Source organism: Manis pentadactyla, chromosome 3 (genome assembly GCF_030020395.1).
Source record: "Manis pentadactyla isolate mManPen7 chromosome 3, mManPen7.hap1, whole genome shotgun sequence".
In the NCBI taxonomy this organism is placed as follows: domain Eukaryota; kingdom Metazoa; phylum Chordata; class Mammalia; order Pholidota; family Manidae; genus Manis; species Manis pentadactyla.
Genome location: NC_080021.1, coordinates 93,870,283 through 94,387,434, shown reverse-complemented (window position 1 = coordinate 94,387,434; position 517,152 = coordinate 93,870,283). Strand labels below are relative to the sequence as shown.

Genomic DNA, 517,152 nt, shown 5'->3' with positions numbered 1-517,152 from the left:
CTTTTCCACAGCATGAGGGTCTGGTGCATTTGCAGGACAGCAGACGTAGCTGAAAACTCTGCACTGCCTTCACTCTCCGGTCCAGGCGGGCCCGCAGATGCTGCGTGCTCTCAGACCTACGAGGGCAGGCCGATGCCCGTGGGTAGTACACTTTTCCAAAACAAAGGACAACAACGTATACGCCGAGAGATACACAGTCCTGCACACCCTGGGAGCTGCTGGGAGGGCTCCCTGAAACCATGGAACCATGTCTGCCAAAGGGAAGAGCATGAAACAATCTTTCCACAAATGGGATTAGTTGTGTCATTCTTACAGGCCGGCCCTCCAGGGCTGCCCTTCCCGAGGACTTCCCCACAAGCTCCCAAGTTGGCGGTGACAAACAAGAGCAGCCCTGGCACCTCCTACCCAGCAGCGCTCATTCAAAGGATGTTTCCCATCCAGTGGCTCTGGGAGGTTCTGAAATCAGAGCACATGGGGGAAATGACATCCTGGCCTGGTAAAAGCCAGTACCTCGGGTCCCCGTGAGCCAGGCTGGGACGGCTCCACCTTTTGCTCACATGCTTCCCTCCCTGGAACTCTGTCCCTCTGTCTGCTGCCTCCCACTGCCTGGTGACCTCATGCTTCTCCTTCAGGACCGTGCGGGGCCCCACCTGTTGTAGGCAGCCTTCTCTGATCCCTGTACACCCATTGCTCCCACTTGGCCCCCTCACCCCACCAGGTGTCTGTTGCTGAACCCATGACACCGACCAGTTCCCAGCCTGAGTGTCACTATCTCTGCTGGTCTGTAAGCTTCTTGGTCTTCGTGTCCCAAGCACCTACCACTTTCATGACACAGAAAATGTGCTCAAATGTATTTGCTGAACAAACCAGACAGGCTAAACTATTTCAGTTCTGTGTTCTCAAGAGTTGATGGCACAGAGAACAGACTGATCAAAGACACACAGACTTTCAGACCAGCAAGGGCCCTATTGTCACCAGCTCTCCAGATGGCCTCCAGGGATCCTGAGAGCTCATGAATCCGCCACTCCCTCCCATAATGTAATCTTGGCTGGTCTCCATGACTGACAGAACGAGGTGGATGTGACAGGGTGTGATTTCCAAACTGCCTCTGCTTGCTCTGCCTCAGGTCACTCACCGTGGAGGAAGCCCGACACAGTGTTGTAAGGACCCCCAGGGTTGCCTGTGGAGGGGGGCCCAGGGTGAGCTGCTGGGCCCCTGCCTCAGCCAGCACCAGCTTGGCCACTGTGTGGGGGAGCCCTGGGGAGTGGCCCCTCCAGCGCAGGGTCAAGCCTTCAGAGGCCGCAGCCTCATGAAAGATCCTGAGCCAGAGACATTCGCTGCATCGCTCACAGAGAAATCGTGAGGTGGTGCATGTTTGTGACTGTTAAGCTACAGGGTTTTTATATCATTGGTTAGGCAACAAGCACTAACTAATAAAAGACCTGAGAGCTCGGCTGGGTTGAAGCTCTCGTGGGAGGACCCTTGAGGGAACCCAGACTCCAGGAGCTCCTCTGTGACCTTGCTTTTGGACCAAACCAGAGGAATGAATCAATTTCAGGAGGAGTAACCAAAGCTCATCTCCCAGGGCGCAGAGGAAGGAGCAGGTCTCACAGACAATGCCCAGGCGTGGCTCCAGTCTCTGTCCTGAGGCCCCCAGCCTACATCCCAGGGGACAAAGCGAACAAGCTGACTTTGGATGCCGTGGTCCTACTCAGGGTCTCTTGATTTTTTTTTTTTTTTTGGGTAGTTGACAACAGTATTGCATTACATTAGTTTCAGGTGTACAACACAGTGATTCAACATTTATATACATGATAATTCTAGGTGCCAGGTATCACCATACCAAGTTGTTACAATATCTTGACTATATTCCTTATGCTATACATTACATCCCGGTTACTTATTTATTTTACAATTGGAAGTGTGTTTAAATATATATATATATATTGTGAGGGCATCTCTCATATTTATTGATCAAATAGTTGTTAACCACAATAAATTTCTGTATAGGGGGCTCAATACTCAATGCACAATCATTAATCCACCCCAAGCCTAATTTTCGTCAGTCTCCAATCTTCTGAAGCATAACAAACAAGTTCTTACATGGAGAACAAATTCTTACATAGTGAATAAGTTACATGGTGAACAGTGCAAGGGCAGTCATCACAGAAGCTTTCGGTTTTGTTCATGCATTATGAACTATACACAGTCAGTTCAAATATGACTATTCATTTGATTTTTAAACTTGATTTATATGTGGATACCACATTTCTCTATTATTATTATTTTTAATAAAATGCTGAAGTGGTAGGTAGATACGAGATAAAGGTAGAAAACAGAGTTTAGTGTTGTAAGAGAGCAAATGTAGATGATCAGGTGTGTGCCTGTAGACTATGTGTTAATCAGGGTCTCTTGATTTTAAGCAGGGTAACTGACTTGTCCATGCCGTTCAGCTGGAGCGTGGCCCTGAGAACCGGGCAGGGACCCCGGCTGCAGCCTGGTCTGCTCGGGCTGCCGTGCCCCTCAGAGGCGAGAGAGCAGGCCATCTCATTTTCTCCTCCTCTGCTTTTTGCTTCCTCCCTTCCCCTGCCTCTGTCTCCCACACAGAATGTTCCTGATCATCTGAATCCTAGACACATACCAACAATTCATGCTTGGTAGGCACGTGAGCATGATGGTGGATAACAATGCCCAGTGCCCACCACCTGCACACAGTGTTCCTGCCACACATCATACCACCCTACACATCCAAGCCCTGTCACATACCCCATACATCGTACCACCCTACGCCCACCAAACAGCCGCACCCTGGGTCTTGGTAGGTGAAGGGCAGAGGCCTAAGCCCAAGCCAGAGGCCAACAGTGCCCTGTAGACTGTGGTGCAGGGCTGCCTCCCCCTGCTGCCTTCCTCCGCTGCTCTCAGGCCCCAGGTCACCAGTCTCCCCATGGGCTCCCTGAAGGGGCAGAAGAGCATCATCGTGGGCTGACCTGAGTCCCACCTGCTGCCGGCCTTGACTGGGCAGGCCCAGCCAAGTAACCACACCTGGGGAGACTGCCACACAGCTGGAGCCCCCAGTTCCACAGGGGATTCCCAAAGGTGACCTTCATCTGCCAGGTCATCCTCATCATCCGTAGTCAAGTCTGCACCCGGAAGGCCTCTGTAGTGAGCGGCTGCTGCTGCTTCATGCACATCAAGGAGGCGACAATCACCATGCATTCCTCCCCAGTTGTAATTCTATGCATGCCCCCAAATGCCTTATTGTTCCCATTTAGCTGCTTTATTTTCACAAGTATTTCCTGTTATTGTCTCATAAGAAAATGGCCAGAGAGCTATTTTCACTGACTTTCAGAGTAGAGATTGGAGTGATCTGACCTAAACTCAGAGGCTAAGTATTCTTGAAATTTACTTTGGGGAGTATGGTGGGCATGCAGCAGACATCTCAAAAGAGACTGACAGTGACCCTCAGCAGCTGAGCCTCCCCACCTCCCACAAGAATATGATGGGGACACATGTGCTGTACATGTCAAGATGCCACAAGTGGACATAGCAAATGGGGGCTTCAAATATTAGCCACCAGAACTCAGGATCCCGGATGTGCTGCTCAGAGTGACAGGCACAGGTCTGGCCTCTGCAGGGGCGCAGCTGCGGGACTGGCTTCCTGACGGTGTTGAACAGCTCTCCTGGGAAATGCCTGCGCAGCCAGCTCTTCCTGAACTCATTGTACAAATCCCAACTCGTGAAATAAACTCATGCAAATCAATGAACACTTCTCTCCTTCGACCTCTGCATGAGATTTTTTTGTTTTTAAGTTCTTAGATTTTTCATCCTTTCATGACGAAGCAGCACAATCACCACAGATAAAGTCACCACAGAATCTTTATGTCTCTGTTGCCTGTCTCCAGCTCTCTTTATGCCAGCGCCAGCACAGGCCTTGCATCCCCCGGCCCTTTCCTATAGTTTTGCCATTCCTGTCGCTGTTTCCTTAAGGCCTTTCCTCCTGGGACAGCCCAAGTCTCACAGGTCTGTATTAGGGTTCACTTTGTTTTGCATAATCCAAAGAATCGTAACTCACCCCAAAGCCAGCTGCCCCACCACCACCAGTGCAGACTCTGAATGCAGATAGAAAGCTGACATCCGGGGTGGGCCTGTGCGCTTTGGCTCGCTGTCCCCAAACATCCGTTTCAGGCGCTGTTGCCTTCCCAGGTTGAAGGACGTCCGTGACCATTGCTTCCTCTGAAGTAGCCACCTGATCATGAACTTCCCGGACCAGACAGTTACTGTGTCAATCATGGTGGCAGTGGGTCTTCAAGCAGGCAGGGAAGAGAAAAGGGGATTTTATTTTTAAAGTGCTAAAATGTTTGAAGCCCATTGAAATGGTGAGCTGAACAGAACTAAAGGAATTTACACAAGCTTAATTTAAGGAACATTACTCAGCAATTTAGCCAAAACTGTGAGAAAGTAAAAGCCATCGACCCCGCAGTATTTTTGTCAAGACTCACTTTCTAGGATGCTAACCACTGGAGGCCTCAGGCTGACACCCCCCCTCGCCCTCCTCCACATAAATCTCTCTGTCTTTAGAAATGCTAGTTCACACTACTAAGTACAAGGGATAGCTGACAGCCCCCTAACGGCCTGTCCTTCGTTCCCCTCAGAGCTCTCCCATTTCTCTGAGAAGACAGCTCCAGGTCCAGCCTGGTGGCATCAGCCTCACAGCCCTGGCAGCTCTGTCATCTTCCCCAGGTTTTACCTGGTGGTCTTGGGAAAATCCCTCTGAACCTCCACACTAGACTTCCATCTAGACTTCTATGGACACTAGAAGCTTCCAGAGGTGACAGCCTAAGCCCCTGACTTCAGGTCTACGCAGGTCTACCACATGGTCTGCCTGCTGTCCTCATGTCTTGATTTCAGTCTTAAATCCTTCCTGCAGTTACTGAACTGAACCTTCCTTCTCCATCCAACCTTTCTAGACCTGAAGGATGGTTAGCTCTCTCTGCTTCCCTTACTCGGGCCAAACTGTGCCAATTTCTCAGCAAGCACCTGCTCTGGGGTGGATGGAAATTGACAGGCCATGAGAGAAAAAGTGGCTCCTGGTGCTTTTCTTGATGAGCAAAAACAGAAGTTTTGAGGCCTCAAGGAATTTTGAAACCCTTTGGGGAAACCAATCTGAAGATTTGGCAGCTGTATCATAAAAGTTCCCTTTTGTGGCTGCAGCCAAATTTTGGCCACCAGCTTGAGTCCTGAGATCCCCCAGGCTTGCAAAAGGGACAGAAGGCACCTGGTGGTGTGGCCCTTCCCAGGAGCCAGCCCCTCAGCCTCAGGTCCTCCCTCTAGTCTGCAGGTGAAGTTCTCCTCCTGCATCCCTCACTGCCTCTGCTCTGTCTCCCAATCTGCAGACTGAAGCTCTCTCATGCCCATCCACATCACAGCCTCTCTCTAAGGACTCTGTCAAGCCCAACGCATCTGGGCCAGGGTCCCTTCCACAGCACAACAGCCTGTTAGTAACTGGGACCCCTCAGCCTCTCCATGACTCCAGCATTCTGAGCACTGAACATGTTTCATCATTTGAGATGGCAAGAGGCCAGCCATGTCCAATAGCAGGCAGCCCTGCAACAGTGACAAGAACAGGTGAGGGGAGCAGGCTTGGCTCAGCACAGGAAGTCTGGGAGTCAGAACAGTGGGGACTACCCAGTCCATCAGGGGAGCCAAGCCATTAGAAGCCCATACGTGGCCCTTTCCTAAACCTCTCCAGGTCTTTAACCATGCAGCCAGGTCAGAGAGTCACAGCATTAGAGCAAATGGTAGACACAGAAGGGAAAGTCATTGGCGAGATGGAAATCACATGCTAGTGCCCTGGGGTGAGGGCCATCTGCAGTGGAAAAGAGCAGCTAAGATTGTAAATAACTGCCAAAGAGCAAGAAGGAGCTTGCAGAACGAGGTGTTTGGTCCTTCCCAGGTTATAGCAAAGCCAGAGAGAAGTACAGGGAGGAGCAGGAGAGGTCATCGCTGGGCTGGGCAGCAGCCAAGAGATGAGAGAGGCCCTGTTCTCAGGTGCAAGGCTGAGAAAGGCCACCTCTGCAACCTCCACAGGGGCACCGAGCATAGACCCAGTGCACAAAGGGTAGGGTGGCCTCATGTCATGACCAAACTCAGAACTTGGACAACTTTGCAGAGGAAATGGGACAGGGTGACTTACCTAGACTCTTCCTAAAAATCTGTATCTTTTGAGACTCTGCTCTTCATGACTTTTGGGGAGGGGATGTGCACTGTGAAGGGATGCGCTCCAATCTGAAATCCTATAAGCTGGTGTCAGTGGCTGACATCTAAACCTTTGTCCTACGAGTTCTATGTAGGAAGTCTCCCTATTTCCACACCAAGAGGGAATGAACTTGTGATTGTTCATTTTATGCATCAACTTGGCTGTGAGAAGGGACACCCAGAAAAGCAGGTGAAGCATTACTTCTGGGTGTGTCTGTGAGGGTGTTTTCAGCAGACACAGCACTTGACCTGGCAGACAGAGGAGCTGATGTCTCTCCAAAGTGCGGTGGGCACCGTTCAGTCCATCCAACGTCCGGATGAACACAAGGGGAGGAAGGCCGATTCGCTGTCTGGTTGAGCTGACACGTCACCTTCCTCTGCCCTCTGATGTGACGCTCCTGGTTCCTGGGCCTTCATCCTCCCATCAATCTCCAGTTGTCAGGCCTTCACATTCAGACGGATTCCACGAGCCCTCCAGGGTCTCCAGACTGCAGAGGGGAGACTGTGGGGCCTCTCAGCCTCCATGATCACATGAGCTCACTCCTATCATTAATCTCCTCCTGTAGAGTTATATGCATCATATGTATCCTACTGGTTCTGTTGCTTTGGAGAACCCTAACTGCTGGGATTTGGGGATCCTGCCTGGACTGTGTCCAGGGTTCTCAGAAGCTGGGCCATAAAGAGGCACCACCTCCCTCCAGTCCCCATTGGTCTTCCCCTCCCTGTTGAGTCTGACATTGCACAATCCCTGGAACCCCGTTGTCACCGGAGAACCCACTCTAGGGGCAGAGGTAATTTCGCACGGGCGAGGGAGCCCAGCCAGTCTCCTGCATCTCGTACAGATCATGGGAGGGCATGTACTAGACCCACCATTCTCCGGGGGTCTAGATACCCCGTGTGCGACAGGTTACAATCTAGTGTGAATGTTGATGAGTTTTTATTATTTGTTCTGAAGAAGGAGACTAGGCCTTGTTCACAGGCGTTATATTATAAGATGCACCTTGATGAGAGAACTGTACAGAGAGAGAGATTTTGTCATTCACTGGGAGAGCATGTCTACTGTGTGCCAGGTCCATGCTGGAAAACTTCCTGCAGGAGGAGGCATTTGGTACAGGCCTGAAAACAGACCTTCAAAGGCCCATCAGACATAAACATAAATGAAGATTTAAAAGGTCCAAGGGCAGTTCAGAGATGAAAATGTATTATTTAGTATATGGCATTGAAACTTCTGTTTTGACCAGAAATAGAATAATTCATCTAAAATCATATGCTAATTAATGCCATGAAGGATTTGAGAGAAATTTTGCTTGAGTTCAGGTTAGTTTTGTTTTGTTTTCACCAAAGCTCTTTCTCCCCAACCAGTTCCAGAGGACTCACCAGTTCAGTTCTGCTCAGCAGAATGCTAGTTTTGTATGTGATTCATGTTTCAGAGACCAAGCACTTACCAAATACTTAAAACATACACAACATATGTGGTGCCTCCTGTCACCTGCAGGGCTGGTTTCAGGGGGAGGTTGCTGGGCCACGTTTACAGAGACAGAAAGTTGAATGGGGAGTTAGTTAGATGAATGGAAGGAATTTTAGTCTTGCAGGGTGAGAAGAGTTCTGAAGGTGGATGGTGGTGATGGTGGCCCAACACTGAATGTGTTTAATGCCACTTAAAAATGGCTAAAATGGTAAATTTCATTATATTTTTTTAGCACATGAAAAAAAAGTATTTATTGTTTGATTCCATTTATTTTACATAAATTTTCAGAAAATGCAAAAAGCTACCTTGACAGAAAGCAGAAAGCAGAGGGCAGGGGAGGAGGCAGGAGTGAGGATTACAAAGAGGTATTATCTTGATTATAATTTTAGGTGTGTAGCTGTATGTATCAAATTGTATACTTCAAATATGTGTGGTTTTTGTATGCCAATTAACCCCCCAATAAAACTCTAAACAAATCACCTCTGTTTGAAATTCCTGGCCAAGTCCTATTTTGTATTTGTTTTTGTTTTTGTTTCTTTTGGACTGGTCTCTGACTGTAATGTCCCTGGCCTCACCAGCTGGTAGGCTCAGATGAGGACACACTATTGGTAATAACTCACAATTCCTTGGATCTTGCTCCACCTGCTAATGTGGAATGTCAGTCCCACATGCACATGCACGCACACACACTCACACATCCATACTCACACACAAGCACATGCCCACTCTTACTCACACACTCACACACACACACAGTCTTACCCAGAGAGTTTTGGGAGTCCCCAGGACCTGGTTGGCAGGACTACCTTTGCACCAAAACCAGTGACTCCTGTCCTAGAGTCTCAGGAAGTCTTCCTTAAAACCTGCATCCTTTACTTGTCCTGATAGCTTGTCTTTCCATCTGGTTCTGACAGAGGCCAAGAGGCCAGACTGATTGGACAATCTCGGAGAGACACCAGATATCCTCCCTACTCCTGCCTATTCCTCTCCCCCGCTCAAGCCTCCAAAACTCAAATAGGCTCTGACATCCTGACCCACAGGTTCATCAGGTGTGCCCGGAGAAGTCTGAATTCCAGCAGGAAACTCAAGTGAGCTGGACTCCCAATCCATACACACGAGGATGACAGTGTTGGAACACCATTTGTTAGGGCCTCTGGATTCTAAGCTCTCATTTTATGAATATGCATCACCTAGGCAAGTGCAAACAGAAGGGAAGCCTGCAAACAGAAGGCTCCATAGCTGGTGTTATAGGGTGAAATGAAGAGGATTACATTGGCATAAAGCCAGAAATAAGGCATCAAACTGTGGCCTTTGCCCCTGCAGCCACCTCTGCTTGGCTTCATGAAAACAAAGTTACCAGATGCTAATCTGCTGGCTTCAAAGAAACTCCACTCAGGGTGGGGGCATGTGGGATCACCAGAAAGTCTCTTTCCCTAGGGCCACCATCACTGTTCTAGCTGTGGAGTTAGAGAAATGGAGAAGCGAGATAGTGACGTCTCCACTCAATGCCTCCACCTTCCCCTGCTTGCTGATGTATGGAGGAAGGGTGGGTGCTGATGCACAGTACCCCATCAAATTGAGACAACCAAGAACCTAGTGGCAACTGTGTACAGAAATGGAGATGTTAACTAGCTTGATTGTGGTGATCTCTTTCCAACATATATATGTATCAAAACATCAAATTGTACACCTTAAGTATATACAATTTTTCATGTCAGAGATATCTCACTAAAGTTGTTTAGAAAGAAAGAGCCTAGGGGACTCTGGCTGTCCTGAGAGCAGCAGGCAGGAATGCAAAGCCTACACCCCTGTAATAAGGAAAAGCAAGAAAGAGGCCCCAGCAGGTTCTCTGTGCTTCCCTCAAGGCAAATGTGGCCAGAAGGAGATCCAAATGTCCCCATGTGTCACCATGGGGAGCAGAGGTTAACTGAAGGCCTGGAGAGGCACACTTTCCAGAGAGTCATCGAGGGAGGAGCCTGGGTACCTGCTGCAGACCCAAAGGGTGTCGAGGCCAAGAACTTGAGTGGATCTCCTAGCTGGGAACTGAATGGTGCCCACAGCTCTGAAGGTCGCCACGTGCCCAGGCCTGGATCAGGAAACCCTTAGCACCTGAGAGATGGGGGTCAGAAATGGAGGAGAGACCTTCCCCCTCCAGTTTGGCCATTGCAACCACCACTATTCCCTCCCTCCAGGAAGGCCAGCTGCCAAGACTCGCCAGCAGTACCTGATGAAGAAGACAATGGAATCCTGAGGTAGACTTTTAAACTAAACTCTGACTGAATAAGTAACCTGAGAAATTACTGGAGATGGCAGAGGAAAAACATGGAGTATATAAGATTTGATTGAAGGTCCCTGGCAAATCAGAGATTTAGAATTCGAAATTGAATGTCACAACTCTAAAATGTTTCTGCCTCTAAGGGTAACTGCCTGCTCACTCGATCCGGAAGAATCAGATGGCATCTTTGCTCCCTGAAGTACACCTTAGGGATTCACAATCTTTTCCTTTCCTCTTCTTCAATAGTTCCCCTCCCTGAGATGCCTCAGTCATTTAAAACTGACAAGCCATTTGCTGAAGCTCAAAGTGACCCTATGAGACAATTATATTATAAAATAAATAAGCTGCAAGTATCATGGGTCACATTTTACCTCTAGTGGGTACAACTGTTGACAAATATTCAGTGCCCCACCATGCAGGAGAGTTCTACTAACCACCCTCTTAAACCCAGGCATGGCTGTTTGACTTGCTTTGGCCAATAACTGTGAGAAGAGTTGTGTGCCACCTCTGGGCTGAAGCTTTAAGAGACAGTACATGCATGTCCATAGCACGTTTCCAGACAGAACTTTCTCTGTCAGCCTGGACTGTATTACGAAAGTAACCTGGAGCAGCAGCTGAGCCATACTGCAACAAAATGTAGCTTGAATAAGAAATAAACCTGTGTTCTCACAAGCACTAAGATTTGGAGGCTGTTTGTCACTGAAGCTAACCTGCCTGATTCTGACTGAGACACTACTATTCAGGGATGTGCAGAAATTGTAGCCTCTGTATTGATCTGTAATGAATCAGGCCATCAGTACCTGAAATTATCTTTGTAGGAAGGTTCTTTACTACTTTCCTTTAGTAAATTTAGGTATATTCCAGTTATCTATTTCTTCTTGGGGTGAGTTTTGGTGCTTTCTGTCTTTCATTTAATGTATCCATTTCATCTATGTTACCAAATTATTGTTCATAATATTTCCAAATTATCCTTTTAAGGTCTATAGCATCTGTAGTGACATGTATTCTTTAATTCATATTATCTTTAATTTGTGTCTTTACTCACTTAATAAAATCAGTCTGGCTATAGGTTTGTCAAATGTGTTACTTCTTTCAAAACACTACCTATTAGTGTCCTTGGTTTTCTCTATTGATTTTCTGCTTCAATTTCAATGGCCTTCTAATTACTTTATTACTTCCTTCATTCTGATTATTTTTTGTTTTATTTGTTCTATTTTTTTTAGGTGAAAGTTGAGATCGTTGATTTGAGATCTCTTTAATATATGCATTCAATAAGATAAATTTCCCTTTAAGCTCTGCATTAGCTGCATCCCACAGATTTTGAAATGTTGCATTTTCATATCATTAAGATACAAATTTTTATCTCATCTTGTGATTTCTTATTTGACCCATGGATTATTCATAAATGTTTTGTCAAATTTCCAAATACTTGAGAATTTCCAGATATCTTTCTGTTGATGATTTCCATTTTAATTATGTTTTGGTCAGATAACATAGTTTGTATGGTATGAATCCTGTTACAATATACTCACCTTAAGTGTAATAATCTTTCAGTAGTAGATTCCTTTTTCCTTTCTTCCATTCTTTGAGCTATCATTGAAATATATTGTTTCTACATATGCTATAACTCCTGTAATACATTATTACTATTTTGCTTTAGAGAGTCAATTATCCTTTAAAGAAATTAAAAATAAGAAAACTATTTTTCATATTTGCCCACATTTTTTACCATTTCTAACATTTTTCATTTCTTTGTGTAGAACTAAATTTCTTTCTACTCTCATATACTCTCTGCCAAAAGAATTTAACATTTCTTGCAGTGCAGGTTTACAGGTGATATATTCTGGAGCATCTAATTGTGTGTGTTTTTTTAATCTTCATTATTCTTTAATTTGTGAGAGATATTTCCACTGAATATAGAATTTTAGGTTGACTTTTTTTCTTTCAGTATTTTAAAGAAGTCACTCCATTATCTTCTGGCTTGTACAACATTAGATGTGAAGTCGGCTGTATGTAATGTCTTCCTTACAGATTATTTCATTATTCTCTGGCTGTCTTCAAGATCACTGATCATTGACTCCAAGCAGTTTGACTATGATGTGCTAGCTGTGTTTTCATTTGTATTTATGATTCTTAGGTATTCTGACCTTCCTGGATCTGGAGCTTGTTGTTTTCATTAATTCCGAGAAGATCTCAGCTGTTATCTCTTCTGTATTCCTTCCTCTCTTATCTTTCTAGGACAGAATCACATGTGTGTTAGACTATTTCATATTATCCTGCAATTCTTGGATGCTGGGTTTTTTGTTTTTTGTTTGTTTTTGTTTTGTCCTTCCTTTTTACAATGGCGAAATGACAGTCTCTTCAACAGATGGTGCTGGCAAAACTGGACAGCTACAGGTAGGAGAATGAAACTGGACCATTGTCTAACCCCATATACAAAAGTAAACTCAAAATGGATCAAAGACCTGAATGTAAGTCATGACTTTTAGTCTGTACATGTCTTTGGGTTTGAGGTGAGTTTCTTGTAAGCAGCATATAGATGGGTCTTGCTTTTTTATCCATTCTATTACTCTGTGTCTTTTGATTGGTGCATTAAGTCCATTAACATTTAGGGTGACTATTGAAAGATATGTACTTACTGCCATTGCAGGCTTTAAATTCGTGGTTACCAAAGGTTCAAGGTTAGCCTCTTTAGTATCTTACTGCCTAACTTAGCTCACTTATTGAGCTGTTATATACACTGTCTGGAGATTCTTTTCTTCTCTCCCTTCTTATTCCTCCTCCTCCATTCTTCATATGTTGGGTGTTTTGTGCTGTGCTCCTTCTAGGAGTGCTCCCATCTAGAGCAGTCCCTGTAAGATGTCCTGTAGAGGTGGTTTGTGGGAAGCAAATTCCCTCAGCTTTTGTCTGTCTGGGAATTGCTTAATCCCACCATCATATTTAAATGATAGTCGTGCTGGATACAGTATCCTTGGTTCAAGGCCCTTCTGGTTCATTGCATTAAATATATCATGCCATTCTCTTCTGGCCTGTAGGGTTTCTGTTGAGAAGTCTGATGTTAGCCTGATGGGTTTTCCTTTATAGGTGACCTTTTTCTCTCTAGCTGCCTTTAAAACTCTTTCCTTGCCCTTGATCTTTGCCATTTTAATTATTATGTGTCTTGGTGTTGTCCTCCCTGGATACTTTCTGTTGCAGGTTCTGTGTATTTCCGTGATCTGTTCAATTATTTCCTCCCCCAGTTTGGGGAAGTTTTCAGCAATTATTTCTTCCAAGATACTTTCCATCCCTTTTCCTCTCTCTTCTTCTTCTGGTACCCCTATAATACCGATATTGTTCCTTTTGAATTGGTCACACAGTTCTCTTAATATTGTTTCATTCCTGTAGATCATTTTATCTCTCTCTCTGTCAGCTTCTATGCGTTCCTGTTCTCTGGTTTCAATTCCATCAATGGCCTCTTGCATCCTATCCATTCTGCTTATAAACCCTTCCAGAGTTTGTTTCATTTCTGTAATCTCCTTTCTGGCATCTGTGATCTCCCTCCGGACTTCATCCCATATCTCTTGCGTATTTCTCTGCATCTCTGTCAGCATGTTTATGATTTTTATTTTGAATTATTTGTCAGGAAGACTGGTTAGGTCTGTCTCCTTCTCTGGTGTTGTCTCTGTGATCTTTGTCTGCCTGTAGCTTTGCCTTTTCATGGTGATAGGAATAGTCTGCAGAACTGGGACGAGTGACGGCTGGAAGGACTTCCTTTCTTGTTGGTTTGTGGCCCTCCTCTCCTGGGAGAACAGCGGCCTCTAGTGGCTTGTGCTGCGCAGCTGTGCACAGACAGGGCTTCTGCTTCCTGCCCGGCTGCTATGGAGTTTATCTCCGCTGTTGCTGTGGGCGTGGCCTGGCTCCAGCTGCTACTCCAAAGTGATGGAGTTGTGTTGGAGGGGGAGCTGCCGGGAGACTATTTATCTCCGTAAGGGGCCTCCCTGCTCCCTGCAGCCCAGGAGATTAGGGTGCCCAGAGATCCCCAGATTCCCTACCTCTGGATTAAGTGCCCCGCCCTGCCCCTTTAAGACTTCCAAAAAGCACCCGCCAAAACAAAACGACCACAAAACAAAAAAAACCAATTTTTTATATTAAAAAAAATAATAATAAATTTTAAAAATGGCCACTCATTTGTCTTTATTCTCCTGCGCCAGCCTCAGGCATCTGCTCACCGGTCTTGCTGCCCTGTTTCCCTAGTATTGGGGTCCCTATCCCTTTAAGACTTCCAAAAAGCACTCGCCAAAACAAAACAGAAAAAAAAAAATAATGGCCGCTCGCTTTTCTTATTTCCTCCAGTGCCAGGCCTCTGGTACCCTCTCACTGTTCTTGCTGCCCTATTTCCCTAGTATCCAGGGCCCCGCGCACACACTGTGTCTGCGCTCTGGCCCGGATGGCTGGGGCTGGGTGTTCGGCAGTCCTGGGCTCCGTCTCCCTCCCGCTCTGCCTATTCTTCTCCCGCCGGGAGCTGGGGGGAGGGGCGCTCGGCTCCCGCTGGGCCAGAGCTTGTATCTTACCCCCTTCGTGAGTCGCTGGGTTCTCGCAGGTGTGGATGTGGTCTGGATGTTGTCCTGTGTCCTCTGGTCTTTATTCTAGGAAGAGTTGTCTTTGTTATATTTTCATAGATATATGTGGTTTTGGGAGGAGATTTCCGCTGCTCTACTCACGCTGCCATCTTGGCTCCTAATCAGATTGTTTTTTTTAAGTTGAGCAGTGAGAGGTTTATTTAAAGCAAAAATGTGCACACTCAGAGAGGGGAGTGTGGCTACCTCAGAGAAGAGGCATCCCTAAGGGTTTAGGGTCTGGAGTTTTATAGGCGGATGAAGATTTCCAAAGGGCTAGGGGTGTGGACTTGTTAAGTGGTCTCACAGCGTTCATCTTTGATGAGTCATTAAGTTTCTTTTCATATTAGTCCTTCAGGTAATTCTGCAAAATTAGCATAAGAAATTTACTGCTCATTCCTTCCCAGAATAGCAGCTTCCTGGTCTGGGGGCATATCAATTAAGACCACCTGCCCTGCCCCCAGGGTAGGCAGGTTATTGTTTCTTTGCTAGACAGTATGTTAAGAATCTTACTTCTTAACTTCGTAGATTTTTAAAAATGCAATTTTAGCTTTAGGTGGAATCTTCCTGTCTTTATTATTCTGTTTATAGCTGGGCCTTTTAGCAGGCAAATTTTTTGTTTTTGGTATCATTAATGTACAATTACATGAGGAACATTATGGTTACTTGACTCCCCCCATTATCAAGTCCCCACCACATACCCCATTACAGTCACTGTCCATCAGTGTAGTAAGATGCTATAGAGTCACTACTTGTCTTCTCTGTGTTGCACAGCCCTCCCCGTGTCCCCCACCCCCTACATTATGTCTGCTAATAGTAATGCTCCTTTTCCCTCCTTGTCCCTCCCTTCCCATACATCCTCCCCAGTCCCTTTCCCTTTGGTAACTGTTAGTCCATTCTTGGGTTCTGTGAGTCGGCTGCTGTTTTGTTCCTTCACTTTTTCTCTTTGTTCTTAGACTCCACAGATGAGTGAAATCATTTGATACTTTTCTTCTTCCACCTGGCTTATTTCACTGAGCATAATACCCTCTAGCTCCATCCATGTTGTTGCAAATGGTAAGATTTGTTTTCTTCTTATGGCTGAATAATATTCCATTGTGTATATGTACCACATCTTTATCCATTCATCTACTGATAGACACTTAGGTTGCTTCCATTTCTTGACTATTGTAGATAGTGCTGTGATAAACATAGGGGTGCATCTGTCTTTTTCAAACTGGGCTGCTGCTCTTAGGGTAAATTCCTAGGAGTGGAATTTCTGGGTCAAATAGTACTTCTATTTTGAGTTTTTTGAGGAACCTCCATACTGCTTTCCACAATGGTTGAACTAATTTACATTCCCACCAGCAGTGTAGAAGGGTTCCCCTTTCTCCACATCCTCACCAACATGTGTTGTTGTTTGTCTTTTGGATGTTGGCCATCCTCACTGGTGTGAAGTGATATCTCATTGTGGTTTTAATGTGCATTTCTCTGATAATTAGCTATGTGGAACATCTTTTCACATGCCTGTTGGCCATCTGAATTTCTTCTTTGGAGAAGTGTCTGTTCAGCTCCTCTGCCCATTTTTTAATTGATACTTGCTTTTTGTTTCTTGAGGTAGGTACATGAGCTCTTTATATATTTTGGATGTCAACCCCTTATCAGATCTGTCATTTATGAATATATTCTCCCATACTGTAGGATACCTTTTGTTCTACTGATGGTGTCCGTTGCTGTACAGAAACTTTTTAATTTCATATAGTCCCACTTGTTCATTTTTGCTTTTGTTTCCCTTGCCTGGGGAGATACGTTCATGAAGAAGTCACTCATGTTTATATTCAAGAGAGTTTTGCCTATGTTTTCTTCTAAGAGTTTTATGGTTTCATTACTTGCATTCAGGTCTTTGATCCATTTTGAGTTTTCTTTTGTGTATGGAGTTAGACAGTAATCCAGCTTCATTCTCTTACATGTAGCTCTCCAGTTTTGCACACAATACTATATTACTCAGCCATAAAAAAGAATGAAATGTTGCCATTTGTAGCAACATGGATGGACCTTGAGGGTTATTATGGTAAGTGAAACAACTCAGAAAGAGAAGGAGAAATATTGTATGATTTCACTTATATGTAGATTAAAAACAAAACAAATAAATAAACAAAACAGAAACAGACTTACAGATTCAGAGAACAGACTATTGGTTATAAGAGCGGAAGGGAGGGGTGGAGGAGGGTACACAAAACATGTAGAGATTTAGAGCTACAAACTTCTAGTTATAAAATAATTGAGTCACAGGGATGTAATGTACATCACAGGGAATGTTGTCAGTAATACTGTAGTAACTTTGTGAGGTGAAATGGTAATCAGACTTATCAGGGGGTCATTTCACAATGCATAAAAATATACAAACACTATTATGTATGCCTGAAACTAACAGGATACTGTATGTTAATTATGCTTCAATAAAAAAGATTAAAGGTAAAAATAAAGGTATACACTGAAGCATCCCCCTCATCCACCTCTGTGGGGAAGCATATTTATTGCTTTCTTGTGCTCTTTTCAGGAGTATTACTGAATGTGTGTGCAAATACAAGCAAATGTAAATGTATTCTCATGTTTATTTGTTTTGCTAACAATGTATCTTCCAGATCTTTGCACATTAGTACAAAGAGAGCTAATATTTTTTATAACTACATTGTATTCTCTTATATGCATATTACATAATATAGCTAATCAATTCCCTATTGGTGGACATTTGGGTTATTTCCAGTATTTGCAATTATTAAGATGCTTTTTAACACATTGCTTATGACATAACTGGAGAAATCACATGGGGAAAAAAGAGAGAGAAATGACTCCCTACAACTCTAAGCCACAGAAATAGTTCATAAATAGTTTATGTTTCAACTTAGAATCTGTAAATTCTTACATCTAAAAAAATTACAGTGTCTATAAAATATTACACCTTGTACATATTTTACTCTTAGCAAGTTAGGTCAAGGATCCTTTTGAAAAACCTAGTTATGGATGCTAGTTATGGATCCTTTCTGCAGAGAAGTACCCACACAAAAGCTTTTTGCAATGTTCCAAGAGGTCATGGCCACCCACTGGGATTGGTCACAAACCTAAGATTTTAAAATTCATGAACCAAACTCATCCCAGTAAATTAATATTTTTGATTTCTAGCATTGTGGAGGAACAGAAGCACTTTTAATAGTTGTGTGAGAAAAAGATTTAGTATATATTAGATATTGCAAAGCTTATAGATGGGCTTTGTTTGGCTGAATGGTGTTTTATTTTCTTCTAAAACAATTAGAATTATTTGTAAAGTGGGACATTTCATACAAGGACCTACATTTTCAAAATTTCTCCAAATTTTGAAAATCTAGAGGCAATGGGCACACACTGCTCTCTTCCTGTCTGCAAGCACTTTCAGCCCACTGCCTCCTGACTCATGCCCACTAGCCCTGTTGTCTGGCCCTTATAAGCGTTTGGGTCTAGGATTCCCAGATGAATCTTGGGTTTGTATTTTTAAAACCCTAAGATTTTGTCACTTGCTCCTTTGGTTTTATTCTGAGTTATTTAGGGATGAACCAAAGAACAAAGGAGAAAGCAAGGGATTCTTTTCAGCTTTTCATCTTCTTCCAAGGTCTCCTCCCAGGAGATGAGAAAAGGAAGGAGAGAAGGGTTCATGGCTAGAAGAGAAAGAGCAGACGATCTTTCGTGACGATGAAGGAAGTGTCCTGTGGGTGACAGGCCAAGTTGGGGCTCTAAGGTAGATGAGGGTCAGGAGGGGACACTAACGGTGTAGTCAGCAGTGAAAGTGAAGCTGCTTTATCCTGGGGCGGTTCGCTTTACAACTTTATCATCTCAGTCGGGGGCAGTCCTGTGCAGGACATGACAGCAAGAGCGGGAACACTGGTCCCAACTGTCGGGACATCCACCCAGGGTGGAGTTTCTATCTTCACCATCTGTTCATGGGCCTCCCCATCCATCTTCTTGGGGCTCTGGCATCCTGCCTTAACAGACGGTACTGGCTTTGCATTGTAGATAATATTTCTCTGAACACTTTCTCAATGCTTAACTTGTACTTACCATTTTTAGCTGACAACTTTCTCCACAACCCTCTTAGGTAGTATACAAAGAATGTATATAAATATACATACATTTATGTAATGTAAGTATGTATATATACACTTTAATATGCTATAATGTGTAGATATACACAGACATACATTTATTTATTTATTTCAGTGTGTCCTGGGGTTGTAATTTTTTTTAATGGCATTTTTTTACTATATGGGTCTGGATCAATATGGTTTGAAAGCCACCAGTGGAAACACGAGCCGAGCAGAAATTACAATACAGAGTGGTAAATATTATGCCCAGAGAGGGCATACCCCATGGGGAAAGGGGATAAGGATGTTTTCTGCAGGAGGAGATTCTTGAGCTGTATCTTAAAAGGTAGGCAAATTGGAGTCCATATGGAGTAAAATACTTCCAGCAAAGGAAGTAACAGAGGCTCTAAAGCCTTGTGACTAAAGGAACACGTATAGCAGCAGTAGATCTATCATATGAGTAGAGGAGGGGGCAGACCAGGGAGCTTCCCTCTTCAGCACACTGAGGAGTGTGGATCTGATGCTGAGTCAAGAGAGCCATGGAGGACAGGGAGGTGACATTTAATTTGCTTTGCTTGCTTGTTCATTTATCAGGTAGATGACTGGCAGCCTGCTAACTGGTCTCCTTGCTACCACCTGCCCCCACCCCCACCCCAGTCTACTCTCAACACAACAACCAGAGTGATCCTTTAAAAAAAAAAGTCCAGTTGTGTCCCTCCTCTTCTCAAAACACCACATTGGCTCCCCATTCACTCAGAGAAAAAGCCAAGGTCCTTACAATGGCTCTATGTAACCTTGTCCCCTTACCCCTCTGGCCTCACCTCCTAGGGCTCTCCCTGCTCACTGCACTCCAGCTAGTCTCTGTAAGTCACCAAGCACCCACCTGTACCTTAGGACCCCTGCACTGGCTGTCCACATCATCTGGGATGCTCTTAAATGTCCTTGGCTCCTTCACATTTTGACTCAGATGTCATCCTCTTGGGACATATTTAAAGTTGTACCTTCCCCATAAACCATTCCTAATCTCCCTTACCCTCTTCTACTTCAGAAAAAGCAAATCCATAGAGACATAAAGTAGACATTACCAGCGGCTGGGAGAGGGGAAATTGGGAGTGACTAACGTGTACTGGATTTCTTTTTGGGGTGATGGAAATATTCTGTAATAGGTAGTGGTTGGTTGCACAACACTGCAAATATACTAAAAACCACTGACTTATACACTATAAATGGTGAATTTCATTTTATACAAATTTTAAAATTTAAGATTCTAAAGCCAAAACAGAATCTATTAGTCTTGAGCCACCACTCTTCCCTTCTTAGTGGCCCATTCTGGCATTTTACCCCCAGATCGAAGGGTCCACTGCCTACCCCCCTCCAGAGGGCAGCCTATGGCTGAAGACACTGCTACCTGGTGTCTTTCCTGACCCCAAGGCCCTGTCACCAACTCCAGCTCTTCTCTGAGTGATGGCTGCTGACCAAGTTCTCCATCCCTGGATGCCTAGTCTGATTTGGAGCTCCCAAACCAACTCCTCCCTGAATCCCCCATGTAATGTGGACACTGTAACTCAGGGACCCAGCCATTCTGCAGCCAGGTCATTTCCCATCATTCTTAGAAGTAAACATACCATATTGCAATGGGTAGAAGTGTGCCACCCCAAAAAGATATGAAGTCCTAACTCCAGTATACCAGAATGTGACCTTATTGAAAATAGTCATTACAGAGGTCATCAAGTTAAAATGAAGTCTTTAGGATTAGGGTGGGTCATAATCCAATATGACTAGTTCCTTTATAAAAAGGAGAAATTTGGACACAGACACATACAGAGGGAAGGCGACATGCAGACAGCTTCCTAACTAGAGTGATGCATCTATGAACCTAGGAACACCAGGACTTGCTGGCACACACCATAAGCTAGAAGATGCCAGAAAGCATCTTCCCCTAGAGGTTTCAGAGAGAGCATGACCCTGCTGACATCTTGATCCCAACTCAGCCTACAGAACTGGTAGAGAATCAATTCCTGCTGTTTTAGGCTTCCTAGTCTCTGGTACTTTGTTACAGTGGCCCTAGGAAGTGGATGCATGGAATACAGGGTGACAGAAGACTTACCATTTGAAAAGGAAACCATCAGCACTACTCACAAAAAGGAACAAACTGCTGATACCTACAGCAGCTTGCCTGGATTGCACTGGGCTATAAAGGGGGGAAAGCCTGCAGTGTCTGGACAATGGTGGTCACAGATGTCTAGGTCTGCCAATGTGACCACACTGCACTGAACTCAGTACATACATGCAAACGAATGCATGAAGGACATTTGAATAAGGCCTGTGGTTACATCAGTGTCAATTTACTGGTTATGATATCTGTGCTATAGCTATTCAAGCTGTTACCATGGGGGGAACAGACTAGAAACCCTGAGATGTCACCTTTGCCTAATCTCACTCCTAGAATTGGGAATTTCTGCCTGTGCATCAGGAGCTTTCCTATAGCAGACCCTGTTCTCAACAACGTCAGTCAGGCCTGAGACCCACAGAAAGAAACAAGTGCAAGTGCAAAAGAAGAGGATGGTAGACTAGAAGCACTTCTTTAATGAAAGGAAGTAGGGAACAGATGAGTTAGTTGCCGCGGCCCTCAACCTTCTCCGTCCCACACCTCCTTCAAATATCTGAAATCTGGCTGGAGAAGAGAGAAGCAGCTGGAATAGGAGGGATGGCCCGGATTCAGAGCAGGTGGCCTGGGTGACGCTCCGGGGTGGGCTTGAGCGCCGCGCGCAGGTGACCCGAACGGCCGCACCGCGACGACACCTCCTAGGTCTGCCAACGTGACCACACTGCACTGAACTCAGTACATACATACAAACGAATGCATGAAGGACACCCACTGTCAGCGACACCTCCTCTGTCACCCTGCGCGGCGTAGGGCCGCTCGCCGCCAGCCCATCGTCCAGGTCTAGTGCGGGAATCTCGGGAAGCTGAAGTCGGAGCCGCAGGCTGAGACAAGCGAAGGGAGGTGACCGAGTGGATTAGTCAGGCGTGAACGTCCCCACCAGCCCTGTGTACCGAAAAGCGTCTGCTTCCCGGCGGCTCTGCTCACTCCCTCTGCGTGAGGACAAGGGAACGAATGGGGTTCTAGGGTCCTCAGGGGCAAGGAGACAAGGGAAGGAGCTGGAGGACCCCGGGCTTCCGCAGGGGACGGTCCACGTCCCCGCTCGGCACTCTCCGGGGACTGGTCGGCGACGGGGGCCACGAAGGCTGCCGGGGCTTTCTAGAGAGGGTGGGGATGCTGAGTCACTGATCTGTCACTGCTCCTCACCTCTCCCAGCCCTCCGGGGGCTAAAGCAAAAGCGAAAGCGAATGCGGCTCGTGGGGCGGCCAGTCCCGGGACCTGCGCTCGCCACCTCCCCCCGGGAGCGGATGACCGCGGGCCGGCGGGCGTCGGGGCCGGTGCGAGCTCGCAGGTGGAGGGCGGAGGCGCGGCCATGGCGGGGCAGCGGCTCGGGGGCTGCGCGGGGCGCGCCCTGCCCGCGCTGCTGTTACTGCTGCTCCGGCCGCCGGCGACGCCGGGTAGGGAGAGCGCGCCCCCCGCGGGCGACGGGAAGGACGCAGAGGGGCGGTGGGCGGTGGGCGGGCGCGCCGACGCACACGAAGGGACCGGGAGCTGCCGCCCGGGGCGCCCGCCCGGCGGGTGAAGGGTACGGGCGGCTAGGCGCGCATTCCGCCTTCCCAGCTGCCGAGACAGAGGGAAGAGGCCGGCTTTGCCGGGGCGGAGCGGGTGGGGGGTGGCCGACGCGGAACTTGACAGCCATTTCGAGAAGTGCGTGGACTCGGTATCCGAACCCGCGAGGAGAGCTGTGCGGACGCTGCCGGGCAGGCGTTCCCTGCAGCGTCCGAGGACAACCACCCCGCCTCTTCCCGTAGACGAAGCCAAGTAATTCGGACTGGTCAGCAGTGAAAGTGAAGGGGGCGGACGGGTAGGGACTGAGGCCCTGGGGAGATGACACATGTAGGCAGATTGCACACCTGGGGGACCTGGAAACGGTCCATTCTTATGCAGCAGGAAGATGTGAGAGGGCGCGAGGCGGCGGGGCAGCCTGGACACGCGAGCTCCTAGGCCACCAGCCACCGGGAGGAAATGATGGGGGCGGCGTGGTGTTTGCGATGGGACACAGGCCTCCTAGATGTACTCTCGGCGGGGAGAACGCAACGAGTGGCTGGTAGGCTTTCATCCCGGGAGCTAAGAGGAGAGAGAAGGGATAGACTGGTCTGGCTGTATCCTTCTTAATCTTCCTAGTGTCAGGGATCCCTGTGAGGGTCTGATGAAAGCTAGCAACCCTCTCCCCAGAAAAACGCACGAATGCACATACTTAGAAAACTTGCATATAATTTAGGAGTCAGCGACCCACTGAAGGCCATCCATGGACTCTCCGGGAGTTAGTACCCCCACGGTGTGTGCGTGCGCGGCGAGACTTCCAGTAGTTTACATCCATTTGGCTCAGTCCACCCAGTTCTTGATTGGAGCCATCCATCCACAGCTGCTGCTGGCTGGCTTGGTGTAGATACCATAGGTCTGGGGGATTTATGATGTTTCGTTTTCTTCAGTCCGTGTTTGGATATTTTCCCACCCTTGAGAGTCTGAGCTATGTTGGTGACCTGGTCAGTTCCCCTCAGCTGGCTCGGCAGTATCCCTCTCCACCCTGTAGGAGATGCCAGAGATAGCCAGCACCCTGGGGCAGCCCTGTTGCACAATGTGAAAGTGAAATGCGGCTTTAGTCAGAAGCCAGCACAGATGAATTGTCCTTCTGGAAATGCGGAGAACAATGCAGGCAAGGTCTCTAAAGCTCATCAACTACAGCATAGCTCTGACCCCACAAAGATATTGCTGCCATCCAGTAGCTCCTGATATTTCTTAGTGTTTTTCTTAAGCAGCTTTACTGAGGTTAAGTGACAGATAAAGTGCATATATTTAAATTGTGTGATTTGTTTAGAGGTCAATGTATACATTCTTGAAGCCATCACTATGATCAAGAAAGTAAACATAATCATCACTACCAAATTTTCCTCATGTCCTGCAAAATCCTTACCTCCTACCCAGCCCTGTCCCTCAATCTGCTTCCTGTCACTTGCTTTTGTTGCATTTTCTAAAATTTTATACAAATGGAATCATACAGTATGTAACCTTTGTTGTCTGGCTTCTTTCACTCATAGAAACTGTGCCAATTCTCTATTACCTTGTAACTTTTATCAGTAGCTCCCTCCTCATTATTGCTGAGTAGCATTCCATGGAATGGATATTGCACAGTTTGTTTATCCATTCACTTGTTAATGGAGTTTTGGGTTGTTTCTGGTTTTTGGCTATTACATATAAAGCTGTTACGAATATTCATATGTAGGTTTTTGTGTAGACATAGGCTTTCATTTCTCCTGGATAGAGAAAATGGGAGTGGAATGAATAGATCATATGACATGTGTGTTTAAGTTTTAAAGAAACTGCCAAACCATTTTTCAGAGTAATTGTACTATTTTACATTTCCAACAATAGCACGTGATAGTTCCAATCCCTCCACATCCTGTAAGCAGTTGGTGTGGTCAGTCTTTTTTTTTAACCTTTAAATTGTTTTCCCCGACCTTTACTGAGATATAACTGGCTTATAACATTGTGTAAGTTAAAGGTATACACTGTGATGATTTGATAAATGCACATATTGTGAAGTGATTAATACAATTAGGTTAACACACTCATCACCTCATGTAGTTAACAAATTTTTGTTGGTGGCTGGCTGGTCTTCTAAATTGTACCTATTCTAATAGTTGTGTAGTTTGTCTTTCACAGTTTTAATTGTATTTTCCTAATAACTAATGATGTTGAGCATCTTTTCATGAGCTTATTTGCCATCAGTATATCTTCTTTATGTATAAGAATATATCTTATATATCTTCTTTAGTACAGTGTCTGGTTAAGCCTTTTGCCCTTTTAAAAACTGAGTTGAAGTGTTATTGAGTTTTTTATATGTTCTGGATGCAAATTCTTTATCAGACATATAATTTGCAAGTATTTTCTCAGAGTCTGTGGCTTGTCTTTTCATTCTCTTAACAGTATCTAATGAAGAACAGAAAATTTTTATTTTGATAAAGTTCAACTTAATTTTTTTTATGCATTATGCTTTCAGTGTCATAGCTAAGAAATCTTTCATAGCTAGCTCAAAGTTACAAAGGTTTTCTTCTAGAAGTTTTATAGCTTAATGTTTTACATTTATGTCTGTGATTCATTTTGAGTTAATTTTGTGTATAATGTGAAGTATGGTTGGAAGGTTTTGTATTGGTTTGGTTTTGAGTTTTTATGGATATGGATATCCAATAGTTCCAGCACCATTTGTTGAAAAGGTTCTCTGTGCTGAATTGCTCTTACGTCTACTTTGAACATTAGCTGTCCATATATGTGTTAGTTGCTGGAGATAAAACATCAATACATGAAAGACAATTATATATCTACACATTAGAATGAGCAATTGGAAACTGAAATAAATAAAACAAACCAGTATAATTTGCAGTAGCACTGAAAAGTACGAACTACTTAGGGGTAACTCTGACAAAAGATGAGAAAGATATGACACTGAAAACCAGAAACCATTGCTGAGAGAAATTAAAGAAGACCTAAAAAATGGAGAGATATAACAAGTTTGTGGATTGGACAAATCAATACTGTTACTGTGTCATTCTTCCCAAATCAAAATTCTAGCAGGCTTTCTTACAGAAATTGGCAAACTGCCTCCAAAATTCACATGGAAATGCAAAAGACCTATCATGGGCAAAACAACTTTGAAAAAGAACTGAGTTGGAATAACAACACTTCTGATTTTGAGACTTATTATAAAGCTACAGTAATCAAGACAATGTGGTATTGGAGTAAAGAGCTTGGAAGAGAAGTGTATATAAATTATTAAATTTGCTAGTTGGTCATATGAATCTTGGTCAGGAAGTATACAGAGCAGTCCATTCTTTATCACTCTCTGAGTAAATAATACAATCTCAGATCTGTTCCTGCTAGGTTACAGTGCTAATAGACACAGCAGTTATCTGTTCTAATTCAAAAGGCTTGATTTTGGGGGAAAGTCCATCACCTTGGGCCAGTGGTAATTTACTTCTTAATAATCTTCACAACCTGAAAGGCTGCAGATGATTTGCCAAAAGAGCTGGAGAAGATGGTGATTTGCCTGAAAATGAATACCCTGCTCACCAGTTTGGGTTTGGTGGTACTGGGTATCAGTGCACATAGGGTGTCTTTAACTTAAGTGTCTTTAAATATGTTTTAAATAATTTTTCAGAATTCTGGGGTATTTTGTCCAAATGTTTTACTTTTTATTTCAAACCAACTTTACCTAGGTATCACTGCTTTGTACAGCTGATAGCAAAGAAGTGACAAAACCTTAAATGTACATATTATTGGATCTAAGGAAATCAACTTAGATGTTCAACAGTGAAGGACTGACTAGACAGAATGGAGTTGCTTAGAAATATGCAAAAGGCATTGTATGACTAAGTTTTTACTAGATCTAGAAGTAGTTGTCACAAAGTAGGGAGATTTATGGGTCATCTGTGTGTGTGGTAGTCTTTTCTTATTTTTCTATCATAATTTGAACTTACTTTGTAATGAGAAAAGTAAATTAGTAAACTACAAAAAAAACCATAAAAGATCTAGAATTTTGGAGTTTTTCTAATTCATTTTTAATTAGTTATAGCTGATCTTGTTTGGCAGATTTTCATTACTTTATGTATTTTTCAAACTGCTCAAAATAAATTTCTATACAGTCACTGCATATAAAATTTGTGCATAGTATACATGTATTTTATAATGCTTTACAATTTGTCTAAACAATTCCTTAATCCTAGAGCTGTGTGTAGGCTTCAGTTGCCTCCTGGGGTTTGGATATTTAGACTGTTTCAAAAGAGTTATGTTCTAAAAAGCAAGAGTAGGAATAATTAGATGAGAACTAGGTATATAGAGCAAGAAAGGCAAAAGGAAACACCTGAAAATCTAAAAAATGGCAGAAATATTTCTGGGGATGTTCTTTTTCAACCAGATCATGACTTCAACTCACTTGTTTTGGGCTAAATCACTTTTGCCAAATTGATGTCACCATAGAGTATGTAGCTAAATGAATAAGTGTATGAAATACCCTAGGATATACTCTTGGATTCATAAATGTTTACTCATTACATATTGATGTTACTTGAATATTTTCTACTTGGAAAGACTTGATTGTCTTTTGAACACTAGGGAGCCACTGAGGGCTTCTAGTGAGGAAGAGGGACATTATTAGAGCTGCATTGGTAGAAGGGTTACTCTTATAAAGAATGTGAAAATAAACTATAGTCAAAAGGATATGGAGGCAGGAAGCTAAGTTAGAGGCTTTTGTAATAGTTCCAGTAAGTAGTGATGCAATCCTGAACCAGAGCCATGTCAATGAGGGAGAGAGGAGGGAGCAGATTTCCTCTTGTGTCCTACAAATATCGAATGTTTTTCATTATTTCCCTTTGCTCTTCAGCCTATAGCCAGTCAACTCTAACAAGTCTTCAAAAATTATTTAGGACTTGAACTATGATGTATTTGCCTACTACACAAAAGGTGGGTTGGGAAGTTCAGTTAAGAGCCTGAGAGAAAAAGAACAGAACTGATGAATAAGGACAATGACCTGGGTACAGAGCATACGTACAAGTGAGTGTCAAAAGGAAGTATGTTGGCTTGGCTGCAGTTTAGCTAGAATAATAATGAAGAAAATGGACTATGTGTATACACAGTGCTTTACACTTTTGATATGCCAAGCATCGCAGTGACCTTCCTGAGGGAAGAAATCACATCTTACACATCTTTGTATCCTGTATACTGTAGGCATTTAAATTTAAATGGTAGAAAAAGAGAAAGAAAATATTGGAATTGATTCTGACTCTCCTTAGAGAATGGGAGGGGCATGTTAACCTGATAACTTCCCTACTCTGGATATGAGAGTAGACCAGGGCTATTTATTCATATTATACTGCATAAACCAACTTAATAAAGAAGTCTGATTCACAAGTTCTGGGAAGTAGAAAGAGGTGTAGAACACGCTATTTGATCATTAGGACTTGTTGTATATATTTTTTGGCTGCTTAAGAGTTTTGAAAATCCCTGAACCTTAAGCTTACTCCTATTTCCATTACTTCCTCCATTCCACTCTACATATTCATAAGCCACTAACTTCAGAAAATACCTATTTAATATCAGGCTTAGCATTGTGAGAATATAAAACAGCTGGGAAATGTGTTCACCACCTCCAAGGAACTCACAATACTGTAGTTGAGGTGGGATTTGCTTACATTGACTATCTAGGGAACAATGTTATGAGAGAACATACAGAGAAATTATAGCAAATATCAAAAGATGTGATTAATGTCCCTGAAAATGAAAGGTTATTGATGGTCAAATGTATTATCTCCAATGATCTTACGAGAACCCAGCTTTGTAGAGTAATTGGTGGTTCTGAGGCTGACTGGGTTGGCTGCATTGATATTGATTCCCTTGTGCATTCATATGTCAATTATATGTCAGTCATGCATTTATCTTTCTACGACTGTTCACAATGGAAAGATCATGACTTCCTTTTTCAGCACAATGACAGTAGATATTCTGAAAAACCCTCCTGCTATAAAATACCTAGAAATGATTAGTTCTAAAGAGAAAATATTTATTAAAATCCATAGCCAATAAACTATGTAATCAAGTGCTTATAACAAAAATAGTAACAGTGCATTGTGGTGTTTATAATATATGTAAGCAAAGTGTATAACAACAATAGAACAAAGGCTGGGAGGAGAAAGATGGTAGTATGTTTGTTAAGGTTCTCAGACTATGTATATGAAGTAGTATAATGTCACTTGAAGGTAAATTGATGAGGTAAAGCCATCTACTATAAACCATAAAGTAATCACTAGAATAATACAACGAAGAGTTATGGTTAATAAGCCAACAAAGGAGTTGAAATCATGAAGAACATCCAAATAATCTCCATAGAAAATCCTATGGAATCTACAAAATACTATTAAAATCAGTGAGTTTAGCAAGGTTGCAGAATATACAATTAATTTATAAATACCAATATATAAAATGCTAGCAGTAAACAATTAGAAATTGAAATAAAAATAATAATGCCAGGATTTATGAACAAATGGGGAATTCAGCTGAGAGGTAGAAACTATATGAAAGTGTCATATGGAAATGTTAGAAATAACATTTTTTTTCAAAAATAGCAATAGAGATGAAGAAAACCTTTGACAGGCTTCTCAGAACTCTTGATACAGCCAAGGAACGAATCAGTAAACTTGAAGATTGAGGTCAACACACTAAAAGAAACACAAGAGAGAAAGTGAGACCAAAAACAAAACAAAACCAAAAAATCGATGAACAGAGTATCTAAGAGCTGTGGAACAACAGTAAATGGTCTAACAGATGTGTAATCAGAAATCCAGAAAAAGTGTGACTGGAGAATAAATATTTGAAAAGATAACAGTTGAGAATCTCCCTAATTTGTAAAAGATATTAAATCACAGATCCAGGAGGGTCAGAAAGAACCAAGCAGGATAAGTACCCCCACCCCAGCCAATAAAAACCCCTCATGCCTAGGTACATCATATTCAAAATACTGCAAAGCCAGAAAAGAAAAAGCATGATAAAGAGAATAAAGCTACTTTACTCACAGAGGATCAAAGAACTACAGCAGACTTCTTATCAGAAACTATGCAAGCCATGAGAAAATGAAGCAACATCTTTAAGTGCTAAAATAAACCCAAAATACCTGTCAAGCCAGAATTCAAAACCAAGAAAAATATCTTTCAAAAATGAAAGCAAAATAAAGACTTTCTCTGGCAAACAAAAGGTGGGAGGACCCATCACCAGCAGAGCTGTGCTAAGTGAAACATTAAAGGAAGTTCTTCAGGCAAAAGGAATATAATCCTAAACAGAAACTTCAATCTACAAAAAGAAAAGTTCTGGAAATGGTTGACATGGAGGTAAATAAAAGATATTTGCTCTTTTAATTACTCTAGAAGATATTTCACTGGCAAAGCAAAATAGTAGCCAAGTATTACAGTTTTATAGAGGATATAAAAGTAAAATGATGGCAGGGAGAAATTGCAATATGTATTGGTCAGGTTGTTAACTCTCTGTGAGGTGCTACAATATTATTTGAAGGCAGCCTGTGGTAATAATGAAGATGTATATTGTAAACCTTAAGGAAACCACTAAATATAATTTAAACTGGTATAAGGCAATAGTGCATACAATGTGGAATAATTAATAATCCAAATGCAGGCAGAGAAGAGGGGAAATAAACAATGTTTTCACTGTTCAGATGGAACAAATAGAAAACTAACAAAATGGTACATTTTTAAATCCAGCCACAGCAGCATTTCATAATACATGTAAAATGTTGAATCACTGTTGTACACCTGCAACCAACATAATACTGTATATCACCTATATTTCAATTTAGTAAGTAAATATAGTCACATCAATCATAGTACAAGTGATTTAAACATACCAATTAAAATACAGAAATGGTTAGATTCTATAAGCTGACTGAAAAAAACTCATTTTGACTATAAAGGCAAAGATAGATTAAAAGTAAAAGGATGAAAAAAATATGCCATGCAAACAATAATCATTAGAAATCTGCAGTAGTGTATTAATAGCAGACAAAGTAGACATCAGAACAAGAATATTACCAGGGATAAAGAGGAATATTATATAATAATAAAGGGGTCAATTCACCAAGAAGACAAAGAAATCCTAATTGTATTTATGCATACACACTGGAGCTTCAAAACTCATTAAAGCAAAACCTGACAGAACTGAAAGAAGTAAAATATAAATCCATGATTATAGTTAGAGACTTTAACACAACTCAATAATCAATAGAACAAAAAAACATAAATACATAGATCAAAACTATAATCTGATTGACATTTACTGAAGATACCATTCCAACAACAGAATACACATTCTTTTCAAATGAACATGGAACATTCACCAAGAGAAACCATATTCTGGCCCATAAAGCAAACGTCAACAAATTTAAAAGCATTGAAATCACACAAAATATGTTCTGTAACCACCATGGAGTTAAATGAGAATGCATAAAGATATCTGGAAAATCCTCTGATACTTCAACAAACCCTACAAATAATCCACGGGTCAAGGAAGAAATGATAAAGGGAAACAGAGAATATTTTTAATTGAATGATAGTAAAAATACATTTAAATAAATTAAAATTTTATGTAAATCAGTTAAAAGAGAACTTAGAAAGAAATTTATCACATCAAGTGCCTATATTAGAAAAGTAGGTCTCAAATCACTGATCTCAGCTCCGACCTTAAGAAACTAGACAATAAAGAACAAAATAAAGCTAAAGTAAGTGGAAGGAACAAAATGATAAAGAGCAGAAATCAATGAAACTGAAAGCAGAAAAACAACAGAGAATATCAATTAAACTAAAGCTTATTATGATTTATCCTTAAACTGCACATAAACATTTTATATACATTTGTATGTGTGATTTTCACAGTAAAAAGCATTTTAATAATTTACAGAAGAGGAGAAGGGTGCTGACAAAGACACTATAAGAAAAACTACAGACCAATATCCATTAACATTGGTACAAAGATCCTTAACAAAATACTAGCAAACAATTCATATGAAAAAGATCATATACCATGACCATGTGGGAATTATTCCTGGAATATAAGGATGGTTTAACATGAAAACTGATCAACATAATACACCATAAAAAACCAAGGGATTAAAGGAAAGAAAAAAACACATGATCATCTCAACTGAAGTAGAAAAATCATTTGACATAATTCAACACTGAAAATACTAGGACTAGAAGGAAAAAATATACTCAAAATACTAGGACTAGAAGGAAACTACATCCACACAAAAAAAGCCATATATGAAAGCCCACAGTAAACATCAGACTCAGTGGTGAAATACTGAAAGCTTTTCCTCTAAGATCAGGAACAAGGCACAGATGCCTGCTTTAACCACTTCTGTTCAACAGCACTGGAAGTTCTGTTGAATACAACAATTGAAAGAGCAATTAGGCAAGGAAAAAAAAGAAAAAGGCATACAGATTGGAAAGGAAGAAGTAAAATGATCTATTTACAGATTATGTAATCTTAGATGTAGAAATCTCTGAAGATTCCACACAAAAAAAACTAAGAAAACTAAGTGAATTCAGCAAAGTAGCAGGATACAAAGTCAACACACAAAAATCAGTTGAATTTCTATACACTAACAATAAACAATCTGAAAAGGAAATTATAAAAAAAACCTCCATTTTCAGTAGCATCCAAAAAAATCAAATACTTAGGAATAAATTTAACTAAGGAGGTGAAAGACCTGTACAGTGAAAACTACAGAACATTGCTGAAAGAAATGAAAGAGAATAAAAATAAATGGAAACACATCTCATGTTCTTGAATTGGAAGACTTAAAACTATTAAAACATTGATACTACAGAGAACAACCTAGAGACTCAACATAATCCATATCAAAACCCCATTGATGGTTTTTGCAGAAACAGAAAAAACATCCTCAAAATCATATAGAATCTCAAGGGATTCGACTGGATTAAAGATGGTGGCGTGAGAGGTGAGAGACTTCCTCCTAATACCACATATGAAAATATAATTAATACAACTAATCCCAAAAGAACAACAGGAAAGAAGGCTGCACCAGACTGCATACACCTGGAGAAAAGAGCAGACCTCACCGAACAGGGTAACATACCAAAGCTGTGATGCAGCAGGACCCAAGCCCTTCCCCCACCCCAGCTCACTGGCGGGAGAAAGAGAAACAGAGCAGGGAGGGAGTGGGGACCTGGGACTGCTGAACACCTAGCCCTGGAGATCTGCTCTGGGAGCACAAACTACATTGCATGGTGCTCTGGTGATTAGTGGGGTTGGAAAGCTAAGACAGGCAGAATACCTGGAGAGACTGAGATTCCAGCTGCTTGTGGAAAACAGAAATTCATATCTGGCTGATCTGGGCAGGCAGTTGGAGAGACTTCCTAACAGCAAGAGGGCTGCTAAAGGGGCAAGGATTGCACAGAGCTAACTGCTGAGAAAGGACAGGTAGAAAAAATTGTCCAGGTGCACTCTTCCTAGCAGGTTGGGAACTTAAACAATCTTCAGGCGCTCCATCCCCCTGGCTAGCTATGCAGCTCCAAGGCCCCCCACCATGATACTCAGCCTGCTGTGTCTTCCTCCTGGCTAGCCTGCACCTGGCTTGCAAACCAAACGTCCCTGCCCTGGCATCAGGCTAGCCATAGGGAAGCCTCACCTACGGCAGCTACAAATACAAAGCATAGAGGCTTAAACCTATGTGTTTAGCCCACTGGTTCTGGCAGTGGAGACAGGCATAACAGCCAGAAAACAGGAAACAGCTTTTTCCTCACCCCACGCAGCAGCACCACACCTCTGCAACCACGGACATTGCTCCAAGGGCTGAGCATCTCCAGAGAGTACAGCTTATGGGCACTAGAGGGTGCCACATACAAATATGAAACGTCAAAGGAACCTGGTTCAAAGCAAAATCTCACCACCAGAAAAAGGACTGAGTGAGAAGAGCCTCAGTAAATTAAAAAAGATTGAAATTATACCAACCAGCTTCTCAGACCATAAGGGGATGAAACTATAAATAAATTACACAAAGAAAATGAAAAAGCCTACAAACACATGGAGGTCTAACAACATGCTCCTAAATAACCAAGGGATTAATGACCAAATAAAAACAGAGATAGAGCAATATATGGAGACAAATGAAAACGATAATTCAACACCACAAATATCTGTGGGATGCAGCAAAGGCCATGCTAAGAGGGAAGTATATTGCAATACAAGCCTACCTCAGGAAAGAACAATCCCATGTGAACAGCCTAAACTCAAATTAAAGAAACTAGAAAAAGAAGAACAAATGAGGCCCAAAGTCAGTAGAAGAAGGGACATAATAAAGATTGGAGCAGAAATAAATAAAATTGAGAAGAATAAAACAATAGAAAGAATCAATGAAAGCAGGAGCTGGTTCTTCGAGAAAATAAACAAAATAGATAAACCCCTAACCAGACTTATCAAGAAAACAGGAGAGTCTACACACATAAATAGAATCAGAAATGAGAGAGGAAGAATCACTATGGACACCACAGAAATACAATTATTAGAGAATACTATGAAAAATTATATGCTAACAAACTAGACAACCTAGAAGAAATGGACAACTTTCTAGAAAAATACAACCTTCCAAGGCTGACCCAGAAAAAAACAGAAAATCTGAACAGACCAATTATCAGCAACAAAATTGAAGTGGTAATCAAAAAACTACCTAAGAACAAAACCCCTGGACCAGATGGCTTCACCACTGAATTTTATCAAACATTTAGTGAAGACCTAATACCCATCCTTCTTAAAGTTTTCCAAAAAGTAGAAGAGGAAGGAATACTTCCAGACTCATTCTATAAGGCCAGCATCACTCTAATACCAAAACCAGGCAAAGACCCCACAATAAAAGAAAATTAGAGACCAATATCCCACATGAACAAGGATGGAAAAATAGTCAACAAAATATTAGCAAACCAAATTCAAAAATACATCAAAAAGATCATCCATCATGATCAAGTAGGATTTATTCCAGGGATGCAAGGATGGTACAATATTAGAAAATCCATCAACATCATCCACCACATCAACAAAAAGAAGGACAAAAACTACATGATCATCTCCATAGATGCCAAAAAAGCATTTGATAAAATTGAACATCCATTCATGATAAAAACTCTCAACAAAATAGGTATAGAGGGCAAGTACCTCAACATAATAAAGGCCATATATGATAAACACATAGCCAACATCGTACTTAATAGCGAGAAGTTGAAAGCCCTTCCTTTAAGATCAGGAACAAGACAAAAATGCCCACTCTCTCCACTTTTATCCAACATAATCCTGGAGGTCCTAGCCATGGCAATCAGACAACACAAAGAAATAAAAGGCATCCAGATTGGTAAAGAAAAAGTTAAACTGTCCCTGTTTGCAGATGACATGATATCATACATAAAAAAACCCTAAAGAATCCACTCCAAAACTACTAGATCTAATATCTGAATTCAGTAACATTGTAGGATACAAACTTAATACACAGAAATCTGTTGCACTACTATACACTAATGATGAACTAACAGAAAGAGAAATAAGGAAAACAATTACATTCACAATTGCATCAAAAAGAATAAAATACCTAGGAATAAATCTAACGAAGAAAGTGAAAGACCTATACTCTGAAAACTACAAGACACTCATGAGAGAAATTAAAGAAGATACCAATAAATGGAAACACATCCCGTGCTCATGGATAGGAAGAATTAATATTGTCAAAATGGCCATTCTGCCTAAAGCAATCTACAGATTCAGTGCAATCCCTATCAAAATACCAACAGCATTCTTCAATGAACTAGAGAAAATAATTCTAAAATTCATATAGAACCACAAAAGACCCCAAATAGCCAAACCAATCCGGAGAAGGAAGAATAAAGCTGGGGGAATTACATTTCCCGACTTCAACTTCTACTACGATGTTACGGTAATCAAGACAATTTGGTACTGGCACAAGAACAGACCCATAGACCAATGGAAGAGACAAGAGAGCCCTGATATAAACCCAAGTATATATGGTCAATTAATATATGATAAAGGAGCCATGGACATACAATGGGGAAATGACAGCCTCTTCAACAACTGGTGTTGGCAAAACTGGAGAGCTACATGCAAGATAATGAAACTGGATTATTGTCTACCCAATACACAAAAGTGAACTCAAAATGGATCAAAGACCTGAATGTAAGTCATGAAACCATAAAACTCTTAGAAGATAACATAGGCAAAAATCTCCTGAATATAAACATGAGCAACTTTTTTCTGAATGCTTCTCCTTGAGCAAGGGAAACAAAAGCAAAAATGAACACATGGGACTACATCAAATTTTAAAGCTTCTGTACAGCAAAGGACACCATCAACAGAACAAAAGCCATCCTATAGTATGGGAAAATATATTTGTAAATGACATATCCAACAAGAGATTAACATCCAAAATCTATAAAGAACTCACATGCCTCCACACCCAAAAAGCAAATAACCTGATTAAAAAATGAATGGAGTATCTGAACAGACACTTCTCCAAAGAAGAAATTTGGATCACCAACAGGCACATTAAAAGATGCTCCACATTGCTAATTATCAGGGAAATGCAAATAAAAACCACAATGAGATATCACCTCACACCAGTTAGGATGGCCAGTATCAAAAAGACTAAGATCAACAAATGCTGGCAAAGATGTGAAGAAAGGGGAACCCTCCTACACTGCTGGTGGGAATGTAAGCTAATTCAACCACTGTGGAAAGCAACATGGAGGTTCCTCAAAAAACTAAAAATAGAAATACCATTTGACCCAGGAATTCCACTTCTAGGAATCTACCCAAAGAATATAATTTCTCAGATTCAAAAAGACATATGCACCCCTATGCCTATTGCAGCACTATTTACAATAGCCAAGAAATGGAATCAACCTAAGTGTACATCAGTAGATTAATAGATAAAGAAGATGTGGTATGTATACACAATGGAATACTATTCAGCCATAAGAAACAAATTCTACAATTTGCAACAACATGGATGGAGCTGGAGGAAATTATGCTCAGTGAAATAAGCCAGGTGGAGAAAGACAAGTACCAAATGATTTTCCTCATTTGTGGAGTATAAGAACAAAGCAAAACTGAAGGAACAAAATAGCAACAGATTCACAGACTCCAAGAAGGGACTAGCAGTTACCAAAGGGGAGGGGTTGGGGATGGTGGGTGGGGAGGGAGGGAGAGGTAATTGAGGGGTATTATGATTGGCACACATAGTGTGGGGGGGATTAGGGGGAAGACAGTGTAGCACAGAGAAGGCAAATAGTGACTTTGTGGCATCTTACTACACTGATGGGCAATGACTGCAATGGGGCATGGGGGGGATACGATAACAGGGGAGAGTGTAGTAACCATATTTTTTTTCATGTGAAACCTCCATAAGAGTGTATAGCAATAATACCTTAATAAAAAAAATAAATTAAAAGAAAAAAAGAATCTCAAGGGACCCAAAATAGCCAAAATAATCTTGAAAAAGAAAAAAAAACTGGAGAATTCTCATCTCCTGATTTCAAAACTTACTACAAATCTACAGTAATCAAAACTGTGGAACTGACATAAATACTGGCATGTAAACCAATGGAATAGAATAGAGAACCCAGAAATAAACCATCCCATATGTGGCTGAATGATTTTTGACAAAGATGCAAAGACCATTCAATGGGGAAAGGATAGTCTTTTCAACAAATGGTGCTAGGAAAACTGGATATTCACATCAAAAGAATGAAGCTGGAACCTTATCTAACCCTATATATAAAAATTAACTCAAAATGGATCAAAGATCTAAACATAAGAGCTAAAAAATAAAACTCTTAGAAGAAAACAGAACAAAGGTTTCATGACTTGGATTGGCAATGATTTCTTGGATATGACATCAAAGGCAGAGGTATCAAAAGAAAGACAAATTAGACTTCATGAAAATTAAAACACTGTGTTCATCAAAAGACTCTCAAGAGAGTAAGAATTAGTCCAGAGAATGGGAGAACATACTTGCAAATCATGTATCTGATAAGGAATTAATATCTAGAATATATAAAGAACTCCTAAAAGTCAACACAATATCAAGCAACCGGATTCAAAAATGGACAAAGAACATGACTATATATTTGTCCTAAGAAGATATTAAAACGGCTAATAAGCACATGAAAAAAATTTAACATCACTAATCATTAGGGGAATGTAAATTAAAGCTTCAGTGAGATACACCTCATATCCATCAGGATGACTACTATCAAAAACAAAAACCAGAGGAAGTAGAGAATTGGAGTCCTTGTGCACTGTTGTTGGGAATGTAAAATGGTGCAGCCATTTTGAATGGAGTTCCTCAAAAAATTAACACAGAACTACCATATGATCTACCAATTTTTATTTTGGGTATATATCCAAAAGATCTCAAAGTAGGGTCTCAAAGAGATATTTGTACATCCATGTCCACAGCATCATTTTTCGCAATAGCTAAAATGTGTTAGCAATCCAAGTGTCCATCAACAGAGGAAAGATAATCACAATGTAGTGTATCCATACAGTGGGATATTATTCAGCATTAAAAAGGAAGGAGATTTTGCAGTATGCTATAATATGTATTATACTAAGGGCATCATGCTAAGTGCAATAAACTAATCACAAAAAGACAAGGTACCTTTGCAACCCCAAAGGAAAGGACTAGACTTGCGAGTAACTGTGTGTGTGGGATCTGAGGTGAGGTGGATATTCTCAGACTCTCTCCCTTAGGAGGTTTGAGGATGACCCACGGCAGGGGCCATCCATCCCAGAGGCTGCAAGCTCGACTCTGAGATCTCACAAGTTCCTCCAGGCCCAAGAAAACAACACTGTCAGCTTGGTATGAGGAAGGAAAGGGGTAGATATAGGAAAACCTAGTTAAATGCACTCCTAGCAATGAAACCCAATCTTTGTCTAGCCTTTCCCCCTGTGGACCTCATGTCTCTCATGTTCTCTGAAGTCACTGACCTGTGGCTGGATGGAGACTGTCCAGTCACCAATGATGTAATGTATTATTGAGAGGTCCAAAGGTCCAAGATCAATCCAGACTTCCTCAGAAGGAAGGAACATTTTATCTTAGAGCAGAGTCTGGCATTTTTATGGGACTCTCCACTCTGGTCTGTGTTCTTAGAGTTGAACTTTTTATGGTCATTCCTGCCCACTCCATCCGACCTCTCCGTCTCTAAGTACTTCCTCAGCTGTGTTAACATACAGCAAAGTACCACAGATACAGGTTTAAGATTTTGGTAGCTTGGAGCTAAACCCACGGTACTACCAAGCTAAACACACACACACATACATTGAGAGAAAGAGACAGAGAGGTGGCACATTAAATGAGACAGAAGTAGGGGGGCTAGATCCAATTTAAAAGTATTAGAATAGAAATTCAGAAGAGCACATTAGGAGGAACCTGTAAAAGAGACCCTTGACTGAGTCAGCACTGTGACCTGAGAAAAGTATGAATGCACAGAAATTACTAATAAATTAAAGAGGAATTTTTAAACGCATGTTAGAAAGTAACTTGCTATGATACCAAGAGACTCTCTGCACCTGGAAATGCAGTAAAGTATGGCGCCTGCCCCAGCAGCTTCACCTGAAACTTGTTAGAAACGCAGGCTCTCTGGCTCTGCCCCTGACCTGCAGACTCAGCAGCTCTGGGAGAAGGGCCCAGCCCTTTGGTGGTTCAGATGCACACCCCCAGCCGATGACCCGCGACACAGAGGGTCCACACTGAAGATGAAGGCAGTAAGAAGCAAAGCTGATGCTGTGGAGCCGGGGCCCCTAGGTGGCCGTGATGAACATGCACAGCACACCAAAGCTACCATCAAAACCAAATGTAGGAAGAAGGGACCCTGGAAATGGAAGAAGGAACTCTAAAACCTATGACTAGGGGACAACAAAAGAGAGAAAGTTGGCACTCCAAAACCACAATTAGGGAAATAAAGAAAATTTCCTGACCAACAGTAATCTTGGCCTGAGCTGGGTGGGGCCCTTCGCACCCCCTTCAGGAGGAATCCTCAAAGGGCCCCAAGTTCCACGTGTCAAGTGGTTTGTATGTGGTTTACTTAGCTTATGTTTTAAACATATTTATCTGATAGAACCTCAAAGGCACAGTGAAGCTGCAAGAACAGTACAAAGACCTGAAATACCATTTACCCAGATTCACCAACTGTTTATTTGCCCCATTTGGTTTATTATCACCCATTTATAAGCATTTATTAGACTTGCATTTTCTTCTAAAGCATTTGAAAGTAAGTTGGAGATACTATGTCTCTCCTAATGCCTAAGTATTTCACTATTTATTTGCTAAGAACACCTTCTCTTACATGCCTTCCTAAAAAATAACACTCACACAGAAGCATAAAACAATGATCAAAATCAGAAAATTTAACCTTGATGCAGTATTATCTAATACTCAGTACATATTCAAATTCTGTTATCTGTCCCACACATTCACATGTACAGATGTGCACACACATGCATGATGATTCTGTACTAATACCTCTAGCCCTGACTCTGAACACTGTAGGGTTCTCTAGTCATCTCCTCCCCCTTTCCAGAGTTGTAACTGCTTCCCCAACAGTGAGAAACCTTCACTGGGTTTCTCATTGATGATGACTGGTTCCTACAAATTATCACGAAGAAAAACGGCAATGACAGGGTCTTTAGACTTTGCCTTCAGATTTAATAGCAGATACGGGGCTTTGGATGAAAATCTATAGAACTATGAGCAAGCCCACTTTGCTTTTCCTTTTAAAACACTGGTTCTCAACTGTGTACATAGCACATTTCCTGTAGATCCTTTCCTCTTTGGTATGTATAATTCACTGTCACTCTCACTAAATATATTTGACAGAAAGGATGCCAAACTGGCTGGGGTACTGCCTGCTGTGAATCTAGGGTAAAGGGTGTAAGTCAAGCCACCACCAACAAACACTGCCTATTTATGGAAACCTGCAAGAACTTTGAGTTCTTATGCAAGTGATAAATGTAGGTACTTACATGCGCAATAACCTGTCCCACCCACATAGCAGTCAGCTCTGAAGGATGACCAATGAGTCACGTGGTTGCACTGATTCCCTTCTGCTATTGCAGTGACTCCTTATAACGCTTGCTGACATTTTGCCTTGCTTTTTTAAATACCCTCTAGTGATAGATCACAAATTTATTTCAAATTGGGCCACAAACACTAAAAGTTGAAAACTAGTGTTATAAATGGAAACTATTTCAAGACTTAGAAGATGTAGAGCCATTTGCTGACAAAAATCCCAAATCTGAAAAAAAAACCCCACAGAAACAGCAAACAGTGAAAGAGAGTAGTAGAGGGAAGATCAATAGATTAAGAACATCTTTTGGAATTAAAACTGAGCTTGAGGACTACCCAGCAAATAAAAATGTTTTGAAAGGGGTTCAGATAAAGTACAACCCAAAGAGCAGATGGGATGGAGAAGGAGGTGGATTTCTCTCTTCTGTTCACTTTGTCCGTAGCAATTAGCATGAAAGTAATTATTTTTTAAAAACTGCTAAATTAAATAACGATTATCTTATGATCACAGTGAAAAGGAAATGAAAATGTTCACATCCACTACAGATGCCACATAATTGAAAAGTGAACATTGAGACTACCAGCATAGAGTGACAGAGGACAAAAAAGGTGTATGTGACATTGTACAAAATCTAGTATTAGATGCCAATGGAATTTTAAGAGTTAGTGGTTGGATTAAGAACAAAATCAAATAATCTTTTTTTCTCTCTGTAGACTAGGAAGACCAAGGCAAAGCCTGGAGGAACTGCCCCTTAGGCTGTCACAGCTCAGGTGGGCTCATGTATGATGCAACAGAGCCTGAAGGGGGGACTTCCTGAAGCAGGAGGGGAGAGGCTAATGGATGACCCACCGGTGGCCTGGCCTGTCTGCAGGCTGCCAGGCACTTTCCAGTAGGTTGTTCTGACCACATTCTGAATTCAGAGATGGCTCCCTCCAATCCTGATCTCTAGAGAGGCCCACCTGGCCAGTGTATTGTGGCATTTGGGGTTTGGGTGGTGAGTAAGTGTTCTGGTGAACCTAACCCAGCAGCTGGGGAGTGTGGAAATCCAGGGACTGCTCTCTGGAGGAAAAGATGGGCAAGACCTGGGCAGGATCCAGCTCTCATCCAGAAAGCTAGGGTTTATAGGCAGAGGCAGGCCAACCCATAGGGAAGGAGACAAGAAGGAAGGAGAAAGCTGCCATTGGGGGTCCACGTCTAGTCAGAGCTGACCGAGATCTTGCTCAGCAAAAAGAAGTTTCAGACCACTGGAAAGCAGGCACAGATACTATTTGGGTAAATTAAACAAGATTAGCTTGTTTGAAGGAAAACAGAAGGAAATCAGCACCCCCAGAAGACCCAGGTAACTAAAGATCAAAGACATTTACCAGGTGGATGGAGATTCATTTTCCAGAATACAGAATCCTCACCACAATGTACAGAGCTATAGAAGATGCAGAAGATTCACATTTGCCAGAGTGTGTGCCTCTCCAGGCCTGGCGCCAAGTCTAATGTGGGTCATGACCAAGATCACCTCATCCATTTGAGAGTTAGGCCATTCTCAGTACTATTAGAAGGCTAAATCATTAGATATTCAGACTAGAACTACCTAATCCTGGCACATTGCTACACTCAGATAGAATGGATGACTTCACTAGGTGCTATGCTGACAGCATTTGACTGGTGATGGGGCTTCTCCTTCAGATCTACCGAACAGCTCTTTACAGAGAGGAGACACAGAAATGAGATGAATGTACGTGATCCAGCAAGCCCCATTATGTTGGTTTTAGCCAATAAGTTTCATACCAAAGAAAATCTAAATCTTGCTCAAATATTTCAACTAATTAGGAGGGGGGTAATTTTTAACACTGTACAGGTTAAAGAAAACTAATCATTCCAGCTCTGGCTCTTACCTTCTTTTGTTAACATTCTTTTGATAAGACACATCTTAGTTTTCACTCCACATGCACTTTTGTCCCATCCACAGTCTTCTGTGAGTGACATGTTGGTTGGCCCCCAAAAGGATGTCCAGAATCCTTCCAGATGGCCTTGCAAGCCTTCTTGACTTTGGTTTTACCCCAAGCTGAGACTTGCTCAGAGAAAGGCAAAAATTCCTAATTCTAAGATACCCAGCATTTCTCACATTCATTTAGTGGAAGAACTATTACTGTAAATGCACTGAACACCCACACTTGGCATGATTTATCTCTCTCTTGCCCTAGGCTCAACCCAGCTTTCTAAGTCCCTGCGATAGGTACTTTAAAATCTTTCACCCCCAATTTCTGTTATGAAGTATTCCATCTATTTAAAACAGTGTATAACAAACAAGAATACCCAATATTCTGCCAGTCCTCATCAGTGTGGCCTTTCATCTGTGGCCAGTGGTCACCCCACCTGGTCCTGGCTAATACCAGCACCAATTTTGATTGGTTAACATCTAAGAGGTACTGGCTGTTGAATATATTTTCACCCTAGCATATATGTATATGAAAAGGAATAATGAACACCCAGGTACATAGAGCTGATGAAACAGAGCATTCCAAAGTCTTTCAAAGCATATTTAACAGTAAAAATTTGTAACAGGTAAAATTTTGGCACCGCTAAACGTTTAGGGAGTTTGAAAAGAAATTTAAAAAAGAAAAGGAAAGAAAAATTCAGTGAGAAGTCTCTCCCATCATTTCTCTCAGCGGCCTCACCTACAGCATTAAGACTTTCTTGTATATCCTCTCAGCGACTTTATGTACAGACAAAAAATTGTGTATAGGCATTGTTTCTTCTTTCTTTCACCATAACACATAACACGCAGTGTTCTGTTCCTTTTCTTCCTAACCTAACAGTGTAACTTGGAGATCTTCCTACCTGGGTGAATAAGGAGGTTTCTTGAATAAGAAAAATAAAAAAGAATTAAGAGCTTTTATTGTCTGTTGAAAAGGGCTGGGTGGTACTTCTTCACTGAGCAGCTGTACTGTAATTTATTGAGTTTCCAGCTGGAAACATACAAGATAATTTACAGGTACTCACTACTGCGATCAGTTAACTTTGTACATCCTCACTTCATAAATACACCAGTATATCTGTCTCTAAGGTACATTCTTAGAAGGAAAATTGCTGGGTTAAAGGGTATGTGCATAAGGGTTGTAATGTTTCACAGGTATGCAGGTGTATCTGTAGGATAATTCCTAAAAGCAGAATTGTCCAGTGGAAAAGCATGTGTGTTTAGATTGCAAATATGCCCTCACTAGGGTCCGTATGAGCAATATGAAAGCAATTGCATATTAATCAACTTTGGACTCTTTTCCAGTTTGGACACTGAAAGTGCCATCCTATGTAGTTTATTTTACATTTCCTTCATTATGAATAAGGCTGAGTGTCTTTTTATATATTTGAAAGCCATTTGTATTTTCTTTCCTGTTAAATGCCTATTTATGTATTTTTCCTGATTTTCATGGGATTGGTGGTCTTTTTTATTGATTTTCAGGGGCACTTAGCATATGAGAGAAATTAGCCCTATGTGATAAGAGATGCAATTTTTTCCCCCATTTTGTTATTTACCTTTTGACTTACACTGGGTTTTGCCATGTGGAAATGTGTTTATTTTTATATGGGCTGTATTACCTTTGTCACCCTCAGTTACTGAGGACTGCATCAATTCTGAGCTGACTCACGGGCAACTGGTCTTAGTAACAAGGGAGATGGTTTGTATAAAGGCTGCATAAAGCAGGGGTTGCACACGTTTGCTGGAAAAGGGCCAATGCGTAAATAATTTAGACTCTGTGGGCCATCTGGTCTCTGTTGCCGCAACTCAACACTGCTGCTGTAGTGTGAAAGCAGCTATCAGCAGTGTGTAAATGAACCAAGTAAGGCTGTTTTCCAGTAAAACCTTAATGAAAGTAGATGGCAGGCTGGATTTGGCCCATGGGCTATAGCTTGCTGACCCCTGGCTCAGACACTATTAGGGGACCTTCCTATTCTGGTCTGTGATTCTGACTGCCACCATATTCAGGCTCTCCCACAGTCTACCCTCCATGGCAGAAAGATTACTTCATTTCTTTCAAATCCAAATCTCATCTGCTGGTGTCCCAGATGCTCAGCAGAGACTTATTCAGGTTTCCTGGCCTGGAACTAAAAAGTCAGTTCCCCAGGCAGCTGTAAGCAGCCCACAGACTTCTCTGCTTTACAGCTGACTCAGTAACCTTGGTGGCTGCCCATTGCCAGCACCTCAGCCAATGAACCACTCAGCACATACACACACTTAACTAATGGTGGGAGGGCAATACTTTCTCAACATGTCCTTGCAAGCTCCAGGGCAATGGAAAATGCAGCAGAGGAATTTCCCTTCCTGGGACTTTCCCTCTGATGCTGCCCACTCTCAGCTGCCTCTACTGCCCCAGGCAGGGCTCTGCCTCAGAAGCCAGTTCTTGCTCTTCTCTGCACACAAGAAAACCTCATAATGTACTAAATTATAGGAAAACGGGTATAAAAATCATACAGTTGTTTCAAGTGGCTGAAGAAAATCTTGCTTTTTAATTTTAGCTGTAACAGACTCTGGAATTGAACGGGACCTCATCTAGATCAAGAACACTGGTTTGGAGGAAAAGCAGGAGAGCAATATACTGGCTGGGTCCTCACCTTTTAAGAATTAAAGACCCTTTCTGCGTTTTTTTCATGGAGCCCCAACCTACAAAACTGGTGCCAAGGAGGACATTATTTTAACTATTATCAAGGCCTTATAAATAGATTCTTTCCTGGGATCCACAACATTAAGCACAAACCAATTTCATTCATTTTGCTTAGTGGAAAAAATAATTGATTTTTCTTTTTTGCTAGTTTTGTTGTTACATAATGTGGAAAAGAAGTCTGAAGTATTCCTGTGACTCATTAAAGTCAACTTGTCTTTAACATTTATGTTACATGCCTATATATATGCTTTTCCAAGGATGCAGACAGAGTTATCAAGAGGCAATAAACAATTAACAACAAAAAGTCATTGATAAATATGGCGTCCCTAAAATGGCCAATACACTTAGCAACTATTTGCAATACTAACTTGCAACACTTGTCATTTCGACAGAACAGAGTTAGAACCCCACTGCCAGGATTTTAGCTGAAGTTTTAGAGTCTGAGTCCAATTCCAGCTATCACAAAAGTAGAGCCATCTGGGCAATCCTCTGGCTTCTTCCAAAAAAAGTGAGATTAACCAGACAAGATGGTTACACATATAGAAATGAAATATATGGAACTCACTTAGGTAAGATCTGACTTAGCCTGTTGTTAAGGAAATTTTCACCTATCACTCCTTGAACAAGCATTTCTTGAGCACGTACTCTTGCCACATTTTGTACCGGCTTGGGAATATGGTGCTGGGCACACAGACCTGGCCCCTACCCCTATCGCTCATAGTGCAGATGGTGAGATGTACTGTCCTTCCATCCTGTCAGTATCTTAGATACAACCGTGAAAGTGCCCATGTGGGGAGAGAAATACACAACTATGGGACCTGCTGGCTGGAGGGTGAAGGCTTCCAGAGGAAGTGATGTTGTAGTAAGCTAGGAAGAAGGGCAGGTGATGGCCAGCCAAAGTGGGGCAGGGGGTAGGCATGGTGACTGGCATGGGTGTGGGGGCAAGCAAAGGCAAGCATGGCCAGCAGGAAGAGTATCTAGAGAGGCAGGCAGGGCCAGGTCTGGCCAAGTCTTGAAGACTTCTTATGGGCTTTTGTTTTTACTCTGAGAGCAGCAGGTAGCCAGGAAAGAGTGAAGTCATCAAAGGTGCATTTTTAAAGATGACTGTGGCTGTCTTGTGGTAATGGGCTAAAGGCTTGCAGGAAGACCAATTTGGAGGCTATTGCTGCTGTTCAGGCAAGAGAGCTCAGAGGCTTGGTCTAGGGGTGGGTATAGAATGGGCGGAGAGAGATGGATAGTTCTGCAAGATACTGATGTTTGAGACCAATGGGAAGTGTGGGGGAAGCAGATGACTCCCCAGGTTCCAGCTCTACTGAGGGTCAGAAGTTTTCTGGACAACAGGAACCATTACTGAACATTGTCCCTGTGCATGGCATCTGGGGTGTATCCTAACAGGTCCCTTAGAATAAGCCAGACCCTGGCTTTAGAGTTATTGACTATGACTCAAGCATTCCCTGGAGAGTGCTCCTGAAAAAGCTGAAACTTGTGCATCTCCCCCTTATCTGCACTTCTGCAGGCATCATGTGCCCTACTCCCACGTCTGTAGAACACGCAAACATCCGGATTAAGAGTTACAACCTGAGCTCCAGGGAGCGGTACATTTGTAACTCAGGTTTCAAGCGTAAAGCCGGGACGTCCAGCCTGATCGAGTGTGTGTTTAACGAGACCACGAACGTTGCCCACTGGACAATTCCCAATCTCAAGTGCATAAGTAAGTAGCCATCCTGCTCTGTCTCTCCAGCCCCTTTGCGAAGGCCATTCAGAGAGCAGAACTGCAGTGTGGGAAGCTGAATGGGCCCATCTTAGGGCCCAAGAGATTTGTGTTGAGGTCAGAGGCTAAATAAATCAGTGAGCCTCTAAACACCTTAGGGAGGTAGAAATACATGGGACTTGGGGGGTCACACAATTCTGGGTTCAATTGGCTTCACCACTTACCATCTGTGAGACCTTGAGCAGAGCCTTAACATTTTGAAACCCTAAATTCCTCATCTACGGAATGGACCTGATGTCAACACTGTGGTTTGTAAGAGGATTATGTGAACCCTGTTAGATATTAACAGTTACTGCCATGAATGCTTTAAGATTATGGTAGCAAGAATTTGGCTAGACGAGGGGATGTGCTCACAGCATGCTGCTTCCCAGAGTGCTTTCCTGATTTCTCCCTAGAAGACAGCCTGCAGGGAAATTGCTGTTCTTCTCCATCAGTTCCACCCAGAACAGGGAGACCCATGGAGCAGACATTCCGTTAGCTTGGTCACCCATGACTAATGTCCAGCCAGTGCCCCAGAGCAAGTGTGAGGGAAGGTTGCCAGAATCAAATTTTTGTTAACCACCCATAACTGGATAACCATGCGAAGTAGCCAATCTTGGAGTGAAGGCCAACAGTGTCCTTTTAAGCCCCTTACTTCAGAAAAATAAAGATTAATCCAAGGTCTTCCAAGAGAATTCTGATTTTAGAAACATTTCTTGCATATTTGGTGCATGTCCAACTGTAAACTAGATACTTTCTCACATAAATTTGTGAAAATTCTCAACTCCTCTCTGGGGGAAGTGGACAAAAGGGATTGTTCTACAGTAAACTCATTCTGCTGTAGGATTCCTTGAGGAACCAGACCTGCCCATTGAACATGTAGTGTTCAGATCACCGTGGGCCCCTTCTCTCTCCCTGTGGGACCGTCCACAGAGACAACACAGGCAGGGCAAGGAAGCCTTTTATTTGTTGCACAGGAATTGCTTGGCTGGTGAACAGGCCCCATGGCATCAGGCATCACTGAAGTGATGAGCAGGGTGAGAATGGGCATGACAATAACACTATGGCGACAACGCCGGCTCTGCCCAGTCCAGGGAACCATGGAACCCATGATTCAGGGGGCAAAAATAAGGGCTTTTTTTGGGGGGGGTTAGTAGAGAAAGTTCTGATTTCTTTGGGTGAATGAATCCTGGATGGAGAAGAGGTGTGGGTTCTGAACAGGGTAGTGGGGGGTGGGGAGAAGGGAAAGTACACCTTCATACTTTCAGAAGTGAAAGCCAGGAGGAATCTTTAGTTTGCATCTAGCCCAAAGGCTCCCCACCTTTTACCACTAACAACTCCCTTCCTCATTTTTCCCAACTTTTTGTGCTTGGAATGATTATTTCTCTGCCAAAAAAATCTGAATCTACTCATTGTTTATTTTCCCATGCAAAGCCAGCACTTTAAACTGAGCTGATATCATTGCTATCATTACAGCCAAAAACTAAAGACATTTGACACTTAACCTGTGCAGTATTTTTGAAAGGTCAAAAGTAGTTTGCAATCTGTTTGCATTTGCATGGAACAGCAGAGTGGGAAACACTGTTACGGATTTCTTGTGCTCCATGATCTATCCTAGGAAGTCAGATATGTCCACTTAAATTCAAACATTTACTCTTTATTTATATCCAGTTCTGAAGCCAGGTTCCACCCTCAGGATCATAAATGCCATGTGGTTATCCTCTCTCTAGGAGACCCCTCCCTGACTCACCAAAGGCCACCCTCCACGGTAGTGCCGGCAAGGGTGACCCCAGAGCCAGAGAGCCCCTCCCCTACTGGAAAAGGTAGGCATGTGGGAAACTCTGTGAGGGCTCCCATTCCTGCTAGTTCTCAGGGCCCCCCAAATTCCTCAGATTCATGGGCCACTGCTGGAGTGTTACTACAAACTTATATAACAATGCACTTTTTGTTGAAGAATAGCAATTTGTATTAGCTTAATTCTCTCTTTTAAATCAGAGTTGCTTGATATCCATGTTTCATTTGTGCATAATTAATAATGGTCCAAAATCCACACTTAAAATGCCAGATCAAATTTAGGTGTAGACACATTCTCCTCAAGAACTCTGGACGGTGCGAGGTCTTGCCTGCCTTCCATGTCAGCCACCTTGGTTTCACGGATGCCGGCAGAAAACATGACCCTCCTGGCTCAGAGACGAAAGATTGTCTTACATAGCACAGCAGGCAGCTGGGGCATTGGCATGTTGGCATCAAGTCCCTCATCCCCAGGTCCCACGGGTAGGCCTAAACAGGGGCCTGGACATATAGCAGACTGCACCATGGCACTCAAGTCTTTTGCAAGTGGCTGAATGTGTCTCTGCTCTTAGCTCCAGTGGGAGGCACTATCTCCATCTTCCAGGGCTGTGTACACATCCTTGAAGAGAAAGTCCTGAGAAAGGGCTGTCAATGCCTCTGCGGGCAAGACATGCAGAACTTCTCCCAACAATCCTAACCAATCACTGCAGGACAGAGGCACTGCACAAAGCTGCCAATGTTCTGTATTCTATTGAGTCTTCGGTAATCTTCTATCCCAATTTCCACAGCACTGTCCTGATGTTAAGAAAATTTGAAATCTAAGATGCTAAATACCTAGGGTCATGTGCCCTGTATCCTATCATACCCTTAGTTTACACTTAGCTCATGAATTTTTGTGGATTTTCCTGCCTCTCAAAAGACACGGTCTTCCTTGCAGGCCTGTTGCTGACTGCACTGCCCAGATCCTTCCGGGGAGTGCTGGTTCTTAACCTTGGGTGCACACTGAGATCATCTTGGAACGCTGCTTGGTGTGGGGAGCAGTCTGGGAATTAGGGCTCTAGGAGCTCCCTAGGTGACTCTTAGGTAGCTGAGGCTGAGAATCACTGCTGAAGGGAGGGTGGAGAGGCCAGAGAGAAGTTTCTCCCTGGTTTGTTGAGGAAGATGTTGAGGTGCTGGCTAGTTAAGTTTGGGGTAATTCCATAGCTCCTTTGATCTGAGTCACACCTCATTCACCAGTGGTTGAGATAATCAAATGGCCTCTCCTGGCCTTGCCTTCGTGTGCCACACACGTGGCCAGATGAAACTGTGCAGTCGAAGTCTCAGACGTGAGAGCATATCTCTGATGTGGGGTGAAGTGGCCATGGGCTCATGGATGCTCTATCTGCAGAGCACCTGGAGCTGGCAGCCTGGGAAGTATGAGGTTCGTGGGAGGTACTGACAAAGATTAGAGAGCACAGGGACTTCTCACAGCAACTGGCTGGAAGAGAGGGAAAGCAGCCCCAAACACAGTGGCCCGATCGCCGAAGCTGCTGGGAGCACAGCGCTGTTTTGCTTACCCCTTTGCTCCAGGGCAGCAGCTCCCAAGTACCCAAGTACTTTATCACAATGGGGACCTATTTTTCATGGAGAGAATAGTGAAGTTACGCCCCCACATCTTACAGTTTGAGGGCCATTTGCCAGTTAGAACAGGGACGATATTGACCTAAACACAGGCAGGCCACCCCTGCTGAGGCTAGGGCAAAACCAGGATACATTCCTCAAATATGTTCTCTAAAGTTCAGACATGCTGAATCTCAGGCTTCCCCCTATTTCAAAAGTTTTGTGCAAACATTTAAGAAATAAATTAAAATCCACACCCCAGATGTCTTTGGCAAATATAGTTCCACTTCTTTTTTTTGAGATGAGTCTTCACAGTGTCCTAAGTGCCTTCTCTAGTAAATAAGCCTGGATCTACTCAAATGTTTGGGGTCTTTAACTTATGTACACCATAATGACTAACTATAAATCCTCTAGTTTTTCCAAAAGTCCCATGGCCATTCCAGATGGATGAATAAATGTTGCCCACTGAAGGGATCTTCCCAAAGAACCATGGAGCAGTGTGATTTGGGGGGGCTCGCCTTGGGGAGGGCTCGCCCCAGCAGGGCTCACTAGAGCAGGGAGCCAGTCCATTCCCCTGGAGCTGAGCAAAGACATGATTCTAAACATTTATGTTCTCTATGTCTTGCACTTCCCTACAGAGCCTGATTTTACCTCCAAGTCAGACACCACAATGGCCACAAAGCCAACTATTGTACCAGGCTCCAGGCTGATGCCATCAAAACCTCCTTCTGCAGGAACCATGGAGGTAGTCAGTAATGAGCCCTCCCAAGTACCACCTCAGACAACAGCAAAGATCTTGGAACACACTCCCTCCACCTCGCAGGAGATGCCAGGTTAGCACTGGCTTTGCATACATTAGGGGAGGTCAGGTTAACACCAGCTTTGCATACTTTAGGGGAGGTCAGCTTCCACATGCTGTTTCTGAGATGTGGGTGGAGATCTCCAGCAAGGCAACTGCCTAGCATTATACCATCCAATCCAAAGGCAAGGCAACTCAGCCACCTTCTGCCTTCTGCTCTCTGCCACAGCCTCCTCGCTCTGTTTCTTATTTTCTGTGCTCTGCCTTGGCTCAGTCCAACTGGGAGAGAAAATCCCTCCTCCCAGATGTGACAAGGCTCACCACAGTAACCTGCATGGCAGAGGTTTTGCCATAAATCTGATTATCTGTCTCCTCCCAATATGGGAGGATGGAGGAAGCTTTCTGCAATCTAGAGAAGCTCTCGGTATTCTGCATCTTCTGTAAGGGCGTATCTGATTCTTAAGCATGGCCCAGCATTGAAATGAATTACCTGGTTCTTTGCTAAAGGGAGTTTGGTTTTGCCAGTGAATATCTCAAGGCTTTAACATGGGAGCCAAAATGCGCAGAATTTCTCCGCTCAATGAAAAACAGGTGCCTTTAGGACTACAGCAATAACTGAGCTGCAATCTCTTCTTGGCAGGTACATATGCATTCAATTCCAGAGCTGTGACTGGTAAGTACTTTTCTTTGTCCCAGTGGTGTTTATGCTAAGGGGACCCTCATAAGTCCCAGGATATGACACAGTTCTGACTTATGCCTGCTGTCCCAGCATGGTCATTAACAGTGACCCCTTTCAGTCTCAAAGTGTCTCCGTGTAGATAATGAGTTCATGACCACCCTACTTAGGGAATTCTAACATAACTATCTTAATATTGGTAGTTGCTCACTGTCAGGCTACTGATGGCAAAACCAGAGAGTTGATGCATCACAGAAAGGACCTCCTTGCCCAGCTCTTCAATTACTAGGCAGGGCTGGACTTTTGTCCAGGACTTACTACACCACAGTGAGTGCTATTAAATGACCACTGTCTTTAAAATGCTGCTGCTATGCCATGAGTTGCATCTGTGTTCCACAGGGTGTTAGCCCTGCACTGTTCACAGAGACTGCAGGGCTTCAACATTTTTGTTTAGGAAGTGTAATCCATCATTTAATTGTCTTAAATATCTATGGGCTCACTTGGCAGTTCTTTTAATCAATAACTTTATTCAATTAATCCAGTATCTGGTCTTATCCTTGACTAGGCTCTTCTTGAAGACTCCTGATTATCAAATGAAAGGCTCTAAAATATTACCTACAACAGTGTTTACACTGCCAGATCCATACTAGTACACTAGGAGTGAAGAGCTCATTTTTCAGACTGTATTACACCACTCTCTTTCATACTTGAAATAATTTGCTGCAGTCTATACTCAGCTTTTGACAGGAGCTGCCTCTGTATCTTATCATTCACCTATCCATTCAATATTAAGTGAGTCCTTACCGTGGGCCAGGTATGGTCCTAAGCTGTAATGGAATGCAGATTTCTCATTAAAAAGCAAATGGCATTTTAATTGTACTTCACCTTATGGAATGCTGAGGTTTTTATCCAATTAATTGATTGACTGAGTGCCTACTATAAACCTGAACCTTCCTGTGTGCTTAGAACAGTAAAAGAAAGAAACCAGTGCCCGGGAACAAAGAATTGATCGTTTTTAAATCTGCCTTCATCAGATGCAGGCACACAGCACTCTGGTCATGGCAACATTAGAAACACAAGGCCCTGGCTGGCCCAGCTTGCTGGTACTGCTGAGCAGGGGCATTCTCTGTATATTTATAGAAGACATCTCATCCATTGAATAGTGGTCTCAGCCACCTTCTCCGCCCTAGAACCCAACAGGCACTGTGGGTCAAGTAGAGGCGGGTGCTCCTGGCCTTCTGTGCAATGATCCACTTATTCTCCTCTCTGTCCTGGACTCCATTCTTCTCCTCTCTTCTCCTCTCCTCTCCTCTCCCCTCCCCTCTCATCTTCTATCTCACCAAATATCTTTCTCTTCCTTGTCCTCTAATCCATCCAGCCCCTAGGAAACAAAAAAGGGTGGGGGACTTGCAGGTGATAGCTCATCCATTGCTTTAACGAATGTGCTTTCAATTTCTTTTCTGCCTGGATATAACTGAGGGAGAGGCCAAGGGGCTGCACTGAAGTCACTGCATTCAAATTACTTTGCTGCATCACTGGCTTGGGGAGCCCTCTTCTCACTTGAGTTGGAGTCTGGGGTTTTTACTCTTCATTAAAAAGAAACATTAGGAAGAATTGTGAAAGTAGAACTATAGTTTACATCAACTTGCCTTTTCCCATAAATCTCCCCATGAAAGGAAAATCTATGCCAAGCTGATTAGTCAGTGTGAAGAAACAGTTTACCACAGGCTACAACATCTCCACTAAATACTTTTTAGTCATAGTGATGATTAATCTGAAGTCATAAAACTTAAAACATCTTTCACTCATCCCCAGGTTTTCTGTTACTTCTTTTGGAACTTTCCTATGCTTATTTTTATTTGCCAAGGTGCAGGTACTTAGTTTTGTTTTTATAACTTTATTGTTTCTTATTATAGTATCATTGATAAAATATCAGGAAAAAAGTTAAAAAGAGAGAAGATTAAAAAGATTATCTACAATCCCACCATTACTTAATACTTTGGTATTATTCTGAGACTTTTGTGTGCATATAGACATATACATGGCTGACTGGAGATTAGTTTTGGTTCTTTTTTTTTTTTTTTTAGTTTTGGTTCATTTTTATCTCAACCAGGTTTCTTCACTTAACATACTACAGACACCTTCCCATGTTAATAAATATAGATTCATTTCATTACTTTTAAAAGCTGAATAACATTTCATTGTATAGGTATACTATTTTATTTAATTAATTTTCTATTTATAAAAGATTAACATTAAAAATGTTTTTAAGGTTCAATACATTATATTGGTTTCAGGTGAACTTAAGTGATTTATCAATTAGATATATATTACCAAATGCTCCCCATAAATGTAGTTACCATCAGTCACCAAAGATATTACAGTATTATGAGCTATATTCCCTATGCTGAACTTCCATTCCTGTGACTAAATTATAATTTGAGGTTTGTAACTCTTCATTTCCTTTACCAATTTCATGAGTCCGCCCCTCCCATGGTAACTAATTGTCAGTTTTCTGCATTTGAGTCTACTTTTTTGTTCATTTAGTTTTTCACATTCTACATATAAGTGAAATCATATCGTATTTCATCTTTCTCTGACTTAGCATAATACTTTCTAGGTCCATCTATGTTGTCACAAATGGCAAGATGGTCTTTTTTATGGCTGAATAATATTCCATTGTGTATATGTACCACCTGTTCATCCATTCATTTATTGATGGACACTTTGGCTGCTTCCTTATCTTGGCTATTCTGAATAATGCAGCAATAAACATAAGGGTGCATATATCTTTTCAAGTTACCGATTTTGTCTTTTTTGGGGTAGATTCACAAAAGTGGAATTTCTGGGTCGTATGGTATTTCTATTTTTAGATTTTTAAGAAACCTCCATACTCCCATACTGGCTGTACCAATTTGCAATCCCACCAGCAGTGTACAAGGGTACTCTTTACTCCACATCCTCACCAACACTTGTCTTTTTGATACCAGCCATTCTTGACTGGTGTGAGGTGGTGACTGGTGATGTTAAGCATCTTTTAATATGCCTATTGGCCTTTTTTATGTCTTCTCTGGAAAAATGTCTATTCAGTTCCCCTACCTGTTTTTAATTGGATTATGTTTTTTTTTTTGGTGTTCAATTATATAAGTTCTTTATATGCTATGGATATCAACCCCTTATTGGATATATCATTTGCAAATATATTCTCCCATTCAGTAGGTTGCCTTTTTTTGTTTTATTGATGGCTTCCTTCACTACAGCTTTTTATTTTGATGTAGTGCCACTTGTTTATTTTTGCCTTTATTACTTTTTCCTGGGGAGACATACTCAGAAAAAACTTTCTAATGTTGATATTCAAGAGTTTATTGCCTGCGTTTTCTTTTAGTAGTTTTATGGCTTCATGTCTTATATTAAGTCTTTAATCCACTTGAATTTGTGTGACTAGTGAAAGCAATGATCCAGTTTCATTCTTTTGTAGGTAGCTGTCCAGTTTTCCCAACACCATTTATTGAAGAGACTATCTTTTCCCCACTGTAAATTCTTGCTTCCTTTGCCATATATTATTAATAGACCATTTAGGCATGGGTTTATTTGCTGGGCTATTCTGTTCCATTTTCCTATGAATCTGTTCTTGTGCCATTACCATACTGTTTTGATTACTGTAGCTTTGTAGCAGTTTAATATCAGGGAGAATGTTACCTCAAGCTTTGTTCTTTTTCTCAAGATCTCTTTGGTTATTTGGGGTCTTTTGTGGTTCCATACAAATTTTAGGATTATTTGCTCTAGTTCAGTAAAAAAATGCCATTGGTATTTTGATAGGGATTGCACTGAATCTGTAGATTGCTTTGGGAAGTAAAGCAATTTAAAAAATATTAATTCTTCCTATCCATTAGCATGGAATAGCTTTCCATTTATTTATGTTGTCTTCAGTTTCATCAGTTTTGGTTTTTAGTTTTCAGAGTACAAGTCTTTCACCTCCTTGGTTGAACTTACTCTTAGGCATTTTATTCTTTTTGATGCAATCATAAATGAGATTGCTTTCTTAATTTCTCTTTCTGCTAGTTCATATTTGTATACAGAAATGTAACTGATTCCTGTATGTTGTGTATCCTTCAATTTTACTGAGTTCACTTATTAATTCTAATAGTTTTTTGGTGGAATCTTCAGTCTTCTATATATAGTGTCATGTCATTGGCAAATAGTGAGAATTTTACTTCTTCATTACCAACTGGATACCTTTTATTTCTTTTTCTTGTCTGATTGCTGTAGCTCGGACTTCTAGAATTATGTTATGTTGAATAAAAATGGTAAGAGTAGGCATCTTTGTCTTGTTCCCAATATTAGAGGAAAAGCTTTGAGTATGATGTTAGCTGTGGGTTTACCATATACGGCCTTTATTATATTAAGATATGTGCCTTCTATACCCATTTTATTGTTTTTATCATGAATGGCTGTTGAATTTTTTCAAATGCTTTTTCAGCATCTATTGAGATGATATGGTTTTTATCCTTTTGTTAATGTGGTGTATCACACTGATCAATTTATGAATATAGAACCATCCTTGTATACTTGGGATAAATCCTCCTTGATCCTGGTGAATGATCTTTTTAGTTTTATTTTTGAATTCAGTTTGCTAGTAATTTTGTTGTGGAGTTTTACATCTATGTTCATCAGGGATATTGGTCTGTGATTTTTTTTTGTAGTGTCCTTGTCTAGGTGATGTTGGCCTCACAGAATGAACTTGGGTTTTAAATTATTTTAAATGATACTTCAATTAAAAACTACTGTACATATTTTCTCATTTCCTTAGAATAAATTCCTAGAGGTGGAATTAGAGTCAAAGAGTATGGTCTTCTCCAGAGCTTTTGTTATGTTACTCTAACACACTGCCCTTAAAAAACTGCACCACTTACACTCTTACACAGCAGAGAATCTGGGTGTTTCCCCATATCCTTATATTTAGCTATTTTTCAATAGAGCTGTATTTTAAAGGTCAAGCCATGGAAGACATGTACTGTTTGTATAGGTGCAGGTCTGGAAGGTTCAACAGTCTTGGAAACATTAGTGGCCCATGGTCCATAGTGAGACTACTGGCTCCCTAGATATTCAGGGCTGTCATCTTGCACAGGTGATTTTTGAAGGGAGATTTCACAATATTAAGATAAACTGGCCAAATCTTCTTGGATCCTATTATCAATGTAAGTGTTTTAAAACCTGTTGTGTTCACCCTGCTCTCAAGGCAAGCCCTCTTGCTTCCACATGAACGGCTTGTTCTACCTAACAAACCTCAAATTCTGTTGTGGCTGCTGGCCTTACACCCAGAAATCTACCCACCACTCCATGTTGTCCCTTTCAACTTGGTCAAAGCATGTGTTTTTCCTTTTCCTAAGCCATTACCTTATTTTCCTCTTATCTGTAACCCCTCTCTTTTAACATATCCTCTTCCTCCTTACCACTTTTCCTCTGCCATAATAAGTGCAAAACAAAAGTATGATGACAAGGAAATTGGAAGGAAAATGGCACACAGTGCCATTGTTTCTAAATCAGGATTCTGTGAAGTCTAAGAAAACGGAACATTGTGCCAAGGGACAACTGAGGACCCCTACCCTGTCTATTTCTTTGATTTTGGATTTAATGGCAGGAATTTCTTCTCCTCAAGTGCTACCCTCCTTGTCCTCATACCTCCACACCAGCTTCTGATCTCTGAGGCCTTACTTTCCCCTCTTAACTACTTCTGTTCCTGCCCCAACACTTGGGTCACTTTGATCAGGAAGGACGAGGATTAGGAGCAGGAGATGTGGGATAACATGAATGGGTATGTTTGAACTTCAGTGTTAGTGGAAAAGGAGTGCATTTTTGCCCAAATATAGAATAGACTTGTATTTCATGGACCTCAAGAAAAGTTCACAAGAGTAAGCAGGCTGGGAAGGCATTTGAATCTCTCTGTAGGAATCTAAGTTGTAAAGAATCTTCAGATTCTTAAAAAATGAATTGCTACCAGGACTTTTTGCATGTTACCAGCTTAGTTCTGTTCTTTTACAGTGGCAATCTCTATACCTACTGGTGTGCTTTGTGGAGTATGTGTTGCAATTCTTCTGGTATGTTACAAAAAATCAAGGTGAGTAACACAGGGAAATCACACTGGACAAGATTCTTGCCTCTTTCAGAGAAAGAGCTGCATCATAATGATTTTGGGCCTGTCCTCTCAAAGGAAGAATCCTTTTCTTGGCTAGAGAGGTAGGCTTTGACGCTTAGCCTTTCTATGTTGGCCACGAGGAAAGTTCAAGCTCACGGCCAATTTACAAAAATCCAATACGGAATAAAAAAATGTAACAATTAATCAATGTGTTGGATGTGTAGTTTTTATGCTATATTCATGAATATATTCTTCTTGAATGTACTCATTAAATATGGACATATCAATATGTTCATATTGGCCTTACTTTCACATTTCTAATAATTTAAATTCTATAGTTCGGCATTTATAAGATTGTTTCTGCCACTTGCTGAAATTTCGGTTTTTATTATTTTTCTAACCTTTAGGCATTTTTAAAACTCTTTGAGGCTTTAAACCTCAAATGGCATATGAACATTAATTTTGTACTTCTATTAATTAGTAGTAAGTATTTCAGCATTCCACATTGACATGGTTTTTCTGGATCCTTCCTAGCATTAAACAACGAGCAGATATATATTTGTTGAAACTATAGTTTTAGTTATTAGTCATAATCCTTTTCTAAATATTTATATCAGTATGTATATTGACATACTTGCCATGTATATCATATAAAGATTATACCACCCTTTGAGACTTATCTTTGACAAAATGAACATTCCATGATATGCTACTATAAAGGCAAAACGAAAGTAGAAGTTCATATAAATCTTCAAAACCTGCTAATACCTGCTCAACCAAAAAGAAATACCATAACCCTCATAGATATCTTAGAAATGAACAAAGGTTGGTATATTACTCAAAAACTTGTCAAAACAATCTGAAAAATGCTAAAATGTTGGCAAAATAAATGACTTTTAAAATAATTTTTGAAATATCATAACTAATTTCCACATAAAACATTGTATTTTAGAGTTACATTCTTAAGAGATAATGACTGACTACATTCATTGACTATGTTAAAGGAGAATATTACACAATATTTTAAAATAATACATTAAAAATATATTCTTAAAAAGAATTTGTAAATTTGGTATATATTGCCAATCAATATCCTAAGAGGAAAATATCAATATTTACTGACTGTATTAAGATTTACTCATAAACATACTTTTATGAAGAACTGGCAAACCTGGTAAGTGTGTCTACTTGGTCATTTGGTGAATTCATTCTTGCCATCAACCTGATCTTTTGCAAATGGGTTATTAGGTAGATTTGTCATTCATCAAATTGGCTCTGAGAAAACTATTTTCAGTAAATTGGTCTACAGTCCTGATTTATAGTTAAGCTCTCAGTCCAAGGAGGTCTAAGTGCTTTGTTTTTTACTGAATTATAATTAATATGCAATATCCTATTAGTTTCAGGTATAACCACGGTGACTTGCTATTTTTATAAATTATGAAATGTTCTGTAAGTCCAGTTACCATATGTCACCAAAATTATTACAATATTAATGATATATTCCCTATGCTGTACATTATACCCCCTTAACTTATTTTATAACTGGAAGTTTGTATAACTTTATCCCCTTCACCTATTCCCCCCACATCTGGTAACCAACACTTTACCTCCTACATCTATGAATCTGTTTCTGTTTTGCTTGTTTATTCTGTTTTTTAGATGCCACATATAAGTGCAATCATATGGTATTTGTCTTTGACTTATTTCACTTGGCATAATACCCGATGGGTCCATCCATGTTGTTGCAAATGGTAATTCATTCATTCTTTTTTATGGCTAGCGTTTCATTGTATGTATGTATGTATGTATGTATGTATATACCATATCTTCTTTATCCATTCATCCTTTGGAGGACACTTAGGTTGCTTCCACATCTTGGCTATTGTAAATAATACTGCAGTGAACATAGGGGTGCATGTATCTTTTCAAATTGGTGTTTGTTTTCTTTGGATTTAAAGTGGTTACTTTAAAATGTCCTGAAAAGTTGCCTAGCTTTAGGAGGTAGATTATATAATTCATGGAAGAAATTGCCGACTCAGATACTTAGGCTTAGAAATGAACAAAGAGAAAAAAAACGATGTTATTCAACAACAGGGAAACATGGAATTAAGACTGTCCTGCCTCCCTTACTCTTGGTTACGCAGGAACTGATTAATGTACTTTTTTGTTTATTTATTTAACTTACTAACTGCCAAGAACTGTTTTAAAAACTTTATAAGTATTATCATGTCTGTATGCACTCCTATGTTTATTGCTGCCCTATTTACAATAGACAAGATACGGAAGCAACCTAAGTATGCATCAATAGATGAATGGATAAAGAAAATGTAGTACATATACACAGTAGATTATTATTCAGCCATAAAAAGAAAAGAAATCCTACCATTTGTAACAACATGGATGGATCTAGAAGGTACTATGGTCAGTGAAATAAACCAGGTGGAGAAAGGTAAATACCAAAAGACTTCACTCATTTGTGGAATTTAAAAACAAAGCAAAATTGAAGGAACAAAATAGCAGTAGACTCACAGACACTAAGAAGGGACATTGGTTACCTAAGGGAAGGGGTTGGGGAGGTTGGGGGATGTGGAGGGAGAAAGGGATTAGGGGGTACTATAATTGGCAATCACAATATAGGTGGGTCACAGGGAAGGCAGTACAGTATGGAGAAGACAAGTAATGAATGACTCTATAGAATCTTACTATGCTGATAGACAGTGACTGCAATGGGTGAGGGTGAGGACTTGATAAAATGGGTGAATGTTGAAACCACAGTGTTGTTTATGTGAAACCATCATAAGATTGTATATAATAATACTTTAATAAAAAAAATATTATCATGTCTGGCTTTGCTGGGCTCCCAGTTACTCTTGTTCCCACTATCTGAACTACTGCTTTTTAGCAGAGGGTTGGCAAAGCAAGGGTAAGTTGCTCCAACAGTGCTGATAAATCTTTGGTGGATGGGGAGTTAAAATACCAACATAAGATTTAAATACTACCTGTGAGTGGAGGCAACCTACGTTTTTGCCATCTGAGTGTTCAATAGCAACTGTTCACTCAATTTGAAGACGACCCTCTCCTCTTTTTAAAACTTGTGAATTATTTGCCTTACAGGCAAACTTCCCAGATACCCAACACTGAAATGGAAGATATGCCAATGACTGGTGGAAACCATGGCAGGGAATAGGACATGGAAAACTACCCACACGACCTAGGAACCTCCAGGGGGAACCCGAGGCCAGTGAAGGCTGGAGCAAAAGCACCAACTCTACTCTAGCCAAAAAGGACCCAGAAAAGATTTCAGGTGCCAGGGAAAATCCTGCCAGGATGAGAAAACATGCTGGCCTCATTTCATTAACAGTGCCAGCCTCGTGCCTCCTGTATGAGCAGGTTCCCTGGCCTAGGGCTGTCTGCCCTGCCCTGCCTAGGCGTAGGGTTGAGCTCCTAAACTCCCAGCAATTGAGGCCTTCCCAGGAGATGGCGAAGAACTCAGATCTTCCTACCAGGACTTTCATTTCATGATGACATTCATTCAAAATAGCTTTTCGGCTTGACTCTCTCCTCTGTCCCTCATACAGACTTACAGTTTACAAAGAAAAGAAATATGCCTGAGGCTCTAAGAGAGTTCTGAGGCTACTCCTGCGCCTTGGGAGATGTCTACAAGGGTGACAACAGCATTTGGACTCCTAACAACTCTCTCCAGTTAGGGGCTCTGCATGCACTTAAAGGGAGCAAACAGATATTACATCCAATGGATTCTTTTGACATACAGATTCAGAAAGACGAAAGGTGAACTCAGTGACATTTTCTATATATTTGTATTTGTATATTTATGCTTTCTGGTCTATCATATCTATGTATTTTATATATATATATATATATGATTTGCATTTTGAAACTGGTGCCTTGTGTAAACAAAATAAAATGTCTATTTTCAGTACAAAAAATATATAAACTAAAACAATCACTGAAGAGAAATGTACCACAAAGAAAAAATGAGGAGAAAGAGCAGGAATGCAGAGTCCCAATGGTTGAGCTCAGCTTTTCTTTCTAAAAGGGAGCAATTAATCTTGACTAGAGCCGGATCAGATCATTTTTTGAGAATTTCTAACAGATTTCCATGTGTGAAACAGTAAGTGGCAGGTGATGGCCCAGGTGTGCCTGGTACACATGCTGCTTTTTCCCCAGATTGTTCTTCTCTTTCTGTCTTTGCTATTTGCAATATTTATTTATAAAATCATGGGCCTAATCCTAGACAGTAGGAGTAAGAAAACAGGGACCAGAAAAACAAGTGTAAGTGTCTTTCCATATTTGTAATTGCCCGATCCACTTCCTTCACTGAGGACCCTCCACTACTAGCTAGGACCGCCACGTCCCAGCCTCAGAATTTCAAGAATGTAGCTGAGAATCTTGAGTTGTTTATTTTCCCACAAGCCAGTGTCCCTTGAAGGCAGGACCAGCCTGATTCAAAGCACAGTATCCCCAGTACCTCATATTGCCTAGAATATATCAAGAATGCAACGTGTGACTATTTTCCCAGAATTTATAAATATACAATGGCACTATATTTTAAGGGCTTGTCTATAAATCCATCCATGCAACTTTTGTTTTTTTGGGCTATCTGGAACATAACACTGCCTCTTGTCCAGTTTTGAGGACCACCACTGTATCAGAGCATCTCATTACCACTAATGCGGACAGGCTGAGATCCCCTCTGCCTGCTCCCTCCAGGATTGGGCCCTGACCTGGGCCCATCAGATGCCCTGGCCGAGCTAGCACTCAGAAGCTGTTCAACATGGAGTGCTGGGCACACAGAACGTACAGGGTATTGCCCAGAAGCGTAGAAAGAGCTGCACTGCTGCCTGCTTCCTGGCTCTCCAGAGTGCTCGGGTGCCTCTCCACTTTCCAAACCCAATCCTTCAACTTCTGTGACTCTGTGAGCCCCCAACATTCTCCTAGTACACTCTCCTTTTTCCTTACAACAAATCCAGTTGACATTACTTGTCACTGCAAAGTTCCTAACGGACAGAATTTGGCTCTAGGGAGGGTACTGAAAATTATAAAAAAGGAAAATAAGGAATGTTTGTGACCAGCTACCTGACTTAGGGAAGAAAACAGTGAGAGCTCTACTAGCATTCTGAGATGGGACTCAAGCAGCCCACCTGGACTGGCATACCTACTGAAGGCCCAGCACCAGGGGACTGCATCTAGCCATCCTGAAATACTATGGGTACAGAAATGCAAGGTCAGCGATGGGTGGCTACTATTCACGGCACTGAGTAACTCAGAAAAGGGAATAACAAGCTCAAATCTTAAAGTCTCAATTCAAGCCACAGGTAGAACTTAGACACTTCTAGAACCATGCTGAATTCCATACCCTAAAGATGTTAGGCCAAACAGCTGGAAACCCAATCTAAGGGTCTGAGTCTCCAAACTGTTCAATGATATTAGTTGGACACACAGCCCCACCAGGTTTCTCAGCTGATGCAGAGCTCTGACTGGGTAAGATAAGGCCCCACTACTGGCATGAAGATACAGGGGAAAATGGGAAAATACGGAGGGCTCACAAGTACCCCAACTCTACCCCCCTTTGACCCTTCCTTGTCCTCAGAAGCAGTTCTCATTCTGACAGAGCTGCTCCTTGGTTGCTTCAAGGGAATGTCACTTCCTTGGCTGAGCAATCATCTTGCAAGAGGAAGTCTGTTCATAAGAGCCCCACTCCCTATTCCTGGTGTGCATAGGAAGAAAGCTTCACAAATTGATCTAGCCAGACCCTTAGGATCACACAGAGCAGCATATTCAACTAAAAGCACAGCTCTCACAGAGGCTGTCCCAGATGTGGCTCCATGATGCCTCTCTCAGCTCACTGCCCGCTGCCTCCCAGGAATGGTCCTGCTGTCTCCTCACATTCAGATGCCCTGCCTGTGGGTGACCCACTTGTCATTTGTCCACATCCTCTCTACAACCAGTCACCTTTTCAAGAGCCAGCTTCATTTTCATCTTCTCCAGAGAGCCTTAACTACTCCAATGCATATAATCCTCTGCCTTTGAGCTTCTGTCACATTTATTATGTGTCCAATAAATGTGGCATTTGCTTAATACTACCTTGTACAGTGGAGAGAGCATAGGACTTAGAAAACCTGAGCTCCAAGCTTTGTTTCTACCATTTGCTGGCCCTGTCACCTCAGAAGATTCACTTAAGCTCTGAGACTGACATTCCATCTGTAAAGTGGAGAAAACAACACATGTATTGTCTTCACAAAGTGAGGATTAAATGAGCTACTACAAAGGGCTTTGTCAACTTGCATGTCTGTCTGTCTGTCTGTCTGTCTCTCCCCACTAGGATGCTGAAATTGAAGACCAGGTAATTATCCTTCAGGTGCTTAAAGCGTGGTAAAAAAAAAACACCCACACACAAAAACAAAGCAAAGCAAAAGCCTCACACCACAAGTTAGTGGATATAAATGCCACACAACTTGTGAACATAGTAATGTTACAAAGTTCATGAAAGGAAGAAATCCCTATCAGGCCTGGATATCTGAGGAGTTTTTTGAAGAGTCTTGTGCTGAAGAATGGGTGTGATTTAAATAAACACAAACAGGTAGGGAAGGTTCTGAATAGGGGACATGATACATGCAAATGCTATAGGAAAGCAAGTTAAGAAAAGTTAAGAAAAAGTTAAGAAAAGAGCAAGGCAGCTGGGCTGACACACCAAGGTGATTTGTAGGGCTACCAAGGCAATAGTCAGATTGCTACTGTGTAACTCCTACAAGAGCTGGGGTTCCAGGAGGATTGCTCAGAACTACATGGAAACAAAAGAAGTCGTAGAGATAGGAAAGGTCTTGTGAGGCCTGAATACAATCAGCAGAACCCTAGGGTCTTCCCCACAAGTCCTGGGCTCTACCCAAGCAGCCCCCTGCTGGTAGATGTCATGACCATGAACTGAGATGATTATCTTTCAGGGCTGTTTCTTCACCTCTTGGCAGAGTCAAAAGCACTAATTACAGAACAATTGTGCAGTCCTCAAAATCCCCTTTGAGATAAATGTGACCCAGAGGGCACCTAGGCTGCCCTAACACCAAGGAGTCCAGAGCCACCTGGGCTGCCTGCGGCTGCTGGTGTCTTCAGCATGTTCCAAGAAGCCACTGAGGCTCCAGAAGCACCTTCAGAGTACCCAGGAGGAGAGCGACGAAGAATTCTAGTTGCCACCCTCAGTCCTATCTAATTACAGATCTTCTCTAATTGGAAGCCAAATCTGGTTTGAAGAACACCATGGCTAGGGAAAGCTAAAAGCCTTCTAAGCATTCTGTACTTAACAAATGCACGTTTGTTTTTAAGGCTTCTAGCTCCAATTGTTCACATGGTGGTAGTGGAAATACCATGGAATTGGGGATGGTACTTGAGTTGTAACCCAAGCTCTATTCTGTGAGCTCCTGAGCACAGCTCCATCATCTCCTTCTCCAGGCTTGCTGTGAGGACTAGAGGGAATAATGTACACAAAGTACTAAGTGTGTCTACCATGTAGGAGACACTGTATGCTCAAATCATTGACTAATGGGAGCTATTCAGACACTGGACGGTCAGGCACTGGGGGCTCTCCTTCTCGAAGGAGTCCCAACACCTTAGGTGTTTATTTCTTGCACAAGCCATGCCCATCAGAGGAAGCTGACCTCATCCCAGGCTCCAGGAAAGCCAGTCCAGATTCTCTGAGGCTGTCCTCCTTACTACTGATTAGGTCAGGAATGGGCAGGTGACCTGATTTTGACCCCTAGGCACTGAGATGTGAGTCAGCTGAGGAAGCTTCTGGGAAGGGTTTCCTTGCTCCTGAAACACCAGACAGGCTTTTTGTCCCTGACACTGCTGGATCTGGACACTGCCCCAAACTGTCATCTACAGCCTGTTGCAATGAAGTCAGCCTGGGGCAGAATGGACACTGAGGATGGCAGAGGCAAAAGATGGCTTCTTAACAAGTGTGCCTGCAGCCTGCCCACCTCTGCACTCCTAGGGGAAACTGGAACATTTCTTCAAGGCCCTTTAGAGTTTTGTTTTGGGTTTCTCATTGCCCAGTCCTGATATGGAACTTGGTGGCAGCAAGTGGGGATGTTGTAACAGACTCTAAAATGGCTGAGCACAGAGGAAGGATAGAAGTAGTCATGGTCCCACTACTTCAGGCTTGGAAGCCAGGGTCCCGTTATGCAGCTATGAAACAACTGATTAAAAATGTTACCTGTTTCTCCATGAGTCCAGATTAGGAAAACCAACTATTAGAAATGATTACTTAAAAAAAATCCAGAAACACTGAATTGGGTATTTTAAAAAAGGAAAACAAACCAACCCAGGATGTGATGGTGTCTGTGTGGACTACTTCTTGTGCCTTCAGTGGGGTCTTTAAAAAGTGAGCTTAGATGGAAGGCAGAGAAGAAAATACAGCTTTGCTAAGAGGTTTTTTCTGCCTGCAGTCCAAGTTGGTCTGACATTCTGACTGCAGTGAGAAACCCCCCAAGGGTTTTAAGCAGGAGAGTGACATGGCATTCTTCTTAGGCCTGCATGTCCTTCCACATGGAGAACAGAAGCAAAGCGCCAGAGGGAAAGGGCCGAGCAGCTGGAGGACGCTGCCACAGACCAGGAGAGATGAAAGAAAGCTGGCCAAAGAGGAGGAGCAAGGAAGTGGGTGGACTCCAGACAGCACAAAGGTGGGCTCAAGAGCCGTGTGTGACAATGTCATTTATTGACATGAGGAGGGTAAGGGGAGCAACGGTTGGGGGCAGAGGTAGGAACTCAGTAGCTGCATTTTGGAAATGCTCACTCTGAGACATCGCTAAGACAGCAAACAGAGCAAGCAAGTCAAGAAGCTAGAACCATTTAAATTCCAAGCTCCATCTATTCTACCTTTGTCCAAGTCACTTAGTCCAAACACATGAATTCACTGGTGGTAAGGAATGCAAGGACAGCAACACTGGGCTCTCTTAGAGACTCTATAAGTAAGCAGCCTGGCAAGGCAGTGGAATCCCTCCAAATGCTCTGAAAGCCCTAGCAGGCTACAGTGTTTTAGTAAAGGGAGTTCAGCAATGGGTACATGTGAGGTCTTACTCTGTCAGGGCAGCGTCTGGAAGAACCCTGGCCTGCCTCATTTGGGGCCAGCTTTCACAGTACCCATTCACTGGAAACACAGAGCAAGCTCGGTACACACTGCCTTCCTAAAAGCCTGGAGGTGCCAGCAGACTCTGCAGGATGGATGGCAAAGACTCAGCTTGGGGAAAGGCAGCATATCTATGTCACCAGTCCAAGTCCCCTCCCAATCCAGGGGGCAGGCCTGGAGGCAGCCCCACCAGCACCACTACAGGGACGCATCCTGGGGCTCAGGTGCCCCGGACAGGGCAGCTCCCACATGGGACGTTGTACTTCTGTGTATACCGTGTAGTAAACTGTGCTAAACTTAACCATTCGCCTCGTCAGCTCCCACACCAAGGCAGCTTCATGTCAGCCAAATGCATTGAAGTCATTTCCACTGGGTTGGCACTGCCCTGTGATCCTGTATTGCCAGCTACTCATCTCTCCTACATTTGTTCTAAACTTGCCATATTCTCTGGATGACCTTATTTGTGACGTCACTGAAAATACAGTAAGTTGAGTGAAAGCCGCCTCAACTTCCTCTTGTAGTCACATGTGCCTCTTTTCCTGTTTCCTTTCTCCACATCTTCCCCCACCCCCCACGAGCCAGCCACCCTTCACCTGTAGCCCCACCACTCAGCACCGCTGGTAGTGCCCACCAGCTCACACTTTTTGCAATTTAATAGTGAATTCCCCTCCCTGATGCCACATTTACAATCTTAGCTCTTCCCAGCCTCATTTCCTGCCACTCGTCTGTGTGGACTGTCCATTTCTTCCCTTCCCATCCACATTCTAAAGGTTTACCATGCAGGCACAGAGCTTAATTAAGTCCACAGTTATAGAAGGTGCCTTACCAAAAGAGTACCCCCCCTCCCCCTCCCCAAAGGAAATCATTTAATTATCTTTTAGGTTATTTGTTTTGGTGTCTATCTCTGTGTCTTTAAATAAGATCCTCTTGACCTCTACTTCCATTTTTCAGTTTCAGGCACTGTAACTGACTTCCTGCTGTAGAAGCTGTGGACTGAACAGCATCCTTCTCACTGCACGCCACATATTCCCCCACCTTCAATATGTGCTGTGTTAGTAAGACCAGGAAACACTACTATATACAGCTGAGCTAAATGATGGTGACTTCTCCCCTGAACAACCAGTTGCTTAATTATTATTAAAGAATTAACAACTTCCTTGCTTCCCCAACTCATTTGCTGAGTTTTCTATTTATTTATCACTAAGTCCAGCCTAAACATTCTACCCATTAGGTTAATATCCTACAGTTCAGGACACTTGGTATGTCCTCCTCTCCCTCCTGCATCAGATCCGTTTTCCAGCAAGAAGATAGTCATGTATGAGCCAGAAAGCAAGTGCTCACCAGACACCAGATCTACAGGCACCTTGATCACGGACTTCTAGCCTCCAGAGCTGTGAGGAGTCAATGTTTGCTGTTCATAGGAGCCCCAGCCTGTGGTGTTCTGGTAAAGCAGCAGGAGCTGGGACAACAGCCTTGTTCTCAGTATGGCCCCTGCCCTCAGCTGTGCACCATGGCCTGTTCCTCTAGTTCATCTCCAGAGATTAAACCTCTGGTCTTCTACTAGGACTGAAGATGAAAAGTTGCCCAGTTATGCAGAATAGGAAAAAGAAATCTGAGGATTTAACTGGCTTTTTAAAACAAACGTTGTCAATCCTCTGGGTTTTTTTTGCCCCACCTTTATAGCCTTGTTCCAGAGGAACCTAGTTACATCAATTCCCCCGACTTTTCAGAGTCCTTGGCCTTAGGAGTCAGTTTTCTCAGATGAGCTAAGTCAGTTACCACTCATTTATATGCTTTCCAACTCCCAAAATTTTGTGGCTGTCATCTCATTTTCTTCTGTGTACTCCACAGCCTCCTGCACAGTTCTGCTCACACTTTGCTAAGCATCCCAAACAGCATGTTGCAAAACAAACATCACTGCTTTTCTGTGCACACACTCCACTCTAGCCATGCACCTCTCCTATTTACCAAGCACCTCTACTCTCTCATTCCATTAGCAATTGCACTTTCAGCTAATGGCATGCTCTAATTTTTAAAATATCTACCTACCAGTATTTTAGGTTGTTCTAATATCTTATTTTTAAAAAAACCTAAAATCTGATATATGTCTTGAGAATAATTACATGGAAGGACAAAGTAAGGCATGGTCTTCAATACACTATGGTATTTAAACACTTACATTGCAAGAATACTTTCATGCTATTTCCAACTCCTTCTAAACAAATGGAATATGATAGAACAGTATAATTTTATATATGCATCAGAATCTCTACATACACGATAAAATCAAAGAATGTGGAGGCAAATCAGAATAAAAAACCTAGAGCTTGCTAACCACAGGATGAAGAGTCTTAATTCAAAAATATTTCCTCTAAGTTATCAAATAAGAGGAAATCAGAGATTAATGAACCAAAGAAAAGTATCAGATCTAATTTACAACTATTTTCCTTATTGTTTTCCCAATAATGACGTTAAAAAAAAAATCTTGCACAAAAATACATCCATAACTAAATGAAATCATGGAAGCCTCTAATTTTAAAGACCGTGCTTTTAAAAAGATCTAAAGATTTTCATTTTGATGTAGTATTTAGTTGAGGACTTTGAGAACTGCCTTATTATTCTCATCTAATCACTTACATTAAAGTGCAATGGATATTTAACACTCTTAAATTTTCTATTCTTACTATTTAAAACTTTTTTCTATTTTAAGCACACCAAATATATCATTTTATGGATTTAAAAAAAATCTCTTAACACTTACATAAATGAAATGCCATTATTGATTCCTAGATTCTGTTATTTTTCAAAATGATCACCAAAATGCTAGCAGTGACATTGCTGCTAGTGCCACAGCCACACACATCCTTTTTGCCCTTTATGGTGTTCCTTCCTCCTAGAATATTCTTTCATTAAGAACTCACTAACCAAAAAAAAAGAACTCACTAACCCCCTGCCCTATTATTAAGCACAGCTCCAGCATCACCCACTCTGGGCAGCCCAAGCCTCGACTCTGGTAGACGCCCCTCCTGACCCAAAGCACTAGTGCAGCCCTCTCCCCAAACACTTGCAGCTCAGACTTGCCGTCATACCCCCTGTGGTCATCTCCAGGTGTCACGGACCATGTCTGATTCTGTACTCCGTTAACACGGCACCTGCCACCCAACAGGAGCTCAATGAAGGTTCAGTGCATGAATGATTTCTCCAACGAGTTAGTTGCTTACTTTCTGGCTGCAAAACTAGCTTTCCAGAAAATGCGTTAATGGGCCCTTGCATGCCACCCTTCCCACAAATTCCTCTTTTGAAGGACAGTGAATACTGTGACCAATCCAAATTCAAATAATTTCCTTTCACTTGCTCTTTTATCCCAAGTTACCCATAAGCATTAAATAAGGCAGGCCAGGAATACTGGCCAAGTGGGTGAAACAGCCCTGTATTCCACCTGTCTTCAGGTCCAGTTCTTTGAACTGTCTTCTGTATGCGAACATGAACTTGGCATTTGCCCTCTCCAAGCACCCCTGGCCCAGTTCAACAGCACCCTTGCTTTACTCACCGGCCTGCACTCTAAGCTCCACTAGAGGCCTGTCGCAGCGAGGTTAGGGGGAGACTCCAACAACTGAAGCTATGAGGTCTGCTCTCGGATGCTGCACAGTGGTTCAGAGACTAGAGGTGGGGAGCTCTTTGGGCAATGCCGTGCCAACTCCCCCACCTGCCATCTGCTTCCCTGAAGTGCTGTATGGCAAAAATGTAAAAATACCAGATCCATGTACAGCTAAATTACGTTTTTCATTGGTTTCTATAAGAATAGCTTTATTACACGTCCTCCCAGCATCCCAGGCAGTGACCCAGGTACAAATGCCCCTCTCCCCACCCCCACAGTGGCTGGCCAACTCCACTGCTCTCTCAAGCATTTCTGACCTTCGGTTCTATCTGTGGGGTGACATGAAGGTCTAGCTCTTGTCACTTTGTATTGTCTTCTTATGTATTGGTTGCTTCCCTGTTTAAACTGTGAAGACCGTAATGAAAAAGGCACATGTCTTACACACATGTGATTCCCCACAGCACAGAAACTTTTTTTCATGTGTCACTTATCACCCTGGACATTAACAGAGACTCATGTACCATGTGAAGAGTGACAGAGGTGTTGAAGAGAATATGTGGAAAAAAGAGAAAGTTGGAGAAAGCTGAAGACAACAGGACTGAAGCCAGATGTCACACACTGGTATGCCAGTGCTACAATGCATTTAATTGAAACCTCGTAATAAAAGTTTAAATACATAAAATGCAACTTTTTTTTTTTATCAAAAGAATATCCCCACATCCCCAGCCTGATGCTTAAGGAGGAGGGGCAGGGGAAACTGGCTACCTACAGGGAATGGAGAAATGGCAGGTCCAACTCTTGTTGGCTTCGTCTTCCTCAAAAACTGCTCTGCTCTGTGAGTGAATTCAGAGTCTCAGGTGAGTGAGAACCCTATCCCACACTGGCTTTCTTCAAGTAACTGGAGTCCACACAAGGCATTCTGTACTGTGCAGAAAGCTCCTCCTGGCTTTCAGAAGACCAGGAAGAGCAGGGCTTCGTGCCTGGGCAGCACGATGTTCTCCACGGTGCGTTCCATGGAGTGTACCTGCTCAGGGGAGGCAGTCAAGAAGACCAAGGGCCCGATGCGCTGTTCTGCGCAGGAGTGGCAGAGGTAGCCACCCTTGTTTTCCTTCCTGTTGCTCTGCAGTGAGGGATAAGAGAAGGAGGTAAGGGGAGGACATCTAAGAATGAGGCTTTCCACCACCAAGAAGCATTGCGGTGCTGTAAGCGCCGTTGATGACTACACATTACAACTGACATTTTCAGAACTGTGTGAACCTCTGAGGTGAAACTTCCCACAGCACAATCACCTAGGCAGACTCAGCTGTACCAGATTCCCTCAGAACAGAAACCAGAATTGATTAAGGCAAGGATAAAAGGCCAAGAAAAATGTAAGCAGACCCTCCTGCTAACAGCTCTCCTCTGAGTGAACAGCCACAACCCAATCTCCCAGTCTGCACTGCACACCTGGACTCTTGACAGCAGTGTCCTTGGCCCAAGGGGCAAGCCATCATCTCCTGTGCCTTCCCAAGAAAAACCCACAAGAAAAGTAAGGACTACATATATTTCTCTTTATCCTCCACCCCTTAACTCATGTCAACACGTAGCTCACATGTAATACAATGCAAACAACTCAGCTGAACTCTACAGGGAGCCACATGGCCGCCCAGCCTACATACGTAAGTGATGGAGAGCTTCTTCATGGTGAGCACAGTGTCCACGGGGATGGCATTGCTGCACTGCCCCACACAGCAGCAGACCACTCCTGTCTTTAGAACATTACTCGTCAGCTCTGCTTGCAAGAAGTACTCCTGAGAAGAAAAGAGCAAGAAAGAGAGTGATGGCCGTGCCTCAGCTTTCTACTCAAGTCCTGACAGCTACACAGCTGGAAGCACCCTTGAGACGCAGCCTACAGATGAGGAAAAGCACCAACTACCCTGTCTACTTTGGCTCCTCTACCTTTTCCCTGCACATAAGGCTATCTCCAAGACAGGATACTTCAAGTAGTCAGGCTAGATTCTTGGGAAAAGGGCTGGTCTAGAATAAAAGATGTAATGGACAAACATGTAAATCTGTTAGCTATCATGGCATTTCTGAATTTTATCCTGTGCTGCCCTGCCCTAGAGTCATTATCTCTGCTTTTGCTTCACAGGCCAGGTATACTGGTACAGAGGGCCTTCAACAGACCTGCCAGTATCAGCCCAGCACGATGTCCCCCCTTCCTGAGCCTCTGGCTGTCCCAGTGCACAAACACCTAACCTCTTTGGGCCTCAGTTTCTTCCTCTAAGATGCAGATAACATGGTTCCTACTTCACTTGGATGTGGTTAGGAAGAAACACAACAGTACATGCTACATGCTCAGTGCCTGGCATACCGTGTGTGCCCAAATCACAGGGTAAGAACTTGCTGGATGGGAAGTGCCATAAGAACAGGGACCAACATCTGGGTCGGCCTCTGGAGGAGCTTAATGTTACTGCGTCAGACTGGCAGGACCATAAATGTTCCCTGACCAATATTTATGATTTCACATTTTCTGGATTACAGCAGACTACTTATCTATTTTTTGCAAAAATCAATACCCAATGTTTTGATTTATTTGGTTTTCTCTCTCAGATGATGTCTATCTGCTACAGAAGAAAACAGAAAAATATATAAACACTCATGTTCCCACCAATGAGTACTGACAGCAAGCTGTGGGAAATCCTTTCTAAAACAAAATGACAGATCTGGATGAAGGTCTGGTTGCCTGTCATCTCAATTCCCCTCACCAAACAACCAGTACCATGACTCTGGCATGCATCTTTTCCAATCCATCCTGAAATGGCTTTACATTTACATATAGGTCCACGAACATTAGGTATCACTGTACAGGTTTTTTTTTTTTACATAAATGTTATACTTTCAGTTTGCGTCACAAGCTCCATTAAGTGCTACTAAGATTCCCTCATATCACATTTTCACATTTTATTTAGCCATTACCACTGTGTCGATACTCAAGTTGTTTCCAAATCATTTCCCACAGTGCAGAAATGAATATCCTGGTACACATTTTCCCACTCACACATGCAAGAGTTCTCTAGGATTAGGGTTTTCAATATATTTTTACCATGATCCACACCAAGAAATCTACTCAGCATTACAATTCTATACACACGTATGCATACAAAAAAGACTGAACAGTTCCAGGAAACAGTTTAACCTCACATTCAGTGTACTCTGCCTCCTCCTTTAGATTCCTCTTCACCTTTTTAAAAACTTGCCATCAGTCACTAAATTAATTTCATAAATCATTAAGGAGCTGCAACCTCCATTTTAAAAAGCATTGCTTGAGGTCCAGGGATTAAAGATGATGGCATGAGAGGTGAGACAGAGACCTCCTACTAAAACCACATACAATATGAAAATATAATTAATACAACTAATGCTGAAAGAGCAAGAGGAAAGAAGGCTGCACCAGACTGAATACACCTGGAGAAAAGAGCAGACCTCATGGAACAGGGTAACATACCAAAGCTATGACCCGGTGGGACCCAAGCCCTTCCCCCACCCCAGCTCACCAGCAGGAGGCAGAGAAACTGAGTGGGGAGGGAGTGGAGGCCTGGGACTGCTGAACACCTACTCCTGGAGATCTTCTCTGGGAGCACAAACCCACATTGCATCATGCTCTGATGATTAGTGGGATTGGAAAGCTAAGACAGGTGGAATACCTGGAGAGATGGAGATTCCAGCTGCTTGTGGAAAACAGGCATTCATATCCAGCTGATCTGGGCAGGCAGTCAGAGAGACTTCCTAACAGCAAGAGGGCTACTAAAGGGGCAAGAATTACACAGAGCTTACAGCTAGGGAGAAAGGACAGGTAGAAAAAATTGTCCGGGTGCACTCTTCCTAGTAGGTTGGGAACTTAAACAATCTTCAGGCACTCCATCCCCCTGGCTAGCTACGCAGCTCCAAGGACCCCACCATGATACTCAGCCTGCTGTGTCTTCCTCCTGGCTAGCCTGCATCTGGTTCACAAACCGGCAGCCCCTGCCCTGGTATTAGCCAGCCAGAGGGAAGCCTCGCCTATGGCAGCTACAAACACAAAGCATAGAGGCTTACACCTGTGTGTTTGGCCCACTGGTTCTGGCAGTGGAGACAGGCATAACAGCCAGGAAACGGGAAACAGCTCTTTCCTCTCCGCACACACCAGCACCACTCCCCTGCGACCCTTGACATCGCTCCAGGGGCTGAGCAGGTCCAGCGAGTAGAACTTCTGGGCACTAGAGGGCGCCACATACAAATATGAAAAGTCAAAGGAACCTGGTTCAAAGCAAAATCTCAACACCAGAGAAAGGAACGAGTGAGACTGAATTAAAAAATCTTCCTGAAAGAGATTTCAAAATAAAACATAAACAAGCTTATGGAGGTACAGAAAAATATTCAAGATCTCAGGAACGAATTCAGGATGGAGATCCAATCATTGAAGAGCACAATAGAGGGTATTAAAAGCAGACTGGATATGGTGGAGGAGATGATAAATGAAATAGAAACTAGGAAAGAAGAATACAAAGAAGCTGTGGCACAGAGAGAAAAAAGGATCTCTAGGAATGAAAGACTACTGAGAGAACTGTGTGACCAATCCAAATGGAACAATATTCGCATTATAGGAGTACCAGAAGAAGAAGAGAGAGAAAAAGGGATAGAAAGTGACTCTGAGGAAGTAATTGCTGAAAACTTCCCCAGTCTGGGGAAAGAGATAGTCTCTCAGGCCACGGAGGTGCACAGATCTCCCAACACAAGGGACCCAAGGAGGACAATACCAAGACATATAAGATTAAAACGGCAAAGATCAACGATAAGGACAGACTATTAAAAGCAGCCAGACAGAGAAATAAGATCACATACAGAAGAAAATCCATCAGGCTATCATCAGACTTCTCAGCAGAAACTTTACAGGCCAGAAGGGAGTGGCATGGTACATTTAAGAAAATGAAGCAGAAGGGCCTCGAACCAAGAATATTTATCCGGCAAGATTATCCTTTAAATTTGAAGGAGGGATTAAACAATTTCCAGGTAAGCAAAAGCCGAGAGAATTTACCTCCCACAAACTATCTCTACAGTGAATTTTGGAGGGACTGCTATAGAATAGATGGAAGTGTTGCTAGAGTTAAATAGCTGTTACCAAAGGCAATAAAAAGGGATAGACAAAGAGTACAGAATATGATACCTAATATATAAAGGAGGAAGGAGGAAGAAAAGGAGGGAAAAAAAAAAAGAACCTTTAGATTGTGTTTGTTGTAATAGCATACTAGGTGAGTTAAGTTAGACTCTGAGACAGTAAGGAAGTTACCCTTAAACCTTTGGTAACCACAAATCTAAAACCTGCAATGGCAGTAAGTACATACCTATAAATAGTCACCCTAAATGCAAATGGTCTGAACGCATCAATCTAAAGACATAGAGTCACTGAATGGATAAAAAAACAAGACCCAACTATATGCTGCTTACAAGAGACTCACTTCAAACTCAAAGACATACACAGACTAAAAGTGAAGGGATGGAAAAAGATATTTCACTCAAGTAATAGGGAGAAAAAAGCAGGTGTTGCAGTACTTGTATCAGACAAAATAGACTTTAAAACAAAGAAACTCAGAAGAGACAAAGATGGACATTACATAATGATAAAGCAGTCAATCCAAGAAGAGGATGTAACCATTATAAACATCTATGCACCCAATACAGGAGCACCTACATATATGAAACAAATACTAATAGAATTAAAAGGGGAAATAGAATGCAATGCATTCATTCTAGTAGACTTCAACACTCCACACACTCCAAAGGACAGATCAACCAGACAGAAAATAAGTAAGGAGACAGAGGCACTGAACAACACATTAGAACAGATGGACCTAACAGAAATATACAGAACTCCCCAACCAAAAGCAGCAGGATACACATTCTTCTCAAATGCACATGGAACATTTACAAGAATAGATCATACACTAGGCCACAAAAAGAGCCTCAGTAAATTAAAAAAGACTGAAGTTGTACCAACCAGCTTCTCAGACCATAAGGGTATGAAACTAGAAATAAATTATGCAAAGAAAATGAAAAAGCCTAGAAACACATGGAGGCTTAAAAACATGCTCCTAAATAACCAATGGATCAATGACCAAACAAAAATAGAGATCAAGCAATATATGGAGACAAATGACAACAATAACTCAACAACGCAAAATATGTGGGATGCAGCGAAGACCATGCTAAGAGGAAAGTATATTGCAATACAGGCCTACCTCAGGAAAGAAGAACAATCCCATATGAGCAGTCTAAACTCACAATTAATGAAACTAGAAAAAAAAAGAACAAATGAGGCCCAAAGTCAGTAGAAGGAGGGACATAATAAAGTTTAGAGCAGAAACAAATGAAATCAAGAAGAATAAAACAATAGAAAGAATCAATGAAAGCAAGAGCTGGTTCATCGAGAAAATAAACAAAACAGATAAACCCCTAGCCAGACTTATCAAGAAAACAAGAGAGTCTACTCACATAAACAGAATCAGAAATCAGAAAGGAAAAACCACTAAGGACACCACAGATATACAAATAATTATTAGAGAATATTATGAAAATTTATATGCTAACAAACTGGATAACCTAGAAGAAATGGACAACTTTCTAGAAACTACAACCTTCCAAGGCTGACCCAGAAAGAAACAGAAAATCTGAACAGACCAATTACCTGCAATGAAATTGAACTGGTAATCAAAAGCCTATCTAAGAATAAAATCCTTGGTTCAGATCTCTTTACCGCTGAATTTTATCAAAAATTTAGTGAAGACATAATACCGATTCTCCTTAAAGTTTTCCAAAGAGTAGAAGAAGAGGGAATACTTCCAAACTCATTCTATGAGGCCAGCATCACTCTAATATCAAAACCAGGCAAAGACAACACAAAAAAAGAAAATTAGAGACCAATATCCCTCATGAACATAGATGCAAAAATACTCAACAAAATATTTACAAACTGAATTCAAAAATACATCAAAAAGATCATCCATCATGATCAAGTAGGATTTGTTCCAGGGATGCAAGGATGGTACATTTGAAAGTCCATCAACATCATCCACCACATCAACAAAAAGAAGGGCAAAAACCACATTATCATCTCCATAGATGCTGAAAAAGCATTTGACAAAATTCAACATCCATTCATGATAAAAACTCTCAACAAAATGGATATAGAGGGCAAGTACCTCAACATAATAAAGGCCATATATGACAAACCCACAGCCAACATTATACTTAACAGTGAGAAGCTGAAAGCTTTTCCTTTAAGATCAGGAACAAGACAAGGATGCTGACTCTTCCGACTTCCATTCAACATAGTACTGGAGGTCCTAGCCATGGCAATCAGACAGCACAAAGAAATAAAAGGCATCTAGATTGGCAAGGAAGAATTTAAACTGTTCCTGTTTGCAGATGACATGATATTGTACATAAAAAAACCCCAAAAGAATCCACTCCAAAACTACTAGATCTAATATCTGAATTCAGCAAAGTTGCAGGATACAAACCAAATAAGAAATCTGTGGCATTCCTATACATTAACAATGAACTAACAGAGAGAGAAATCAGGAAAACAATTCCATTCACAGTTGCATCAAAAAGAATAAAATACCTAGGAATAAACCTAACCAAGGAAGTGAAAGACCTATACTCCAAAAACTACAAGACACTCATGAGAGAAATTATAGAAGACACCAATAAATGGAAACACATCCCACGCTCATGAACAGGAAGAATTAATATTGTGAAAATGGCCATCCTGCCAAAGCAATCTACAGATTCAAAGCAAATCCTATCAAAATACCAACAGCATTCTTCAATGAACTAGAGAAAATCGTTGTAAAATTCATATGGAACCACAAAAGACCCTAAATAGCCAAAACATTCCTGAGAAGGAATAATAAAGCTGGGGGGATTATGCTCCCAAACTTCAAGCTCTACTACAAAGCCACAGTAATCAAGATAATTTGGTACTGGCACAAGAACAGACCCATAGACCAATGGAACAGACTAGACAGCCCTGATATAAACCCAACCATATATGGTCAATTAATATATGATAAAGGAGCCATGGACATACAATGGGGAAATGACAGCCTCTTCAACAGCTGGTGTTAGCAAAACTGGACAGCTACATGCAACAGAATGAAACTGGATTATTGTTTAACCCCATACACAAAAGTAAACTCGAAATGGATCAAAGACCTGAATGTAAGTCATGACACCATAAAACTTTTAGAAGACAACAAAGGCAAAAATCTCCTGAATATAAGCATGAGCAACTTCTTCCTAATCGCATCTCCTTGAGCAAGAGACACAAAAGCAAAAATGAACTCATGGGACTACATCAAACTAAAAAGTTTCTGTACGGCAAAGGATACCATCAACAGAACAAAAAGGCATCCTACAGTATGGGAGAATACATGTGTAAATGACATATCTGACAAGGGGTTAACATCCAAAATATATAAAGAACTCACACACCTCAACACCCAAAAAGCAAATAACCCGATTAACAAATGGGCAGAGGATATGAAGAGACAGTTCTCTAAAGAAGAAATTCAGATGGCCAACAGACACATGAAAAGATGCTCCACATCATCACTAATCATCAGGGAAATGCAAATTAAAACCACAATGAGGTATCACCTCACACCATTTAGGATGGCCAGCATCAAAAAGACTAAGAACAACAAATGCTGGCGAGAATGCAGAGAAAGGGGAACCCTCCTACACTGCTGGTGTGAACGTAAGCTAGTTCAACCATTGTTGAAAGCGGTATGGAGTTTCTTCAAAAAAATAAAAATAGAAATACCAATTGACCCGGGAATCCCACTCCTTGGAATTTACCCAAAGAATACAACTTCTCAGATTCAAAAAGACACATGCACCCTTATGTTTATCGCAGCACTTTTTACAGTAGCCAAGATAAGGAAGCAACCTAAGTGTCCATCAGTAGATGAATGGGTAAAGAAGAGGTGGTACATATACACAACGGAATACTATTCAGCCATAAGAAAGAAACAAATCCTACCATTTGCAACAACATGGATGGAGCTGGAGGCATTATGCTCAGTAAAATAAGTCAGGTGGAGAAAGACAAGTGCCAAATGATTTCCCTCATTTGTGGAGTATAAAAACGAAGCAAAACTGAAGAATGAAAATAGCAGCAGACTCAGAGACTCCAAGAAGGAACTAGTGGTTACCAAAAGGGAGGGTTGTGGGGGGGCCGGAGCAGAGGGAGGGAGAAGGGGATTGAGGGGTATTATGTTTAGTACACATGGTGTGGGGGATCATGGGGAAAACAGCGTAGTACAGAGAAGGCAAAAAAAAAAAAAAGTAGTAACTGTTACCTTAATTTCTGTTCCAGTTGCCAACAGAGTTAAAAAGACTAAAGAGCTTACACTCTAGCTTGTGAAAGGCAGAAAAAGACAGAAGAGGGTGGGGAGAGCCTGGTTTGCAGGTGTAAAGAGTAGCTGCTGACATTTCTGCATCTCAGCCAGTGACAAGAGGCCAGGTGCCTGAATATTTACTCTCCCCTGGCAAGGAGACTTCTTTTGGACAGGTCTACGGGGAACAGTTTAAAAGGGACTAGGCAGTGGGAGGGAGGGAGTGCAGATGCAGAATACATTCTTGCCATTGAGCACTAATCAAGCAGGGGAGAAATTAAGAAATTTGTGAACACAGTTGATTATTTTAAACAGAACTTTAAAACAGATTTAGGAATAACCCATGTTTTTGTTTCTTTGGTTGGAATGTTTCCTATAGGAACAACTGGTCTCTGTGCACTTGCAAAAAGAGAGGCCCTTACCCCCAAACCCAGAATCCTGAGCCAAATGTCTTATTCAAACCCAATAAAATCAGAATGTTGTTAAATTAAAATACGCTAGTTCTTCTTACCCCAGCCAAAGTCAAAATGTTCTCCAATGATTTGGTCATAATAAGACACTTCTTAGCACGAGTTACTGCAACATACAGTAAATTCCATTCATCCTCAGAAAACGACTCTGAAGAAAGTAAAGGGAAAACATCTATCAACTCAATTAAAAAGCCTCCTGACAGGAATCTATGTCCTCATCTAAATGCTTACTACCTCCACTCCCTCTCCCCTGGAAAAGAAACAATTCAACATTTACTGTGCATACAAAATTTTCCTACAAATACCAACTCCAAAAATAAAACCTAACAGACTAGCAGCACAAAATGCTGAATTTTAGTCTGTGCTACAGAGGTAAATCCTGGGAACATGATCACTGGTCATTCAACACCTGGGATGTACTCAGTACATACTTCATGTGTTCCCCCAGTTCTCCTCCTCTGGACAGCCCTGCCAGACTGATGCAGAAAGTGAGGCCTGCAGAGGTCAAGTCATAGAACAAACTGGCCACTGCCCGTCTAACCAAGGGCATAGCAGCTGAACCCAAGTCTCATCTGCAAAGCCCAGAGTCTGCCTTTTCCTGACACTCTCTCTTACTCAGTCCAACCCAGAAGTATCTTACGTTGTCACAGGTCCTTACCATCTACGTCAGGGCTTCCCCTCTCATTCACAACACCTGGTACAATGTCAAGAACCCAGCAACAAGCAGCTGGTCTGTGACTTCACTAAAAGCCATCAGACTGTGCACTTTAAATGGGTGGATTGTATGGAATATGAATTATGTCTCAGTAAGCTGCTATCCCCCTGCCCTCCAGAAACACTACACAGTAAGGACCAGCAGGGAGAAATTGTAGTTCTGTACACTTCTCTTCGCCAATACATAGCTGTTATGCTCCCTCTATGGGCACGTCCTTCCCCACTGCAACCCAATTTATGTTTGGTACCATGGCTATCTCTCTTTTTGTGAATATACTCATTAACAAGTATGAATTTTTAGTGTTTCTATTTTCAGTCCACCAGTGCATGCTATGCCTCAAATTTTGAACCCATGGTTAACAGACCTTTTATTTGTTTACAGGAAAACTTCAAATGGTTTCAGTCTAAGATTTAAAATCAAAATAACAGCACTGATGCTTAGAGTTTAGCAACTAGCCTTGAGTATAAATTCATACAAAAGCAGATAAATGATAGCGAGTGCTTATGAGTTCACCTTTTATGATTTTCTAGCCTCTTTACTAAGAAGAGAATTAGTTAAAGAAAAAAACACCTTGGTGACAAGAAAATTGCATGTTTTAAAGCTTTGAGAGGCTAGGCTACCCACTGTCTGAGGGTGAAAAACCCGAAGCTGGGGATCAGATACAGGCATAGGGTCACTAGAAACCTAACAGCCTGAGAGAGGACCCTGGGAGTTGAGTTTTTCTAAAGAACACAGGATAAGAATAAAAAATGTAGGACTAGGAGGTATTTTTTCTTTTAGAAAGCTTCTTCAAGAGGCCACACTATCCAACAAAAAGCAGGGCAGTCCAAAGGAAACACCCCCAGCCAATTCTTAAAGAAGACCCAACGCAACCCATCTCCTCACCCACTCTGAAGTGTGGCAGCTGTGCAAGGTTGTGCCTGGCACAAGGCACCTTCACAAAGTCATCCAAAACGTGCACAGTGTCAAACTCCAAGCCTTTGGCTTTGTGCACCGTGCCCAAAATGTACTCTGGAATAAAAACACAGCAGACAATTAGATTAGGCTTAACAGGGCAAGAAACGAGAGGAAAAAACAAGTGTACTCTTCCAACCATTCTCTCAAAACTCTAACTGGGCTTTCTTGCCTATATTTGCAGTTTTGCAGGAAAAGGGGGCGATGGGAAGCTAGTCAGGAAAAAAAGTGAAAGAGAGAGAAATGAATAGACAAAAGGAAAAGCAGAAAATGAGTTGTCGACAAGTTAGTACATCTCAGAATCACATTCCAGAGGTCATGGTGACTTGCCCTCTCCCTATATTTTACACACAAAGCCCCACGGCACACAAGGCAGAGTTGGGACTAAAAAGTTCCACTCTACTGGCTTGTCACCAGAACAGATACAGGACCCCTAGGGGGTCCCTCTCAAGGCAACATCAGGAACACACCAAAGCCACCCTTGCTCACACACGATGTTCACCCATCAAGAAGCATTCCAAGACCAACCATGCCTCCTCCTGGTGGGAAGTAAAGGCCTCTTTTCTTACCTGCAAAGTCCAAGTCTTCTATATGGCACCGTTCTATCCTTTCCACCAATTCTGGAATCCTGATGTTATACTTCTCAACAACTGCAATCTTTGCTTCTAGCTCCTTATCCTCGGCTGCAGTCACATACCTCTTGAAGCCACTGAAGCCTTCTTTGTGCACCCATCTTCGAATAAACTTGTCTTTAATAATGAGATTTTCTAAGGAGAACACATTTACAGGTGAACGTGACAGGCTACAATGACGCACAGTGGCAGCAGCTCCATATCCCTAACTAGCAGCATAACAAATGAATGGTCTTAAGGGTGGGAGATCAGGTTCTAGTCCCACTACATCACTAACCTGCTGTGTGTTCCTGGCTAAGTCAGTGAAATGACCTGTGCTTTGGCCTCTTTGTCTTCAAACTCCAAATTAAGAGCTCCACCCTCAAGACCCTTACCTGTTCACAGTGATCTGACACAGTTTAGTGTGGAAAAGGAAAGCACTATAGAAATGTGAGAACTGATCATCTGGGCCCATGCAGAAGACAGTTGTGTAAGGCTGCCTGAGCCAAGAGAGAGGTGGCGAGAGAAGACTGCCCAAAGGACCGACATCAGAGAGACTCCCGAGAGAAGGATCTAGAAAGAGCCCTCAGTACATCTGAAAACATGGGGCTCAGGCATCCCAGTCCTGATGGTAAAAGCACAACACCAGCCCTGCTTTCTCGGGAAGGAGCAAGAGCACATCGCAGACAAGCTGCCCTCTCCCACCCAGGAGTGCTTCTCCCTGGCCGCACCCAGCCAGGCGGTACTCACGTTTCCTCCGTTCTTCCTCTGGCTGAAGAAGGATCCAAATATCAATGATTCTGTCCAATCCAAACGATTTTATCCCCTGAAAAAGGTTTTTAGTGGGCTTTTTCTGTTTGTTTTTCATTTTGTTTTGTTACTGTTGTTGTTTTAACAAAACAAAATAAAACAAATGTAGAGATGGATTTCTTGGAAATGGATCTCAAACTGCACCCAAAGCTAAAGGCAGTAAGTGGAAACTTCACCAAACACAAAAACACTAGGCTACCATGCAGCCTGAACACTCAGAATTTTCAAATGCTAAGTTTTGACTGTCACCTCAAACTCTTCCTGTGTTTTCTGAAAGGCAAAAACTAGCTGCACACTGTTTTCTCACCAAAAAGGGCAATTTAAGTCATCTACCTTCCAGGAATATAAAATAGTAGCAACAAGGAATACAGTGCTACCTGAACATGAAGTGCAGAGTACGAATACTTAGCACTGCTGCTTTTGAGGAAAGAACTAGACAATGTCTGCAGGCCCAGATTACTGTATGTTTTAAGAGGCTGGCTCCTGGGGGGCCTACCACAGCACCGCGCAACTCCACCTAGAAGCACGTGCTGAGCACTGACCGGCAGCCCCAGCACAGAAGAAACACATGACAGAGGCTCCACACTCTAAGGATTTGTTGTCATACTGGGAAGTGACACTTGGAACAGGGACCAAACACTGCAGCTATAAATCAGATATGGCCAAGTGTGATGACACATGCCACAGGTGATGAGGGAATGTCAGAGAGGGTAAGAAACAACTTACTTCCTATCATGCCCAGAACAGATGACACTCCAAAAACACAATTTTCTTACAGTAACAAAAATGGCTAAATTATGCTATTCACTAGATGAAATATTGTAAAGTCATTAAAGCAACAACATGAAAGAAAACAGGCTCATGTGTTGAGTAAAAATTACCATACTTTTTCTGTACACTATAGCTGCAATCATAAAAATTAGCATCTGTAAGGACAAAGATATGAATAATCAGCAAAAATGAGAATTATTATATGAAATACTGAGATTAAGGGTGATTTTTTCCTTTTAATTTCTAAACTCTTAATAACTTGGTAATATGATCTTTATACAGAAAAAGGAGAATAGTCAAAACATCTTTGATTACAATTCAGTTGCTGTATTTACTGAGTGTCTAGACATAGTAGCCCTGGAAAATTTTCTTCATAAGTGACTGAGTGCCTCTCTTTAAGAAATATAACTTTGCTTCAAAGAGTTAAAAATGCCACACAGGTCACTTAATTCTCCTATCTTCCCAGTGAAACAGGTAAAGGAAAGACAAGATGGGAAGGACAGGGCGCACAGAAGTTTTAACTTGCTGTGAGCCACCCAACATTAGTGCCAGAACCCGAGCTAGAACCTAGGTATTCACATTAGGCACTGAGCCCACAAGCGCCTTCTGGCTGTGCTGACCTTACATTTGTTCTTACCCGAATGACCCCCACACACTGGGTCCTTCTGAATACCAGCAGTCTCACTGGGTGGGCAAAGGGGAGAAGGGTGCTTATTTTTTTTAAGAGTGGAAGAAAAGATCCTCAGTCCTTACTGAGTCATACTTTACAGGAATGTCTGGTGAGCATAATCCCAAGGGCCAAGGGTATAGCAGTTAGTCACAGCACAGATGGTGAAAACAGTCAAAAACCCAATGTTTGCTTGCATGATAATCCTAATTGAGCTGACTGTTTTTATCGGCTGTGTTTATCTGCAATGTTTCTGGGCATGAAGCAATCAACAGTAACTGACTCTTACCCCTATCAAATGTATCCTGGCAGGTATTTCTCCATCGGTCACCCGTACAGCCTCATCAAACACATTGGCATTGGTCCGGGACAACAGGGCCACCTGCCCCTTTGCATCACCTCGAATGCTACCTTTTGGAAGAGAACACAAACTGTATAGCAATTCCAAATAAAGAGAACAACTGAGTTCTTTAACAAATAAAAGAAGAGCAACTGAAAGTCTTACTCTGATGGTTTCCTCCAACCAAAGTCTTTTTCCTGACTCTCTTGCAGACATCCAAGATGGTAGCTCCCACATATGCTATCTCCACACCAAATCTAAAACTCTGTTGAAAAACAACAAAACAAAGAGAATTAACAACACCTCCCTGAGCTAGCTTAGCACATTTCTCACTTCTAAGTCCTGGCCTTGCCAAACCCAACCAAGTGTTCCTGACTCACCCCGGAAGGGTGTGGGGAGTTTCCCTGCTATAAGTTTACTTACACATATGGAGCTTGATGACCTGAGAGCTGCTGGCTTCATTTCTAAGTTCTCAGAATAGCACTCTCTATCTGAAGCCTCAGTTACCTATTTTTCTTTACATCCAGTCACCCATGCAAATCTTTGACAATTCTTCTACCATGTTTCCTATACTATTTCTCACCACAGCTAGCAGCTCAGCTCGGAACCCCAAACTTCATGCCTCAGCAGCCTGGTCTCCCTCCCTTCAGCCTCCTCCCACTACCAATGGAGTCCCTAAGCCTCTCCCGGATGACTCTTTCCCACCCTTTCATCAAGCCAAAGGAAGAACAAGTGAAGAAAAAGGTGATGTGTGCACCTTCAAGCCCCTCATGGCCCACACAGCTTGGCTTCCCTTTATTCTCCAAGGCCAAAGGCAAACTTTTACACAGATCTACCCTTCTTCCAACTCAAATCTAGCCAATAACTGTAAATGATACAAAGACTATGGAGGGCAGGGATGGTTTCTCCCCTTGCCTTTGAGATTCCCACAACTTTAACTTAAAACCACCGCCCTGCATACCCAGCCACAAGCTTAATTTTCTTCCCAAGCACTCCCCTTCCTCTCCCTGCCTTGGTGCGTGGCAAAACCACTGCCCACCCTTCAGAACACTGCCCAACACCCTACTTCCTAGACCACTGCAGCTGCAGAGGCACCATTCTTCCCCAAACTCACCGTTTTTATTGCCTTTTCCCACCCATTTACAACTTAAGGTAATGAAATATTATGTGCTGTTGAACATCAAGGATGCAGTCTAAGGAAAATGAAACTTTCAAGAAATAGTACTTTATTATTAGAGAATTATTCTGAGTGAGCCACAACACAAAATATAATTATTCATGAATCTGTGCTGATATAAATGATTAATGGAAGAGAAGATGCAAATTTCTTTGCAGAAGAATTCAAAATAATTTATGTAGATACTCCAATAGCCTTACGCAGATCCGTACCGAAATGGGGAGGAATGTTAAGTCTTTTTTGGCAGTCAAGGACACTATGAGTAGTCATGCATGGGGTTGGAGACATTAAGTTTTCCAAACTTTTTATTTCACTTGGAACTAAGAATTTTATCTCTGGCAACAAAACATTTGTCAGTTAGTCACAGTCCACTTGATTCATTCTTGACAAAATACCAAATACCCGAGTCCTAATAACCAGAGTTGACCTGCCAGTAAGGCTCACAACTGCAGCACAGGCATGCTCGTTGGACAACACACTCCGTGTGCATGAGTACTTTATTCCTACTTCCCATCTCACCACACAGAGTAGTGAAGAGATGCACTCAAGGGCCAGCATTTAAAAAAATGAACTGCTTTTGCTCTGTCAAGGACATCCTTAAATGAACTGTTTTTTCCTTCCTTAACTCTGGGCACATTGCAGTAGAGTACCAGGACCTGGTACTGTTTGGCGCTGATGCCTTCCTTCATGGGAAGGCACTAGCAGTTCTACCCACCACTGCTTTGCGTGATCATTACAAATGTCACCACAGTGAAAAGGAGAAGAACTATTAAATGAAAGCAGTTTTGACTCTCCTGAGAATCATGGAAGATTGTAGAAGTAAGGATTTGCAGCATACTGTGAGCCTCTACCAGGCCCACAGCCATCACTGGAAAGAGTGTGGGCTTACACACTTCTGGGAACTTGGGAGCACAGAGAGCACTTACCTGTGTGAGATAGAAGACGTGAGTGTGAGGGACTGTGAACAGGGCGTTGACCGCACCACGGAAGGTATAGATCTGTTGGTGTGGGTCCCCTACAAAGATTTTCCCACATGGCTGAGACAGAACTATATTCATGATAGCTGCAACCAATAAGAGGGAAAGTAAGAGACTGGAAGGAATGCCAACCCACAGAGCAAAAAGAAACCACACTTGAAGGCAGAAAAAGATGATAATGCTTTCATGAAACTCTCCAGGCATGCTGGACACCAAGAGTTGTCTCTCCCTGCAGGATAGGCCTGTTCAATCCAAAGGAGTGATTTTCTGAGGGTCACAGAAACAGTGTCTCAAACTAGGAATGCAGACTATTTTTAATCCTGGATAGATTAATGAGTATAAGAAACCACATGGGCAAATATAATATGAAGCAAATTGTCTTCTTTAACATTGTAACTTAAGGCCCAAAAATGACCTACAAAGTCATGCTATTTTCTGTTAGCCACTTGAAAAATATGCAACACAAATTGTTCACTCTGACCTGACTACCTTTTCCCACTCGGCATGAGTCTTGGTCCCCATTAAATGATGACCTAGGCTTAGTCAACATTTTAAGAACAACCTAAGCAAAACATTTACAGAAAAATTAATCTGCTGAGTCAGGGGAAAGGACAACTGTGGATATCCGAAGTCCAACAATAAAAGATTTCTGAACAACTGAATGTCACTTGCTTTTCTTCATGACAAAGAAGAATAACTAACTGATTTCACATGCATGCCCTCTTACATAACCATGATGCTGTTTCTATGTACTTGAGACTATAATGTCCTGAATAGTTTATCACCTGGAGTACAGTCCTGGGCCTCATCCACAAAGATGGCATCAAAGGAAGCAAGCAAAGGCTTGCTCAGTTGCCAGAGTTTCAAGTAGCCTAAAAGGAGGGCATAGCAAGAGTCAGAGCTCATAAGTAAAGCAGTCACACTGAACAGAGAGCAAGATCTGGGAACCTGCATACCATCATGAGTCATTTGGTAAGCCTCTTCTTTGCATTCCCCCAGCTTCCGCATGTTGTCCCAAAGTCTGCTTGCTTCAAGGACACCGTTCTAGAAGAGAAGTGAAGTTGTAATCCATAGTTTAAGACCCTGGAAAAGAGAGCACCCTGACATCATGCTTCCATCTCCACATAGAGAGGTCAGAGCAAAGGCACCAGCTCAGCCCAGTAAGTGGCAGCCACACCCTTCACCCCTCTGGCCTGTCAAGTACAGAGGTGAGTAAGATGGTGGGCCGTGCCAAGCCTAGTGACAGAACACTGCTCAGAGAGCACAACACCTGATGAACCAAAAAAAGCTGAATTATTCCTCTAGATTTACGACTGACAGTAATTCACAAAAAGAATGGCAAATGATTGAAGACTTATGAAAATTAGGAAAGCAATTTCTAATCTTCAGATTCTAGGTCCAGCAGACCCACAACAAGCTCTTAGAAACCTTGGGTAGATGCCGCCCCTGTTCAATGGGAGGAGCGGTGTGAGGGTGAGGTGAGAGGCCTGTGAGTGTCCCTCACAGAAAGCACTGGGCAATCACAGCCATGCAGTGGGCCTCTGGTCCCCCCAGCCCCGCCCAGCGACAGCCTGCCCACAGTGCTTTAGACACCAATGACAAACAGAATGTTGCACCACTGCTCTCCTTGCGTGTCCCAGACCCTCCTGCTGAAGACATCACATACTCACCAGTTTTTCACTCTGTTCAACCATGACTCGCTGTCCTTGGCTGTTCTTACACCAAATAGGCACATGATCAATAGTCAGCTCTTCATCAGCTGAGGCAAAGAAGTTCTCCAAAGTCTTACATACTAGCTTGGCCCTTATGAATCCGCCTTTCCCTTCAGCAAGGACAGCATTGACCATGAAGGGTGTTAACTTGAAGAGATTCAATTTCTTCTTTAACTGGTACCTGTAATGCACATTCCAAATGAGTAGTATTTGGCTTTACTGCCACGTGCTATTTAGTGTCTCCTCCTCTCCCAACTCCCTTCTCTCCAATGACACCACAGGTCATTCTACGTGTCACACATAGGTGAAGGAAAAACACCAGAGAGGTTGAGCAAGGTCCACGCATGATTTGAAATGGTTTCATTAGGCTTTCACGAATTCACATATAATAGCCCAGAAGCAGCAACCCAGGGCCAATACCACTATTCCAAGGTGTGGACCAGATTCCAAGTCACCCCCAAGAGGGGCACTCCAAGCCTTCATGTGCAAGGGAATGCTGGTTCAGAGGCCCCAGGAGACCCGGACCAAGAACACCTCAGCTCAGTCTTCTCCCCCACTTCTGAGGGAAGCCTATCTGAGTAGTGATACCCTGGACTTCAGACAAATCATTCTGACTTTCTGTGCCTCAATTCCAGAGAAATGAGAATGCCCTCTTCAGCAAGATACTGTTATTTGTAAACAATATATTTTTATTGGTGAAAAGCATGAATCGCTAAATATCTTTTTTATTTCCTGCCTCTAAATGAAGATGAAAACATTAAATGTTCTTAGTGTCATTGTGTGAGAGTTCATATGTGATCACAATGATCACAGCATGAAAACCAGTCATCAGATGGAACAATGATGGGGGCAATGCAATGCTCACTTCCGCCCGACGTGTCCATAGGCCATGGAATGAAAGGTTTTGCAGATGACATTGCTGGGGAAGACTAGCTCGGCCTGCTTGGCAATGCTCTTGTTGAAGGTCACATACAGAAACCTGCTCTGAGACCACTTCTCCGCATACTTGACCAGGGTAGAGGTCTTCCCGGTGCCTGGGGAAGCCAAGAGGAAAGGAGTGACCCTCTAACTGGGAAAAACTATTGCAAAGGATGCCATAATCAGGTCTTACCCATGTTTACTTACCTCACCTCTTACTTGAGTGATAAGTGTTTCAATACTGATAAAAATTACAAACAGTATAGTGAAAAGAGGAGCAGATTCTAAGCACATTTACCTGGGTGGGATCATGGCTCTAGGAGGGTCTATCCAAAGAGCAAAGGGTAAGCCACCTGATCTCACGAAACCTCAGTGTGCTCATCAGGTATGAGTGGGTGACACTGACCTTGTAGGGTCTGGCAGGATAATCACCATGTACTCAGTGGAGAAACTGGATGTGGCAGCCACTGCTGGCCTAGGCATTATTAATGCTTCGACAGCAATAGCAGGCAGATGAGAGTGAAGGACTCTCCTGACCCATTCTGAACTCTCCTGTCTGCCTAGCCTCTCCACCACTCATTCGACTATTCAGTTATTCACTTGTCATTCACACAGCAAGTTCTCACCAAGCACCTACTACATGTTCAGCTGTATGCTAAGCACTGGGAGTATATTCAAACACATAAAGCAAGGTTCTTATATTACAATCTAGTTGATAATACAATACAAATACAGTTGGAACAATAAAACAGAATCAAAGTATAATGATACACAGTAGGATAAAAAAGATGGATTTGGAAACAAAACTTTTCACCTTTAAAAGAAGAAAAACAGTACCGCTTTCCCTCCCTAACAGGGCTGCTCTGGAGATCAATGACATAGTGTGTAAGCATTTATAAAATATGGATGTTGGCTATTCTTACTATATAATCAGGTACCAGTTAATACATATCATTAGTTACAGGAAGAGTTTAGAGAACATACAGGACTCCAACAGCTAAAGAAGCCTCCATCAAGAAGAAACATCAATGATGGGAGTCAACACAGCACAGCAGGGAAAGTGAGAGGAGAACTGGGGAGAGAGAAGGGAGGGGAGGAAAAAGGCTCACTTTTGGAGAGACACCAGCCTTAAATTCTACCTCTACCACTTATTGCTTATGTTACCTGGGGCAAGTCATTATAATTTTCCTGAGCTTCAAATCTTTCTCTATAAAATAGAGATGACTAAGCCAAATGATTTCCCTCGTTTGTGGAGTATAACAATGAAGCAAAACTGAAGGAACAAAATAGCAGCAGACTCAGAGACTCCAAGAAGGAACTAGTAGTTACCAAAGGGGAGGGGTGTGGGAGGGCGGGTGGGGAGGGAGGGAGAAGGGGACTGAGGGGTATTATGTTTAGTACACATGGTGTGGGGGATCACGGGGAGAACAGTGTAGCACAAAGAAGGCAAATAGTGAATCTGTGGCATCTTACTACACTGAAGGACAGTGACTGCATTGGGGTCTGGGTGGTGACTTGATAATATGGGTAAACGTAGTAACCACATTGTTTTTTCATGTGAAACCTTCATAAGAGTGTATATCAATCATACCTTAATAAAAAATTTTTAAAAAAATAGAGATGACTAAGCAACCTTCCAGAATATAGTTAGGATTACCACAGTGCCAGGCACATAGCAGGCATTTAACAAACGGTGGTTGTTGCTTTTAGTAGGAAATGGAGACAGAAAAGAACTGCAAAGAGTGCAGGTAGAGAAAGCAGCATGAACAAAGGTTCAGACACAAAAACAACCATGTACCTTGAGACTCTCAGTACAACTAGCTGACTGAGGCAGGAGTGTAACAGACAATATAGTTAGGAATGTAGGGTAGAACCAAATGGCGAGAGAGCCTTCCAGATTTTACCCTACAGAAATCAGGGAGCTACTGAAACTCTGACCAGATGCTCTAACACTACCTGCCACCCCATAAGCAATCAGTGCCTAAGCATGTACAATGACACAGAACAGGCTGGCTCAGTCCCAGTGGTGTCCACCCCACAGACTTAATTCCCACAAACAACCTGTGTCACCAGGAACTCCGGTGTGGATGTCCCTTGACTGGTAAGAAAAAGCATTACCTGGCAGCTGCTTTTTAGATTATTTAATTTTAACAGTTCGGTAACAGATCAAGGTAAAGATACTCTGGCAGGTATGAGGATCGGGATTTGCTGGTAAGAGGCATGAACCTGACTTTCTATTTCAGGAATGGAAAGCTCCCTTACCTGCAAATGCCATAATTTTTACCACCTGGAGAGGTTCCATCTTATGGCTCAGAATCAGCTGCTGTTCATGTGTAAGTTGGATGCTTGTTTTCTTGCTATAATCATTAAAGAAGACAGATCAGTAAAACAGAAAAGAATTGAAAAGCCCAGGTAATGGACTGTCAAAACCAAACAGGCAAATTGGATGAACAATTTAACCACCACCAATAAAAGTACCTCCCATTAGGGTGAAAGAAGTGTCATAAAATTAGGTTATGTTGTTGGATGCATGTTTAGTAAGTTTGTTAAAAATTACTGAATTTTACAGTTAATGGGTATATTTTATATAATATAAATTATACCTCAATAAAGTTGTTAAAACAAAACAACCCTCATCCTTAAGTATGAGAAAGAGTCAAGAATGGCAAGCACACACACACACACACACACACACACACACACACACACACACACTCCCTCCCTCCCTCCCTCCCTCCCTCCCCTCTGAATACATACCCTGGCCAGACTGAAGGTTCCTCTCTAACTTCTGTGGCCTGAGTACAGGAATTCTCCTGAAGATACAGGCAATAGAAAATGTTGTAGTGAATCCTAATAGGGAAAAAGCAGATTTAGAGATTCTTCATATTAAGTTACAACTTGTATCTTATTTTTTCTCAGATGTATTCAGACTTCTTACTATTTCTAAAAAGAAAATACCTACCATCTTATTATGGGAGAAAAAAAAGAAAGAAAAGAATTTAAATATACCTAGAGCTGACCAAAGCCCTCTGAGAGCATAGCTCTGGGAAGACGCCTGGCTCCAGTGTGTAATGGCAAAAGGACGGAGACCAGGACATGCTCTTGGGGGAACAAGGCACCAACTGTGACCTTAAGAGACAATCACAAGACCAGTAAGAACCAGCTAAAAACAAATGTAAATTCTGCTCCTAGAGGTGAAATCATTATTCAACATCAAATTAATGTCATCTTATCTTTCTGAGCCTGTTTCCTGCTCTCTGCTTCCCATGAGGTGACAGTGGTTTAGAAGCATGAAGAACATTCTATCTTTTAAGGTTCCAAAGGTAAGGTGCTACACTGATAACAAGATATGATTACCAATGACTGAAAAACAAAATAACCGGCAAGTCACCAAGATGGAGCAAAAATGACACAGGGCACTCAACAGAGGCACTGGACATGGTCAAACACAGCCTGCTACCAGCCTGTGTTCCCACTGAACCCAAACTCCTTTCTCCATAACCAATTGACCACATTTTAGTGCACTGCTCCCCATCCCAAGTGAAAAGAGGTGATCTCCAAACATCAATCATTTTGGTGCAACAAATACCTTTAATAATACAACATTTCAGCCTCCGGCCATACTAAGATTATCTCCTAGGTAAAGCAGGAAGAAATACATAAACACAGCAAAACTCAACATATCATACCTTCCATTCTCATCTATGCCCATGTGAGCATGCAAATTATCCATAGGTTCATATTTGTCCTTAATGTTATTCATCATTTGTGTATTTGTCTTGTCCAAATTATGTTATAAAACTCCTTGCCCCGTGCCTCAATGCTCTGGAGTGCGATACATCGTCAACTACATTTAATGAGGTGAAACAACTCAGAAACTCAGCAAGTATGATGTTTTTGAAGAATGAATGTTCCATCCTTGAACCTCACCAAGGGTGATGGCCATAGCTCATCTGGTGCCATCAGCCATGTCTCTCCTTGGCTCACTAGTTCCAGAGAAAGAAGCCCTCTCCAGGCTTGTGCTCCCCATGATCCGCTGAACTGCCATGATGCTGCCTGTCACACAGAGACCAGGGCCTGCAGAGCTGCCCTCATACCCTGCATGTGATGACTTCCTCCTGTGGCCCACAACATCTTCCCTCAGCTGGTCTCTGTCCACCCCTCATAATCATATAGTGGTCCCTTACTTATTACATTCTGCCACCCTGGGCTTCTTCTGTTCCTTGTATAAATTCATTTCTGTCTTTGTGCCCTTAAATAACTTATTCCTTCCGCTAACATGCTCTCCCCTAAATCCTCAAATGGCTGGCTTCACATTCAGGTTTCAATGCAGACGTCACTTCCTCAGGGAAGCTTTTTTTCACCCAGTCTAGAGTTCCCACTCCCTCGCCCATCATCCTATTATTTTTCTTTGCTCACTAAAACGTTCTTGTTTCACATATTTACTTATACGGTGCCTGTCCCCCCTCACCAGAACACACAATACACAAGAGCAAGAAGAGGGCCCAACTTGCCCAGTGGCGGCCTGAATGCCTGGAGAACTATCTCATTCATGTACAGGTGCTAAAAAGCTTGCTGAGTGTGCATATTCCTCTCAAAACTGACCTCATAAGCAAAACCATTCAGGTTACTAAATTAGCAACCCATATGCTACTGACAGCCTTTCTCTCATTAAGATGATAAATGGCAATGACTTAAGCATAATTCTTAAACCCTATTCCAAAAAAGAGAAATGGAGGAACCAAATCCTAACATTTTCTTAGGAAAACACAGCCCAGTATGAATACAGGTTTCTTTCAGTGAGGAGACTTCACTTCGGGCTTCAATCCCCCCAAGTGGGAAGACTGCCTCCCCACACCTTCCAGTTGTTGGGGTAGATATCTGCAGAGCACTGTTACCTGCACCGCTACACTTCAACGTGCAAAGCCTCCACTTTACAGACAGAGCCTGGGGTGGAGCAGCACAAGGCTGCAGCTCGCCCAAGTTCCAGCTGGAAAGGAGCAGAGCTGGGACTTGCAGCAGGGGCAGGCCTTCCACTCTACTAGGCCATGGCTCCCCCGACAGCTTTACCGATTGCTGATGTTAATCCCTTTCTCCCTCATGGCGTAGAGCAGCACTGCGATGCAGTATAAGGTCTCAGTGATTTCCGGCATGGTCACGGTGGAACCAGGTCTCCTGAGGCAGAGGAGCAGCTGCTGGATGTCATTCACACTGCTGGACAGGAGGACAATGGCTGCTACCAAAGCCCACACGTTGACACCCTGCAGGGGGAGGTGAGCCAGGATAGAGGGGGAGAAGACCCCAAACACAATAAATGAACAGCATATCAGACAGCAAAGAGAGCCAAGTTTGGGGTTCGGATGCCACCTACAGTATTGGAATTCAGGACAAACTTCCCAAAGACATTTGGCAAGCAATGAGAACTTTCCCTTTTGCCCTGGATTCCTTTCTTCTCATCACCTTTGAATCTGAGTCCTCAGTTTCTTTAATTAAATAACATTTATGAAGTATCTAACAAGGACCTCACACAGAGGTAACACTCTCACCTCCCCACCCACCCTCCCCAGGTCAGTGTGAGCTCTCATACAGTATCCCAGTGTGATACTCTGGACTGAGTATCCATTGAGTCCAGACACTCAATGGAGTCAAAACAAGCTCACCAGTAAATACGTGCCTACTCGGGAGGCACAGAAGATGGGAGACACAAAAGAAAACAGCAGTCTTGAGGAGGACATTAAGATGTTAACTATTTATTTTATACTATTATTATTTAGTAATTATTAAATATTAAGCTAAATAAATTTAAAAAAAATTATAATGGACAGTATGCTCTACTTAGTATGTCTAAGAAAATGTTCACTAACACAGAAATAGTCAATAATGGACATTTATCTTTAACATTTTTAACTTTACAAGTCTCCCTGTTAAAAAATACATTCCAAGAAAGGAAGGGTCCATGTAGCTCTTGCTACAACCAGACTTGAAAGAAAGCTCACTTCACCACCATCAATGATCCACTTCACTCAAGTGAAAAAAAAGAGAAAAGCAGATGGCTGGATTCCCAACCCCTACCAGTTACAGAAAACAGGCTGATGAGGTTTCATGTAGCTTCCAAGACAGAATCTTGGAATCTCTGATGTAGAGGAGGAGCTGCAAGACTGAGTGAGGAAAATGAAGACTACTCCTAGGGTATCATTAACTCATTGTGTGTCTGTAGCAAGATTCTTAATTTCTTTGGCTCTTTCAAATAACCCAAGTTGTCAACAATGGAATGGGCTGCCTTATAAGAAAGCTTATTAATCAGAATGTTCAGAGGTTAGATGACCATCCTCTGTTGAGGACTCCTTCACAGAATATGAAATTACACAAATGAATTTTAAAATTCCTTCTAAATTTAAGAAGCTATAACAATCTGGCCTTTTATTTTTCTAATGGGGCCAATGCCAAGATTGAGGCTTCAGAGGAGCAATTAAAGGAACATTTTGAAAATAAATCTAAACCTTCAGACAAACTTATCACCAATGCACTTTTTTCCAATGAGAACGGTGCCGCTGACCCTCAGTAACTTCCACAGCCTCTTCACATACCGCAGCTGCAGCATAGAGGTCCGGGAGGTGCTGCCGTACACATGCTTCCGCCTCAGGAAGGAGGACATGATCCCTCAGACTCCACAGTGCCCTTCCAGGATCCACACTTGGGGAGCACTTAGTGGTGGCTGTGTAGCTGTAAGACAGTCACAGAGTCCATAAGGAAATCCTAAGTGGACTATATGGGAAGGGACTTGAGAACCTATCTCCCTCCCAGGAGGAAGACAACTCACCGGATGAGGTTCAGCACACACAAGTCTGACTCCTTTTCTATGCCGTAGTTCAGTAAGATGCCATCCACTTTGCTGACAGCTTGCTCTTCGTTCATCAGGTATCGATGATACAGCTTTTTCCAAGGAATGAACTATATAGTTAAAAAAATCCAAAATGACATGCAGGCAATGGCTATGACAGAACAGATTAGGCCACAAACACAGATAACCTTTTATCAACTGAAAAGCGAGTATAGATCACAATTCAAAATCTGGGCAAAGCGAGTAGCTATATTATCCAAATTTTGGCTGGAAACTAGAAGAACCAGGTCATGGTTTTGGTTCTAACATTAACTTGTTATAGAACCTGGGAAAAGCTAGTGCTTCAATTTCCCCATCTGAAATAGGGTCCTGTCCCTGTCAGGACATTAATGGCTCAGAGTTTCAGTGATGACTAAATTATACAGGAGCTGTAGCTGTACTAATAGCAGACAAAACAGATTTTACATAAAAAAGTACTGTAAGAAACAAAAAAGGAGCTTATATAATGATAAAAGAGTCAATTTGCCAAGAAGGTATAATTATATGCACCAAACATCAGACTCCTCAATCAAGGAAGCAAACATTGACAGAATTGAAGGGAGAAACAGATAGCAACGTAATAGTAATAGGACACTTCAATACTCTACTTTCAAGAATGGCAGAACCACCAGACAGAAGATCAATAAGGAAACAGAGAACTTGAACAATGCTGGACCAACCGGACCCAAGAGACACACAGTCATGTACAAAACACCCCACCCAACGACAGCAGAACACAATCTTCTTAAATGCACATGGATAGATTATATGCTAGGCCAGAAAAGAAGTCTTAACATATTTTAAGAGAATGAATTATAGAAAGTATATTTTTCAATCACCATGGAATGAAACAAGAAATGGGAAGCAGAAAGAAAACTGGAAAACCCACATTTATGTGGAAATTAAATAACACACAACTGATGGGCGAAAAAAGAAGTCATGAAGAAATCAGAAAATACCTGAGACAAGGGAAAACAAAACACAGCATACCAAAACTTACGGGATAACATGAGAGCAGTACTAGAAAGAAGTTTATAGCTGAAAGCACTTACATTAAAAAAGAAGAACGATGACAAATCAACAGCCTAACTTTACACCTAAAGGAACCAGAAAAAGAACAAAGTAAACCCAAAGCTAGCAGAAGGAAGGAAATAATAAAGACCAGAGATAAATAAAATAGAAAATAGAAAAATAGGAGGAAAAAAAAAATCACTGAAACTAAGAGTTGATTTTTTAAAAGATCAACAAAACTGACAATCCTCAGGTAGATAAAGAAAAGAGAATAGTCACATAATTACAATCAGAAATGAAGAGGGGACATTACAACTGTTGCCACAGAAATAACAAGGATTATAAGAGATGACTAAGGAACAACTCTGTACCAGCAAACTGGATAACCTAGAAGTGGATAAATCCCTAGAAACATAACACACCAAGAGTGAGTCATGAACAAACAGAAAGTCTGAGGAGACCAATAATGGATAAGGTAGCTGAGTCAATAATCAAAAACCTCCCAACAAAGAAAATTCCAGGACCAGATGGCTTTGCTAGAGAATTCTACCAAAAATTATAAAGAAGAATTAATATCAATCCTCCTCAAACTCTGTGTAAAAATTAAGAGGAGGGAGCACTTCCAAACTTATTCCATGAGGCCGGCATAACCTTAGATCAAAGCCAGAGAAAAGCATAGGAAGTGAAAAGAAAATGAGACCCATTATAGGTTTCTGAAAATAAATCATCATGTAACTTTTGGTGATGAAAAATAAGCATTATTCTAACACTTTAAGAGGTAAGTATAAGCTGGGATACCTTCCCAATAGTCTTCTCAAGCAGAATGGAGAATACCTTTGCTCATTCCCATCCATGACTACTGAGTTCACACACAAGAGACCTCAATTTAGTGGGCAGAAATGCTGTAACACATATAAAAGCAAAAAGACAATTCTCAGAAAGTAGGAGACAAAACTTCAAGCAAAGGATGGAGCAAGAGTGATGCGCTTAGAAGAAAAATGAACCAAGTCTCAATATGTCCATCTTGCACTCCATCCTGAAATTTTTAAGCTTCAACATATCTGAAGGGAGAGTCAATCTCTATTTCTCTGGTTTATCCCCAATGCCTAGTCTAAGAGATATATAAGCTAAGCAAAACCATCTCCCAGTCCTCAGGTTCACTGGAGAACCAGAACCTGTAAAGGGAAGAAACACAACCAAACAACAAAGGGCGGGGAGGGGCGGGGTGGGGCAGGCAGGGCACCAGAGCAGAGATAACTGACAGCAGCACTGAAAAGTCTTTTGAGAGTGGGCTCCCCTCTGTGTCAATCTCAAAAAGTACTCCAAGGTGATTCAGTGGGAATGGTCATTCATTAATTACCTACCACATGCAAAATATTGTGAAGTACAATGAAGAATACAAAAACAAACAGGGCAGCCAGCTTTCTATCATTGAGCCAAAAACTTTAAAGGAAGAAGGGCTCTCTAGCCCATGGCGCAGAATATGACAAGCTTGTAACAGGTAGAAACTGCTACAGCAGCACAGGAAGAGAAAGTGAGAGACTGCAGTGGAATGAAATGGGAAGGAGCAGCGTGAAGCCCTGCAGCAGAGGTAAGATGTGCACAAAGGCAGGAGAGCCCTTTCTGGGACGGTGGGGACTTGACCCGCAAACACAGGGTAAGGAGCAGGCCGTCTGTGGTTGGGCACAACAAACCATTTGCTATGTCAAGCAGAGAGCACTGACGCTGGAGTCACAGGGTAGCAAATATGGAAAGCCTCAAAGGCTTCCAGGGAAACTGTGTGCTCTTCTGGAGGCTAGGGGAAACTACTCTTTCTAAAGAAACACTAAAATCAGAGGTATGCATTAAGTGAATCTAATCTATGTATTTTTAGAGAAGACATCACAGGCCCACAAGTGTTTTACCTACCAGTGGGTCACTGATGATCTCCCTCCAGAGGTGGCACACCAAGCTCAGATTCCAGTAGAGATCCTCCACAGGAAGGAAAGCAAAGACGTGCCTCAGGACTTCACTAGGCAGGCTACAGATGTGGCTCTGGGGTTCTTGACAGGGTGAGGTCCCAAAAAGCCCATAGTAAGAGTCAGGAATGGGATCAGGACCAGTGTCCTCCACCTCTTGGCTGGAGTTTCCAGATCCTGCGGAGAGCTGTGACACACAGTCCTCTGCTTCGTGCCTAGCTTCCCTAGGCCTTATGCATGACAGGGACAATCGGTGCCGTGGGGTTTTCTTAGAAACCCCATCGCACTGACCAGTCCCTGAAGCTTGATTCCTCTCATCCTCAAAGGATCGAGACCGCTTCCTCACAGGCAGAGCAGAGCCTGACAAGCTCAGAGTTGCTTCTCCATCACTTTCCTGAGGCAGGGCACAATTGCTCTCTGCAACAAAGATCATTTCCCCCTCCGAGTCCTTAGAGCTGTCCTGGCCCACAGAATTGCTTTTGGCCATGTCATTGGTGCGCCACTCCTGGCCAGCTGGGAAGAATTCAGTGTTGTATCTTTGCCATCTTTGACCTGAAAGGAGAACCCAACAGAATGAACCAGAAATGAATAATGACTGCAGACTCACTGTTGACCCAAATGAAACAAACTAATTTTCAATTATGTATATTAATAGAGGAAAGAGAAAGGACATATTTATTGGTCAACTGATTATATAGTATAGCTTAACTGACTCTTCATAAGTCAGATTTAGAAAGAGACCAGCCTTTGGATGGTTTGAGGGCCACATATACTTTGTAATACAAACAAACAGACTACCTAAATGGACAGACACCCCCTTACAAAACTTCACCTCTCCAGGCTTGCTCTTAGAATAACAAATCTAAGTTCGCTTAAGTAGAAAGGAAAATTCTTTAGGTTACTGGGATTCCGTAAAACCCACATTTCTCCTTTGACAGAGTTAAAACCCTTTAAATTCATTATTTCCTCCTGTGAAGCTGACACCTTTATTTTATAATAAAAAAGGCAATTTTAATAAAATTATAATAAAATTAAATTAAAATTTAATAGAATTTAGTAAAATAAAAACATATTATTTTATAATAAGAGAGTCAGAATTCTCTTACTATTAGAGTGGTACCTAATCTAGTCTATACATTTACTCAAAAGGCATGTACTAAGCACCTGCTATTCTGAAAAAAACATAAAGTGAAACTTAGTATACACAGTCCCTGACCTCGCAGATTTTCAAGGCATTTATGAGTCCATATGGTGATTTTATACATCACCACAGTATCTTTAAACTCCCATTTATTGTAAAATGCCAATAAAGCATTTCAAGTTTGTCAATACACAAAAAAATACATAGCTCTTGAAAAGGCTGTAGCCAAAATTCTCACTTTGGAAAACAAGAGGTAAAACAAAACTAGGTTTAGCCTTTTACAGAATTTATAGAATTTAATAATTTTTTATTGTTAAGAAAAAGTTTATAACTTCTCCTGGGGCAGTTTGATAGAAATGTAGACTTCAGACATCAACAGGCCTGGGTTAAATCCTGCTATTTTCTATTTGTGGAACTCAACTGCACCAATTTTTATGGAGAGCCTACTACATGTCCAGTGCTAGCACTCCATGCTGGAACATACACATGCTGACCAAGTCTCTCTCATAAAGAGCTCCCAACCAGAAAAGATGACTTACAAACACAAAATAAAATACCAAACATCATAAAACCACTGAGCTCTGTAACATCTTTCTGTGTTGACAGATAGTAACTACACTAGTTGGGGAGGGCATTTAATAATGGGTATAGCTGTTGAATTTCTATGTTGTATACTTGAAACCAATATAATATTGCATGTCAACTATACTTAAATTTTTAAAAAATCTAAGTAAATAAATAAAAACTGTTGAGTTTAACACTGCCTCATAAATTGGATATGGTAGTTCCAAAAAGTGGTAAACACATATTGCAAAATTTAAAGACCACTAGATAATGTAATGTTTGAGTTGGATTCTGAAATAGCATATATTAACAGGAAAACTGGCAATCTGGAGTACACTGGCAGGCATTAACAAATGTGGGAATTGGGCTGGTCTGTAGGTGTGTATGAGAAAACCAACCTGCCACAGGTGTGGTCTGCATGTAAAGCAAACATGCATCAGATAATAACAGCTATCAGGTGACGGTGCGTCGGAGCTGGAGTCCATAATAGCGAAGGGAACATTTCACTGTGGGTTCTTCAGGGTGGCAGTGACATGACAGAAAACAGTATTCAAGAATACTCAAGAATATTGATGACATGTTTCAGTGGATTTGGAAGAAATAAAATCTGAAGGCAGGTAAAAGGTGGCTGCAGCAGCCCAGGTGTGAGGTGACAAAGGGCATAGTCTACCATGAAAGTGCTGGGTGAGGGGACACTCTGGGGAAAACTAGTGATACAGTGGACCTAGTGATGCACTGGGCATACAGGATGACTGGACAGTCAGGAAATCACACCAGCTCCAAACTGGACTACTGGTGACTTGGTGTGTGATTTCTGCCATGCCATGATCAGGCAAACTAATGGCATTCATGCAGCACATCTTACCAATCATTATGACAGGATGGAATTTTCATAGAGTACTGACAAATAATGAAAAACATGTCAAACTATTGGAACAGCACTACAAAATCACAGGAGCAATGTTTACAAATCCTGAGAGTCAGACAAAGTCTATAAATTCTACAGATGCTGAATGCAAGGTGCTTTGGAAGACATACCCCTAGTTCTGCTTTTTGTTCTGGGTCTAGGATAGAGACTGGAGTTCGGGTCTCTGTTGGTCCATCTTTGGCTGTAGGGCTGGATCACAGCCAAGTGACTCTGAGCCAAATGTTGGCAGTCAATGGCTGTAAGATGCTTCCGCTTAAACCGTCTCACTGTTTTGCACCAAAAGGTAGAAGAAATGGGACACTGGTTAGTTAGCATCAATTCCACAAACCAGCCAGAAAAGTATACTTTGTTTCAGGAATACAATGACTGTCAACTGTCCCAGCCAGCTCTTTCCCTCTTCCCTAAGTTCCTATCAACTTTTGTCACTTCATAGTATCTTAGCATTTCCTCCTTAGTAGTTAAGAATCCTAAGATCCTAAAATTATCTTTTTTTTTCTTTGACTTATTATACATTCTAGAAGCCCTGACTGTGAAATGCTAGATGAAGTGCTCATTCATAAGGAAGTTGCCAGGAGCCAAGATGGTGGCATGAGGAGAGCAGCAGAAATCTCCTCCCAAAAACATATATATTTTGGAAAATACAACAAATACAACTATCCCTAAAAGAGAGACCAGAAGACACAGCCAGACTGCATCTACACCTGTGAGAACCCAGCGCCTTGCGAAGGGAGTAAGATAGAAGCTGTGGCCCGACGGGACCCGAGCACCCCGCACCGCAGATCCCAGTGGGAGGAGAGGAGTCGGAGTGGGGAGGGAGAGGGAGCCCAGGACTGCTGAACACCCAGCCCTAGCCATCCGCACTGGAGCACAGATACACAGTGCGTGGGGGATGGAAACTAGGGAAATGGGACAGTAAGACCTGTGAGCGGGTACCCGCAGCCAGTAACATGAGGACAAAAAAAAGCGAGTGCCCTTTGAAAGTCTTAAAGGGACAGGGACCCAACAGGTGGACAGAGGTGTCCCGGCACAATCAGCTTAGCAGCTGGGAACCCGGGGAACTCCGGGCGCCCTAACTCCCTGGGCAGCAGAGGAGCTCCGAGGCCCCTCACGGTGATAACAATCTCCCGCCAGTTCCCCCTCCAGCACCACTCCACTATAGCAGTAAGGCCACGCCCACAGCAATCGTGCACACGGAGCTTCCTTCACAGCGGCAGGGCAAGAATCAGAGACCCAGTCTGTGAGCAGCTGCCCAGCAGAAACCACTAGAGGTCACCGCTCTCCCAGGAGAGGAAGAACATAAACTAGCAAGAAGGGACGCTCTCCCAGCTGACAGATGCCAACTACCCACGACTATCTCTATCGCCATGAAAAGGCAGAAGAATTTCATACAGACCAGATTAACCCAGAGAGTCTCCCCTGAAAAGGAATCTGGGGAGACAGACCTGACCAATCTTCCTGAAAAAGAATTTAAAAGTAAGGTCATAACCATGCTGATGGACTTGCAGAGAAATCTGCAAGAGCTAAGGAGGGAGAATACAGCAATAAAACAATCTCTGGAAGGATTTAAAAGCAGAATGGATGAGATACAAGAGGCCACTGATGGACTAGAAACCAGAGAACAGGAACACATAGAAGTTGACGCAGAGAGAGATGAAAGGATCTCCAGGATTGAAACAACATTAAGAGAACTGTGCGACCAATGCAAAAGGAGCAATATCCGCATTATAGGGATACCAGAAGAAGAGAGAGAAAAAGGGATAGAAAGTGTCTTTGAAGAAATAATTACTGAGAACTTCCCCAAACTGGGGTAGGAAATAGTCACTCAGACCACAGAAATACACAGAACCCACAACAGAAGGAACCCAAAGAGGACAACACCAAGACACATAATAATTAAAACGGCAAAGATTAAGGACAAGGACAGAATTTTAAAGGCAGCTAGAGAGAGGAAAAAGGTCACCTATATAGGAAAACCCATCAGGCTATCATCAGACTTCTTAACAGAAACCGTACAGGCCAGAAGAGAATGGCATAATATATTTAATGCAATGAAACAGAAGAGCCTTGAACCAAGAATACTATATCCAGCACGATTATCATTTAAATATGAAGGAGGGATTAAACAATTCCCAGATAAGCAAAAGTTGAAGGAATTTGCCTCCCACAAACCACCTCTACAGGGTATGTTAGAGGGACTGCACAAGATGGGAGGACCCCTAAGGCTAAATAGATGTCACCAGAGAAAATAAAATCACAGCAAAGAAAGCAGACCAACCAAACACTAACTAAAGGCAAAAAATAAAATCAACCACCCACAAAAGCAGTTAAAGGAAACACAAAAGAGCACAGAATAAAATAACCAACATATAAAGAACGGAGGAGGACGAATAAGAAGGGAGAGAAATAAAGAGTCACCAGACAGTGTTTATAACAGCTCAATAAGCGAGTTAAGTTAGACAGTAAGATACTAAAGAAGTTAACCTTGACCCTTTGGTAACCACAAATCTAAAGCCTGCAATGGCAGTAAGTACATATCTTTCAATAGCCACGCAAAATGTAAACGGACTGAATGCACCAATCAAAAGACACAGAGTAACAGAATGGATAAAAAAGCTTAAGATCCATCTATATGCCGCATACAGGAAACTCACCTCAAACCCAAAGACATGCACAGACTAAAAGTCAAGGGACGGAAAAAGATAATTTGTGTAAACAACAGGGAGAAAAAGGCAGGTGCTGCAGTACTAGTATCAGACAAAATAGACTTCAAAACAAAGAAAGTAACAAGAGATAAAGAAGGACATTACATAATGATAAAGGGCTCAGTCCAACAAGAGGATATAACCATTCTAAATATATATGCACCCAACACAGGAGCACCAGCATATGTGAAACAAATACTAACAAAACTAAAGGAGGAAATACAATGCAATGCATTCACTTTAGGAGACTTCAACACAACACTCACTCCAAAGGATAGATCCACCGGACAAAAAATAAGTAAGGACATGGAGGCACTGAACAACACACTAGAACAGATGGACCTGATAGACATCTACAGAACTCTAAACCCAAAAGCAGCAGGATACACATTCTTATCAAGTGCACATGGAGCATTCTCCAGAATAGACCACATCCTAGGCCACAGAAAGAGCCTCAGTAAATGCCAAAAGATTGAAATTCTACCAACCAACTTTTCAGACCACAAAGGTATAAAACTACAAATAAATTGTACAAAGAAAACAAAAAGGCTCACAAACACATGGAGGCTTAACAACATGCTCCTAAATAATCAATGGATCAACGAACAAATTAAAATAGAGATCAAGGAATATATGGAAACAAATGACAACAACACAAAGCCCCAACTTTGGTGGGATGCAGTGAAAGCAGTCTTAAGAGGAGAGTATATAGCAATCTAGGCATATTTAAAGAAGGAAGAACAATCCCAAATGAATAGTCTAATGTCACAATTATCAAAACTGTAAAAAGAAGAACAAATGAGGCCTAAAGTCAGCAGAAGGAGGGACATAATAAAGATCAGAGAAGAAATAAACAAAACTGAGAAGAATAAAACAATAGAAAAAAAATCAATGAAACCAAGAGCTGGTTCTTGTAAAATAAACAAAATAGATAAGCCTCTAGCCAATCTTATTAAGAGAAAAAGAGAATCAACACGCATCAACAGAATCAGAAATGAGAATGGAAAAATCATGACAGACTCCACAGAAATACAAAGAATTATTAAAGACTACGATGAAAACCTATATGCTAAGAAGCTGGAAAACCTAGAAGAAATGGACAACTTCCTAGAAAAATACAACCTTCCAAGACTGACCAAGGAAGAAACACAAAAGGTAAACAAACCAATTACGAGCAAAGATACTGAAGAGGTAATCAAAAAACTACCCAAGAAGAAAATCCCCGGGCCAGATGGATTTACCTCGGAATTTTATCAGACATACAGAGAAGACATAATACCCATTCTCCTTAAAGTTTTCCAAAAAATAGAAGAGGAGGGAATGCTCCCAAACTCATTCTATGAAGCCAACATCACCCTAATACCAAAACCAGGCAAAAACCCCACCAAAAAATAAAATTACAGACCAATATCCCTGATGAATGTAGATGCAAAAATACTCAATAAAATATTAGCAAACTGAATTCAAAAATATATCAAAAGGATCATACACCACGACCAAGTGGGATTCATCCCAGCGATGCAAGGATGGTACAACATTCAAAAATCCATCAACATCATCCACCACATAAACAAAAAGAAGGACAAAAACCACATGATCATCCCCATAGATGCTGAAAAAGCACTTGAAAAAATTCAACATCCATACATGATAAAAACTTTCAGCAAAATGGGTATAGAGGGCAAGTCCCTCAACATAATAAAGGCCATATATGATAAACCCACAGCCAACATCATACTGAACAGTGAGAGGCTGAAAGCTTTTCCTCTGAGATCAGGAACAAGACAGAGATGCCCACTCTCCCCACTGTTATTTAACATAGTACTGGAGGTCCTAGCCATGGCAATTAGACAAAACAAAGAAATATAAGGAATCCAGATTGGTAAAGAAGATTAAACTGTCTTTGAAGTTGGGGAGCGAGATATCCCCCACTTTCTTCTTCTTTCTCAGAATTGCTTTGGCTATTTGGGGTCTTTGTAAACCCCAAATATTTTCTTCTACATAGAAATTTTGTATTTTCTTCTACAAAAGAAGTTTAACCTTCTTTGTAAAGAAGGTTAAACTGTCACTATTTGCAGATGACATGACATTGTACATAAAAAACCCTAAAGACTCCACTACAAAACTACTAGAACTGATATCAGAATGCAGCAAAGTTGCAAGATACAAAATTAACACACAGAAATCTGTGAATTTCCTATACACTAACAATGAACTAATAGAGAAATCAGGTAAACAATTTCATTCACAATAGCATAAAAAAAAAATACCTAGGAATAAATCTAACCAAGGAAGTGAAAGACCTATACCCTGAAAACTATAACACACTCTTAAGAGAAATTAAAGAGGACACTAACAAATGGAAACTCATCCCATGCTCTTGGCTAGGAAGAATTAATATCGTCAAAATGGCCATCTTGCCCAAAGTAATATACAGATTTGATGCAATCCCTATCAAATTACCAACAACATTCTTCAACGAACTGGAACGAATAGTTCAAAAATTCATACGGAAACACCAAACACCCCAAATAGCCAAAGCAATCCTGAGAAAGAAGAAGAAAGTGGGGGGGATCTCGCTCCCCAACTTCAAGCTCTACTGCAAAGCCATACTAATCAAGACAATTTGGTACTGGCACAAGAACAGAGCCACGGACCAGTGGAACAGATTAGAGACTCCAAACATTAACCCAAACATATATGGTCAATTAATTTTCGATAAAGGAGCCATGGACATACAATGGGGAAATGACAGTCTCTTCAACAGACGGTGCTGGCAAAACTGGACAGCTACATGTAAGAGAATGAAACTGGATCACTGTCTAACATCATACACAAAAGTAAATTCGAAATGGATCAAAAACCTGAATGTAAGTCATGAAACCATAAAACTCTTAGGAAAAAACATAGGCAAAAATCTCTTGGACATAAACATGAGCGACTTCTTCATTAACATATCTCCCCGAGCAAGGAAAACAAAACCAAAAATGAACAAGTGGGACTACATCAAGCTGAAAAGCTTCTGTACAGCAAAGGACACCATCAATAGAACAAAAAGGTATCCTACAGTATGGGAGAATATACATAAATGACAGATCCAATAAAAGGGTTGACATCCAAAATATATAAAGAGCTCACACACCTCAACAAACAAAAAGCAAATAATCCAATTAAAAAAATGGGCAGAGGAGCTGAATAAACAGTTCTCCCAAGAAGAAATTAAGATGGCCAACAGACACATGAAAAGATGCTCCACATCACTAATCATCAGAGAAATGCAAATTAAAACTACAATGAGATATTACCTCACACCAGTTAGGATGGCCAACATCCAAAAGACAAACAACAACAAATGTTGGCGAGGTTGTGGAGAAAGGGGAACCTACACTGCTGGTGGGAATGTAAATTAGTTCAACCATTGTGGAAAGCAGTATGGAGGTTCCTCAAAATGCTCAAAATAGACACATCATTTGACCCAGTAATTCCACTTCTAGGTATTTACCCTAAGAATGCAGCAGCCCAGTTTGAAAAAGACAGATGCACACCTATTTTATCACAGCACTATTTACAATAGCCAACAAATGGAAGCAACCTAAGTGTCCATCAGTAGATAAATGGATAAAGAAGATGTGGTATATACGCACAATGGAATATTATTCAGCCATAAGAAGAAAACAAATCCTACCATTTGCAACAACATGGATGGAGCTAGAGAGTATTATGCTCAGTGAAATAAGCCAGGCCGAGAAAGACAAATACCAAATGATTTCACTCATCTGTGGAGTATAAGAACAAAGAAAAACTGAAGGAACAAAACAGCAGCAGAATCACAAAACCCAATAATGGACTAACAGTTACCAAAGGGAAAGGGACTGAGGAGGATAGGTGGAAAGGGAGGGAGAAGGGCGGGGAAAAAGAAAGGGGGCATTACGATTAGCATGTGTAATGTGGAGGCGGGTATGGGGAGGGCTGTGCAACACAGAGAAGACAAGTAGTGATTCTACAGCATCTTACTACGCTGATGGACAGTGACTCTAATGGGGTTTGTGGTGGAGACTTGGTGAATGGGGGAGCCTAGTAAACATAATGTTCTTCATGTAACTGTAGATTAATGATACAAAAAAATTAATAAATAACAAATACAATTTAATGGCTATAAAAAAAAAGGAAGTTGCCACTAATGAATAGATAGAAATGCAGCACCTTTTCCTTGACTTTAGCCAGGCCATTTATGTTCCCACCATAATTATAAATATTGAAGTTGGCTACAGATTTTCAAAAATAAATTAATTCATCATCCCTTTACACACAAACTTCTCCAAGTCTCAGAAGCAGAATGCAGGGACTAAAGAAATAGTCTTATGACTTCTCTGAGGGGACTGCCCCGTTTGCCTCTCTCAGCCCCACAGCAGCTCAGTATTGGGCACTGAGGAAGAAGGTGGGGGCAAGGCCACCAAGCAGGAGAGGATCAGATCTACTTCTCATGATCTGCAGAGGGGAAATTTCATATTCTCCTTTGGCAACACATTCTAGCAGTAATTGTACTTAGAATTGTCTCAAGAATATTGAAATATTTAGTTTTATATCATCCCTTTCCGTCAGGTTATTCTTTTATCATGTTTAACGAAGACTTTTCATGTTTCTGTGTTGTTATTGCATGCAAGATTGAGCTACCTCCTTATGGCATTACACAATTACACTACTGTAAAACAGGATGGTTATACTTAAACGAAAGGAGAGGACAAGACAGATACGATGGAGTTAAAGTTAGCCTTTACAGGAAATGGTCCAGAGAAAATAAAATCAGTTCCTGCTAGTACTATATTTTCCAGATCCTAAAAATACTCAAGTCAAGTATAGCATCAAATGCCAGAATCTCACCCCACATTTCATTTAAGGATGAAAGTGTCTAAACAAGGCACTGATGAGTAACTAGTAAGTCCCTATTTTTTATCATTAACTCCCCTCCACCCACAGCATCTTCAGAAATGATCCTTCCAAATTCCAGCTTATTCTTTCTAGATTTAGCAAAAGTAAAAAAAAAAGGAGGGGCGGAAGATAGCGGCGTGAGTAGAGCAGCGGAAATCTCCTCCCAAAACAACATATCTATGAAAATATAACAAAGACAACCCTTCCTAGAATAAAGACCAGAGGATACAGGACAATATCCCGACCACATCCACACCTGAGAGAACCCAGCGCCTCGCGAAGGGGGTAAGATACAAGCCCCGGCCCCGCGGGAGCCGAGCGCCCCTCCCCCCAGCTCCCGGCGGGAGAAGAGCAGGCAGAGCGGGAGGGAGAGGGAGCCCAGGACTGCCGAACACCCAGCCCCAGCCATCTGGGCCAGAGCGCAGGGCCCTCGATACTGGGAAAACAGGGCAGCAAGAACAGTGAGCAGGCACTGGAGGCTGGGCGACAGAGGACATAAGAAAAGCGCGCGACCATTTTTTTTTTTTTTTTGCTTTTTTGCTGCTTTGTTTTGGCGAGCGCTTTTTGGAAGTCTTAAAGGGACAGGGACCCCAATACTAGGGAAACAGGGCAGAAAGACCGGTGAGCAGAGGCCTGAGGCTGGCACCGGAGAATAAAGAAAAACGAACGACCACCTTTTTTTTTTAATTAAAAATTTTTTTTTTTTAATTAAAAAAATTTTTTTTCTTGTTTTTTTTTTTGGTCGTTGTTTTGTTTTGGCGGGTGCTTTTTGGAAGTCTTAAAGGGGCAGGGCGGGTCACTTAATCCAGAGGTAGGGAATCCGGGATCTCTGGGCACCCTAACCCCTGGGCTGCAGGGAGCAGGCAGGCCCCTTATGGAGATAAATAGCCTCCCAGCAGCTCCTGCTCCAACCCGACTCCACCATTTTGGAGTAGCTGCCCGAGCCAGGCCACGCCCACAGCAACAGCGGAGATTAACTCCATAGCAGCCGGGCAGGAAGCAGAAACCCTGTCTGCGCGCAGCTGTGCAGCACAAGCCACTAGAGGCCGCTGTTCTCCCAGGAGAGGAGGGCCACAAACCAACAAGAAAGGAAGTCCTTCCAGCCGTCACTCGTCCCAGTTCTGCAGACTATTCCTATCACCATGAAAAGGCAAAGCTACAGGCAGACAAAGATCACAGAGACAACACCAGAGAAGGAGACAGACCTAACCAGTCTTCCTGACAAAGAATTCAAAATAAGAATCATAAACATGCTGACAGAGATGCAGAGAAATACGCAAGAAAAATGGGATGAAGTCCGGAAAGAGATCACAGATGCCAGAAAGGAGATCGCAGAAATGAAACAAACTCTGGAAGGGTTTATAAGCAGAATGGATAGAATGCAAGAGGCCATTGATGGAATTGAAATCAGAGAACAGGAACGCATAGAAGCTGACATAGAGAGAGACAAAAGGATCTCCAGGAATGAAACAATATTAAGAGAACTGTGTGACCAATCTAAAAGGAACAATATCCGTATTATAGGGGTCCCCGAAGAAGAAGAGAGAGGAAAAGAGATGGAAAGTATCTTAGAAGAAATAATTGCTGAAAACTTCCCCACACTGGGGGAGGAAGTAATCAAACAGACCACGGAAATACACAGAACCCCCAACAGAAAGGATCCAAGAAGGGCAACACCAAGACACATAATAATTAAAATGGCAAAGATCAAGGACAAGGAAAGAGTGTTAAAGGCAGCTAGAGAGAAAAAGGTCACCTATAAAGGGAAACCCATCAGGCTAACGTCAGATTTCTCAACAGAAACCCTACAGGCCAGAAGAGAATGGCATGATATATTTAATACAATGAAACAGAAGGGCCTTGAACCAAGGATACTGTATCCAGCACGACTATCATTCAAATATGACGGTGGGATTAAACAATTCCCAGACAAACAAAAGCTGAGGGAATTTGCTTTCCACAAACCACCTCTACAGAACATCTTACATGGACTGCTCTAGATGGGAGCACTCCTAGAAGGAGCACAGCACAAAACACCCAACATATGAAGAATCGAGGAGGAGGAACAAGAAGGGAGAGAAGAAAAGAATCTCCAGACAGTGTATATAACAGCTCAATAAGCGAGCTAAGTTAGGCAGTAAGATACTAAAGAGGCTAACCTTGAACCTTTGGTAACCACGAATTTAAAGCCTGCAATGGCAATAAGTACATATCTTTCAATAGTCACCCTAAATGTTAATGGGTTGAATGCACCAATCAAAAGACACAGAGTAACAGAATGGATAAAAAAGCAAGACCCATCTATATGCTGCTTACAAGAAACTCACCTCAAACCCAAAGACATGTACAGACTAAAAGTTAAGGGATGGAAAAACATATTTCAAGCAAACAACAGTGAGAAGAAAGCAGGGGTTGCAGTACTAATATCAGACAAAATAGAGTTCAAAACAAAGAAAGTAACAAGAGATAAAGAAGGACACTACATAATGATAAATGGCTCAGTCAAACAAGAGGATATAACCATTCTAAATATATATGCACCCATCACAGGAGCACCAGCATATGTGAAACAAATACTAACAGAACTAAAGGGGGATATAGACTGCAATGCATTCATTCTAGGAGACTTCAACACACCACTCACCCCAAAGGATAGATCCACTGGGCAGAAAATAAGTAAGGACACGGAAGCACTGAACAACACAGTAGAGCAGATGGACCTAATAGACATCTATAGAACTCTACATCCAAAAGCAGCGGGATATACATTCTTCTCAAGTGCACATGGAACATTCTCCAGAATAGACCACATACTAGGCCACAAAAAGAGCCTCAGAAAATTCCAAAAGATTGAAATCCTACCAACCAACTTTTCAGACCACAAAGGCATAAAACTAGAAATAAACTGTACAAAGAAAGCAAAGAGGCTCACAAACACATGGAGGCTTAACAACACGCTCCTAAATAATCAATGGATCAATGACCAAATCAAAATGGAGATCCAGCAATATATGGAAACAAATGACAACAACAACACTAAGCCCCAACTTCTGTGGGACACAGCAAAAGCAGTCTTAAGAGGAAAGTATATAGCAATCCAAGCATATTTAAAAAAGGAAGAGCAATCCCAAATGAATGGTCTAATGTCACAATTATCGAAATTGGAAAAAGAAGAACAGATGAGGCCTAAGGTCAGCAGAAGGAGGGACATAATAAAGATCAGAGAAGAAATAAATAAAATTGAGAAGAATAAAACAATAGCAAAAATCAATGAAACCAAGAGCTGGTTCTTCGAGAAAATAAACAAAATAGATAAGCCTCTAGCCAGACTTATTAAGAAGAAAAGAGAGTCAACACAAATCAACAGTATCAGAAACGAGAAAGGAAAAATCACGACGGACCCCACGGAAATGCAAAGAATTATTGGAGAATACTATGAAAACCTATATGCTAACAAGCTGGGAAACCTAGGAGAAATGGACAACTTCCTAGAAAAATATAACCTTCCAAGATTGACCCAGGAAGAAACAGAAAATCTAAACAGACAAATTACCAGCAACGAAATTGAAGCGGTAATCAAAAAACTACCAAAGAACAAAACCCCCGGGCCAGATGGATTTACCTCGGAATTTTATCAGACATACAGGGAAGACATAATACCCATTCTCCTTAGAGTTTTCCAAAAAATAGAGGAGGAGGGGATACTCCCAAACTCATTCTATGAAGCTAACATCACCCTAATACCAAAACCAGGCAAAGACCCCACCAAAAAAGAAAACTACAGACCAATATCCCTGATGAACGTAGATGCAAAAATACTCAACAAAATATTAGCAAACCGAATTCAAAAATACATCAAAAGGATCATACACCATGACCAAGTGGGATTCATCCCAGGGATGCAAGGATGGTACAACATTCGAAAGTCCATCAACATCATCCACCACATCAACAAAAAGAAAGACAAAAACCACATGATCATCTCCATAGATGCTGAAAAAGCATTTGACAAAGTTCAACATCCATTCATGTTAAAAACTCTCAGCAAAATGGGAATAGAGGGCAAGTACCTCAACATAATAAAGGCCATCTATGATAAACCCACAGCCAACATTATATTGAACAGCGAGAAGCTGAAAGCATTTCCTCTGAGATCGGGAACTAGACAGGGATGCCCACTCTCTCCACTGTTATTTAACATAGTACTGGAGGTCCTAGCCACGGCGATCAGACAAAACAAAGAAATACAAGGAATCCAGATTGGTAAAGAAGAAGTTAAACTGTCACTATTTGCAGATGACATGATACTGTACATAAAAAACCCTAAAGACTCCACCCCAAAATTACTAGAACTGATATCGGAATACAGCAAAGTTGCAGGATACAAAATCAACACACAGAAATCTGTGGCTTTCCTGTATACTAACAATGAACCAACAGAAAGAGAAATCAGGAAAACAACTCCATTCACAATTGCATCAAAAAAAATAAAATACCTAGGAATAAACCTAACCAAAGAAGTGAAAGACTTATACTCTGAAAACTACAAGTCACTCTTAAGAGAAATTAAAGGGGACACTAACAGATGGAAACTCATCCCATGCTCGTGGCTAGGAAGAATTAATATTGTCAAAATGGCCATCCTGCCCAAAGCAATATACAGATTTGATGCAATCCCTATGAAACTACCAGCAACATTCTTCAATGAACTGGAACAAATAATTCAAAAATTCATATGGAAACACCAAAGACCCCGAATAGCCAAAGCAATCCTGAGAAAGAAGAATAAAGTAGGGGGGATCTCACTCCCCAACTTCAAGCTCTACTATAAAGCCATAGTAATCAAGACAATTTGGTACTGGCACAAGAGCAGAGCCACAGACCAATGGAACAGACTAGAGAATCCAGACATTAACCCAGACATATATGGTCAATTAATATTTGATAAAGGAGCCATGGACATACAATGGCGAAATGACAGTCTCTTCAACAGGTGGTGCTGGCAAAAGTGGACAGCTACATGTAGGAGAATGAAACTGGACCATTGTCTAACCCCATATACAAAAGTAAACTCAAAATGGATCAAAGACCTGAATGTAAGCCATGAAACCATTAAACTCTTGGAAGAAAACATAGGCAAAAACCTCTTAGACATAAACATGAGTGACCTCTTCTTGAACATATCTCCCCGGGCAAGGAAAACAACAGCAAAAATGAGTAATGGGACTATATTAAGCTGAAAAGCTTCTGTACAGCAAAAGACACCATCAATAGAACAAGAAGGATCCCTACAGTATGGGAGAATATATTTGAAAATGACACATCCGATAAAGGCTTGACGTCCAGAATATATAAGGAGCTCTCACGCCTCAAATAAAAAAAACAAATAACCCAATTAAAAAATGGGCAGAGGAACTGAACAGACAGTTCTCCAAAAAAGAAATACAGATGGCCAACAGACACATGAAAAGATGCTCCACATCGCTAATTATCAGAGAAATGCAAATTAAAACTACAATGAGATATCACCTCACACCAGTAAGGATGGCTGCCATCCAAAAGACAAACACCAACAAATGTTGGCGAGGCTGTGGAGAAAGGGGAACCCTCCTACACTGCTGGTGGGAATGTAAGTTAGTTCAACCATTGTGGAAAGCAGTATGGAGGTACATCAAAATGCTCAAAACAGACTTACCATTTGACCCAGGAATTCCACTCCTAGGAATTTACCCTAAGAACGCAGCAATCAAGTTTGAGAAAGACAGATGCACCCCTATGTTTATTGCAGCACTATTTACAATAGCCAAGAATTGGAAGCAACCTAAATGTCCATCAATAGATGAATGGATAAAGAAGATGTGGTACATATACACAATGGAATACTACTCAGCCATAAGAAAAGGGCAAATCCAATCATTTGCAGCAACATGGATGGAGCTGGAGGGTATTATGCTCAGTGAAACAAGCCAAGCAGAGAAAGAGAAATACCAAATGATTTCACTTATCTGTGGAATATAAGAACAAAGGAAAAACTGAAGGAACAAAACAGCAGCAGAATCACAGAACTCAAGAATGGACTAACAGGTACCAAAGGGAAAGGGACTGGGGAGGATGGGTGGGTAGGGAGGGATAAGGGGGGGAGAAGTAGGGGGGTATTAAGATTAACATGCATGGGGGGGTAGGAGAAAAGGGAGGGCTGTACAACACAGAGAAGGCAAGTAGTGACTCTACAACATTTTGCTATGCTGATGGACAGTGACTGTAAAGGGGTTTATAGGGGAGACCTGGTATAGGGGAGAGCCTAGTAAACATAATATTCGTCATGTAAGTGTAGATTAGTGATAGTAAAAAAAAAAAAAAAAAAAGGGCAGTTCCTGTGTGGTAACCTCCAACGAGTTCTACACAAGGGTATAAAGGGCATATAAAAGTGTAGGCAAAGGGTCTGTTTGTGTTTATACAGAGGATCAAAGCCTAATTGGGCTACCCCGAAAATGAACTAAGATACGATATGAAAAAGAACTTCCAACATCTGCACTCTCTGGAAGACTCATGCCAGAAGATGATCATCAAAAAACCCCAACAAAGATCCACGCACTGCTACAGCTGTAGATGCACTCATCCCACCAGTTCCTGGACTTGCCATGGGAATGAGGAAGGAGATATCTAAGCTGGCCTGTGCATACAGTAAAACAACAAAATTGGACTGGATCTATACTGTTGGAACTCAACCAAGAATTTGGAGAAGTGCAAATTGTAGCTCTCCAAAGTCTTACAACTACAAACTATTTACTGTTAAAAGAACATATGGCATGTGAACAGTCCCCAGGAATGGGTTGTTTTAATTTGTCTGATTTCTCTCAGACTGTTCAAGTTCAGTTGGACAATATCCACCATATCATAGATAAGTTTTCACAAATGCCTAAGGTGCCTAACTGGTTTTCTTGGTTTCACTGCAGATGGCTGGTAATTACAGATATGCTTTGGTTATGTAACTATACTCCTATTATGTTAATGTGTGTGTGCAATTTAAGTAGTAGCTTAAAACCTATACATGCTGAAGTTACTCTACAAGAAGATATATCAAAGAAATAATCAATCTTCCCATGTTTTCTTCCACCTGCTACTTCTATAGCTTTTCTTCTTCCTTCCTAATTACAACCCTTAAATAGAATTCGTGCCTCATATCGAATTTACCGAGTATCATAATTCTTCCAAGTGGTAAAGATACCTCAAGACAAATGCTGGGCATAGAAGCCACAGGGCATAAATATGCAAAGAAGTAAAAAGCTAACTTTTTCAAACAATAAGGCTTCTCTCTCACTTACCAACTTCACATTTCCCTGTATGGCCCCGGAAGATGACTGGTTAGCCAGAGACGGGTAAGATTCCTCAAGGGAGGAACAACCTAAGACAGGCACAGTCGCAGGGGGGCCATCAGGTGAGAAATTGGGGATCAACAGAGGTGAGGCTTAGAACCTCACCCCCCCGTTCTGAGAGAAATCTTCTGCATACGTGGATGTTTTATTGCCCTGGTCTAGCTTGGATTAACACATAGTCTACAGGCACACACCTGATCATCTACATGTGCTCTCTTACAACACTAAACTATGTTTTCTACCTTTATCTTGTATCTACCTACCACTTCAGCATTTTATTAAAAATAATAATAATAAAGAGAGAAATGTGGTATCCACATATAAATCAAGTATAAAAACCAAATGAGTATTCATATTTGAACTGACTGTTTATAGTTCATAATGCATGAGCAAAACCGAAAGTTTCTGTGATGACTGCCCTTGTACTGTTCACTATGTAACTTATTCATTATGTAAGAATTTGTTGTACATGTAAAAACTTGTTTGTTATGCCTCAGAAGATTGGAGACTGACAAAAATTAGGCTTGGGGTGGAATAATGATTGTGCATTGAGCATTGACTCCCCTATACAGAATTTTATTGTCGTTAACAACCATTTGATCAATAAATATGAGAGATGCCCTCACAAAAAAAAAATAAAATAAAAATAAAAATAAAAATAAAAATAAAAATAAAAAAAAGAAGGACAGACTTCCAATGGTAAAATAAATTAGTAACCAGGATGTAATGTATAGCATAAGGAATATAGTCAAGATATTGTAACAGCCTGGTAGGGTGATAGCTGGAACCTAGAATAATGTATATAAATGTTCTACCACTGTGTTGTACACTTGAAACTCATGTAATGTAATACTGTGTGTCAACTACCCTTCAATAAAAAATCATTATTTAAAAAAAAAAAAAACAAACAAAACTCTGTGGATGTTTTAAGACTTAAGAAAAATTATTTCTATACAAAAAAAATTGTTCTACAAGCTCCTCTGAAAGAATTCTAAGGACCTTCTAACTACCTAAATTCAGAGGTAAAATGCAGTGATGGAACTATTAGGCCACAGAGCAGTATTTACAGATGTGTTCAGTGGGAAGCAAGCAGTAAGTGTTGTGTGGTGAGGGAACAGTGAGGGGACAGCATGCCCTCCTCTGGCCATACACCAGCAGTAGACTCCAGATTACTTAGTTCTCTACGACTCGGGGTGTCATAATGACTACATGAGAAAATGCACCCAAAAATATCTGTTAAACTATAAAACCCTACAGAAATAAACCCATCTGCTTACTCTTGTTAACAAAGCTTAGCTATGACTAATTTGCACAAAACATTGAAATAACTCCCAAATTGTAAAGACGCCGCCTAATGACAAGACATGAAGTGTATCAGCAGTCCAATTAAAGCCAATTCTGTATTACCTGAAATACCTTTAAAAATATTAATTATGAAAATAGAATGAACAAAACAGCAATAGAATCACAAACACTGAGAAGTGACTAACGGTCACCATGAAGGAGGGGTTGATGTGGGTGGGTAGGCAGGGCAAGGGGGATCAAGGGGGACAAAAGTTCTCAATCATAATGTAAGTTGGTCACAGGGAAAGTAGTACAGCATGGAGAATACAGTCAGTGATTCTGTCACACCTTTCTATGTTGACAGATTGTAACTGCACTAGTGCAGGTGAGGATTTAATAATATAGGTAACCACTGAACTGCTGTATTGTACATCTGAAACCAGTATACGACTGTATAACAACACTACTTCAATAAAAAACTTTAAAAAACCCAACGTAAAAGAAAAAATTGCATATAAACAGAAATTATACCCTCCACTGTAATGCTGTCAATATATGTTTATACTTCTCTACACTAAAAACCAAAAGTCTTATTCACACTTAAGAGAAAAAAAAAATGAATGTGCACTTAGTTTGTCTATATTAAAATAATGAAAAATAAATTTTGTTTTCCTGTTATTGAAAAAAATAAGCGCAAAGTCTATTCCTTTTAAAAATAAGACACAAAACTTTACCTCTTCTGTTTAAAACTTTTCATATTACAAAGCCAAGCACCTAATTGCTATTTTGCCTAAATGGGAACCTCTGGTCAGGTTGGAAAAAGTGATAAAAGTAAGGCTACCAGGGGCCTTCCAGAATACTGACAAATTCTAGCCCCTAATTCTGGTGCTCCAGATACACTGGGTTCAACTACAGGAGCAGCTACAGAATTCCAATTAATAAACTGCTAACACTATAGAACCCAGATAGGTGCCTGATCCCTGCTTTTCTATGTAAATATTCCCAATTGCTTCAGAGCTGGAAAACACAATGTCTACAATTAGTACTGGATGCAGCTGAGAAAAGTCAGAGAATATATAATAGACAGAGAGTATCTTAAAGAAGGTGAAGGTCTACTGCAAAACTGGCCTGGAGAAGACAAGCTTTCATAGGTAAAATCACACAGAATAAGATTCAATAACAAACTGAACAAATTCATGTGATCAAGGCCCTTGATGTGAATGTAGACCCACTTACCTCACTGGTATAAGTCAGGTAATATAAGACTTCTGAAAGTCAGTAGAGACATATAACCAAGTAGAACACCGGGTCAATCAAGGGTTTAGATACACATCCAAATCTGTAATATGCCCCTAACTCCAGATTTTGGAATCAGTTAAGACAGAAGCTTACAGCAGATTTGTACAAAGGAAGTACTAATACATACATGAGGCACCTTGGTACCTCTCCTGTAAAAAGTACGTTAAGAATGACTTTATCCCAGCCTTACCCAAACAACATAACAATGTCATACTAAAAGCACAGAGGCAATGCTAATGACTGTCAACTAGGTAGTAATGTGTTAATCACATGTCTAACGGTCAAAGACAGTAAACATGCTCTCAAGTAGGTAAGAACTCTTTCATCTTTTTTCCAGGCTCTAGCCTCTGCACACAGCATGGTGCCAGACACACAGCATCTGCTCAACAGATACCGAAAGAGTGAAGGAGGATGAGCAGAGAGCAGGGAGGGCACAAGGAACCTAATCCCCAGATCACCAGGCATTTGCTGAATTACTTGCATGTAGAATTTCACAAGTGTAGATCATATCAGGAAAGCTCCCTAAAGGTACCACATCAGACAGGTGAGAGAACCTCAAAACATCCAAAATGAACTGTTCTGGAAAAGGAGGTAATGTTGGGTGAGGTAGACTTTTATTCATGTATTTATTTTGTAAAATACATCTGAATCTTTTTTATTTTTTTTATTTTTTGCTATCAATCTACAATTACATGAAGAACACTGTTTACTAGGCTCGCCCCCTCACCAAGTCCCCTACACACACCCCACTACAGTCACTGTCCATCAGCATAGCAAGATGCTATATAACCACCACCTGTCTTCTCTGTGTTGTACAGCCCTCCCCATACCCCCCAACACTATACATGCTAGTCATAACATCCCTTGTCTTTTTCCCTGCCCTTATCCCTCCCTTCCCACTCATCATCCCCAGTCCCTTTCCCATTGGTAACTGTTAGGCCATTCTTGGGTTCTGTGATACTGCTGCTGTTTTGTTCCTTCAGTTTTTCTTTGTTCTTATACTCCACAGATGAGTGAAATCATTTGGTACTTGTCTTTCTCTGCCTAGCTTATTTCACTGAGCAGAATACCCTCTAGCTCCATCCATGTTGTTGCAAATGGTAGGATTTGTATTCTTCTTATGGCTGAATAATATTCCATTGTGTATATGTACCACCTCTTCTTTATCCATTCATCTACTGATGGACACTTAGGTTGCTTCCATTTGTTGGCTATTGTAAATAGTGCTGTGATAAACATAGGGGTGCATCTGTCTTTTTCAAACTGGGCTGCTGCATTCTTAGGGTAATTTCCTAGAAGTGGAATTCCTGGGTCAAATGGTAAGTCTATTTTGAGCATTTTAAGGAACCTTCATACTGCTTTCCACAATGGATGAACAAATTTAAATTCCCACCAGCAGTGTAGGAGGGTTCCCCTTTCCCCACAACCTCGCCAACATTTGTTGTCAGTCTTTTTGTTGGTAGCCATCCCTACTGGTGTGAGGTGATACCTCATTGTAGTTTTAATTTGCATTTCTCTGATGACAAGTGATGTGGAGCATCTTTTCATGTGTCTGTTGGCCATCTGAATTTCTTCTTTAGAGAACTGTCTATTCAGCTCCTCTGCCCATTTTTTAATTGGATTATTTGCTTTTTGTTTGTTGAGGTGTGTGAGCTCTTTATATATTTTGGATGTCAACCCTTTATCGGATCTGTCATTTATGAATATATTCTCCCATACTGTAGGATACCTTTTTGTTCTATTGATGGTGTCCTTTGCTGTACAGAAGCTTTTCAGCTTAATATAGTCTCACTTGTTCATTTTTGCTTTTGTTTCCCTTGCCTGGGGAGGTATGTTCATGAAGAAGTCACTCATGTTTATGTCCAAGAGATTTTTGCCTATGTTTTTTTCTAAGAGTTTTATGGTTTCATGACTTATGTTCAAGTCTTTGATACATTTCAAATTTACTTTTGTGTATGGGGTTAGACAGTGATCCAGTTTCATTCTCCTACATGTAGCTGTCCAGTTTTGCCTGCACCATCTGTTGAAGAGACTGTCGTTTCCCCATTGTATGTCCACGGCTCCTTTATCGAAAATTAATTGACCATATATGTTTGGGTTAATGTTTGGAGTCTCTATTCTGTTCCATTGGTCTGTGGCTCTGTTCTTGTGCCAGTACCAAAATGTCTTGATTACTGTGGCTTTGTAGTAGAGCTTGAAGTTGGGGAGTGAGATCCCCCCGACTTTATTCTTCCTTCTCAGGATTACTTTAGCTATTTGGGGTGTTTGGTGTTTCCATATGAATTTTTAAACTATTTGTTCCAGTTCATTGAAGAATGCTGTTGGTAATTTGATAGAGATTGCATTGAATCTGTATATTGTTTTGGGCAGGATGGCCATTTTGACAATATTAATTCTTCCTAGCCAGGAGCATGGGATGAGTTTCCATTTGTTAGTGACCTCTTTAATTTCTCTTAAGAGTGTCTTACAGTTTTCAGGGTATAGGTCTTTCACTTCCTTGGTTAGGTTTATTCCTAAGTATTTTATCTTTTTGATGCTATTGTGAATGGAATTGTTTCCCTGATTTCTCTATTAGTTCATTGTTAGTGTATAGGAAAGCCACAGACTTCTGTGTGTTAATTTTGTATCCTGCAACTTTGCTGAATTCCGATATTAGTTCTAGTGGTTTTGGAGTGGAGTCTTTAGGGTTTTTTATGTACAATATCATGTTATCTGCAAATAGTGACAGTTTAACATCTTCTTTACCAATCTGGATTCCTTGTATTTCTTTGTTTTGTCTAATTGCTGTGGCGAGGACCTCCAGTACTATGTAGAATAACAGTGGGGAGAGTGGGCATCCCCGTCTTGCTCCCAATCTCAGAGGAAAAGCTTTCAGCTTCTTGCTGTTCAGTATGATGTTGGCTGTGGATCTATCATATATGGCCTTTATTATGTTGAGGGACTTGCCCTCTTATTGTGGTGAGTTTTTATCATGAATAGATGTTGAATTTTGTGAATTGTTTTTTCAGCGTCTATGGAGATGATATTGTGGTTTTGTACTTCTTTTTGTTGATGTGGTGGATGATGTTGATGGATTTTCGAATGTTGTACCATCCTTGCATCCCTGGGATGAATCCCACTTGGTCATGGTGTATGATCCTTTTGATGTATTTTTGAATTCAGTTTGCTAATATTTTGTTGAGTATTTTTGCAACTACATTCATCAGGGATATTGGTCTGTAGTTTTTATTTTTTGGTGGGGTCTTTGCCTGGTTTTGGTATTAGGGTGATGTTGGCATCATAGAATGAGTTTGGGAGTATTCCCTCCTCTTCTATTTTTTGGAAAACTTTAAGGAGAATGGGTATTATGTCTTCTCTGTATGTCCGGTAAAATTCCAAGGTAAATCCATCTGGGCCGGGGGTTTTGTTCTTTGGTAGTTTTTTGATTACTGGTTCAAATTTGTTGCTGGTAATTGGTCTGTTTAGATTTTCTGTTTCTTCCTGGGTCAGTCTTGGAAGGTTGTATTTTTCTAGGAAGTTGTCCATTTCTCCTAGGTTTTCCAGCCTGTTAGCATGTGGGTTTTCATAGTATTCGCTAATAATTCTTTGTATTTCTGTGGGGTCCGTCGTGATTTTTCCTTTCTTGTTTCTGATTCTATTGATGTGTGTTGATTCTTTTTTTCTCTTAATAAGTCTGGCTAGAGGCTTATCTATTTTGTTTATTTTATCGAAGAACCAGCTCTTGGTTTCATTGATTTTTTCTATTGTTTTCTTCTTCTCAATTTTATTTATTTCTTCTCTGATCTTTATTATTTCCCTCCTTCTGCTGACCTTAGGCCTCATTTGTTCTTCTTTTTACAATTTTGATAATTGTGACATTAGACTATTCATTTGGGATTGTTCTTCCTTCTTTAAATATGCCTGGATTGCTATATACTTTCCTCTTAAGACTGCTTTCGCTGCGTCTCACTGAAATTGGGGCTTTGTGTTGTTGTTGTCATTTATTTCCATATATTGCTGGATCTCCATTTTAATTTGTTCATTGATCCATTGATTATTTAGGAGCATGTTGTTAAGCCTCCATGTGTTTGTGAGCCTTTTTACTTTCTTTGTACAATTTATTTGTAGTTTTATACCTTTGTGGTCTGAAAAGTTGGTTGGTAGGATTTCAATCTTTTTGAATTTACTGAGGCTCTTTCTGTGGCCTAGGATGTGGTCTATTCTGGAGAATGTTCCATGTGCACTTGAGAAGAATGTGTATCCTGTTGCTTTTGGATGTAGAGTTCTATAGATGTCTATTAGGTCCATCTGTTCTAGTGTGTTGTTCAGTGCCTCTGTGTCCTTACTTGTTTTCTGTCTGGTGGATCTGTCCTTTGGGGTGAGTGTCATGTTGAAGTCTCCCAAAATGAATGCATTGCATTCTATTTCCTCCTTTAGTTCTGTTAGTATTTGTTTCACATATGTTGGTACTCCTGTATTGGGTACATACATATTTATAATGGTTATATCCTCTTGTTGGACTGAACCCTTTATCATTATGTAATGTCCTTCTTTATCTCTTGTTACTTTCTTTGTTTTGAAGTCTATTTTGTCTGATATTAGTACTGCAACACCTGCTTTTTTTCTCCCTGTTGTTTGCATGAAGTATCTTTTTCCATCCCTTGACTTTTAATCTGTGCATGTCTTTGGGTTCGAGGTGAGTCTCTTGCAAGCAGCATATAGATAGGTCTTGCTTTTTTATCCATTCTATTACTCTGTGTGTTTTGACTGGTGGATTCAGTCCATTGACATTTAGGGTGATTATTGAAAGATACGTACTTATTGCCATTGCAGGCTTTAAGTTTGTGGTTACCAAAGGTTTAAGGTTAGCTTCTTTACTATCTTACTGTCTAACTTAACTCGCTTATTGAGCTATTATAAACACTGTCTGATGATTCTTTATTTCTCTCCCTTCTTATTTCTCCTCCTCCATTCTTCATATGTTGGGTGTTTTGTTCTGTGCTCTTTTTAAGAGTGCTCCCTTCTAGAGCAGTCCCTCTTAGATACCCTGTAAAGGTGTTTTTTTGGGGGCAAATTCCCTCAACTTTTGCTTCTCTGGGAATTGTTTAATCCCTCCCTCCTTCATATTTAAATGATAATTGTGTTGGATACAGTATTCTTGATTCAAGGCCTTTCTGTTTCATTGCATTAAATATATCATGTCATTCTCTTCTGGCCTGTAAGGTTTCTGTTGAGAAGTCTGATGATAGCCTGATGGGTTTTCCTTTGTAGGTGACCTTTTTTTTCTCTCTGGCTGCCTTTAATACTCTGTCTTTGTCTTTGATCTTTGCCATTTTAATTATTATGTGTCTTGGTGTTGCCCTCCTTGGGTCCCTTGTCATGGGAGTTCTGTGTACCTCTGTGGTCTGAGAGGCCATTTCCTCCCCCAGTTTGGGGAAGTTTTCAGCAATTATTTCTTCAAAGGCACTTTCTACCCCTTTTTCTCTCTCTTCTTCTTCTGGTATTCCTATAATGCGAATATGATTACGTTCCGATTGGTCACACAGTTCTCTTAATATTCTTTAATTCCTGGAGATCCTTTTCTCTCTCTCTGCATCCACTTCTCTCCGTTCCTGTTCTCTGATTTCTAGTCCATTAATGGTCTCTTGCATCTCGTCCATTCTTCTTTGAAGTCCTTCCAGAGATTGTTTTATTTCTGCATTCTCCCTCCTTACTTCTTGCATATTTCTCTGCAAGTCTGTCAGCATGGTTATGACTTTTATTTTGAATTGTTTTTCAGGAAGATTGGTTAAATCTATCTCCCCAGATTCCTTCTCAGGGGAGGATATGGAGGATGTCTGGGTTAGTCTGGTCTGGATCAAATTTTTCTGCCTTTTCATGTTGATAGATGCAGTGGTGTGCTGTTGGCTCATCTGTCAACTAGGAGAATGAAGACCCTTTCCACTTGCTCCTGGCCTTTCTTTACTGGGACAACGGCAACCCCTAGCAGCTTGTGTTGGGCAGTTGCACATAGACTGGGTCTCTGTTTCTTGCCCGGCTGCTATGGAGGAAGCTCCCTTGCTATGAGCATGGCCAGCCTCAGGCTGCTACTCTGCTATAGCGGGGCCGTGCCGGAGGGGGAATGGGTGGGGGGCTGTTTATCACCGTGAGGGGTCTCAGAGCTGCTCTGCTGCCCAGGGGGTTAGGGCGCCCGGAGTTCCCTGGGATTCCAAGCTGCTGGGCTAAGTGTCCCGGGACGCTTCTGTCCAGCTGTGGGGTCCCTGTCCCTTTAAGACTTTCAAAATGCACTCGCTTTTCTTTGTCCCAGGGGCACTGGCTGCAGGCACCTGCTCACAGGTTTTACTGTCCCATTTTGCTAGTTTCCCTCACTCCTCACACTATGTGTCTGCGCTCTGGGTGCAGATGGCTAGGGCTGGCTATTTAGCAGTCCTGTGGTCCCTCTCCCTCCCTGTTCCAACTCCTCTCCTCCCACCGGGAGCTGGCGTGGAGCGCTTGGGTCCCACCAGGCTGGGGCTTCTATCTTACCCTCTTCATGTGTCGCTGGGTTCTCACGGGTGTGGATGTAGTCTGGCTGTTGTCCTTTATCTTCTGGTCTCTCTTTTAGGGATAGTTGTATTTGTTGCATTTTCTAAAATACGTATGTTTTTGGGAGGAGATTCCCATTGTCCTACTCACACCGCAATCTTGGCTCCGCCTCACATCTGAATCTTAAGTGCTTATTGAGAAGATTTAATGTTTGCAGAAATCTAACAAAGGCACAAGAGCAAAAGAGGGAGGTAATGGGAATGAGTGGAACAAAGTGATCTGCTTCCATAGTTCTGGTATATTCCAGCATATTCTGGCAAGAAGACATGCAGAAGGGCTCCTACCCTGAGCCATTTGGCTTCTGGTACTCATACAGCTGCCCAGTTTATACTGTCCACCTGGAATGGTGCCAACTGAGCCCTGATTGCTCTGGGAGGCAGAGCTCATGCTTTTACAGGATTTGTGTATTAAAAATTACTTTTCTGACTTCAGCTAGAGGTCAGAACCATTAGAATGTTCTCTCAGGTCTCTAAAAGACGAAGTCCTGTGATTCACTGAACTGGAAGCTGGGAGCCCTATGCCTATCTCTGCTGTTCATTTTACTAATAGGCTGTGTGCTATATTCAGATTTGAAGTGAAAAGACCTCCTCCACTGGGTATTTAGAGTATTCACTGTAAGTCAATTCCCTTATCATTAAAAATGGGGATTATAAAAACCTGCCACACAGAATTTACAGACTGGTAGAGGAGTTCAAATGAGACAATATAGATGGAAGTACTCTGTGACATCTGTGGTGAGACTGGCAAAACTTATCAGCTGAAATGTTAGAATTACATGTCAACCACATCATTCTGAGTATCTCCTAAAAGGTGAAATTTTATTTTAATTGTATTAATATTCTTGTGATATTATTTTTTTTAATACTGTAGTAAAATTCTAACCACCCTTGTTATTATTAATATGCTTTTAAACAGCAGTTCAAATACAACTTGTTCATAATAAAGATGATCAAATGCTCCCTCTTCCTTCTGAGTCACCCTCACAGTATTCTTGCCTTCTCTAAAACAGCAAGTGCACTTTGCATCTCTCTTATTAGATGGCACTTATTGTTAGAAGCTGCTCAGTGATTCTTTAAGCAGCAAAGTGAGAGAGTACTCCATGATGAGTGCACATAGTCAAAGGGAGGAAGAGAGATTAGGAACCTTCATGGGCTTTCCCAACTATATAAGGCCCCAGAGATGCTCCATGCAATCTCCTGCATACCAAGTGGGTACTGGTACCCCTCGAGGAGACTCTACCTCCAATGACCCATAGAAAAGTCACTTTCCTCACTTGTTAGGAAAAAAACAACTGAGAATCTATGAAAACCATTTTGCCAAACAGAATTCTGCCCATTCCCACATGTTTTTTTCTCTGATGGCTTTCTTAGAGCATGACATCTCTTTGATCCCCCATTCTGAGGTCCCCTTTCTAGAGCCCACGGCTCAGCAGACTACAGGCACCTCAGGTTCCCAGGCTTGACTGACTTCAAAGTGGTAACTACCTGGAGACTGGCCCTGTACCATCATCAAATCTCTTCATCTTAATGACGATCTGTCCCACCCAAGCTCCACTTCCAGGCCACCCCACTCCCACTGATGGAGATCAGCCTCTGATCAGTCTCCCCTAAACCACAGCTACTACTAAACTTCTACTGAACTACAGCCCCTAAAAAGCAGGGAACATGTTTTATTAGCTATTCCTCAGAGCACTCAGCACAATACTTTGCAAATTACAGACACTCAAATACTTGCTGAATGAGAAGTATAGGCTAAGATTCCTCAAATCTGTTTTATTCTGCCTGGCTTCATTTTTTACATTCATTGCAAAACATTTGAAAAAACAAGTCACAGAGTGAAAACAAGTGTGCCTTGTGCTTTGTGGCAAGACTGTTGCTTCTTTTCTTCCTCAGCACACAGCTAGTCTACTTTTCTTTGTCTTGCTTTAAGTTGGATGTCACCTTGACTGAGCTATAGCCAAAGGAAGGTAAATGAAAGGGATGTGTGCCTCTTCCAGGCCTGGCCAATAAAAACCTCCCATGCTTGTTCCTTTGGTCTCTGCTTCTCTTCCAGTTATCCAGTAAGCAGATTGACCACAGCATTCTTAGAAGATACAAGTTCAAAATGGAAGAGGCTCCAGCAGTCCAGGGCCTTGGATTACTGCTTCAAAGGGCACCATGCCTCCCCTACACTTACACAAATGCTCTAACCACCTGGAGCCACCTTGGATTGTTATGGGATTGAGAAATGAACTTTGGCTGTGAGGTCATGACATGTTAGGATCTCCTTGTTAATGCAGCCAACCCTACCCTAACCATTTCAGGATCATTTGAAATTGACACCAAATACTCTCCTTTTTTCCCTACTTCTATGACCTTTTTACCAAAAGGTCCTCTAAACCTTACACATTACAGACCTAAATGGACAATGTGAAGATAATAAGGGCCTACAATTCCTGGAAGGAAAGATTATTATTAAAGAACTGCCTTTAAAAAGAGTCAAGGTTAAGTCTCCAGTACAAGGTATCTGACTGCTTCCAAAACTGCTCATAACAAGAGCCACGGAAGGCAGCTCTGCTGACTAGGTAACTTACTGAGTCATCTGACATCATCTTGTTGGCTCCCTACAAGCCTCCCACTCTTCTCTAAGGGGCCCAGTGAAGAGCACAAGTGGGCGCTTTCCATCTTGTGTCTCCTATATAGACAGCAGAGAGGTGCTGCGATGTAGCCCATTATGACAAGGGCCCAGATGCTTCCCAGGACAAACTGAGGGCCCAGCTAAAACAGTTAACATGCCTTTCCCCAACTCCAGCACTGCTGAAAGCATTCATTCAAGCGGGGAAGCACTTTGCCGTAGTAAAACACCCTGTATGTCTCTGAGATACTTGTAGCTATGTATAACTTCATATTTAAATGTATCATACATAAATTATTATTATAGTGCATTTTATTATTATACTAATAACAATTGCTCATGTATGTGCTTATTAATAGTGTGTATTGACATATCTTCCAGCCCTGAACTGAAAGCTGATAGGAATGATCAGCCACAGAACTCACATGTATGGCTTCATAAAAAACTGTCCCTTATATGAACAAAGGCACACTGACAGTGCTTCTCTCAGAAGAAGTTTAGTTTTGAAACCCTACATGATCCTACAGCTCCTAGTACTTCCTAGTGTTTGAAAGGTCTTTCACATATTTTTCACCCTATCGTCACACAACCCTGTAACCGTGCTGTGATTGGACCAGGGCTCACAGAAGCCTGGCCTAAAGCCAAAGCACAGCCTGCAGGGGATGAATGAAACTCAGGTCTTCTGACCCCCCAACGCCACTGCTTTTTCTACTCTAACAGTCTCCCTTCCACAGTCACAAAAATTGAAAGCAGCTCCCAAAGCCTCAGGTTTTTTCATTGTGAAATGTCACAACCAAAGATTTAACAACAAACTAGTATTTGGAAAACATACTGTAAGGAAATTTCCACTAAACATTACAGACTTCAAATGGAAAAAAACATCAAAATATTTTTGTCTCTATGATCTCTACAAGACACAAATGCAGAAGGAAAACACTGCAGTGCCCGCCCCTTCAGGAGAACTTGCTCTGGGTGCAATGGCAAGTCGCTGCCACTGCCACATCCTGCTCCTCTGTAAACCCAAAGGGTCAAGGCCCAGAGGCTTTGTCTTTCTCAGAGCTTCTCGCATGGAGCCAGCATTCACTTTACAGCAAAGCACAGAGAGTGCTCTGCTCTGCGTGTTTCCCATAAGGAAAAGAGGATGGGCAAAAGAAAGGGAAAACAAGAAACTGATCAGTACCGACAGACTAGAATATGTTGTTTATATACTTGAAAGCCTTTTCTACTGTAAATTCATTCCACAACCACTTTTAAGTAACTACTATATCCCAGACACTGTGCTTATAATTGTAAATACAGGGAGCGCTTCCTCTCTTGAGCACCTTCCTCAGATGCTATTTTAGATACTGAGGACACAAAACAATTGATTTAGCCCGTCCATAAGGCAGCTACCAAACACAAATTGTGATACACACGGCAATGTAAGTGTATACAAATGTATGCGTATACAAATACATGGATGAAGTGGGGTGGCAATAAAGGAGAGTGAACAGTTATGAAATTGAAAAGGCTTTATGAGTTCAGCCTCAAAAGACGAGTGGGATTCAGTAAGGCAAAAGAAACCATCCATATATGCCAAAACACGGAGAAGTAGCACAGCAATGGTATACAGAAGTTGCTGGAGAAGGGATTTGGAAGCATAGGTTACAGGGGTTCTTAAATTCAATACTAAGGAATTTGGATTCCTTGGTGTAGGTGATTCAGGGAATCATCTAGCTTATAAACAGAGTTGATACATGATTGAATTCACACTTTAGTAGAACAGTTCCTCTGGAGGCTGGGTAGAGGATGAGTAGACATGTAGATTGTCAGGAAAACAAGGCAGAAAATCACTATCTGAGGCAAGAGTTGGTAAAGGACCAAGAGCAGCAGCAGCAAAAATAGGGAGAAGGGGAGTGAAGTCAACACATCTTTTTTTTGACAAGACTGGAAGATGAAAAACAGCAGTGTAACTGAGGTTTCTAGCTAGAACTTAACAGGTCATTAATCCTTGCTAAGGAGTAAAGGAGAAGTAGCATTTTTGTTTTAATCACTTTTTCTGAAAGGAGGGAGGATGTAAGTTTTGTTTTGAAGGTATCTGTGGAATGCCAGGTTAGGATGAACTCTGAACTATGAGACGGGTCCACAAAAGGCATGGGAGTGACAGTTCAAGACACAAGATTTGTGATGTTTTGGTGATAGATAATTTCTAGGAGTAGGTAGGTCCCTTTGCAGCCAGAAGGGCAAAAACAGGAGACAGAATCCAAATTCAGACTTCAAAGAAAACCAGCCTAGGAAGGATAGAGTGGTATGTTAAGCAGAAAGAAGATAGCAGCAACAAATCTGATATTAAACTTCTAAGTCCAATACCGAAAGTTTGGTGGTCACACACTCACAGATCACAAAACATGTCAAATGGTCATGACACTTGCTGAATGCTACAAAACCACAAAAGACAACCTAAGAGAAAGGAAAGAAGACAGCCAAGTAGGAAACCACAATGCCAATGGTGACTATCCACGAAATGAGACACTAAGTGGCAGACCACAAATTCCAAGAGCCTGCATAAAAGAAACCCGTAGCCCAACTGGGCATCAGCAAGGCTCAGGTGATTAACTACATCCATCAGCCTGCTGGAAAGATCTCTCCCCTCTACCCCAAGCTTCTGCTCCAAAGAATCACAGGGGACGTGGGCAGATTTACATACACTACCTTCTAGTGATCTGAAGGGAGATACAGACCAAATTAGTTCCTAAAAAATACAGGAAAGACAGGATTGTATCTGGGACAGCAGTTCAGTAACCAATTGTCTGGATTTAAAATATTCTGCCCTATTGTGCATCCATGTGTCCCCATTTTGTTTCTAAAAGCAGGGGAAATGAAGGCCTAAAACAAGGGAAGGTGGAGTCATTTGTATTAGGATTGCTGAGGGGGGAGGAAGGAGGTGGAGAATTAACAGCAAAAAGTGTGTCACTACCAGATGTCTCAACTCCTATTTGCAAGGACACCCAGAGCTGAGTAGAACAATGCTCAGAATGTTCTAAAACTTTATGTATTTCACAGCACTTTTATGCCTTCCTTTTTATGAAATGGCAAGATAAAATGGAGCATTAACTTTGGAAGCTTATGCTGGACCTCGTTCTGTCTCCCATGATCATCCCTATTACTCAGTGAAGTAACCAAATTCAATCTGCCCATTAGTAAAATGGTTTTCAGGAACCCATACCAGAGGTCTTTCTTCATTTTGTCTCCCTTAATTTCTGTGAGCAGACACTCACTCAGCGCTACAATCCTTCTTTCCAGAGGATACTGCTACCTATATTCCCGAGATACTATCACCAACTCTTTAGGCCTCAATTTCTCCACCTATAGCAGAGCCTTACAGGGTTGTTTGCAGATTAAACAATTAATATAAAGTGCTTTATAAACCATAGAGTGCAATACAAAATGTAAATGCATAATTGTTTCCAGGCACGGCAAATAGTAGTAACTCCCATTTTGTCTAAAGAAACCGAAAACAGCAAGAGGTTTAAATGACTAGTATACCTCATAAGATCGAGTAAAGAACTCAACACCCACTCTAATCTCTCCCAACACCCCACACAGCTTGCTCAACTCTCAACGTACCCTCCACACGGCAAGCTCAAGGCCTTCCCACACCACCTTATTTTTCTTAATATTCAGGTACGGAGGAGGGAGACTGTAAATGAAAAAGGACACAAGTAAATGACTCGCCCAAGGTCAGAACAAGAGCAGAAAAGGAAACGGCTGACTTGCCTGCAGCGGAGGCCACGTCCCCCGTGACTCCCTCCACTACCCCCGAGAAACGCCGAGCGCCCTTCCCGGGCAGTAGGACAAGGAGCCGGGCCCTCGGCCTCCTGCTGCACGCCCCGCCGCCCCTTGCAGATCATCCGCTGCCTGGGCCCCTGACCAGCCCCGCGCCCCCTAACCCATTCCCGCCCGGGGCCTGACCCCGCTCAGGACCCCCAGACATTACTTGTGCCTTAGGAAACCCCCACTTCCCAGCCCCTGCCCCTCCGCGGCCTCACGCACTGGAGCGTCCGGACGAGGTCTCCCGCGGCCGCCGCCGCCGCCGCCGCCGGGCCCGGGCCGCCCTGCCTCCCAGTCCGGGCGTCCCCAGGCAGCGCGAGCCCAGCAGGCCGCGGATTTCCTCCGCCAGCTCCGCCCCGCCGCTGCCAGGGAGGAGCCCGCCGCCGGGACTTGACGGACTACCCCCGTGACCAATAGAAACGCAAGCGTGGAGGAGGGCGAGCTGACGGACTATCCCAATGACCAATAGAAACGCAGCCCAGGAGGGGGCGCGGCTACCGCTAGCGGGCCCCGTCCCGCCCGTGCTTCCGGCAGGGCTGAGGAGGCGAGTGGAAACTTTCCCAGAGTTCCTCCGAGCTTCGGCCCGCGGCAGGGCTGGTAGAGCTGGGGCTGCGCCTGCCCGGAACGGGTGGAGGGGTGCGGCCCACGGGCAGAGTGGGGGACACTGAGCACGAGCGCGTGGGAGGCGCAGTCCGCGGACAGGGTGGGGGCTGCGCCGGACCGGAGCGCACTGGGGGCGGGCGCACCAGGCCAGGAGCTAGTAGGGGGCGCGGCCTGTAGGCGGGCGGAGCCCTGGCAGCGTCCGGGGACCTGCGGCGGCTCGGCCGGCTGGTGCAGCAGGGCCGGCTGTCCGCCCTGCAGGAGGAGCTGCGGCGGGCGGGCGGCCCGGGGCCCGCTGGGGACACGTTGTTGCACTGTGCTGCCCGCCATGGGCGCCGGGACGTCCTGGCCTACCTGGCCGAGTCCTGGGACTTGGACATCGAGGCCGCCGACCGGGATTACAAGCAGCCTCTACACGAGGCTGCCTCCGCGGGCCACCTGGACTGCGTGCGTTACCTGCTGGGCCGGGGAGCCGCGGTCGACTGCCTGAAGAAGGCCGACTGGTAGGTGGCAGAGGTCCGGGGACACACCCCCTTCCCCAGGTACTTGGGCCTCCTGGACACCGTAACTTCTCAACCTTTCCCCGTAGGGCAGGTGACCTGAACCGAGTAGTGTTCCTACTGTGGACTTCACTGTTTAAACCACTTCTTTTTATAAAGCATAGAACAGTATAAAATGAACGAACAGGGAGTTGTCTCTGCTAAGTACGGCATGACCCCAGGATGCTATGTTCTTCTGGGGACATCTAGCTAAATGATTACTTCACCAATGGCATTGTTTTAGGTTTACAGAAGGTTGCAGAAAATGTTCAGGCAAGTCCCATGCCCTTTTACAGCCTCCCCAAAGTTCACATATTACCCAGGACAGTACAGAAGTGAGAAACTGACTTTGCTACAATCACTATATTTAGATTTCACCAGTTACATATACACTTGAGTGTGTAGGGTGCTCTGTGATTTTATCACGTGTAGCCTTGCTTCCACAGTCAGAACACTTAACCTGTACATCCTGTAAACCAATTGTATTTTGTTAGATTGACAGCATTCGGTACCCACTATGTTGGCCTCCTTGGAGGTTACGAAGGTCTTAAGATTCATAACCATAATGAAGTTCCTGCCTGCAAGTGATTCATGATCTGATGTAAATGAGAAACATAGTAGACAGCCTTATAGTTAAATTAAGCATATCTTGCCCACTGGGATGGGGGAGTAAGTCTGGTTATGTTTTGAGAGATTAGCTAGGACTAGACACAAGACTGATTTTCTTGTGCTGGTAAATTGGTCTATAGACAGTTACAAGAAGCACATTACCTCATACAACCTTATTCTGTGGATAAGGACATGGAAGGTGTAGACACAGTGAGGCATTTTTGCCCATTACCACTTTTCTGGCTTTCTGAAATACATTTTTCCCTGCTTTAACAATCATTCTGCCTTGCTTGAGATTCATTTCCTCTGTGAAGCCCTTCTCGAAGATTCTATCCTTTAATCTGGATTTCTTCCTCTTAATTTCTCATTCACTATCATTACTACATTACCTCCACTCCCCACCCCCAAAAAAGTGTTGGTAATCAACTAACATCATAGCAATCTTAGGTGATTCTAGATGAGACCTTAGAGAGCATCCAGGTGAGCTCCTTCAATGTGCCAGATACCGGTTCCAAGCCTGGTGATGAGGTACATAAGACCCCCTGCTCTCCAGGAGCTGCATTTCCCTGGTCTTGCAGATGAGAAGTCAGGAGGGCATGGAAGTGAACTGGCTCATCCAAAATCATTCATGGAGGAGAAGAGGAAGGCCAGAGCCCTCTTCCTTGATATTAATATAATTCACTTTCCCATGATTGTGGATACAAGTCCGTTCAGATATTTACTGGAATCACACTGTTTCGTTTGCTTCACTGCTTATATGCTCCTTCTGGCAAGGCACTATGTCTTATAACTCCCTTTCAGCACCATTGAATTAATAAATGGTTCTGATTTAAGTGAATGGGATGAGGTAAGCAGAGTACCTCTGATGCAAATTCAGGACAAACTGTCTGTGGTTGTGAGGAGCTGTCCTAGTCCGTGCCACAGTAAACTAACTCAGAAGCAGCTTTGCCTCCTCCAGTAGGTATGCCTGTCTCACAATTACTTCCTCTGGGTTCTCATGGCAGGCAGAGAAGTTGCCAGTCAAAACTGTTTTCCTATTTCCCAGACCCCTGCATTCTCTAGGTTTTACATCTCTGCCAAGAATGTGCATTTTTCTGAAGACTTGGTCTTGAGCTTCTAATGTTCCAGTTGTCTTTGCATCTGACAGCTTGTCCTGATTGACTTTAGGACTCCTCTGATGATGGCATGCACTCGAAGGAATCTGGAGGTGATCCAAGACCTTGTGAAACACGGCGCCAATCCACTTCTGAAGAACAAAGACGGCTGGAACACTTTCCACATTGCCAGCCGAGAAGGTGACCCACTGATCCTCCAGTACTTGCTTACTGTTTGCCCAGTTGCCTGGAAAACAGAGAGCAAAATTGGGAGAACTCCTCTGCACACCGCAGGTATGGCTTGGAACTCTGCAGCGATGCAGGCTCAGACTTGCAGCCTGCTGCCGCGGGTGCTGCAGAACTCCATCTAGTGCAAGTCGCCCACAGGAGAATAGAGGCTTTGGGAGAATAGACGGCTTTGTTGTATTTTGATACCATTAGTTTCTAAAGTAAATATGACCTGGCACTTGACACACTCTTCTTTTGTGTACTAGTTCACTTTTCATATAGGTCTTTCTTATCCTCCCAGCTAATTAGATGGTAAGCTGGTTCTCTTTCTTACTGTTTAACCTTGGGCAAGGAACTTAAGTCTCTTGAGCAAGTTTCCGCACCAGCAGAATAAGGATGGTAATGCTCATGTTACAGAGTTCTTGTAGGGTTTAAGAGTATGATATATAAACCCCTTAGTGCAGAACTTAATCACAGTGAGCACTAAACTGACTGCTGCTGATTTCATGATCATCTTCACATTATTATTATTACTATTATTAAAGACAGGAGGAAAAGAGACAGTATTTCCTTATATACTCAGCAACACCTACCACAGTGCTATTCATTTGAATAAATATAGGTCCTTATAATGAAATACCTGGGCCTGATGTATTTGATTTATCTACTGGTACTGTCAAGTGTAAATTTGGGGTACAGTTTTCATCGTTTGTAATAATTATCCTTAGCTCTAAGTTATCTATTCATAGATTATTTCCAATTAGTAAAAGACAAAAGTGTTGTGGTGTCAGATGAAATGGATATTAAGGAGCTCAAGCGTCCACGTCAAGGAACTTGGAAAATAATCTAGCTTTCTAGGTAGTACATTGAATTAGAACACAGGGCTTTCAGTTTCTCTAAAAATCAATACCTGTGACATGATATAGTTTAGGAAATACACATACAGTTATTCTAGTGGGTAGAGACCAAGGAATCCTTTATAAAACTTTGTAAATGCATAGAAAAGCTTCTCTCTGCTCATGAATTGTTTAACTAGTTCCCCTGTTCTTCCAGAGAAATGGTCAGCACCTTGTTGTTCCCACCAAATAGTGGAGAACAAATAGTTAAAATCTTTATTATTGAGAATATTTTTAGTAGGGGACTTAAATTCCTGGTTATTTTTTCATGGATTACTATTAAGATATTTTACATTTTCTGGATAAAAACTGACTGGGCCTAGGAATTTGCAGCACAAAAGTAGGAGATAAGTTTAGAATTGAAAGTTTGCCATGAAAATGCTTATAAGACAAGTATTGGTTCTGTACCTATCAAATGAAAACATCATTCTTTACCACTTATCCAGTTAAATTTTTATTTTTCTAGGGTTATATGAATGTACCTAATTTAACTACTCCTTCCTGTAAGTCATAGCTGAAAGAATGGGGCAGAGAGAGGTGCCAGGAGGAAAGAAGTATTTGTACATGCATAAAAGCTCTGACTCTCAACTCTCTTCTCCCAGCAATGCATGGCTGCTTAGAGGCAGTAAAAGTGCTTCTTCAGAGGTAAGAACAAAACAGCAAGTTGAAGAAAATACTTGCTAAGTATGACAGAGTTAATGTTGATACTACATACTTAGACACATTGTTCAGGAAGAAACTAAGGTACCAAAAGAGACATGAACAAGGGACATAAGTAGATAATACAAAACTAGAATAGCTAACAAACATGAGAAAAAAATCCACATATCTGTTCATTTAACATATTCATCTATTCGTACAGTGCCTAATGTAAACTAAGCACTGTAACAGATGCAGGGGCTACAGGGGCTACAATAGAAACGAGACAACGTGGTTTCCCTCATGAAACTCAGACTGATGAAGAAGACAAGATACTGCACAAGTTGTGTGAGTCTGATGAGAGTGAGGAATTGCAGGATCCCAACAGGAGCGTGTGATAGGAAGACCCACCTTAGCTGGAGTAAGGGTCCCATCCCCAGCGGTAATTAAGCTATGACCTGAAGGAGGCCAAAAGTGGGAGACAGGGGGCGCTCCAGACAGAGGTGACCACCTGTGAGTGCTTAGAGCTTGGAAAAGGCGTCAGGCATCTACAAGACTAAAAAGTTGGGTGTGTACTGAAGTTAAGGAGTGACGGGCAGAATGGTGTAGGTGAGGCTGGAGAGAAAGGCCAGACCCAGACCAGGAGGGCCCCGGATCACATGAGCAGTTTAGATTTTATTCTAGACATAGAAGAGGCCAGTGCAGGGTCTTAAACAGAGTGGGAGGTAGGGGTAAGAAGTTTGCATTTTTCAAAGATACTCTTGTTGCAAAACAGTGGATTGGAGGGAAGCAGATGTGCTGTGAGAACAGTTGGGAGGCTGTTACTGTTAAATAGAGAAATCTTGGTAGCTGGACTGGGGAGCTGGCTAGGGATGAATAAAAAGATTTGGAGATATTAAGGTAAAACCGACAGATCTAGGTGAATAATTTAGTAAAGGGAATAAAGGAGAAGAAGAAGGTAAGGAAGACTTTCAGGTTTCTTGCTTAAGCTGGTGGTGATGCTGGTGTCATTTACTGAGATAGAGAACTTTAGAGGAGCAGTTTAGGGGAGAAGATGATAATTTCACTTTTGGACACATTGAGTTGTGTGTACCTGTGAGACATCCAAGCAAAGATGTCAAGTGGGTGGTTAGAAACAGACTGAAGCCCAAAAGACAAGTATGTGTATGGGCTGAGATACAAACATGGGCCTCATCATCATAGAAATCGTGATTGAATCCGTAAGCGTGGAAGAGATTACATGAGGAGACAATGCACAATGTGTAGTAAGATGAGAAAAGGGCTTACTGCAGTGCCCTGAAAGCATTGCTGTGTGTAGAGTTTGCCTACTGCCAATTGGAACATACTTGGTTGTCTGTAAACTTATACATGTACATTCACTCAACACACATTTTTCAAAGAACCTCCTCTATGTTAGGTGCTGGGTAGTAAGCAAAACAAACAGTCCTTTCCCTAACAGCCTATAGGCTAGAGTGGAAGCCAAGTATAGACAGTCACAGAAATATAAAATTGCAAATTGTAATAACAACACTACAGGGAAAATAACATGCTATGAGGGAGCAAAGGATATACTAGATGAGGGGAGAGAAGACAACAGATTGAAGGATGAGTTGGAGCCTGCCAAGTGAAGAATGGAGAAATAATGTTCCAAGCAGAGGGGATCAGCAAGCACAAAGGCAGCAAGAGCTGGACAACTGGAGGAGCAGGTGTTAGGACAGGTAGAAATATGAACGGGGAAGAAGGACCAAGTTGGTGGGACCAAGAAAAAGGTAGGACAATGAAGAATGTAGGAACAGAAGGAGGTAGGACCAGTAGGATCATGAAGGAACAGAAGCAGGTAGGCTAGGTAGACGGTAGGAAGGGAAGGAAAGACTGATAAGTGGTAGGACTGAGAAGAAGGTCCAACAGGACCATGAAGAAGAATCAAAGGAGGGAGGACAGATCAGAGGACACATAGGAACAGAAGAAGGTAGAACCATGAATGTAGAAATGGAAATCTGACTGAAAATAAATTAGGACTGAAGAAGACAGGAACGGAAGGAGGTAGTATGAGTAAAAGGTGGGACAGGTGGGGCCATGGAGAGAATAGGAAACAGAAGTAGGTAGGACCAGGAAAAGAGCAGGAATAGGAGGTAGAACAGGTAGTAAGTGGGACCGAGAAGAAGGTCAACAGATAGGGCCAGAAGGAAAAAGGGCATATGGGAGGTAGGACTGAGAAGGTAGGAACAGAGGTGATGTCCCTGCTGAGAAGAGAGGAACTGGGAAGAGGAACAGGTTAGGGCCAGGAAGGTAGAACAGGTAGAAAGGGGCTGGGAGGAAGGCAGGTTGTCTGTGAGTCTGATGAGAGTGAGGAATTGCAGGATCCCAACAGGAGCATGTGATAGGAAGACCCACCTTAGCTGGAGTAAGGGTCCCATCCCCGGCGGTAATTAAGCTATGACCTGAAGGAGGCCGAAAGTGGGAGGCAGGGGGCGCTCCAGACAGAGGTGACCACCTGTGCCTGCTTAGAGCTGGGAAAAGGCGTCAGGCATCTACAAGACTAAAAAGTTGGGTGTGTACTGAAGTTAAGGAGTGATGGGCAGAGTGGTGGAGGTGAGGCGTGTGGGTGAGAGGAACCTGGGGGAGTTAGTAGGTACCCTGTTATCCTGACCATTGGAGGTCATGAGGTTTTAGATTTTGTCCCTTGTGGTTGGGAAGTAGTTAAAGCTTTAAACAAGAGTGGCCATGCCCTGATTAAAACACTCTGGTAGCTGTGAGAATGGATTAGCAAGGCAGGAGCCAAGGTGCAAAAATCAGGAGGGTATTGCCTGTTGGCTTGAATTTAATGGGTGAATACAAGGCGGAAGAAGGATACAGTTGTTAAATATTTTGGATGTAGAATTGAGATTTGGGTAATACATTGGTTATGAGAGATAAGGGGTGATTTCAAGGCTTTGGGCATGGGATGCTGGGGAGATGACGGTCTGTAAAATGGGATGACAAAGGTTAGAGGAGGAGCAGTTTTGCTGTGGAAAATCAGTATACTCTTTAAGAGCTCAGCTCAGATATTGAGATGGGGATAGAGGAAGAGGGCTCCAGTTTTCCACAATCATTTGTAAGGCACATCATCTGCTGCAGGTGGTCAAGAGTCCATTGTCCATTGGGTTTGAAGCCGTGACCTTTTTCAGGTCTGTTCTTTTGGGTTTGCACTCTAGGTGTCAGTATGAACCAGACTGCAGAGACAAGTGTGGCTTCACACCCTTTATGGATGCAATCCAGTGTGGTCATGTTAACGTAGCCAGGCTGCTCCTCACGAAACATAAGGTATATAAGTGGCTTGGTTTTTATTCCTTTGGTTCTTACAAGTTTTAGATCAATAAGACAAAAAGGAGCATAGTTGTTCAGGTCATGGGTTCAAATTCTAGCTCTGCCACAGGTCCCCTGTGGGGCCCCTTGATCTCTTGAGGCATCAGTGTTCTTGTATGTGAAATGGGGACACATTATTTTCTTCAAAGGGTTAGTGTGTGAAGATTAAGTGGTATAATATATATAAAGCAATTAACAAAATAACTTCAGTAGCAGCTGTTTCATAGTAATAAAAACACAAACTCTCACCACTGAGTGAACTATGGGCGGTTTGATGTAAAGCATTGAATCTTAACCTTTTTTTGTTTTGTTTTTTTAGTTAGTGCTTTGAGAATCTGACAAAAGCTGTCTGTTATCTGCCCAGAAAAATGTATGCAGACAGCCAAATTCTGCCGAAACATCAGAAGGCCCATGGACCCAGATTCTCTGCTCCTCATTTTTGTTCCTCTTTCCACCTATTAGGCCTGTGTTTCCACTGAGGATTCCCTGGGGGCCCAGGCTATACACAGGGCAGCAATCACTGGGCAGAATGAAGCCATCCGATTCTTGGTTTCTGAACTTGGCATTGATGTAGATGTGAGAACAACATCAGCCCACCTCACAGCACTTCACTATGCAGCTAAGGTGTGTTTCTTTGCATAATTGTACTTTGCTTCCATAGGTTCGACTTGCATCATGGATGACTATTCTGTAGTCCTGTTTGTTTGGCTCCATCTGTGAAAGCAAGAACTTGCCCATGATATACTCCAGAGATGTTTGTGATTCTGAAGCCCTGTGGTCTTTTAAACAAAAACTCACCTTTATTTGTCTCTACGCAAAAACCTGAAAACCCTTCACTTCATATAATCCTGGGCTCTTTATGCTCCCTCCTGTTTTTTGTTTTCAGGAATAATGTTATTTGAAGCTATAAAACTCCATTGTATGAAGTCCTAGCTCTCTCTCTCTGTACTGGATTTCTAAAACTAAGATTTCTTTTACTGCAGAAAAAGAATTGCATTTACTGGGCTCCCCAGTGTATAAAATATTTAAGACACGCAAAAAGCTTTCACTAGAAAGCTGCATACACCCTTTTGTTTTAAATGGTGGGTGTCTGTTGCAAATTATCTTTACATTATTGGCTACCTGCCTTATTTTTCTTGCAACAGGAGTACATTTTTTTCTGGTGAGCTACACTCTCCTGCCTGCATTCTCCCTTGAGAAAGTGGACAGATGAGGTATTTTGTCTGTGGCCATAGGGGAAAAAAAAAGAAAGACTGACCCTGCAACCTTGATTTTAGTCCCACCACCTACTGACAGACTAACTGGCTAGACAAAAAGTGTGTAAATTGCTTTATAAGTAACAGAGCTAGGTGTGATGAAAATCCTATCCAGGCATAGTTACAGTCTTTTCTAGCTTATCTCTATCCTAAAGATTTTGGCAAAGAGTATGTTGCTTTGGAGATTATAGAATTGTGTGTTGTACATAAATCACAAGGTGTATGTTCCTTACACTAAAATAAGTCCACCTGTGTTAGTTGATAACTTGCCCTGTAAAGTTAATTTTCTATATTCCAATAACTAACATCACCAAAATCTTTACCTAATGATTTCTACTGAAATTTAAGAGTGAGTCTTCTTTAGATGTGAAAATTCAGTTTTAGCAGTTGAGTATTTTAGAAAAATTCTTTAATGTGCACTAGAGTTTGTGTTTAAAGGCTTATTTTTGTCCTTGTCACAATGATAACAAGTATATTTCAACGTTCAGGAAGGACATGTAAGCACAATTCAGATGCTCTTGTCCTTGGGCGCTGACATCAACTCCAAAGATGAAAGAAACCGATCAGGTATGGCTTTGTTTTCCATATGCCTTGGAAATTATTAGTAAATGGAATGTAAACAAGACATGGACTTTTATGTTAAGGACATTGGTTTTAATATTATTCTTCTAATAACCCAGCAAGTTTCATGTAAAATAACATCTCTTCCATTGCAAAACTGTGGAGCTGTTGCCGTTGCTATGGCAGCAATGATGACCACTGCCTGTTACTGCCGCTCTTCTTGGGGCTTTCATTATTTTAAGCCACAACTAACATGACATAAAAATACTTGAACAACTTAATCCACGATGATGCCCACTGTTCAAGTATTATTAGAGTCTTCATAGATGGTCTTTCTTTGGAATGTATTTAAAACCTAATTTTTTAAATTTAGAGCTTAGAAAGATGTTTCCAGAGCTAATTTTTTAGACTTGGACTTTAGAATAAACCCGCCCATTAACATCCTATGTACCTATAACCAGCTTGCAAGGATTTAGTTGGATCATCATGACATGCCAAAGCTTCAGAGTAGCAGCTCACTCTCAGGCAGCAGAAAACAGCCACTTGTGCAGAGACCTGAGACTTTGTCCTGAAGACGGAAGCAGAACCAGAATCCTAGGGCTCACAGCACACCAGAAGCCTTCAGTGCTAAGTTTCAACCAGAACAGGAAGATTTGTCAGCAGTTTTTCTTTTTGTCATATTGTTGTTACTCATGATGATATTTTTATTTACAGAGAGAATTCACAAAACTGAAAATGTATTCTGTACCGTTTAGTCTCCTATTTCTTACTAATTTGCTTTGTTGCTTTAGACAAGTCTCTTAAATTCTCCCCTGTTGGTTTTGTTTTTTTTTTTAACCATTTCCAGGCAATCAGGTTAGTGGGAAAAATGTTTTGGTCCAGTATACATAGTCATAGGAATGAATTATGGAGATATGAAATCTGGATAGTTGATGAAGTGTTATTAGGAGCAATCTGCTCAGTATTGCACTAGGGTCATGCACTGAACTCCTGTGATTTGTTTCTGCTCAGCCTTGCACCTGGCTTGTGCGGGTCAGCACACAGCTTGTGTCAAGTTCCTTCTGCAGTCTGGGCTCAAGGACTCCCCAGATGTGACGGGCACCCTGGCTCAGCAGCTCACACAGAGCACAGACATCCTTCAGTGCTTCACCCACAGCATGATGGTGTGAGCATGTTTCTAAAGACAACGCTGAGATGCATGGAGTTCACATTCTGCTGCTGAGTTCTGATAGCTTCAGTGCAACCGGTGGACAGTGTTCTGTCCCTGCCCTTCCCACGCCAGTCAAGAATTCCCCAATGATGAGTGGCCAGCTTCCTAGCTGTGTGACTGGCACATTCTCAGACCTGGACCACAATTGGGATCTTTCCGTAATCTTGGTTTAACTTTTTCTACCGTTTCAGTAAATTAGATGATATTTATGAAGTCAGTGTCTGGAATCCTTAAAGAAGCACGTGATTTGCCTGAATGTGGTACTGTATACATGCTTAACTATATTTGAAATACTTTATGATACCATATGGTAAGGCAATGGCAGTAACACTAAAAAGATAAGAAATTGCTATTAACCTGAGCCCTAAAACATAATTGGCCTGTTTGCTTTCTTCATTCATGGGCTTTTTCTCAGCCATTACAGTGGTTGAACTTTTGGTTTTGTAGCCAGGAAGGGAATGCTGATAATCTGTTTATATAGACATTTATAAGGAATTAGTGAAAACGTTTCTATATTCTAAGCACTCCTAACTAAGCTATAATGTTTTGATCTTGAGATTTTTATTTATATTCACAAATTCTATCTTGGCTCTTTTTAGGTAATGAAGATACCTAAAAAATGCATCTAAGATATTTTCCAGATGTTTCTGTTACCTCATTGAAGAATAGGACTTGTTCTTAAAACCTACAGGTCCCATTTTTTGCCCCATACCTCCTGAAACTCGTGATTGTTAGGAATGAACACTTGATGTTGTAACTTTAAAACAGATTGAAGATAGGATGAGTCCTCGGGCATATGGATTCTTATCCCCTCTCCCCTTTTTCTTTTTATCATTTTTCTCTGAAATGCAAAGAACAGTTATTAGCCCAAGTTGATCTGTTAAAAAAGAGTATGCATCAGTCACAAGCAAGATTATCTCTTGTTCAGTGTAAACCACGGGAATTTAGGACACACCTACCTTGTTTTCAGCATCATGTCAGGCTGGGTACATAGCAAGAATTTCCAGTTCCTCTTCATTATTCCCAGATGGTGCTGGCTGACTGCTGTTCCTAACAACCAAAAACATGTTCTGGTAGAAACAGCTTGATTATGTCATCCCGTCTTACATCTAAGTCACACAGTGTCTACATCTACACTGATTTGATTTCCTGATGCCTTTGTGTCACTGCTTCTGGACTTGGTGCCTGCAGGCTGGGGAGATCAGTCCAGGGCCAGCCTCTGTTTCCCTGAAACATGTGTGATGCATCTTTTGGTTTGTGGTGACTGCATGTGAGATCTCTTCACATCTGTAGATCTGCCTTACAAACCAGCAAAGGTTGGTATGAGGTCACTCTTTTGTTCCCGGCAGGTGCTTGGTTTGACATGTCCTTGTAACAGGCCGTGGCTGCCAAGGCTGCTCAAAGGTCAGAGAAAGCAGGGGTAACCACAGTGAAGTTAATGGTGGCAGAGATGGCAGTGATAACCTGCTGGCCATCTGTTACTGTGATGACAGTGGGTTATGAATGACAATAACAGAATGATAATAATTAGCATTAATTGCCTTATTTCCTATTTAGGTACTTTCCTCACTTCCTCTGGGTCTTACACTTATAAGTCACCTTCTTGATGAGGCCCTCCCAGGTCCCTGGATCTAAAACTTCATTCTCTCTATCCACATTTTAGATCTTTTTCCTGGGCTTATTTTTTCTCCTGAGCATTTACCAGTGTCAGATATAGTCTACATTTTGAGTAGCTTATTTTGTTACTGTCTGTCTCCCCCACTAGAATCTGTGCTCCTTGGACAGGGGTTTTGTCTTTCTTGTTTACTCTTAGCTGCAGGGCCAGAACAGTGCCTGGCACATAGTAAGGTTTAGTTATTACGTGGTCGCTGAGTGAGCAATAGTGTTTCTTGAGTACTTCCTTATCCCAGATACTGAGCTGAGTGCCTTCCCCTGATAGTCTCATTCCATCCCTCGGCCATGCACCATGCAGCCCTCCTAATTAATCCATTCAAGCATTCTTCTCACCCAGGCTTCTTTAGGGAAGAGTCTTTTCGGCTCCCTGGACTCACTGCTCAGCCCACTGTTGCTCTGCAAACTTGTCTCAGGTCACCAGTGACCTCCTAGTTGTGCAAGCAAGCACTGCATTTTACCCTTGGGCCATTGGCCCTTGTTGATGAATTGGATGTGGGATGTGGGAGGCATAGAAAGTCCAGTCTGGGCCTCAGTCAACAGAGGGACGGGATTGCCACCTGTGGAGTTAAGAAGGTGCGGGTGGGGGCAGCAGGCTGAGAGGAGGATCGGGGTCGGGTGTGGATGTCTGTGGGTGCAAATCGCCCATTAGACATGTGAGTGGCAGTCCAATGGGCAGTTGGAAAGAGTGGAATTGAGGTGCCAGGTCGGTGGGAGTCTGCACTCCTGACAAACCCCCGGGATGTGGATGTGGATGTGGATGTGGACGTGGATGTGAAGGCTGCCTGTCTGTGGAGTCAGCATTTTGGGAGTCCTGGGAATGGGGAGTGCACAGAAATGCTAGGCCACATGGGAGATTAACTGAGGTTGGTTGTCCTGCATTTACAGCCCAGATCAGCTGCTCAGGTCAGGTACAAAGTAGGTGCAAAGTCGGATTTCATCAAAATGGGGGTGAAATTCCATGTAAGAACTTGTTTGTTATGCTTCAGAAGATTGGAGACTGTTGAGAATTAGGCTTGGGGTTGATTAATGATTGTGCATTGAGTCCTCTATACAGAATTTTATTGTTGTTAACAACCATTTGATCAATAAATATGAGAGATGCCCTCTCAAAAAAAAAAAATGGGGGTGAAATTATATCAGGTAAGTGGAGCAAAGGATGATTGTGCACAGCATGTTGTACATGGTATGTGCCCCAGACCTATGTTATTACCTAGCACCAGCCTGCCCTCAGGAGCCCACCTCCCAGCTCTGCAGCCCAGTGGGTCTGGCTTTCTGACCTTGGGCTCTCTCCTTAGCATCTGCAAGCTTTCGTTTCCTCTTCTGTAAAACGAGGCGGTAACAACCTCTATTCCTCAAAGGTGTTGGGAACCTTATCCAAGACTGCATCTAAAGCATCTTACCACTGTAATGGGGTATGTGGTGGGGACTTGATGATGGGGGAGTCTAGTAACTGTAATGTTGCTCATGTAGTTGTAGATTAATGATACCAAAATTTAAAAAAAATACAGCATGCTCAGTTCTGATAAATAACCAATGCTTTTTAGTATAAGTATGTCCTAAATATTTTATGGGCCATATTTATATGAAAAATTATCATTTTTCTGAAATTCAAATTAAAAAAAAAAAAGACTGCATCTAAACCATTTCTCACTAGCTGGCACAAAGTAACAAGAAATGCTGGTACCCCTGGGAGGCAGAGGAATTACCAGCATTGAACCCAGATGAACCCTTGGCGTAAACTGTCCGCATAGGCCCACAGCCATCACACCTCTTTCAGATTCACCAGGAGAGTTCATTCCTCTTCCTGTTTTCTGCTTTGCTGTCTAGCAGTCTGCATGCGGTGTGCCCATGTGAGAGCCACCCATCTGCTGTCAGGTGTGCTGAGCTGTGGCCCTAGAGTGCACCTTGCTCATTGCCTAAACCCCAGCACTCTGCCCAGTGCCTGGCCCCGCCGTACCTGCAAAGGGTTGTTTGTGGATTGAAATAAGCTTACACAGCATGTAACAGTTGTGCATCTTATTTGACATTAAATGAGATTTTATTATAAGAATAATAATCCTCATGGTAAAAAAAAAAACAGTTTGAACAGGGTAAATAAAAATCCTCTTCTCAGCCTCTTCCTCCACTCAAATCTGAGTGGTTTAGGGAGTTTTCCAACCAGGAGACAAAGGGAGATAGGTAGATCTCCCTTCTGATTCCATATAGGAATGATGGATAATAGCTGGGCTCGCTGGTGTATCTGTGGTCAGCTGGTGGCCTGCTCAAGCTGGCAAATATAGGATGGAGTTGGCTGTGCTAAGCATGGTCTCTTCATCCATCAGGCCAAGCCAGGTTTATATTCATAACAGTAGCAGACATCTGAGAGAGGAAGGAAAAAGACCCAGGGCGCTTCTCCTCTCTGCTGTTTGTGCAGATACTCCCACCCCATTAGCCAAAGCAAGTCATAGGCCAAGCAGCCCATCAGTGTCAGGGAGCACCCCCAGTGCCTGGACACAGAGGGCCATTGACGGGACCATTCATGATGTAAGTCTCTTGCCTTTTGTCCGTTGTTTGGTTTGTCTTGATATGTAAGAATCCTTTTTATATTGAGTTAGCTGTACACAAAATTCAGATAGGAATGATAACATTTTTAGTATGCATTTATAAGTGGAAAACTACAGCATTGCAGAAATAATCTCCTATATCTTTTTTTTTTTACTTATTTTAAATTTTATATTGGTATCACTAATCTACAATTACATGAAGAACATTATGTTTACTAGGCTCCCCCCACCAAGTCCCCCCCATATACCCCTTCATAGTCACTGTCCATCAGCACAGTAAGATGCTATAAAATCACTACTTGTCTTCTCTGTGTTGCACAGCCCTCCCTGTGCCCCCCACACACTATACAGGCTAATCATAATGCCCTCTTTCTTTTTCCCCACCCTTGTCCCTCCCTTCCCACCCATCCTCCCCAGTCCCTTTCCCTTTGGTAACTATTAGTCCATTCTTGGGTTCTGTGATTCTGCTGCTGTTTTGTTCCTTCAGTTTTCCTTTGTTCTTATACTCCACAGATGAGTGAAATCATTTGGTACTTGTCTTTCTCTGCCTGGCTTATTTCACTGAGCAGAATACCCTCTAGCTCCATCCATGTTGTTGCAAATGGTAGAATCTGTTTTTTTCTTATGGCTGAGTAATATTCCATTGTGTATATGTACCACATCTTCTTTATCCATTCATCTACTGATGGACATTTAGGTTGCTTCCATATCTTGGCTACTGTAAATAGTGCAGCGATAAACATAGGGGTGCATCTGTCTTTTTCAAACTAGAGTGCTACATTCTTAGGGTAAATTCCTAGAAGTGGAATTCCTGGGTCAAATGGTATTTCTATTTTGAGCATTTTGAGGAACCTCCATACTACTTTGCACAATGGTTGAACTAATTTACATTCCCACGAGCAGTGTAGGAGGGTTCCCCTTTCTCCACAACCTCACCAACATTTGTTGTTGTTTATCTTTTCGATGATGGCGATCCTTACTGGTGTGAGGCGATATCTCATTGTGGTTTTAATTTGCATTTCTCTGATGACAAGTGATGTGGAGCATCTTTCATGTGTCTGTTGGCCATCTGAATTTCTTCTTTAGAGAACTGTGTATTCAGCTCCTCTGCCCATTTTTTAATTGGATTATTTGCTTTTTGTTTGTTGAGGTGTGTGAGCTCTTTATGTATTTTGGATGTCAACCCTTTATCGGATCTGTCATTTATGAATATATTCTCCCATACTATAGGATACCTTTTTGTTCTATTGATGGTGTCTTTTGGTGTAAAGAAGCTTTTCAGTTTGATATAATCCCACTTGTTCATTTTTGCTTTTGTTTCCCTTGCCCGGGGAGATATGTTCATGAAGAAGTCACTCATGTTTATATCCATGAGATTTTTGCCTATGTTTTTTCCTAAGAGTTTTATGGTTTCATGACTTACATTCAGGTCTTTGATCCATTTCGAATTTACTTTCGTGTATGGGGTTAGACAGTGCTCCAGTTTCATTCTCTTACATGTACCTGTCCAGTTTTGCCAGCACCATCTGTTGAAGAGACTGTCATTTCCCCATTGTATGTCCATGGCTCCTTTATCGTATATTAGTTGGCCGTATATGTTTGGGTTAATGTTTGGAGTCTCTATTCTGTTCCACTGGTCTGTGGATCTGTCCTTGTGCCAGTACCAAACTGTCTTGATTATTGTGTCTTTGTAGTAGAGCTTGAAGTTGGGGAGTAAGATCCCCCTCACTTTATTCTTCCTTCTCAGGATTGCTTTGGCTATTCGGGGTCTTTGGCAGTTCCATGTGAATTTTTAAACTATTTGTTCCAGTTCGTTGAAGAATGCTGTTGGTAATTTGATAGGGATTGCATCAAATCTGTATATTGCTTTGGGCAGGATGGCCATTCTGATGATATTAATTCTTCCTAGCCAGGAGCATGGGATGAGTTTCCATTTGTTAGTGTCCTCTTTAATTTCTCTTAAGAGTATCTTATAGTTTTCACGGTATAGGACTTTCACTTCCTTGGTTAGGTTTATTCCTAGGTATTTTATTCTTTTTGATGCTATTGTGAATGGAATTGTTTTCCTGATTTCTCTTTCTATTAGTTCATTGTTAGTGTATAGGAAAGCCACAGATTTCTGTGTGTTAATTTTGTATCCTGTAACTTTGCTGAATTACGATATTAGTTCTACTAGTTTTGGAGTGGAGTCTTTAGGGTTTTTTATGTACAATATCATGTCATCTGCAAATAGTAGCAGTTTGACTTCTTCTTTACCAATCTGGATTCCTTGTATTTCTTTGTTTTGTCTACTTGCCATGGCTAGGACCTCCAGTACTATGTTGAGTAACAGTAGGGAGAGTGGGCATCCCTGTCTTGTTCCTGATCTCAGAGGAAAAGCTTTCAGCCTCTCGCTGTTCAGTATGATGTTAGCTGTGGGTTAATTATATATGGCCTTTATTATGTTGAGGTACTTGCCCTCTAGGCCCATTTTGTTGGGAGTTTTTATCATGAATGGATGTTAAATTTTGTCGAATGCTTTTTCAGCATCTATGGAGATGGTCATGTGGTTTTTGTCCTTTTTGTTTATGTGGTGGATAATGTTGATGGATTTTTGAATGTTGTGCCATCCTTACATCCCTGGGATGAATCCCACTTGGTGATGGTGTATGATCCTCTTGATGTATTTTTGAATTCGGTTTGCTAATATTTTGTTGAGTATTTTTGCGTCCATGTTCATCAGGGATATTGGTCTGTAGTTTTCTGTTTTGGTGGGGTCTTTGCCTGGTTTTGGTATTAGGGTGATGTTGGCTTCATAGAATGAGTTTGGGAGTATTTCCTCGTCTTCTATTTTTTGGAAAACTTTAAGGAGAATGGGTGTTATATCTTTTCTGTATGTCTGATAAAATTCCGAGGTAAATCCATCTGGCCCAGGGGTTTTGTTCTTGGGTAGTGTTTTGAGTACCACTTCAATTTCGTTGCTGGTAATTGGTCTATTTAAATTTTCTGTTTCTTTCTGGGTCAGTCTTGGAAGGTTGTATTTTTCTAGGAAGTTGTCCATTTCTTCTAGGTTTTCCAGCTTGTTAGCATATAGGTTTTCATAGTATTCTCTAATAATTCTTTGTATTTCTGTGGGGTCCATTGTGATTTTTCCTTTCTTGTTTCTGATTCTGTTGATGTGTGTTGACTCTCTTTTTCTCTTAATAAGTCTGGCTAGAGGCTTATCTATTTTGTTTATTTTATCGAAGAACCAGCTCTTGGTTTCATTGATTTTTTTTCTATTGTTTTATTCTTCTCAATTTTATTTGTTTCTTCTCTGATCTTTATTATGTCCCTCCATCTGCTGACCTTAGGCCTCATTTGTTCTTCTTTTACCAATTTTGATAATTGTGACATTAGACTATTCATTTGGGATTGTTCTTCCTTCTTTAAATATGCCTGGATTGCTATATACATTCCTCTTAAGACTGTTTTTACTGCATCCCACAGAAGTTGGGACTTGGTGTTGTTGTTGTCATTTGTTTCCATATATTGCTGGATCTCCATTTTAATTTGGTCATTGATCCATTGATTATTTAGGAGCATGTTGTTAAGCCTCCATGTGTTTGTGAGCCTTTTTGTTTTCTTTGTACAATTTATTTCTAGTTTTATACCTTTGTAGTCTGAAAAGTTGCTTGGTAGGATTTCAATCTTTTTGGAATTTACTGAGGATCTTTTTGTGACCTAGGATGTGGTCTATTATGGAGAATGTTCCATGTGCTCTTGAGAAGAATGTATATCCTATTGCTTTTGGATGTAGAGTTCTATAGATATCTATTAGGTCCATCTGTTCTAGTGTGTTGTTCAGTGCCTCTGTGTCCTTATTTATTTTCTGTCTGGTGGATCTGTCCTTTGGAGTGAGCAGTGTGTTAAAGTCTCCCAAAATGAATGCATTGCATTCTATTTCCTCCTTTAATTCTGTTAGTATTTGTTTCACCTATATTGGTACTCCTGTATTGGGTGCATATATGTTTATAATGGTTATATCCTCTTGTTGGACTGAGCCCTTTATCATTATGTAGTGTCCTTCTTTATCTCTTGTTACTTTCTTTGCTTTGAAGTCTATTTTGTCTGATACTAGTATTGCAACACGTGTTTTTTTCTGTCTGTTGTTTGCATGAAATATCTTTTTCCATCCCTTGACTTTTAATCTGTGCATGTCTTTGGGTTTGAGGTGAGTCTCTTGTAAGCAGCATATAGATGGGTCTTACTTTTTTATCCATTCTATTACTCTGTGTGTTTTGATTGGTGCATTCAGTCCATTTACATTTAGGGTGATTATTGAAAGATATGTACTTATTGCCATTGCAGGCTTTAAGTTTGTGGTTACCAAAGGTTCAAGGTTAGCTTCTTTACTACCTTACTGTCTAACTTAACTCGCTTATTGAGCTATTATAAACACAGTCTGATGATTATTTCTCTCCCTTCTTATTCCTCCTCCTCCATTCTTGATACGTTGGGTGTTTTGTTTGGTGCTCATTTTAGGAGTGCTCCCATCTAGAGCAATCCCTCTAAGATACCCTGTAGAGGTGGTTTGTGGGAGGCAAATTCCCTCAACTTTTGCTTGTCTGGGAATTGTTTAATCCCTCCTTCATATTTAAATTATAGTCATGCTGGATACGGTATCCTTAGTTCAAGGCCCTTCTGTTTCATTGCATTAAATATATCATGCCATTCTCTTCTGGCCTGTAAGGTTTCTGTTGAGAAGTCTGATGATAGCCTGATGGGTTTTCCTTTGTACGTGACCTTTTTTCTTTCTCTGGCTGCCTTTGAAATTCTGTCCTTGTCCTTGAACTTTGCCATTTTAATTATTATGTGTCCTGGTGTTGTCCTCTTTGGGTCCCTTCTGTTGAGGGTTCTGTGTATTTCTGTAGTCTGAGCGACTGTTTCCTCCCCCAGTTTGGGGAAGTTCTCAGCAATTATTTCTTCAAAGACACTTTCTATCCCTTTTTCTCTCTCTTCTTCTTCTGGTACCCCTATAATGCGGATATTGTTCCTTTTGGATTGGTCACACAGTTCTCTTAATATTGTTTTATTCCTGGAGATCCTTTTATCTCTCTCTGCATCAGCTTCTATGCGTTCCTGTTCTCTGGTTTCTATTCCATTAATGGCCTCTTGCATCTTATCCATGCTGCTTATAAATGCTTCCAGAGATTGTTTCACTTCTGTAATCTCCCTCCGGATGTCATCCCTTAGCTCTTGTATATTTCTCTGCAGCTCTGTCAGCATGTTTATGATTTTTATTTTGAATTCTTTTTCAGGAAGACTGGTTAGGTCTATCTCCTCGGGTTGTGATTTTGGTCTGTATCAAATTTTTCTGCCTTTTCATGGCGATACAGATAGTTTGCGGAGCTGGCACAAGTGATGGTTGGGTGAACGTCCCTTCTTGTTGGTTTGTGGCCCTCCTCTCCTGGGAGAACAGCGACCTCTAGCGGCTTGTGCTGGGCAGCTGCATGCAGAAGGGGCTTCTCATTCTTGCCCGGCTGCTATGGAGTTTATCTCCATGGTTGCTGTGGGCGTGGCCTGCCTCAGGCTGCTGCTTCGATATGGTGGAGCTGCATCAGAGGGGAAACGGCCGGGAGGCTGTTTATCTCCGTGAGGGGCCTCCGAGCTACCCTGCTGCCCAGGGAGTTAGAGTGCCCAGAGTTTCCCCGGATTTCCAGCTGCTGGGCTAAGTGTCCTGGGATGCTTCCATCCAGCTGTGGGGTCCCTGCCCCTTTAAGACTTTCAAAAAGCACTTGCTTTTCTTTGTCCCATGGGCGCTGGCTGCGGGGACCCGCTCACAGGTCTTACTGTCCTGTTCCCCTAGTTTCCAGCACCCCACGCATTGTGTGTCTGTGCTCTGTTGCAGATGGCTAGGGCTGGGTGTTTAGCAGTCCTGGGCTCCCTCTCCCTCCCTGCTCCACCTCCTCTCCTCCCACCGGGAGCTGGGGTGAGGGGCGCTTGGGTCCCGCCGGGTCACGGCTTGTATCTTACCCCCTTCACGAGGCGCTGAGTTCTGGCAGGTGTGGATGTGGTCTGGCTGTTGTCCTGTGTGTTCTGGTCTCTTTTAGGAAGAGTTGTATTTGTTGTATTTTCGAAAATATATGTGGTTTTGGGAGGAAATTTCCGCTGTTCTACTCATACCGCCATTTTGGCTCCCACTTCTATATCCTTTTTTTAAAACCCCTTTTGAACAGATATAGACATAAACAGAAGCTAAATAATTAAAATGCCTGTTGCAGGAACACAGCTCAGGTGTGGAAGGGCAATTCTGTTTAGATTACAATCTCTGCTGACTTTCAGACAACTCTCAGAGGTCTGAAGCTTTCATCTGTGCAGCCTACAGCATGCATGGGCTTTATTTTTACCCAGTTTTGCTGAAAATCCACAGCCAACCAGGATTCCGGTGAACATAAAAGTCTGACGAACAAAATGCCATTGTGAACTATCCTGCCTCTGGATGTATAGTTTTGGGTCTCACAGCCATCCGTGTCTTCCAGCTTGTACAGGCTTAGCTAAGTCAATGTTACAATTTAACACCAGACTGAAACAAAAATCGCTCAGTAAAAGGTCCTCAAGTAAAGAAAAACATTCCAGAAGCAAAGAAAAGTGAGTCATCTGGAGTGTTAGTGTGGATAACATTTTCTCAGACCCCCCCCACATCCCTGAGCTTGCACACACTCACTGTGGTTCCTCTTCAGAGCCTCCACGGCACTCTGTTTGCACCTCTTCTAGCCTACATTAGTTAGGATATAAATTCTCCAAACTAAGCTAAGACCCAAAATAACAGTGGCATAGCACAAGTTTATTTCTCTTTCATGTAAGAGCCTGGGCAGAACCAACCAAGTGTGAGTTAGGTCAGGTGGGGACATGCAGACCCAGTGTCAGTGATCAGGTGACTTCTGATGGTTGTCACCCTTAACCTGTGGTCCTCTTCTGTGAGGTCCAAGCCAGCTCAGCAGCCTTTGCGGGGAAGGTCACACCCTTTTTTAAAGAAGGCATATGTGTCATTTCCATTCCTGTCCCATGGGCCATGGCTTAGCCACATGATGGCTAGAAGAGAATTGAAGTTGGGGGCAGTTAGTACCTGCTACACACCCTCAGCTCTCAGCACTTTGTAATAGTCCTTCACATAACTAGAGATTGTTTGGAATGTCTGTCTTCCCAACAAAACTGTAAAATCCACAAGATCAGTGTCCATGTCTGTTGAGTGCTTGGTGCATTATGGGCCCTCTGTAAACATTTGTTGGCTGAATGAATGGTATAGGCAAATGTAGATCCATCTCTACTCCCAAGAATCTAAGTTGGAAAGAGCAAGACTAGTTACAAAACTACATGACAGGCCCAGTGTGATAAGGACCACACAAGAGCTACAGAGAAAGATGGAGGCAGTTGCTTCCTGGAAGCTACATTTGAGCTAAGACTTGAAGGATGGAATTGATGTTGGTTTGTGGGGATGGTGGGAAAGAGCTTTCTGAGCAAAGGATGTGACAGATTGGGGCTGCCAGAGAAGATGCAGTTGAGGTTGTTGTGTATCTGCAATTCAGATTTAACTTGGGCATATTTTCATTTGCTGGGTCTGGCAACCCTAAGTGAGGTGCTAACTCGTGTAGCAACTTTGCCTCCTTTTTTAAAGGGCAAAAGAGGTTTTCCCTTTAATTTGTCTTATTGAACTTGATTTGTTAGCTAAAGAAAAGAAATGAAGTTAACTGAATTTGAACCTAACAACTCAATCATTGCTGAAATAATCAACCTCGCAATCTTAGGAGCTTAACAGAATAAGGCTATATTTCTCATTTATGAAATATCTGACATGAATGTTTTTGATGGTGACTCTTGTGGGTGGTTTCCCACTAAGTAGTGATGCCATGACCTAGAGTTTGTTTCTCATCCCACAAACAGGGAAAGGACAGCATGATAAGTCATGTGGTTCTTCTGTGAGCAGATTTGTAGATGGTCCATGTTGACCCTGGCTGCATTCCAGCCCAAAACCAGACACGTAGCTCTGCCCAGACACAAGGAGGGCCAGGAAATGTCCTCTTGCTGTGTCCCCAGAGCCCATTGCCATCCAGTTCCGAGCACGGAAGCAGAATGAAGGAAAGCACCTCAGGCTTTGGCACCAAAGAACTGTGTCAAATCGCAGTCCTGCATAACACTGTTCATGATACTGGACTGAGTCACTCACTTGGCTTGTTTGCAGAAAGGCCCAATACCTGCCTCACAGTACTGCTGTCAGGGTGATGCCTGGCACACAGAAGGCTCTGGATGAAGTTGGTTGTAGAGTATTACTATTTTGTTAGTAACCTGTCATTAAAAGTATCTTCAGAGCTTGCTGAGGTGTTGGTTTTCCCAGTAGCAAAATAGAACAGTACTTTCAGAACTTTTCATACCTTAGATTTTTAAATCCAAGAAACCACCCAGTCCAGTTGAGGCTCAGCCACACTTAATAACTTAGCTGAGCTCACAGAGCCAAGTGTCTCAAATACAGCCAGGCCCCTGTCCTCTTGGAAACTGGATGTGACACTGGCCGAACATACACCCTGTGCCCGGACATTTCCCTGTGAAAGGGTCAGGCTGCATTTGCTACTTCTTTCAAACAGTTGGGAGATTTTATTTCTGTTGGAAATTCTCTTTGAGAATTGTGTTGGGGCTGGCATTTCAGATGCCACTCCAGCTTCCTGAAAGTAACCCAGTGAGAGGAGACCTGAGAAGGTTCTGGCCTTTTCTCACGCTTCCACACCACACGGGACTGCTCAGCGGGGCTAGATTTCCTCTCCTTGGGGCTTATGTTTCCCAGTGCACACAGCACCCTTGTGGTACTAACTAGACACTGGGCTGTTGAGATGCCAGTCGGGACTGAAAGTGGGTTGCTATTGACAACAGACAAACGTCTCGACCACCTTTTCCTGCTTTGCTTCTTGGCTTTCAGCCTGGTTTTGTTTTGTCACCTCAGAGGAGCTTACTCAGGAGGCTGCACTGCTAGGGACCCCAGCACAGAGCCACCATGTCCCTGAGTCTCTGTGGGAGGCATCTACATTGCTTGAGCTAATTTAGCTTTACCATATTTTTCCAGGTGACAAGGAAGGGTGGGGTCCAGGAGAGAAAAGCAACTGAGTGTGACATGAATTTCTCAGACCTCCCTTCTCTTATACATATTGCAACAGCAATGCCTAGTTTACTGCGGTGGTCTTGCCTACGCCAGTGTCTGAAAACGGGACAGGGGCTGAAGTAAAAATCTCTCCCATATCTTAGGGATAAACAATTATTTCTCCTTTGCTCTTCTCCAGAGATAGGTGGTGTGCTTCACAGGCAAATAATGTCCTTCTGAATGATTAATCCACAAAACATCTTGAACAAGTTACAAGTCATTTTCAGCAAGTGACATAGTACTGTTTTCTAGTCTAGATATTTCCATAGAGCAAATTACAATACAGAGCATCCCCCTAGCAGATTGGCAAGTAACATGTTCAAGGCTACTTTATAAGTGAAATACCTAGTTCTCTAGGAAGGCTCAAAAAAATACCCTTGACAAAAATAAGAGGTGGTTTATGATTTAGAGTGTGCACTTAGAGAAAATATTTGAAAGGGTGTTCCCTGGGGAAAAATAATCATTGCATAATGTTTGTTTGGTCTCCGGAGGTGAGAAGTAGGTGCCCTGAAGTAAGTGGTGCCCTTCGGGTTGGCTGACCAACAAGATGAGACAGGGCCCTTAGGGGACATGGAGCCACTCCCAGGCCTACGTTTGAGGAACTCTGAAGATAACCATAGACTCACAGTTGACTATTTTTTTTGTTTCAAACATGAATTTCCCACATAACTTGATAAAGGCCAGCAACTAAATCCAATCCTTTTGTTTTAGCCCTTCTCTAGTTGATAAGCATTCTTCCAAAGACAGCTAGACAATACACATAACTTTCCTCTCAAGCAAACAAGAGGAAAGATGGGAGACAGAATGTAGGTTAATGGAGGGATATCATTAGTTATGCAGATGAAAATAGTCGGGGTGATTTCCCATTTTCACTGAGGGAGGAGAAACTGTTTGATAGAATGGCTGCTCTTTCCATCATGAGAGCTAGGTAACTTTTCAAAAGATAAATATAGTGCTGGTTTGGAACTGGGTCTGTGTAAACCTCAACTTGAACACGAGTTTCAAGAACTGTTTTTTTTAAATGAAATTGAAAAAAAAATAACCCAGCAGAACAGGTAGTTTACATTATTTTGTTGTTGCAATCACAAAGCTAATACATGATCAAGTAAGTACAGGAAAACAAAAAGGAAAAAAATCCTAAAAATAGACTTGAAGTGTTTATTAAAATAGAAATATATACATGTAAAAATGCAAACAGTATAGAAATATGAACAGAAAGTATAAGCTCTATAGTGCCCTCTTCCCACAAACAACCAGAGTTAATGGCTTAGTGGACAGTTTTCCAGATTTTTCTCCATGTGTACACAAATACATGATGCCACAAATATGACTGTATTTTAATATTTTCTTTTGAGAATTAATTTTCTTTTCTCATAACTGCATCTTGGGCATCCATCCATGCCTGGATTTCATAGCATGCTTTGTGCTTTTTTTTTAAATTGCTACCTAGGGTGCCTTTGAGTAGGCATAAATGAAGGTGAATATTTTAACCCAGATTTTATTTAACAACATTATAACCCTACCAAAAGGCAATTTTAGGGGATTCAATTCAATCATACTCAATACACAGATACACTGTGTTTTTCCTGTTTTCTTCCTGCCTTTGACTTCTGCACACACATTTCCATCAGTCATTCGTTTAACCAAGAGCTCCTCACTGAATCCCTGCTGCCAAGGGCGAGGGCTTGCCAGGTCTGAGAAAACAGGCATGGCTGATTTGGGGAGGGAATGACAGAAAGCAAAAGTGTCCTGGCAAAATGTCATTTCTAAGCCTCTCCAGTTGCTTTGTAATTTAAAGCTAAATAGAACTATTTGCACAAACTATCTTCAAAAAAATCAAAAGACTCTCTTTTTTGTCAGATGCTTTTCTCAAGGGCTGTTTCCTTTCCCCTCCCCTGGGTTTGATTTGGTGTGTGTTGGTTTGTGATCATGCTTAACTAGCTGGCAATTTGACTGCTGTTCTTTCAGTTCTTTTGGGGCCAGGCAGGAAGCAGATTGTTTTTTCCTGCAGGTCCTCAGGGCCACTGTTGCCCTATGAGATGCATCAAGTGCAGTTTATATGAATATAGAGGAATTGTGGGGACACAGTGCCTTCTGGAAGCTTTAAAAAAGCAGTTTGTGTATGATTCTCATGCCAGATGATTTACCCACTTGAAGTGCACACCTCAATGGTTTTCAGTGTATTGACAGGGTTGTGCAGCTGTCACCACAGTCAGTTTTAGAACATCTTCATGGCTCAGAGGAAACCCTGTGCCTCTGAGCAATCACACCCCTCCTCCCCACCCCACAGCCAGCTCCTCTGGGTCTGCCTGTTCTGGACATTTCATGTGAATCCTGTAACATGGGTTCTTCTGTGACTGGCTGCTTTCATTTGGCATGTTTTCAAGGTTCATCACATTGTAGCACGTATCAGAATGTCATTCCTTTTCATGGCCAAATGATATTCCATTGTTTGGATAGATGACTGTTTATCCATTCCTCAGTTGATGGACAGCTGGGTTGTTTCTACTTTTAGGCTGTTGTGATTAATGCTGTTACAAACATTCTTTTACAAGTGTTTGTATGGACACATGTTTTCATTTCTCTTGGATATATACTAGGAGTGGAATTGCTAGGTCATATGGCAACTCTGTGAATAGTAATCCAGTATGTAAATTGAATCACTGGAGGAGCTGGCCTACTGCTCCATTTTACATTCCCACCACCAGTGTGTGAGGACAATCTCTCCCCATCCTCACCAACACTTGTTACTGTCTATTGCAGTTGCAGCCATGCTGGTGGGTATGAAGTGGTGTCTCATGACTTGGCTTTGCATGTTCATGATGACTAATGACATTGAGCATCTTTTCATGTACTGGTTGGCCATGTGTACCTCTTGCTTGGGGAAATGTCAATCCAAGTCCTTGGTGCATTCTTATTGGCTCTTTTTTATATTGTATTGTAAACCTGGAAACTTTTATTTCTTCCTTCCTTTCTATTCTTTTTTTTCCCACTGGACAAGATGATTACTCAAATACATTCCCTGAGCTCAAGATGTCAGGGTCTGGTGGAGGATATGACACAGAAGGGGCGGCAGCTCATGTTGGGAGTGCAGGTCTGGGGACTTCACAGGAGACACAGCCTTTGAAGTGAGTCGGAAAGAGTAGTCTGCCTGCCTGTGGCCTTCCTGCTCTTGCTTGGTTCTCCAGGGAAGGAAGGGTCCAAATGTCAGTTCAAGGAGTAAATGCCATGATTGCTCTATTAACTAAAGCTATTGAATAGAAGCTTCCAGTAAATGGAGACTAGGCAGTCACATGTGGCAGTTTGGGGGTTATAGAAAGACGCACCCCCCCCAAAAATATATATATATATATATATATGCAAATACCTCCTGTCTCTCTGCTAATAAACCGCGGCTACCACAAAAATCTCTTACTCTGTCAAGACATTATGCCACTTCGGAGGATCATTTCTTCAGTAACTAACTGGTTTATTAGAAGGTGTCAGCTTATTGAACATTGAATTTAGAGTTTGAACCTATCCCACCACTAACCAACTATCAACCCTGGCCAAATCCCAATCTCTCTGAGTCTGTTTCCTTATCTGTACAAAGAAACAGATAATCCCCACTTAATGTGGTAATTACAAGGATTAAATGAGCCAGCATTCAGTACATACCCCCAAGTGCATGGCCAAAATAGGAATTCAAAATAATAGCTTGAATTTGTGTAAGAAGACCCTGAAAGAATAGAACAATGGGACACAAAATGGGTGGGATGGCATTAGGGAAGAAAAGCCAGGAGTGGTGCGGTGTTCGTGAAAGGGAATGTCTGGACAGGGCCTCAAACCAAGGACATGCCTGAAATGAGGGGCTCTGAGGACCTGGCTGCGTTGGCTCCGCCACGCGTCCTGCCAGGCCACTGGGGCAGAGTGAACTTCCGAGTGGCCTTGGCACTGACCTGGTGGCTGCACATGCCATTGGGTCAGGGTTGAGACACTTGTCAGTCGTTGGGGATTTGCAAGAAAGCTTGGGACGAGGTCTGCAGTCCTGGACATTGGTGAGCCTAAACATGGGGCCCAGAATGACCAGGGGCCCCTGGCCTCCCATTTCCCCGCCTGTGGCATGTGACCTAAACCCAAGTGGACACTTGCCCATGACTCCTCTGCACACGAGTTGCTCTGTGAAAGGGAAAGAAAGCTTTCTGCCTTGCATGGCCTGCAGCTCACCCCCAAAGAAAAATATGTTTCCTAACTGCCTCATCCACACAACCATGGCAGCTCTGTTCCTGCCTGGTCAACTCGGTGCTGTAGGGCCACGCTGACCAGGCAGGAACAGGAGGTCCTTTGATAATGCCCTTTGTCCCTTCCTCTAAGTCAGACACAAACACACTGAGAATGGCTCTAAGAACACAGCCCAGACTCCAGGTCTGATCAGGACACAAAGACAGCCCCCGCCACCCACTGCCCGCCATTAGAAGCACAGGCCTCCTGGTAAGCAGACAGAACTTTGGGTCCCTGCAAACAGCTGCACCATCCTCTTCACTCAGGAAACCTGGTGTGGAGAACCAGAGCAAAGACTCCACTGTGCCCTAGTCACCCCTCACCTGGCCTGCCCTTTCATTTGCCTTGGGTAGAACCACCTCAGGGCCTTTTGTTTTCTTTTAGGTAAAATTCACATCCCATAGAATTCACCACTTTAAAGTGAACAACAATTTAGCACATTTGCAACATTGTGCAACCACCACCTCCATGCAGTTCCAAAGTGTGGCCTTCATCCCAGAATAAAGCCCACTAAGCAGTCCTTCTCCCAGCCTTTGGCAGCAACCACTCTGTATTCTCTTTGGGTTTATCTGGTCTGCACATTTCACATAAATGGAATCACACACTATATAACACTTTTATGTATGACTTCTTCCACTCAGCATAGTTTCAGAACATTTATCAGTATTTCATTCCTTTTTGTGGCTGAATATGTAACTGTATGGCTAGACCCGTGTGTTTTATTATCCTTTCATCCATTGATGGGCATTTGGGTTGTTTCCCTTTTGACTGTTGTGAATAATGCTGCTATCAACATAGGTGTGCAAACATCTGAGTCCCTGCTTGCAACTTCATGGGGTGTATACACAGGAGTGGAATTGCTGGGTCATAGGGTAATTCTTTTAACTTTTGAGGAACTGCCAAGCCATTTCCTACAGTGGCTGCACCATTTTACATTCCTATCAACAGTGCACAGGGTTTCTGAATTCTCCACATCCTGACACTTTTGCTGCTTTGTTTTGTTTGTTAATATAACAGCCATCCTAATGGGCGCAAACTGGCATCTCACGGTTTTGATTTCCTTTCCCTCTTGACAAGTGGTGAGGAGCACCTGTCTGTGTGCTTGTTGGCCATCTGCGTGTCTTCTTTGGTACTTGGACTGAACTACAACACCAGTTTTCCTGTTTCTGCAGTCACTCTGTGGGGATCTGTTAACTCACCAGGGGTTTTGCTCACCCCAGTGCCAAAAGATATCCTCCAGGTTCAGAGTAGAAGTATCCCAGGACGTGGACTTGATGGGCATGCCTTCATTCAGCACTGAAGATTAGCTTCTTGGTCAAACAGCTTTATTTGCATACTGGGACTTATGCATCTGTGGGAAGTACCAGAACCTTTGCCTCCCTCCCCATGACTCATGAAACTAACATTGACTGACTCTGTGTCTTAGCCTGGTTGGCAGAAGAGAAATCATGTGATGTAGACTCAGCGTCTTCAGGTCAATGTGTCTTCAATATTAGAAGACTTACATTGCAGATTTGACCCTTAAAAATCTATTATTATGTATTTTTATTAAGTTTTGATTTAAAGGTAACACAGTTTTAAAAAAATAATCAGTATAAAAAAAGTGTACAGTGGACAGTAGCACATGTATCTTCTACTTCAGACCTCGTCCCCACCATTACCAGTTTCCTGTGTGTTCTTCTAGAACTATTCCATGCATAAATTCTGGTTATGAAAATGGCAGACCACTTTTAACATTATTCTGCACCTTTTCTTCACTTAATGTATTTTACACATTGTTTCATTTCTGCACATATTTATCTACCTCATTCTTTTTAATAGTTGCATAGCCTTCTGTGGTTCAGTCACATAATTTTTTTTTAAGGTATAGTGTAGGTTCATTAAACTTCATCAAGATAGAAGGCGGACAGCAGTTTGAAGACCTAGTGTGCACACCCAAATAAAATAGCAACCTGCATCTTTTTTGCAAAGCACTGCCTTTATGACAAGGGATTTTCCCCAAAAAAGCATTCAGTAGGTTGAATGATGTCCCCCCAAATCCCTTGTCCTAACGCCTGGAACCTGTGAATGTGACCTGAATTGACGGGTCTTTGCAGTTACAATTAAGTGAAGGATCTGGAGATGAGATCATTTTGGATTTAGGGTAGGCCCTAATTCCAGTGACTGGTGTCATAGAATTGAGACTAATTGAGACTCGACAGACAAGACCATGTGAACCATGGAGACTGGTGTGACACAACCCCAGGCCAAGGAACGCTGGAGCCACCAGAGCTGGAAGGGGCAGGAAGAAGCCCTGTGTGGGTGAGCAAGAGCCAGTGGTTCTCCACAGCAGCCTTATGAGGAAACGAACCAAACAAAATAGATAATAAGCTCACCTGTGTGAAAACAGCTGCAGTGTGGGTCTGTAGATTGATACAGCTGGCCTCCATACACTGTTTGGGAGTCAGCACAAACTCCCACCAGGCCCTGCTTGGAGTTAGTTTTCATTTCCACAGAAGAGGAAAGGTCCAGTTTCCAGGTGTGCACCCAAGTGGCCAGGTAGACCCTGGGGCCACAGAAACCACAGGAGCCAGTGAGGTCGTTCCACACCCTCTGGCCTCTAGGTTTCAGCCAGGCCAGTCACCCCTCCCCTGCCTCCTCATCTTTAGGAAAATACTCTCCCTGCATCTCTTTTATCACCTGCCAAGTACCATCTGGATCCCCCTTCTATTTTTAAAGTGAAAATGCTGTTTCATTTTCTTAAAGTGAGATTCTATCCCAGAGATTTTTTTTTTTCGATTTTTTTTTAGCAGCCTTTATTTTTTTTTTAGCTGCTTCAGGTTCATAGCAAAAGTGAGCAAAAGGCATAGAGATTTCCATATGCCCCCTGGATCCCCCACTATCAGCATCCCACACCAGAGTGGCATTTGTTTGTGTGCAGTGTTTTCTCTCTGTACCTGGCATGCCAGAACCAGGGCTTTTCTGACTCAACCCTGTCCACAGTCAGGCAAGGAGGAGGAAGGGGCAGCAGCTGGAGGGCGCCCAGAAACCCACTGCTCCTGTCCGCACTGCCAGCCAGTTCTGCCTGCACCCTGCATCCCAGCCTGGTCCTCAGAGCACCTGTTTCCCCAACACCTGGTCTTTTGAGGGGTCTTCTAGCTTGAGTAAGTTTGCTACTTAATGCTGTACCTCTGTGCAGGCCCTGACATTTGGGCTTTCCCCGGTCTGTTAGGTCAGTTAGATTTGACCATCTGTTTTTATCTTTCAAGGCTGGCCTTTTCTGTTCTCTGAACTCATGGGCTTATACCCTTTGTATTCCATTAACACCATTTTAGTAGACTTTGGGGAGGGACTAAGGGAGAGGCAGGTGCTCAGTCTGAACAATGTGATGTCAAGACCCATCTTTTATTATTATTTTCCCACCCACTCTCTAATGAATGCTGTTACAGTTCAGCTTACACTGGGGTGTTTAAACATAAGTATATTTTGAACAAGGTGTAATAAATATAGATGCATGCCTTGTAAGACTTTACAATGGTATGTGTTAGAAATCTCATTTTCTTGTCTCACTGTTTTCAGCTTCCTCCACTTTGCTTCTTTGTAGTTTAATCCTTTGGATAGCTGCACCAAGGTTATCTCCAAATATGCCACCATATGTTAAACTTTGATGAACATTTTAGCACTTCTTTGGATAAGCCAGAAACTTTCTTTTTTATGTGTACCCAGGAATAGAGAGCTGGGACACAGGATTTGCTCATGTTAAATTTTTAAACTACTACCAGTTTTCTCTCCAAGGTGACTATGGCAATAAAAGATTCTTAGAGCTCTTAACATCTTTGGTGTGACTCTCCCAAAGGAGGATACAGTAGGCAGCATTTTTATACAACTATGGAACTCTTCCTTTGAAAAGCATCTGAACCTTCAGTGTGTCATGGAATATGCTGGCAGATACTGACCGGGGGTATGCAGGACTGGAATGGCAGCATGCTGTCATGGGAGAGGGGGGGATTAGTAGCTGTAAACCTAGCTTCTTTTTAACTTAACACAATCACTCTACATAACCTTTACTGCCATCTGACCCAATAATTATTTTTCTATTATCCAAGAAAAGACAAGATGTTATTCCTAATACTTCGTTATTTATTTTTGATAGGAGTCAAGGCTAATCTTGGAATTATTCTCCAGGGTGTGGGCAACTGAGATTTAGCGGTTATTCCTGCAAAACATGGACTTCTATTCACAAACAGCTGATAATACCAAAACTGATACTCAGAATTATTTTCCAGGGTGTGGGCAACTGAAATTTAGTGACTATTCCTGCAAAACATGGACTTCTATTCACAAACTGCTGATAATACCAAAACTGATACTCAGTTCTGACAGGCAGATAACCTCACAGTATTATAAAGAAGAATTGATTTATGAACTTAAAAATTAAAAAGTCATTAGATATCTAAGGCAAATGGCTTTGAAAGCAGAAAAAAGTTTAATCCAAAATCAGAGTATATCATTGTAACTATTAAACCAACCTAGAATTAAAACATGACCCTGTATAGACAAGACCTAGTATTTAGCTCACTAAGGCCTAGCCCAGTGCCTGGCACAGAGGAGACACAACAAATAATTGTTGAAGAAATAAATGAAATAAAGTCAGAAATTCTTATTTCAAAACAATTATAGTAGAAGATTTTGGGTTAAAAACATAAAGGTATATAAACATCATAAATTTATCTCTGGGAAAATTTTCCTGTAAACTACCTCCTAGTTCATAGAGTCAGGCTAGAACACCTCAGTTCTAGGTGAAGGGAATGTAATGACCACCTCCTAAAATATCTGTGCATCCCTCTTTTCTGGGAACAGGCCACCACCACCACAGATGTGGACTCCTGGCAGCCGTATTTCTACTGTGTAACCCTATGGCCTATCTGTGGTTAATTGGATCAAGTTGGACATGGAGCTTAAGCTGAATCAACAGATTCTTTCTCTGAAATTTAATACTGAATTATGAAAATATAGTCCAATGATTCTCACCCGAGATGATTTTTGTCCCCTGGGGACACTGGCAATGTCTGGAGATGTTTTGATTGTCACACTGGGGTAGGGGAAGGTTGTTATTGGCATCTAGTGGGCAGAGGAATGCTCTGAAAAGATAAAAAGGTGAATTTAGTAGGAATTCTCCTACTAAACAGTGCACAGGACAGCCCCAACAAAGGAATTATCTGGCCTCAGCGGCAGTGCAAAGCTGAGAAACCCTGCCCTAGTGTGAGCACCTGAGCAGACATCATGTAACAGACATCATGTAGCCAGGGCTGCCAGCCATCAGCTACCCTGCACATCTGGGGGAAGCAGAAACAATCAGCCTGTAGAGACAGAAAATAATGAAGAAGTCATACAGAGAGGAGTGAGCTTAGAGATGGTTTTCCAGTTCCTAATTCCAGCTCCTTCTGGAGACCTAAATACATCTTTGCCCCTTTATACTCCTAATAAATTCTGCCTTTATGTCTGAGATTGCCTGACCTTATTTGTTACTTGAAACTTAAGTAGCTTAAATTAAGAAAGAAACATTCAAGTGAATGATTTTTAAGTGACCTAAAAATGTCAAGCCTTGTGCAGCTTAGAGTCTTCCAGGATGGAACAAACAAATAATCATTTTAATTGATTATCATTACTTTTCTTTAACAGCCATGCTATTTTCTCATAACTTCCCTAGAGCTAGGTGCTAGAGTGAGCTGAAGCTTTTTGAAAGGCAAAAGGATTTGGAACATGCCTGCACTGGGCTTTCGAGTCTTTTGGGGATCTGAACACCTGGCTCACCTGCTCTGCCACTACACCTGAGCCCCACCCTTTTCCCCTCTTGCTCCAGCCTAGAGTTTCAGGCAATTCCTAACCTTTGGGTAATCTTTTCTTCCCCTTCAACCCTTTCAAGTTTTGAAACCAGTTCCCTACATCATATTGCCTGTTAAAAATACTGAAAGTGGTTTTTATTTTTCTGGCTGGATGCCAACTAATACAACAATGAGTCAGAAACTATGGGGAGGGGTGCAGAAGGTTGTGCTGAGAGGTTTGGTTGACTAAATAATTGAGGACCAGATTATTCAGGCTCATGTTAGGAAGTGACCAGATGTTTGGACTTTACCATAAGAGCAGTGGAGACCTATGAAAGGTTTTAAAGACATGGTCAACTTGGCCACTTGATTTTTAGGAAGATCACATGACCTAATACAGAGAACAGGTTTGAGATGCCTAAACTGAAGGCCAGGTGTCCAATTAGGAAGCTTTGGCAGTTATCTAGGAGAGAGGTTGGTGGTGGTCTATTCTAGGGTACTGTCACTGAGGTTGAAGACAAGGGATTGGACGGATTTTTATGAGGTGGAATGGCCAGAACGTAATGGTGTATTGTGCAGATTAAAGATGGCTACAAATTAACTGATACTCTTTACATTGGTAGGTGGGTTCTGTAGCTCCTCCACTTGAATTTGGGTGTGCTCTGTAATAATGGTTTTTAGAAATAGAATATGGCAGAAGGGACACTGTGCCAGTTACTGGGCCTAGGCCTTAAGAGATTAGCAGCTTCTGGTTCTCATTTCTTGGAACTTGTACTCTTGGAACACAACTACCATACTTTGTAAAGTACAAGACATATGGAGGGGCTAATGCATGCAGTTGCTCTTGGACAGCATTACCTGCCCGTCATGTGAGTGTGCTGCCATCTTGGATGTCCATTCAGGTGAGGCTTCATCTGGCCCCAGCCTAGCAACTGACCACAGCTGCATCACAGACCCACACAGTTCTTCCAAGACCCATTCAATTCACAGAACCAAAGAAATAGTAACATGTTGTTTTAAGCCAGTGGGGTTTTTTTTAAGGCACTAAGTTGTGGGGAGGTTTTTTATACAACAAAAGAAAAGATGAATATGGCCATCCTGCCCAAGCAAACTACAGATTCAATGCAATCCCTACCAAAATACCAATGGCATTTTTCAGTGAACTAGAGCAAATCCTAAAATTTATATGTAACCATAAAAGACCCCAAGTAGGCAAAGCAGTCTTGAGAAAGAAGAGCAAAGCTGGAGGTATCACACTTCTGGATTTCAAGCTATAGTATAAAGGAATAGTGATTAAAACAATATGGTATTAGCATAAGAACAGACCCATAGATCAATGGAACAAAATAGAGAGCCCTGAAATAAACCCATGCATATATGATCAATTAATATCTGACAAAGGAACCATGAATACACAATGGATGAAAGACAGTCTTTTCAATAAATGATGTTGGGAAAACTGGACAGCCACATGTAAAAATAAAAGTAGACCACTAATACCATACACAAAAGTAAACTCTAAATGGATTAAAGACCTAAATGTAAGAAACGAAATCATAAAACTCTTAGAATAAAACATAGGTAAGGATCTCATGAACATGAGGATGAGAAATTTTTTTCTGGATTCATCTTCCCAGGCAACAGAAACAAAAGCAAAAATAAAGCAGGACTACGTCCAACTAAAAAGCTTCTGCACAGCAAAGGAAATCCCCAACAAAACAAAAAGGCAACCTACTGAATGAGAGAATGTATTTGCATATGATATATCCAATATGAGGCTAATATCCAAAATATATAAACTCATACAACTGAACCCCCTCCAAAAAAATCCAATTAAAATATGGGAAGAGGACCTGAATAGACATTTTTCCATAGAAGACATACACAAGGCCCACAGGCATATGAAACGATGCTCCATGTTACTAATCATCAGGGAAATGCAAATAAAAACCACAATGATACCACCTCACACCAGTCAGAATGGCAAGTATTGAAAAGACAAGAAATAAGTGTTGACAAGGATGTGATAAAACGGGAACCCTTCTACACTATTGGTGGGAATCTGAACTGGTCCAGCCACTGTGGAAAGCAATATGGAGGGCCCCTCAAATAATTGAAAATAAAAATACCATGTGACCCAGCAATTCTACTTCTGAGAATTTACCTGAAAACAAAATCACTGATTCAAAGGTATACACATTCCTATGTTCACTGCAGCATTATTTATAATAGCAAAGATATGGAAGCAACCCAGATGCCCATCAATAGATGAATGGATAAAAAAAGAGGTGGTACATATATAAATGGGATATTACTCAGCCCTAAAAAAAGAAGGAAATCTTGCTTTTTGCAACAGTATGGATGGACCTGGGGGTATCATGCTAAGTGAAATGTGTCAGGCAGAGAAAGACAAATACCATATGATTCATTTATATGTGGAATTTAAAAAATAAAACAGAAAAGAAATAGACTCACAGACACAGAGAAGAGACTGGAGGTTCCCATGGGGGAGGGGAGTGGGAGGATGGGTGCAATAGGTGAAGGGGATAAAGAGGTATAAACTGAAAATTATAAAATAAGTTAGTCCTAGAAATGAAAGTACAACATAGAGATTATAACCAGTAATAGTGTAATATCTTGGTATGGTAATGGGATAACTACAGTTATCATGGCAAGCATCTACTAATGTGTATAATTTTTGAGTCACTATATTGTACATCTGAAACGAATATAATATTGTGTATAAACTTTATTCCAAAAAAAAACCAGGAATATATGTGGATGGGGAGAAAGTAGTCAGATTCAAGGATGATATCCAGGATTCTGGTGTGGGTCCAAGGTGGAGTCATTCCTTGCTGAGATGGAATTTGGGAGCAGATGAATAGTTTGTGAGGGTGTGGATGTGGGTGTAGGTAAATTAATCTGTCACAAACTAGGAAATCTTTGTTTTTGGAACTTCATTACATTTTTCTCTAGATATCCTATTAGGTTGTATCTTCAGCATTAGCTATCCAGATTTTAAACAGATTTATAGTGTATAGTTTCTTATCTGTAAGACCCTCTAACATACTAATTTTAGTATCTTCTGCTATAAGCAAAACTGTGCTTCTCAAAAGTATCAGGAAGAAGTGGCAGCTATTTTATCACATTTAATCCTTGTTGATATAGCAACCAACTTCCAGGTCTCTTTCAGCCACCAGATATTTACTTACATCTGCCAGGGGCTGAGCATTGTTATGGGTGTTAGGGCCATAACTGCTCCAGATGGGTATTATCCATGCCCTCCTGGAGTTTACATTCTGATTGGCAGGCAGACAAAAACAAGTAAAGAACAGTTAACAATTTGATGGAAAGCAATGAAAGAAGCAGGGTGGGGAACCTACTTTAGATAAGGTAGTCAGGGAAGATTTTTAAGCTGAAATTTAAGGAAGTGGCAAGAACTGGCTGTGAGAAGAGGTAGCAGGAGGGGGAAGTGAGGGTTAGTAGCTGTGGGCCCCACAAAAGCCCTGGGAGGTTAAAAGCTCGACCAGCTTCTAGGAACTGAAAGGCCAGTGTGTGTGGAGTGCAGTGAGCAGAAGTATAGCAAGGTAAAGCTGGAGAGTAACAAAGAGGCTAGATCAAACAGTACCTTTTAGGCCACATAAAGGGATTTGCACTTGATTCTAAATGCAAAAGAGGCAAGAGCAAGAACATGATCTGATTCACATTTTAAGATAATGGTCATAACAGACAGGAGGGGGAAATGCTGAGAAACTGTTGCAGTGGTTCAGTACAGAGAAAGATGGCCTGGGCTAAGGTTCACTATGATTTTCTTTTCCTGGGACTCAGTTTCTTCTTCTGTAAGGTGCAGGTGGAGGCTTGGTAGAAACAGATCAGCAGTTATTCCCAAGTCCCTAAGTGTAAACAGTGCTCCCACCAGACTCTTGCTTTGTATAAGGATTTGAAATATTTTCAAGTTTTATGGTGTTTTCCACTCTTCTCCACCCACCATCTACTTCCTCCAAACCTAAGGTTTTACTCTCTCAGGAACTGCCATCTGTGGCCTTAGATGCACTGAATCAATTAGTGGTTTTACCATAAATGGTATTTGTTGTCTACCAATTGCCTTGGCAACTGGAATAGGTGTGGTGGCAGAGTCAGTAGCAGGCACAGAATTTTGGATGGACTCAATATGTTGGAATGGTCCAGTGGATTTTGTTTTATCCTTCTGCAGGGCTTTAGGACTTGTACCACTAGCAAAACTAAACTTCAGTGTAAGTTCAGGTATATGATGCTTTCAAGTTTCTCAATAACTCAATCTGAATATTGATAATATTCTTCACTTAAAATAGTAATATAATTCAGCTGATATGCTTAAAAACTTCAACATTCAGAGGCTGATGGCAAAAAAGGACTCTGTCATTATTGCTGTTTTTAAAAAATTGGGTTAATATTTCATGTCAGTTCAAAAATATAGGTAAAATCATTACAACAATAGCCCGAGAGAGATCCCTTCCTTTGGTCATGTGAGAACACACGTGAAAAGACAGCACCGACCAGGAAGCTGGCTCTCATCAAACACATCTTGATCAACAAACCTACACAATAGTGAGAAATTTGTTGTTTATAGGCGTATATGTGGTAACTCCTGATTACTTGGAGAGCAACAGCAGGGCCTTCTTAAGACATCATCTGCTTAGCTGATAGAAAAGTCAGTTACACCCACTGTTATATAATCAGTAGTCTAGTAAACTGTGCGTTGATTTTTGTCTACTCCCCAAAATTCACTTGGTCACTAACGTATTCAAATCCAATTAAGGTTGTATGTAAATTTAAATTGCTTTCTTCCCTCTCCCACCAAAAAAGGTCCATTGTCCACTGGGGTGAAGGAACATTGCTATATTCTTTCCTGCATCTGATTTAAATGAAGGAAGATCTGTCTACCAAGATTCGCTATGAACTTTATCCAGTCACATTTGTGAGTAAATCTTGAAGGAGATACCTACTCTGTTGCTTGCTTAGTATGCAGACCTATCAAGGGCTGCAAAATTGTCAACCGTTGCAGGAAAGTCGTTTATCTAGAAAGCCTCTATAGGGTCTACTCTCTGGTTGAAGACACAAGCCTCCGCCTGCAACCTCTCTCCTTATCCAAAGCTGGAGATTCCAATCAGAATCCTGAGAAAAGGCGTGTGTGGGGGTAGGGATGGAGGAGATGGAAGGCAAACGGGATCTTGGTTCTTCTATTACGCTTATAGCGCAGTCCACTACTACCTTACAGCTGGTTTAAATTACGTAGCTCTCGGTAGGGGCTGGCCGGCTTCTAAATAAAATCTGGCATTCTCTTTCATTTATGCTAAAGATTACCTTTTAAAAAGAGAGTTTTCTTCTAGATTGCCTAAGACGGAACATGGAGCAACCCAAGAATAAAACGTGGTTTCTCAACTCCTTAAAATACACTGAATCTTTTTTCATTCGGTAAAGGGCGGCAGGATAGAAAGATAAAAAATTTGCAAATGAAAGACGAGGCCACGCTTTGCGAGCGGACTGGGACTGAGGCTTGCGGGCTGCACCACGAAACACCCGGGTTGGCGGGTCGCCGCGCCCGACCCGACCCACGTGGCCGCCGCACGCTCAAAAGTCCAAGGGCGGCCGCAGGTCTCGTGACCCCGGGCGTGCCTCGGCTCCCGAACGGCGGCGCGAGCAGCGCACTAGACCGGCACCAACTGGATGGCCGCTCTGCGGGCTCCCAGCTCCTTGGGGGTCTCGCTACCAGGTAATCCCCAACCACGGTGGCAGAGGGTAGGGCGGGGAGAAGGAACCCTCTCGGAGGGCAATTCGTCCTATCCTCGCGAGAGGTGGGAAAGGAAGTAGGCTGGGGCGCGACGGGGATGCAGCCAATGAGAGGGCGGGAAGAGCGTGATCGCTGTCTCTCCGAGCGCCTCTTCTAGGCCCCGCCCCGGCTGCGGAGTCCTGTGGCTGCCCGCCTCTCCCTCCGCTCCCCGCCCTGCTTTTCCCTTCCTGTCTGAGGTTGCGGACCTTTCTTTCTCCGGCTCCGTGTCCGTTTCCTGGCTTCCCTCTCCTCAGCAGCGAGACCGGCCTGAGCGCTCCCCTGCCTTCTCAGGGTGGCTGTACAAACTCTGCCTCTAGAATCTCTGCCTCTCTCCTTTCGCTGGGCTTCGGTCCGCGCCCGGCCCCACCATGAATGAGGAGTACGACGTGATCGTCCTGGGCACCGGCCTGACGGTGAGCTGGGGGCGGCCTGGCGCAGGGGCGGCGGGAGGGCTGGGCACGGGGGTGGCTTGGAAAGGGTAGGCCAGGTCGCGGAGAGAAGGCTGGGGTCGTGGTAGGCCTGGGAGCAGGGGCGACGGGGCGGAGGGAAGGCCGGGACGCAAGACGGTGGGGAGGAGCGGAGGAGCCGGGGTGGTGGGAGGCCCAGGCAAAGAGGCGGAGCGGAAGCCCGCCCGCCGCCGCTGCCCGTCCAATGCCTGTCCACCCCTCAGGGCCTAGCCCTGCCCGAACCCGCGCCTGCCCCTCGGAGGGTCTCCCTGCGCACACAGCCTCCGTCATCTGGAGGGTAAGAAGGGAGTTGGGCCGGCAGCGTTCTGAGGCATGCAGGCCCAGGGGCTTGTCTCTAACCGGGAAGGAAAGACCTGGCTACGCCAGTTCCGGTCAACTAGGGGACTACATGAATGGTGACTACAAAATCAAAGTATGGGGAAATTAAGAGTTTAGCTCTGCTGCAGAAAAGGCCGGATTTGGTGTATTGATGCCTCCCCACCTCCTCTGTGGGTTGATGTCCTCTCCCATTTGGAAACGGAAAGGCACCAGGCAGTGTGGGGGCAGGTGGAAACCGCACGAGGTAGCGTTTCCTACTGTCTCCAGCTACAACTAGTCAGTCTTTGGCTGCCAGAGCTAAGCAAGAGGTTTTGTGACAAGCCTTTGATTAATCACCGATTTGTAATTGCTAGAATTGAGTTACATTTTTGGAGAAAATTAGTTTTTTTAATACCCTCCCCTACTTCATATGAGAAGCATGCATTTTTCTTAATCACCCTCCCATCCCAGTTACCAAGCATCTGTAGAATTGGAAATGAATTCTCTCAGAACTTGACTATTGAATGCTTTCTCACTTGACCTTTGCCATCTTTTTCCTGTTCTTTGGTCTGGTGTCCTTTGTTCTGGATGCTTTACCCTGAGAAATGGTTTGCTAGAGGCCAAGTTTACTACTGTACCCTCTTCAGGGAATTAGAAGGTAAATCAATGAAGCATAAAGAATACAATCGTGATCTGAATACAAGGTTTCTGATACCATGGTAAATCTTTTCCTGGGTATCTGCTTAGAGACCTTTAGATAATATTCTGCAAATAACGCAGGTAGGTGTCTTGTACTTTTCTTTGTGCTTTTTAAAGAAAATAGACTTCATCTTGCAAAATACTGCATTTGAAGAGGGCCATTTTCATTATCAATTTCTTTTTTAATTTGAAATTCTTTGTGCTAGTTGGTCTTAGTAAGATGAACACTCATGTAAATCTTGTGTATCCTATGTAGTCCGTTCTCTTTGTTGTAATGCATTGGAATCTCTTAGTCTCAAATTGATCTTTTTTTCAGGTAATAACCCCGGAATAACTATTTCAGATTTCTCTAGACAAGAGGAAATCTTTGAACTTTCATTGGGCTAATTTTTTAGTCCTTTATGAACTGGGATGGCACTTCTCTGGCCTCTCACTTTTCTGTTTATAATGATTTATGGTGATTCTTGGAGAATACTTATTTCTGAATGCCTCATTATGTTTGGCCAGTTCAGAAATAGACGTGAGACTGGCTAGGGGATAGTATGGAATAGATGAGATTACTTACCCAGAAAGCTTCCTTAGTGATTTTGAATGTGAGGGATTTAGTTGAATTTTTTTTTTGGTACTGAGTTGGAGCGTTGTTGGATGCTTAAATGAGTAGGCCTACCCACTGTGGGGCTTTTTTATTTTTATAGTGCCAATTGGGATTCCAAGCTGAGTTCCATAGTTTGTGGGTAGATTTTGCCCATTTTAGTGGGCTCTGTTTTAAGAGCAGGTTCCATTGGTTTTCTATGGTTAGTGCTGGTCTTTCAAATTTGCTTTTGATTAGGTCATTTGGACAGGGACAAATGAGTGCAAATCCATCATGCAGGTTTCTACAAGCCTAGTTCAGAAGCATCACTTTGTATCAAAGACAGCACAGTCTTGTGTAACAACCAGGTTAAGATAATGCACTTAAATTTTCATTTGGATTGTAATCTTTTTGATGAGTGGTAGATGCATACTTAACTAGAAGTCAACCAGCTTCTGTTGTTTTTCATCTGTGGTAACTTTAATCTTTATCAGCCTTCCTGGATTGTTTTGTGAGATGGTCTTTGAGAATTATATCAATTCAGATCAATTACATTATTACTGTCATTGACAAGGAGTAGTGGTGGGATGATTCTGATAATGATAAATCTTGTATCCTCGTTTTAAGTTTGACAGCTCAAAGTTAAGTGAAGGGACCACTGAAGTTAAAAGCCTTCAAATTAGAATTAACTTTTCATATTTGAAGTGAACGTACCATTTAATTTTATTTTTGGCTTATAAATGTTTAGTGCCTAGGTTTAAGAACCTGAAAACAGGCATACACTATCAGTTATGGGTACATCAGTTACTACATTATGCCGGGATGCCTGTGTGTCAGTTGCTTTCAGTTTGCAGAAAGCATAAGAAATGTGTTGGAGTTTCTCTGTGTTGCCTCTGTTTTCCTTATTTTGTATTAATTATGTCTAAAGGTCATGTTAATCCACAAGTATTGATAGTAACTTTAATAAAGAAGGCATAAGACATTTTGGGATAACAAGCAAAATTTTCGTTCTCTGTCTAGGAGAAATGGAATATTCTGTATAATTGAATATTCTAAGGAACTGAGGGTTATCCTTTAAAGAACCACAGTTTGGTTTCAAATGTTATCACCACTTCAACAATTGAAGGAACATAATTCACTTGATAACTAAGATTTTATATCATGAGGACTAGTTAATGCTATAACGTAAAGAAGCCATTGGGACACCTGGTAAACCAACCCCTCCTTAGTAAATAGTCTCAGACTTGGACAGTTCCTTGTTCCCTCATGCTCACTTTGCTTTTAGGCTGGAGACTTCTACTTTCTTTGATTTCAGCAGAAGTGGATAGCCTCTGACCACCTAACGTGCTACTTCACATTGACTCTTAGACTTGGCAGTAAATTTGGGAATCTTCTTAGAAATGTGTATGTAATGAGGGTAATGAGCACCACATCTAATTGTGCTTCCCAGAAGTTTTGTTTTTTTTCTGTCCTTCATGGTAATTCTGGTGAGGAGTTATGAATAGAAACGTACGTTTTGGAGATGGAACCAGATTGTTCTCAACATTGTATTTTTAAAAGTTTTGACATCTCAGATATACTTTTCCTCATTTTTCCTTACTAAAAATTTTGTGATTTCAAAGAGGAGTTTCTATAACATTTAAAATACTTAAATTATCTCATAGATTTTACCCCTTCAAAATCCTTACCATTCTGTTAGATTTCTGTAGACAGAGGATTTTCTAACCACTGCAGGTGTGATCATAGGGCTGATATGTACAAATGTCTTACTTTTGGAAGATGTACACGTATCTTGAAGGCAGTCTGCATTTTAAGTCAGCCGTAAGTCTACTGGCCTGTTGGAAATTATATAAGATATATTTTAGCATGTAGAGGTAATGAGACATTTGGTTTGAAAGACCACTAGGTAAATGTTTTGGCTCACATACCGGATAAATCTGCAGTCCTCTTATCTCCCCTCTCATAGTACCTGATTAAAGACTCTTCGTGGAGTAATGGCTTACCCAATTCAGTTATTTAAATTACTCTTTGACTCTTGTGATTAGTTACAGGCAATAAAAAGGTAAAAACACACCTGTCTATAAATAAGTAGCTGCTTCTCTTGTAGAGGGGTAACTACAATAAGACTTAATATGAGGTAGTACCAAGGGCCATAAGAAAGATACACGTGGGAATTCAGACAGGGATCAGGAAAATCTTCACAAAGAGGAAGGTATGTAAACTGGCTTTTAAGAATACTGGTAATCTTTGAGCATGAGTTATTTTCTAGGCAAAGAGAACAGTGTAAATCAGTATTAAGAGGAGGATGTGTATAAAGAATAGGAAGTTTATTTTACCTGAAACGGAAGATTTGAGAAGGTTTAATGGGAAATAGAGTTGGAGAAAAGACCTAACTTCAAGAAAGTTGACTTCCTCAGCTAAGAAATGTGAAGTTTATATTCTAGGGGATGGGAAGAGAATTTTGAGCAGGAAAGATAAAAATAGAGACAAATGTCAAGAAAAGTTTTCTTTGATAGCTTTTAATGAGATTCATTAGTCAGAGACATTTGAAGAAGCACTTGCTATGCTGAAAACTAACAATCATTTTTATTATGTTAATTACTGTAAGACAGACTATTGAGATGAACTGATTTAAAGTTTTTCTAGTTACTATATTTTTCTCGTATTTCTAGGTAAGTGCCTTTCAAAAGGCACATTTCTTTAGTTATTAGTTACCTTGTTTTCTTACATTTTTATATGCATTTACTTATTTCCCACCCTCACAACAGAACTTTAAGTTGCAGTAGGATTTAGAGTCTTAATGGGTGTTTAGTTTGGGTCATTGGAAGATACATGAGAATATCAATGTGCTCTGTCTCTATTCTCTTACAAGCCTAAGTTGCTTTCTAAGTAGGAGGAGGTGGGCATTAACTTTTCCAGGACACCAGGATACTATTTAGTATGACAGGCCTTACAAACACCATTTATGTTCATCACAATTCATATATAGGGACGGCATGCAGGCTGCATAAGAGGTACCATGCCTAATGTGTTAGGTGCTGTCTAGAGAAGTTATTGTTTGATTATTGCAGTGTTATGTGTAGGGTACCTGAGGAACTTAAGTGTCACTGATTTGGCCCTTCCCTGTTCCCACACCCACATATCTGCACATACTAGAACAACTTTGCTGCAGCTGAACTATAAACAGTTTTACCTGTTTATCTCTTTGTGTAGGAGAGCATGAAATGCCAGATGGGTGACAGATACGACTATCACAAAGAGTCTGGATTCTGAGTATGGTTTTATTTAGTTGTTTTAGATGTCAGTTTGTTTATTCTTATCTTGCTCAGGTCATTTGTGAGTGAGTTCGAAGTTAAATCTAGGGTACTGTCATCTGTTAGACTTGAAACTAATAAGCTGGTTAGTATTCAATCATAAAACTTTCCTGGTAACAGTTACAAGTATTTTTGACATACATGATGGCTGGACCAGGTTTTCTAGTGCAAAGGAAGGAATCATTTAAAGTATTTTCTCTGACTTTAATGTACTTCGCTTGTCATTTCATATCCACCAGATAGGTAGTATTAATAGATTTTAATTTTGAGTTGTTAATTTTGGAAGCTACCAAGATTTTAGGATCATTAGTATATACCCTATGCCCAGATATGAATGATAAATTTTATCAGTGAATTAATGACTTCATCCCATATTTTAAAGCAAAATTTAACATTTCTGCTGCTCTGTATTTATCCTTTTGACTATGTAAAAGCAATCTTTTATAGATGGGTTTAGAAAAGTCAGTGGACCTGCAGGTTTAGCTTTTGTATATTTGCTCCAAGTTGTACCTTTTAAAGATAGTTGGTATCAACTCTTTGGATTCTGCTGAATCTTTAAATTACTGAGCCCTTTAGTTTAGGCTTCAGTGCTGTAGACCCACAGTCCAGTGAGTGGGTTGTGCTGTTATATATAGAAGCTGTACAACACTTGCAGGTGCTTGCTGTGGTTTTGCTTCCAGAAGTTGAATCCTGAAGTCTCTTTTACCAGCTGGAAATGTGACTATTAAGTCTTCCTCTATTTGAGATGGTAAATGTTACTCTACTTTCAGATAATATGTTGAACTATATGTGTTAGTGCCTTTGTTTTTGTTTTTTTTGAGTAAGTGAATAGCTTTGCTAATACGATTTTTGTAGCTGTAAAATACCTTCAGTTTTGTTTATGCAAGACATTGTTTACAAAGTGAAAAGACAAGCCAGCGAATGGAAGATGTTTGGAATACATGAAACCTGTAGAGGATGTCTAAAATCCAGAATATATAAAGAACTCTTATATGACTGTAAGAAAAAAACCCCAGAAAGCCCATTTTAAAAATGATCAAATAGTCTGAATAGGCACTTACTAAAGAAGATAACGTAATTATCAGTAAACTAAAAAGAGTGCTCAATCCATTAGTCATCAGAAATGCAGATTAAACCACATCCTAAGTAGAATGGCTAAAATTAAAAGAACCCAAGTGCTGTGCAAATTCGTGAAACAACAGGAACTTCCACACACTGCTGTTTGGCAGTATCTGCTGAAGGTGAACATGCTTTACTCTCTTTGATATACATCCAGCAAATGCACACATAAAAGATGTGTTGAGACTGTTCATAGAGAATTATTTGTAATGATCAAAACTGGAAACTCTCCATCTGTATAGAATGGATAATACACTGTGGTATATCTGTGTTGTATATTCATGTAATAGAATCCTCTGCAGCTTTGTTTCACAAAGTGTGCTTCATGGATCAACTGCTTCTGCAACACCTGAGAACTTACTAGAAATGCAGAAGATTAGGCCTCACCCCACATAACACTGCATCAAAACCTACATTTTATCATGATCCCCAGCTGAGTCTTAGGTTTAATAAAGTTTGACCAGCATTACTTTAATAGTGGTGCTTGAAATTGGTGCTGGACCAGCAGCTGTAGCATCACCTGCAAATTCTCAGGCCCCACCCCAGACCTGCAGATTCAGAAGCTCAGGTTGTGGCTCAGCCATCTGTGTCAAGCCTTCCAGGTAGTGTGGAGCAAGCTGAAGTTTGAGAATCTGCTTAGCGTGTATATTTCTAACAAGTTCATAGGTGACACCAAGTCCAGTAGCACCCTTTGAGATGCACTGCTTGCCAGGGGTAAGCAAACCTTCTGTAAAGGTTCAGATTTTAAATATTTTAGGTTATGCAGGCCATATGGTACTTGTCACAACTAGAGTTGTGCTATGGTACAGTGAAACAGCTATAGATACTATGTAATTGAGCCAGCATGGGTGTTTACCAGTAAAACTTTATTTACAAAAATGGCCTGCTGGCTGGATTTAGCTTTTATTCTTTGGTGACCCCTGCTGAACAGCAATGAAAGTAAGTAAATTTCTACACACAACATGTGGATGAATCTTGTAAACTTAAGGTTGAATAAAAGGTATATACAAATATTATATATTGCGTGATTCATTATTCAGGTTTCAAAGCCTTGGTATAATGATTTTGAGAGAGTATGTGTCCTGTTTACATCCATGCTTCATTTACCTTTTTCCCAAGAGTGGTTATAATTCTCCATTGATTGTCAATTTATTAGTGGTTGTTTTGGATGCTTCCTTTTGGGTTCTAGCTTGCAAACTCTAGTCTCAGGATCTGTTCACACTCTTAAAAGTTAAGTACCTCTAAGAGCATTTGTTTATAAGGGTTATATTAATATTTATCATAGCAGAAATCAACACAGAAATTTAAAATAATTTAACGATGATAAACCCATTACGTATTAACATGAATGACAATTTAATGAAGTACAACTATATTTTCTAAAACAAAAATTTTGTGATAAAAGTATTGTTTTATATTTTTTCCACATTGCTTTAATGTCTGACTTAAAAGATAGCTGGATTCTCATACCTGCTTGGGTGTTCAGTCTTTTGTGATACATTGCCTTAGCTGAAGTACATGAAGAAAATCAAGCCTCAGATGTGTACTTGGAAAGGGGAGGAGTATTTTAATCTTAACATTGTCTTTCAGGTTGTTGTGGGTATTCTTTGTACACCAAAACACAAGTGGCTTATTAAAAAAAATGTTAATTGCAATGTGAAACCTGAAACCACACCACCGAACATTTCATATTTTGTTACATTTTGTTTGATATTTTGTTACATTTTGTTACAATGTATAAGCATCTAGCTTATACTTTGACTTCCTCTTTTATCCCCTTGCATGATTTTGTAACATCATTCTTTGTTCATAATACTGGTTTACTGAGTAATACAGAATTTCCGAGTTGTTGACCCGTTTCATTACGTAATATCAAAAATTCACATTTATTAATATCACTGATACTGTCTGAAAAGTCCTTTAAGTATTCAGCATCTGACGTATTAATGGTGGTAGATGGAAGATTCCGCAAATTAAAACTTTAATTCAGAATTTTGACTTTTGTTTTTTGGCAACAAGTACTGAGTTATTTTACTTGATGACCAGTTTTGAGAAAATGTCTGCCAGACACCTAAGTCTGAGTAATTGTAGTTGCTGGTCACTTGTTTTTTGAAATAAAAATAGCAATCCATAGGAGAAGTAGCTAGTTTAGCACACAAACCAGTTGCACAAAAGATTTTTCTTGAGCCAGAATTGCCTTATGTGTACTTCCCATTTTGCCACACAGAATATTAAAAATACAGGTGTTCAGAAATGTGTGTATGTTTAACAGAGGTAATTTCTTACGCTTCATCAAGGACATTCTTAAGTGACACTGACCTGTCTTTTTAAACTGTGTGTGCCTGGTGGTGGAGAATAGTTTAGAACCCCTGCCGTAATTCGGTTTATCCATCCACTGTTGGTGTAGCATCATCAATGCTAATGTCAACACAGTGAAATTAGTGAAGGATATCTTAGTGTTATCATGAAAATAGTTTTAACTTTGGGACCTATGGGGGTTCACAGATCATACCTTGAACCCTGGTTGCTTTAGGGCTTTAACCTTAAATTGCATCACATATGGCATACGTGTGTTAATTACTAAAAGAGTGTGTAATGGCAATCTTTTTTTAAAAAGCATCTGTTTAAAACATGTATAAGACTTTCCCTCTTCTGAAGAGCTTCCACTTTTCTCTATAGGAATGTATCCTGTCAGGTATAATGTCAGTGAACGGAAAGAAAGTTCTTCACATGGATAGAAACCCATATTATGGAGGAGAGAGTGCATCTATAACACCTCTGGAAGATGTAAGTAGCAAAATCAATTAATGTGCCTTTAATATGTATAGTCTTGTACTTGTAAATCTCAACTTTACTCCATAAATACGGGTTTAATTTTGTTTTACTAGATGGATCATTTGTAGCATCATGATTTTTTAGGAGTCCTAGGGTGGAGCTTATAGAGATTTAACTGACCTTTGTTGCCCTCTGGAGCAATTAGTTATCCATTATCTCTTAGAGTTAAGAGTATAGACTTCTCATGAAGACTACTGTATACCAGGCCCAATGCCAGTGCTTTCTACTTGGTTTTAAAAATCTATTCTCCTTGTCAGTCCGAGCTATGTTTTTACCCCCATTTCTCAGATGACAAAATAGTATCTGGGGGTTAAAATCACAGATGGCTTGTGAGCCTTGGTTACATGCCTCCAAAGCCTTTTGCTGTACTGTCATGCTTCCAACTCCTTTAAATAGGCACATGAAGTATTTCCAAAGGGTGTTCTACTAAATACATACTTCTTCCTCTGTGTAAGGTTTATTTAACATCCACATGAATGCATATGAGCTGTGCTGTTTTATAGAAGTAGATAGGTACCGTATAGGTAACATCAATTACTTTAAATAACTTTGATAAAATTTAATATTTACATCAGAAAGTATTTTTCTACATTTAGGCATACAGAAGAGTTGGAAAAATATCAGTGAATCCAAAAACCTTTCATCGGGATTCAACAGCTAACATTTTGCTGTATTTACTTCATATCTTGTCTTTTTTGTTAGTGGTTTTGAACCATTGAAATAGACACCAATACTTGACCTAAATATTTCAGCATTCATCTGCTAAGAATAATGTTTTCCTACATAATCACAATATCATTCCATTTAAGAAAATTAACAATGTCCAGACCATATTCAGATTTCCCAGGGACTGCAAGAATGTTTTGTATATGCTATGTTGTAGTGTTTTGGTTTTTTTTAAACCAATTTAAACGTTGCCTTTGGTGTTGTTTGTCTTTCTTCTAGTAATCTATAAAAGTCTCCCCACTTATTTTCCTTTTGTAAAGTTCAGGCTAGTTTATAAGAAAGTATTGTTTGTGTTTTCATATTGCATCCTATCAGGAGGCACTTAATGTCTGGTTGCCCCCACTATTCATGACGCTAAGCTTGGCCCTGGTTAGGGTGATGACCACCAGATTTCTTCATTGTAAATAATCTGTGAAGTGATGCTTTGGCATCATTCCATCTGCACCTAGTACAAATTATTAGCTAATCTTCAATTAGATGAACAAGTGGTCTTTTCTGTGCATGTGTGAATATACTCCAGGACTTGGATAATTTTATTGAGTAGATATATACCAAGCTTATTCTGGTCCACCTTATCTATAGAGTTCATGAGTTTAAATGAATATTCTCAAATTTTAAACTGCAGGCTGCTGTTTAGATAGAGCTCCTACTCAACTTATATGAATTATAAACCAACTGGATCTAATTTCAATTGACTTTTTTGATTTAAAGAATCCAAAACTTAGTTTTGACTTCTTACATAACTATGGAAGCAAAATTAAGCTTTTTGTTAGCTTGTTATTCAGGAGAGGAGTTTAAATTATTTCTATAAATAAAAAGGGATGTATCTGCAGTTATGTGCCACTGACAACAGACTGTTCTGTTTTCTTGCTTATCTACTAGTAAAAAACAAATACCACCTCTACGGTGTTTATGTTAGCATTCATTAGTTTAGTAAAATATTTACATATGTATTCAGACTTTGTTTAAAGTTTTACATGACTGAAAATGAAATCCCCTTCTCATACTTCACCTTGTGTAATGGTATTACTACATCAAAACCACTTCATCACAAAATAGTTGAATAGCATAATGAAAATTAAATTTTGTTACATTATGGAAATTTTTGTTTTGGTTTTAGTTATACAAAAGATTTAAAATACCAGGAGCACCACCAGCATCAATGGGGAGAGGACGAGACTGGAATGTTGACTTAATTCCCAAGTTCCTCATGGCTAATGGTAAAGAATTCTAACTTAAATTTATGACAGTGCATTGCATCTGATTTAAAAGTAGAAACTAACTCCACAGAGAGAATTATTCTGGGTATGTGGAAATGGATTTTGTTGAACGGTAACAGTATGGCAACTGATATGGTCCATTAGAGGTTTCTAGAATCACTAACTTATGAATGGAAGAAAGGAGGGGTTGACTTAGTAATTGGTTCTTGGGAAACAAAATTATGATGTGACACAAAATATCAACATTGTCATAATTTTTAACAGACTTTTCTCCTGATGCTTTGGTGACAGTCTAGCAGGGCCTTTGGGAACATTGTTCTTCCAGTTGGTAGGCTTTTAGAATTATTTTTTCATATTAATTTCTCATTTTTAATTAGAGGAGCTAAGTTCTTAAAAGTTTTTGTGATACTAGTACTTTTTTCTGAGATAAATTTTTTTCTTGAAAAGCTAAATTGTTGGTAAAAGCATATTTATGTCTTATGAATTAAAGTATGAGCCACACACAGACACACCCATTTTTACCTTTATGTTCTATAGTTTTAATGGAAAGGTTTCATTTGAATTTTCTCTGAAATTTAAAGTTAACTGAATTATTTTGAGGTAGATTGTAAATTCAGTGTTTTTTATTATATAAGTAATAAGGTTATTTTATTAAAATTGGAAAACACAGATAAGCAGAAAGGAAATAAAACTTATATAACCAGAATCTTACCACCTAGAATTATGTACTGTGAATCAGTATACTGTGAAAAAGTGTGTGTGAGTGTGTGAGAAACCTCATTGTATACTTCTAGATGTATATTATGGTAAAGACTATGGTTGTTGAAGGTATTCCTTTATGCTGCCAAATTTGACTTTCCCCAGTAGACTGAGAGATTGTCCCTTTCCCAATACCTTTCTAGGGCTGGGTAGTACTCATTTAGTTTTGTCATTTTTAAAGAATAACTAGTAGAAGGTGAAATGATTTCTAGGTGTTTATTACCTTTCATATTCTTCAGTGAATTGGCCAGCCTTGTGCTTTGCACATTTTTCTACTGAGGTTTTTGTGTGTTTCCTTATTAATGTGAAAGAGTATTTTACAGAGGCTGTTAAATACCCTTTTAAAATACGGTAAAAACATTTTTTCCAGTTTGTGATTAGCTTTATATATACCTTGTTACCTTTTATTTTTCTGTACAAAAAGCATTTAATTTTCATGTAGTTGTGGAAAAAAGTTTATCTTTCTTCAATTGTTTTTAATTTGGAAGAGTATGCATAAAATTTTTCTTCCTCAAGTTTCTAAAAATACTAATACTTGCTTTGAATGGTTTTATAGTTTAATTTTTTTCACTGTATAAATACCCATTTTACCATATAAATAAAATTTATCTATTTTATCGTCCTATTGTTTCAGAAGTAGAGATTGAAATTTCTTTCAAAATGACTAATTCATTGTCCCTTAATACCATTTATCTTTCCACTTATACATAAGTCTCTCGTTTTCTACTGATTTGTGGGCTAAATAATATAACTCTACTTTAACTTATGGCTGCATGAAGCTCTCATTACTTTATTTCTGTTCTCAAAAATAAATCTTTATTTTGACTGTCAAGTGTTTTTTATTTCAAATGAGCTTTAAAATAATTTTGATTTCTCAAAGAAATTTGCTATTTTTATAAAATAAGTTTGCTCTCTTATGCCAAAATTTCTTTGGTTAATAGGCAAGTAATATTTTTAATTGTACACCTTGCTTTTTCTTCTTTATATCAATTCATTTTAATTACTATAAATTGACTTAGAAACTGAAAAGCACAAATACCTGAAAGATTTTGCCTTATAAGTTGCCTCTCTCTTTAGACCATAATACGAACTTTAAAGAAACCCAGAGCTATTTGCAATCATACTGTAATTCTAAACTTCATACCTCTAATAATTATTGTATAGCTTTTATAAAAGCAAGTTGGTAAAGTTAATAAACTTCAAGTTATAACATCTAAAAAATATATGCTTCTAAATATGCAATAAGTATGCATTCTTACTGTTTTGTTTAAAATATAGCTTTGGAGATATTAGGATAATGTTAAGGAAAAAATTTGGAAGCCACAAAAGGAAATGTGCTTTTATTTTAGCAAGTTTTTGAAGTTAGTAAGATTTAAGTTATAGTTTACACTGTGGGACTCTTACAGGTCAGCTGGTTAAGATGTTGCTTTATACAGAGGTCACTCGCTATATGGATTTCAAAGTGACTGAAGGGAGCTTTGTCTATAAGGGAGGAAAAATCTACAAGGTTCCTTCCACTGAAGCAGAAGCCCTGGCATCTAGTAAGTGATTTAATTTTATTTTCTCAGGATATGAAGATATTATAATGGAAAAGAATCTTAGAGATAACATTTAATGTCCCTTATGCTAACTGTTCATCCACTCATCCAGTCAGCAAATGCTTACTGAATGTCTGTTATGTGCCACATACTGTTCTGGGCAGTTGAGAGTACATCAGTGAAGGGAATGTTAAAAAATCCCTAACCTTTTGAAGCTGAGAAGAGTTTAAGTGACCATCTATTGTGCGGCTAACATGTTGCTTGTGGACTTGAGCCTGTCTAGGTCTAGTAGTGCTCTTATAATAATTCTTCTTAAGAGGTATTCAATGCCTTTATGAGGTAGGGTTTCCATTTAAAGATGAGGGAACTCAGGCCTGAAATGACATAGGTGATGCGTGGCAGGACTGGAATTGAACCCATGGCAGTATTGCTACAGAGCCTGTGTGCTTAATCACTGTGCTAAGCTGACCTCCCATCTCTTGTACTGTGCTGTCCAGCCTGCCAAGAAAGCAGAGAACTCCATAATGGTAAAACTCATCTTCTAACTGGTGCTATGGCCATTCTTGGAAATCTCCATTTTTAGGAATGATTTTATTCTTTGCCCAAAATTATCTGCTCTCCTGGCCTACCCACAGACTCCTCATTACCATTTCCTATTCTTGTCTCTGTCTTAAATGGCAAACCCCCTAGAAAAGGCCTTCCTTCCTTCCTTGCAGGTGTTTTAGTTGTGCAGAGCGGTTTGAGGAAGGGTAAACTTGTATAACTAAAGGGCAGATGACTTTGACTAGTATGTGTCCCAGAAGTTCAGAGGAGGGAAAGGTTTGCATTGGGGAGAAGTGCTGGTAAATTATCCAGGAATTACTTTGGTGTAAGTGTGGAAAAGTTCTTTCACCTGAAAACCCAATTTTAATTATTTGGCAGTTTCTCTTGTTCCATTTATTTACAACCAGGGGAGAAAATATTGGGCATAAAATGTTGAAAGACACTCTAGTCAGAAACTAAAAACTACCCCTGAGATTTGTGGTTAGGCCGGGAGTGAGACAATTGGGAAGGGAGGGAATGGCCCCAGTTAGTGAGGGGAGTTAATGGTATGACCATGGGCTGGAATTATTTTAAGTGTCAGTGTCAGTCTTACCCAAATAAAATAGTTTTTCATAGAAATCAGAGTTCAAGAGTTTGAATATAATTCTTTTAAACAAAGTTTGTGTTTTTCTATTTTAAATCTTTATTGTCTCTGAGCTCTTATTCTATAGCTTTAGCTACTTACTTCATTCAAAAAGAACTGAAGGACTTAAACTTTGGGCAGTTTTATCTTTCCCTTTTTTGATACCATTTTTTTTCCAAATATGTAAAATTTATAAGACTTGAAAGTCAGAATCATATCAAAAGATATATTTAGAGTCTAATTCTCATTTCTTCCACTACATTCTCTCCACCTTGGCAGGTAATTATTATTATTTTTTGTTTATCCTTCTTATGTTTCTTTCTGCGAAATCAACAAGTATATTACTGTATATATACATTTAAGGTTAGGCTTATTGAAGTATAATTTACAGACAGTAGAATTTACATGTTTTAGTATACAGTTTTATGAATGTTCACCGAATCACTACCTTATCATATAGTGGTATTACATTAATGAATAGGTTTTGAAGTCAGAATGGCAGGCAGGAAAATTCTAGGCAGAATAAAGGAATAGGCCGAGAAAAGGTATAGATGTGGGGAAGCTGAAAAGAAAGATGAGTAAGAAAAATTATTTAAGTTGAATAGCGAATAGCTAACATTTTTTGAACATTATGTATAGGTACATACATACTAAGTATTTCATGTGAATATCTAGCCTTATTTTATATAGTTTATGACATATACACACATACATGTATGGGAAAGCTGAGGTCTGTAGGTGTGAAAGAGAAGCCCAGAGTAGCGTAGTATAGCTCATGACTGGTAGAACTGGTTTAAAGCGAGATTTGTCTGACTTTGGTTCCCCGTGCTTGAACCACTGTATCATGTAGTATAAATTTAGCTTTTTAGATATTTAAATAACTATCACATCCACTCTAATTCTTTTTTTCTTCATGTTAAACGTTGCTAGTTCCTGTCCTCATATAGTAGGCCACTATTGGCCACTTCTCTTTGGAAAGGCTCTGATTTGCCAAGGTGTTCTAGATATAAAAATATGGCAGCCAGACCAGATAAAATGCTCCAGATTCGTCTGCTTTCTCAGTGTCAGTGGGGCTGTTACTTTTCTAGGGCAGTATATTTCTGCTAATGTAGCCTAAGTTTACATTGGCTTTTTTAGGAGCTGGATACACTGTTGGCTCTAGCGGTAGTTTATGATGGCAACTAAAACCTCAAGGTTCCAAAAAATATTTGTTGATTGGTCAGACATTATTATTATTATTATTATTATTATTATTTTTTGGTTAGGCATTATTTTAATCATATCAGTGAGAAATAATTTGATCTCCAGAGTAATATTGAACATAGATACTATGTTGACAAATGTTTTAAGTTTCATGAATAGCTTTGAAATGTGCCTAGCAAAATCTTCTGTCTTCATTGGAATCTTCACCTTGTTTTCACCCTACTGCTGTGAGGGATCCATTTGACATCAGCAAATCACCTCTGGTATCACTAAGCTAAGTGAACCTCTGGGCTTGTGTTCTGAGGTCAGATGTGTCTGCTGCAGCTTCAGCTACTAATCTGAAGGGAGGCCACTTAGGTCCACCATTAAAATTCTTTGTTGTGCATCATATCTTAGCAATAGTCTTGTGACACAATTTCACTCTAATTTTTAAAAAAATGCTATGGTCAGATCTCATACCTGTTGGCTGATTGGAAAGGTTTTACATATTCTCTCAGTGAAACTGCTCTGGATTTTGTAGCCTTTTCTGTTTTGTTAAGTCTTGACCTAAGTGTATTTCTTTGTAAATAAACCTCAGTGTGCAGTTGAATGAAGTACATTATTCCTTTCTACACTAGGAGTGAGAAGGGAGTAATTGCAAAAAGACTCTTTAAATCCTTTATCATGTATTTGAACATTTTTCTTCATATATTGTAAACCCAGTATATGAATAAGCTGGCTTTTATATTTGCTCCCATTAGATGTTGATTGCATGTATTGAATGTTTATGGAGCACTTACTTTGTGTCAGTTTCCCTCTAGGTTTGGGGTTAGGGAAGGTTCAACAGAATGAAAAAGTAAACAAATGCTTTCCCATGTTGAGCTGACAGTAATGGAAGACAGACTATAAATAAATAAGGGAAAGCATAATCAACATCTTTTCCATGAAATGACAGAGTGAATCTTAGAAAGAAGAGCTTTCAGAATTTTAAGCAGTTGACTGAGAGTAGATCAGAGTTGTCAAAAGAACAGTCGGATACCTTCTTGAATAGTTTTTCAAAGTAATTTTACCTTGTACCTAATAAAGGATTTAACTGAGCATATTACATTTAATTAAGTACTGGTTATAATTACTTGTAACTGTGTTGTAAAATTGAAGACTTAATAACTGATCTGTTTGTAATTATGTCACTTTATTTTAAAAAATATAAACTGTTGAGAAAGTAGAAGCCGTGTTGTCTAAACTCCCATATCTTAAGTTGCACATTGCAACACAAGAGGCTCAGGCCCTAACATGGCACATTTGAACTTACCTCTCACATTTTCTTTTCCACAGTGTCCTGTTGTATTTACTTTTTGAAAAATTATTTTTTTAGGCTTAATGGGGCTTTTTGAAAAACGTCGCTTCAGAAAATTCCTAGTATATGTTGCCAATTTTGATGAAAAAGATGGTAGAACATTTGAAGGCATTGATCCTCAGAAGACCACGATGCGAGAGGTGTACAAGAAGTTTGACTTGGGACAGGATGTCATAGATTTTACTGGGCATGCCCTGGCACTTTACAGAACTGATGAGTGAGTTTTTTGGTTTTTATATTTTTCTTGGAACTCTTGCTGCACTTCCCATATCCTAAAGTGTAGATTCTAACAAAAGTATATAAGCACGTTTTTCTACAGAAGAGGTTCTAGTTGCAGGTTAGGGTTAGAACCTCTCAAGTAAAATACAAAGGTAGTGAACTGAAGTTACTTCGGAAAAAGTTTAAATTGAACACAAGAGTGAAAAGTAAAGCCCTTTTCTATTATTTCCTTTTTTCCAGCTATTTAGATCAGTCATGTTGTGAAACCATTAATAGGATTAAACTTTACAGTGAGTCTTTGGCAAGATACGGCAAAAGCCCATACCTTTATCCACTCTATGGCCTTGGAGAACTGCCACAAGGATTTGCAAGGTAATAGCTCGTACTTAACCTGTTTGCTAAAACTCCACTACTCCCAAACCTCCTTCTTCAACAGAAGTATGTAAGTATGGTTGTGAGTACTGAGACATGATAGAGCTTTATTTTGCTTTTTATTTTTATTGAAATTTATATGAAATGAAACCACAGGTCTCCAGTAGAATAAAATTGAGTCTGATAAAACATACAGACCTATGTAACCAGTACTAGTCAAACATAGAACATTTTCCCTCAGTCTGGAAAGTTTCATCATAGCTCCTCATAAATCACCATCCCCCACATTGTAGGGACTACATTTGTGATTTTGGTCACGTGATTAATTTTGCCTGTTTTTGAAGTTATGTAGAGGGAATAATATAATATGTACTGAGTAATACAATGTGTACTCATCTGTGTCTGGCTTTTGCTTAACAATACTTCTGAGATTCATCCATGTTTATGGTATCCATGTGCTGGTAGTTTGTTTTTCAAATGTTGAATAATAATACTCTGTTGTATGAATTATGTGAATATACCACATTCTCCTTTTGATGAACATCTGGGTTCCTCTGAGCTTGGGGACTTTGGTGTAAAAGTCTGTATGGACATAGTTTTTGTTTCTCTTGGGTAAATATCCAGGAGTAGAATTGTTGGCTGATAATGGGAATTATATGAAGTGTATCTTATTCAGAAGAAACTGCCAGCCTTCCAGAGTGGTTATACCATTTTACATAACACTCAGCGCTGTATGAGAGTTTTAAGTTGCTCCACATCCTTGCAAACATTTTGTGTTGTCTTTTTAATTTTAACCAAAGAAGTTGGTGTGAAGTGCCATCTCACTGGTTTTAATGTGCATTTCCTGAGGACTAATGTTGCTTATCTTTTTGTGAGCTTTGTATAATTTTGTGTTATGGTTGCTCAGTTGCTCATGTCCTGCACATTTTTAAATTTTTTTTGGTATCATTAATCTACAATGGTATCATTAATCTACAATTACATGAGTGACATTATGGTTACTAGACTCCCCACAACATCAAGTCCCCACCATATACCCCATTACAGTCACTGTCCATCGGCATAGTAAGATGCTGTAGAATCACTACTTGTCTTTGTGTTGTATAACCCTCCCCGTGTCCCCCACCCCCTACATTATGTCTGCTAATGGTAATGACCCTTTTCCCCCCTTGTCCCTCCCTTCCCACACATCCTCCCTAGTACCTATCCCTTTAGTAACTGTTAGTCCATTCTTGGGTTCTGTGATTCTGCTGCTGTTTTGTTCCTTCAGTTTTTTTCTTTGTTCTTAGACTCCACAGATGAGTGGAACCATTTGATACTTATCTTTTTCCGCCTGGCTTATTTCACTGAGCATAATAGCCTCTAGCTCCATTCATGTTGCAAATGGTAGGATTTGTTTTCTTCTTATGGCTGAATAATATTCCATTGTGTATATGTACCACATCTTCTTTATCCATTCATCTACTGATGGACACTTAGGTTGCTTCCCTATCTTGGCTATTGTAAATACTGCTGCGATAAACATAGGGGTGCATCTGTCTTTTTCAAACTGGGCTGCTGCATTCTTAGGGTAAATTCCTAGGAGTGGAATTCCTGGGTCAAATGGTATTTCTATTTTAGCTTTTTGAGGAACCTCCATACTGCTTTCCACAATGGACCTATATCCTTTCATTTATTTTACCAGTTTTATAGGCTTAGACTGTGCAGTCATATCATCTTACAACTCTTGAGTTTAGCCTCTCTGCCTTTATTTATGCCTAGGACTTCCAGAAGAATGAGTACAAGTGGTGAGAATGGACATCCTTGCTTTGTTCCCAGTATTAAGAGGAATGTTTTCAACATTTCATTATTAAATATGTTTCTGTAGGTTTTATTTTAGATGGTTTTGTCAGATTAAATTCCATTTCATAGCTTGATGAGTTTTTATTATGAATGGGTATTGACATTGAGTTAATAAAAAGTTAATGATAGAAATTTTCTTCTTTGGTCTGTTACTGTGATGAATTACACAGGTTGATTTTTTGTTTCATAAACTAACCTTGCATTCCTAATGTAAACATCACTTACTCAAGATATATTTTCTTTTTCTTTTTATGTTTCATTTGTGTGTGTGTGTTTGTGTATACACACATATGAATTAGAAACAAGACTGTTCAATTGTACCAGTTCTATTTCAGTTGTTTTTCAAGGAATTTCACCATTCCAAATAAGTTCTTGAATTTTTTGATAAAAAACTGTCCATAATATTCCTTTACTCTTTTGAGGTGTATAGGGTCTGTAGTGAAGTTCCCGTCTTCATTCTTATAAATTCTCTTTCCTTCATATGTTTTAATTTCACATCATCTCTCTTTTCTTGGATAAAATCCTATCAAAGGACCAGATTTTTAGCTTTACTACTTCTGTAGTTTTTTTTCTGTTTTATTGATTTCTCTTCTTAATTTCTTCCTTCTACTTGGTTTTTCTTTTAGCTTTTTAAGGTTGAAACAGGCAACTAATTTTGCACTTTTCTTTTCTAACACTAGGGTTTAAAGAATAAAAAATTTCCCTCTAAGTAAGCACCATCCAAATACCATACCCTGTCTTTACTGTTTTTTTTTTTCCTTTGATTCTTGGGTTATTTGAAAATACAAGTGACCCTTGAACAGTGAGGGAGTTAGGGGTGTCAATACCACATGCAGGAAAAATCTGCATTGTAACTTTGGATTATGATTACCCAAAAACTAAACTACTAAGCCTACTGTTGACCAAATACCATAGCAATAACATGAACAGTTGTTTAACACAGTTTGCATGTTATATGTACTGCAGTCTGTATTCTTACCATAAACTAAGCTAAAGACAATGTTTTTTCAAATTGTTGCAAATCTCCGAAAACATTTTTCCAGTGTATTTATTCCTAAGCATTTGGAGATCTTCCTACATATACTATTGTTACTGATATCTAATTTAATTACATTCTGGCTGGAGAACAAATTTGTAAAATGTCAATCTCTGAAATTAATAAATTTGTTAAGGAATAATTTATAGCCAAATATATGATTTATGGCCAAACGTCCCAAGTCAGTGAATATGCCCTTGAAAAGAATGTGTATTCTGCATTTGTTGTGTGCAGTGTTCTATAAAGGTAGCTGATAAGAGTCATTTATATATGTATTCTTACTGATTCTGTTTCTGGTTCTATCACTGAGAGAGGGTCTTCTTACCAAGATGGTAGATTTATCTGTTTCTCACTTTAGTTCTGTCAGTTTGTACTTCCTTTTTTTTTATTAAGGTATTATTGATACACTCTTATGAAGGTTTCACATGAAAAAACAATGTGGTTACTACATTCACCCATGTTATTGTGACCCCGCATACCCCACTGCAGTCACTGCCCAACAGTACACTAAGATGCCAGAGAGTCACTATTTGCCTTGTCTGCTACACCGTCTTCCCCATGATCCCCCACACACCATGTGCGCCAATCATAATACCCCTCAATCCCCTTCTCCCTCCCTCCCCTCCCTCTCCCCCTTGGCAACCACTAGTCCCTTCTTGGAGTCTGTGAGTCTGTTGCTATTTTGTTTCTTCAGTTTTGCTTTGTTGTTATACTCCACAAATGAGGGAAATCATTTGGTACTTTTCTTTCTCCACCTGGCTTAATTCACTGAGCATAATATCCTCCAGCTCCATCCATATTGTTGCAAATGGAAGGATTTATGTCTTTATTATGGCTGGGTAGTATTCCATTGTGTATATGTACCACATCTTCTCTATCCATTCATCTACTGATGGACACTTAGGTTGCTTCCATATCTTGGCTACTGTAAATAGTGCTACAATAAAGATTGGGGTGCATATGTCTCTCTGAATCTGAGAACTTGTATTTTTTGGGTAAATTCCTAGGAGTGGAATTTCTGGGTCAAATGGTATTTCTATTTTGAGTTTTTTGAGGAAACTCAATATTGTTTTCCACAATGGTTGAACTAATTTACAGTCCCACCAGCAGTGTAGGAGGGTTCCGCTTTCTCCACATCCTTGTCAACATTTGTTGTTGTTTGTCTTTTGGATGGTGGTGATCCTAACTGGTGTGAGGTGATATCTCATTGTGGTTTTAATTTGCATTTCTCTGATGATTAGCGATGTGGAGCACCTTTTCATGTGTCTGTTGGCCATCTGAATTTCTTCTTTGGAGAACTGTCTTTGTGTATGTGAATTCTTTATATATTTTGGATGTTAACCCCTTGTTGGATATGCCATTCACAAATATATTCTCCCATACTGTAGGATGCCTTTTGTTCTGTTGATGGTGTCCTCTGCTGTACAGAAACTTTTTATTAAGGTATCATTGATATACACTCTTATGAAGCTTTCACATGAAAAAAACAATGTGGTTACTACATTTACCCATATTATCAAATCCCTTCCCAAACCCCAATGCAGTCATTGTCTATCAGTGTAGGGTATAGAAGCTTTTTTTTTTATGTTTCAATTTTTTAAAATTAATTAATTAATTTTGTTGTCATTAATCTACAATTACATGAAGAATATTATGTTTACTAGGGTCCCCCCTTCACCAAATCCCCCCACAGACCCCATTACAGTACTGTTCAATCAGCGTAGTAAGATACTGTAGAATCACTACTTGTCTTCTCTGTGTTGCACAGCCCTCCCCATGCCCCCCCCCACATTATACATGGTAATCATAATGTCCCCTTTCTTTTTCCCCACCCTTATCCCTTCCTTCCCTCCCTTTCTCCCCAGTCCCTTTCCCTTTGGTAACTGTTAGTCCATACTTAGGTTCTATGATTCTGCTGCTGTTTTGTTCCTTCAGTCTTTTTTTGTTCCTATAGTCTTTGGGTTTGAGGTGAGTCTCTTGTAAGCAGCATAGGGATGGGTCTTGCTTTTTTATCCATTCTATTATTCTGTGTCTTTTGATTGGTGCATTCAGTCCATTTACATTTAGGGTGATTATTGAAAGATATGTACTTATTGCCATTGCAGGCTTTAGATTCGTGGTTGCCAAAGGCTCAATGTTAGCTTCTTTAGTATCTTAATGTCGAACTTAACTCACTTATTGAGCTATTTTAAACACTGTCTGGTCATTCTTTATTTTTCTCCCTTCTTATTCCTCCTCCTCCGTTCTTTACATGTTGGTTGTTTTATTCTGTGCTCTTTTGTGCTTCCTTTAACTGCTTTTGTGGGTAGTTGATTTTATTTTTTGCCTTTAGTTAGTATTTGGTTGGTCTGCTTTCTTTGCTGTGATTTTATTTTCTCTGGTGACATCTATTTAGTCTTAGGAGTGCTCCCATCAAGAGTAGTCCCTCTAAAATACCCTGTAGAGGTTGTTTGTGGGAGGCAAATTCCCTCAACTTTTGCTTGTCTGGGAATTGCTTAATCCCTCCTTCATACTTAAATGATAGTTGTGCTGGATACAGTATTCTTGGTTCCAGGCTCTTCTCTTTCATTGCATTAAATATATCATGCCATTCTCTTCTGGCCTGTAAGGTTTCTGTTGAGAAGTCTGATGATAGCCTGATGGGTTTTCCTTTGTAGGTGACCTTTTTCCTCTGTCTAGCTGCCTTTAACACTCTGTCCTTGTCCTTGATCTTTGCCATTTTAATTATTATGTATCTTGGTGTTGTCCTCCTTGGGTCCTTTCTGTTGGGAGTTCTGTACACTTCCATGGTCTGATCGATTATTTCCTCCCCCAGTTTGGGGAAGTTTTCAGCAATTATTTCTTCAAATACTCTTTCTATTCCTTTTTCTCTCTCTTCTTCTTCTGATACCCCTATAATGCGGATATTGTTCCTTTTGGATTGGTCACACAGTTCTCTTAATCTGGTTTCATTCCTGGAGATCCTTTTATCTCTCTCTGTCAGCTTCTCTGTGTTCCTGTTCTCTGGTTTCTATTCCATCAGTGGCCTCTTGCATCTTATCCATTGTGCTTATAAATGCTTCCAGAGATTGTTTCACTTCTGTAATCTCCCTCTGGACTTCATCCCTTAGCTCTTGCATATTTCTCTGCAGGTCCATCAGCATGGTTATGAACTTTATTTTTAATAGTTTTTCAGGAAGACTGGCTAGGTCTATCTCCTTCTCAGGGTTTGCCTCTGTGATCTTGGTCTGTATCAATTTCTTTTGCCTTTTCATGGTGATAGATATATTTGTGGGGAGCTGGCACGTATGTTGGGTAAGAGAAAGTCCCTTCTTGCCAGCTTGTGGCCCCCTCCTCTCCTGGGAGAACAGCGGCCTCTAGCGGCTTGTGCTGGGCAGCTGCGTGCATATGGGGCTTCTGATCTTGCCCGGCTGCTATGGAGTTTAGCGCTGCAGTTGCTGTGGGCGTGGCCTGACTCAGGCTGCTGCTCCAATATGGCGGAGCCGCGTCAGAGGGGGGACAGGCGGGTTTTTTATCACGGTGTGAGGTCTGTGAGCTGTGCTGCGGGGGTTCGGGCGCCCAGAGTTTCCCAGGGATTCGCAGCTGCTGGGCTAAGTGTCCCAGGGCACTTCTGTCCAGCTGTGGGGTCCCTGTCCCTTTAAGACTTTCAAAAAGCACTCGCTTTTCTTTCTCCCAGGTACGCCTTCTGTGGGGACCCGCTCACAGGTCTTACTGTCCTGTTTCCCTAGTTTCCAGCACTCCACGCACGCACGCACTGTGTAACTGCGCTCTGATGTGGATGGCTAGGGCTGGGTGATTAGCAGTCCTGGGCTCCCTCTCCCTCCCCGCTCCAACTCCTTTCCTCCCTCCGGGAGCTGGGGTGAGCGGCGCTCAGGTCCCGCCGGGCCACGGCTTGTATCTTACCCCCTTCGTGAGGCACTGGGTTCTCGTGGGTGTGGATGTAGTCTGGCTGTTGTCCTTTGTCTTCTGGTCTCTCTTTTAGGATTAGTTGTATTTGTTGTATTTTCAAAAATATGTATGGTTTTGGGAGGAGATTTCCGCTGCTCTACTCACGCCACCATCTTGGTTCTCTCCCCCAGAAGCTTTTAAGGTTGATGTAGTCCCATGTGTTCATTTCTGCTTTTGTTTCCCTTGCTCGAAGAGATGCATTCAGGAAGAAGTTGCTCTTGTTTATATTCAGGAGATTTTTGCCTATGTTTTTTTCTAAGAGTTTTATGGTTTCATGACTTACATTCAGGTCTTTGATCCATTTTGAATCTGCTTTTGTGTATGGGGTAAGACAATAACCCAGTTTCATTCTCTTGCATGTAACTGTCCAGTTTTGCCAACATCAGCTGTTGAAGAGGCTGTCATTTGCCCACTGTATGTTCATGGCTCCTTTATCGTATATTAATTGACCATATATGCTTGGGTTTATATCTGGGCTCTCTAGTCTGTTCCATCTTTACTATGTACCTCCTTCTACTCACTTTGGGCCTTATTTGTTCTTCTTTTTCTAGATTCATTAATTGTGAATTTATACTGTTCATATGGGGTTGGTCTTCTTTCCTGAGGCAGGCCTGTATTGCAATATACTTCCCTCTTAGCATGGCCTTCGCTGTGTCCCACAGATTTTGTGGTGTTGAATTATTGTTGTCATTTGTCTCCATATATCGCTTTATCTCTGTTTTTATTTGGTCATTGATCCATTGGTTATTTAGGAGCATGTTGTGAAGCCTCCATGTGTTTGTGGGCTTTTTAGTTTTCTTTGCATAATTTATTTCTCGTTTCATACCTTTGTAGTCTGAGAAGCTGTTTGGTACAATTTCAGTCTTTTTGAATTTACTGAGGCTCTTTGTGGCCTAATATATGATCTGTTCTTGAAAATGTTCCATGTGCACTTGAGAAGAATGTGTATCCTGCTGCTTTTGGGTGGAGAATTCTGTATATTTCTGTTAGGTCTATCTGTTCTAGTGTGATGTTCAATGCCTCTGTCTCCTTAGTTATTTTCTGTCTTGTTGATCTGTCCTTTGGAGTGAGTGGAGTGTTGGGAGTCTTCTAGAGTGAATTCATTGCATTCTATCTCCCCTTTTATTCTGTTAGTATTTGTTTCACATATGTAGATGCTCTTGTGTTGGTCACATAGATGTTTATAATGGTTATATCCTCTTGTTGGACTGACCCCTTTATCATTATGTAATGTCCTTCTTTGTCTCTTGTGCTTTGTTTTGAAGTCTATTTTGTCTGATACAAGTACTGCAACACCTGCTTTTTTCTCCCTATTAGTTCCATGAAATATCTTTTTCCATCCCTTCACTTTTAGTCTGTGTGTATGTCTTTGGGTTTCAAGTATGTCTCTTGTAGGCAGCATATAGTTGGGTCTTGTTTTTTTAATCCATTCAGTATCTATGTCTTGATTGGTGCATTCAGACCATTGACATTTAGGGTGATTATTGATAGGTATGTACTTACTGCCATTGCAGGCTTTAGATTTGTGGTTACCAAAAGTTCAAGGGTAACTTCCTTACTATCTAAGAGTCTAACTTAACTCACCTAGTATGCTATTACAAACACAATCTAAAGATTCTTTTTTTTTTTCCCTCCTTTTCTTCCTCCTCTATCCTTTATATATTAGGTATCATATTCTGTACTTTTTGTCTATCCCTTTTTATTACCTCTGGTGACAGTTATTTAAACTTAGGAACACTTCCACCTATAGCAGTCCCTCCAAATACACTGTAGAGATGGCTTGTGGGATCAAAATTCTCTCAGCTTTTGCTTATCTGGAAATTGTTTAATCCCTCCTTCAAATTTGTTTTTTTTTATTAATCTATAATTACATGAAGAACATTATGTTTACTAGGCTACCCCTTCACCAAGACCCCCCACAAACCCCATTACAGTCACTGTCCAGCAGTGTAAGATGCTGTAGAATCACTACTTAATCTTCTCTGTGTTGTACAGCCCTCCCCATGCCCGCCCCTGACATTATACATGCTAATCATAAGGCTTCTTTCCTTTTTCCCCGCCCTTATCCCTCCCTTCCCACCCATCCTCCCCAGTCCCTTTCCCTTAGGTAACTGTGGGTTCTGTGATTCTGCTGCTGTTTTGTTCCCTCACTTTTCCTTTGTTCTTCTACTCCACAGATGAGTGAAATCATTTGATACTTGTCTTTCTCCGCCTGGCTTATTTCACAGAGCATAATACCCTCTAGCTCCATCCATGTTGTTGCAAATGGTATGATTTGTTTTCTTCTTATGGCTGAATAATATTCCATTGTGTATATGTACCACATCTTCTTTATCCATTCTTCTACTGATGGACACTTAGGTTGCTTCCATTCCTTTGCTATTGTAAATAGTGCTGCGATAAACATAGGGGTGCATATGTCTTTTTCAAACTGGGCTGCTGCATTCTTAGGGTAAATACCTAGAAGTGGAATTCCTGGGTCAAATGATGTGTCTATTTTGAGCATTTTGAGGAACCTCCATACTGCTTTCCACAATGGTTGAACTAATTTACATTCCCACCAGCAGTGTAGGTTCCCCTTTCTCCACAACCTCGCCAACATTTGTTGTTTGTCTTTTGGATGGTGGCGATCCTTACAGGTGTGAGGTGATATCTCATTGTGGTTTTAATTCGCATTTCTCTGGTGACTAACGATGTGGAGCATCTTTTCATGTGTCTGTTGGCCATCTGAATTTCTTCTTTAGAGAACTGTCTATTCAGCTCCTCTGCCTATTTTTTAATTGGATTATTTGCCTTTTTTTTGTTGAGGTGCATGAGCTCTTTATGTATTTTGGATGTCAACCCTTTATTGGATCTGTCATTTATGAATATATTCTCCCATACTGTATGGTACCTTTTTGTTCTATTGATGGTGTTCCTTTGCTGTACAGAAGCTTTTCAGCTTGATATAGTCCCACTTGTTCATTTTTGCTTTTGTTTCCCTTGCCCGGGGAGATATGTTCATGAAGAAGTCACTCATGTTTATGTCCAGGAGATTTTTGCATATGTTTTTTTCTAAGAGTTTTATGGTTTCATGACTTACATTCAGGTCTTTGATCCATTTCGAATTTACTTTTGTGTATGGGGTTACACAGTGATCCAGTTTCATTCTATTACATGTAGCTGTCCAGTTTTGCCAGCACCATCTGTTGAAGAGACTATCATTTCCCCATTGTATGTCCATGGCTCCTGTATCGTACATTAATTGACCATATATGTTTGGGTTAATGTTTGGAGTCTCTATTCTGTTACACTGGTCTGTGGCTCTGTTCTTGTGCCAGTACCAAATTGTCTTGATTAGTATGGCTTTGCAGTAGAGCTTGAAGTTGGGGAGCGAGATCCCCCCCACTTTCTTCTTCTTTCTCAGGATTGCTTTGGCTATTCGGGGTCTTTGGTGTTTCCATATGAATTTTTGAACTATTTGTTCCAGTTCGTTGAAGAATGCTGTTGTACCTCAACATAATAAAGGCCATATATGACAAAGCACAGCCAATATCATACTGAAGAGCGAGAAGCTGAAAGCTTTTCCTCTGAGATAGGGTACAAGACTAGGATGCCCACTCTCCCCACTGTTATTCAACATAGTACTGGAAGTCCTAGCCACGGCAATTAGACAAAACAACGAAATACAAGGATCCAGATTGGTAAAGAAGTTAAACTGTCACTATTTGCAGATGACATGATATTGTACAAAATAAACCCTAAAGACTCCACTCCAAAACCACTAGAATTAAATATCGGAATTCAGCAAAGTTGCAGGATACAAAATTAACACACAGAAATATGTGGCTTTCCTATACACTAACAATTAACTAATAGAAAGAGAAATCAGGAAAACAATTCCATTCACAATAGCATCAAAAAGAATAAAATACCTAGGAATAAATGTAACCAAGGAAGTGAAAGTCCTATACCTGAAAACTATAAGACACTCTTAAGAGAAATTAAAGAGGACACTAAGAAATGGGAACTCATCCCATGCTCTTGGCTAGGAAGAATTAATATCATCAAAATGGCCATCCTGCCCAAAGCAACATACAGATTTGATGCATCCCTATAAAATTACATCCTTCAAATTTAAATGATAATCTTGTTGGATAAATTATTCTTGGTTTGTGGCCCTTCTGCTTTGTTGCATTAAATATATCATGCCACTCCCTTCTGGCCTGTAAGGTTTCTGCTGAGAAGTCTGATGATAGCCTGATGGGTTTTCCTTTGTATGTGATCTTATTTCTCTCTCTGGCTGGTTTTAACAGTCTGTCCTTATCCTTGATCTTTTTCATTTTAATTATTATATGTCTTGGTGTTATCTTCCTTGGGTCCCATGTGTTGGGAGGTCTCTCCACCTCAATAGCCTGAGAGACTATCTCCTTCCCCAGATTGTGGATGTTTTCAGGAATTACTTCTTCAAAGATACTTTCTATCTCTTTTTCTCTCTTCTTCTTCTTCTGGTACCCCTGTAATACAAATATTGTTCCGTTTGGATTGTTCACACAGTTCTCTTAGTATTCTTCCATTCCTAGACATCCTTTTTTCTTTCTGTACTTCAGCTTCCTTATATTTTTCTCCTCTAATTCCTATTTTATTTATTTTCTCCTCCACCTTATCTAATCTGCTTTTAATACCCTCCCTTGTGTTCTTTAACAATTGGATCTCTATCCTAAATTCATTCCTGAGATCTTGAATATTTTTCTGTACCTCCAGGAGCATGTTTATGATTTTTTTTTTGAAGTCTATTTCAGGAAGATTTATTAATTCAGTTTCACTCTATAATCTTTTTCTGTTGTTGAGATTTTGCTTTGAACCAGGTTCCTTTGACGTTTCATATTTGTATGTGGCGCCCTCTAGTGCCCAGAAGCTCTTCTCTCTGGAGCTGCTCAGTCATTGGAGAGATGTCAGGGGTCACAGGTGGTGCTGGTGCCTGCATGGAGGAAGGAGCTGTTTCCTGCTTCCCAGCTGCTATGCCTGTCTCCACTGTCAGAAATCAGTGTGCCAAACACACAGGTGTAAGCCTCTGTGCTTTGTGTTTGTCGCTGCTGTAGGCGGGGCTTCCCTGTGGCTGGCCTAACATGAGGGCAGGGTTTGCCAGTTTGCAAGGTAGTTGTTGAGTCGCCGGGAGGAAGGCGCAATAGAATGCCTATCACTGGGGGGGGGCCTTTAAGCTGCATAGCCAGCCACGGGGAAGGAGCGCCTCACGATGGTGAAACTTCCCAACCTGTTGGGCAGAGTGCACCTGGACAATTTTGTCTACCTGTCTTTTTCTCCTGATCAGTAAGCTCTGTGCAATCCTTGCCCCTTTAGCAGCCCTCTCGCTTTTATGAAGTCTCTCAGACTGTCCACCCAGATCAGCCAGGTATGAATCCATTTTCCACAAGCAGTTGGAATCTCAGTCTCTCCAGGTATTCTGCCTGTCTTAGCTTTCCAACACCAGTAATCACCAGAGCACCATGCAATGTAGTTTAATGCTTCCAGAGCAGATGTCCAGGGCTATGTGTTCAGCAGTCCCAAATCTCCATTCACTCCTGGCTCTGTTTCTCTTTTTTCCTGCTGGTGAGCTGGGATGGGGGAAAGGCTTGGGTCCTGCTGGGTCACAGCTTTGGTACGTTACCCTGTTCCGTGGGTTCTCTGTCTTCTCCAGGTTTATGCAATCTGGCACAGTCTTCTTTCCTGTTGTTCTTTCAGGATTAGTTATATTAATTATATTTTTGTATTACATATGGTTTTAGGAGGAGGTCACTGTCTCTCCTCTCATGCCATCTTTAATCTTGTAAGAATCCAGTTTGTACTTCTTTCATTGAAAGTTTTTTACTAGGTGATACTCATTTCTGATTATGTCACCATGTTTTCTTAGTCTAATATCAAATATAATCTTACCAACTTGCTTTGTGTTCTTATCTCTTTTTCCATTCTTTTATTTTCAAACTGTCTTTGTATGTAAAGGAAGTCTCTTGTAACAAAACAGCATTTAGCTGATTATTGCTTTTTTGAAATCCAGATGCTATAACCTTGGCTTTTAATGGGATTATTTAGTCCATTTACAGTTACTATAATTATTGATATGGTTGGAATTAGGTGTGTTGTTTCCTTTTACTTCTTCTGTTTTCCCACCCTTCTTTCCTCTTCATGGATTAATCAAGTGTTTTCCCATATTCCATCTTTATTCCTCTAGTGATTTCTTAGTACATGGTTTAGATTTGTAGTGCTCACTCTGTAGGTTATAGTGTACATCCCTTAACACAGTTTGAGTTAATACTGTAGTACTTTACAGAAAACATAACTCTGCGGTAATTAACTTGCATTTACCACTCTCCTTTGTGCTGTTTACATCTGCATACTTGATTAGTCACATAACACAGAATTGTAATTTCTGTGCTGAACAGTATAAATGAGTGAAAAGGACAAAAAGTAACCATTTTCACTCTTTTTTACTTTTGTTGCTCTTTATTCTTTATTGTAAATCCTTTTTCCATCTGGTGTTATTTCTCTTCACCTTTTCTTTTGCATTGTATAGCTACAGATCTGCTGATGAAGTCTCTCAGCTTTTGTTTATTTGGAGATGTTAATGTCACCCTCATTTTTGAAGGACTTTTGTTGGCTTTATGTTTTTTCATTTAGCATCTACAGACTTCCTTCTGTGGTCTTTGTTTCTAGTGAGAAGTTAACTGTCTCTGTAATTCATAGCTGCTTCTGTGCATGTAAGTTTTTTTCCTCTAGCTGCTTTTGAGATTTTTGGCTGCTCACAAGGATTAGCATACATATGGGTATGCGTGGGATTACTGAACTCGTTGGATGTGTGCATTAATTTTTTAAATTGGGAACTTTGGTCATTATCATCTTTAGATATTCTGACCCATTTTCTCTGCTTTACCCCGGGACTTCCATGACTTGTAGTCCTGCTTGCTGTTGCTCCATTGGTCACTGAGGCTTTGTTCATATACTTTCTCTCCATGCTTCCTATTGGGTAATGTTCATTTGACTTCAAGTTGTGGACTTTTCTTTCAATCCCAAAAGGCTGTTTATCCCATAAAGTGAGTTTTATTTTTTAGTACTGTACTTCCTAGATCTACAATTTCAATTTTTTAAAAAAATACTCATTTTGACTCTCAACCTTTGAACAAGGATGTATGTGCTTGAAGATGTTTACAATAGTTGCCTCTAAGCCGTGCATATTTTTTTCTGGTATCATTGATACACACGCTTATGAAGGTTTCACATGTAAAACATTGTAGTACTACATTCACCCATATTATCTAGTCCCCCTATACACCATTGCAGTCACTGTCATCAGTGTAGTGAGATGCCAGGGTCACTACTTGTCTTCTCTGTGTTAGACTGTCTTCCCCATTACCTGCCTGCCCCCACACCATGTGTACATAGTACCCCTCAATCCCCCTCTCCCTCCCTCCTCCCCACCCCTCCCTTTTGGTAACCACTAGTCCCTTCTTGGAGCCTGGAGTCTGCTGATGTTTTGTTCCTTCAGTTTTGCTTCAGTTTTGTTCCTTCAATTTTACTCCACAAATGAGGAAAATCATTTGGTACTTGTCTTTCTCTGCCTGGCTTATTTCACTGAGCATAATACCCTCTAGCTCCATCCATGTTGTTGCAAATGGTAGGATTTGTTTTCTTCTCATAAGCTCTGCATATTCTAATGGTCAGTAATTTGGGTGTCTGTGTTGGTTGCATTTACTCTACTTGGACCACATTTTCTTGTTTCTTCAGGTGTCTAGTCATTTCTGGAGGCTTGATTTTACATTTTAAGGGGTCTTTTGTCTCTGGCTGATACAAGGTGGGATCTTCCTGGGGTTTCTGTGGATAGCTCAAGGTGTGTACCAAGTTCCTCTAATATGGCAGTTTGACACTTCAAACTTGTTTTTATCATCCACAGCTGTATCTCTGCTCAGTTCTGTGCCATCCAGATACTGTTTTTTGCTCGATTCCTTGGGGTATCCTTTGTGTATGAGCACTTCTGGAGTTAAGGATTCAGAGAGATTTTATAGATTTGGTGCTGCCCCTTTTATGTGATTTTCCCCCACCATTTTCATCTCCTTTGAGCCCCAAATTCTGTCCTAGAGCACCTTACATCATACTGCAGGTCTTCTTGTGTAGGTATAGCTGCTCATGTTACAAGACCAGGGAGGTCATTCCATCTGGAAAGCACCATGCAAACCACATAAAGAACTCCTCCTCTTGCTTCAAGTCTCTTCTACACTTTCTGCCTGATTTTATCATACTCTAGTGCCTCCTGTAGTTTTTTTGGTTGTTTTTCAGAGTTCTCTGTATATGCAGGGGGATTAGACCAATATAAGCTGTCTCCCCACTTCCCCCACCCCAACTGGTTATAGATCATCGCTTTTTTTGGACTTGGTAGTCAGAACTGAACATGTCATGGTTTTGACTGTTTTATAAGTGATGCTTTAATGATTTTTAAACTAATGCCTTCTAGGAGGAAATTGAGCAAATATATATTAAACGCTAAGAAAGGAGACTTTAGCAGGTGAAACAACTCTTAAATTCCTGTAATTAATTTTTTCTTAGGCTAAGTGCTATTTATGGAGGTACCTACATGCTCAATAAACCAATTGAAGAAATCATTATGGAAAATGGAAAAGTGATTGGTGTGAAATCTGAAGGAGAGGTAAGTAGCTTTTACAATTTAAAAAATGCTGTGCTCTTGTGAAGAAAATTTCCTTATATGTACTTAAATTTGGTATGGACATCAGTGCTAGATTTCAGATTATATGTCCTTTCTTTATGGCAAATTGGTATTCGTAATGAATAAGGACTAGTTAAATAGATGCTGTACTTTATTTAAAAACAACAGTTATAGTGCTTTCTATTGTGTCATTTCTTAAGATTAAAATAAACATTATGGATGAGCTCTGAATGGTAATGGTAAACATTTTATATCGTGTGGGCTGGTGCCTGTCTTCTAAATTTTTACTTAAATTTAGCTTTATTTATACCACTTTCAATTTATTGGTTGAAATTGGATTTGGAGAGTACTGACCTGTTTTTTTGTTTTGGTAGAGTTTTGTGCAGTATTTCTCAAATTCTAATTGAATATAAATTATTGTTTTTGAAGTGCATGTTCTGATTCAGTAGGTCTAAGGAGGTGAGTCTGCATTTTCTTACAAGCTCTCAGGTGATGCTGTTGGTTTGTAAACCAGATCATTCATAATTTATGAAATACCAAGTCTTACAAATAGAATTGCTTTAAAAAAAAAAAAAACCTCAGAAAGTAAGTTTAAAAATCTTGTATTCCATAGGTAAAGACCATATAATCTGCTCTCAGTCATTCGCCATCTGAACTTTTATTATTGTTGTAGATCTTTTGTAATTACCTTGTGCTTTCAGCATAACAGATGTTTAGGAAATAGGGATGAATGTTCTAACCTGATAAATGTCCTAGTTCATTTTTCTTTGCTTCACACAGCTGCTTCAGTTTGAAGGCTTTGCTATAAAGAGGAAGACGACTATAGTTTTTCTTGCAATTAAAGTTTTGCTTAGCATATTAAGATGACACTGACTTTGGTCTGTTTGTAATTAGTACTGTCACAGCACATTTGGTTTTTACCAGGGTCATTCATGCATGATAGCCTTGAAAGATACTATATTTCATTTAATTCTCTTTGAGGTTGGGTACTTCTGTGCATTGTGTAGCCTACCATTTGAACACGACTTAGAATCAGGGGTCTGTTTCTGGAGAATTCTAGGGATTATTGGCAGAGTTAGTTTTAAATTATGTCATGGATACTGTATAACAAAGTCATTAAATATTTTGTGCAGATTGCTCGTTGTAAGCAGCTCATCTGTGATCCCAGCTATGTAAAAGATCGGGTAGCAAAAGTGGGCCAGGTGATCAGGGTCATCTGCATCCTCAGCCACCCTATCAAAAACACCAATGATGCCAACTCCTGCCAGATCATTATTCCACAGAACCAAGTCAATCGCAAGTCAGGTGAGTTATGAAGATCAGATGTTTGTAGAATTTTATTAGACATATCTGTCTTGTTTCATCCCGTGTTCCTCATGTATCTGCTGTTACACTGAAGTAACTAGTTTACATAAGGGAAACAGTGTGATGGGTCCCTTTTAGCTCATCAACATCCTGAATCATCATTGCATTGAAATAGACAAATTAGCCCCCAGAGCCTTTCCTAGGACTTACCTGTTACTTTGGACTGTCATTTCCTCACTTAGAATAGCACCAGAAGACTGGACCAGATAGATAGCTGTCCTGGTGTCTCCTGGCAGTTCAGCATTGTGTGCCTCAAAGAAGTTTGTGCTGTTGGTTGACTTCTGTTTTTGACCTGATGACAGTGCTGCTTATATGCCATTTTTTTGTTAACTTAAGATTTAGCAGTGTGCTAAAAAACAATTTCCATCTCTCTGAGTTAAGATCAGGACCTAGTACTATTTAATTCATAATCTGTTTGCTTTTATCAGTTTCCATCCACTAGCTTTTCCCATCTTCCTTTCAGTTAGAAGCCCTTTTATTTATCGAAAATTCAACTTAAAAGGGGTGCTGAGAGCTGTCTATACAGTTGACCATTGATCAACATGGTTTGAACTTTCTGGACCCACTCAAATGCAGATTTTTTCAATAAATATATTGGGAAATATTTTGGAGATAAGAATTTTAATTGTTACTGTTTATTGTAAGAATATAGTACATAACACATATACAAAATATGCGTTACTTGCTTACTGTTGGCCAGAAGCCCTTATTGATAACATGGACTGTTAGTTAAGTTTTGGGTGAGTCAGGAGTTACATGTGGATTTTTGACTGCTTGGTGGGGGGTCAACACCCCTCACCTCCATGTTGTTCAAGGGTCAGCTGTTATTTTTTTCCCATAAAAGAAACCAAAATCACAGGATATTATTACTAGAACAAAGGGACTTACACTAAAGTAATCTTTCAAGGGTTCCCAAGCAGATCCCTGGGTCTGTGAAAGCTCAGAGAGGAAGAAGAACCCAGAGCAGTTGGTATCAGGTGTGTTAGGGTTCCAGTTAGCTGTGACAGGGGTGGGAAGAGAAATTTCATTTCCAAGTCCAGCAGTTCAGTGCCACATAAATCCCTAATCTCCTTGGCTTAAAGTTCCTATAAGAATTTGCACATATTATATATGACCCTGTTTGCCTCTATTTATAATTTATAATGCATAGAAAATATTGTCTGTTCCATGTAATTTTAATTCATGCCTCACTAATATATGGGTGAAAGCAGTATGTACACATGCTCGTGGTTTGCAACCCTTGGCAATGAGATGGCATGACTTTTTTCCAGATATCTATGTCTGCATGATTTCCTCTGCACACAACGTGGCAGCACAAGGGAAGTACATTGCCATAGTTAGTACTACTGTGGAGACCAAGGAACCCGAGAAAGAAATCAGACCAGCTTTGGAACTCTTGGAACCAGTTGAACAGAAGTAAGTGATGTGTTCATTTCTATCAGCTGAAGTCAGAGATTGATTTTGGCTCCATGGTGGAGTGAACTCTGTAAGATGAGTGAAAGCAGCCGTTGGCTGCTTGCTGTGTGGGTATCATCTTGACCAGTCTTATTACCTTTTGGGTTTTGGATTTCAGGCAAAGCCGTAATGGATGTGGGGTCAGCTCACCTCCTGACTTAATTCTTTTTTCGTTCCAGATTTGTTAGCATCAGTGACCTCCTTGTACCAAAAGATTTGGGAACAGAAAGCCAGGTGAGTGTGGTGATCTGAAAAGGGTGTTAGCAGGCTTTGTCAGGAGATATTCCTACAGTCTCAAGTGTTTGTAATTTTTATTTCCAGATCTTTATTTCTCGCACATATGATGCCACAACTCACTTTGAGACAACCTGTGATGACATTAAGGACATCTATAAGAGGATGACAGGATCAGAGTTTGACTTTGAGGAAATGAAGCGCAAGAAAAATGACATCTATGGGGAAGACTAACAACAGTACATGTTACCTAATTAGGACAAACTTAAGATTTGGCAAATAATGCGTATTGTATTGAAATCAATATTGTAAGGCCTGCTTTTGTAATCAAAACAGATTGCAGAGCACTGTACCAGTAAATACTCCTCCCCTTTCTAATATCATGTATTAACTTGTTTTCATGGAGTGGCTATTCAGAATTGGCAAGTTACCACATTCTATTCAATTTAACCAATACTGGCTTTTTTTTTTCTAGTGAAGGATCAGTTTTAAAAAAATGTGATGTTGATGCAGAGAACTTGATACAGTATTTGTATCTCGTAGCCTTGCAATTATGTGCTTCTGCTCAAGAGCTGGATCAGTACAGTTTGAGTGCCATCTGTCCTCTTGACTTACAAGATTTGAAAAGTCAAATAAAATATTCCATAATTTGGGACAGCATCTCTAAGTTTTCCCTATACCTCAATATTTTGCATCAAGTATTATGACAGTGCCCCTGTAGCATAGCCACACATTTGGTTTATATGGGCCTAAAATTCTAACTCAGCTCCAGATTTTGAGTCATTTTGGAGGAAGCATGTGTGCCGTGTTTCAACCTAATAAACTGATGAGAACAAAGGGGAAAAAGAAACCAATCATAAAGCAGGTAAATGTAGAAGCTTTTTTGTATCCCAGGTGTGGCTTCTTTGGTGGACCAAGCTGCAATGCAGTATTGATTTGACAGCGCCTTCCCTTCAGTGATGTCTGTCTCAAAATGGCTCCAATGATTTCTGTACTGCACAATAAAGCTGAACTCTGGAAACCAGTTCCCTCTTGGTTGGTTTATTGTGTCCTGGCGTATATGAGGTTGAAAGTGGTGTGCTGGTGAGACACAGTTGCACGTCCTTCAGTAGAGCTAAGATAGAGCTATTGGAGCTGGTGTGCTCAGCCATTGACAGTATGGGGAAAGTCCAAGCTGAGGGATGGAAACAGTCTGTCACCTGGCTTCACGGTGAGTAGCCCCCAAACTGTATTCTTGGAGCAGTGTAATGAGACTCTTGGTTGGCCCAGTGGTTTAGAGCAAGTGTTTTTCCCATGTGAGTTAACGCCTCTGGTACTTGTGCTTATAGCAGCAGTTGTTCGGTGGATTCGTCATTCAGCTCATTCTTCATTGTGGGACGCTGTCTTGCACACTGTGACATTTAGTAGTGTCTCTGGCCTCTAGCCACTAGATACCAATAGCACTTTCCTAGCTGATAACCAAGAACGTCCCCAGACATTCTCACACATCTCCTGGGGCACAAAATTACCACAGTTGAGAACAACTGCTGTATCTACATGCCCTTATGTGAATCCCCAGCAAGCCTTTCCCTCCCTGTGAGACTTCAAATTTTGAACTACTACTACTACTAACCCAGCTTGTACCTTTGCCAGCATTGAGTCCAAATAAAACAGGAAAAGGACATTTTCATATGCATTTTCATTCAGTCTATTTGTTGAACAACTAATACTTACAGGTCTGGCCAGTGGGGTAGGAAGGTGACAACAGCACAGTCTCTCTAGCAGCAGGACCCTTGCCCCATGGCTTGGTGAAGTAGTAAAACAGTCACAGAAAAGGGATGGTTTCATGGGGGTTGGACAGCTTTTCAGCAAGGGATGATGAGGTACAACCGAAGGACAAGCACCAGCCAGAGAGCAGGTAGTAGGCACTCAGTAAAGGTTTCCACATCCTTAGTAGCTTCAAAGTAATTTAGTGCACCACATACAGTTAAGAGTTCTCATTAGCTCTTAACCCTGGGGTTTAAATTACTAAGACTGTTAGTCCTCCTCCTGATAAAGTAACAGTGAAATTGGCACTTCTGAAAGAAGTTTCTGTACAGGTCTAACATAGCTCTCTGCAGCTTGCTTGCAGCTTGTTAAAACATTCCCTACAATCCCCATTCTTGCTACAAAGTGCAGAAGCAGTCACATGATTTTTTAGTCATCTTTATTTAAAAAATGAAACAAACCAGTTATAAAAACTTGTTTCAAATAGATCGTAAGTATCTTAATGGTTTTTTGCTTGGCCTTGAGTTTTAAAGATTACTGTAGGGATTATTTCTTCCACAGAAGGTTGATTTTGTAGTGCACTATTACAAAAACTGAGTATGTAAAAATGAGTTTATAAATTTGTACTATTTAGGAGAAAATGTTTAATTTTATGTAGTGTAAGATTATAGCTTTCACAAGGATGGTAAACCTTTAAAAACATGTATTACGTTTGCAAAAACAAAGCTATTGGTTAAAGCTCCTTAGTTAATAGCCATGAAAGCATTCTTTCTAAAACGGAAATAATTTAAAACCATATTTAATGCTGCAGCCCAAAGCCTATAGGGGCAACTGCGGTGCCTAAGTGCCGTCAGATGTTTTCTAGCAAAGTGAAAAACACATAAGGAAAGCTTCCCCCAAGCTATAGAATATTTATGTATCTGAAGGTGATATTGTCTTTTGTCCTGGCAATCAAGATGCCCTACAAGTGAAAATGCCTATCATTAAGATAAAATGATAAAGTAGATTATTTCATCAGTGATACTTTAGGAATTCCCATTTATGCCAAACCAACAGCAAACCCACCCCTATACATACATTTTAAATATACAGCACATGTAACTTTCCAAACTAGTTTCCTCAGACACAGATGTCAGTTACCTGCCGTCAATTACAGTTCACATGGGAGAGGTACAGAAAGTTCTTACCAGTAGCTACTCCTAAACGGAGCTGCTACTTTTTGTATATTTTCAATAAAGTTATTTACATCTGTAATAAGGATGCCACTATTTTCAAAGACTTCTCTGGAGACAGTAGGCTTTTCTGTAAAAAGAAAAAATATCCCTTTTTTGGTGAGTAATTCACTAATGGGCATTTACTGAAGTAGCAGAACTACTTTCACTAAAGAAAAAAAAGACTTGTGGAACTCCCTAATATGTGTGGAGGCAGAAAAGAAATGGAGTCTGGTTACAGGAAGAAAAGAGTTTGGGCAGCCTTTGTGGCACTGGCAGTGGGGAGGGAGGCTTGCGGCACTGCTAAATGACAGCTGTGGTTGCTCTCTGCACTACCAAGATTCACAGAAACCACCGAGTAAGTACTTGCTAGAGATGATTCAATGATGGAAAAAACTTTGGAGGAATATTAACTAGACAAAACCCCAAGTACCCATACCCCAACCTATGTCTGTGAAAACTCACCAAGCTAAATGTTATTCCTCGTTGCCCCTGGAGGTACATGTACATACCTCTGAGACTATGCAATGACCCCTCTGGGAAGTCATTGTACAGATGCCCAATCTGGGCGAGGCCTGAGTGCTGGCAGTCAGCAGACCCAAGGCTGTGTGAGCTTACCTGTCAGGAAGACGGCAAACCTGGCGTGGATGTGCTGGACTTGCAGGGTGAGCAGACATTTCAAATGTTCTGCTTTTGTTGATGATCGAGAGTCACACTGGTGATAATGAAGCAATTCAATGATGTTTGCACTCTGATAGGATTTCAATATTAAGTTCTTTTTATGTGCAATTGGATCCACTCTGGGAAGTACACAGAAATGTTAACCAAATTTAATTTCCAGTAGTTTTATTTGCAGAGTTTTCTGTGCCTTATACCCCTCTGACATCCTCAGTGTAACCTTAAGTTAAAACAATCAAGACACCTGAGATCCTTGTTCCCTCCTTTGTTCTTTTTCACAGCACACCTGGCTTCCTAGACGTCCCTGTCGAGTCCTTCAAAACATTACAACTTAAAATCTTTAAAAAAAAAAACAGGCTTATAAAAGAAAGGGCCTCCTCCCAAGCAAGAGAGACACTTGCCCATTCATGCAGTGGTGCCTGATAAGCCTGTGGTGAAGTCCCAGTGGCCTCTGACTGCATCCTGTGTAACAGCAGCACCTGTGATGCTTTCTGGTCAGATAATCACCAACGTCATTAGACTTTCTCACCTCTCTTAAAATCCTGTTACTACCTATCGTTATTATTAATGTCTCCACCTCTGCTCTTGACTCCATCTCTCCTATCTTCTCACCTCAAATCCTCAGCCCTGCTTGCTGCGGGAAACCAAATTTCCACAGCTCTAGTAACAAGCACTGTTAGCATGGTAAGGATGAATTCCCTTCTGGCTTTATCTCTGGTCTGTATAAATTTGTATGGCTCACATGATATTGCAAATAGTTTTATGATACCAACCTTTACATGTATTCCTTACTTCTGTGAACAGAAACATTTTATATTCTTTTACTTACTGTATGAACTGGTATAGCATTATTTGCATAATTTAAGAAAATCACACATCTATGTAATCTATATGTCTGTTTCTTGTATTTGCCTAGAGATGGATTTGAGGCTGGTTTTGTAGTTAGTGATAACCACCCATGGCTATAACATCTTTGGAGAAATACTGGTTTTTAAAAGCCAGGGTTTTGGTTTTAGTTTTGGATAAATGGCCCCCAAGGTCAAAGGATATGTTTTCCAATGAGCTCTTACTCTGCCTGCTGTATTTCCTTCTGTAATTATCTAATTAGTTAAATCTTGCCTCCCTGGGAACTCCTGGGCATGGCCTCTCTGCCTGCCTGCCTGCCCTTGCCTCTCTCTTCTGCCAGCTCCTTCCTCCTGTTAGCTCCTCTCCTAACCTCTGTTCTTAGCTACCTTTCAACACTTCCTGCGCTGCCCCAGAGTCAGCTGTCTTCTTGCCCTGGTATGTTTTCCTTGAAAGCAGTAGGTGAAACCAAATAACTAATTTGAAAGGAGTATATGCTGGGGTGAAGCCTGGGTCAGGTGTGTCATCTTCTGTGCTTCAACTCCCATAGCAGTACAGTAGGTTTGTTTTGACTCTACCTCTGTGTGAAGTCAGAACAAGATGCTCAATGTAAAACACCTACCAGTGCCTGACACCATCATTTAGCAAGTGGCTGGCAATCTCCGAGCTCCAAGGCCCTGTGTCCACTCTGCCTTTCCCAGCCTCACCAGAACCTGGGGACACATCTTTGATGCAGAAAAGCCACCCACAGGTCTCTTCAGCCAAGGAATCAATCAGTAAATATTTTTCCTTTAAAAATCCCAGGTGTACATTTAAGGAGGTTTGCCTACATAGGGTCTATTGTTTAAGGGCAAAATCAAGGGTACATTCTGGTCTAAATTTTCCATCCTTACAACTGTGGCAACTTAATATATGAATAAATATCCAAAAACTTTTGTTAACATGACAAACTCAAAGTTCCACTTATTTTTTATTACAGTTCCTGGTAGTACAGCCAGACCTTTAACTATATGGTATTTTAGTACTCCTATGTCTTCTGTTAGTCTAGAAAGTGCTACTCAAAATCAGTGCCTCAAACTCTTGATTATGAGCTCCCATCACTGAAAGCTCTGCTACAAAAACAACCGAAACCATAGTCACCAGACCCATATACTGTGATTGGCATCTAGCCTATCCTTACCTTAGGGCAGCTCTTTCGGTAACCATTTCCACATGATTTACCCTGAAATGGTTACCCAATTTCCTCGCCTATAAAAGGGGAAGAACCCCCACACAGAGAGGCCTCACCTTTCAGAAAGGTCTTTCTTACCTTACATCTTCTTTGAGCTTTTTATTTTCCCTATAGTGAAGCAACCACTTCCATCTTCCATTCCCATTTAATCTCTCCAGGATTTTGACAATTTCCTTCAGTTGAACTACAGAATAGAGTAAGTTTGACAAGAGAAGATGTATTTCAGGGTTTTTGGCTTGTCCAAAGCCCAGTAATTATGACTTGTGGAAATAACATCCCATGTCTGAATGTATACCATCATTGCCACATAGAGCTGGGCAGGATCCCACACTGCCTTTCAAAGACACAGCAGCCTAGAGCCCCTTAACTGAGTCCTCCTTCCTAATCTGTGGGAGAGAGCAGCTGTGTGGAGATGTGAGGCAGTGCAGTTACTAGCCATTAAAGCTCTGAAGGTATATATACATCATGTGGATGGAACACAATTGAACACAGCTGCAATAGAGAAGATACAGGTTCAGGTTTTAACTACTCAATCTACTGATATATGCAAAATTCATGCTTGTTAAAGTATATCCTTCCAACACAGAAGCAGCATCCACAGTCAGTTCTAATGTGCTATCAGAGGTAGGGCAGGATTTGTTGGTCCATAACGATGTCTGCCCTCTGCTTTAACATTCTTCGTCAGTTCAGTGTTGAGAGAAGTATGTATGATTGCCGAAGTAGATAATTGTGACTTTTAGTAGCTTTTTGTAGATTTCCATATCAGCAAGATGACGGATGGTAGTGACAAATGGAGGAGAGAGGGCTGATTATAAACAAAACATACACCAAGTGGTTGACTTAAGTTGTGTCCACTTGTAAAAACAAAACTCCAACAAATTTCTATGAACAGGAATTGAGCTGCACTACTGAAAAGAAGGAACTTAGAAGCAGATTTGGTGGTGAGGATGACCAGTTGAAAGTTTAGGGGCATGCACACTTTTGAAATAAGAATTATATAAAATTATATGAAAAGTGTTTAGCATAACATGGCAAAAACGAAGCCCTTGATTTTGAGTTGATAATTTTTGATGAAATAATATTTGGGTCACTGGGTGAGGAAACTGATTTGACTAGATCCCAAAGAAACAAGAAAGGAAAATGAGAGACTAACCTAATGTTAAAGTCTCCAGTATCTTGTCGTCTGATACCATGAAGCCTCCTGTCTGAAACAGCTCTTGGTAAGTGCAATCAAGAACATCTTCAGGGCTGTCTACTCCAGCAAAGATGACACTGGGGAAATGCTTCAGCTTCAACAAAGAAGGAATCTGTTAAACATAAGGGGATCCCCCAGTGAAGATCAGTTCATTGGGTCACTTTTGTCATTTTCATCAAGATTTCAAGATCCAGGAACAGCTGAAAATACCTTTAACATTGATGACTGGCAGTTCTGCTACACCTAAGGAATATTAACTCAGGTCATCAGCAATGCTACAAGCTCATTAAAATTAATTATAAGTGGTGCCTACAACTCTAATGGTTGCAATAGTGAGGGAAAAGCATACCTGAGATTGGGGACCTGTAAGGTAATAAGGCAGGTGGTGAGCTGACACCACCACTCCGTCTCCACCTTCATGTGCCAACACTGGGGGGTTCAGTCACCACCACCTGACAGGACTACCCAGTCCTCACCCAGAGGATCTTCTTAGGACAAGCAATTACTTTTGCTTAAATATTGTAACAACAAAAAAGACAAGTTCCTTGCAAAGCAAGATTTTTTTATTGTCAGACATCAAGATAATGTGACATCAAGATGACGGGTGGTAGTGACAAATGGAGGAGAGAGGGCTGATTATAAACAAAAAATACACCAAGTGGTTGACTTATATTTGAGTCCACTTGTAAAAACAACAAAACTCCAACAAATTTGGTTTGTATCTCAGATGAGAAAATTTACCAATGTCTCCTCTTGTAGTTCTCCTTAGTTATTACTATAAAAACAACTATCTGAAACACAGTTTGTCATATAAACACCTTGGTAATATTACAATATCCTAAAGTACATCATCTCAACCCTGTTATCTTACCACTTAGACTCAATGGTAATGTTTAACGTCTTCCTAAATAAAAAGGCAGTGATGAGTCTCATAATTATAGAATAACAAAATGCCTGAAATACATTCCTTTGTTGCAAAGTTATTTCCAAACCTACTTGATGCAAATGTGATGATATATCTTCATTTCTGATGATGACGATTAGTGTCTCATTCTTTCTGTGGAAAGCTTGACAGAAATGCTGAGGTTCAATTTCTGCATGGCCGCTTTTCCTCAAAATACTCTGAAATTTACAAATAGCCACTAAGAATGGATACTTGCACAGAACTACTTTTATAGTTTACATCAAAAAACACATCCTATTATTAAATTATACCCCTAACAAGGCCATATAAATGGCAGTTTGTCTTACTATTGAATGAGATTTTGCATAAAAAACAAATGGCTCCTGGGTATCATTAACAACTGGGTTGGACTTAGAAGTTTATTAAAAGGCAGAGCATTTAAAGTAAGTCTTTTCTGTCCATAAAGTATCAAAGGCTGATTCTTCTTAATCAGAGGCTGATACACATGTGTCTCACCCTTTTCAAGGGAATTACCTCGGGAATGCAGGTATTTACTCTAAAAATGCCATGTCCAGTCAAATGTTTCTAGAACTTTAGAAAATAATACCTATTATACCTATGTATTACTTTGAGAATCATTAACAGGAATGATTTTGTAGAAAGGCAACAGTCCCTTGGGTCTAGGTATTTGAATACAATGGGAGATAGGTTAAGATGTAGTTTAACATGGAACAGTTCTGTAATATGCCTGATTGGGGGGAAAGTTAAGTGTAATTTAGGAAAATTCCTTCCCCTTGTCCTACTCTGATTTTGAGGCTGTTTCTAAAGAATTCAGGAAGTTTACATTGCACGCCTTGATGTTCCTAGTTATACCACAGTCTCTCTGTCTGACCATCCCTTGTCACTTCCTTTATAAGAAAATTGTTAAATTTTTGGTCAGTCTCCCTTGGACCTCAAAACAATTCAAATTTTGACTACTTTAATTCATTACTCAAAATGTATTACAATATAATTTCAAAAATTCCTACACAGATTTCTTTAACAAAGAGTCCACAAAATATCTAAATATGAATCTGCAGCCCTCACTTATGTTAGTAGTAAACTGTATGAATGAATAAATTTTCTGACAAGTTCAACATTTTCATCAAGCCCTGTGGCGTTCGGGCTGTTTTGCCAAGCACTCTGAAGGGCTTCTCCATCTTACACATAAATGGAGCCTGCTGTCCCATCACTAGTGAATGCCGCAGGAAGCTCTGGAACAGAAGAGGAACCCAGATGACTTTTCGAGTGAGCTTTTACAAACATTTTGCTTGCTCTGATAGTACTTTATTCTCAAGTTTATTTTATAATGAGTCTATCTACTATCTCACTTGAAGTTACTTCTGCACAGTTTATTTTCTGTTGTAAATGGTGGCCAACTGATAAAATATGAAACAAACCTTCATTACTGAAACAAGCGCCTGATACCCTAGAAGAGCTCAGAGGTAAACTTATCACCCCACTGTCTCCTATGTGACCTGTGCTCTGAAAAGGGTCTGAGAACTGAGATACTACGTTGCTTTTGAGAAGGAGGCAACAAAAGGAAATCAGGTATTTTGCTCCCTGTAGCAAAATAGACATGGCCAGGATGTAAACTAAAGTCACTCCCTGACTTACTAATTCTCCAAACAAAATTAACTTTAATTCAAGCTTAAAAAAAAAAATTGCAGGTTAGTTTTGGAGGAAAAGACTGAAGGCCGTTTAATGCTCTCCCATCCAACAACACAGCTTACAGAGAGGGCATGGAAACTGGAACAAAGACAAGTGGGGCTGGGGGTTGGGGAGACAAATCTGGCAACCATTTTGGAAGAACCGTGGAGAACCAAAAGGATCCTTGACAGGAAAAATAATCAGCTACACAAAAGATAAGATTGCTTAAGTTTGGAAAACTTTAAAATCATTTTTAAAAGATATAAAATAGGAGCCCTCAGCCATCATGGACAGACTTGTTTCTTGACAGTAAATGCTGTGCCCCAGGCACACTGCCCTGCTGGGAAACCTCCGCAGACCCCTTCTGCTTCACCCGCAGCGCTGAGCTCCTGTCATGGCAGACTCGCAGCCAGCAGGACGGCGTCTGAGCAGTGTCCTGTAGGCTTCCCCAACTGAATTGCCTGCAAGCCAGCCTCCCGGCGGACCGGCATTCCGCAGAGCCTAGTGCTCCTTGAGGTGCTCACAGCAGAGGCACAGGCATCTTCCGCAGCCTTTGGGGAGTTATGGACATGTCAGTGACAGGCACTCTGGCCCTAACACTGGCCTTATGCAAGCATCAACTACGTGTGTGGAGAGCAGCCAGGTGACTCAAGAGCAAAGGCTTCTCAGGTAGCTGTCCACACCTCATGTATGAGATTGGTGTCACTTCATCAAAGAAAAGGTTCTTGGCCTCCCTTGAGGCCATTTGGCCTATTGCCCTCGAACCAGTGTGGAAGCCCTGCACAATGAAACTAACCACAGCGTGAATCTCACATTTATTTGTGTACTTCTTTATCAATGTTTTTCCTGTCCCATTAGAATGCAAGGACCAGATCATAAAGGCAACATTTCCGCTCACCTGCGCATACTGGGGATGGAAAACAGGTACCAAAAAGAAGAGGAGGAAGAGGGCAGGTGTTGTGGGAGGGCTTCCCTCCCCTGTGAGAGAACGGGGCTGTGGGCTGCACCTGGAGTGGGGTTACACATGGGATGGGGGAGCAAGCCAAGCAGCGGGCACATTAGGGGTCATGGTAGCCACTTTCTGACTGCTGGAGAAGGCAAAGTAGGCTATGGCCTGATGGAGATGGGCTGGATTGGGGATGTGTGCACCTGCTTGTTTTTTAAACATAAACACAGATACATATGCATGTGTACACACATACAAACATTTCCCGGCTCTGCTTGCTGGGAGGACCTAAACCAGTGATAGCCAGTGGCATTGAGTTCACCCACTGCCCAGATCTCTATTTCAAGTGCTAGTCTTCTCTGAAAGGATCACGGCTCCTCAGCGAAACACTGCCTTTAAGGCTGGGGCCAGGAGTGAGATGTACCTGTGGTACTGTGCTGCGCCACAGAGGAAGGAGGCAGCCAAAGAACTCTGGGGACTCGCGGAAAGGACACAGAGCCAGCCGAAAGGAGTACCCCCTGGCTGGGTCTGGTACAATCTGAGCATTAAAATAGTGAAGGACCAGGTGGTAACTGAGTAAAATAATACGGACCACGGGTTGTCACTGATATAAGTAAGTAAATGGGAGGGAAGGGAAAGCTCTACCCTACAGCAGAAAGCCAGCTAATAAAATGCACAAGGAATGATGGAATTAGAATGTCACCTTTTGGCAACCATCACTGTCATAACTGACTCAGGCAAAAACAACCAATGGATGTTAAATCTGGTGGGTGAAAGTCTGATGAGGAACAGTATATTCACATGTCCTGTTGTACCTTCTTCCCACTTGGGGGTAACTAAACATGCTTACTAATTAACTTTACATTGGAGGAACTTGGCAGAAACAATCTTAACCAAGTGAAAAAGGCTAATAATACACCAGGAATGGGACAAATCAACATCGTGTGCCTCCCAACAGAATGCACCGAGCGAGAACATTCTATCTGGGTATTCTCACCTAAAATGCAGAAATCCCAAGGAAGTCACAGATGAACACAAACTGAAGGAAATCGTATCAAATAATTAGCTTACAGTCTTCAAAACTGGCAAGGTCACATGATAAGAAATGACAGAAGAACCATCCCAAACGCATGGGAACTGAGAGACAATGGAAAGGACAAGCCAGGAGAATATGTGAAGCGCAGAAAGATGGTGGTGCCTGGGGCCTGATGAGCACCCTGCCTTCGTGCTCAGTCCTGGCTTCAGGAAAGCTAGCTCACAAGGCTGTGGCCATACAGAAGTGCCCCTTCCCTCAGGTAACACACACATCACCACCTTGGCACAGTAGCCGCAGTCTCATAGCCTGAACGTGATACGTTGTAAGGGGTGGTAGGATGCCATGAATACCACCATTTTCAAATGGCTCAGGAAAGTGAACAGTGGGGGTATATGGGCAAAGGGTGCCATTTCTGCAGCCTTTACATAAACCTGAAATTCTATCTTAAAAGTGGGAAAAGAGAGAGAGAATGTTGTCTTTTCCCAAAACAGAGGATAAAATAAGGAAGCTAACGAAGAAATGAAGACAGATTCTGGCTCCCACCAAACTAGAATTTTACCATGGTTAAATCATTTATATATAAACACTGTGTTCTCACCAGAACATCATCTTTCCTAATATTCAAATTAAAAAGTACATCCCAAACCAAAAGAGGCCCCTCTCAACTGTCCATACTAATGGGGGAACACAGGTAATAACTTTTTAAAAATCTGAATTTTACCTTTGGAAGGCTTTGTTCACATTTGAGTAAGAGTACATTGGTAACTTTATGAAAATTAATCACCATACTAACTCTGGAACATCATACACATCTTCAGATATAGTACAAATATAGCATAATATTGTGTATGCAGATAAAGACAGCTGTGAAATTTAAATGCCACTTCGTATCATGATTCTTTCTGAGGCCAAAAATGCCACAGTTATTATTTCTAAAGTAGACTAAAATTAGATGGCAATCAAAAGAATATGAAGTATAAGAAAATACGGCACTTTACCTTTGTTCTTATAAAGAATGACTTGTCTTCTGTCTCCACGAGGTAGAACAGGAAAGTCCGTTTACAAGCCTCTCTGACCACACTCTTCAGCTTGGCATGCAGACTGGTGCACAAGTCTGTAATCATGTCTTCATAGGAGGCTGGCCTTCTTGGCAAGGATGAACACATCTCTTGAGGCGTGGCTTCTCCAGAAGCCACACTGGACTCTCTATCTTGGAAAATGACTTGGCTGTGATTCATTACCACCTTATTAAGTTCAGCATATTCGCTGAGAATAAGTGAAATATCGCTCTGGGATTCTTTCAAAGGGCTGTTGTATTTCAGCTTGTTGAGATGTAATGGAACAGCCTGATTTCTTTCAGAATTTGAAAGATGCTGTGTACTGTGATCACACCTCTCTTTCCAAAAGGAAGGACTGTCTAAATTGCTGGATGTGAGGTCTCTCATGTGCTGACCCTGCCGTCCAGCATCTGAGTGTGTGACTGTTACTATAAGGGGGCTCCAGCTCCGGGATGCAGGATGTAGAACAGGGGTCTCAGGTGGTTTTGTTAAAGGAAAAGCTCCAGCAGTGATCTGGAGGGGCGACTCTTCCGGAAAGACGTTACTGGAAAAGTCAGAATGCTGAGAATCTCCACTCTTCACCATTTGTTTTAGTTTATGTGCAAAACGCAGATATTCCAGATCTAAAGTACTCTGGGTGAGGTTATCTGCCACCTGACAAGTATTTGTCCAGAAGCTGAGCAAGTCACACTTCGCAGTGAAACTGGAGTGCCTTCTCGAGCTGTGCAATGTTCTCGTGGTATCTTTGAACTCTTTAGTTACGGTGAAGTTAGCGTAAGTCCTGGGGATGCCATGGAGATCTCGGATTTGTATGTAACATGGCACACATTTATCTTCTTTCTTTAATCCAATTGACTGGTTTCTGGCAGGAATGCTTGTCTCTAACCCTGGAACTTGATTTGAGCAGCCCCAATCCTTGTTATCACTAGTGGTTAGGCTTGGGAAAGAGTCATAAACATCTTCTGAAGCATCTTCTTTTTTCTTGGTGTGAATACATCGCGAAGTGCAGGGGTCATCCTCATCCACTTTGGGATTTCTGCAGTCACTGCAAGGGTCTTTATCAGAGTCTCCAGAAAGTGGTTCATTATGAATGTCAGGATTCACACTGACATCCATGTCTCCACTCAGGACTTCTGAGTCCTCCTTGGTCCTGAGACGCTCACCAGTGCTTTTATTTTCTATCTGCTCTTTAGAAATTCCATAAACAAGAGGGGAATGAGGTTGGGGAACAAAAGGAGCAAGAGGCTCCATACTGGTATTGTCACTGGTGACTGCTGTATGTCGATAAGAATCAGCAGCTACACACATGGGAAAAAGCCCACCATTGAACAGATTTATTGTGCCACATGGTGACAGATCCTGCAGCACTGTTTCTTGTTCCCCTTTTGGAGATGCAGTGTTTGACTGAGAGCCAGCACCTCCCAGATCTCCGTGTTTTTCATGTAACTCAGCTTTAGTTTCACTGTTCTTAAGCAAACTGGTCACTCTGCCTACTGGTATTTCCTGTGTTTGGAACCCTAGCTCTATGTTCATGGGTCTTGTAAAATGGGCTAATGGAGTGCTACCTGAGGACCAATCAAGTCTGGGGGTCTCTGAACACAAGTGTGCCTGTAGAACATCTGCTCCATCAACAGAGTCAAAGCTCAAGGACTGAGCTTGCGTGTAACCGCCTTCATTTGTTTTCAAATCACTGCAAAGGAGGCTTTTCTTAATACTTTTAGGGCTAGTCTCCTGTTCGAAGGACACATTCTCTATACCACCTGGGACAGTTGTGGAACTAAATGTGTCAGCCAAAGACTTATTTTCAATAATCTTTCTAGGACTCAATGGAGGCTCACTGGTCTCCAAGACAAGATGATTTAAGTCCAAATTTCTGTTTTCTACACTGACTGTCTGCAGTGGATTTCCTGATGTTACCCATTTCTCTAGAGAAGGCCTGAACTCATGTGTGGAATTGGCTGCCAAGGCAGGCTGGTCTAACTCTCTATCACAGTATGGAGCCTTGTCTGAGGGGAAGAAGCCCTCATCACACTCACAGGGGATAATGGCCTCAGTTACCTTACTAGGAAGGGTTGAGCATCTATCTTCCCTTCCATGATGATTCAGTATGAGAGGCATTTCAGCACAAAGTTGCATTTGCTGAATCCAAGGTAAGTGACCTTCGCCCCCTGGGTGGGGAGGACCCACAAAAGAATTATTTTCTTCTGTTATGGCCAAATCTCTTGCCTCTATCTGGGAGAATTTGTCCCAATTCTCACACTGTGTATCAGGAAGTTTTAAGCTACATGGAGACACAGCCTGAGATGGTACTTGGGGTACTTCAACTGGTACCTGGGGGTTAGGACTAGAAGCTGGTGACACTTCTTCAATTAAGGAGCCAAAGGGAAAATGTGAGGTAACATTTACTTCCTCTGCAATCTGAAGGGCACAACAAGTGTCTTTAGAAAGTACTAGAGTAACAGTTTGTAAGTTACCACTTTTTCTCTCATTTTCTACTGCTTTCTCTGACACTGTAGGATGCACTGATGTATAACTAGTGGAATTCCCTTCTCTGTTTGCTCTTAAAGTCACCTCTTCTGACTCAATTATTTCTTCAGTCATTTCCTGAAGTTCTAAGTTTGATAGTGGGGCCTCCTGATGTTGCTCTATTTCACCTGCTGGCATTTCTTCTCTGGGACTTGTCGGTGGTGATATTGTGAGAGTTAGATTGATGTCCGAATCTTCCTCTGATAGCTCTAAGCTGACCTCCTCTCTGTTCAGAGACAAGCTGGTTTGTTTGCTAAATGAACTGCATGATTCAAAATTCCTCTTTTCACTGCTGAGGCCAACTTCATCCTTGAGTTCTGAAGCACCATGGGGTGTAGCACTTAATGGAGGAATGCGAGTAAGTGCGTAGTTTTTTTCCAAGGACGCAGAGGCTGATGAGCCTACCTCTTCGATTGGTGATGGCTCTGTAACCTCTTCTGGAGATACGCTGAAGAGACTCTGAGTCTGAAGGGAAAATTCCTGAGAAAGTTTCACTTCTTCTCGGGGTGATGAATAATTAGAACTTTTGCCTAATGACAGTGCCTCAGTCACCACTGAATTACCAGACGACGATGATGAGCCTGGATCAGGAGTCTCCTTCTGTAAGGAACACAGCTCCTCAGCAGGGGCCACTCTGCTCACTGAGGAGGAACAAAGGCACTTAGGGTCTTTCTGTCCTGACATTGCTACAGACGGCATGTCCCTAAGGGTCTGTGCCTTTTCAAAAATGGATCCAGGATGTCGAAGACTCATGGAAGGGGCTACTTGCTTCATCAACTCTATATTAAAGGTGGCAGGTTCACTGGCTCTATTTACACGTTCTGTCGGTATTGGGACATAGGTATTTTTTTCAAAAGTCAGGGTAACTGGTTCCAGATTAATCATTACATACCCTGTATCATCCTTTCCTTCTAGGGAAGGCTGGGACTCTGTGTTTATGGGGCTGCTATGCTGGATTAGGCCTTGTGAAGCACCTGGTTTTGTTTGCATTGTTGCTTGGAAAACACCAACTTTGCTTTCAAGGGTGCTGTACACAGACTTCTGACAAATCGCTGGCTGATTGCTGATCCCATCATGACTCTTGGTGAATGTGACTTGTGGGACACCATCATTGTAAGAAGTCACTCTTGTGCTATCAAGTGGCTCTAAGGCTGTATCTTCACCAGGAAGAGATGGTTCATTAGTTTGGGTACTTCCAATATCAGAAGGCACAAGGCTCAGAGTCTCCAGTTTATCTGATGATTCTTGTTTGGCTTTCCCCCCAATTACCTAAAATAATGAATGTAGAAAAAAAAAAATCAAGAGTCATGTAAACTAACATTCACATATGTGAAGAACAGTTGTAGCCAAGGGTTGATTTTAGTTTGTTCTTTTGAATCTTCTAATCTATAAGAATATCACAGGGTGGAGATCAAGCAGATGCTTTTGGATAGGCTAAGAATACCTCCCTAAATAATCTGTTTTCTTTAAATATACACATGATGAAAGCTCCAAAACTAAGCTTTTTTTTTTTAAATGGACCTTTGGGAAGAAAAGTGGCTAGACCACTTACAATTTAAAGACTTGAAAAAGGAGCCTGTTTGCTAAACAACAGTGCTTAATTCAGAAATGCTACACTGGAGGAAAAGTACTCATTTTTTACTGTTTTTAGTAAGATTAAAAGATGATTTTAAAAGCAAAGAGTAACTTATTTTAAACACGAGCTTTCATTTAGACAGTAAACATACTGTCATCTAGAACTTTCCCATGAGGAAATAGTAAATTAATCACTATTTCTTGTACTCAGAAGATACAGATAAGCAGTTTCCCAAAGTGTCAATATCCACTCTGGTAAATAAAGGTTCCTCCCCGCTTAGCTATCTTCTTTGCTTATAAGTAGAGATAATCACTTTCTCTCATTATAATGCCTCCTATTCAACAGGGCAATAGAAACATAGTGCAGTGCAGTCTTCATTAGAAACTAAACCTGAGGGGCTGATTTAACCAGTAACAGAAAGGATTCAGTTTCAACGTTAACAAAACCACTCCTGACAATTTTGATAACCTCATAAACAGGATTTTGTTTTTTTAAAGGCTGTGGCATGGTGTCGTCCAGAGCATGGTGAAACGGACTGATCATACAACTAACCACACATCTGTAAGTTCTGGTTGGTTATTATGGTTAGTTATCATGCCATGTTTTGGGGCAATCATATTGGAAGTTAGGACCTGTTTTTCAAATCTCATTAAAATATTTCTGTCTTAACCAAAGAAACACACCAACCCAAGTAACTGTCAGGGTAGAACTGAGACTCAGAGTTTTAAGAGGATATGACTGGCCAGACATAAAGCATAGCAAAGTCTTGATGGTAAGAGTCTTTGTGAAAACGTTCCTGTCACTCTCCTTACCACACTGTGGCTCCAATGTTTGGTCACAGTACTAAATCTCACCATGCTTGTGGTCTTTGGGAAATACAAATTGTGATCACATTGGTATGTTTATATTGATATGTTTTCGTATAGGTGAAGTGAAATGTTTCTAAAATAAAGTCTGATCATTTAAAAGAATTGCTTAAGTAAACATACAACTAAAGCAACCTGCCTTTGGTTTCTAGTGCCTATCATATGGCATTCTCTTCATCTCTGAGTCTGCCCCTGGGAGGCAGGGGGTGGCACATGTGTGTGCTCACCTTCGAAGTGTAGGCACAATATCCAAGACAACAGAAAGGTCTTTGTAAGTCTATGCTAAAATATCATTAGGGAGCATGGACTTTAATATTCTAATTTCTACTTCTTTTTTTTTAACTTTATTTTTTATTTTTTTTATTTTGATTTCATTAATGTACAATTACTAGAACAACATTATGGTTACTAGACTCCCCCTATTATCAAGTCCCCCTCACATACCCCATTACAGTCACCGTCCATCAGCGTAGTAAGATGCTATAGAATCATTACTTGTCTTCTCTGTGTTATACTGTGTTCCCTGTGCCCTCCCCCCGACATTATGTGTGCTAATTGTAATGCCCCTTTTAACCCCTTATCCCTCCCTTCCCACCCATCCTCCCCAGCCCCTTGCCCTTTGGTAACTGTTAGTCCATTCTTGGGTTCTGTGAGTCTACTGCTGTTTTGTTCCTTACTTTCTACTTCTTAATACTCAATTTCACATTTGCAAAAACTATTTCTGAAATTAGACTTGTTGATAGTTAATTATATATTACCACAAAAAAATATAAGAAACTAGTATACATATAGATAGTAACTGAAGTCTGCCTAACTACTAAATATTTTCTTATTTTGAGGCAGTGATTCTTACCTAGGTTTTATGTAGCTTTTTAAAAATCAGAAGAAATTTATGAACCACATCCTCAGAAAAAAACCACACATATGTATAAATAAACACTTACATGTGCATATACATACAGACACAGGATTTGATTCTAGATTTGAATCTTAGCTAGATAAGCTGACTGACTACACAACCTCAGGCAATTTTCACGCTTCTCTGTGCTGCAGTCACTTGTCTAGGAGATGGGCAAGAATGGCCCTTGCCTCCTCGAGTTGTGGGAACTAATGGAGCTGAGGTAAACGGAGGGTTCCAGTCACCCTCAGCTTGCAGCACTCTATTGTTTGCTTCTGGAGGGGGTCACAGACCCTCCCCAACCACCGGGGCTCACCCAGACCTGCCAAACCCCATGTAACCCCAGGTAAAGACACACTGTTTATTCAACATTAGAACAGGCACTGTAGATGTCCAAACCCGTGCAAAATTATCCTGGAACAAAGCTAGGCCAAATGCTTAACAAGGTGGCTCTTCTGTCAATTCATGTACTTAGAATTTTGATACAACTTTTTTACTTGCTCCAGCTAAAATCTGATTATCTGGCCTGGCTGAACATAAGCTGAGAACAATGGAAAGGAGCAAAGCATATTTGCCATATTTACAAATATTTAACTACAGATCTATAAGAGACCTGGCATTTTATTTACTGTTCCAGTATGTTTTCAAAAATAATTTTAACATATTCAATTTTAAGATTTATCAAAGATTTCTAATATTTATTATTACCACAGTTGATTCTTAAAAACTACTCTAGGTAAGACATAACAAGTATTATTCACTTCTTTTAAAAGATAAGAAAATAAGCTCAGAGGAAACAAATAACTTGTCCCAAATTATACACTGAGTAACACTATGGTCGGCTCTCAGATTGCCTGTCCCCCACAATATTTTTCTACTTCTGCTTCTTCGATCAGGATGAAAGACAAGCTCCACCTGCAGACAATCCAGAGCAACACTTAAGGAAATTAAGTTTTTAGCATTATAATCCTTTACATTACTAGGGAATCCACTTTCCTAAAAGAAACCAATGCCTTGTTTTGAATGTGATTTTTATACACAAAAATCAAATGAAAATTTCTTCACAAATAACATCAGCATTTATAGTATTCAGATTTACTTACCTCGTTACTACAGGAATTGATGAAATTCTGGCTTTCCGGGGTATCTGAGTGACCCTCTCCTGCAAAACCTTCTTTCAGCTCATTGTGCACCCACAGTTCCAAGCCTCTTGCAGGTGGTGGTTTAATGAAAGGAAGCAAGGAGTGCGTGTCAGGGAAGGACACTTCGGCAGTGTGACCTCTGGGAGTCTCGTCAGTCTCCAACAGTGGGTTACACCTCTCTGCACAGGGGGGCTCCTCCAACTCACTGACTTCCAAAGAATCTAATGTGCTATTTATAGACACAAACTTCGTGGGGCTGCTGTGCTCCACCACTTTTCTAGATGACTGTATGAGTTTGCTCTGACTGCTGTAAAACAGAGCCATCCACATATGAAGTATGAGCTTCACTTCTTCTACGTTATCAGGTAAATCAGTGTTCCAGGGCCTGTGGTTTTAAAGAGAGAACATACAATGATCACTGACAATGATTGGTTAGTCAAGTATCTTAAGCCAAGTCCCTTTTTTGTTAACCTTGATTTTAAATGTGTTTTTATTTTAAAAATAATACAACTATGCAACAATAAAGTAAAAAGAAGTTGACTTAACAGTTATAATAAATCAAATCCACCCATTTTTCAGAGACAGAAAAGAGCACTGAGAATAGGAGTTTTGACTCCTTTTTCATCACAGGACTTGTAAGTGGTAGAACTGTGACTGGTACACAGGCCTCCTGACTCCTAGCCTAGGACCTTCTTTGATTTCATGCAGACTCTCTCTGGACACCGTATTTCTATTAGGGGAATGACGGTTCCAAAGCTACTCAAACCCTCCTCTCCCCTTGCTTTTGCTAAATCTGGCCAACTTATTTCTTTTCTATTTTTGTGTCTCTCTCCAGAGCCTTGGGAAAGTCTGAAGATTAAAATATCTTTGTGGGCAATTCAGCAGAACTACACTGTTTTCAGATTACAGTTCTGGAAAACCTCCTGAACTGTAAGGAGAGATACAAAACATTTCTGGCCATCTGCAGGCAAAGGACAGCAGAGAGCTGGAGGGGATAAGTCAGAAGGGCTCAGAGACAGGCTGCAGTTACAGAGGACTTAGGCTAGAGAAGTGATGGGAACATAAGGGAATAATGCTCTGAGGAGCGGGAGCTCCTAACTGGAGCAAACAAAGGTGTCTAATACAATTTAGTCACTCATGAAACAGACCACTAACAAGTAGATGAATGCCGTTTCATAAAGCTAATGCTTCCTGCTAACAGTAATAGTTACCATTTATTAGTCTGTTCCAGTCACTAAGCAAAATCCTAATGTACATAACCACCTCATGATGTAGCTATTACTAAGCCCCTACTTAAAAGTTTTTTCCACAGGCTATCACCCTGTCTGGGAATTTGTCAGAGATGTAGATACTCAGACCCATCCTGATAGACTGAGTCAGAATCTGCAAGGCAGAGAGTGAGTGGTGCACACAGTAAAGATTGAGAAGCACTGTCCCAAAGCACAGGGACGTCTAGGTCACAGAAACTACTGTGGGAAGGCCTTGATTAAAAACCCAGGTTAGTCCACACTCCAAAGCCCATGATCTGAGCTGTTCTGCTCTTACTGACTTGACCCCTCCCTTGACGAAGATTTATGGAACAGCCTGTCAAGACAGCTCACTCACTGCAACATGACTGAGTTAACAAACTACAACTAATTTTTAAAACGTTTCTTCTGGAATTCAGTCTTTAAAGCATTATTTCTGCATCTTACTATTTTAGATTGAGTGCTCACTTAAATATTACAATTCAAAGATTGCCAAGGTTTACAAAGGAGCATCTTAAAATGGAAAGGCACTCACAAGGCTGAACTTACCTTGCTAAAGTTCTCCATGCAGTCACAGTCAATGGCTGACGGTAAATCAAACCACTTGATATTAATACAAGTTACTGGACTTACACCCGCTTTCTGCTTCTCCAAAGCTCAGCACAAGTAACCCCCAACACAACATTTACTCAACACGGTTATATCCACTTGCACCACTATTTAATGCATGTAATGCTCTGACTACACCCCGGTGCACTATTTAATGCATGTAATGCTCTACCACCTCACCTGCACCACTGTCCACCCACGTGACACTCTGACTGCCGCCTCATCCACATCACCACTCACCCACGTGACGCTGACTACAGTCTTACCTGCACTACCACCCACCCACATGATGCTCTGACCACCACCTTACCCGCACCACCACTTACCCATGTAATGCTCTGACCACTGCCTTCTCCAGTGGGTTGTTGGTATACTTGCTGTCTAAACTGAATACATATTCTGCTTCACATGTGAAAGTGACCCTAAAGGAGCCATCACAGCTGAACACAGTATGAGAGCAGTAAAAATCTCTCGGGCTGGAGGACAGCAATCTGCTCTTGCGCTGGAGTAATGGGTCCTCGGAAAGCTTTTGCAGAGGGGAGGTGTTCTGCTGGTGCCGAAAGGGCATTACTTTTCCCACTGGGGTTCCTGCTTCGGGGCCTTTTGTGCCATTCTTAGCAAAGGCAGGGCCTGCTACTCTCTGCTGTAGATGCTTCTTTGAATGCTTTGCAAGGAGTAGGGCATAGGAATGTTCCACAGCAACAAAAGAGCTCTGGCTTGCGTCAGGCCTTTTCAATGTTTCCTCAGGAAGAGCCAAGTGGGTGCCAACAGGGGCCTGAGTGCTAGGAATCAAGCTCCCTTCTTCCTGGTCGACAGTGGAGTCCAACGGTGGATTACTTTTATCAGCAGAGAGCTTAGGTAACGGCCCATCTTTTTGACTTTTGGCTCCTCTGTGATATTCGTGGTCAGATGTACCATGCGAAGAATGTTCTTCAGAAGGCAAAACCTCACTTGGGGGCAGTCCAGAGGGGCAGGGAAGCTTTCTGGGCTCAGATGATGGTGTGGGGGAGGCAGAAGCACTCAATGCTAGATCAGCTAACATATTCAGGGCCTGGGAGTCACAGCTGGCAAGGGAGTTTTTAGGTGGATCTCCGTGAGCCACTGTGATGCTTTCTGGCTGAGCTGTATTTATGCTAATAGCATCTTCTTGACCATCTGATGAAATTTCTGACTGAAGCTGTGAAGCAGTTTCTCCTTTGGCTTCAGTGTAAAAGAAAAAGACATATAACATTTGATTTCCATAGAATTAATTCTCTGCCATATCATATGGCTTAGTGAAAATCAATGGTTAAGTCAATGTATTCAAGAAAAACCCCTTGATATACTGCATAGATTGTATATTAAAATTTTACTATCAGACTGAGGTTTCTTTCAACTTCCAGATCTATTTATATTGTATTCACCAGAGGAATAATTCTTAAGGAATGTGCAACTAACTCAAAAAGAAATCACCTTTCAAAAATACAAGTACTAAACTACATACAAGGCATACGGCTCAGCTAAATATACAGAGGAAGACAAAACAAAACCAGAGTCCTGCCCTCAGAGAGCTTAGCATTAGTGGGAATTTAAGAAGTTCTAAGTTTGAAGTGTACATTATAGTATATTAATGTAGGTTCTTAAAAATTTCCCTTACCAAATGATTAGATAACTCACCTAAGTTCAAAATAGATGATTTTAACCATATTGATGTTTAATTATATGTGATATGAGTAAAAAAATTATAAAAGTCCTTAAAAGTATTCACAATCACATTAATTTCATCACCTTGTTAAACTTCAATTTCTGTACTGAAAACATTATCTTGGTATCCTATCCATAAAATAGCAGATCTCCCTATCTACTGATAATTCTCTGTTCTGCAGATAATCAAACTGACCCATATGCCTTTTATCAGGAAACTGACATTCTGAAATGGCTTACTTGGATTCTCAGGACCTTAATTCAGCCTTCTTTAACTGAAGTTACCCTGAAGGACAAATTTTACAACAGTAAGCAACAATTTCCTATAGTGGGCGGATATTCAGAAAAGCCAACTGCACTCTTTGTAATAGCAGGAGGCCTGAAAGTAATTACTAACCTGCATGAAAGCCAAAGACTACCACATTTAAAGAGAAAAAGAAAACTCTGGCCTACAAGGTCATCAAATAGAATAAGAAGGGTGTGTGTGAATGGTGGGAGGATAAAATTTATCAACCACTGTCCAGTCTTGATTAAAATAACAAAACCTAAGGAGCCAAGTAGAAGAAACTGACCAAAAGCAGAGAATCGTTGCATTAGCTCCATGGGTGTATTGGAAACATGAAACTCATTTTATGATCTGATGTGTTTACTGACATTATTTTCACTCTATCTTCATTAATATTATGGCTCTTAAACAGAACATCACTTTTGAGTAAGGTCCAATATAAAGAATCCTCTATTGAAGTCAAGAAAAATAGTTGAGTTTAATTAAGAATGTACAGTCTCAAGCCCATCATTTAATGACTGTTATAAGCCCTCTGTCTAAAAAGCACAGTATCGATAATCTAGCATTTTTTAAGTACAGATAAGACAACACCAAGTGAAGTATATATGAAAAAAAGAGTTCAGTACATAAAAGCCACATTAAGAACTTTCAGAAGGATAGAAAATCATTTATTTCAGTAACAAAATGACCAAACCTTTGTTTCTTTAACTCTGATATCTCAAGTACAGAAAATGAAACAGATTATGTCGTTGATTAATGAAAGAAAAATTAAGAGATTATTTAAAAGGTGCTAATCTCAAAATTGTATGTGGCTGCACAATATATACAGACATTTGCAGTACAAATCAGCCAATTTCTGAATAAACATTTTGAAAACTTTTCATTTTCTGGGATCACTTTTCTGCCAATACCTACCTCATACCTCCTCCCATTAATCAGTCTCTAAATATCTGCACGCCAATTCAGTACAAAGAATTCAGATGACACAGCAAAAATGCAAAGCATTATATGTTTATCTATGCTCATTCATGTTTACAGACTCATTGAAAGACAGGACCAAGACACAAATGATTGTATGAATTTAATTCCATAATGTCCTCAAACACACACAAAAATAAAACTGACATCAGTGAAGGTGAGAGCATCAGGAAATGCCTCCATGTGGAGGCAGGACTTAACTGAGCTGACTTGAGGGAGGAGGTTAGTGCCCCAGAGTAAAACAGGTGTGATGAATGAGGGGAGGGTGCAGGACAGGAGACAGAGGGAGGGAAGTTTGGACACGTGGGCAACAACCACATCATGAACCACCTTGAGAGAAAGCAGAAGAGCCTGCATTTGGCATGGATGCCAAATGTGCAACAGTATCCATTTTAGGGTGACATAATACACTTTAAAAAAATCTTGTCATAAGAAAATATTAGAGAAACTTCAAAAAAAAAGCTCATCCATAGCAACATCACCTCAACAATAGTTTCTTTCCCTGAATTTCCACTAAAAATTAGATTTTTTTCATAGCCCAGGGAGAAACAGAATCCAAGAGACAAAATTGATAGAAATATAAAGGTATGAGACCATGAAGTCTTTGTTAAAACAAATGAAAAAAACAACACACGTATAACACAATAGTACTCAACACCGAAAAGAAAGTAAACTTTACAGACTGCAGACTGCAACAGCTGCTGTCGTCACAGGAGGGAGGTGTAAGTAAGGAGGGACTGGACCTAGAAGAGCTGGAGGTGAAGCCCATGGTGGCGAAAGAACTTTCAAGAGAGTATGTCTAGTAATTGGAAATACAAGAACTAGAGCAGTTAGTTGTTTGTTCGGATAACTAAAGTTAATTGCTCACTTAAGTAAAATTAGAAAAGTAAAACTGTTTCTAAAATTAATTTAATGCCTTTTAAAATAAAATGCAGGATTCTGGATTACTGACCACTTTGGACAATCTCTTTACAGTTCCCTTTGGACAAATAAACCTATAACCTTCTACTTTTTATTACTGTTTATGGTCCACAAAAATACTGTCAGGTAATAATATCTGGTTGTGCACTCAGTCACAAAAAAAAAAAGGCCATTTATACCCTAACTCTTATAGACAGTTCAGGTTCAGGCCTTATGCAAACTAGAAAGTAGGGTCTATTTTATGAAGGCATGAATCTTTGCACTTTTTAAATTTATGTGCAATAGGAAAACAAGTTTCTTAGTCTTGTTAGTATCTTAATTAAAGAATATAGCAAGATATGTTGCTAGATTTCAACTGCTCTTATCCTATTACAATACACTATCTTGTGATCCCAATTAGTCTGTATCATGGTGTTGAAATTTACAGGAAGAGTATTTCTTACCAGGTTGTGGCTGCTTTCTGATTCTGGGATTCTGATTGCCTTTTACTACATTTACCCTCTGTGTTTGTGGAGATTTCTTCACAGGTGGTTTAGCCCTTGGAACAGTTTTGATGGGAGATTTCTCTTGTCTCTTTGCCATTTTAGCACTCGTTGCCACTGGAACATCTTTAGAAATAGGAGCTTCTTGGTTTTTCCTATCCAATTTGGTTGTCTGTACAAACTGTGCAGTCAGCACTTCAGCACCTTATGTAAAAAAGACACCGTTTTTAAGGGGTAGGGGGCTTGAATACTGATCAGCACAGCTCTTCCTTTTATTTCTTTTGTTTTCTGGGGGGTAACTTTAGTAATGGGGAATAAAATATAAAATGTTGGGTATTTCATTAAGATTGTTTTAACAAAGCAGGAGTTAAAAGTTCTCACATAAATATAAAAACATTAACTTATTAAGTGGCAGGTGAAGAAGAAAATTATCATTAGCTTTTATAAAACAAGGCATGACTTAATTTTTCAAAAATCTGCATAATCCTTCCGGACTGAAATGGCAGGTAGGACTGAATATGCTATTTCACAGCACTGGGAGATGGGTGATTCAATTCATGACAGAGCAACACAGCTTCGAAAGCATGTGATGCTCAGAATGACAATCACAGGACAGAAAAGAGGTTGTATAGTCATAGTCATGTTACTACTCCTAAATACTGAAGACCACCTGAGAAATCACCTTCTAAGAGAAGACAGAGGAAGGTACACTGAAGAAAGTCTTCAACTAATTTAATTTCTACAAATCTATTATAAGTGCCCATATCTCTTACAAAATGCTCAGCTTTGCTTCTCACATGGAAGGAAGGAAACAGCTAAGGGTGGAGGCACATGAGGAGAAGACAGTTGACTACCTGTTCGTACAACCCAATAGAAAGTGTTTCAGTTCTAAGAAAATGATCAGAGTTTAAAGAAATGTTAATAAATGTTCCTGTTGAAAACTCTTCCCCCATTGACGTCCGTATTTTCAGTTTTTCCCAACAAAAAATTACCCCTAAAGATATCATATAAAACAATCACACACATGAGTATTGGCAAATATTTTAAGCTACATTAAAAAGAAAACACTGTTTCTAATTGAGCATGAGAAACAAGACACTATACAGTTTTAAGAAATTGTGGTGACTTATCGAAAGGTAGAAAAGAGGTCAATTGCATTTCATCCTTTTGTGGGTTAAGAGAAAGGAGTGGGTTTTTAAAATAAAAAGCTTTTAGAATCTCTTAATGTACATTTCCCTGGGTCAATTACTGGAATAAAGCAGCATTTTGTTTAAGAATATGACTTCGCATTCCATCCCAGTCACATTTTCTAAAGTTTCTAGCATAAAGAAAGGCTAAATACAAATAAAACAGGAAAAGAATTAAGACTAAATCAACAGAAGTGAGAAAATGAGATGCCCAATACCTAGGGGAAGTTCCTAACATCTGCACAGGCACAGGAAGGGAAGACCGCTCCCACCCAAGTTCCTGGGAAAAAAAACAGGAACATGAAACAAGCAGATCCCACAAGGTTCTTCTGTGTGTCACTCAGTGCCATGTTCCTTGAGCTGCATGTAATAATGCACTGGTGGACTGCAAAATATAGTTAACAGACTGTAACCAGAATTCCTTCTTTTTTTTTTTTTAAGCTTTTATTTAGAGATAAAGTGCGAGAATAGACATCCTGGCTAATGCCAGGAGGGGACAAGAGAGCCCCCAGAATTCTTTCTTAAATGAAACAGAATATAATAGAAAATATCAGATTGTATTGCACATTTAGGATAAATGTTCTTTTAAATTTTTGTTTCAGTCATGTATGATTTTCTATGTACTATTACTACAACATAAGCTTTTTTTTTAAACAGTGGATGAGGTAAAAAAAAATTTGAGAAACTGACAAGATCTATGTTGAATTACACATAATTTATTTAATATTTTGAAGTATACTGGTTCATACAGAGAAGAGCAGAAATTCAGTATGGCTGGCCTGAAATATTTGCCCTGCTTAACACCACACTCCCAAATGCGTAAACAAATGCCATTTCTCAACTATATTACACTGGAAATAAATATTTGTTAAACCAAAGGATAAAACCTTCATTATCTGGAATCCAAGTGATCTGTACATCCCTAATGTCTCTTCTTGAGGCATCAAAAATTTCCAAATTAAAATGACAGGGTGGAAGATTAAAGATGGCGGCGTGAGAGGTGAGACAGAGGCTTCCTCCCAAAACCACATGTACTATATTATATGAAAATACAATTAATACAACTAATCCTGAAAGAGCAACAGGAAAGAAGACTGCATACACCTGGAAAAGAGAACAGACCTCACGAAGCAGGGTAATGTGCCAAAGCCGTGATCTGGCAGGAACTGAGCACTTCTTCCCCCACCCCAGCTCACCAGCGGGAGGAAGAGAAACAGAGTGGGGAGGGAGTGGAGGCCTCAGACTGCTGAAAACCCAGCCCTGGAGATCTGCGCTGGGAGCACAAACCTACATTACATGGTGCTCTGGAGATTAGTGGGGTTGGAAAGCCATGATGGGCAGAATACTGGAGAGACTGAGATTCCAGCTGCTGGTGGAAAACAGGGATCTACATCTGGCTGCTCTGGGACAAAAGAAAGGTGGGCAGTCCAAGAGACTTCCTAACAGCAAGAGGACTGCTAAAAGGGCAAGAACTGCAGGGAGCCTACTATTCAGGAGAAAGGAAAAGTAGACAAAATTGTCTGGGCACACTCTGCCCAGCAGGTTGGGAACTTTCACGAGCTTCAGGCACTCCATCCCTCTGGCTGGCTACACAGCTCCAAGGCACCCCACTGTGACACGCAGCCTGCTGCATCTTCCTCCCGGCCAGCCCACACGGACTTGCAAACCAGCAGCCCTGCCCTGGCATCAGACCAGCCAGAGGGAAGCCCTGCCTATGGCAGCTACAAATGCAAAGCACAGAGGCTTACACCTGTGTACTCGGCCCACTGTTTCTGGCAGTGGAGGCAGGCACAGGAGCCAGGAAACAGGAACAGTTCTTTCATCCCCCCAGGCACCACACCACTCCCCCATGACCCCCAACATCACTCCAGGGGCTGAGCAGCTCCAGAGTAGAGCTTCTGGGCACTAGAGGGCGCCACATACAAAAATGAAATGTCAAAGGAACCTGGTTCAAAACCAAAATCCCACAAACACCAGAAAAAGGATCAAGTGAAACTGAACTCATCAATATTCCTGAAAGAGATTTCAAAATAAAAACCATAAACACGCTCATGGAGGTACAGAAAAATATTCAAGAAATCAGGGAAGAATTCTGGACAGAGATCCAATCATTACAGAATGCACTATCAGAAATGAAACATACAATGGAGGGATTTAAAAACAGACTAGATATAGTGGAGGAGATGGTAAATGGAATAGAAATTAGAGAAGAGGAATATAAAGAAAGAAGCTGAGGCGCAGAGAGAAAAAAGGATCTATAGGAATGAAAGAATATTGAGAGAACTGTGACCAATACAAACGGAACAATATTCGAAGTGTAAGAGTACCAGAAGAAGACAGAGAAAAAGGGATAGAAAGTGACTTTGAGGAGGTTAAGTGCTGAAAACTCCCTCAATCTGTGGATGAAGATAGTCTCTCAGGCCACAGAGGTGCACAGATCTCCCAACACAAGGGACCCAAGGAAGACAACACCAAAACATATAATAATTAAAAAGACAAAGATCAAGGATAAAGACGGACTATTAAAAGCAGCCAGAGAGAGAAAAGACCACATACAAAGGAAAAACCATCAGGCTATCAGACTTCTCAACAGAAACCTTATAGGCCAGAAGGGAGTGGCATGACATATTTAATGCAATGAAGCAGAAGGGCCTTAAACCAAGAATACTCTATCTGGAAAGATTATCATTTAAATCTGAAGGAGGGATAAAACAATTCCCAGAAAAACAAAAGCTGAGAGAACTTACCTCCCACAAACTGTTTCTAAAGTGTATTTTGTTGGGACTGCTACAGATGGAAGTGTTCCTAAGGCTAAATAGCTGTCACCAGATGACATAAAACCACAGTAAAGAAAGTAGAACAATTAATAACTATGCAAATGCAAAATTCAATCAATTACCCCCAAAGTCAGTGAAGAGAGAGACAAAGAGTACAGAATATGATATCTAATATATAAATAATGGAGGAGGAAGAAAAAGAAAAAAACAGAAACAAAAACCTTTAGATTGTATTTGTAATAGCATGCTGAGTTAAATTAGACTGTTAGATAGTAAGTAACATACCCTTGAAACTTTGGTAACCACGAATCCAAAGCCTGCAATGGCAATAAGTACATGCCTATTGATAATCACCCTAAATGTAAATGGTCTGAATACACCAATCAAAAGACACAGAGTCACTGAATGGATAAAAAAACAAGACCCATCTATATGCTGCCTACAAGAGACTCACTTCAAATCCAAAGACATACACAGAATAAAAGTGAAGGTATGGAAAAAGATATTTCATATAACTAATAGGGAGAAAAAAGCAGGTGTTGTAGTACTTGTATCAGACAAAATAGACTTCAAAACAAAGATAGTTACAAGAGACAAAGAAGGAGATTACAAATGATAAAGGGGTTAGTCCAACAAGAGGATATAATAACCATTATAAATATCTATGCCCCCAACACAGGAGCACCTACATATGTGAAACAAATACTAACAGAATTAAAGGGGGAAATAGAATGCAATGTACTTATTTTAGGATACTTCAACATACCACTCACCTCAAAGACAGATCAACCAGACAGAAAATTACTAAGGAGACAGAGACACTGAACCACACATTAGAACAGATGGACCTAACAGATATCTACAGAACACTCCAGCCAAAAGTATCAGGTTACAAATTTTTCTCAAATGCACATAGAACATTTTCAAGAACAGATCATATACTAGGCCACAAAAAGAGCCTCAGTAAATTCAAAAGGGTTGAAATTGTACCAACCACCTTCTCAGACCACAAGGGTATGAAACTAGAAATAAATAACTCAAAGAAAACGAAATAGTCCACAAACACATGGAGGCTTAACAACAAGCTCCTAAATAACCAATGGATCAGTGACCAAATAAAAACAGAGATCAAACAATATATGGAGACAAATAACAACAATAATTCAACGCCAGAAAATCTGTGGGATGCAGCAAAGGCCATGCTAAAAGGAAAGTATATTACAAAACAGGCCTACCTCAGGAAAGAAGAACAATCCCATGTGAACAGTCTAAACACAAATTAACAAAACTAGAAAAAGAAGAACAAAAGAGGCCCAAAGTCAGTAGAAGGAGGGACATAATAAAGATCAGAGCATAAATAAATAAAATCGAGAAGAATAAAACAATAAAGAATCAATGAAAGTAAGAGATAGTTCTTCAAGAAAATAAACAAAACAGATAAACCTCTAGCCAGACTTATCAAAAAAAGGGGAGAGCCTACACACACAAACAGAATCAGAAATGAGAATGGAAAAATCACTACGGACACCACAGAAATATAAACAATTATTAGAGAATACTATGAAAAGTCACATGATAAATTGGATAACGTAGAAGAAATGGACAACTTTCTAGAAAAATACAACCTTCTAAGGCTGACCTAGGAAGAAACAGAAACCTGAACAGACCAATTACCAGCAACAAAACTGAATTGGTAATCAAAAAACTACATAAGAACAAAATACCGGAACCAGAAGACTTCACCGCTGAATTTTATCAAACACTTAGTAAAGAGCTAATACCCATCCTCCTTATAGTTTTCCAAAAAGTAGAAGAAGAGGGATTGCTTACAAACTCATTCTATAAGGCCAGCATTACTCTAATACCAAAACCAGGCAAAGACACCACAAAAAAAGAAATTTACACGCCAATATCCCTCATAAACATAGATGCAAAAACAGTGAACAAAATATTAGCAAATTGAATGCAAAAATACATCAAGAAGATCATCCATCATGACCACATAGGATTTATTCCAGGGATGCATGCAAGGATGGTACAATATTCAAAAATCCATCAACATTATTCACCACATCAACAAAAAGGAGGACAAAAACCACACAATCATCTCCATAGATGCCAAAAAAGCATTCAACAAAATTGAACATCCATTCATGATAAAAATTTCAACAAAATGGGTATAGAGGGCAAGTACCCCAACATAATAAAGGCCATATATAACAAACCCACAGCCAACATCACACTTAACAGTCAGAAGCTGAAAGCTTTTACTTTAAGATCGGGAACAAGACAAGGATGCCCACTCTCCCTACTTTTATTCAACATAGTTCTGGAGGTCCTAGCCATGGCAATCAGACAACACAAATAAATAAAAGGCACCCAGATTGGTGAAGAAGACATTAAACTGTCACTGTTTGCAGATGACATGATATTGTACATAAAAAACCCTAAAGAATCCACTCCAAAACTACTAAATCTAATATCTGAATTCAGAAAAGTTGCAGGACACAAAATTAATACACAGAAATCTGTTGCATTCTTATACACTAACGATGAACTAGCAGAAAATCAGGAAAAGAATTCCATTCACAATTGCATCAAAAAGAATAAAATACCTAGGAATAAACCTAACCAAGGAGGTGAAAGAGCTATACCCTGAAAATTACAAGACACTCATTAGCAAAATTAAAGATGATACAAATAAATGGAAATACATCCTGTGCTTATGGATAGGAAGAATTAATATTGTCAAAATGGCCATCCTGCCTAAAACCATCTACAGGTTCAATGCAATTACTATCAAAATACCAACAGCATTCTTCAACTAGAGAAAATTGTTCTATAATTCATATGGAACCACAAAAGACCCTGAAGAGCCAAAGGAATCCTGAGAAGGAAGAATAAAGCAGGGAGGATTATGCTCTCTGACGTCAAGCTCTACAACAAAGCCACAGTAATCAAGACAATTTGGTACTGGCACAAGAGCAGACCCAAAGACCAATGGAATAGACTAGAGAGCCCAGATATAAACCCAAGCATATATGGTCAATTAATATATGATAAATATATGATAAAGGAGCCATGGATATACAATGGGGAAATTACAGCCTCTTCAATGGACACCTACATGCAAGAGAAGGAAACTGGATTATTGTTTAACCCCATACACAAAAGTAAACTCAAAATGGATCAAAGACTTGAATGTAAGTCATGAAATCATAAAACTCTTAGAAGAAAACATAAGCATCAATTTCTTGAATATAAACATGAGAAACTTTTTTCTGAACGCATCTCCTTGGGCAAGGGAAACAAAATCAGTAATGAACAAATGGGACTACATCATGCTAAATAGCTTCTGTACAGCAAAGGACACCATCAGCAGAACAAAAAGGCATCCTACAGTATGGGAGAATATATTTGTAAATGACATTTCCGCAAGGGGTTAACATCCAAAATATATAAAGAACTCACCTCAACATCCAAAAAGCAAATAACCCTATTAAAAAATGGACAGAGAATATGAACAGACACTTCTCCAAAGAAGAAATTCAGATGGCCAAACAGGCACATGAAAAGATGCTCTACATCGTTAATCATCAGAGAAATGAAAATTAAAACCACGAGATACCACCTCAGACCAGTTAGGATGGCCAGCATGGAAAAGACTAAGAACAGCAGTTGCTGGTAAGGATGTGGAGAAAGGATAACCCTCCTACACTGCTGGTGGGAATGTAAACTATTTTTAACCACTGTGGAAAGCAATATGGAGGTTCCTCAAGAAACTAAAAATAGAAATACCATTTGACCCAGGAATTCCACTGCTAGGAATTTACACAAAGAATACAAGTTCTCAGATTCAAAGAGACATATGCACCCCTATGTTTATTGCAGCACTATTTACAATAACCAAGAAATGGAAGCAACCTAAGTGTCCATCAGTAGATAAAGATGTGGTACATATACACATGGAACACTATTCAGCCATAAGAAAGAAATCCAACCATTTCCAACAACATGGATGGAGCTCGAGGGTATTATGCTTAGTGAAATAATTTAGGCAGAGAAAGACAAATACCAAATGATTTCCCTCATTTGTGGAGTATAACAACGAAGTAAAACTGAAGGAACAAAACAGCAGTAGACTCATAAACTCTAAGAAGGAACTAGTGGTTACCAAAGGGAAGGGGTGGTGGAGGGCGGGTGGGGGAGGGGGTTTGAGGGGGATTTTGATTAGTACACATGGTGTGGGGGGATCATGGAGAAGACAGTGTAGCACAGAGAATACAAGCAGTGATTCTGTGGCATCCTCCTACACTGAAGGACACTGACTGCAATGGGATATGGGAGGGGACTCGATAATATGGATGGATGTAGTAGCCACATTGTTTTTCATGTGAAACCTTCATAATAGTGTATATCAAGAATACCTTACTAAAAAAAAAATTGTAAAAAAGACAGGGTCAGAAACCTTTTTCTGTAAAGGGACAGTCAGGACATATTTTCAGTTTTGAAGGCCATATGGTCTCAGTCACGGCAGTTCACCTCTGCCAGCATACTGTTAAGTAGCAAGGGACAGCAGCAGGTGACAGGTCTGTGGGGCCCTTTTAGCCACTCTTTGCTGACCCCTTCTCTAAGAGGTCATACATGAGGTAGTTCCCTACCTTTAAACAAAATGTACTACACAGAATCTGAGAGGACTGTAAGCCAAAATCATGTTGTTTGTTGGGCTGTATTCACTGACATTTATTTGATTATACACTCAATGGCTCTAGACTCTGAGTCTCACTCACTTTTTAGGGAGCAACAATGCCACTGTGGAACTATTTCCACATACATGTCTTCAGGCTACTAGACACCTGTTTCAATAGTAGCTCTGTGGTCAGATTCATGTGGCTATTTTTTAGACTGAGACATACAGAGGATTGGAAATTATCTCCCCTGCTGTAGTTTTGGAGGTTGCAGGCATTCTTCCCCTTTTCATGCATGTTCGGGGTATCAGTTACCACTTTTTACTGTTAATGGTAAGCCTGATTTTAGAAGACCCTCTTCTTCCACTCTTAATTTGTCTGCAGATAGCTTGGAAACTGGATAACCAAATTTTTTAAATGATGCGTAAATAACTGAGTGACAGTTTTAGCAGTTTTACAAGAGAAATATAAGGTTTTGGTGTGTGGCTTCTTTTTGAGATATCTCACAGGTTTTCCTATTTCTTGATTTTTAGCTGTTATCTAGATCAGCGCTTCAAAAAATTTAAACATACAGAGAAATCACCTGGAGGGGAATGTTGGCATACCTAAGGAATTTCTGATACGGCCAAGCTGTTCAGTCCACTATGATCAGACGGCAACAGCATTAGAAAACAACAGTTTTTGCTAACTGCTCATTTACTAATCTACATAAATTGCGCTTACCTCTTTTTCTTTTCTGAGGAAAGTGTCCTTTGACTAATCTGAGAGTGGCTGGGGAGTCCACACGCTTGCTTGCTCCAGCAGGGCTCTTGGGGAAGGAGCGGCACAAGTTCACCCTTTTGCTCTGCACCATGGGTAGCATGCTTGCCTTTCTCTTAGGCTGAACCCTCAGATTTGAGGCAGGACTTACTTGGACCACTGTTCCCTGCCTTGCTTTCAACAATCTTCCAGAATTCTTTTCTCTTTTAGTTTCTTTTCTTACTTCTGCCTCCGAGTCAAGAAATTCAGAATCAGGAGTCATAACTAAAGAGAATTCAGCATCACAAATTCCATCTGAAATACAAGGAGACTGAGGACACTCTGCCAATAAATCTAACGCAGTTGATACTTCCAAAATGTACCCACTAGGATCTGAAAAATAAGATTTCAACTGAGTTAAAGCATGTAAGGGGCACTTTTCAGCTGGAGAAGCCAAGTCAAAACCACTGGACAGTTGGCCAATGGAAGCAGTCTCTTTTAGTCCATCCTGAGAATCAGCAGTCAATGAAGGACTTTGGTCTACTTTATACAATTCTTGAAAATTATGCTTTACTAATGTGTTTGGACAGATTCCTTCTTCGGTAAATGATTTCTGTGCTTCTAGCAGAGCACAGTGAAGGGCAGGTAAAACAGGCATCACCTTCAATGAGATGTCATCTTCAACTTTCAAGTCTTTCAACTCTAAAATATATATATATACATATATGTTAAAAACCTGAAATGTTTTTCTCTTTGTTTTTTTACAAACACATGCAAGAAAAAAATGCTTTAGATCACAGCATTACAGGATGGTTAAATACTATACACTGTTTCAAATGGTAGTCTAAATGTCAATTAAAAGACTTATGAGTTTTATGAATATGTATGTCCATATGTATGAAATCACTTAAACACACACACAGAACTGAGAGAGACTCATTCAAATCTTATCACTAGGTTGGAATGAAGAGGGCAGACCTGCTTCCAGCTCCATCCCATATGACAAGGAGCCCAGTGTGAGCTCAGAGTGCCACCAGAGCAGTAGCACTAGCTTTTAGAGTTGGCATACTTGCTTTTCTACTTTTTAATTCTTATTTTCTGTTTTTAAAATCTGTCTTTTATCTGTACTTATACAACATACTTGAAATTATTTTATGTCATAATGCAAACTACCTGAAATGGAAAAAAGCAGAACACTTAAGTAGCCCCCAAATCTCATGGTAACTATTGTTCTGAATTTCCTCACCCCCTCTATTAATTGAACATATAAAAATTTAAAAAATTAAGTAATAAAACCAACTAGAGTCTGTGTTTCACTTCCTTTCCCTGGCTCACTCTTTGACTGACATGCTAATTTTACAGCAAATAAATAACCTAAATGAAAACAGTAAGAGAGGGAAAAAGAGAAAAGGTCAGGTCACTAAGTGGTTAATAAATCCTAAAAAGTTTTAAGACTTATCAGTAATGAAATCCCACAAATAACAAAGGCCTCTAGTTAAGCTGACGTATGAATTGAATCATTCTTCATAAAGAAAAAGTAAATGAAAATTAAGAAACACTGTATTAGTCCTAGCTGAATTCCTCTGCACTCCAGCAGGTATCATTAGGAAAAGAATGGCAAATATGAATACACAGGAAAATGGAGTTAGACATTAAAAACTCCTTTACTTGAAGTTGATCAGTTCAAAAGGAACAAGTAAAGAAAAAAAACATTGAAAAACTTTTATGTACTACTAATAGTTCACAATAACATAGTATTTCTTTAGGCAACTGCATTATTTTAAGAATTTGGAAAGGCAGAACCCAGAAAGATTTGTTATGAAGTCTATGAAAAAGAACTTTTTAAGTCTGCTAAGCAAGGTACCACTCAGTTTAAAACAAATAACCACAGCTCTGGGCAACCATAAATAGAAAATATCTTAATGAACCCGAGAAGGAATGAATACTGTAACAGCACTCCACTGTTTGTACAAACAGAAAGGCTGTGTTGTTCAGCACCCAATGGTACAGGCACTAATGTTCCTTTCTCAAGAAGTAGTTTACATTTAAAAATAAAAATGGAGTCAGAGCTCTTACAGAGGAAGGAGGCAGTATGAAACAGGAGTTGAAAGCCAGTGTAAAAGTCAGTTGTTTGACCTCAGGCAAGTATACATTTCAGTTTCATCATCTTTGATATGGTTATCCTAAGAATACCTATTTTAATGGTTGCTAAATCAATTATACCTACCACAGTCAAATATACCTATCTGACATAGCAAATGTTTCAGAAATGCAAACAGGCATGGCCATTATGATTGGTAATGTTTTGCTTAGTCTAAAGAAGTGATGCCCAAGAAAGTACAGTTCTCTGCTTTGAGTGACTGACTTCAAGTTTTCAAAATCAGTTTCAGAAACATTTTTGTATTGGTTGCAGGTTTATAAACACTGTATACAGTTTTATGTTTAAACACACATAACAGAATAATAAAGAAACTTTCCTCATGACAAAAAGAAATGACTTGTTTACTTTCATTTATTTATTTGTTCAGCAAACTATTATTTTTAAGGCATCTGGCATTGAGAGGCAGTAGGGGTACAGAAGAAAACAAGGTAGGCAGGAATGAAATAATTACAGTAAATATTTAAATTATATTGATGATCAGCCTAGGGGTCCTCATGGAAGGAAGAGTGGTGAAGGGAATCAATGAGTGAGTGACATCTGAACTGACTCCTGACACAGAAGACTGACAGGCCAGATCAGTGCTTCTCCTCTGATTTTATTCATTACTCAAACCCTGACCCCACCAAGAGTCTTTTTAGGCTTTGTTTCCTAACTGCCCTCTGAAATGTTAATACCACAGATATGCTGTATATCTATTTCCATACTGTATAATACTTTTTTGCCCTCAAGAACAAATTCTTGGTCCTATGGGTGCCAACATCACTCAATGGAGGGCAGGAGACAAGCAGTCCCCTAGATGGAGGGACTGTGTGTATGAAACCTTGAGTCTGATTATTCGAAAGGCTATGACCCCAGTATCTCCTAGCCATTGTTGTTCAAGAACGAATGAATTCAGTTTTGGATATGCTGAATTTGAGGAATATCTGAGACATCCAAGTGGAAGTGTCAAAAGACAGGTGGATACCTGCCTGTGAAGGTTAGAGGGAAGGATAAGCCTAAAAGGATGATAATGGATGAGAGGTATTGAAGAGAAGACACAGTTACCAGGGTCAGCTTCTACTGAGAGGTTAAGGAAGATGAGAACTGAGGGATACCTGACAGATGCAGTGAATTGGAAGTTACCCTGTCTCACCTGTTGAGGGGGATGAGTGGAGTAAATGTAGTCCATGCAGACCCATCTGGTCATCTCCAAAATCTACACAGAATGAAAATCAGAGGTGAGATAGGTTGCTGAACTTATAAAACCAAAATAAACACATTAAAAAATATTTTTTCAAAAAAGTTGTCCTTACTTGTTTCTGATATTAAGGCTGATGATGTAAGTAAAATGAAAAAGCCCCGGTCCTCTAAGCATTTGATGATTGCCTTAAACATAAAAAAATGTGAAAGAAGATTTAATTTCTCTTCTCCCTCTACCACAGTAAAATAAATGAACCGTGAAATGTTAGTGTGTATGGGAATCAGGAGAATTTTGTCTCCAGTATCAGAAACTGCTCAAATAATCATGGCCTTGTTAGGGGTTCATATATTAACTAGACATCTCAAGGGTTAGTTTTAGGGTAGCATTCAAATACATAACCAATCAAAAAACACTTAGCATCATTTGTTCACTGAGATGCTGAGCATTTCATCGTGCTGCCTAAGTAGCTGATCTGCTACCATTTACCACTACAAACTCCAGATGAACCAGACCTATGATTAGCATTTTTAAGTTCATGTTTACATAAAACATGCCAGAATCCTGGAAGTAGACTGGAAGATATTATCCAATAAAACAATCCTTTCTATATATCACAGAGATGGAAAACAGAAAATAACATAATTAGGTCCCTCGGCAATAAGAAACGCAGAAGAAAATAAATCCTTCCTCTCTTTTTTTCCCTCTACCACAGTCTTCAGTGGAATCTTGAGCTCAAGAAAAAAAAAATCTTTAAATTTTGATATTTACAGTGACTTGGGGAATTTTATCCCCAAGGAGCAGGAGAAACTATCTTAAAGTTGTCATTCTAGTAAGTCATTATTTCAAAAGCATAATACCCATGTGTACCCATAACTATGAGATCCAATATTCTTGCAGTTTTTTCAGTTCAAAAAAACTAAAAATATAGAATTTCATAGAATAAAGTGGTAAAACAGTCTGCATCAAAAACTGATGATTATAAAGCTTCAAATACAGTAAATCTGCAAATTATTGAATAACAATCAAGTATGAAAAGAAGCCTTCTGTTCTAAGTCTTGTCTGAGAACTAAGTTACGACACTGAAGCTGCCTACACAGGAACAGTCACTGTGTAAGCCTACATCTGCTGCACTCACAGCTCCAAGGCATATGACAGTTCCTGTCTTTGTCTCCTCCACAGTTTCATAAGCTCCTCAACAGCAAGGCACTATGTTGTATTTTTGCTTCTAGCACATAGTAAGCACTCAAGACAGAATGACTGAATAGATACAACAATAGTTTCATATACCTTAGCTTTTATATCTATGAAACTGCAAACAGGTCTAATCGTTTCATTTTCTATTGGCATGAAAAGTGAAAGTGACAATAGTTAGTCTCTACATTGTTCGGCATTTTAGTTTTGTGACATAGTTGAAAGCAAAACCCCTTTACTTAAAACCATACATTTTTATCTTGCAAAACAATATACAAATAAAACAGAAATATGTAGTATATGCTATTAGTCTCCCAATTATGTACTTAAAAGGTTAAAGTTCCTACTTTAACCTTTATGGGGAGAAATCATAGAATGTTTTAAATACTTACTTCTACCTCTTCCATTTACACACAGAAAAAAATAGGCATGCATGTCCTCAACACCCTTTTAAAAAGAGACTTTGCTCTGTACTGTTCTTAAAGTTCAGTTTTCTAGGTACAAACTCACATACGTTTTGTTCAAGGGATATTTACTGCTTGTCCACATACACCAGGCACTGAGTTGTCAAAGATGCTTAAGGCGTAGTATCTGCCTCCAAAAACCCAATGTCTCTTTGCGGGGACTGATATGTAAAATTTATTCAATATATGAGGCAAGAAAGCAGCATGAAGCACGGAGGAGGAAGGACCTTGTGCAACATGTCATTTCCTATGTTATTATTAGTAGTAAACAAGTTTCAGAGCAAAGTTCTGCACCAAGTCTACTGCTTTCCATAGCATTCACAAGTAGTCCATTAATGAATGCATTTTCTGAAAGTGTCTTTGGACTTCCTTCTTTTTGTTTTCCAAATATAAAAGGGACTATGCTTCTTCAAGAAAACAGACTACAATCCTATAGCAGATATTTAATGGTAATTCACCCAACCTCTAAAGCTGCTGGCTCCGCCTCTTAAAAGAAAGGTCTTCCTCTCTGTTGGGGAGCACTACTGCAGACTGGTGGGACCGACCTTGTACGCAGATCTGGAAGGTGGGCTCTGACTGGCTGGAGCTAACAAGCACAGTCCATTTCCTTTCAGTTACTGGGTGAGGGATATGCAGGTGACATAAACTGTGATAATGAAACTGACAGATGGTTTGGAGGAGGGGTTCTCTCTATCGAGATACAAAAAGGAAGCATGTAGTTCTGACTGGCAGCCTTGGGAAAAAACGATCATGCAGAAGGGGTGAACTGAAAGAGTCCTAAGCAAATAGTGTTTGGACTGGCCTTATCGCCTAGAATTGAAAAGTAAGCCTTAAAATCCCTTTACTGTTCAAACTAGTTCGGGTTTTCTGTTAAACGCAACTCAAAGTATTGTGACACCATCTCTAAGACAGCTTACCCTCACAGATTATATACATGTTACATTTTAATTTATCAATCTCTTCTCTCTACTATAGGGGCAGTCTGTCATGCCTTGGTCACTGCCCCACACTTACACCATTTCCTTTGGGACGCTTATTAAGTAATCACTCACTAGAAAGTCAGCATCTGCTCCTGTCCTCACACTGAGGAGCCCTGGTTAACATAATGGGGAGAAATCTTTGGACTTGGAATTTCTCAGTAGAGATTTACTTTTTAGATTGCGGAAACAATAGAAGCACCAACTTTTTTATTTCCTTATAAACCTATGGATTGACACAGGTCACTTTTAAAGAAGTATTTCACAAGTGGTCCTTTAATTAATGCAGAAACACTAGTGATTGACTAAATTCTTCTATCGTAAAACAAAAACAGCAACAACGGATTTGAGAAAACTACACTCTTATTCTTAAAATCAGGAGTATAAAGTGACTAGTGAGACAAAAACTAAGATACAAAAGGGATGAAAATGTTAGTTAATAAAATATTAGGCCAAAAATATGTCAATAAACATTAAATGATGAAACTCCTTTCAACAAGCTAAAGTAATTCAATCCAGACACAGCCAACTAATAATTAGATAACAATTTAAAGAAAAAATAATAATTGCATTTTAAATTGATGATCCTTACCAATTGCTTATTTTGAATGTATTTTGTTAGTTTATCTATTTTATCCCCTTGTTTGTTTGATAGTTCCACCTCATACATGTTGAAGCATAAATCTTGGCAACAGACTGGAGAAAAGCAGATAAACAGAACATTTCTTACTTAAAATTCAAATTTTTTATAGCCATTTTATTCATTTTATGTTAAAAAGATGAAAGAAGAAATAGCACTATTATTCAGAAGACAGTTATTCATTGTTCTTGGCTATAAAATTTAATAAAGTTACTGCATAGAGCATTTATAAACAATGCTTTCATTTATACTGACACTACAATAGGATTAAAAAGGCAAATACATACTATATAAATAATATAACCATCAGTGTTCCATGAATTAGTCATTTAAATGACCAAAAAATTTCTTTCTCAGGTTTTCTGGTTTCTTCTTCCTTCCACCATGAAAACTGTTCTCCTTGAAAGGCAAGGTTATGAGTTTCCAACTATTTGTAAGCATATGCTGCTTGCTCACTTCCCTCAGTATTCTACATTAAAGCTAGTCTTTGTCCTCTTAGATGAAACTACCTTTCAGTTTCTAGTTAGCCTTTGAAGAACTGAATCACGTAACAGCTCTGCAACTTTCCAAAATGCCCTTTTAAGAATCACTTAAGGCAAAGCAGAAGAGTATGTGTGTGTATATGTGTGCATGTATGCAACAGGGAGTGGAAAATAATAGGAACAAAACCCAGGACATGCAGTGTATCATTACATTTAACAGACCTTTCTCCTCCAAGTAATTCTGTTTTCTAAAGGCAGCTTCTGGTAATCTTTTTCTCAAAGACGATACTTTCATTATATACTTAAAATCTAGTTCATATGGTCTAAAAAACAAAACAATACCATGCATTGTAATAAACACTGAATCTATCTATAGCTTCGTAATTGTTGGTTTTCTAATATAAATACAAACAAAAGTATCATAACCACAAGTCCTTAAATTGATACTCCATATCAAATAATGTTCATATTTAAAAATATTAATAGATTTTTAAATATATGGCCCCATAGACCATGATCTGCAAATACGTTCACATTTTCTGAATGTATTTTTGGTGTAAGCAAAATATCCAGATGTATGGAGGAACTACACACAATGGAATGAAAATTTTCTGAAAATTAAGCTATGTAAGAGTTGGAAACTTCTGACGATACTGGGTTGCAGTGCCACAGAAGGAACTGCATCCAGACTTTTGCATCATTTCTCCCGACTACTTTTTCCCTCTTCAAAACTTATTTTGAAATACTTGTAGACTTTATAGATGCCCTTTCTTCCCTTAAACACTTCTGTGTGTATCCTTAAAATAGGGCTTTTTCCTTATACAACCACAAAACAATTAGCAATTAAGTTAACAAAGATAAAGTACAATTGTTTACTGCACAGACCTTATTCAATTTTGTCAACTGTCTCATGAAGGTCCTTTATGAAAAAAGAAAACAATTTTGGGGTAAAGGGTCCAGGATTCAATCCAGGATGACACACTGTGTTTAGTTATGTCTCTTTAATCTCCTCTAATCTGGTATAGTCTCTGAAGTCTTTATCTTTAATGACCTTGACATTTTTGAAGAACATGGACCATTTACTTTCCAGAATATTCCTCAATTTAGGTATGTCTAATGTTTCCTCCTAATTAGTTTGGCAGGAATGCCACTGATATGTCATTCTCTGTGCATCGTATCAGAGCACATGATATTTTTTCTAATCCTGGCCATGCTAACTAACCTAGTCACTTATCTAAGATGGTAGCTATAGTTTTTTTTTTTCATTGTAAAGTCTGCACTTTCCCCTTTGTGATTACTAAGCTGTGAGTAAATATTGTGAGATGTGTATAAAACTTATTTCCAGACCAAGGTCTGAATTTAGACCTGAGTTTAGGCCGCCTGTGTCACAGCCCTGTGCTGGACATATCTACCTCAAAGTACTTTAATCCAAAACAAAGTACAACTGCTCTGCCTCACACCAGAGCTGATTAAGCAAGACCCCAAAATGAGAATTAGAAACAATTATAGAAGCATTAGTAGAGAACAAAAACTCAACACTTACAGTTGTGCTGGAACCACTGAACCGTAAGAGGACCAAAGAGTGATATCACACAGCAAACAGCCTTGAATAATTAACTTCCCTTTCCATGGAGAGAGAACTTTAAGAAATGAAGGAAGAAAAAACTGGTTATTTCATTTCTGAACAAAACATTGGCTTAAAAAAAAAACCTAAAATAATTAATTTCTTACCATTTTCACTGAGTTCAAATCTAGAAACAAAAATAAAAAAGTATTTTTATAAGAGCAAAGGAAACAAATTCACTGAAACAAAGACACACATAATTGCTTACATGCTTTTATGAGCTGCCACAGCCATCCTTTTCGGTTCTCTGTACTGAAAAGCTACAATTGCGTATGGACAGAGCTGCCTGGGTCGCTCAGTAACAGTGCTGCCTGAGAGTTCATAGAGATAATACTGGAAGAGGAAAGTAAGTGTTATAAAGGAAGTGCTATGGAATTCCACACACACCAAGTTCATCTCAATCCCACCCAGTTCTGAAATTTAACACATTAGATTCAGAAATGCACATTAGGAATGATTTATTCCCAGGTGACTATACCTGACTCAGTTCAAATGCACGAAAATGACTCGTCTTATGAGAGACTTTATTAGTATTTGCAGCCACGTGGCAATCATAGCCAGGAGATGGGCTAGTATAGTTAGTTGTATAATTCTCAGACACAAACTTGACTTTTCCCTAGAATGAAAATATTGAGACTAATCAGATGCCTTCAAAAAGCAGTAATCTCACTTGACAATTCACTTAAAAGTAGCTTAGTAAGGATAAGGATGGGGATGTGATTCAACGAACAGTTAACTACAATTCTTAGAAAACTATCTTAGGACCACCAACAGTTTTATTTTCCATGAATCCATTAAAATTGTATTTGAAAATCTAGTGTGGGCATCTTTCTGGGGCAAAAGCCCACAACTTTTATCACAACATCAAAGGAATACATGGGTGTCCCCCCTCCTCCTTCTTTTGCCCCCTCCCATCCTAGTTCACAAAGTCTCAAATCAAATCACCTTTCATCTAAACAAAAGAAAATTAAGATTTGAAAAGAACCATTTCTTTAAAAGAAAATGTATATAGCCAATCAAATTGGCTATTCAATGACTATAACATAAACAATGACAAATCAAATTTAAAGTTTCAAAAGGTGAGTATCCAAACTGAAGTACTAAGCTATCAATTGTAAGTGACAGACCAAGATACTTCTACTATGCCATGTCCCAGTAAATCAGCAAGGAATAAGTAACACAGTAAAGAGCCACAGGCCACTGGCCCTGATTACTGAACAGTCAGTAGTATTCCCAATCACAAATTTCTCTTCATCAAGGGTTACATGTCTCCAAAGAAAAGAAAAAGGTGGCCAAGTTATCATACAATGAAAGTCATACAATGATTTAAAAGCTGTTTTGAATAATATAATGACATACAAAACATGTACCAAAATAAGGTGTGGGATTAGAGGCAACTTTCATTTTTATCTTACAAGAATTTATTTATTTATTTCCTGTTAGGGTCCTGCTTCTTCATTTACAGGATCACCAAAGGAAACTCTAAGAAGCCGAAGACTATAAATAGTACTTCTCGGTGAGCAATCACAACCTGTATCTTCTCCACAAATATTCTTATGACACAGGATATGCTGGCTCTCCACAGTAAAGTAAGGAGGGCTGGAAGCAACATGGGCAGACATGAAAACAGCCATATCCACCAAACAGAGTGGGATCCAGGGGCAGGAGACCACAGCGAAGTACAATGTGACATGAATAAAAATCAAGCGTTTGGTATCTGAGCTAACAGGTGCTCTGTAGCAGAGCTACCACACTTGTCATAGGGTAGCAGAGGAACACTAAGGCAAGAATAGCCCTGACTGTGCAACAGGGCAATGCTACTTTCCCTTCAGATCCTGGGGACAAATTTTGGAATATAAAGACTTCACAGTTTTAAAAAAAGAACACTGGTAGTGTTGGGTTTATAGCCAAAGAAGTTAAGATAGATAGCATAAAAGCTAAAACAGAAGCAAAAACAAGACTACAGAATAGGTCCTTAAAAAGTCCACAACCCGTTAAAATCAGTTTTCCTACTATTTGAGTGAAAATTCTAATTGCATGATTCACTTATCTTGGACTATTTAAGGGTATTTAAGAATTTCTAAGGTCGCCAGTTACAGGAGCCACACTGAAACTATGAACAAGGTTTGGATATTTAGGGATAAAAAAGAAAGGTTTTCTTATTTTGACAGTTTAAAACAGACAGTGAATGTTGGTTCCTCAATTCTTTTCTCATAACTGTAATCTCATTGTTTTATAAGCAGCTACTTGTTTCCTGTTATCTAACGTTTAAAAAGTGGCACTGTGGGACAGGAGAGAGGGGAAGACTTTTCACTGATAATATTACCTTTGCATTATTTTGAAGTTTTTAAAAAAACATACTCATAGATAAGCTATTAAATGAACAAAAAAGCTCTGTCTTAAAAGGAAAGCAAAACTTGCAATTAATTTTCCACAATTTTGACAGCTGTTTCTAATGAGGACTATGTTTAGTAATGAATCTGCAGAAAACTTTATCACAGACTGAAAACCCTTAGTTTTTAAAAGGAAAATTACACGGAAGCATATTTGGACTTTACCGTAATTAGATTAAAAATCACAACATAACCGGGCTTCCCAGGATGCCATGGTCTTGCCTGAAGATAGTCCGAGTATTTGGAAATGTACACACCTGCAAAACATGAACTGCGTGTCACTGTTACATATACAGGGCCCTACCTGAAGTGATCTGAACTGAATGAAACAAAAGTCAATATGAAGCTTTGGGAACTGCTTACCTTTTAATATTATTGGAGATATTCTAAAAGGATGGAAAGGGCTAAGACACAGAATATACCTGCTTGACAACTGAATGTCTAGTTGGACACAATAACTAAACAGGGATATAAGTATCACATTCTTGGAAAACTCTAGGTTAGTCTGTTTTGTCTCCAGGCAATCATTCCATGAAAAGGCCTGTGGTACAGGTCTTGATTCTCAAGTTATTTTTTTGCAGAAAATCTAAGTATTCTTACGTAATAATATGTGAGGTTTACTACATGGCAAGTCTGTGCTAGGCAGCAGTGATGCAAAGGGAAGTAAAACAAGGTCCCTGCCTTCAAGCAGGTTATTCTCCAGACCGGAAGGTCTAGGAAGGCAGGGGTTTATGTCTTTGTTCACTCTGTAGCCACATCACAGCCCAACATTAAGCACGTACGTGAGCAATTGTCAGGTGTATGTTGTATTTATGGCAAAGAGAAATGGAAATAAGTAAGAAAGTAAATGTGTCAGGGAAAGGAGTTCTCTAGAGAAACAAGCTTCTCAGTTGAGAACAGAGTGAAAAAAAGTATGGCAGAGTAAAACAGCACAAATTACTTAGGATGGTGGGCCACAGTGTGAGACTGGAATACAAAGTGGGGTAAGCTGAGGGTGAAAAGGAAGCTTGGAACTGAACAGTAAGATTCTTGTAGGACTTGTCATCAGCTTGGACTTCGTTCTGTGCAGCAGACAACAGCGGGGTTAGCAGTGACAGTGGGCTGCTGCTTACAAGAGAGGTAAGTCCAAGGGGGCCACTCTAGAAACAAGACCGACTAGACAGCTGCTGTGAGAGCTGAGGCCAGAGACAAGCTTCCCCAAACAACAGCAGCAGGGAGCGCAAGCTGGAAAGGGCAGATTTCAGAGACTGCTGAACAGAGGCATGTCTTTGGCAATACAGAAGACAATGGTGAGAACACTTGCACACCGTAGGAAGAACAGTGAGCTTCTGCTCGGGAACCTGGGTCCCACTTGCAAGTGTTCACTGATGACTAATAACAACCACGTGACTGAGGGATATGTCACTTCATCAGGGATGGTGGGCTTGGATCAGACACGCAAACCACAGGGTTCTCAGAACACTCTAAAAAGATCAATAAGCTTTTAAAATTATAGAACACTACATGAACATAAAGCATCACTATTAGACACACAGAACTATCTGTTTCTATTTAAGCCAAATTATAAAATACACACAGGCAGTAGTGCTACCTTGTTAACAGTCCCAGGCTAGTGTTTAAGAAGCATGTGTGTTCATCAGGAACAGTCCAGCTTCTACTCGACCGCCCTACTGAAGTCAGCCTCTCAAACATCAACAATAAAATGACAGGACTGTAGTACTGTAGAAAAATGGTCTTGTTTTTTAGAGATATAAGCTGAGGTGTCTCCTTGTAATTTACTTACAAATTTGTCGGTGAAAACAAAATAATAATGATCTAAACAAATGAAGAGAATAATGCAAACAATTACCTGGTAGACCCAGGTGATAAGTGATTATACCCTGCTCTCTGCTTTTTCTATGTTAGCACTTATCATAATGAAATGGGGAGGAGGAAAAGAAAAGGGGAGAAGAAAAAAAGATTTTATGTGAAAGTGTTATTGGGGTTATGAATTTATCCCCTTGCCATGTCTTTAAAAGAGCTGAAAGTAAGTTTTAAAAAACTTTTGTTTTAACAGAGAGCTACTGTAAGACCCAGCAATTCTACTCCTCGGTACACATCCAAAAGAAATAAAAACACTAGTCTACACAAAAACTTGTACATGAATGTACATTGCAGCATTTTCATAATTCAAAAGTGGAAACAACCAAATGCCCACCAGCTGCTGAATGGATAAAGAAAATGCAGTATAAACATACAATGAAATATCATTCAGCCCAAAAGGGAATGAAGTACTGGGACATACTACAACATGGATGAACCTCAAAAACACTAAGTGTAAGACATTAGTCACAAAAAATTAAAGATGATTTCAGCTACATGGAATGTCTGCAACAGGCAAATCCATACAGACAAAAAGTAGATTAGCGGCTGCCTAGGCTGCTGGTTGTGGGGCATGAGGAGTCACTGCTGATGTACGGCGTTTCTTTGGGTGATGAAAAGAGTTTAAAATTGACAGTGGTGATGCTTGCACAACCTTGTGAATACACTAAAAAACACTGAAATTGTACACTGTAAATGGGTGAATTGTATGGTGTGTGAATTTTATCTCTACAAAGCTGTAGTTAAAAAAAAAAAAGTCAGCAGGTATCTAGCAATAAAGCCCAGTCTCTCAGTCCTCCTCTCCAAATTCTGCACCTGCCACTAATACCCTTCCTTTGGTCCTTCTGCTTTCTGTAAAATCACTTCCTGATTCTTAGTGGGACTGTTCTCGACTCTTTCTCCCTCTATCCATCTCCCCATCTCCCCACCCTTTACTCCCGTAATGTTCCCAAAGTTCTATTCTTTGCCATCTTTTTCTTTTACACTGTTCCAAGTAACAGTATTTTTGGCTTAACTAACACACACCCCACTGCCACCACCTTGAGCCTCAAATCTCCAGTCCTAATCCCTTTTCCTACTATTTTTACCACCACCAGGTTATCTTCCAGAAACACTTAAGAAAAACTCATAGTTTTTCAAATTTAACTCATGAAGGTAGTAGTGCCCATTTACTGAGGGTTTAATAGGTTTACATTCTGGGCTAATGTAATACAGTATTACATGTTAGTGTTAGTGTAATACTGAGGCTAATATATAGTCTCATGTAATCCACACAACAAACCTAGATAATAGGTTATTTTACAGAGGAGGAAACTGAAGCTTAAAGACATGCAGTGCTAATCCACATTCTTAACCACAAGATCACCTTTCTCTTTTAGCTTATCAGCCCTCCTACCATTCTCCTCTGGTTGTGTCTACTCTACTAATAATATCATTGTAGTGTAAGTTTAAAACCTTTTATTTGATTACTTCCTTTCTCTTCCTCCTCACATTCCATAGTTGCCAAGTTTGGTCGGTTTTATTCTCTATTCCTCCTGCCATTAGGTAGTCTGGAAGAGATCCCTTGCTAGCCTCAATGACTATACTAATCTCCTGGCACTTGAAAGACATCTTCAGTATCTTTTCTAGTCGAAACAACCTTTAAAAAAAGTTCTGATCATGTAAGTCCTACTAGGAAACCTGAAGTCTTAGACTCAAAGCTCATTTATATCTTTAAATTGTGATTCTAATGACTAGTTATCATTACTATAATGCTTTTAATATACTTATCTTATGAAATTAACTAAAACCGACTTCATCTTGTAAAGAAGAGATGCTTATTTCAGACTTACCTTTTGCTGGGTCACCCAATGTGGTAACAGCACTGCTGCCAACACGGAGTCCACGCTGACATACCAACTTTGCCTTTAAACAGAAGAGAGCACTTTGCTTATCAGTTTTGGGAGAGGCAATAAAATAACACTTGCAAATTAATACAGAATCTGTACACCGTATGTATTCATGGCACAAAACCAAGCTTAAGTCAGGTACTTGTGTTCTGTTCTGGTTAATAGAAGTTTCTCATCAAGTTTCACCATTTCTGTTAGCAAAAAATGTCACCATGAAAACCAAATTAAGCAAGCGTATAGGTAAGTCTTCTCTTGAAGATTTCTTTTCAATTACAGTTTTAGAAGTACTATATTTGAAAATGTCTTATCCTCAAATGCCTTTTTTAGTATAAATCCATAGCATATCTTATTTGGAAGTAGCTGATTAGGTAAATAAACTCTTCCGGTCTTATTATATAATTGTTAATTACTATATAAATGTTAATTATTCTTTAAATCAATCTACCCTTGTTCCTTAAAAGTCATAGACTCAACCAAAATACTTTCTCTGAATTTGAGTCAGATTATAGATCACTATATTGTTAAAATTGTACCTAGGAAGCCATACACATCTTTGGAAACATGTCCTACACACAGCAGTCTCCTCTGACATTTTAGGTACAAGCAACAGTATGGATGCTCAATCTTCAAAGACAGGCATGAACTACTCCAAGGAAATAAAATGCTGGGAGAGTTCTCCTAATTCACAAAACCATGTAACTTAAACCTGAAAAACCTCCATAAGAAACACAAAGTATCTATGTAAACCATGATCCAGACTGGAGAAATATCCATTCAACCCATTAATGATATCAGTTTTGCTCATTAATATCACAAAATTAATTTCATACAATCTAATTCCCTCACCTGGTTTTCCGTTTCAGACAGAAGAAATCCGTAAGTTTCTTTAAGTTCTTCCTCAGTATAGTTATTTGTTTTTTTTTCTTGGTAAAAAGTTTTGTACTGTGTATAAGAGAAATAACCAAATGCTATAAACATGTTATTCTGCTTTGCAAATCAATTTTTAAAAACACATCATCTGAATCCCTCCTGCTAAAAGACTAATGAAATAAGACTGTTTTTCTATTCCCTACATATATGGCCTTTCAAGCGACTATTTCCAAGGATCTTTTATCTCATCTGAAAAGTGATAGCTAAAAAGAACTAGGGTTATATACCAAATCCGATGGGTCTACTTCTTTAAAACTAAAATAAAACTAACACACAGACAGAGCGTGTACCAAGCACCTCACCTCATTTAAGAAAATGTCATTTTTCACCAAAGTCACTTGACTGTACTGAAAACCATGCTCAGATGCAGAGTCCAAGTAAGAAGTATGGAGAATTGAAACTGCCCTCTGGAAGAGAGAGTCTGAACTCAAGGATACTGTCTCAAAAACTGTAAAACACAAACAAAAATAACACAACTGTTTAAGATAACCAAAGGATGAGGTTCAAAGTGGCACACTAAAAATCACTGAATATTTTATCTGTACTGCTCTTTCCTGTATACCTCAGACTTCTACAATGTGTTTGGGCTACCATATCTGTATATCCTAACAGACCTCTCATGTGAAGAAAATAATCTGAACGGATTGCAAGAGGGTAAATTACTTTAAATATTAAGAGCAAAATAAACCCTGCCAGACCCCACAGGCCTTTTGGTTTAAGCTGCGTGCGTGGCTGATAAAAACAGATGCAACCATAGTATCAAGTTGTGGTCAGTAATCACTGAGACCAGTGTTTTTCATCCAAGTCTTTTGCTGCTGTTGTTGTTGAAACAGCACTGATACCTAAGGTTATGATGGTTTCAAATAAACAACACAGTGGTTTCAACATTCACCCATACTACCAAGACCTCACCCCCTCCATTGCAGTGACCGTCTATCAAGGTAGTGAGATGTTACAGTCATTAATTGTCTTCTCTAATGCTGTACTGCCTTCCCCGTGACCTACCTATACCTATATTGTGATTGAAAATTATAGTGCCCCTTAATCCCCTTCTCCCTTCCCACCCACCCCTTTGGTAACCACTAGTCCCTTTCTCAGTGTCTGTGAGTCTACTGCTATTTTGTTCTTTCTGTTTTCCTTTTTTTTATACTCTACAAATGAGTGAGATCATTTGTTATTTACTTTTCTATGCCTGGCTTATTTCAGTGAGCATAATACCCTCTACATCCATCCATGTTACTACAAATGGAAGTATTTTTCTTTTCTTTTTGTGACTGAATAATATTCCATTGCATATATGTACCACCTCTTCTTTATTTATTCACTTTTGATGGACACTTAGGTTGCTTTCATATCTTGGCTATTGTAAATAGTGCTGCAATAAACATGGGGGTGTGTACATCTTTTCAAATCAAGGATCTTGTTTTCTTCGGGTAAATTCCTAGGAGAGGAATCACTGGGTCAAATGGTATTTCTATTTTTAGTTTTTTGAGGAACCTCCATATTGCTTTGCACAATGGCTGAACCAATTTACATTCCCACCAACAGTGTAGGAGGGTTCCCCCTTCTGTGCATCCTCACCAGCACTTGTTCCTTATCTTTTGGATGTTGGCCATCCTAACTGGGGTGAGATGATACTTTACTGTGGCTTTAACTTGCATTTCCCTGATGATTAGTGATGTGGGGCATATTTTCATGTGCCTGTTGGTCTTCCATATTTCTTCTTTGGAGAAGCGTCTGTTCAGATCCTCTACCCATTTTTTAATTGGGTATTTGCTTTTTGGGGGTTGAGGTGTGCGAGTTCTTTATGTATTTTGGATGTTAACCCTTTATTGGGTAAATTGTTGATGAATATATTCTCCCACACAATAGGATGCCTTTTTGTTCTGCTGATGGTGTCCTTTGTTATACAGAAGCTTTTTAATTTGATGTAGTCCCACTTGTTCTTTTTTGTTTGTTTGTTTCCCTTGCCCTAGGAGATGTGTTCAGGAAAAGTTGCTCATGTTTATATGCAAGAGATTTTTGCCTATGTTTTCTCCTAAGAATTTTATGGTTTCACAACTCACATTCAGGTTTTTGATCCATTTCAAGTTTGCTTTTGTGTGTGGAGTTAGACAGTAATCCAGTCCCATTCTGTTAGATGTAGCTGTCCAGTTTTCCCAGCACCAGCTGTTGAAGAGGTTGTCTTTTCTCCATTATATATTCATGGCTCCTTTATCGTATATTAATTGACCATACATGTGTGAGTTTATATCTGGGTTCTCTATTCTGTTACATTCATCAATCTATGGGCCTGTTCTTATACCAGTACCAAATTGTTTTGATTACTGTGGCTTTGTAGTAGAGCTTGAAGTTAGGGAGAATAATCCCCCAGCTTTGTTCTTCTTTCTCAGGATTGCTTTGGCTATATGGGGTCTTTTGTGGTTCCATATGAATTTTAGAACTATTTGTTCTAATTTGTTTAAGAAGGCTGTTGGTATTTTGATAGGAATTGCATTGAATCTGTAGATTGTGTTAGGCAGGATGGCCATTTTGACAATATTAATTCTTCCTATTCATGAGCATGGGATGTGTTTTCATTTATTGGTGTCTTCTTTAATTTCTCTCATGAGTATCTTTAGTTTTCAGAGTATAGGTCTTTAACCTCCTTTGTTTGGTTTATTCCTAGGTATTTTATTCTTCTGGATGCAATTATAAATGGAGTTGTTTTCCTGATTTCTTTCTGCTAATTCACTGTTAGTATATAGGAATGCAATAGATTTGTGTATATCACTTTTGTATCCTGCAACTTTGCTGAATTCAGGTATTAGTTCTAATCATTTTTTGGTGGAGTCTTCAGGGTTTTCTCTGTATAATATATCATCCGCAAACAGTGACAGTTCAACTTCTTCCTTACCAATCTGGATGCCTCTTTTATTTCTTTGTGTTGTCTGATTGCTGTGGCTAGGACCTCCAGTATTATGTTGAATAAAAGTGGGGAGAGTGGGCATCCTTGTCTTGTTCCTGATCTTAAGAGGAAAAGCTTTCAGTTTTTCACTGTTAAGTATGACATTGGCTGTGGGTTTGTAGTATATGGCCTTTATTATGTTGAGGTACTTGTCCTCTATATCCATTTTGTTGAGAGTTTTTATCATGAATGGATGTTGAATTTTGTCAAATGCTTTTTCAGCATCTATTGAAATGATGTGATTTTTGTTCTTTTTGTTGATGTGGTTTATGATGTTGATTGATTTCTGAATATTGTACCATCCTTGCATCTGTGGAATAAATCCCACTTGGTCATGATGGATGATCTTTTTGATGTATTTTTGAATTCAGTTTGCTAATATTTTGTTGAGGATTTTTGCAACTACGTTCATCAGGTATATTGGTCTGTAAATTTTTTTTGTGGTATCTTTGGTTTGGTATTAGAGTGATGCTGGCCTCACAGAATGAATTGGAAGTATTTCCTCCTCTTCTGCTTTTTGGAATACTTCAAGAGGGATGGGTGTTAGCTCTTCTTTAAATGCTTGATAAAATTCAGTCATGAAGCCATCTCATCCAGAAATTTTTTAAATCTATGCCACACTTTGATAAAGTACCCTTCCCATCTTCTCACCAAATCCTCAAGGCTCTCACGTCCTTAGAGGCCTACTATTGCACACTCAGCAAACACATTAGAAGTTATTGTATCTTTGGGGTTTCCTCACCAGCCCAAGCACACCTATTAGACTTTACGTTTATGGGTGGTATCATAAAATCACTTTTTTTTTTCATTTTACAAAAATAAAACTTCACTTTTTTTTTTAAAGTGCTTTTCTCAAACCATACCCATGTGCTATCCCAGAGATTCTGCCATGGCCCTCCCACAAGGGGCATGTTTCCTAATTGAGAATTACCAACTCTATCCAGTCTTTTCTTGATTGAGACTTTGTACCTTTTGATTTCACAAGTCTTCACTTTGGCAAGAACTGAGCTTAATGAATTCTCATAACATTTAACCATTTGATTTGTTCATTCCATTCAATTTGTATCCTCTCTATTCTATTTAACAAGGTTGAGGCAGGAAGGTACAAACTATAAATAAAAAGAATGAATAACTTATATAGCACCGGACTTTTGGTCATATAGTATAAATAAGTATATTAACATGGATTCCTGCTTTTCCCAGAACTCTGCCAATTACACTAAAGTTAAAGAAAAAAAGAACATTTTATTTAAAATGAGAAGGAAAAAAAACTTGATTGTTAGAGAAATGAAAATAAACATTTCAGTGAAATCAATCTGAACTGTCCTAACACTTCATTTATCAAGGTAATTTAAAAATACTGTAATAAGTAGTGTCAGAAATTAAAGACTTTAAATAGCAAGGAAGGAAAGACAAGAGGATGAAACATTTAAGAATATTTTGAAGTTGGTATGTCTGAACTAAGTCAATTGTTTTACTTTTTCTCAGTTTCACTTCCTCTTTCTGTATCAGTATACCAGTGGTGTAAAAAATGTGGATATTCTAAAGAGATTCAAAGAGCAAAAGACCAGTGATAATAATCATGGTTTTCTTTAGCAGCACTTCTCAAACTGGGAAGCCTATGCTTTTGCAAATTCATCTCATAAATAACCTATACAGCTAGCTGAAATGCAAAGCTGGATTCCTTTAAAAATTATAATTTTGGAAATCTTGTATTTATTTTTTAAAAGGTGATATAATATTTAAAAATCTAAGTATATATACTCTTAGGCTAAATATTTAAGAAATATATTGCTTACAGTGAAAAAAATAAAAGTTGTAGCTTTGGAAATGAATATCCTATGATTATCAACTTCTCTAAATTCTACAAGATGTTGATAGGCTCAGATTTTAAGTTTTGTAAGTACTGAATACTATATATGCACCCATTTTTTAGTGTTAGTGCACAGTGAACAAAACTGTGAGAAATTGTGTAGTTAAAAAAACCCCAATCAATGAAGCTACCTACCTAACACAGAGGTTCCCAAATAACATATAGGTGGTCAGAGAAGACTTCATTTACACCAATGTGGGCAGTACTTACTGTTCCCAATAAAGGAATGAATAAAGGTAAAGATTTACAATAAACAAAGAGGAACAAGTAGGAAATGAATTCTTCTGTGCTTATTATTATTTCTTTTTCCCTGAAACTACTCATGGTTAAAATGCTTCCACCTTTAGGTCAGCATTTTCCAGATAGCAATATATTTATAAAAGCAATAATTTTATGGCTCGCAGAAGGAAAAGCATGTCAAAAGCAAAGCTGTCGGAAAACCACAATAAATCTTGATTCTTTCATGACTTCATAATAAATAACCTGAATTATACTTTCAAGAAAGACCAAGTTGCCTGGTTTGTCAATAAGGGGATGAAAATCTTATTGAGAATTATTTGGCATTGTCTCTTTTCTTACACCATGCACTTTCTTTTTTTTTACCTTATCAGCAGTAAGCATTTATTGAGCAGTTACTACGCACTATCTTTTTCTGCACCATGCACTTTGATTTAAGAGTCTAACTCTTGTACAAAACAGTAAGAGCACTAAATGAATGGTCTCATTTTTGCTGAGGAAAACACATGCTTTATTTAAACATTAAAGGTTATCAGAGTATTATGAAAATCGAGAGTGAGCTATTCCACAAAGAAACCTAGAACAATATCTAAGAAGGTAACTGGAAAAGTAACTGTCTGTGAAGTGTGGAGAGCATCCCTTCGGGCTCAAGTGGCCAATAGAGAGTGTGTGGAGGAATGTTAATGGCTTTGGAGAATGAGTTAAAACTCTTTCCTGTAGCATCTGTCTTTGGGCACATTTCTCTGCTATTTGTGGATTCAATGTTAAAAGTTAAGACAAGCTTGACGCTAGCTGGATTCTGCTCGCTGTCTTTTTCTCAAACTCCATCAGACACACTGAGTGTCTGAGTTTGGACAATTTTTTCTCTCTTTAATTACTAGTAAGAGGAATTAGAAAATTATAAACCAATTTCTGATGTTATACCACAGGTACCTATTTCCCATTCTAGAAGCATGTGGTCTAAAAGCAAATAATGAGATGAACTAATGCCAGCATCCTTCCTAGGTGCCAGAATAATTCTTACAAAGATCAGCCACTTCTCCATCTCTCCAGGACTTTCACGACCACATCTCCTGTTTGTTCAGTAAGCAAGAGCACTCATCAGGGACAGTAACACTCAGAACCCAACAATATCTGCCATTAAAGGCTCTTTTTAGTATTTCCTATAGATGGGCTACAATCTACCTATGTTCAAGTATAGAGGCATTGCTATTATAGTATTATCTATGCATTACCAGAGTATTATTTATGTCTAAGTAGGCCATCTGACAGTAGTTGATGGAAGAGACCATTCCCTTAGCTAACCCTAAAATTTATTACCCTTTACTTTTAAGATATTAAAGGATTGCCAGTTCAAGATAGATACAAATTTTTTAGAACACAATTTGTCAGGACCTAACATAAACTTCAAGTGCATACCAAATACCATTCCATTTCTGGAATACTAGCATGAGTCCATGGGATGTATCTACAAGGGTGTCCTATACACCAGATCTGTAATAGTAAAAATATTCGAGATCATCTAAATTGCCATAAACAGAGGAACACCTTGCAACCACTAAATGAAAACCAAGTAAATTTGTACATATTGACATATAAAGATATCTACTATATACCACTGAGTAACATGCATTATTACATAATGCCATTTTGGTTAAAAAAAAATACATTAAAAATTATGTGTTTGAAAGTATACAGAAAAAGGTCTAGAAAGATAGGGAACCAAACTGTTGGCAGTTCAAACCAATGATTACTGAGATTGGGAAGTGGATAAAAGGGGAACTAACAATTTCACCTTACATACACTGCTACAATTCAGGTTTTTCTTACATAAGCATGTATTATTTCTACTATTTAAAATATCTCTGTTCAAAAATTAAGTGAAATGAGCCATAATTTCAGTGAAATACAAATGGAGAAATGTGACAATTTCCTTTGAACATTTACCTTTTCTGAAGCAATCTGGTAACTTAATCACCTATCAATTTTGAACTAATGATTTTAAGAAATTTGTTTCCATTGGAAATTATAAGTTTTTAAGAAGTCCTTTCATTTTACATGATCTAAGCTAAAATTAAAAAATTGTACTGCTCTACTTTGATTCATTAGTAATAACTTATGGCATTAAGTTTAATACCCACTCTTTTCTGATATGAACCCTGTCTCGGTCTTCTCTAAAAAAGAATGTAGCTGGGAGGGCGGTCTTAATTCATTTTCATCAAGTATACCCCCAGAATTCTTGACAATAGTTCTGTTCTCTGTTAATGTCATAAATGCTAAAATGAAAGAAGAAAAAATTTAAGTCATAAAGTGAAAAGTTCTACTTATGGCATATTTACTATGTAAACAAATGTTACTGAGCATCTAATTTGCATTATGTACAATTCTGTTATGTTTACCCCCTTTTCAAGTCTTCGCAGCTATATGCTAAATTTTCTCTGCAGAAAATGAAATGCTTCTCATCCAACATAATTTAAGTTTTAAAGAAAAATTTGTTCACAGAAATGAATTATGTTATATAGGAATCATTCCTGCCTCACTGAAAATCTTTCAAAAGCAACAGTAGACTGTAAAACTATGTCCATATTCTACTGGATGGTGGTAATAAAATCAAATAGAAAACAATTAAGTAAAATCTCTCCCCACCCCCAAATTAGTAAAATATGATCATCCAGGCATTAAATAAAACTATTAGTGGTGCCTATTACATATCCAGTACTATGCTATACCCTGAATGAAAAACGACAAGAGAAACAGTCTCAACAAAGAAAGCTCTTAGACTAGAACACAAAACCTATAAAGAAACCAGCACTATAAATGTGTAGAAGAATCTAGAACATGACATAGTGGGAATACTATGGTACAAACAACCAATTTCACTGAGATAAGCATATGGTCAAGGTTGCAAAGGCACTGATACTTGAAATCTGAGTAGGTATTCAAATGATAAGGAAGCAAAATAGGCACTAACATGTGAGTTTTCTAGGCAGTAGAAATAAGAGCAGATGCAGAAGTACAAACAAGCACACATAAGGAACTGTAGGTAGTTTATTATTTGACGAATTAAATATGCTTAAAAAATGGCAGGTATCATTTTGTAATAGTATATCCTCTGTCAGAAAGGATTTGCGACAGAATTGTGTGGATATATTCAAGACCCCTCAGAAAAAGTAGCAATATTGATATTTATTCATTATGCAAATAAGTTATTTATGTCAAACGGTGAGAATTAAATGGAGAATCAGGAGACAGGACTTTGGTGCAGGCCTACTTAGAACTTGTTCTGAGACCTTAGTGTGATGATGATGTTGACTGCCTCCCCATCACACCCCTTCTTCTTCCCCTCCCCAAACCACAACTTTTTTTTCCTGGTATTAGGTGATCCCAAGCTTCAGGAGAGCCTTGGGGGCAGGTGTGTAGGTGAATCTTAATTACTCTAAGCTCATTATGGTAATTTCACTCTTTGGCTAGTGATTATTTCAGGAATAAACATGTGACTCAATTCTGGCCAATGAGATCTGGATGGATTTCTACAGAGAGAATTCTGAGAAAGCTTTCTTACAAAAGGACAGGACAAAAAAGAGCACTCTTCCTGCCTCCCACCTTTTTCTAGCTTAGGGCCTTGTCTGATGGAGCGTGTGTTGCCTGGAACTCCCTACAACCAAGATGGGACTGGTGGGCCAACACACCGAAGATGGAACAAAATCTAGATCCAACATACAGAATCTAGATGAACCTCAATGAACTAGCCTGAAGCAACCCCACCTCTGAATCTTTTGATACGTGAAATAATAAGTGTTCCTTATTGTTTAAACTGCTTTCATTGGCAGCTGAAAATACACTCTTTATTCTCTCTAAAGCCTCATTTAATTGTAATTATCTTTTGAAGGTTCCTTTCAGTTCTAACACTGACTCTACAAACTGCCTTACTGAAGACCTGTTAGGTTATGAAACACTGCACCACACTAGGTAATTTATCAAATCCCTTTTCTATTTGTTGCTATGCACAGAGACATTCATCCTACCAAGTATTTATTTGGCAAGGAATCACAAAAGTTAACATCCATGAAAACTTGAAACTTAAAATATAAGGTATTTAAAGCCTCTGACTGCTTGATTCCCGCCTACTCAATACATCTTATCTCCCCCTCCCCTGCACAAGGGCAAAATACTCTTGACTCAGATCCCCCTCTTCATGGAAATTTTCCTCATTAGTTATATACAGTCTAATTTTCACACCCCTCACCTGCTCCATGTCTAAGTTTTCCTCATATTTAAAGCATAGCCCAAGAAGCAGCTTCTCTGATGTCTTAAGATTTTCTGGTTTGCATGAATTACTCTTCACAAGTATTCCACAGATACTTGCCATCATCTTTCTATATGCATAGCTCTGCACTGGAGAACACTGAACACCAGACACCCACTTAAAAGAGAGCCTTTGAACATTTAGGTCATAATTTCCCAATTATGTATGAAATACAGTGTCTTGCCAATGGGTTTCAGTCCCAGGCAAGTTCACTATGGATTCAATGCGACCAAAGAAAATGACAGTAAAAGGTTCTTGGGGTGAAAGGGTTATACCCAACTTTATTTCCACGCTGGCAGGTTAATCACTAAAATCCTGTTCACTTAGAGTGAGTCTGCATGCAGCAAGCCAGTCTCTGCCTCTGGGCCCCTCTGCCCACACAGCCGTCCTCTGGGCCTCCCTGTCTGCACAGTTGTCCTGCATAGCTATCCTCTGGGCCTCTGTCCTCGGTGCTGCCACCACTCCAACCTTTGCTCTGCTCTCCTGCAGCCTTGTAGCCATGCCACTGTATTGCCCCAGAGCATTGGGTGGAGCTCTTTATATAGAGTCAAGAGCAATGTATTGCCCACACATGTGCAGTGAGCAAGTCAACCAGGGCCAGGTGAGAATCCTGGCTACAGGAACTCTCATTTTACCTACACTCCACCCCTCCAGGATTCTCTCCTCTCAATCTTTGTGCTCAGTCCTCTGCAAAGGTCCCTGTGCAAGGACGCTCGAACATTGTTCTCCAGCCTCTCCAGCAAAAAGTCTAGCAGAGACACAGGCTGATCTTGTTGCTCTGTCTCCGACCTCTGCCTCTTTGGTCTTAATGGCTGGAACTGCTGCTCTGGTTTCAGTTGCTGCCATAGCTCTAGTAAGATCCTATCTGACTTCCCATCTAATTTCCTTCTATCTGCTCCTGCCAGTATTAAATCAACCCACATCTGGGTCCTTGTAACCTTCATGGGGCCCTTTAAATTCTTCTTGTGAGTAGAAGACCTTATTTCTTTCCATGTTCTCATTGCTTCAGCCTCTCCTATGTCTGCTACTGTACTTGTCACCTCACTTATAGGATGCCCTAAGTGAGGGGAAAGAATGGCCACTAGACACCCAAAGAGGGATGTGGGAGCCGTCTGAAGCTCAGTATTTTTCATCCCAGTAGTGAAAGTCTCTTCATCTGGGTCATAATTCTCTGGACTACAGATGGCATTTCTTATGCCTAGCTCTCGTAACACCTGTTGGAGCTCAGCATTTGTTTGCCATCTAACAGGAAAGGATGGTAGATCACCCTGATTGGGCCACACTGCATGAAGTGCAGCCATACGCCAACTGAGGAGGGAGTGATTCCCTGGGGTCTAATGTGCATTTAGTAATCGCTGCCTCAAGGTGGGCTGCACTGTCAGGGAAGCCAGCTTTCCCATCTCCGATCCGAAGAGAACAATTCCATCCACCCCTAAGTCGCAAAGACATAGGAGCCCAGCTGATATTGACTCTGAAGGCTTCTATCTAAACGGGGAGCCCAATTCCAATAGCTCAGCCTGAGTATAAGGGTGCAACATAAGAGTGCTCCATGACCTGGGGAGGGGGCTACTCTTCTCCTTGGGGAACTTTCAGCAGCTGGGTCTTTATTTTCTATACAACCGCTGTGCGTGCTTTCAATACAGGAGGGGTCAGTGACTCTGGCAACACCCCTTCATCCTTCCCCAGCTCCTCCATTTCTGGGACTGATGGCACCTTTCTCTCCCCTCCCCTGAGCACCTCTTCTGGTACAACCTTTACCTTTTCTACTGTGCCTCGCAGCAATGCTAGCTCAGTCTTCAGCAGCTCTCTTACCTTCAACTCAATGCTTTGCAGCGGGAGTTCTCATGCCACCTCTGCCTGTGCTTCCCTCAGGAGTTTGTCTTTTTCCTTGATGGCCTTTCCTCCTTTAGAGCATCTGGCAGTGCTGCTGTCTCATTCTGTAAGGAATCTTTTACCTCTTTAACGGCACCTTGCTGCCAGTGTTCTCGTGCTGCCTCCTCTCACATCAATGCCATTTCCTTCTTCAGTGAATCCACAGAAGTTTGCATCTTGTGTTCTTGTGCCGCCATTTCTTGGGTCTTTTTCAGGAGCATGTCCTTCTCTTCTGTAGACTTTTTTAATACTGTGAGAAACAGCCAACCCACAGTTCCAACTACTCTCTGTCTCAAAAGCCCTACTTACTCTAACAAGGGCTATTGCTACTGCCTCAGGTTATCACCTCTACTTGCCTCTAGTCGTGGGGTGTGGCCCCATCTTCTAGGAGACAAGCTACCTCTGACCACATATCCATTGGGGGACAATCTGCTGTCTCCCCATTCACAGGGGCAGTCCGCGGAAGCACCCCTCCCATAAAGGCAGCCTGTCTTTTTCCTTGGTCAACAGTGAACCCTGCTGACTTTGCCAATTGTCTTGCCAATGGGTTTCAGCCCCCGGCAAGGTCACTATGGATTCAGTGTGACCAAAGAATATAACAGTAAAACGTTCCTGGGGTGAAAGGGTTATACCCAAGTTTATTTCCATGGTGGCAGGTCAATCACTAAAATCCTGATCACTCAGAGTGAGTCTGCATGCAGCAAGCCAGTCTCTGCTTCTGGGCCCCTCTGCCCGCACAGCCGTCCTCTGGGCCTCTGTCCTCGGTGCTGCCACCACTCCAGCCTCTGCTCTGCTCTGCTCTCCTGCAGCCTTGCAGCCATGCCACTGTGTTGCCCCAGAGTACCGGGTGGAGCTCTTTATATAGAGTCAATAGCAATGTATTGCCCACACGTGTGCAGTGAGCAAGTCAACCAGGGCCAGGTGAGAATCCTGGCCACAGTAGCTCTCATTTAATCTACATACAGTAATTGTGTTTAGAACAATCTCTTCAGGCTGAAGAGAGGCGGAGGGAGTGGAAGATGTGATTAAGCGCAGGAGCTTTGGAATCAAAAGGACTTGGCAAGACAAAATTTTGAATCCCAGTCTTTCTAGCTTTGTGACTTTGACCAAACTATTTAAACTTTCCTCCCCTTCCTTCTAAAAATAAGTCTCAACAAAGCACATACAGTAAATACAAAGCCAAATACCTCCAGGCTTGTCAGTCACTGGCCCCACCCTCCCTGGGAGCCTTATTTCCATTTCTCTTAGGTGACCACTTTCAATGTTAGCTGTATCTTCTGATATAACCTCATGTTTCTAAATAAAAGACCTGTATAAATGTTAGACATTCCTTTAATGAAAACACCTCCCTCCTCCCCACACACATTAAAAAGCACACTTTTCCTTCCTATCTTCTCATAGTTATACCATGATTTCTTATATCAGTATTTAATGTTTCACTAAATTGTATGCATTAATTAACATGGTTGGGACACCCTAGGTAGTCAATTTCCTTTCTTACATGGTATTTTGTTTTTATAAATTGCAAATTGTCTCTGTTTGATTTTCAGTTACAAATCGTCATTTCAGCCTAAAATTCCTGTAAAGAACTTAAACACTGAATAGATAGATAGATACATCAAATGTTTTTGGAGACATCCTTCACAGTACTGTGTTGGCCATCTTCAGTCTGGACTCGTGCCTCCTAATACTACTGCCTAGTTTTGTGAGCTTGCTAGTAATGGTGAGATACAGCACTGACCTATCAATGTTCAATATAATCCCAGACTGCAGAACTGACAACCTGATCCTAAAACTTACATGACAATTCAAAGGATTTGGAACAGTCGAAACAATTTGGGAAAAGAACAAAGTTGAAGGACTCACCACTTGATTTCAAGAATCACTACAAAGCTAAAGCTGTCGAGGCTGTAATGATGTACAGATCATACAGATCAATGGAACAGAACAGTGAGCTGGATAGTGACTTTAACAACACTACCAATATAATTTAATAGGTTCTATAATAAGCAAAATGGGGAAAAATCATGAACCTCATCCCTATCTCAAATCACAAAATTCAACTGGAACTGAATCATGGACCTAAACATAAAAGCTAAAACTATAAAGTTTCTAGGAAAAAATCATAGGAGAAAATTTTAAGCATTGGACATGTAAAGATTTCTTAGGGCACAAAAATCAGTTCTCATAAAAGAAAAACTGATACACTGGACTTTATGAGAATTAAAACCATTCTGATCTTCAAAACACATCATTAAGAAATTGGAAAGATTCATGAAAGACTTGTGTCCAGAATATATACAGAATTCTTAGACACACCTTGTAAAAGATTTATTAGTGGAAAGTAAGTACATGGGAAAATGGTCAACATTATTAGTTATCATGGAAGTGGTAATTAAAACCACAATGAAATACTATTCACCCACTAGAATGACTAAAATTAAAAAGAAAATGACTAAAATTAAAAAAAAAGTAAGTGTGTTAGCAAAGATGAGGAACAACTGTAACTCATACATTCCTGGTAGGAATATAAAGCTATGCAGCCAATTGGGAAAATAGTTTTGTCAATTTCTGATAAAGTTAAACATATACCTACTATATAACTGAGCAATTTTATTCCTATTTACCCAAGAGAAATAAAACCTATGTCCATAAAAAGATTTGTACATGAATGTTCAGCGCAGCATTATTCATAGTAGGCTAAAACTAAAATAGGTAAATCTAAAGTTCATCAACAGGTAAATGTATAAACAAACTATGGCACATTCACATACCATACGATATATAGATGAATCTCAAAAAAACTGGGCAGAAGAGTCAGACATAAAAGTACACACTGTGTACAGCAAAGGACACCACCAACAGAACAAAAAAGCATCCTACAGTATGGGAGAATATATTCATAAATGACAGATCCAGTAACAGGTTGACATCCAAAATATATAAAGAGCTCATGCACCTCAACAAACAAAAAGCAAATACTCCAATTAAAAAAGGGCAGAGAAGCTGAACAGACAGTTCTCCAAAGAAGAAATTAAGATGGCCAACAGACACATGAAAACATGCTCCACATCGCTAGTCATCAGAGAAATGCAAATTAAAACCACAATGAGATATCACCTCACACCAGTAAGGACTGCCACCATTCAAAAGACAAACAACAACAAATGTTGGCGAGGCTGTGGAGAAAGGGGAACCCTCCTACACTGCTGGTGTGAAGGTAAATTAGTTCAACCATTGTAGAAAGCAGTATGGAGGTTCCTCAAAAAGCTCAAAATAGAAATACCATTTGACCCAGGAATTCCACTCCTAGAAATTTACCCTAAGAATGCAGCAGCCCAGTTTGAAAAAGACAGATGCACCCCTATGTTTATTGCAGCATTATTTACAATAGCCAAGAAATGGAAGCAACCTAAGTGTCCATCAGTAGATGATGAATGGATAAAGAAGATGTGGTACATATACACAATGGAATATTACTCAGCCATAAGAAGAAAACAAATCCTACCATTTGCAACAACATGGATGGAGCTAGAGGCTATTATGCTCAGGGAAATACGCCAGGCGGAGAATGACAAGTATCAAATGATTTCACTCATCTGATGGAGTGTAAGAACAATGGAAAAACTGAAGGAGGTTAACAGCAGCAGACTCACAGAACCCAAGAATGGACTAACAGTTACCAAAGAGAAAGGGATGGGGGAGGATGGGTGAGAGGGGAGGGATAAGGGGGAGGAAAAAAGAAAGGGGGCATTATGATTAGCATGTATAATGAAGGGGGTAACAGGGAAGGCTGTACAACACAGAGAAGACAAGTAGTGACTCTATAGCATCTTACTACGCTGATGGACAGAGACTATAATGGGGTTTGTGGGGGGAACTTGGTGATGGGGGGTGTCTAGTAAACATAATGTTCCTCATGTAATTGTAGATTAATGATACCAAAAAAAAAAGAAGTACACACTGTAGGATTCCATATATACAAACTTTTACAATTGGCAAATCTAATCTACAGCAATAATCATTATCAATAGTTACCTGGGGTAGAGGGTAGGAAAAGGGAAATTGATTGCAAAAAAGGGAAACTTTTCCAAGTGAGGTAGGCACAAACACACTTTATGGGTGTGGTGGTTACGGGGTGCATACATTTATCAAAATTCATTTAACTATATACTTAAAATGTGTTCAGTAGTAAATATTGACACTGACATAGCACAGAACACAGTCTCTGACCAAAATCCAGGAAATCACAATGTGATCATAGACGTTAATCCCAAGAGTCCTATGTATGGAAATTACAACAAATGAACTCGTTATAAATGGTTCATAAGTTAAAGAACATAAATAAATATAAAAGGGTTTGAACTGAATGACAATGAATACCTACCTAAATTTAGATGCATCTAAAACACTTACAAGGAAATTAGTTTTAAATGCACATATTAAAGAAAAACTTCTGAAAATCAATGACCAACAGAGTCAATTTAAGAAATTAGAAAGCAGAGAAACAGTAAATTTGAAGAAAATAAAGGAAGGGAAAAAGTAACAGAGATCAGAAATTAATTAAACAGAAGTAAAAGGAAGCACAGAGCAGGAAAAACAAAGATTAGTTCTTTGGGGAAAAAGATGTTATCTCCTGCCAAATTAATTTTTTAAAAAGGGCACATGAAACAACCTTGGCAATAAAAAGGGGTGTGATTTATAGATACATAAAAGATGAAAGATAGAAACCATTTTATGACAAAAACAGAAATAATAGGTAACATGGGAAATTTTCCTATAAATAATGTAATTTATTGAAACCTACTTAAGAAAACTAAAACACTGTAATATACCTGTAACTATTAGATAATTAATACGGTGGTTTAATTGTTATAGGTATATAAAAGTCAGGCCCAGAAATCTTCCACATAAAAATTGTTCTCAAGAACAGAAAACAGTATATCTTAAATTACAAGACTAGCACACATCCTTGAGACAAGAACAGTTACAAAAGTTTAAAGTAGTATCATCAATGAAAATATATGCAAAAATGTGAAATGAAAATATTAAAAAAGCTAAAATACATCAATAAATGCACCACACAAAACCTGACCATGTAGGCCTTGTGCCAGAAACTCACAGAAGGCTTAACACTACAAAATCTGCTCTTGTTAATTCACCACACTAATGGATTAAAGAAAAACTTAGGCCTTGGTAGACAGAAACAGCACTACATAAAATTCAACAGCAACTGGTGATTAAAAACATTTGCAGTAAATAGACCACTTTGGGTGATAAAGGGATATACAGGAAATACCCTAATACATAATGGTGACATTAAAAATAGTACTCCCTTTAACAGGAGGAAGACAAAGATCTCTAATTATACCTTCTATGAACTCCAGGATTTTAGTGGTCAATTTCTTGGCTCAAGTTTCTCTTCTCATTTACTGATCCCCTGGAGTTTGTCTTCTAGTTGTTTCCACAAGAAAGGTTTATGTAAAAGAAAGATCTGAAGCCCTGAAAAAAGGACTATCTGAAGTTTTACATAAGCATAGATACAATCTGTGGGAAGTAAAGCTATTTTCATTATGGACAAAAAGATCTGCCATAATCCTAAGTGGCAGCAAGTTAGTCTTTTTTTTTAAATGAAGAGCAAACAAATGCAAATAGTATTTCCCATAAACCAACAATAGAGAGACCCATAAAACTCAGCATCCCTATTAAAAATCAGAAAATGCTATAGAATGAGAAACGCACAATTTTCATTAAAAATTTAAAATACATTAAAAAACCTACCATGTACACAAGTTTAAATGTTTTCTAAAGAAACACCCGAGGTACCCCCTCCACCCCCTTACACGCGGGACAACTGTGCCAAGTGATGCCCTGTCCAGCAGTTCTGCAGGCTTCCGGGTACCTCAACGGCAGAACCCGAGAGGAGCTAGGGGTCTGGGCGCTTCGCGAACCTATCCGAACCATTCTCGGGAGCCACCCCTGCCTGGGGGACCCCAAGCCCACCTCCCGCAGCCCGCGGAGGTAGGCGCCCAGCCTGGGCCCGCTCGGACTAGCTAGGCCTCACCCTATGGTGCACGGGGTAGGGACTGTGCCTCCGCTGCCCTGGCCTGAGGCTTCAGGCCGAGCGTTAGCGGTTGCGGCAGCGCGCGCGCGGGCTGTGCCTTTTTAAAGTGAGTGAGGGTGGCAGATCTTGAGCCAGCGCCCGGACACACCCGTGGGTACCGGGAGCCACGGGAGCTAGTCTGGTTCGATGTTGGGAGGAGCCCGGGCCGCTGGTTCTGGAGTCTCGCAATACCCCCACGTGGACGGTATTGTTATAAACAGCGATTGCTCCAAGCTTCAGTTTCCTCAAGGGTCTTTCCCGCAGACGCCCAGTAACAAGACCTGACTGCAAATCCCAGTCCTAATCCAAAATCCAAGTCTTCGCTACAGTTACTCCAAGTTATTCTAACTCATTGCCCCTGTAAAGCTTTTCCCATTGTCTATTCCAGCTCCCCGCTATGGTTTCACGGGGCTTTGAATTTACAAAAATACAGGCCTACTGAGTATGGTTTTTAACACTCCATGTATCCCCGAGATGCTGATACCAGCATATAGGGTCGGGGAGGCATGCTCGTCCCTGCTAATAAGTCTCACAGGTGTAACCAAATCCACCAAAACCAAAACTGAACGGGTCGGAGGGATGGCTGAAGTATTTAGCCAGACCTAAGAACATCATTACTTTTCACTCATGTTTTAACAGAGCAACCTACATTTGCTAGAGGAAAATCTAATCAGGACGTCTAGAGAATCATTACTGTTGTGTTGTACATATAGAAAACATAGGAAAACCTGAACTCACATAGCAAACTACTTAAATTCATAAAGAATCATGTAGATTAACTATGTACTATTTAAAAGGAGAAATCACTTTGGTATTTAGTATATCCAATGGGGAAGAAATTACTTTTAAAAAAACATTTATCAGGGATTACGTCCATTGTGCAAAATGACTTATACCTATGTATTATGACTTTTTCATTTAATTGTGGCTTACTTACTTTTAGATTTAGTGTTCAATTTTTGAAGACTGTTTCAATATTCTCAAAATCCAGTTTGACTGTAAAAACTGCTTTTGTATATCAAACACATGCTTATAATTTTATACCTATCAAATTTTGTTTTCTTTCTTGCAGTGCTGTATGATCAGTCAAGAGATTTTTTGGAGACCATACTTTTCATAGTCAAGATTAGGCATCTTTTATTAGAATGATTTCAAAGTTTATATGGTGTTATTTTTTTAGACAACTGTATGAAGTAAGTGACCTCCTGGTTCCTCAAAATAGATTTACTAATTTGTGCTTTAGCATTAAACTATCAGCCTGCAAAGAAATGGCTGTATTAAACTTATTATTGTATTTATTACAAGGACATTGTTAAGTAGTTTTGTCCTTCTTATGAGAAATTCCTAACACTAAATTTCTCTCAGGGACAATTACATTTTGAGACCTGCTTTGGATTCTTTTGATTATTACTTATGACAAAAGAGAAAATGACACCCACTCCATGCCACCTCAAAGATGATTTTTATTACCACCATCCTTAGGTATATATCCCATCCCACATTCCTGGGCAAAGAACAGATTTGTTCAGAGAGGGGAGACCCCAGGGTGAAGCAAGTGCTTTGACTGCTCAAACTAGGCCTCAGGAGTTGGGGTCTTGAATATTTTTTCTCCTAATGAGGGAGCAGGTGTACCCAAAGGTTCTAAACAGAGTCTATTATGCCATGCCATGGAGAGTAATAAACCTTGACAAAGAATATTAGCAAGGGATTTACTTCTCCAATTACGTATTATTAAAATCTTATTAAGGGAAAACAGAAAGCAGACACATTTCTTATGATAAAAGTACTAATTTTAGAAAGAGAAGCCAAATTTTTTTAACAAATAAAATCAAGAAAAAAATAAGTATCAGGAACAAAAAGGAGGATACAACAACAAATATAGGGAAAAGACAAAAAATTATAAATTGTAGCATTCAACTTATACCAATAAATTTTAAAACTATATAAATATATTACCAACACTGGTCTATAAGTGGAAGAAACATCTGAATAAATGAATTAAATGAAAAAAAATAAAAGAGTAGCCACAGTCCCACCCCTTCTCCCAAAAGACCAGCTCCAGGGTTTTACTGTCAAGTTTCATTTTTCACTTATCAGATTATCAAAACTCCCAAGTTTGGCAATGCATTCAGTTGGGGACGCTGTGGGAAACAAAAAGAAAAGCAAAAGACCAGGGGAAAATATTTACTATGTAGGTCACAAAATATTTACACATTTAGATAAATAGGATATAAAAATAGAAATTTACAATTCAGGAATTATGAACAGTCAATAAACACATCTTAAAACACCTCCTATTTATAGATTTAAGAAGCCAAGCAATCCCAAGTAAGATTAATAAAGATACATTACGTGAAAGAGCAGGAAACTAAAGACAAAGAGAAATATCAAAGCAGCCAGAAAAAAAGGACCGGAGACAGGGACAGATGACTTCTCAATGGCAATACTGTAAACCAAAAGGTAAGAGGAATGAGATCCTGCATGTGCTAAATGAAAATAAATGCTAACCTCAACTGCTATATTCAGCTAAAATATCTTCCATAAATGGCAGTGAAACAAAGCCATTTTCAGGTGTACAGAAACAGAGTTCATCATCAAATGAAAGGATGTATTTCAAGCAGAAGGAAATCGCCCTAGGTGGATGGTCTAAAGAATGTAAGAAGCAATGAATAGAGAAGGTCCCTTAAGCCTTTCTCTAAACAGGCCCCCTTCTGTCTGATAAGAATATTTTTTAAAAACTCAAAATACATAACAACATATAAGTCATGAAGGAGCTCAATGAAATTAAACATCTAAGGTTCTTGTATTATAAGGGGAAAGTAAACATACTGGTATTTTTAGGTTTTGAAAGGTCAAGGATGGACGTTACTTCAAGAATAATTACAAGAGAGGCAAAAAGTATATAGTTTCCAAACTAGTATATGGGATAAATGGAATGATAAAAGATATTAAATCAGTACTTAAAAAATAACAAAAGGGAAAAAGAAATAAAGACCAACCAGGACAAACAGAAAGCACAAAATAAGAGAAATTGTAGTAAATGTAAATAGGTTTATGTCCCAGCTAAAAATATTTTAAAAGTGCATTAAAAATTCCAACAGATGCTTTTTTTTTTTTTTTTGAGAGGGCATCTCTCATATTTATTGATCAAATGGTTGTTAACAACAATAAAATTCTCTATAGGGGACTCAATGCACAATCATTAATCCACCCCAAGCCTAATTCTCATCAGTCTCCAATCTTCTGAAGCATAACGAACAAGTTCTTACATGGTGAACAAATTCTTACATAGTGAATAAGTTCTTACATGGTGAAGTCATCACAGAAACTTTCGGTTTTGATCACGCATTATGAACTATAAACAATCAGGTCAAATATGAATATTCGTTTGATTTTTATACTTGATTTATATGTGAATCCCACATTTCTCCCTTATTATTGTTATTATTATTTTTATTTTTAATAAAATGCTGAAGTGGTAGGTAGATGCAAGATAAAGGTAGAAAACATAATTTAGTGCTGTAAGAGAGCAAATGTAGATGATCAGGTGTGTGCCTATAGACTAAGTATTAACCCAAGCTAGACAAGGGCAACAAAACATCCACGGATGCAGAAGATTTCTCTCAAAACAGGGGGGGGAGGTTCTAAGCCTCACCTCTCCAACAGATGCTCTTTTAAAAAGACTTATCTAAAATATAGGAGTCCATATAAATCTACAGCTATCTCAAAGCAGCTTAATAAATGAAAAGAAAAAAGCAAATACAAAAAGAAATACAGGCTAGAAATAATCTCACAAAGCCACAAAAGGATTCACTGAAAAGACTAATGTCACTGATAAACTCCAGCAAAATGATTAATAGAAAGGGAGAGGAAATAAAATTAGAAATATTAATATATCAGAAATGAAAGGAGACATAACTACACATGCTTCAGACATTAAAGATAGTATTAGGGCACTTCTAACAACTCTGTGCCAATAAATATTAAAAATTTAGACACAATGGACAAAAATCCTAGAAAAATCTAACTTGCCAAAGCCGATATAGTTTTATTAAAAATTTGAGCAATCTTGTAACAACTAAAAAAATTAAATCATTAGTTTAAAAAATCTGCCCCTAAAAAAATGTTAAAGCCAAGTGGATTCGATGGTAAATTCTACTACAACTGGTTATCCACATGAAAATAAAGTTACATTATATTTATACTCTAAACTACACATAAATAATTTCAAATATAGAGACATGAACATCTTTAGGATGAAAAACTTCTCATCAAAAAACATCTTAACGAGAAAAGGTACTTACAACCCACTTAACTATCAAAAGATTAATACCCAGAGTATGTAAATAAATCCCAGTCCAACAACTTAGTTAGAACTTAGATAGAAAACTTAGATAGAAGTCCAACAACTTAGATAGAAAAATAGACAAAGGATATGAACAGTTAATACAAAGAAAAACTGAAAGGTCTTTAAACATATGAAAAGATGCTCAAACTCAGTCATAATGAAATATAAATTTAAATAAATGGACACCACTTTTCTTTTAGCAAACTATCAAAATGTACAAGTTTCACAATGCATTTGGTGAGGGGTGGCTTTAGGAAAGCAGTAATTTCAGTACACTGCAGGTAAGAGTGAAAACTCCCAAAGAAAAACAGTCTGGCAATATTTATCAAAAGCATTTATCCTCTCACCCAGTAATCACAATTCCGGAAACTAATCATGTAGAAAAAATACCTGCTCACATACAAAATGACAACTCTACAAAATTACTACATGCACCATTGTTTTTAATAGTAAAAAGCTAGAATCAAACTATCTACTGTACACTATAACTGGGACAGCCACACATGTAAAACTCTTCCTTCTCTTCCTATATACTGATTTGTTAAGATTTCCAGGATACACTGATGAAGTGGAGGGAAAAAAAATACAACATAGCAGAATATTAAGAGTAAGAAGGCCTATGAAAAAATACATTGGGGAATGAGTTAGACAGATACAGGGAAGACTTTTTTCAGTGCATATGTTCACATATTTTTTAACTGCTTAAGTAAATTATTCTACTAACATTTTTAGTAATAGGAAGAGCTCATCAACTTGTATGTGTAACATATTTTTTAAATCAAACGTATTAATAAGAGAAAACTAGCACTCAATAGGAAAAGTGGGAAAAACATGACTAAACATTACACAGAAGAAAAAAGACCCTCAATTTCTTTCAAGTAATCAGAGAAATACTTAAACTGACCATAATAAAGTATCATCTCACTTACACTAAAGTGGCAAAATGTTAACAAGCTGGACAGTGCCATACGTGGTGAGAATGGGAAAAAAAGAGGTTTCATTCAGAACTTGTGGAGCATAAATCAGAAACACCTTTTGGAAAAAGATCATGCACACATCCTCCCAACAGATCCACCTCCACTAATACCCAAGCAAAAGTATGTAACTTGGAGATTAACAAGAACATTTATGGCAGCACTAATTACAACGGCCCAACGTTGGAAATAAGCAAGATGTTCATAAACAATAAAATGGGTTTATATATAATATACTCTTAATAGTAGACTATTATATTTCAGTGAAAATGAATGAATCAGCAGTGGTTCCCAAAATGGTAATGATGCTAATGTATGCGATTTTCTGATATTGTATATTGAAATATGTCACCATTTGAGAGATCTAGATAATTCAGTGAACTAATACCTCCTACATGACCAATGTAAGGGTAAAACATCCCTTCAAAATGCAAGAGAGACCAATGGATTTTATTGTTGCAGTTTGAGAAGTTCAATAATATGATTTCAAATTCTGCATTGCAACTAACCTTTAAGAAACTTATATACATTTTTGATACGCATAAAAATCTATCTTAATAAACAATGTATGGACACAGACACTGCAAATACATGGAACTGTATTTGTATGATTCACAAAAACATGCTCTCCAGAGGAATCACACGCTGAAAGTACATACTGACTGAATCCCTTTCTGTGAAATCCAGTAACAGGAAAACGAATCTACAGTGGGAGAGGTCAGAACGTGATTGACCCAGACTGGGGTGTTAGATCTGGAAAGGGGCCCAAGGGAAAATTTTGGTCATTGAAATGATCTTTATATTGTTTTGGGTGCAAGTTACCTGAGTTTATCCAATTGTCAAGATTCACCAAACTGAACACTTAGGATCTGCACATTTTATTGTACAGTAATTATTATGCTGAAACATAGTTAGGAAGGATTGTGAATGAGTGTGAGCCCAGGAAAGGGATCCTAACATTTGCTTCATCATTCATTCACTTATTCAAAATATAATAAATATTAATGGAGGGCCAACTACGGAGGAGGCACTCTTCTGGGTGCTAGGCGTTCTAGTAAACAAGCTCCGTATTCTTGCCTTCACGTAGCTCACATTCTGGTGGGGGGGAACAATTAACAAAATACACACAATAATATCAGGTGCAGAAAAAAAGGATAAAGATATTTAGAACAAATGTTTCTACTGAAAAAAACCTATCTTAAAAAGTTATTAAAATATTCCTCCCTTTACAGGATTTTCCGAAAAACTAAAAACGGAAATATGACCCAGCAATTCTACTGGGAATTTACCTCAAGAAAACAAAATCACTAATTCAGAAAGACATATGCACTCTTATGTTTATCGCTGCATTATACACAAAAATAGCCAAAATATGGAGGCAACCTAAGCCTTTATCAATAGATGAATGGATTAAAAAAATGTGGTATATATATATATATATAAAAAGAATTATTTCCCAGACACAAAAAAAGAATGAAATCTTGCTATTTTCAACAACCTGGATGGACCCAGATGGTATTACACTAAGTGAAATAAGTCAGACAGAGACATACAAATACTATGATTTCACTTTTATGTGGAATCTGGAAAACAAAACAAATTAATAAAACAGAAACAGACTAATAGAAACAGAGAACATATTGCTGGTGGCCATAGGGGATGGGAGTGAGAGAATGGGTGAAATAGGTGAAGAAGAAAAGGAATTACAATGTTTGATATCTTGATATGGGTGATGGTAACATGAATGTATACATGTGGTCAAGACTCACCAAGCTTGTGCATTTAATTGTACATACTTCAGTATAAAACAATCATTTACAAATAAGTAAAATGTTCCTTTTTCTGAATACACAAATGAGGCCAGATTTTCTTCTAACATATATATAATATATAAATGGACCACAGATACCATATCTATAGTATTTTAGTCAGTTTTAATATCTAATATGATACAATCCACATGTACAAAAGATCTATAGTGTCCTCAATAGTTTTAAAAGTGTAGAGTCCTGAGTCCAAAAAGTTTCTGAATTGTTGAACTAAGGCACATGCTTCAACATGGATGAAATCTCAAAAACATGTTTAACAAAAGTAATTCAAAGGATACAGTATGAATCTATTTAAAGTCAAAAACAGGTGAAGTAAACAATATGTTGGTTAAGGATACATACCTATGTGATAACTATAAAGTAAGGTAAGGGAATAATCAACACAAAATGCAGGATGACAGTGGTGATGGGGACAGGGACTATGAATACTTTGCTTCTGGGGAGAAGCACTTTAGATGTTCTATTAAGCTAGATTCACAGATATGCATATATGTATGTATTTTCAAGTAGTACATGTAAACAGCATATTTCACAAAAAAATCTTAGTAGATGAAACAAGGAGACATACCGATTCTCCTAGAAGGAAAAACTTGAAAGAATGTCTCTTCTCAATCTATAAACTCAATGTAATCACAAATAATATCTCAACAACATTTTCTACAGAATTTGAACGAATGGTTCTAAATTTCATCTGGAAGAAAAATGCAGAAGAGCCCAAAGCTTTTTTCAAAAGAAAGTACCAAAATACATTAGAAAGCTACAATAATTAAAACAGTGTGCTATTCATTAGATAGGTCAAAGAAGGGCATTCAGTACCCAATTAGAAAACAAAAAACAAAAAACACAGAAAAGATATGACCCAGCTTAAAATGTTTAACTTTGTTAATAGTGAGGAAGGTAAAAATTAAGGTGAGATATTATTTTCTATTATTAGAAAATTAGTAAAATCTTAAATACTGTTACCATCCAGTGCTGGCTAGCAGGGAAATAAAAACACTTTTTGAGAGAATGAATATAAAAAGGATACAATCGTTTAAAGGCAATTTAATAGCATTATTATTCGGCATTCTCATAAGGAATGGATTCTACAAAAATACTACCATGAGCACAGGACACTTGTATAAAACAAAAAAATAGATAATCACTGAAGCACTGTTAATTACAGGGGAAAAACTGAACATAAACGTCCATCGATAGAGGAATGAAAGACTGATTTGATAAACACATGCCATATCTACTTAGACATCTTACTACATTTATTTAATAAACAATGTCTCAGGCAAGTTCTTAGAAACTCTGCAGATATTAATTTATTTAGGCAACTCTGGATTACAGAAGATGCTCTTGATACAGTTCCTTTTAAAAGAGAACTGGTGACATTTGAGCAAAATGTCCTGAAAACACAAATTTTCAAACACTGTACACAATTATTTTACGAAAAACAACACTGTTTTTTCCTCTACTGTTTTACTTAATAATGTGCTGAATATACTGTATACAGCTATCCAATTCGAGAAGGCAATTTTTCAATAGAATGTATTCTTACATTATTAAGGAGTATTTTGTCATAAACCTCCTGAGTAGGCTTCCCACTAAACTCAGATCCCATAATATTAAATATCATACACACACCCCTTTCACTTCCACAGCTCTTTCAGGGGACACCGTGGGCCTTTAAATCACTGTTACTACGACACCACACACTTAGTACAACACTTAAGTAAGAATACATTTTCATAAACCTTATTCTAATTTTACCTTAGAGAGAATAAAGAGAGATAGTTTAAATTTTTGGATTTCAAACAGACAAGTGGTGACTAAATGAAGATTTTCAAAGTATCTTCCTCACATTTTGAGGTTAATTTGTCACGTTCTCCCACAAAATGCTGCTTGGTGTCACCTTCACAGGAACTACTGGGTTGCATGGACCAACCTACTATAACATTGCTTATGCGCTACTTCACTTTTCTGCCAAGTGGCCCTCCCTGCAGATAGAACTCTCCCTTTTATACCTATTTAAAAAAAAGAAATGCCACGCACTGCCATGAAATTTCTACAGAAAGAAACTTGAAGTGCAGACTTCATACAGAACCCTTAGGAAATTAATAGCCACGCAAAACCAAATGAGCAAAGTTTCAACTAAGTATATAATGCCCTGAGGATGAAGCTGTCCTCTGACTAGCGACTCAAAAGAAATACTAGACACACTGCCTCAAAAAGACGAAGACATGAATTGTGAAGCTCTGTATGAACTGAAATACTGACTTCCTAGGAACAAGACAGGCATGTTAGCAATACTGAGAATGGATACAGGTTGTAAATCTAGTAATCTAAAAACAGCAAAGCAAAGTCGATTCTGAAAACCACCAACCCCTCCCACCCCACAATCAAGGTAAAACCGGTAAGACGAATGGGTTAGTCACTCATCATTCAAGAGAAGCATGCAGTCACTCGTTATTTTTAAGTTACAACAGCGAAGCCCCCAACAGCAACCACAAATGCCCAGGCGCTACACAGTGGACTTAAACCTTGGAGGACTTGGGCTCCTTCTCCCCGGCGTCTACAAAGGCCCACACCCCGGGGCGCCCACACCGGGGAAGTTTTACCTGTTCTCTGCGCTGCCGCCGCCCCGGAGACCTTGCGATTATTGCTCAGTTTTTTGCCCATGCTTGTAGATGTAGTCTGGTCCTCCACACATGCGTTGCCTTTCTCTCGGTCCCTCGCCGCCAAATGTGACAAGATATTTGCGTACCTTGCTAACTAGCCGCAGTCTGTGCCGCCTTCCCGGAAAGGAAGCCCCCGGGTCGCCTCTTGTCGGGACTTCCCTCCTCACCGGTCTCAGGTGGGCGCCCTCGACTCGGGTCTGCAGAGGCTCGCCAGAAGCGCGCGGGACCCTCCACGTTGCAGCCCGTCCTTTCTCCCGGCCTTAGCGCCAGCGGCGCGAGGAGCGCAGCCCGGGCCGGAACGGGCCGCTAGGCGCCGACGGGAAGGTCTCGAGGCTGGCGTCCAGGCCCCTCCGCGCTCTTCAGCCAGGCGACGTCCGGGCTGAGGAAGGAGCGGACCTGGAGACGCCCAGCAGCCTGAGGAAACGTGACTGCTTTCTCAGGGACGGGCGCTGGAAACCGGAAGTAAAACCCGTAGCCTCAGGAAGAGGAGAATGGGGAAAAAAGAAGAGAAAGTGAAAACTGCGACTGGCGGTCCCCGAGGAGGCAGTAGCCAATCACTAAGGAGAAGCGAATGCGCAAGCGCGGGCCGAGTAGCTGCCCAGCGCGCTCGTCTCGCCTCTCTGCGCAGACCCGAGGCAGCAGCGGGCCCTGGGAATGGAGGACGAAGACTGGGTTGGAGGCGTGGGCGGTACAGGGACTGGCGTCTCCAAGTGTTGGCCGGCGCCGGATGTGGAAGCCGCGCAGGGGAAGATGGGCGGAGCAGCCACTACGGCCCCACACGTGCTATATGGGCTCTTTAAGCTCGGAAGGCCTTGTCCGGCTTTGCGTTTCCTGCAGCTGGTACGGTGACAAGTTTCGTTTTGCCCCAAAGCGACCTTTACAAAATCTTGTAATTTAGTAAATATTAATAGCCAGTTATTTAACCGGAAACATGAGTTTATATGGGAATAGGGGAGGAATTCCAATTCAACAATGTAAAGTAGGTGAGCCATGGGCAAATCCTAAAACAAAGGAGGAAACTGGGAGCGGTTGTTTAGAGCGAAAGTCCAGTCCATTGGAGGAGTTACGGTTTGGGGTTGTGCCTGGGCCGTGAGAAAATTTCCCTTCTCCTTTCTGGGATAGGTAAAAGAAGCTTTGTGGTTCATGAAGGAGAACCCTCCCTTACTGCTTCCAGACTCCATTTTGAATTGTTTCCTTTATCCATTTTTGCACGTCAACATTTGTTCATGTGCTTGTTTCCTAGGAAACACCTTTAGGAAGGTTTAATCCATGTAGAGTTAGGGTATCACAAATAACATTAATGATACCAAGAAGAGATAGTAAGTACCTGCAGACAGTGAGCCAGGCACTGTGCTACATGGTGGGAACAGATTTATTCATTCAATAGCACCTTATACTGTTTACTGCAGACAGACGCTGAAGTAGGTACGAGGATTATAGTCGTGAACAAGCTAGACTAGGACCCTGCATATAATGCAATTTATTCTAAAGATGATGAAAAACAGTAACAAGGAAACCACCACCACAACAACAAAAACAGAATTTCATTTTTAACAATACCACTGTGAAAAGCTGGAAATGTTGGGAGAGTGGGATTAGAGACTGTAGGTCAGGCAGAAGGTGCAGAGCTAACAAGGTCTCACTGGATAAGGGACATTTGAAGTAAAACGTCAGTAATGAGAACAAAACAAACCAGTCCTTAGGAGATGCGGAGGAAGGGCTTTCCAAGCAGAAGGCAAAATGAGTACAAAGTTCCTATAGATATGAAACTGTTATTCAAGAACTGAAGGTTGGTTGTGAAAGCAGAAAATACCGTAAGAGATACGTGTAAAATACATAAAACCAGAATGTGTAACTCCCTAATTTGCCTCAAAATAAATATTCATGAAACCACCACCCTGGTCAAGAAACAGAACATTGCCAAAATTCCAGAAGCTCCCTCTTGAGTCATCTGTAATCAGTATCCTCCTCTCTTCCTTACCACCAAACCTAACCATTAACCTAACTTCCATGGTGAAATTTTCCTTAGTTTTCATCATAGGTTTTCTGCCTAAATATGAATCCTTAAGCTTTGTCATCGTGTTTTGCCTGTGGTTTGAACTTTATATGTTGAACAGTTTTGTGCCCAGTTCTTTGGAGTTACACTGTTTGTGAAACTCATGTTTATATGTGTACTTACTCTTCCATTTCCATTAGATATATGTAGATGTAGCACATTTTCTTTATTCTGCATTTTATTTATTTCTGCAGACAGACGCTGAAGTAGGCACTAGGATTATAGTCGTGAACAAGCTAGACTAGGACCCTGCATATAATGCAATTTATTCTAAAGGTGATGACAAACAGTAACAAGGAAACCACCACCACAACAACAAAAATAGAATTTCATTTTTAACAATACCACTGTGAAAACAGTGTCTGCAACAATTGAATTGTTGATAGATATTTGGATTAATTTCAGTTCTTGGCTACCGAGAATATTGCTGCTTGAACAGTCTTATTTACGTCTCCTGGTACACATGTGCATCATTTCTGGTGAGTGTATCCTATGTTGGACATGGTAATTTAGATTTTTGTTTCAGGTAATCTTAATTCCTTCCCCTCCCATGGTTGGCCAACTTTGCTCCTCTGCTTCATTGATACTGATCTTGGTCATGTGAATTCTTTTGGCTGATAGCATATTAGCAGACATGACATGAGTCTTAAATGTGCTCATGTACTTTGAGCTCGTGAGCTCAGATAATGCACACGAGGAAACTTTATCTCATGTAGCCTTTGTCCCTTCAGCCTGGGCCCTCAGAATGAACATGTGCGAGGCAGATTTGAATCCAGTCTGCAGAATCTCAGACATCCCAAAGATCAATAAACATAAGAATCAATGCTGTTGTCATAAACCTCTGGGTTTGTGGCTTATTATGCAGCATTGGGCAGTAAAGAAGAAATATGTTCAACTTTAATAGATAATGGCAAACTTTTTGCAAATTGGTTTTACTGAATTACATTTTCAAAAGCAAGGTAGGAGAATTCTAGTTATTCTACATCTCTGCTAACACTTTTTAATTTTAGTTATTCCAGACAGTGTATTACGGTTTGATTGTGACTTGCCTCCAACTTTGTTCTTTTTCAAATATGTTTTTGCTATTCCAAGTCTTAAATTTCTGTATAAATTTTAGAATAAGCTTATTTTTTTACCTCAAAAAAAGGCTGCTAGGATTTTGTTTGGGATTGTGTTCAAAAGTAGATCAATTTGAAGAGAATTAATATACTAATATTCCATCCTCAAATCCATGAACAGGTTATCTCCATTTAGGTCTTATAGAATTTCTCTGAGCAGTATTTATAGTTTTAAGTATACAGATCTTGTATAGATTTTGTTAAGTTTATCTAATTTTTTTACAGTTCTTAGATTTTTAAATGTAAAATGGTTTGTTATTGGTATATAGAAATAAAATAGTAATACAGAAATAAAATAATTTTTCTATATTAACCTTACATTTGCAACTTGCTAGACCCACAAATAAGATCTAATAGCTAGTTGTTTGTGTGTGTATTCTTTTTTTCTTTTCCTTTTTTATTAAGGTATTATTGATATACAATCTTATGAAGGTTTCGCATGAGCAACATTATGGTTACTACATTCACCCATATTATCAAGTCCCCCCCACATACCCCATTGCAGTCACTGTCCCATCAGCATAGTAAGATGCTATAGAGTGATTATTTGTCTTCTCTGTGCTATACTGCTTTCCTCGTACCCCCTACATTATGTATGCTGATCATTATACTCCTTAATCTCCTTCTCCCTCCCTCCCCACCCACCCTTCCCCACCCGTTCCCTTTGGTAACCACTAGTCCCTTCTTGGAGTCTGTGAGTCTACTGTTCTTTTGTTCATATAGTTTTTCTTTCTTCTTATACTCCACAAATGAGTAAGACCATTTGGTACTTGTCTTTCTCCGCCTGGCTTATTTCACTGATCCTAATACCCTCTAGCTCCACCCATGCTGTTGCAAATGGTAGGATTTGTTTTCTTCGTATGGCTGAATAACGTTCCATTGTGTATATGTACCACACCTTGTTTATCCATTCATCTACTGATGGACACTTGGGTCACTTCCATGTCTTGCCTATTGTAAATAGTGCCGCCATAAACATTGGGGTGCATATATCTTTTTGAATCTGCGATCTTATTTTCTTTGGATAAATTCCTAGGAATGGAATTCCTGGGTCAAATGGTATTTCTATTTTGAGCTTTTTGAGGAACCTCCATATTGCTTACCACAATGGTTGAACTAATTTACATTCCTACCAACAGTTTAGGAGGGTTCCCCTTTCTCCACACCCTCACCAGCATTTGTTCTTCCTTGTCTTTTGGATGTTGGCCATCCTAACTGTTGTGAGGTGATATCTCATTGTGGTTTTAATTTGCATTTTCCTGATAATTAGCAATGTGGAGCATCTTTTCATGTGCCTGTTGGCCATCTGAATTTCTTCTTTGGAGAAATGTCTGTTGAGATACTCCAGCCATTTTTTAATCAGTTTATTTGCTTTCTGGGTGTGGAGGCATGTGAGTTCTTTAGAGCTTTTGGATGTTAATCCTTTATCAGATATGTCATTTACAAATATATTCTCCCATACTGTAGGATACCTTTTTGTCCTACTGATGTTCTACTGGTGTCCTTTGCTGTACAGAAGCTTTTTAGTTTGATGTAGTCCCATTTGTTCATTTTTGCTTTTGTTTTCCTTGCCTGAGGGATGTGTTCAGGGAAAAGTTGCCCATGTTTATATTCAAGAGATATGTGCCTATATTTTCTTCTAAGAGTTTTATGGTTTCATGACTTACATTCAGGTCTTTGATACATTTCAAGTTTATTTTTGTGCATGGAGTTAGACAATAATCCAGTTTCATTCTCTTGTATGTAGCTGTCCAGTTTTGCCAACACCAGTTGTTGAAGAGGCTGTCATTCCATGTTGTATATTCATAGCTCCTTTATCATATATTAATTGACCATATATGCTTGGGTTTAAATCTGGACTCTCTATTCTATTTCATTGATCTATGGGTCTGTTCTTGTACTAGTACAAAATTGTCTTGATTACCGTGGCTTTGTAGTAGAGCTTGAAGTTGTGGAGCATAATCCCCCCAGCTTTATTCTTCCTTCTCAGGATTGCTTTGACTATTTGAGGTCTTTTGTGGTTTCATATGAATTTTAGAACTATTTGTTCTAGTTCGTTGAAGAATGCTGTTGGTATTTTGATAGGGATTGCATTGAATCTGTAGATTGCTTTAGGCAGGCTGGATATTTTGACAATATTAATTCTTCCTATCCATGATCATGGGATGTATTTCCATTTATTGGTGTCTTCTTTCTCTCTTTAGTGTCTTATAGTTTAAAGGGTCTAGGTTTTTCACCTCCTTGGTTAGGTTTATTCCTAGGTATTTTATTCTTTTAGATACAATTGTAAATGGAATTGCTTTCCTGATTTCTCTATCTGTTAGTTCATCATTTGTGGGTATTCTTTAAGATTTTGTAAGACAAACGTCTTGACTGCAAACAAAGGTACTTTTTTATTTCCAATCTGTTTTTCCTTACTGCATTGTTCAAAGTCTCTAGTGCAATGATGACTAGAAGAGGTGAGAAGAAATATCTTATCACTGACCTATGGGAAAAGCAGTCTTTCAGCATTAAGTCTGTTAGCTTTGGTGTTTTGTGTCCTTTTAAGATTAAGGTTTTCCCTTTAACTCCTAATTTTTGAGAACTCATCATAAATGAGTATTGAATTTTGTTTGCATCTATTGAGAAGATATAATTTTTCTTTTTTAGTCTTCTAATATGGTGAGTTATATTAACTTGTCTTAAAGTATTAGGCTAACTGTGAGCTCCTGAGATAAACCCCATTTAATTAGAATGCATTATCCTTTTATATGTTGGTCGACATGACTTGCAGATATTTTGTTAAAGATTTTGGCATTTATGTTCATGAGGGAGATTGATCTATAGTTTACTTTTCTTGTTTTATCTTAGTTTTGTTACTAGAATAACTCTAGCCTCATGGAATGACTTGGTAAGTATTCCTTCCTCTTTTAATTTCCAAAATACTTTGATTAAAATTGGTAATAGTTCTGCCAAAAGTGTTCAATGGAATTAACCAGTGAAGTCATCAGAACTGTATTTTCTTTATAGGAAATTATCAAGCACAGATTTTATTTCTTTACTATTAATTGATGTGTGAGAATACTAGCTATTATTTTAGAGTTACTAAGAACATCTATTTCAGAGGAAAAGAACTCTACCAATGCCACTTTTATAGCAGGATAACTGCAAGCACACCCAAAGCTGTGCCCACCTGAGGAACAGAAACAAGCTGAACACTGTGTGTATGGGGAAACAGATGTCACTAAAATAATTCAACTAAACAAATAAGCAAATGAGAACAACAAACCCTGAATGAAGGAGGGGAGACGAGCACACAAAGTTGGAGCAATTTCTTAGCTAAAATGTAGCAGTTTCCAACAAAAAATTATGAGAATGCAAAGAAATATATGACCTAAAAAAACAAAACAGGCAAAACTATCACAAGAGAACTATAGACTAATACCTCCTGTGAATACGAATGCAAAAATCCTCATCACAATACTTGGCAAGCTAACTCCTACAACATACAACAAGAATTACACACCATGAACAAGTGGGATATATCCCAGAAATACAAGGTTGATTTAACATTTTAAAAATCTAATAATCAAATCAATAGAACAGAAAACAAAAATAACATAATTCTTTCAAAAGACACAGGAATAATATTTGACAAAATCTACCATGTTGTCCTGATTTAAAAAAAAAGAAGCCATTCAATAAATTAGAAATAGAAGGGATCTTCTTCAGCTTGATAAAGGGCATCTACAGAAGACATCATTCTCAAAGGTGAAAGACTGTAACTGGACAGAACATATTCAGTCCAGTAAACAATTTAAGAAATGTCAGTTTAATAGTTTTGCTTAGTGAACTGTGCTAATACTAGTTCCAGGAGAACCTTTTTATTTTATAAAGTATTTCAATGCAAATTATCCAGACACAAAGTCAAAACTTTCATGAGTGCAGCCTAATTAATCATTTGCAAAACTTAGCAATATTCAGCATTGTAAAAAACAAAGAAATGCTAAAGAACTAATCCAAAAGTGATGTCATTAATTTCAGAAGATACCCTGTTCCAAGTGTAGAAATCTTGATAATGCTGTTTTTTATTTTTCTTAAAAAAAGAAGAAAAACAATTACTGGCTGTATTTCCCCCTTGATATCAGGATACAACAAGGTCTCATTTATTCTTTTAACATGGAAATATAGGTTCTAGTCAAGTCAATTAAGAAAGAAAAGAAATAGAAGACATCTAGATTAAAAAAGAGGTAATCCTATATTTTCAGATAACATGATCTTATATTCAGAAAATCGTAAGGAATCCAGTGAGAAATAATTGGATGTAATAGATGAGTTCAGCAAGATTGTAGGATACAAATTATAAAATAAGTTTTATTTTTAAAAATAATTTAATAATTTTTATGTATGCAGTTGCATGTCACAACCTGAAAATAAAACTAAGAAAACAATTCCATTTATGACACCATGCAAAAGAATAGAATATTTAAACAGAAATTTAGAAAACACAGCTCATTAAAATAAACTTGTTGGATTTCATTTCCCCAGGTCTTCAGTGTATACGTAAATGTGTTTTTGTAGTGTTGCTTAGCACTTTGCGCATTGTATATGTTGGGTAACAAAAATGGTAAAAAGAAATGACACAATTCCCAATTATCTTGCTCTACTTAAGGCATTTCTTTAGCTAGTCTTGTTTAGTTTAAAGGTTCAATGACTACACAAAGACCCAAGTATACAATTTGAGCATGCTTTATTCTACCACTTGCACCCACTTGCACTTTCTAATCTGATAGCCTTAAGATCAGGAACCTTTGTTTTGGGCTTATACACACCCTGATTTGGTTTATCCCTCTTGAATTTGAGATTTCTCAAATTAAGTCTTATGATGATTAGGTCCTTACTCTGCATTATCTCTAGAGAAGGAAAATATTTTAGAATGTATAAATTGTACAATAATTTTGCTGTTGTACTCACTAGTAATAGTGGATTAATATAGGGCAGTGTTTATATTTCATTTATTGTAGACAAAAATTAATTTAGTATACATATACCCCCCCTACGTATGTCATAGCACAAAGTCGGCAGCTGGTTATATTTAATTGAGCCCCTTTGAAAAGCACACACAGTCTATACTTTGTACATATCTTTGGTCCTCCTTCTCTCAAATATATATTATGGTGAAACTGGGGTGCACTGTCAATTTTCTGTTTCAGAATGCATTCTAAAGATGCTATAATTACCTTGATGTTTTTAAACAAGATCTTCAGTTCCTGCAACTAACTGTGTTTTTGGAAGGTTATGAAGCAATATTTTTCAACTTGATGATTCTTGGATATTTAGCTGTTGTCCGCCAAAGAGTCATTGTTTCATGTTTTCAAAAATGTACTTTGTGCTGAATATTCATGTTAGTTAATCCTATGATTTCAACTCTCACCAGTGTTTTTTTACCTGCCTGATTTTCCAAGGATTATAGTCTGCTTTAACTTCAGAATATTTTTGTCTTCAATTTTATTTAATTTTGTTTCATTCTATTTTCATAAAACAATGTTTCAGCATTGTGATTGGTGCAAACCATTGTAGGTTCCTGTTAGATAAAAAAATGAAATGTTACCAGTAAGCTCAAATAAAAGACACTTTACTATCAGTACTGTAATACATGTATTAGAATATATGTCTCGGAAGATGTTTCTGTTTAAATTTATGGTCAAGTTACAGAAACTAAATTCTAATATGGATTAAAAGCTCCACATAAATATTTTTCCCCATACATCCTGGGTTATAATTTTCCTCTTAGACTTGCTGATTTGTTCTTATGGCATTTAATTTTGTACTGTACAAAATTCCACTTGTACTGTAGAATTATAAGCCTTATGCTCCTAATCTCTACATTTTCCACTTTTATATGATGCAGTTAAGATACAGCTGAAAATTATTCTCATGACACTTTTGCCATACTTGAGCTGTAGTAGGCTAAGTGTACCATGCAAAGCTGAAGGGTTTTACTTTCTCATTTTTACATAATTTGAATTAATATTCAGTAAGGTGTTTATTCAGAATTTTTGTTGCTCACAATTCCCAATTAAATGATATGTAAATAAATACCTTGGGAAATTGGAAAACCCAGATTCTCAAATAAATAAATAAGAAAGATATAGAAATGTCATTTGAAATCTCCTAAATGTCGCATTAAAACAATTTAAGTGCTAGGTTTTTTTTGGTATCATTAATCTACAATTACATGTAGAACATTATGTTTACTAGGCTCCCCCCTTCACCAAGTCCCCCCCACATACCCCTTCACAGTCACTGTCCATCAGCGTAGTAAGATGCTGTAAAATCACTACTTGACTTCTCTGTGTTGCACAGCCCTCCCCATGCCCCCCCCACTATACATGCTAATCGTAATGCCCCCTTCCTTTTTCCCTGCCCTTATCCCTCCCTTCCCACCCATCCTCCCCAGTCCCTTTCCCTTTGGTAACTGTTAGTCCATTCTTGGGTTCTGTGATTCTGCTGCTGTTTTGTTCCTTCAGTTTTCCTTTGTTCTTATACTCCACATGTGACTGAAATCATTTGGAACTTGTCTTTCTCCGCCTTGCTTATTTCACTGAGCATAATACCCTCTAGCTCCCCTCATGTTGTTGCAAATGGTAGAATTTGTTCTCTTCTTATGGCTGAGTAATATTCCATTGTGTATATGTACCACATCTTCTATATCCATTCAACTACTGATGGACACGTAGGCTGCTCCCATTTCTTGGCTACTGTAAATAGTGCAGCGATAAACATAGGGATGCATCTGTCTTTTTCAAACTGGAGTGCTTCATGCTTAGGGTAAATTCCTAGAAGTGGAATTCCTGGGTCAAATGGTATGTCTATTTTGAGCTTTTTGAGGAAACTCCATACTGCTTTCCACAATGGTTGAACTAATTTACATTCCCACCAACAGTGTAGAAGGGTTCCCCTTTCTCCACAACCTCGCCAACATTTGTTGTTTGTCTTTTCGATGATGGCTATCCTTACTGGTGTGAGGTGATATCTCATTGTGGTTTTAATTTGCATTTCTCTGATGACAAGCGATATGGAGCATCTTTTCATGTCTCTTGGCCATCTGAATTTCTTCTTTAGAGAACTGTCTATTCAGCTCCTCTGCCCATTTTTTAATTGGATTACTTGCTTTTTGTTTGTTGAGGTGTGTGAGCTCTTTACATATTTTGGATGTCAACCCGTTATCAGATCTGTCATTTATGAATATATTCTCCTATACTGTAGGGTACCTTTTTGTTCTATTGATGGTGTCCTTTGCTGTACAGAAGCTTTTCAGCTTAATATAGTCCCACTTGTTCATTTTTGCTTTTGTTTCCCTTGACCAGGGATATATGTTCATGAAGAAGTCACTCATGTTTATGTTCATGAGATTTTTGTGTATGTTTTTTTCTAAGAGTTTTATGGTTTCATGACTTACATTCAGGTCTTTGATCCATTTCAAATTCACTTTTGTTTATGGGGTTAGACAGTGATCCAGTTCCATTGTCTTACATGTAGCTGTCCAGTTTTGCCAGCACCATCTGTTTCAGAGACTGTCATCTCTCCATTGTATGTCCATGGCTCCTTTATCGTATATTCATTGGCCATATATGTTTGGGTTAATGTTTGGAGTCCCTATTCTATTACACTGGTCTGAGGCTCTGTTCTTGTGCCAGTACCAAATTGTCTTGATTACTATGGCTTTGTAGTAGAGCTTGAAGTTGGGGAGCGAGATCCCCCCCACTTGATTCTTCCTTCTCAGGATTGCTTTGGCTATTGAGGTTCTTTGGTGGTTCCATATGAATTTTTGAACTATTTGTTTCAGTTCATTGAGGAATGCTGTTGGTAATTTGATAGGGATTGCATAGAATCCATATATTGCTTTGGGTAGGATGGCCATTTTAACAATATTAATTCTTCCTAGCCAGGAGCATGGGATGAGTTTCCATTTGTTAGTGTTCTCTTTAATTTCTCTTAAGAGTGTCTTGTAGTTTTCAGGGTGTAGGTCTTTCACTTCCTTGGTTCAGTTTATTCCTAGGTATTTTATTCTTTTTGATGCAATTGTGAATGGAATTGTTTTCCTGATTTCTCTTTCTATTAGTTCATTGTTAGTGTATAGGAAAGCCACATATTTTTGTGTGTTAATTTCATATCCTGCACCTTTGCTGAATTCTGATATTAGTTCTAGTAGTTTTGGAGTGGAGTCTTTAGGGTTTTTTATGTACAATATCATGTCATCTGCAAATAGTGACAGTTGACTTCTTCTTTACCAATCTGGATTCCTTGTATTTCTTTGTTTTGTTTAATTGCTGTAACTAGGACCTGCAGTACTACGTTGAATAACAGTGGGGAGAGTGGGCATCCCTGTCTTGTTCCTGATGTCAGAGGAAAAGCTTTCAGCCTCTCGCTGTTCAGTATGATGTTAGCTGTGGGTTTATCATATATGGCCTTTATTATGTTGAGGTATTTGCACTCTATGCCCATTTTGTTGAGTGTTTTTATCATGAATGGATGTTGAATTTTGTCGAATGCTTTTTCAGCATTTACGGAGATGACCATGTGGTTTTTGTCCCTCTTTTTGTTGATGTGGTGGATGATGTTGATGGATTTTCGAATGTTGTACCATCCTTGCATCCCTGGGATGAATCTCACTTGGTCATAGTGTATGATCCTTTTGATATATTTTTGAATTCGATTTGCTAATATTTTGTTGAGTGTTTTTGCAACTATGTTCATCAGGGTTATTGGACTGTAGTTTTCTTTTTTGGTGGTGTCTTTGCCTGGTTTTGGTATTAGGGTGATGTTGGCTTCATAGAATGAGTTTGGAAGTATTCCCTCTTCTTCTATTTTTTGGAAAACTTTAAGGAGAATGGGTATTATGTCTTCTCTGTATGTCTGATAAAATTCGAGGTAAATCCACCTGGCCCGGGGGTTTTATTCTTGGGTAGATTTTTGATTACTGATCCAATTTCGTTGCTGGTAATTGGTCTGTTTAGATTTTCTGTTTCTTTCTGGATCAGTCTTGGAAGGTTGTATTTTTCTAGGAAGTTGTCCATTTCTCCTAGATTTTCCCGCGTGTTAGCATATAGGTTTTCATAGTATACTCTAATAAGTCTTTGTATTTCTGTGGGGTCATTCATGATTTTTCCTTTCTCGTTTCTGATTCTTTTGATGTGTGTTGACTCTCTTTTTCTCTTAATAAGTCTGGCAAGAGGCTTATCTGTTTTGTTTATTTTCTTGAAGAACCAGCTTTTGGTTTCATTGATTTTTTCTATTGTTTTATTCTTTTCAATTTTATTTATTTCTTCTCTGATCTTCATTATGTCCCTCCGTCTGCTGACTTTAGGCCTCATTTGTTCTTCTTTTTCCAATTTTGATAATTGTGACATTAGACTATTCATTTGGGATTGTTCTTCCTTCTTTAAGTATGCCTGGATCGCTATATACTTTCCTCTTAAGACTGCTTTTGCTGCGTCCCACAGAAGTTGGGGCTTTGTGTTGTTGTTGTCATTTGTTTCCATATATTGCCGGATCACCATTTTAATTTGGTCATTGATCCATTATTTAGGAGTATGTTGTTAGGCCTCCATGTGTTTGTGAGCCTTTTTGCTTTCTTTTTACAATTTATTTCTAGTTTTATACCTTTGTGGTCTGAAAAGTTGGTTGGTAGGATTTCAATCTTTTGGAATTTACTGAGGCTCTTTTTGTGGCCTAGTATGTAGTCTATTCTGGAGAATGTTCCATGTGCACTTGAGAAGAATGTGTATCCTGTTGCTTTTGGATGTAGAGTTCTATAGATGTCTATTAGGTCCATCTGTTCTAGTGTGTTGTTCAGTGCCTCTGCATCCTTACTTATTTTCTGTCTGGTGGATCTGTCCTTTGGAGTGAGTAGTGTGTTAAACTCTCCCAAAATGAGTGCATTGCATTCTATTTCCTCCTTTAATTCTTTTAGTATTTGTTTCACATATATTGGTGCTCCTGTTTGGGTGCATGTACATTTGTAATGGTGATATCCTCTTGTTGGACTGAGCCCTTTATCATTATGTAATGTCCTTCTTTATCTCTTGTGACTTTCTTTATTTTGAAGTCTATTTTGTCTGATACTAGGATTGCAACAACTGCTTTTCTCTCCCTGTTTTTTGCATGAAATATCTTTTTCCATCCCTTGACTTTTAGTCTGTGCATGTCTTTGGGTTTGAGGTGAGTCTCTTGTAAGCAGCATTAGATGGGTCTTGCTTTTTCATCCATTCTATTACTCTGTGTGTTTTGATTGGTGCATTCAGTCCATTTTCATTTAGGGTGATTATTGAAAGATATATACTTATTGCCATTGCAGGCTTTAGATTCGTGGTTACCAAAGGTTCAAGGTTAGCTTGTTTACTACCTTACTGTCTAACTTAACTTGCTTATGAGCTATTATAAACACAATCTGATGATTATTTCTCTCCCTTCTTATTCCTCCTCCTCCATTCTTCATATGTTGGGTGTTTTGTTCTGTGCTCTTTTTAGGAGTGTTCCCATCTAGAGCAGTCCCTCTAAGATACCCTGTAGAGTTGGTTTGTGGGAGGCAAATTCCCTCAACTTTTCTTGTCTGGGAATTGTTTAATCCCTCCTTCATATTTAAATGATAATCATGCTGGATACAGTGTCCTTGGTTCAAGGCCCTTCTGTTTCATTGCATTAAATATATCATGCCATTCTCTTCCGGTCTGTAAGGTTTCTGTTGAGAAGTCTGATGATAGCCTTATGGGTTTTCCTTTGTAGGTGACCTTTTTTCTCTGGCTGCCTTTAACACTCTGTCCTTGTCCTTGATCTTTGCCATTTTAATTATTATGTGTCTTGGTGTTGTCCTCTTTGGGTCCCTTCTCTCGGGAGTTCTGTGTGCTTCCGTAGACTGAGCAACTATTTCCTCCCCCAGTTTGGGAAGTTCTCAGCAATTATTTCTTCAAAGACACTTTCTATCCCTTTTTCTCTCTCTTCTTCTTCTGGTACCCCTATAATGCGGAGCTTGTTCCTTTTGGAATGGTCACACTGTTCTCTTAATATTGTTTCATTCCTGGAGATCACTTTATCTGTCTCTGCATCAGTTTCTGTGCATTCCTGTTCTCTGCTTTCTATTGCATCAATGGCCTCTTGCATCTTATCCATTCTGCTTATAAATCCTTCCAGAGTGTGTTTGATTTCTGTAATCTCCCTCTGGACGTCATCCCTTAGCTCTTGTATATTTCTCTGCAGCTCTCTCAGCATGCTTATGGTTTTTATTTTGAATTCTTTTTCAGGGAGACTGGTTAGGTCTGTCTCTGCAGATCCTCTCTCAGGGGTTGTCTGAACTATTTTGGACTGGACTAAATTTTTCTGCCTTTTCATGGTGATAATGGTGGCTCTAGGCAGGTTGCGGGTGTGTCAGCTGGGAGAAGAAAGTCCTTTCCTGCTTGCTGGATGCCTTGCCCTTCTCCGCTGCCTGTGCGGTTACTCACGCTCCTGGACCAGCAACCAGGTTAATTCCCTAAGCTGCTGTGTGCAGGGTCTCCATCAGAGCAGCGCATAGCCCTGCGGGGAGTGGCAGGCACACCAGGTGTGCTTACGCCATGATAGCGGCGCCCCTTCCAGGCAGCTGTGTGACAGCAGCGGCCTTTGGGTCTGGCCCGGATGGCTGTGCATTGGGCTGGGATTCCAGTTGGCTGCTGGGAGCGTGGCTACTCCCTGTGGCACTGCTGCTCCCCTCTGGCGCCTCCGCCCCTGGCGCACGCTGCCACTCTCCCACTACTGGGCCAGTGTGTCGAGATCCGCGCCCTTTGGTGGAGCGACTTGCAGGCTCCATAGTGCCATGAGGGGCTTCAGATGTGTGCTGCTGCCCAGGGGGTTATGGCGCCTAAAGTTTCCCAGGATTCCCAGCTGCTGGCTAAGTGTGCCGGGATGACTTCGTCCAGCCATGGGGTCCCTGTCTCTTTAAGACTTGCAAAAAGCACTCACTTTTCTTTTGTATCAGGTTCGCTGGTTGTGGGTACCTGCCCACAGGTTTTGCTTTTCCGTTTCTCTAATATGCAGCACTCCGTGCACCTTGTGTCTGCGCTCTGGGTGCGGATTTCTAGAGCTGGTTGGTTAGCAGTCCTGGGCTTTCACTCCCTCCCCATTCCGACTCCTTTCTTCCTGCCGGGTTCTGGTGTGGAGGAGCGTTTGGGTCCCTGCTGGTCGCGGCTTGTGTCTTACCCCCTTCTTGTGATGTTGAGTTCTCGCAGATGTAGATGTATCCTGGCTGTTGTACTCTATCCACTGGTGTCTGTTTTAGGAATAGTTGTATTTAGTGTATTTTCATAAATATATATGTTTTTGGGAGGAGATTTCCACTGAACTACTCATGCCGCCATCTTGCCGTGATCCTTGATGTACAATTTTTATATCATCAGTATCATACGTAACCCTCTGTTATTTATTATAATATTTGTTGTTATGTAAACTGCTGCTTGTTCACCAAATATTTTTCTTTTCTTTCTGGGGACTCTTTTCCTAGACCCCCGTGTAATTAATTAGATGTGACCAAGTGACTGGAGACTGGCTAATTAGATGTGGGCAAAATTGACATATGCCACTTCTAGAACTGGTCCATGAAACTCTCCCATGTGTGAACCTCTCTCTCCAGCTATTGTCTGAATAGAGAGAACTCCAGAGAACCAGAGGAGTATGGAGCCTCAGGATGGAAGGAGCCTAGTCCCTGAATAACTGTGAAACACAGGGCTCCCCCATGCATCCTACCAGTTGCATTGGACTGTGATCTGAGGAAGAAATAGCATTTGCTGGGTTAATCAACTCTAATTTTGAGATAGGTGGTTACTATAGTTAGGTTACCCTGCTCAATATATTTGTTTTATAAAGGAAGAAGCCTTAAGATAATGGTGGTGAAGGCAGATAGTCATTATAATGGTGCTTCAAGTGGGCAATGGGCTAAAGGGGGCCCATGAAGAGGGGAATACATGTATAAAAGGAAGAAGGTAGTACAGAAAGTCAGGGATAGGCCAGCATGGAACAGACAATAGCATAATTATCTGAGTAGTTGATTGCCTATCCCCAGGATGCCTGTCTAAAAAAAAAAATTACTGAAAAAAAATGGGCTATCCAGCACTTTCAGAAAAAGTAGGGAGGTAATGGGCGAATGATCCTTATTTCATCATCTTTCTAACACTTCTAGGACAGCAGAAATTATTTTGAAAAACATTCAGTCAGTGAAGCCTATGTAACTGGTAAGAATGTTATCTGAAATGAAGGCTCTAAGACACAATCACCTGCTGTCTTGCAATTCAGAATCTGATGTGTCACAAAACGATGTGTTTTAAAAAGCCACTTTTTGGGAGTTTGGATGATGTTAACAATGATAAGGATAAAATCTAAGTGGATGCTCAAATTCATCTAAAAACCAATGTATTTGGCTACTTTTAGCTCAGTTGTAAAGAAGACAGCAGTAAATTCAAAGTGATATTATATTGTGGTAGAATAATGGCTCCCCCAAAGTGCCCATGTGCTAATACCAGAAACATGTGAACATATTTCCTTACATGACAACAGGGATTTTGCAGATGTCATTTAATTAAGGATCTTGAGAAAATTATCCTGGATTATCCAGGTGAGCCCAGTGTAATCACAAGGATCCTTGTAAGAGGGAGACAAGCATGTCAGAATCTGGAGAAGGAGATGCAACAATAGAAGCAGAGGCCAGAGTGATGTGGTAGCCCTGGGCCAAGGAATTCAGGCAGCCTCTAGAAGCTGGAGAAGGCAAGGAAAGTGACCTTGTCTTTGAGGCTCCGGGAGGAACACAGACCCGTTGACCCACTTTGGACTTCTGACTTGCTGAACTGTAAGATAATAGATTTGTGTTCTTTTAAGCCACTGATTTTGTGGTAACTTTTTATAGCAGCAATAGGAAACAAATACATATATAACACCCTGTGGTCTTTGCATTCTCTTCTGCTTTATCCATAACAATTTTTAGGTCCTGCTGTATATATGTATTCCCTTCCCTTTCCTTCTCCCTTCCCTTCTTCTCATATACCCCTTATTACCTTAGGGATATCTCTACTAAGAACTTTATAAAAAATTCATTTAGTTCACTCATAATAATTTTAGGGGGTGGGTATGATTATCTTCCTTCTATAGGTGAGAAAACTGAACTTAAGAAATTTGCCTAAAGTTATTTGTCTCAGAGGCAGCAGAGTAGATTTTGAGTTTCGCCCTGGCTACTCCAAAACAACTGCTATTATCCATTATGATACATGGAGTTCACTGACTTGAATTAAACCTCAAACACTCTGATTTTTATAACTTACTTTTTATCTTATATAAATATTTTATCAAAATTGCCTTCTTGCTGCTAAATGCTTATGTGAATCATGGACATTAATTTAAAAAACTTGAATGATAGTGTTTCACTTACAGTAATGGCAGATTAACTTGTCACAGACCAAAAATCATCTGTTGTGAATAACTAGAAAACATGGATGAAAGTAAAACAAAATTTATGGGGATCTACTAAAGCAGCCAGGACAGGAGGGCCAAAATTCTGGAGAGAAGGGAAATTCGTGGAGGTAAGTCTGACAACCTGTGCTAGTTTCCAACTAAGACATTTTCCAATCCATAAGACATCTTGAAAAAGATACCTTCTAGGAAGGGGAGAAGCTAAACAGTATTGGCAGTGTTAATGCTGCTTGGAAGATGACAATTGGAGTTTGAGGCTATTCAGTAAGTTGGGATTTGAAGATGTTGTAAAAGGAAGTGTGGAGAAATCAGCCTAACAGTCTGAGGTGTGCCTCTTTGATGCATTTGCCAAGTAGTAAGTGGCACTGGCCCAGAGAGAAGCAGATCTGAGAACATCAGCTAAGGGTATGACCGAATAGGCTAGTACTGGAGCCTATCATCCCACAGATAAGAACTACAATCTTTTAGGGGAAGGGGTAAAATCTGATGTGGAGATTAAACCTGCAGGAAAAAAACGATAAAGAGGAGGTACCCATTTTTATGGTGGCAGACCAAAGTGAATACCCGAAGAGGTAACTAAAACTCGGATAGAGGACCTGTCCTTCTGTGTATCCGTCCCAAAAAATCAGAGAACAGACATCAGGAACACCAGAGTAACTGGAAAGTGAGATTAGAATCCTAAAGCATTAGAACCCCAATGTCTGTACATAAATTCTGCCCAAGTTTCTGGCTGACTGCTGAACCATGCATGCCTGGGGCACACTTAAGTACCACAGAGAAAGCCAAGATCAGACAGGAGATTTGAGCTGTTGCCCAAGAGACAGAGTCAAATCAAATTAACTATTAAAAACAATATTCTTTGAAGGAATATAAATGAATCCTGTGTCTCTACAACATAGAATTGACAAGACCAATTCATTCAAAATTACTTGACATATGAAGAGCTAATAAAATGTTCGCCAGTCTTAAGAGAAAGGATGGTAAATTGAGATCAATCCTGAGAAAAATTAGGATCAAGCCTTAGAATTAGCACACAAATATTTTAAAATGGACAGAAAATGTGATTGCAATAAATTAAAGAGAGAAATATGATAAAAAAAATTTCACCAGAGAAACTGATTAGAAAAACATGGGATTTCTAGAATTAAAAAGGTTTTATTTGAAATTTAAAATTCACTGGATGGGCTTACCTGAAAAATTGGAAATGACAGAGAAAAGAGTCAATTAATGTGAAAATGTGAAAGAGAGAGAGAGAAAAGATTAAAAAAAAATAAACATAGTCTCAGACACCTAAAGAACAATAACAAAACTGTAACATCAGTATAAATGGAATCCAAGACAGAGAATGTTGAAACTGTGACAGAAAATATATTTAAAGATAGAATGCCTGAAAATTCCCCAAATTTATTCAAAGATACAAATTTAGAGATTCAGGAATCTCAGCAAAACACATGCAGAATAAATACAAAAATATATTCCTAGGTGCATCAAAGGCAAATTGCTAACAGCAAAGATAAAGAGAAAATATTGAAAACAGCCAGAGAAAAATGACAGTACATCAGAAAATAATTGGGAATATATTCACCTTTCATCAGAAATGATAAGAGGCCAGTAGCTAGTAGAATATGTTTAAAAAAAGAAAACTTATTTTGAAATATTTTAGACATATAGAAAAGTTATGGTCTTGCCTATGGGTTTCAGCCCTGGACAAGTTCACAATGGATTCAATGGGACTGAAAAAAATGACAATGGAATGTTCTTGGGGTGAAAGGGTTTATACCCACTTTATTCTCATGGTGGCAGGTCGTTCACTAGAATCCCATCCACTCAGAGCGAGTCGGCCTGCAGCAAGCCGCTCTCTGCCTCTGGGCCTCTCTGCCCCCACAGCCGTCTCAGCCTCTGTCCTCTGTGCTTGCTCTATATAAAAAGCACTGGGCGGAGCTCTTTATACAGAGTCAATAACGTATTGCCCACACGTGGGTAGGGAGCAAGCTGACCAGGGCCAGGTGAGAATCCTGGCCGCAGTAGCCTTCACTTTCTCCACAGTCACAAAAACAGTTCAGAGTTTCTATTTACCTTTCATCCACTTCCCTAATGTTAATGGTGTATGTAAGCATTGTTAATTAGCTAAGCCAAGAAATTAGCATTGGTGCAATACTATTAGACTACAGATCTTATTAGCATATCACCAGTTTTTCCACTAATACCCTTTTCCTGTTGCAGGATCCAGTTCAGGATCCCACATTGTATTTAGTTGTTATTTTCATTTCCAACATCTGTGTCAGTCTCTTAGTCTCTTCTCGCCTTTCATTACATTAATACTTTTGCAGGGTACTGGCCAGTTATTCTGTGGTATGTCTCTTAGTTTGGGTTTGCCTGATGCTTTCTGCTGACTAGGATGAGGTTATGAATTTTTGGCAAAAATAATACAAAGGTGGTGCATTCCTTTCAGTGCATCATATCAGAGAATTCATGATATCTCATGATGTCTCATTCCTGGTGATGTTAACTTTGCTGACCTGATGTAGGTCCTGTTTTTTCACTGGAAATTACTGTATTCCCCTTTGTAATTATACATGTCTTGTGGGAAATGCTTTGAGATTATGCAAGTGCCCTATTTCTCCTCAAACTTTCACTAATATTTGTCTGTGGATCTTGTCTGTGACAATTTTTATTGTAATATTTTCCTAATGGTGATTTTCTAGAATAGTACCTTCAAGTGCTATTTTAGAAAACCCTTTTGACCCAGAATCTTATATCCAGTGAAAAAATAATTTAAGAGTGAAAGTCTACAACGCAATAATAAAAAGACAACACAGTGAAAAACATGGGCAATGGAAATTTCTTCAAAGAAGATATACAAATGAAAAGATACCCAACATCATTAGCCAGTAAGAGAACTCAAATAAAAGCCACAGTGAAATATCACTTCCCACTCACTAGGATAGCTGTGATCAAAACGACAGATAATAACAAATGTCAACAAGATTGTGGAGAAACTGGAAGCTGGTGGGAATATAAAATGGTGCAGCTGCTTTGGAAGACAGTCTGGCAGTTCCTCAAAAGGTTACACATAGAGTTACTATAAGACATCAATTCCACTTCTAGATATATATCCAAGAGAAAATATGAAAACATGTCCACATGCCTGTATGAAAATATTCATAACAGCATTATTCATTATAGCCAAAAAGGGAAAGCAGTCCAATATTCATCAGTTATGAATAGGTAGAGAAGATGTGGTATATTTATACAATGGAAGGGTAGTTGTGATAAAAATAAATGAAGTACTGATAATGCCACAACACAGATGAGCCTTGAAAACATTGTGCTAAGTGAAAGAAGTCAATCACTAAGGACAGATATTATATTATTTCATTGGTATGAAATGTCCAACTAGACAAATAGAGAAAGAAAATAAGATTAGTGGTCACCTAGGGCTGGAAGGGAATTGTGGAGGAGGCAGGGGAAATGACTGCTAATGGGTATGAGGTTTGTTGAGGGAATGATGAAAATGTCTTAAAATTGATTGTGGCAGTGGTTGCACAATTCTGTGAATATATTGAAAGCCATTGAATTATATGGGTGAATTATATGGTATATGAATTATATAGCAATAAAACCATTTTTGAAAAATAAAACCCCCAGATACTTAGCTTACTAGATTGGATAGCTTAAAGAAAAGAACTAAGAATCAGAAGGCAAGATTTTGCATCTGCAGTCAAGATAATTTTAAATCACATGTTTTTCTATTTTTCCCAAGGAAAGCAACAACATGAGGTGATGATGATAAATGGGGATGTTGTAAGGATAAAATAATATGGTATATATTGAAAGAGTTTATTAAAAAAAGAAGAACAAAGGTGAAGTAATGACATTTTCTGATAAAAGAAACAGAATTTATTCCCAGTTAACTTCCACTGCAAAATGCTCTAGGACTTTCTTCAGACTGAAAGTGAGTTATGCCACATGGAAACTTGGAGCTTTAGAAAAAAATGAAGAATTTCATACTTAGTAAGAGGTAGATATAAAAGATAATTTTTATTTTAATTCCTTTAAAGTACAAAGAACTGTTTAAAGCAAAAAATGATAGCTTTGTCTTATCAGAACGATACCATTCTATTATAGGTCTTCGTGCAATAGAGAAAGAAATTAAAGATATAAGGATCCTATCATTTGTTTTATGTAGAAAATGCAGAAAGAATCAGGATTAAAAATGAAGCTGACAATTGCTGATACATAGTCACATGCAAAAATCAGCTGTGTTTTATATAGCAGCTCCAAACAGGTAGAAATTTAAGAAAGCTTAAGAAGCAATGCCCTTGCTCATAGCATTGTCAGCTGGGGCCTTGGGGAAGCGGAGGACAAGCTTCAGGAGCGCAGGACGTTTGTTAGAGAGTAGGATTCCCGAGGATAATGGAGGAAAAAGCAGAATTTGGCAGGGACAGCCTCAGACCCTGATCCTGATGTCACAAAGTCTTGGCCTACTCAGTGTGGAGATCTGCAGTACAATTACCTGTTCCAAGAGTCCAACATGGGACAGAAGATGGCTGGACCCTAGTACCCTTACTGTATTCAGGCATTGTCTGGGGACTTTCCAGGCATAGACTATTCTCTCCTGAAAAGATGAAGCCTGTCCTAAAGGTACTGAAAGCTGGAGGCTATAAGCTAACAGAACGTGCAGCTCAACAAGTTCTTTTGTAAAGGGAAATCTAATGTTTGGCTCCATTTATATGAAGTTCAAAAACAGGCAAAAGTGTCTATGATGAGAGAAGTTAGGATAATAGTTTATCTTTTGGCATAAGGGGAATTGTGATGGGGAGATCATATAAAATGGGCCGCTTATGTGTTAATAATATTCTATTTCTTGATCACTGATGGTTACAGAGATGTGTTTACTTCATGAACATCCATAGAACTTTACATTTGTGCACTTTCTATGTGAGTATTATATTTCAACAAAAATGTTGCCAGAAAATTCAATGAGAATTCTTGCATAAGGAATAATCATAGCAAGGACTTAAACTGTATTGTTGTAAATGTGTGCAATCGTTTATGAACAACGCTTGCTCTGGCATGGGATCACACTGCTGGAACCACCTGTAAAGCGGGCTTACAAGCTAAATTTTATTTTTTGAGACTGCTTATGGCCATGTCCAATACCATCCTAGCTGATTGTTGCTCATGAAAGTATCTCTTTCATTACTGAAACTGGATAAAATTGTATCTTGAGGTCTTCCACTTGGAGATTTGGTGGCTTATTTAGGATTTTGTTTTATTTTGTCCCCTTGGCAAGATGCCACTTACTGATGTTACTTAATCTTGACGAGTCTCTATTTCCTGATCAGGGAGATGGGAATAATAATAATAATAATAACAGCTTCACAGCATTGGTAGAAAGAATCAATAAAATAAAAGAGTGTATGTGTATAGCTCAACATGATGCCTGGCACACAGTAAGTGCTCAGTAAATATTCGCTACTGTTATTTTCATTATGTTCTGACATGTTTTCAAGATTATAATTTAGTTGTGTTTCTGTGATATGTGGACAAGGAGTGGAGGAAGCACATACTAAGTAAGAGGAGAATGGGCACAACGTAACCAGTCCCACTAACACTCCAAGTTAACCCATTGGACCTGAGACATTTGACAAGGGTTCTTCGCTAGGTCAGACTAAATTTAGTGATGGTGATTGATGATGCTTCTTTGAAGGGTCTTGGCATTGTAATGAGAATAAGAGACACTATTTCTACTCGAAGTTTTTAGTCTAAGCCTGCTGAAGGAATGGCCAGCACCATAGCCAAAGGGCTCAAGGCCACAGCTGAAAGTGAACCCAGATTAGAAGTCCAACAAGCTATAAACACAGAGAAAAGACTGGTGGTTTCCATAGAGGTGGGAGGGTGGGAGAAATAGGTTAAAGGGCTAAAGAAGTATATTATAAAATATAACAATTTTATATTTTATATCAAGTTATAAAATAAATTAATCACAGGGATAAAAGTACAACACAGGGAATATAGTCAATAACATTGTATCTTTGTATGATGATAGACAGTAACTACACTTACATGATGAGCATTTAATAATAAATATAATTGTCGAATCACTATGTTGTACACCTAAAGCCAATATAATATTGTAAATCAACTATACCTCAAAAAAAACCTTAAATTAACATGATTTGGGCTCTGGGCTGGAAGCTCCCTTATTTATCTGCTTGTCTGAAAAATACACTATTCTTTGAAGAGATAACTGTGAGTTTAGGGAGGATGTCTTAGACCTGAGGTCAGAGCTACACTTAAGTATGGATATGGGGGTACTTGCTGTTGGTATAGCAAAGTAAAAGACCAAATAAATGCGTGAATGTACTCATAAAAGTTAAAAATTGCCAAAAACCCAGGTGGGCTTCTGAGTTATCTGAGAACCTCATCGCTGTGCCTCTTGCCTTTAGCTTGTCACTCTTAAATGCTTCTGTTAACTGGGCTCTTAGGCTTCCCTCTCATATTCCACCATGTCACCTGAGGGATTTGCCAGCAGCCAACCTCATAAGCCAGGAGTTATTATAGGCTTCTTTACAAGGTGTCCAAAGGGCAGCTGTGAGTTTGTTTTGCTTAACTCAGAAAAGGTTAATGGAATCACAGACATGAAATTTCTAAATAACACATGAAATTCATCACTCCACATACACAGTCACAGCCTGAAGATGAGAAAGTAGAGAAGGAAGCAGGATTACTGCAGTTTTATGTTAGGGTCACAGCTAAGCTGGCCACTGTTGGTTCCAATTCTCTTATTCTCTGTTCCTTATCAAACTTGCATCTTCTAATGCTAGGATCCATTGATGTTTCTTGCCTGAAATGACTATTACTGTGGTGGTTGCCAAATGTTGCTTTGTTCACACATTTAAAAATGCCATGCTCTCTCCATCCCAGGGCCTTTGCACATGTGATGTATTCTACTTGGAATACCCTCTTACTCCTTTTCAACTGGTTAACTCTCATTTCTTGAGTCCTCAGATCAAATGTCATTTTCTTAGAGATGCCTTCCTTGGTTCTCCTCCCACAATAGGTCAGGTGTGTCATTTTTCATTCTTTTTTTTTTTTGAGAGGGCATCTCTCATATTTATTGATCAAATGGTTGTTAACAACAGTAAAATTCTGTATAGGGGACTCAATGCACAGTCATTAATCAACCCCAAGCCTATATCTCAACAGTCTCCAATCTTCTGAAGCATAACAAACAAGTTCTTACATGGTGAAAAAGGTCTTACATAGTGAATAAGTTCTTACATGGTGAACAGTGCAAGGGCAGTCATATCACAGAAACTTTCGGTTTTGATCACGCATCATGAACTATAAACAATCAAGTTAGATATGATAATTTGTTTGATTTTTATACTTGATTTATATGTGAGTCCCACATTTCTCCCTTATTATTATTATTACTATTATTATTTTAAATAAAATGCTGAAGTGGTAGGTAGATGCAAGATAAATGTAGAAAACATAATTTAGTGCTGTAAGAGGGCAAATGTAGATGATCAGGTCTGTGCCTATAGACTAAGTATTAATCCAAGCTACACAAAGGCAACAAAACATCCACGAATGCAGAGGATTTCTCTCAAAACAGGAAGGGTGAGGTTCTAAGCCTCCCCTCTGTTGGTCCCCAATTTCTCTTCTGATGGCCCCCCTGCGACTGTGCCTGTCTTAGGTTGTTCCTCCCTTGAGGAATCTTACCCGTCTCTGGCTAACCAGTCATCTTCCGGGGCCATACAGGGAAATGTAAAGTTGGTAAGTGAGAGAGAAGCAATATTCTTTGAAAAGGTTAGCTTTTTACTTCTTTGCAGATTTATGCCCTGTGGCTTCTATGCCCAGCATTTGTCTTGAAGTATCTTTACCACTTGGTGTGATACTCGGTAATTTTCGATATGAGGCACTAATTCTTCTAAAGGGTTGTAATTAGGAAGGAAGAAGAAAAGCTATAGAAGTAGCAGACAGAAGAAAACATGGGAAGACTGATTATTTCTTTGACATATCTTTTTGTAGAGTAACATAAGCATGAATAGGTTTTAAACTACTAATTAAATTGCACACATACATTAACATAATAGGAATACAGCTACAGAACAAAAGCAGACCTACAATTACCAGCCATATCCAATGAAACCAAGAAAACCAGTTAGGTACCCTAGGTATTTGTGAAAACTTATCAATGATATGATGGATATTGTCTAAGTGAATTTGAATAGTTTGAGAAAAATCAGACAAATTAAAACAACACATTCCTGGGAACTGTTCACATCCCATATGTTCTTTTAACAGTAGATAGTCTATAGTCGCACTATTTTGGAGCACTGCAACTTGCACTTCTCCTAATTCTTGGTTGAGTTCCGACAGTATAGATCCAGTCAAATTTGTTGTTTTACTGTATGCACAGGCCAGCTTAGATATCTCCTTCTTCATTCCAAGAAGTCCAGGAACCGGTGGGATGACTGCAGCTACAACTGCAGCAGCGCCAGGATCTTTGTTGAAGTTTTTTGTTGTTCATCTTCTGGAATGACTCTTCCAGAGGATGTTGATGTTGGAAGTTCTTCTTTATATTGTATCTTAATTTGTTTTCTGTATAGCCAAATTAGGCTTTGGTCCTCTGTATAAACACAAACAAACCCTTTGCCCACACTTTGATATGACCTTTATACTATTGTGAAGAACCTATTGGAGATCACCACACAGGAACTGCTTTTTTTTTTTTTTAAGAGAAAGGAATATTATCAGAAAAATGTACTTCCATAGCTGATCATCTGACACCCTTTAAAAGATCAAAATTAAGGATATGTAAAGCATGCATTATCGTTGATTTGCAGTTAGTTTTATCCTATCAGGGAGTAATCCCCCTTTTCTTTCTCTTTTTTTTGTTTATCATTAATCTACAATTACATGAAGAATATTATGTTTACTAGGCTCTCCCCTATACCAAGTCCCCCCCACAAACCCCATTACAGTCACTGTCCATCAGCATAGCAAAATGTTGTAGAATCACTACTTGTCTTCTCTGTGTTGCACAGCCCTCCCCTTTCTCCCACCCCCCACATTATGCATGCTAATCATAATACCCCCTTTCTTTTTCCCCCACCTTATCCCTCCCTACCCACCCATCCTCCCCAGTCCCTTTCCCTTTGGTACCTGGTAGTCCATTCTTGGGTTCTGTGATTCTGCTGCTGTTTTGTTCTTTCAATTTTTCCTTTATTCTTATACTCCACAGATGAGTGAAATCATTTGGTATTTCTCTTTCTCCGCTTGGCTTATTTCACTGAGCATAATACCCTCTACCTCCATCCATGTTGTTGCAAATGGTAGGATTTGTTTTCTTATGGCTGAATAATATTCCATTGTGTATATGTACCACATCTTCTTTATCCATTCATCTACTGATGGACACTTAGGTTGCTTCCAATTCTTGGCTATTGTAAATAGTGCTGTGATAAACATAGGGGTGCATCTGTCTTTTTCAAACTGGAGTGCTTCATTCTTAGAGTAAATTCCTAGAAGTGGAATTCCTGGGTCAAATGGTAAGTCTATTTTGAGCATTTTGAGGAACCTCCATACTGCTTTCCACAATGGTTGAACAAATTTACATTCCCACCAGCAGTGTAGGAGGGTTCCCCTTTCTCCACAACCTCGCCAACATTTGTTGTTGTTTGTCTTTTGGATGGTAGCCATCCTTACCGGTGTGACGTGATATCTCATTGTGGTTTTAATTTGCATTTCTCTGATAATTAGCAATGTGGAGCATCTCTTCATGTGTCTGTGGACCATCTGAATTTCTTTTTTGGAGAACTGTCTGTTCAGTTCCTCTGCCCATTTTTTAATTGGATTATTTTTTTTGTTTGTTTGTTGAGGTGGGTGAGCTCTTTATATATTTTGGATGTTAAGCCTTTATTGGATCTGCCATTTGCAAATATATTCTCCTATACTGTAGGGTACCTTTTTGTTCTATTGATGGTGTCCTTTGCTGTACAGAAGCTTTTCAGCTTGATATAGTCCCACTTGTTCATTTTTGCTTTTGTTTTCCTTGCCTGGGGAGATATGTTCAAGAAGAGGTCACTCATGTTTATGTTCATGAGATTTTTGCCTATGTTTTTTTCTAAAAGTTTTATGGTTTCATGACTTACATTCAGGTCTTTGATCCATTTTGAATTTACTTTTGTGTATGGGGCTAGACAGTGGTCGAGTTTCATTCTCTTACATGTTCCAGTTCATTGAAGAATGTTGCTGGTAATTTGATAGCAAGTGCATCAAATCTGTATATTGCTTTGGGCAGGATGGCCATTTTGACGATATTAATTCTTCCTAGCCACGAGTATGGGATGAGTTTCCATTTGTTAGTGTCCCCTTTAATTTCTCTTAAGAGTGTCTTGTAGTTTTCAGGGTATAGGTCTTTCACTTCTTTGGTTAGGTTTATTCCTAGGTTTTTTTTCTTTTTGATGCAATTGTGAATGGAGTTGTTTCCCTGATTTCTCTTTCAATTGGTTCATTGTTAGTGTATAGGAAAGCCACAGATTTCTGTGTATTAATTTTGTATCCTGCAACTTTGCTGTATTCTGATACCAGTTCTAGTAGTTTTGGGGTGGAGTCTTTAGGGTTTTTTATGTACAGTATCATGTCATCTGCAAATAGTGACAGTTTAACTTCTTCTTTACCAATCTGGATTCCTTGTATTTTTTTGTTTTGTCTGATTGCCGTGGCTAGGACCTCCAGTACTATGTTAAATAACAGTGGAGAGAGTGGGCATCCCTGTCTTGTTCCCGATCTCAGAGGAAAAGCTTTCAGCTTCTCACCATTCAGTATGATGTTGGCTGTGGGTTTATCATATATGGCCTTCATTATGTTGAGGTGCTTGCCCTCTACACCCATTTTGCTGAGAGTTTTTATCATGAATGGATGTTGAATTTTGTCAAATACTTTTTCAGCATCTATGGCGATGATCGTGTGGTTTTTGTCTTTCTTTTTGTTGATGTGGTGGATGATGTTAATGGATTTTCAAATGTTGTACCATCCTTGCATCCCTGGGATGAATCCCACTTGGTCATGGTGTATGATACTTTTGATATATTTTTGAATTCGGTTTGCTAATATTTTATTGAGTATTTTTGCATCTACATTCATCAGGGATATTGGTCTGTAATTTTCTTTTTTGGTGGGGTCTTTGCCTGGTTTTGGTATTAGGGTGATGTTGGCTTCATAGAATGAGTTTGGGAGTATTCCCTCCTCTTCTATTTTTTGGAGAACTTTAAGGAGAGTGGGTATTATGTCTTCTCTGTATGTCTGATAAAATTCCGAGGTAAATCCTTCTGGCCCTGGGGGGTATGTTCTTGGGTAGTTTTTTGATTACCGTTTCAATTTCTTTGCTCGTAATTGGTTTGTTTAATTTTTGTGTTTCTTCCTTGGTCAGTCTTGGAAGGTCGTATTTTTCTAGGAAGTTGTCCATTTCTTCTAGTTTTTCCCGCGTGTTAGCATATAGGTTTTCATAGTAGTCTTTAATAACTCTTTGTATTTCTGTGGTGTCTGTTGTGATTTTTCCATTCTCATTTCTGATTCTGTTGATGTGTGTTGATTCTCTTTTTCTCTTAATAAGTTTGGCTAGAGGCTTATCTATTTCGTTTATTTTCTCAAAGAACCAGCTCTTGGTTTCATTGATTTTTTCTATTGTTTTATTCTTCTCAATTTTGTTTATTTCTTCTCTAATCTTTATTATGTCCCTCCTTCTGCTGACGTTAGGCCTCATTTATTCTTCTTTTTCCAGTTTCGATAATTGTAATGTTAGACTATTCATTTGGGATTGTTCTTCCTTCTTTAAGTATGCCTGGATCGCTATATACTTTCCTCTTAAGACTGCTTTCGCTGAGTCCCACAGAAGTTGGGGCTTTGTGTTGTTGTCATTTGTTTCCATATATTCCTTGATCTCTATTTTAATTTGTTCGTTTGATCCATTGATTATTTAGGAGCATGCTGTTAAGCCTCCATGTGTTTGTGAGCCTTTTTGTTTTCTTTGTAGAATTTATTTCTAGTTTTATACCTTTGTGGTCTGAAAAGTTGGTTGGTAGAATTTCAATCTTTTGGAATTTACTGAGGCTCTTTTTGTGGGCTAGTATGTGGTCTATTCTGGAGAATGTTCCATGTGCACTTGAGAAGAATGTATATCCTGTTGCTTTTGGATGTAGAGTTCTATACATATCTATTAGGTCCATCTGTTCTAGTGTGTTTTTCAGTGCCTCCGTGTCCTTACTTATTTTCTGCCCAGTGGGTCTATCCTTTGGGGTGAGTGGCGTGTTGACGTCTCCTAAAATGAATGCATTGCATTCTATTTCCTCTTTTAGTTCTGTTATTATTTGTTTCACATATGCTGATGCTCCTGTGTTGGATGCATATATATTTAGAATGGTTATATCCTCTAGTTGGACTGAGCCATTTATCATTATGTAATGTCCTTCTTTATCTCTTGTTACTTTCTTTGTTTTGAAGTCTATTTTGTCTGATACTAGTACTGCAACCCCTGCTTTCTTCTCTCAGTTCTTTGCCTGAAATATGTTTTTTCATCCCTTGACTTTATTCTGTGCATGTCTTTGGGTTTGAGGTGAGTTTCTTGTAAGCAGCATATAGATGGGTCTTGCTTTTGTATCCATTCTATTACTCTGTGTCTTTTGATTGGTGCATTCAGTCCATTTACATTTAGGGTGACTATTGAAAGATATGTACTTATTGCCATTGCAGGCTTTAGATTCGTGGTTACCAAAGGTTCAAGGTTAGCTTCTTTAGTATCTTACTGCCTAACTTAGCTCACTTATTGAGCTGTTATATACACTGTCTGGAGATTCTTTTCTTCTCTCCCTTCTTATTCCTCCTCCTCCATTCTTTATATATTTGTTGTTTTATTCTGTGCTCTCTCGTGTTTCCTTTAACTGCTTTTAGTGGGTAGTTGATTTTATTTTTTGCCTTTAGTTAGTATTTGGTTGGTCTGCTTTCTTTGCTGTGATTTTATTTTCTCTGGTGACATCTGTTTTGTCTTAGGAGTGCTCCCATCTAGAACGGTCCCTCTAAAATACCCTGTAGAGGTGGTTTGTTGGAAGCAAATTCTCTCAACTTTTGCTTGTCTAGGAATTGTTTAATCCCTCCTTCATATTTAAATGATAATCGTGCTGGATACAGTATCCTTGGTTCAAGGCCCTTCTGTTTCATTGCATTAAATATATCATGCCATTCTCTTCTGGTCTGTAAGGTTTCTGTTGAGAAGTCTGATGATAGCCTGATGGGTTTTCCTTTGTAGGTGACCTTTTTCCTCTCTCTAGCTGCCTTTAAGACTCTGTCCTTGTCCTTGATCTTTGCCATTTTAATTATTATGTGTCTTGGTGTTGTCCTCCTTGGGTCCTTTCTGTTGGGAGTTCTGTGTATTTCTGTGGTCTGTTCGATTATTTCCTCCCCCAGTTTGGGGAAGTTTTCAGCAATTATTTCTTCAAAGACACTTTCTATTCCTTTTTCTCTCTCTTCTTATTCTGGTACCCCAATAATATGGATATTGTTCCTTTTCGATTGGTCACACAGTTCTCTTAATATTGTTACATTCCTGGAGATCCTTTTATCTCTTTCTGTGTCAGCTTCTATGTGTTCCTGTTCTCTGGTTTCTATTCCATCAATGGCCTCTTGCATCTTATCCATTCTGCTTATAAATCCTTCCAGAGTTTGTTCACTTCTGAAATCTCCTTCCTGGCATCTGTAATCTCCCTCCGGACTTCATCCCATATCTCTTGCGTATTTCTCTGCATCTCTGTCAGCATGTTTATGAGTTTTATTTTGAATTCTTTTTCAGGAAGACTGGTTAGGTCTGTCTCCTTCTCTGGTGTTGTTTCTGTGGTCTTGGTTTGCCTGTAATTTTGCCTTTTCATGGTGATAGAGATAGTTTGCAAAGCTGGGATGAGTGACGGCTGAAAGAACTTCCCTTCTTGTTGGTTTGTGGCCTTCCTCTCCTGGGAGAACAGCGACCTCTATTGGCTTGTGCTGGTCAGCTGCTCGCAGAAAGGGCTTTTGTTTCTTGCCGGGCTGCTATGGAGTTTATCTCCGCTGTTGCTGTGGGCGTGGCCTGCCTCGGGCTGCTACTCCAATATAGTGGAGCTGTGTTGGAGGGGGAGTGGCCGGGAGGCTTTTTATCTCCTTGAGGGGCCTCTCTGTTCCCTGCTGCTGGGGGTTAGAGTGCCCAGAGATCCCCAGATTCCCTGCTGCTGGACTAAGTCTCCCAGGATGCTTCCATCGGGCTTTGCGGTCCCTGTCCCTTTAAGACTTCCAAAAAGCACTAACTTTTCTTTGTCCCAGGTGCAACGTCTGCAGGGACCCGCTCACAGCTCTTACTATCCTGTTTCCCTAGTTTCCAGCACCTCACGCATGCACTGTGTCTGCACCCTGGTGAGGATGGCTGGGGCTGGGTATTTAGCAGTCCTGGGCTCCCTCTCCCTCCCTGCTCCACCTCCTCTCCTCCCACCGGGAGTTGGGGTGTGGGACACTCGGGTCCTGCCGGGCTGGAGCTTGTATCTTACCCCCTTCACGAGGCGCTGGGTTCTCGCAGGTGTGGATGTGGTCTGGCTGTTGTCCTGTGTCTTCTGGTATCTCTTTTAGGAAGAGTTTTCTTTGTTGTATTTTCAAAAATACATGTGGTTTTGGGAGGAGAATTCCGCTGATCTACTCACGCCGCCATCTTGGCTCCGCTGCCCATTTTTGCATTCTTACTGCATTATATAGTACTTTGTAAACTTGTAGTTGTAATTTTACACTTATAAATGAGTGAATATTTAATTAATTCTGTCTCCCCCACTAGGCTGTAAACACAATAAGCACTTGTTTTCACACACCATTGTATGCTACATGCCTAGCAGTTATTGATATACATAGGCTGCTCACTAAATTGATTGAAGGAATGAATTGAATCTCATGGAGTTCTTGTGAGTATTAAAGTAAGATACATAACATTCACCACATGTAGTAGAATCTTAATAAATATGAGTTCCCTCTACACCCTCCTGCCCTCACCTTTGGCCAGGCATTATATAACAGGCAAAATGTCTTGAATTAAACAAAATTTTTCACTGGAAATGATCATCTATATTCTAAAGATTGATCTTCACTTGAACTTTACTAACAGTTTTGTGAAAGCAAATTTATAAAGAGCAACTCAGACTATAATAGAAGTTTATTCTTCCTTTCTTATACCCAACATAGTTGAAATGAGCTTCTGCTTGTCCAATTTTAGAAATTAATACCCTCTTTTATAACATCTTGTAAAGTGACCCCAAGTTACTTATGCGCATTGTGCAGAAAACTAACTCAGAGACTCATAACTGTCTGATTCAGACAATTAACAAGACTTCTACTCTGGCTTCTTTGCTCTGCTGCCACACAGCCTTTGTAGCTCATGACTCTTAGGACAAAACCATTCTGCTGGGCACAACTTTCCTCCACAATTAACCACCACTGATGTCCCCTCTCTGGGAGGAGGAAATACTGCTCTTCTCTTGTCTAAAGGCCCCAAAACAGGTGTTGGAGTTTCTGACTCAAAATTCAAAAATTGCTCATTCATAGACTCCCATTATCCCCAGAAACCCAGTTGAAATTTTAGGACTAAGACAAACACAAAGAGGAGTAAGCTTATAACAGCAAAGAATTTGAAAAGAGAGTTTATTGGTAAATACATAATTTCAAGAAATTCCCAGAAGATGGAAAACTGAAATGTGTTGATTAGTGAGCAAAACAGAGGAAGCCACAGTGGTCCTTACAGGAGAGGTGGAAGGAAAGTCCTGATTAAGGAAAGAGTGTTTATAACCAAATAGCATGGTGACGGAAAGTCCCAGCAGAGCAGCTGTGCCTCAGGTCTGTGCATCGGGCCAGAGAACAATCAATTCACAGGGAAGGAAGACTCCTGAAGGTTGTCTGGGTAAAATGGCGATTCTATGAAACACTATCATTGAGAGGCAGAAAATAATTAAGAATATGTTAACTGTTTATTAATTTTCTTTCAGTAAGAAAACAAAAGACAATTAGAAATCTTAGGAAAAAGAAATAGCTTTATAACAAAGTCATGGGTCATGAGTAAGTGTTTATTATATTTTGACATGATTGGAACATTGGCTGAGTGTCAGGACAGATAATCTATTTGACTTTGACACTAACAGCATTCTTCTCCAAATGTCCCAGGGGTTATGACATTTTACCTGTAGAGAAAGAAAAGTAATTATATGATATCATTTGGCTCTGTGGTGAGTAGTATTTACATAGTAATTACAACCAAAAGGTAATTATTGTTCTTAGTTTTTAGACTTAACCTATAAACAAAATGTGGAAGACTGAATTAAGGTTACAGATTAGTATTTAAATGTTGCTACTGTCAAAAATGAAAAAATATAATATGCAACAGAAGTATAGATAAAAGAAGAGAAGTAGGGGCAGTAAATTAGGAACAGTAAGATCTTCAACTTCTAGTGGTAAGTGGTCAAGAAATCCTACCAAAGGTTGAAGGGACAGAAAAAGTAGATATTTATGTGTATTACTTAAAATTATACTGGTTGCTAAAGATGTTATTTTTAACTAGATTTAACTCAATCTAGAATAGTTGGGTTGCTTACGAATAGATGTTATGAATAGTTGAGTGCTGGTGTTTATTCTTGATAGAAAACAGAAGGTGGTACAAGAAAGACTGTTGTCTTATCCTCAGCTCATCACCAAGCATTTAATAACCATGTTGTTAGAATATTGACTGGGGAATATTTTAAAATTAATGAGTACAGAAATACAGTGCTTTTCAATTACTAAACATTTTCTCTAAAGGGGAGGGACCCTCTAGGGCACTGACTTAATGTATTTGGTACTTGAGGAACAAACAGTAGGAAGGGTACAAATATTCCAGGTTTCCAACTGCCCTGATTATCATTGGTAATCATAAAACTGCTGGAGAAATGTCCTGTTAAAAGCCAAGGAAGGCCAATTTCCAGATGCAGCACCGAGCACAAGTGTGCTCATTCTGCCAGCCTGTTTGATAATGGCAGCCTCTTTGTGCTCAGCTCAAGAGTCACTTGCTGGGGACATGGGGTTGGAGGCAGCAGCTCCCAAACACAGGCCCCAGGAGGGCACAAAGGCAACCTCTAGGCCTCCAGTGTCCCAGATGACCCTCAGCTGAGCCAGCACATGCGATTCGGATGCCAGGGGGATGTTTGCTTGGAGCACATGTCTTGTATGAGGCCTGTGACAGCTTCACACCCATGTCAGGGCCCCACTTGCTAATGAGACACTGGAACTAAATGAGTGGTGAGCACAGTCCTTCCTTGGGCAGGTTTTCTTCTGAACTGTCCTAGAAACATGAGCCTGTTGTTATGAGGAAAGATACCTTGCCATTCAGGGCAAATTGCTGTACCTCCTGCTGACACTGAGAAGCCTGCTAAGCCTGACACCTTAAAGATGAGGCCTTCAGCTGGGACTCTTGTCAGGCATCTAAGCCCACTTTTCTGCTTACTGATATCTTCCACTTTCAAGTGGAAGTTGGGTCAAATATCTATAGCTATCTTCTTTTTTAAAATGGAGAGGATGAGCTTCTGTAAAATAGGATCTTAAAAAATTATTTAGAAGAGGGGCAGAAGATGGCGGCGTGAGTAGAGCAGCGGAAATCTCCTCCCAAAACAACATATATCTATGAAAATATAACAAAGACAACCCTTCCTAGAATAAAGACCAGAGGACACAGGACAATATCCAGACCACATCCGCACCTGAGAGAACCCAGCGCCTCGCGAAGGGGGTAAGATACAAGCCCCGGCCCGGCGGGACCCGAGCGCCCACCCCCCCAGGTCCCGGCGGGAGAAGAGCAGGCAGAGCGGGAGGGAGACGGAGCCCAGGACTGCCGAGCACCCAGCCCCAGCCATCCGGGCCAGAGTGCAGGGCCCTCGATACTAGGAAAACAGGGCAGCAAGAACAGTGAGCGGGCACTGGAGGCTGGGCGACAGAGGGCATAAGAAAAGCGCGCGACCATTTTTTTTTGCTTTTTTGCTGTTTTGTTTTGGCGAGCGCTTTTTGGAAGTCTTAAAGGGATAGGGACCCCAATACTAGGGAAACAGGGCAGAAAGACCGGTGAGCAGAGGCCTGAGGCTGGCACAGCAGAATAAAGAAAAACGAACGACCACCTTTTTTATTTTTTTTAATTAAAAACTTTTTTTTTTTTTTTTTAATTAAAAAAATTTTTTTTTCTTTTTTTTTTGGTGGGCGTTGTTTTGTTTTGGCGGGTGCTTTTTGGAAGTCTTAAAGGGGCAGGGCGGGTCACTTAATCCAGAGGTAGGGAATCCGGGGATCTCTGGGCACCCTAACCCCTGGGCTGCAGGGAGCAGGGAGGCCCCTTACGGAGATAAATAGCCTCCCAGCCGCTCCCGCTCCAACGCGACTCCACCATTTTGGAGTAGCTGCCCGAGCCAGGCCACGCCCACAGCAACAGCGGACATTAACTCCATAGCAGCCGGGCAGGAAGCAGAAACCCTGTCTGCGCGCAGCTGCGCAGCACAAGCCACTAGAGGCCGCTGTTCTCCCAGGAGAGGAGGGCCACAAACCAACAAGAAAGGAAGTCCTTCCAGCCGTCACTCGTCCCAGTTCTGCAGACTATTCCTATCACCATGAAAAGGCAAAGCTACAGGCAGACAAAGATCACAGAGACAACACCAGAGAAGGAGACAGACCTAACCAGTCTCCCTGAAAAAGAATTCAAAATAAGAATCATAAACATGCTGACAGAGATGCAGAGAAATACGCAAGAGAAATGGGATGAAGTCCGGAAGGAGATCACAGATGCCAGAAAGGAGATCGCAAAAATGAAACAAACTCTGGAAGGGTTTATAAGCAGAATGGATAGAATGCAAGAGGCCATTGATGGAATTGAAATCAGAGAACAGGAACGCATAGAAGCTGACATAGAGAGAGACAAAAGGATCTCCAGGAATGAAACAATATTAAGAGAACTGTGTGACCAATCCAAAAGGAACAATATTCGTATTATAGGGGTCCCAGAAGAAGAAGAGAGAGGAAAAGAGATGGAAAGTATCTTAGAAGAAATAATTGCTGAAAACTTCCCCACACTGGGGGAGGAAGTAATCGAACAGACCACGGAAATACACAGAACCCCCAACAGAAAGGATCCAAGAAGGGCAACACCAAGACACATAATAATTAAAATGGCAAAGATCAAGGACAAGGAAAGAGTGTTAAAGGCAGCTAGAGAGAAAAAGGTCACCTATAAAGGGAAACACATCAGGCTAACGTCAGATTTCTCAACAGAAACCCTACAGGCCAGAAGAGAATGGCATGATATATTTAATACAATGAAACAGAAGGGCCTTGAACCAAGGATACTGTATCCAGCACGACTATCATTCAAATATGACGGTGGGATTAAACAATTCCCAGACAAACAAAAGCTGAGGGAATTTGCTTTACACAAACCACCTCTACAGAACATCTTACAGGGACTGCTCTAGATGGGAGCACTCCTAGAAAGAGCACAGCACAAAACACCCAACATATGAAGAATCGAGGAGGAGGAACAAGAAGGGAGAGAAGAAAAGAATCTCCAGATAGTGTATATAACAGCTCAATAAGCGAGCTAAGTTAGGCAGTAAGATACTAAAGAGGCTAACCTTGAACCTTTGGTAACCACGAATTTAAAGCCTGCAATGGCAATAAGTACATATCTTTCAATAGTCACCCTAAATGTTAATGGGTTGAATGCACCAATCAAAAGACACAGAGTAACAGAATGGATAAAAAAGCAAGACCCATCTATATGCTGCTTACAAGAAACTCACCTCAAACCCAAAGACATGTACAGACTAAAAGTCAAGGGATGGAAAAACATATTTCAAGCAAACAACAGTGAGAAGAAAGCAGGGGTTGCAGTACTAATATCAGACAAAATAGACTTCAAAACAAAGAAAGTAACAAGAGATAAAGAAGGACACTACATAATGATAAAGGGCTCAGTCAAACAAGAGGATATAACCATTCTAAATATATATGCACCCAAAACAGGAGCACCAGCATATGTGAAACAAATACTAACAGAACTAAAGGGGGATATAGACTGCAATGCATTCATTCTAGGAGACTTCAACACACCACTCACCCCAAAGGATAGATCCACCGGGCAGAAAATAAGTAAGGACACGGAAGCACTGAACAACACAGTAGAGCAGATGGACCTAATAGACATCTATAGAACTCTACATCCAAAAGCAACAGAATATACATTCTTCTCAAGTGCACATGGAACATTCTCCAGAATAGACCACATACTAGGTCACAAAAAGAGCCTCAGAAAATTCCAAAAGATTGAAATCCTACCAACCAACTTTTCAGACCACAAAGGCATAAAACTAGAAATAAACTGTACAAAGAAAGCAAAGAGGCTCACAAACACATGGAGGCTTAACAACACGCTCCTAAATAATCAATGGATCAATGACCAAATCAAAATGGAGATCCAGCAATATATGGAAACAAATGACAACAACAACACTAAGCCCCAACTTCTGTGGGACACAGCAAAAGCAGTCTTAAGAGGAAAGTATATAGCAATCCAAGCATATTTAAAAAAGGAAGAGCAATACCAAATGAATGGTCTAATGTCACAATTATCAAAATTGGAAAAAGAAGAACAGATGAGGCCTAAGGTCAGCAGAAGGAGGGACATAATAAAGATCAGAGAAGAAATAAATAAAATTGAGAAGAATAAAACAATAGCAAAAATCAATGAAACCAAGAGCTGGTTCTTCGAGAAAATAAACAAAATAGATAAGCCTCTAGCCAGACTTATTAAGAAGAAAAGAGAGTCAACACAAATCAACAGTATCAGAAACGAGAAAGGAAAAATCACGACGGACCCCACGGAAATGCAAAGAATTATTGGAGAATACTATGAAAACCTATATGCTAACAAGCTGGGAAACCTAGGAGAAATGGACAACTTCCTAGAAAAATATAACCTTCCAAGATTGACCCAGGAAGAAACAGAAAATCTAAACAGACCAATTACCAGCAACGAAATTGAAGCGGTAATCAAAAAAATACCAAAGAACAAAACCCCCGGGCCAGATGGATTTACCTCGGAATTTTATCAGACATACAGGGAAGACATAATACCCATTCTCCTTAGAGTTTTCCAAAAAATAGAGGAGGAGGGGATACTCCCAAACTCATTCTATGAAGCTAACATCACCCTAATACCAAAACCAGGCAAAGACCCCACCAAAAAAGAAAACTACAGACCAATATCCCTGATGAACGTAGATGCAAAAATACTCAACAAAATATTAGCAAACCGAATTCAAAAATACATCAAAAGGATCATATACCATGACCAAGTGGGATTCATCCCAGGGATGCAAGGATGGTACAACATTCGTAAGTCCATCAACATCATCCACCACATCAACAAAAAGAAAGACAAAAACCACATGATCATCTCCATAGATGCTGAAAAAGCATTTGACAGAGTTCAACATCCATTCATGTTAAAAACTCTCAGCAAAATGGGAATAGAGGGCAAGTACCTCAACATAATAAAGGCCATCTATGATAAACCCACAGCCAACATTATATTGAACAGCGAGAAGCTGAAAGCATTTCCTCTGAGATCGGGAACTAGACAGGGATGCCCACTCTCTCCACTGTTATTTAACATAGTACTGGAGGTCCTAGCCATGGCAACCAGACAAAATAAAGAAATACAAGGAATCCAGATTGGTAAAGAAGAAGTTAAACTGTCACTATTTGCAGATGACATGATACTGTACATAAAAAACCCTAAAGACTCCACTCCAAAACTACTAGAACTGATATCGGAATACAGCAAAGTTGCAGGATACAAAATCAACACACAGAAATCTGTGGCTTTCCTATATACTAACAATGAACCAACAGAAAGAGAAATCAGGAAAACAACTCCATTCACAATTGCATCAAAAAAAATAAAATACCTAGGAATAAACCTAACCAAAGAAGTGAAAGACTTATACTCTGAAAACTACAAGTCACTCTTAAGAGAAATTAAAGGGGACACTAACAGATGGAAACTCATCCCATGCTCGTGGTTAGGAAGAATTAATATCGTCAAAATGGCCATCCTGCCCAAAGCAATATACAGATTTGATGCAATCCCTATGAAACTACCAGCAACATTCTTCAATGAACTGGAAGAAATAATTCAAAAATTCATATGGAAACACCAAAGACCCCGAATAGCCAAAGCAATCCTGAGAAAGAAGAATAAAGTAGGGGGGATCTCACTCCCCAACTTCAAGCTCTACTATAAAGCCATAGTAATCAAGACAATTTGGTACTGGCACAAGAGCAGAGCCACAGACCAATGGAACAGACTAGAGAATCCAGACATTAACCCAGACATATATGGTCAATTAATATTTGATAAAGGAGCCATGGACATACAATGGCGAAATGACAGTCTCTTCAACAGGTGGTGCTGGCAAAACTGGACAGCTACATGTAGGAGAATGAAACTGGACCATTGTCTAACCCCATATACAAAAGTAAACTCAAAATGGATCAAAGACCTGAATGTAAGCCATGAAACCATTAAACTCTTGGAAGAAAACATAGGCGAAAACCTCTTAGACATAAACATGAGTGACCTCTTCTTGAACATATCTCCCCGGGCAAGGAAAACAACAGCAAAAATGAGTAAGTGGGACTATATTAAGCTGAAAAGCTTCTGTACAGCAAAAGACACCATCAATAGAACAAGAAGGATCCCTACAATATGGGAGAATATATTTGAAAATGACACATCCGATAAAGGCTTGACGTCCAGAATATATAAGGAGCTCACACGCCTCAACAAACAAAAAACAAATAACCCAATTAAAAAATGGGCAGAGGAACTGAACAGACAGTTCTCCAAAAAAGAAATACAGATGGCCAACAGACATATGAAAAGATGCTCCACATCGCTAATTATCAGAGAAATGCAAATTAAAACTACAATGAGGTATCACCTCACACCAGTAAGGATGGCTGCCATCCAAAAGACAAACAACAACAAATGTTGGCGAGGCTGTGGAGAAAGGGGAACCCTCCTACACTGCTGGTGGGAATGTAAACTAGTTCAACCATTGTGGAAAGCAGTATGGAGGTACATCAAAATGCTCAAAACAGACTTACCATTTGACCCAGGAATTGCACTCCTAGGAATTTACCCTAAGAATGCAGCAATCAAGTTTGAGAAAGATAGATGCACCCCTATGTTTATTGCAGCACTATTTACAATAGCCAAGAATTGGAAGCAACCTAAATGTCCATCAATAGATGAATGGATAAAGAAGATGTGGTACATATACACAATGGAATACTACTCAGCCATAAGAAAAGGGAAAATCCAACCATTTGCAGCAACATGGATGGAGCTGGAGGGTATTATGCTCAGTGAAACAAGCCAAGCGGAGAAAGAGAAATACCAAATGATTTCACTTATCTGTGGAATATAAGAACAAAGGAAAAACTGAAGGAACAAAACAGCAGCAGAATCACAGAACTCAAGAATGGACTAACAGGTACCAAAGGGAAAGGGACTGGGGAGGATGGGTGGGTAGGGAGGGATAAGGGGGGGAGAAGTAGGGGGGTATTAAGATTAACATACATGGGGGGGTAGGAGAAAAGGGAGGGCTGTACAACACAGAGAAGGCAAGTAGTGATTCTACAACATTTTGCTATGCTGATGGACAGTGACTGTAAAGGGGTTTATAGGGGAGACCTGGTATAGGGGAGAGCCTAGTAAACATAATATTCGTCATGTAAGTGTAGATTAGTGATACCAAAAACAAAGCAAAAAAAAAAAAATTGGGCAGTTCCTGTGTGGTAACCTCCAATGAGTTCTACACAAGGGTATAAAGGGCATATAAAAGTGTAGGCAAAGGGTCTGTTTGTGTTTATACAGAGGATCAAAGCCTAATTGGGCTACCCCAAAAATGAACTAAGATACGATATGAAAAAGAACTTCCAACATCTGCACTCTCTGGAAGACTCATGCCAGAAGATGATCATCAAAAAACCCCAACAAAGATCCACGCACTGCTACAGCTGTGGATGCACTCATCCCACCAGTTCCTGGACTTGCCATGGGAATGAGGAAGGAGATATCTAAGCTGGCCTGTGCATACAGTGGAACAACAAATTTGACTGGATCTATACTGTGGGAACTCAACCAAGAATTTGGAGAGGTGCAAATTGTAGCGCTCCAAGGTCTTACAACTACAGACTATTTACTGTTAAGAGAACATATGGCATGTGAACAGTCCCCAGGAATGGGTTGTTTTAATTTGTCTGATTTCTCTCAGACTGTTCAAGTTCAGTTGGACAATATCCACCATATCATAGATAAGTTTTCACAAATGCCTAGGGTGCCTTAATGGTTTTCTTGGTTTCACTGGAGATGGCTGGTAATTACAGATATGCTTTGGTTATGTAACTATACTCCTATTATGTTAATGTGTGTGCGCAATTTAAGTAGTAGCTTAAAACCTATATATGCTGAAGTTACTCTACAAGAAGATATGTCAAAGAAATAATCAATCTTCCCATGTTTTCTTCCGTCTGCTACTTCTATAGCTTTTCTTCTTCCTTCCTAATTACAACCCTTAAATGGAATTCGTGCCTCATATCAAATTTACCGAGTATCATAACTCCTCCAAGTGGTAAAGATACCTCAAGACAAATGCTGGGCATAGAAGCCACAGGGCATAAATATGCAAAGAAGTAAAAAGCTAACCTTTTCAAACAATAAGGCTTCCCTCTCACTTACCAACTTCACATTTCCCTGTATGGCCCCGGAAGATGACTGGTTAGCCAGAGACGGGTAAGATTCCTCAAGGGAGGAACAACCTAAGACAGGCACAGTCGCAGGGGGGCCATCAGGTGAGAAATTGGGGATCAACAGAGGTGAGGCTTAGAACCTCACCCCCCCTGTTCTGAGAGAAATCTTCTGCATACGTGGATGTCTTATTGCCCTGGTCTAGCTTGGATTAACACATAGTCTACAGGCACACACCTGATCATCTACATTTGCTCTCTTACAACACTAAACTATGATTTCTACCTTTATCTTGTATCTACCTACCACTTCAGCATTTTATTAAAAATGATAATAATAAAGAGAGAAATGTGGTATCCACATATAAATCAAGTATAAAAACCAAATGAGTATTCATATTTGAACTGACTGTTTATAGTTCATAATGCATGAGCAAAACCGAAAGTTTCTGTGATGACTCCTCTTGTACTGTTCACTATGTAACTTATTTATTGTGTAGGAATTTGTTCTACATGTAGGAACTTGTTTGTTGTGCCTCAGAGGATTGGAGACTGACGAAAATTAGGCTTGGGGTGGATTAATGATTGTGCATTGAGCATTGACTCCCGTATACAGAATTTTATTGTTGTTAACAACCATTTGATCAATAAATATGAGAGATGCCCTCACAAAAAAAAAAAAAAAAAAAAAAAAAAAGGACGGACTTCCAATTGTAAAATAAATAAGTAACCGGGATGTAATGTATAGCATAAGGAATATAGTCAAGATACTGTAACAGCTTGGTAGGGTGATAGCTGGAACCTAGAATTATGTATATAAATGTTCTACCACTGTGTTGTAGAGTTGAAACTAATGTAATGTAATACTGTGCGTCAACTACCCTTCAATAAAAAATAATTATTTAAAAAAAAAAAAAAAAAAAAAAGGAAAAAAAAAAAATTATTTAATACAACCCAGGAGACATGCAAAAATATACTGAGATAATTGACAATGGATTTCTGAGATCCAAATTGTTCCAAATGGGCTAAGCTTTGAAAAGTGGTCTGCCAAGACCACAGCCTCATACTTAGGGGTTCTCGTGCACTGCTCTCTCAATATGGAAGTAGTGGCTATGTTCTCTGTAGTGGAACCCCACTGCCATAGCTTAAGCCAATTAGAACAGTAGAAGGCAGGGCTATAGGAATTCGGAAATCCATAGCTGGCCAATGGTAGCCTATGATGTCACGTGGAATAAAATCTCTGCTGAATAGAGACATCATGAGTCTTTCTCAGAAATCCAGAGTGGAAATAGGGAGAAAGGGTTGATTGGTTTGTAGAAGGAGCAGAAGTGGGACAGCACACTGAGAGAAAGTAGGACAGATAACAAGATAGAAGAGTCCAGGAGTCTGTAATAGCCAGGAGTACACCAGTTATGTGGTAGAGAAGAGTCCCTAGAACAGAGGCTGACATGGCTCATGGGGAAAAAGAAGCAGATGCAGGAGGACCTGCATCAGTGTTCGGGGTTGAGTTCACAATAGGGACCAATGAAATTCTGCAGCTGAGAGACTGCCTGAGCAAGGCTTCTGTATTCCTTCTGGGCCTGGCATGCAGCAGGCTTTAGGCTTCATGGCACCCCTTGTTTTCCTGCATGTCCTTATGATGCACTCCCATAATGGGAATCAACCTGAATGGGCTTCTGTTCTGTATGGCCCAAAGATCCTGGTGAAACATGCCAACCCACTTATCCTGCCTTTCTTGTTGGACATGTTCTTGGGAGCTCATTTTCCTGGGGAGGTGATGAAGGTACCAAGATAATGAAAAGATGGTCTGAAGCAAAGCAAGTCAGCACTGAGTCCTGACTTCTAAGGGCAGTACACCCAGGCAGGTTCTTTCATGGGAGTCTAGGGAAGGGCACTGAGAAGAAAGTGCCATGTGCTTGGGGATGATGGCAGAAACACAGTTACCAGTGTCTTTGCCAACAAGGACTTCCCCTCCCTGCCCTTGCCAAAACCACATAGATTTTTCTCCAAGGATACTGAGTTTTTCAGAGATTTAGTCTAGCAAACTAATTGTGTTCACTGAAATAAGTCATTTTCCCGTTGGATATGAATCCTATTAATAAACTCAGAGTGCATATATATTACTTATATAATCACTAATTTACCTAATTTGACCATGAGTCTCCATTTCACTGAACTGGAAGGAAATTTAATCTGTCATTCTTGAAGCTCTATGTTCCAAGTGGGGTAGAGTGTAGGGGATGGCATTGGTCCTCTGTGCACATGAACAGTTAATTCTAAGATCTCCATGATCCCTCCAGGCCTGTCCTGCACACCTCCTACACTACCTGTGGGGCTCTGGAGTCTGCACTGTGGCTGGAAACCCAGGACTAGGGTCCCTTCCCCTGAGTGTGGTGCAAGGACTTTTCCTCTGAGGTCTGGCCCTTGCTTAGGGACATTGTCTTTGTCCAAGAGCAGTGGTCCAAGATTTTTCTCTTCCTCTCCTGAGCCAGTGGGGAAATCTTCAACTTGTAGTTGGGGAGAGTCTTCCCTTGTAAGATTCATCTGGAAGATGGGTTGAACAGGAGGCCCAGTACCTGTGGGAAATTTATAACTGTAATTTGAGCATTCAGATAGTAACACACACACAAATGTGAGTGTGTTTGTGTGTGAACGTGTGTGTACTTGTGGATTAAAATCATCTCTAGAATAGTGTTTTCTTTTTTGGAATGGAATAATAATTAGTTTGAGTGCACACTGTGTCTGAGGCAACATGGTAAGTATAAATAAGCCATTAGGATTTATTGAGTTTCCCTTGGTTGAGGTCCAAAGCAAAGAGGAGCCATGTGGATTAGAGACACTCATAAAATAAATACTGCAAAGCAAGCCAGTGAACTATCAGCTCAGTCTCATTAACTTTAGGGAGACCCCAGATGAGACTTTATTTCTAACATACCTGGTTGCAGAAAAAGTAAAAACTATCGATGTCTCCTTAAAGCCTCTTGTTGCCACTAAATTGCTGCCCACTTACTTCCGTCTCTGGGCCTCTGCAGGAGGAACTGAGTAACCTTGGCCTTGGGGTAATTTTTTTGTCTGGATTCCTGAGTTTCTAATGCCCTGCCGTCTGTCCCCCAGAGTGCATGGAAGGGGATTTCTCCTTGTGTGTTTTTCTTCGTTGTTGAGCTAACAGCCTTGAAATTGTGGACCTTTCTGGTTGGAAGGGGCTGGCTCATCAATTCCAAGGTTTTCTAAAATGTGCCTTTTGTGTCCTGTGGTAAGAGGGAGGAAAAGGCAGAGTAAAAATACCTTTCCTTTGTCCAGTGCTTCGAGTTTAGTGTATTTAAGAATTTATATACATTATTTCATCTGACTTCAGATGACCTCTGCCCCATGCAGAGTGGTGATATTCTTGCTGGACATGCTAGACAAAAATGTGGCTCAGAGGGGTGGAGGGATTTGCTCAGGGTCACAGAGCAGAGCCAGAACTGAAGGTTAGCCCTCCAGCTTCCCACTCCTGTGCTCTTGGTCTGATACCCCAAATGCTTCTCAGGACAACTAGTCAGCAGTCATGTGATGAGCGTTTAATGAGAGATGAGCACCCTTCAGGCCCTGCGGAAATTACAGGGAAAGTATCAGGCACATTGCTTGCCCTCAAGTCACATGCAGTTCAGCAGAGTGTTTGCATTTGTCTGTATTAGGCACTCTGCCAGGTCAAGCAGAACCACAGTCCTTGTCCTCAGGAGCTTACAGCCTAGGTGGGATTCTCCATCTGCACTCTGCTCCCTCGGCAGGTGCAGAGAACCCAGGGTGAACCTGTTTTTCTTTGCTTACTAGTGCTAAGTAAACAGACCCAGGGAAACCTCGATCCCTCAAAGAGCTTAAAGAGGATGGTTACATGTTCTCCACCACCCACCATCCTTCCCCCTTTTCTTCTCTTCATTTTCTCACTCAGATCAGGGACCTGTGGCCAGTCTGCCCCTGGTTAGCCAGGGAGAGGATGGAAGAAGCAGTTTGGGGCTGACGTGAGGCTTATTGTTGGCATACAGCACCTGTGCCTCTTCCCCAGCTGTTGGTAACCTTAACCGAAATGGAGAGAAAGGAGGGTTTTGTATCGGGAGCAAGTGATGGGCAGGAAAGAAGCAGTGGAGATGGTGTGTGTCCATTCCTTTGAGCTGAGCCGGACTCCTCGAACATCAGAAATGGGCAAAACTGTCTTTGTGGTAGACTGGGCGAGGGGTGAGGCCAGGGACTCCTGGAGGGGTTATAAACACTGAGGCTCTGGGCCACACAGCACTGCTTGGGCCCCAGAAATAAGCTGGCCCAGGTTGGAAAGTAAGATGTTCTCCCTGACTGCACAGGGCGCTGCCCCACCAGCTACCCAAGGCCGGGCAGAGAAGGCAGTGCCTGGCCCAGACAGGGTGCCCTGTGCTGCCACCAGGACGGACCCAGCATGGTTGTAGCTATGAATAGCAGGGACAGGAGCTGGAAAAGAACAAGGCAGAAACCAGTATTCTGAACTTGACAGATGGCTCTGTGGACATCCACGTGTATGTACCCCGTAGTAAAATAGTGATGGTGGCTAAGTTTCAGCCTGGCTGGAGGCCTTGGAATTATTCTGACATGATCCAGGTAACATTCAGAGTACAAGCACCAAGGGGCTTTGCTCTAGTCAGTGAGCTCTCTGGGCACAAAACTTATATAAGTAGATGATGTTCAGGTATAAAATCTCATCCCTATTAGAATTTTCTTCCTACCATTATCTATTTTCTTCTACATACCTCTAGCCTAGTTAGTATATGCCATCCCTTACCTCTTCTGTGCATAAAGCAACAAGATCTTTTTTTTCTGAGCTTTCTCAGCTTTATCCACCATGCAGGCCTGACTCACCCCAGGTAATCTCCAGTTGTCCTAAGAAGGAATCATCCTCCAGACTGAGAAAATCAATTCATCAAAACCTCTGTGAGTGGTAGTTTCTCCAAAGTTGGTTCCAAAGACCTGTCATCTGGCTCTGACCCTACCGATAATCACCAGATGCAAGTGACTTAAACTCTCTGAGGTACAACTGTCTTTGTTTGTGAAATAAGACCCATCTCACTGATACTCCAGTGAGGCAATGAAGGGTAATGCACCGAGGGCAGTGACTTGTCTCTGGTGCTTACTGTTATTTCTGCAGGGCACATCCACACCTTCCTGACATGTGTTCCAACCTGCCCGACCTCTGCACTCATCCATTCTACCTGGATCCCTATTTTGGCATTTTCTCCTCCAGGAACTCCTGCTCTCTAGTAGGTCATTACCAAACACACACCTTCCTAGCTCTCAGCCTAGAGAAAATTTACCCTCTTTTGACCCTGCATCTTTCTCCTACTGAGCCTAATTTCTTTGCTCCTCTTTGTAGTAAAATGATGCAAAAAAGGTATCTGTATTTACTGTCTTCAATTCCTCCATTTCCTCTTCTGAGTGCCCAAGCACACCTTTATCCTCACTGCTCCACAAAGCCAGTCTAGTTAAGGTCACAGTGACCACCCTGCTGCAAGACCAGTGCTCAGTTCCAGTACTCTTCTTCTCAGCCCGCCTCTTGCCCAGCATGTGACACTGTTCACTCACTACTTGTTGCAGCCTTTGGCTTCTGGGACACCACCCCCTTGGTTTTCCTCATACCTCACTTGCTCATGATGCCTCTTGCAGATTTCTAAATACTGCTTACCTTAGAGCACAAACCTTTTCTTGAATTACATTCACTCCCCAGGAGTCTCTTCCGACGTCATGCCTTTAGATAGCATCTATCTGCTGTCATTTTTTGTGCAAGTGTCCAGCCTTGTGCACCCAACCTACTCTACCTCTCCACGTCTCATCTTTTCTTACACTACATTCATTCCATCAGCAAATCCTATTGGCTTTATCTTCAAAATATACTCAGTATTCAACTTATTTTCCCTGCCAGCCCTACTGTTCTCTCTCCTTGACTACTATGGTAGATTTCTAACTGTTCCTGCATCTACACTTACCTTCCTATAGTGAGTTAGTACAAGACAGCAAGAGTTATCCTCTTAAAATATAAATCTTATTACATCATCCTCCTACCCAAAACTCTCCAGTAGCTTCCTGTGAAATTTCAAAGGTCTTCAAGGTCCCACACAGCCAACCTCTAACTGTGTTTCGTGACCTCATCTCTGACTGGTCTTCCTCTCCATCACTCTGCTCCAGCCCCACCGGCTGACTTGCTGTTCTGAGAATATGCCCAGTGCGCTTCCAGCTCAGAGCTGCCACCCTGTTGTCCCCTGAGCTGAGCCCCCTTCTCCCAGAGAGTAGATGGCCCATTGTAATAGTTTTCTATCCCTATACCACCAACCCTACTCATTATCCCACATTTCGGTAGGTCAGAAACCGGGCACAATGGGGTTGGACGCAGGGTGTCCCAAAGTTAAAGTCAAGGTGTTGGCGGCTGTGCTTTTATCAGGAGGATCTGGGAAAGAATCTTCTTTCAGTACTCATTCCGGTTAGTGACAGAATCAGTTGCTTGTGGTTATGGGACTGAGGTCCCCATCTCTGTGCCTTTCAGCTTCTGGGGCAGCTCACAGTCCTACTCACATGGCCCCTCCGTCTTCAAGCCAGCAAAGAGTCCTCACACTGAATCTCACTGACTTCCTCTTCCATTCCTGCTTTCTGCTTTGAAGGACTCATGTGATGACACTGGGCCCTTGTGTGCCTGGAAAATCTCCCTACTTTAAGGTCAATTGATTCGTAACCTTAATTAGTCCCTTTTGCCATGTAATGCAACATAGTATCATCTTTACAGGAGTGGCATCAGGTGACGGAGATACTGGGGACCACAGTTCTGCTTACCACACCTGCTCTCTCACTTTTGCCATTTGGTCAACGCCCCCTAAGTCTCTGGCTGCCCGGTCTAAATGGCACCTGACTACTCCACTGATGCCTTCACGCTCTGATTCATCTCCCTGCTTGCCTTTCCTCATAGCACTGATCAGTGCCTGTACTTCGTTAGTTTATTATCTGTTTCTCTTCACTAGATTGTCAGCTTTTTGATGGCTGGGAACTTGTCTATTTACTGCTATATACATAGCACCTAGAATTGTGCCTAGAACATAGTAGGTGCTCAATAAATACTTGTTGAATACATGTAAAAAAATAAATAACACTTCCCCCTCTCAATAATCCTAGTTGGCTATCTTAAGCAATTAACTACTTCTTTGCTTCTTGAAATACCTTTCTAGCAATTTATCACATATGAGTTAGCAGGTATTGGAACACTTTCTACAAATTCCACTCTGTTTTGGACATCCCTTTAGCTTTTTAAAATCTTCTTTAAATTTTTATTTTTTTTATCAAAATATAGTTGATATACAATATTATATCAGTTTCAAGTGTACAACATAGTGATTCAACAGTTATTTGCATTATTGTATATAAACAAGTGCAATTACTGTCTGTCAACATAGAAAGATGTTACAGAACCACTAACTATATTCTCTATGCTGTGCTTTCATCCCCATGACAAATTTATATTATGTTTTGAATCTTCCATTTGAGAAACTTTTCGCTTTTGGTGTACCCTTGAAACATTCTAAGGGCAAAATAAAACAGATGAGGGTATGTGACTCTTACCCCACAACAGTGGTGAAAGAAAAGTCACAGTCTGTTATTTTCTCTGATAAACTTGAATCTGTTTTGAAGCCACACGCTCCTGGCTAGTAGGATGAACTTGAATCTGTTTTGAAGCCCCATGCTCCTTACTATTCATGGATGATTCAAAAATAAAATAGCTACTTCCCTCAGGGAATTTATTATTTAGTAAATTTGATAAGATGTGTTAGTTATACATCATTTTTACATGTCTTCAATGTACAAGTGTGCTAAATAATCAATGAAGATACAGAAAATATGCTTTGAGAGTATATGGTAGGGAGAAATAGTGGGAATAGAAATTAATTCTGGGGACTAGGTACTGGACGTGGGATGGGATATAAGCTAGATCTTGGTGGGTGGGTAGAGTCTGGACAGCTGAGATAGAAAAGGCAGGCAAAGTTGGGGAGAAAGTATGAGAACAAGTGTGGAGAATGAAAGAAAAGTCTATGTAGGGAACTAGGAGTGATGGAGAAGAGTATTATAGGGCAAAAACCCAACCAAACTAAAACAACAACAGCCTCATCACCCACCCTACTCAGGTCATAGATTGTAGGTTAAAGTATCAGTAACCAAAAATAAAACTTCTGCAAGATAATATAGGACCCCTGGATAGGAAAAGCCTCTTTTAACAGGACAGTAAAAATGTAATCATAAAAGAAAAGTGATAAACTGGACTTATTGGAATTACAAACCTCTGTTCATCAAAAGATATCATTAAGAGAGTTAAAAGGCAAACAACAAAGTGGGAAAAGATATTTGTAACACATATAAGAAGGAATTTGCATCCAGAATATATAAACAATGTCCATAAACCTATAGGAAAATAACAGACAATCCAATTGAAAAATGGGCAAGAGATTTGAGTAGGCACTTCATGAAAGAGAATATTTGAATAAGCCATAAACAAAAAAAAGTCTAATTAGTCATGGGAAGTGTAAATCAAAACCACAATGAGATAACACTTACTTCATACTAACAGGAGCAGGCTGAAACATAAGACTAATAATAAAAAGTTTTGGCAAGGATATAAAACAATCTGAATTTTCATACATTGCTGGTGGGAATAGAAATAAACACAAATACTTTAGAAAATTATCTATTAATATTAAAAATATACATACCTTATGATCCAGCAATTCTACTCCCAGGTATGTATCCAACAAGAATATATACACATGAGCACCAAGAAATGTGTACAAGAGTATTCAGAGAAGCAGTCATGATAGCCTCAAGTTGGAAAGAATCCTACTAGACATCAGTAGGAGAATGGATAAATGAGTGTCTAGAAATATAGCTTTAGAAGAGATTCCACAATGTCTGGAATGCTAGGGTGGATCTGGATTTTAGCCCATAGGATAGGGAGCTATTGAAGGGCTCGTGTGTTAGGCAGGAAGATGACCTTTTCACTTGCACTATAACACTAATGGAAATCCAAATAGAAAGGACAGTTTTTCTATAATACCACCATTTTTGCTTCTAAGAATTTTTTTTTTTTTTTACCGTCCTTGCCAGGTAAGTGGATAAGACAAGATAAAATTTTAACTTTTAATAATGCTTTTTAAAAAGAGATAGGTTGTAAGAGTGTTCCATGTGACTATTCAGTCTTCATATTCATTTTTATTGACTTTATCATTTCATCTGAGTTGCTTTACCTTGTTACTTAACCATTCTCTTACTTTAATTCACTCTGACAGTTCTTTATTAGAGAAAATACCTCATAAACATCATTTCCCCATTGAATGAGTGCTTGAGAATATGTTCTCAGAAATATTATTCTAAGGTCAAGGATTATGAATTTTCTAATGAATATTGATATTTGCAAATTACGGTCCAGAAGAATTTTTAGCAGTCCATATTGCCAGCTGCTGTATATGAGCAAGTTCATTTATTTAGGCACTCAGCAAATATTTAATGAACACCTATTACATGCTGGCACTATGCTGTCAGAGAGTTTAATGTCAAATGAGGAAGACACAAAAATCGACTAGAGTCAGGGGGATGGGGAAGGTCCTCCAGAAGACCAGATCTGCATAGCCAATTACCCATGAAATGCATAGTGGCTGTTTTAAAAGATGAGAAAGTCCATTGGTGGTTTTTGAGCAGTGGTTGATATGAGTAGAATAGGGTTTAGAAAGATTAATTTGGCCATAATTTGTAGGAGAGATTGGTTAAGGGGGTGACTGGTGCCAGGTAGAATTGTGTGAAGCTTTGAGGTGAAAATCCATGGGGTTTCCTGACCTAGGGAAGAACTAGGGTAAAGAGCATAGGGGAGAGATGTAAGTGATCATAGCACTATTTACAAGGTGGGAGATAAGGCAAAAGCCATGTAAAATGTCATAGTACAAACAAAATATAATCAGACTGTTAGAGTTGATAATTCCACACTGCAGATGGCTGATTGACTTTTGGGTCTAATTGTAACGCTTGTCTGCCCTGTTTTATACCATATACAACCTGATGGGTAGATAATCATGTGGCCTAGTTAGTGTGGCTGTGAGAATCTTACCGCCTTTATTCCTTATTTTCTGTGTATTTCAAAATATGCCCTAAATGATATTTTGTATGCCACATATATTATGCTCTCCCCAGGATGCTGCTGTTCTTATACCATAATAGACTCTAACTGTCTGATGCATTTGCTTTTGTAACACCACTACAATTTATTGCGGAAAATGAACACAAGTGGCATCAAAATGCTCCCCAGCAGCTTTTACCAGAGCTCTTCGTAAATTAAGGAGGCCATAAGTCAGGCAGATGTTAAACATCTGAGTCAAAGCTGCATCTCTAGGTCTGTGCCCAGAGTCTCTGGGCTGGCACTGACGTGTGGCTGGGAACCATTTATGCTCATTTTCCCTGCCAGAGCATATGGGACAGCACTTACCAAGAATTACACACTTGTGATTCTGAAATCCCACAAAATTAATGAATTGTAAAGTTTTTACAGAGACGGGGGAAATGGAAGATGCATAACTTAGTAACATGGCTGGGTTTAGCAATATTTAAGCTGCTGTCCATTCTGCTGCTTTTATGGGCAGTGGATGCTGAGATCAAAATTCAGGCCAACTCTGCCCCAGAACTTGTAGGGATGGTGCGTGTCAGTGCTAAAAGCTTCCAAACCAATGCAATGAGATTTGCGAAGTTCAGAAGGTTTGGGCTTAACTTGAGTAAGTTAACATTGTGTACAACCAGGAGCAAGTCCTGAAGAACTGAAATCTACATAAGAAAAACTTAGCTGCCATATTCCCCTCTATTCCTGTTGGCAACCTGCAATTTCTCTGGTTTCTTCTTTACCTGTCTTCACAGAATTTATTATTTCTCTGCTCTCCTCAGGATTTTCTTTCTAATCTATAAGGCCAACACTTATTTTCTCTCTTGTGTGCCTCTTGAAACATTGTAAACTCAATAAAAAATCTTCTAAGACAGTACATCTATCATTTGTGGATAACTTCCTATGTTTCAGGCATCGTGCTGGTTTTTTTACATGTATTATTTCTATAAGATCACCAGCATCTTTTACCTGAGACGGTGGGAACTCAGACTGCTTACACAGTATCCAAGGTCACAAATTGCTAGGAGCCTTACTGGCATCAGAATCTGTATCTGACTCTAAAACATTTTTCTTTCCATGTTGGTTTTCTATCTCCCATCAAAACTTAACAAAATAATCTGAACCTAGATTTTCCCCCTCAAGAATTTGGACAGTTTGATGCTTTGCCAAATTTATTTGCACAACTGCTCTTCTTTTTATAGCTCCTGCCCCTGGGAGTGGTTAACACCTTGTTGGGCCTCATGTTGCAAATCTCCTGGACTCAGAGGTCTGGCTGAGGCTTTTCAGAAAGTAAGGAAAATTCTATTTGCTCTAAGCTGTAGACTTGAAGCAGCTATGCTGCTTAGTCTCGGGCTTGTTCTGGTGCTGAAAAATATCATTAACCATGGCCCCATCCAGCAGATAAATCTTGCCGTCATCATGCCCATTACCAACCACATCTCATAGGCTCTGGGCTGTCCCCTGAAGAAGGATTACCTCTCTAGGTGACTGTTTAGGCCTGAATCACTGCTGCATACATCATCCAGGCAAATCAGATCAAGCCAAGAGTGAACTCATTGCACATGTTGAAGAATGATTTCACCAGATAAAATACATAATGTGTCACAGTTGATCTAGCATTCACCAAAGTGACCTCGCTGACAGTGGTCTGCTTGCGTATTAGGAAAAGGAAGTGCTTAGGAGAGGAATAGGAGGCCATTATGAAGTTACTATTGAATCTACTGCAAGGAGAGATCCTAAAACAATAATGCATAAAAAATGTTTTCATCTTTTTATGATAACTTTCAAACACACCCAGAGAAAATACTAAAATGAAGCTTCATATGCCCATAAATCAGATTCAACAATTATTAAGATATTCCACCAAGAAAAATTTATAATAATGCCCACACATCAGGAATCAAATCACAAAATAATAAAGACATAATTACTAGGTTGGTATGTCTTATAGTATGGATTACACTTGATTAAAAGCTCCTATTCGTATTTGCATTTCCCTCCTTTTAGAATACTGTTAAAAGTAATTCCTCAGTTATCTGTTATTGTAGAAATATAAAAGCAAGAATATATATGTATATTAAAGAGATTGGTTACATTTGCTTCATTTATTCCTAAAAACCTACTTTTTGGAGTCAGCAGGATATCAATTTATAGGCTTCACATGTGCCAAAGAAGAGACTTAACAAGTGTCAAACTTAAACTCCCTGTTGATTTTTTCTCAACAAATAGATACCCATTCATTTGTTTAAGAAATCTAATAAGGGCCTGCTGTATGCTAGACTGCTAGGTATAGGCAATAAAAATGACAAAAAATGAAAAGGCAGCATAGTGTTGGAAAGAGTGTTGGCTCTGCCACATATTCGTGCCCAAGAAATGGTCATGAATGATATTCATAATAATAAAGTAATAGTTTTTCTGCACTATCAGGATAAGGTCCTGCCCTTAAGAATCTTTCAAACTTGTTGAATGAGACAGACATTAAAATAACAGGTGCATCAGGGTTATAAATACTGGGATGGAATTATCTCTGGGATGCAGTAGGGAAAACAAAGAGGAAATTCACTGTCTCCATGATGGCTGATAATTGAAATGTACATAGTGGGTGCCCTCCAGGTGGAGGGGACAGAATGACAATCCAGTGGAGGAAATAGCCCAATCAAAGGCATAAAGGTATAACCTTATGGAGAGTCTATGGCACTCCAGATAGGCACAATGACTGAACTGACAGCTGTCCGGGATGCCACATCATAAGCAACCTTTCATGCCTTTGAACTATAACCTGGAAAGGGCAGATCGCTAGTGAAGAATTTCAACAAAGGATTATATCTGGGGGCTGTGGGTGGGTGATGTGGGTAACCACAGTACCTTGAACAGAAGAACTAGTAATTGTTGAAAAATAGTTAAATAAATATTACATCTCCATATGTTTCCAGAGAGATCTGTTGTAAGAGCTGAAAACTAATGGGAATGAGAGCCACAAGGATAATGCATCATTACTGTGTATGATCAAGTACTTTCTGATCAATTTTGTCTATAACCAGAGTGCAGTACTTGCTCCTCTTCTGAATTCCTTACATCCATGAAGTCTGTCTTGATCTCCTATCCTAGACACCAAAGCTGAACTCTGAGAGTCAATCTCAGCACCTGCTCCTTCTCAGTGCATATGGCCCTGGCCCATCATAGAGCTGGGAGGTCACAAAGTCCTATTGATAACAGCACCTGAATGTTCCTCATATCTGGTCTCTTTCTTTGATAGTCTCTTGCTACTGTCCTAGCACAGGCCCTTATTATCTGTTACCTAGACTAACACCTCTGCCTTCTTACCTAAATACTTCTTACCTAAACTAACTAGTTTTTCTGCCTCTAGTTTTATACATGTCCCATTATCCACATGCACAGATCAAATCCATGACCCCTTTGTTTGAAATTCTTCACTGGCTCCCTACTATTTCCAGGGTACAGTTCAAAGGCATAAAAGGTTGTTTATGATGTGGCCTCCCAGACAGCCACCAGTTCAGTCATAGTGCCTATTTGGAGTGCCTTGGACTCTCCCTAAGTTTATACCTCTGTGTGGACACTAATGTGGATGCTCATGCAACCTCATTAAAGTGGGGTCCCCATGATCCAGTCTCAAAACATGATCATGATCAAAAGAACAGACTCTATCAACTAAAAAACTTCCATGTAAGTTTTTAAAAAGATTGCTGTGCTTGGACATCCTAAAGAGACTCCATTCTGACAAACATTCCTCTTTCTGCAACCCTTTTTTCTCCCATCCATTTTCTCACATACTGCAAATACTCCCCACCTCTCTTCAGAACCCCCCCTGCTTCACCCTCCCTAAGCCCTGGCTCTGATCCCTCTTGTCCTTCATTCCTCCTCTTCTCTAGATTCTGTGCTACAAAAGGCCAGAAGACCTGAGCAGGCAGCAATTGATCAGGCAAAGCCAGACACCTCTTTAGTGAGCAGAGAGAGAGAACTGGTTGGAAATATACACAACTACAGTTTGCGTTTCATTACACAAAGATGAATAAACCATCTGTGATGATGGACACCTCACTCCACACTGATGTGTAGAACATAATCATTTTAGATTTATTTTTGTTGGAGGCAACTTTCCTCTTGTGGATGGCAATGCCACCAGGATAACGAGCCTGGAAAGCTCACTTACAGGGAGAGGGGTTGAGGGCAGCTGTGTTAGCAGAACTGCCTCTGCCAGGAAGCCCCAACTGTCTGTGCTCTTTCTGAATTCACACCTCAGGCTGCCTCTGACTGGCATCACCTGCGGTGCTTTCAGGGCGTGTTTTGGGATTGGCCCTTGGAGGGTGAGGAGCAGGAAGGCAGCTGGGGCTGAGCCAGCAGGCTGCTTCTGCTTTGGGGGGTGTCCTTGCTGTTGGTCCATGTCGCTGCTCCCTGGCCTGCTGGCCGAGTTGGCACATGCCCTCAGCAGTCCCGGTTTCTGACTTAGCCTGGCCCCTTGCCTAACTGCTTGCTCCCGGAGCCCGAGAGCCTTCCAGTGTTTATATCACCTTGCTTTTGGGTGCTGTTTGCTATGGGAACTTCAACCCCACTGCCACCACCTCTCCATTCTGAAAGGCCCTGCTTCCCTGGGGCCTCCTGCCACCTGCTTCTGGCCTGACTACATAGGACCTGAGAGACTTTAGAAGTAGGTAGGTGACGAGCCAAGTAAGCACCTACTGAGGGAAGGGATTAAATTGACAAGTCGGGCTGAAGAGAAGGTAACTTAGGAGAAACTGTAAAGTGTGTGGTTTTGACCTTGGTGGGACATTGGAGTACCTAGAGAGTTTAAGAGGGAAAAAAAATGCTTGGGTCCCACACCAGCTAAGCTGAAATCTTTGGGATTGAGCCTGCAGAGGCCAGCCCCCAGAAAGGCTCCCAGTGATCCTGTCCCTGGATATTTTGTCCCATGGAATGTGGGTAGGACTTTGTGACTTGCTTCTAATGAATAGGATAAGGTGGAAGTGAAGGTATATGGCTCCAAGACTTGGTCATAAAGGCACTGCAGCATTGCTTTCTGACTTTCTCAGACCACTTGCATTGGGGAAAGTCAAATGTCATGTCATGGACAGCCCCGTGGCAAGACTCATGTGATAAGGAACTCTGGCCAACAGCCATGTGCGTGAGCTTGGAGGTATAACCTCGCACCCCGGTCAAGCGTCTGGTGACTGTAGCTCCAGCTGACAGCTTGATTGCAGCATCATGAGAAACTCTAAAACAGAACAAGCTGGCCAAGCTGCTTCCTGGTTCCTGACCTGCAGAACCTGTGAGATAATGAACCACTAAGTGGTTTTTACAGCCACTAAGTTGTGGGGGTGATTTGTTACAAAGCAATAGGTAACTAATACAGGGCTCAAGCACCTGTATTTTTTACAAGTTTTCTAGGTGATTGTAAAGGGCAGCCACTGGCAAAAACACTGAATAAGAGACGCTGGGAGGTGATTGGAGGCTGTGGAAGGGAAGCACACGTGACAGCAAAGCCATGTGTCAGTAACTGCACTACCCTTCCATCTGCTATCTTAACAAAACTCTCAGGAGTTACATAGTATCATCCCTACTTTACAGACCAGGAAACGGAGGTTTAGCAAAACAAAGCTGCCCAAGTTAGGATAACTTCAAACGGACGTCAAGCCTTATTCAGAAGCCTCTGCTGTTTCTGATGTAGCACTCCCTGACTTGGACCAAGGAGAGAAATCTGGTTCCTGCTAAACTGAGAGCTGTACTTTGCCTGCTTGTCATTTGTCACTGACTTGCCTTCCACACTATTGGCTAACAAGTGCTCAACAGGAGAGCTGATTACATGCCCACCAGGGCAGTTGTGTGCATCGCCATCCAGCACCCAGTGACTGTTTGCTGGGGAAGCCGGAGAAAAGAGTGGTTTTGAGGAGAAGAGTCTGGGGCTGGTGTGCCATCCCACCTTCCACTGTGGCCCAAGTGGGGCCTTGCCCTTCAACCTTTGTAGATTTGTGGGCCTGGGATCCTGAGATTTGTGGGCCTGGGGTTTCTCTGACCATTTCATGGCCCCCATTTAACCATGGCTATTAAACCTGAAGCCCTTTGCCGTTTCAACCCCGAATGTGCTAACGTGGTCCCCAGGGTCCAGGTGTGCCTGGGCTCCAAGGCAGTAAACACATGCTGCCTAGCTCCGCCCATCACTAACCCTAGGGAGAAAATCTGCCTTCGATTAGAGATGGTTCTGGAATGAAATTTAGAGACCAACTAGCCATAGGAAAAGTGAGAAAGCACATCTCCTCCACTTCGAACTTTACAGGAGAGTTTTCAAATCATTATTATCATCCAAGCGGTATAGTGTTCATCAGGCTTTAGCTACAAAGACCATTTCTAAAAGAAACACATTATCATAATTGAATAATCTTTAATTACTGATTCCAAAATGAAAAACAGCATAACAAAATCCAAACCCAGCTCTCAATTTATGTTTAGTGAGGATTATGTAAAGCTAATATCTTGTGGAAATAACTCAGTAAATTTAATTACTCAGCAGTAGTGTTCTATAAATCTGAAAGTAAGTAGCTAAGTCAATTAGCTGCTCTAACCTGGTTCACATTATCTTCACCTTCTATGGTGGCTTCTGGGTAAGTGTCTTTAGTGACACAGAGCTGATCTGTCATAGTACTCGAGCACACAGAGACACTCCTAGGGCTTTGAAAGGTGGGAACAGTCACAGGGAGACGTCATGTTCCTTCAATGATTTATCCATCACTGTAGGTCTGAGACGGCAATGAAGCAAAGTGCAGCCAGGCAACTAGGGCCAACAGACTCAATGAGAAGTGGAAATCAATGAGGTGCAAACAATCTATCCTTGAGGTCAAGGCAACATTCCTCCCTGTTCCCTGAAAATCTGGATACCATTTAAAAATGTGCGTTTGTGATGAGGGCAACAGCATGACATTTACAAAGTAAAGAAAGGTTTTTGATATGGGAAAACATGAAAATAAAAAATTACATGTATACCCACTACCCATAGATAACTACTTTTAAGGTTTTGGAAGCTTTCTAGGCTTTTTAATAGACAAAAATAGTTTTAAAATCTGCATAATGTCCTTTCTTGCTTTTTATTTTAGAATCATGTCATGAAGATTTCCTCTTGTCATTGAGAAGTCTTTTAATGGATGGCCAATATCATACTATAAAGCAAAGTCACAAGTTAATGAACCAGTTTTCTATTATTGGACATACAAGATTTTTTTTTCCACTTTTCACTATATAAATACTACATCTGCATGCTTTCATTTTACATAAATCTCTGTCCTTTCCATTGGTAATGTTCTTAAGACAGATTCTAAGAAGTGGACTTTCTGGGCCAGAGAATTACTCATTTTTAAGTCACCATAGGCATACTGTAAAAATCACTACACCTCGAGGCTTAGAACCTCACCCCCCCTGTTCTGAGAGAAATCTGCATATGTTGATGTTTTATTGCCCTGGTCTAGCTTGGATTAACACATAGTCTACAGGCACACACCTGATCATCTACATTTGCTCTCTTACAACATTTGCTCTCTTACAACACTAAACTATGTTTTCTACCTTTATCTTGTATCTACCCACCACTTCAGCATTTTATTAAAAATAATAATAATAAAGAGAGAAATGTGGTATCCACATATAAATCAAGTATAAAAATCAAATGAGTATTCATATTTGAACTGTTTATAGTTCATAATGCATGAGCAAAATCGAAAGTTTCTGTGATGACTGCCCTTGTACTGTTCACCATGTAACTTATTCACTATATAAGAATTTGTTCTCCATGTAAGAACTTGTTCGTTATGCTTCAGAAGATTAGAGACTGATGACAGTTAGGCTTGGGGTGGATTAATGATTGTGCATTGAACATTGACTCCCCTATACAGAATTTTATTGTTGTTAACAACCATTTGATCAATAAATATGAGAGATGTCCTCACAAAAAAAAAAAAAAAAGTACACGCTTCCAATTGTAAAATAAATAAGTAACCGGGATGTAATGTATAGCATAAGGAATATAGTCAAAATATTGTAACAACTTGGTATGGTGATAGCTGGTACCTAGAATTATCGTGTATATAAATGATGAATCACTGTATTGTACACCTGAAACTAATATAATACTGTGTGTCAACTACCCTTCAATAAAAAATAATTATCTAAAAAAAAAAATCACTACACCTATACAAACAGTACCACCATGTTTGGTCATGCAGTTTGAACACTGCATAAAGGTGCCCGGCTGAGGGGATGAATTAGGGCTAAACTCTAGTCTACATTTCCTTTGTCCAGCCTTACCCCCCTGCAAGTGGGGCAACTCAGAGAGAGAAAGGACTGTGTTTGACCTTACCCACCTGATTTCGGTACCATTAACCTAAAAGGGCTCTACCTGCTTAGAGTAGACTTGTCTTTTCACCTGGTCTGACTACATAGGCATCTTTTTGTAAATCATACAAAAGTGCTGTATTTGCTAGCTGGAGGCTGACTTAACAGTATGATTTTTTTAAACTGGCAAATTGATAGGCAAAAACTGGTATTGCATTGAAATTTACATTGGGTTGCTCCTTCAGTGGTGTGGATTGCCAAAAGTGTCCCTTCAAAGCATCTCCACTAGTGTCTTGCATATTCTTATCAAAATGCCTTCAAATAATTATTCTCTGGATCACAAAGTTCTCCAAACTGGGCTTTCAGTCTCATCTCAGCCGCTCTGATCCTAATACTAAGGAGGTATGTGTTTCTTAGCAACCTCCTCCAGGGTCTCATATCCACTTGGGCAGAGACGGATTTGCTGTGAAGCTAATGCAGCTGAAGCTCCAGGGCCCCTTCCAAGGCCTGGGACCTCATCTGCTTTTAGCCATTCTTTTATGGAGGTTTATCCAAATTGCATAACCTTCAGACCCTGAAAAATATGGTCTCATCCTTGCCTGGCAGTTACTGTTTTCATTATTCCCAGTTCTAAATTTCATGTGAGTGTCTATTAGCACTACCTGGAATCTTTGGAATCCATAGATATAGAAAACATTGTTTTCTAGCTATAGACACTATTTTAAAACATTTTCTACAGAGTAGTTGGTCCTTTTAGTATCTACTCTGTACATTGTCCAATTAAAGCCTTAGAATTATAATCATCTCTTCTGTCCATCATGGTTTTAAATATAGGTATAATTGTAAAACATATTTTTTAAACAACTTCTGGCTTGTCTGTCCTTTGGCTGCCAATTCAACTCCAGTAGTCCTTAGAGCCTACACTCCCAGCTTTGAGCACCCTATTTTTTCTAGCATTGCCAAATCATCTCTCGTTAACAAAGTTGTCGGTGACTCCTGATTATATTCATGCTGCCTTTGAGCATCTTGGCAGCCCCAGATAACCCCCGGGTCTACTTAACTATATGCACATTGCCAGACTAACTTTTTGTGAGACATCTGTTCATATTCCAATGGTGCGCCGTGGTCTGAATTTGTTTCATAACCACAACAAGGAGTATCGAATCTAAAGGCAGTTTAGTCAAATTTCCTGGTATTTCATCTTCTCTTTGCTCCTCTTGAGCTTGATAAATTTTTTGGTCTGGTTTTCATATCTGTAAAATGGAGTAATAATAATACCAACCATACCAAGTTTTCTGAGAAATGATGAGGCATGTAAAGTATTTAGAACAAAGCCTATAACTTATGTAGTTATTATAATAACCATTATCATTATTTTGAAAGCAACAATAATTAGAATTGACATTTTGGAAGAGAGTACATTAAGATGAGGTCTATTTTGTTCATTGCTGTATTTCCTGATGCCAAGAATAGTGCCTGGCATGTAATAGATGCTCAATAAATGTTTGTGCTTAAATGAATGAATGATGTCTATGTGCCCAGAACTTGCTTCATTTGAGTTGAAATGCCCCAAAGAAATTGAAGTTTGGTTCAGGAGACTGAAGGAGCAGATGGCTGATGTAGCAGTTCATGATTTAATCAGGGATTCTCAAAACCTTCAAGTGGAGAAAATCAATAACTAAGACATGATTTGCTTAGAGGAATTTGGCTGTTGTCCCTAGACCCAGGAAACAATTATTGAGCAGCCTGTGGTGCCAGTTCAACTGGGAAACAATCTTGTGCTGAAACCCAGCCAGTTGGAGAAGGTTGAAAGGGGTAGGGAAGAGATAATAATCCAGAGTGGTGCCTTCAGAGGGCTTTAGCACCAGGGCACCTGCCTTGAAATGGGGCTTCCAAACCTCAAATCCCCAGAATCTGGGTCCACACGTGCTGGGCAGGGATGAGTGCTGTCTGTGAAGCCCTTTAAAATTATATGCAGGATTCGGGGAATATCTGAGTATGGGCTTCTAATCATTTATTCTGGGCATCCCAGTACTTTTGGCAATTTTCAAGTAGTTCCCAAACCCAGAAAAGGTTAAGTATCATTTGAGTTTCTGCTTATGATCAGGAAGCTAGAGGGAGAGGTTCAGGGTGGGAGAAAAAAGGCTGTTTTTCAGATCAAACTGTGCCATTCGCTCCAGACTGGCCCCTTTGAGTGCTCAGCAAACATTAATAAGTCTTGCTATTCATCCAGAGCCATTAACTTGGTATTTGGCTTCTGCAAGGGATTTAGACCAGGCAATGTTCATGCCCTACAGGTACCCAGCCAGCAGACAAAGAAGAATGTCCAGAGTGGGCATCTGGGACTGGGGGAAAGGAGTGGATACGTATTCACGTTTATCTCATGTCATAGTGGGAGATGCCCACATTCTTCTTTGAGTTGTTTCACCAGAGGATATCTGGGAGGAAAAGCTTCATGCAAAGATATTGAATTTTAGGAAGGGGTTTTCAATTTGTGCAACTGCTGACTTTCAGTTATGGAACTATCCCTGGTCATCAGGCTGGATTTTCATGGTGATGGAGCAGTCACTTTAGGACCAACAGGTGTCATTCAGCTTTAAATTTAAGCCATAAATAGAAAAAGCATCTTTATAGAATAAGGTCTTGCAGGTCCAATCTAACTAAAGGGTCCTTTACATGCTACAGGCTCATCCTCTTTGTATTGTCTAAGAATCTATGGTTTCTAGATGTACTAGTCAGATAGAGCCCAATAATTGGCCAGAGGTATTCAGCTTCCATGATAACTCACTTTCTACCACTGCCTATTTGAGGCCAACACCTTCACCTGGCCACTGCCTCAAGTGTAGGGCGGGGGGTGCTTACTTTGAGACTAAAAGTGAACAAACACTCATTTGATTTTGAGAGCTTTGAATATTCCTTGATATAACTATTTTCTTTTCCACTAACACTTTTACAGTTATTTCTGAAAAAGAAAAATAAAACTATTGGACATGAATGACTGGAGATTTCATGGGGCTGAGTGTCCTACACATCCAGGGGAATCATTCACACCTGGTTGGTTTTACTTACCATCCCACATCCACATGCATACTTTACAGTGAGGTACTTTAGAGTATGTAACCTGTTTGCTGCTGTCCTGCTCCAAATATCAGAGCTTGTCTCTCAGTAGAAAGCATGATCCACATGGTCCCTGGCCATGTTGATTTCTGAACAATAGTGAGATATGCTGTGAAGATGAGGCATGGGGAGAAGGGACCCTCAGACCTGGTTCTGTTTTATAATGTTGAACATGCACAACTCCTGATGTAATAAAAGCTCAACCTTATCATTATTAGTTTTGTCTCTCAACAACAAAAAAACATGATTCAGATTAGACAACAAGAGTTGGTTTTTAAACATTTATTGACCCACCACTGGGTCCACCCTTCCCAGGCCCATGCGATTGGAGCCCCTTGCTCTCCCGGGCAGTCTTTCAGGGAGGGATTTAACCAGCTGTAGCCTAGCTTTCTCTCTCCTGTGTCTCAAATTTTGCTATTCTGCCTAGAGGTGGAAGTTGTGATGTGGGGCTAAGCAGAGGAAGCTGAATGGCCTCAGGAGGCAGCCTGTAGACCAAGGGCCATTGAAGTTTGATAGTTTCAGGACAGGTCAAATTATATGGGTTCCAGGAAACATGTCTTCTCCACTAGGCTCCAAAAATTGTTCTGGTTATCTGGGAATTTGGGAGATTAGTAGACTTGATTTGTGGATCTTGACTTTACGCCAACCTGATTAGTTCATTTATAAATCTAGTGAGTGGATTCTTGCACTGTAGGCTATGTATTTTCCCCAATCACAAGTAAGGGGGGATTGATAGCCATGTTTCAGTGTACATGCATGAATGAGTATATGTTTTGAGATATGCCAAACTAGATCTGATCACCAGTTTTGGGATTTGAAAATAGAACATGGTTGCTCTTGGAGAAGACAAAAAATAAATCAGATTATATGCTTTGAAGGTTTTTTCCCTCCTTCTTTTGATTAATTTTTAAAAGAGTATGTATGTCAGTATCTGCCTGCAGGGAGCTATGGGAACACACATCAGTCAGGCACCCCCATGGTCCTGCCTGATCTGCAGATCAGACCAGAACTGGTATCTGACTACCGAAACTACATAAAAATGTGGAGCCTGAGTAAGAAGGCTTGATTCTGTTATAAAGTCCTTCTTATTGCTGGTCTCTGATTCTTGAGCCTATTGCTCAGATCCCCTTTAGGGATATTTCACCTACTTTGTTCTAATTTCCATTGGGAAATAGATTTCTATTCCATATTTCTATTTGTGCCATATTTTTATTCTTGATACACAGACTCCATTCCATCCTTGGATTCTCAATATTTGGATGTTTAGGTCCAGATCCTCAACTGGAATCTATGCTCCACTGATCATCTGCTTCCAGAACTATTAGAAAAAGGACACAAACTGCATTTGCTATGGACACAAACTTAGGTTTGATCTCCTTAGGCTAGTATTTTGGAAACAGCAAAGAGCCTTACCCAAATATTACTTTAGTCCTCATTTACAAATATTTCTTGACACTAATTGTGGGCATGAGCCTATGAAGAATATGAAAATGGAGCATCAGTATATAAAATGCCTACTGTGTGCCAGGTAATTTATATATATTATTTTAATCTTTAAAATTACCCTACAAAGTATGATTATCGGCATTTAACAGATGAGAACCCTGAGTCAGAGACAGTAAAGAACTTTCCGCAGTTTACTCAGTTAACAAGTGGTGGTGCCAGGGCCTGTCTTCAAAGCCAGAGCTCTTCTCTCTGAAATATATTACCTTATATTATCATCATGTACTGCACTGAAGCTTAGTAAAAAGAGTTGTATAGAATTCTAAAGGAGGGAAGTGTTCTGTGGCCTGGGTGGTTAGGGAAGATTTTGGGTAACTGTGCACTGATTTCATCTAAGATCTAAAGAATAAGTAGGAGGAATGAGGAAGAGGAAAGAGGAACCAGACTTCTAGCAGGGGGACTGGCTTGAGCCCCAGCATCCTAGAGCACATTGGAGGGGTACACTAGGAGTTTTGGCTTAGTCTCCTCTCAGTTCCAACTGGGAGGCTCCTTGGGGCTGGGGAAGTTCTGGGGATAGGATAGAGTTACAACTGTAATGCCCATGGGTGGGTTACCACTCAGTGCCCAGCTCTGTTCCTGGAAGGATCTTCCCTCTGTGTTGCCCTCCATGGCCATGTTCTAGATGAGCACTGGGAGAACAAAGGTTTCCGATGTCAAAGTGTGTTGGCAACCTGCTTCCTGTTGGTGCAAGTTCTGGGACCCGAGAATTGCCTTAGGGGTTGAATAATTACTAGGTGTATGATTTCTTTGGCTTTATAGTTATCTTAAAAACATTTTAGACTTTAGGTCTATCTGTATGCTTCTAATCCGAAGCCAAAGATGTTAACTACCCAGAGCTGTTAGGTGGAAGAATTGCTGTCTTGCAGAGAAGGGCCTGGGCTCTGATGTCTCTCAGGTTGCCACCTTAATAGTTTTGGGGCACTTCCTCTAATTCTGTCCCATAACCCAGTCTTGCTCACTTTCATCTTCACAGCCATTTCATCAAGTAGGTACTATTATTAGCATCCAAATTTCACAGACGGTGAGACTGATTCTCACAGAAGTTAAGATACCAAATAGAAAGTAGGAGAGGCCACATGGATTATCCTTCTTCTAAAGGTTGGACTAGAACTTGACACACAAGCCCTCTAGGGCTTCTCCAGGTACATTCTTCACAGACCTTGTTATTTCTCTGCAAATCATTTGCCTGTGAAGCTTCTCTTAGGGCATCCCTCTGCCTTTGATCTGAGAAACCACAGAAGCCCAGCCAGGGGGCTGCAAGACTCATGGAGCCCCCTTTTTGGAAGCTGTCAGTAGTGTGTGAAGCTTCGCAGAATGGAGCCAGTCCCCTGTGCCTGTCAGCACCACAGGGAATAAATCCCCTCTCTACCCAGCAGTAATCAGTTCACACCCTGAAGCATGAAATTTGATTAGTGCTTTTATCTCTGCTGCATCACTTGGACTGTTATTGCAAGTCATAAAATGTACTGAGTCCCACCCTGTCCATACCTCTATCAGTGTGACCCTGGTGTAGGACTCAGCAACCTCTGGGGGACAGGAGTCAGGCTAGCTGCTTACTAAGTGAGGAGCTTTGTTCTTTTTAATTTCTATGAACTTGCATGTACAGACCAAGGTAAATGTTTCCATAAAAGGGAGCTCACTAACTCAAGACAAATGCTGGGCATAGAAGCTACAGGGCGTAAATATGCAAAGAAATAAAAAGCTAACCATTTCAAACAATAAGGCTTCTCCTCTCACTTACCAACTTTACATTTCCCTGTATGGCCCCGGAAGATGACTGGTTAGCCAGAGACGGGTAAGATTCCTCAAGGGAGGAACAACCTAAGACAGGCACAGTCACAGGGGGGCCATCAGGTGAGAAATTGGGGATCAACAGAGGTGAGGCTTAGAACCTCACCCCCCCGTTCTGAGAGAAATCTTCTGCATACGTGGATGTTTTGTTGCCCTTGTCTAGCTTGGATTAACACATAGTCTACAGGCACACACTTGATCATCTACATTTGCTCTCTTACAACACTAAACTATGTTTTCTACCTTTATCTTGTATCTACCTACCACTTCAGCATTTTATTAAAAATAATAATAATAAAGAGAGAAATGTGGTATCCACATATAAATCAAGTATAAAAATCAAATGAGTATTCATATTTGAACTGACTGTTTATAGTTCATAATGCATGAGCAAAACCGAAGGTTTCTGTGATGGCTGCCCTTGTACTGTTCACCATGTAAGAACTTATTCATTTTGTAAGAATTTGTTCTCCATGTAAGAACTTGTTTGTTATGCCTCAGAAGATTGGAGACTGACAAAAATTAGGCTTGGGGTGGATTAATGATTGTGCATTGAGCATTGACTCCCCTATACAGAATTTTATTGTTGTTAACAACCATTTGATCAATAAATATGAGAGATGCCCTCACGAAAAAAAAAAAAAAAAGTATACACTTCCAATGGTAAAATAATAGGTAACCGGGATGTAATGAATATAGTCAAGATATTGTAACAACTTGGTATGGTGATAGCTGGTACCTAGAATTGTCAAGTATATAAATGTTGAATCACTATGTTGTACACCAGAAACTAATGTAATGTAATACTGTGTGTCAACTACCCTTCAATAAAAAGATAATTATCTAAAAAAAAAAAAAAAAAAAAAAAAGGGAGCTCACTTCTCAGGGAAACATAAATGTTACCGAGGTTTTTGCCTATCGCTTATATGGGGGTGTGAGATAGTATAGGCATGTGTAATAAAAGGGCTTTCTTATCTCTGCAATGGAAATTCTCTTCCAAATTATAAAAAGAGCCACACTTACACTGTAGAAATGAGTTAAGGGTCTGTATTTAGAAATAGTAGTCTATAGTGATTTACCAAACTGACTTGCCAATTATAATATTCTAGAGAGATGTTGAAAACACATATTCTCAGGCTCTATCTCTTACCATTTGCACATGAGTCCATATTTTCTGAGACTTCAGCCCAGGAATCTGTATTGCTCACATGGACCGTGTTCAGGGATGCTGTGAGGCACAGGGAGACTGGCAGCACCTGTCACTATTTGAATGCCCTAAGGAGCAGGCCTATCAGGGCTTGTGTGACCCAGTCTGAGGATGCTTTTCCAATGAACAAGAGTCACTCAAGCTTGAGTAAAGGGGCCTTATTTTAAGGATTCAGCAGAGCATCCAAGGCGAGGAGAGAGTCCTGAGGAGCCACCTGGGGACAGCTGGCAGACGAGTCAGGACAGAGTTTGCCCTCTTGTTCCTCAAAGGCTGAGGTCCTTCTCTGTCTCCCCTTCTCCCTGATGGCAGCACATACCTCACTCCCTGCCTGTACAGGACCCAACTTATTTAACAGTGGTCCAGCATCCACCACCAGCAGGTTTCTGTCCTTCGTAACCCAAATTCTTGAGAGCTAAAACATGATGGGTTGGGTTTGTCACTAGCCGGCCCCTGATCTGGCTTCTCCCTTGTCCTGGGTTCACTGGAGCTGAGGAAGTCAGGTCAGTGAGGCTCTGCTATGGTCAGACTATCTCCCCAAATTTATATGTTAAATTCCTATCCCCAAAGTGATGGTATTAGGAAGTGGGCCTTTGGGGGGTGATTAGGTTATGAGAGTGGAGCCCTTCATGAATGGGATTAATGCCCTAATAAAAGAGACCCCAGAGAGCCCACTTGCTCCTTCCACCATGTGCGGACACAATGAGAAGCCTGCAACCCAGAAAGAGGGCCTCATGTTGGCACCCTTATCCTGGGCTTTCAGACTCCAGAGCTGTGAGAAATAAATTATTCATAAGCCACCCAGTCTGTGGTATTTTGCTGTAGCAGCTGATTGACCAAGACAAGATCCTTGATCTCCAACCAGGATAGAAAACAATGTGGAGGTGTCCCTGAACATCTTACGTTTGCTTGGCACTGGAGCATGCCCCATCATCCGCTGAGTCCCCCAGCTGTGTTGTTTGTAACTGAACCCCAGGGCTTAAACTTCACCCCAGTGACTTCCCAGCCCGTAAGTGAATTACAGAATACAAATGAATGCATTGGCAGTGGCGGGGGTGGGAGGCGGAGAGGTGGTGGTAGTGACGTAATCTAACTCCCCCAGGAATAATTCCATCAGTACATATGGGAGCAGAACAAGGAATGTTTGATAAAGCATGAAATGATATGAGGTTAAGATGGCTCTAATGATCTTTCGACAAGGGCATCTGGACCACCTACGTCTCCTCTTTCCAGACCACTGCCAGTGGTTACCTTTATGGCTATTTCCCTAAGTGTCCTGGTCTTCCTTGGCCATTCTTTGTGTGACATACACATATCCCCTTTCCTCTTCCCACAGCTTAGCATGAATCTCATTTCTTATTGTGTTGATTTGTCTTCTTTGTTGGTTTTCATTTGGGAGCTGGCTGAGCCAAAGAGTCAGAAATCTGCCTTATGTCCCCACCACTTCTGGTTTTGGTGTATGGGTGGTTCTGAGTTTTACTATACTGGTTGTATTTATATTAAACCCTTGGTTAATGTTTTAAGGAAAAAACCAGCCCACATTTGGATAGATATATCTTCTCTACTTGTGTTAATTAAATCAAGGGTATGATGGCAAAGTTTTACTGGTCAAGGTGACAGAGTTTTAGAAAGTATTTCACTTCATGAATTCTAGAACTTTTATATTAATAACCCAGTGGAAGTGTTTTGTTGATGAGGCTTAGGAAAATCACCAGGGGAGAGGACTCAGTGTTTTCCTTGACATCTCGTATATGTCTCCTAGATGATTCATGAATCTATCAGTGGAATCCCATTGATTTGCTCTAAATGAAGTTATCAATCTGCCTTTTTCTCTCCCCCAAGTGTATTCATATACTGTAATGGAAATTACAGGGTTGCAAAATCATAACACTGTTGTTACTTGTCAAGGATGGCCATGCACACGATTCCTATGGATCTGGCCTTGTAGGTGACACGTCTTCCACTCCATGCCTTTGTGTTGGCCCTGCTGGTTTGTTAAGTTGTACTCACTTGGTTGACTCCTGGGGAGGCTGGCTTCAGAGATGCTGTAGTCTCCATGTCCTGTCAGGCTGTGGGGACAGCTGTGCTCCAAGAAGGCACAGATGGACACATCCATTGTTATTGCTTCTTTTGGTCAGGAGTCCCCCTCCTTTGGACTGTGCAGAGATTCTACTGGCTCAGCCGAGATGATATCTCTTCAACAGAGGGATTGTGGATCACTGTGGTAGCCATTTACCTGGCATTCCCCAAATGAGGGATTCACACAAGAGAGCAGATTGTCTTCCTCCAACATCCATATCCCTGGAAGAAACAGTCTAAGTAGGGCATATTACTTTCCATAGCATCACTTCCAAATACATCTCCAGTTGCATGTTTGGAAACAAAAGGCTTTAGATTAAAACCAATGTGGATTCAAATCCCAGTTTTGCCACTAACACTGTGACACTGAGAAAACTATTTTATTCATTATGAACTTCCGTGTCCTTATCAGTAAAAATGGAATTATAATAATACTTTCTTCACAGTCCTAAATGAACCTGAGAAGCTGGCACATAGTATAAACTCAGTAAATGTACATTTCCTGTCCTCTGAGAGAGTTTAAAGTCTAAGTTAATATCCTTGTGAAATTCCAGTACCAGATAACCACACAGAGCAATATACCTTGCAACTCAATTTTTATTTTTCTTGGGTGTTGTGGACACAAAGGGTTGCTCTGTCCAGTCCTGGCATGAGTGATGATGGAGCAGAGAGCATGTCTGCTGACCTTGAGATAAAGGTTACCCCTGATCCATCCCTATGTCTCTAGAGGACACAGCTTGTGCCTAGCCTGGAGGGAGTCCTTGGTGAATATTTATGAATTAAATTCAGAATCATCTGGGTTGAAAATCTTAGGCTCTAATGTGACAATGTTTCTATTTGAATTTACTTGTCCACACAGAGGTACAATAACAGTGGAGCAATAGTCCTCCAGAAGGAGGACTTCCTTACATGGGAATGGTGGATAACAGTTAAAAGTGGGTTCACAAATGTAACTCAGGTAATCAACACAATCCTGAGAGGCCCCCCACAGTAGCCCAATTCTACCAACAAGGAAAGGAAACTTGGGTGAGGGAAGAGACAGGTCCAAGGACTCCTGTCTAGGGTAGGAAAATGGGGTCTTTGCACTAGGTTTTATGAGAAAATCCCAGTATTCTTCTATTCTTTCCTTTATGTCATAGTGAGCTCCCATGGGGTATTGCTCCCGAAATCCTGATAGATAGTGAATGGTTCTCAACTGGGGTGATTTTGCTTCTCAGGGGACGTTTGGCAACATGCAGAGATATTTATGGCTGTCACAACTGCAGGGGGAAGTGTTCCTGGCAGCTAATGGATAGAGGTCCAGGATGGCCGTACACATCCTAAAATGCACAGGACAGCCCCCACAGCAGAGAATGATCCCACCAAAGTGTCAATAGCACCAAAGTTAAGAAACAATGTAATGGATCCAATATGACTTTGTTGAAGATCAGTAAGAAATGTCCCCCAAGTTTTCTGAGTTCCCTTGAAGACAGGTATATTCTAAGCATAGGCTAAGCTGCTGAGAAGACCAGAATGTTCCTCTTGGCAGAAGTATCATTTACTCATGAGACTAAGGCTCGTATTTTGCATGGCACACTCACAGTTCTCTCTCAGTCTTAAATTCTTATAAAAGTCTCCAAAAGCAGTACTTCTGTTTGTGTGTATGTATGAATATGGATAGTCCTCTTATCCAGAGCATGTATTAGTTTTTCTGGCTGGAGTTGGGTGAAATCGTTTTCTGAAAGTGGTGGCAGAATATCAGAGAAATGAGTAGAGAAATCTCATACTTGAAAGCTACTTAAATTAGCTTGATTCAACACCAAATACTAATACTAATGATGGCAGTCATTTCCCATGGACATGGTCATAGGAGTTTATCCATGAACAAGGTTATTTTGAAGTAACATTTGAAGAGTGACTGGAATTTTAATGGAAGAAAGAATCACCCAGGTGATGAGAATAGCAGAAGCCAAATCCAGAGGATGAGCTGGAAAAAGGGCATGTTGTATGTAATGGAGTAATTTAAAATACAGTGTTTTGGAGGAAGTGTTTATGAACAAAAGAGGTGGGGATGCTACCAGAAAGGGTGATTAAGATCAGTGTTTTCAGAACAAGGAATAAGACTTTGGGAGTTTAGGGAGCCAGAATCATGTAATTACTTTAGTAGGGTGGGAATGAATTGCCTTTGTATAAGTCTCAGTCAAATTACAAAATCTAAAGTCCCACAGAAGCAAAAAGCAGAATCCAAAAAGGTAGTTAAACCCTGGTGAGGGTGATAGGGAGAAGGTGGGACAAGAGAACTATCAGTGCTAGGCACAAAGTGCGCAGTGGAGGTGGGCAGGACCACCCCAGTAGAGGTAGTCATAATCGGCTGCAGGAGGCAGGTGTTTGCACTGCACTGCTTGGGGTGGGGTGGTGACAGCAGCTTTAGCCCTGAGTCCTGCCTGACTCTGCCGTGTTTCCGCAGTGTTGGCTAACCTTTCCTCTACTTGCTCTGAATTGGCCCTGGTGGAGGTGAGCTTCCTCACTCACATTCATCACCTCTGACTTGAACCTGGCTCCTGGAAATAGAGATCCCACTGCATAGTAATGCTGACTGGTAGAGTCCGGTGCATTTTCTGAGCCTGTCTTCATTCTTCTGTTTCTGTGTATGTATGAATATGGAGAGTCCTCTTATCCACTTTTTTTGGGATAGGAGAAACTGTGAGAGGTTATGTGTAAGGTGAGGAAAACCAGTGCATTGAATTTTGAAATAGGTGTCTATTGTTTTGTCTGCCTGGTTTCCCTTCTGGTACTCCCTTTCCTTAGGGAAATGTCCATGTTTCTACATTTTCAAACTGTTTTTCTATACTATGTGGTTCTGGTGGGACTATAAATATTGGTGCTCTGCTTTACTAAGCCACACACACTAAGCATGTGACCAGACTGGCCAATCATAGTACCTCATCCTCCAGGCCACAGTGATTTGACCTGTGGGGGCATGTAACCAAGGCAGGACCAATGAGAGTCTTCTCTGGGACTTTCTGTATCTTTTGGGATGATGGTTAGAATTTTATGCAACCAAAATCCTTCTTCAGTCAGAGAGAATGAGGCTACCACACTGAGAGAAGCATTACTGAAAGGGAGAGAGATCTGATAACTTCTCTTTGAATTCCTGGCCTTGGGTGTGTTGAAACCCAGTCCCCACTATCCATTCTCCCATGTTTTTTTTTTTTTGTGTGTGTTTTCTTCACTTCAACTGAAAAATGAATCCTGATTGATATAAAAATTGTTCTTGCTTTACTATTGACTTCATCATTACAATTTTTTTGGCCCCAGACAACCAGCAAAGCCTTCTGAGGGTAAAACCCCCATCTTCATAGTGTTAAGCTAATCTAAGCCCAGAGGGTGTCTTTATGGACATGACACCTTTTCAGCATCTCATAAGTCTGTATGCTCAATTCGGTGGAGTTATACATCTCTAAAAAATCTCAAAATGCTTGTTAAAAACATAGACAGATATCCTCGCTCTTTAGGTTTAGTTTCACAACAAAGAAAATGGATTTTGCAGAGTATTTTTGAAAAATATGAAAATTGTGGTAATAACATACATTGAACACTAAAAAGAAAAGTGGTTCAGAGAAAAGGCATTATTTATAAGGGTATCATAAAGGTGTTTCACTGTGCAGTAAACCAGATGCAGTTTCACACTCTGTCAACTTATGTTTAAGATAAAGTGGTGTGTGTGTGTGTGTGTGTGTGTGTGTGTGTGTGTGTGTGTGTGTGTAACTTTCCTACAGAAAATGGAGTAATTTAAAACCATTACAAAACCTTGGATCTTTATATTAGGAAAAGGTTTCTCTTGTGTATATCAACATCTATAGCTTACAGTATGTATATCTGTGTATATAATAGGCATGTATATATTCACTACCTGGTCAGAGCTGTGGCTATCCAAATTCATGCATGCTGAGCCATGAATCAGGCTGAAAGGGAGTTGAAGTAGAAGGAGAGAAGAGCCAGGAAAGCGTCCCTGAAATGAGACCATCTGGGCAGGCTTACCACTCAGCCTAAACACTCAGGGACAGATGCTGAGAAGTGAGGGGTGGCATCAGGAGTAGCCCAGTATCTGAGATGGTCCTTGGGGTCTGCACTGGCAGCACTGTGGTTCTGAGTGGCTCCTCTCTTTGGAGCAGGACTCCAGGTGGCAGCTGGGGTACTGAGCTGCAGGGGACAGGAATGGTTTCCCCATGCAGCTAAGGGAGCTGGGGCTCAGAGTGGACCTCTGTTTCCAAGAGAGCAACTAGGAATAGGCCAGACTAGGGAGCAGGTAAACATGGGGGAGGTCGCAGCTCAGGGGGCATCTGGGACTCATCCCTGAGACACAGACTCAGGGCAGCAGGCAAATCCAGCCCTGAGAACAGGGTAGGCATGGAGCATCTCCCAAAGCCTGTGCACTGCATGACTTAGCAGCGACGAGGCTAAATCTGCAGGGCTGTATCCATGCCAGAGCTGAGCAGGCCCAAGGAAGGTGCGATGGACCCTTCCAGAGGAATTGGGTTTGGTGCCTCAGAGGGACCCTGATGCTGCATCTATTTCTCCTCATCCCCTGCCACCCAAGGCTGCCATGGGTGGGACCCATGGTGCAGAGAAAGAAAGTGAAACAGATGAGTGACACTCCCCATGGTGTTGTTGTCTGTGACTCCCGGCCCACCTGTGACGAGGGAGCTCCCCTCCGTCCACGGGGAAGGGGTAGGCACAGGCTTCCCCAGCGGGTCCTCGGATTCCGAACACCTGCTCTTGTTAGTTCATGGGTGGTCAGCACTCCCAGCCTTGGCAGCCTCGGCCTCCATCCATCTTCCCTACTCTCACCTCATCATTTCTTAGACCCCACCCTGTGCCTTGTGCTGTTGCTGAGACACTTCGCTCTTCACTGTGGTAATTCAGAGATGTTAACTTAACTGCAGGTCTTTTCTATTTATAGGGCTGAAAGATAGTCAGTTTTACCTGTAGCTAAACAGTGATTGATGGGGTGTGATTTGAGGGGCACCAGGAATGCACCCCACATCCTGCCTCTGCTAGGAATTCTCTCAGTCATTTTTTTACAGTAAGACATTGTGTTTCCTGGTAAGACTATGTGCTCCATTAAGGCAGGGATTCTGTTCACTGTTGTGCTTAAAGTAGCAAGCAGCACATGGTAGGTGCTCAATAGTGATTGGAAAAAAAAATCTTCAAGAGATACTGCCCTAAAGTATAAACATCTTTGGAGTAGTGCTCTGAGCTCTTACAGTTCTTAACACACTGTCAGGAGTAACTGCTCTTTCCTGTGTCACTGACCCTGGATCACCCTCTCCATACCCTTGAGGTAGACCACCACAGGCACAGGAGAGCCACAGTGAGGGGCGGTGGTCCCTGCCTGTGCACAGGTGTGTCCTTCCTGTTCCTGGTCTACTCCTGTTTCTGCCTGGTGCAGAAGCCCTGACTTAGTCTCCTGTTTATGACTCTGCTCCTGGCCCTGGAAGCTGGCCCAGTCTCCCAAGCTTGGCGGTCAGTTCTCCCTGAAGGAGGTGGCTCAGCCCACCCACAACTATGCCCTGGCCCTCCAGTCTGCCTCCTCTAGAGGATGCCTTGTTCTGAAGGGGCCTCAGCTCCCCCCGACACGGTCCTCTCTGCCCCAGAGATGCCCTGAGATGTGGTTGTAGCATCTGGGCAGGGTCACGGCAGGGGGGGTGAGAAGTTTGGATGGTTACATGCTCTCTGCGCAGGTTTCCTTCCTCAGCCACATCCCGCACTGGCCTCTTATTCCCACTTCAAACTTAATACTGCCTCTCTGACCCAGAAGCTGACCTGGAATTTGATCGGTCTGGGAACATGGAGCATCTCTCCTCTTCTCTGAGCTTTCTTAATTGTGATATTTGCTGGTTCTGTTGGCCTCTTATTCCCCACTGTGGCTCTCTTCTCTATCTCCCCCTTTCCTTCCAACAAAGCTATGTCTTAACCTGGGTTTCCCTCCCTCAGAAAAGAGCTGAGCTAAGAGCTTGAGTGTGGGCAGCTGATTTTGGGAACTGACTTTCCTGTCACATGGAAAGCATGTGACAGGAAGGTAGGAGACCCCTATTGGTGGTGTTCTTGAATTAGTCACTCCTGCAGACCGCTCAACCCCACCAGGATGCTCTGAGGAGTCATGCAAAATGGTCCCAGATTTGTTTGCTAAATGACAGAAGGGAGGAACACCCAGTGAGTGCATTCAGGGTTGCCCCATGGGGTGTCAACTTCTTTGCATATCTCGGCTGGGATCCCTGCTGTTGTGTCCAGGAAACCCTGAGGCATGGTGCCACTTAGGCCCGGTGCTCTCGGTTTATGCTTGTGCAAAGCTGGTTAATATGGCAACAGCAGGAGGCAGGGTCCTTCTTTGCACAGCGCAGAGCTAGTGATGTCTCCATTCAGTTCAGCTTGTCACAGAGACTTCAAGGTGTTCGCTGACCGCCAGTTCTACAAAAGACTTAGGACAGAAAAAAGCTTAGTGGAACATGCCACTGGTTTGTGATCTTATAACTGGTCCCAAGGCTTGGACTGAGATTCATTATCCACTTCTTCAACCACACCTTCTCCGTTTCCCTCACCTCAGCAAACACTTTGGTGAGTCAAGGCTGCTAGTTCCCAAACTTCTCCAAGAGCTCTGAGCCTTTCTAGGCGATGGTTGTACAAATGGCCCTTTTACAGCCACTGGGTGCAGGAAGCCCTGAGAGACACCCCAGGGCATCCCCTGAGTTCCAGATGTACTCCTGCCTCTCACTGTAGAGTAGAAGCCCCTCTCCTTGTGGTCATCAGGGTCAGTTACTCCTACCAACATCCTAACTCCTTTCCTTGCCTTCTCATTCACTGGCATGAGAAGCCTGAAATGAATAGATGGCAATTGTAGCTTCTTGTAGAACTGCAGCTATGTCCCTACCCTGGGACCTAGGGCCTCCAATCCAGCAGAGCCTCAGGTCATGAGACAGGAGCACAAATTCCACAGGGACCCCTTGAGAATGATGGTGTGGAGAGAACCAGTTCGCTTCCACCTCCACATCCCCATCCACGTTGGGGCTCTGTGAGTGGAGCACAAAAGGTTTTTCAATGCACTCAGACTCTCTCCCCCTCTGTGTTTTTGACTCTCTGTCTCCCTCCATGTCTCCTCTTCCCTCTCTGTGTCTGCCTCTGTCTTTCCCCCTGCTTGCTGCCTCTCTCTGTCCCCTGACAGTCTGGTCTCTCCATCAGAGGACAGATGCTGTGGCTAGTGAGTTCACCCCTATACCCCCATAGTCTTCCTAGATTTCCTCACCTGGGCTGCCCCTTCCTCAGAGTGCTGAGGGGCTCTGGAGAGTGAGGAGCAAAGGGAAGCCTGTGGGTAGGGGCTTATGAATGCAGTGCTCAGACAGAAAATTCTGGAACAGAAGGCTCCACTCAGAAACTTGTCGAGAATTACCACTGTTTGAATGTAACTGGAAGAACATTCCTCCCCAGGCCGAACATCACTTCCATCCTTCCTGCCCCTCCTGTGGGGCAGTAGTGGGAAGGGACGCTGAGGGAATTGATGGCAGCAGGTGGGAGCCACTCCCTCCTCCTCTTCCAGGACCACTCTTCCTGTGCCCAGTCAAAGATGGCTTCTCTGTGTAGCAAGGGCCCCTTAGATCATCTTCACAGCCTTCTCCCTCGTGCACAGGCCCAGCAGAGCCTGGAAGACAAGGTCTGAGGCTCTAGCAGTCACCCTACTCCCAGTTTTCTTACATTCCAGCTTCTCACCAGCCAGTGGCTTCTGTGTATTTTCACCTCTGTGCCATTATGATACTGGCCTCTCTAAGATGGCTTTTCCAACCCTTTTCCATTCTTCTTAAACCCTTACTCAATTCTTTTAAGGTCCAGCCCCAATATCATTTCCTTTGTTATGGTCCTAGTGGAATTATTCTGTTATCCTATGTTCTTTTGACGATATCTCTACAACAGCACATAACTACATCATACGTAACTCAATTCTCCTCACAACCTTTGAGGTAGAGTCTGTTACTGTGCCCATTTTACAGATGAGAAAGCTGAGTCAAACAGAGATTAAATAACTTGTCCAAGACTACACAGAGAGTAATACTGGTTCAAGGATCATGTCTTTCCTTCATCCTGGCAATGTGTGACATTGTGTGTCACATAACAGGCCACAGATACACTACCAAGGGAATGATTTGGATGCTGATGCTTGCTTAGAAGAGGCAAACCAAGTCTGATTTAAGCATAAAGCAAGTGTGCTTGACACTTTATAATATGGAAGCAGATTCTCTTGTTTGTGAACTTACTGGGCCTTTCAATCATCTTTCTACCTCTTGTCTTTATGCTCATTTTCCAGTTTATTTCTTTCTCTTTGGAATGTAGACTGTAGGATAAAATTCCCAAGGCGAAAAGGTTTGTTTGGGGGCAATGATTGAGGTCTTTACTAGGTTAGGTGCTTGGTCAATCAGTTGTCTTCATGTTCTTCATTAGGGTTGTATAAATGAGAATTGGCCTCAGGCAGGGGTGGAAAATGACACTTCAGAATACCTGGTAAAAATGGAATTTGGAGAGAGGGATGAAGTGGAATATGTTCCTTTCAGTCCCATTGATCTTTCTTTCCATCAGTGCATCTCCTACAGGCTTCAGTTAAGGGATAGAATTATAGGAACTAGATATGTTACCTTATCTACAATGATGGCAGGATCATTTATCAATGAAAAAAATTCAGTTGTAGAGTTTCTGGAACACTCTTTATGCCTGACTTGTTTCTGAGATCTTTTTAATTAGATTTGAGTCTTTTGTTTTATTTCTTTGGACAAGTCATTAACCTCTGTTCCACTGGACTGAAAGATGAAATGTTAGGTGTTTTTGACTGTCAGAGAACCCTGAGTAAAATGTAAGAGTCAGAATCCATGCCTGCTTTGTGTGGTGTGAGTGCCGCATCTGCTCCCTCCTCATCTGCCTCAACACCACTGGTTGAGAGGAGTGGTGAGGTCCACTATGACCCTCTTTCTCATTGGAAGTTTTCTAGAAATGCAACATCAAAGGCTAAGTCATGGGAGTTGGGAATGTGTTGATCTGATGACAAAAGAACAAAATAGAAGAAAAAGATCTGCTCTCTAGTTCTAATTCTGTTACTGAGCTAAGGGTTAGGAGAAGTCAGTGCATTAATATTTCAAATATTTCCTTGCTTGTAAAGGGGAGGGAATGAATCAAAAGCATCCAAGTCTTAGGACTAGGTTGGAGCATAGAATGCTGGGTCTGCAATCCAGTGCAGGCACACATTTTTCCTTACTCTTCTTTCCCTCTCTAATGTTTCCTTTTGTCTTTAATCCATCCCCTCTTTAATCCTTCTACTCTAAATTGTATCCTCAGAATATAGGATAGATGAAGGTAATGATCAAGATGATGACAATATTAGTCCACCAATAACCTAATCAATTTAATCTGATGAAAGAATCTGAGGCACTATAAGCATTTAGTATGTACTAGACACTCAAAACCATCATTTCATTTAGTGCTCAAGATAATTTTAAGAAACAGATACAATATTCCTATTTTAGAAATGGAAAAATTGAGACCCAGAGAGGGAGCTGATTTGTGCAAAGTCACAGCAAGTAATGGCTGAGTCAGAATGTGCTCGCAGAATTTTTTTAACCTGAAGTTTATGCTCTTAATACTACCTTACACTTAGTAACAGAAAAAAGGTGGTTGGCTGTGATCCCCAGATGAAAAAACAGAGGACTTTTCCTTCATAATCCTTGGCCTCTCAGATGATACTAATGTTTGATTATCATAATCTATCTTGAAAACCCTATGCTTGGTCTCCTTGAAGATATGTCTTTATCTTCTGTGATCATTGATTTTTATGGGTCCACTTTGCTGGGCCACAGTGCCCAGATATTTGGTCAAACATTTTCGATAAGGATGATTTTTAAATTAGATTAACATTTAAATTGCTGGACTTTGAGTATAGTAGACTGCCTTCCATAATAATGTAGGTGGGCCTCATCCAAACTAGTTGAAGGCCCTAACAGAACAGAACCTGAGGTCCCCTGAGCAGGAAGGAATCCTGCCGGCAGGCGGCCTTGAAGTCCGAGGGCAGCACTGGCTCTTCCCTGGGGCTCTCACCTGCCTGCTACCCTGCAGATTTTGGATTTGCCAGAATTTGGACGGGCCAATTCCTTCAAATAAATCCCTCTATATGCAGGTATACATCCTATTGGTTCTTTTTCTCTGGAAAACCCCTAGTACTTCTTCCTTCTTGGACTTTTCCCTGTCCATCTCCTTGTAGTCTCTGTCCCTCCTTCTGCCCTGACAGAGGTGCCTTCAGAGTTGGATAGCACTTTCTTATTCTTTTCCTTCTATGTTCTTTCCCTCAGAGAAAATAACATACCCATTCTCACAACTTCACAGTGGATGTCAGTTACTCCAAAATCTGGATCCGCAGCCCTGACCGCTTCTTTCCCCGACGTTTATGGCTCACCGGATCTTTATAGGAGGTTATCATCAAACTCAGCAGTTTATCATTTAACTCCCACAGCACTAGGCAGGCTCTCCACCTAGTTACAGATTTTTGTAACCACTCAGATTTAAAACCTTAGAGTTTCTTAGCTTTTCCTTAAAGTCCCTGCCTTATATTCAGTTGGCCAGTCAGTGTTTCAAGTTGCTTTTCCTTGAGACAATGTTCTAATCTTGCTACTACCTGAATGTTTGTGTTCCCACAAAATCCTAACCTCCGAAGGTGATGGTATTAGTAGGTGGGGCCTTTGGAAGGTGATTAGTGCATGAGAGTGGGGTCCTCACGAATGAGACTACTGCTTTCATGAAAGAGATGCCCCAAAGCTTCTTATCCCCTCCCCCCTTGTGAGAATACAAGAAATCTGTGACCTAGAAGAGGGCCCTCACTAGAACCTGGCCATGTTGGCACTCTGATGTCAGACTTCCAGCTTCCAGAATTGTGAGTAATAAATATTTGTTGTTTATAAGCCTCCCAGTCTGTGGTATTTTTTTATAGCAGCCCGAACGGACTGAGGCACATCTATCCTTTCCTTTTCATTTTCCCTATTGGCACACCTGCTCCAGGCCGGTTTCTCTTCCTTTTGGACCATCTCCCTGTCTTCATATACACTCTTTTTCAGTCCACCTCACACAGAAATACCAGGTTAGTTTTCCTAAAGAACCTTTTTCTTTATCTCACTTATTCCTGATTTGGCAGGACAGGGAAGCCAGCTCTGTCTGGAACTAGTGCTAAGGCTGGGTCTGAAGTTGAGAATAAGGCCCAACTTAGGGGCTCACCACGTGCTCCCAAATCCCTGGAAGCTGAGGCCACCAAGAGCTTTATACTTCGAAGCTCCTTTGAGGCCAAATATCTCTTTTCAAACATCCAGAAGCACTGATGGGAGCACAGACAGGTTTGGACTTGGCATCCTGGGGAGGATGCACTGACAGGCAGGACTGAGGCCCCATGTGACTCTCCCACACCTGAGGGCCTTCCTGCCATCCTCCTTGGCCAGGTCAGACTCAGCTTGTTACCTTGGAGGCTGAACGCAGATAGAGGTGTCAGGGAGGGGACAGAGTGGAGGAGAAGGACCAAAGGAAGGAAAAAATGTCTTTATTTCCAAATGTTACTGTTACTTCAAGAAGCTATAATGGGCTCAGAAAGACCAATAACTATGAGGGCAGTGGTTTATTGAAATAACTTTTTTCACAAATATCTATATTGAAAAGCAAGCTAGTTTTAGTATGGTGGATAATGTGATTTAAAAAATGTTTCTTTTAAGGATGATACAAGCACCCTCACAGCACTTTGAGATGAAGACTTTTTACCAAATTAGGCCAACATTCTGTAATAACAATAAATAGTATTATTTATTGAGTACTTATTGGTGCTACATACTGTGCAAGTGTTTTACAAATATTAACTTATTTACTCTTCACAATAACCCCATGAGTTATAAAACATTATTTCCACCTAATAGAGTGGAAACTGAGGCATAGACAGGCTTGCCCAAGGTGACAGTTAATGAGTAGCAGAGTCAAGATCTGAACAGGCAGTCTGGCTCCATAAATTGTAGACACAGGGAAGGAAGGAGATCTGATTGGTTCCTATGTTTAGAAAGTGAGAATTCACTCTAATTAGCACCTAATTAGACATTCGCCCAATTAGAAGAGTTTTATCATAACTAAGGAAGGAATAATTTCTCTACAATGGGAATCTAACTTTGAGACTCCTGATAGGTGACTCAGAAGTTCCTAAGCTGCCAACATGCTCTCATGTCCGAAGTAGAATTAGGTCAAGACAAAATTTAATACATCCCTGATGGCTGATGGGTTGTGTAGGGTCAGGGCCTTAAGGTTGTTCTCAGTCAGGTCAGAGGGCGAAAAGGAGAGCAGTAAGAACAATTGAGGATGGTTGGAAACTTAAAACATCTTTTACTAGAATTGGGAAAGTTTTCCTTTCAATGATGCTGGTTGCTTGAGGGCAGAAGAGCAGAGGCATTGTGAATGCTGAGTTTAAATTCTCCAGGTATACAGGTAACTTGGATGCATGTTCCTTTGCTTCACATTAATGAGATGAAGACCCTGGAGCTGTCTAAAGGGAGTGAAAAATTTTTGCCGAAACTCTGCCCTTGTCATTGCACTGGGGAGCACCTGGGGCTGTGGCTCAAAGGGTTTCCATCCAGTTGCACATGGGGCTGATGTGGCAGGAGACTTTAACGTTGTAACTGTGCTTCCCTAGGCCACACTAACCTTAAGAAGGACATTCAAGGAGTATAGCAAGTAGATTGATAACAGAAACCACCTTTGACAATTCTCAGGCAGTGGAATTGCTGGGACCCCAAGTTTTTATCTTCCCTGGCACAGTCCCTGGTTGGCTTGTCTGTTCTACTTGGTACCATCCAAGTTCTCCTGAAGCCAGTAATGCAAAGCTCAGCTCTCGATGGCTGAGTCAATTTTCAGTCTCTAGGGAAGGCAAAGGCCCCACTGCCAGCTCCAAGCCTCAGGTTTGACTGATTGGAGGACCACTGATTGGGCTTAAAGAGAGAGTAGGACTTGGGGGAGGAGAAGGACGTGAGTTAAAAATGCTTGTTTCCCTTTGCGATCTTCCTTAGTCACAATTTTGGGTTCCCTTCTTGCTTCATCTTCCTCTTCTTCACTGGATTAATATAAGAGAAAGTCCATTTGACTTTCTTTCCAAAAGCTATGCTGAGATGGGCCTGGGGCAGCCTCTTACTTGGCCCCTGCTCATGTGCTGCAAGCAGGGAGGAAAGGTGAGCAGAGGGTGAGCAGAAAGTGTGAAGGGACAGGTTGGGACAGTTGTTCAAGGCCCTCTTTTCCTGTGGGCATGTCCCTCTATGTCTCTTCTTGTCCACAAGGCAGTCAGAATTTAAAGCATCAGGACCACTTGACCTACTTCCAGCCCAGCCCACCAGTTGAAGACCAAATGCCCAGGGCTACCACGTCTATGGGGCATTTTGTGCTTTGGGGGTTGAGGGAGAAAAAGTGTTGACTGGAATCCAGTGCATTTCATTAGGCTGCTCTGCCCAGAAGAAGGGCACTCCAGCACTGCGGGCCTGGGGTTATCCGCCCAGAGGGGCCTCTGTTGGCTGCCCTCCAAAGTCCTTCCTAGGGACAGGGGTGTGCAGTCTTTGGAGGTGTCCCTTGTGCTCCTGAGAGCCCTTAGTATTCCCTAGTGTTGTTGGGGAGCTGGTGCTTCAGAATCATCTCCTGCTCTCTTTCTTTCAAATAATAGTCTTAATAAATAAATGCTCCTTTTGCCATGGGGCTGACCTTAGTCTTCCCGCAGAGAAACAAGTGACTTTGCTGGAGAGTGTGACACTTCCTAATTCTCTCCCTTTATGTGTGTGATAGAGACTCTCACTAGCTTCTTTTATCTGAGAATGTAAGGATTTGGAGAACTGATTCTAAGAGACTATAGGACAGCAAGCCTTCTGGTGCTCCATTCCCAGGGGAAGTCCTAATAAATTAGGGCTAGAACCAAACTGGGATGTGAGAGGTTGGGGAGTGGGGGTTCATTCTCCACACTTTACATTATATCATAAGAACTTTGGTATGATGGGTACATTGTAGAATTGCTGTCAGGAAATAGAAGTCACCCACCTCTTGGAGCCCCACATTACAAAGGAAAAGTTGTAATTGGATGACATCCTTGTTAAACATCTTTGGAAGTAAATGAAAGAGGCAGTTCACCTCCAGGAGAGCAGAAGTGAGCAGCTGGTGTCCACATACCTTTTCCTTGGGCTCTACAAGAATACCCAAGGCTATAAGGAAAGCCTTATCCTTCTCCTCTGTCCCTCAGCCTTCCCAGGACAAGTGGCAGGTGGGTCTCAAGTCTCTGCTCTGACTTTTGACACCATTCAAGAAGCAATCTCATTAAAGAAAAGGACTGAGAGGCTAATTTGAGTATTTTCTGATTACAATTTAACATTATCCTGAGTAGAAAATGGCCTGATTTTGTTGGGGAAAGAAAACCCTTTTGACTAATGTGTGTGTTTTCTAGTTCTGAACATTTCAGTCTCTGCTTTATAAAAAAAAAATTTTATTCATTTGAGGCTTGGTAAAGAGAAATGAGCCGCTCTTCAGTCAACAATTGCCTTAGAAAGAGTATGTGACTTTTTTATCCCCCCACAAGTTCTTTGTATCTTCTTTTATCTCCAGTGTCCTAAAATTTCATGATGATATTTCTTGGTCTTTTCCATTTACTGCACTGAATGCCTGGTAGGGCCTTTAATCTGAGAAATTGCATCCTGTGGGAAAAATGCCTGAGACATTTTCTTCTATTACACTTCTTTAATAATTTTGTCTCCTTCTGTTTACTCTCTTTTGTCTTTTTGGAGCTCATAGTATTCAGATGTTGAATTTCCTGGACTAAACCTCTAAATTTTTCAAAAATCTTTTCTCTCACAATTTTTCTCCCTTGGTTAATTAATTAATCAATTAGTTTTTTTTTTTATTTTAAAACAAATCCAAACTTATAGAAAAGTTGCAGATACAGCAGAAAGATTTTTCCCCCTCCACCTTTGGAAGCAAGCTATGGACACAATTCCATGATATCTGAATGCTGTAGTGTGTATTTCCTACCAACAAGGAGATTCCCTCACACAACCACAATACAACATCAAACTCAGAAGATTAATACGCATACATGACTACTGTCTTGTTCTCAGACACCAGTCAAGTTTTTCCAGTTTCCTTAATAAAGTCATTTATAGCGAAAGGATCCAGTTCAGAATCATGTGTTGCATTTAGTTATTTCTCGTTAGTCTCCTTCAATCCAGAACAATTTCTCAGTCTTTCCTTTGTGACCTTGATTCTTTTGAGCAGTGTGGATCAGTTATATTGTAGACTTTGCCTCAGTTGGGTTTTGTCTGTTTCCTCCTGGTTAGATTCAGGTCATGCATCTTTGGTAGGAATATCACAGGAGAGACACTTTGTGCTTCTTACTGTATCCTATCGGGTGTGCATGATTTTGACTTGTCCTATTACTGGTGATGCTCTCTTTGATCATTTGATAAAGAAGGTATCTGCCAGGCTTCTCTTCTATAAAGTTTTACTATTTGCCTTCATAATGAATAAGTATTTTATGGGAAGGAAATTTGAACCTATGTACATACTATGAGTAGAAACTATGAAGAAAAATGGCAAGGAGAAACCCTTGACATCTTGCTCAAGTTACTGATCTATTTCTGCACATTTGTTCCACGTAAAGGTATATAAAAGAATATTTATAACTTCTTAGAATTGAGAAGGCTAAGGAGCTGAACCACTGTTGTATTGTGATTCTCCATTTCTTCCTCTTCTAATCAGATTTTAGTAAACGTCAATCTTAATCTAAAATTTGACTCTATTTTTAAAACAACTATAGGATATTGACATATGTACATATGTGTGTTCATACATATGTGTGTTTATTCTGTCTGTTGAGAGGGTCTAGAAGAAATGGACCCTAACAGCAATAAGCATGCCTAGTGCCGACTCTGGTTTTTACATATCATTCTCCAGTAAAAGCTATCAGCACTCCCTAGAGAATAGGCTCATTCTAGACAAGGTTAGAACAACTACAGGATGGGGACATGGCCAAAGACAGAGGCCCCAACTTAAAAATACCTTCACTGGCCAAACCTGGGAAAGTTTGAGTAACAAAAATAATGAGCATAGAATAAGATAGATAATATAGAATAGAGTATGATAAATTTCCACAAGTCCATGTTGATATAAATGAATACTTTAACAAATAAATAAGTAATTGGGGAAGAAAAGAAAGCTCCAGCTACTGAATTTGAATGGAAAATGTGGAAGGAATGATGGGGCAAAAAATACCATTTGGCAAGCACCACAGTAATAATTGTTACATGCAAGAACATCAACAGATGACAAAATTAGTTGGTTAAAGTATATTAGAAAACAGAATATTTTGTTCTCCACATATAGATATAAATTACAAAAGTAACGTTAGAGTGGAAAGCCTGACAGGCACCAGCTTAACCAAATGATTAAAGATAGCACTGCCAGTAATGAGACACCAACACTATATGATGCACTGAGAAAGAACATTCTATAAGGTACTCTTTAAAAGTGTCAAAATCATTTAAGAAAAAGAAGAAATGTTAGTCTGTTCCCAAACAGAGGTTTCCACTAACGGAACAAAACAGGCAAAGAGGTTTTGCAACAAGCAAGCTCTCAGTTTCAAAGCTGTGGGGCATCCAGGACTCCACAGAGCTAACCCAGACTTCTTTAACCCAGAACGCAGGACAGTCCACAGGCAAAGGAAGGGCATGTGGCATCTGACCCCATCCACAGCCTCACCTCTCACCAGCAGCCTGCTGGAAGGGAGGGCGCTACTGGGAAGAGAGGACAGCTCCCTCCTGTGGAGTTAAAGCTTTATTGTGATCAGGGCTCTTTTACAGCAAAAACAAAGCCATAGTGATGGCTTCTGGAGAATGAACAGCCAAGTATTTCTTTCAATGTGTATTTCATTCATCCATCCATTTACAATTATTTGTTGAAAGTCTGCTATGTGCCTGATACTGTGCTGTTTTCTAGAGATTGAGAAACTCCGGCCCTAGGGCACCTGGGTGAGCAAGCCACACCCAAAGGTGCTCTGCAGATGCCTCAGAATTCAAACCTCTCTGGTATTGGTGGTGTCATCCAAGTGAGAAAGAGGGGCAAGGTCGGTAGGTAGTCTAGCAACAGGCCAGTAACATCATCAGGTGGTTTAAGTTCCCTGAGAATCCTGGCCATAGGAACCCCAACTGGCCCACACAGCGAACTTGCCAGGGGCTGAAAGCCTTTGACAAGAGAAGTGGCGAAGTCCACAGTGTTCATTGATTACTAAGGAGAAAGAAAGGCTGCCCTTATGGGAGGGGTGCTTCAGCGGGCTGCCCGTAGGAGGGGGCAGACAGTGGATTGTCTCAGGGAAGCACAGGAGGAGACATGAGAACGCCACATGCGGAGAACTAAGGTGAAGGTAAGAGCTGCTGAAGACTGAGCTAGCATTGCTGTGAGGCACGGTAGAAAAGGTAAAGGTTGTGGCAGAGGAGGCACTTGGGGGAGGGGAGAGAAAGGTGCCATCAGCCCCGGAAATGGAGGAGCTGGGGAAGGATGAAGGGGTGGTGCCAGAGGCACTGACCCCTCCTGTATTGAAAGCACACCCAGGGGCTGTAAAGAAAATAAAGACCCAGCAGGTGAAAGTTCCCCTAGAAGAGGAGTAGTCCCCTCCCCAGGTCATGGAGCACTCTATGGTCCACCCCTATACTCAGGCTGAGCTGGTGGATTTGGGCTCCCGGTTTAGGCAGAAGGCCTCAGAGTCAATATCAGCTTGGCTCCTGCGTCTGTGGGACTTAGGGGTGGATGGAATTGTTCGGTTCGGATCAGAGATGGGAAAGCAGGCAACAATTACAAAATGGACATCAGACCCAAAGGAATTACTTCCTCTTCGATTGGCTTATGGCTGCACTTTGTGCTGTGTGGCCCAATCAGGGTGATCTGCCATCCTCTCCTGTTAGATGGCAGACATATGCTGAGCTCCAACAGGAGTTATGAGACCTAGGCATAAGAAATGCCATGTATAATCCAGAGAATTATGGCGCAGATGAAGAGATTTTAACTACCGAGTTGAGAAACATTGTACTACAAACGCCACCCACATCCCTCTTTGGGTCTCTAGTGGTCATTCTTTCCCCTCAATTAGGGCAGCCCATAAGCAAGGTAACATGTACAGTAGCAGACTTAGGAGAGGTTGAAGCAATGAGAACATGGAAATAGGTCTTCTACTCCCAGGAAGAACTTAAAGGATCCCATGAAGGTTACGAGGACCCAGATTGGGTTGATTTAATACTGGCAGGAGCAGATTGAAGGGATTTAGATGGGAAGTCAAATTAGATCTTACTGGAGCTATGGCAACAGCTGAAACCAGAGCAGCAGTTCCAGCCATTAAGACCAAAGAGGCAGAGGTCAGAGCCAGAGCCACAGGTCCGACCTGTGTGTTTGCAAGACTTCCTGCTGGAGAGCGAGCCAACCTCACTCAAGCCCACATAGGAAGATGATTGGGGAACATGGTTTGACTGAGGGAAAGGTCAAGGTATCTGCCCTGAGGGACCAGGGGGGAACAGGAGGCTACATGTTGGAATAGCTATCCATTGGTCTCCAGTGAAGTGAACATACAATGTATCCCAGCTCTGGCAGACACAGGGGCTGAATGTTCACTGATCCATGGTAACCCTGAGCAGTTTCCCCAGTACCCCCACTCTCCTAGATGGATATGGGGATAAGGCTATCAGAGTGAAACAAGCCCAAATCCCTTTGGGAATAGGATGTCTTACTCCCAAAAGAGTGTACTGGATATATATCTCCTATCCCTGAGTATATTTTGGGGATTGATATTCTGCAGGGTCTATGGTTGCAGACCACTGCAGTTGAGTTTAGACTGAGAGGACGTGTGGGGAAGGCAGTTCTGAGGGGACATGGCAGGCACCTGCCTATAGCTTTGCATGTGCCTTGGCAGGTAACCAATACCAAATACAAACTGCCTGGAGGACATAAAGAGGTCAGAGAAACTCTCCAGGAGCTGGAAAAGGTGGGTATTATAAAGCCCACTCATAGTCCTTTCAATTCCCCAGTGTGGCCTGTAAAAAAGCCAGATGGCTCCTGGCATGTGACTGTGGATTACAGAGAACTGAATAAAGTCATACCCCCTATGCATGCTGCTGTCCCCTCTATGGCAGTCCTGATGGATACCCTCAGCCATGAACTAGGAACATCCCATTATGTGGTAGATCTTGCTAATGCCTTCTTTTCCATTGACATTGAGCAGGAAAGTCAGGAACAGTTTGCCTTCACATGGGAAGGATGGCAATGGACTTTCACCATCCTTCCACAGGGACACCTCCACAGCCCTACCATCTGTCACAGACTTGTAGCCCAGGACGTGGCTACATGGGAGAAACCACCAGCGGTACGGCTGTATCATTATATTGATGATGTCTTGCGCACGTCCGATTCTCTTTCAGATCTAGAAGGTGCAGCACCTAGACTGCTACAATATCTACAGGAGAAAGGATGGGCTGTGAACAGTACCAAGGTTCAGGGACCTGCTTTGTCTGTCAGATTCTTGGGGGTCATCTGGTTGGGTGAGACCAAAGTTATACCAGAAGCAGTTATAGATAAAGTCCAGGCCTTTCCTACCCCTACAACCGTAGCATTGCTACAGGAGTTTCTGGGTCTTCTAGGCTACTGGAGAGAGTTCATCTCACACTTGGTACAAATTCTGAAGCCCTTATACCGGTTGGTATGAAAAGGCATCACGTGGGAGTGGGATCAGACTTGTGCATCTGCCTTCACTACAGCCAAACGGGCAGTGAAGGCCATTCTGGCCTTGAGTGTGATAAACCCATCAAGGCCCCGTGAGCTGCATGTACATGTGACTGAAGACGGTTAAAGCTAGGGTCTCTGGCGGAGGCTTGAACGAACTTGCCAACCTATTGGATTCTGGTCACAACTTTGGAAATGGGCAGAGGTATTATACGCTTTGATGGAAAAACAACTGAATGCCGTGTATCACACCTTGCTGGCTACAGAACCCATCACTGGAATGGCCCCAATAAGGGAAATAACCACCAATCCCATCTTGGGGTGGGTACGAGACTGGACGCAAAAGCCAAGGAGTCGTGTGGCACAAACGCACACAATGGCCAAGTGGGGTGCTTACCTACAGCAGTGTAGTGCCCTCTCCAGTAGCCCCTTGAGTGAAGAACTCCAATGCTTATTGGGCCGGTGACATATACTAGTGAAAAGCAGGAAGAATGTGCTTTGGAACCATTAGTAGCAGATAGACCCTATCTGGAGGGAAGAGCCTTTATACTGGAAGATGCATGGTACACAGACGGCCCCAGCCATGGGCAGCCCCCAAAATGGAGGGCCATAGCTTTCCATCCTAAGACTGAGACAATATGGATGGAAGATGGTAAGGGGAAGAGCAGCCAATGGGCAGAGTTGTAGGCCGTGTGGCTTGTGATCAGCCAGGAGCCCTCCCCTATAGTCGTCTGCACTGACAGCTGGGCTGTCTATTGGGGATTGACCCTGTGGCTACCAGCCTGGTACCAAGCCAACTGGCTGGTTGGTCACTGACCCTTTTGGGGGCAAGAGTTGTGGCAAGACTTATGGGCCTGTGGTCAGACTAAAATAATTACAGTATACCATGTGACAGGTCATTTGCCATTGGCATCCCCAGGAAATGGTGAGGCAGAGAAATTGGCCCAGATACATTGGTTAGAAGGAAAGCCTGCCTCTGATGTAGCCCAGTGGTTACATCACTGTTTGTTCCATGTGAGGCAAAAGACAATGTGGGCTGTAGCCCACCGGTGGGTCTTGTCTTTGACCTTTGAAGAAGTTAGTGGAGCCCGGCAGGAGTGTGTCATATGCTCCAAAAGGGAATTACACCGAGTTCCACATCAACACTGGACAATAACTAAGGAGCCTATACCCCTTGTCAGGTGGCAGATAGACTATATTGGGCCTCTACCTGTGTCAGAAGGATATCGGTATGCCATGACTTGTGTGGACAGGGCTACTGGACTTCTGGTTGCTTTTCCTACCCATTGTGCACACCAGCAGACAACCAAAAGAGGCTTGGAGCATCTCTCTGCTGCCTATGGCTGACCACAGCTAACTGAGAGTGATCAGGGCACCCATTTTACTGGACATACACTGCAAGAATGGGTGCCACAGCTGGGAATCAAATGCAAGTTTCATGTGTCACACAATCCTACCACACCAGGCATGATAGACACAATGGCTTGTCAAAACCTGTACTAAAGTCAGATACCAGTAGTCTGTAGGGTCAGTCAGTCTGGTTATGGACCGTACTATGGTGTTTGAATGAGAGAACCTGAAAGGGAACCCAGAACCCCACAGACATGATAACACATATGGCTGCCTCCCATATACAACTGCAAGTACAAACCAAGGAAGAATCACTGAAGCCAAGTTTCGATCACCAGAATAAAATCTTCCTGACAGCACCAACTGCACTGAACCCTGGAGACTCCATTGAGTGGACATGGCCTTAGACCTTTTGACACCTGGACCAACGATGGCTGGCTCTCCTGGCACCTTGGAAACAAGGCCTAGAAGGTGGCCTCCTGTGTATTCCTGGAATAATCTCAGAGTGACCCCTAAAGGTCACAGTAGTAAATCCTGAATAGCCAGAAGGCAGGAGCATCCTACCTGGCAGTTTGTTATGACCAGTGCATGCACCTCCAGTAGCACTACATATAGATCCTTAAGTAACCCCCAAGGGGAAAAGAGTTAAAGTATGGTATACTAGACCTGGATGGGACCCCCTTCCTGCTACAGTCCTATCACGGGACCAGTCTCTTGCATGTATCCTACTTGATGGACAAGATTTACCTATGTTGTTGTCATTAAAACATGTGTCTTATCACCCCTAAGGTCTTTGTGGATTGGGAACTTTGTCTCGTTTGAGGATTATTATACTTTTTGTTACCTGTATCAAAATCTTGTTGTATCTTAATTTTTGTTATTATCTCTAAGTTGTTGTTATCCTCTGTTGCTGTTGTGGAATCTGGTTACAGTGCTCCAGGTTTCTCGCACAGGGACCACTGCGGAAGATTGAGAGCATGTAGACTGTGAGAGTCCTGGAGGGGTGGAGTGTGGGAACACTGGGGTTCCTATGGCCAGGATCCTCACTGAACTTAAACCACCTGATGATGTAACTGGCCTGCTGCTAGTCTGCCACTTCCACGCCTTTAGGCAATGAGCTATTATTGCACCACATAGAGAACTCAGCCCAGTGCTATGGGCAGAGGCAGAAATGCTAGTGGTCGACCCACCACCGCGATAACAAGCCAGGTAATAAACACTTTCACCCCAAAGAATCGTTCTACTGTCATTTCTTTGCTCACACTGAATCCATAGCGAACTCGCCGGGGTCTGAAACCCATTGGCCAGACAGACCCTCACCTCAGATCTTAGAGGTTTGATAGACCTTCTTTTTTTCCAAGATAACAAGATACTCCAGGTCCACTTACACTTGTTTTTCCTGCTCCACACCTCAAACCAGTTATTTTTAAAAGCCCCCGTTTCCTTAGGAAATGTTAGAGGCTAAAATTTGGGCATTTTTATGCACACTCCTTGGATTGATCATTGTTTCTCACCCTGTTTTATGAGCAGAGCTAGGAAATACATGTAATTTTTAAAGATATAATAAATTATGAATTTATGCTCTTTCAAATTCAAGGCTAAGGGTTTTTCCTGTAATTTTGTGACTCATTATCTGGATCTCTTTCAACTACACCAAAAATCTGGGTTCCTGGAGATACTGACTTAATTATTCACTTGATTTCCCCATGTGTCAAAGACAGCAGTCTATATTTCTATAAATTACTACTGCATTACTATAAATGTTATAATTACTGAAAACATTTTATGTGTTACTTGTCATTTTCTTTTGCTTTTTTACATATAGGTGATAGTAAGGATGTACAAATTACCGTGTCCTCAAATTACTGAACTAATTCTTTTCTGTGTGTAATCATGACAACTCACTTATTTCTTTTATGCTATGGAGACATTCTACTCCACATTTTCTGTTTCTTATCATAGTTTTCAACAGGATGCATGGTTTTTTCTGTTACTTTTTAAGTGCAGTAAGTTTTCCTGTAATTTTAGGTTAGAGGAGTGGGTCAAATAGCCTGTTTTTCAGCTTTGGAACTCTGGAGTTCTCTCTTCTGTTGTTTTCACAAAGTGATTTTTAAAAATACAACCCTCAGGCTATCTGAGAGCTTTCCTTTTTTTGACCCACCTACCTCTCTTTTATCTGAACTTTTTCTTGTCTTTATTTCTCTTATTCTGTTCTGCTCAGTTTGGATCCTACTCCTCACTGAGGGCCCTTCTGCTCAGGGCCACCAGTGAAGTCCAGTTGTTTTCTCTCTGCATCTTTGTGCACAAATGCTGACGCCATGTAGGTCTCAGAGCTGTCTGACAAACTAAAGGTTTTGGGGGAAACACTGTCTCTTCATTTTGTTGTAGCTTGGCTTTTCTGTTTTGCTATGCATTTTTTTTTTTTTTTGAGAGTGAAGACCTGTTAAAGATTTAATTTACGTAGTAATGAGTGAGCCAGCAGAACAATGAAGCTGGTCAGAGTGCTGTGGAAACACGGAAGTATTTTAGTCACTGAAGAGTGTTGGAATGAGGTTGCTAAATTAGGTGCCAAGCAGAATAAATGGCCTCTGCATCTCTAACTGCAAAAGTATTTGCAGTGCTATCAGTTTTCTACAGAGTTAACATCTTACAGATGTAACCTTTATGGTTGTAAAAAAAAACCCAACCAATAACAAACTGAATCAAATAAAAGGTACATGACCCTAGAAAATGAGGTAATCCATTGAAAAGCATTCAGGCATCCTTTTTGTCTGATTTCAGGTTGTGGATATTTCTAATTCTTTCCTTGACTTTATCACCCTTCTGACATATGCTCTTTCATAGCTAATTTTGGAACAGTTTTTTTGTGAACATGTTTTTCTACTATGCTTTTTTTTCCTTTGTAGGTATGTTATTTTTTTCCCTATACCTTTCTTCTTATGAAAACCTTGTCAATTTCACTGTTCTTCTTTTCTATTGCTCATTATTTTCTAAAATTAGTTTTAGAAAGGAGGACTGACTTGATATATAAATCTTAGGACAGGTATTATATTGTATTATATTATAAACTAATACTCATCAAATGGCCAAAAGGAGGTTTCTATTATCCTTCAGAACTTTGGGTCAGTAGTCATGTATTTCCACATGCTATTGTTAACTTCTTGAATTGGGAAATTACAGTCAGGAAGGAAATTCTTATAAAATTATGGTTCATTCAACACAGGCCCAACTGCCAAGAGAATAACGCTATGATATATAATCTCCTTTCTTCCAAAACAAAGGTATGATGTACAACTATTTTCAAGAATGAACCTGAAATAATTATTTGGTATCATCTTTGTGTACTCACAACTTCACTAGGCTCTGGTGTAAATTCTTTCTTTTATTCTTTTTTGTTTAATGCCATGTATATTTATGGAGTACCGACAATTTTCTGGGTACTATATTTGACCTTAGAGATAAGACTATATACAAACAGGAAACGATGACCCTCTAACAAAATCATACCTGCATAGATTATGACAGACTGTCCCGAAGTACCAATTGGCATTAGAAGGAGGAGTGAGAGTGGTAGAAGGCTCTTTGGAGGGCTTGATTTGGAGTTGGGTTTTTATGAAAGCAAAGATGAACTGGAGAAAACCAACCCACCTACGAATACCAATAGTTAAAATCAGTTACACGTGACAAATGATAAACATATTATTGGAAAGAGTCAAAGAAATATATGAGGAAGCACTAAGGAATGAAGTTGTACAAAGGGTTAATTGGCCGCTTACTTGAAAGCTATCAATGATAGGTTGAAGAATTTATTCCTCCCCTGTGAAAATCAACAGAAATAACATTCTGTATTCTTTTTTTTTTTTTTTAAATAATTATTTTTTATTGAAGGGTAGTTGACGCACAGTATTACATTACATGAGTTTCAAGTGTACAACACAGTGGTAGAACATTTATATACATAATTCTAGGTGCCAGCTATCACCCTACCAAGCTGTTACAATATCTTGACTATATTCCTTATGCTATACATTACATCCCGGTTACTTATTTATTTTACCATTGGAAGTCTGTCCTTTTTTTTTTTTTTTTTTTTTTTTGTGAGTGCATCTCTCATATTTATTGATCAAATGGTTGTTAACGACAATAAAATTCTGTATAGGGGAGTCAATGCTCAATGCACAATCATTAATCCACCCCAAGCCTAATTTTCGTCAGTCTCCAATCTTCTGAGGCATAACAAACAAGTTCTTACATGTAGAACAAATTCTTACATAATGAATAAGTTACATGGTGAACAGTACAAGGGCAGTCATCACAGAAACTTTCGGTTTTGCTCATGCATTATGAACTATAAACAGTCAGTTCAAATATGAATACTCATTTGGTTTTTATACTTGATTTATATGTAGATACCACATTTCTCTCTTTATTATTATTATTTCTAATAAAATGCTGAAGTGGTAGGTAGATACAAGATAAAGGTAGAAAACATAGTTTAGTGTTGTAAGAGAGCAAATGTAGATGATCAGGTGTGTGCCTGTAGACTGTGTGTTAATCCAAGCTAGACAAGGGCAATAAAACATCCACGGAAGCAGAAGATTTCTCTCAGAACAGGGGGGGTGAGGTTCTAAGCCTCACCTCTGTTGATCCCCAATTTCTCACCTGATGGCCCCCCTGCGACTGTGCCTGTCTTAGGTTGTTCCTCCCTTGAGGAATCTTACCCGTCTCTGGCTAACCAGTCATCTTCCGGGGCCATACAGGGAAATGTGAAGTTGGTAAGTGAGAGGGAAGCCTTATTGTTTGAAAAGGTTAGCTTTTTACTTCTTTGCATATTTATGCCCTGTGGCTTCTATGCCCAGCATTTGTCTTGAGGTATCTTTACCACTTGGAAGAATTATGATACTTGGTAAATTTGATACGAGGCACGAATTCTATTTAAGGGTTGTAATTAGGAAGGAAGAAGAAAAGCTATAGAAGTAGCAGGCGGAAGAAAACCTGGGAAGATTGATTATTTCTTTGACATATCTTCTTGTAGAGTAACTTCAGCATGTATAGGTTTTAAGCTACTACTTAAATTGCGCACACACATTAACATAATAGGAGTATAGTTACATAACCAAAGCATATCTGTAATTACCAGCCATCTCCAGTGAAACCAAGAAAACCAGTTAGGCACCTTAGGCATTTGTGAAAACTTATCTATGATATGGTGGATATTGTCCAACTGAACTTGAACAGTCTGAGAGAAATCAGACAAATTAAAACAACCCATTCCTGGGGACTGTTCACATGCCATATGTTCTTTTAACAGTAAATAGTCTGTAGTTGTAAGACTTTGGAGCGCTACAATTTGCACTTCTCCAAATTCTTGGTTGAGTTCCAACAGTATAGATCCAGTCAAATTTGTTGTTTTACTGTATGCACAGGCCAGCTTAGATATCTCCTTCCTCATTCCCATGGCAAGTCCAGGAACTGGTGGGATGAGTGCATCTACAGCTGTAGCAGTGTGTGGATCTTTGTTGGGGTTTTTTGATGATCATCTTCTGGCATGAGTCTTCCAGAGAGTGCAGATGTTGGAAGTTCTTTTTCATATCATATCTTAGTTCATTTTCGGGGTAGCCCAATTAGGCTTTGATCCTCTGTATAAACACAAACAGACCCTTTGCCTACACTTTTATATGCCCTTTATACCCTTGTGTAGAACTCGTTGGAGGTTACCACACAGGAACTGCCCAATTTTTTTTTTTTTTTGCTTTGTTTTTGGTATCACTAATCTACACTTACATGACGAATATTATGTTTACTAGGCTCTCCCCTATACCAGGTCTCCCCTATAAACCCCTTTACAGTCACTGTCCATCAGCATAGCAAAATGTTGTAGAGTCACTACTTGCCTTCTCTGTGTTGTACAGCCCTCCCTTTTCTCCTACCCCCCCATGCATGTTAATCTTAATACCCCCCTACTTCTCCCCCCCTTATCCCTCCCTACCCACCCATCCTCCCCAGTCCCTTTCCCTTTGGTACCTGTTAGTCCATTCTTGAGTTCTGTGATTTTGCTGCTGTTTTGTTCCTTCAGTTTTTCCTTTGTTCTTATATTCCACAGATAAGTGAAATCATTTGGTATTTCTCTTTCTCTGCTTGGCTTGTTTCACTGAGCATAATACCCTCCAGCTACATCCATGTTGCTGCAAATGATTGGATTTGCCCTTTTCTTATGGCTGAGTAGTATTCCATTGTGTATATGTACCACCTCTTCTTTATCCATTCATCTATTGATGGACATTTAGGTTGCTTCCAATTCTTGGCTATTGTAAATAGTGCTGCAATAAACATAGGGGTGCATCTGTCTTTCTCAAACTTGATTGCTGCGTTCTTAGGGTAAATTCCTAGGAGTGGAATTCCTGGGTCAAATGGTAAGTCTGTTTTGAGCATTTTGATGTACCTCCATACTGCTTTCCACAATGGTTGAACTAACTTACATTCCCACCAGCAGTGTAGGAGGGTTCCCCTTTCTCCACAGCCTCGCCAACATTTGTTGTTGTTTGTCTTTTGGATGGCAGCCATCCTTACTGGTGTGAGGTGATACCTCATTGTAGTTTTAATTTGCATTTCTCTGATAATTAGCGATGTGGAGCATCTTTTCATGTGTCTGTTGGCCATCTGTATTTCTTTTTTGGAGAACTGTCTGTTCAGTTCCTCTGCTCATTTTTTAATTGGGTTATTTGTTTTTTGTTTGTTGAGGCGTGTGAGCTCCTTATATATTCTGGACGTCCTTTATCGGATGTGTCATTTTGAAATATATTCTCCCATACTGTAGGGATCCTTCTTGTTCTATTGATGGTGTCTTTTGCTGTACAGAAGCTTTTCAGCTTAATATAGTCCCACTTTCTCATTTTTGCTGTTGTTTTCCTTGCCCGGGGAGATATGTTCAAGAAGAGGTCACTCATGTTTATGTCTAAGAGGTTTTTGCCTATGTTTTCTTCCAAGAGTTTAATGGTTTCATGGCTTACATTCAGGTCTTTGATCCATTTTGAGTTTACTTTTGTATATGGGGTTAGACAATGGTCCAGTTTCATTCTCCTACATGTAGCTGTCCAGTTTTGCCAGCACCACCTGTTGAAGAGACTGTCATTTCGCCATTGTATGTCCATGGCTCCTTTATCAAATATTAATTGACCATATATGTCTGGGTTAATGTCTGGATTCTCTAGTCTGTTCCATTGGTCTGTGGCTCTGCTCTTGTGCCAGTACCAAATTGTCTTGATTACTATGGCTTTATAGTAGAGCTTGAAGTTGGGGAGTGAGATCCCCCCTACTTTATTCTTCTTTCTCAGGATTGCTTTGGCTATTCGGGGTCTTTGGTGTTTCCATATGAATTTTTGAATTATTTGTTCCAGTTCATTGAAGAATGTTGCTGGTAGTTTCATAGGGATTGCATCAAATCTGTATATTGCTTTGTGCAGGATGGCCATTTGGACGATATTAATTCTTCCTAGCCACGAGCATGGGATGAGTTTCCATCTGTTAGTGTCCCCTTTAATTTCTCTTAAGAGTGACTTGTAGTTTTCAGAGTATAAGTCTTTCACTTCTTTGGTTAGGTTTATTCCTAGGTATTTTATTTTTTTTGATGCAATTGTGAATGGAGTTGTTTTCCTGATTTCTCTTTCTGTTGGTTCATTGTTAGTATATAGGAAAGCCACAGATTTCTGTGTGTTGAGTTTGTATCCTGCAACTTTGCTGTATTCCGATATCAGTTCTAGTAGTTTTGGGGTGGAGTCTTTAGGGTTTTTTATGTACAGTATCATGTCATCTGCAAACAGTGACAGTTTAACTTCTTCTTTACCAATCTGGATTCCTTGTATTTCTTTATTTTGTCTGATTGCCGTGGCTAGGACCTCCAGTACTATGTTAAATAACAGTGGAGAGAGTGGGCATCCCTGTCTAGTTCCCGATCTCAGAGGAAATGCTTTCAGCTTCTCGCTGTTCAATATAATGTTGGCTGTGGGTTTATCATAGATGGCCTTTATTATGTTGAGGTACTTGCCCTCTATTCCCATTTTGCTGAGAGTTTTTAACATGAATGGATGTTGAACTTTGTCAAATGCTTTTTCAGCATCTATGGAGATGATCATGTGGTTTTTGTCTTTCTTTTTGTTGATGTGGTGGATGATGTTGATGGACTTTCGAATGTTGTACCATCCTTGCATCCCTGGGATGAATCCCACTTGGTCATGGTATATGATCCTTTTGATGTATTGTTGAATTCGGTTTGCTAATATTTTGTTGAGTATTTTTGCATCTACCTTCATCAGGGATATTGGTCTGTAGTTTTCTTTTTTGGTGGGATCTTTGCCTGGTATTGGTATTAGGGTGATGTTAGCTTCATAGAATGAGTTTGGGAGTATCACCTCCTCCTCTATTTTTTGGAAAACTTTAAGGAGAATGGGTATTATGTCTTCCCTGTATGTCTGATAAAATTCCGAGGTAAATCCATCTGGCCCGGGGGTTTTGTTCTTTGGTAGTTTTTTGATTACTGCTTCAATTTCGTTGCTGGTAATTGGTCTGTTTAGATTTTCTGTTTCTTCCTGGGTCAATCTTGGAAGGTTATATTTTTCTAGGAAGTTGTCCATTTCTCCTAGGTTTCCCAGCTTGTTAGCATATAGGTTTTCATAGTATTCTCCAATAATTCTTTGCATTTCCGTGGGGTCCGTCGTGATTTTTCCTTTCTCGTTTCTGATACTGTTGATTTGTGTTGACTCTCTTTTCTTCTTAATAAGTCTGGCTAGAGGCTTATCTATTTTGTTTATTTTCTCGAAGAACCAGCTCTTGGTTTCATTGATTTTTGCTATTGTTTTATTCTTCTCAATTTTATTTATTTCTTCTCTGATCTTTATTATGTCCCTCCTTCTGCTGGCCTTAGGCCTCATCTGTTCTTCTTTTTCCAATTTCCATAATTGTGATGTTAGACCATTCATTTGGGATTGCTCTTCCTTTTTTAAATATGCTTGGATTGCTATATACTTTCCTCTTAAGACTGCTTTTGCTGTGTCCCACAGAAGTTGGGCCTTAGTGTTGTTGTTGTCATTTGTTTCCATATATTGCTGGATCTCCATTTTGATTTGGTCATTGATCCATTGATTATTTAGGAGCGTGTTGTTAAGCCTCCATGTGTTTGTGAGCCTCTTTGCTTTCTTTGTACAGTTTATTTCTAATTTTATGCCTTTGTGGTCTGAAAAGTTGGTTGGTAGGATTTCAATGGTTTGGAATTTTCTGAGGCTCTTTTTGTGTCCTAGTATGTGGTCTATTCTGGAGAATGTTCCATGTGCACTTGAGAAGAATGTATATCCCGCTGCTTTTGGATGTAGAGTTCTATAGATGTCTATTAGGTCCATCTGCTCTACTGTGTTGTTCAGTGCTTCCGTGTCCTTACTTATTTTCTGCCCAGTGGATCTATCCTTTGGGGTGAGTGGTGTGTTGAAGTCTCCTAGAATGAATGCATTGCAGTCTATATCCCCCTTTAGTTCTGTTAGTATTTGTTTCGCATATGCTTGTGCTCCTGTGTTGGGTGCATATATATTTAGAATGGTTATATCCTCTTGTTTGACTGAGTCCTTTATCATTATGTAGTGTCCTTCTTTATCTCTTGTTACTTTCTTTGTTTTGAAGTCTGTTTTGTCTGATATTAGTATTGCAACCCCTGCTTTCTTCTCACTGTTGTTTGCTTGAAATATGTTTTTCCATCCCTTGACTTTTAGTCTGTACATGTCTTTGGGTTTGAGGTGAGTTTCTTGTAAGCAGCATATAGATGGGTCTTGCTTTTTTATCCATTCTGTTACTCTGTGTCTTTTGATTGGTGCATTCAACCCATTAACATTTAGGGTGACTATTGAAAGATATGTACTTATTGCCATTGCAGGCTTTAAATTCGTGGTTACCAAAGGTTCAAGGTTAGCCTCTTTAGTATCTTACTGCCTAACTTAGCTCGCTTATTGAGCTGTTATATACACTGTCTGGAGATTCTTTTCTTCTCTCCCTTCTTGTTCCTCCTCCTCGATTCTTCGTATGTTGGGTGTTTTGTGCTGTGCTCTTTCTAGGATTGCTCCCGTCTAGAGCAGTCCCTGTAAGATGTTCTGTAGAGGTGGTTTGTGGAAAGCAAATTCCCTCAGCTTTTGTTTGTCTGGGAATTGTTTAATCCCACCGTCATATTTGAATGATAGTCGTGCTGGATACAGTATCCTTTGTTCAAGGCCCTTCTGTTTCATTGTATTAAATATATCATGCCATTCTCTTCTGGCCTGTAGGGTTTCTGTTGAGAAATCTGACGTTAGCCTGATGGGTTTCCCTTTATAGGTGACCTTTTCCTCTCTAGCTGCCTTTAAAACTCTTTCCTTGTCCTTGATCTTTGCCATTTTAATTATTATGTGTCTTGGTGTTGTCCTTCTTGGATCCTTTCTGTTGGGGGTTCTGTGTATTTCCGTGGTCTGTTCGATTACTTCCTCCCCCAGTGTGGGGAAGTTTTCAGCAATTATTTCTTCTAAGATACTTTCCATCTCTTTTCCTCTCTCTTCTTCTTCTGGGACCCCTATAATACGAATATTGTTCCTTTTGGATTGGTCACACAGTTCTCTTAATATTGTTTCATTCCTGGAGATCCTTTTGTCTCTCTCTATGTCAGCTTCTATGCGTTCCTGTTCTCTGATTTCAATTCCATCAATGGCCTCTTGCATTCTATCCATTCTGCTTATAAACCCTTCCAGAGTTTGTTTCATTTCTGCGATCTCCTTTCTGGCATCTGTGATCTCCTTCCGGACTTCATCCCATTTCTCTTGCGTATTTCTCTGCATCCCTGTCAGCATGTTTATGATTCTTATTTTGAATTTTTTGTCAGGAAGACTGGTTAGGTCTGTCTCCTTCTCTGGTGTTGTCTCTGTGATCTTTGTGTGCCTGTAGCTTTGCCTTTTCATGGTGATAGGAATAGTCTGCAGAACTGGGACGAGTGACGGCTGGAAGGACTTCCTTTCTTGTTGGTTTGTGGCCCTCCTCTCCTGGGAGAACAGCGACCTCTAGTGGCTTGTGCTGCGCAGCTGCGCGCAGACAGGGTTTCTGCTTCCTGCCCGGCTGCTATGGAGTTAATGTCCGCTGTTGCTGTGGGCGTGGCCTGGCTCGGGCAGCTACTCCAAAATGGTGGAGTCGCGTTGGAGCGGGAGCTGCTGGGAGGCTATTTATCTCCGTAAGGGGCCTCCCTGCTCCCTGCAGCCCAGGGGTTAGGGTGCCCAGAGATCCCGGATTCCCTACCTCTGGATTAAGTGACCCGCCCTGCCCCTTTAAGACTTCCAAAAAGCACCCGCCAAAACAAAACAACGCCCACCAAAAAAAAAATAAAAAAAAATTTTTTTAATTAAAAAAAAAAAAAAAAGTTTTTAATTAAAAAAAATAAAAAAGGTGGTCGTTCGTTTTTCTTTATTCTGCGGTGCCAGCCTCAGGCCTCTGCTCACCGGTCTTTCTGCCCTGTTTCCCTAGTATTGGGGTCCCTATCCCTTTAAGACTTCCAAAAAGTGCTCGCCAAAACAAAACAGCAGAAAAGCAAAAAAAAAAAAAATGGTCGCGCGCTTTTCTTATGTCCTCTGTCGCCCAGCCTCCAGTGCCCGCTCACTGTTCTTCCTGCCCTGTTTTCCTAGTATCGAGCGCCCTGCACTCTGGCCCGGATGGCTGGGGCTGGGCGTTCGGCAGTCTTGGGCTCCGTCTCCCTCCCGCTCTGCCTGCTCTTCTCCCGCCGGGAGTTGGGGGGAGGGGCGCTCGGCTCCCGCGGGGCCGGGGCTTGTATCTTACCCCCTTCGCGAGGAGCTGGGTTCTCTCAGGTGCAGATGTGGTCTGGATATTGTCCTGTGTCCTCTGGTCTTTATTCTAGGAAGGGTTGTCTTTGTTATATTTTCATAGATATGTTGTTTTGGGAGGAGATTTCCACTGCTCTACTCACGCCGCCATCTTCCGCCCCTCTCAACATTCTGTAATCTTGAATTCATTTTCTGTAGTCATGCTTTATTTACCTCTGTATTTCAGTCACCTAAAATGCTATACACATAGTCTCTAGTCAATAAATATCTGATGAATAAACAAATGAGGAAATATAGGTCAAATGAATGAAATGAAATTTTAGTCTCAGGGAAGCATGTAACAGTAATTGTCATGGAACGGATCATTAGCTCATGGAATGGATCATTGTCTTAAAGCTGTGACTGCTTATCAAATTTCTCTCTAAGATTTCAGCACTCTTTTATCATGTTGCCTTGCCTAAAATTATTCATTTTAAATGTGAACATAGTATTTACTTTCCAAAGGTATGTCCCAGCTCTGTTTGTTACTAACCATAACATTGCCTGTTTCATGTGGTAGGAAGGTTCAAAAGTTACTGTTTAATAATACTGGGATGAGTAATACTGAGTCATATTTTTATGACTGAAGACTTTTAACTCTGATAGGCAAGACATTGATCAAAAAACAACTAGAATACTTCAAAAGAAATGTTTTTAAATATATGAATAGTAGATTTTTTTCTGAGTGTCTGGATTCGGGACCTCATTTTCTTGTAAGTTAAATAGTATATTGAAGGGTTATATGTTGAGTATTGGTATACTCTGCAATCTTAGATTAAACATAATAAATTGTGTATTTAATTCCTAATAAAATTAATGATTTTAAGAACACTAGTGTTTATTGACAATTACAATAGTCTGCTGGCTGTTCCTGATTTATCATATCACTTTTGAGAAACTACCTTTTAGAACCATGACAGGTAATTGGTAATTTTCCTGAGGCACAGATTTGTATAGTTTGAAGCTAGCTGTCATGCTAAAGCTAGTGACTTATGAGTAAGGCTAGCTTACTGCCCTCCATCTTGCATTTTGATGAAATTTATGGTCTCTACTGGTTGCCCTGTAAAATAATAAAACTTTGTTTCTCAGTGGCAAAGTTCAAGAAAATAAAGCCAGTTGCTGGTACATGTGATGAAACGTGGGGGAAACAGAAGATAGATGTAAGAAGTGGTTCTTCTTACCCAAAATATTCAAGTTAATTATAAAACAGTTATTCCTGATAATGCTCTGAGAAGCCATAAATAGTATCCAGAACTGTATATGCTTAAACGTACTCATTCGTAGACTGCTATATATATTTATGTACTTGTGTCTGCTTTTTAATTGTAAAAGTAACACACAATTTGTTGTCCCTGTGCTAAATTAAAACAATTTTTAAGTTCCCTTTAACCACCTTCATCCTCAAATAATAAGTAAGCAGTTATTATTTGGTGTATTACAGGTCTTTTTCTGTTTATTTATATGCTTTCACACAGTGTGTAAAATGTTGACTTATACATGATCATACTGTATATAGCTTGCTTTTTTTTCTCTTTTTATGTCTTATCAATACATCTACCAGAGATCTACCACATCCCTCTTTGATTGCCATATAACATTCCATAGTCAAGTACCATAATCTACTTTATCAGTCCTTCAAAAGAATGGATCTTCAGTGTATTTTCTCTTTTTTCTGACATTAAAAATAATGCTATAGTGTACCTCCTCCTTGGTCATGAAGGAGGGACCATTTTGGACCATTTTCATGTTTCTAATATAGATAACCTAGATGTGGAATTGCTCTGTTGCAAATTTCAGTTTGGATAATAATGTTCATTTGCCTTCCAAAAAGTTTGATAAATTTACACATCTCCATCAGTTTATGATAATGAACGTATCCTATACTCTTGTCAACTCTGAATTGTATTCATCTTTTCACTTTTTTCCAGTTGCTATGATGACAACTAGCAGAAAATGAGTAAAAAAGTAGAGGACTTGAACAACACCATAAACCATATTGAATGAAAGACATATACAGATCACTCTAACCAACAGCAGGAGAATATACATTTTTCTAAACTGCACATAGAACATTCTCCAGGATAGACCATATGATAGGTTACAAATCAAGTGAGTTCATGAGTTGGAAAAGACTTAACTTACACAAAGTTTTCTCCTGATCCCCGTGGAATGAAACTAGAAACCAATAACAGGAGGAAAACTGGAAAATTCAACACTACTAAACAACCAGTGGGTCAAAGAATAAGTCACAAGGGAAATTAGACAATACCTTGAGACAAATGAAAATGGAAACACAACATTCCAAAACTAATGAGATGCAGTGGAAGCAGTGCTCAGAGGGAAATTTATAACTATAAATGCTTACATTAAAAAGATCTCAAGTCAACAACTTAACACTTTAAGTAACTAGAAGAAGATGGACAAGCTAAACTGAAAGCTAGCAGAAGAAAAAATGAAGATCAAAACAGACATAAATAAAATGGGAATAGAACAACAATAGAGGAAGATTAATGAAACCGAAATCAGTGCTTTGAAAAGATCAATAAAAGTGACAGGTCAGTTGACTGAGAAAGAAAAAGAAAGACTCAAATTGCTAAAATCAGAAATGTAAATGGACATATTAATACCAATTTACAGAAATTAAAAGTATTATAAGACAGTACTTTGAACAGTTTTATACTAGCAGATTAGATAATTTAGCTGAAGTGAACAAATTCCTAGAAATGCACAACCTGCCAAAACTGAATCATGGAGAAAATCTGAATGTACCTAGAACTAGTAAAGAGATTGGATACATAATCAAAAACAGCCTCAAAACAACAAAAAGACCTTGTGCAGATGGTTACACTGGTGAAGTCTACCAAATACTTAAAGAAGAATTAACACCAATCCTCAGATTCTCCCAAAAACTTGAAGAGGAAGAGCATTTCTTAACTCATCCTATGAGGCCAGCATTACCAGACACCAAAGCCAGACAAAGATACTACAAGAAAAGAAAACTATAAACCAACATCTCTTCTGAGTATACATACAAAAGTTTTCAAAAAAATACTGGTAAAATAATTGCAACAACATATTAAGCAGGATTATATACAGTAACCAAGTAAGGTTTATTCCTGGCATGCAAGGATGGCTCAACAAATGAAAACCAGTCAATGTAATAACACCACATTAACAGAATTAAGGAAGGGAGGGGGGAAAATACATGGTTATTTCAGTTGATGCAGAAAAAGAAATAAACGAAAATCAAAATATCCTTTCATGATTAAAAAAATCCAACAAACTAGGAATAGAGAGAAAATAACTCATGGATAAACAAGAGGTGGTATATATATACATTAGAATATTATTCAGCCTTAAAAAGCAGTAAGATTCTCATACAAGCAATAACATGGATGAACCTTGAAAACATTACACTAAGTGCAGTAAGCCAGACACAAAAGGAAAAACATATGATTCCTCTTATATGAAGTACTTAGAATAGTCAAATCCATAGAGACAGAAAGTAGAATAGTGGTTACCAGGGACTGAGGGGTGGGGAAGATGGGGAGTAATGGGTACAGAGTTTCAGTTTTGAGAAGATGTCAGAAATTCTGGAGAAGAGTAGTGGATATACTTGTATGACAATGTGCACATACTTAATACCTCTGAACCCTACAGTACTGTACCCTTTAAAATGGTCACTTATATGTTACATGTGTTTCCTCACAATTTTTAAATGGAATGAAAAGGGGAAAAAGTAATTTGAGTTCTTTTTGTAGTATGGGTATTAACACCTGCTCTATTATGCATATTGCAGAGTTTTTCGAGTCTTTTGCTTTTGTCTCTCTGGGATTGTTTATCTAATATTCTTATAGTCAGACTTTTTTGTTATATTCTTCATCCTGGTAGGCATTCTTTGGACTATCTTAATGTAAAGAGTCATATTTATTTCAGCCTTATGAAATGTTCTCGTTTCTTAGATTATTTTCACCCTCTTACTATCTAATCTTTATTTCTAGAACTTAGATTAGCAAGATTTGGGAGCATGTGGAATTATTTTGTAGTTGACTCTTTTACTCCATCAACCTCTTTAGTCTTTTATGATATTCTCTGGGAGAATTCTTCAACTTCATCTTCTACCTTGCTAATTTCTAATTAATGTCTATTCTGCTATATAGGCTAACTATTGACATTTTCATCTTGACAATTACATTTTAATGTATTATCTCTATACCTTTCTGGGGATATTATATTTCTTATAACATTTCCTATTTGTTCTGTTAACTAATATAAAATAAGCCATAAATCAACCGAAATTGCACTTTAGTGGCTTTATATTCAAAGTGTTACTCTGGAGTTAATTATTTTGGCAGAGGTGGGTTGGTCTAGTGCTCTGCCTCTTAAGTCTTCAAAGGCCTGAATTCTCTGGTTATCTTCAAAAGTCTCCTTACTTTGTAGGTCAGTCTTTTCTGATACGTCTGTAAACCCTGAGGAGCTTTAATGAGCCTAATTGCTTCTTTAAGTAATCAAGTCACTTAAGTCTCTTTCCAGAGAATGTTAACTCTTTCTGCCAGTTTATTCTTAAATTATTCTAAGAGTATTATTTTTACTCAGTTTCCTCACCCCTGCTCACTTTTTTATGTGACATTAGTCGTATCAAAGAAGTTTGAGAAAAAAAATGTGTCATCTGTCATTTTTAAATGGTAGTTTTTACTTTTAAATGGTAATTTTAACGCAATTTTTTATTATATGTCCTTCTGAAGTCTCATCAAAATCATTTTTTCAAAAATGCCACAGTTGTCAAGGGCATCAAATACAAATAACTTTACTGCACAAACATTATAAACATGACTCTTTTATGATCAGCCTTCTTGATTTCAACAACTATATGAGTCATGTAATGGTATACCTCCATTTTCCTACCAGTAAGAGAAGAATAACGCAGTTTGTAAAGTTTTGAGATCCTTGAACAGTAAGTGATATCTGCTATACTATTATTTTTGAAACGATATGTATAGAATTATAACTACTCTGAATTTGTGTTAAGTTAATGAGTTAAATGTATGAGTGAAGCTCTAATTATTTATGAATCCCAACCTTTACTGGGAAGTGGGGATAATTCCTAAGAAACTTTAAATTTAGCAAACGGCTATCACATCCTGTGTTCCAAGCACTGTTCTGAGCCCTTTCAGCATAACTTATTTAATGTTCAGAACAACTTCAAAAGAGAAGTTTCAGTACTCACTCCTTCCTACAGAGGAGAAAATGGAGGCCAAGGGTGTTTCCTTACAAGTGCTAGACCCAGGGCTGGAGCCCAGCCATCTGGATTCCTGAACACTCCCTTGGCCACCGTCCTTCCCTGCGGAACACTTCCCACGAGGGTCCTCCCTGCCTTCAGAATTGACCATTCCACCATCAGACGTGCATAATTAAACGCTAGTCTCTGACTGAAGTATTTAAGAATGAAATCATATCAAGTCTAGGATTTGCTTTAAAATACTCCACCAGGGGCAGAGATGAAACAGATTATTTCACCAGAAACTATTGAAGCTGAATGCTAAGTGCATGGGATCCATTCTGCTGTCTCCACTTTTGTGTACGTTAGAAATTTTTCATAATAGTGTGGTTTTTTTTAAGTTACTCTGTTAAACTTAAAAGGTCTATAGTGTTCTAGAAGGTCATTTCATTAATTTTAGTTTTCCTTGTGTTTAATGATAATTTTTGGTATGTTCTCAGTGATACTCTGGTATTTAACTGGAATTTCTTGTACCATTTATTTTTTAATAAATTACTGCTACTCAATAGTGTTTTTAGTATTATAACAATGAAGAAAACATTCATTTTCAGAATCCCATAAAATTCTATACTTTACAATATGTAAACACTAGCTTTTGAGAGGGCTCAATTTTGTCCAAACTTGTTTAAAATCATTATACCTAAACACACATTTAGTATAACCTGATTTTGTTTTTACAGGAACCAAGCAATAAAAGAGTTCGACCTTTAACTCGAGGTACATCCTTGGCAAATTTAATCTCTCCTGTGAGAAATGGAGCAGCCAGAAGCTTTGGTCATGGAGTACAGGTAAGGGGGAGTGGGGCTGGCGGTGAGTAATGTAGTGAGGAGGCTTTTATCTAAAAAGCCTAAAATTGGTATTTTTTCCTTGAGGTGTACAAACAGGTTTGCACTCCAAGCATAAATTTCCCTTTGGAATATGCTGGTAATAAATACCAGAACAATATTTATCTAATCTCACTATATTAGTTTACATCTTCTATCAAAGCATGATCTTGGATAGCTTTTATTTCTAAAAAGTAGTTTTGGCTGATAATATTTTACAATGATTGAAGCTTGGATAAATGCCTGGAGAAATTCTCTGAATTTTGTTTTCTAATTTGTCTATTTTTTTTTTAAGAAAAAAAAAAGAATAATTACTGTGTCCTCCAAAGCTTTTCTCTTTTGTTCACCTCTTTTTTTTTCTTCTGTTTAGCCATTAACACGTCATGGTGACAGCAGATCCCCAGCCTCTGCCCAAAAGTCCTCACGCAGGTCAACAGTCCCAACACCTGCCAAAAGGAGAAGTAGCGTCCTGTGGTCAGAGACGTTAGGCGTCAACATGAGAGAGTCTTTAACTGCCCAAGAAATCAAACGTCAGGAGGTAAGCTGCCATCCAGTAGTGAGAGCATATATATTGGCCTATACTAAAAAAAATAGTACCTGTTTGTTAAATAGGTGTTTTGCTAGATTAGCAAACTAATGCCTAAGGCAAAATCAACTTGCATTTTTGTATTTGCCAGTAATTCTTAATACACGCTAAGCAACACTTTGTGATTGGTGTGGTTCATCGGATTGAACTTTTCCTGATGGCGTTGTTATAAAACATAGGGCACTATATAAAATATTGAGACTCCATTCGGAATTTGTTTTCAGACTGAGACACTTTAAAAAGGACTGTTTGAAACATCAGTTAAATAATGGTATCAGTTGTACATAATTTTCCTTTCTCAGAGGAAGGGACGGTGACTTACGAGGTTTGCTTCATTTTTTTAGGCAATATATGAAATGTTCCGAGGTGAACAGGACTTAATTGAAGATCTCAAACTTGGAAGAAAGGTCAGTGTATAACTTTTTATCATACACTCTGGTTTTTAGAAATTATGTTTAACAAATTCTAACATAGTTTTCTTTTTAGAAGCAGAAAATATCTACTAGTGAATACGTTTTTTTTACATGAGCTTTATTAGACACGTCTTCAAATATGAATGTCAGTGAGTCTTTTACGGGGATTAGCAAACATACTTTAATTTCTTCTGTTTTACAGTAGAAACCAAAATGACTTTTGTACAGTTACTCAAACTTGCATTCAAGTACAGATCTCTCATAATGTCTTCTTTGCTTGATCTGTGTGACGCATTTCTCCCCCTCTGATAGGCATACCACGACCCCATTTTAAAGTTGTCTATGTCAGAAGAGGAACTCACACATATATTTGGTGACTTGGATGCTTACATACCTTTGCATGAAGGTGAGATACGCTGCTTAATTTTCTTTAGAATCTTGAACAGCAGGAATACAAGTTTAAATCTCAACTTCTAATTTAGTGCTGAATTATTTTTAAAATAAACCTATTCTTGGTATTTCTGCTTTTTTATGCTTCAGATTTGTTGGCAAGAATAGGAGAAGCAACGAAGCCTGATGGGAGAGTGGAGCAGATTGGTCACATTCTTGTGAACTGGGTATGTAGTGAGTATTCTACTCCAGAATGTTTTTCACAAGTACATGCCACACTTGTCATTGTAATGAGTATCAGAACCACTTGATCCAGGAATGGGATTATAAAAACAGATAAACAAGGCATTAAAATTGAACAAATTTTTGTAGCTATAAGAACTTACAGTCTCTGTGTAAAAACCTACTTGATGAATGATAGTTTTGCTTTAAAAATGTTCCTCCTTGTACAGAGTTCTCACATTATATGCAATTAATTTTCTACTTCAATTAATATTTGAGTGCATGCCAGATGCTTTGCACTGTTGTAGGAGGGATCACTGGGAATTGAGAGATAAAAGGCAGTCTCTACATGAGTAATCTAGTGAGGGACAGTCAAGTAAAAAAAGAGTTTGAAGGTTGGTAATGGTGATACAGGAAGGGTACGGTGTTCTGGGACTAGAGAAGACTAGCATCTAACTAGTTGGGGAAAGTGAAAGTCATGAGTGTTTGGTTGAATTCAGCTAAATTAGGGAAATTAGAAAAGGGTGTTTGGTGTTGGCTCAGAATACTCTACTCCCCCTAATATCACCTGCAGGACAATGCTCATAGCTTGTCGGAGCTTTCCAGAACAGCTGTGAGCTTTATGTTTCATGTTCACAAGCTTACTAATGGACTGACCATAGCAGGAACTTACCTTACTTTGTTTTCTCTTCTCACTCTTCAGTTGCCAGGCTTGAATGCCTACAAAGGCTACTGTAGTAACCAGCTGGCAGCCAAAGCTCTTCTTGACCAAAGGAAACAGGACCCAGGAGTCCAGGACTTTCTCCAGCGATGTCTTGAGTCTCCCTTCAGCCGAAAACTAGATCTGTGGAGCTTCCTCGATAATCCCCGAAGTCGCCTAGTCAAATACCCTTTACTGTTAAAAGAAATTCTTAGACATACTCCAGAAGACCACCCTGATGTTCAGCTTCTGCAGGAAGCTGTAAGTAGTCCAACTAATGATTCTTGTGTTTTCCAAATTTATACATTAGCTTGTCTTAGAAAGTTATGCAGTGCTGCTCCCAATTACGCATAGTGACTCAACATCGGGAGGTGTTTGGTGGATGTTTTAAGCACCCCATACGCTCGTGCCCCACACACTGAGTAATAAAGATTCAGGACACAAACTGTATTTGTATTCTAATCAAAAGACTGGATTCTGGTCTTACCACTTCCACTAGCGAGCTGGAGAACTTTGGGCAAATTACCTAATTAGGCTGAAACTGTTTCTTCATCTGTAAAATGAAGGGACTGGCTGAATTAACTGATTTCAAGAGTTCCCTTCAAGCTTTAAAATTCTATCATTTTGATGTGGTGTTTTAGCCCTGTAGGGACACTGACTACATTATTCTGAAAAGGCTCCATCAGGTTTTTGATAATTTTTAGATATTGATAATACAAGGACTTCTCTCCGATATCAACTTGAAGAAAGGAGAATCAGAATGTCAGTATTACATCGACAAACTGGAGTATCTGAATGAAAGGAAGAAGGATCCTCGAATTGAAGCAAGCAAAGTATTGCTTTGCCACGGGGAGCTGAAGAATAAAAATGGACATGTAAGTGTATCTTAGAGCTAATAGGAAATGAGCCATTTCTACCCTTTCTCACCATTTGTTTCTACATAGATTATGAAGCAGGTTGTAAAATAAACTCATCAAATAGTGAAAGAAGGTTACTGGTTTTTGTTCTTTGTTACCAGCTTTCATAACGCAAACATTTGGTTTCTGTCTTTACAGAATAACTTAAATGTCTCTGGAGAATCAATAATATTTTACTTTTTAGTTTTGGAGCATAAATCAATTTGGCTAGCAGTTTTTCTGAATAAATTATTAGTTCCATGTTTCATAAAAAAATAACATATCCATGAGAAGATTTTTCTGAGGAGTTGATAGTGATGGAAGCAGTTGTAGCATTACTAACCAGATTTCTGCAGCAGACTAACTGGAAGCAAACTTACTTTTAGAATTTTAATTGAAAAAGTACCTTCCAGAGCTGAGTATAAGCATGAGTGGTATTTTTTCTTTCATTATTTGCTTTTCAGAAGCACGATTAATAAGTTAAGGTTCTTTTTGGAAAAAGATGAAATCTGAAAACTCTGATTTATACTGCGAGTCCCAGCTGTTCTATAAAGGCTTAAATTTGTGTGCGGCAAAGCAGAACCATTAACATTTTTACAAGCTTGCATTGTTAAAATCCTTACTTTGTTATTAAACTTTGGTGTACAATCCTGGCCTTTCCAGGCATGTTCCTACTGCTAGGCCTTTGTGGGGTGCAGTGATTACTCAGCTGCTACCTCAGCTAATGTTATACGCCAATGAAAAGTTTTTATAGTCTGAGATTAGACAGGCTCTGCATCCAGAACATGCATAGCCTTAGAATCCTCCTCTTTCTGTGGTCATCTACAAGGGGAATGAAATAAATGTGATGAGATCAATCATGTCTAAATTCCAATCACTTAAAATCACAGGGTTCCACATGTAGGAAGTATTTGTTTCTCATTTCTGTAGAAATTTTACATTTTCCTGTTTCAAGACATCTTGGTTTTGACTTGGGCTGTTACACGAAATGAACGTCACTCTTGCCAAGTTTACCAACAACCAATCCCCGTCCAAGAGCTGGTCTTTGAAGACCTGCGGGATGGAGATATGAGAATGGGACGGTCCTTTTGAGGGGCTTTCGGCAGTTCACATATAGGTAAAGATACAAATTGTAAAATTGTTTAAATTAACAAACTCAGAACTTAAGTAAATTTAGTTTTAATCTTTAAAAATTCTGTCTCAGATTAAAATATAAGATACATTTATAAATTCAGACAATTCAACATCCCAAAAAAAATCTGATTTAAAAAATGAGAACCTGAATGGACATTTTCTGAAGATGTACAGATGGCCAACAGACACATGAAAAGATGTTCAGCATCACTAATCATCAGGGATGTGCAAATCAAAACCACAATGAGATATCACTTTACACTAGTCAAAATGGCTAGTATTAAAAAACAAACAACAAGTATGGGGAAGATTGTGGTGCACTGCTGGTGAGAATGTAAATTGGTGCAGCCTCCATGGAAACAGTATGGAGGCTCCTCAAACACTTACAGAGAGGCATACCATATTACCCAGTAACTCCACCTCTGGACACTTAACTGAAGAAAACAGAAACACTAATTCAAAAAGATATGTGTACCCCTATGTTAACTGCAGCACTATTTACAATAGCCAAGATATGTGTCCATCAATAGATAAATGAATGAGGAAGATGTAGATACATGGGCAATAACTCGGCCATAAGAAAGAATTAAATCTTGCCATTTGTGACAGCATGGATGGTCGCAGAGGATATTGTGCTAAGTGAAAAAAGAGAAAAACAAATACCATTATGATTTCACATCCATCACACAGCGTCTGAAAAACAGACAAAACAGAAATAGGCTCATTCAGACAAAGAATAGGTGGTTGCCTTGGTGGGGTGGGGTAGTAGGCAAAATAGGTGAAGGGGATAAAGAGGTGCAAACTTCCAGTTACAAATTAGTCACAGACTGAAGGTACAGCATGGGGAAAATAAAAGAGAATTGTGTCTCCACACAAAAAATTACAAATGAAAGGATTCCATTGTACTATAGCTGCTGCTGTCATCAAGTTGTGCTCTGACACAAGTAGGTGCATCTAATAAATAATGTCCTAAGGCTTTATTAAATGCATCCACCTAACAGTGTACATGTACAGAAATTCCAGTACCCACACCAAGATTATAGGACCACTTCATCTACACAAACTGTTTTTAAGTCTGATTTCCTTTCTTTTTTCCAATTTTTTTCCTAGCTAAAAGTATCTTTAGAGTTCGCTTCCAAGACCCCTCCCCAGGCCAGTCTCACACTCTGCAAGACAATGATGTGTTCCACAAGCAGCAGTGGATCAACTGTATTCGAGCCGCCATAGCCCCTTTCCAGCAGGCCACCAGTCCAGCCGAGCTGCAGGGTTTGCCTGAGCTCCATGAGGAGTGCGTCGAGAACAACCCCTCCGCTGGGAATGTCAAAACCCAGAGAAGGGCGTCTACAGCATCCAGTGTGACTCAGGTCGAAGTTGATGGGGACGCTTCAGCGTGTGTCTCCCCTGCGTGCACCACAGACGACATGAAGAGTGTCAGAGCGCACCGAGCACAGCCTGGCTTCCCAAAGCCAAGGGACAAATCTCCATTGGGTGGTGAATGGAAAGAGACTTCAGTATAAAGGAAGTTCTGTGTGTTACTGGTGCAGAGTCTGTTTATTTATAAATGTATACAGTTTGGGTTTTCTTGTAATATGAGCATGGGAGCGTTGCAAGGTTACTTAATACTAGTCTTAACATTTTCTGTTTTTGTTCTTTTTATTTTTTTTTAATGGCAGCTAAAGATACATATACAGATTACTGTTAAAACTGCAACCTTTTTTTAAAGATACATTCTCATAATTTGGAACATGCAAGCCTGGTATTTTTAATCAAATGAAATATTTATGGAATGGGTTTCTTCTTCATTCTAAATTCATCAGGACTTTCCAATAACTGCCTATTGTGATATTTACAATATCTACCAAACCTTAAAATTTTGCAAATACTGGGACTTTACCAGTGTTTCTTTGATAAACTGCATGTGCAGAATTTGAAATTTTAACATTGGCTCCTAAAATCTACACAGAATACAGGTGTGTAATACATTAGAATTTATACTGAAACATAAGTTCCTTTTGAAACGAAGTATAAAACTTTATACAGATCTTTCATTTTATCAACTGGAATACTTTATACAAGTTTTTTTCACTACACATTCCTCATTTTTATTCACTTAACCTGCCAATTATTTAATTATTTTTTATTATAAAGTAGTTTTTAGTATTTATTTTCTTACTTTGATACCTTTACAGATTGGTAGCATTTATTTGTCCCCATTGATAAAAATGTGTACATATGTGCATATATATATATATGTGTGTGTGTGTGTTTTAAATCATATTTCCTTTATCTACTGAAACCAAGCCATACTGTTTTTGAGCCAATTAAGAAAATTGTGATTTTTCAAATGTAGCATTGCAAGGTGGTGAACACACATGAACTGACTCGGTGTATTCTGGACTACTGAATACTCTGAGTGTATAGTAAGTTATAGAAGGCTTGGGGAAAGAGAATTTTATTTGTGTTGGTTTATAATACCTGCAAATAATGAGTTTGAAAAGAAGTAGTTGTGTTGAAAATCTGACCATATTATATCAATTTTTGTGGATTTATTCATAAGAGGGAAAAAGTAATGAATCTTTTACTGTAAAATATTTCTGTTCAAATGAGATCATAGTCTTTAAGTGGAGGACTAAATGCTCTGTGTCATGGCAGACTTATAATGTTGATCATTCAAGGAAATGTTGACTATTCTGTGAACTGTATTTGGCCAGCACAAGTGAAAATGGAGAACGATTGTAAATAGATCAGTCCAAATGACTTCTCTGTATAAATGAATTATACAATTAACAAAGCACACACATAAAAAGTCCTTAAAAGCTTCCTGGCAGGTAGATATCTGAGAGACATGTGCCAGAATGTGTTGGTATGGCAAAGGAGGACATGCCAAGCCTCACAAGGTTCTAAAAATCATAAATACTTAAACCTTTGAAATTTATTGGTAAGAGAAAGATTCAAGTAAGTCAAGTTTTGTGACTTATTAAGCCATTTCGAAAGCCATATAATCAGAAATAGCAATCAGATTGAAGAAGCAACCTAGCCACTTTCTGGATACACTTGTAAATCTAATAGCAAAGCATCCTGATTTGACTAATTTAAGGTTTTAATTTAGGGACCGAAGGTTTCTGAGTTTGGATATGCAAAGTCAAACATGTAGATTATACCAATGTTCTCATCAGAAAAATCAGAAAGCAAGTTTCTAACCATTTCTAGAGATGTTATATAGATTATTATTCCAGAGTTACCTTGATCAGCTTCTAAAGTTACATAAGTAATTAGTACTTCAAACATTCCCTCCTTGGGTCAACATCTGATAATCACTGACCTAGCCAACAGCCATTATGTAAATGATACATAAGTACTGACATACATCTACTGTCTTCAGCTTGCCTAAGCTGTTCAGAGTCTGAGTTGAAGGTAGCCTGATTTTTCTTTTTGAACTTCATAAAAAACAGTGAGTGTGCTTGTATATTTAGGAGCAAAAGATAGTTTCCACCTGGCAAGGTCTTTTTAAAGCTATGCGCCATCTTGGGATGTGTGCTCACAAGGTGGTAAGGGAAGCAAAGGCATCTGATAAACTAGTAGTCAGTGGGGGTCATAGTGTCACTGAATCACCCATGAATCAGCACTGGCATTTGCTCACCTGCCCAAGGAAGTGGGGTCTAGCCACCTTTGTGCTGGCTTGTCTGCCTTTATGCTTTTCTGAATATGCAGATCCAGCACAGTATTTGGTTTTTAATTATATATATGTGTGTGTGTGTGTCTATATATATATAGCTACCTACCATGTTACTAAATTAATTTCACAAACATCAGCAAATGCCTAGTTAAGGCTCCCATCTGTCAACCTTGACGACGACAGAAAGACCAAACTGAACATTTTATAGTTCGCCTTCATCAGACCCCTCAGTTAAATCTATCGCCCATCCCTAGAGATGGACCAGCTAGTAGCATTGCTTCCATTGTTTAGAAGTTCTAGGAGTTCAAGGTAGATGATATTTCAACCTACATATGTAGGCTTTTCTTAATCAGCATTGGAGAACACCAATGAAAAAAGTTATATCCCTTTGTCCATAGAACCTAATTCCCATGAGTGGAATGTTCTAGCAAAGAAAATCTCCCTTGGTACAAAAGCATCTAGAACTTGCTAGATCAGGAGTATTTTTGGTATATGCACATTTGAGCAACTCCAGACCCGACTGCAAGTCTGAAGACATCACGGGTGATTCCTTGGGTCCAGTAGCACATCATCTTATTTAGAGCATGATTATCTTGAGACTAATGATGAGCCCTCTCTCTAGAAATGCACAAATTACGGGGCCAGGGGTAATTCCCCAAACCTATATATGACCCCAAGTTAAGACTGGCTACGTCTGTTGTGACCACAACTTTCTTTAGGGAAACATGCTGGAGAGCAAGGATGCAATATTTTTTCATATGGATTCGCAAAGCACTAGTTTCACACCTGTTTTATAAATAGTGGTTGAAAAGTACCATCTATCAGACTTCTAGTCAGTCTCCTGACACTTGTACCACTTTCTATAATTTTTATTGAAATAATATGTATCTCTTGAGTGTACTTTTCAGAAGTGCTTAAATTAGGTATCACAAGTACCTGAGACAATGGGAGCATCAGTTAGAATAATAAACAAGTTTAAATGAATACCTTTAGAGTGACTCTATTAAAAAAAAGTTTTGTTTTGGAGTGTCTCAGGAAATCAACTTACTACCCGGAAAACTGATAAAGGAAGAAAACAAGCACTCATTGCATCCTTGTCAAACCACGTCAGGGTAACCAAACTGAGCAGGGGAAGGTTTTCCTCACAGCAGTCGCCCAGCCAATCAGTGAAGAAGGAATGACAGAACATCATTTTGTAAGCCCTCACGAGCACTTGGACATAGATGTTGATTCATATGGAACGCGAGACACAATGTGCCACCTAATGCAAGTGCACACTGCCACCTAAGCAATCTTGCCAAGAAAATCAGGCTGAATTGCAACAGCAGGAATCTTGAAGACAAATGACATAGTTTCTTCAACAAACCATAAAAGAGAAACATCGATGACTTAACAGACATACCAAACAATTCCAATGTATGGACTTGACTCCTAAAACAAAGTTTTACATAAAATAAAACAATCCAAAAGTACCCAGTATTGACGATATTTGTAGTCCAGTAGTTAGGTTTTCTGGAACATCAGTGGATAAAATTGTATGCTCTCTGCGACGTCCTTCAAAATAATGGAGCTAGAAGAGCATGACTGGGGGTAAAAGTGAAACAAGATTGGCCGTAAATTAAGAATTGCTGAATCCAGATGAGATGTAATGAGAATTCATTGTATTTTCTGCATCATTTGTATGTTTGTAATTACTCATTTAAAAAAGCTAAAAACGGGGGTGGAGCCAAGATGACGGCATAAGTAGAGCAGCGGATATCTCCTTCCAAAACCATATATATTTTTGAAAATACAGCAAATACAAATATCCCTAAAAGAGAGACCAGAAGATACAGGACAACAGCCAGGCTACATCCACACAGGCTAGAACCCAGTGCCTCACGAAGTGGGTAAGATACAAGCTGCGGCCCAGTGGAATCCGAGTGCCCCTCACCTCAGCTCCTGGCAGAAGGAAAGGAGTCAGAGCGGGAAGGGAGAAGGAGCCCAGGACTGCTAAACACCGAGCCCTAGCCAGCCGCACTGGAGCAGAGACACACAGTGCATGCGTGGGGTGCTGGACACTAGGGAAACAGGACAGTAAGACCTGTGAGCAGGTCCCCGCAGCCAACGCCCCTGGTACAAAGAAAAGCGAGTGCTTTTTGAAAGTCTTAAAGGGACAGGAACCCCACAGCTGGATGGAAACGTCTTGGGACACTTAGCCCAGCAGCTGGGAATCCTGGGGAACTCTGGTTCTGTAACCCCTGGGCAGCACTGTAGCTCAGAGGTCCCTGACAGAGATAAACAGCCTCCCACCCATTTCCCATACAACGCAGCTCCGCCATAGTGTAGAAGCAGCCTGAGGCAGTAGGACAGAGCTTCTTTCACAGCAGCCAGGCAGGAATTAGAAACCCTGTCTGCACACAGCTGCCCAGCACAAGCCATTAGGGGTCGCTGTTCTCCGAGGAGAGGAAGGCCACAAACCAGCAAGAAGGGACGTTCTCACAGCGGACACATCAGACAGCTTCTCACAAATACCTCTATCACCATGAAAGGGTAAAAGAATTTGATACAGACCAAACTAACCCAGACATCCTCCACTGACAAAGAATCTGGGGAGATAGACCTAACCAATCTCCCTGAAAAAGAATTCAAAATAAAGGTCATAACCATACTGATGGAGCTGCACAGAAATATGCAAGAGTGAAGGGATGATGTCCGTAAGGAGATAACAAAAATGTAACAATCTCTGGAAGGATTTATAAGCAGAATGGATAAGATGCAACAGGCCATTGATGGAATTGAAACCAGAGAACAGGAACACATAGAAGCTGATGCAGAGAGAGATACAAGGATCTCCAGGAATGAAACAATATTAAGAGAACTGAGTGACCAACCCAAAAGGAACAATATCCGCATTATAGGGGTACCAGAAGAAGAAGAGAAAGAAAAAGGAATAGAAAGTGTATTTGAAGAAATAATTGCTGAAAACTTCCTCAAAATGGGGGAGGAAATAATCAAACAGACCATATAAGTACACAGAACTCCCAACAGAAGGGACCCAAGGAGGACAACACCAAGACACATAATAATTAAAATGGCAAAGATCAAGGACAAGGACAGAGTATTAAAGGCAGCTAGACAGAGGAAAAATGTCACCTACAAAGGAAAACCCATCAGGCTATCATCAGATTTCTTAACAGAAACCTTACAGGCCAGAAGAGAATGGCATGATATATTTAATGCAATGAAAGAGAAGGGCCTTGAACCAAGAATACTGTATCCAGCACGATTATCATTTCAATATGAAGGAGGGATTAAACAGTTCCCAGACAAGCAAAAGTTGAGGGACTTTGCCTCCCACAAACAACCTCTACAGGGTATTTTAGAGGGATTGCTCTAGATGGGGGCACTCCTAAGGTTAAACAGATGTCACCAGAGAAAATAAAATCACAGCAAAGAAAGCAGACCAAACAAATACCAACTAAAGGCAAAAAATAAAATCAACTACCCACTAAAAGCAGTTAAAGGAAACACGAGAGAGCACAGAATAAAACAACAAATATATAAAGAATGGAGGAGGAGGAATAAGAAGGGAGAGAAGAAAAGAATCTCCAGACAGTGTTTATAATAGCTAAATAAGCAAGTTAAGTTAGGCAGTAAGATACTAAAGAAGCTAACCTTGAACCTTTAGTAATCACGAATCTAAAGCCTGCAATGGCAATAAGTACATATCTTTCAATAATCAACCTAAATGTAAATGGAATGAATGCACCAATCAAAAGACACAAAGAATGGATAAAAAAGCAAGACCCATCTATACGCTGCTTACAGGAGACACACCTCAAACACAATGACTTGCCCAGACTAAAAGTCAAGTGATGGAAAAAGATATTTCATGCAAACAACAGGGAGAAGCAGCAGGTGTTGCAGTACTAGTATCAGACAAAATAGACTTCACAACAAAGAGAGTAACGAGATAAAGAAGGACATTACATAATAATAAAGGGGTCAGTCCAACAAGAGGATATAACCATTATAAATATATATGCACCCAATACAGGAGCACCAGCATATGGAAAAAAATACTAACAGAACTAAAGGAGGAAATAGAATGCAATGCATTCACTTTAGGAGACTTCAACACACCACTCACTCCAAAGGATAGATCAACCAGACAGAAAATAAGTAAGGACACAGAGGCACTGAACAACACACTAGAACAGATGGACCTAATAGACACCTACAGAACTCTACATCCAAAAGCAACAGGATACACATTCTTCTCAAGTGCACATGGAACATTCCCCAGAATAGACCACATACTAGGCCACAAAAAGAGCCTCAGTAAATTCAAAAAAACTGAAATCCTACCAACTAACTTTTCAGACCACAAAGTATAAATCTAGAAATAAACTGTACAAAGAAAGCAAAAAGGCTCACTAACACATGGAGGCTTAACAACATGCTCCTAAATAATCAATGGATCAATGGTCAGACTGAAATGGAGATGCAGCAATATATGGAAACAAATGACAAGAAAAAAACAAAGCCCCAACTTCTGTGGGACGCAGCAAAAGTAGTCTTAAGAGGAAAGTATATAGCAATCCAGGCATATTTAAAGAAGGAAGAATGATCCCAAATGCATAGTCTAAAGTAACAATTATCAAAATTGGTTAAAAAAGAAAAAATGAGGCCTAAAGTCAGCAGAAGGAGGGAAATAATAAAGTTCAGAGAAGAAATAAATAAAATTGAGAAGAATAAAACAATAGAAAAAAAATCAATGAAACTAAGAGCTGGTTCTTTGAGAAAATAAACAAAATAGACAAGCCTCTAGCCAGACTTATTAAAAGAAAAAGAGAATCAACACACATCAACAGAATCAGAAATGAGAATGGAAAAATCACGATGGACCGCACAGAAATATAAAAAATTGTTTGAGAATACTATGAAAACTGATATGCTAACAAGCTGGAAAACCTAGAAGAAATGGACAACTTCTTAGAAAAATACAACCTTCCAAGACTGACCAAGGAAGAAACACAAAATCGAAACAAACCAATTACCAGCAAAGAAATTAAAGCAGTAATCGAAAATCTACACAGGAACAAAACCCCTAGGCCAGATGGATTTACCTTGGAATTTTATCAGACATACAGAGAAGACATAATACCCATTCTCCTTAAAGTTTTACAAAAAATAGAAGAGGAGGGAATACTCCCAAACTCATTCTATGACGCCAACATTTCCCTATACCAAAACCAGGCAAAGACCCCATCAAAAAAGAAAATTACAGAGCAATATCCCTGATGAACATAGATGCAAAAATACTCAAAAAAATATTACCAAACAGAATTCAAAAATACATCAAAAGGATCATACACCATGATCAAGTGGGATTCATCCCAGGGATGCAAGGATGGTACAACATTCAAAAATCCATCAACATCATCCACCACATCAAAAAAAAGAAAGATAAAAACCACATGGTCATCTCCATAGATGCTGAGAAAGCATTTGACAAAATTCAACATCGATTCATGATAAAAACTCTCAGCAAAATGGGTGTAGAGGGCAAGTACCTCAACATAATAAAGGCCATATATGATAAGCCCACAGCCAACATCATACTGAACAGCGAGAAGCTGAATGCTTTTCCTCTGAGATCGGGAACAAGACAGGGATGCCCACTCTCCCCACTGTTATTCAACATAGTACTGGAGGTCCTAGCCACGGCAATTAGACAAAGCAAAGAAATACAACCAATCCAAATTGGTAAAGAAGAAGTAAGCTGTCACTATTTGCAGATGACATGATATTGTACATAAAAAACCGCGAAGACTCCACTCCAAAACTACTAGAACTGATACCAGAATATAGCAAAGTTGCAGGATACAAAATTAACACACAGAAATCTGTGGCTTTCCTATACACTAAAAATGAACCAATAGAAAGAGAAATCAGGAAAACAATTCCATTCACAATTGCATCAAAAAGAATAGAATACCTAAGAATAAACCTAACCAAGGAAGTGTAAGACCTCTACCCTAAAAACAATGAGACACTCTTAAGAGAAATTAAATAGGACACTAACAAATGGAAACTCATCCCACGATCTTGGCTAGGAAGAATTAATATCGTCAAAATGGTCATCCCGCCCAAAGCAATATACAGATTTGATGTAATCCCTATCAAATTACCAACAACATTCTTCAACGAACTGGAACAAATAGTTCAAAAATTCATATGGGAACACCCAAGACCCCGAATAGCCAAAGCAATCCTGATAAAGAAGAATAAAGTGGGGGGGATCTCGTTCCTCAACTTCAAGCTCTACTAAGAAGCCATAGTAATCAAGACAATTTGGTACTGGCACAAGAGCAGAGCCACAGACCAGCGGAAGAGAATAGAGACTCCAGACATTAACCCAAACATATATGGTCAATTAATACACGATAAAGGAGCCATGGACATACAATGGGGAAATGACAGTCTCTTCAACAGATGGTGCTGGCAAAACTGGACAGCTACATGTAAGAGAATGAAACTGGATCACTGTCTAACCCCACACACAAAAGTAAATTTAAAATGGATCAAAGACCCTGAATGTAAGTCATGAAACCATAAAACTCTTAGAAAAAAACATAGGCAAAAATCTCGTGGACATAAACATTAGCGACTTCTTCATGAACATTATGTCCTCGGGCAAGGAAAACAAAAGCAAAGATGAACAAGTGGGACTATATCAAGCTGAAAAGCTTCTGTACAGCAAAGGGCACCATCAATAGAACAAAAAGGTACCCTACAGTATGGGAGAATATATTCGTAAATGACAGATCCGATAAAGGCTTGACATCCAAAATATATAAAAAGCTCACGCACCTCAACAAACAAAAAGCAAATAATCCAATTAAAAAATGGGCAGAGGAACTGAACAGACAGTTCTCCGAAGAAGAAATTCAGATGGCCAAAAGACACATGAAAACATGCTCCACATCGCTAGTTATCAGAGAAATGCAAATTAAAACCACAATGAGATATCACCTCACACCAGTAAGGATCGCCACCATCCAAAAGACAAACAACAACAAATGTTGGTGAGGTTGTGGAGAAAGGGGAACCCTCCTACACTGCTGGTGGGAATGTAAATTAGTTCAACCATTACGGAAAGCAATATGGAGGTTCCTCAAAATGCTCAAAATAGACTTACCATTTGACCCAGGAATTCCACTTCTAGGAATTTACCCTAAGACTGCAGCACTCCAGTTTGAAAAAGACAGATGCACCCCTATGTTTATTGCAGCACTATTTATAATAGCCATGAAATGGAAGCAACCTAAGTGTCCATCAGTAGATGAATGGATAAAGAAGATGTGGTACATAGACACAATGGAATATTATTGAGCCATAAGAAGGAAACAAATCCTACAATTTGCAACAAAGCGTGGATGGAGCTAGACGGTATTATGCTCAGTGAAATAAGCCAAGTGGAGAAAGACAAATACCAAATGATTTCACTCATCTGTGGAGTAGAAGAACAAAGGAAAAGTGAGGGAACAAAACAGCAGCAGAATCAGAGAACCCAAGAATGGACTAAGAGGTACCAAAGGGAAAGGGACTGGGGAGGATGGGTGGGTAGGGAGGGATAAGGGGGGGGGAGAAGAAAGGGAGTATTATGATTAGCATGTATAATGTGGGGGGTGGGGGAAAGGGGAGGGTTGCGCAACACAGAGAAGACAAGTAGTGATTCTACAACATCTTACTATGCTGATGGACAGTGACTGTAATGGGGTTTGTGGGGGGGGGGACTTGGGGTATGGGAGAGCCTAGTAAACATAATATTCTTCATGTAATTGTAGATTAATGATAACAAAATAATTTAAAAAAAAAGACAGGGTCAGAAACCTTTTTCTGTAAAGGGACAGTCAGGAAATAAGTTTTGAAGGCCATATGGTCTCAGTCACGGCAGTTCACCTCTGCCAGCATACTGTTAAGTAGCCAGGGACAGCAGGTGACAGGTCTGTGGGGCCCTTTTAGCCACTCTTTGCTGACCCCTTCTCTAAGAGGTCATACATGAAGTAGTTCCCTACCTTTAAACAAAATGTACTACACAGAATCTGAGAGGACTGTAAGCCAAACTCATGTTGTTTGTTGGGCTGTATTCACTGACGTTTATTTGATTATACACTCAATGGCTCTAGACTCTGAGTCTCACTCACTTTTTAGGGAGCAACAATGCCACTGTGGAACTATTTCCACATACATGTCTTCAGGCTACTAGACACCTGTTTCAATAGTAGCTCTGTGGTCAGATTCATGTGGCTATTTTTTAGACTGAGACATACAGAGGATTGGAAATTATCTCCCCTGCTGTAGTTTTGGAGGTTGCAGGCATTCTTCCCCTTTTCATGCATGCTTGGGGTATCAGTTACCACTTTTTACTGTTACCGGTAAGCCTGATTTTAGAAGACCCTCTTCTTCCACTCTTAATTTGTCTGCAGATAGCTTGGAAACTGGATAACCAAATTTTTAAAATGATGCGTAAATAACTGAGTGACAGTTTTAGCAGTTTTACAAGAGAAATACAAGCTTTTGGTGTGTGGCTTTTTTTTGAGATATCTCACAGGTTTTCCTATTTCTTGATTTTTAGCTGTTATCTAGATCAGCGCTTCTCAAACTTTAAACACACAGAGAAATCATCTGGAGGGGAATGTTGGCATACCTAAGGAATTTCTGATACGGCCAAGCTGTTCAGTCGACTACGATCAGACAGCAACAGCATTAGAAAACAACAGTTTTTGCTAACTGCTCATTTACTAATCTACATAAATTGCGCTTACCTCTTTTTCTTTTCTGAGGAAAGTGTCCTTTGACTAATCTGAGAGTGGCTGGGGAGTCCACACGCTTGCTTGCTCCAGCAGGGCTCTTGGGGAAGGAGCGGCACAAGTTCACCCTTTTGCTCTGCACCACGGGTAGCATGCTTGCCTTTCTCTTAGGCTGAACCCTCAGATTTGAGGCAGGACTTACTTGGACCACTGTTCCCTGCCTTGCTTTCAACATTTCTCCAGAATTCTTTTCTCTTTCAGTTTCTTTTCTTACTTCTGCCTCCGAGTCAAGAAATTCAGAATCAGGAGTCATAACTAAAGAGAATCCAGCATCACAAATTCCATCTGAAATACAAGGAGACTGAGGACACTCTGCCAATAAATCTAACACAGTTGATACTTCCAAAATGTACCCACTAGGATCTGAAAAAATAAGATTTCAACTGAGTTAAAGCATGTAAGGGGCACTTTTCAGGAGGAGAAGCCAAGTCAAAACCACTGGACAGTTGGCCAGTGGAAGCAGTCTCTTTTAGTCCATCCTGAGAAGCAGCAGTCAATGAAGGACTTTGGTCTACTTTATACAATTCTTGGAAATTATGCTTTACTAAAGTGTTTGGACAGATTCCTTCTTCGGTAAATGATTTCTGTGCTTCTAGCAGGGCACAGTTAAGGGCAGGTAAAACAGGTATCACCTTCAATGAGATGTCATCTTCAACTTCCAAGTCTTTCAACTCAAAAACACACACATATATATATATATATACACACACACACACGTTAAAAACCTGAAATGTTTTTGTCTTTGTTTTTTTACAAACACATGCAAGAAAAAAATGCTTTAGATCACAGCATTACAGGGTGGTTAAATATTATACACTTTTACAAATGGTAATCTAAATGTCAATTAAAAGACTTATGGGTAAGTTTAATGAATATGTATGTCATATGTATGAAATCACTTACACACACACACACAGAACTGAGACTCATTCAAATCTTATCACTAGGTTGGAATGAAGAGGGCAGACCTGCTTCCAGCTCCATCCCATATGACAAGGAGCCCAGCGTGAGCTCAGAGTGCCACCAGAGCAGTAGCACCAGCTTTTAGAGTTGGCATACTTGCTTTTCTACTTCTTAATTCTTATATTCTGTTTTTAAAATCTGTCTTTTATCTGTACTTATACAACATACTTGAAATTATTTTAAGTCATAATGCAAACTACCTGAAATGGAAAAAAGTAAAACACTTAAGTAGCCCCCAAATCTCATGGTAAGTACTGTTGTAAATTTCCTCACCCTCTCTATTAATTGAACATATACAAGTAAAAAAAATTAAGTAACAAAACCAACTAGAGTCTGTGTTTCACTTCCTTTGCCTTACTCACTCTTTGACTGACATGCTAACTTTTCAGCAAATCAATAACCTAAATAAAAACAGTAAGAAGGGGAAAAAGAGATAAGGTCAGGTCACTAAGTGGGTAATAAAATCCTAAAAAGTTTAAGAGTTATTGGTAATAAAAACCCACAAATAACAAAGGCCTCTGGTTAAGCTGACGTATGAATTATATCATTCTTCTTAAAGAAAAAGTAAATGAAAATTAAGAAACACTGTATTAGTCCTAGCTGAAGTCCTCTGCACTCCAGCAGGTATCATTAGGAAAAGAATGGCAAATATGAATACACAGGAAAATGGAGTTAGACATTAAAAATTCCTTTACTTGAAGTTCATCATTTGAAAAGGAACAAGTGAAGAAAAAAAATATTGAAAAACTTTTATGTACTACTAAAGGTTGCAATAACAGTCTTTTACTAGGCAACTGAATTATTTCACCAATTTGAAAAGGCAGAACCCAGAAAGATTTGTTATGAAGTCTATGAAAAAGAACTTTTTAAGTCTGCTAAGCAAGGTATCACTCAGTTTAAAACAAATAACCACAGCTCTGGGCAACCATAAATAGAAAATGTCTTAATGAACCAGACACAGAAGGAATTGAATACTGTAACATAGCACTCCACTGTTTGCTCAAACAGAAAGACTGTGTTGTACAGCACCCAATGGTACAGGCATTAATGTTCCTTTCTCAAGAAGTAGTTTACATTTAAAAATAAAAATGGAGTCAGAGCTCTTACAGAGGAAGGACGCAGTATGAAACAGGAGTTGAAAACCAGTGTAAAAGTCAGTTGTTTGACCTCAGGCAAGTATACATTTCAGTTTCATCATCTTTGATATGGTTATCCTAAAAATACCTCTTTTAATGGCTGCTAAATCAATTATACCTACCACAGTCAAATATACCTACCTGACATAGCAAATGTTTCAGAAATGCAAACAGGCATGGCCATTATGATTGGTAATGTTTTGCTTAGTCTAAAGAAGTGATGCCCAAGAAAGTACAGTTCTCTGCTTTAAGTGACTGACTTCAAGTTTTCAAAATCAACTTTAGAAACATTTTTGTATTGGTTGCAGGTTTATAAACACTGTATAGTTTTATGTTTAAACACACATAACAGAATAATAAAGAAACTTTCCTCATGACAAAAAGAAATGACTTGTTTACTTTTATTTATTTATTTGTTCAGCAAACTATTATTTTTAAGGCATCTGGCATTGAGAGGCAGTAGGGGTACAGAAGAATACAAGGTAGGCAGGAATAAAATAATTACAGTAACTATTTAAATTATATTGATGATCGGCCTAGAGGTCCTCATGGAAGGAAGAGTGGTGAAGGGAATCAATGAGTGAGTGATATCTGAACTGACTCCTGACACAGAAGACTGACAGGCCAGATCAGTGCTTCTCCTCTGATTTTATTCATTACTCAAACCCTGACCCCACCAAGAGTCTTTTTAGGCTTTGTTTCCTAACTGCCCTCTGAAATGTTAATACCACAGATATGCTGTATATCTATATCCATACTGTATAATACTTTTTTGCCCTCAAGAACAAATTCTTGGTCCTATGGGTGCCAACATCACTCAATGGAGGGCAGGAGACAAGCAGTCCCACAGATGGAGGGACTGTGTGTATGAAACCTTGAGTCTGATTATTTGAAAGGCTATGACCCCAATTTCTCCTAGCCATTGTTGTTCAAGAATGAATGAATTCAGTTTTGGATATGCTGAATTTGAGGAATATCTGAGACATCCAAGTGGAAGTGTCAAAAGACAGGTGGATACCTGCCTGTGAAGGTTAGAGGGAAGGATAAGCCTAAAAAGATGATAATGGATGAGAGGTATTGAAGAGAAGACACAGTTACCAGGGTCAGGTTCTACTGAGAGGTTAAGGAAGATGAGAACTGAGGGATACCTGACAGATGCAGTGAATTGGAAGTCACCCTGTCTCACCTGTTGAGGGGGATGAGTGGAGTAAATGTAGTCCATGCAGACCCATCTGGTCATCTCCAAAATCTACACAGAATGAAAATCAGAGGTGAGTTAGGTTGCTGATCTTTAAAAACCAAAGTCAACACATTGAAAAATATTTTTTCAAAAAAGTTGTCCTTACTTGTTTCTGATATTAAGGCTGATGATGTAAGTAAAATGAAAAAGCCCCGGTCCTCTAAGCATTTGATGATTGCCTTAAACATAAAAAAATGTGAAAGAAGATTTAATTTCTCTTCTCCCTCTACCACAGTAAAATAAATGAACCGTGAAATGTTAGTGTGTATGGGAATCAGGAGAATTTTGTCTCCAGTATCAGAAACTGCTCAAATAATCATGGCCTTGTTAGGGGTTCATATATTAACTAGACATCTCAAGGGTTAGTTTCAGAGTAGCGTTCAAATACATAACCAATCAAAAAACACTTAGCATCATTTGTTCACTGAGATGCTGAGCATTTCATCGTGCTGCCTAAGTAGCTGATCTGCTACCATTTACCACTACAAACTCCAGATGAACCAGACCTATGATTAGCATTTTTAAGTTCATGTTTCTATAAAACATGCCAGAATCCTGGAAGTAGAAAGACTGGAAGATATTATCCAATAAAAGAATCCTTTCTATATATCATAGAGATTGGAAACAGAAAATAACATAATTAGGTCCCTTGGCAATAAGAAACGCAGATGAAAATAAATCCGTCCTCTCTTTTTTTCCCTCTACCAGTCTTCAGTGGAATCTTGAGTTCAAGAAGAAAAAAAAAATCTTTAAATTTTGATATTTACAGTGACTTGGGGAATTTTATCCCCAAGAAGCAGGAGAAACTATCTTAAAGTTGTCATTCTAATAAGTCATTATTTCAAAAGCATAATACCCATATGTACCCATAACTATGAGATCCAATATTCTTGAAGTTTTTTCAGTTCAAAAAAACTAAAAATACAGAATTTCATAGAATAAAGTGGTAAAAGTCTACATCAAAAACTGATAGATTATAAGGCTACAAATACAGTAAAAATCTGCAAATTATTCAGTAACAATCAAGTATGAAAAAAAGCCTCTGTTCTAAGTCTTGTCTAAGAACTAAGTTACGACACTGAAGCTGCCTACACAGGAACAGTCACTGTGTAAGCCTCCATCTGCTGCACTCACAGCCCCAAAGCATTTGACAGTTCCTGTCTTTGTCTCCTCCACAGTTTCATAAGCTCCTCAACAGCAAGGGACTATGTTGTATTTTTGCTTCTAGCACATAGTAAGCACTCAAGACAGAACGACTGAATAGATATATTGATAGTTTCATGTACCCTAGCTTCCATGAAACTGCAAACAGGTCTAATCGTTTCGTTTTCTATTGGCATAAAAAGTGAAAGTGACAATAGTTAGTCTCTACGTTGTTCTGCATTTTAGTTTTGTGATATAGTTGAAAGCAAACTCCTCTACTTAAAACCATACATTTTTATCTTGCAAAAAATGTACAAATAAAACAGAAATATGTAGTATATGCTATTAGTCTCAAAATTATGTACTCAAAAGGTTAAAGTTCCTATTTTAACCTTTGTGGGGAGAAATCATAGAATGCTTTAAATACTTACTTCTAGCCTCTTCCATTTACACACAAAAAAATATAGGCATCCATGTCCTCAACACCCTTTTAAAGAGAGACTTTGCTCTGTATTGTTCTTAAAGTTCAGTTTTCTAGGTACAAACTCACATACGTTTTGTTCAAGGGATATTTACTGCTTGTCCACATACACCAGGCACTGAGTTGTCAAAGATGCTTAAGGCCTGGTATCTGCCTCCAAAAAACCCAATGTCTCTTTGCGGGGACTGATATGTAAAATTTATTCAATATATAATGAGGCAAGAAAAGCAGCATGAAGCACTGAGGAGGAAGGACCTTGTGCAACATGTCATTTCCTATGTAATTATTAGTAGTAAACAGGTTTCAGAGCAAAGTTCTGCACCAAGTCTACTGCTTTCCATAGCATTCACAAGTAGTCCATTAATGAATGCATTTTTTGAAAGTATCTTTGGACTTCCTTCTTTTTGTTTTCCAAATATAAAAGGGACTATGCTTCTTCAAGAAAACAGACTACAATCCTATAGCAGATATTTAATGGTAATTCACCCAACCTCTAAAGCTGCTGGCTCCGCCTCTTAAAAGAAAGGTCTTCCTCTCTGTTGGGGAGCACTACTGCAGACTGGTGGGACCGACCTTGTACGCAGATCTGGAAGGTGGGCTCTGACTGGCTGGAGCTAACAAGCACAGTCCATTTCCTTTCAGTTACTGGGTGAGGGATATGCAGGTGACATAAACTGTGATAATGAAACTGACAGATGGTTTGGAGGAGGGGTTCTCTCTATCGAGATACAAAAAGGAAGCATGTAGTTCTGACTGGCAGCCTTGGGAAAAAACGATCATGCAGAAGGGGTGAACTGAAAGAGTCCTAAGCAAATAGTGTTTGGACTGGCCTTATCGCCTAGAATTGAAAAGTAAGCCTTAAAATCCCTTTACTGTTCAAACTAGTTCGGGTTTTCTGTTAAATGCAACTCAAAGTATTGTGACACCATCTCTAAGACAGCTTACCCTCACAGATTATATACATGTTACATTTTAATTTATCAATCTCTTCTCTCTACTATGGGGGCAGTCTGTCATGCCTTGGTCACTGCCCCACACTTACACCATTTCCTTTGGGACGCTTATTAAGTAATCACTCACTAGAAAGTCAGCATCTGCTCCTGTCCTCACACTGAGGAGCCCTGGTTAACATAATGGGGAGAAATCTTTGGACTTGGAATTTCTCAGTAGAGATTTACTTTTTAGATTGCGGAAACAATAGAAGCACCAACTTTTTTATTTCCTTATAAACCTATGGATTGACACAGGTCACTTTTAAAGAAGTATTTCACAAGTGGTCCTTTAATTAATGCAGAAACACTAGTGATTGACTAAATTCTTCTATCGTAAAACAAAAACAGCAACAACGGATTTGAGAAAACTACACTCTTATTCTTAAAATCAGGAGTATAAAGTGACTAGTGAGACAAAAACTAAGATACAAAAGGGATGAAAATGTTAGCTAATAAAATATTAGGCCAAAAATATGTCAATAAATATTAAAAGATGAAACTCCTTTCAACAAGCTAAAGTAATTCAATCCAGGCACAGCCAACTAATAATTAGATACCAATTTAAGGAAAAAATAATAATTGTATTTTAAATTGATGATCCTTACCAATTGCTTACTTTGAATGTATTCTGTTAGTTTATCTATTTTATCCCCTGTTTGTTTGATAGTTCCACCTCATACATGTTGAAGCATAAATCTTGGCAACAGACTGGAGAAAAGCAGATAAACAGAACATTTCTTACTTTAAATCCAAATTTTTTATAGCCATTTTACTCATTTTATGTTAAAAAGATGAAAGAAAAAATAGCACTACTATTCAGAAGACAGTTATCATTCATTGTTCTTGGCTATAAAATTTAATAAAGTTACTGCATTTAGCATTTAAAAACAATGCTTTCATTTATACTGACACTACAATGATTAAAAAGGCAAATACATACTATATGAATAATATAAACATCAGTGTTCCATGAATTAGTCATTTAAATGACCAAAAAATTTCTTTCTCAGGTTTTCTGGCTTCCTCTTCCTTCCACCATGAAAACTGTTCTCCTTGAAAGGCAAGGTCATGACTTTCCAACTATTTGTAAGCATATGCTGCTTGCTCACTTCCCTCGGTATTCTCCATTAAAGCTAGTCTTTGTCCTCTTAGATGAAACTACCTTTCAGTTTCTAGTTAGCCTCTGAAGAACTGAATCACATAACAACTCTGCAACTTTCCAAAATGCCCTTTTAAGAATCACTTAAGGCAAAGCAGAAGAGTATGTGTGTGTGTATATGTGTGCATGTATGCAAGAGAGTGGAAAATAATTGGAACAAAACCCAGGACATGCAGTGTATCATTACATTTAACAGACCTTTCTCTTCCAAGTAATTCTGTTTTCTAAAGGCAGCTTCTGGTAATCTTTTTCTCAAAGACGACACTTTCATTATATACTTAAAATCTAGTTCATATGGTCTAAAAAACAAAACAATACCATGCATTGTAATAAACACTGAATATATCTATAGCTTTATAATTGTTGGTTTTCTAATATAAATACAAACAAAAGTATCATAACCACAAGTCCTTAAATTGATACTCCATATCAAATAATGTTCATATTTAAAAATATTAATAGATTTTTAAATATATGGCCCCATAGACCATGATCTGCAAATACGTTCACATTTTCTGAATGTATTTTTGGTGTAAGCAAAATATCCAGATGTATGGAAGAACTACGCACACTGGAATGAAAATTTTCTGAAAATTAAGCTATGTAAGAGTTGGAAACTTCTGACGATCCTGGGTTGCAGTGCCACAGAAGGAACTGCATCCAGACTTTTGCATCATTTCTCCCGACATCTTTTTCCCTCTTCAAAACTTATTTTGAAATACTTGTAGACTTTATAGATGCCCTTTCTTCCCTTAAACACTTCTGTGTGTATCCTTAAAATAGGGCTTTTTCCTTATACAACCACAAAACAATTAGCAATTAAGTTAACAAAGATAAAGTACAATTGTTTACTGCACAGACCTTATTCAATTTTGTCAACTGTCTCATGAAGGTCCTTTATGAAAAAAGAAAACAATTTTGGGGTAAAGGGTCCAGGATTCAATCCAGGATGACACACTGTGTTTAGTTATGTCTCTTTAATCTCCTCTAATCTGGTATAGTCTCTGAAGTCTTTATCTTTAATGACCTTGACATTTTTGAAGAACATGGACCATTTACTTTCCAGAATATTCCTCAATTTAGGTATGTCTAATGTTTCCTCCTAATTAGTTTGGCAGGAATGCCACTGATATGTCATTCTCTGTGCATCGTATCAGAGCACATGATATTTTTTCTAATCCTGGCCATGCTAACCTAGTCACTTATTTAAGATGGTAGCTATAGTTTTTTTTTTTCATTGTAAAGTCTGCACTTTCCCCTTTGTGATTACTAAGCTGTGAGTAAATATTGTGAGATGTGTATAAAACTTATTTCCAGACCAAGGTCTGAATTTAGACCTGAGTTTAGGCCGCCTGTGTCACAGCCCTGTGCTGGACATATCTACCTCAAAGTACTTTAATCCAAAACAAAGTACAACTGCTCTGCCTCACACCAGAGCTGATTAAGCAAGACCCCAAAATGAGAATTAGAAACAATTATAGAAGCATTAGTAGAGAACACAAACTCAACACTTACAGTTGTGCTGGAACCACTGAACTGTAAGAGGACCAAAGAGTGATATCACACAGCAAACAGCCTTGAATAATTAACTTCCCTTTCCATGGAGAGAGAACTTTAAGAAATGAAGGAAGAAAAAACTGGTTATTTCATTTCTGAACAAAACATTGGCTTAAAAAAAAAACCTAAAATAATTAATTTCTTACCATTTTCACTGAGTTCAAATCTAGAAACAAAAATAAAAAAGTATTTTTATAAGAGCAAAGGAAACAAATTCACTGAAACAAAGACACACATAATTACTTACATGCTTTTATGAGCTGCCACAGCCATCCTTTTCGGTTCTCTGTACTGAAAAGCTACAATTGCATATGGACAGAGCTGCCTGGGTCGCTCAGTAACAGTGCTGCCTGAGAGTTCATAGAGATAATACTGGAAGAGGAAAGTAAGTGTTATAAAGGTAGTGCTATGGAATTCCACACACACCAAGTTCATCTCAATCCCACCCAGTTCTGAAATTTAACACATTAGATTCAGAAATGCACATTAGGAATTATTTATTCCCAGCTGACTACCTGACTCAGTTCAAATGCATGAAAATGACTCATCTTATGAGAGACTTTATTAGTATTTGCAGCCATGTGGCAATCATAGCCAGGAGATGGGCTAGTATAGTTAGTTGTGTAATTCTCAGACACAAACTTGACTTTTCCCTAGAATGAAAATATAGACACTAATCAGATGCCTTCAAAAAGCAGTAATCTTCACTTGATGATTCACTTAAAAGTAGCTTAGTAAGGATGGGGATGTGATTCAATGAAGAGTTAACTACAATTCTTAGAAAACTATCTTAGGACCACCAACAGTTTTATTTTCCATGAATCCATTAAAATTGTATTTGAAAATCTAGTGTGGGCATCTTTCTGGGGCAAAAGCCCACAACTTTTATCACAACATCAAAGGAATACATGGGTGTCCCCCCTCCTCCTTCTTTTGCCCCCTCCCATCCTAGTTCACAAAGTCTCAAATCAAATCACCTTTCATCTAAACAAAAGAAAATTAAGATTTGAAAAGAACCATTTCTTTAAAAGAAAATGTATATAGCCAATCAAATTGGCTATTCAATGACTATAACATAAACAATGACAAATCAAATTTAAAGTTTCAAAAGGTGAGTATCCAAACTGAAGTACTAAGCTATCAATTATAAGTGACAGACCAAGATACTTCTACTATGCCATGTCCCAGTAAATCAGCAAGGAATAAGTAACACAGTAAAGAGCCACAGGCCACTGGCCCTGATTACTGAACAGTCAGTAGTATTCCCAATCACAAATTTCTCTTCATCAAGGGTTACATGTCTCCAAAGAAAAGAAAAAGGTGGCCAAGTTATCATACAATGAAAGTCATACAATGATTTAAAAGCTGTTTTGAATAATATAATGACATACAAAACATGTACCAAAATAAGGTGTGGGATTAGAGGCAACTTTCATTTTTATCTTACAAGAATTTATTTATTTATTTCCTGTTAGGGTCCTGCTTCTTCATTTACAGGATCACCAAAGGAAACTCTAAGAAGCCGAAGACTATAAATAGTACTTCTCGGTGAGCAATCACAACCTGTATCTTCTCCACAAATATTCTTATGACACAGGATATGCTGGCTCTCCACAGTAAAGTAAGGAGGGCTGGAAGCAACATGGGCAGACATGAAAACAGCCATATCCACCAAACAGAGTGGGATCCAGGGGCAGGAGACCACAGCGAAGTACAATGTGACATGAATAAAAATCAAGCGTTTGGTATCTGAGCTAACAGGTGCTCTGTAGCAGAGCTACCACACTTGTCATAGGGTAGCAGAGGAACACTAAGGCAAGAATAGCCCTGACTGTGCAACAGGGCAATGCTACTTTCCCTTCAGATCCTGGGGACAAATTTTGGAATATAAAGACTTCACAGTTTTAAAAAAAGAACACTGGTAGTGTTGGGTTTATAGCCAAAGAAGTTAAGATAGATAGCATAAAAGCTAAAACAGAAGCAAAAACAAGACTACAGAATAGGTCCTTAAAAAGTCCACAACCCGTTAAAATCAGTTTTCCTACTATTTGAGTGAAAATTCTAATTGCATGATTCACTTATCTTGGACTATTTAAGGGTATTTAAGAATTTCTAAGGTCGCCAGTTACAGGAGCCACACTGAAACTATGAACAAGGTTTGGATATTTAGGGATAAAAAAGAAAGGTTTTCTTATTTTGACAGTTTAAAACAGACAGTGAATGTTGGTTCCTCAATTCTTTTCTCATAACTGTAATCTCATTGTTTTATAAGCAGCTACTTGTTTCCTGTTATCTAACGTTTAAAAAGTGGCACTGTGGGACAGGAGAGAGGGGAAGACTTTTCACTGATAATATTACCTTTGCATTATTTTGAAGTTTTTAAAAAAACATACTCATAGATAAGCTATTAAATGAACAAAAAAGCTCTGTCTTAAAAGGAAAGCAAAATTTGCAATTACTTTTCCACAATTTTGACAGCTGTTTCTAATGAGGACTATGTTTAGTAATGGATCTGCAGAAAACTTTATCACAGACTGATAACCCTTAGTTTTTAAAAGGAAAATTACATAGAAGCATATTTGGACTTTACTGTAATTAGATTAAAAATCACAACGTAACCAGGCTTCCCAGGATGCCATAGTCTTGCCTAAAGATCGTCTGAGTATTTGGAAATGTACACACCTGCAAAACACGAACTGCGTGTCACTGTTACATATACAAGGACCCTACCTGGAGTGATCTGAACTGAATGAGACAGAAGTCAGTATGAAGCTTTGGGAACTACTTACCTTTTAATATTATTGGAGATATTCTAACAGCATGGAAAGGGCTAAGACACAGAATATAGCTGCTTGACAACTGAATGTCTAGTTGGACACAATAACTAAAAAGGGATAAAAGTATCACATTCTTGGAAAACTCTAGGTTAGTCTGTTTTGTCTCCAGGCAATCATTCCATGAAAAGGCCTGTGGTACAGGTCTTGATTCTCAAGTTATTTTTTGCAGAAAATCTAAGTATTCTTACGTAATAATATGTGAGGTTTACTACATGGCAAGTCTGTGCTAGGCAGCAGTGATGCAAAGGGAAGTAAAACAAGGCCCCTGCCTTCAAGCAGGTTATTCTCCAGATCGGAAGGTCTAGGAAGGCAGGGGTTTATGTCTTTGTTCACTCTGTAGCCAAATCACAGCCCAACATGAACACGTATGTGACCATTTGTCAGGTGCCTGTTGTATTTACGGCAAAGAGGAATGGAAATAAGTAAGTAAGTAAATGTGTCAGGGAAAGGAGTGCTCTAGAGGGAGAAACAAGCTTCTCAGTTGAGAACAGAGTGAAAAAACGTATGGCAGCATAAAACAGCACAAATTACGTAAGATGGTGAGCCACAGTGTGAGACTGGAATACAAAGTGGGGTAAGCTGAGGGTGAAAAGGAAGCTTGGGACTGAAGAGAAAGATTCTTGTAGGACTTGTCATCAGCTTGGACTTCGTTCTGTGCAGCAGACAACAGCGGGGTTAGCAGTGGCAGTGGGCTGCTGCTTACAAGAGAGGTAAGTCCAAGGGGGCCACTCTAGAAACAAGACCGACTAGACAGCTGCTGTGAGAGCTGAGGCCAGAGACAAGCATCCCCAAACAACAGCAGCAGGGAGCGCAAGCTGGAAAGGGCAGATTTCAGAGACTGCTGAACAGAGGCATGTCTTTGGCAATACAGAAGACAATGGTGAGAACACTTGCACACCGTAGGAAGAACAGTGAGCTTCTGCTCGGAAACCGGGGTCCCACTTGCAAGTGTTCACTGATGACTAATAACCACGTGACTGAGGGATATGTCACTTCATCAGGGATGGTGGGCTTGGATCAGACACACAAACCACAGGGTTCTCAGGACACTCTAAAAAGATCAATAAGCTTTTAAAACTATAGAACACTACATGAACATAAAGCATCACTATTAGACACACAGAACTATCTGTTTCTATTTAAACCAAATTATAAAATACACACAGGCAGTAGTGTTACCTTGTTAACAGTCCCAGGCTAGTGTTTAAGAAGCATGTGTGTTCATCAGGAACAGTCCAGCTTCTACTCGACCGCCCTACTGAAGTCAGCCTCTCAAACATCAACAATAAAATGACAGGACTGTAGTACTGTAGAAAAATGGTCTTGTTTTTTTAGAGATGTAAGCTGAGGTGTCTCCTTGTAATTTACTTACAAATTTGTCGGTGAAAACAAAATAATAATGATCTAAACAAATGAAGAGAATAATGCAAACAATTACCTGGTAGACCCAGATGATAAGTGATTATATCCTGCTCTCTGCTTTTTCTATGTTAGCACTTATCATAATGAAATGGCGGGGAGGAAAAGAAAAGGGGAGAAGAAAAAAAGATTTTATGTGAAAGTGTTATTGGGGTTATGAATTTATCCCCTTGCCATGTCTTTAAAAGAGCTGAAAGTAAGTTTTAAAAAACTTTTGTTTTAACAGAGAGCTACTGTAAGACCCAGCAATTCTACTCCTCGGTACACATCCAAAAGAAATAAAAACACTAGTCTACACAAAAACTTGTACATGAATGTACATTGCAGCATTTTCATAATTCAAAAGTGGAAACAACCAAATGCCCACCAGCTGCTGAATGGATAAAGAAAATGCAGTATAAACATACAATGAAATATCATTCAGCCCAAAAGGGAATGAAGTACTGGGACATACTACAACATGGATGAACCTCAAAAACACTAAGTGTAAGACATTAGTCACAAAAAATTAAAGATGATTTCAGCTACATGGAATGTCTGCAACAGGCAAATCCATACAGACAAAAAGTAGATTAGCGGCTGCCTAGGCTGCTGGTTGTGGGGCATGAGGAGTCACTGCTGATGTACGGCGTTTCTTTGGGTGATGAAAAGAGTTTAAAATTGACAGTGGTGATGCTTGCACAACCTTGTGAATACACTAAAAAACACTGAAATTGTACACTGTAAATGGGTGAATTGTATGGTGTGTGAATTTTATCTCTACAAAGCTGTAGTTAAAAAAAAAAAAGTCAGCAGGTATCTAGCAATAAAGCCCAGTCTCTCAGTCCTCCTCTCCAAATTCTGCACCTGCCACTAATACCCTTCCTTTGGTCCTTCTGCTTTCTGTAAAATCACTTCCTGATTCTTAGTGGGACTGTTCTCGACTCTTTCTCCCTCTATCCATCTCCCCATCTCCCCACCCTTTACTCCCGTAATGTTCCCAAAGTTCTATTCTTTGCCATCTTTTTCTTTTACACTGTTCCAAGTAACAGTATTTTTGGCTTAACTAACACACACCCCACTGCCACCACCTTGAGCCTCAAATCTCCAGTCCTAATCCCTTTTCCTACTATTTTTACCACCACCAGGTTATCTTCCAGAAACACTTAAGAAAAACTCATAGTTTTTCAAATTTAACTCATGAAGGTAGTAGTGCCCATTTACTGAGGGTTTAATAGGTTTACATTCTGGGCTAATGTAATACAGTATTACATGTTAGTGTTAGTGTAATACTGAGGCTAATATATAGTCTCATGTAATCCACACAACAAACCTAGATAATAGGTTATTTTACAGAGGAGGAAACTGAAGCTTAAAGACATGCAGTGCTAATCCACATTCTTAACCACAAGATCACCTTTCTCTTTTAGCTTATCAGCCCTCCTACCATTCTCCTCTGGTTGTGTCTACTCTACTAATAATATCATTGTAGTGTAAGTTTAAAACCTTTTATTTGATTACTTCCTTTCTCTTCCTCCTCACATTCCATAGTTGCCAAGTTTGGTCGGTTTTATTCTCTATTCCTCCTGCCATTAGGTAGTCTGGAAGAGATCCCTTGCTAGCCTCAATGACTATACTAATCTCCTGGCACTTGAAAGACATCTTCAGTATCTTTTCTAGTCGAAACAACCTTTAAAAAAAGTTCTGATCATGTAAGTCCTACTAGGAAACCTGAAGTCTTAGACTCAAAGCTCATTTATATCTTTAAATTGTGATTCTAATGACTAGTTATCATTACTATAATGCTTTTAATATACTTATCTTATGAAATTAACTAAAACCGACTTCATCTTGTAAAGAAGAGATGCTTATTTCAGACTTACCTTTTGCTGGGTCACCCAATGTGGTAACAGCACTGCTGCCAACACGGAGTCCACGCTGACATACCAACTTTGCCTTTAAACAGAAGAGAGCACTTTGCTTATCAGTTTTGGGAGAGGCAATAAAATAACACTTGCAAATTAATACAGAATCTGTACACCGTATGTATTCATGGCACAAAACCAAGCTTAAGTCAGGTACTTGTGTTCTGTTCTGGTTAATAGAAGTTTCTCATCAAGTTTCACCATTTCTGTTAGCAAAAAATGTCACCATGAAAACCAAATTAAGCAAGCGTATAGGTAAGTCTTCTCTTGAAGATTTCTTTTCAATTACAGTTTTAGAAGTACTATATTTGAAAATGTCTTATCCTCAAATGCCTTTTTTAGTATAAATCCATAGCATATCTTATTTGGAAGTAGCTGATTAGGTAAATAAACTCTTCCGGTCTTATTATATAATTGTTAATTACTATATAAATGTTAATTATTCTTTAAATCAATCTACCCTTGTTCCTTAAAAGTCATAGACTCAACCAAAATACTTTCTCTGAATTTGAGTCAGATTATAGATCACTATATTGTTAAAATTGTACCTAGGAAGCCATACACATCTTTGGAAACATGTCCTACACACAGCAGTCTCCTCTGACATTTTAGGTACAAGCAACAGTATGGATGCTCAATCTTCAAAGACAGGCATGAACTACTCCAAGGAAATAAAATGCTGGGAGAGTTCTCCTAATTCACAAAACCATGTAACTTAAACCTGAAAAACCTCCATAAGAAACACAAAGTATCTATGTAAACCATGATCCAGACTGGAGAAATATCCATTCAACCCATTAATGATATCAGTTTTGCTCATTAATATCACAAAATTAATTTCATACAATCTAATTCCCTCACCTGGTTTTCCGTTTCAGACAGAAGAAATCCGTAAGTTTCTTTAAGTTCTTCCTCAGTATAGTTATTTGTTTTTTTTTCTTGGTAAAAAGTTTTGTACTGTGTATAAGAGAAATAACCAAATGCTATAAACATGTTATTCTGCTTTGCAAATCAATTTTTAAAAACACATCATCTGAATCCCTCCTGCTAAAAGACTAATGAAATAAGACTGTTTTTCTATTCCCTACATATATGGCCTTTCAAGCGACTATTTCCAAGGATCTTTTATCTCATCTGAAAAGTGATAGCTAAAAAGAACTAGGGTTATATACCAAATCCGATGGGTCTACTTCTTTAAAACTAAAATAAAACTAACACACAGACAGAGCGTGTACCAAGCACCTCACCTCATTTAAGAAAATGTCATTTTTCACCAAAGTCACTTGACTGTACTGAAAACCATGCTCAGATGCAGAGTCCAAGTAAGAAGTATGGAGAATTGAAACTGCCCTCTGGAAGAGAGAGTCTGAACTCAAGGATACTGTCTCAAAAACTGTAAAACACAAACAAAAATAACACAACTGTTTAAGATAACCAAAGGATGAGGTTCAAAGTGGCACACTAAAAATCACTGAATATTTTATCTGTACTGCTCTTTCCTGTATACCTCAGACTTCTACAATGTGTTTGGGCTACCATATCTGTATATCCTAACAGACCTCTCATGTGAAGAAAATAATCTGAACGGATTGCAAGAGGGTAAATTACTTTAAATATTAAGAGCAAAATAAACCCTGCCAGACCCCACAGGCCTTTTGGTTTAAGCTGCGTGCGTGGCTGATAAAAACAGATGCAACCATAGTATCAAGTTGTGGTCAGTAATCACTGAGACCAGTGTTTTTCATCCAAGTCTTTTGCTGCTGTTGTTGTTGAAACAGCACTGATACCTAAGGTTATGATGGTTTCAAATAAACAACACAGTGGTTTCAACATTCACCCATACTACCAAGACCTCACCCCCTCCATTGCAGTGACCGTCTATCAAGGTAGTGAGATGTTACAGTCATTAATTGTCTTCTCTAATGCTGTACTGCCTTCCCCGTGACCTACCTATACCTATATTGTGATTGAAAATTATAGTGCCCCTTAATCCCCTTCTCCCTTCCCACCCACCCCTTTGGTAACCACTAGTCCCTTTCTCAGTGTCTGTGAGTCTACTGCTATTTTGTTCTTTCTGTTTTCCTTTTTTTTATACTCTACAAATGAGTGAGATCATTTGTTATTTACTTTTCTATGCCTGGCTTATTTCAGTGAGCATAATACCCTCTACATCCATCCATGTTACTACAAATGGAAGTATTTTTCTTTTCTTTTTGTGACTGAATAATATTCCATTGCATATATGTACCACCTCTTCTTTATTTATTCACTTTTGATGGACACTTAGGTTGCTTTCATATCTTGGCTATTGTAAATAGTGCTGCAATAAACATGGGGGTGTGTACATCTTTTCAAATCAAGGATCTTGTTTTCTTCGGGTAAATTCCTAGGAGAGGAATCACTGGGTCAAATGGTATTTCTATTTTTAGTTTTTTGAGGAACCTCCATATTGCTTTGCACAATGGCTGAACCAATTTACATTCCCACCAACAGTGTAGGAGGGTTCCCCCTTCTGTGCATCCTCACCAGCACTTGTTCCTTATCTTTTGGATGTTGGCCATCCTAACTGGGGTGAGATGATACTTTACTGTGGCTTTAACTTGCATTTCCCTGATGATTAGTGATGTGGGGCATATTTTCATGTGCCTGTTGGTCTTCCATATTTCTTCTTTGGAGAAGCGTCTGTTCAGATCCTCTACCCATTTTTTAATTGGGTATTTGCTTTTTGGGGGTTGAGGTGTGCGAGTTCTTTATGTATTTTGGATGTTAACCCTTTATTGGGTAAATTGTTGATGAATATATTCTCCCACACAATAGGATGCCTTTTTGTTCTGCTGATGGTGTCCTTTGTTATACAGAAGCTTTTTAATTTGATGTAGTCCCACTTGTTCTTTTTTGTTTGTTTGTTTCCCTTGCCCTAGGAGATGTGTTCAGGAAAAGTTGCTCATGTTTATATGCAAGAGATTTTTGCCTATGTTTTCTCCTAAGAATTTTATGGTTTCACAACTCACATTCAGGTTTTTGATCCATTTCAAGTTTGCTTTTGTGTGTGGAGTTAGACAGTAATCCAGTCCCATTCTGTTAGATGTAGCTGTCCAGTTTTCCCAGCACCAGCTGTTGAAGAGGTTGTCTTTTCTCCATTATATATTCATGGCTCCTTTATCGTATATTAATTGACCATACATGTGTGAGTTTATATCTGGGTTCTCTATTCTGTTACATTCATCAATCTATGGGCCTGTTCTTATACCAGTACCAAATTGTTTTGATTACTGTGGCTTTGTAGTAGAGCTTGAAGTTAGGGAGAATAATCCCCCAGCTTTGTTCTTCTTTCTCAGGATTGCTTTGGCTATATGGGGTCTTTTGTGGTTCCATATGAATTTTAGAACTATTTGTTCTAATTTGTTTAAGAAGGCTGTTGGTATTTTGATAGGAATTGCATTGAATCTGTAGATTGTGTTAGGCAGGATGGCCATTTTGACAATATTAATTCTTCCTATTCATGAGCATGGGATGTGTTTTCATTTATTGGTGTCTTCTTTAATTTCTCTCATGAGTATCTTTAGTTTTCAGAGTATAGGTCTTTAACCTCCTTTGTTAGGTTTATTCCTAGGTATTTTATTCTTCTGGATGCAATTATAAATGGAGTTGTTTTCCTGATTTCTTTCTGCTAATTCACTGTTAGTATATAGGAATGCAATAGATTTGTGTATATCACTTTTGTATCCTGCAACTTTGCTGAATTCAGGTATTAGTTCTAATCATTTTTTGGTGGAGTCTTCAGGGTTTTCTCTGTATAATATATCATCCGCAAACAGTGACAGTTCAACTTCTTCCTTACCAATCTGGATGCCTCTTTTATTTCTTTGTGTTGTCTGATTGCTGTGGCTAGGACCTCCAGTATTATGTTGAATAAAAGTGGGGAGAGTGGGCATCCTTGTCTTGTTCCTGATCTTAAGAGGAAAAGCTTTCAGTTTTTCACTGTTAAGTATGACATTGGCTGTGGGTTTGTAGTATATGGCCTTTATTATGTTGAGGTACTTGTCCTCTATATCCATTTTGTTGAGAGTTTTTATCATGAATGGATGTTGAATTTTGTCAAATGCTTTTTCAGCATCTATTGAAATGATGTGATTTTTGTTCTTTTTGTTGATGTGGTTTATGATGTTGATTGATTTCTGAATATTGTACCATCCTTGCATCTGTGGAATAAATCCCACTTGGTCATGATGGATGATCTTTTTGATGTATTTTTGAATTCAGTTTGCTAATATTTTGTTGAGGATTTTTGCAACTACGTTCATCAGGTATATTGGTCTGTAAATTTTTTTTGTGGTATCTTTGGTTTGGTATTAGAGTGATGCTGGCCTCACAGAATGAATTGGAAGTATTTCCTCCTCTTCTGCTTTTTGGAATACTTCAAGAGGGATGGGTGTTAGCTCTTCTTTAAATGCTTGATAAAATTCAGTCATGAAGCCATCTCATCCAGAAATTTTTTAAATCTATGCCACACTTTGATAAAGTACCCTTCCCATCTTCTCACCAAATCCTCAAGGCTCTCACGTCCTTAGAGGCCTACTATTGCACACTCAGCAAACACATTAGAAGTTATTGTATCTTTGGGGTTTCCTCACCAGCCCAAGCACACCTATTAGACTTTACGTTTATGGGTGGTATCATAAAATCACTTTTTTTTTTCATTTTACAAAAATAAAACTTCACTTTTTTTTTTAAAGTGCTTTTCTCAAACCATACCCATGTGCTATCCCAGAGATTCTGCCATGGCCCTCCCACAAGGGGCATGTTTCCTAATTGAGAATTACCAACTCTATCCAGTCTTTTCTTGATTGAGACTTTGTACCTTTTGATTTCACAAGTCTTCACTTTGGCAAGAACTGAGCTTAATGAATTCTCATAACATTTAACCATTTGATTTGTTCATTCCATTCAATTTGTATCCTCTCTATTCTATTTAACAAGGTTGAGGCAGGAAGGTACAAACTATAAATAAAAAGAATGAATAACTTATATAGCACCGGACTTTTGGTCATATAGTATAAATAAGTATATTAACATGGATTCCTGCTTTTCCCAGAACTCTGCCAATTACACTAAAGTTAAAGAAAAAAAGAACATTTTATTTAAAATGAGAAGGAAAAAAAACTTGATTGTTAGAGAAATGAAAATAAACATTTCAGTGAAATCAATCTGAACTGTCCTAACACTTCATTTATCAAGGTAATTTAAAAATACTGTAATAAGTAGTGTCAGAAATTAAAGACTTTAAATAGCAAGGAAGGAAAGACAAGAGGATGAAACATTTAAGAATATTTTGAAGTTGGTATGTCTGAACTAAGTCAATTGTTTTACTTTTTCTCAGTTTCACTTCCTCTTTCTGTATCAGTATACCAGTGGTGTAAAAAATGTGGATATTCTAAAGAGATTCAAAGAGCAAAAGACCAGTGATAATAATCATGGTTTTCTTTAGCAGCACTTCTCAAACTGGGAAGCCTATGCTTTTGCAAATTCATCTCATAAATAACCTATACAGCTAGCTGAAATGCAAAGCTGGATTCCTTTAAAAATTATAATTTTGGAAATCTTGTATTTATTTTTTAAAAGGTGATATAATATTTAAAAATCTAAGTATATATACTCTTAGGCTAAATATTTAAGAAATATATTGCTTACAGTGAAAAAAATAAAAGTTGTAGCTTTGGAAATGAATATCCTATGATTATCAACTTCTCTAAATTCTACAAGATGTTGATAGGCTCAGATTTTAAGTTTTGTAAGTACTGAATACTATATATGCACCCATTTTTTAGTGTTAGTGCACAGTGAACAAAACTGTGAGAAATTGTGTAGTTAAAAAAACCCCAATCAATGAAGCTACCTACCTAACACAGAGGTTCCCAAATAACATATAGGTGGTCAGAGAAGACTTCATTTACACCAATGTGGGCAGTACTTACTGTTCCCAATAAAGGAATGAATAAAGGTAAAGATTTACAATAAACAAAGAGGAACAAGTAGGAAATGAATTCTTCTGTGCTTATTATTATTTCTTTTTCCCTGAAACTACTCATGGTTAAAATGCTTCCACCTTTAGGTCAGCATTTTCCAGATAGCAATATATTTATAAAAGCAATAATTTTATGGCTCGCAGAAGGAAAAGCATGTCAAAAGCAAAGCTGTCGGAAAACCACAATAAATCTTGATTCTTTCATGACTTCATAATAAATAACCTGAATTATACTTTCAAGAAAGACCAAGTTGCCTGGTTTGTCAATAAGGGGATGAAAATCTTATTGAGAATTATTTGGCATTGTCTCTTTTCTTACACCATGCACTTTCTTTTTTTTTACCTTATCAGCAGTAAGCATTTATTGAGCAGTTACTACGCACTATCTTTTTCTGCACCATGCACTTTGATTTAAGAGTCTAACTCTTGTACAAAACAGTAAGAGCACTAAATGAATGGTCTCATTTTTGCTGAGGAAAACACATGCTTTATTTAAACATTAAAGGTTATCAGAGTATTATGAAAATCGAGAGTGAGCTATTCCACAAAGAAACCTAGAACAATATCTAAGAAGGTAACTGGAAAAGTAACTGTCTGTGAAGTGTGGAGAGCATCCCTTCGGGCTCAAGTGGCCAATAGAGAGTGTGTGGAGGAATGTTAATGGCTTTGGAGAATGAGTTAAAACTCTTTCCTGTAGCATCTGTCTTTGGGCACATTTCTCTGCTATTTGTGGATTCAATGTTAAAAGTTAAGACAAGCTTGACGCTAGCTGGATTCTGCTCGCTGTCTTTTTCTCAAACTCCATCAGACACACTGAGTGTCTGAGTTTGGACAATTTTTTCTCTCTTTAATTACTAGTAAGAGGAATTAGAAAATTATAAACCAATTTCTGATGTTATACCACAGGTACCTATTTCCCATTCTAGAAGCATGTGGTCTAAAAGCAAATAATGAGATGAACTAATGCCAGCATCCTTCCTAGGTGCCAGAATAATTCTTACAAAGATCAGCCACTTCTCCATCTCTCCAGGACTTTCACGACCACATCTCCTGTTTGTTCAGTAAGCAAGAGCACTCATCAGGGACAGTAACACTCAGAACCCAACAATATCTGCCATTAAAGGCTCTTTTTAGTATTTCCTATAGATGGGCTACAATCTACCTATGTTCAAGTATAGAGGCATTGCTATTATAGTATTATCTATGCATTACCAGAGTATTATTTATGTCTAAGTAGGCCATCTGACAGTAGTTGATGGAAGAGACCATTCCCTTAGCTAACCCTAAAATTTATTACCCTTTACTTTTAAGATATTAAAGGATTGCCAGTTCAAGATAGATACAAATTTTTTAGAACACAATTTGTCAGGACCTAACATAAACTTCAAGTGCATACCAAATACCATTCCATTTCTGGAATACTAGCATGAGTCCATGGGATGTATCTACAAGGGTGTCCTATACACCAGATCTGTAATAGTAAAAATATTCGAGATCATCTAAATTGCCATAAACAGAGGAACACCTTGCAACCACTAAATGAAAACCAAGTAAATTTGTACATATTGACATATAAAGATATCTACTATATACCACTGAGTAACATGCATTATTACATAATGCCATTTTGGTTAAAAAAAAATACATTAAAAATTATGTGTTTGAAAGTATACAGAAAAAGGTCTAGAAAGATAGGGAACCAAACTGTTGGCAGTTCAAACCAATGATTACTGAGATTGGGAAGTGGATAAAAGGGGAACTAACAATTTCACCTTACATACACTGCTACAATTCAGGTTTTTCTTACATAAGCATGTATTATTTCTACTATTTAAAATATCTCTGTTCAAAAATTAAGTGAAATGAGCCATAATTTCAGTGAAATACAAATGGAGAAATGTGACAATTTCCTTTGAACATTTACCTTTTCTGAAGCAATCTGGTAACTTAATCACCTATCAATTTTGAACTAATGATTTTAAGAAATTTGTTTCCATTGGAAATTATAAGTTTTTAAGAAGTCCTTTCATTTTACATGATCTAAGCTAAAATTAAAAAATTGTACTGCTCTACTTTGATTCATTAGTAATAACTTATGGCATTAAGTTTAATACCCACTCTTTTCTGATATGAACCCTGTCTCGGTCTTCTCTAAAAAAGAATGTAGCTGGGAGGGCGGTCTTAATTCATTTTCATCAAGTATACCCCCAGAATTCTTGACAATAGTTCTGTTCTCTGTTAATGTCATAAATGCTAAAATGAAAGAAGAAAAAATTTAAGTCATAAAGTGAAAAGTTCTACTTATGGCATATTTACTATGTAAACAAATGTTACTGAGCATCTAATTTGCATTATGTACAATTCTGTTATGTTTACCCCCTTTTCAAGTCTTCGCAGCTATATGCTAAATTTTCTCTGCAGAAAATGAAATGCTTCTCATCCAACATAATTTAAGTTTTAAAGAAAAATTTGTTCACAGAAATGAATTATGTTATATAGGAATCATTCCTGCCTCACTGAAAATCTTTCAAAAGCAACAGTAGACTGTAAAACTATGTCCATATTCTACTGGATGGTGGTAATAAAATCAAATAGAAAACAATTAAGTAAAATCTCTCCCCACCCCCAAATTAGTAAAATATGATCATCCAGGCATTAAATAAAACTATTAGTGGTGCCTATTACATATCCAGTACTATGCTATACCCTGAATGAAAAACGACAAGAGAAACAGTCTCAACAAAGAAAGCTCTTAGACTAGAACACAAAACCTATAAAGAAACCAGCACTATAAATGTGTAGAAGAATCTAGAACATGACATAGTGGGAATACTATGGTACAAACAACCAATTTCACTGAGATAAGCATATGTCAAGGTTGCAAAGGCACTGATACTTGAAATCTGAGTAGGTATTCAAATGATAAGGAAGCAAAATAGGCACTAACATGTGAGTTTTCTAGGCAGTAGAAATAGGAGCAGATGCAGAAGTACAAACAAGCACACATAAGGAACTGTAGGTAGTTTATTATTATTTGACGAATTAAATATGCTTAAAAAATGGCAGGTATCATTTTGTAATAGTATATCCTCTGTCAGAAAGGATTTGCGACAGAATTGTGTGGATATATTCAAGACCCCTCAGAAAAAGTAGCAATATTGATATTTATTCATTATGCAAATAAGTTATTTATGTCAAACGGTGAGAATTAAATGGAGAATCAGGAGACAGGACTTTGGTGCAGGCCTACTTAGAACTTGTTCTGAGACCTTAGTGTGATGATGATGTTGACTGCCTCCCCATCACACCCCTTCTTCTTCCCCTCCCCAAACCACAACTTTTTTTTCCTGGTATTAGGTGATCCCAAGCTTCAGGAGAGCCTTGGGGGCAGATGTGTAGGTGAATCTTAATTACTCTAAGCTCATTATGGTAATTTCACTCTTTGGCTAGTGATTATTTCAGGAATAAACATGTGACTCAATTCTGGCCAATGAGATCTGGATGGATTTCTACAGAGAGAATTCTGAGAAAGCTTTCTTATAAAAGGACAGGACAAAAAGATGCACTCTTCCTGCCTCCCACCTTTTTCTAGCTTAGGTCCTTGTCTGATGGAGCGTGTGTTGCCTGGAACTCCCTACAACCAAGATGGGACTGGTGGGCCAACACACCGAAGATGGAACAAAATCTAGATCCAACATACAGAATCTAGATGAACCTCAATGAACTTGCCTGAAGCAACCCCACCTCTGAATCTTTTGATACGTGAAATAATAAGTGTTCCTTATTGTTTAAACTGCTTTCATTGGCAGCTGAAAATACACTCTTTATTCTCTCTAAAGCCTCATTTAATTGTAATTATCTTTTGAAGGTTCCTTTCAGTTCTAACACTGACTCTACAAACTGCCTTACTGAAGACCTGTTAGGTTATGAAACACTGCACCACACTAGGTAATTTATCAAATCCCTTTTCTATTTGTTGCCATGCACAGAGACATTTATCCTACCAAGTATTTATTGGCAAGGAATCACAAAAGTTAACATCCATGAAAACTTGAAACTTAAAATATAAGGTATTTAAAGCCTCTGACTGCTTGATTCCAACCTACTCAATACATCTTATCTCCCCCTCCCCTGCACAAGGGCAAAATACTCTTGACTCAGATCCCTCTTCATGGAAATTTTCCTCATTAGTTATATACAGTCTAATTTTCACACCCCTCACCTGCTCCATGTCTAAGTTTTCCTCATATTTGAAGCCTAGCCCAAGAAGCAGCTTCTCTGATGTCTTAAGATTTTCTGGTTTGCATGAATTACTCTTCACAAGTATTCCACAGATACTTGCCATCATCTTCCTATATGCATAGCTCTGCACTGGAGAACACTGAACACCAGACACCCACTTAAAAGAGAGCCTTTGAACATTTAGGTCATAATTTCCCAATTATGTATGAAATACAGTGTCTTGCCAATGGGTTTCAGTCCCAGGCAAGTTCACTACGGATTCAATGTGACCAAAGAAAATGACAGTAAAAGGTTCTTGGGGTGAAAGGGTTATACCTAACTTTATTTCCACGCTGGCAGGTTAATCACTAAAATCCTGTTCACTTAGAGTGAGTCTGCATGCAGCAAGCCAGTCTCTGCCTCTGGGCCCCTCTGCCCACACAGCCGTCCTCTGGGCCTCCCTGTCTGCACAGTCGTCCTGCATAGCTGTCCTCTGGGCCTCTGTCCTCAGCACAGCCACCACTCCAGCCTTTGGTCTGCTCTCCTGCAGCCTTGTAGCCATGCCACCGTATTGCCCCAGAGCACTGGGTGGAGCTCTTTATATAGAGTCAATAGTAATGTATTGCCCACACGTGTGCAGTGAGCAAGTCAACCAGGGCCAGGTGAGAATCCTGGCCACAGGAACTCTTATTTTATCCACACTCCACCCCTCCAGGATTCTCTCCTCTCAATCTTTGTGCCCTCAGTCCTCTGTAATGGTCCCTGTGCAAGGAAGCTTGAACACTGTTCTCCAGCCTCTCCAGCAAAAAGTCTAGCAGACACACAGGCTGATCTTGTTGCTCTGTCTCTGATCTCTCCCTCTTTGGTCTTAATGGCTGGAACTGCTGCTCTGGTTTCAGTTGCTGCCATAGCTCTAGTAAGATCCTATCTGACTTCCCATCTAATTTCCTTCCATCTGCTCCTGCCAGTATTAAATCAACCCACATCTGGGTCCTTGTAACCTTCATGGGGCCCTTTAAATTCTTCTTGTGAGTAGAAGACCTTATTTCTCTCCATGTTCTCATTGCTTCAGCCTCTCCTATGTCTGCTACTGTACTTGTCACCTCACTTATAGGATGCCCTAAGTGAGGGGAAAGAATGGCCACTAGAGACCCAAAGAGGGATGTGGGAGCCATTTGAAGCTCAGTATTTTTCATCCCAGTAGTGAAAGTCTCTTCATCTGGATCATAATTCTCTGGACTACAGATAGCATTTCTTATGCCTAGCTCTCGTAACACCTGTTGGAGCTCAGCATATGTCTGCCATCTAACAGGAAAGGATGGTAGATCACCCTGATTGGGCCACACTGCATGAAGTGCAGCCATACGCCAACTGAGGAGGGAGTGATTCCCTGGGGTCTAATGTGCATTTAGTAATCGCTGCCTCAAGGTGGGCTGCACTGTCAGGGAAGCCAGCTTTCCCATGTCTGATCCGAAGAGAACAAATCCATCCATCCTTAAGTCACAAAGACAAAGGAGCCCAGCTGATATTGATTCTGAAGGCTTCTGTCTGAACAGGGAGCCCAATTCTAATAGCTCAGCTTGAATATAAGGGTGCAACATAAGAGTGCTCCACGACCTGGGGAGGGAGCTACTCTTCTCCTTGGGGAAGTTTCAGCTGCTGGGTCTTTATTTTATTTACAACCACTGGGCGTGCTTTCAATATAGGAGGGATCAGTTACTCCGGCACCACCCCTTCATCCTTCCCCAGCCAATCCATTTCTGGGACTGACAGCACCTTTCTCTCCCCTCCCCTGAGCACCTCTTCTGGTACAACCTTTACCTTTTCTACTGTGCCTCGCAGCAATGCTAGCTCAGTCTTCAGCAGGTCTCTTACCTTCACCTCAATGCTTTGCAGCGGGAGTTCTCATGCCACCTCTGCCTGTGCTTCCCTCAGGAGATCATCTTTTTCCTTGATGGCCTTTTCCTCCTTTAGAGCATCTGGCAGTGCTGCTGTCTCATTCTGTAAGGAATCTTTTACCTCTTTAACGGCACCTCGCTGCCAGTGTTCTCGTGCTGCCTCCTCTCACATCAATGTCATTTCCTTGTTCAGGGAATCCACAGAATTTTACATCTTGTGTTCTCGTGCCACCATTTCTTGGGTCTTTTTCAGGAGCATGTCCTTCTCTTCTGTAGACTTTTTAAATACTGTGAGAAGCAGCCAACCCACAGTCCCCAGAGCCTCACAGGCACTCTCTCTCTCAAAAGCCCTACTTACTATAACAAGGGCTATCCCACTGCCTCAGGTTATCACCTCTACTTGCCTCCAGTCATGGGGTGGGGCCCTGTCTTCTAGGAGGCAAGCTACCTCTGACCACATATCCATTGGGGGATAATCTGCTGTCTCCCCATTCACAGGGGCAGCCCGTGGAAGCACCCCTCCCATAACGGCAGCCTGTCTTTTTCCTTGGTCAACAGTGAACCCTGCTGACTTCGCCAACTGTCTTGCCAATGGGTTTCAGCCCCCGGCTAGGGCACAATGGATTCAGTGTGACCAAAGAATATAACAGTAAAACGTTCTTGGGGTGAAAGGGTTATACCCAAGTTTATTTCCACGGTGGCAGGTCAATCACTAAAATCACGATCACTCAGAGTGAGTCTGGATGCAGCAAGCCAGTCTCTGCTTCTGGGCCCCTCTGCCCGCACAGCCATCCTCTGGGCCTCTGTCCTCGGTGCTGCCACCACTCCAGCCTCTGCTCTGCTCTCCTGCACTCTTGCAGCCATGCCACTGTGTTGCCCCAGAGCACTGGGTGGAGCTCTTTATATAGAGTCAATAGCAATGTATTGCCCACACGTGTGCAGTGAGCTAGTCAACCAGGGCCAGGTGAGAATCCTGGCCACAGCAACTCTCATTTTATCTACATACAGTAATTGTGTTTAGGACAATCTCTTCAAGCTGAAGAGAGGCGGAGGGAGTGGAAGAAGTGATTAAGCGCAGGAGTTTTGGAATCAAAAGGACTTGGCAAGACAAAATTTTGAATCCCAGTCTTTCTAGCTTTGTGACTTTGACCAAACTATTTAAACTTTCCTCCCCTTCTTTCAAAAAATAAATCTCAACAAAGCATATACAGTAAATATAAAGCCAAATACCTCCAGGCTTATCAGTCACTGGCCCCACCCTCCCTGGGAGCCTTTATTTCCATTTCACTTAGGTGACCACTTTCAATGTTAGCTGTATCTTCTGATATAACCTCATGTTTCTAAATAAAAGACCTGTATAAATGTTAGACATTCCTTTAATGAAAACACCTCCCTCTTCCCCACACACATTAAAAAACACAATTTTCCTTCCTACCTTCTCATAGTTATATCATGATTTCTTATATCAGTATTTAATGTTTCACTAAATTGTATGCATTAACATGGCTGGGACACCCTAGGTAGTCAATTTCCTTTCTTACATGGTATTTTGTTTTTATAAATTTCAAATTGTCTCTGATTTTCAGTTACAAATTGTCATTTCAGCCTAAAATTCCTGTAAAGAACTAAAACACTGAATAGATAGATAGATATATCAAATGTTTTTGGAGACATCCTTCACAGTACTGTGTTGGCCATCCTCAGTCTGGACTCGTGCCTCTTAATACTACTGCCTAGTTTTGTGAGCTTGCTAGTAATGGTGAGATACAGCATTGACCTATTGATGTTCAATATAATCCCAGACTGCAGAAACTGACAACCTGATCCTAAAACTTACATGGCAATTCAAAGGATTTGGACAGTCGAAACAATTTGGGAAAAGAACAAAGTTGAAGGACTCACCACTTGATTTCAAGAATCACTACAAAGCTATAGCTGTCGAGGCTGTAATGATGACGTACAGATCATACAGATCAGTGGAACAGAACAGTGAGCTGGATAGTGACTTTAACAACACTACCAATATAATTTAATAGGTTCTACAATAAGCAAAATGGGGAAAAATCATGAACCTCATCCCTACCTCAAATCACAAAATTCAACTGGAACTGAATCATGGACCTAAACATAAAAGCTAAAACTATAAAGTTTCTATGCAAAAAATCATAGGAGAAAACCTTAAGCATGGGACATGTAAAGATTTCTCAGGGCACAAAAATCAGTTCTCATAAAAGAAAAACTGATACACTGGACTTCATGAGAATTAAAACCATCTGATCTTCAAAAGACATCATTAAGAAATTGAAAAGATTCATGAAAGACTTGTGTCCAGAATATATACAGAATTCTTAGACACACCTTGTAAAAGATTTATTAGTGTAAAGTAAGTACATGGGAAAATGGTCAACATTATTAGTTATCATGGAAGTGGTAATTAAAACCACAATGAAATACTATTCACCCACTAGAATGACGAAAATTAAAAAGAAAATGACTAAAATTTAAAAAAAAGTAAGTGTGTTAGCAAAGATGAGGAACAACTGTAACTCATACATTCCTGGTAGGAATATAAAGCTATGCAGCCAATTGGGAAAATAGTTTTGTCAATTTCTGATAAAGTTAAACATATACCTACTATATAACTGAGCAATTTTATTCCTATTTACCCAAGAGAAATAAAACCTATGTCCATAAAAAGATTTGTACATGAATGTTCAGGGCAGCATTATTCATAGTAGGCTAAAACTAAAGTAGGTAAATCTAAAGTTCATCAACAGGTAAATGTATAAACAAACTATGGCACATTCATATACCATACAATATATACATGAATCTCAAAAAAAATGGGCAGAAGAAGTGAGACATAAAAGTACACACTGTGTACAGCAAAGAACACCACCAACAGAACAAAAAGGCATCCTACAGTATGGGAGAATATATTCATAAATGACAGATCCAGTAACAGGTTGACATCCAAAATATATAAAGAGCTCATGCACCTCAACAAAAAAAAAGCAAATACTCCAATTAAAAAAGGGCAGAGAAGCTGAACAGACTTCTCCAAAGAAGAAATTAAGATGGCCAACAGACACATGAAAACATGCTCCACATCGCTAGTCATCAGAGAAATGCAAATTAAAACCACAATGAGATATCACCTCACACCAGTAAGGATTGCCACCATTCAAAAGACAAACAACAACAAATGTTGGCGAGGCTGTGGAGAAAGGGGAACCCTCCTACACTGCTGGTGTGAAGGTAAATTAGTTCAACCATTGTGGAAAGCAGTATGGAGGTTCCTCAAAAAGCTCAAAATAGAAATACCATTTGACCCAGGAATTCCACTCCTAGAAATTTACCCTAAGAATGCAACAGCCCAGTTTGAAAAAGACAGATGCACCCCTATGTTTATTGCAGCATTATTTACAATAGCCAAGAAATGGAAGCAACCTAAGTGTCCATCAGTAGATGAATGGATAAAGAAGATGTGGTACATATACACAATGGAATATTATTCAGCCATAAGAAGAAAACAAATCCTACCATTTGCAACAACATGGATGGAGCTAGAGGGTATTCTGCTCAGTGAAATAAGCCAGGCAGAGAATGACAAGTATCAAATGATTTCACTCATCTGATGGAGTGTAAGAACAATGAAAAAACTGAAGGAGCTTAACAGCAGCAGACTCATGGAACCCAAGAATGGACTAACAGTTACCAAAGAGAAAGGGACGGGGGAGGATGAGTGAGAGGGGAGGGATAAGGGGGAGGAAAAAAGAAAGGGGGCATTATGATTAGCATGTATAATGAGGGGGGTAACAGGGAAGGCTGTACAACACAGAGAAGACAAGTAGTGACTCTATAGCATCTTACTACGCTGATGGACAGAGACTATAATGGGGTTTGTGGGGGGAACTTGGTGATGGGGGGTGTCTAGTAAACATAATGTTCCTCATGTAATTGTAGATTAATGATACCAAAAAAAAAAGAAGTACACACTGTAGGATTCCATATATACAAACTTTTACAATTGGCAAATCTAATCTACAGCAATAATCATTATCAATAGTTGCCTGGGGTAGAGGGTAGGAAAAGGGAAATTGATTGCAAAAAAGGGAAACTTTTCCAAGCGAGGTAGGCACAAACACACTTTATAAGTGTGGTGGTTACAGAGTGCATACATTTATCAAAATTCATTTAACTATATACTTAAAATGTGTTCAGTAGTAAATATTGACACTGACATAGCGCAGAACACACTCTGACCAAAATCCAGGAAAATCACAATGTGGTCATAGTAGTTAATCCCAAGAGTCCTATGTATGGAAATTACAACAAATGAACTCTAGTTATAAATGGTTCATAAGTTAAAGCACATAAATAAATATAAAAGGGTTTGAACTAAATGACAGTGAAAATAACACATACCTAAATTTAGATGCATCTAAAACACTTAGAAGGAAATTAGTTTTAAATGCACATATTAAAGAAAAACTTCTGAAAATCAATGACCGACAGAGTCAATTAAAGAAATTAGAAAGCAGAGAAACAGTAAATTTGAAGAAAATAAAGGAAGGGAAAAAGAAACAGAGGTCAGAAATTAATTAAACAGAAGTAAAAGGAAGCACAGAGCAGGAAAAATAAAGATTAGTTCTTTGGAGAAAAAGATGTTGTCTCCTGCCAAATTAATTTTTTAAAAAGGGCACATGAAACAACCTTGGCAATAAAAAGGGGTGTGATTCATAAATACATAAAAGATGAAAGATAGAAACCATTTTATGACAAAAACAGAAATAATAGGTAACATGGGAAATTTTCCTATAAATAATGTAATTTATTGAAACCTACTTAAGAAAACTAAAACACTGTAATATACCTGTAACTATTAGATAATTAATACGGTGGTTTAATTGTTATAGGTATATAAAAGTCAGGCCCAGAAATCTTCCACATAAAAATTGTTCTCAAGAACAGAAAACAGTACATCTTAAATTACAAGACTAGCACACATCCTTGAGACAAGAACAGTTACAAAAGAAAAGTTTAAAGTAGTATCATCAATGAAAATATATGCAAAAATGTGAAATGAAAATATTAAAAAAGCTAAAATACATCAATATATGCACCACACAAAACCTGACCATGTAGGCCTTGTGCCAGAAACTCACAGAAGGCTTAACACTACAAAATCTGCTCTTGTTAATTCACCACACTAATGGATTAAAGAAAAACTTAGGCCTTGGTAGACAGAAACAGCACTACATAAAATTCAACAGCAACTGGTGATTAAAAACATTAGCAGTAATAGACTACTTTGGGTGATAAAGGGATATACAGGAAATACCCTAATACATAATGGTGACATTAAAAATAGTACTCCCTTTAACAGGAGGAAGACAAAGATCTCTAATTATACCTTCTATGAACTCCAGGATTTTAGTGGTCAATTTCTTGGCTCAAGTTTCTCTTCTCACTTACTGATCCCCTGGAGTTTGTCTTCTAGTTGTTTCCACAAGAAAGGTTTATGTAAAAGAAAGATCTGAAGCCCTGAAAAAAGGACTATCTGAAGTTTTACATAAGCATAGATACAATCTGTGGGAAGTAAAGCTATTTTCATTATGGACAAAAAGATCTGCCATAATCCTAAGTAGCAGCAAGTTAGTCTTTTTTTTTTAAATGAAGAGCAAACAAATGCAAATAGTATTTCCCATAAACCAACAATAGAGAGACCCATAAAACTCAGCATCCCTATTAAAAATCAGAAAATGCTATAGAATGAGAAACGCACAACTTTCATTAAAAATTTAAAATACATTAAAAAACCTACCATGTACACAAGTTTAAATGTTTTCTAAAGAAACACCCGAGGTACCCCCTCCACCCCCTTACACGCGGGACAACTGTGCCAAGTGATGCCCTGTCCAGCAGTTCTGCAGGCTTCCGGGTACCTCAACGGCAGAACCCGAGAGGAGCTAGGGGTCTGGGCGCTTCGCGAACCTATCCGAACCATTCTCGGGAGCCACCCCTGCCTGGGGGACCCCAAGCCCACCTCCCGCAGCCCGCGGAGGTAGGCGCCCAGCCTGGGCCCGCTCGGACTAGCTAGGCCTCACCCTATGGTGCACGGGGTAGGGACTGTGCCTCCGCTGCCCTGGCCTGAGGCTTCAGGCCGAGCGTTAGCGGTTGCGGCAGCGCGCGCGCGGGCTGTGCCTTTTTAAAGTGAGTGAGGGTGGCAGATCTTGAGCCAGCGCCCGGACACACCCGTGGGTACCGGGAGCCACGGGAGCTAGTCTGGTTCGATGTTGGGAGGAGCCCGGGCCGCTGGTTCTGGAGTCTCGCAATACCCCCACGTGGACGGTATTGTTATAAACAGCGATTGCTCCAAGCTTCAGTTTCCTCAAGGGTCTTTCCCGCAGACGCCCAGTAACAAGACCTGACTGCAAATCCCAGTCCTAATCCAAAATCCAAGTCTTCGCTACAGTTACTCCAAGTTATTCTAACTCATTGCCCCTGTAAAGCTTTTCCCATTGTCTATTCCAGCTCCCCGCTATGGTTTCACGGGGCTTTGAATTTACAAAAATACAGGCCTACTGAGTATGGTTTTTAACACTCCATGTATCCCCGAGATGCTGATACCAGCATATAGGGTCGGGGAGGCATGCTCGTCCCTGCTAATAAGTCTCACAGGTGTAACCAAATCCACCAAAACCAAAACTGAACGGGTCGGAGGGATGGCTGAAGTATTTAGCCAGACCTAAGAACATCATTACTTTTCACTCATGTTTTAACAGAGCAACCTACATTTGCTAGAGGAAAATCTAATCAGGACGTCTAGAGAATCATTACTGTTGTGTTGTACATATAGAAAACATAGGAAAACCTGAACTCACATAGCAAACTACTTAAATTCATAAAGAATCATGTAGATTAACTATGTACTATTTAAAAGGAGAAATCACTTTGGTATTTAGTATATCCAATGGGGAAGAAATTACTTTTAAAAAAAACATTTATCAGGGATTACGTCCATTGTGCAAAATGACTTATACCTATGTATTATGACTTTTTCATTTAATTGTGGCTTACTTACTTTTAGATTTAGTGTTCAATTTTTGAAGACTGTTTCAATATTCTCAAAATCCAGTTTGACTGTAAAAACTGCTTTTGTATATCAAACACATGCTTATAATTTTATACCTATCAAATTTTGTTTTTTTTCTTGTAGTGCTGTATAGTCAGTCAAGAGATTTTTTGGAGACCATACTTTCCATAGTCAAGATTAGGCATCTTTTATTAGAATGATTTCAAAGTTTATATGGTGTTATTTTTTTAGACAACTGTATGAAGTAAGTGTCCTCTGTTCTGGCTCCTCAAAATAGATTTACTAATTTGTGCTTTAGCATTAAACTATCAGCCTGCAAAGAAATGGCTGTATTAAACTCATTATTGTATTTATTACAAGGACATTGTTAAGTAGTTTTTTCCTTCTTATGAGAAATTCCTAACATTAAATTTCTCTCAGGGACAATTACATTTTGAGACCTGCTTTGGATTCTTTTGATTATTACATATGACAAAAGAGAAAATGACACCCACTCCATGCCACCTCAAAGATGATTTTATTACCACCATCCTTAGGTATATCCCATCCCACATTCCTGGGCAAAGAACAGATTTGTTCAGAGAGGGGAGACCGCAGGGTGAAGCAAGTGCTCCGACTGCTCAAACTACACCTCAGGAGTTGGGGTCTTGAATATGTTTTCTCCTAATGAGGAAGCAGGTGTACCCAAAGGTTCTAAACAGAGTCTATTACGCCATGCTGAGGGTAGTGAAACTTGACAAAGAATCTTAGCAAGGGATTTACTTATCCAATTACATATTATTAAAATCTTATTAAGGGAAAACAGAAAGCAGGCCGCAGACACATTTCTTATGATAAAAGTACTGATTTTAGAAAGAGAAGCCAAATTTAAAAACAAACAAAGAAGGCCAATTGAGTTAATCAATAAAAGCAAAAGCTGGTCCTTTTGGAATAAAAAAGATAATTTTTTATCAAATAAAATCAAGAAAAAAATAAGTATCAGGAACAAAAAGGAGGATACAACAACAAATATAGGGAAAAGACAAAAAATTATAAATCGTAACACTCAGCTTATACCAATAAATTTGAAAACTATAGAAATATATTACCAACACTGGTCTATAAGTGGAAGAAACATCTGAATAAATGAATTAAATGAAAAAAAAATAAAAGAGTAGCCACAGTCCCACCCCTTCTCCCAAAAGACCAGTTCCAGAGTTTTACTGTCAAGTTTCATTTTTCACTTACCAGATTATCAAAACTCCCAAGTTTGGCAATGCATTCAGTTGGGGAAGCTGTGGGAAACAAAAAGAAAAACGAAAGACCAGGAGAAAATATTTACTATGTAGGTCACAAAATTATTACACATTTAGATAAATAGGATATAAAAATAGAAATTTACAACTCAGGAATTATGAACAGTCAATAAACACATTTCAAAACACCTCCTATTTATAGATTTAAGAAGCCAAGCAATCCCAAGTAAGATTAATAAAGATACATTACAGTGAAAGAGCAGGAAACTGAAGACAGAAATATCAAAGCAGCAAGAGAAAAAGGACCGGAGACACAGACAGATGACTTCTCAATGGCAATATTGTAAACCAAAAGCCAAGAGGAATGAGATCTTCAATGTGCTAAATGGTAATAAATGCTAACCTCAACTGCTATATTCAGCTAAAATATCTTCTATAAATGGCAGTGAAAGAAAGACATTTTCAGGTGTACAGAAACAGAGTTCATCATCAAAAGAAAGGATGTACTTCAAGCAGAAGGAAATCGCCCTAGGTGGATGGTCTAAAGAATGTAAGAGCAATGAATAGAGAAGGTCCCCTAAGCCTTTCTCTAAACAGGCCCCCTTCGGTCTGATAAGAATATTTAAAAAAAACTCAAAATACATAACAACATATAAGTCATGAAGGCACTAAATGAAATTAAACATCTAAGGTTCTTGTATTATAAGGGGAAAGTAAATATACTGGTCTTTTTAGGTTTTGAAAGGTCAAGGATGTACATTACTTCCAGGATAATTACAAGAGAGGCAAAAAGTATATAGTTTCCAAACTAGTATATGGGAAAAATGGAATGATAAAAGATATTAAATCAGTATTTAAAAAATAACAAAAGGAAGGGAGAGAACCAAGATTGCAGCATGAGTAGAGCAGCGGAAATCTCCTCCCAAAACCATATATATATTTTAAAATACAGCAAATGCAACTAATCCTAAAAGAGAGACCAGAAGACATGGGGCAGCAGCCAGACTACATCCACACCTGCGAGAACCCAGCGCCTTGCGAAGGGGGTAAGATACAAGCCGCAGCACAGCGGGACCCGAGCGCCCCACACTCCAGCTCCTGGCGGGAGGAGAGGAGAGGAGTCAGAGCAGGGAGGGAGAGGGAGCCCAGGACTGCTAAACACCCAGCCCCAGCCATCCGCACCAGAGTGCAGACACAGTGCGTGCATGCAGTGGTGGAAACTAGGGAAACAGGACAGTAAGACCTGTGAGCGGGTCCCCGCAGCTGGCGCCCCTGGGACAAAGAAAAGTGAGTGCTTTTTAAAAGTCTTAAAGGGACAGGGACCACATAGCTGGACGGAAGTGCCCCAGGACACTTAACCCAGCAGCTGGGAATCACGGGGAACTCTGGGCACCTGAACCCCCGCAGGGCAGCGCGGAGGCCCCTCACTGGGATGAACAGCCTCCTGCCTGTTCCCCCTCCGATGCGGCTCCGCCATATTGGAGAAGCAGCCTGAGGCAGGCCACTCCCAAGCAACTGCAGCGCTAAACTCCATAGCGGCAGGGCAAGATCAGAAGCCCCATCTCCAAGCAGCTGCCCAGCAAAAGCCGCTAGAGGCCGCTGTTCTCCTAGGAGAGGAAGGCCACAAACTGGCAAGAAGGAACTTTCTCTTACCCAACACACGCGCCAGCTCCCCACAAATATATCTATCACCATGAAAAGGCAGAAGAAATTGATACAGACCAAGATCACAGAGGCAAATCCTGAGAAGGAGATAGACCTAACCAGTCTTCCTGGAAAAGAATTAAAAATAAAGCTCATAACCATGATGATGGAGCTGCAGAGAAATATGCAAGAGCTAAGGGATGAAGTCTGGAGGGAGATTACAGATGTCCAGAAGGACATTACAGAAATGAAACAATCTCTGGAAGGATTTATAAACAGAATGGATAAGATGGAAGAGGCCACTGATGGAACAGAAACCAGAGAACAGGAACGCATAGAAGCTGACACAGAGAGAGATAAAAGGATCTCCAGAAATGAAACAATATTAAGAGAACTGTGTGACCAATCCAAAAGGAACAATATCCGCATTATAGGGGTACCAGAAGAAGAGAGAGAGAAAGGGATAGAAAGTGTATTTGAAGAAATAATGGCTGAAAACTTCCCCAAACTGGGGGAGGAAATAATCGATCAGACCATGGAAGTGTACAGAACTGCCAACAGAAAGGACCCAAGGAGGACAACACCAAGACACATAATAATTAAAATGGCAAAGATCAAGGACAAGGACAGAGTTTTAAAGGCAGCTAGAGAGAGGAAAAAGGTCACCTACAAAGGAAAACCCATCAGGCTATCATCAGACTTCTCAACAGAAACAATACAGGCCAGAAAAGAATGGCATGATATATTTAATGCAATGAAAGAGAAGGGCCTTGAACCAAGAATACTGTATCAGATACGACTATCATTTAAATATGAAGCAGGGATTAAACAATTCCCAGACAAGCAAAAGTTGAGGGAATTTGCCTCCCACAAACCACCTCTACAGGGTATTTTAGAGGGACTGCTCTAGATGGGAGCACTAAGACTAAATAGATGTCACCAGAGAAAATAAAATCACAGCAAAGAAAGCAGACGAACCAAATACTAACTAAAGGCAAAAAATAAACTCAACTACCCACAAAAGCAGTTAAAGGAAGCACAAAAGAGCACAGAATTAAACAACCAACATATAAAGAACGGAGGAGGAGGAATAAGAAGGGAGAAAAATAAAGAATGACCAGACAGTGTTTAAAATAGTTCAATAAGCGAGTTAAGTTAGACAGTAAGATACTAAAGAAGCTAACCTTGAACCTTTGGCAACCACGAATCTAAAGCCTGCAATGGCAATAAGTACATATCTTTCAATAATCACCCTAAATGTAAATGGACTGAATGCACCAATCAAAAGACACAAAGAATGGATAAAAAACAAGACCCATCTATATGCTGCTTACAAGAGACTCACCTCAAACCCAAAGACTATAGGAACAAAGAAAGACTGAAGGAACAAAACAGCAGCAGAATCATAGAACCTAAGAATGGACTAACAGTTACCAAAGGGAAAGGGACTGGGGAGAAAGGGAGGGAAGGAAGGGTAAGGGTGAGGAAAAAGAAAGGGGGAATTACAATTAGCATGTATAATGTGGGGGGGGGCATGGGGAGGGCTGTGCAACACAGAGAAGACAAGTAGTGATTCTACAGCATCTTACTACGCTGATGGACAAGTGACTGTGATGGGGTTTGTGGGGATTTGGTGAAGGGGGGACCCTAGTAAACATAATATTCTTCATGTAATTGTAGATTAACGACAACAAAATTAATTAATTAATTAATTAAGAAACAAAAACAAAAACAAAAAATAATAATAATAACAAAAGGGAAAAAGAAATAAAGAACCAGGACAAACAGAAAGCACAAAATAAGAACAATTGTAGTAAATTTAAATAGGCTTAATTCCCAGCTAAAAATATTTTAAAACTGCATTAAAAATTCCAACAGATGCTCTTTTAAAAAGACCTATCTAAAATATAGGAGTCCATATAAATCTACAGCTGTCTCAAAGCAGCTTAATAAATGAAAAGAGCAAATACAAAAAGAAATACATGCTAGAAATAATCTCACAAGGCACAAAAGGATTCACTGAAAAGACTAATATAACTGATAAACTCCAGCAAAATGATTAATAGAAAGGGAGAGGGAATGAGAATAGAAATATTAATATATCAGAAATGAAAGGAGACATAACTACACATGCTTCTGACATTAAAGATAGTATGAGGGCATTTCTAACAACTCTGTGCCAATAAATATTAAAAATTTAGACACAATGGACAAAAATCCTAGAAAAATCTAACTTGCCAAAACCGATACAGTTTTATTAAAAATCTGAGCAATCTTGTAACAACTAAAAAAATTAAATCATTAGTTTAAAAAATCTGCCACTAAAAAAATGTTAAAGCCAAGTGGATTCAATGGTAAATTCTACAACTGGTTATCCACATGAAAATAAAGTTACATTATTGTAAGATAAATTTTAGCCAAAATAAGCAGGCAAAGAGAGGCAACAAAGGGCCAGGTAGTTTATTTGAATGCACCCCCGGGTGATGTTCCGCAGTCTGGGTGTCACAGGCCGGGGAAGTCACACCCGGTTAGGGAGGTGGGGGCTTATAAGGGATTAGGAGGGGGAGGAGTGGGCAAACTATCCTAGGGGGCGTGGAGAGGTATGATTGTCTAAAGGTGACATAATAGACAACTAGAAACTTTTTTCCTTCCAAGAGGGAGGAGGCTGACATCTGGGTCTTAGTTGGCACATCAGAAGGATGGAATTCAGGAAAATCTGTCCCCTTTCCATATAAGGCATGGACCTTGGGGTCTGGTCTGTTCTCCCCCTATGGCATCTCTGTTCTGTTTGCATGTCCTTGTTTTTCCTTCCTCCAACCTAACAATTATATTTATACTCTAAACTACACATAAATAATAATTCCAAATATAGAGACATGAACATCTTTAAGATGAAAAACTTCTCATCAAAAAATACCTTAAAGTGGTGAGGCTTAGAACCTCCTCACCCCCCTGTTTTGAGAGAAATCTTCTGCATCCGTGGATGTTTTGTTGCCCTTGTCTAGCTTGGATTAATACTTAGTCTATAGGCACACACCTGATCATCTACATTTGCCCTCTTACAGCACTAAACTATGTTTTCTACCTTTATCTTGCATCTACCTACCACTTCAGCATTTTATTGAACATAATAATAATAATAATAAGGGAGAAAAATGTGGGATTCACATATAAATCAAGTATAAAAATCAAACGAATATTCATATTTGACCTGATTGTTTATAGTTCATAATGAGTGATCAAAACCGAAAGTTTCTGTGATGACTGCCCTTGCACTGTTCACCATGTAAGAACTTATTCACTATGTAAGAATTTGTTCACCATGTAAGAACTTGTTTGTTATGCTTCAGAAGATTGGAGACTGTTGAGAATTAGGCTTGGGGTTGATTAATGATTGTGCATTGAGTCCCCTATACAGAATTTTATTGTTGTTAACAACCATTTGATCAATAAATATGAGAGATGCCCTCTAAAAAAAAAAAATCTTAAAGAGAAAAGGTACTTACAACCCACTTAACTATCAAAAGATTAATACCCAGATTATGTAAATAAAGTCCCACAGTCCAACAACTTAGTAAAAGATAGAAAAATAGACAAAGGATATGAACAGTTAATACAAAGAAAAACTGAAAGAAGGTCTTTAAATGTATGAAAAGATGCTCAAACTCAGTCATAATATAAATTTAAATAAATGGACACCACTTTTCTTTTAGCAAACTATCAAAATGTACAAGATTCACAATGCATTTGGTGAGGGGTGGCTTTAGGAAAGCAGTAATTTCAGTACACTGCAGGTAAGAGTGAAAACTCCCAAAGAAAAACAGTCTGGCAGTATTTATCAAAAGCATTTATCCTCTCACCCAGTAATCACAATTTCAGAAACTAATCATGTAGAAAAAATACCTGCTCCCATACAAAAAGACAACTCTACAAAATTACTACATGCAACATTGTTTTTAATAGTAAAAAGCTAGAACCAAACTATCTACTGTACACTAAAACTGGGACAGCCACACATGTAAAACTTTTCCTTGTCTTCCTATATACTGATTTGTTAAGATTTCCAGGATACACTGACGAAGTGGAGGAAAAAAAAATACAACATAGCAGAATATTAAGAGTAAGAAGGCCTATGGAAAAATACATTGGGGAATGAGTTGGACAGATACAGGGAAGACTTTTTTCAATGCATAGTTCATCAACTTGTATGTGTAACATGTTTTTTAAATCAAACGTATTAATAAGAGAAAACTAGTACTCAATAGGAAAAGTGGGGAAAACATGACTAAACATTACACAGAAGAAAAAAGACCCTCAATTTCTTTCAAGTAATCAGAGAAATACTTAAACTGACCATAATAAAGTATCATCTCACTTACACTAAAGTGGCAAAATGTTAACAAGCTGGACAGTGCCATATGCGGTGAGAATGGGAAAAAAAGAGGTTTCATTCACAATTTGTGGAGCATAAATCAGAAACACCTTTTGGAAAAAGATCATGCACACATCCTCCCAACAGATCCACTTCCACTAATACCCAAGCAAAAGTATATAACTTGGAGATTAACAGAACATTTATGGCAGCGCTAATTACTATGGCCCAACGTTGGAAATAACCAAGATGTTCATAAACAATAAAAAGGGTATGTATATAAACATACTCTTAACAGTAGACTATTATATTTCAGTGAAAATGAATGAATCAGCAGTGGTTCCCAAAATGGTAATTCTAAGTCTGGGGAAAGGAAATCCTGGGCCAAAATACCTATAAAAACCAAAATCAGTCACAGGGAGAAATAAAGTTGAAAACCTGTTTCTTGCTCACAAAACTTCCATCCTGCTCATCTTTCTCCAGCTCAGGAAAGCAACAACCCCGGCCCTCCCCCTCACCTCTCAGTACAGATAAGCCCTCCATTGCTCAGGTTATTTACCCACTGATATGGAGATGAACTTCTCCACCCCAGAGGAAAGATGCAAATGCACTAAAGCTATACTTCTTTCTACCTCTGAACGCCTATTGATATGCAGATATACTAAAGCCAGGCGAGATATTCTGGAAAGGTCACAATTTTACCCACAGAAATGATGCTGATGTATGTGATTTTTTGATATTGTATATTGAAATATGTCACCATTTGAGAGATCTAGATAATTCAGTGAAATATTACCTCCTACATGACCAATGTAAGGGTAAAACATCCCTTCAAAATGTGAGACAGCAAACACCAAAGACCCCGAATAGCCAAAGCAATCCTGAGAAAGAAGAATAAAGTGGGCGGGATCTCACTCCCCAACTTCAAGCTGTACTACAAAGCCACAGTAATCAAGATAATTTGGTACTGGCACAAGAACAGAGCCACAGACAAGTGGAACAGATTAGAGACTCCAGACATTAACCCAAACATATATGGTCAATTAATTGATAAAGGAGCCATGGACATACAATGGGGAAATGACAGTCTCTTCAACAGATGGTGCTGGCAAAATTGGACAGCTACATGTAAGAGAATGAAACTGGACCACTGTCTAACCCCATACACAAAAGTAAATTTGAAATGGATCAAAGACTTGAACATAAGTCATGAAACCATAAAACTCTTAGAAAAAAACATAGGCAAAAATCTCTTAGACATAAACATGAGTGACTTCTTCATTAACATATCTCCCCGGGCAAGGGAAACAAAAGCAAAAATGAACAAGTGAGACTACATCAAGCTGAAAAGCTTCTGTACAGCAAAGGACACCATCAATAGAACAAAAAGGTAACCTACAGTATGGGAGAATATATTCATAAATGACAGATCCGATAAAGGGTTGACATCCAAAATATATAAAGAGCTCACACACCTCAACAAACAAAAAGCAAATACTCCAATTAAAAAAGGGCAGAGAAGCTGAACAGACAGTTCTCCAAAGAAGAAATTAAGATGGCCAACAGACACATGAAAACAAGCTCCACATCGATAGTCATCAGAGAAATGCAAATTAAAACCACAATGAGATATCACCTCACACCAGTAAGGATCACTACCATCCAAAAGACAAACAACAACAAATGTTGGCGAGGTTGTGGAGAAAGGAGAACCCTCCTACACTGCTGGTGGGAATGTAAATTTGTTCAACCATTGTGGAAAGCAGTATGGAGGTTCCTCAAAATGCTCAAAATAGACTTACCATTTGACCCAGGAATTCCACTTCTAGGAATTTACCCTAAGAATGCAGCACTCCAGTTTGAAAAAGACAGATGCACCCCTATGTTTATCGCAGCACTATTTACAATAGCCAAGAAATGGAAGCAACCTAAGTGTCCATCAGTAGATGAATGGATAAAGAAGATGTGGTACATATACACAATGGAATACTATTCAGCCATAAGAAAACAAATCCTACCATTTGCAACAATATGGATGGAGCTAGAGGGTATTATGCTCAGTGAAATGAGCCAAGCAGAGAAAGAGAAATACCAAATGATTTCACTCATCCATGGAGTATAAGAATAAAGGAAAAACTGAAGGAACAAAACAGCAGCAGAATCACAGAACCCAAGAATGGACTACCAGGTACCAAAGGGAAAGGGACTGGGGAGGATGGGTGGGTAGGGAGGGATAAGGTGGGGGAAGAAGAAAGGGGGTATTATGATTAGCATGCATAATGTGGGGTGTGGGAGAAAGGGGAGGGCTGTGCAACACAGAGAAGACAAGTAGTGATTCTACAACATTTTGTTATGCTGATGGACAGTGACTGTAATGGGGTTTGTGGGGGCGACTTGGTATAGGGGAGAGCCTAGTAAACATAATATTCTTCATGTAATTGTAGATTGATAACCAAAAAAAAAGAGAAAGAAAAGGGGGATTACTCCCTGATAGGATAAAACTAACTGCAAATCAACGATAATGCATGCTTTACATATCCTTAATTTTGATCTTTTAAAGGGTGTCAGATGATCAGCTATGGAAGTACATTTTTCTGATAATATTCCTTTCTCTTAAAAAAAAGAAAAAGCAGTTCCTGTGTGGTGATCTCCAATAGGTTCTTCACAATAGTATATAGGTCATATCAAAGTGTGGACAAAGGGTTTGTTTGTGTTTATACAGAGGACCAAAGCCTAATTTGGCTATACAGAAAACAAATTAAGATACAATATAAAGAAGAACTTCCAACATCAACATCCTCTGGAAGAGTCATTCCAGAAGATGAACAACAAAAAACTTCAACAAAGATCCTGGCGCTGCTGCAGTTGTAGCTGCAGTCATCCCACCGGTTCCTGGACTTCTTGGAATGAAGAAGGAGATATCTAAGCTGGCCTGTGCATACAGTAAAACAACAAATTTGACTGGATCTATACTGTCGGAACTCAACCAAGAATTAGGAGAAGTGCAAGTTGCAGTGCTCCAAAATAGTGCGACTATTGACTATCTACTGTTAAAAGAACACATGGGATGTGAACAGTTCCCAGGAATGTGTTGTTTTAATTTGTCTGATTTTTCTCAAACTATTCAAATTCACTTAGACAATATCCATCATATCATTGATAAGTTTTCACAAATACCTAGGGTACCTAACTGGTTTTCTTGGTTTCACTGGATATGGCTGGTAATTGTAGGTCTGCTTTTGTTCTGTAGCTGTATTCCTATTATGTTAATGTATGTGTACAATTTAATTAGTAGTTTAAAACCTATTCATGCTTATGTTACTCTACAAAAAGATATGTCAAAGAAATAATCAATCTTCCCATGTTTTCTTCTGTCTGCTACTTCTATAGCTTTTCTTCTTCCTTCCTAATTACAACCCTTTAGAAGAATTAGTGCTTCATATCGAAAATTACCGAGTATTACAATTCTTCCAAGTGGTAAAGATACCTCAAGACAAATGCTGGGCATAGAAGCCACAGGGCATAAATCTGCAAAGAAGTAAAAAGCTAACCTTTTCAAAGAATATTGCTTCTCTCTCACTTACCAACTTTACATTTCCCTGTATGGCCCCGGAAGATGACTGGTTAGCCAGAGACGGGTAAGATTCCTCAAGGGAGGAACAACCTAAGACAGGCACAGTCGCAGTGGGGCCATCAGGAGAGAAATTGGGGACCAACAGAGGGCAGGCTTAGAACCTCACCCTCCCTGTTTTGAGAGAAATCCTCTGCATCCGTGGATGTTCTGTTGCCCTTGTCTAGCTTGGATTAATACTTAGTCTATAGGCACAGACCTGATCATCTACATTTGCCCTCTTACAGCACTAAATTATGTTTTCTACCTTTATCTTGCATCTACCTACCACTTCAGCATTTTATTGAACATAATAATAATAATAATAAGGGAGAAATGTGGGATTCACATATAAATCAAGTATAAAAATCAAACGAATGATCATATCTGACTTGATTGTTTATAGTTCATGATGCGTGATCAAAACCGAAAGTTTCTGTGATATGACTGCCCTTGCACTGTTCACCATGTAAGAACTTATTCACTATGTAAAAACTTGTTCACCATGTAAGAACTTGTTCGTTATGCTTTAGAAGATTGGAGACTGTTGAGAATTAGGCTTGGGGTTGATTAATGATTGTGCATTGAGTCCAATATACAGAATTTTATTGTTGTTAACAACAATTTGATCAATAAATATGAGAGATGCCCTCTCAAAATAAACAAACAAATAGATAGATAAATAAATAAATAAATAAATGTTTTTAGAGCAAAAAAAAAAAAAAGGATGCAAGACAGACCAATGGAGTATATTGTTGCAGTTTGAGAAGTTCAATGATGTGATTTCAAATTCTGCATTGCAACTAACCTTTTGGAAACTCTTATATATATTTTTGATACTCATAAAAACCTATCTTAATAGATAAACAATGAATGGACACAGACACTGCAAATACATGGAACTGTATTTACATGATTCACAAAAACATGCTTCCCAAAGGAGTCAAACGCTGTAAGTACATACTGACTGAATCCTTTCTGTGAAATCCAGTAACAGGAAAACGAATCTATAGTGGGAGAGGTCAGAATGTGACTGACCCAGACAAGGGTGTTAGATTTGGAAAGGGGCCCAAGGGAAAATTTTGGTCATTGAAAGGATCTTTATCTTGTTTTGGGTGCAAGTTACTTGAGTTTATGCAACGTCAAGATTCAACAAACACTTAGGATCTGCACATTTTATTGTACAGTAATTATTATGCTGAAATATAGTGAGGAAGGATTGTGAATGAGTGTGAGCCCAGGAAAGGGGTCCTAACATTTGCTTCATCATTCATTCACTTATTCAAAATATAATAAATATTAATTGAGGGCCAACTACAGAGGAGGCACTCTTCTGGGTGCTGGGGGTCTAGTAAACAAGCTCCTTATTCTTGCCTTCACAGAGCTCACATTCTGGTGGGGGGGAACAATTAACAAAATAAACACAATAATATCAGGTGCAGAAAAAAAGGATAAAGATATTTAGAATAAATGGTTCTACTAAAAAAAAAAATCTATCTTAATAAAGTTATTAAAATACTCCTCCCTTTACAGGTTTTTAAAAAACTAAAAACAGAAATGTGACCCAGCAATTCCATTGGGAATTTACCTCAAGAAAACAAAATCACTAATTCAGAAAAACATATACACTCTTATGTGTATCGCAGCATTATATACAATAGCCAAAATCTGGAGGCAACCTAAGCCTCTATCAATAGATGAATGGATAAAAGAAAATGTGGTATATATATATAAATGGCATTATTTCCCAGACACACACAAAAAATGAAATCTTCCTATTTTCAACAACCTGGATGGACCTAGATGATATTACACTAAGTGAAATAAGTCAGACAGAGACATACAATACTATATGATTTCACTTATATGTGGAATCTGAAAAACAAAACAAATTAATAAAACAGAAACAGACTAATAGAAACAGAGAACATATTGCTGGTGGCCATAGGGGCTGGGAGTGAGAGAATGGGTGAAATAGGTGAAGAAGAAAAGGAATTACAATGTTTGATATCTTGATATTGGTGATGGTTACATGAGTGTATACATGTGATCAAGATTTATCAAGCTTGTGCATTTTATTGTACATACTTCAGTATAAAACAATCATTTACAAATAAGTAAAACATTCCTTTTTCTGAATACACAAATGAGGCCAGATTTTCTTCTACCATATATATATAATATATAAATGAACCACAGATACCATATCTATTATATTTTAGTCAGTTTTAATATCTAATATTATACAATCCACATGTACAAAAGATCTATGGGGTCCTCAATAGTTTTAAAAGTGTAGAGTCCTGAGTCCAAAATGTTTCTGAATTGTTGAACTAAGGCACATGCTTCAACATGGATGAAATCTCAAAAACATGTTTAACAAAAGTAATTTAAAGGATACAGTATGATTCTATTTAAAGTTCAAAAACAGGTGAAGTAAACAATATGTTGGTTAAGGATACATATATAGGTGATTACTATAAAGTAAGGTATGGGAATAATCAACATAAAATTCAGGATGACAGTGGTGATGGGGACAGGGACTATGAATACTTTGCTTCTGGGGAGAGGCACTTACGATGTTCTATTAAGCTAGGTACACAGATATGTACATATGTATGTATTTTTAAGTAGTACATGTAAACAGCATATTTCACAACAAAAATTTTAGTAGATGAAACAAGGAGACATACCTATTCTCCTAGAAGGAAAAACTCAAAAGAATGTCTCTTCTCAATCTATAAATTCAATGTAATCACAAATAATATCTCAACAAGATTTTCTACAGAATTTGAAAGGATAGTTCTAAATTTCATCTGGAAGAAAAATGCAGAAGAGCCCAAAGCTTTTTTCAAAAGACACTACCAAAATACATTAGAAAGCTACAATAATTAAAACAGTGTGCTATTCATTAGATAGGTCAAAGAAGGGCATTCGGTACCCAATTAGAAAACAAAAAACAGAAACACAGAAAAGATATGACCCAGCTTAAAATGTTTCACTTTGTTAATAGTGAGGAAGGCAAAAATTAAGATGAGATATTATTTTTCATTATTAGAAAATTAGTAAAATATTAAATACTGTTATCATCCAGTGCTGGCTAGCAGGGAAATAAAAACACTTTTTGAGAGAGTGACTATAAAAAGGATACAATTGTTTAAAGGCAATTTAATAGCATTATTATTCGGCATTCTCATAAGGAATGGATTCTACGAAAATACTACCATGAGTACATGACACTTGTATAAAACAAAAAAAAAAGATAATCACTGAAGCACTGTTAATTACAGGGGAAAAACTGAACATAAACGTCCATCGATAGAGGAATGAAAGACTGATTTGATAAACACATGCCATATCTACTTAGACATCTTACTACATTTATTTAATAAACAATGTCTCAGGCAAGTTCTTAGAAACTCTGCAGATATTAATTTATTTAGGCAACTCTGGATTACAGAAGATGCTCCTGATACAGTTCCTTTTAAAAGAGAACTGGTGACATTTGACAAAATGTCCTGAAAACACAAATTTTCAAACACTGTACACAATTATTTTAAGAAAAACAACAGTTTTTTCCTTTACTGTTTTACGGATGTGCTGAACATACTGTATACAGCTGTCCAATTCGAGAAGGCAATTTTTCAACAGGATGTATTCTTATACTATCAAGGAATGTTTTGTCATAAACCTCCTGAGTAGGCTTCCCACCAACCTCAGATACCATAATACTAAGTATCATACACACACCCCTTTCACCTCCACAGCTCTTTCAGGGGACACCGTGGGCCCTTAGATCACTGCTACTACAACACCACACACTTGGTACAACACTTAAGTAAGAACACATTTTCATAAACCTTATTCTAATTTTACCTTAGAGAGAATAAAGAGAGATATGTTTAAATTTTTGGATTTCAAATAGACAAGTGGTGACTAAATGAAGATTTTCAAAGTATCTTCCTCACATTTTGAGGTTAATCTGTCACGTTCTCCCACAAAATGCTGCTTGGTGTCACCTTCACACGAACTACTGGGTTGCATGGACCAACCTACTATGACATTGCTTATGCGCTACTTCACTTTTCTGCCAAGTGGCCCTCCCTGCAGATAGAACTCTCCCTTTTATACCGATTTTAAAAAAGGAAAGTCCACGCACTGCCATGAAATTTCTACAGAAAGAAATCTGAAGTGCAGACTTCATACAGAACCCTTAGGAAATAATTTAATAGCCAAGCAAAACCAAATGAGCAAAGTTTCAACTAATATAATGTCCTGAGGATGAAGCTGTCCTCTGACTAGCGACTCAAAAGAAACACTAGACACTCTGCCTCAAAAAGAGGAAGACATGAATTGTAAAGCTCTGTATGAACTGAAATACTGACTTCCTAGGAACATGATAGGCATGTTAGCAATGCTGAGAATGCATACAGGCTGTAAGTCTAGTAATCTAAAAGCAGCAAAGCAAAATCGATTCTGAAAACCACCAACGACCCCCTCACCCCGCACTCAAGGCAAAACAGGTAAGACGAATGGGTTAGTCACTCATCATTCAAGAGAAGCATGCAGTCACTCGTTATTTTTAAGTTACAACAGCAACCACAAATGCCCAAGCGCTACGCGGTAGACTTGAACCTTGGAGGACTTGGGCTCCTTCTCCTAGGCGTCTAAAAAGGTCCACACAGCAGGGCGCCCACACCGGGGAAGTTTTACCTGTTCTCTGCGCTGCCGCCGCCCCGGAGACCTTGCGATTATTGCTCAATTTTTTGCCCATGCTTGTAGATGTAGTCCGGTCCTCCACACATGAGCTGCCTTTCTCTCGGTCCCTCGCCGCCAAATGTGACAAGATATTTGCGTACCTTGCTAACTAGCCGCAGTCTGTGCCGCCTTCCCGGAAAGGAAGCCCCCGGATCGCCTCTTGTCGGGACTTCCCTCCTCACCGGTCTCAGGTGGGCGCCCTCGACTCGGGTCTGCAGAGGCTCGCCAGAAGCGCGCGGGACCCTCCACGTCGCAGCCCTTCTTTTCTCCCGGCCTTAGCGCCAGCGGCACGAGGAGCGCGGCCCGGGCCGGAGTGGGCTGCTAGGCGTTGGCGGGATAGTCTCCGGGCTGGCGTCCAGGCTTTGAAACCGCAGGTCTCTCTGCGCTCGTGCTGAGGAAGGAGCGGTCCTGAAGACGCCCCGCAGCCTGAGGAAACGTGACTGCTTTCTCGGGGACGGGCGCTGGAAACCGGAAGTAAAACCCGTAGCCTCAGAAAGAGAAAGTGAAAACTGACACTGGCGGTCAGGCAGTATCCAATCACTAAGGAGAAACCAATGCGCAAGCGCGGGCTGAGTAGCTGCCCAGCGGAGATCGCCTCGCCTCTGTTCGCAGACCCGAGGTCGCAGCGCGCCCTGGGATTGGAGGACTAAGACTGGGTTGGAGGCGTGGGCGGGACAGGGACAGGCGTCTCCAAGAGTTGGCTGGCGCCGGATGTGGAAGCCGCGCAGGGGAAGATGGGCGGGGCAGCCATTACGGGCCCATACGTGCTGTATGGGCTCTTTAAGCTCGGTCGGCCTTATCCGGCTTTGCGTCTCCTCCTGCAGCTGGCACGGTGACACGTTTTGTCTTGCCCCAAAGCGACCTTTACAAAATCTTGTAATTTAATAAATATTAGTAGCCAGTTATTTAACCAGAAACATGAGCTTATATGGGAATAGAGGAGGAATTCCAATTCAACAATGTAAAGTATGGTGAACCATGGGCAAATCCAAGAACAAAGGAGGAAACTGGGAGCGGTTGTTTAGAGCGAAAGTCCAGTCCATTGGAGGAGTTACGGTTTGGGGTTGTGCCTGGGTCGTGAGAAAATTTCCCTTCTCCTTTCTGGGATAGGTAAAAAGTTTTGTGGTTCATGAAGGAGAACCCTCCCTTTCTGCTTCCAGACTCCATTTTGAATTGTTTTCTTTATCCATTTTTACACGTCAACATTTGTTTATATGCTCGTTTCCTAGGAAACACCTTTAGGAAGTTTTAATCCATGTAGAGTTAGGGTACCACAAATAACATTAATGATACCAAGAAGAGATAGTAAGTACCTGCAGACAGTGAGCCAGGCACTGTGCTACATGATGGGAATAGATTTATTCATTCAATAGCACCTTTTACTGTTTGCTGTAGACAGACGCTGAAGTAGGCACTAGGATTATAGTCGTGAACAAGCTAGACTAGAACCCTGCATATAATGCAATTTATTCTAAAGGTGATGACAAACAGTAACAAGGAAACCACCAGCACCACCACAAAAATAGAATTTCATTTTTAACTATACCACTGTGAAAAGCTGAAAGTGTTCGGAGAGTGGGATTAGAGACTGTAGGTCAGGCAGAAGGTGCAGAGCTAACCAGCTCTCACTGAATAAGGGACATTCGAAGTAAAACGTCAGTAATAAGAACAAAACAAACCAGTCCTTAGGAGATGCGGAGGGAGGGCTTTCCAAGCAGAAGGCAAAATGAGTACAAAGTTCCTATAGATATGAAATTGTTATTCAAGAATTGAAGGTTTAGAAAGCAGAAAATACCGTAAGAGATATGTTTAACGTACATAAAACCAGAATGTGTAACTCCCTAATTTACCTTAAAATAAATATTCATGAAACCACCACCCTGGTCAAGAAACAGAACATTGCCAAAATTCCAGAAGCTCGCTCTTGAGTCATCTACAATCAATACCCTCCTCTCTTCCTTACCACCAAACCTAACCATTAACCTAACTTCCATGGTGAAATTTTTCTTACTTCATAGATTTTCTGCCTAAATATGGATCCCTAAGGTTTGTCATCGTGTTTTGCCTGTGGTGTGAACTTTATATAAATTGAACAATTATGTGCCCAGTTCTTTGGAGTTACACTGTTTGTGATACTCATGTTTATATGTGTACTTACTCTTCCATTTTCATTAGATATGTGTAGATTTAGCACATTTTCTTTACCCATTGAATTGTTGATAGATATTTGAATTATTTTCAGTTCTTGGCTATCAAGAATATTGCTGCTTGAACAGTCTTATTTACATCTTTTGGTACACATGTGCATCTTTCTGGTGAGTGTATCCCATGTTGGACATGATAATTTAGATATTTGTTTCAGGTAATATTAATTCCTTCCCCTTCCATGATTGGCCAAGTTTGCTTCTCTGCTTCACTGATACTGATCTTGGTCACGTGAATTCTTTTGGCTGATAGCATATTAGCAGACATGACATGAGTCTTAAATGTGCTCATGTACTTTGATGTGACTCGTGAGCTCAGATGATGGACACGAGGAAACTTTATCTCATGTAGCCTTTGTCCCTTCAGCCTGGGCCCTCAGAACGAACATGTGCGGGACAGATTTGAATCCAATCTGCAGAATCTTAGACATCCCAAAGATCAATAAACATAAGAATCAATGCTGTTGTCATAAACCTCTGGGTTTGTGGCTTGATTATTATGCAGCATTGTGGCAGTAAAGAAGACATTTGTTCAACTTTAATAGATAATGCCAAACTTTTTGCAAATTGATTTTACTGCATTACATTTTCAAAAGCAATATATGAGAATTCTAGTTATTCTATATGTCTGCTAACACTTTTTAATTTTAGTTATTCTGGATGGTGTATTATGGTTTGATTGTTACTTGCCTCCAACTTTGTTCTTTTTCAAGTAAGTTTTGGCTATTCTAAGTCTTGAATTTCTGTATAAATTTTAGAATCAGCTTATTTTTTACCTCAAAACAGGCTGCTAGGATTTTGTTTGGGATTGTGTTCAAAAGTAGATCAATTTGAGGAGAATTAATATACTAATATTCCATCCTCAAATCCATGAACATGTTATCTCCATTTAGGTCTTATAGAATTTCTCTGAGCAGTATTTGTAGTTTTAAGTATACAGATCTTGTACAGATTTTGTTAAGTTTATCTCATTTTTTTACAGTATTTAGAATTTTAAATGTACAATGGTTTGTTATTGGTATATAGAAATACAATAGTAATACAGAAATAAAGTAGTTTTTCTATATTAACCTTATATTCTGCAACTTGCTAGACCCACCAATAAGATTTAACAGCTAGTTGTTTGTGTGTGTGTTTTTTTTTCTTTTCCTTTTTGATTAAGGTATTATTGATATACAATCTTATGAAGGTTTCGCATGAGCAACATTATGGTTACTACATTCACCCATATTATCAAGTCCCCCCTGCATACCCCATTGCAGTCACTGTCCCATCAGCATAGTAAGGTGCTATAGAGTGATTATTTGTCTTCTCTGTGCTATACTGCTTTCCTCGTACCCCCTACATTATGTATGCTGATCATAATACTCCTTAATCTCCTTCTCCCTCCCTCCCCACCCACCCTTCCCCACCCATTCCCTTTGGTAACCACTAGTCCCTTCTTGGAGTCTGTGAGTCTACTGCTCTTTTGTTCATATAGTTTTTCTTTGTTCTTATACTCCACAAATGAGTGAGATCATTTGGTACTTGTCTTTCTCTGCCTGGCTTATTTTACTGAGCATAATACCCTCTAGCTCCATCCATGTTGTTTCAAATGGTAGGATTTGTTTTCTTCTTATGGCTGAATAATATTCCAGTATGTATATGTACCACATCTTCTTTATCCATTCATCTACTGATGGACACTTGGGTCACTTCCATGTCTTGCCTGTTGTAAATAGTGCTGCCATAAACATTGGGGTGCATATATCTTTTTGAATCTGCGATCTTATTTTCTTTGGGTAAATTCCTAGGAGTGGAATTCCTGGGTCAAATGGTATTTCTATTTTGAGCTTTTTGAGGAACCTCCATATTGCTTACCACAATGGTTGAACTAATTTAGATCCCTACCAACAGTTTAGGAGGGTTCCCCTTTCTCCACATCCTCACCAGAATTTGTTCTTCCTTGTCTTTTGGATGTTGGCCATCCTAACTGGTGTGAGGTGATATCTCATTGTGGTTTTAATTTGCATTTTCCTGATAATTAGCAATGTGGAGCATCTTTTCATGTGCCTGAATTTCTTCTTTGGAGAAATGTCTGTTCAGATACCTCACCCATTTTTTAATCAGGTTATTTGCTTTTTGGGTGTGGAGGCATGTGAGTTCTTTATAGATTTTGGATGTTAACCCTTTATCAGATATGTCATTTACAAATATATTCTCCCATACTGTAGGATGTCTTTTTGTACTTGTGATGTTCTACTGGTGTCCTTTGCTGTACAGAAGCTTTTTAGTTTGATGTAGTCCCATTTGTTCATTTTTGCTTTTGTTTTCCTTGCCCGAAGAGATGTGTTCAGGGAAAAGTTGCCCATGTTTATATTCAAGAGATATGTGCCTATGTTTTCTTCTAAGAGTTTTGAGGTTTCATGACTTACATTCAGGTCTTTGATACATTTCAAGTTTATTTTTGTGTATAGAGTTAGACAATAATCCAGTTTCATTCTCGTTTGTAGCTGTCTAGTTTTGCCAACACCAGTTGTTGAAGAGGCTGTCATTTCATATTGTATATTCATAGCTCCTTTATTGTATATTAATTGACCATATATGCTTGGGTTATATATCTGGACTCTCTGTTCTATCTGTTCTTGTACTAGTACAAAATTGTCTTGATTACTGTGGCTTTCTAGTAGAGCTTGAAGTTGGGGAGTGTAATCCCCCCAGCTTTATTTTTCCTTCTCAGGATTGCTTTGACTATTTGAGGTCTTTTGTGGTTACATGTGAATTTTAGAACTATTTGTTCTAGTTCATTGAAGAATGCTGTTGGTATTTTGATAGGGATTGCATTGAATCTGTAGATTGCTTTAGGCAGGCCAGGCATTTTGACAATATTAATTCTTCCTATCCATGATCATGGGATGTATTTCCATTTATTGGTGTCTTCTTTCTCTCATTAGTGTCTTATAATTTTCAGAGTCTAGGTCTTTCACCTCCTTGGTTAGGTTTATTCCTAGGTATTCTATTCTTTTAGATACAATTGTAAATGGAATTGCCTACCTGATTTCTCTTTCTGCTAGTTCATCATCTGTGTGTATTCTTTAAGATTTTGTAAGACAAACGTCTTGACTACAAACAAAGGTACTTTTTTATTTCCAATCTGTTTTTCCTTACTGCATTGTTCAAAGTCTCTAGTGCAATGATGACTAGAAGAGGTGAGAAGAAATATCTTATCACTGACCTATGGGGAAAAGCAGTCTTTGGGCATTCAATATGTTAGCTTTGGTGTTTTGTGTCCTTTTAAGATTAAGGTTTTCCCTTTAACTCCTAATTTTTGAGAACTCATCATAAATGAGTATTGAATTTAGTTTGCATCTATTGAGAAGATATAATTTTTTTGTTAGTCTACTAATATGGTGAATTATATTAAATTGTTTTAAAATGTTAGGCTAACTGTGAGCTCCTGAGATAAATCCCATTTAATTAGAATGCATTATCCTTTTATATGTTGCTCGACATGACTTGCAGATATTTTGTTAGATTTTGGCATTTATGTTCATGAGGGAGATTGATCTATAGTTTACTTTTCTTGTATTATCTTAGTTTTGTTACTAGAATAACTCTAGCCTCACGGAATGACTTGGTAAGTATTCCTTCCTCTTTTAATTTCCAAAATACTTTGATTAAAATTGGTAATAGTTCTGTCAAAAGTGTTCAATGGAATTAACCAGTGAAGTCATCAGGCCTGTATTTTCTTTATAGTAAGTTTTCAAGTGCAGAGTTTATTTCTTTACTATTAATAGATGTGTGAGAATTCTAGCTATTATTTTAAAGTTTCTAAGAACATCTATTTCAGAGGAAAAGAGCTCTACCAATGCCACTTTTACAGCAGGATAACTGCAAGCACACCCAAAGCTGTGCCTGCCTGAGGAGCTGAAACAAGCTGAACACTGTGTGTGTGGGGAAACAGATGTCACTAAAATAATTCAGCTAAACAAATAAATAAGCAAATGAGAGCAACAAACCCTGAATGAAGGAGGAGAGACCACCCAAAATTGGAGCAATTTCTTAGCTAAAATGCAGCAGTTTCCAACCAAAAATTATGAAGAATGCAAAGAAATATATGACCTAAAAAAACAAAACAGACAAAACTATCACAAGAAAACTATAGACTAATACCTCCTGTGAATATGAATGCAAAAATCCTCATCAAAATACTCGGCAAGGTAACTCCAGCAACATATAACAAGAATTACACACCGTGAACAAGTGGGATATATCCCAGAAATACAAGATTGATTTAACATTTTAAAAATCTAAAAATCAAATCAATAGAATAGAAAACAAAAATAACATAATTCTTTCAAAAGACAGAGGAAAAATATTTCACAAAAATCTACCATGTTGTCCTGATTAAAAAAAAAAAATATTCAATAAATTAGAAATAGAAAGGATCTTCTTCAGCTTGATAAAGGGCATCTACAGGAGACATCATTCTCAAAAGTGAAGGACTGTCACTGGACAGAAGATATTCAGTCCAGTAAACAATTTAAGAAATGTCAGTTTAATAGTTTTGCTCAGTGGACTGTGCTAATACTAGTTCCAGGAGAACCTTTTTATTTTATAAAGTATTTCAATGCAAATTATCCAGACACAAAGTCAAAACTTTCATGAGTGCAGCCTAATTAATCATTTGCAAAACTTAGCAATATTCAACATTGTAAAAAGCAAAGACATGCTAAAGAACTAATCCAAAAGTGGCATCCTTAATTTCAGAAGATCCCCCATTCCAAGTGTAGAAACCTTGATAATGCTGTTTTTTATTTTTCTTAAAAAAAGAAGAAAAACAATTACTGGCTGTGTTTCCCCTTGATATCAGAATACAACAAGGTCTAGTCTATTCTTTTAACATGGAAATAGAGGTTCTTGTCAAGTCAATTAAGAAAGAAAAGTAATAGAAGACATCCAGATTAAAAAAGAGGTAATCCTATATTTTCAGATAACATGATCTTATATTCAGAAAATCGTAAGGAATCCAGTGAGAAATAATTGGATGTAATAGATGAGTTCAGCAAGATTGTAGGATACAAATTATAAAATAACTTTTATTTTTAAAAATAATTTAATAATTTTTATGTATGCAGTTGCATGCCATAACCTGAAAGTAAAACTAAGAAAACAATTTAAACTTGTTGGATTTCATTTCCCCAGTGTTGACGTAAATGTGTTTTTGTAGTGTTGCTTAGCACTTTGTGCATTGTGTAAGTTGGGTAACAAAAATGGTAAAAGGAAATGACACAATTCCCAATTATCTTGCTCTGCTTAAGGCATTTCTTTAGCTAGTCTTGTTTAGTTTAAAGGTTCGATAAATACACAAAGACCCAAGCATACAATTTGAGCATGCTTTATTCTACCACTTGCACCCACTTGCACTTTCTAATCTGATAGCCTTATGATAAGGAACCTTTGTTTTGGGCTTACACACACCCTGATTTGGTTTATCCCTCTTGAATTTGAGATTTCTCAAATTAAGTCTTATGATGATTAAGTCTTTACTCTGCATTATCTCTAGAGAAGGAAAATAGTTTAGAATGTATAAATTGTACAATAATTTTGCTGTTGTACTCACTAGTAATAGTGGATTAATATAGGGCAGTGTTTTTATTTCATTTATTGTAGAGAAAAATAAATTTAGTATACACATACCCCCTAAGTATGTCATAGCACAAAGTTGGAAGCTGGTTATATTTAATTGAGCCCCTTTGAAAAGCACACACAGTCTATACTTCATTTACACATATCTTTGGTCCTCCCTCTCTCAAATATATATTATGGTAAAACTGGGGTGCACTGTTAATTTCTGTTGCAGAGTGCATTCTAAAGATGCTATAAATAATTACCTTGATGTTTTTAAACAAGATCTTCAGTTCTTGCAACTAACTGTGTTTTTGGAAAGTTATGAAGCAATATTTTTCAAACCATGATTCTTGGATATTTAGCTGTTGTCTGCCAAAGAATCATTGTTTCATGTTTTCAAAAATGTACTTTGTGCTAAAGATTCATGTTAGTTAATCCTGTGCTTTCAACTCTCACCAGTGTTTTTTACCTGACTGATTTGCCAAGGATTATAGTTTGCTTTAACTTCAGAATATTTTTGTCTTCAATTTTATTTAATTTTGTTTAATTTTATTTTCATAAGATAATGTTTCAGCATTGTGATTGGTGCAAACCATTGTAGGTTTCTGTTAGATAGAAAAATGAAATGTTACCAGTAAGTTCAAATAACAGACACTTGACTATCAATACTATTAATAATTTATTAGAATGTATGTCTCAGAAGAGGTTTCTGTTTAAATTTATGGTCAAGTTACAGCAACTAAATTCTAATATGGATTAAAAGCTCCATATAAATATTTTTCCCCATAGATCCGGAGTTATAATTTTCCTTTTAGACTTGCAAATTTGTTCTTACTGCATTTAATTTTGTCTCCACTTGTACTGTAGAATTATAAGCCTTATGCTCCTAATCTCTACATTTTCCACTTTTACGTGATGCAGTTAAGATACAGGTGCAAATTATTCTCATGACACTTTTGCCATACTTGAGCTGTAGTAGGTTAAGTGTACCATGGAAAGCTGAAGGGTTTTACTTTCTCATTTTTACATAATTTGAATTAATATTCAGTAAGGTTTTTATTCAGAATTTTTGTTGCTCTCAATTACCAATTAAATGATACATAAATAAATACCTTGGGAAATTGGACAACCCAGATTGTCAAGTAAATAAATATGAAAGATGTAGAAATGTCATTTGAAATCTCCTAAATGAGGCATTAAAACAATTTAAGTGCTAGTTTAAACTATTAAAAATCAGTAAAGTTAAATTTATGTCATTGTCTCAAGCGTGGATGTATAAATGTAAACTCGAGTTCATAGAGACATACTTGTTAGTTTGGGAGCACATGCTTCTAAATAATTACAAACATATTGAAACACATTTCTGAGTTGCAGTTGAGTTGAATGGCCAGAGAATGATACTACATAGAACACAATTGGGTCACCTAACATGTTTATATGATAGAGCTCAATGAAGCTCATAATGATATATTTTGATGTTCCTTTCTTTTCAGCAAGAGGTCACTGATGCTGTTTTTCTGTTCTTTGATGTCTTAATTTCAAAGAATAATGGATCTTAACCATTCATTTAATCCTATTGGTGTGAATAAATTTTGTTGACTTGAAGAATTTTAAGGAGGGTGGATACATAGTTTTCCAACTGCAAAAATGATGTAATCGTTGTTCACTTGTTAAATTGTAATTTTCTGCTATCATTTTCAAATCCAGGACAGTGTTTATTTTGAATTGGTATATAGTTACATTATTTAAAGATAAAAAATTCATTGCAATTAGGGAATACACAGTCTCACAAAATAAAATGTGTTTGTGATTGCAAAAAAAAAAGAATAGAATATTCAGGAATAAATGTAACAAAACTAGTGCAAATTTATACTATTGTTAAAAGAAATTTGAAAAAATCTAAAGAAATGAGAAGAATCCCATCTTCATGGATCAGAAGACAGCATTGTTAAGATGGCAATACTTCCCAAACTGATTTACAGATTACACACAATCCTTATCATACTCCCAGATGATTTCTTTGTAAAAATGGATAAGGTGATTCTAAAATTCATATGGAATTACAAGGGACCCAGAAGAGCCAATAAGCAATCTTGAAAACGAACAACAAAATAAGACAGACTCATACTTCTTGATTTCAAAACTGGAGACTACTAGGGAGCTACAGAATTACCAACTACCAGAGTTCACACAAGCTTGTGAGACATTTGACTTCTGACCTACCACAGTCAGAACCTTTTGAAAAACTGGGACATTCATGGAAAGCCATGCCCTAAAATAAAGCTACTCTAGACATGCCAAACAAAGTTTAAAAAGAGAGAATCAAGCTGAAGTGCAAGTAAACTAACTTCCTGCCAGAACAGATTTCAATGTTCTCTGAAGGAAGATGGTATAATCCACTCAGTGTAAAATTCACAATATTCTGTATTCAAATAAAAACCATTGGACATAGAACAAAGCAAAAAAAAAAAAGTAATCTATAATGAGGAGAAAGAAATTAGTCAATAGAGACATTCAGGAATGACAAACATATTGGAATTGGCAGACAAGGGCTTTAAAATTGCAATCTAAATATATTTAAAGATTAAAAAGAAAACATGAAATAATAAAGAGAAATGGACAGTATAATAGAATCCAAATGGAACTTCTAGAACTGAAAAAAAAAATCTAAAATGAAAAATTCCCTAGATAGGCTTAACTGAAGATTAGGCATTTCAGAAGACAAGATCAGTGAAAATGAAGACATAGCAATGGAAACTATGTACATCTAAGTAAAGAGAGAAAAAGAAAAAGTCTGAAAAAGTAAATAAAACTTCAATGATGTGTGAAATATTAAGCAGTCTAAAATATGTATAACTAATCTGATATATTTCGTATCAGAAAAATGAAGAGGGTAAACACATTTAAGGAAACAATGGCTAAAACATTTCCAAATTTGAGGAAAAAAATAAACCCATAACTCCACAAAGCTAACAACAAAACAAAACAAAAACAATCCTAAGCAGGATAATTACAAACAAAAGCACATCTAGGCACATCATAATGAAAGTGTTAGAAACCAGTAAGGAGAAAATCTTACAAGCAACCAGAGGGATAAATTAGATACAGAAGGAACATAATAATAGCAGGTGACTTCTCATCAGAAATAATTCAAGCCGTAAGACAATGGAATGACATTCTTAAAGTAGTGAAATTAAAAACTGTCAACTTAAGATGCTATTAAGATGTTTCATGCAAAAGAAATGAAGGCAAACTAAAGATATTTCAGACAAACGCTAAGAGAATTTGTTGCCAGCAGCCCTGTACTACGTTAGAAGTTCTTCAGGTTGCACAATTCCAGATGGAATCTTGGATCACCAAGCACCACAGAATGCTTGAAATGCTGAACTACAGTTAAATAGAAAAGATTATTTTCTCTTTTTAAACAATTTCTCTAAAAGACGATTGATGGGAAAAGCACTTCCAGAATTACAGAGTAAAGACCTCCAAAAAGCCACTCCATAAAAAGGAACCAATGATAGTTATCAAAGTCATTTTCTGAGAACTTAAACCAAAGGCTTATAACAATCTGAGGAAATTTATTTAAAAGAAATAGCTGAATCACAGTAAGAAGAGTAAGCTCTTGGGCATTTTAACTTTTTTTTTTTTTTTGGAGTTATGGGTTTACTTTTTTTCCTCAAATTTGGAAATGTTTTAGCCATTGTTTCCTTACTCTCTCCCCTCCTCTGCCCAAGCTCTGCAGTATTCTGTAAAATCAGCTGCCTTGGAACCATGGTTGCTGTGAAAACCAGTAGCCTAACAGCCACCAGTTGGGGCGGACAGGTTTGGAGCTCTCCCCAGAGCCCCATCCCCACAGGATTATCACTATTTGATCAGCTGGAGGCTCTCTGGAAAAGTCTAACTCACACAGCTTGTTTTTATTTGACCTGAAAAAGAGCTTACTCAGTGAGAAATGCCCAATCGCAAAGGCATTTGTTGAAAACAATCAGTGACAATTGCTATACCAGGTTGGGCAAATGAGAAGCTGGCCAAGAACCTAATGGAAAACCTGGTGATGAATCTCAATAGGGAGCTTTTTAAAGCTCCAACATATTTACAAAAATCTAGAGGGCCATGTATGCATGCAGGGCTGTGTGCACACCAAAAAACAACTGAGAAGACTTAATCTTTTGATTACTCCAAGTAAGATAAATGAGACCCATACCTAGTGTCCTGCCAATGGGTTTCAGCCCTGGACAAGTCCACTATGGATTCAGTGACACCAAAAAATGACAGTGGAACACTCTTGGGGTGAAAGGGTTTATACCCAACTTTATTCCCACTGTGGCAGGTCAATCACTAGAATCCTGTCTGCTCACAGTGAGTCTGCATGCAGCAAGCTGGTCTCTGCCTCTGGGCCTCATTATCTCCACAGCCATCTCAGTCTCTGTCTCGGCTCTCCTGCAGCCTTGCTGCCCTGCAGCATGCAGCAACCCAGAGCATTGGGCAGACCTCTTTATATAGAGTCAATAACAACATATTACCCACATGTGTGTAGTGAGCAAGCCAACCAGGGCCAGGCTACAATCCTGGCCATAGGAACCTTCTCTTTCTCCACAGTCTGCTTCTCCAGGATTTTCACCTCTCAGTCTATGTGCTCTGAATATTCTGCAATGGTCCTTTTGTGAGGAAGCTTGAACATTGTAACCAAATTCCACAATAACAGATGCTACAACAATATACAAATAACAAAAATTAGGACAAATTATCATAACCCTCAAGCCTTAGGAGATCCATGCCACCAAGTGGTCATCCTGGCTGTATTCAAAGCAGTTCTACCCAAATGAGTTAACCAAAAGGACCATGTGTGGATAAAATGAGAGTTCCTGTGGCCAGGATTCTCACCTGGCCCTGGTTGACTAGCCCACTGCACACCTGTGGACAATTTGATCCTATAAAAAGAGCTCTGCCCAGTACTCTGGGCATGACACAGTGGCAGGGCTGCAGGAGAGCAGAGCAGAGGCTGGAGTGGTGGCAGCACTGAGGACAGAGGCCCAGAGGATGGCTGTGCAGGATGACTGTGCAGAGGCCTGGAGGATGGCTGTGTGGGCCGACTGTGCAGACAGAGGGACCCAGAGGCAGAGACCGGCTTGCTGCCTGCAGACTCGCTCTGAGTGAATGGGATTCTAGTGACTGACCTGCCACCTGGAAATAAACCTGGGTATAACCCTTTCACCCCAAGAACGTTTTGCTGTCAATTTCTTTGGTCACACTGAATCCATAGCTACTTGCCTGTGGCTGAAACCCATTGTCAAGACACCATGGGTGGGCTTTACAATACCCACATTCTTCAGCCTCTCCAGCAGAAAGTCTTGTAGACACAAGGCCAATTTTGTCTGACTTCTGCTTCTTCGTCCTCAGCAGCTAGAACCACTGCTACGGTTTCAATTGTTCCCACAGCTCCAGTAAGATTCTATTTGACTTTCCACCCAATTTCTCTCTGTCTGTTCCTGCCTTTATCAGGGGTCCGTCGTGATTTTTCCTTTCTCGTTTCTGATACTGTTGATTTGTGTTGACTCTCTTTTCCTCTTAAGTCTGGCTAGAGGTTTATCTATTTTGTTTATTTTCTCAAAGAACCAGCTCTTGGTTTCATTGATTTTTGCTATTGTTTTATTCTTCTCAATTTTATTTATTTCTTCTCTGATCTTTATTATGTCCCTCCTTCTGCTGACCTTAGGCCTCATTTGTTCTTCTTTTTCCAATTTCGGTAATTGTGACATTAGACCGTTCATTTGGGATTGCTCTTCCTTTTTAAAATATGCTTGGATTGCTATATACTTTCCTCTTAAGACTGCTTTTGCTGTGTCCCACAGAAGTTGGGGCTTAGTGTTGTTGTTGTCATTTGTTTCCATATATTGCTGGATCTCCATTTTGATTTGGTCATTGATCCATTGATTATTTAGGAGCGTGTTGTTAAGCCTCCATGTGTTTGTGAGCCTCTTTGCTTTCTTTGTACAGTTTATTTCTAGTTTTATGCCTTTGTGGTCTGAAAAGTTGGTTGGTAGGATTTCAATCTTTTGGAATTTTCTGAGGCTCTTTTTGTGGCCTAGTATGTGGTCTATTCTGGAGAATGTTCGATGTGCACTTGAGAAGAATGTGTATCCTGTTGCTTTTGGATGTAGAGTTCTGTAGATGTCTATTAGGTCCATCTGTTCTAGTGTGTTGTTCAGTGCCTCTGTGTCCTTACTTATTTTCTGTCTGGTGGATCTGTCCTTTGGAGTGAGTGGTGTGTTGAAGTCTCCTAGAATGAATGCATTGCATTCTATTTCCTCCTTTAGTTCTGTTAATATTTGTTTCAGGTATGTTGGTGCTCCTGTATTGGGTGCATATATATTTATAATGGTTATATCCTCTTGATGGACTGAGCCCTTTATCATTATGTAATGTCCTTCTTTGTCTTTTGTTACTTTCTTTATTTTGAAGTCTGTTTTGTCTGATACCAGAATTGCAACACCTGCTTTCTTCTCTCTGTTGTTTGCTTGAAATATCTTTTTCCATCCCTTGACTTTAAGTCTGTGCGCGTCTTTGGGTTTGAGGTGAGTCTCTTGTAAGCAGCATATGGATGGATCTTGCTTTTTTATCCATTCTATTACTCTGTGTCTTTTGATTGGTGCATTCAGTCCATTTACATTTAGGGTGATTATTGAAAGGTATGAATTTATTGCCATTGCAGGCTTTAAGTTTGTGGTTACCAAAGGTTTAGGGTTAGCTTCTTTACTATCTTACTGTCTAACTTAACTCGCTTGTTGAGCTATTATAAACACAGTCTGATGATTCTTTATTTCTCTCCCTTCTTATTCCTCCTCCTCCCTTCTTCATATGTTGGGTGTTTTGTTCTGTGCTCTTTTTAGGAGTGCTCCCATCTAGAGCAGTCCCTGTAGGATGTCCTGTAGAGGTGGTTTGTGGGAGGCAAATTCCCTCAACTTTTGCTTGTCTGGGAATTGTTTAATCCCTCCTTCATATTTAAATGATATTCGTGCTGGATACAGTAGTCTTGGTTCGAGGCCCTTCTGTTTCATTGCATTAAGTATATCATGCCATTCTCTTCTGGCCTGTAGGGTTTCTGTTGAGAAGTCTGATGATAGCCTGATGGGCTTTCCTTTGTAGGTAACCTTTTTTTTCTCTCTGGCTGCCTTTAATACTTTGTCCTTGTCTTTGATCTTTGCCATTTTAATTATTATGTGTCTTGGTGTTGCCCTCCTTGGATCCCTTGTCGTGGGAGTTCTGTGTACCTCTGTGGTCTGAGAGGCCATTTCTTCCCCTAGTTTGGGGAAGTTTTCAGCAATTATTTCTTCAAAGACATTTTCTATCCCCTTTTCTCTCTCTACGTCTTCTGGAATACCTATAATTCTTATATTGTTCCTTTTCGTTTGGTCACTCAGCTCTCTTAAAATTCTTTCATTCCTGGAGATCCTTTTATTTCTCTCTGCATCAGCTTCTCTGCATTCCTGTTCTCTGTTTTCTAGTCCATTAATGGTCTCTTGCATCTCGTCCATTCTGTTTTGAAGTCCTTCCAGAGCTTGTTTTATTTCTGAATTCTTCTTCCTTAGTTCTTGCATATTTCTCTGCAAGTCCATCAGCATGGTTATGACTTTTGTTTTGAATTCTTTTTCAGGAAGACTGGCTAAATCTATCTCCCCAGATTCCTTCTCAGGGGAAGATGTAGCAGATGCCGAAGCTGTCTGGGTTAGTCTTGTCTGGATCATATTTTTTTGCCTTTTCATGTTTACAGGTGCTATTGACTGTCAGCTGGGAGGGCCAAAATTTTCACTTGCTACTGGCCTTTCTTTACTGGGACAACTGCGACCCCTAGTGGCTTGTGTTGGGTAATTGCGTGTAGAGTGGGTCTTTGTGTCTTGCCTGGCCGGAAGGGAGAAATTTCCCTTTCTGTGGGCGGAATTTGTCTCAGGCTGCTTCTCTGCTTTCGCAGCGCCCAGTGGGGTAATGGATTTGGGGGCTGCTTGACTGTTTACCTCCATGAGGGGTCTCAGAGCTGTTGCCCAGGGGGTTAGTGCACCCGGTTTTCCCTGTAATTTCCAGCTGCTGTACTGTGACCTGGGTTGTTTCCGTCAAGCTGTTAAGTCCCTGTCCCTTTAAGACTTTCAAAAAGCCCCCGCTTTTTTTTGTCACAGGGGCATCAGCTTCGGCACCTGCTCAGAGGTCTTACTCCCTGTTCCCCCAGTATCGAGGGCCCTCTGCCCACGCACTGTGTCTGTGCTCTGGTGGGGGTGGCTGGGGCTGGGTGTTCAGCAGTCCTGGGCTCCGTCTCCCTCCTGCTCTGCCTATTCTTCTCCCGCAGGGAGCTGGGGGGAGGGGCGCTCGGGTCCCGCCGGGCCGGGGCTTGTATCTTACCCCTTTCACCAGTCGCTGGGTTCTCGCTGGTGTAGCTGCAGTCTGGCCACTGTCCTGCGTCTTCTGGTCTCTCTTTTAGGGCTAGTTGTGTTTGTTGTATTTTCAAAAGTATATATGTTTTTGGGAGGAGATTCCCACTGTCCTACTCACGCCGCCATGTTGGCTCCGCCCCTTATGTGTTCCTGCCTTTATCAAATCAACTCATATCTGGGTCCTCCTTACCTTCACAGGGCCCTTTAAATTCTTCGACAAACAGACTGTATTTCCTTTTGTGCTTTCATTGCTTGAGCCTGAGTATAGGAGCAGAGCATGGAGTGCTCCATGACCTCGGGAGGGGGCTGCACCTGTCCTGGAGGAATCCTCAATTGCCAGGTCTTTATTTTCTTTCTGGGCTTTCCACCAGCTTTCAACTGGGTGGGGTTTCAACTGAGGACGGGCTGATGCCTCTGGCACTGGCAGGGCCTCCACCCCTACGTGTTCATCAAACCTCTGCTCCTCCATTTCTGGGGCTGATGGCACCACCACATCCTTCACCTGCCCCATGGCACCTGGAAGCCTGCATTCTCAGGCTGCTGCTTCTCTGGCTGCTGCTTCTCAGGCTGCTTCCTCTCAGGCTACCATGACATCCTTTACCATTTCCACAGTACCTCATAGTGATGCCATTTTAGTCATCAACAAATTTTTTACCTCCTCAATGGCACATTGCACCTCATGTTCTGTGCTGCCTCCTTGTGCTTCCTGCAGGAGGACATGTTTCTCCCTTATGGCTTTTCTAAATATTATGAGAAAAAAATTCCCCACAGTTCCTGCTGCCTCACTGGCACTCTGTTTATTTAAGGAATTCCCTATTTTGCTGAGGGCCAACTTTACTGCCTCAGGTGTTGCCTCCACCTCTTCCCAGTCTTGGGGTGAGGCCCAGTCCTCTGGGAGGCAAGCCACGTCAGACCATATGTCCACTGGGGGACACTCGATGGTCTTTCCATCCATAGGGGCAGCCCACTGAAGCACCCCTCCCATAAGGGCAGCTTGTTCTGCTCCTCAGTCAACAGTAAATCCTGCCAAATTGCCAATTGTCTTGCCAATGGGTTTCAGCCCCAGACAAGTTCACTGTGAAGCAGACAGTAAATTTGTCCAAGAATGACAATGGAACATTCTTGGGGTGAAAGTGTTTATACCCAAGAACTTTATTCCCATGAGGGCAGGTTAATCACTAGAATCCCATCCATTCAGAGTGAGTCTGCATGCAGCAAGTTGGTTTCTGCCTCTGGCCTCTCTGCCCCCGCAGCCATCGCAGTCTCTGTCCTTGGCACTGCCACCGCTTCAGTCTCTGCTCTCCTACAGCCATGCAGCCCTGCAGCCATGCAGCAGCCTAGAGCACTGGGCGGAGCTCTTTCGAGTCAATAGCAATGTACTGACCACACATGTGTAGTGAGTAAGCCGACCAGGACTAGGCTAGAATCCTGGCCATAGGAACCTTCACTCTCTCCACACCTAGATACATCAGCATCAAACTACCGAAAATGAAAAAGAGAACCTTGAAAGCAGTGAGAAAAACAACTCTTTATGTACAGGGATGTTCATTAAGATCTCATTAACAGCTAACTTCACATCAGAAATCATAGGAACCAGAAGGCAATGGGATGACATATTCATTATGGGAGATAAAAAAGATTGCCAACCAAGAATTCTATATCTAGCATAAACATACTTATAAAATGAAAGAGAAATTCCCTAACAAACAAAACCTAAGTGAGTTTGTCACCAACAGATTTGCTCTAGAAGAAATACCAAAGGAAGCCTTCAGGCTGAAATGAAAGAATAGACAGTAATCCAAATCCAGAAGAAAAAATACGTACAGTAAAGGCAACTACACAGGGAATATATAAAGGATAGTATAGATGTATTTTAGTTTGTAACTCTTTTATTCCACTGATTTAAAATACAACTGTATATATCAATAATTATAAACTTTTAATGGGCTTATAACATATAAAGACATAATCTGTATGACAATAATGGCACTAAAGAAAGGGAAAGGAATGGAACTCTACTGGAGCAAATTTTTTTATATACTCTTGCAATTAAAGTGGTATTAATCTGAACTAGATTATCTTAAGATGTTATTTGTAACCTCCAGGGCAATTTTAAAGACCTCAAGACTATAGTAAAATAAAAAGATACTTAAGTGGTGCACTAGAAAATATCTATTTAACATATAAGAAGGCAGTAGTGGAAAACAGAGGATCAAAAAAGAAATAAAACAGAAAGCAAATGGCAAGTGGAAAGCCTACCTTATCAGTAATCAAGTTAATCATAACGGATTACATAGGCCAATCAAAAGGCAAAGATGAGATGGATTAAGAAAACCTGGTTTAATAATATACTGTCTATAAGAGACACACCTAAAATTAAAAGATACATATAGGTTAAAATTAAGGGAATGGAAAAACATATACCATGCCAAAAGTAACTAAAAGGTAATTGGAGTGGTAATTACTATACTAATAACAGACAAAATAGACTTTAAGACAAAAGTGTTACTAGCAACAAAGAAGGAAAATTTATAATGATAAAAGTGTCAGTTCAACAATTATAAATATATGCATCAAACAACAGAGCATCAAAATATATGAAACAAAAACTAATTGAAGGAACAAATAGACAAGTCATCAAATTCAACAATAGTTGGATATTTCAATTTCCCACTTCCAATAATGGACAGAACTAGACAGAAAATCAACAAAGAAATAGAAGACTTAAACAATACTATTAACCAATTAGATGTAACAGACATCTAGGAAACAATTCACCCCAAAACAGTAGAGTACACACTCTTCTCAATTGCACATGAAACACTGTTCAAGATAGACCATCTACAATGTGATAAAAGAAGCTTCAAAAAATTTAAGAGGATTAAATTTAATAGACTACAGTATAAACACAATTTTTAATATGCACTGGGAAACCAAAAAAATTCCTTTGGCTCACTTTATTGCGATATTTGCTTTACTATGGTGGTCTAGAACCAAACCCACAACATCTCGTATTTCCAGTATCATACTATACGCCCCCTATGACCTCATACCAAAGCTAAAAAAACATAACCAGAAAACTGAAGACCAACATCCCTTATGAATACAGAGCAAAATTCCTCAACCAAACACACACACACACACACGCACACACGCTCTACTAATAGCTTCCAATGTCCCAACGTTAGGCCTTCTGAACTGTGTGAGGTGCTTTCCGAAAACAAAAGCTCGCTTACTCAACCATCAACCTGCAAGCCTCCGGAAACCGGTTCTGCGTTTCTGTCATGGGACTTGGAAAGGCATGTATCTTTGTTTTCGTTTTCTCCACGACCGTGAACGACGGGGAGTTTACGATTTTTCTGGAGAGAAGGAAGAGGCAGGGAGTGCGCCAGCCGGTGGGAAGTGGCCTTTGAAATGAAGCGCGGAGGCCCGGGGGCGCGCGTTTGCGGGGGCGTGGTAGCCGCGCTCGGCGCCGGCGCGAGTCCGGGGGCGCGCCCGTAGGCGGGGACTACAAGTCCCGGCGCCGCGCCTCGGGGACCTGCCCCAGTGGCGCTCGGTCGGGTCTCGCGCCAGCCCGGCGCCGGCCCGGGGCAGCAAGGGCATGGAACCCCGCGCGGCGGACGGCTGCTTCGTGGGCGACGTGGGTACGAGCGGGCGCGGGGGTGGCGCGGCGGCGGCGCGCGACCCGAGCCCCGGGGTGGGTGGCGCGCGCCGCTCCGAGCGAGGGAGGTCGGGCTTGGGGGCTCAGGCAGCCGAGGCCGGCAGCCCAATGCCTCAGACGCGGCTCTGCACCCTCTGCGCCTGCTGTTCTCTCCCTGGGCTGCGCACCCACGCGGGTCGCGGGCTGGGTGGCGGCTCCAGGTCGCAGTGTCCTTAGCATCTGCAGGCCCACCCAGCCGCGGAGAGGAGCGCGCCAGCGGAAGGCACCCCCAGACGTGACCGATGGCACGCTGAAAAGTGCTACCAGGGTGCTCCACTGCATCTTAACCATTTTCGGGCTGCCCAGAATCAACGGATTGGAGGGCCAGGGGACATTCTCCTGCTGCCCCGAGCGGGAAGCAGCTCGCCTGTCTAGGAAGTACTCTGAGGATGAAACGAGCATGGAGAGCATTTTGAAAGCCTGAAAGAAAAAAATCTAAAGTATTTTTACACTGGTTAAAACCAGTAGCTGATGAAAAAAGTGAGAAGTCTGAAGCTAAAGTTACCGTTGCGCGGCACTGCGGTAATAGCAAGGCAACAATACTTGGATTTTGTAAAACAGCCAACATGATCCAAGACATTTAATAAGCATCTGTTTGTACTTGGCGTTCCACCCCAGGCAGGCACTACTTTGACCCTGCCCGTGTGGTCAGCACTTGATTGATTCAATTAAATACACAGTGAACACCTAACCTTGGAAGGCTATTGAAACATCTTTTTGTTCATATAGAACTTGTCATTGGCACAGCATTACTTCTCAGCATGCTTTTTGAGGTTTAAGAACGTAGCTTTAGAAGAAAAGCACCTTCTAAACTAATGCATTCACAACTTCTGGAGTTCATGGAATTTTTTTACTTTGTCAGTGTTTTATTTATTATTTACTATCTTTCTCCAAAAGTAAGTTCTACTGACATTTTAATTCTCAACTTTAATAAATAAGCTGACTGTGCTGGATCCAAACAATACTGCTAGACCAGCAGTACAGGCCCATGATGGGAACTTGAACCCATTTTAACATTCTTATCTGAAGTTCTGTATGTGAGGTGTACTGCAACCACAGCATGTAGGTTTTTCATTTTTTAATACCTCAAATACCTCACAGAGGTAGAGATTGCAGAGTCTCACAATACGGCCTTATCAAGAAGTAGAAAGAATTTAGGGGAAGTCACCTCCTAAAGTGAATCCAGTGTTGGTAACCTAGCAAGTGTAATATAGATCATATTGCCCCAAGATGAGTGTCTGTTTGGAAAGGTGAAAAGGTAATCCCCATATTCACCTCAGTACTCAGAAACTTCGGACTTGGAAGTACGAGGCTGGCGGAAGATGAAAGGGAATCTGGGCTCGAAGAGGGGAGGTGCTGTTTATTATTCAGTTATCCTTAACCAAGAACTTCAGAATGTGGGATGGAGAAAAGGGGCAGCTCCTGGTACCATGGTGAGAGCTGCTGAGCCGCTATGTGATGCGCCAGCAGGGGCCTCAAGTTCTGGGACAGCTTCTAGGCAGTCATCAGTACCTGTAGTTAGAGGTAAGAGTGCACAGCTAGAAAGCAGAAAGCTGAGGTTTAAACCAAGGTGGGTTTGCTTTTTTTTTTCCTTCCCATCAAATAGGTTTGTCTCTAAGCAATTTGTAGGGTTACCTGTAATGCTGGACTGGCTTTGTGACTGGGTTGGATAAGTCGTGTCTGCTGTGCGTTTCACGGGACAGGGGAACACTGACCACCTATTTGCTGTCCCCACATGCTTTATCACTCTTCCTGCTGTGAGGAAGGTGTTTGTGTCAGGGGTCCACAGTCATGAGCACAGGCTAATGTGCATCACCATGCCTGGGAACGCATAGAGGTATATCTCAGAGGTATTGTAGGCTCAACTCCAGACCACTGCAATAAATGAGTCAAATACATTTGCCCTCCTAGTGCGTAAGAATTATGTTTACACTACACTGTAGTCTATTAAGTGTACAATAGCATTGTCTAAAACAATGTATATACACCTTTAAAAAACCTCTGCTTAAAAATTGCTTATCATCATCTGAGCTTTCAGGAAATCAGTCTTTTTGCTGGTGGCAGATCTTGCTTTGTTATTTATTGATGGCTGCTGACTGATGGAGGGGTAGATGCTGAAAGGTGCCATGGCTATGGCAATTTCTTAAAACAACAATGAGGTTTGCTGCATTGATTGACTCTTCCTTTCATGAACAATTTCTCCATAGCATGTGATGCTGTTTGGTAGCATTTTACTCATAGTAGAACTTCTTTCAAATTGCAGTCAGCCCTCTCAAACCCTCCTGCTGCTTTATCAACTAAGTTTGTGTAATTTTCTAAATCCTTTGTTGTCACTTCAACAATCTTCACAGCATCCTCATAAGGAGTAGATTCCATCTCAAGAAATTACTTCATTCATAAGAAGCAACTCATCTGTAGAGTTCTATCATGAGATTGCAGCAATTCAGTCTCATCTCCAGGCTGCACTTTTATTTCTGTCTGTGTTGCCATTTCCACCATATCTGCAGTGACTTCCTCCATTGGAGTCTTGAACCCTTCGAAGTCATCCACAAAGGTGGAAATTAACTTTCAAACTCCTGTGAATGTTGGTATTTTGACCTCTTCCCATAAATCATGAATAATCTTAGTGGCACATAGAACAGTGAATCCTTTCCAGAATGTTTTAAATTTACTTTGCCTAGATCCATCAGAGGAACCATTTTCTGTAGCAGTTATAGCCTTACAAAATGTATTTATTTATAAGGTTTGAAAATCAAAATTATCCTTGATCCATGGACTACAGAATGGAAGTTGTTAGCAAGCATGAAAACAGAATTAATCTCATTGTATATTTCCATCAGAGCTCTCAGATGACCAGGTACATTGTCAATGAGAAGTTATATTTTGAAAGATCTTTTTGAAAGGTTTCAATAATGGGCTTCAAATATTCAGTAAACCATGTTATAAACAGATGTGCTGTCATCCAGCTTTGTTGTTCCATTTATAGAGCCCAGCAGAGTAGATTTAGCATAATTTTTAAGGGCCCTAAGGCTTTTGGAATGATAAATGGTATTAGCTTCAACTTAAAGTCAACTGCTGCGTTAGCTCCTAGTACGAAAGCCAGTCTGCCCTTTGAGGCTTTGAAGCCAGGCATTGACTTCTCTCTGACAATGAAAGGCCTAGGTGGCATCTTCTTCCAATAGAAGGCTGTTTCACCTAGAGTGAAAAATCTGCTGTTTAGTGCAGCCACCTTCAGTAATGACCTTAGCTGAATCTTCTGGGTAACTTGCTGCAGCTTCTACCTAAGCACTTGCTGCTTCACCTGCACTTTTATGTCACAGGAGCAGCTTCTTTCCTTAAACCCATGAACCAATGCCTCAGACTTTTTTCTGTAGCTGCCTCCCCTATCTCAGCCTTCACAGAATTGAAGATAGTGTAGGGCCTTGCTCTGGATTAGGCTTTGGTTTAAGGGAATGTTGTGGCTGGTTGGATCTTGTCTCCATATCATCAATAAAGCTGTTTCACTTTCTTATCATTTGTGTGCTCACTGGAGTAGCACTTTTAACTTCCTTTGAGACGTTTCCTTTGCATTCGCCACTTGGCTGGTGCAAGAGGTGCCCAGCTTTCACCTGCCTTGGCTTTCAACGTGCCTTCCTCACTGAGCTTAATCCTTTCTAGATTTTGATTTAAAGTGAAAGACGTGTGATTATTCCTTTCACTTGAACTCTTAGAGGCCATTGTAGGGTTATTTATTGGTCTAATTTCAGTATTGTGTCTCAGGGACTGGGGAGGCCCGAGGAGAGTGAGAGACGGGGAACAGCTGGGCAGTGGGGCAGTCACAACACGATCACGGTTATTAAGTTCATGGTTTTACATGGCCACGGTTCATGGCTACCAGACAATTACAATAGCAATAGTATCACTGATCACAGATCACTGTAATAATGAAAAATATGGAAATATTGCGAGAATTACCAAAATATGACACCAAAATGTGATGCAGACACACAATGTAAGCAAACGTCGCTGGAAAATAGTGCTGATAGACTTGCTCAGTGCAGGGTTGCCACACACCTTCAATCTGTAAAACATGCCGTATTTTAAAACTGCAAAACACAGTAAAGCAAAGCTCAAGAAAAGAAGGTAAGCCTGTATTTGCTAATTCCCCTCTTTGGCTAGTGGGCAAGACAGAAGGGTACAATTTGGGGAGGGGGTGGTAAAAATACTACAGTTAGACAACATTTATTGAGTACTTACTGTGTGCCAGGCCCCACATTGAATGCTTATGTTAAGCCATTCAATTTTCATAGCCCACCAGTGAGTAAACTGTTATATCCCAATTTACCGGTGAGGAAACAGACTCTCAGGGAAGCTATTTTTTGCAAAATATCATAAACTGCTGTGTCAGATCCAGCGGTTCTGGCTTGGAGGACTCTGACCCCCAGTGCTATGCTGTGCTGCTGCGGAGACAGGATGGGCTACAGGATGGTAGAAATGAGGTAATCTCTAGTAGACAGTCATCAACAGATGACCAGGTAGGTTATCTGTCTGCAGAGGACATAAATTCACCCTAGACATGGTTTGTCAAAGTACACCTGATCAGACTGGGGAACTAGCTGTTGATTGGAAGTTTTTCTAGGTAGATGTAATAATAATAAAGGGCAATAATAAAAGGAGGCTGTTTATTGTAAAGTGTATGCAATGTGATCTTGCTGAAGTAGGGGTCTTGACACTAAGGGTATGTCAGTATTAACCCAGCATTGTCATCTGTGACTTTTTACCTTTTAAGTTTAGTGTCTAGAAGACTCTCATGTGCCCCAGGCTGAGAGTGCTGAGAAACTGTTGCCATATATTCTGCACGCACTTGGGATGTTTACCGTCTCCACTAGTTACCTGCTTTTGTCTGCACCTGGCTCAGACAATAAAGAAATATTTGCACACAATAGGAAGTCTGCTGCCACCTGGGTGCCACGCCTCATGTGTCCACTGACTCACTGTGGTTCCCAGGTTTCTGGAACCTTCCTGCCTCTCTGGTTCTGCTGTTCTCGTGGCTGCACTGGCAGGCAGGTAGCCAGATGGCCACATCTGGGCAGTATCCTGAGGGAGAAGGGAGCCATCTTTTCCTTGGGAAGAGAGAGTTTTGAAGCTGTGAGACCTTTCCAGGCCCTCCCTCCCTCCCTTCTCACTAGGGCAGGTGGGGCAGATGGGCTACAAGAAATGGGATTGCTATGATTAACTTAGCCCACCCATCTGGGGAGGGATGCATGGTTTGGGAGCCAAACTCAGTGGCTATTATAATTTCTTAATACTGAGTGGCAGAGTGCAGGCCACTGAGGGTGACCATAGCACCATAATGAGACGGGCAGACTGGGGGGGCACGGAGGGGGGCTCATCCAGCATGGATGGGGACTGGGGTGGGCAAGGCCTCCTGGGAGATGTGGGTAAAACTGTAATATTTCCAGAATATTTCTCCTGGCATTAGTACATCTGCATATCAACAGGCGTTCAGAGGTGGAAAGAAGTATGGCTTTAGTGCATTTGTGTCATTCCTCAGGGGTGGAGAGAAGTTCATCTCCATATCAATGATAATTACCTGGGCAACAAAGGGCTTACCTGTTCCTGAGAGGTGAGGGGGAGGGCTAGTTTTGTTTCTGCTGGAGCAGGGAAGAGAGAAGGCCCTGGACTGCGGTTTGTAAGCAATAAACGTATTTTAAACTTTATTCCTCCCTTTGACTGATTTTGGTTTTTAGAGGGATTTCCTCTCCCCAGACTTACAGAGAACTAACCACTGGATTTCAGTCTGGAAAAGTACAAGTAAAAGTTAGTTGGATGAGCAGGGAGGAGGATAGGGGAGTGAAGGGGGCTCTATTCAGAGGGAGAAGTATTGTCTAAAACCCTGGTTCTCAATGTGTGGTCTCCAGACCAGCTGTAGCATCTGGGAACTTGTTAGAGATTCAGATTCTCAGGCCCCACTGAGACCTACTGACAGGCTCACAAGCCCTCCAGGTAATGCTGACCTGTGCTCCTGTGAGACCCACTGGTTGTAGGGGCAGGGAGGTCAAAGCGCCACCTTTTATTACTCTTAATTACTTCTGAAAAGACTGAGTCTCCAAATACTCACATTCTGAGGTACTAGGGGTTAGGCTTCAAATTCTGAATTTGTATGTGTATGTAGGGGGTGGGAGGGGTGGACAGTTCAGCCCATAATAGATTGTATGCCAACAAATTAGATAATGTAAATAAAGTGGATTAATTCCTAAAGGTCTCAAACTACCAACTACCAAAATGACTCAAAATAGAAAGTCTGAATAGATGCATAACAAATGAAGAGATGGAATTAGTGATTTAAAAACTGATACTAAGGGAAAGCCCAGGCTTAGATCTCTTTTTAGGTGATTTTGACACAACATTTAAAGATTTAATGCTAATTCTTCATAAACTCTTCCAAAAACTGGAAGAGAATACTTCTCAAACCATTCTGAGGCCAGAATGATAGCAAAACCTTGATACCAAAGCCAGACAAATACATCGATTAAAGAAAAATGACACTTGTGGATACAGACACAAATATCCTCAGCAAACTACTAGCAAACCTAATCTAACATCATATAAAACAGATTATACACCAAGACCAAGTGGGATTTATCCCAGGCATGTACGCTTGGTTTAACATCTGAAAATCAATGAATGTAATACACCATTTTAACAGAACTTTAAAGGCCATCATGATCATTGCAATAGATGGAGGAAAAAGTATTTGACAAAATCCAACACCCTCTCATAAAAACTCTCAACAAACTGGAAATAGAGGGGAATTTCCTTGACCTGATAAAGGGCATCTTTTATGCAAAACCCCCAGCTGACATCATCCTTAACACTAAGTCCCACCTGAACACTTTCACTCCAAGGACAGGAACAAGGCAAGTATGCATGCTCCTACCCTGCTGTTCAGCAGTGTGCGAGTTCAACTGTGACAATTAGCACAAAAAAGAAATGAAAGGCATCCAGAAGGGAAAGAAAGAAGCAAAACTACCTCTGTTTGCAGCTGACATAATTTTATATGTAGAAAATACTGAGGAATCTGCTAAAATTGAGTAATGAAAACATGGGCCCTATTTTCAAGGCTCCTCCAGGCAGGGAGGGGGAACTTTCAAGTGCTGTTAATGAGGGTATGCAAGCATTGTGGGAAGTGTTTCCCAGAGGAGATGTTTTAGGTGGTCTATGTGGAGGATGTGGCACCTCAACAAGAGGTTGCAGAATTGGCAATGGGGATGTGGGCAAAGGCAGGCCTGTAAGGCAGGAGAACATACGCAGACATGGGTGTGAAATGGCAGGGCAACAATGAGCTGCAGGTGTGTGGACAGTGGGTCACGTGTGCACTGTGGGGGTGGTGCGAGGACAGGTCAGGGCAAGGTCCAGATCCCCAAGGCCCTCATGTGCCATGCCAAATTGCTTGGATCCACCCTTCACTGGTGAGTTTACTCACAAATTTTGAGTGGGAGCATTCGACCAGTTACCTGATCTTATATAGTGTCTTGAGTCTCATAAGTGTGCTTGTGTTCATTTGCCCTGGGTGGAAGTGGCATGGTCTTATACTAGGTCTCTCTTCCTCTCCAGGATTCTGGGTGGAGCGCACTCCTGTTCATGAGGCAGCCCAGCGAGGAGAGACCCTGCAGCTGCAGCGGCTGATCGAGAGTGGTGCCTGCGTCAACCAGGTCACGGTGGACTCTATCACACCCCTGCATGTGGCCAGCCTGCAGGGCCAGACACAGTGTGTGCAGCTTCTGCTGGCTGCCGGGGCCCTGGTGAGTGGCCCTTTGGGACAGATCCCGGGGCTGGCTGTATTTGCAGAGTGGAAGGGACAGCTCCAGAGCACATGAAATGGGAGGAACAGAAGAGGCTGGGATTAGCGGTCTGTGATGTGCAAAGGGACAGAAGAAAAAGAGGCAGGAAAGCAGAATGGGATGTAGTAGAAGCCCAGGGAGATGGGGGCAGTCACTATGGCAACTATACACCGAGGACCAGTATGCGTGGTCATGGACTTGACTAACCGGAGTCACTGGTGGCCAGAGAGGGGCAGTTTTAGCAAAATGCTGGAGGGAGGGCTTGTGCTCTGCACATGAGCAGGGGTAGGGGTAAGCGTGCACATTAGACAGGCTTTGGAAGGGCTAGTGGGGCTTGGGCTGAAGAACTGTTTGGGCTCAAAGAACAGTATTCCAGTCTCTGAGGTTAAGTAGGATGCTGGCAAGCTAGCTCTCAGTGGAAAAAGGAAAACAGAAGCAAGATCTGATTTCCTTCTTTCCCTGGTGTAAATATGCCGCGGCTGATGTGGAGCCCCAGTAGTTTGCAGCCAGCAGAGGGGTGGGATGCCTGTCAGGGCAGGAAGCAGCTGGATGTCTGCTCTCTGAAAGCCTGGCCACTGCGGTGGTCTTGGGGGAACTGGAACAGGCTTCAGCATGTACCCAAAGAGCATCTGAATTTGCATAAATTCTCAGCAGAATCTGCCAGTTTGGGAGTTGGGAAAAAGATCGCCTATTCCTGCCCTAGGATTTTCCAACGAGAGACACATTAAGCAGCTGTAGGTCCTCCTAGCTGAGACTTGAGTTAAAACCCACTTTTATACCCTGCCTTCCTCAGCTTATAACCAGAGCTTGCCTGGCCTCCTCTGTGCTCTGGGGGTGAGGGGAGAGTGGGGTTGGGTTGAGCCACCCTGGTTAGGACTCCTGCACTGAGTAGGCTGACACCAGCCCGTGCTCCTGTCTGCCCTGGAACTCTCTTGCCCACCCAGCGCTATAGTACATACTAGAAAAATGATGCTTCTAAGGAGTGTTTTGCAAAATGAACGTGGCTAAGGAGGAGCAAAGCAGTTGCAGGGACTCCACACTGACGTTGCTTCCTCCCTACCAGGTGGATGCCCGCAACATCGATGGCAGCACTCCTCTCTGTGATGCCTGCGCCTCGGGCAGCATCGAGTGTGTGAAGCTCTTGCTCTCCTATGGGGCCAAGGTCAACCCTCCCCTGTACACAGCATCCCCGCTGCACGAGGCCTGCATGAGCGGTGAGTTGGTGGAAGCCATCGGCTGATGAAGGAGACTGCCCAGGCTGTGTCCCTGGAGGCTCTCAGCTTTTCCTCCTGGAGACCCAGTCCTCGCCGGGATGAGGGTCTGTTGATTCTATGCTAGGATTCTGTTCCTTCACCAAGTCCCCAGTGCCTTTCAGATGTTCACCCTGCAGTTGCTTGCTCAATCCTTGCTGTCATTTTGCCCTGTGGGTCCTGTTCCCATTGGGAGATCCAGATGCAGCCCCGGGACCTGTGTTCTCAGGAGGGCATTGCTCCAGGAGGCTCAGGGAGCAGCTGGGATTTCAGCTGCCCTTGCAGGATGGCTAGATTCCAGATGGTGGGAGGAAACGGGGAAAAGCACGGGGAAATGACTAGTTCTGTCTCACTGGACAGAAATTCCCATGGATGGGCAAAAACAGACAATATTGGAAATGTAGGGCAAGACCAGCTAGTCTTTAAATGACAGACTAAGGAGGCTGGATTTGCCTTTTTGAGCACAGGTCACAAACCTGTGGCCTACATGTTGATTGGCTGGCATGGTGTGTCTTTGCTGTGTTTTGTTGGGTGTAGGTCCAGGTTACCTCAGGCTCCACAAAGGAACACTGTTTTCTGCCTGCAGGTCATCTTTTGTCTCCTGTGGGCACTGGGGATTGCTACAGGCCCCTGTTGGAGGTTTTTAAGCAGATATTGAGGAAAACCTTTTAGAAAGGTTTTAGTGTTATTCCTTGTGTAGGGAGGAATAATTTTTTTAAAATTTTGGTATCATTAATCTACAATTACATGAAGAACATTATGTTTACTAGGCTCCCCCCTTCACCAAGTCCCCCCCACATACCCCTTCACAGTCACTGTCCATCTGCATAGTAAGATCTGTAAAATCACTGTCTTCTCTGTGTTGCACAGCCCTCCCCGTGCCCCCCATGCACTATACATGCTAATCGTAATGCCCTCTTCCTTTTCCCCCGCCCTTATCCCTCCCTTCCCACCCATCCTCCCCAGTCCCTTTCCCTTTGGTAACTGTTAGTCCATTCTTGGGTTCTGTGATTCTGCTGCTGTTTTGTTCCTTCAGTTTTCCTTTGTTCTTATACTCCACATATGAGTGAAATCATTTGGTACTTATCTTTCTCCACCTGCCTTATTTCACTGAGCATAATACCCTCTAGCTCCATCCATGTTGTTGCGAATGGTTTTTTCTTATGGCTTAGGATCTGTTTTTTTCTTATGGCTGAGTAATATTCCATTGACTATATGTACCACATCTTTTTTATCCATTCATCTACTGATGGACATTTAGGTTGCTTCCATAACTTGGCTATTGTAAATAGTGCAGCGATAAACATAGGGGTGCATCTGTCTTTTTCAAACTGGACTGCTGCATTCTTAGGGTAAATTCCTAGAAGTGGAATTCCTGGGTCAAATGGTATTTCTATTTTGAGCATTCTGAGGAACCTCCATACTGCTTCGCACAATGGTTGAACTAATTTACATTCCCACCAGCAGTGTAGGAGGGTTCCTGTTTCTCCACAGCCTCGCCAACATTTGTTGTTGTTTGTCTTTTGAATGGTGGCGATCCTTACTGGTGTGAGGTGATATCTCATTGTGGTTTTAATTTGCATTTCTCTGATGACTAACGATGTGGAGCATGTTTTCATGTGTCTGTTGGCCATCTTAATTTCTTCTTTAGAGAACTGTCTTTTCAGGTCATCTACCCATTTTTTAATTGGATTATTTGCTTTTTGTTTGTTGAGGTGTGTGAGCTCTTTATATATTTTGGATGTCAGCCCTTTATCGGATCTGTCATTTATGAATATATTCTCCCATACTGTAGGATACCTTTTTGTTCTATTGATGGTGTCCTTTGCTGTACAGAAGCTTTTCAGCTTGATATAGTCCCACCTATTCATTTTTGCTTTTGTTTCCCTTGCCTGGGGAGATATGTTCATGAAGAAGTCACTCATGTTTATGTCCATGAGACATTTGCCTTTTTTTTTTCCTAAGAGTTTTATGGTTTCATGACTTACATTCAGGTCTTTGATCCATTTTGAGTTTACTTTTGTGTGTGGGGTTAGACAGTGATCCAGTTTCATTCTCTTACATGTAGCTGTCCAGTTTTGCCAGCACCATCTGTTGAAGAGACTGTCATTTCCCCATTGTATGTCCATGTCTCCTTTATCATATATTAATTGGCCATATATGTTTGGGTTAATGTTTGGAGTCTCTATTCTGTTTCACCAGTTTGTGGCTGTTCTTGTGCCAATACCAAATTGTCTTGATTACTGTGGCTTTGTTGTAGAGCTTGAAGTTGGGGAGCAAGATCCCCCCCGCTTTATTCTTCCTTCTCAGGATTGTTTTAGCTATTCGGGTCTTTGGTGGTTCCATATGAATTGTTGAACTATTTGTTCCAGTTCATTGAAGAATGTTGCTGGTAGTTTCATAGGGATTGCATCGAATCTGTATATTGCTTTGGGCAGGATGGCCATTTTGATGATATTAATTCTTCCTAGCCAGGAGCATGGGATGAGTTTCCATTTGTTAGTGTCCTCTTTAATTTCTCTTAAGAGTGTCTTGTAGTTTTCAGGGTATAGGTCTTTCAGTTCCTTGGTTAGGTTTATTCCTAGGTGTTTTATTCTTTTTGATGCTATTGTGAATGGAATTGTTTTCCTGATTTCTCTTTCTATTAGTTCATTGTTAGTGTATAGGAAAGCCACAGATTTCTGTGTGTTAATTTTGTATCCTGCAACTTTGCTGAATTCTGATATTAGTTCTAGTAATTTTGCAGTGGAGTCTTTAGGGTTTTTTATGTACAATATCATGTCATCTGCAAATAGTGACAGTTTGACTTCTTCACCAATCTGAGTTCCTTGTATTTCTTTGTTTTGTCTAATTGCCGTGACTAGGACCTCCAGTACTATGTTGAATAACAGTGGAGAGAGTGGGCATCCCTGTCTTGTTCCTGATCTCAGAGGAAAAGCTTTCAGCCTCTCGCTGTTCAGTATGATGTTGGCTGTGGGTTTATCATATATGGCCTTTATTATGTTGAGGTACTTGCCCTCTATGCCCATTTTGTTGAGAGTTTTTATCATGAATGGATGTTGAACTTTGTCAAATGCTTTTTCAGTATCTATGGGGATGATCATGTGGTTTTTGTCTTTCTTTTTGTTGATGTGGTGGATGATGTTGATGGACTTTCGAATGTTGTACCATCCTTGCATCCCTGGGATGAATCCCACTTGGTCATGGTGTATGATCCTTTTGATGTATTTTTGAATTCGGTTTGCTAATATTTTGTTGAGTATTTTTGCATCTACGTTCATCAGGGATATTGGTCTATAGTTTTCTTTTTTGGTGGGATCTTTGCCTGGTTTTGGTATTAGTGTGATGTTGGCTTCATAGAATGAGTTTGGGAGTATTCCCTCCTCTTCTATTTTTTGGAAAACTTTAAGGAGAATGGGTATTATGTCTTCTCTGTATGTCTTATAAGATTCCGAGGTAAATCCATCTGGCCCGGGGGTTTTGTTCTTTGGTAGTTTTTTGATTACCGCTTCAATTTCGTTGCTGTAATTGGCCTGTTTAGATTTTCTGTTTCTTCCTGGATCAGTCTTGGAAGGTTGTATGTTTCTAGGAAGTTGTCCATTTCTCCTAGGTTTTCCAGCTTGTTAGCATATAGGTTTTCATAGTATTCTCTAATAATTCTTTGTATTTCTGTGGGGTCCGTCGTGATTTTTCCTTTCTCGTTTCTGATTCTGTTGATGTGTGTTGATTCTCTTTCTCTTTTAATAAGTCTGGCTAGGGGCTTATCTATTTTGTTTATTTTCTCAAAGAACCAGCTCTTAGTTTCATTGATTTTTTTCTATTGTTTTATTCCTCTCAATTTTGTTTATTTCTTCTCTGATCTTTATTATGTCCCTCCATCTGCTGACCTTAGGCCTCTTTTGTTCTTCTTTTTCCAATTTCGATAATTGTGACATTAGACTAGTCATTTGGGACTGTTCTTCCTTCTTTAAGTATGCCTGGATTGCTATATACTTTCCTCTTAAGACTGCTTTCGCTGTGTCCCACAGAAGTTGGGGCTTTCTGTTGTTGTTGTCATTTGTTTCCATATATTGCTGGATCTCCATTTCAATTTGGTCGTTGATCCATTGATTATTTAGAAGCATGTTGTTAAGCCTCCATGTGTTTGTGAGCCTTTTTGCTTTCTTGGTACAATTTATTTCTAGTTTTATACCTTTGTGGTCTGAAAAGTTGGTTGGTAGAGTTTCAATCTTTTGGAATTTACTGAGGCTCTTTTTGTGGCATAGTATGTGGTCTATTCTGGAAAATGTTCCATGTGCACTTGAGAAGAATGTGTATCCTACTGCTTTTGGATGTAGAGTTCTATAGATGTCTATTAGGTCCATCTGTTCTAGTGTGTTGTTCAGTGCCTCTGTGTCCTTACTTATTTTCTGTCTGGTGAATCTGTCCTTTGGAGTGAGTGGTGTGTTGAAGTCTCCCAAAATGAATGCATTGCATTCTATTTCCTCCTTTAATTCTGTTAGTATTTGTTTCACATATATTGGTGCTCCTTTATTGGATGCATGTATATTTATAATGGTTATATCGTCTTGTTGGACTGAGCCCTTTATCATTATGTAGTGTCCTTCTTTATCTCTTGTTACTTTCTTTGTTTTGAAGTCTATTTTGTCTGATACTAGTATTGCAACACCTGCTTTCTTCTCCCTGTTGTTTGCATGAAATATCTTTTTCCATCCCTTGACTTTTAATCTATGCATGTCTTTGGGTTTGAAGTGAGTCTCTTGTAAGCAACATATAGATGGATCTTGCTTTTTTATCCATTCTATTTCTCTGTGTCTTTTGATTGGTGCATTCAGTCCATTTACATTTAGGGTGATTATTGAAAGATATGTACTTATTGCCATTGCAGGCTTTAGATTCGTGGTTACCAAAGGTTCAAGGTTAGCTTCTTTACTACCTTACTGTCTAACTTAACTCGCTTATTGAGCTATTATAAACACAGTCTGATGATTCTTTATTTCTCTCCCTTCTTATTCCTCCTCCTCCATTCTTCATATGTTGGGTGTTTTGTTCTGTGCTCTTTTTAGGGGTGCTCCCATCTAGAGCAGTCCCTCTAAGATACCCTGTAGAGTTGGTTTGTGGAAGGCAAATTCCCTCAACTTTTGCTTGTCTGGGAATTGTTTAATCCCCCCTTCATATTTAAATGATAATCGTGCTGGATACAGTATCCTTGGTTCAAGGCCATTCAGTTTCATTGCATTAAATATATCATGCCATTCTCTTCTGGCCTGTAAGGTTTCTGTTAAGAAGTCTGATGATAGCCTGATGGGTCTTCCTTTGTAGGTGACCTTTATCCTCTGTCTAGCTGCCTTTAATACTCTGTCCTTGTCCTTGATCTTTGCCATTTTAGTTATTATGTGTTTTGCTGTTGTCTTCTTTGGGTTCCTTCTGTTGGGAGTTCTGTGTGCTTCTGTGGTCTGAGCAACTATTTCCTCCCCCAGTTTGGGGAAGTTCTCAGCAATTATTTCTTCAAAGACACTTTCTATCCCTTTTTCTGTCTCTTCTTCTTCTGGTACCCCTATAATGTGGATATTGTTCCTTTTGGATTGGTCACACAGTTCTCTTAATATTGTTTCATTTCTGGAGATCCTTTTATCTCTCTCTGCATCAGTTTCTATGCGTTCCTGTTCTCTGGTTTCTAGTCCATTAATGGACTCTTGCATCCCATCCATTCTGCTTTTAAGTCCTTCCAGAGATTGTTTTATTTCTGCAGTCTCACTCTGTACTTGCTCCTTTAGCTCTTGTATATTTCTCTGCAGCTCTGTCAGCATGTTTATGATTTTTATTTTGAATTCTCTTTCAGGGACACTGGTTAGGTCTGTCTCTGCAGATCCTCTCTCAGGAGTTGTCTAGACTATTTTGGACTGGACTAAATTTTTCTGCCTTTTCATGGTGATAGCAGTGACTGTAGGCAGGTTGTGGGTGTGTCAACTGGTAGAAAAAAGTCCTACACATGCGGGCCACTCCCGGACTGCTCATGTGCCACCGCCGCGGGCTTGCACGGACCTCTCCTGGATCCCTCTGGGACTGTTGCCGCTGGTGCCTGTGGGCTGCTCCCGGTCCCCTCTGGCCCCGCCAGTGCACGCGGGCCTTTACCAGTCCCCTGTGGTGCCGCCGCCCCCAGCGCGCACTGCCGCTCTACCACTACTGGGTCGGTGTTTCGTGGTCTGCGCCCATTGGGGAAACGACTGGCCGGCTGCCTAGTGCTGTGAGGGGCTTCAGAGCTGCGCTGCCGCCCAGGGGGTTAGGACGCCTTAAGTTCCCCGGGATTCCCAGCTGCTAGCTAAGTGTGCCGGGACAACTTCTTCCAGCTCTGGGGTCCCTGTCTCTTTAAGACTTGCAAAAAGCACTCACTTTTCTTTTGTCTCAGGGGTGCCGGTTGTGGGGACCTGCCCACATGTTTTGCTTTTCCATTTCTCTAATATTCAGCACCCCATGCCCCATGTGTCCCACACTCCAGGTGTGGATTTCTAGAGCTGGTTGTTTTGCAGTCCGGGGCTTTCACTCCCTCCTTTCTTCCCGCTGGGTTTTGGGGTGGGGGGGCATTCGGGTCCCACCTGGCCGTGGCTTGTATCTTACCCCTTTCATGTGATGTTGAGTTCTCGCAGATGTAGATGTATCCTGGCTGTTGTACTGTATCCACTGGTGTCTCTTTTAGGAATAGTTGTATTTATTGTATTTTTATAAATATATATGTTTTTGGGAGGAGATTTCCACTGAATTACTCACGCTGCCATCTTGGCTGGGAGGAAGAATTTTTTATCCTCCACCTATCTTAGTTAGGTTCAATGGCTGGGGCCCTGCCCATTAAGCTCACAAATAATGGATTAACAAGGGAAAAGCACAAGTTTGTTAATGCCTGCATCACATGTACCCAGAGGAGCACCCATCAGCAATTAGAACTTGGCTTATATTTTAGCAAAAGAGCAGTAAGTTTTAAGAGAAGTGACCAGACAAAGGAAGAGGATTTTGGGCTTCTTGGATGGCAAATCGCAGAGAGACCAATGCACAGGGAGCTCACGGGAGGTGAGGCCAGCTTTGGCAAGGCTTGCGATGGTCCAGAGGTGCGTCTCTGGTGATCACCTGTCCTGCCTGGTGTCGGCAGTTGGGGAATTTTACAGATTCACCTCCTGCTCTTAGGCAAATGGGGGTGGGCATACAGTTTTTCTTGTATTTCTTCTCAGTTGTCTTCAGCTCAAAATAACTTCTGTGAAAGTGGCATAGTTTGGTGTGATATATCCTGTCACCCTGCAATAGACAGGATGAGCTTTGGTGGTGGTGGGGATGTCTCTGGAAGTGGAGAGATGAGTCAGGAGCCATCACAGTGATCAAGTGCAAAGCTCTGAGAGCCTGAGCTTGATCATGACATGTGGTAGATTCACTTAGAATGCTTTGGGGGAAGAATCAATAGATTTGCTGTGGGGGAGAGTTGAACACAGGGTCAACGCTGACTCAGGGTTGAGCAGGGAGTGGTGCTAGGACAGACTGGTCAGGAACATGAGCCCCTGGGGAGGGAGGGGACTTTGCAGTGGCCAAGATATCAAATGAGATTGGCCAGCAGAAGGCTGTAGGTGTGAGGCAGTATTTCAAGGCTAGTGGTGACAACGGATTAGAGTTGCTAACAGCAAAGTGTGGTGAAGTAAGGTGCAGTCCAGGATGAAATGAAACCCCACATCAACCTGGGTTAGAGACTTAGGGCAAGGAGCCAAGGGAAGAGGTAGGCAAGGTGTCAGCTTGGAAGGTGGGGGGCCCCGGGAGGTGAGGAAGTTTAGGGAAGCTCATCCTAGAGTCTTGGACTGAGGATGCCTGCAGCTTCATGTTGTCACCTCTGGGCTCAGCGCTACAGACCCAACTCAGGAGAGAGCGCAGAGGTGGAGAGCAGTGAGGGGCAGCGAGACTGACTGTGCAGAGATGGCCTTCCAGGACCTTTGTTTTCCTAATGGAGGGCAGGCCTTGCCCTCCCTGCCTTCCTTGCCCCACAGGCTTGGAGAACCACTGCACTCTCTGGAGAAAGAATAGCCTCCCCCTTGCTCCCCAGGACCACGTGGGATCTGAACAGCTCTAAGTTGGGATGAAGCCCTGGTTCCCTCTCCTCTGAGACCAGGCATGGGCTTCCCTATTCCAGCTGCTGTTTCCATTATGCTGGTTATTTCAAATAAATATGTTCACTGTGAGTTTTCACCCTTTACCTTTTCTTTTAAGGAAGTTCCGAATGTGTTAGGTGTCTTGTTGACGTTGGGGCCAACCTGGAAGCGCATGACTGCCATTTCGGGACCCCTCTGCATGTTGCCTGTGCTCGGGAGCATCTGGACTGTGTCAAAGTGCTGCTCAATGCAGGTGAGTTGGTATTTATACCTGCACTGCTCAATGCAGGTGCCTCTTGTTTCCACCTATCCTGCTCAGGGCAGGTGGATTTTGTTTACCTGCACCGTGCACTGTGGAGAGCTGGGTGATGGAGTCAGATGGACCATGTGTGAAGCTTGCTCTCCCACTTGCTGGCTGATACCTTGGGCCTCAGTGTCCATATCTATAAAACAGGAAATATAAAACCTATTTTGCAGGATCATCAGGAGGATTCGTGATAACATTTCCATGTACCTGGTTCATAGTAGGCGTTCAGCAAATGCTAATCATTACTCTTAGAATTTAGTACTACTTTTCACACGGTCACAGGACACCATTCATGATACCTGCCTAATGGGGTTGCTGTCTAATCAGAACGATTTGGGGATCCAACGTGAAATGGAGTCGGCAACGTGGAATCCAGGTCATTGTCAGCTGATCTAAAAAGGCTCAGGATGCAGAGGTTCCCAAGGTGGAAAACAAAAATGAAATAAAAAGCAGCCCCACCAAGGGAAGGTTACATTCAGAACCTGTCCACCAGAGAAGTTTTGAAATGTAGCCAAAGCTGGTATTGGCAAGGAGTTCTTATTAGGCACCCAGTGTAAATATTTTGTTGAGGGAAAATTTTAGCTCAGTCATTTCATCTATTCTGGGTGTGACTTAGGATGAAAAACAAAATTGTTTAGAAATGAAGGAGTGAAGCCAAGTCACCAAGATGCAGATTGTTTGTGCAAGGAGGTCTGGGGTGGGGGGGTGTCTGGGAAAGATGAAAGTCCAGCTGGAGTAATTTTTAATCTGATCACCAGCAGTAAATGTTTTTTTTCTTTTCTTTTTTTGATATTTTATTTATAATGCAACTTATCCATTTTCAAAGTACAGTAGGGTCTTTTTTTTTTTTTTTTTTTTGATAATTATTTTTTATTGAAGGGTAGTTGACGCACAGTATTACATTACATTAGTTTCAAGTGCACATCACAGTGATAAAACATTTATATACATAATTCTAGGTTCCAGCTATTACCCTACCAAGCTGTTACAATATCTTGACTATATTCCTTATGCTATACATTACATCCCGGTTACTTATTTATTTTACCATTGGAAGTCTGTCCTTTTTTTTTTTTGTTTGTGAGGGCATCTCTCATATTTATTGATCAAATGGTTGTTAACGACAATAAAATTCTGTATAGGGGAGTCAATGCTCAATGCACAATCATTAATCCACCCCAAGCCTAATTTTCGTCAGTCTCCAATCTTCTGAGGCATAACAAACAAGTTCTTACATGGAGAACAAATTCTTACATAATGAATAAGTTACATAGTGAACAATACAAGGGCAGTCATCACAGGAACTTTCGGTTTTGCTCATGCGTTATGAACTATAAACAGTCAGTTCAAATATGAATACTCATTTGGTTTTTATACTTGATTTATATGTGGATACCACATTACTCTCTTTATTATTATTATTTTTAATAAAATGCTGAAGTGGTAGGTAGATACAAGATAAAGGTAGAAAACATAGTTTAGTGTTGTAAGAGAGCAAATGTAGATGATCAGGTGTATGCCTGTAGACTATGTGTTAATCCAAGCTAGACCAGGGCAATAAAACATCCACATATGCAGAAGATTTCTCTCAGAACGGGGGGGTGAGGTTCTAAGCCTCACCTCTGTTGATCCCCAATTTCTCACCTGATGGTCCCCCTGCTACTGTGCCTGTCTTAGGTTGTTCCTCCCTTGAGGAATCTTACCCGTCTGGCTAACCAGTCATCTTCCGGGGCCATACAGGCAAATGTAAAGTTGGTAAGTGAGAGAGAAGCCTTATTGTTTGAAATGGTTAGCTTTTTATTTCTTTGCATATTTATGCCCTGTAGCTTCTATGCCCAGCATTTGTCTTGAGGTATCTTTACTACTTGGAAGAATTATGATACTCGGTAAATTTGATATGAGGCACGAATTCTATTTAAGGGTTGTAATTAGGAAGGAAGAAGAAAAGCTATAGAAGTAGCAGGCGGGAGAAAACATGGGAAGATTGATTATTTCTTTGACATATCTTCTTGTAGAGTAACTTCAGCATGTATAGGTTTTAAGCTACTACTTAAATTGCGCACACACATTAACATAATAGGAGTATAGTTACATAACCAAAGCATATCTGTAATTACCAGCCATCTCCAGTGAAACCAAGAAAACCAGTTAGGCACCTTAGGCATTTGTGAAAACTTATCTATGATATGGTGGATATTGTCCAACTGAACTTGAACAGTCTGAGAGAAATAAGACAAATTAAAACAACCCATTCCTGGGGAATGTTCACATCCCTTATGTTCTTTTAACAGTAAATAGTCTGTAGTTGTAAGATTTTTGAGCGCTACAATTTGCACTTCTCCTAATTCTTGCTTGAGTTCCAACAGTATAGATCCAGTCAAATTTGTTGTTTTACTGTATGCACAGGCCAGCTTAGATATCTCCTTCATTCCCATGGCAAGTCCAGGAACTGGTGGGATGAGTGCATCTACAGCTGTAGCAGTGCGTGGATCTTTGTTGGGGTTTTTTGATGATCATCTTCTGGCATGAGTCTTCCAGAGAGTGCTGATGTTGGAAGTTCTCTTTCATATCGTATCTTAGTTCATTTTGGGGGTAGCCCAATTAGGCTTTGATCTTCTGTATAAATGCAAACAGACCCTTTGCCTACACTTTTATATGCCCTTTATACCCTTGTGTAGAACTCATTGGAGGTTACCACACAGGAACTGCCCTTTTTTTGGTTTTGTTTTGTTTTGTTTTGTTTTTGGTATCACTAATCTACACTTACATGACGAATATTATGTTTACTAGGCTCTCCCCTATACCAGGTCTCCCCTATAAACCCCTTTACAGTCACTGTCCATCAGCAGAGCAAAATGTTGTAGAATCACTACTTGCCTTCTCTGTGTTGTACAGCCCTCCCTTTTCTGCTACCCCCCAATGCATGCTAATCTTAATACCCCCCTACTTCTCCCCCCCTTATCCCTCCCTACCCACCCATCCTCCCCAGTCCCTTTCCCTTTGGTACCTGTTAGTCCATTCTTGAGTTCTGTGATTTTGCTGCTGTTTTGTTCCTTCAGTTTTTCCTTTGTTCTTATATTCCACAGATAAGTGAAATCATTTGGTATTTCTCTTTCTCCGCTTGGCTTGTTTCACTGAGCATAATACCCTCCAGCTCCATCCATGTTGCTGCAAATGGTTGGATTTTCCCTTTTCTTATGGCTGAGTAGTATTCCATTGTGTATATGTACCACATCTTCTTTATCCATTCATCTATCGATGGACATTTAGGTTGCTTCCAATTCTTGGCTATTGTAAATAGTGCTGCGATAAACATAGGGGTGCACTGATCTTTCTCATACTTGATTGCTGCATTCTTAGGGTAAATTCCTAGGAGTGGAATTCCTGGGTCAAATGGTAAGTCTGTTTTGAGCATTTTGATGTACCTCCATACTGCTTTCCACAATGGTTGAACTAACTTACATTCCCACCAGCAGTGTAGGAGGGTTCCCCTTTCTCCACAGCCTCGCCAACATTTGTTGTTGTTTGTCTTTTGGATGGCAGCCATCCTTACTGGTGTGAGGTGATACCTCATTGTAGTTTTAATTTGCATTTCTCTGATAATTAGTGATGTGGAGCATCTTTTCATGTGTCTGTTGGCCATCTGTATTTCTTTTTTGGAGAACTGTCTGTTCAGTTCCTCTGCCCATTTTTTAATTGGGTTATTTGTTTTTTGTTTGTTGAGGCGTGTGAGCTCTTTATATATTCTGGATGTCAAGCCTTTATCGGATGTGTCATTTTCAAATATATTCTCCCATACTGTAGGGATCCTTTTTGTTCTATTGATGGTGTCTTTTGCTGTACAGAAGCTTTTCAGCTTAATATAGTCCCACTTACTCATTTTTGCTGTTGTTTTCCTTGCCCGGGGAGATACGTTCAAGAAGAGGTCACTCATGTTTATGTCTAAGAGGTTTTTGCCTATGTTTTCTTCCAAGAGTTTAATGGTTTCATGACTTACATTCAGGTCTTTGATCCATTTTGAGTTTACTTTTGTATATGGGGTTAGACAATGGTCCAGTTTCATTCTCCTACATGTAGCTGTCCAGTTTTGCCAGCACCATCTGTTGAAGAGACTGTCATTTCGCCATTGTATGTCCATGGCTCCTTTATCAAATATTAATTGACCATATATGTCTGGGTTAATGTCTGGATTCTCTAGTCTGTTCCATTGGTCTGTGGCTCTACTCTTGTGCCAGTACCAAATTGTCTTGATTACTATGGCTTTATAGTAGAGCTTGAAGTTGGGGAGTGAGATCCCCCCTACTTTATTCTTCTTTCTCAGGATTGCTTTGGCTATTCGGGGTCTTTGGTGTTTCCATATGAATTTTTGAATTATTTGTTCCAGTTCATTGAAGAATGTTGCTGGTAGTTTCATAGGGATTGCATCAAATCTGTATATTGCTTTGTGCAGGATGGCCATTTGGACGATATTAATTCTTCCTAGCCATGAGCATGGGATGAGTTTCCATCTGTTAGTGTCCCCTTTAATTTCTCTTAAGAGTGACTTGTAGTTTTCAGAGTATAAGTCTTTCACTTCTTTGGTTAGGTTTATTCCTAGGTATTTTATTTTTTTTGATGCAATTGTGAATGGAGTTGTTTTCCTGATTTCTCTTTCTGTTGGTTCATTGTTAGTATATAGGAAAGCCACAGATTTCTGTGTGTTGATTTTGTATCCTGCAACTTTGCTGTATTCCGATATCAGTTCTAGTAGTTTTGGAGTGGAGTCTTTAGGGTTTTTAATGTACAGTATCATGTCATCTGCAAATAGTGACAGTTTAACTTCTTCTTTACCAATCTGGATTCCTTGTATTTCTTTGTTTTGTCTGATTGCCGTGGCTAGGACCTCCAGTACTATGTTAAATAACAGTGGAGAGAGTGGGCATCCCTGTCTAGTTCCCGATCTCAGAGGAAATGCTTTCAGCTTCTCGCTGTTCAATATAATGTTGGCTGTGGGTTTATCATAGATGGCCTTTATTATGTTGAGGTACTTGCCCTCTATTCCCATTTTGCTGTGAGTTTTTATCATGAATGAATGTTGAACTTTGTCAAATGCTTCTTCAGCATCTATGGAGGTGATCATGTGGTTTTTGTCCTTCTTTTTGTTGATGTGGTGGATGATGTTGATGGACTTTCGAATGTTGTACCATCCTTGCATCCCTGGGATGAATCCCACTTGGTCATGGTGTATGATCCTTTTGATGTATTTTTGAATTCGGTTTGCTAATATTTTGTTGAGTATTTTTGCATCTACGTTCATCAGGGATATTGGTCTGTAGTTTTCTTTTTTGGTGGGGTCTTTGCCTGGTTTTGGTATTAGGGTGATGTTAGCTTCATAGAATGAGTTTGGGAGTATCCCCTCCTCCTCTGTTTTCTGGAAAACTTTAAGGAGAATGGGTATTATGTCTTCCCTGTATGTCTGATAAAATTCCGAGGTAAATCCATCTGGCCCGGGGGTTTTGTTCTTTGGTAGTTTTTTGATTACCGCTTCAATTTCGTTGCTGGTAATTGGTCTGTTTAGATTTTCTGTTTCTTTCTGGGTCAATCTTGGAAGGTTGTATTTTTCTAGGAAGTTGTCCATTTCTCCTAGGTTTCCCAGCTTGTTAGCATATAGGTTTTCATAGTATTCTCTAATAATTCTTTGTATTTCTGTGGGGTCCGTCGTGATTTTTCCTTTCTCGTTTCTGATACTGTTGATTTGTGTTGACTCTCTTTTCTTCTTAATAAGTCTGGCTAGAGGCTTATCTATTTTGTTTAATTTCTCGAAGAACCAGCTCTTGGTTTCATTGATTTTTGCTATTGTTTTATTCTTCTCAATTTTATTTATTTCTTCTCTGATCTTTATTATGTCCCTCCTTCTGCTGACCTTAGGCCTCATCTGTTCTTCTTTTTCCAATTTCCATAATTGTGACATTAGACCATTCATTTGGGATTGCTCTTCCTTTTTTAAATATGCTTGGATTGCTATATACTTTCCTCTTAAGACTGCTTTTGCTGTGTCCCACAGAAGTTGGGTCTTAGTGTTGTTGTTGTCATTTGTTTCCATATATTGCTGGATCTCCATTTTGATTTGGTCATTGATCCATTGATTATTTAGGAGCGTGTTGTTAAGCCTCCATGTGTTTGTGAGCCTCTTTGCTTTCTTTGTACAGTTTATTTCTAGTTTTATGCCTTTGTGGTCTGAAAAGTTGGTTGGTAGGATTTCAATCTTTTGGAATTTTCTGAGGCTCTTTTTGTGGCCTAGTATGTGGTCTATTCTGGAGAATGTTCCATGTGCACTTGAGAAGAATGTATATCCTGTTGCTTTTGGATGTAGAGTTCTGTAGATGTCTATTAGGTCCATCTGCTCTACTGTGTTGTTCATTGCTTCCATGTCCTTACTTATTTTCTGCCCAGTGGATCTATCCTTTTGGGTGAGTGGTGTGTTGAAGTCTCCTAGAATGAATGCATTGCAGTCTATATCCCCCGTTAGTTCTGTTAGTATTTGTTTCACATATGCTGGTGCTCCTGTGTTGGGTGCATATATATTTAGAATGGTCATATCCTCTTGTTTGACTGAGCCCTTTATCATTATGTAGTGTCCTTCTTTATCTCTTGTTACTTTCTTTGTTTTGAAGTCTATTTTGTCTGATATTAGTACTGCAACCCCTGCTTTCTTCTCACTGTTGTTTGCTTGAAATATGTTTTTCCATCCCTTGACTTTTAGTCTGTACATGTCTTTGGGTTTGAGGTGAGTTTCTTGTAAGCAGCATATAGATGGGTCTTGCTTTTTTATCCATTCTGTTACTCTGTGTCTTTTGATTGGTGCATTCAACCCATTAACATTTAGGGTGACTATTGAAAGATATGTACTTATTGCCATTGCAGGCTTTAAATTCGTGGTTACCAAAGGTTCAAGGTTAGCCTCTTTAGTATCTTACTGCCTAACTTAGCTCGCTTATTGAGCTGTTATATACACTGTCTGGAGATTCTTTTCTTCTCTCCCTTCTTGTTCCTCCTCCTCGATTCTTCGTATGTTGGGTGTTTTGTGCTGTGCTCTTTCTAGGATTGCTCCCGTCTAGAGCAGTCCCTGTAAGATGTTCTGTAGAGGTGGTTTGTGGAAAGCAAATTCCCTCAGCTTTTGTTTGTCTGGGAATTGTTTAATCCCACCGTAATATTTGAATGATAGTCGTGCTGGATACAGTATCCTTGGTTCAAGGCCCTTCTGTTTCATTGTATTAAATATATCATGCCATTCTCTTCTGGCCTGTAGGGTTTCTGTTGAGAAATCTGATGTTAGCCTGATGGGTTTCCCTTTATAGGTGACCTTTTTCTCTCTAGCTGCCTTTAAAACTCTTTCCTTGTCCTTGATCTTTGCCATTTTAATTATTATGTGTCTTGGTGTTGTCCTTCTTGGATCCTTTCTGTTGGGGGTTCTGTGTATTTCCGTGGTCTGTTCGATTACTTCCTCCCCCAGTGTGGGGAAGTTTTCAGCAATTATTTCTTCTAAGATACTTTCCATCTCTTTTCCTCTCTCTTCTTCTTCTGGGACCCCTATAATACGAATATTGTTCCTTTTGGATTGGTCACACAGTTCTCTTAATATTGTTTCATTCCTGGAGATCCTTTTGTCTCTCTCTATGTCAGCTTCTATGCGTTCCTGTTCTCTGATTTCAATTCCATCAATGGCCTCTTGCATTCTATCCATTCTGCTTATAAACTCTTCCAGAGTTTGTTTCATTTCTGCGATCTCCTTTCTGGCATCTGTGATCTCCTTCCGGACTTCATCCCATTTCTCTTGCGTATTTCTCTGCATCTCTGTCAGCATGTTTATGATTCTTATTTTGAATTTTTTGTCAGGAAGACTGGTTAGGTCTGTCTCCTTCTCTGGTGTTGTCTCTGTGATCTTTGTGTGCCTGTAGCTTTGCCTTTTCATGGTGATAGGAATAGTTTGCAGAGCTGGGACGAGTGACGGCTGGAAGGACTTCCTTTCTTGTTGGTTTGTGGCCCTCCTCTCCTGGGAGAACAGCGGCCTCTAGTGGCTTGTGCTGGGCAGCTGCGCGCAGACAGGGTTTCTGCTTCCTGCCCGGCTGCTATGGAGTTAATCTCCGCTGTTGCTGTGGGCGTGGCCTGGCTCGGGCTGCTTCTCCAAAATGGTGGAGTCGCGTTGGAGCAGGAGCTGCTGGGAGGCTATTTATCTCCGTAAGGGACCTCCCTGCTCCCTGCAGCCCAGGTGTTAGGGTGCCCAGAGATCCCCGGATTCCCTACCTCTGGGTTAAGTGTCCCACCCTGCCCCTGTAAGACTTCCAAAAAGCACCCGCCACAACAAAACAACGACCACCAAAAAAAAAAAAAAAATTTTTAAATAAAAAAAAAAAATTTTTTTTTTAATTAAAAAAAAAAGGGTGGTCGCTCGTTTTTCTTTATTCTCTAGTGCCAGCCTCAGGCCTCTGCTCACCGGTCTTGCTGCCCTGTTTCCCTAGTATTCGGGTCTCTATCCCTTTAAGACTACCAAAAAGCGCTTGCCAAAACAAAACAGCAAAAAAAAAAAAAAAATTTAAAAAAATGGGCGCTCGCTTTTCTGGTCTCCTCCTGCACCAGGCCACCGGTGCCCGCTCACTGTTCTTGCTGCCCTGTTTCCCTGGTATTGGGGTCCCTATCCCTTTAAGACTTCCAAAAAGCACTCGCCAAAACAAAACAGCAAAAAAGCAAAAAAAAAAATGGTCGCGCGCTTTTCTTATGTCCTCCGGCACCTTGCCTCCAGTGCCTGCTCACTGTTCTTGCTGCCCTGTTTCCCTGGCATCCAGGGCCCTGCACTCTGGCCCGGATGGCTGGGGCTGGGTGTTCGGCAGCCCTGTGCTCCGTCTCCCTCCCGCTCTGCCTATTCTTCTCCCGCAGGGAGCTGGGGGGAGGGGCGCTCGGCTCCCGCGGGGCCGGGGCTTGTATCTTACCCCCTTCGCAAGGCGCTGGGTTCTCTCAGGTGCGGATGTGGTCTGGATATTGTCCTGTGTCCTCTGGTCTTTATTCTAGGAAGGGTTGTCTTTGTTATATTTTCATAGATATATGTTGTTTTGGGAGGAGATTTCTGCTGCTCTACTCACACCGCCATCTAGTAAATGTTTTTTTTTAATGTGTGATTTTTTTTATTTTTTATTTTTTATTTTTATTAAGGTATCATTGATATACACTCTTATGAAGGTTTCACAAGAAAAACAATATGGTTGATACATTCACCCTTATTATCGAGTCCCTCCCCCCATACCCCACTGCAGTCACTGTCCATCAGTGTAATAAGATGCCACAGAGTCCCTATTTGTCTTCTCTGAGCTACACTGTCTTCCCCGTGACCCCACACACACCATGTGCACCAATCATGTTACCCCACAATCCCCTTCTCCCTCCCTCCCTCCCTCCCCACCCACCCTTTCCCATCCCTCCCGTTTGGTAACCGCTAGTCCCTTCTTGGAGTCTGTGAGTCTGCTGCTGTTTTGTTCCTTCAGTTTTGCTTTGTTGTTAAACTCCACAAATGAGGGAAATCATTTGGTATTTGTCTTCCTTTGCCTGACTTATTTCACTGAGCGTAATACCCTTTAGCTCCATCCATCTTGTTGCAAATGGTAGGATCTGTTTCTTTCTTAAGGCTGAATAGTATTCCATTGTGTATATGTACCACCTCTTCTTTATCCATTCATCTACTGATGGACACTTAGGTTGTTTCCATATCTTGGCTATTGTAAATAGTGCTGCAATAAACATAGGGGGTGCATATGTCTTTTTGAATCTGAGAACTTGTATTCTTTGGGTAAATTCCTAGGAGTGAAATTCCCAGGTCAAATGGTATTTCTATTTTTAGTTTTTTGAGGAACCTCCATATTGCTTTCCACAATGGTTGAACTAGTCTACATTCCCACCAGCAGCATAGGAGGGTTCCCCTTTCTCTGTATCCTCTCCAGCATTTGTTGTCTGTCTTTTCTGTGTTGACCATCCTAACTGGTGTGAGGTGATATCTTATTGTGGTTTTTATTTGCATTTCCCTGATAATTAGCAATGTGGAGCATCTTTTCATGTGCCTTTTGGCCATCTGAATTTCTTCTTTGGAGAAGTGTCTCTTCATATCCTCTGCCCATTTTTTAATAGGGTTATTTGCTTTTTGGGTGTTGAGGCATGTGAGTTCTTTATATATTTTGGATGTTAATCCCTTGTCAGATATGTCATTTACAAATATATTCTCCCATAATGTAGGATGCCTTTTTGTTCTGCTGCTGGTGTCCTTTGCTGTACAGAAGCTTTTTAACATGATGTAATCCCATGTGTTCATGCCCCCTCATTTCCTCCTATTTTGGCCCTCTGAATTTATAAACGAATTCAGTAAAGTTGCAGGATACAAAATCAACAGGGTGACATGCTGGTGATCTGATGTTTTTTAATTCCCACTTTGATGATTATTTTATGATTGTGATTTGAATCTACTATTTGGAGGCTCACTTCACGGTTGTTGGGCTATTTGCTTAGCTCCTCCGAACTACTTTCCCCACCTTCCTCTCGTTACTCCTTACCCACTTACTTTGAAGAAGTTGATTTATTTTTTTAAATAAAAATTCTGAGACTCCTGGAGATCCCGCTGTATAGAAGTGGTGATGGTTCTATACAAAGCATATCTTTATCAAAATTGTTATCTTTTGATGCATCTAAAACTGCTGTATTTAGTTGCTACTTGTTCACAATTTTCTGAATGTTTCTATTTTCCCAAGAAAGAGATGAATGGCAGAGTTGGATTTGAGATTAAGAGACTTTATCTCTTACCTGAACTCCAGGGTGTTTGGGAACATTACTTGTGCTCCCTCTGAGTTTTGCTTTTGTAAAAGGATATTTATATTTAAGGAATATTCACTCATTCATGCGATACACCCTCTCAGAGCCTCTGTCCTGTTCCTGCTTTGTGTGCATGGGTGAGGGAAGGCCAGGGGCCTGAGAGGCTCAGTCTGAGCTCTGGTGCTGCAGGACAGGCTGTCTGGGCATTAAGACTGCCTCTTAACTCACAGCATAGCTTTTGCTTTATTTTTCTTCTTTTTGGTTCTATTTCCAGCTGTATTTCCTTTTTTAAAAATTGTTTTTCCAGTTATATTTCTTGATTACTGCTACCTGTCCTTAGTCCTTTTGTTATAAAAAAAAGAAGTGATTGCTGCTTTTGGGTTTTGGAAAGATGTTAAAAAGGCTGCAGCAGAGTCTGTCTTGGTCTTGGTTCCTGGAGAGGACTGCTTTAGTCTGCTCTGCGGGACAAAAAGCACCAGCTCATGTTCTCCTGACTCCACATGCTCTCCTTGCTCTGGGACTGCAGGGGCCAATGTGAATGCGGCAAAGCTCCATGAGACAGCCCTGCACCACGCTGCTAAGGTGAAGAATGTCGACCTCATCGAGATGCTTGTTGAGTTTGGAGGCAACATCTATGCGCGGGACAACCGGGGGAAGAAGCCGTCCGACTACACTGGGAGTAGTGGTGCGCCAGCCAAGTGCTTTGAGTTCTACGAAAGTGAGGCCCAATGCTTCTCCCTGTTGTGGTCCTTTGAATGATGCGGTGTTTTCTAGAACTGCCCGAGAGACAGTTAGGCAAGAAGCTCTGTCCTGACAACATATCAGATTCCTGATGAGTAAATAAACAAGCTTGGACTTAGTCCCGATGAGGCTGATTATACAGATGTAGCCCTTACAGTTTGGCAAACACAGTACAAATGATCTAAGGGCAAGACTTCTTCGGGTACACACTTTTACCTAGACTTTGTGTTTACCTAGACTTACAGTCACATTCAAATACCTATCAGTTGAAAAGAGAAACCTTGTTATTCAAATTGTTGCGAGCCCTATTCAGCCAGAATCCATTTGGATCTTAGAGGCAAACACCATCCCTATCTGTCAGTTAAATATTTCCAGAAGGTGTTTCTTTTCTTGCATCCAAATACTTTGGGGGATGAAGTTACATGGTAAAATGAATTTCACCAGTAGTTTTTTCTTTCAAAGAGCTTTTTATTTCATTAGTTTCCACAAATTGAGAATAGTCTGGTTAATTTATACTTTATCAAACCTAGATATTTGTGTCCTGCATGGTTTTTTGAAGAATCAAATCATTCTAAAAGGCAGGCCTTGAGGCCAGGCCCTGCTTTGCAAATGCTCCAGGACACACCAGGTGTCTTCCAGCTTTGGCCCTGGTTTTCTCGCCCTCCTGAACTCTAGTTCCATCTTTGTCCCGAGGTCCCAACCCCCTGCTCTAGGATGTGCATTTGAGTATGTGTCTGCTGGAGCTGTGTGGTGCTTTGAGGCAGTTTTCCTTGGGTCCCCTTAATGGCCTGAAACAGCAGGAGCTGGCAGCTGGCACCTGCCCAGGACTAACCTTCCCTGTCCTTCATTCATCTGGAAGTTTGAGCCTACTAGCCATTTGCTGACAAATCTGTATGCTAAGTTAAAATATGAAAAAAAATCACAAAAACAAACAACCCCCTAAACTCCACAAAATAAAATTCCAGTGGATATCATCTAATTCCATTTCCTGATCTTCCTCCCTGGGTCCTGCTGTCCTTCCTCAAAGCCTTCCAGAGGAGGCATGCAGGGCACATGCTACTGCACAGAGAGGGTGGCATCACCAGCTCCCCCTGGGCACTTACTAGGTTGAAGGGTGTGCTCTGCTTCCTGAAGGTGACCTCATGTGCTTCTATTCTCTTTTTTCAGAGACACCTCTGACCCTGTTGCAGCTCTGCAGGGTGAGCTTCAGGAGGGCCACTGGTGTCAGAGGGCTGGAGAAGATCACCAAATTGAACCTCCCTCCCCGGCTCATTGATTACCTTTCCTACAACTGAGCTGCAGGTGCAGGAGGCAGAGGCTGCTGGGGCTTCTGCCTTGTCTGTCTGAAGCTGGGCCATTGCCCTAGATCAAATGATGTCCCTGAGTCCCTGCCACCAATCTATTTCATCTTCTCTGAAGACCCTGGAGAATGTCTCCAATGCCTTGGGAAGGCCACACCTCGCCTCTTGGGGGTCCTGTGCTGGCCGCTGTCCAGCTGGCCTCTTCACTGACCTTCCTCAGAGGGACCCTCAGGAAAGACTTCCAGAAGCATGGGGAAAGGCCAAACCAGGCAGGGCAGGGGGCCAGGGCATTACTGGGAGGCTCAGGGTGGCCCTGGCTGATTCTTGGGGCCCTTGAGTGGCCCTGGGCATTCAGAGGAGCCTGTGCCACAGGCGTGCCCCTTGGGAGGTTGGGTGCTGACCCTGTGGCCTAGGGCACTGCTTTGGTGACATCGTGCCACTTGGATGCTTGCTTCTGGAGCCATGCTTGACACTTTGCAAGGCCCACTTGTGCCCAGGTATGCGCATCACTCAGGGTTTCTTACGGGTCTCAGTTCGGGAAGGCTGGGGCATTTCACTCCCCATTAGCACAGTGTTTCTTTGGAAATTTTTCTTCAGTTTCAGGTCTCAACTCTTCTAACAAAGTTTATGTAGGGAATAAAAAGCTTTTAGACATACATAGGTTTTGTTTAACTTAGGTTTTATTAACATCTTTACAACAACAGTAACATGAAGGTGTTTAAACATGTTCCTAGGAGTAGTCATTTCCAGCATGAAGGACTGTTAGGAAGCTCTTTAAGGATTATTTTTCATCTATTTCTCAGTTGCCAAATGAGATATTTTCCCATCCTAAAGTTTGCTAACTCCTTGAAGCACTGAAATTAGTAAAAGAGGTTACCAACACTCACTGGGTATTAATCGTTGATTCATGCATTTGCAGATAATTACAGAACATGCATTATGCTTAAGGAATTGTCCCAGCTTTGCACTGGGCAGGAAACAGATTGATTATCCCAGGCAGGGAAAGAAAATCTGTTACAATCTGTTCCTATAGTATTAGAAACAACTTATTCTCTGTTACAAGCCAATATACTATTAAGTAGTATATTCAGGCTGCATTTGTTTAAGATTCTGTATAATTAAAAACAACAAAACACTGGGGAGTTAGACCAGAGGACTTTTCCATAGTTAGTCCATTGTATTTGACTTCTGGGTTGCTGGGGCGGGCACCACTTGTGAACACTATTGTGAGTCATGCGTGAAGCCAGCGTCCTTAGAAATGGGAATGTCACCAGATTCTGCAGGTCTGCCTGGCCCTCCCTACCCCAGAGAGTGTGAGGAGGATGGCCTGATATGATCACATAGTTGTTCTTCATGGCCAGAGGTGTCTGGCTGTGGGTTCCATGGGTGGCCCCAGATCTGGTGAAAAGTTTCATGCTGGCCACCCTGGGAATTTTCCAGCCATGCCACTGCAGTCTTTATTGGATGCTGAGAAGGACCACTCCTGTTCAGGGACAGCTGTAGGTCTGTCTAACAAGGTTTGGATAATTCACGTTTCTGCAGGTACTAATAACAAAGACAAAAGCATCACATTCTGCCCTTTCCTCTTTCCGACAAACTTGCTTCTAGCAATAAATGCTGAGAACATTTCCACAGGTGGAGTGCTGAGGGCAGGGCCCAGTCTCAATGCTCACTGCTCAATAAAAGTTGTTAAATGGAGTTCATCCTTGTGTTCGTGTGGCCCTGTTCTTATGAAGAGCAGAAACACGGTGGGGCTTCATCCTGTGTGAATGGAGGAGGGTGTGTGTTCTCCATGTTTTGGAAGGTCAAGAGGTGGAGTCATGCCATCTCAGGTTCCTCACTGCTGCCCTTCCTCATGCCCTGGGGCTGATCTCAGTGCTACCTATGCATGGAGAGGCACTGCCCAAGAATCAGTTGATTGATTTTAGGGCCTCTTGGACCTTTTCCCCATGGCTTTATTAGGATAAAATTGATGTATAACCTGTCTGAACCCTTCCACAGGGATGTGACTAAAGATGTGTTTTGCCATCTTCCTAGTTGCAGAACAGGGACAAAAGGTCAGAATTTGGCCATTAAAAGGTTACTGATGATCAATCACTGAATCTTACAGATGAGAAAGTAAGGTGTCACTAGCCTCACATTTTTATAAGGCTGAAATTAGGTGATTAAAAGATGCCTTGAAAAATGTAAAGGGCTCCCCAAATGTAAAAGTTACATAGTTATGACTGTACTGTGGTTTTGCTGTGTCTGTAGATCTTACAGCTTTGTAAACAATTCTCTTCTGATTTTGGGCTATACCACCTATTTTAGAAATAATATATTCAGAAGACCTCAGTTTACATTTTAAAGCTCAGTGTGTAAATGACAAATTTGGAGAAGCCATATACAACATAGATAACAAGTGATTGGTAATAAACATATATAAAAATCTTTTATAAATCATGAAAATGA

At 40.3% G+C, this 517,152-nt stretch overlaps 6 protein-coding genes and 1 pseudogene across 56 annotated transcripts; 5 read left to right on the top strand and 2 right to left on the bottom strand.

Annotated features, from left to right (window-relative positions):
* Window positions 1-21,790: 21,790 nt before the first annotated feature.
* IL15RA (interleukin 15 receptor subunit alpha) lies at window positions 21,791-64,246 on the top strand. Of its 2 annotated transcripts, XR_008996336.1 has the most exons (8): window positions 21,791-22,248; window positions 46,666-46,860; window positions 48,630-48,722; window positions 50,928-51,122; window positions 51,729-51,761; window positions 57,807-57,882; window positions 59,560-59,651; window positions 61,015-61,125. XR_008996336.1 is itself a non-coding variant. In XM_036908198.2 (7 exons), exons 1-7 carry the CDS (start codon window positions 22,164-22,166, stop codon window positions 61,085-61,087), a joined length of 750 nt encoding a protein of 249 aa, XP_036764093.1. In that variant the 5' UTR covers window positions 21,791-22,163; the 3' UTR covers window positions 61,088-64,246. The 2 variants fall into 2 exon arrangements, 1 of the variants encoding a protein (XP_036764093.1); XM_036908198.2 differs by lacking the exon at window positions 59,560-59,651 and having other exon boundaries at window positions 61,015-64,246.
* Window positions 64,247-71,248: 7,002 nt separating this feature from the next.
* Window positions 71,249-133,619, bottom strand: FBH1 (F-box DNA helicase 1). Of its 6 annotated transcripts, none has more exons than XM_036908201.2 (22): window positions 133,460-133,619; window positions 133,034-133,106; window positions 102,771-102,926; window positions 99,978-100,579; window positions 96,999-97,129; window positions 96,766-96,901; window positions 95,249-95,439; window positions 92,936-93,028; window positions 92,441-92,535; window positions 90,126-90,294; window positions 89,219-89,441; window positions 88,505-88,592; window positions 88,334-88,420; window positions 87,498-87,634; window positions 85,560-85,659; window positions 85,344-85,465; window positions 83,557-83,632; window positions 82,765-82,962; window positions 82,127-82,252; window positions 80,568-80,674; window positions 72,296-72,427; window positions 71,249-71,757 (listed from the first exon to the last, which is right to left on the bottom strand). In XM_036908201.2, exons 4-22 carry the CDS (start codon window positions 100,512-100,514, stop codon window positions 71,587-71,589), a joined length of 2,919 nt encoding a protein of 972 aa, XP_036764096.2. In that variant the 5' UTR covers window positions 100,515-100,579; window positions 102,771-102,926; window positions 133,034-133,106; window positions 133,460-133,619; the 3' UTR covers window positions 71,249-71,586. The 6 variants fall into 6 exon arrangements, 5 of the variants coding, with proteins under 5 accessions (XP_036764096.2, XP_036764098.2, XP_036764094.2 ...); XM_036908203.2 differs by having other exon boundaries at window positions 133,404-133,576; XM_036908199.2 differs by lacking the exon at window positions 133,034-133,106 and having other exon boundaries at window positions 133,460-133,609.
* A 76-nt stretch (window positions 133,620-133,695) lies between these two features.
* Window positions 133,696-144,836, top strand: ANKRD16 (ankyrin repeat domain 16). The gene is made up of 8 exons (XM_057499346.1): window positions 133,696-133,830; window positions 134,018-134,340; window positions 136,153-136,373; window positions 137,806-137,848; window positions 141,037-141,145; window positions 141,650-141,811; window positions 142,932-143,010; window positions 144,016-144,836. The coding sequence occupies exons 1-8, from the start codon at window positions 133,696-133,698 to the stop codon at window positions 144,171-144,173; spliced, it is 1,230 nt and encodes a 409-aa protein (XP_057355329.1). The 3' UTR covers window positions 144,174-144,836.
* Window positions 144,837-173,564: 28,728 nt separating this feature from the next.
* Window positions 173,565-210,890, top strand: GDI2 (GDP dissociation inhibitor 2). Of its 2 annotated transcripts, XM_036908214.2 has the most exons (11): window positions 173,570-173,865; window positions 182,599-182,706; window positions 184,601-184,700; window positions 186,866-187,000; window positions 190,720-190,918; window positions 191,161-191,292; window positions 206,693-206,792; window positions 207,944-208,115; window positions 209,447-209,591; window positions 209,810-209,864; window positions 209,952-210,890. In XM_036908214.2, exons 1-11 carry the CDS (start codon window positions 173,821-173,823, stop codon window positions 210,096-210,098), a joined length of 1,338 nt encoding a protein of 445 aa, XP_036764109.1. In that variant the 5' UTR covers window positions 173,570-173,820; the 3' UTR covers window positions 210,099-210,890. The 2 variants fall into 2 exon arrangements, with proteins under 2 accessions (XP_057354155.1, XP_036764109.1); XM_057498172.1 differs by lacking the exon at window positions 186,866-187,000 and having other exon boundaries at window positions 173,565-173,865.
* Window positions 210,891-212,032: 1,142 nt separating this feature from the next.
* On the bottom strand, window positions 212,033-464,825 carry TASOR2 (transcription activation suppressor family member 2). Of its 42 annotated transcripts, XM_057498142.1 has the most exons (34): window positions 464,348-464,823; window positions 430,392-430,487; window positions 429,489-429,561; window positions 423,886-426,052; window positions 423,618-423,742; window positions 423,329-423,425; window positions 422,675-422,708; window positions 422,001-422,112; window positions 421,260-421,362; window positions 420,154-420,380; window positions 418,145-418,217; window positions 417,985-418,047; window positions 261,099-261,244; window positions 260,713-260,808; window positions 259,810-259,882; window positions 256,283-256,374; window positions 254,203-254,340; window positions 253,933-254,057; window positions 253,832-253,851; window positions 253,644-253,740; window positions 252,323-252,423; window positions 251,571-251,674; window positions 248,459-248,531; window positions 248,299-248,361; window positions 244,991-245,707; window positions 235,577-235,819; window positions 231,592-232,465; window positions 229,371-229,794; window positions 222,342-226,196; window positions 217,765-217,890; window positions 216,727-216,880; window positions 215,652-215,757; window positions 213,440-213,621; window positions 212,033-212,912 (listed from the first exon to the last, which is right to left on the bottom strand). In XM_057498142.1, the coding sequence occupies exons 12-34, from the start codon at window positions 418,028-418,030 to the stop codon at window positions 212,794-212,796; spliced, it is 7,974 nt and encodes a 2,657-aa protein (XP_057354125.1). In that variant the 5' UTR covers window positions 418,031-418,047; window positions 418,145-418,217; window positions 420,154-420,380; window positions 421,260-421,362; window positions 422,001-422,112; window positions 422,675-422,708; window positions 423,329-423,425; window positions 423,618-423,742; window positions 423,886-426,052; window positions 429,489-429,561; window positions 430,392-430,487; window positions 464,348-464,823; the 3' UTR covers window positions 212,033-212,793. The 42 variants fall into 42 exon arrangements, with proteins under 42 accessions (XP_057354125.1, XP_057354124.1, XP_057354120.1 ...); XM_057498141.1 differs by lacking the exons at window positions 420,154-420,380; window positions 422,675-422,708 and adding an exon at window positions 423,517-423,536; XM_057498137.1 differs by lacking the exon at window positions 420,154-420,380.
* LOC118912359 (neuroepithelial cell-transforming gene 1 protein-like) lies at window positions 376,134-404,227 on the top strand (annotated as a pseudogene).
* A 19,280-nt stretch (window positions 464,826-484,105) lies between the features above and the next one.
* On the top strand, window positions 484,106-516,399 carry ASB13 (ankyrin repeat and SOCS box containing 13). 3 transcript variants are annotated; one of them, XM_036892321.2, is made up of 6 exons: window positions 484,106-484,273; window positions 491,926-492,023; window positions 493,216-493,366; window positions 501,644-501,778; window positions 513,186-513,377; window positions 514,568-516,399. In XM_036892321.2, the coding sequence occupies exons 1-6, from the start codon at window positions 484,231-484,233 to the stop codon at window positions 514,693-514,695; spliced, it is 747 nt and encodes a 248-aa protein (XP_036748216.1). In that variant the 5' UTR covers window positions 484,106-484,230; the 3' UTR covers window positions 514,696-516,399. The 3 variants fall into 3 exon arrangements, with proteins under 3 accessions (XP_036748216.1, XP_036748215.1, XP_036748214.1); XM_036892320.2 differs by having other exon boundaries at window positions 484,107-484,273; window positions 491,926-492,113; window positions 513,186-513,344; XM_036892319.2 differs by having other exon boundaries at window positions 484,114-484,273; window positions 491,926-492,113.
* The last annotated feature ends 753 nt before the right edge of the window (window positions 516,400-517,152 follow it).

What these genes read in the sequence shown, in the direction of transcription:
- TASOR2 (XM_057498129.1), bottom strand. Translation starts at nt 464,408, where the DNA reads ATGGGCAAAAAATTGAGCAATAATCGCAAGGTCTCCGGGGCGGCGGCA. An exon ending in TGATTTTTAATCTAATTACG is followed by an intron (nt 254,341 to 256,282) that starts GTAAAGTCCAAA and finishes TTTTCATTCTAG; the next exon opens with GGAAAAGTCAAGTTTGTGTC. An exon ending in ATTTGAACTCAGTGAAAATG is followed by an intron (nt 253,741 to 253,831) that starts GTAAGAAATTAA and finishes CATTTCTTAAAG; the next exon opens with TTCTCTCTCCATGGAAAGGG.
- FBH1 (XM_036908199.2), bottom strand. An exon ending in TGTGTGCTGAACCTCATCCG is followed by an intron (nt 96,902 to 96,998) that starts GTGAGTTGTCTT and finishes ACTGTCTTACAG; the next exon opens with CTACACAGCCACCACTAAGT. An exon ending in ACGTCTTCTATCTCACACAG is followed by an intron (nt 85,660 to 87,497) that starts GTAAGTGCTCTC and finishes GTTTTTCAACAG; the next exon opens with AGTTTTAGATTTGGTGTGGA.
- ASB13 (XM_036892319.2), top strand. Translation starts at nt 484,231, where the DNA reads ATGGAACCCCGCGCGGCGGACGGCTGCTTCGTGGGCGACGTGG. An exon ending in GCACGAGGCCTGCATGAGCG is followed by an intron (nt 493,367 to 501,643) that starts GTGAGTTGGTGG and finishes TTTTCTTTTAAG; the next exon opens with GAAGTTCCGAATGTGTTAGG. An exon ending in CAAAGTGCTGCTCAATGCAG is followed by an intron (nt 501,779 to 513,185) that starts GTGAGTTGGTAT and finishes CTGGGACTGCAG; the next exon opens with GGGCCAATGTGAATGCGGCA.
- ANKRD16 (XM_057499346.1), top strand. Translation starts at nt 133,696, where the DNA reads ATGACCAATAGAAACGCAGCCCAGGAGGGGGCGCGGCTACCGCTAGCG. An exon ending in GAGCTTCGGCCCGCGGCAGG is followed by an intron (nt 133,831 to 134,017) that starts GCTGGTAGAGCT and finishes CGCGGCCTGTAG; the next exon opens with GCGGGCGGAGCCCTGGCAGC. An exon ending in GTAAAAGTGCTTCTTCAGAG is followed by an intron (nt 137,849 to 141,036) that starts GTAAGAACAAAA and finishes TTTGCACTCTAG; the next exon opens with GTGTCAGTATGAACCAGACT.
- GDI2 (XM_036908214.2), top strand. Translation starts at nt 173,821, where the DNA reads ATGAATGAGGAGTACGACGTGATCGTCCTGGGCACCGGCCTGACG. An exon ending in CTATAACACCTCTGGAAGAT is followed by an intron (nt 182,707 to 184,600) that starts GTAAGTAGCAAA and finishes TTTTGGTTTTAG; the next exon opens with TTATACAAAAGATTTAAAAT. An exon ending in GTGTGAAATCTGAAGGAGAG is followed by an intron (nt 206,793 to 207,943) that starts GTAAGTAGCTTT and finishes TATTTTGTGCAG; the next exon opens with ATTGCTCGTTGTAAGCAGCT.
- IL15RA (XM_036908198.2), top strand. Translation starts at nt 22,164, where the DNA reads ATGGCGGGGCAGCGGCTCGGGGGCTGCGCGGGGCGCGCCCTGCCCGCG. An exon ending in CCGGCCGCCGGCGACGCCGG is followed by an intron (nt 22,249 to 46,665) that starts GTAGGGAGAGCG and finishes GCACTTCTGCAG; the next exon opens with GCATCATGTGCCCTACTCCC. An exon ending in CCCCTCCCCTACTGGAAAAG is followed by an intron (nt 48,723 to 50,927) that starts GTAGGCATGTGG and finishes ACTTCCCTACAG; the next exon opens with AGCCTGATTTTACCTCCAAG.